General features: G+C 35.6%; 17 protein-coding genes across 34 annotated transcripts; 15 read left to right on the forward strand and 2 right to left on the reverse strand.

Moving 5' to 3' along the window:
- The first annotated feature begins 33,447 nt into the window (after positions 1–33,447).
- LOC124639176 lies at positions 33,448–48,845 on the forward strand. The gene is made up of 4 exons (XM_047176414.1): positions 33,448–33,603; positions 46,770–46,852; positions 47,220–47,337; positions 47,930–48,845. Exons 1-4 carry the CDS (start codon positions 33,543–33,545, stop codon positions 48,157–48,159), a joined length of 492 nt encoding a protein of 163 aa, XP_047032370.1. The 5' UTR covers positions 33,448–33,542; the 3' UTR covers positions 48,160–48,845.
- Positions 48,846–53,407: 4,562 nt separating this feature from the next.
- Positions 53,408–56,906, forward strand: LOC124639117 (proteoglycan 4-like). The gene is made up of 3 exons (XM_047176348.1): positions 53,408–53,462; positions 54,461–56,847; positions 56,901–56,906. Exons 1-3 carry the CDS (start codon positions 53,408–53,410, stop codon positions 56,904–56,906), a joined length of 2,448 nt encoding a protein of 815 aa, XP_047032304.1.
- On the forward strand, positions 56,786–57,782 carry LOC124639172. Its single transcript, XM_047176410.1, has 2 exons — positions 56,786–57,034; positions 57,249–57,782. The coding sequence occupies exons 1-2, from the start codon at positions 56,938–56,940 to the stop codon at positions 57,476–57,478; spliced, it is 327 nt and encodes a 108-aa protein (XP_047032366.1). The 5' UTR covers positions 56,786–56,937; the 3' UTR covers positions 57,479–57,782.
- A 1,194-nt stretch (positions 57,783–58,976) lies between these two features.
- Positions 58,977–60,845, forward strand: LOC124639175. Its single transcript, XM_047176413.1, has 3 exons — positions 58,977–59,052; positions 59,164–59,436; positions 60,421–60,845. Exons 1-3 carry the CDS (start codon positions 58,977–58,979, stop codon positions 60,651–60,653), a joined length of 582 nt encoding a protein of 193 aa, XP_047032369.1. The 3' UTR covers positions 60,654–60,845.
- Positions 60,846–63,291: 2,446 nt separating this feature from the next.
- On the forward strand, positions 63,292–84,505 carry LOC124639178. The gene is made up of 3 exons (XM_047176417.1): positions 63,292–63,452; positions 80,345–80,527; positions 83,476–84,505. Exons 1-3 carry the CDS (start codon positions 63,395–63,397, stop codon positions 83,679–83,681), a joined length of 447 nt encoding a protein of 148 aa, XP_047032373.1. The 5' UTR covers positions 63,292–63,394; the 3' UTR covers positions 83,682–84,505.
- A 3,643-nt stretch (positions 84,506–88,148) lies between these two features.
- Positions 88,149–89,722, reverse strand: LOC124639179. Its single transcript, XM_047176418.1, has 3 exons — positions 89,545–89,722; positions 89,307–89,468; positions 88,149–88,899 (listed from the first exon to the last, which is right to left on the reverse strand). The coding sequence occupies exons 1-3, from the start codon at positions 89,603–89,605 to the stop codon at positions 88,679–88,681; spliced, it is 444 nt and encodes a 147-aa protein (XP_047032374.1). The 5' UTR covers positions 89,606–89,722; the 3' UTR covers positions 88,149–88,678.
- A 361-nt stretch (positions 89,723–90,083) lies between these two features.
- LOC124639177 lies at positions 90,084–92,588 on the forward strand. The gene is made up of 3 exons (XM_047176416.1): positions 90,084–90,253; positions 90,335–90,517; positions 91,473–92,588. Exons 1-3 carry the CDS (start codon positions 90,205–90,207, stop codon positions 91,688–91,690), a joined length of 450 nt encoding a protein of 149 aa, XP_047032372.1. The 5' UTR covers positions 90,084–90,204; the 3' UTR covers positions 91,691–92,588.
- Positions 92,589–92,699: 111 nt separating this feature from the next.
- Positions 92,700–94,907, forward strand: LOC124639174 (3-oxoacyl-[acyl-carrier-protein] reductase FabG-like). Its single transcript, XM_047176412.1, has one exon. The coding sequence runs from the start codon at positions 93,922–93,924 to the stop codon at positions 94,684–94,686; it is 765 nt and encodes a 254-aa protein (XP_047032368.1). The 5' UTR covers positions 92,700–93,921; the 3' UTR covers positions 94,687–94,907.
- A 416-nt stretch (positions 94,908–95,323) lies between these two features.
- LOC124639173 (uncharacterized oxidoreductase TM_0325-like) lies at positions 95,324–96,430 on the forward strand. The gene has a single exon (XM_047176411.1). The coding sequence runs from the start codon at positions 95,396–95,398 to the stop codon at positions 96,164–96,166; it is 771 nt and encodes a 256-aa protein (XP_047032367.1). The 5' UTR covers positions 95,324–95,395; the 3' UTR covers positions 96,167–96,430.
- Positions 96,431–97,420: 990 nt separating this feature from the next.
- Positions 97,421–98,242, forward strand: LOC124638939 (3-oxoacyl-[acyl-carrier-protein] reductase FabG-like). The gene has a single exon (XM_047176106.1). It carries the CDS (start codon positions 97,469–97,471, stop codon positions 98,240–98,242), a length of 774 nt encoding a protein of 257 aa, XP_047032062.1. The 5' UTR covers positions 97,421–97,468.
- Positions 98,243–100,076: 1,834 nt separating this feature from the next.
- On the forward strand, positions 100,077–175,262 carry LOC124638868 (probable G-protein coupled receptor CG31760). 2 transcript variants are annotated; one of them, XR_006985412.1, is made up of 19 exons: positions 100,077–100,431; positions 128,847–128,872; positions 157,847–157,975; positions 164,291–164,474; positions 165,654–165,849; positions 166,121–166,279; positions 166,644–166,782; positions 166,874–167,006; positions 167,779–167,911; positions 168,842–168,995; positions 169,364–169,473; positions 169,839–169,983; positions 170,158–170,227; positions 170,401–170,539; positions 170,889–170,994; positions 171,420–171,563; positions 171,952–172,116; positions 172,561–173,977; positions 174,011–175,262. XR_006985412.1 is itself a non-coding variant. In XM_047175997.1 (18 exons), exons 3-18 carry the CDS (start codon positions 157,880–157,882, stop codon positions 172,588–172,590), a joined length of 2,103 nt encoding a protein of 700 aa, XP_047031953.1. In that variant the 5' UTR covers positions 100,077–100,431; positions 128,847–128,872; positions 157,847–157,879; the 3' UTR covers positions 172,591–175,262. The 2 variants fall into 2 exon arrangements, 1 of the variants encoding a protein (XP_047031953.1); XM_047175997.1 differs by having other exon boundaries at positions 172,561–175,262.
- LOC124638870 (protein MIS12 homolog) lies at positions 175,255–177,575 on the reverse strand. Its single transcript, XM_047175998.1, has 2 exons — positions 176,704–177,575; positions 175,255–175,370 (listed from the first exon to the last, which is right to left on the reverse strand). Exon 1 carries the CDS (start codon positions 177,463–177,465, stop codon positions 176,851–176,853), a length of 615 nt encoding a protein of 204 aa, XP_047031954.1. The 5' UTR covers positions 177,466–177,575; the 3' UTR covers positions 175,255–175,370; positions 176,704–176,850.
- Positions 177,576–178,749: 1,174 nt separating this feature from the next.
- On the forward strand, positions 178,750–380,432 carry LOC124638940 (dual 3',5'-cyclic-AMP and -GMP phosphodiesterase 11). 9 transcript variants are annotated; one of them, XM_047176110.1, is made up of 20 exons: positions 178,750–179,045; positions 216,939–217,019; positions 240,597–240,638; positions 299,593–299,734; positions 309,118–309,234; positions 312,843–313,020; positions 322,149–322,291; positions 335,108–335,258; positions 352,508–352,615; positions 353,375–353,623; positions 367,228–367,386; positions 368,606–368,740; positions 372,530–372,679; positions 373,244–373,294; positions 374,325–374,579; positions 375,578–375,687; positions 376,864–377,052; positions 377,502–377,730; positions 377,964–378,047; positions 378,168–380,432. In XM_047176110.1, the coding sequence occupies exons 2-20, from the start codon at positions 217,004–217,006 to the stop codon at positions 378,501–378,503; spliced, it is 2,844 nt and encodes a 947-aa protein (XP_047032066.1). In that variant the 5' UTR covers positions 178,750–179,045; positions 216,939–217,003; the 3' UTR covers positions 378,504–380,432. The 9 variants fall into 9 exon arrangements, with proteins under 9 accessions (XP_047032066.1, XP_047032069.1, XP_047032071.1 ...); XM_047176115.1 differs by lacking the exon at positions 240,597–240,638 and adding an exon at positions 259,306–259,423 and having other exon boundaries at positions 179,019–179,045; XM_047176113.1 differs by lacking the exon at positions 240,597–240,638 and having other exon boundaries at positions 178,751–179,045.
- LOC124638942 lies at positions 344,769–348,261 on the forward strand. Its single transcript, XM_047176116.1, has 2 exons — positions 344,769–345,735; positions 346,349–348,261. The coding sequence occupies exon 2, from the start codon at positions 346,373–346,375 to the stop codon at positions 347,855–347,857; it is 1,485 nt and encodes a 494-aa protein (XP_047032072.1). The 5' UTR covers positions 344,769–345,735; positions 346,349–346,372; the 3' UTR covers positions 347,858–348,261.
- A 1,800-nt stretch (positions 380,433–382,232) lies between the features above and the next one.
- Positions 382,233–384,064, forward strand: LOC124638900. Its single transcript, XM_047176045.1, has one exon. It carries the CDS (start codon positions 383,201–383,203, stop codon positions 383,882–383,884), a length of 684 nt encoding a protein of 227 aa, XP_047032001.1. The 5' UTR covers positions 382,233–383,200; the 3' UTR covers positions 383,885–384,064.
- Positions 384,065–385,322: 1,258 nt separating this feature from the next.
- Positions 385,323–442,952, forward strand: LOC124638795 (long-chain-fatty-acid--CoA ligase 5). Of its 6 annotated transcripts, none has more exons than XM_047175900.1 (15): positions 385,323–385,529; positions 390,011–390,056; positions 421,437–421,591; positions 429,904–430,027; positions 430,613–430,756; positions 430,830–430,955; positions 431,279–431,478; positions 431,683–431,883; positions 432,095–432,312; positions 432,602–432,752; positions 435,113–435,223; positions 437,779–437,946; positions 438,207–438,350; positions 438,730–438,903; positions 440,074–442,952. In XM_047175900.1, the coding sequence occupies exons 2-15, from the start codon at positions 390,047–390,049 to the stop codon at positions 440,209–440,211; spliced, it is 2,064 nt and encodes a 687-aa protein (XP_047031856.1). In that variant the 5' UTR covers positions 385,323–385,529; positions 390,011–390,046; the 3' UTR covers positions 440,212–442,952. The 6 variants fall into 6 exon arrangements, with proteins under 6 accessions (XP_047031856.1, XP_047031851.1, XP_047031854.1 ...); XM_047175895.1 differs by lacking the exons at positions 385,323–385,529; positions 390,011–390,056 and adding exons at positions 409,716–409,864; positions 418,550–418,827; XM_047175898.1 differs by lacking the exons at positions 385,323–385,529; positions 390,011–390,056 and adding exons at positions 409,726–409,903; positions 418,550–418,827.
- Positions 442,953–447,557: 4,605 nt separating this feature from the next.
- On the forward strand, positions 447,558–571,467 carry LOC124639070 (cGMP-dependent protein kinase, isozyme 2 forms cD4/T1/T3A/T3B). Of its 4 annotated transcripts, none has more exons than XM_047176292.1 (12): positions 447,558–447,954; positions 489,706–490,428; positions 528,229–528,395; positions 548,896–549,115; positions 559,855–559,996; positions 565,280–565,374; positions 565,601–565,747; positions 567,158–567,477; positions 567,961–568,048; positions 568,332–568,516; positions 568,824–569,040; positions 569,390–571,467. In XM_047176292.1, exons 2-12 carry the CDS (start codon positions 489,941–489,943, stop codon positions 569,553–569,555), a joined length of 2,235 nt encoding a protein of 744 aa, XP_047032248.1. In that variant the 5' UTR covers positions 447,558–447,954; positions 489,706–489,940; the 3' UTR covers positions 569,556–571,467. The 4 variants fall into 4 exon arrangements, with proteins under 4 accessions (XP_047032248.1, XP_047032249.1, XP_047032250.1 ...); XM_047176293.1 differs by lacking the exon at positions 447,558–447,954 and adding an exon at positions 474,485–474,883; XM_047176294.1 differs by lacking the exons at positions 447,558–447,954; positions 489,706–490,428 and adding exons at positions 518,660–518,847; positions 524,292–524,867.
- The last annotated feature ends 5,249 nt before the right edge of the window (positions 571,468–576,716 follow it).

Here is a 576,716-nt window from a genome sequence, read left to right on the forward strand (position 1 = left end):
TTTAATAGAAAATTATATACTTAATTCATTGCGTTTAGTAGGTTTATAACAAGGTGTGTGAAAACTTGCCAAGAACCATCATTAAAAAGTAACTATTTTTAACTGAGGTATTTGTATGGAACTTGGTACCTACTTATTCAGATCTCACCTCTTTTATAGGCGAAGCATTCCCATATTATCGAACTTGGCAACCTTTCACATTTTTGTTTTGGGTGGGATTTATTTTATATACAAAGATAATCAAAGTGGGTTTCGCGATATTTTAAAGCAATTCATAAATGCATTATAATATATTTTTTTTATTTCGGTTAGGTACATTGATTTTACCTAACCTATTTACAGTACAATATTCGCATTTAGAATGACTTCAATAATCAGGATTATAAATTAGGTATGGAAATGACGTGAACCTTCTGTTCTTGGCGCTCTATGGTCTCTGGAGAATCGTTTTTGCCAATTATATTTAATTATAATATGTAATGGCAAAATAAAAATAGGAATGTAAAAACTGCTCTCCTTATTTCCAAATACAAATGTATTAATCTTGTGACACTTTTCTTGAAAAATTTCTAAAAAATTCGGTTCTCCTGGCTATGTCAAATAAATGGCTCCGAAACTACTGAAACGATTTGAAAAACTCTTTCACTGTTAACTGTGAAAAGCTACACTCTTCCCGAGTAACATAGGCTATATTTTATCCCGGTACGGGCAGTAGTTCCCACGGGACGCGGTTGAAACCGCGGGAAAACCAAGTAAATAATAATATGTTAAACCCTGGATAACTACCGGAATAAATCGCTTAATTTAACAGATACAAATGTGGAATACACTCAAGTACGTTATTCTTTGAAAGTTTTTTTTTTTTTAATTCCACTTGTAAGTAACGAAATAAGTAGAAAAACGAAGTCCATTAAATGTGTTTGGATACGCCAATTCAAATCCTAAGATACGTTTACGATAGGGTTGTCACAAACAAAAAACACTTCCTCTTTATTATAATTTAGTATAGATGAAAATAAATAAAACAAAACACTACCTATATCTTATTGACAAATAAGTAATGGTGGCCTAGTGGGTAAAGAACCAACCTCTCGAGTATGAGGGTGTGGATTCGATTCCAGGTCAGGCAAGTACCAATGCAACTTTTTCAAGTTTGTATGTACTTTCTAAGTATATCTTAGACAGTAATGGCTGATAAAAAGGCGAAGGAATACATCTTGAGGCAACCTGGACTAAAAAGTCTGAAATCACCAACCCGCATTGAGCAAGCGTGGTGATTAACGCTCAATCCTTCTCCGTATGAGAGGAGGCCTGTACCTAGCAGTGCGACGGTAAAAAGGCTGTAACAAAACAAAACAAAATGTCAGTCACCAAATCAGTTGTTTTAGGATTAATACCAATATTGATTTAATTTATTGAAGCGTTGACTTTAAAGGAATTATTGATCAAATTGGTTTTTATGATAGTCTCAATTGACGTGATTCATCGATCGTAAAAATATTCGCGTCATACGGGATTATGTCAGAGTCTATAAATTTTGTGCTCTTTACACTAATATGATAATAAAATGCCATTAATGTATTGTTTTCCCTTCAATTCTGAGTAAACTCCTAGAATAAACATAACTAGTAACATCAAAGCCTTGTGTTTTTAGGATATCCTTCTAGTAATTATAAATAGTTTTCAGTTTTCGCGGTCAAAATGAAATTGAAAAAAATATATGCCAAATAAAACTAGAAGAACTCATTACTTAAACAAATTAAAGATTTAAAAGCGCCTGATCTTTCAATGGACTGCGTAACAAATTAATTACTGCACATAAAAATTGTGTGACTCATTCAAAATGTCAAAATACTCATCAAAACCGTCTGGAGCTAAACTTAGATAAATATAATAAAATAAACTAGTTTTTTTAGACAACCCTGAGTTCTAGTGGCCAGTTGTTACATCCGTAACTTTGCTCGACTTTGGAAAAACCACATCTAAATAAAAATTCATTGTTTGCTACACATTGTCGCGGACAAGACCCACACAAATAAATTAATCATTCGCTAAATTGCAATCCATTACAATGATCATAGGTTCATTTAATTATAATTATCTAATGTTCATGTAATACGTTTCTTACTAAGTACTTAAACCTCCCCTTAGTTCAAGTATCAATTATTCTATACCTGTCATTAGTGTATTCTAATATTTTAAAAATGAATTTTAAGAAAGGTAATTGCACCATTAATGTAAGTACTCAGGTATGCTTGGTAATTCATGCAACAAAACTCCATACAAAAATATTAATAAGCAGCCGTAATAAGCAGTAGGATTAATAACAATCATGTATTGTCTATGTAGGAAGCCATATACGTGTAAAATCTTGGCACTACGAAAGTGTAGACAAGCGATCTCAAAATGAAAATTATTTTATTTTCTTTGAAAAGCTCATTGTATTGGAATCCTGTCTCGAATTTCAGAGACAACTATCATAACAGCCTATTGTTTCCAAGATAAAATATGTACTTACTTCTAAATCTTAAGACTAGAATGATTGTAAAATGAATTTGAAATCGCAAGACCAAATGATTCATTGATCGACCTTCCGAGTGGCAAGGGAGTTTGAACTTTTCTTTTCAAATGAGTAAGACAGATTGACTCAAGCATAGGTGCACCAAGGTCTGGTCAAAGAATGTCGTAAAATTTTATCTTGTGTTAAGTAGATCTATTAAATCAGTATCGTATACTAAGTATTAATGCAGGCTAAGATTGCTATACTCTTGTCGTAGTTGCTTTGTTGACTTAGATCGAAACTTAAGTTAAAATAATTTGACATCGACCATTATCAATCTGAAAAATCAATGACGCATGGAATAGAGTTGATAGTCGACAGTGAATAAATTAGCGTAAAATATGGGTGGAAAATGCATTCGGAGAACGATATGAATGGAAATTTCGGCTTTTACACGGAGAGATTCAATTTAAGAAACATGTTTTCAAAATAAAAAGTCAGTATTTTCTGGAGTTCGAAAATATATTCTTCCTTAAGTTTCTTTATTGACGTCATTGTATGTGTCATTTGTTCAGATAATCGTTTAGTCCAGTTTTCGTCCGAGGGAACAAAAAACGATTGTGTGTGACTACCGACAATTGCCTTTGACATAGAATCGTAGTTTTTTAGAGCGTTTTCTTTGAAGTTAGTGTGATATTCATTGTTAAGTACAAGTAGTTGGGAATACCTGTCTTACAGTTATGGGGTTTTCTCTTATAATACGTCCGGTTTTGTGACGGACACCGTGCTTTTAAATTGCCGGACACGACTTTTTTTAATGATTCGGTTTTACCGGTCGATTATGGACAAGATGTAAGTTACCTTTTTTAAGTATCTTCCGTATATTCAAAATTAAAATGCAGTTTACCAAAATACAGTCTTCGCGGGGAAAATAGGCAGCAATTGTGGTTGTATTTCCCCAAACGAGCAGTTTTACGAAGTCATTCCTGCGATATTTTGGTAGAGTCGATTCTTCATTGCCTTTTGAAAAAAACACATGATGTTGGTACAATTGAAACATGTCATTGCAATGGGAAAAAACCTGGAAACTTTTTCAAAAATATTCTGTGGTTTAATTATTAAGTGGTTTAATGGCAGGGACTGAATAACCGAAAAAATACTGGTTAAAACGGTAAGCGGTATGACGTCATACCTTTAAATTTCGATACCTTAAAGAAACGGTACCGGTTTATTTTGGTATCGTAATATTGCGGTATCATTATTTTTTTTAGATATTTAAATAATAAAATTGAGGTTTTCTTTGTATCCTGCCGCCCGCGCTCGTTAAGAAATGACGTTGACAGCTCGCTTTCATAGATTTTTTTGGGTACCGAAATAATTTCGGTTAAGGTACTAGTAATGTAAGGGTATATTTTTTATCGGTACCACAACCGTTATTCTCTACCTTTTTGGGTCTACCCCTAAATCAAAACTGTATCGTAATTCTATACCGGTACCATACCCTTATACCTTTACCGTTTTCAGTCCCTGTTTAATGGTACAATTATTGATATATGTATGTACTAAAGAAACAAAACGTACCGTAGCTAGTCAAAGCACGAGGCCTATATCCAATAGATAATTATAATTCACTGACTCGGTTATGTAAATAGATCGCGAAAACCCATATAATTAAGAGGACGAATTGGAATTTTTGGTGCCAAGGATCTCAATTTTTCTCAGTAAATACAAAACGGATCAAAATACAACTTGGTTTCCTGAAAGTTCATGATATAAACCTTATTTTGTTAGACGTAGAAACATGATTAGGTATCTTTTATAACAGAGAAAAATATATCAAACATACCTCTTTTTAAAAAGAGATTCACATATTATGGGCAAACGGGACCGATTTAAGCCTCTTAACTTTTTTAGTAGTTGAGTATATACATACTCTTTAAAATTGTAGAAGGAATTTCTATCAAATTATCATTTCTAAATAATAAAATTACAAAACCATTTTGTCGCTTACGACTTTTAGTTATAAGCTAGCGCGCGTATTGTTATCCTCGCCCCGCTCAGACGCTCCGACCCCTTTTGGCGCCTTAGATGCGCGTACCGGTTATGGAACTATTGTTGACCAATTCGTCGCCTTAATGAAAACAATACATTCCGATGGTGGTATTTCCATACGGAACTAATTTATATATAGGGAAAATAGGAATGAATATAAATAGGTGACAAGACATACATAATTTGACCTATAATAATAATAACCTATAATTATTTGCAGTGTTGTCGATTCTCAAGTATGATTTTATGAAAGTTCACAGGTCAAACGGAAAAGCTTTTGAAAATAAATAAGAACGGAAAATTATAAAAACTATCAGTCAAATTCAGTCTATATTTCACCAGTACCTACCTACTTATTTCACGTAGGTACCGACTTATTTATTTCGAAAAAAATGCACCACTGAAAAAAAAACTAGACAAATGTTAAAATAGTCAGTACCTGCGCGTGCGCTTGTTTAACTAGTGAAGCGAAATAATAACACTTTTTGGTACTTAATGTTCGTATACAATGTGTATCCGGCTGTGATTATGATAATTATTTTATTATTGGTTTATAATAAGAGCTCAATAAAACTTAGTGACGGCAATATGTCACGGTTGTCGCCTGTATTACCGACCAGCCGATGTTAAGGCAACGTGCTATGAAGAAATAAAGTAAGGTTTAAATATTTCTCTTGGTGTCAGGAAAACTTGGGATTTCTGAGAAGAAGCATATATTTTTTTTAGTTTATTTGAGCCCCGAGTCATACCGGATCTAAAATGATTTTCCCCACACTTGATTAAATAATATTGAAATTAAAGAAAAAAACAATAACTAGATTTATACATAATGAATAATGATCGTCAGTTCAGTCGTAAGTTCTAGGCAAAGTTCTAGGTCCTGAAAAGCCTTAGGAAAAAGGAAAACATCGGGCCAAATATGAATTAGTTTTTATTCAATCTGTTTAAAACTTGTCTACAATTTCATCATCATCATCATCCTATCGCAGTCCACTGCTGGACATAGGCCTCTCCAAGTGCACGCCAAGTCTACAATTTATTGTGATTTATTTGCCATTTTTCTTAGTTAATTTCTTTCGATGTTTTTACCTTTGTTAATCATATTATTGGACCAGGATTTGCACAGGAGAGAGCTGGAGGAAACCTTTGCAAAGAGATTGAGAGACATACCTTAGTAAATATAACTGTGAATATGTAATGTCAAAATTGTAACAAATTCTGAATAAAAGAGCTATATTACAATTTATGTTATTTACAAACTAAAACTGAGCCTTAACAGAAGTCGGTAGCTTATTGTGAGGGCGGGGCACGTTCGGCGTACATTCGCCGCCAGTCACACTTGGAATGAACACAACTACCTAAATGTACTACCGGTATAAGTTCTATCTTATTGTAAGCAGTTATTTGTTTAATTAAATAAGGAAAGTTAAGACTTTGGGTCTGAAAGTTGATATCTAGTATACCTGAAAATTATCTGAGAAACATACCTAATATTATCAGCGTTTTATCCTGAAGCCATATGTTCTGCAGATATGCAGTCTTTAGGATATTATGCTCTTTTAGTTTTCCATTAATTTTCACAAAGAAATCCTTTATTTTTCTTATAATTTTAGAGCAAATGTTTAGATTTGAATAAGGCTGGCACACATGTAACTTAAAACAATAGCTATAAAAAATAAATAATAATCGTTAATTAATATTGACTAGCCGAGTTTTGGAGGTAGGATATCGATTAAATATATTCGTCACGATTTTATGATAAACTGTCGGTTAGTTAACATTATAATATCCGTTAACAATACAACTCACTGTGGTATGTCAATATAAATTGTAATTAATTATACGTAAGGGTATTTTCACTGCCGGATTACAGCGTTCATTTGTTTGCAATTATGTTTGATTAAGTGCTCACGCGCACAGACAAACATGGGATTCGTGTAGGATATGAAAATAAGTGATTTTTTGCATACCCCTGCAAAGTTAGAGGAAAGCCTAAAACATCTTTGTCTGTGTGTGTGTGGAACATCCATTCCATCATATTTCTATTTCAGTGGTTATCTGTGGGAGCAACCTTCTGCTTTGAACTAAAACTAAAAAAAAAACTAGAGCACTTAACTTCTCTTAACAAATCTGTTAATTCCTGTAATCAAACAGAAGGGAGGCCAAAAATTAGGCCTAAGAGAGTATCTCGTTAAGCGGCGCCATGGGATATGAGCGCTTATGCCATTAACACGATCTGAGCAAGTGGATCAGTTCGGCAACATCTTGCAAATTGGACAATAGGAAGGATAATATATGACCAGCGTTCTAGTTCAGCATACAAAAGTTATCATTACGTATTTCACAGTCCATTCCACACACAGTGGGGTGTGCATAATTAGTATTAGTCAGTAGTGAATGCAGCGCCTATCTGTCATAATTACCGTCGCCCTAATGTCGTGAGATCATGACTGTTGCCGACCGGGAGGAAGGCAGGGCTGTCTGGTCTGAGGTATTTTCTGGCAACGATAAAATAATGGTTAGGATAGGGGAATCTGAAGTTGTGCAAGCATTAATACGTACATAGATACATAGATATATTTTGCTGGGCACACCAATTTTTATCTATGTTTCACCTAATTAAAGAGGTGATATAATGGGCTGTCTTATCCCTAAGAGCGATCAACTCCAGACAACTTTAGATAGCTTGAGACGAGAAGGTCTAGATATATCTACGATGTGAAGATGCAAGCACGTGATGATTATACTAAATAAGGGCAAAAATAAATAAAAGATAGACAAGTAAAACTATGCATGCAGATTTAAATTCAGTTTAAACGACTGGGAAAATTAAGACTAGTTAGCAATTTTGGCAACCCTATAAGGCACGTGAATTGTAGCAATAAATTACGTTTAGATCAAGATTAAATAACAATTACAAGCCATTTCAGTGCGGTCACCTGCTGGCTGACAACTGATTCGAAAGGTGACACGAACAAAGCGAATTCTGTTGCTTTGCTACCATATTGAGCATTAATCGTATAGATAGTAATTTCTTAAGCCTGTTTTGCTTGGGAACGATTCGTGGGTTAATAAGCGCCATGATTATCGCCTCAAGATTATCCCCGTTTAGACGCGGTACCGACGTATTCAATAAAGTAATTACTTATGTGTACCCAGTGAAATTACAAAGTGTTGATTTGCATTTGTGCCATAGTTCAGGAGGAGGACATAAAATACGTAAATAATCGATTGGAATTACAGTAGACGGGAAACAGCTAATATGCACTGCTTTTTTTGTCATTGTAATGTCGTGGTATTTCAGAAGTAATCCAATTTTATGAACGAAATTTATGCTATGTATGCTTTGTTTGCGTTTGTGTGAGGGCGCAGCACAGTTTTAAGGCCAGTAACATACGCGCCAAGTTTAAATAAGGCTAGATGACATTTACGGAATTCCGAAAAAAAAAAATAAAAAAAAATACGTACCAATTTTTTTGTTGATTTGGACCGAGAATCATTAGCATAATTACCTCCTTGAATATGGCACGGATGCAAATCAACAGCTTGTATATTTTCATGTGCTTTTAGATGAGCTTTTTAAGCTGGTTGAAGCTTTCAGTGGTCCATAAGTTGTCTACCTATAGCTTTGAACAATGGGTAAACATTGTCATACAACGTCGTAATGCTGGTAGTTTCCTGGGCGCGCTCGTAGACGCTCCCTGCTCATTTAGAAATGAAGTCTATGCATAGCTGACACTAAGTCTCCTGTTACCTTTGTAAAATTAGACAGACACATAAACAACAAAATCAAAAATTGCTTCGAATAATTCCTGAACATGTCTGTCCAGCCAGTCTCATCTTGCATAATTAACAGGAGACGTAGGATTAATTAATTAGGCATCATTCTTTAAGATGCAGTTCAGGTCAATAGTTGTCTAGTCTGGTAAATTAACTGGTTCATCTTTTTCCTTCTAAATTGACGTCAATTCGACGTCAATTATTTTTTCTTATAATATGCAGTAGTTTCGAATTTAATAGAATTCGAATCGTTTTAAAAGAACTTAACATTAATTAGTAAAGCAGCTAAGATGGCTGCCTTTATACGGTCCTAAATGTATATGAGACCTGTCTTTATAACACGTCCTAACATTGCTTACAGGTCCAATTAAAAAAAAAATAACGCACAATAGGCCTCAAGCTATTCCGATCAATTCGCTACCGGATCAAAATAGTTTCGTTAGCGTGTTGATATAAATATTAGATTACATCTGTTATTCATAAGTCGAGATCTCGAGACGGAACACTGGGACGGTGGCCCGAGGTTCATTTGTCACTAGAGCGAACCAGATGCATAATTAAATACTCTCGATAAGCTTGTAGAAAACTATACTACGTCACGAATCTTGATTGTGCAGGTTTGTGACGATAAAATCTGATAGTATTCACGAGACTACCTTGTATATGTCGCAGGGATATGATAAAAACGGGGATATGATCAATTCCCTAAGGGATTTGATCAAATCACGGAGGATGTTAAAATAACAACACGATTTTATCTTTTCCCTAAACAAATCTAGTGAATTGAACAAATCACTAGATTGGTTCAGTGAAATGACAAAAATAATTTTGCTTTGATATTTTAAAGGTTTATTTGGTAAGATATACCTACATAATTATGATAATCAGGTGTATGCAATACAAGGAAATATTGATATAAAAAATCACCATTACTCAGAACAATATTTTAATTTTTGAAAGAATCAACAAAAATTTCTTTAAAAAATATTTTAGTTGCGTATGATATGCCTATTTGTAATAATCACTTATTAAAACATGAAGCTGATTTGAGGCATCGTGAATAACATAAAACATTATTTTTCTTACAGGCACATCTATGACACCTACGGCTTGCCTAGTGTTTGCAAGCGCGACCCAAACAAGAACTGAAAATTTTTTTGTCATTTCACTGAACCAATTTAGGGATTTGTTCAATTCACTAGATTTGTTTGGAGAAAAGATAAAATCGTGTTGTTATTTTAACATCCTCCGTGATTTGATCAAATCCCTTAGGGAATTGATCATATCCCCGTTTTTATCATATCCCTGCGACATATATATTTTTTTGTCTACCGAGGCAGCACCTAAGACATCATCGTCAACTGTTTTCAAAACGAGTATAAACATAAATCAAAATTCATGAGGTGCACACCTAAGACTCCTGAGAGAACACAAAAGCTGGTCCTAAGGCTACTTACTACTAGTTATACATAATTATGCTATACATATCACCAAAGAACACTGTTAAACTGTGGTTCTGCGCTTACTTTGCGGGCTTCAAAGATTCTGGCGCCACAAGCATGTCTCATAATTCTTCTGGATCGTTCGAACTATCTAAGTAGAGCAGCGGTTCCCAAATGGGGTTCCGCGGAACCCTGAGGTTCCGTGACAGGCCCTCAGGGGTTCCGTGGAAAATTCAAGATTTCCATATGGTAAATCGTTTCACTTTTGACAATATTAAATTATCATTCAATTAAATTGTTTAAATATTGCATTCCAAAATTCCATTTAGGGTACCACTCGGGAGTGTAAGTTCGCGACAAGTGGCGGGGGAAGGCCACGGCAGCAGATAATTTGATTCAGTTTTTTACAAATTGTAGATTAACTTAATACCTCCAGGTCTTTGGCAATCGGTAAGGTAGGTAGCGAGTCGGCCAAAAATCACCAAATTTTTTTGGGCTTATTTCATCGCCAGGATTATACGTTTTCATACATTTGTTAGGACGTGAAATGACACGGCATACGAGTATTTGCAGTGTCTATTTTTACCATGAATCAAAGTGTGACATTATTTTCAATTTTTGCACCTCCGCGAATCCGAAAATTTCGCGCTCGCTTCGCTCGCGACTCCATGGTACGAGTGATGGTTTTATCTTCGTTTAATTGCTCAGGTATCCAACACCGAAAAAATTTCGCGCTCTTCCGTCGAGGTTTCCTTTGATGTTTATTTTTTATCCCTCTGATTCAAAAAAAGCATAGCGCTTTCTTCGCTAGCTTGCTTCTTATTCATTTGCATTTGCTTTTTTGTGTGGATATTGTACTTTTTGAGACCTTATTAATTTACAGTGTTTATTTTGTGTAGGTAATTAAACTTAAAAAAAAAATTACGATCGCTTCGCTCGCGGTACCGGCTACCACTAAATGTCTTTCAATGCTAGCGGGTGCTTGGAACTTCTTCTTTTACTAAAAAAAAATCGCGCTCGCTCGCCTCGCACCTGTACAAACCCAATCTATTTCTTTTTGCGTTTAGTTTGTCTGTCTTCAAACTGAAAACTATTCACATAATACACAAAGTCAAGGGCGGCTAAATTGTTTTCTGGCCGGTGTGGCAGATAGTCATGCTACGCCTGAGTATACTGAGTATGCCTCTAACCATATAACCATTTAGTGCGCTACCATACGTTACGAGCCGTACCTAAGTGTATTTACGTCTTTAGTTTACTGCTAAGGTTCCGCCGAAAAATGGTGAAACGAAAAGGGTTCCGAAGCCAAAAGAATTCGGGAACCGCTGAAGTAGAGGCTCCCTTACCCATTACTTTTTTTATTATTTCGCAATAAATTCCATGCTAGACCTTCTTTCATTAAGATCCAAACAAATCAACACATGTAAAAAAAACAGCCGTTAAATTAATACGGGACAGTTAAGTGCACGTCACTGAGACGAGTCAATGATATTAATTGCAATTGTTCAGAGGTAATAACTTCCATGAAATAAAGAGTTGTTAGACCGGTCCATCGAGATCCAGTTACTGAGATATATTTACGTAATCCCTATTGTCACATCAAAACGAAGAGGATTCATAGCAGTAACAGGGTTAAAGTATGACTAATGTCATTCGTTACAGGTACTTATAGCAATTTGTCATTAGTTGTATGACACTTCAGATTCTCTGTGAACGTAGTTACTGCTTCTTGGAACATGTAGTGCATAGATAAAGTACGATCAGCAACAACATTTATTCTTTGTGAGTTGCACCATTTAACTATAACGATACCTAAACCGCCGTGGTCAAATCAACGTTTTGACGGCGGGTTTAATGGTGCAACCACAACACCATCAAAATTACAAAATGCATTAACCGTTATATCTCTCGTAAGTAACCGTCACAACTGCAGAAGAAAATAATAAATTGGACCTGTTAAAATAAGTGAAAACCATTTCTTGCATTTTTTGTGTTGTTATCTTGTAATTTTGGTTGTGTTAATGGATTCCTGTTACTGACTGTACAACTTCTTGCGATCAATTCATAGGTTTGGAACGTAGCCAGAAACACGTCACATTGTCATCTGTGTGAGTACGATACACAAAATACCAAGTACAAATTCCATGTACATTTGTACTTTGTACAGACAATGGTTAGACACCGACATTCCGTTGACTGAACCGAATCCTTTCACTCCCTGACATTATAAATTCGGCACTACTTATTCTCAGAATACAGCCTTACAATGGTTGGCAAAAATCTGTTATTTAGTACTCAGGGCCACGCTGGCATACCTAAGAGGCGATGACTGCGCACTTCCTATATTGTTGTAGCCGTCAATACTTTACTACGTTCCCTTAATACAATTTGGGGATTGGAACGTAGACCACGTTTGAAGTGTTACGAGTGCCAGAAGATTTGATGTATTGATTCAATAGGTGTTTCTATTAGTAGGCAGAAGGTGTTGATCCCATAAAAATATTTTAAAGCGAGAAAAAAAAATATACGAAATACCTAGAAACTCCTCAAAAGAGACATTAGTAGCAATATTCCTGAACAGAAGTACCTAGATTTTATGATAGCAATCCGAATGTCTAAAAGGTTTCGGAAGGCGAAGGAATGTCACTGGCGCCAAATTTCCAAAAGGTCACACAGTGGAATGTACAGACGCACTGATGGCACAAACCATGAACTTTCATATTACAAAGACATCCAGAAGTCTTGGTATTTAGTAAATATAACCTATAAGCGGGAAAGAGCCAATTTAATTTGGAGAACCTTCTACATTTTTATGCAGGGTGACAAGTAAAAAGACCGAGGTATCCAACAAGCAGCTTGCATTTTGAAGAAGATTTTCAAGTGACAAGTTTAACAGGCCTATTTATGTCAAAAAATTTAACGACGAAGGTTGTAATGAAAGTTCGACACTTATTTGCACCGTTCCCAGTTCTTATGGTGGCTGCAAAGAAGTCTGCGAATAAGTAGTCACAGTAGCAGACAGTCAGATTACAACACCACGTTTAACCGTATCATCATCTGCCTAGCCTTTTTCCAACTATATTGGGTTCAGCTTCTGAGAACCTGTGTTTTACATGGAGAAACTGCCATCACGTATTACCGTAGTACCATAAAAATCTCATGACAACAACAATAACAATCAAATTTAAATTGTAAATATCGAAAAAACCAATAGCAATGAACTCTTTAGTGTTATTAAGATGGAGACTAATTAGTTTTCGACTTTTCTCGATCAACAATAGTGGATGGCCTCGGGAAACAGGAAGCCAGTGAAATGATCAATCAGACTTGTCCTTCTTAAACTCACTATGCCACTTCCGTGCTGTGTGTTTGGATTGATGAAATGTCATGTGGTGAGTATGGTCACCATGAAATATGTACCTAGTTCAGACAGTCTTCTTTGCATAGCTGTTAGGAAAAGCGTTTATTTAAAATCTTGTGCAGATAATGGTCTTATTTTGAAGCCAACGCTCATCTCGCCGTACAGTAACGTGTTAGAATTAAAAAGTTAACAATTTAACTCTTCTTTGCAGTTGGATAAAATGTAGAAAGCTTTTAATAGTTAACATTTAAGTTAAATTGACAGTATTTAAGTAAATTTTCCCCAAACTGTTTAATTAGATATAGTTAATACCTCAGATCAAAGAAATATGTTAATACTTAAAATATATGCCCATAAAATAAATGCTTTTAATGATTTAAAATCTGTAAAAGCTAAATCATTTCAATTTCAGTATTGTTTTTATAGTTAGTTTGACGACCTCGATGGCGCAATGGTCACCATGCCGGACTGCCGAACCTAAGGTCCCGGGTTCGATTCCCGGCTCGGTCGACATTTGTGATGAGCATGCTTGTTAGCCGTGGTCTGGGTGTTAAAATATGTATTTATAAATATGTATATACGTAGCTATATGTAGTTTATCAGTTGTGCTAGTACCCATAACACAAGTTAATTAATAACTTAGCATGGGGCTAACCGACCGTGTGTGAAAAGGTGTCCCTACATTATTTACTTATTATTTATTTACTTTTACTTATTATTGTATCCAACAGTGGCGGCCCTAGGGGTGTGCGAACTGTGCCATCGCACAGGGCCTCGCGCTTGGGGGGGCCTCGCGCTACAACCCACACTAATATAAAAAAAAAAAATTATTAAAAAATATAAATCTGGTCCAAGAAAAAAAATGTGCATTTTTTCTTTACTTCTAATTCATTCTGCGTTTACTTTTTGAGTCCTCAATTTAACAAAAAGTTGGCACCAAAGTAACAAAAACCACTGGCTCTCGATCCAGTCACGAATTCTTTTTATTTGTGCTTAATTCCGAGTTTAATTTGAGAGTCCTTAAACAAACAATTTAAAAAATTCGCGCTCGCTACGCTCGCGACTGTTCACTTCGCAGTACCTTTCCTTCTAACTTGATTAGAGTAGTTTTATGTCCCAAAACTACGATTTTCGCGCTCGCTACGCTCGCGACTTCACCTTCCACTGTTGTTTCTTATACAAGTTTAGGTGTTTCAGTGACCCAAACCTCAAAATTTTCGCGCTCGCTACGCTCGCGACTTCACCTTCCACTGTTGTTTCTTATACAAGTTTAGGTGTTTCAGTGACCCAAACATCAAAATTTTCGCGCTCGCTACGCTCGCGGCTTCACCTTCCGCTGCTGTTTGTTATACAAGTTTAGGTGTTTCAGTGAACCAAACCTCAAAATTTTCGCGCTCGCTACGCTCGCGACTTCACCTTGCACTGTTGTTTCTTATACAAGTTTAGGTGCTTCAGTGACTCAAACCTCAAAATTTTCGCGCTCGCTACGCTCGCGACTTCACCTTGCACTGTTGTTTCTTATACAAGTTTAGGTGCTTTAGTGACCCAAAGTTCAAAATTTTACTTGATTTATTTTTTCATCGATCCTTTTTTAACTGAACCTAGACGGTAGCGCCGCTTTTAAGTCCTTTTATTAACAAGAAAGCAACTCCTAGTTTCCGTATGAACCTTCTTATTTACGACGTTCGAACTACTCAAGTCACAATCTTTCAATACATAGGGGGCGCTTTTGTCATGATGGCACCCGAACGCTACATGAGCTAGAGACGGCCCTGAATCAGTTATACGAAGAGCTGAATATTATCTCGGTGCTGAAATATATATTAGAAAATAATTTAACTGAAATTTATCCCACTACCGAAATAGTCTTGAGAATTCGAATAATAAAATATTCATGTCGAAAAAGCAGTTTTTCGAGGCTTAAAATTATTAAAACATGTTTAAGGAATTCGATGACACAAGATCGCCTTTCAGCAATTGCTATTCTTTCGATCGAAAATGACGTTGTACATACATTCCATTATTCTGCTTTAATTAAAGATTTTAGTCTTAAGAGAAGTCGCAAGCATCAGATCATTTTAATATTTGTTAATTTTGTGATTCTTTAAATATAAACTGTAGTAAAATTAAATTTTATTAATTTGTTTAACTTGAGCATTTCTCCTCAAACATGACGTTTAGCTAAATCAAAACACCAGCTTACTATCGCAACACATACTTTTCACGTAGGACAAAGGGCCTCGCATAGACCTGCCGCACGTAGCCTCGCAATGGCTAGGGCCGCCGCTGGTATCCAACTATGAGAAGGTTCAGGGAAAATTAATATAATCATTATTCCTCAAAAGAAGAATGTCGATTTGTGGTCACCCTCAATACAAAGGTGACATTTACTTAGACAACACTTTAGCCATTGAAATGCTTGTGAGTAAGACACGTGCTGACATTTTCCGAACACAAACAACAAACAATTTCTGTATTGATCCAGTTACCAATTCAGGTTTAGGTAAGGTTTATCATTTAGAGTAGAGGTTGGGCTAAATCAAAGGTTTAGTAGTAGTAGATATATAATTTTATAAATATTCTGAATAATTAATTTAAAATTATTTTTTGTTCGACTCATTACAAAGTTTTCATATTATTCCAATATGTTTTTGTTTTCTGAATACTAATATAAACCTTTAATTATGATGCAATTTATTTTTGAAACAAGCGCCATCTCTGTTTTGAATATGCATTCTCTAGAGCTACAAACTCTTGTAGCAGCTCGTAGTAGGAACCTACTATTCCCTTTCTGATGGTCGGCATTGTTGGCTATTTACACTAGATGGCGTTACTAGGTAAGCTTTAAGAAAATAGTTTTCAAAATTAACTTTTGCTAAATATTTTCACTATGGAACATACGTACTTATATTCCGAGGTCTTATTATTATACTACTGTTTAATGTACTACTTGACTTTTCTACAATTAAAGGTAATTTTTGTTTATCTATGAGAGTACTACCTAGTTGGTCTTATCAGTTTACTGGGGGGTTCCTTAAGTGATAGTTTTCAAGTGGATCTTATAATGAATACTTACATTTCTACTGGACAATACTTTAGCTGTTGAAACCTCACCATAGCTAATCGTATATAGACTATATACAAATAAATTGTGCAATTCAATACTTTTCATTAGATGATTGCATCCTAGGTAAAGTCGCCAGCAATTAATAGGTACCTAACTGCGACACTTCTAGTGAGGCATAGGATCTGGTTTATTTTTGCAGGTCAAAGGAAAATAAGCACAGCAATGGTCAGATGATTACATCCACCGCTGCATGAGGTACCATTTCCTACCACTTGAGGACAGACGTCGGATTAGCGATGTCAGCTTTTTGATAAATATTGCTAATAGCTCCATCGACTGCCCTGAACTTCTCGCGAAGTTAGAATTAGGTACAAACAAAATTGCTTTTCGACAGCGGCCATTGTTGCACATACCTTTCGCAACAACGAATTACAGATGAAACGCATTTACTCTCAGAAGTGCACTCACTTTTAACCATCTTCCACGGGACCTAAACATTGACCTATTCTGCATCAAGGCGAACACAGTTAGACGGCTTTTAGCTAAATCATTCTTTGACTCTTAATAGCGGCTCTCAAACTTATTATATTAGATTATTGATTTTTCTTTTTTTCTTCTTTATGACTCCTATATGTATATAACAATAGTTAGGCAATCGATAGTTTGTATAATTTATCTGTGAAGGCTTGTAATTAGCAATCTGACTTATGTAGTTTAAGTTAAAATACGATAATGTTATTAGTCTGCAAGCCTTCTCTAAGAACAATAAAAAAAAATAAAAAAAATATATGAGGAAAACCGCTCGATAACCTACTCTACAATCATAACAGCCTGACTGATTGAAGCTATGAAGTTTTTTAGTAGGAACTTTTGCATGAATGTTTGTATATGTAGGTATCAACCTGTGTATGTAGAACAGAGCGGGGTATGTACCTACCTTGTTGGTGCTCCATCCCCGCTAAGGTGGTTAATAAGGCATTAAAGTGAACAATGTTAATGTTAAGTAAGGTGCTTAACATTAAAATTGTTCGAATCTGAAAGGCGAGGATCACGGAGAACAAAATTTTCCGAGTCCTACATATAAGTAAGGCAGTTTTCGATTCCTTTCCATTTACCCAGTTAGAACCAAAGAAATCTGAAGATGACTATACTGAGCTTTGAAGATGACTGTTCCAAGGTACTAGGTATACCCACTTACCAGTGGAAAGTGGCAATGACTAATGTGCTGAACTCGGTCAATCCAATTTAATCCGTATGACATTGTAACACGGTCGAAGATAGCTTGAAAGAGTATTAAACCTTGAATGTTTTTCCCCTGTCCACCTATTTGCCTAGGTTAATTCAAGCGTGATCCTTAATTATGTGTAGTAATAATTTGCGTAATTATTGTGTAATTTATGGTGTAGACAATAGAAAAAATAAGCGTGGTTTAAGGCTTTAAAAGTAAAGACGTCCAAGTAAAAGTAGCTGCCTGAGTAGTTACCTAAGGGGTATCTAAATATCTAACCAATTTGAAAAATATTTTTCTAACAGAAAGCCATGTTATTAATTAGTGGCACAGGTACTAGGTATATTTATTCTGATTAAGAAAGTACCTTAGTAGCTTAAGGAAGCAAGTGCAACTACCCGAAGCATCCGGTAGTAAGAACAGTGAAGATAGCAAAATAATGAACTTATTTAAAGATTAAAAACATGTATACAAACAAACGTACATAGGTCAAGACTAAGTAATTATGATTTACACTAGCATAGATCTCTATCTATTCTTTCATGTTACGACTGCCAAACATGGAAGTTGCCTTCATTATCTACAAGATAATGGTGCTATCAGTATGCTGCGCATGGAGACCAGTGGTGAACGATGACATCATTACCAGCCTTCAAAGCACAGGGAATACCGAAGTCATCTAAGTACCTAGCTTTGTACCTACGTAATGCTTTTATCCTACTCCAATTATAAATTCTAAAAGTGTTACTAGTAGCATCTGTAAGTATTGCCATCTGCTTAGCCCATACTTACATATTACATTAGAAGGAAGACTGCTTTTTTATTTCTATGGCCTGGCCTTTTCCTATCGTCTTATGTTAAGCAGCTATTAGTGTCTTACATGGAGAGACTGCTAATGAGACCTCTCCGTTATCTGCGCAGTGCGATACCCCGGGGTTGTTCGACTTTCTGACTTCTGACTAACGTAAAGACTGCCATAGATGTCCAACTGACAGTCGGGACCCAGCGAGATATGGAGGAGCTCGCCGTGTTAAGACGCTCACCCATCCACGGACCGACAGCGCTAAGCGTTGCTTAACGATGGATCGATTAGAACTGCTTTTTACTGAGCCACGAACTCCTGAAAATATTGGAAAAGTCTCGTTGGATAATAGTGCGTAGGATTTATTAACGAATTATTATAATCAATGCTATTTTATTTGCACCATAAACACATTAATCTGCACAAGTAATGATACGGTAATAATTTTCGTTGAAAAATATCCTGTGACCTACTATGGAATTTATGAAATAGATAACCGAATTTCAACCCCAAACTCAAGGACTTTAGATTGAAATCTGTTCGTGGTGCTGAAGTGACAAGCTATCCCCATCTACCTCTGAGTTTATGGTGTTATTAACAATGTTTTATTGCTGGGCTTACGATTTTGTTTGTATAATTTCCTTTTATAAAGAAAACATGAAGTTTAGCACCAGACCAGCACACTAAATATCTGGTTCAAGCAGACCAAAAGGCAATATTTATTAGCTAATCGATGTGTTATGTCAACATTATGGAAAATGAAAATTGCAGGCGTTACATAATAATTTATTGCTACACTGCGAGAAAAAAGAAAATGCATGCAAAAAAATATTGACCTACGCTACGAACTTTATAAAAAGAGAATTAGATAAATGTTATGGTATCAAAAATGTATTCTTACGTGTCCGTATAAACTACTAAGAAGTATAAAAGTGAATGTTTTCGCGCAGTGTAAGTAAACCAATGGGAATCCTTGTAAAGAATGACAAAAGTTTGACAGTTACGTACTGGGAACGTTACCAGTTGCCACTGCGACCTACATTTTAAGTCATAAAACTACAAAGAAGAAAATTCTTGTTAACAGCTTTTAAATAAACACAGAATATCCTTGTTTGTTCAAAGTTCTGCGGGTAGAGTTGGGGGTTAACTAGGAATATCTACCTAACTAGGTACATACACATACACATCTACACACACACACAAGCTCTTTGGTAAGACTTGTATATCTGCATTAGAGGAAATCTCAGTCCGACAATATGGCACATGATTAAATTCGACAGTTACGATATTAACAATTTGCCGAAATGAATGAGTAAAATATTTAGTTTCTAAAGCATCAGGATCCTTGACTTTTCTTTAAAATTAACGTTATTTCATTTTGACATTATTAGTCAATTATATTTTCGAAAGAAATTTATGGACGACTGTAGTGATAACAACGTCTACCAGCTTAAAAATAGCAATGTGAGCTCTTCAGAAATATTTATTCATGTGACCTTACTTTGTGCAACTATGTAGTATGTAGGATAATCTCGGATACCACTGGCTTGCAGTGGCATAAAGCGGATCGTTTAGATATCTAGAACGAATCCACATTACTTTGTCAGCATTTTTCTGTATCTCAAAAGCAGTCTTGTGAAGGTATATATACAACAGACAAATTGACAAGCACACTGCAGACTAAACAATTGACTCGATGATTGACAAAAAAAATCTTAAAGAAAATCTTGATTCCAATGAAAGACTTCAGTCTGTCTTTTACCATCTAAATACGGAACCATGTGTAATGTGTGTACTACCATTCATCTTCATACTGATTTATGAGCCCAAACAAACTAACGGCCGACTAAAAATTTGTGGTATGAAGAGTCTTATTTATTTTATCGGGGGATTCCACAATTAGTTTCCTTTCTATTTATTCCTATCTCATAGGCTTGTTGGTGCCCATTTCAAAGTAACCTGACATCGTCTGTGCCACTTAACAGTTGTGCCCAAAAGCATTGAATCATATCTTTTACTCCAATCATGAATTACAAGTAGCTTTATAAAAGGGAAACTGGTTTAACGATATTTTTTCCTGTTTGTGAAAATTACATAACATAGTGTTGAGCATGGAAATTTTTGGCAGTCCAGAATTATGCATTCTTTTTTTTATTCTAAAATAGGTAGGTATACGCTCTGTTATTGTAAAACACATTTGTGATCGGGTAACTCCATCGGGAAAGAAGTTCAGTGTACAGTTTAAACCACAAGCATATCAATATCGGTGCGCTGAGAAATTGAAACACTTACAGGAGGTATAGCACCTTTTTAATTAATTCCAATAAACATGTATTTGATATTTTCAAGTACAATATGAAGTCACATTCATAGATTCTATCCAACACAACACCTACAATTCAACATCGTGATACCTACAGCAACCATGTAATTTCGAAGCAGGAAAATTTACATACGAAGTCAGGAAAACCAAAGCAATTGCAGGCGAAATAATGACACATAGGTATATCTTGGAAATCTGACAGCAATGCTACCCTCAGTGTCTGACCTGTCGTGACTTGTTACAAAGAGGGTCAAACAAGGGCGGGATTTAATAAACAAGCAATTGGCCTACTTAGATAGGATCCAAGGCGCCTCCCTTCCTGTTCGTGGAGCTAGGATCACTATCACATAGACGGAAAAATTCGGCGACTGAGGTAGATAGTAGAATTGTTGTCTTATATTATGCCGATTGTGACATTGTCAATTGTTTATAGTAGTTTGTGCGGATAACCAAAGATTGTATTACAGGAAAGTAAACCCAAAGGAATGACAAAGTCACATCGTTGGTTAGTTTGCTTTTTATCAATTAAAGGGAATACCAATTAAAAAGATAATGATGGTTTCTAATGTGGGTTTATAGTGCTACAATTGACTAAGTTTGCCTGTTCTTTGTGGACAAAGGATAAAATGTATAGATGGAAAGAAAGAATGAAAGAAAGAAAAACCATTTATTTTACACACAAATGACGCAGAAAACAAACACACACAAATACAAACAAATAAATCTAGGGACAAAACAAACAGTAGAACAAAAAATAAAAGAACTGCAGCTGCGTCACTTATGCGTGAAAAAGGGGCAGCGCTCAGCATAAATGCTGTGTCACGCACACGCAGGCACGAGACAACAGCGCTGGTTTTCAGCGCTGACCCATGGCTAGTGTAACAATTCCTATTTTACTGTTAACAGAAGTTAAAAACGTTAAACTTTGTTAATGATTGAATATTACCTACAGTACAGTTCCATAATATACCAAGTTATGTAAAAACGCCACAGCCGTTGAATCAAAGTTATGAAATAACGGTATCTATAACAAAATAATTGATATTGGAAAACTTGTAAACACCCATTGTTCAAGTCTTCCGGCTGATTAGTTTTTCCTTGTTCGACTGCATTGGAGTTAACTTTACGTCTCAATACGTTTTTATGGGCTACCAGATGGATTTGATTTCGAATTTCCGAGCGAATACCAACTGGAGAACTTTATTTATTAAAAATCTGGTTGCTTTCCGCATTTTCAATCGTGTTGTAAAGAAAATGTTTTCTCTTCTGTTCTCGCCAAATAACTTTGCACTTTTGAAGACAATACGAGTTCCCCTAGTGCTTACATTAAGACTATTTTGAAGTCATTAGTAAAAAACTTCGGTGTATCTGCCACTACTGTATGTACCTACGCGAACAAAAGTTACCATATCTGCTGTCCCTGGTTCCAATAAATCTTCATGCTAAAATATTTATATCTAAATCGGATCTTCTGTTTACTGGTGCAAATACCTATAACAATCAAACAGAAAAATAAACATGCCCATACATATTGCCCATTTAGGGTCATTCTTTTTTTGGTAATAATGGGCCATAAAGGCGATATTAGAATGCGCAAATATGCAAAACTAAATAGGTACGTACAGCATATGATATTAGCATTGATTCCAACACGCTTATGCAATTATGAACCATAACGGTCTATCAAGATGACCTATAACTTTGCCTTGAAGAAATGGTTCATGATACTTTGCTCTTTTCTTTATTCATACTTCACTCAACGGTACATAGAAGTTAATAACCGTAAAGAAAGGTAACCTTCGATAGGGAAGGGTGTTTGAGGAGGTCAGATAGGCAGTCGCTTCTTGTAAAGCACTGGTACTCAGCTAAATCCAGTTAGACTGGAAGCCCACCCCAAAATGGTTGGGAAAAAGGCTCGGAGGATGCTGATAGGGAAGGGTGTCACCAGATAGGATCACCGCTAAAATATGGGTCTGTATTTCTTACATTTGCTCTTCTTTCTTGTTTGTGTTAATAAATCGTCTAGGAGTTCGTAGAGAAGAGTCTTTCGAAACCTAGAAATTCAGCATGTTCTTCAGCCGTGTTCATATGTATGGTAATTTTGCTAGGGCACTACTTCGCACAAAAATATGAGAATAGTTGATCGATAAAACTTGTCTTCTCTCATTGGCTTAGGCTTTTTCACCAGTGAAACTGGGTTAAGAAATTTGATTTTGTTCTTTTCTCTACTCTACTTACTATCGAAACCTGTTCGTGGGAACATCACTACTTATGTTGATAGTTCAGTTATTTTTCATCAATAACTTCTACATCCATGACGGGAACTGTAGTCACTAATCCACCATTGTCTTAGCTAATGAATGGAGTATTCAATTAGTTTTGATAAGTAAATGACCTGGTTGGAATACTAACAAGGAAACTATTAACAGTTCAGCATAATTTATTCAACATCAATGTTCGCAATGCTATTTAGTTCTGAATAAAATTAATATTTGGCAGGAGGATATCAAATTGGCTTTTCTAATCAAAATTAACCGACCAAGGCATTTAAAAGAATAAATATATGAAAAGTTCTAAATAGGTACGTTACACTATTCACTAAATATGTATGTTTCAAATGTATGATATATTATTTTAAGCATAAACCCGATCGAAGGAAGATAAATAGTTTTTAGTCAGAAGAAGTTTTGTTCTGCAAAAAACAAATAAGTTGGCACTTCTTCCCTCTCTGCCAAGAGAAGTCAAAAAGTTTGATAAAATTAAACTGGATTTGCGTAGATACAATTCTATTCTACATTTTAATTCTGCTACGACAGATTAGAGTTACAAGAAATGTGTTTGATAAGTGCTTGTTTAATGTTTTCGGTTGTTTAAAAACATTTGGTTATTTATTTAAAACTATTGTCATTCTTTGGCTTGGTTTTCTTCCCACACATTGTAATAAGTACCTAATACTGATTTTAAACAGACGAAACATAATTATTGTGTCATGTATGTGTGTATGCTCAATCCTTCTCCATGTGAGAGGAGACCTGTGCCCAGCAGTGGGACAATAAAAGGCTGTAACAGTAACAGTATGTCTGTATCTCTTCTTCAGCGTATTATATTGCAACAAATCGTATTTCATTAAGGTACTAGACGTTTTCCCGTGGTTACACCCGCGTCCCGTGGGAACTACTGCCCGTACCGGGTTAAAATGTAGCCGATATTACTTGGGAAGAGTGTAGCTTTCTAACAGTGAAATAATTTTTCAAATCGGTTTTGTAGTTTTGGAGCCATTATGGTACAAACAAACAAACAAAAAATGTTTTCTCTTTAATTAGCACTCACAGAAAAGTCATTGCTTATCCCAACACGATTTTTAACTGACTTAAAAAATAATACTGACCTTTATAAGATCCCAAATTAATCATTTTGTTAGTTTTATATCTATGAGAGAGTGTTTAGAAAGATTGAAGTTACGCTACAACTGACGTCACGTTGTCTGGGGTCGAATGGAAAAAAACGAATAACAAAACCATAAATAATTCTTGGGTCACATATAAATCTGTGAGTCTTGCTTATAATAAAAGTTTATCTATACCTATCTGTGGACCACGATTGAAAAGGGATAACTACGTACCAATGCAATCAAGTGTTTCATGTAAATACAGTTTATTTTAGAAGTTTTCTATTTAAAATTTCTATTTAAAGGAAATTAAAAATGAAATACATATTTTTAGTCAATCTTGATAGAATAAATAAAGAGTTATTTCAAAAATAAATTTTTAAAACTGCATGACATAAAAATGTATTTTTATCAAAATAACCAGTTTATTGCTAGCATCATCTTTATTTTTAATTTATAATACTTACAAATGATTAATAAAGTCAGTCATCCATCTTTAATTAACAAAGCAGGTCTGTTCCTTCCTACGTAATTTTATTAAAACATTTATACTATTTACTCAGCATAAATATGATTCACTTCCAATTAGTTTTACCGTTCATTAATTTTGCTAAAGGGTTTGTCATTCATTTGTTTCCTTAAAAAACAAATCATTTGCTATGTGGTAAACTGAACATCAATTAGTAATAAATGTGAATTAATTACTAAGAAATACCACAAATCCCGTAAGTGACTCAAAAACGTAACCTGTATCCTATATCCTTGTACTCATTGGTTATATAGTCACCTTTTGATCCTTCCTTGGTATTACATCATCCAATTAATTCATACATTATCGTCATTGTAGTTTTGTCAATAAATTAACCATTAAAATATCTTATGCAAAGTATTTGAGACCTATATTCATAATTCATATTCAATTCTGTAGCGTTTGCTGACCGAGATTTCCTCATATAAACAGATTCTTCTGCTAAATATATGTCTGTATGTAACTTTACCAGCGTCTACCAGCGGTTTCATCAGCATCCCGTGGGAACTTCTTATAGGCTTCCTGGATAAATGGGCTATCTTATACTGAAAATCAGGCCAGTAGTTCCTGAGATTAGCACATTCAAGCAAGCAACCAAACAAAATCTACAACTTTATAATATTAGTAAGTATAGAAACAAGCAAAGGTCGGATGATGTCACCAAAGGCCATAGCTTTCAACTGAATAGTAAGTCCTTCAATGGACTGTCAAATAAGGGAACATGACGACACTTTATGACGTCATAACTAGGTGTGCTGTTTGCCTTTTGTCGCCAAATTAAACAATATACCGATCGTGTCTTGTTTTTTTTTATATCCAGAACTAACTTTGCTTACATAAGCGTTTTCTTTTAAAGGATCTTAGAGTTACAGTTGGTCATTTGGCAACTGGTACATTTATCATTGTCTTTTCGCATTTGAAAAGTCCATTGTGTGTATCTTTGTGAAATGCTAGACTACTTCACAACACTAGAAAACGAAAAATCTCTTGGAAACTTCACACGAAAGGGACATACGTTTTAGTCAGCTTTTGTTAAATGAGGATCTTTAATTAAGCTAACGTCAGTCTTCTTCAATTAATTTATTTCTTATCAACCCTTCGTCGAGTCGTTGTGATGAATAGACACATATTTAAAATTTAAACTGAAAATTCGCGCCACACCTTTGTGATATCATCTATGTATTAGACCAATTCAAGCAAATCGAAATTGCCAAGGTTAGGTAGATTTGTAGTGATATTGACTGAATGGTGTCAATTGTTTTAAGGTGCATATGAGGCACGGAAGGTCTTCAACGTGTTAGCTAGTTTTCAGACTTCGTCGTTTATTTACGGTCTCGACTTCAGACAACCCACATGAGTCGATATACCTACCTGCTTTATAAAAGACTTGTATTATAACATTGAGAGTTTGTATTAATTTATTAACATTTATTAACATAACATTTATTAACATTTGAATTGCAAATCTAGTTTTCAAAACTGCCTTCGGTTACGAAAAATTCGTTTGACAGTCTTAAAATATCCTTTGTATTGGTGGTGGTGAAGGGCGGGCGTTTTGGGGGCTGTCTTTTGTTTTTGACGTTCGAAAAGTGCTGATTTATCAGCCTAATTTGAATAAACGATTTTGAGTTTGAGTTTGAGTTTGAGTTTATTTTGCCGGGAATTAAAAATATATAAAGCCCTCGATTCCATTACCTCAGTTGTTTGTTAAGGAATTTTCCTCGTGTTCCTGCTTCAAACTTGTGTTGGTTACAATCACGCTTTTGTTTTTCCTGTGGTAAAGCCCTTTACTTCAATAAATAATAGGTTAAAACAGCAGGTTTCTACGGTTTTATCTGTTGAAGAAGAAGTTTCTAGCTAAAAAGTTGTGTATTTCCTTCACCAAGAAATCTTCTATAATAAGGTCAAAATCAATCACAAATTCAAATATCAGCTTGAAACTGAAGCAGTGGTTGCTATATGTATAGATGTATGCCGCTTCTTACCGATCCTTTTGGAAAACAATGGTGAAGGCCCATGTTCAGCAGTGGACGTCCTATGATTGAGATGGAGGTAAAACTTCGATAGGTCTGCAAAACCTATAGATAGAAATTCTCACACTGAGACGCATGCTCAGCTCATTTAGAATTACCAAATATAAAATCCCTATACACCGAACAGTCTATCGAATTTAAACAGTACAAATCACGGGTGCATAACGGACTATGTATGTAATTATAAACAACAATAGCTCTATAACATTGGGTACCTACCATCACTGATTACGTTACGCAGTAGATGACACCATAGACTATTGACAGGTCACGTACCATGACGAAAGAATACGTTTGTTGAATTTGTAACAAGGTCACATTGTTCTGAAGACCATAGGAATTGTAGGGACATAAATATGTTGTGAAGGTATGTTGTTCTATGGTGAAGAAAATTATTTTATGGATTTTTTAGGATTGGTAAAATTGCTAGTCAATTTGGATCAAGAAACACTTACAACTTTAGAAGTAAGCAGATTTTAGAACTCTTTCTGGTAATTGGTGCTACGTTGCCATTTTTTCATGGAATATGGTGAACAAAATATTTCGTATGCTGGTATTTCAGATATAAATAAAGTCGCTTGTAGTTGATTTTTAACTAACGTGTAAAAATACAGAACTAGATGTTTACTATACGTAAGTACATCTTTGAACAGCGATCTATGATATACTTATGACTAATATATCTCTCATATAACTCGTGACTAATATTGAACTCGTATATTTATATGATACCTCTATGATGGCGCAGTACGGATGCTGTGTATTTCCACACAAGCATTAATTTAAGTTAAGTAGGTAGGCACTATAATATCATCCTCCGAGCCTTTTTCCCAACTACATATGTCTGCCCTATCTAACCTCCCCAACCCAGTTACCCGGGCAACCCAATACCCCTTGGTTAGACTGGACTGGAGGAAGGTACATAAATATAATATAACTAGCTTCTGCCAGTGGTTTCACCCGCATCCCGTAGGAACTACTTCCCGTACCGGAATAAAAGTAGCCTATAGCCTTCCTCGATAAATGGGCTATCTAACACTGAAAGAAATGTTCAAATCGGATCAGTAGTTCCTGAGATTAGCGCATTCAAACAAACAAACAAACAAACTCTTCAGCTTTATAATATTAGTATAGATGATAAAGGCTGCTGAATAAGAATTTTCCTTCGATCCATTGCGTCTGCAATGTTAACGTTAGGAAGTCTGAAACCACAACATTTAACTGTCACTAATAGTACCAAGCTTTAGTCCCATTACCAGTCATCTAACAGCGATTTTCCGCGGTTTCACTCTCGTCCTGGGCAAACTATTTCCCGCACTCGACTTTTTTATTGTTTTCAGTAAATTTAAAGATACCACCTACTCCTTACCACTTCAAAACGTCTATTAAGTTCAAATAATTTTCCCGAGGTACGTTAGTCAGTTAGTTTAACGCGTAGGTACTAGCCACATACAAAACCGTGTGAAAAGGTACTTATTACATGTCATTGATGAGAAGTATAAACAATATTTTTTTCCTGTTTCACTTGAGTCATTGCAAACAATGGTAAGATGTTCTTATTCATACGAACATAAAAAAAAAATATTATTACACTGTCAACTGTAAAATCACATCATCTTGGAACTTGTCGCTTCCATCTTCAGGAAACTATATATTTCATATATTAACAATAATTTCAACGAAGTTCACGACGTGCCTCCCAGATATGCCAAAAAACGATTGTTCTACGGTTCAACTTTGAATTACGTAGAATATACCTACCTGGATATAGTGTGATGAGTGGCATAAGTAGGTTAAAGATAATTGTGGAAAAGTACTTAATGTAATGTTTAATTCCATGGATTGCCTTCTATACACGAACTCATTATACCTCTTCGTTTTTATGTTGGTGAAGATTTAAGTTTCTAATCTTTCACACTCTAAAAGCCGTTTTAATTTTCAGTAATAAACTGAAGTAAAACATTTTACGAAGAGTGCCAACAGTTAATGCTTCTAGAATGTTCCAACTTTCATAAATTAATGCTTTTTCTGGCTTTGTTTCATATATCTTAAACTACGGTGTATTTTGTTGTTTATTTTTGAGAGTCAAGAACGAACGATATTCTTCAGATAGAATTAAAAAATCCCGTTTTTTGGTGCAGTTGACAATTATGTCAGTCAGTACCAAAAATTCTATATCACATTGAAAAGAACGATGGGCGTTTTGGTACCCTGTCCAACAGTGTTGATTCTAGTACCATTGCGTAGGTCTTGGCAAGCCAAAAAATGTTTACTATGACGACTAGTCCCAATTCCTTGTCCATTTCGCGTGACATCGACTAATAGAATGTATAATGTTCATAAATCATCAACGTAGATGTAGTTCTTAAATCCAACTGTATTGAATAAAAACTGGTAAAGTAACAAAAAAACAAGAATTTGGCCTTCTTACAATGTTTGCCTGCCCACTGCTTTAAAAAAAGTCTGTGTGCAAACCTTTGCAGTTCACGCAGAATATAGCTTATGTATTTGATGAAAGTCTTTCAGTATTTACAATCAATTAATGTTTAATGATTATCGTGTTTTAATAACAGGTTTTTTTTATTTCATATAATGTGTAGGTACATGGAAGCCAGTATGTTTAAAGATAGTATGTAACTAAAATGATTAGTTGTGTTTTCAGAAATGTTTTGAACTTTTGTCAAATCAGATGACGATTATGTTTCCGTAGTATGACTCCATAGACTATTACAACCTTTAGATTATAATAGAGTGTATCTCAAACAATTTAAGATGTCTATTAACTGAGTTTAAAATTATTATACTGACGACATATGCCTCTTAATGAATTTGCATATATGGATGACATACTTGTTCCTATGTCGATTTAATTTTTATCGTTACTCGGATCAGACAGCTAATTGAGGCAAGCCCCATAGTTTTTATTATTGTTCACGTAAATACCTTTCTAATGATATATCATACGTTACTGTTGGAGCGGGTACCAAATCCCATACAAAGTGCCCATTGTCCTTTACAGCCGTCGACTGCACAAAACATTCAGTATGACTCTAAAACGGGTACTATAACAAATATGATATTATAAAATTATGTCAAAAACTTTTATTATGAAAATAATGCTTCACCAAAGCGGTTTTTTTAGTCAGCTGCGTGGGAATAGGATGTCCTGGGCTTCCTAGTGCTAAAACGTGTCATGATAAAACAGTCCAAAAATATAACTGACATTGATAGCATGAAGCTAAGATGTTAAAGTAAATGAATAGTACCTATATAAATTCTGAAAATTGGCATGGTAAAAATAAAATGTAAAATTCCTACTATGATGACGCACTTGAAATCGTCCTTTTCAGATGCCTATCTTCCATTAAGGGGCTGAATGCCGAAATTGGCTTGTCTCAAACAATTTTTTGGCCAAATCTTTACAGTTTTTAACGGCAAAAAAAAGAATCTTGAACATATTTCTGAAAACCCTGTTAATTTCAAAATACGTTTTCGAAAAGTTTTCTCGATACAAAAAATTTTAAACTTACCTCTAAAATGATCTTCCAACAAAAATATCTGTCCTACTTCTTAACGTACATTGATACAATTTTAACATTAACGAGTCCACATGTAAATACAGAACTTGGTTAATTTCTCTCTGGTACGTATTTACGTACCCGAGAGAAAGAGAGTGTTTTGGGTGCATTCAGCCCCTTAAAATATATTCAGACTTTTCTCAAACAGTTTTCCTTAAATAAAACACGACTTTCTTAAGTAAACACACTGATCAAAGCGTATGTACAGCTAGCTATATTTCTATGATTTAAAAAAAAAATAGCTGACATCAAAAACTTTTACTTATTTGGAGTTTCGACCAAGTTGTAAGGATTTTCCTGTGCGGAAACCCATATATGTCGTCTATCGTACCTATAAGTATGCAACATAATGTAAACACAATTACATAGGTATATTGTGTTCCCCATATAAACCATAAAACTTATCGAACATATATGTACCCATACCTAATTACACCTACCTATTACTTATCGGCTCTCGCAAGCATGGAGTGAAATGTACGTAATTTATCTAAAATTAGCAATAGGTTGGCAACAAGTTCTAAATTTAATTATTTACTACGCCTCGTTAAGCCAATAAATTCTCTTGATCGAGAAAGTTTGGAAACTTTTAGTATAAGCATTTTTTTTATTTTTCAGCAAAATTGGTTATTTTTTACGGCTCGTTATAGTTTTAATTCGAAACTTTGCTTTATTTGACAGCACATACATTAACAAATATTTAATATCATTTCAGTAACCTATCCGAAGCCATCTCGTAGAGAATTCTGGAATGGTTAACTAGCACCATAAAACGGTCTATGAAGGAATGAAAAACTGGATCAATTTTGCATGTATGTGGAGTGGTTCCAGCACGTGTTTTGTTTTTGTGCATTACGTCAAGCGGGCGCCCACGATATGTAAAACATACTTTATTAATTATTATTACAAACTGACAAGACAACACAAAATTCACTGCAAGGAAAACTTGTTTATATAATCAGCCATACTCGTTTTTCATATTAAATATTTTCCTTCTATAAGTAGCTGCTTTTTCTAAGACGCGAGAGTGTGACCTTTCGTGTGCAATTTTTCAAATACTTACCTTATTGATTTTTTTTTTTCATATTCTTTGCTCATATTTAAATTTACTCCAGACTTTGTACTCAAATACCACGTGAACAATAGCAATATTCAACCAAGACCTGACGAAATGATTTAAGTATCATGTTTTCCTTGCAAAAAAAATCTAAATGTTGATAATTCATATTTCATGATACATTTGTATGAGCATGCAGAGAGCTAACTCTATTGCATTAGTGCTAATTCATTTTTTATTGGTGATGGTATTACGAAACTGCACCTGCTTTACAGATGCAACTGTGAATCACCATACTGCAGTATATTTTAGTGTACCATTCGATCAATTTGCAATGCAATAACCCTTACTTACTGAACATAGTAGCAATCAATCATTCTGATAAGAGCCGATCTATATTTTGTTTCGACCCCTGCCATCGCACACTTCGTTGAAGAAGAAACTTTTGAGAAAACGCTTTTATTTGGAAGTGATTCTTGTGTCTAAGTAAGAATTGCAGAGGTCGATTGATTATAAAGTTAAGAAACGCTTGGCGCTATCAGCTAGTGGATGGATGACCGTTTAGTCAGAGTGAGTTGCTCCGTGCTTCGGAAGGCACCAAAAATTTGGGTTACCCCGGTGACCCGGCTACCATTTGAACATCTCTGACATAAAGCTTTATGGGTAGTCAAAAGCCAGAAAGTCTGACAACGAGTCATACCTAAAGTTATTGGTTGCCCGGGTAACTGAACTCTGGAGGTAAAATAGGCAATCTCTCTATGTAAAATACTAGAACTCAGCTGCATCCATTTTAACTGAAGCCAACTCAAACATAATTGGGAGAAAAACAGCCAGTTGATCATTTGGAGATTCCGCCCTAAAATACTAAAAGGTAAGTTAGCTGATTTGGTTCTTATCAACCCAATTAGAAGGAATTAGGTTCTCGTCAGTCGAAGCCTGCGTTGAATACGGTCTCACCCGGACCTGTTTTTTTATTATTATCTTAGGCGCAGAACTGCCAACGGTACAATACGAAAGCTATTTGGAAAAACTACACAAAGATGCATCCTTACTTTTGGTATTTATAATATTAATAAGATATTGATATCAGAACACTTTTGCGAATAATTCCTTAAAACTTGAGTAAGTCTCTATAGCCATGCCTATTCATTGTACAAATTAGATACAAAAAACATGGGACAAGGAAAAAAAACAATACCACATAGGTAACCTTGAATATCTTGGTTTGATATCCTGGCCAAAGATTTAGTACGAGTATATTTCTTTAGTTGGACTGTGCGGTGACCACGCGTTTCGGATGTCATCAAGGAAAGTTCTCATTTTTTTTATTCTTCTCAAATCTTTCTTTTACAATCCTTTTTTGTTAAACGTCCAGTTCTAAATAATAAAATATATAAGTACATATTGAAATAAACATCTGGAAAACTTTGAATCATTCGTTTTCCTCTTTTACAGGTTGTGAAAACATGACATTCTAGATTAAGAGTTTCCTTATACCAAGTTCATAATTACTCAGCGCGTGATTTAAAAGGAAATAATATAATGTTATTAACCTTACAGGAACTGCTTTATCAATAATAAATGATTGCATGTATTTTACCCAAGACTTTAAGTACTAAAAAGTGAGTATTAAGATTTCGTCGTTCTATTTATCATTAGATGGATACCAAACCAATTGTTAATGTCTATTGTAATCAATTCTTTTGTATTGTCTATGTAGGCACATACGGCTTTACTCTTTCTAGCAGCCCATAAACAGCTGCAAGTAACGATGGTCAAATGATGACAGTATGCGCTCTGACGTCGTAAAATACTCGTAAATATGCTTCATGGTATTAAGCGAAGTCCTTGCTAGTGGTTAATGTACAGTCATAATCATTAGTCATACAGACATTAAAATAATTGCACCAAGACATTCAGTGCCATTTAAATCTGAATTTTAATCGATCTCAATATCATGATTGCTAATATTTTCTGAAAAATTTCTTCTAAATCAGAAATTTCTTACCAATTATCAAACATACTTACTTCACAAACTGCTTATGTCAATAATCAAGGCTTTATGACTGTAAGTATGTACTTATGTTGCTTTCATTACTTCTCAGGATAACAGTTACCCTCTTTAAACTTGCTAACTCCTGAAGTAGAAATGTTTATCTCCCGATGTAGGTATCTTTATTACTGTACACACCCTACGGCTTGTTTAATTCAGGAACGTTGATGACTAAAAAAACCACGGACTGTCCTCAATAACAAGCGCGAAGGGTTGACCCTACGTTACGTGTAAATGCGTTGGTCGGCGTCATGCTGTCGGGCGGGCGCGCCGCTGAGCGTCTCAGTATCGTTCATCCATAGCTTGAGCTCAGTCGTTTGCCGTGATTCTAACAAACACACAAGAGAAAATGGCCCGATACGGATTCACCGCATTGAACCTCGCCGTCTTATTGGCTTTATTCGAAATTGGTATGTATTTTTTTTAATTCTTAATTTTTTTTACAAAAATGAAAATTTTTAAACACTTTTGTGTGTGACTGTATGTTAACTTCAAGTGTATATTTGAAATGCTTGAAAGCAATTGAGATTATTGTAACGGTTATCTATTATCATCAACGGTTATTTATGCGGTTTATGCCTAAGGTTTTTTAGTTTTATTCCAATTTTATAATGTAAAAAAAAAATATTTGGAAGTATCCGCTACATTCACATAAACACGCAGGAAACACAAAATAACTTGTTTTTAAATTTTGACAGTATTTAAAAACTTTAAGCTCTCGTATTCTCATTTTAATAGCAAACTATAAGTTCCTTAGTTCCTATTTATAAGTACACGAAGGACCGAGAAATTGGGTCAAATGTTTGTTGTGGGCGATAGCACTAATCTTGATTCAGTGGCCTTTTTATTAGTCATAAATTTTATTTTTCAAAATGACTTTTTTATAAAAAAAAATTTATTAAAACTCAATATAATTCTGTTCAACAAAATTAAAAATAAAACATCAGTAAAGACCACCATAGATTATTTGAAGGGCAAAAAAATGGCACACGAATTCACACGATGAACGAAAAAAAAAACAAATGACTGGTTATCAAGCAGCTTTTTTTAGACATTTTATCACGCGCACCGATTAGTTTTTTATTTAAATCTATGATGTCATCGTCGCTTTTTTTATAAAATGAAACATTTATTTTTAATAATATTTTGCTACTTAATGATTTGAACTGTTTTCCGAACTATCTTTAGTTATTATGAGTATGATTATGCACACCGCAAACTTGACATAAACTTAAAAAAAAAACTACGTATAATACATAGGGAAGTTGGAGCTGCATACGTAGTTACTTACAAATGTTTTGTTCAAATAAAAAAACTATGTTTTTTTTCGTGCAAACGCTTATGTTTTGATAAATTAATGTCTCTGTGAGATCAAGGTAAACAACAGTAACTAAGAGTGAACCGATTATGTATTCACAGTTAATAAGGCTAAGGCTAGACACGATGAAACGAGACTAGAATTTACGTTCTTACATTAGCCTGGGCCTTCTGTCTGTCTGACCACAAGGTCTTTGAAAAACTGACCTGTTTTAGGTTCAACAAGGTTAACTACATGCCCTTTTTCAAAAGTTCTAGACTACGTTACAAACCACCATACAGAAAAATAAATAGAAAGGAAAAGACTTGCAAGTCACTACGAAGCTAAATACTTAGATAAGATACCATTATCTAAACTAAACATTTTTGTATGCAATTAGCAAACATCAGTGCAAGTTTAGAAAAAGTTTACTTAAATCGCACAAATATTGCGTTACTTATCTACACGTGCCAAATATGCTTAAAATTCAAGTAAATCACGAAAAAACAAAATACTTATGTTTCCTCATACTTCAGTTTAAGGTTAACAGTCCTACACTCATTATTTTTTTTTAAAGATGAGCTCTCATTTGTTTTAATGGTCAGAAGTCATGTATGTCAACACAAAGCAACAAGACAAGTCAATTGACAAGTCAATTCTACATTGTTGGTTTTATATGGCCAGTACTAAATATTGTCCATATTTGTAAATGCTTAACAGGCAATATAACAAGGTTATATAGCAGTGATATTATAAAGATCTATCTAACAAAAAATGCAAAGAAAACTTGAAGCAATCAAAACAGTATATGGAGCGTGAAAATGAAGTATACTACTGACTGAAATAGTTTAGAACGGAATGATTGAGAACTAACTTCAATGCCATTTCATGACAAATCTGTAAACATACGAACTGATATAAACAGTAGGCAGTGTGATGATCAAGGAAAGGTTACATGCATAGCTGGAATGTTCAAGCCCATATCAAAAAGCAAATATTTCAAAAGAATGGGTCAATCCAAGACATGTCCCACGAATGCTTTTGAGTCATGCATGACCAGCTCCTAAACCTCGCGGGAAGAAAACTTTTCTTTGGTTTTCCTTGAGCAGGAAAATCATCAGATGACCAACTGTGGGTCCATCAGGAAGAGGTGTCAAGACTTTTGCTGCAACTTTGTTTCTTCTGGAGCCCCTTATAAGGGCCACGGTCACTCTTCCCAACAGTCCTAGGAATGCATCAGCTTTTCAAGAAGATGACATTCAAACCACATGTCATTGTAAACCTGTGGATGAGAACAATTCCCGTTGGAACGTTTATTACCTCTTCAATCACGCTTTACCGGCTGAACGGTTTTGAATTTGGCACACACGAACACTATTACAGTAATATTCCAGTAATGGGTTCTCGTAAGGGAATTTCCGATTGCTTTACGGTCAACAACAACACTTGTTTTTATGGTAGTTATTAGCTAAGTTTATAGTACCTATATTTTGAAGTGGAAACCTTTGTTATGAAAAATACCGGTAGCAAGACAGAGTTTAAAGAGGGACCACATTGGAATTCATAATATTCATAAATATTTAAAAAACATTACTTAAAGAAACATGTACTGACATAAACATCCATGGGAAAGAAAGCTCTCAATAAGCAAGCTGAGCAATTTTTGGTCAATACTAACCTCAAACGGCCCTACAATGCCATTGACATAATGTACAATGCCTACAACATAGAACTCAAAGAAAATCAAGGTGCTAAAACAAATGAAGGCTATGTTGTGCAGTTGACGAGTTGCTATGGCGACTCAAACTCCATCAGCTAGCCTAGTCGCGCCAAGTAATTGCATTGTCACTTACATACCTGTATAAGCTCTTGGTTCGGAAAACGGATTGCAAATTAAAAGTCCCCGCATACGGCAGACTAAACTGTCGGCCTATACGTGGGCTGGTAGTTGGCTAACAGTTTGGCTTGTAGATATCGGCCAATTATGAAATTAAATTCGTTCTATACACGTGTTTATAATAAAGATGAACGAAAAATGGTTGGAAGTTTTCCAGATTTTTTACGATTTTGCGCAACATATACACTTGTAAGTAAACTATGTACGTAAAATGTTTTGTAGACATATAATACGCCTGACAACAGAATTTTGTTCCCGTTTTACGACCTGATACTGTCATGGATATAAAATGTCCAAATGGTTGGAATAGTCTTCGAGATTTGTGAGAAGAATTGAATTCGCAGTTTATGTCCTTGTTAAATATTCCACGCTACAAAAAAATAGTGATAAGTAGGTACCTATTTGGTAATAGAGAAATTTGTTATCAAATCAAATCCACGAAACATTACTCCCCCAGGAAAACTCGGAAAAATCCAATAGTAGCTTGTCTCATTACCTTAGTATCAGTTATTTATTTATTTAATCGGGTGTCACTAACACGCCAAAAGCGTCGTTTTTAGGTATTTGCAATATTTGCTAATGTTGTCGATCGTTCCGTTTATAAGTAATGAGAGAATAGTGAACGATTTATAAAAAGTGGCAACAGGGAAATCCGGAAAATAATGTTCTTGTATTCTGCAAAAACAAACTCAGCCTTGTATCTACTAATATTCAACTCCCACAAGTTTTATAAAAGCAAATGTCACACTATTAGAAATTAGTTTTTTGTAACCCAATCACACTCGCGGCGCGTTTGTAACCAATTTGACAGAAATAGGTCGTGTTCCAATTAACGCATGCGAGCCCATTACTTCCGAAAACATGGTGTTACGATGTTAATGAAAATATTACACTAATAGCTGGTCAAGTATTAATTTCGTCATCAGCTTTTTATCGTCCAACTGCTGGGTACAGGTCTCTCACAGAGAAGGATTGAGCGTTACTCACCACGCTTGCTTAATGCGGGTTGTTGATTTCAGACTTTATAGTCCAGGTTTCCTCGAGACGCTTTCCTTCACCTTTAATCAGTCATTGGTGTCCAAGATATACTTAGAAATTGATACAGAGTTAGAAAAGTTGCATTGGTACTTGCCTGTCCTGGAATCTAACCCAAACTCATAGGTACTTAAGAGACCATGACCACTTCATTTATAAACAGTTTTATAGGACCGATCTTCTTTTATTTTTTCTTCATAAAGACACAGTTGCAAGATAGACAGACGTTACAAAGTCTCATAGCACATTGTATGCGTTTACGATTCCAGAGGAGGGCAAAGTCGTTCCATTGTGCGGATCTGAAATAAAAACTTTGACATAAAAGTTAGGATATAGACAAACTATGTAGACCAGTCGGTATGCAAGAAACTTATAAGCATAAAAGAGAATAAGTCGATCATTTAAACATTTTTTGACAAACCAACCTCGAAAGTACAAGTACAATTTCCTTGAATTTCTTTAATGTCTAAGTAGACATGCATATCTTCTAGTTGCACTGACGCAGGTTAAAATCAAGTTTTGTATGCAAGTAAGCAAGTTTAAAACCTTAGTCAGGCAATGTCATACCAGCGTGCAATATTACCTACAAACAGTTAAAGGCCGTAGCACACTATATACGGGCAGAAGGACATAATGATGACACAATAAATCAAGTGTGTCCGGATACGTCCAACCTTTTCAAACAGGCACTTATGTGTAATGAATTTTATAATTTCTATCCGCATTTAGAATTGACAAGACTTTTGTCGGATATGCACATACCTACACGATAGTTGAGCAAAACATGATCAAAACGCTCAGCCACAAGTGAACTAACGAGGCATTTAAAATCAAAATCAAATTGTTTTTATTTCTTTTAAATAAATAAATAGGCCTTTGCAGGCTCTTATGAAACGTCACATTAATTGCACGGTTCCAAAAAGTTGGTCTCATCGAGAAGAGCCGGCAAGAAACTCCATAGACACTTTTTAAAACGAACGTTCGACGCTTACTTGACACATCTGTCTACGATTTTTGGTTTTTAACAAAATGGGCTGATAAACAAAAAAGGCTTATTAGGGCGTCACCTCTGGATTTTGGCGATGGTTTAGGAGTACCTACTCTGTCTCGTCATTTTGTTGTCCATTTAGGTACGTGACCAGTACAAATTAATACTAGGGTTGCTTGTACATATGTTATGGACCATGTGATTAATTCGGGCATTATTTATAATGCCCGAGCATTATGCATAATGTCTAGCTTTATCGGGCCAAGTGATTAATAACTATCTTAACTTCATTATTTATTACATTGCACGGGCATTATTATATTGCTACATGACAGTTGGGCAATTTGATAAAAAAGCTATATTTTACGCGGTGCGAGGGCGGGGAGGGAAGTATGCTTGGCGTGACACGCTTTGACCAATCAGAGACCACCATTCAGCGTTCGGCTCGTGTGGCGAACTGCAAAGATGTTAATTATGCCAAATAATGAGTCTGATTGCTTAAACTTTAGTGTGTTTTATAATAATAAGTCATTTCTATAAAACAAAGATAAGTTGTAATTTTTTTGTTTTAAATTTAATTATATTTGATGTTATATTTTTAAAATGACTTTCTTTAACTTTTAAATGCAAAAACTAGTGGATTTTTAAGGCAGAAGTCCTTCATAATTAATCAAAATCATGAGGCTGATTATTGAAGTTGTTTAATATTTACTTTATTTTATGTTAAATGGCAATAACAATAAAAAAATTGAAATTAATAGCTTTATTTGTTATACAAGAGTGCAAAGTTGCTTTTTAACCGTGGGCTCAATTTTGACGACCGAGCAAGCGAAGGATTCTAGAATTGAAACACGAGCGTAGCGAGTTTCAATAATTAGAATCCTGAGCGATAGCGAGGGAATCAAAAGAGCACAAGGTGACAAATCTTTGCACTCGAGTGCAACACATAACTTTTCACTCATCGAGTTAATTTCTAAACTCAAAAACAGAAAATGGCACTTACGTCATACATGGCAAATTAAAAAGATGTACCTTAATAGGTATAGGTTATAGTTTATTTATTTGAAAACTCAGTTTAAAAATGAAACGAGATTAAAAATCTATTTAAAAACAATAATAAAAATTACTTAATTAATTTAATAATTCTTTTAAGCAGTATTTTATTTGTTTAATATGTATGTGTTTGAAAAGTCTTACAAACATTGTCACAAATGGAGTATTGCACACGATGTTCTAAATTCAAATCACTTTGCCACTCTAGAGGATATAAACGACGAGATGGTGCTATGAAAATATGTTTGTATTACTTTGCCCAAAAGGTCACGGGCAATATGTATAGTGCCCGGTCAATTTGATTATTTGAATATTTTTTATCAAATTGCACTCTTATATTGGGCATTTTTCATAATGACCGGGCATTATGTATACTGCCCAATTTATCACTTGGTCCATAACACATATATCTCGAAGTAAACACATCGATATCGTATTTAGTATCGATGACGACATACCTGCATTAGATCATGGTTATATTTAGTCTAGTTAGTGTCACGTATTCACCGTCTAAGGCGTCGTCCTAATTGGCAGCGATCGCGCGATGGCGCGATGCGTTTTTCATCTAAGACGTCGTCCTAATTGACAGCGATTGTACGATAACACGATGCGTTCTCGTCGTTCGATGAGTTCAAACATACAGATTTCATCAGAGTGTCCTATTTGAACCTCGCAAGTGAGATAGTGAGATCGTGAGATGAAAAACGCATCGCGCCATCGTGCGATCGCTGCCAATTAGGACGACGCCTAAGGGTCCGTTCAGACACGTTGAAACACGTTGTAAATCGAGTACTTAGTATTTGTAGTAAGGTTTATTTTTGTATGTACACTGCTTTTGTCATTACGAATGCTCGAAGGCGCTCGGTGTGAAATAATAAGAGGAGCCGGCTTACCGTACCTTTTCTTGATGTTTGGCTCCGTTTGCATGCTCTTTAATGCTCGCGCAGGCGATCGGCTCCGGTCTGTGTAAAAAGAAAAATGCGCGACGATGCTCTCCGAGCCGGTCTGTTTGAACGGACCCTAAGGCCCGAGTTTAACTGACAAAATGAACGTCCGTTTTTCTCAAAACAACTGTTTAGTATGAAAATTGAACGTGAAAATTCGTAGTAACCTGCTTTTTAAAGAAAACTCGTTTATATTATTGGTGAACTTGGCCCCGAGAGCTTCTTTGGCCCATATTATGGTAAGAGGAACGTGACCGAACACTAAGAAAATTATTAATATTCCCCATAATTCTTTATGGAGCAGGGTTATGGCTCTTTTGGTATATTTTACTGTTATTCTTGGAAAATATTTATTATCTTCTTGCAAATAAATAAAAGTATATATGTTATTGTTTTTATAGTCTTTGACGTTAAGACTACTATAAAATTGAAAGAGCCAAGAATAGTATATATAGTATGTTTTCATGTCACATCTATCACTATATATTTTATGCTTTTGTGTCTACGTCTTCCTAAACTATTAATCCCGTTAAGATGAAACTTTTCCAAACTGTTAAAGGCTACTGACGATGCTATACTTACTGCTCAAAAACGTATTTAGATTGATAAATCACTCTAAACATATAAAACTATATGTTAATAAGACATACATGGGTAGTTAAAGTTTTTTCTTATTTTTCTTACATAAGTACAACACGAATAACCTACGGAGAGGTAAACAACGATAAATCAAAACAAGTTATTGCTTATTTATTAACTAAAGCTAGTAGTTACAAAGATATATAAAAGTTACAAGTATAATTAATCATTTGCAAAGGTGATTCATACAGAAGTTTTTCCGTTACTCGTTCTATTGCTGTTATTTTCATCCATCAACCAATTACGTTGTGCGCAAAGCGATCCCCACTCTTCCGCCGAGAGCTCATTATCCGTGCCGTTAACTATACCAAACATGCTATTTTTCCTTGAAAATTAATATGTAGCTGTCAACTGTACAAACCATTCGGTTCCCCTTTACCATTGTTGGTACTGACTGACGGACTGCACCAAAAACGGCCAGACTTTACTAGGGTAACGCTATACCCCTTAGTCAGATGGGTTGTCAGACTTCCTGGCTTCTGATGTCAAATGACAGCTTGGACTCACAGTATTAAAGGGCAATCCGAAACCATTATGACATATGTATGTAGATGTACCTAGGTGGGTAGGTAGACGTAGATAGGTATCTACGGACTGACTGCATCAATTCCTCCTTCCTTAAGGGAAAGCTTTCAATCGTTTCAGCTTTAGCGTGTAAGCGTAATACTTATTTCTCAACCAATTACCGGCTGATATAATTCTGAATTCAGAAAATAAAACGTTTAGCCAAGTCAGTTAAGAAGTTTTTCCTAGGGCATGTAAGCTCGAATATGGCTTTAAGTCACAGACAATCCATGAAAACGGTTTTACAGAACATATGTATAAACATGTGTGTAATGGCACTTGCTAGTAATAAATAAAGAAAAATAAAAAATAATTTTGTGGCGCTTATAAATCTTACTTCTTACCAGGAATATCAAAATGACTTCACGTTATAGCCCCAGGCGTGACGCAACATTATAGTTGTACTTTTTCTATTGTATGACACCGAATTATTTTGAGTACGAATGGGACAAAAGCAGATGTGTGTCATCCTCGTTCCGCGATTAAACATACTAATTTATTCGCACAAAAATAGTGGACGCAATTCTACATTAGATTCAGAAATTACCTAATTGTTTGACGCCCGTTTTATCATATTTTACCGTGTGTTTTTCACCACTCTTTAAAATGAACTTCAGCTCAAATATGCCAAATCAGAATCACATACATCGTTAACGCAATGAGCGTACCGAATTATTTTTCCAATAAGCGTTCCATTATGATCTAGTTTATGATTCAGAAACTAATAGACCATCTATTATGCTGAAAAGGTTCAGTAATTTACTTTAAATTCTTCTTTGATTAGTCAGAAGACATAAAGAGTAATTATTACCACGGTGCCGAGTGATAAACATAACAAATGCACTTAAAAATTTGGACAGCCTCCAAATGTCGTAAAAATGCGCTACGCAAAACTACTGATTTAAGCTAATTTATGAATAGGTAATGTCACTCCATTTATTTAAACTAGATACTCTTATTTTTTTGTTTATTTTTCATTTGTTTTTACTAACAAAGCTGCTTTGTGACTTTGTTTTGTTATTGTAAAGTCACTTTGACTTTGTAAACAAATGACTTAGTCTATGGTGACCATAATTTTCTTAATAGGCTGGTACATTACAAATATTATTTTTTAATAGAGGGCTTTTAAAACTAAATACTTTATTGTAATGCACCTCTTATTTGTGCATCATAACATGCAGATTGAAAATGCAAATAAAAACCGGCCAAGTGCGAGTCGGACTCGCTCACGAAGGGTTCCGTACCAGAGCAAAAATTAGCAAAAAAAAAAAAAATATTTTATTCTAGTTTTCATTATTTGTTATTATAGCGGCAACAGAATACATCATCTATGAAAAATTTCAGCTCTCTAACTATCACGGTTAATGAGATACAGCCTAGTGACAGACGGACGGACAGAGGAGCGAATACAATAGGGTCCCGTTTTACCCTTTGGGTACGAAACCCTAAAAAGAACCTTTTTTTCATATGACTAAGTCAGATAAAAGGCTGTAAGTACCTAACTTCATGCTCCACTCGAGTAAACATAAAAATATAATTTTGTACAAACAAAAGAATTGTTACCCAAAACGTGTGTCTGATTCTAATCTTATAACATTAGGCTATGGGAATAACAATATTCATCTTAAAATTCCATCTATTTGCGAAACATTATGTCATTGCAAAGTTACGCACTTGTATGGCCTTCACTATACATATGTAGATAATAATAATAAAGTTTTGCTGGATACCAAATGATTTATTTTCCATTCACAAAGATTATTTATAAGGAACTTGTTTAGTACCTACTAGCGTAGTAACAATTTAATAATCTGTGCGTAAAGTGTAAAAGTCTTTAAAAGCTACCTTTTTTCGTCTTTCAATAAAATAAAATAAGGACTAGTTTATCCTAAAGAGCTTTTTACTCATTCATACAGCAGTCTTGTTGATGTTTTTTTTTTAAACTAAAACTGGTATAGGATCTTACGTGGTTCGTCAAATGTTTTACTCGTAGAAATAACGAAGTTATTTACAGCCAAATCGTGATTCTACCAGAATGTTTTATACAGAAACGAAGAACTATAGTTACAGTATGTTTGGTGTAGGTACATGTTATACTAGGTACTCACTTTCCATCAACTAAAACCTATTGTTTGCAAACAAACGTGTAAAAAAAGTATCACTTTGCCTTCGAGAAAAAAAACTCGTTTTCCTCAAGGTGAACCGTGTGTTCATGGCCCTGTTATATAAATGGCGTTGCTTGCATGACATCACCAGTTTGGAAATGTACCTATAGTTCGTACTTGTTACCACATTTTCTAGGCGTACATGGGTAAATATTGTCATAGTCCATTGTAAACATGCCATTATTATGGGCCTTTTATGGCATTATACTCGTAAGTAACGTAGCTTTCGGTTCGTGTAACATTTTTCTAAATCGGTTTAGCAGATCCAACATTAGGTATCCCTCAACAACTTATTACACCAAAACTTATAATAGGTACCTTATAATAAGTAAAATAAACATAATTATAGAAAGTGGAAGTTTGGCTGATTATAAGAACAGAGTAAAACTATTTTTAGATTTATAACTGGTTGAATGATGTATTTTTTAAAGGTTAATGCGACAGCAGTTATCGATTGGCTAAAACCATTTATCTCGGTGATGTTGCGAAAGTTTTTAGTTTACTTACTTATCTTTGACATCATCTACCTATTTAATTAATGAATATTTCTGTTATATGTACGTATATGTATTTGGATAAACTTCTTTTTTCTTCTTTCACCAGTGATAAATCGTATTCACAACTACGAACCCAAAAGTCTTCAAGACTAAATTGAAGGTATAAGTCATTGCACTCCTTAGGTAGGTGTAACCGCACTAACAAAACTAAATTAATCCAATTTACTGTTTAACTAACGTCTTAGACGTGAGTGGTGACTAAAAGACGGCCTTTGACCTGAAATGATCGCGAATATTCTACGTAATGAACTGGGTAGTTTCATGTTGAGGCATAGTGTGGGCAAAGAATACCAAGACATAGGGTCCGGTATTTTTCTAAGTATCTACTCCGTCATATGAGCTTTGCAGTGTCATAAAATGATCGCTACTCCTGTACGTAGTAAAGGGGTGTCAGACTAGTACTGACGAATATTCCACCCGTTTCTTCTGAAGTCTTTTGTTCTCCAGGGCCGCATGAACGTCAGGATCACCGATCCCTCGAAATATTCAAACTCAAACTCAAACTGCAACAAGTTGCTACCTAATTGCTACCTTCCAGCAGTTGATTTTTCATCAATTGTCGAATATTTCCGCAGGCTTTCGAAGCTTAGGCTTACTCAGAAACAGCTACAAGTGCACTAGTAATTCTAATAGTTGTTTACCTAAATACTTGTAAATTACTTCAATAGTATGTAAAAGTGTTTATTCATATTTTTAGTTACATGAGTCATTATCATTGGTGCAAGAAGTATGTTATTTACTTTATTTTTTGTGACAATTTCTTGCACATCGCAACTAGTCCAACAACTCTAAGATCAGATATATTTGTATTATGTCACAAACTGAACTAAAATAACTGTTACGTTTGCGTTGTTAAATAGAACGTCTATTATTAGATACTACGCCCGAATTATCGACGTACTAACCAGAGCAACATACCGAGAAAATTATTTACTATCTGTGAATTTTAATTGGCAAGCATGGAAGTAATTTATTAAAATGCTGATATCGATAACGGAATTGGTCAGAGAACTATGTAGTTCGAAACACATTGTGAATGACAGAGTTAGAACTTAAAAGTCAGTTTTGTGAAATATACTTTTTGTGGCTCACTTGATTTGGTTGAGAGGCTTTTTTTTTAACCTTAATCATTGTCAATCAACCAAAATCTTAATCATGGCACACCTCTATATTATTCATGTTTAAAAAAAGGCTTGGCAAGCAAGTTGATTGGATCGTGAACCAAAAATCAATCAGTTGTAATCATATTTCGAGTACCTTCTTCAGTTTAAAATATTGCTTTTTGCTATTAACCTTTATTTGAAATCCATCGTCTCATGCTTTCAAAGACTAGACAAGGAGCAGACTGGAATCGTACTAGAAATAAGGTTACGACTGAAATGACAGTCGTTTCGCAGAAAATGCTGACATTAAGCCGCAGCTAGTTGTCTAGAAGTCGACCCCAATACTAAAAGAGGACTAGGCTTGAACATAACAAAGTGTCTTAGAATATCTGTTTAGTTATTGATCTGTTTTTCGTCCTCAATAGATAAGTTTTCATATCACGGCAATAAAAAGTTCTCTCCCTTTGTTGTTTTCTGCGACACTAGATCAATTTTATGAGCTTCATATAACCCTGTGGATGTCGAATGTTGTAATTCGAGACTCTATTATTCCAGAACAGTGAGCAGTTCTGAAGAAATCTGTAATCGTGGATAGTTCGGGATAGTTGATCATTTATATTTTTAGTTCGACGTTGATGATATTTTTAGTTTTTTAGTGTATTGGATATTGTCAGTCGGAAAGTTTAATCTGTTTTGTATTTGAACGGTAACGCGATTAGATCATAATTTATAACTTTTGCTGAACTTATACTTCAGCAAGTTTATATCTAAGACTATTTTCGGATACTGGGTTTAATGTAAAATCTCCTACAGTGAGGCAATAATGATCAAGCTTGTTTGAGTTTTTTCTTTCATTATAAATCAACGGTATCCATGTCACATATGCACTAGTTTATACATTGTTCCTTGCTAGGTTTCAAAACCGCACGTTCTTATCGGAGCCACCATGACCCGTTTTCACAAAAACGGTCGCTCGTTTTATTACAAGTAATTTGTACCAAGAAAATCCTTTTTCTTTTATAAGAATTTATTCTACGCATCCTAGATAGAGCTGTTTTAGATAACTATTTTTACTTTTGTTATTCAATCCTTAACCGACACGAGGACGCTGTTCCTTCTATGACGTCATACTTTATGAGGTCACCGTCATTTCGGAACCATGCGTATCTCCATTTATTACGTTACATTGGTAAATTGGCAAAATAATTTGTAGCCCAACATTATTATTTAAATGATTGCCAATCTTCGCAGAATCAGTTTATTATTCAACTAATATCTTTAGTTTTTTTAAGTTTGAAAATACTTTCTTTAAATGACTGTTTCATCTTTTTCAGGATCCTGCCTACATTGTTACCAATGTAATTCCGAAACAGACCCGGCTTGCGGAGACCCCTTCAAAAGCACAAAGCATCAAGTGGTACGTTAAAATACTTATTTAAGAATCTTTCCCAGAGCTACCCAGAACATGGAAGTTGGTGATGATACATCCGCGGATCAAAGAGCATATAAAAGTCGGTCCTGCACCTAACTTCTCTCTCATGCCTGATTGCCTTTCTTTCGGACTATGCGATTGAAGAAAAAGAGCACCCCTGTGTCCTGCAAATTCTTAATCAAGGCATAAGGGCGTACAAATGACATAAAAAAACATGTTAATAATAATCAAATAAGGACACTGCTCTTTTCTCAAAAAAATCTTGTGCAACTTGCAACACGAGATTTTCCATTACAGCCTGTATGTTGAGTACTTACCCTTTTATTAACGGAGGCCATTGTATCCTTTCTAGGACTGCATGACGCAAGACTCAATTAACTACAACACTCTCTACCTACGCTCCGTGCTGCCTGGTGAGGTGTTCGGCAGTGTGGTCGGCGCTCCTAGATACTGCCACAAAATTGTCATGCGTAAGTACTGTTTCTTGTATTATCTGGGATCTAGGATCTACAAGATGAGCTTTAGGCCTCGGCTTCGAATTTTGCGGGCAGCGGGGCGGCAGCGGCGGCGGCGCGGGCGGTCACCGCTTGACTGGAGTGCACCGCTCGTTGCCCGCTCCCGCGCCGCTGTATTCGAGGGCTGGTTCATTTGATTATACGCGTAAGATCCTGCCGCTCTCGCGCCGCCGCCGCTGCCGCCCCGCTGCCCGCAAAATTCGAGGCCAAGGCTTAAGCGTTGCTGAACTTTTCTTGAGGTGATTTGTTGTATTTTTCAACACTCTCAACTTGGGTGTGGATTAATTATCAAATACTTTGTCAATGGTAGATTTATTGAAAACACAAAGTTTGGATCAGATCGAATTACTTGCTAATAGGTTTGACACATATACTCACATCTCGTTTAAGAAACTAGGTACTTGTATAGATAGTAAGTTAGCTATTCACTTCAACAAATTCTCTCATCAACACTTTTTCAGCTTGAGAAGTGCAAGTCAATCTCAATTTCACCACGTATGTTGAGCTATACCTGCGTCTACTAATGTTCATGTATTTGTTCTTACAGAGACTGGTACGGTAGTACGTACCTGCTTGGACGCGAACCCCGCTGACATCAACCACACGTGCCGCTCCCTGGAGAACTCCTCCAAGCTCGCCAACATCGACCCCACCAAGAAGATCAAGCACTGCAGCGTGTGCGACAAGGACAACTGCAACGCCGCCACCTCCCTCTCCTTCTCTCTCCCCCTCGCCACTCTAGCGCTTATCGCTTCCTACTTGTTCTGCAAGCAATAATATCTAAACAACTTCAAAGCAAGTGAACAACTATTGGTATAGCTTAGGCACCTTCAGTGTACCGCTTGCATTTGTTCAAAAAGGTGCCAAAATCACAATTTCTACGTTCACCCCAAAAATAAGCAGTCTGCAACCATTGGTCAAGCCGAAAATGCCTTTTATATGAACATCGGACCGTCCAATCGTCTGTTTATTTGCTTTGTGTGTTTATTTAGTGTTGTATTTAGGATAAGTTATAAAACGTGGCCTAAACACGTTGTGTCTTATAAAAATAACTGACACCGTTATGAGTACCAAAACTATATGTAACCAATATATTGTTAGTGTTGATAGCAATAAAGATAATCTGTACCTGGGAATTGTTAAGTAGTTTAACCAATTTTAAAAGGAAACTTTAAAATAAGACACTTGTTTTTAAATGGTGTTTTTATTTAATGTATTAACCTGTCTATGTATTTAATAGAACAAACACTATTGTGGAAAAATTGAACTGTTTATTGCATGAGGTAAATAGATTAATAGAATCTTACAGCTGTAATGTGTACTACATGTTAAGCTTACAATTTTGTGTGATACACTCAACATTGTTATCGAGACATTAAATAAGAAGCATTTATGTATTTATGTATAGTTAAAGGCCGTCCTTTTAATGTATGTATGTATTTTTAATAAAAATTAAATAAAAACAGCTTTTTTTATTTTTACTAGTGATAGATGTTTGTGGTAGTCAAATTCACCCGTGCAGATATTTTTTAAATACCATAAAAAATCGTCACGAACGCGAATAAACGTTTTTATTTTGATTTTGATTACTTATAACTATTGAATTAAGGTGCATGACAGATAGGTACCACTGATGTGCAGTCTACCGTACAATCAATGCAGAGCTGATTTACTGACATGATTAACTTATTAATTAAGGTTTTTACATTATTCTGGTTCTTCAGGACTTAAAAACTGTTCCTTATCCCTCGATTCTTAAAATATACCATTATCTATTAAGCGGTATTAATAACGATACCTACTCGATGATAAATCATGAAGTGTGCTCTTAAAAGTTAATAATACACGTGGTGTTTAAACTTTGCAAAAAAAAACTTTATATAAGCGACTTTAACAATGTACTTACCTGACACTTTCTTCTTAGTCTGACAAATACTTTGATGGAAACTGTATCAAAATCGGTACAGAAAAACGTGATAAAATAGGGCTCATACACATACAGGTTAAACAGAGAAGCTTTTTTTGAGGTACCTAGGTTAAAAGTACCTATCAACATCAAAACATGACAGTTCTTATTTTGATGACATTCATCTGCTTGCATCATTTATTTATAATATTTTTTTAATTTAAAGGATTTATAAAGTATAGTTAAGTAATTATGTTTTTGGGCATACATAAGTCCAAAAATAACTAGTTAAACTTATTAGTTAAGAGTACATCACCTCATTTAAACAGTGAATCATGTATTTAATAAGAACTTTACTAATAAGTAATTTACTAAACGATATAAGTAATTGATTGCGATTTAATCGATTGCGCCCTAAACATTGTACATGGTGTTTGAAATAAATATATATGGATAAAATTTAATAAATGTCAAAGTTTCTTCTAACTAGAAAGCTAGCTTCCGCCCGCGGTTTCACCTTCATAGATCCTCATATGTCCTTCTCCCGGGCATAAGCTTTCCCCCTTTAATTTTCAGCTTCAAAAATCTATAGATAATGTAGTCATCACAAGCAAGAAGAAAGGAGATGGCTAAGTTTTCAGAAAAAACAGAATCGACAGCAATGAAATATTTGGGTTCATTACGATAGACCTTTGATGGTGCCAAAAAGACCGGCCTGAAATCAATGGGGTACAGAAGCTATAAATATCATAATATTATATTATCACAAAAATAGGTTCTGTTGAATTTATGTTGTTTTTAAAGATTATTTATATCAACGAACATAAAAACTAGGTACACTAATATTATACTAGCCATCTTATATACTCCTTTTATGTACTCTCTTATGTACTCTTCTTATGTACTCTCTTATGTACTCTTCTTAGGTACTCTCTTATGTACTCTCTTATGTACTCTCTTATGTACTTTTCTTGTGTTCTCTCTTATGTACTCTTCTTAGGTACTCTCTTATGTACTCTCTTATGTACTCTTCTTATGTACTCTCTTATGTACTCTTCTTAGGTACTCTCTTATGTACTCTCTTATGTACTCTCTTATGTACTCTTCTTAGGTACTCTCTTATGTTCTCTCTTATGTACTCTTCTTATGTACTTTCTTATGTACTCTTCTTAGGTACTCTCTTATGTACTCTCTTATGTACTTTCTTATGTACTCTCTTATGTACTCTCTTATGTACTTTTCTTATGTTCTCTCCTATGTACTTTTCTTATGTTCTCTCTTATGTACTCTCTTATGTACTCTTCCTATATACTCTCTTATGTACTCTTCTTATGAACTCTATTATGTACTCTCTTCTGTACTCTCATATGTACTCTCTTATGTACTCCCTTATGTACTCTCTTATGAACTTTTCTTATATTCTCTCTTATGTACTCTTCCTATGTACTCTTCTTATGTACTCTCTTATGTACTCTCTTATGTACTCTCTTATGTACTCTTCTTAGGTACTCTCTTATATACTATCTTATGTACTTTTCTTATGTACTCTTCTTATGTACTCTCTTATGTACTCTTCTTAGGTACTCTCTTATGTACTCTTCTTAGGTACTCTCTTATGTACTTTCCTTATGTTCTCTCCTATGTACTCTTCTTATGTACTCTCTTATGTACTCTTCTTAGGTACTCTCTTATGTACTCTCTTATGTACTCTTCTTAGGTACTCTCTTATGTACTCTCTTATGTTCTCTCTTATGTACTCTCTTATGTACTCTTCCTATATACTCTCTTATGTACTCTTCTTATGAACTCTATTATGTACTCTCTTATGTACTCTCTTATGTACTCTTCTTATGTACTCTCTTATGTACTCTTCTTAGGTACTCTCTTATGTACTTTTCTTATGTTCTCTCCTATGTACTCTTCTTATGTACTCTCTTATGTACTCTTCTTAGGTACTCTCTTATGTACTCTCTTATGTACTCTCTTATGTACTCTTCTTAGGTACTCTCTTATGTACTTTCTTATGTACTTTCTTATGTACTATCTTATGTACTCTCTTATGTACTCTCTTATGTACTTTTCTTATGTTCTCTCCTATGTACTTTTCTTATGTTCTCTCTTATGTACTCTCTTATGTACTCTTCCTATATACTCTCTTATGTACTCTTCTTATGAACTCTATTATGTACTCTCTTATGTACTCTCATATGTACTCTCTTATGAACTTTTCTTATATTCTCTCTTATGTTCTTCTTATGTACTCTCTTATGTACTCTCTTATGTATTCTCTTGTGTACTCTTCTTATTTACTCTTCTTATGTACTCTCTTATGTACTCTTCTTAGGTACTCTCTTATGTACTCTCTTATATACTTTCTTATGTACTCTCTTATGTACTCTTCTTATGTACTCTCTTATGTACTCTCTTATGTACTCTTATGTACTCTCTTATGAACTCTATTATGTACTCTCTTGTGTACTCTTCTTATGTACTCTCTTATATACTCCCTTATGTACTCTCTTATGTACTGTCTTATATACTCTCTTATGTACTTTCTTATGTACTCTCTTATGTACTTTCTTATGTACTCTCTTATGTACACTCTTATGTACTTTTCTTATGTTCTCTCTTTTGTACTCTCTTATGTACTCTCTTATCTACTCCCTTATGTACTCTCTTATGTACTCTCTTATGAACTCTATTATGTATTCTCTTGTGTACTCTTCTTATGTACTCTCTTATGTACTCTCTTATGTACTCCCTTATGTACTCTCTTATGAACTTTCTTATATTCTCTCTTATGTACTCTCTTATGTACTCCCTTATGTACTCTCTTATGAACTTTTCTTATATTCTCTCTTATGTACTCTTATGAACTCTATTATGTACTCTCTTGTGTACTCTTCTTATGTACTCTATTCTGTACTCTCTTATGTACTCCCTTATGTACTCTCTTATGAACTTTTCTTATATTCTCTCTTATGTACTCTCTTATGTACTCTTCTTATGTACTCTCTTATGTACTCTTCTTATGTACTCTCTTATGTACTGTCTTATGTACTCTCTTATGTACTCCCTTATGAACTCTTCTTATGTACTCCTTGTATGTTTTTTTGGCCATAATTGCTCTCAATACTAAAATGTATGTTTACATCTTACCCTCTTATGTACTCCCTTATGTACTCTTCTTATGTACTCTCTTATGTACTCTCTTATGTACTCTTCTTATGTACTCTCTTATGTACTGTCTCATGTACTCTTTTCTTATATTCTCTCTTATGTACTGTCTTATGTACTCTCTTATGTACTTTCTTATGTACTCTCTTATGTACTCTCTTATGTACTTTCTTATGTACTCTCTTATGTACTCTCTTATGTACTTTTCTTATGTTCTCTCTTATGTACTCTCTTATGTACTCTCTTATATACTCCCTTATGTACTCTCTTATGTACTGTCTTATGTACTCTCTTATGTACTTTCTTATGTACTCTCTTATGTACTCTCTTATATACTCTCTTATATACTCTTTTTATGAACTCTCTTATGAACTCTATTATGTACTCTCTTGTGTACTCTTCTTATGTACTCTCTTATATACTCCCTTATGTACTCTCTTATGTACTGTCTTATGTACTCTCTTATGTACTTTCTTATGTACTCTCTTATGTACTCTCTTATGTACTTTTCTTATGTTCTCTCTTTTGTACTCTCTTATGTTCTCTCTTATGTACTCTCTTATGTACTCTCTTATATACTCTCTTATGTACTCTTCTTATGTACTCTCTTACGTACTCTTCTTAGGTACTCTCTTATGTACTCTCTCATGTACTCTCTTATGTACTTTTCTTATGTTCTCTCTTAGGTACTCTCTTATGTACTTTTCTTATATTCTCTCTTATGTACTCTCTTATGTACACTTTCAATTTTGTTTTACTGTGTAATAATGGTATGTTTGTACAGTAAATTCAAAGATAGCCCGGGACATCCCCTATGTTTAATCCTCTTCTTTTATAAAACCACCTGTATATGAATTATGACAAGTGTCTCTCACTTGATATAAAAGTGATGATAATACACTGATAGTCCTCAGTGAAATCTACGTAACACAGGATAGAACAATGGCTAAGATATTTCCTATCATCACTTTAGTGATTTTGTGTGCTGTTATTACAGGTATGGTGAATTAATATTTTGTTTACTAATTATAGATCTTCAGTCAAAAGTGTTTTTAATAGCTTAATAATTGGTTACTGGTTTTATAGTAGATACCTAACAGATTACTTCCATTGACGTTTTTCGCGATTTATATTTTTGGTTCATACCTGCCTAGAATATCTAGCCTTTTCCCAACAATATTGGAGTCGGCTTCTGAACTGCATTGTATGCAGCTGAATATAAGTGTTTAAGAGGAGCCACTGCCTATCTGACCTCCTCAACCCAGTTCCCGCAACCCGATACCCCTTGCTATCACTGGTTGTCAAACTTTATGGCTTCTGACTACCCGTAACGACTGCCAAAGATTTTCAAATTATAGCTGGGACCTACAATTTATCGTGCTTTCCGAAACAGGGAACTTCCAATCTCTGAAGTTAACTGAGTACTTCTAAGACTTGCGCACCCAAAGGGTAAAACGGGACCCTATTACTAAGACTTCGCTGTCCGTCTATCACCAGGCTGTATTTAATAAAACATGAAAGCTAGTTGGCTTCAGCCTTTTTTTAATACAAAAGCCTAAAGTATTGTGTCGCCCAGGTACCTGGTTTGAAGACGTCAATAAGCATTTAGGACTAGAGGCCGGCCCTCACATAAATAGTTTGGAAGATTAGTGCATTAGGTGTAACATTTGAAAGTGCATTTTCTGCACGTATTAAGTATATTGGTAGGGTACCTACTCAATAGATAAGGTGCCACGCTTTTCAAGAATTATATCTGTATTATCGCTCACCCCTATTTGTTATCCTCATTGCATTGCATCATGTTTCAACACAATTAATCTTGATGTATGATGTATCTTTGTAACATTTTGTAGGTACTTTTTAAGAACAATTGCAATTTAGTACCTTTTGCCAAATGAGGCGAAAAATTTAAAATGCAAACACAATACTCGAATTCCCGAATAAAGAGATTTATGAGTTTCAACCAGCCGAAATTTTATTATGTTTGATTTTCAGCAAATGCAAGAAAATGTTACGTTTGCCGCGACTGCCAGAAAGTAAATTCAAGTCACGAAAAAATATGTCCAAGCAAAAGACCAACCACTGATGCACCAAGCACTGACAAACCGAGCACTGACAAGCCCAGCACTGATGCACCTAGCACTGACAAGCCCAGCACTGATGCACCTAGCACTGACAAGCCCAGCACTGACAAGCCGAGCACTGATGCACCTAGCACTGACAAGCCCAGCACTGATGCACCTAGCACTGACAAGCCCAGCACTGATGCACCGAACACTGACAAGCCCAGCACTGACAAGCCGAGCACTGATGCACCTAGCACTGACAAGCCCAGCACTGATGCACCTAGCACTGACAAGCCCAGTACTGGTGCACCTAACACTGACAAGCCCAGCACTGATGCACCTAGCACTGACAAGCCCAGCACTGATGCACCTAACACTGACAAGCCCAGCACTGATGCACCTAGCACTGACAAGCCCAGCACTGACAAGCCGAACACTGATGCACCTAGCACTGATGCACCTAGCACTGATAAGCCCAGCACTGACAAGCCGAGCACTGATGCGCCTAGCACTGACAAGCCCAGCACTGATGCACCTAGCACTGACAAGCCCAGCACTGACAAGCCCAGCACTGACAAGCCCAGCACTGACAAGCCGAGCACTGATGCACCTAGCACTGATAAGCCCAGCACTGACAAGCCGAGCACTGATGCACCTAGCACTGACAAGCCCAGCACTGATGCACCTAGCACTGACAAGCCCAGCACTAATGCACCTAGCACTGACAATCCCAGCACTGATGCACCTAGCACTGACAAGCCCAGCACTGATGCACCTAGCACTGATGCACCTAGCACTGATAAGCCCAGCACTGACAAGCCGAGCACTGATGCACCTAGCACTGACAAGCCCAGCACTGATGCACCTAGCACTGACAAGCCCAGCACTGATGCACCTAACACTGACAAGCCCAGCACTGATGCACCTAGCACTAACAAGCCCAGCACTGATGCACCTAGCACTGACAAGCCCAGCACTGATGCACCTAGCACTGACAAGCCCAGCACTGATGCACCTAGCACTGACAAGCCCAGCACTGATGCTCCTAGCACTGACAAGCCCAGCACTGATGCACCTAGCACTGACAAGCCCAGCACTGATGCACCTAGCACTGACAAGCCCAGCACTGACAAGCCGAGCACTGATGCACCTAGCACTGACAAGCCCAGCACTGATGCACCTAGCACTGACAAGCCCAGCACTGATGCACCTAGCAGTGACAATCCCAACACTGATGCACCTAGCACTGATAAACCAAGCACTGATGCACCTAGCACTGACAAGCCCAGCACTGATGCACCTAGCACTGACAAGCCCAGCACTGACAAGCCGAGCACTGATGCACCTAGCACTGATGCACCTAGCACTGATAAGCCCAGCACTGACAAGCCGAGCACTGATGCACCTAGCACTGACAAGCCCAGCACTGATGCACCTAGCACTGACAAGCCCAGCACTGATGCACCTAACACTGACAAGCCCAGCACTGATGCACCTAGCACTAACAAGCCCAGCACTGATGCACCTAGCACTGATAAGCCCAGCACTGATGCACCAAGCACTGATAAACCAAGCACTGATGCACCTAGCACTGACAAGCCCAGCACTGATGCACCTAGCACTGATAAACCAAGCACTGATGCACCTAGCACTGACAAGCCCAGCACTGATGCACCTAGCACTGACAAGCCCAGCACTGATGCACCTAACACTGACAAGCCCAGCACTGATGCACCTAGCACTGATAAGCCGAGCACTGATGCACCTGGTACTGACAAGCCCAGCACTGATGCACCTAGCACTGACAAGCCCAGCACTAATGCACCTAGCACTGACAAGCCCAGCACTGATGCACCTAGCACTGACAAGCCCAGCACTGATGCACCTAGCACTGACAAGCCCAACACTGATGCACCTAGCACTGACAAGCCCAGCACTGATGCACCTAGCACTGACAAGCCCAGCACTGATGCACCTAGCACTGACAAACCCAGCACTGATGCACCTAACACTGACAAGCCCAGCACTGATGCACCTAGCACTGACAAGCCCAGCACTGATGCACCTAGCACTGATGCACCTGGCACTGACAAGCCCAGCACTGATGCACCTGGCACTGACAAGCCCAGCACTGATGCACCTAGCACTGACAAGCCGAGCACTGATGCACCTGGCACTGACAAGCCCAGCACTGATGTACCTAGCACTGACAAGCCGAGCACTGATGCACCTAGCACTGATAAACCAAGCACAGACGCTCCCAGCACTGGCGGGGCAAACACTGATACACCAAGCACCGATGCACAAGGCGCTGACGCACCTAGCACTAATGCTCCAAGCAGTGATTCACCAAACAGTGACGCTCCCAGCACTGATGCAACTATCACTGACGAACCAGGTCAGAAAATGTCGGGTGGAAGACGACGATTACTGTCTGTCATGCAGCCTAGAGAAGATGCAGCATCAGAAGCTGAACCTCAATGTATTCAAGTGTCTTACGAAGGTAATATCGATAACTAGAGTATTTTTACCAATAGAAATATTTTATATTCAATTTGACCCCCCAGACTTTTCAATAATCTTTTCTTTGAAATAGATTCACTATGTCCTTAGCAAAAAGTTAACCATTAACCACCATCATTAAACATATTGTTAGCTCCGAATCACTCTGTGCATTTGTTCGAAAATCGAAGTTAAAAACGTGTTTTTTTTTTCAGAAAATGGTGCGACGAACGTTATTCGAGATTGCTACTATCCACCTGAGGAAGACGATGACTCTGGAAGTTCTAACAATCAGTGTAAGACTTTGGTAGGAAACAATGGCAATGTCACTACCTGTAAAGTCTGCACTGGTGATCTCTGCAACGCATCCGTCAAAACTACTGGGACGATTGGTTTACTCGTGGCCTGCTTGGTATCAACTTTGAACTTCTGCTATAGATTGTAATACGGCTAGATAGAACTGAAGTATGGTGGAAGCTGCTCTAGTCTAGATTGAAGTTCTGAATGAAGTGAAATAATTGCCACTTAGCAATTTTTTAGTCTAGTGTAGTTTTGTAAATTAACGGAGTTCAAAGTTTAATATTGGATACAATTGGATTGGATTATCTAATCTATCTAGGTATCTATCCAGGCTAGTAGCTTAGTTATTTCATAGGTAGTGTTAGGGTTGTTTAAGGCGACGAATTGGTAAACAATAATTCCATAACCGGCACGCGCATCTAGGGCGCCAAGAGGGGACGGAGCGTCTGAGCGGGGCGAGGATTACAATACGCGCGCTAGCTTATAACTAAAACTCGTAAGCGACAAAATGGTTTTGTAATTTTATTATTTAGAAATGATAATTTGATAAAAATTCCTTCCACAATTTTAAAGAGCATGTAGTATATACTCAACTACTAAAAAAGTTAAGAGGCTTAAATCGGTCCCGTTTGCCCATATGTGAATCTCTTTTTAAAAAGAGGTATGTTTGATATATTTTTCTCTGTTATAAAAGTTACCTAATCATGTTTTGAAGTCTAACAAAATAAGGTTTATATTATGAACTTTCAGGTAACCAAGTTGTATTATGATCAGTTTTGTATTTACTGAGAAAAATTGAGATCCTTGGCGCCAAAATTTCCAATTCGTCCTCTTAAGTATTCTGTTGTTATTTTCCCTGTGTACTTGCATTCCTTTAAATTATTGTAATTTTTCATTAAATGTATTCTCCCAAAAACCTTTTAATTACTTCACCTGTAAAGTTACTATGTTTCTTTATTGTTTAAACATTCATTTAGAGTGTAGTACTTATCTATCATATCGCGTGTTCATTACGAAATCTTAAGTGTGTTCTTAGTCATTTGTAACTAATAAAATATGTTATATAAATAGGTAAACATATGTGTAATTTATTAAGTAAATCCTACCACTGAAGTACCCAACGCTTTACCGTAACTGAAGTACTGATATTATTTATTTCCTCAAGCTATTGCCTACTTGCTGATAAAACTTCGACCTTCTGAAAATTTCTGTCTATGTCCATGCCAAATTCCATACAAATAAGTTTACCTATTTAAGCAGCTCGCGTTGAAAGGGACTCCCCTTTATACATTATATTGGGCATCGATAGATAAAAGTTTGGACGCAGAGTTCCATGACCTCAAAATAACCATACAGACCATATAATAACCACTGCCTTTGCCCAGTCGAACCCGTTTGCTTGGAATGCAAGTGAATCCGCATGTGTTTGATGACTGGAACTAATTTCTAAGATATATTGACTATTTTTGTTTTAATTGTTCTTTGATAGAAAAATCATATAGAACAAACGATTCTTCGCTTCAAATATTGCATACCTTCAAGCTCGCTAGAGCATACAAAATCCCGCTATTGTTAAGATAACTTGCTCTATAAAAGGACTCATATATAATACAGCATCTTACTTTATCTTCGAACGTAGGAAAATGTCTAAACTTGCTGTGATTCTGTTTACCGTGGTGATTGCAACAATCGGTGTCAGATGTCAAGCTGAACAATTAGGTAATTAATTTTATATCTATTCAATTCAAGTCTAATCTTTTTTAGCAGTTTCACAAAGATCTCCAAAATGAACTCTAAGTATATTGATAAGATTAAAACTGAATTTTCCAGATGCAGAATCACAGTTAAGCCAAAGAGAAGATTCGGATAATTTAGAAGGAAACGATGACAGTTACCGATCAGCTTCAGCGCAGAATTATGCCCCCATCAATACATATAACTTACCACTGCCAACATACAATCCGGCTAAAATCAAGCTGGTAGAATGTTATACCTGCACAGACTGCCCAAAGGTCCTATCTAACACCACGGCAAGATACTGCCCGTACACCAATGATCATACTAAGCACAACAAATGTGTGGTCTACTCGGAGAAATATCAACGTAAGTATTTTTGCAAACAATTACTTCTCCCGATGTGTTATTAGTGTCATCTTCATTCCATGAGGTCCATCTTCATTCCCCTGCTTCAATTTATAATGTAGGATTTACGCAGCATATATCCTTCTACCTTACCTTCCCAACTAACATCATCTTTCAAATCTTTGCTTTTATAAAATGCCAGGCAAGTCGTGATGGCAAAACCTCATATTGTATGTAACTTTCTATGGTGGAGATTTCGTACATTTCTTGCAAACACTAAAATGCAGACGATAATCAATAATGTGCAATTATTTCCAAAGATACTGTCATTAACCTGAAAATAAAGGAGATTTCATGACTCACATAATATCATCACTAAAGTTAATTCGGATCTAAAATATTCAATTCAAGAGGTTCTTGTCTTGAGACATGTTTTTTTTGAAGAAATATGATTCAACAATGCTACTCACTGCAATAGCCAACCTGTGTAAACATTAATTGTCGTTATCACATATAAGCACTATGAGCCTTTTGAAAGTTATGACTAATCACTTACACTTTTGATTAGGTCGAATTGGGAAAGTCCCATTTTCACTTTTAGTATACAAGTACAATAACTTTATTGTTATCAGATTCTTAACTGATTAAGGTAGGCTTATTTTCCAAGGACATTTCAGGCTCATTTATTATCAAAAGGAAAACTGTATCTTACAATTGATGTTAGAAATACAGACTGCCCAGTCTTTCTGGCCTCCTTCCTTTCATAGAGGCCTCCTTTCATTATTTCCTTAATCCTCGATGGAAGATCATTATTCCAAGGCAATAGAATGATGACAACAAATTACTGATCGTTTCAACGAAAATGATTGTTGTAGCCAAACTTTAGACATCACTAACTTAATTACTTAAAAAAAAATACTTTACAGAACCTACTACGTGGTGCCTTTTCTTCTGTTACATTTTCAAGCCTATTTAATAAAGCGTAATTTTCTCATAATATTTCAGAATTGGATAAGCCATGGATCATCCGCGGCTGTGCATCAGAGCGAGGGTCATGCGCAGATATTACCAAAGCCCACGAAAATGCCAACGCAAAATTAGTCAAACTGCTGTCCTGTTCTGAATGTGACGGTGACAAGTGCAATACGAACGGGGTCTACCGATCATTGCCGACTCTATCAGCGGCCATATTCTTTGTTTTAATGACTCCTTTAATCGGCAAATGTGCTCTCTCATAAATTAACGTTGAAGATGACAGCTTTTATTCCAGACTACAAAAAAGGTGCTTTAGTTATCTGTGCAAGGGAAATATGAATTATAAAAGTACGTCAAATACAAAGTCGATCATTATTTTCTTTGCTAAATTCTGGTCAAATGTCTAGTACAATTACTCTGAAGATATTGTCAATTAAAGCTTTGGTCAGTGCTGATTGTTGCTTGTTTTAATTTCTATGTATTTGATAAAATCCCCATCTTGAATTGGTATAAGTTTGTACAATAAAAGAAAATGTGATAAAAAAAGATAATGTGATTAATAATTATTTCCCGCACCATATATTGTAACAAAATGTTATCAAGAAAATTGACCAGAAAACAATGGTGCTGAATGTGATTTATTTTTTCATTATTTTCTGCAATTAATTGCAAAAATGAAAACTAGCGACATCTATACTTTTGTATTATAACTACAATGAGCGCCGTCTGCATTCGAATAACCCAGAACTCTAAGCGCGCAAGTATACATAGGTGTCGCTACGAGCACTTAGTAATTTTAAAGATTGGAAGTAAAATAATATTTTTCCTGGCTTTTTAATTATTATTTTTTACTGATTCTGTAGATTATATTAAATTCTGTATGTATGGGCATCAAAAACGGTTCGAAATTGTCCCGAACGAAAACTTTGATATGCCACATTTTCTTATCCGGTAATTTAACTAAAGGATGCTAGAGAAAATTATAAAATAAGAAACCATATTCCCATCAAACATGTCTAAGAACAGAAGTAGTGTCACCAGTCAGTGTTTATCATAGACATGTGTTTACAGAAGTAAAACTAAATTGAAATCGCTTCTTCTTTTCGGGAGCCATGATGCCACAACAGACTCACAGACACGCCAAGCTTAGGTATAACATACCCCTTTTTCCGCAGGGTCAGGCTTTAAATTCTTTGTATACCTACAGACCGTAGACCGATCCTAGGGCGAATAATACTTACGAGGCAAAATACTTAACTAATGGGGAAAAATATGAAACTTCAAAGATCAAAACAGCTTGATGTATCAGGGGCCCGATTCTCCTAATTTTACTTAAGCGACATAGCCGACATACGATTCACGTTCGACTCGATTCGACTGAGATCCAATCCCGACTCGATTACGATTGAAACGTATGTGGCATTCCGCTATTTTTTCTTTGAAATAAACGTTTTTATCCTTTTCTAATGAATCATTTTGTCTGCAAATGATTTACGATTGCAAAATGATTGTACAGCAAACTACCGTATAGATATAGACCAAAATCACCAAAATAGCAGACCAATCGCACACCAATCAAATGTCAGTTGAATACGATTGGTCTTTTATTAGTAGCAGAATGCCCGATATGGTTAAAACTGCTATTGCGATTCGATTTCTATTCGATTTTGACATTATTAACTTAGGGGAATCGGGCCCCTGAATGCGGGAATCCTTATGAGTGACAAATATTCTAAATTCCGGTATTAAAATAGATTCAAGATCATGTTTATACTTACGATGCAAACTGGCGAAGATTCATAAAGAAATTGCAAGAAACATGTCAGATACCCCCTAGGGATTCTGTCTAAGGGGTGAACTCCCTTTTCAAACATATTACACACGCTAAAATGAGCTTAAATTACCAAAGGCTACTTACTACACTACAAAAGAGTTCTCTATTTAAAAAAGCATTTGAGATCCCATAAAATAGTTCCGAAAGCTCAAAGATTCATGTTGTAACGTCCGAAGTCATCGCGTAGAAATTAAAAGTTGTTACGAAACGAAAATATCCCATCCAAGTCAGCGATACTGTTTCGCAATACACGTTTGGGACAAACGCACCAAAGACTAGACTAAACAATGTGAAAACAGAGCGGTTAGTCGGTTATATGTAACGATTTAATTATACCTCCTACCTAATGTAAGTTGTACGTGGGTACATGTTTTTCATGCAGATAGGTACATAGAAAAGTGAATTGCGATTTTCTTTTTGAAGACGTCTACCTCTACACTACCATTTTATTCACAAAACCAATTTAAGACCCACGTCAGCAAGTAAGTTAAAGGGACTTGTCGTATGACTAATAGGTGAACTGAATTGTTTTGAACTTAAAATTGAAAACGCGAGTGTAGGTTTAATCGTTATAGATAATCTTTGGAAACGTAGTACGCAGTATACCGTATTCGCGCCAACTACCGCGCCTTTTAAACCGGCTTAAATGTGTTTTACACATGAGCGTCTAAAACGCCGCGTTTTCTAGTGAAGCTAGTCTCTGATGACATATCGCTTTGATTATGTTTTAAATTATTTATTGAGTCTAAAAAGCAGTACCTACATAAATCATTTTGGTAAACATTACGTACCTATTTAAAAAAGTTAAACGTAAGCAAGTAACTACTTAATCAATTTATTCTTAAAAAAATATGAAAAAAGAAATCACTTAGGTACTCAAAATTACCCTAGGAATTAAAGAGCTGTTTATTTTAGAATTAATTAAAACCTTCATTTACATCACGAGATAAAAAAAATACAATCAAGGAGTTTCATGTGTAACGAAACGTCAAAATTACGCATGACATTGAGCGTTTTCCCGCGGATTTGTGCGCCGCGGTGACTCAACTGCAGTTCCATTCTCGTGTTCTCGCGCCATTCGCTTGCCGAAAGAGATTCGAGACGAACGTAGCTGCGTACATTTTGTGTTGTTATTTCGTAAGCAGTGCTTCGTGGCTTTCTTCTATCACAATGGCCAACCTGAGCTTATTTGTGCCCGTTTTGTTACTGGCTTTATTCATCAAAGAAGGTAAGATTATTTTTATTGCAACCTTTTTTATAGTTGTGTTTTAATTAATTTGATTTATCCGATAATCCGTTTAGCGATTGAGTATTTTGAAACATGTTTGTTGGCATTCGTTGCGTTCACGTATCGTAGTATGGAAATTGGTTTATTTAAAAATTTCACTGATAAAATAAATATCTACTTACCTTCAACAACAATAATGAAATTACAATGACGTGCTAAAAAATATTTTATAGATTTCCACATCTAACCTACTTAGGCAAGTGTTGTCAACTCTTAAATTGCATTTATAAATGGACTATTGATACATCGCATTCCTTTTATAATTCTTGCAATCTCAAAATTTAAAAAATGCGTATCTTCGTCACCATTTTAGATATCAGACATTTCCATTTTTTACACACACATCTTCCATTTTTTATAAAATGTAACAAAAATGTCTAAAATCAAAATGGTAGGTACATTGTTAAGAAGTTACCTATAACCATTTACGCTGTCAGGCACTTTTGAAAATGTTGAATTGTTCAGCTACTTTTAAAGCTGACCGTACCTACTTACGAAATGCAACTGATGCATCCAAATTGCACCTATTACAAACTCGATAACATAGCGTGTTCGTTCTCCACAAAAAGTCTATTAAAACATTGCAAAAGGGGACAATTCATTGACACAAGACAAGGGGGACAATTCAGTGAACAATACCAAGCAACTTGGCACTGCATAAAATTGCATCCAAACGGCTGTTTAGTTTTTAATAGGTACCCGATTACATAAATTAATTTATTTTATTTTTGACGATATAATCAAGATTAATTGAGCTTAAGAAATCTAGGCCATGGACTTTGTGACTAATAACAAAAATATTTTTCAAAATCAACAATGGTGTCTCAAAGAATGTCTGATACATTACATCTGTTTACACAGACAGCGTTTTCGTAAAATAATTAACACAGTATTGTACAAATCATAAAATTAATTACTTCTTATGCAGTATTAGTAGGTACCGACATCTTTAGACGTATCTACCGTCGTAGGTACCTTAAATATCGGTACATTATCTCTGATTAAGTAACTATTAAAATATTTACCGTAGATAAAATTTACTAGCGAACCGCGTCACATGTTATTTACCTATAAACACGCAAGCGATGCAATCTGGGCTACCTTGAGTTGCATCTAGTACTATTGAACTTTGCTTTTGTTTTGAGTCAGGTGGGCTGAGAAATTGTTACGTATAAAGTATATCCCTAGGTAAACCTTCAGCTAAATTATCTACAGCTTTATCTATCTTACTGCGACACATCAATGGTGTTCCTATATTTTACACTAGCTTCTGCCAGCGGTTTCACCCGCATCCCGTGGGAACTACTTCCCGTACCGGGATAAAAAATAGCCTATAGCCTTCCTCGATAAATGGGCTATCTAACACTGAAAGACATTTTCAAATCGGACCAGTAGTTCCTGAGATTAGCACGTTCAAACAAACAAACTCTTCAGCTTTATAATATTAGTATAGATTCTGTGACACCAGAGTATTTATCAAATCTTTATTGGGTTTTATTGGAAACCTTTCCCACCATTCGAAATTATTCAGCGGTAAAATCGTGCCAATGATCACGATAGAATTTATTGAACTTTAATTACAATGGTCTTGGATTAAATGCATTTATGAATGAAATACCTGTGATCTAAAAATAACTGTGACAGTAAATTATTGTGGTCAACCAAATCATTTCGCATCGTGCCTATATTTTTTTAATTCGTTAAGTACACTAGCTATATAGCTTTGATACTTCAGTACAATTTATAAGAATACTTTTAAAAAGAAGTATGCCTTTGTTTGAACTATTATACTATGTAAGTGACAGAGGCCCTGCATATTGGGCAATTTTTCTCACGCAATTAGCTCCAAGGCAAGAAGCCGTATGCGTGGGAAGTGCCCGTGTTAGGGACTGAGTGCAAATTAAACCCGATCTCTATCCTTGAGCAATATGTCACATGTATGTGCTTTTTAGACATGCAAGAAATTGCTCAAGGTATAGATCCTTGTAGGGCAAAAGCATCCTCATTTTTGGTAACTATTTCGATGTACTCTGGTCGAAATTAAACTTAGTAGGTATATACAGTGAAAGAAGATTAAATACATCAAAAGTCTTAAGTGCAAACAGAAGTTTATCTTTTTGTTTATCAATATGATAATATTAATACCCAAATTCACACAGCAAAAGAAACAATTAAAATCATTTGCAGGCTCAGATCAGATCTGAGTTTGCAGGTATAAAATTTTTACAAGTTGCATGAACGCTTTGGCAATAAAAACCCAAAACACCCCAAAATGTGCAGATCCACTTTAGGAAGGCTATACGCGTGCTTATTATTACATAAACGACCTGAGTCCATTTACAACCAGTTCTACCAGTACCTATTGGAAACTTTGTTTTTGCACTCTTATGGAAGAAAGCATAGGTATTATTTAATTCTGTTACGTACGTGTGGCTCAAACGGTTAAGGAAGTTACGACATTTTATACAAGACTTGTTTGTGTGAATAAATAAGTAGTTGGGTGACAAACACGATTTTCCCTGATCGAAATTGGCTTTTCCTTTGACCACGTAGGTAAAAATAATCAAAAAACAAAACACTTTTCATTCTTTTGGGACCTATTATTTTGCCATTGGCGCTGCACAGTGAGTGAAGTTGTACCTATTTTCATTTTTATAGCAAAAAGGCAGTAGGTAGACAGAAATTTAATAATCATCTAATGCAGTCCACTCCCACGTTAGATGTAAAGGATCCGACACAAAATGGTAACATGACATCAGAACCTCAATCAAAACATTATCTCATAATATGCTTGAATTTACGTATTGTAGTAGTAACTCTTGTTCCCAAGAGGAAAGACTGTTTACCTGATCTATCCTTATTATATCCTTGTATCCTTATGTTAAAACTGAAGAATTCGTTTGAACGCGCTAATATCAAAATATCTAGTGCTCTGATTTGTAGGTCTATCAGTAGATTGCTATTTATCAAGGATTTTTGTCCGGGTGTAAGAAATCTTCACGGGATGCAATACTTAGCTAGTTACTTATAGGATATTATTGGTTGAACTTTTTGTTTCACTTTCAAAGTTTCAAGCTAGATCTAATCTACTTATATGAACTGCAGTAGAAAACCAGCTACTTCTATGCGAACCATCAACATGCAAGGCGAAAAAAGTAGAAAGACATTCCGTCTTACTCCGCTTATACTTACGTCGTTCATAAATATTTATCAAAGGCCCCAAAGTATGCAACAGTAGTACAAGCAACATGTTGTAAATTAAATAAAATGGTCGTGTTTGTCGCTTTCACTACGGTTATCGCATCGCCATTGGTTTGACACACTTATCCCTACGCCCTACGTGGCCCTACTACGCAGTTGGAAAAATATGCAGTGAAGGGACTTTCTATTTCCATAGCTTTAATGGTGTCATGATTTTTATCGCTGTTTTTTTATTATGGTGAACATAGATATGCACGTTAAAGTTATTCATTGTTAATTAAAATTAATAGTGTTTATTTGTTAGTTCCCGTGTATTTAATCATCGTCTAAAAGGGAATTCGTGACACGGTGTAGTAAAAGTAGCTCCGCACTGCCGAGTTCCAGAGAGTCCGATCTGTATCACGGCTATCTAAATCGGTTTAGCCATTTTATAGTCTATTGCTAATTTCTAGCTGCAAGGACAAATTGCAGAATAATTATAAAATATATAAAATAATTTATAGGTAATTATTTTATAGGTATTAACTACATAACTATCAAACTAACAATCAATTTAAGACTACCTACTTCTTACATCACAAAATCGTATAAAAAGCTAACTAACACTAATGTACCTCTACAAATGATCTATCAATCGCTCATTAAAAAACTATCGTAGGTACTTGGCTATATTTTCACAGTATAGTACTCCTCATTCAATTTAATCATTGGTAGGTACTTAATCATCATATCCGGTACTAAACCGAATTGGTATAATAGGCGTGGCCAGTCGCGTGACTCGGTCGCTAAGTAATTTGTGAATAAGTAGTAAGTATTTAGTGAGTTTTTTTTTTCATATTGAAAAAAAGTATTAAAAAAAAGAGCTGTAATTTATCTAAAATCCAACTTTTTTATGATAGACTTTTTATATAGTATCAAAATTAGTTTGTTTAAAAACGTAATATTGACGAAAAAGGTAGCCAAATGAAACTACTTCTAGATGTCCCAAAGAGTAGGAAGGCAAACAGAACTATGAAGTCTGGTATGAAGTATCATACATACCACAAAAAACTTCGCCATACGTTTCATATTCTAAAGCTATTAGTACCAGCCAGTAATAGCTCATGTCCATAATAATTATCTACTGGTACAAAACAAAAAAAACATCTGTGAAGGAAACTGACATCCTTAACACATTAACTACAAGCGATTCGATACTAAATCATAAACTACTGTAACTCTGGCGAAGTTCCATAAATGAGGTAACTTGTAATAAAGATAATTGACGTCACCTTTCCCTTAGTAATACCAATTCAACTAAAAATAACTCAAAGTCGAAACTAAAAATAACTCAAAGCTAAAAATATGAACGTAATTTTATCTTCCGTTCCTTTGACGACAAAGGGACGAATAGTCTTCCTAAACCTGTCGTAATACGCTGCCGATATTTTTTTTCATATTTATTAATATCAGTGGCAAAAATATTTGGCATGATCTAACCTGCTAACCTACACAATGGTTTTATACGGAAGGGAATAAATACCAAAGCGGTTTATTTAGTAAATACGTACGGCTATAGTGGTAGTCACCACCATAAACAAAATCTTTGTTAATATAATTGATTTTAAATATATCAGTCGATAATCAATTTCAGTACAATCTCACAAACTACAGAAAAAAGCCATAAAATTCACCCAAACTAGGAAACAACAAAACGTAGTAGCTATTTGTAAAATATCCAATTTATATCCGTTAGATTTATGTCAGTGCCCGCATAATTCGGAACGTAATTCAATAAAAAAGCCATGACCTCACCACGAAGCGTGACCAGGACTATTGTCATCACAATGGCGGCAAATCACACCATTGCTTGGAATTAATAGACGCTATTGACAATTAATTTCCTATTGAAGACGTAAGAAATCGTCAATTATTGTGTTTAACTGCAAATTATCCTTTAATTCGTGGTTGAATGGGTAGAAAACTTCGACCTTTTTCTTTATTTTAACCATCTTGCCATAAAATTTTTGGTGAATATCTATACAATGAACAGCTCACAGAGGATTGCAAAATAGATTTTTGTCAGAATTATTTCATCACAGACGGGATTACTGGTTCAAAACAAAATTATCAAAAATACTAGCTTTTATTATCTCCTACATAATTTCCGCCAAAAATGCCTGCAGGACAATGATAAGAATTAATCTGAAAAAATGTTGGTTTAATCGTTTATGAACTTTTAACCTTTAGATATGATACAGGGGTCAATAAAGTCGGGTCATAGATCAGTAGACCTCTTTTGAACGCAGCATAAGTAAGTTGTAATTAGCTTCGTGGGAAGTCTCTGATAAAATGATAGTCACCTTTTTAATAACAATACAAATTGAAAATTACTTGTTATGTTCCTTTTAACAATTGTCACAGAACTAATTTGGTATAAGGAATCCATTATGAAAAATCCTAATTTAATGAGTATTTTTGTCGGGATAACTTAATAAAACCCGAAGAAACAGCCCTTCTTTTTACACGCTTTTTATTAGCTTCACCTGTATGTTTGTAACCGACTTCTTTGGGCGCGATTTTGACCCACTTGAAACGGCCAGATTTCGTTCAAACTTTGTAGATTTATTGAGGACCGATGACAATACAATAATTTGATAAAATAATTCCATTTTTAACCGACTTCCCAAAAAGGAGGAGGTTACACATAAACATCGATTACTCCGAGGTTTATAGACCGATTTACGTGATTCTTTTTTTGTTCGACTCGGAATAGCTGCCAGTTGGTCCCATAGTCATCAGGTCAGGATCTGATGATGGAAACCCTGAGAAATCGAGGGCAACCTTTAAAAGTTGTAGGCATACATAGGGTAAAAACTTGACACTCAGGTGTACGCCTAAAAGCACTATTCAACTGTGAAGATTTGGAGCTGACTTGATGATGGAGACCAGAGAGGGTCGAGGGAATTCGACAACTGAATATGTAAACTACCTCGTGTTTGGGCTTAAATTATTTGTATTGACAAGACCTTTGCAACAGTGAAGGTTTGGAGCTGACCTGATGATGGAGACCAGAGAAAGTCGAGGGAACTCGACAACTGAATATGTAAACTACCTCGTGTTTGGGCTTAAATTATTCGTATTGACAAGACCTATGCAACAGTGAAGGTTTGGAGCTGACCTGATGATGGAGACCAGAGAAAGTCGAGGGAACTCGACAATTGAATATGTAAAATACCTCGTTTGGACTTGTATGGATAGTGACAACTATTCATATCACTGTAAAGCTTTAAGGGATTGTTCACACCAAACGTATTGTCCGCCGCTGACTGTGAGTATACTCACTGTCTGCCCCAGTGTGAACGTCGACTCAATCTGCAGTACCCGTACTCACCAAGCCGACAATAAGCTATAGCGTACGATGCGCTACATGTGTGAACAAAAGAATAGGCTCGTGTAGATTCACACTAGATGCGTACGCTGAGCGGCTGACTATTCTACACATAAAAGAGCTCAGTATTTGAACCCCCCAATCTTCATACATAACAGATGCTATGTCTTCCCAAGCGCATCTCCGTAAGTTTCTATCACTAAATTCTTCTGAATTCGCATTCCAAATACATTCTCTAGAATGTACTTCTGCAATAAACTTTTCGGTGTCGAACATCGCGAGGTGTCACGTGTCACGTCTGTCCTCATTAAAGTTTGTTTCTCGAGTGTATTGCGGCCGAGGCGCGCGGCGGTGCGGGCGCGGCGGAGCGGCGCTATTCGGCAACTGCGTCCGCGTAGCCAATCCGCGTCCGCCGTGCATAGTCGCGTAGTAAAATAATCGGCCACTGAGAGTCAGCGACAACTGACGACGTAATAGCGTATAGTCGGTTCGGTGTGAACGACAATTTCAATATATATGGAAAAGCAATAAACTGCGTAACGCGCGCTCACAGTCAGCGGCCGACAATACGTTTGGTCTGAACGATGCCTAAATAAATAACCTTTTTACAAAAAAATTAAACCGACTTCCCAAAACACTAAAAAGCAAAAAAAAAACTAATTTTAGGTGCATCGGCCTAGAAGTCGGTGGCAAAATTAACTTAGTAACATCCATTAGACACCGACTTCTAGGCTTTTCAATTTGCAAAATATGATGTTTGTTAATTGATATAATTTTCATCTATAGTCGATAAGGTAAGAAAATTAATTAAAATTTTCTAGAATTTTTCTCTACAGTCGATAAGGCTGGACTCGATGTTAATTTTTATTTCCAATAATTATCTTTAGCAGTTTTCTGTAATATTGACAAATTTTTGTATACTAAAGAGAATTTTAATTCTACAAAACAAATAATAGTTTTAAAACAAACTAAAAAGTAGAAAATAAATAATAGTTTTAAAAAAACTAAAAAAACACGCTTTTTATAGAAAAACGAACCAAAAAATAGAAAATAAATTTTAATGAATTTAAATTAAGAAAACAGTGTTCAAAATTTCAATGACTATAAATTAATAATAGTGTGAATACAAAAAAAAATATTTAAAAAAAGCGTGGGGTGCTTTTTAAGATATTATCGAAATGAAAATCACTGTACTCATATCTGTCAATAAAATATTTATAACTATTGACACCATGCACCCCACGCTTTTTTTAAATATTTTTTTTTGTATTCACACTATTATTAATTTATAGTCATTGAAATTTTGAACACTGTTTTCTTAATTTAAATTCATTAAAATTTATTTTCTATTTTTTGGTTCGTTTTTCTATAAAAAGCGTGTTTTTTTAGTTTTTTTAAAACTATTATTTATTTGCAATTGAAATTTATTTTTTCTTTGAAATCTAACAAGATCAGATAAATGACAATTTAATGTTCCCAACTATCCCAAACTGTCCCCATGAATAGCAACTTTATTGAATGTTTTGTTACAACCAGCATTATTAAGTGACGTCATAATAATAGAATTTAAAAGGTAGGGGAGCGGTATTAACAGGGGGCCTATTAACAGTCTCTTGAATATGAATCACGATATAATTGACAGTTAAAAAAACAAGGTGCTGGTTGTTTGTGACACAATTATTTCATCGTCCTTGTTGTGAGCACGTACTTATTTAATGGGGTTTGAAAGACACGTTTTTGCTTACGTTGATAGATCATAAAAGTAATTGTAATTTTCCGGAAGTTTATATAGGAAATATGTTTTCTCTGTTAAGAATTGCTAGGCACAGGCTTAGTCTAAAGATCCATACAACACACGTCTATTATTAAGGTAGTCGTGACATAATTTCTGAATCATAAAACCATAACAACAATGTCATAATGACATAATGAGTAGATTAGTGTCCTCAATATAATACCTACTATAAAATAATCCAAAGTTCATAATACATTTTATGATCATGAACATAATATTACTTAGAATAAATAGTTCACACGTTAACTCTTTAGAACCAAGGACGGCACACCTATGCACATACATTGGTATCCAGGGCACCGGGTCAGGTTTTCAAACTAAACACATGTAAACCAACTATTTAAGGGCCCTCCTAATAGCATTTTGCTTACCCCAAGCAAATATTTTTCGACAGTATACCCGCTTAATGGTTTTAAACGAACGTCATCGAAATTCACATGTTGATTTATTGAGTACGGTTATAAGTGGGACAAATCAATGGTTTTAGTATGATGAGGATTGTACAGCAAACCCATAGTTTCGTAATTTTGGTGGAACAGTTTTAAATATTAGTTCCTTTGTTGTGTATGTATCACCCTCAAGACAACCCCTTTAGCCCTATCTACCTTAGACTTACCTTATTAGAAATCGTGGTCCTTAACAGTAAGATTTTAGGGCCACATTTTATAATAAAGGGTATCGGTTTCAGGAAACATAAGAACGCCTAAATAGGATTGTACTTATGTAAGTTTGTATATCTTAGAGTCGAACAATGGAACTATTAGACGCGCCGTCAAGAATGCGTGGGTTTATTACGATACAAAGGTACCTTTTATTATAAATCATAAACATAACGCAAGTGATGTTATAAATAATCGAGAGTGGCTTACTAACAATAAATCTTAGAAACCACATTCATAACAACTTTTTATTGGGCTCTGACACAGTTTAAATATTATGTATCTTTACCGTGGCTCTGACGTATATTAAGTGCGAACTTATACACTTACGGTACAATACAGTAGGTAAGTTTGTTATTATTATTATATGGTGTATAACAGTCACATAACTTTTACATTTCGACGAGAAGTATTCTTCGAAGAAAAAAGATTGTTCTAACGCTAGACCATAAAATATTGTTTATAAAAAGGGCATTGACGTAATGTGAACGGAAATGTTTCGTATTCCAGAGTTTCCAGATTGCCCATGGCCCATGGGTAATTTATAGGTTAAAAGCAGTAAAATAATTGGGACAAAGCCAACGCTAATACCTCATGACCTCAAAAATATTACATCGTGTATGACACAACATTGATGGCCTTGATCCATTTATGCCCCAATCTTCAGGAAGAAAACGAAAACGGTCATAAAGTAGGTAAGTATACGAAAAATATAGTGGCTGTATCTCCCGTTGATAAATAAAAAAATGAAGTGCATATTTTTCAAATATTTCAAAAATGAACTTTCTTCTTCTTGATAGTCATAATTTTTATCTATACTGTCAGCAAAATTTTACATTTATACCTAGCTGAAATTGCGCAAAGATCGTTTAAATGTTTTTTATAGCTGTAAGTACTGATGACGTACACAGCCTACTTATTAGCAGTGTTAGCAGTTTAGCACCTATCCAACGTTGTACCTTTACTACATAATCGAGTCACGTCTTGAAGAAGTAATTATCAAGGCATGCCCTCGCCTTATTTCTCCCCAAATATTGAAAATGACAGCAGAATGTTTTCAACTCACTAATTACCTACTTGAAATTCTCGTGGCTCAAGTTTCCTCCTACAAAACTTGTTTACTTCATTACCGCGAATATCTGAGGAATATCGCACTGACTATCTGGTTATCTGTTCCACAGTACATCAGGATATTTAATGCTATAAAGGTTCTTAAAGTTGGGCCCATCTCACTCATTTGACCTCTGCAACAATTTACCCTTAGGTGAAACCGGTTGCATTGGTACCTCCAGTTTATACCTGACTTGAATACGAAAGTCCCTATACTTATTTATACCAAAACCTGATACGTGCTATTGCAATTACTTATTAAGTAAAACAGACTAACTTCCTCGACCGTAATACCATTCACTTTTCCAAAGTTCTTAAAACTGAAACCATGATGACTTTTAGAACTTTATGGATAAAAGTGCTTGTCTAATCCTTAAGCGAATAACTTTGTATAATCCATTAAGCCAGAGGATTATAGGTTCAGAATTACCAGTAATTAATAGGGTGATTAATGTGATTATCCTTAATCGGGCCTAAGAGGGAATCAATAGCCTTTAATCAAACGGCTAGGAAGCCCTTTAAGAACTTCATCCTGCTTATTGAGGTTGAATTTCATAAGTCCATGTAATCAATTGTATAGAACCTATAAAAATGACCTATAAGCCATAAAGACGATCAGGGTATTTCTCTACGGCCCGTCGCAAGACTGCCGCCAACGGCGAATTCCCAACCCGCAACCCGTTTTACCGGTCAAAGAGGAGAGACCTCAACAAATTAAATCAGGATTTCTAATCCGAGACATGCAAAATTCAATTACGAGCTTGCAATAGCAAACATTGAAAAAGCACTGGATACTATAAAAGTATAAAAACTCCTTTGAAATGAATAAGATTGTCGCTATGTGAGACGTAGACTCAGTGAGGGCCAATGGCCTAATAGTCAAGAGCCTCGACCTACACCTAAAAAGGTTCTGGTTAGATTGCACCTATATAGGCCTTAATACGGAAAGCGATACGCCTTGACACTGCGAGTATTGTCTGCTATCGTCCTGTTGTATTGTTAGGATATTTCCTTTCACCCTGACCGCTGAGATTGAAACATGCTTGATTTTAGAGCGAATTTGAAAGCCAATTACCACCAGCCAATATTGACCAATTTTATCTCGGTAGGTTTCGTGAATTTTTGGTGGTGGTAGTAGGTACTACCTATTACATTAAAATTCGTGAGCACAATAATTTCTTAAATACTTCTAACAATGGTAGCATAAATCTCATGAGTAGTTCAAGTCGCCCGGAGGCGGAATATACGATACCTGACGTAACGCCATCATTGGACTGCTTTCTATATTACATAATATTAATAGAACGTAGAAAAGGTGAATGGAAGTATGTTATTTTCGTGCTTTGATTATTTAAAATGGAATCGGTCTTATTTTGCCTTTCCCTTGATGGTCTAATCACACTTTGATGAAGCACGGATTGAGAACCGAAATATGGCGGAGTTCGCTGCTCAATAACAGTCACATGGCTGTGGGCTGGGCTCATAATTATGGTCAAACTGCAAAGACTTAGGGTTAGGTAGAAACAATTTTTAGTTTTCCCTCAAGCCCCATTTATAACTTGGTCCAGTTTACATTATAATATAAATACAAGCTAAAATGATATCTACAAGTTTTCGATAATTCTGATGCAAGTTGGGGGCTTGTCGGAACATAATTCCATAACCGCCAAGTGTTCCATTGACCCAAATACCCAGTTCACCGATCCTTATAGAAAAAATATCAATAGTGTTTAAAATATACGGAGTGGTATTGTGTGCAAGTCATTAATAACCCGAACCCAATCTAAATAACAATGGGACAATTGGTACTCGATCACGGTGCCTAAGTTTGACTCAGAAACAGTATTGGGAAACTCTTTTCTAGAATGTTCTATCTAGTCACACCACTTTCATTATGTATACTAGACTTTTTTTGAAGAAGTTAAGAAAACTGTGCTTTTCAATATGAGAGTAGGACTATGCCCAGCGGTAATACCATGAAAAGGCTAATGATGATGATGTAGAAATGACGCAAAGCTTTTTTTTGTTTGTGAGGCTAATCAATAAAAGGTTAAATTAATTTTAAACCAGGTAATTAATTGCCTAATTAAAAAATTCGTAACACGTCAAAAAGCTATTTCCCTATTGATCATTATCCATTTGAAATCAATAAAGAATTTCAGGCTTTTGGTAGTATTTGTAGATATTTTTCAAAGTTTTGCTTCTTCAAAACCTAGTAAGCTCGAATAATATTACCGAAATTATTGTCCAAGTAAACCAATGGATGTATACATATAACGTGTGTGGCAAATTATAATTAAAAACGCGTATTTTTTATCAAAGATCTCATACCCAACCTACAGTCAAATTCAGTCACAAATTTCTGCCAAATTAAGTATCAAAGTATTGTTTCAATTACTTATGTATCCTTTGTAAACCGCTATGTAACAAACAAATAGAATGTTGTTAAAGAAACTTTTCTTTAACAACACACGCACGCGTGCGTTTTTTGCTTCAACGCAACAGCAAACAGGTTTAGGTACCTATTGCGAAACTCTTGTTTATCAATACAATGTTCCATCTCATCTGCCATCGTACAAATGACGAGGACACAGAATCGGAGGCTGTAGTGCGTAGTGTAGGTACGTGCAAAACTATTTGAGTCAAGGGAACTATAGGTACCTTAGATTTAGAGATGGGCAAACTGTACTAATTCGAATTTATTAAGTATGCGATTTAGAAAGTTGGAATAAAATGTAATTTCGGATGGAATTTCTTGCCGGTTTTTCTCCATGACACCCAATCTTTGGAACCGTGCACCTAGCTATTGACGTTACTTTAGCACCTGTAGGTCTTAAGAAAATAAAACCTTTGATGTATCTATTATTGCTTGGGTATTTTGCTTATAAACTCAGCTAATTTAAAAATTACTTCAGTCAGCTCTAAAACTGACACAAGGTCTTTATTTAATACAATGATTGTACTAATAAAAATATCGTGTTTCTTATAACTTAACATATAATATTTTTATTAGTTTTCCTTATCTATTCTTGACCTATTGAAATGGCCTAGAAAAAAACACCGATGTTAGGTGTTTAGGTGTGATAACATAAAATATGACGTAACGGCCCTTTAATTTAGTTCTATAGTTTTAAAAAAAACGACATTATGTAGAGACTTTGCACCCATTTATTCGCATTTATTCGAAGCCCGAAATAGGTTCTTTATGGCCGAATATGATAGCTACCCAGAGTTTAGCACATCACTAGTTAGAAGGGCAAAGTACATACGTTTACTCTTCGCAGTTAAAAACTGGTTGAGGTCTCTTTTTGTTAAAGATGTGAATCAATGAGGCACACAACTGAGGTACTTGTGGCTTCCGAAGGTTGCTCGATAATGAACAATTATTTACTTTTAGGAGATTGGTACCTATATGGTTCACGTCACCGGTAAATAAAGATCAGAGAATAGGTATTTGGTATCTGTATTACGCCGTATATGACAATAATGTTTGAGAAAAAATCTTGTAACAATTTAGATAACGATCATATTTTAAGTATCTTTTTAACAGTTTAAGATCAGAAGCCTGTCTACGACCGTTTGAAATTATGATTCTCATATAGGCATTTCTATAGACAATAATACGTTGAATTTCAGCATGTACTTAAACTATTTCACAATTCTTCAAGTTTATGTAGAAAAGTTAATCACGATTTCATATGTATCTCCTAATATGAGATTAAAATAAAAGGAAGGAAGGCTACGGAGTTGTTACTTGTGTGACGATGATATCATTGCCAATATTTTGAATACAATCCACTTAATAATATTATCATTCAAACTTGTTTCAAAGGACACACCTACGTCAAGCAAGCATAACATATTTTAGTTGTTTTGCTAAAAAATAATAATTTATACATTTTACGCCATTTCAAAATAACAGTTAACAACCATTCTAGACACTGTTCGCTAAAAGTAGGGCTGCCATCTCGAATTTCGCCAAACCCGGACAAACATTAAAAAAACCCGGACATTTGGCGGAAATCGCATTTTTTCCACGAACGAGTACGATTTTTTAAAACAAAATAATACCTAATTTGTAATCCATTTACTATTAACATATACTTAAATTGAATGAGGTGTTTCCTTACATAAAAAGTGTCCGGGTTTTCCCCGGACACTTCTTGAAACCCCGCCCGGACGGCCCCCGGACGGCCTCCAAACGAGGACAAATCCGGGGAAACCCGGACGGATGGCAGCCCTAGCTAAAAGCAAACTTGAAGCTATAACTATTAAAGGAAAATTGCTAGAAAAATCATCTATTGTATTTTATTCAACTACCTACTTATCTGAATAACTTATCGTCATACAACTTATTCAAACGACATTATATTCTAGATTGATCGACAACGCAAGTAATTTTCCTTGTACGCCTTCAAGCTGACAATTGGAAGGGCGTAGGTACTTGTCTATGTCATAATTATTCTATTATACAATGGTATCACATAGGAATATCTATGTACTTAAATGACATGATCTGCATGTATGAGCATTGTTGTTTACTTGATCTAGTTAAGTATGTAGGTACTGAGGTACCTACTTATGTACCTATCTCAGAGAAGCAAATGAATGTCTTATTGTGGATACCTGTGGAAACAAAGACTTGTTGCCTAAGAGAATGGTAAAATGTAGATAGATGTATTCAATAATAATCAAATGGACTTTTGTAGTTATAAAGCTTTTATGCAGATTTACATGGAATCCGTTCACTTTTTCACAAACCAGTTCAATGAATACAGACAGTAGATAATTTTTTTTTATTGTCACCTTGCCCACAGATAAATAAATGTTCAGATGAGTTTGTTTTGTTGAGAACGACGCAAAAAAAGGTTTATAAAGTGACCATATTTTCTTGGTCATGATAGCGTGACATAAGGTAAAATGATAATAATAAACAGTGATTCACAGACCGCGGAAACCTTGAAAGATGGCCATTAAAGTTTTTATTTACAATTTCAACGAAGGTTGACACGTTCCTAGTGCATCAAAAAATACGTTTATAGTATTGCGTTCCGTTAACCGTAACGCTTTTTGTAGACACAGTGAGGAAACGGGTTTAAATCAAGATAAAAAATTAAAGAATTCCTAGGAAGTCTTTGTATGCGTAACTTCAGTTCATCAAGTAAATGAGTTAATTTTAATTTTATAACTTCTATTGTTAATTTTTATGTCGTCTGAATTCTCATTGAAAATTGAAAACTCCTTTCGTTGGATAAGCAGGTAGTTTTCTCTTTTTCACGTCTTTTTTGCCTAAGTCCACTGTCTAGACTTTGGCATATTCAATATCAGTTTGTCTTTAAATCTTAACCAGAGATTAATTCAAGGAACTTGCGTGTATAACCTCCGTAATTTCAATTTAATAAATCTCTTGCACGCAAAGACAATCTTATGTTTATACGTCGTAATATAAACATACTAGCTTTTGCCCGCAACTTCGTTCGCGTGGAATAGTGACTACCAGCAGATTTTTGATTTGACCAATAGATGGCGCTATATGTCCGGAATAATTTTATTTTTATTTTTTTTTTGTAATAAAAACTATCCTATGTCCTTTCTCAAGTTTCAAACTATGTCTGTACCAAATTTCACACAAATCGGTTCAGTAGTTTAGGCGTGAAGAAAAGACAGACAGACAGACAGACAGAGTTACTTTCGCATTTATAATATTAGTTTGGATAACAAGAGTGACGTTGTTTGACATACGTAGGTACTTTAAACTTAGGTACTTAGAAAATCTTGCCCTATTAAAGTAACTTAGTTGGTAGGTTGATGAATAGTGGAATATTTTTTTATAGTTTTTTCATCAATAAGAACGATTAAAAACACTAAATCGTACAATAAACAAGTTTAAGCTTTTTTACTTGGATAAAAAAAAAATATCTTCATGTAGGTACGTTGCAAAATGTAAGTACCTACTTATAATTTGTATGAATACTTCGATATACCTAATTGATGAGTCGATTGTGTAATCGAGCGACCTACATTATGCATCGATAAACATACGACGCGTAAATTTCCTTTATGTAACACATGCTTTTACGATCAATCTGTACGCTTACTTATTGAGCAGAAAATAACGTAACTAATTACCGTTGTTAATGTTAACAATGGAAGAAAATGTATTGAGAATTCATTGATACTGTTTTTGCGGTTGTGGAATGAGCTCATACTGTTTATGAATGACTAAACCCGTTGGTACCAGCACATCGTATTTTACAGTGGTATGCAACATTCGAATATTACCTTGACTTTGTTTTGCCGGCCGTTGATATATTTAATGCGGCTTTGTCTCGTGATTTTGAAAACACGTGCCATTTCTCTAATCAGAGAAATAAGCTCCCATATGTTTATGATTACCTAGGTACCAAATATTTGGATAAAATTAATTACATAATACTTAACTATTCAACTAATTTCAAATACCTACCGATACGTCGACAAATGCCAATAAGATAAATTAAAATGCATAATCTTAATCAATTTTGTATGCAGATTAATCATGAACACAAATTCGATAAATTATTTACATACATATTTACGTTGCAGACATGTGAATGTAAAAACATGATGATCTCAGTATAATTGCGTCCTTGTTTTTAAAAAAAAATCTTCCAAAACAAAACACGATCTCATTCTTCTTTCAAATTCCCGTTTCCAGGTGAACCAGTGCGCTGTTGGACGTGCTCATCGGACCTGAACCCGCTGTGCAACGACCCCTTCCTCGCTGGACGTTCCGACAACTCATACCTCTTCCGATTGGAGAACTGTGACGCGAACACTGGTGCCACATACCCTTACCTGACGTCTTCCAAGTCCGCTTGCAAGAAGCAGAGGAAATACAGTAAGTTCTGGAAATGTTTATGACTACGGATGCAACCTCGTTAAATGACTTCTCATGTAGTTATCGATGAGACTTCTGTGGGTACTTGGTGTGTAGGTACTTGGAAACTATAGCCATTCAACAAGCTAATAATAAAATTGTGTATTTTCACATTTTCATAGTACCTTCTTAGGTACTTCGAAATTGGAATCTGGAGGACGCGGGTTCTCCATGGCTATTAAAACCTCCTTGATCTACTAGATACTGTCATCGACAACTGAATGTACGTACCTAGCTAGTATTTTATTGCACTCTGGCTGCATAGAAAGTTGATCAGGAAATCCTATCTTCGCCGCTTGGTTGACAGGTATTAGCTAGATATAATTTATTTATTCCTTTTAAAGAAAGGAAGTGGTCGGAGACTACAGGATATTAGCGAATCTTTTTGTAACAATATTTGCGAAACCTAATATGTATGCGTAACCGGTTTAAAAAGGTCTGGTCTTGGTTTTAAAGTCAAGGATACAAGAGTAGCAGTTTTATTTTTGTATATCTGGGACAGAAATTAAAAGTATCAGAGACAAGACCTAGACATAGTTTCGAGTAATAAATAGACAATTCGGCAGACATACGAGTCATACTTATTTCTGAAATTACGTAGGTACATTCACACGCCACGCAAATACTACCTAGTAGAAAAAAACTATTTACATAATTACATAAACATGTTATTTTAATATATTCCAAAAAGAAATGGCCAATTTTGTAACAGAATATTTTATTTTATTATGCTGCTCATGCATTCCAGAGACAAACCAATGCGCCATTCTACATTTTTAAATAGAAAAAGCTGGCAACGATACGTTCACAAATAAAGAAAATTGGGACAATCCACAATGCGGAAGATAGTTTTCGAAATTGTGGTAACATTTCTCGAAAGGATTTGTATTGTTGACAAATTAATTAATTCTGTGGTTATTTTCATACACCAATAAGTATTGTGAAAATAACGATATCTATTTGTCTATAAGGCATAATAATCATATAGCTATTAAATACACTAGAGATGTAGGTATTTTTTGAGTTAATAATTTTGATACAAATTTTAATATCGTACTTAATAAATCCCCACACACATTATCTACCTACTGATAAAATGGTTACAGGAAATGTCAATTATAAAAATCATACATTTCAGCACTTTTTCACAATAAATCAAATTTGTACAGAGTCCAGAGTTATACACAGAGTTATACAGTTATTTCAATTTCAAAAATATCTAGTGAGTAGGTACCTACTCACTAGATATTTTTGAAATTGAAATACCCCAGGTGTATGTATTGAGGTACCTATATTGTGCCCTAGAGTACCTACCTACCTATAGGCAGTTTTACGGTTGGTAACTTTTCAAAGCGAGCCCTACTGCGACCAGTTTACATTTGATAACCGTTACTGCCGTTAGGTGACCTCAATACCACCATGGGTAAAACATTGTTCGTATGCAATGAACATGGATTTAGGTACCACACAACATCACGTCTGATTTCCAAATCCCGGATTTAAATTTTTGAGAGTCAACAGATAAACGTCTCCTCATGTTCTAAATTTTTAGTTATATGTAGTATGACACCTAAAAGGTACCTAGGTACCTAACTGCCTACATAATTAACCTGATTGCAATTCGACAAGTTTTGCGCTCGTTAGAATTACGTCAGACTCTTTTGGACGTAAAGCATGTTACTTTGTACCTGTAATTCTAAAAATAATAACTAAACTGACAGTCGCAAAATTACACGTTAAAAAAATAACAAACAAATTGACTCATTAGTCTAAAATATTGTACATTTGTCATACGTGAAGGAAGTTAATTTGTTACATTTTCTCATTTCAATGTCAAGTGCTACCTGCCTACGTAATTATCCTAGCGTGTGAAACATCTAGATACTTCTATTGTCCTTTATAATAGTTGATAATTTCTGTTGTCGTTTGTTCCGGTTATAATTCTCTGCCTTCGGGAAAACTGGGCGTGAACAAGGTCGTATATGAACTATGGTCAGTGAAACACGAATTAAAACCTACCGGTTTAATTAGCTGATTTGTCATGACGGAATAGGGAAAAATATCGGGTCAATAATCCACATAGATAATTAAAATGGAAACTGTACCTACCTAGTGTTCTTTGCGTCCCTACCAACTTTGTCCAGTAGGTAGGTTCCAATTTTGATGGCAACGTTAATTAACTCAGCCTATCGACAAAGCCCAAAAAAAATGGTACCTAAAGGATATCCCTCGCAGTATACCAGATGGTTAAACCAAATAACTGATAGGAATTCCAAACTAAACCCTTATTTACAAACTGAGTAATTGCTCCATAATAACTGAAAAGGCGCTATTATAATCCTTTTATTTTAATTCAACCAGCAATGTTGCCAGACCACTCAAACATAACAACACTAACTAAAAATAAATGGGATTAGCCTCACAGTTCCTAGGCGTCCGTAATTGATAGTTACAGAGGGTAATTATAATTACTCTGGGAAGTAAGACCTCTAAATTAGGTCACGCACGAGAGCAGTTATCCACTTCACAGACGGATCAGTTTGTTCATTACGGCTAATGCGGAGGTTTCAATGGCAAAGGTCACAAGAATATTTAAAGTAGACCTACTTGGTACGAGGTTGTGGATGGCACGAGTACTTTGAGTAGGGTAATGAATGATGAGTTTGACAGATTCTGAAAGATAAATTGTTTATTATTGATTTGGGTTCGATTAATGGGAATCAGTATGTATACTCTCATCATAAGTGGTCGATGAGTAGATGGAGATCTATGTCCTCGAGAATCAAAGTGTGACACTTATTAAGGCGTTGCTTCCCATTCGATAATAAAATATTACCGACAGCTGTCTAAACAGATAGACTTCTGTACCTGGATGTGATTTTAACTTACTTCTAATTTTCTATTTCCAGTCAACGGCCAGATGGTGATTAGCCGCGGATGCACATGGAAGCGTCAAGACGACTACAGTACTACATGCCCAAGCTCCTCAAACGGGCCAAATGAAGTCACCTCCTTCTGTGAAACCTGTGAATACGACGGATGCAACGGAGCAGCCACCATCACCAAAACCATTGCTCTATTAGCTGCACCCTTGACCCTCCTCCTCTTCAAGTAACCAAGTTTAAAAACCACACTAAATATAGTACAAATATAAAATAGATATTTTTATTGTCGACCGTGGGACCATGATGTCAAACCCAAGAGTACCCACCGCAGTTACTGTCTTGTTTTCACATCGAAATGTTGTATAAATTGTGTTTTAATAATATTATTTCCGCAATAATGTGAAATAGCTTTAATGTGACTTAGTATTGATGATAAAGTTTTGATAATTTCTTATTAATAGGTACCTATACCTTATTTTGGTTGTTCCAGCCAGCTTTTTGTGTCTTTACTGTTGAGTAATTTGCATGTACCTGTTATTCTATTCTGTTCTATAATTAACTATAACTCTAATTAGTTTACGAAGGCGGTCTTAATTAATTCGTAGTTTGCTTTACTTTTTCACTTTTCCGGCTCTAAAAACTATGAAAATAGTTCGTCTCGTTTTATCGTCAATGTTTCTCCCTTCGAATTTACCTATTAAGCTGAAACTTATTATGTAAGTTATATTCTATCTCACACACTGATATTAATATATTCTAGATTGTTCTCACTTACTGGTTAAGGAGATATTTTAACTGTAAATATTCTAAATACAATGTCTACATTATTTTAAGTTAATAATAAGTAAAAGCATGTACTAACACAATTTGCTGACTTGTCAAGCAGTTTAATGTTCGCACTTATGCTTAGAAGTGCCTTATTTGTGCAAAATGACATTAAAAAAAGTTATAAGTAAGCATGTAAAATTGACAGCATTGATTCTCAAAAAATATAGAAAACACCGCGTAAATAATTTCTGATGTTGTTTAATTAATAAATTTTATCATAAATATTCATGTTTGTTTGTTTTAATCCCCATATTATGCATTTCCTAAAGGCATTGTATTTTATTTTCTAAAACTTTAACCACTCATAAATGGCTCCGTGCATCTGTGGTGTTGATGATTGATTGCGTATTTACAGTATATACATGGCTAGTACGCAAGCGTGTGAAACTAGTCGCGAATAGATTGGAATTCACTTTTTATACAAAGTCTTCCGATGTATACAGCAGCAGTACGCAAATACTCGCATATATTTTGTAGTGGCCAAAGTATCTTGCTTTGTTCCATAATATACAGTGCTAGTCCGCATGCAAACTAATCGTGCATACACTGGAATAGGCGCGAAAAACTTTACGATTCCAATCTATTCGCGAGCAGTTGCATGCTCGCCATTTTGATTAAAACACGACCTAGCATTTAATGTTAATTTAAATATTAATAATGCTCGTTCAATTAAAAAACATTGTATTAAAAATTGAAGTTATAGTGACGAAAACGAATCGCTGCAAAACCGACTCCACGTAGTCTTGTCTGCCCTACCCTAGAGTGCAATTCAAAACCGCGTAGGCGCGGAGGGGCGAGGCGGCCTGCGAGCTGAAGCGCAGGTAGTTTTAACGCCCGCCGACGCGGCTGAGGCTGCAAGGCTGCAAGGCTGAGCAAGCCGAAGCTGCGGTGGTGAGCGTGAAAACCATCTGCGACGATAAGCTCGCATGGGACCGCCGGAGCCCCGCAGCACCGGAGCCGTGACAGAAGCTATGCTTGCTGCATGTTGCTTGCTTACATTTTAAACGTACTGAGTTAAAAAATTAGAAGCTAATTAAATATATTTTATGATGTCATTTAATAGTATTTTAGAAGTTTACTGTTAGAATGCCTGCTACAAAATATGCTAAAAAATAACCATCATGCTGAGTTTTACTTAGAAGATAACTATAGTGGCTAAGATAGTATTATTTAGATGCTCGTTAATTGTGGCTGACTTAATAATTTAGAAGGCAACATACATTTTTGTTTAATTAGCATTTTTAATAAACAAACTCAGATTCAAAGCCATTTTTATTTAATGCTTTACCTAATTTAAATTTTGTATAGTTAAATTTGACCGTGTATAAATTGGAATGATGCATGTGCACGTCTAAGCTACGAATTATACGCGAGCAGTACGCAAAATTCGTGTATACTTTGAAATCACAAATTAAAAAACAGTATTACAAAATATCAGCGAGCAGTTTCCTATGGATGCGTTTTGGCTATGTACACTCTGTAAATACGCTGCATTTCCTATAGGCATTGTATTTTATTTTCTAAAACTTTAACCACTCATAAATGGCTCCGTGCATCTGTGGTGTTGATGATTGATTACCGACATTTAGTTATATAAAAATGAAACAGCTTATTTTATACGAAAATTGTATATAATTAATGTCAACATTCTAATATTGTTTTATACTATACATGGACGGGATTCAGTCTTTAAATCTAAGTGCAACATACAAAATACAAAAAGCATTTTAGCAATGTATAAGAAAATACCTTCACATTTATACATACATATATATAGCCTTAAGTTTGTAGGTACATGTCTATGGTTATTTTCACTGTTACATAAGGAGGTTTTGTTTATAAACACAACATAGAAACTCACCATGGTGAATTGTGTTGTCATAAAAACTTTCACTAGCCATAATTAACATAATATTATACAAAACGAACTTTCTTTTCGTAAAATCAAAGCACACAATATGGGCGTATGATTGCAAAAGGGCAAATTCCGTTCCTTTGTCTAAGAATAATAAGCTGCTCTTATGGGAAACTATAACTTATTCTCCATAACCTGATATTGCATAAGAAAATTAAGATAATTATGCATTTCTCAATACACACTTTAACTTTTTTACTTTATGTTAAAAGTAGGTCATATTATTAGTAAGAAGAGTACGTTAATAATTTTGTCTTGAACAAAAATATCGAGATTATACCAATCGATAGAGCTAGAATAAATTCTAAGTACAACAATACATTTAACTTTTTATCAACAAAATTTCCCATATGTTCATTTCATATTTTTTCTGGTATACATTTTAGTACACCTCTAGATATGTGATGCCGTTTTCATAAAAAAAAAAATATTGGGGATTTGACATGGTATAGTGCAGCGATTCCCAAATGGGGTTCCGCGGAACCCTGAGGTTCCGTGACAGGCCCTCAGGGGTTCCGTGGAAAATTCAAGATTTCCATATGGTAGGTAAATCGTTTCACTTTTGACAATATTAAATTATTATTCATTTTCAATTAAATTGTTTTAAATATTGCATTCCAAAATTCCAACCATGTAGGTGGGTACCACTCGGGAGTGTAAGTACGAGTTCGCGTCAAGTGGCGGGGGCAGACCACGGTAGCAGAGAATTTAATTCCGTTTTTTACAAATTGTAGATTAACTTAATACCTCCAGGTCTTCGGCAATCGGCAAAAGTAGGTAGCGAGTCGGCAAAAAATCACCGTATTTTTTGGGCTTATTTCATCGCTAGGATTATACGTTTTCATACATTTGACAGGACGTGAAATGACAAGGCATACGAGTATTTCCAGTGGCTATTTTTACCATGAATCAAAGTGTGACATTATTTCCAATTTTTGCACCTCCGCGAATCCAAAAATTTCGCGCTCGCTACTCTCGCGACTCCATGTTACGCGTGGTGCTTTTAAGTTCGTTTAATTGCTCAAATATCCAACACCGAAAAAATTTCGCGCTCTTCCGTCGAGGTTTCCTTTGATATTTATTTTTTATTCCTCTGTTTCAGGAAAAGCAATAGCGCTTTCTTCGCTAGCTGCTTATTCATTTGCATTTGCTTTTTTGTGTGGATATTGTACTTTTTGAGACCTTATTAATTTACAGTGGTTTTGTTTATTTTGTGTAGGTACTTAAAATAAAAAAAAAATTCGCGCTCGCTTCGCTCGCGATACCGGCTAACAACTGAATGTCTTTCAATGCGGATGCTTGGAACTTCTTCTTTTAGTTAAAAACAATCGCGCTCGCTCGCCTCGCACCTGTACAAACCCAATCTATATCTTTTTGCGTTTACTTTGTCAGTCTTCAAACTGAAAACTATTCACATAATACACAAAGTCAAGGGAGGCTAAATTGTTTTCTGGCCCGTGTGGCGGATAGCCATGCTACGCCTGAGTATACTGAGTATGTCTCTAACCATATAACCATTTGGTGCGCTACCACGCACCACGAGCCGTACCTAAGTGTATTTACGTTTTTAGTTTACTTCTTACTTAAGCTAAGGTTCCGCCGAAAAATGGTGTAACGAAAAGGGTTCCGAAGCCAAAAGAATTCGGGAACCGCTGGTATAGTGAATACTTACAAAAATAATTATTACAAAACACTTGGAAAATATTAACTTTGTACACTTACATAGATATAACTATACAGACTAAAAAATACGTTAAGAGATTCAATTAAGATATTCAAGTGTTTCAGTAATAAATGCTGCTGTTGATTGTGATGCACTAAAAATGCATCATTTTATATGCAAAATACAAAATATACCTGATACCTAAGATTGGAAAATATATTTTGTTAATATTTGTTCACTTAAATTCAAACTTTCTAAATTTTTTAAGGCACAAATATAACTGAACAGATATAAGAAGATAAATTTTTAATGTGTAAAATTTTTCAACTATTTAACTCATCAGATGAATAGGCTTTACATAAATTATTGCAGTAAAAACATAAAGGAGAATGGGCAAGTTTCTATGGACCCTTCGCTATCACCGGCCGCAATGATTTTAAAAATCATGAAGCTTGAAGTGCTTTCTGTAACATGGAAATTGCTATTTAACAACAAGCTCCTTTCCATACAAGTACAAAATCCAAAAAGAACTTCTTCAAAAACCTGTATGAGATGATCAGGATTGCTTAGAAATAACAATCCAGTCTCTGAAGAACAGATTAAAAGACTTTGAATATCCCAAACTGTGAATAATTAAATGTCTTAGCTCATACATTTTTGAAAGCAAATCTGTTTTTCCCTAAATGTCCCATGGGTTAATAGTAAAATTTATTGCTAATTACTAGAGCTATCATTTGATACCAATTTCATGGCTGGCCGCCAATAGCCCAGGAACTCCCAATCTCCTTTCAAAATTGATGTTCCATTTTAAAACTTATGAATTAGAATAACCACTTAAGAATAGCAGAGGCAGATAAAACAAAGAATAATGATAACGGGTTCAATGCTGATGATCCGTTGCATCCATCTTTACTGTTACATGTGCAGTATTCAATAAAAATGTTGTAAGTACCAGTCCTCATAAGACAGAATCTCTCATCGCCTTGGATACCAACCTCACCGAGATACGCACAGTCACGGAAGTACCGCCATTCTCCATTTACTGAAAATCAAAAGAGGTAAGGATATATATACACGCCTTGTATTTTATTAATTGTTCACGATTTTAGAAGCGAGTTTTATATCCTTTCAGAAAAATAATTATTTTAAAATAGCTTTGACCTTCACGAAGTCAGGTTCTTTAGTCTTTCTATGCGCTTTTGTTTTTTTCTATTCATACTAGATTTAAAAACTGTACAGAAATAATGTGGCATGGAACATTTTGAACTGATGTGTAAATAACCTACTGTTTAAGTTGCTACTGATAAAAAGCGGTAATGAGTTCGTCAATTTTCTAAATACAACTTTAATGATAACATAAGATAGTGAGAAGACGTCATTGCTCCCGTATTGAATAACGTTTCATTGCGAAAAAAGGTTTTACTTCAGTGAGGAGTAAGAAATACCAACCTTTTTGTCTAATTTTGCGGCACATTGATGGTCTGACTCCCGGTAAATGCGACAATCCTTTTTCTTGTTTACAATCAGTGATCGGCACGGTGCTGTTGTCGAATGGATCGGCGCATTTAGGATCGTTACTTGACCGGCAATTCCAGCATTTTATACTGAAAACTAACATCAACAAATGTTATTTCGGAGCACCTTGGGGCGTGACCAATTTTGTTTATGAATGAAAACCATCACTTACCGTAAGGCACTACGTTCAGGAAGATGCAGGCATATATAAAATATCTTAAACTGGTACACATGTTGATAATGGATAAGTATTGAATTAATTTCTAAGTTTTTACACTGATAAAACTGATCAAAAATCAACAAACTTTCCTGGCGGTTGTTGACGGTTGAGAATGGATGTTACAGATTAAAAAACCGATGTTGTTCGGGTCGTTTGACAGCTAACAATAGAGATAAACCGGACAAACAGAATGTAATTTTTAGTTTACCGGTTTTTTTTTAATATTATTTTAAAATCTGAAATTATGAAATGAGAAAATAGCAATGTCTTCATATATCAGAAAATAAAATCGTATAAATGTCACTCATCGTGAATGTGATTTGAGTACATATATATCGATGTATATCGATGGTGATTTGTAAACATATGTACCTGTGATGTTTCTTCGTTTTCTCGACTACTTTTTATAATTCACATTCGATCGGCAGTAAGTAAATCGTTATCGCGTAATGATTTTATACTGGCTTAACTAGTGAAGGAATTTACCGGTCTTTTACATAACTAGGACCACTCTAATCAAAGTTTGGGTTGGGTGTTTGTAGGGTGTGTGCAGTTCGTTATTTTTGTGATTTTTATTAATTTAATTTCTCTTTTAGACTGAATGAAAACAATATGTTGTTGAAGGCGATTATTATAACGTTTCTGTGCACCTTACCAGCTGGTAAGTGCGGGAATAAATTACTTTTAATATAACTTTTTAAATATTTTTGTGCAATCGTGTTGATTTTCTCTGTTATTTTAGTATTTTGCGTGAGGTGCTACCAATGTGCATCTTCACAAGATAGTAAAGGGGAAGACAACTGTGGGGCTTACAAGAGGTTTGACAAAGAAAGTCATATCGCTGTGGAATGCTTTAGTGATGAATCTCATATGCCTGGCTCTTTCTGCATGAAGTTGACTCAACAAGGGCCTAAAGGATTTATTTGTAAGTAAAACTACTACTACTTTTATACTCTCTCAATTGGTTTATATAAAATAAATAAATATAATGTCGGGACACCTTTTCACACACGGTTGGTTAGCCCCATGGTAAGTTATTAATTAACTTGTGTTATGGGTGCTAACACAACTGATAAACTACATATATACATATTTATAAATACTTATTGTAACACCCAGACCACGGCTAACAAGCATGCTCATCACACAAATGTCGACCGAGCCGGGAATCGAACCCGGGACCTCAGGTTCGGCAGTCCGGCATGATGACCATTGCGCCATCGAGGTCGTCATTATATACACAGACTTAATGATTTACTTAAACAATTTCATACTTATACAAGTAATAAGTCTTGTAACTGTGTAAACAGGAAACATTGTTTGCCAACATGAGAGTACTGTAGTTACATCTCTCCATTTACACATCTAAGTAAAAGAGCTACAGGTATTTTAAGTAGAACCAACAAGCAGGCAGGTACTTTCTGTGAAATTAATATTTCATTTTGAGACAACAAAAAAATCCAATGGCTTTTATAATTGACTCAATTTTCAATATACCTATTGGAATATAACTCTTGTTGAACATAACAAAATGTATAAACAAAACACTGCTGCCCTCGGGTCTTTAAATACAAGATCTGTAGTGTTTTGTTTTTAGATCTATAGCAATACATATAACAAAGGGGAAACATTGTTTTGTTTGTATTTAAAAGCTCGGAAACTACTCAACCAATTTGAAAATTCTTTCACTGTTGGCAAGTTACACGATCCCCTATTAACGTGACATAATTTGTCCCGGTACAGGAAGAAGTTGATCCGAGACTCTGGTGAAACTGCCGGAAACACCTAGAGTTGAAAATTTTGAAGTTACTGTTACCACCTTCAAAATTGTTTAGTAATTTGACAAGAAATGTAACATACAACTTTTCAACACTTTCCAGGGGACGGAAGATGGCGGCAAGTCATACGACGCTGTGCCTCGGTTGCTGAAACCGGTGTCACTGGTGTCTGCAACTGGGGAGTTTACGAGAATGGCGTCTACTGGGAAGAATGCTACTGTTCTTCAGACGAATGTAACGGATCATCATTAGCCCAATCTTCGGTTATGCTACTTTTAAGCACAATAGGAACTGTCCTATTCTTGTACAAACTACTTTAGTATAGCTTTTTATATATCAAATCTTGTGCCTTAAAAATACAAATGTACAGAATCAATTTTACCATACACAAATTTATACTTTTAACAATGGAACTATGCTACATTCCAAACCTTTGCTCTTTTTTTCTATTTACCAATAATTTTCTTATTGGATTTTTTATTGTCTCAGATCTGTCTCTTGATCAAATCATGCCTAATACTTGTAAGGATTTCAAACCCTATAAGGACTCAAAACAGATTTACTTGCTATTAAAACAAGATTATGAATGTCTATAAGATAATGCTAATAGCAGCTATTAATCATTAATTTGTTTATGAATAAGTATGTTTAGTTGATATACCTGCATATTAATTTGTTGATAAAACCATAAAACAACCATTTTTGAATATGAAGGAGTATACAATAATTTACTAGAAAGTCTGGTTCAAGTCTACAATCAGAATCAATCCATATTTTTCATCTATTAATAGTTATTTTTAAATACATAGATTTTTATGATTTTATTTCTAAGTATGTAGTGTGCTTGAAAGCATAATGTAATTTAGGTATATTATTATGAAATAATATCCGTCCATAGTTGATAATTCAACGAAAAAAAACATTAGATATATGTATATTGAATCTCATATTTTGTAGACAAATAAGATAAACATATGAATGTTAATTGAGTCCAATTAGTAAATGTGTTAATGATATACTGTTAAGATACTGATAATTGGACTCAAAACAGTTTTGTATTGTATTTATTACAATACCAAATTGTTTTTTGTTCTACAAAGGAAGTCTTTGTTACCTCGATAACCGTTTAACAAGCTATATCTAAACAGAAACTTGTTATTTGAACATTCAATGGTTTCTTCTATTGACTGACAACAATAAATTGATATTGTTTTTCAATGCTCTTTTAATTCACCATCGAGCACACTGATATGACAAAAATTTAAAAAGTTAGGAAGAAATGCAAGTTTATAATAAATTTAATGTAATTTAAACACTTCTCTATTTGAGTGGGGACTTACCTAAGAGTAAACAATGGTTATATGATTTTTGACACAATTAAGACATGTATTCACTGAGAAACAATTGTTTATAAACACTGTTTCAGAAACAATATCTACGTGTTTCTGAAACAAAATTATTTGTTTCAGAAACATATAATTTTGTTTCTGTGGACGATGTGGACGGCAGAGTTTCCGAAACATTGTTGCTGTAAACATCTACGTGATGTTTCAGAAACTGTGTATCTGAAACATTGTTTCCCAGTGAATACATGGCTTTATGTATTAAAGAAATGAACCACTGTTTAAAATGACGATTCATTAGTTAATACTTATTATGTATTTTATTTACATCAATTTGCCGCATTTAATTTTAGACAGTTTTAAAAAAGTCAATTGTTTATGTTTAGTGAAGTGCCCACTCAATAATATAGCAAACTTATGTTTTTTTTTTTAATTCTAGAGAAGAAAAAAATTCTAAGAAGTAGTGCTTTATCTATCGTATGTCGATAGGTACTCGACATCTTGGCCTTCAACTATCACCAATCAGAAATTACCTACTTATCTAAAAACTAGAGAAGTAAATTGCTGTTCATTAGTGGAAACACCATTTTATGCAAAATCATTTTGACAACTTTCAGCTTGCAAAATTATGCAGCTATGCAAAAATGCTCTTATACAGGATGTACCTAGAAGTAATCAGAGATTTATTTATGTAGGCCTTTAAGTTTAGTTATCGCCCAGTTTTCATACAGCGCCAAAACCGGGGCGGTAGGTGCCACTGTGCCCAGACACAAAATTCAGAATCAAAGGGAGTCGGATCACGACCAAATTTTGTTCATCAACCTACGTGAGTAATACCCTGTCTCAATCACTTTATTTCGCCTACGAGTTCATTTGGTTTGGGCACACTATTCCTGTATTTTTAAGTAGGTACCTAAGCTGATAAAAACGAGTTCTTCATTCGCGCCTTATCACTTTTGCCTTTATTTTCTGTCTGCACTCTGTATAAAGAAAATATTGTCAACGAAGCCACGAAATAAACTGTAAAAAACACAGTTAGGTACCAACTTAGGTAGGTACCTATATCTATATACCTAAGTGCCTAACTACGCCACACGAACGAAACATACTCGCAGACTAACTAAGCACGGAAACTATTAAATAATTGTCCTCACCTCACTGGACTAGTAACATTTTTGTTGAAGTTTTATTAATTCATTTGAGTAATAATGAGTTTCCGCGAGAAGGTTGTTATAGTGACTGGAGCCAGTTCAGGCATCGGTGCTGCTATAGCCGTGAAGTTCGCTGAACAAGGAGCCAGCATCGTACTTACAGCCAGAAATCAGGCCAGGCTAAAGGAAGTCGCAGACAAATGTGGTATCTATGGTGCTAAACATTGTATCATAATTGCTGACCTCACAAAGAAAGATGAAATTGGGAAAATCGTTGCAACCACCGTGGAACGTTTTGGAAAAATCGACGTATTGGTCAACAATGCTGGAATAGCTGGGAGGGCGGCAATCTGGGAAGCGAATGCAATGGAATTATATGACACAATTATGGCAACAAATCTTCACGCCGTGATATACTTAACAAGCCTCGCTGCTCCTCACTTGATTAAAAGTAAAGGTAACATTGTGAACATATCTAGTATTGCCGCGGTTAGCGTCATCAAACCTGAACAATTCGCTTATTGTACTTCGAAGGCTGGATTGGATCATTTCACTAGGTCCGCGGCTCTAGATTTTGCATCCAAGGGTGTGAGGGTGAACTCTATTAACCCTGGGCCAGTAGAAACAAATATTGCACAGTGTTTGGGTGATAGGCAAGGCGAGTTTTGGAATATGATGCAGAAAATGACCGCTCTTGGCAGGCTTTCGGATTCCGAAGAAGTTGCTGACTTGGTGTTGTTTGTAGCTAGTGACAAAGCTAAAGCTATAACGGGATCATCTTACATTACTGATAATGGACTTTTGTTGAAAAGAGGTGCATAAATAGGTACGCCAATTATAGTCTATTAAGAAAAAAGCATATTATAGTACCTACTTGTCGCCATGTCCGTGATTGTTATTTTTATCCCTTATTTTTGTTAAAAATGTCATCTAAGTAGGTACTTATTATTTTACTGTTATGTCTAAGGCTAAGTAGGTACCTACCTACCTTGAATTTTACCGAAATAGATAAGTGGATAAAACGCCATCGATTTTGCACAAAATACAGCTTGTTTTTTCCTTAACAAATATCCTATAATATCTGATGTTTTCTTCGCGGGCTTTTGGAAGGACCCTCAACCGCAAGCGATGTGTAAGCTTAGCTTATATTCATTATGTGCAACGACGCAGGTGCACCAACCGCTCCTATGAAGCGCATCGGATCGTGCTATACCTACTTACTTCAAACCACTCAACCATCACGAACTTGAGGACGATTGTAGATACTTAACCATGACCTTCATAACAAAATAATTATGTTCCGCAATTCAATCAGAAACGAACGAACCATTGAAGTAAATGAGATATAACTAAATTCAAGTGTTTTGATTCGTGTGCCTATCACAGCCTATCAGATAATAGGTATTATGAGAGCTTCCTAAGTGTCCAATTGATCTGTAAATAATAATTGAAGAATATAAACCGCAAATTCACCTATTGTACCGAGTAGTCTTGTAGACTGTTCGGCTATATTAATTAATTGTAAATCAAAATGGTTTTCCGCGATATGGTCGTTATAGTGACTGGAGCCAGTTCGGGCATTGGTGCTGCTATAGCTATCAAATTTGCTGAACAAGGAGCCAACGTTGTTCTTGTCGCTAGAAATCAAGCCAGGCTAAAAGAAGTTGCCGCTAAATGTTGTAGCCATGGTGTCAAATACTGCATTATCATCGCTAACGTCACGAAGAAAGATGACATTAAGAGAATTGTAGCGACTACCGTCGAACGTTTTGGAAAAATCGATGTTTTGGTCAATAGTGCCGGAGTAGGAGGGACGGCGGCTATCTGGGATCCGAATGCAATGGAAGTTTACGACAAAACAATGGCGACTAATCTTCGCTCCGTAGTCTACCTAACCAACCTCGCTGCTCCTCACTTAATCAATACTGAAGGTAACATTGTAAACATATCTAGTGCTTTCGCGGTTGATATCCTTCCTGAACATTTCGCTTACTGTACTTCCAAGGCTGGATTGGATCATTTCACCAGATCCGCAGCTCTAGATTTGGCGCCAAAGGGCGTGAGGGTCAACTCGGTCAACCCTGGACCAGTGAAAACCAATTTTGTTCAAAGTTTGGATAAGAATAAAACCGAGCAACGCGACTTATGGAGTAAGTTAGAGGCAATGACCGCTCTTGGCAGAATTTCGGATCCTGAGGAAATTGCTGACTTGGTATTATTCCTAGCTAGCGATAAAGCTAAGGCTATAACGGGATCATCTTATATTACTGATAATGGGGCATTGTTGAAGAAAGGAACATAAATTCACCAATAACAAGGTTTTAAAAGAAAAAGGCATGAGCTTGTCTGTACCTATATTTGTGTCATATTGTGTTCATAATAAAATTCGTCATGTTTGCTGTTAAGTATGGTTTGTCTCTCCTATTTGTTTTACCCTATTTGTTTTAGCTCATCCCCGATCCACCCGGGCACCCCAACACTCTTTGGCAAAACTGTTTGCCAAACTTCTTTCTAGCCGTAGAGACTGCCAAATAGATTGAAATTGAAATGATAGAGGAACGAAAAGGAAGATGCCCTTGCAGTACGAAATAATGATACTGAAATAAAAATATACTAGTTACACCCACGCAGGGGTGGATCCAGCCCTTTGAATGGGTCTTGGGCACATCTATCCTAAATGGCTGAAAATAAATAAAAACAATTACATATATTCACATTTATTAAATTAAGGTTAGTACCTAGTATAAGGGAGTAAATAAGGTACGTAGGGGTTGTACATAATGGAGTACCTACATAAGAGAAAATATAAGGGGTGTACATAGCAGGAGTATAGGTATGGGGTAATAAAGGAGTACTTAATGATTGTATAAAACTAAGTACGTATGGGAGTAGGTAGGTACATGGGACAGTAACTTAATCGAAGGAATACGTCTGACGTCGCTCGTAAGTAAATAAGGATTGTGTTGTGGGCATGTCAACTAACAGTACCCACTACGGCAGACCCATCTACGCTCCTGACTAAGCCTGTTGAGGCGTTGTAAGTGTAAGCTAACATTCTTAATATGCAATAACGCTTTTGCACCATCGACTCCCATAAAGCACTCCGTATCGTAGGTTTTTCCTTTGAACAACTCACCATCATAATCTTAGGCACGATTGTAGAGCACCACTAGCAGTTTTCTGTCTGTTTCACTTGAGTCCCATAGGAACTGCTGCCCGGATAAAACAGCCCATTTTACTCGGGTATGATGATGTATACCTACCTTAGCTTCCCAACAATGAAAGATTTTTCAATTCGGTTCAGTAGTTTTGGAGCCTTGAGAAACCGATGAAACATTACATTTTATGCACGATCATTTTGATAAAGCAGCGGTGCTCGAAGACCAATAGTGAAGTAACTATTGTAGAATAGGAAGAGTATCGACCAAGGTCTTTCATTTTATATAAAGTGGGCCTGATAAATTTATAAGAGCTGCCTAAGTGCCTAGGTACTTGATCATACTTAAATTGAGGCTTATAAGCCGTAAATTCAGTATCTTTACTTCATTACATCGAGTTCTCTTTTAGACTGTTTGGGTATATTTATTACTTTATCGATATTATAATGAGTTTCCGCAAGAAGGTCGTTATAGTGACGGGAGCCAGTTCAGGCATTGGTGCTGCTACAGCTATTAAATTCGCTGAACAAGGGGCCAACGTTGTACTCGCTGCCAGAAATCAGGCCAAGCTAAAGGAAGTTGCTGACAAATGTGAAGGCTATTGTGGCGCACACTGCATGGTCATTGCGGACGTCACAAAAAATGAAGACATAAAGAAAATTGTAGCAACTACCGTCGAACGGTTTGGAAAAATCGATGTTTTGGTCAATAATGCCGGAGTAGGCGGGGCGGCGGCTATCTGGGATACGAATGCAATGGAAGTGTACGACAAAATTATGGCGACTAATCTTCGCTCCGTGGTCTACTTAACCAACCTCGCTGCTCCTCACTTGATTAAAACTAAAGGTAACATTGTGAACATATCCAGTATTGCCGCGGTTGATGTTATCTTACCAGAACAATTTGCTTACTGTACGTCGAAGGCTGGATTGGATCATTTCACCAGGTCCGTGGCACTCGACTTCGCAGCAAAAGGAGTGAGGGTCAACTCCGTTAACCCTGGTCCAGTGCAAACCAATTTTGTTGATAATATGGGTGTTAATAAAGCTGATGTAGACGACTTATGGAAAAAGTTGGAGTCTAAGACACCCCTTGGCAGAATTTCGGTTCCTGAAGAAATTGCTGACTTGGTATTGTTCTTAGCTAGCGATAAAGCTATGGCTATAACGGGATCGTCGTTCATTACTGATAATGGGATATTGTTGAAGAGAGGTGAATAATGTTAATATGCACCTATTAAATGTACCTATTTTTGCTTGTCATCTATTATGCACCTCTATTTGTTCTCTTTGGTTATCTATTTATTATAAACAGCATTTATGCTTGAGTATTTTAGGTGGTTTCGCCTTTCATTCTTTTTGTTCGTATTATGTTTCTTTTCCTTTGCTGCTATCTTTAATGCGTTTTTTTTTGTGTGAATAAATATATTTTCTTATTTTCTTATTCTTTACTAAATACTTATTTCCAGTGTCTATTTAAGACCCATATCTAGTACAATTGGTATCTATTGGCTGAGCATTTTCAGACTGTAGGTAATGAATGGTTTTATTTTTTCCTCGTGTAGGTACTTAATAGAAAATCTAAAGATTCTCCCTTGCAATAGCGTCCGCCAAAAGCTAACAGTTTATTATAACGATGGTTCACTCTCATACACTTTTACTCCGCTGTTGAACCTCACCTAACTTTTTACAAAAGCAAAATGCTATCAGAAGTACTTACTACATTATTTCTTCTGTTGATAACAAGGGGCTGCTAGTTATAACACTCAAGGTCTATTTTAAAATAAATAATTCGCTTATAATTCTTCATCGAACCAAACCTTCTTCAATTAAAACGATTTTTAATCAATCTGCACTAAAATTCAGCAGTTACGGCACAAAACAAATACCCCTGAATCAGGACGAGGATTGCAGTCTTTGGGGAAAAATAGCCGGTTAAGGGTATCCCCAGGGGTAAATCACAGTTAACACTCCATTACACATTCCGTTTTCACAGGTTTCCGTGGTTACCCGTGGTTTTCAGTTCCGAAAATAATTTCGTAATTACCTATGGGTACAAAATGAACCGAAGTTTAGTTAATCTTAGTTAAGCCTTGGCTATTAAATACAGTAATGAAAGAGCGAGGTAGTAAACAGCACTACCCTAGTTGCTCACCACAATTTTATTATAGTCTGTTGTGCTTTGTTTGTAATACTCGTCTAAAGGATCCATTTTTTTATTTTTATTGCGAAACATTAGATAGTTAACTTTTTGAATCAAACTAACCATTCACACTACCTACGTAGTTTTAATAAATCTGTAACATCTACATTTTTTTTTCAGTGTTTGTACGCTCCCGGTACTATGCTCCATTATTTTAAGTAGGCAGACACTTTACTAAAAGTTAACAATCTTAATAGGACTTTTTATAGGTAGATACAAATACATATTAAATAAAAAAAACTACTGTTTAAAGTAATGTTTGAATTTTAACTTTAAATTTTAGCCGTATTTAATTGGTAGGCTGAGTTTTTTAATGAAAAGTCATTAAGATTGTTTACCTACCTACCTTTAATTAATGATGTAGGTATAAAGGTCCCATTTTCCGAAACCCTTGATATATTGTATTACTTTATACGATAGAAAAATCTTATTAATCCACTGCTGTCTAAAAACGCGACGCACAATACGTAGGTACATAGTTGTTATTTTTTTTCCTTGAAGGCCTCTACTTAGTTAAACAATATATAAGTAATTACTCGGAGTGTAGGTATTTTGATCCTTATTCTTCCAATCCTCACTATCTCAAAAAACATTAACGTTATTTTAAAGCTTTTGTCACGTATTCAAAATTTCAAAGAAACCCTTGGCCCTTACTTCAAACGAATGAGGTAAAGGAAAGTGGAAAATGTCCTTTTCATAATGAATTATGGTTGCTCATTGAGCTTCAGCGGTCCGTCTCTCGTCTGTCCTCGGCGAGCTTCGGGTAACATCGGGCCGACCAACACAGCTTTGAAACGAAACGCAACTCATCCGGCCTGCCTTCTCTGACTCATAGCTGAGTCAACCGTCCGAGTGAGCAAGCAAACGCCCGCCGCCTCTCCCCATCTTGTATATTTTCATTCGAATCCCGGTCGAGGCTTGATATTTTCCCGTAGGCCCGAACCCTCAGTCCTCTGAAAGTCGCGGTGGGAATTCCACATTTCCCTCGAATTTAAAACCGGTGAAACAGTTTCATGTGGAATGATTGAGTAACCATTGCGATGCTTCGTGAAACTGAGTGCTGCTCATGATAAAACGTGAATTATTGTGTTTTATGTGTTGATTTTAATTTATAAAATTGTTCGGGAGCTGTGAGCGGACCATTGCTGGAGGGAGAACAAGGTCGTATTACCGTCCTTGTGAGCGAGCATTAACGAATTTAGGCGCCGTGAGTATAATTTTTATTGTTTTTCTTGTTGCACTTACATTGATCTGCGTTTGATTTGTTTTGACGAAGGACGTAAGCATGCTAAAGGTTACGACCCCTGGACCGTAGGGGCTGGAGGGTGGGAACCTGTGACGTTATCTAACTACCCTTTGGAAAAAATACGGGTTTAACATAATTCTAGTCATATTGAAATGTTCTTGTTTTATTAATATTACATTAAGCTGCTTGGTATTTTTATTTTTTGTAGTAATTTTAGTTACAATAATGTAGGATTGGTCAGGATATTATTACCTAAGGATATCGATAGGGTTACATTAATCGTTAACATTGTGGAACAAAAGAGGGCTAGGCGGGACCTAAGACTCAAAATTACGGAACATTAAATATTTTTTTATCATTTCTACTAACATTTATAAAAATATGTATCTATGTATCTGATTTCTGGAAAGATGAGAAACTTAATTTAATTTTGACCAAGATGGATCAGAATTATTCAAAAATAAGTTATGTAAGTTAAGTAGGTACTACCACAAAATCGTACCTACCTGTTGTACAACAAAAAAATAAACATTGCTTACGTATAGATAGACTATTCGATTCCCGCGGTTTCACCGGTACCGTAAAGGAATTTCTTGTGTCTGTTTAGCAATCGATTCTAGGTTTTTCTCTAATATATAATGAACCTTACGTATATAATTACCTATTTTCAATTTTAATAGAACACATACAGTCCTACTTACATTATAAGTGGCATCTAAGGAGCGTTTTCAGGAGGATTTAAGTATAGGCACTGAAAAGATACAAAACACAAAACAAAAATGGAGATTTCGGAAAGACAGAGCTGTCAACAAAAGATGCTAAATAAATATTGTAAATCATAGACTTTGTTTGTTGGAAGCTCTTATATCAGGAACCAATGGTCCGATACGATTTTTTTTTGTTTTATGTACTTAGTTCATTTAGGTAATTTTTTGAATATTTCATTTGAGTATTGGCTCTTATTCATTAAGACTGAAAACCGCGACTCTACCTTTTTTACTTGGAACTCATTATGTTAATGAAGTTTACTTAGCTACTTTGAAATTTTATATTTATCGCAAAAACTAATTTAGAGGAAGGGCGTGAAATTTAAATAATGACTTGACTTGTACCTACTAAAAGGTAAAGATTTGAAAATCTTACAGTAAGAAGGCCAAGGTTCAGTAAAACGGGAAACAAGTTATAAGAAAACTAGCTACCTTAATTAAGATTATTAAAATGTTAATTTGTTTAGTACCTATCCGTTATTTTAATGTTGGATGGACATCGGGTATAAATACTTAGGTACATAGAAGAAATCCGAAAACGAAATTGTAATTCACTACTAAACATAACATCACTTAATTATTAATTTATACTTACAATAGGTTCAAAATGCAATAAATAATAATTTGTGATGGAAAATGAGAACGAATTAAGTTAAATGACACTCATTTAACTAATTACCTATGTATTGTTTTCTACACATAGGTAGGGTAAAACTTAATTGTCTATTGTTAATTGCAGAACTGTATAAATATAAATACACCTTCGATAAATAAGTGGTCAATCAAAGTCCGTGAGTTACGTAGGACAATTAACGACACCATAACGTCATTTTAATATTAAGCATACACATTTCTATAATCTCTTCTTTTTTTACGATGGTAAAAATCATCAAATGACTCCCGCTGTGGGTTAGCAGCGGTGAGGGAGTGTCAGACTTTTACTGACTAAAAACCCATCGTGTTTCTTCGTAGGCCGTTTATGTACCAGGGCCGCGGTAACTCTTTCGAACAATCCATAATCTCTCAATTGTAAATATCAGTACATACAGAAAATATATTTTAAACATTTAATTATATTAGTCCGTATCTAACCAGTGGACTGATAATGATGAAGATAATACAGGCATTTTGGAGTGACAAGGCAAACTTAATAATCAACCTTTTGGTTGTAAAGTACAGCTTTCCTCATATGTTTTCCTATACACAGAGGATATTAATTTTATAACATGTTTTAAAATGTATCGATGATACCTACTCGTAACAGTGTTTAATAATGATCATTTTATACTGAAGCCACTGAAGCCCTGTTCGAAGTTTCTAAGTTTCACATTGGGTATTGATTTTCAAAGGGCGCAAAAACTTATTCGAACATTTGAATTTCCATAAATATTACTTTCTTCGGAAAACTTCGAGGCACTCGAACGTATGCAATAAGCTATGAGAATTTGAAGTTTGGAGGGGAAAAGTAACGATCCTCAAATAAAAGAAGGAATATATTTCAATCTATTGAAAAATTAATAAAAATTTATTTCGTTGAAAAATTAATTCAATAGAAAAGATTAGACGAAAATCTTCAGGTGTTTTTCAAACAGTGTTAGAAATTCAGATTGCGTGAGTGATGCTTACGGTAGTACCTTTCTACTGTCTGTTTTGTTTTTAAAGTAAAAACCCCCAACTGATTGGCAGTCTTTTTTATTTACATAGGTTAATAGTAACTCATAAACATTAAGGGCGTCAAAGAGTTCTTTCTAATCACTGCCCACTGAAATCGTAGCCATGGCAATGCTTAACTTTTTACTAAAATGAAAAACCAATCTTTTGGTCAGTTGAACGCGTCAATGAGATTAAACCCCTAAAATATTGCATGATCAGTAAAACATGGCCAAATATGCAATATAAAATACATAAAAGTTGATTTATGTATATGCATATATAAATCGGCAAATGCATATAATCCGGTGTCTACTTACTTATGCGGCATTCTGAGTACCAAGCGCACTATACATACATACATTCATACATAACTACATTTTATTGATTGTATAGACTGCATGTCATACAAGTGCATTCCACTTATTGATGCCAATTAATATTACAACTGCCAAGTTCAAATCAATTTGCAAGATTGAATGAATGAATCACTATAGCTCAAGTTAAATTGTGTGTACGCGTGTGCAACTGCTGACTTTATAATGTATGTTCAAGTGCTATATGTGGCTAATATGAGATAATTCATACATTTGTATGCTAGGAAGAGGTAGATTTATTGTTATATAATTTATTTCAGGAATGCTGCTAGATACATATTTATTTATTAGATAGCAACATCCTTGCATAGAATCTGCTGTTCAAAGTCTTGGAGATGGTTTTTACTTGGAGTCAAAGTCGACTGTGAAAGGAGGAGTTCCTTCGAATCCAGGTGTCAATGGGACCACCTCATAAAAATAGATGCATGTTAAAAATGGTTTTTGAAATCCGTCGACCCGTCATTGAGTAGGTATTATTGCTCTTTTATGATCATTTATGTCATGACATCATCAGTATAACCACAACAGGAAATCCCTTAAAATGGTTACCTAACACCTTCAATAAATATATTTATAGTAGCAGGATACATGCGAAACATATTATAGACCATATTTTATCTATAAAAAAAAAAAAAAAATAAAAAAAAAATAATGTCGGGACACCTTTTTCACACACGGTCGGTTAGCCCCATGGTAAGTTATTTATTAACTTGTGTTATGGGTGCTAACACAACTGATAAACTACATGTAGCTACATATATACATATTTATAAATACATATCATAACACCCAGACTACGGCCAACAAGCATGCTCATCGACCGAACCGGGAATCGAACCCGGGACCTCAGGTTTGGCGGTCCGGCATGATGACCATTGCGCCATCGAGGTCGTCAATTATATATTTATATAATTGACGCTCGTCAATTATTGACGACCTCGATCGTCAATTATATATTTATATAATTGACGACCTCGATAATATATTTTATCTATGTGCGGGAATAATTCCTTCGGGACTTATGTACAACCGTGGACAAAAACTAGTAAGTTATATAAGTAACAAGTTTCATCAATATCAAAACATGCAATAGTTTTGGTATGGAAGAGTGACACATACGTACTTCCTTACAATCTTTTACATTTATAGTATTAGCTGTGGTATTAGTAGGACAACAGTCCACAGTATATTTTAATTTCGTGTTTGCTTAGCGAATTTCCCTAAGGAATTACACATATTTACTATGTAGGTACATAAAATATTTGTCTCCGAGAGCATTGCATAGTTACAGAGTGTTATTAAGATCGTATCCCTGGGTATTTTCAGTTGGCGTATTTATTCTGTAACTAGTAAATGTATGTATGTGTGTTACAACTACAAACTCGTTGTTTTATGTAAAACGTGTTTCTATATTTACATGTTGTGATCCCATTTCAACGTGCGACAGTGTTATAAAAACATTGGTTTATAAACTTGACCACAATATGACTAGATGGTTATTTCCCTTAAGATTTTAAAGAAGCGGGATAGCACTCATAATATTAAGTAGGTACAGATACTAAGAAAGTCTTACAATAGGTATTAGCCACTGAAATGATAAGTGGCTACGTATACCAATACGCACATTGTGAAAATATTTATTCTTCCATTAAGCACCTAAACAGTAGATAACTCGTAAAAGATATCCCTTAAAAACCTTTTTGGTCCCTCTACCAAACGTTCTGTCAAAAGAGTACTTAGTTTACATTGCAGAATTCAAAAACGGAATTTCGTTCACAAATTCCGTTTTTGAATGTAATAGCAGCAGTTCCAAAACGTGACTATATAGTCGTTTATCTCCGGAAGTCTGCCGATGAAATCCTTCGCATTGATATTCGTGACAGAATACGAAACAGCGCCAAATATAGCATTAGTATCAGCTGTCATGTCTGTTTCGGTCTTAGCTGAGGATTTAAGGATCTTAAGGCTGATGTACATTTGCATTTACAATGAAAGAGAATACAAATAATAGCTAGAGTTATATATATATAAAACCTTACTCCTACTTTTGCCATTTCTAGAAGAATTTTAGAGGCGTAAGCTTTAACACATTTTGAGATGCAAAACCGATGTCTACACTTCAAGATTTCCCAATGGTTAAAATTACTTTTACACGTGAAAAGTTTATTTCCACATACATTTATTTATTGAACACTGGCCTTTTAGCTGACTATCACTGAGAATATACTATATAATGTTGAAACAATATGAAATACTTTTTTTAATCCAAACAATGTAAAAGATCATGATACTTTGAAAAAATAAACAAACATAGAAGACCCAGACAAGCTTTTCTAACTTGCCACACAATCTATCTAAAGGTCTGACGGATAGTTTGTTCAAACTATAAATTGTAATATTAATACAGGATGTTACTACACTAACTAAAGCTAAAGCACAGTTTTAATACCACTTTGCATAAGTTTCCCTCGGAAAAAGATAAGAAACGAGGTTGTTTGATAGATATTATGTCGTCAGGCAAAGTTAAGTGCTCCGAGATAAGGGGATCATATTTTGTTTAACATTTGTGATGCCTGATAAAGTATGTTCGCACTTAATTTCCAAAACAGAAGCAATCAATTTGATTTTGTAGGATTGACGGAATTTTGACTCACTACAGTTTGACTGAAAGTAGTTACAATAAAGACCAATTGAGACACGATACTTACGGATGCCATTTATTTTTGAGATGGAAAATCGTCAGATGACCTCTCCCGCTGTGGTTGTGGAGGGAGAGACCTGCTTTTGCTCATTAAACCCACCTTTGTTCTTCTGGAACCCTTTGTAACAGGACCTTGGTAACTCTTTCGAACAGTAGCTTTGCATGCAGAGTTTGCAGACCGCTCGTTGAGAAGCATGTGGAACAATAAGCGCCGCCAACACAGGCTTGTCGGTTGTGGACGCCAGACGGGCATACTGCGAGTCGTCCATAACTACCTATAGACCTTTATTTACTTAGAAGAAAGAAATGAAAAAAAATAATGAACCATTTAGAAAAGGTCTACAAACGCTGAAGATTTTGATACATAACCTAGTTCTAAAACCAATCATAATCGAAATTGCGTCCGTGGTCCTAAATCCGTAGAGGGCCAATACATGCTCCCCTGAGCAATGTTTTCTAGTCAGGTAGGAGAGCTAACCGACCTACTAATTAAATAAGGTACGCTCCAACGAACATCTAAGCTTGAACAAAATAAAGCATGAGCAAGTGTTGTGACTAAAACGAGCGAATAACGAGGAAAACCGCAAATAACAACGTTCTTAATTAGTACACATAATATACGCTTTGAAACATAAATCACTAAAGGACAGCAATCGTGATTTTATGCAAAGGCATCTTCATTCCAATTTGTTGTTTTAATATGAATTTCTCGAGTTTTTCAGATTTCCGTAGCTACGGTACGTAATTTATGAGCGTAACATGGCAATGGATAAATGTTTAAGTTGGGAAAATATTTTTTTTTTATCAGTTTTTCCTTTGATACAAATATGATGCCTTTTTTGAGGCAAAGAGCTTTCCTATATAAAATAGTTGTAAATGTAGGTACACAAACACGAATGTTAGGCATACCTTTCTGCAATAATAAATCATCAGTAGTTCCCACCAACGACAATTGTCACAATGTGGGAACCTAATCGGTGATTATGCAGATAATCTACCGTAAATCGCTCACAACAATAGCATAAACTGAGCTTAGTGAATTGATTGCTACCAAATCTCGAATAGTGCCTAATCCTCTTACATTGGATAAATGATCTATTTGTAGTCCACGTCGCTAACTGTGTAGAATAATTTATCAATTTTGATTTATTTGTTTAATATGCCGATGTAACGTCACGTAAATTAGCATACGTATTGTCATTGTCACTCATCATAATTCTGAAATGAGGATATTTGAAGTAATGTTTTGTTTAGTCTTTATTTTATTTATAAGCCAATAACTAGATAGAGCCAGTAAGTCTGACACCAGTCTAACCAAGGGGTATCGGGTTGCCCAGGTAACTAGGTTGAGGAGGTCAGATAGGCAGTCGCTTCTTGTAAAGCACTGGTAGTCAGCTGAATCCGGTTAGACTGGAAGCCGACCCCAACATAGTTGGGAAAAAGGCTCGGAGGATGATGAACTAGACAGAGACCTATTCATATACGAAAAACGTGACCACTGTTAACCACATGTGCTTAAAGCCATCAGACTTTCAAGTTCAGATTGAAAACTAAATCTTTTTGTCGATGGATAAAGAAAAAAGTTCCTACAACTCTGAAAGAGAACAATAATCGTAATAACTTCGTTATAAACATATACCTAAGGATTAATGATTATTATGATTGTTTATGGTGTCTTCTTATATACCAAAACACATGTTGGTAGGTATCTGACATACCTTATAGTAACAGAATATTAAATGTATCAGACCGTAAACGTAGATTGATGCACAGGCTCTAATTGAAACTAATTAATACATAGCCCACACAAACTTAATAGGCATTTATCAGCTATAATTTTTACTGTATCTTTCAAAAGGTTTTTTGTACTCCATGATTAGTTTACAATTTGGATTCTATACTCATTAGATTAGAGCATATTTTTGAATGTACGATTTCGTTAATACTAAAAGTGGAACAATAGCTTTTTAACGATAGCTTTTTGTTATTACGAATCGCTGCATTGAGTCATGTATGTCATATATTATGATGTAATCTTTAACCATCATTTTACTTCTGAGAAGGAAGTACTAACAAATTGATCATACTATAAAAATAAACGCGAATGTTTGTATATCTGTGGATGTTTCTTCCTCTTTTACGGAAAACTACAGAACGATTTTTTATTAAACTTAGCAGTAATATATGTATGTAGTTCACACATCAGAATAAAAGTGATCATCAACTGCATACAATTTCCTCCTCATGTCTAACTTTTCATACCCAGTCTTTGCTGAGCATTATCATTCAGATTTTTGTTTTGGGCAGTTTACAGACCCAAGCAATTTATTTTATTAGCGCCCAAAGTAAGCAAACTGATTAAATTCCCTCCGGCTAATGAAGAAATATTTTTTGTTTTCATAGATCCTACCAACGGTTTTAGTTACTTTAGTTAGTTACTTTTGTAGGTGTGAAAGACCTTCTTAATAAACGATTTCGATCGACGTTTAAAATGCACGTGTATTGATTTGAAGAGCACCAATCTTACAGATAAAGTTATTAATTTCTGAAAATAAATTATATATTTCGTTAATAAATTACCTATTGACTTTAATAATCTCAAACATCTTTAGCAAGTTCAAGAGTTTACATAAATATAATTTTAATAATTTACAAATAACAATATTTACCTTTGAAACTTTGCTGAGATTACGAAGAACCTACGAAGCTAACAGAAAACTGATTCGAGTTCCGATTGGTCCATTTCCAGAGGAGCCCCGGGCTTGCCATAACGAATAAAATTTTCTACAATTTCTCTATAAATTCCACGAAAGAAGAAAGCTGTACCTATATTAAGTTTTCACCTTATTTGCGGGCTGTTTATATTATTATAGCAGGGAACATTTAGGATTATACTGTACTAGCCGTTTTACCCGCGTCCCGTGGGAACTACTGCCCGATAAAATGTTACGCGGGAAGAGTTTAGCTTTCAAATAGTGAAAGAATTAGCAAGCTTACCAATCCAACATTATACTGCTATTAGAATTGAGATAAATATTTCTGTGACGCTTTACGGTATTTTCAAATGAAATTGTGTCCTTCCACTTTTTGGTAGTAAAATTACGTTATTAACAAAATTCTAGACGGCTTGCTAGATTTTATTACATTTTCTTTATACAGCACGGTCATTGAAGACTCGGCAAGTAAGGTTACTGAGCAATTCCAAGCAAAAAGGGTCGGATAAATAAACAGTGAACAAAATGAAACAGTTCGTTGTTTTAATTGTGTAGTTCTGTTGCCGTTTCGTTTTGGGACTCAATATAAACAATTGGACTCGTAGCATAGCTTTGTTTGTATTTACTATTTACCAGTAATCAATATTATGCTGGAGGCTAAGAAAGCAATAGGTTGATAGGAAATTTTCTAACTGTGCTCTGCGACTGAAACAGAACAAGAAATGGGAGACCAAACATTTTTTACGTTTCATATCAAATGCTAGCTTCTGTCGCCGTTTGAACCGCATCCAGAGGAATTCACTTCTCCTTCTAATTAACTTGATATTGGTCGGTAGGATAATGTATAGGATATAAATGGTTAGGTTGTAATAACAATAATTTCATCGGAGATGATTTTATGCGGGCTCATTTTCTTTCCGTAAAAGGATCCAATGACCAACAATGTTTAAACGTAACAAGTACTGCGTTTACGTATTCAACTTTGAACCATATATCTAGCGGATGACGTCTCAATTTGGAACAAAGCTCTTGAACTAAGACAGTCCCTTTTCAGAGCCATAATTTCTAAAGACGACATGTCATTTAAGATGAGGGATGTGTTCGAAAACTTTCACAATGGGTACGTCCACCCAGTCCATTGTCTAAGAAACTTACGCGTTAAAGTTCCAAGATAAACAGTCTTGTTGTCGGTAAAGTGGTATTATGTTAATATGTCATAAACATTGTATGGAAATGCGGAATATTTACTACATAGATATTTGAGGCGTATCCTCTGTATAAAATGGGTTTGTGAAAGAAAACACTTGGAAAGAATTACTAACACTGTGCTATTAAACGTAGTTTTATATCGGTGTTCCATTACACCTTAAATTTTAACCTTAAAAAATAGAAAGAAATCGAAAGAAAGAATAGAAAGAAGTTTTAACAGAATATGAATAAAATAATTTGAGTAAACAAAATAGGTAAAATTAATATCAGTGTTACGCTTAACCAATAAGTGCCAAATGTTCCTTGAATCAGTATCTATAAACTATCGACTCACACTCCCATCTTCCAAAGTTTTCAATAAATTATTCATTAGTACGGAACCCACCTAACGCATAATGATGATATTATACGGTATATCAAAACTACACCGCGTTAAAGGTAACCATTTGATCATTTAACTTGGAGGGTTATTCCACAAGTTTTTGGGCCAAACAAGGCACGAAGACAAGTTACCATTAACATAACAAACTTTAAGACTGCAGAACACATCTCGCTCTATAACAACGCGTTAATTCAATTTGAGAAACTTCAACAAAACACTTGGACTGAGATCAAGAAATTTAAGCTTTGATCAAAGGAGTATTAAACTAACAAGATCTGGTATTCCATGTTTGAATAATCTGCCTGGAATACACATGTGGGTGGTGTGTCTATGACAGTTGCTTGCAAATTAATGCAAAGTTACATGTACAATTCATCACCATCCTCCTGCCCTTACATATGGCAATTTTTGAGGTTAGCGGTACATATCTTTTTCTACCAGTTAACATCATATCATCGTCAAACCAAGTCAACTTGAAACGGCTGTGATAACCCGTACCAGAATGATAGTGAAGTATCCAGGAAGGCTACCGATGTGACCAAAATTGGTGCTGAATAAAATCATTAGTAAAAGTAGTAGGTACCTAAGATTTTGAAGTAATACTGTAAGAAAATGGTAGCAGCTTTTCCTGTCAAATATGTACTTTGCAGGAGCCTCTAACAAAATGATATTCTAATTTTGGCGATCAATGTTAGTAGCGATATCTATTTCACTTTGACCATTATAAACGTAGGTATGCAGCCCGTGCCATCTCGGCCGGAATGTTCCGGAAAATTGTGCTTACTGCACATCAAAGCTCCCTGCGTCGTTTCACAAGATGTGTTGCATTGAAACTTGCAAAAGAAAACGTGGAGAAATTCTCATGGACTGGCCCTAAGTTCAGGAACAGTGGACGCAATTGAACACAACACGCATTTGGTTGACCTGTTTCATATAGAGAGTATTTTTGACAAATATGAAACATGTTGATGATACCTACTGATATTATTGTAATTTTTAGAATACATAACTTTAAGCTGAACTTATTCCTGCCCTAGAAAACTCAGATTTTCAAAATAAGGTTATAATTAGCACCTTTACTGTTCTATATGGCATAAGGAGACCCTGCCGACCCAGCAGCAAAAAAAAAATGGCTACGATTTAAGTTACCTATTAACTTCCCTCTCAATATCGTAAATGCCTTCAGGTGAAACCGTACATCATTTCGATCGTACTTTAATGCCGTAAAAATACTGTTAAAAAACAGTAAAGCGCAACTGGCGACCCGGCCGCGATACATACCGGCTGCTCTATTAACCCAGTTTCGAAGATTCAGTGTTATCTGAAAAGAGGTTTTAATTTTGTTGCTGATCTTCTAACATTGTGTTTGTTAGCTTTCTTAGGATAGATTACATTGTTTGTTGTTGCTGGAACATCATCATCATAATTTTCCCTACTTGCAATGGGCTAGGGATCATAAATATCTTTGGAATCCCCATCGCTAGAGGTGCAGAGTGGTGGTGTGATTTTCATTCCTTACAGTATGTGCTCATATTTCTTTTGGTGCACGAAGTCGCCTTTCTAGTTTTCAATTTAGCGACACCGATACCTAATTTGATTTAATTTGATCTAAATAGATTGGAATTATTACTTTGGTGGTTAGTGGTGGTGGCTGTGGAAAAAATAGTATCATGAGACCTTATTGGTTGATTAATGCTCAATCCTTCTCCGTGTGAGAGGAGGCCTGTGCCCAGCAGTGGGACGATAAAAAGGCTGTAACAGGTAACAGGAGACCTTTTTGGCTCTTGACAAAAACTTAGTACCCATTTTGTTCAAAACCATCAAGTGCTTTTATCTTATCGATCACCATTATTTAGACACAGAAGTAATCAAAACACACGGTTAGTACTACCTACCTCCACTATGTGATCCCCGCCTCAATTCAGGCATGGTATTGAGTCGGACGAAAGTTTTGTCGAACGCGGCAATTTCACGGTTGAACAGCCGTCGGTGCCCCGGGCCGGCTCGGAACGGTTATATGCGATGCATTGGCGTTTACTCCGTACTTTAGTCGTCTTTTCTTTTGCTGTCAGAAATAAAGGAACGCTTCAGAGTATTTCTATATTGGTCTCCGGATTCTAGAGCGGTATTGCGGAGACTAGAACGTTCTGCGCTATGTAATACTGGGATAGTGAAAGACGTTAGGAGATTTTTATAAAGATACTGATTATGTTACTTAGCTTGCCTACCCATATGAAATCACGTTTCATTTATCCAAAAAAATATTTGGTAAGTACAACTGGTTGCATAATAATTTTCTGTAAAAATATTCGCGTACCAGCAAAGTAAGCCTATTCTTCTATGTCATCTCTGCTACGTATTATGAATGACAATGCTTGTGTAACATGACTTGAGATGCAATATGTATACTGAAACCATCTCCATGAAAAACTGTTACCGTTTCCCACTAAAGTCAATATCTATAAGGTACCTCATAAAAATAGATAGATCAAAGATATTTCAAAAAGCATAAAGGTGAACGATAGGCTCATAAATTTTGTCTCAAAAAATGAGAAAAGTCACGCTCCGTTGGTTCGTAGGTACATGTTTAAAGAAACCAGAGGAAAAAGTATTATGAATATCTAGCGAAACAAATGTTCGTGACCACTATCTTGGGAAATTGGCAGGAACATAAACAGTCAGTTTCAAATTAATTTTCTTGATATGTTATGATTATTGTATGTAGTGTACATATTTATATAGTTATAAATACACATATATATTATTATTAACTTATTTGTGTATTTTAATATATGTAGGTTTATGTCTCATACTAGTTTTTCGGTTTTGTTTGCACCTACCAACACTTTCTCTCCGCCACCCAAAGGTAGACTGGTAGAGAACGCCTTAGGCGTTATGTCCGCCATTGTACTATATGTGCTAGAAGTATTAAATAAATAAATAAATAAATGTACAATGAGAATATGATAAGCCGAGGGACTAAAGGAATCAAGCTATTAAAGAGAAATGAACATTATGAGAATGGAAGTAGCAACATATGACAGTAAGATATTAATAACACATCTGGCCTGCGTTTGGCGTTGGGAAGGACTTCGTAAATAATGCCGGATATATGCCAGTTCTGTGGATTAACGTGTTTGTAATCACTAATCATTTGACGATTACAAGCTGTTTGCTAAAACCAGAGTAATGTGAATAACGTCGATTTTGCTTATTAATTAGTAATGGGTGTGTCCGATTTGCAATATGGCGGACGAGTAAGGACGGGCCGGCCATACCAACATGGTTTGGATTTTAACTAAAATAGGATGATGTTATAAATTCTGAAACTGTGAAAATATATATATGTAGTTTGTTAGCTTGGATATGTGAAATATCTCCTTGTGTGTATGTGTAACCAGAGTATGATATAGCATTATATACTAAGCACTTCATTAGGATTAATAAGCCCATACTTATATATCGAAAGAAACGCAAAAGAACTAAAAGGCTAAAAAAATCATGGATGATAAAAAATAATAAAAAATACTCTTTAAAAATCAAATGAATTTAATTCTGAATCCAAATATATTGTAAACACCGTATAATTTTGAATACGGGGAAGGCAGTCAAATAATTTGCACTGTAATATAGATACCGAATACTCCGGGGAGATCCCAAGGGCCACAACAGGCGACAGTTAAGGGCCTTCTCAGGTTTCATCAGAGTAAAGTGACAAGTTACGAGAAAACCGCTAGAGGAATTTTGGTTCAGGCTGTGAAATAGGTGTCAAAGAAAATTATTATACCTACTTAGCGTTTCTTGTAAATGAAATGACGAAAGTTAATATCATCATAGATTTTTCCATAATAGAGTCTTATGGTTTTTAATTTTTTGTGATGGCAGCATTAACGATTATTAAATAAAGCTGTGCGTGCAGATTTTAAGGTAATACGGTTCTTTTGCTACAAATTAAAGCAATCGGTGAATTGCCATAACTGAAAAATATAAATTATTTTACAGTATGTATTTCTTGACATGGTTGTCAAGAAAATTATTCTCAGTTAAATATTTCTTACTACGCGAATCCTACAGTTTACTTTACAAAGTGCACTTCACTTGATGCAATTTTCAAAATGTCTTCCAGTGACGCGGCTTTTCTTTTCCTATCTCGGATCAAGCCATTGTTGAACTTCGTTAAGTTCTATACATCACAAGCAATTACTTTCACTCCATCCTCTTATCTATTGTCACTTAGTTTTATGTAATGCAAAGTTTTTCTACAACATTTTACAACTTTTTATTTGACGTCAGACTTTATAGTCCAGGTTACTTCGAAATGTTTTCACCTTTAAATCAGCCATTGGCATCTTAGATACACTGAGAAGGTACCTACATACATACAAACTTAGAAAATGTTACATTACCAACCCGCATTGAACAAGCGTGGTGATTAACGCTCAATCTTCCAGCTTGGTGATTAACGCTCAATCTTCCTCCGTGTGACAGGAGGCCTGTGCCCAACAGTGGGACAGGTCAGAGTTTCAAAATGTCATGATACATAAAAACAATAAAGACCAGAGTTATTCAAATAATGTTGAATCAACGTTCCATCCATTATAAAAAAGGGAAACGTAAACAAAACACCGCGTATCTCGCTCATTGTCATCCCTTTTAAATTTCACAGAAGCTCTTAAAAGCAGTTGAATTAAATCACATTCGGCTTCCGCTCAAATTATTTATTGTATCCTTTTAAATTCCGCCAATTCCACAAGTTTGACTGTTCCTTTTTTGTGGGGAATTCAATTAAGCGCACTACGTTCTTAGACGAAGACGAAAACTAAATGTGGAAAACAAAATACTTAGCTTTTTATGACTTTAGTTGGATATACTTTCTGCGTCACTGGCACAATTTTTATAATCAAGTAATTTCTCGTTACATTGTTATATACCTACATAGTAAATCAAAATAATTTAACGCCAAATTACATCATTATAATAATAAATTTTAGCTATCGGCATCAGCAGAATCTGTCCAATATCGGGGAAGCGTTTTGATGAAGGCAATTTATATGAGCTGATAATTTATGATATGTGGGGAGAGCGATTCTGATGAACGTCGGGTTGATTTATAAACTTGTAGATGTAATGAACGATCATAGTCAGTTTAGATTATGGACACGAAGGTTTAAACCTTGTTAGAAGCAGTGGCGGATTAAGAGTATCCGAGGCCCTAAGCACAGAGCCTGTGTAGACCCCCTATTACTTAAATGGAAATAGAAGGTTGAAGAAATTGACCGAGCAAAGCGAGAGTGATGCACATGTAGTTTCAAATGCGCGAGCGAAGCGAGCGCGAAATTTTTTTCGGACTCGTACGGAGGTAAAATTTATCCCAAACGTACTTAATTTTTTGTTTGTTAACAAATGCAAAAACGAAGGCACATAGTTTCTGAATACGCGAGCGAAGCGAGCGCGAAATTTTAATTATTTTTATTATAAACTCAGAACCAAAATTACGTACAATGTAGCCCAAACGTACTTAACTTTTAATTTGTTGACAAATGTAAAAACGAGGACATATAGTTTTTGAAAACGCGAGCGAAGCGAGCGGGAAATCTTGATTATGTTTTAAGACTCAGAACTAAAATTTCGTAAAAGGGCTACATTTCAAACCTTCATTTCTTTCTGTTGGACAAGTAAGATGGATAACGTAAGATCGATAACAACGTCCGCGGACTTAACCGGTGGTCCGCGGACCACTTGGAATGCCTCCAGGCACCACCAGCCCACCACCACCAGGACCACTGATCTAAAGCATCCAAAATTTTCGGATATGTTTGTTATATTGCACTCGTAGTTACAGCGTGAGCTTCCCAACGACTGTACGATAGCGACTTCGGAACGCTATCGTTGCCTAATAATTCTTTGCCCAACGATGAGTAGAAGCCGAAAAAAAATTGTATAACAACTGCACAATTGAAAAAAAAAATCACTGCGATCGTACAACAATCTACAGCACTGCGACCAATCAAGTTTAGAGGCGGGGGTGTATGAAGGGTCACTCCCGAACTGCTCGCGCCTTGTGATTTCGGATATATTGTGGATGAATCTCGATAAAATGTAGGTATAAAATGAAACGCCAGCAGAGGATGGAGGCCCCTGGAGAACAGGGGCCCCAAGCACGTGCTTGTTATGCTTATAGGGTTAATCCGCCACTGGTTAGAAGACATGTTCGGAAGCAGTAAGCAATCTCTTATATCATCATATCATATTTAGATTCATATAAAAAGACTACTATAAAAATCATTGTTTTTATCATGATATCGAAAATGAAACAACAAATAATAAATAATAATCAGTTATTCCTCTAAACCATATCACAGCAACCTTGTAAGACAAAAATATTCAGATGTTTCTTCGTACCTACTGAATTTTCATTCAATTTCACCTTAAACGCTGTTCAAGCACTATTACAGAATAAAGTTGAAACGATCTTATAGAATTCCAGCTGAATACAAAACAGAAAAGCGATACAATATAAGCTCGATTTCATACACTCGAGTATTCGTACTGACTCGATACATACGTACAACTGAATCGAATACGAAATCAAATCGGCACGGCGATCCGGTTATCGGAACGTAAAATTGGAAAATGTGATTTCAGTCCATTCCACGATGTTTTTTTTTTGAGCGACTGTAATTATTTACGTTGGCGCTTCGCAGCTCTAAATTGTGATCTGTTTCTATAAAATGGTGGATTTTATTAGGTTCTTGGAAATGGCTACAGCGAACAGTTTTATTGTAATCGACTTTGTCTCCTAGAGATACCTTCTGAGTTCATTCGTGATTAGATATATCTTAGCAAAAGATACTTATCTCATTATTCCTGTTAAAACTGATTAACGTCTTACGTTTATAGTAATTTCAATTTAAAATCACCAAAACCAAGATACCGGCTGAGGTAGAAGCTTTGTTTTTATCCAATATAAATATTTCCATCTCAAACCAATTTTAAAACTTTTGACAAGTCCATCTTTAAGAAGAACCTTTTTACAGCAGAGCCTCCTTGAATGCATAATTCAATGGCCATTATTATGTAAATATTTTCCCTTCCGTATAAGTAAGTAAGCAGAGAAAAGAGGCATTTTATTTACAGAAACTCCTTTGATGTAGCTATGTGCAATTTGCAGTTAGGAGTTGATTAAACTCACACACTTAGAGTACCCCTACACACTTCAAACTTTTAGTCGGCCGTTAGTTCGTTTGGGCTCATTAATCAGTATGAAGGCAAATGGTAGTACGCACATTACAAAGATCAGCTATTTAGACGGTCTCAGAACTTTGATAGGTATCAAGATTTTCTTCAAAGAAAAATTTGCCAATCATTGGGACAACTGTTGAGCCATTGTCGAATCTGCAATGTGCCGGTACTCTTGCCTTAAACATTAGTCCTGTCTTTTAGAACCCTGGACAAAAAGGTAAGAATTGGGAAAACGCTGACTTCGTAGTCCGCATCAAACAGGTAGAAGGCCTATAGTTCGGCCATTCAGAGAATGCGTTCCTGACACGTCGCGATTGAACTGACGACGTAACTTTGCAATGGCGTTGCAGTTACGATAAAAATATTTTTGCTGGTTGTTTACCGTTTTAACAATTGAGGAGCATTAAAACAACATTATTATATCAATAATCAATGAATGTTATAATTTTGTGCCAAACTGAGTGTCAAATAACTTGGTAAACAATATTTTTCTAAATCTATACTGCGCTATTACAAGGTTATGTCAGCGGTTTATATTTTGTAGTGCTGTGCTAAAAATAACAGGCAAGTATCGTAATCTGTTCTTATACAGTTATAATATAAAATAATACGTTTTGATTTTCTTTTTAAGAATTGGAAAATAATGGACTATAAGACTTAATTATAACGTTTATGAAATATAAAAATAAAACTATGACCAAACCGCATTTTTATACTTAGATTAAAAATGGTAACCCCAAATGGCGTTATGGGCCGCCATTTTGTGACGCTAAAACAGTCGTCCGTTGTCGTTTCGTGCGCATAGACCACGTTTTTCAAGTGTTTTCGATCTGTTTTTATTTGATTACCCGGCTTTTGTTAGACCGAGATATCAGGATTGATTCTGTTATTGATAATAATATAATTATACATGTAGGCGAAGATGATGATGAAGACACCACCTCCTCAAGCAAATCGGAGTCTGATTAATATTCTGTTCGCACATTCAATTCAATGTACTTGTAACAAAGAATAAATAAAACAATTTTATTATATGAATATTACCTTTTTTTGGTTTCCACTTAAATAACTAAAATATAAAACAAATGATTCCGCCAATTTAAAACGAAAATAATCTTAAAATAATGCGGCGGTTCATTTTGAAGGAACGGTAACGAACTCAGTGTTATGTTGTGCCCATCACTAGTCGTGACTAACTGATAGGTGTCAGGAACGCATTCTCTGAACGGCCGAAGTATAGTAGCTGATCCAATTTAGATTAGACGCAAACTTAATTCAGACGCTAGAGCAAAGATAATTTTATCTGGATAACTTATCCCACACAATTCATGACCATATTCTTATAAAATGTATTTCGATGAGCTTGGCAGAATTTTGTATAAGTTCTTTTCAGATACATTAGGTCCGCAAATTAAACTACGACTATGCACCGGTCTAATTGGCCATTCAACCATTATACAGCCCGATAAGGTTTAAACTGCTATTGAGATTCGATTGTTATGCAATTAATACATTATTAAATTAGGCGTCTTGACCCCCAAGTAGTACGTACGACAGTTACTGTTGATTGTAGCGTCAATGAAAAAAATATTATACTAGTTTTTGTCCGCGGTTTCACCCGCGTCCCGTAGCCGAATGGTGACAAAAACTATCCTAAAACCCTCTCCCGGGTCTAAGTTACTTCCCCTCTAATTTTCAGCCAAATCGGTCAAGCCATTTTCATGTTATGTCGTAACAACGGAAAGCGGGTTTCATTTTTATATATGTATGTATATCGATTTACAGAGTTTAAAAAGTAAACCTGATTTTGATGATGCCAACAGAAGTCTCCAAGCATCCAATTTACACATGTCGTTTTACAGAAATGTCTTGACACTGACATGTCTTAACGACCGGGACCTTCGATTTAACTTCCAACACCTCACTATCTGGACTTGTTGACAATGTTGACATAAACAGGAAGATCTAGGTCAATGGATGGAAAATTTTCAACTTTCTTTAAGTATACCACAGTCCACAAGTTTGTTTTCAAATCACTGAGCGATCAAGTCGGGATTTTCCACTGGGATTAAGATTAAAGGGCTTTCCTATCACTGAAAAATACCGAGCGTAATACTGTTTATGACGACGAATCTGTGGTTAATTAAATATAATTATATATAAAGTTTAACAAACAGGATTTACGTTTGAAACCGACCACAAAAGTATTTCATTCAGAACTACTTATATACTACCAATTCGTAGAAAATACTCTATAAGGAAATACGGGCCAAAAAACCTTTGTACCGTACTTAATGCAAAGTCCTACAAAAATGTAGGTACGTTAGATAAATCACATTCCAATTGTCTTTTCAAAGAGTTATTATTATGGCCACAAATTAGAATGTACTTCACAGGTAATTTCCAGATCTACTGTACCGATGTTCAAAATTATTTCAATAATAAAAGGGCACATTATTCTATTATTTTATTTCATTATTAATTATTCTGGAACTACATATTATTCGGATACACTGAGAAGTTACCTTCTTAATTCTGTCGGAACACAAGTAAAACCGCGGGAAATAACTAGTATGTTATTGTATCGGTTCAAATGTTTGCCTGATGATGCGTAACGCCAACGTAGAGCCTTTCAATCTATTGTCCACTAAACTATTGTGTTTTTATACTATGTATCGCTGACAAACGCCCAAGTATTTTGGGGTGTACAGTGGTACTCTAAGGTCGCATTGTGTTAAAGGAAACGACTCGCACGTACTCGTAGTTTCGTGGGCGTATTTTAAGCTTTCGAAGGATGCCTTCGAACGGAGTTCCGTCCTGTTAGTTGTGGTAGGATTGCCTTTAGAACCCTTTTTTTGTGAATTCGAAGGCAGGAGATTCTTCACTGGCGAAACTTATTTTTTGCAACTTGGATTTGGAGCAGAAAATTCGCTGTGACGATAATATTGTTGCAAATACAGTCTAGAACCTAAGAAAGGACAAAGACTTTATTTTATCCGAGTTCGGGAAGTAGTTCCCTCATGACTAGGAACAACTAGATATTATATAAACAGTCTATCAAACCAAAACTGTTGAAATACTCAAAACATTTGGTATATGACAGCGAACACAAACAAACTGTCACTAGATGCACCGTTGGATTCCGAACTTCCAAATCTCGCAATTTATTTAAAGACATTATTAAATGCATTTAATGCTTACACAGTTTAGTTTCGCAACGGGTTTAGTACTCTTGAAATAGTTATTTCGATTTCTGGACACCCAGAAATTTAATTCTATTTTATTTAATTCTATTGTGGATTCAATCACTGTGGATTCAATTTTTTTCACGCACACTTAAACGTCTAAAAGATCGACCCACAAATGTATGACCCTAAATATTTTTCGTATACCTAAAAATCACACATTTTTAAACTTATACAGCTTGGGCCAATAACCCTCTCGCTGTCGGCAGACGGCTATGCAGTTTCTCGCTTCGTGTAGTAACGTTATACCAAAGTTAGAAGTAAATAGGTTATTCTATAAATTGAAAATGCTCTTACGCTTCGTCTTGCTATATTGCACGCAAGTCTAAAACTGTCAGAATCAGTTTTAGACTTGCGTGCAATATTTCGGAGCATACATTTTGTAGGTGGTAACATTTTCTCTAGCGGTGTTGGATTTAATGTATTTTTTATGTATTTAAATAAAAATAAAAGTAATAACAAAAAAACCGAATTACAGATATCTTTGTAATCTCTTGAAATACATGACTTAAAAACCCTTTCCACACAATTTTTTACACTCCAACGACATAAATAGCTGCACACAACATTTTCCCATCCTTCTCAGTAGAAAACAAAAGCTCCGTTGGAAAGCCGGAGGTCAACCCTAAAACGTCGACGTTGCGGACAACACCATGGAGAATAAAATGACTAGCGGAGATGTCATAACGCATAATCTCCTAAGAATGTTGCGCGCCAAAATACGTGTGTTCGGGGGACGAGGAACGTTACCTAGCCCGATTGCATGCCCGTCATTAGAACCCGCCCATTATTTTCAAAATAAAATCAACAATCAATCAAGACCGATCTTTTTTAGATTAGTTTTGATTTGATAATTAATTAGAACGCCTCGTTACTTCTAGTAACATTGACCTACAAGAAAGCGCCAGATCTACCTTCCTTGTGGCATCCTCCGCTATATTTCCTTCCTCCGTGGGACGGCTCATAAGAACATTTACATACCACAGTTGTTCTAACTTGGATTACTGTTACTGTCCCAGTTACGTTCCGAGCTTCGCAAACAACACTCTTGCTTTGATAATGCTATCTCTGGAATTGTGGTAGTAAGGACAGGAAGGCTGGCTGGCACGGCAGATTGGCTGATAAGTGTAACGCTATAGGTTAATAATAATTAATCAATTCGTAGAAGATTTGTGGAAGCCAATAATTCACAGACGCGTACACCTATACAGGAATGAGTTTTATTCAGTGCGCAAACTTTGTCAACTTATAGTTAAATAAGTTTTATAGATACGTGTATTTTTATTTTCTTGTGTTTTAATACAAAAAAGAAAGGTTATTGATAGCGAAAGATGTTTATTTTGTAGTCGATTGTACGGTCACAGTCGTCACAGTAGGCACGGCGGCAACGCGAAACCGGTTTACTGATGCGCGCCAAGCGCATAAGAATAGTTAGTATCCATATTTTGCTGATTTTAGAGCGGATAAAAATATGAAAAAAAAAAAATTGACTGATGATGCAGATATGTTCTGTTATTGATTCTGGACCACCAGTATTTTTTTGCGCACTGCTTAAAATTCATTCCTGTATAAGTAGGTAACACAAAAATGTTAAATACTTAAATCTATTATATTATATATATATTTTTTTATTATGTATTGTTAAGTGTGCAATAAAGAATGTTTGTATCTATACATATAATAAATCTGTAAAAAAAACTGTGTCTGTACATTGAATATATTAAAAAAATAATAATTGGATGGGGTTTAGAAACAGTAATGGAGCACAAATCCAAAAAAAAAATTCTGTCTGTTTGTCTGTATGTCTGTATGTCTGTTTGTTTGTACACGCTAATCTTCCGAACTACTGAACGGATTTCAATGATTTTTCTTTGCTGTGTCAGTATTAAGCCTGGTCAACATATAGGCTATAATTTATCTTCGAAACTTGAAGACCTGATGCAGAACTCCAACAGACCAACAAAACTATAAGAGATACAAAAATGGTGCCATGGCAAAAATTGTTTCATGTGATGAGCATTTTCAGCTGATATAATAAATTTGAAGATCTGGAACACCTGATGTGGAACCCCAAGAGCCCAGCTTCTCTGTACCATATACAGATATGCCGTTTTAGCAAAAGTTGTTCAATTTGATAAGCACTTTCTATTGACTTATACAAATTGAAGATCTAAAACACCTGATGTGGAACTCCAGGGGCCCAGCTAGAATATAGCATATAGAGGTATGACGTTTTAGCAAAAGTGGTTCAATCTGATAAGCACTCTCTATTTAGACGTATAAACATCGAAGATCTGGAACACCTGTACTGGGATTCTATAAAACTCGATCAACAACTCGCATTTCACTTCGATTCGTAATGTCATTTCATACTTTAGGGGAGGTAGGGGAGGGATGGGCACTTTTTCACAATTTATTGCATAAAAAATCAGATTTTACAGATCATTATCAACTTTTATTGCCATTTCTTATATTCGGCTAGATATAATGAAAGAGCTTTCCTAAAAATTACAATCAGTTTCAACATTACGAGATATTTAAACGGTTTTATTTAGCTCACCCCGTTTGTTTTATTATTTATTCTTGGATCAAATTTAGTAATTCAAATTTCACCCTCTTCCTGTCAACCGATTGGTCTGAAATTTTGTATACACCTTTAATTAAATCCAATATGGCCACCGGCACAAAATGGCACAGCCCCCTCAATATGGGTATCAAATGAAAGGGCTACACAAGTAGAATACTGTCAGCAACCCCAGCGGGGCGCAACAGGGCCAAGGCCTGCCTGCACGTCGATTCTATAAAATTCGAACAACAACTCGCATTTCACTTTGCTATTCACTCTCACTTCGCATTCGATTCAGAACGACCTTGATTTTGCATTCTGTAAACATCACCTAATCACTTGCGAAGTGAAGTGAGCTCGACATCGACCAATGCTGTGCTAGTGACTTCCCCACTCGACAAAATGTCAACCGAGATTAATCAGTTTTTAATTTTATCAGTTTTGACACAGAATTTTAGCTAAATATGATGTTTTAGTTATAATTTGTTATTGTAAGGAATTTGAGGCAGCTTTTAAGTATAAAATAAACAGAAATCTCTAAATTCGTGCTGTGAATATAATCTATGCTTACCCTACGAAAAAAAAATACTGACAGCGCCAATTTGCCTTTCTTGCTGATTTTGAGGAAACCTTATATATTTTTTTACTACGGCTGGATTGTTCAGAGCTTCCACTACTTCATTTATGCAACGAGATGCAGACGGTTGCGATAAATAAGTTCTGATGCCCTCTTTAATAACCTTCTGGTAACCGCCACTAGCCAAGAATGATAAAGTACATAGTATCTGTGAAACAATAAATCAATAAAAAATGTAATACCTACTTTATCTGGATTTAGTGAAAACAAAATTGAGACCAATTTGGTTATTTTCATGCTTAAGAGAATACCAATATTATAACTGAAGTACAGAGTCTTTTGAAAACATATCAGCTGGCGGGGAAACCACATAAAGGGAATACTCCTTATTAAGAACTAAGTGTTTTTCTTATTATTGTGTGCTTGATTACAATTTTTCAACTATAAACTGTGTCAATACTTACTTTTACACGAGTTGTAAGTCCTTTGCCTCGACGTTTTGTGGGCTTTATCAGGGGCAGTAAATCAGACTCCAGTTGGTCAATTAGCTCCTTTGACAATCTATATATGCTCACATAGTCATCATCGCGAGTTAATAAAGATAAACTGCGAATTCTAGCAGATTGTTGACGCTTTTCTAAATTCTAATAATCATGAGCTTCTTCTAATAAAGATTTAAGCAAAAACATTCTAGCCATCGTTAAAGGTAGGCACTTAATCACTTTAAAACACTTAGAACTTTATTTAAACACTATTTTAAATATAATAGTCTCTAGATCAAGTTGGCAACGGTACCTGAAACAAGATTCTATAAAGGATTTTTCGCGCAGATTTATAACCTCACAAATTTTCATTGACGAAGAAGAGCAAAAATTTACAAATTATACATTACATGGTATGTCCAAGCCTCCCTACCATAGGGAGCATTGGACACTTTTGACTTAGTTTATGAAAAAAAAATCGGTAAAAAAACTTTTAAGTTAAACGGTTTTATCTTATGTGCACTGAAAACTAGAAAATAAAAAATAGTTACTTACCTGTCAACCTACGTAGGTGGTCCCGGTCATATTAGACTAAAATAAAAACGTGGGGCCCATTAACTATTGCTGTAGTACTCTCTTCTAAAGGTATAATAGGTGTGGATTACATCGACTTACTATAATTGTAACTGGAGATTTTGACAATCAATAATTAATAATAGAAAATACACATACCTTTCATTAGTTTTCTCTTTATAACGATCCGAAACCGCAACAAAATATTTAAGTACTTTTACGAGTGTTTGTTCTTGACAACTCACAGAAATGACAGATAGTCTATGGATGAACACCGTTACCAGTCGGTTACGTAAACTACCCAATAAAAAAAAAACAAAACTATGATCAGAAATCAGAATAAAAGGACCCCCCTTTTATTCTGATTTGATCATGTCTCCCAACTGCCCATCTCTCCCCTACCTCCCCTATAGATAGACAGATTTTGACAGATCTGTCAAAATCTCGACTTTGATTTAGTTCAACTTGTCAACACGCTCGATAGTGTAGCGCTAGTGTAGTTTGACAATGTCAATCACGAAACTTTAAGGTAGAATTCCGTGGGTCGCGATTGTCGCAGCCGCGCGCGACAAAAGTCAACCTATGAAAATGTATGGCACCGCTGCCGAGGGCTGCGACAGTCGCGCGCGGACGACGAATTTCGTGAGCCGCTCGCGGCCGTACGCTTCTCAACATGGTCTAGCGCTTAATAACATCTATAGAATTTTAGTAAAACCAGAATTAAATTTTTGACAATGCCGCGAGCAGCTTACGAAATTCGTCGGCCGCGCGCGACTGTCACGGGCCTCGACAACGGTGCCATACATTTTCATAGGTTGACTATTGTCGCGTCCACGGAATTCTACCTTTAGATCGAAGTCGAAGTGAGAGTGATGTCGAAGTGAGTTGTGATATTTTATAGAATCGACATGCTGATGTGGATCTTCAAGAGCACTACATTTGAAATGTATAGAAATGAATGTTATGAAATAGGTATGGTGAATCAAAAAAGTAATTAGTCCGTCTTTTAGATAACCCTAAAATAATGGACACGTATTTTTTCTTTTCTCCTTCTCACAAACAAATAATAACGAAGATATAACACGCTTGAATTTTGTGTTAAGTCACTGCTTAGTACAAATTTTACATACCTAGACGTGGCGTCACGAGCCCCCACTCTCCGAATTTGTTGCGTTATATATATCTCATTATTATTTTGTATGTCTCTTCCAGACCTCGGGACTACAGAGTTCCGAATTTTTGGGAGGCAAACGTGAGGCCGAAGCCAACACGCTGAAGCCCTTTTGAGACAACTTTAATGAAATGGTGATACAAAACCGACAATTATCCCTTTATACACTATAGAAATGAACCCAAGGACAATCCCCGGTGGACGTCGTTAAAAAAAAGACAATCTGTACTATACCATTGCTAACTGTGGATGAATACTACTTGGGCTATTGTGATGGGATGCTAATGGACTAGGAATGGGGAAACTGCCGATGACAATGTATTAGATACATGTAAAAATGGCAGGTGGAGACTCGCCAGCTCACTTACTGGGCCCCCGGGAATCAGTCACTGAATAGCAACAAGAGGGCAACAGGGACATGAGCCACAGATGTCCTGCCGTGCTTATATCTCATTATTATTGTCGTTATTATCTCAAGAGCCTTTGTCCCAATTATGTTAGGATCGACTTCCAGTCACGATGCAACTGAGTACCAGTGTTTTACAAGGAGCGACTGCCTATCTGACCTCCATAACACGGTTACCCGCTCAACCCAACACCCCTTGGTAAGGCTTACTGGCTTCTGACTACCCATAACGACTGCCAAGAATGTTCAATGACAGCCGGAACCTACAGTTTAACATCCCCTCCAAATAACGGTCATTGGTATCCAAAATATACGTAAAAAGTACATACGAACTTAGAAAAGTTGCATTGGCAGGTACTTGCCAGACCTGGAATCAAAGACGCACGCTCATACTTGAGATGTATCAGATTAATGTTTTTTTACGTAATAATACGTGTAATATTTTTGCCACACACAACTTAAATGCGGACTAATTAGAATCACTACTTTTATCCCTATGGTCACGTCTATTGCGGTTCAGTTCTCAGCGTTTTGTTTAGTCTGCTGTGCTTTTGCCGTTAAAGTACAAAAATTAAATATATGAAACATTTCTAATGGCTATGCGTATTCCGTTGTTTTCAAGTCAACGGGCCCTTAAAATTCAATATCAGACGATTTAGATCTTTGATTTTGCTGACCCCGTAGTCGCTGGCATAAGGGACAGGATCCGCGTACGAAGTCGCGGGCAGAAGCTAGTGTTTAAATAAGTTACCTACATAAAAATAAGTATGTGTTCCAATGATATATAACGTACCCACGATATCAAAATTTTTTTGCAAAAATAACACCCACAACGCAATTTGACCACGAACTACTAGGGAAAAATATTCGAAAATAATCTCATCAAAATGTATTTTATTTTTGATAGTTTCCGCTATAGAGGAAGGGCTGAAAAAGCAATTTGTCAATGTGAATAAATGGCTGCAGCAGTATTAAACAGATGTTGCTACGCAGGCTGGACTCGTGATCGCAATTTGTAAGCAGAAATACGCAGTAAATTCACTTTAATGTTATTAAAGTGTGGAAAAAATACTAAAAGGAATATCTTGGTCACTGTTTAAAAATCCTGGAGATATATAAAGATACTTTTAAAAGAGGAACGCATTTTTTTCAGGGAAGTAGCTTGAACGCGTAAGCTAGTACATGCATAAGTGCATATACTTAAAGACTTTCTAAGTTACGAATAAGTGTCACAATCTCCTCAGAAATGCTTGCTTGCACAGCATTCAAACTCAATACAGCAACTGGCAGTTTAGATACATTTATTTCAATTGGACTGCACACACCTAAAAACAAAGTTTGGCACTTTATTATGGCCAGTCTATAGCTTGAACATTTGGGTATTAATTTTCGTCATTCCCTTCTACCTTTCAAGGTTTTGTTTACTGTTACTGTTACAGCCTTTTTATCGTCCCACTGCTGGGCACAGGCCTCTTCTCACACGGAGAAGGTTTTGTTTACATCATCAACAATTCCTTACTATGTTTGTGTAAGTAGGAAACTGCTTTTACAGGTTGAAAAGCAAACCCTGCAAGTTATTTCGTGGAAACTCAATCAAGGTTCTCTATGTCGATAATTTCATGCCAGTGTAGTACACTAGCGAGCTTAATAACTTCACGGAAATCTAATGAAGGAAAGGCATGTTTAGACTTTAAAATAAATACAGATAGGTACTAAGTTCATATTTTGCTATTAATTTTTGAATGTAGCCTATTAAATAAAATTCGATATTTTTTCTTCAGCTTTATAAAACTCTTTATACAAACAAATAAATATCGCGACATATTCGGTTAGCTCCATAGTACTTGTAGGTCAATGTTGCTACTTATTAGCTGGTGTTATGAGTGCTAACAAAACTGATAAACTACATATAAGTACTACATATTACATATTATATGTATATACAACGCTAGAAGGTTACTTACTTCCTTAAAAGAACATTTGAAATCAAAGTAAACACTATACACACTTTAACAGCAAAACGACGAACGAGAGTAAAGGCCGCTGCACACGAATCGTTTTTTAATTAGTTCTCTGAAATAAAACCCGGCGCCGCGTAACTCTGCCACTGTTAATAAAAGACACTATTAATTTTCCATGGCTATGGTCACCATTATGCAAATTGCAATTTGCTAAATTGCTCCATGAATTTATTTCGAGTCTGTAGAAGATTTCTTCCAACGGAAAAAGTCTGCAACAAATCAAAATGACCAATTTCACTAAACTGCTGCATTGCAATGTAAAATACTAATGTAATATTTCTTTTTTTTTTCAGGTTCAGGCATGATTTGAACTATCGAGGTGAGTCAGCGGATTTTACAGTCAGTTAGCTTTGTTTTTTGAAATCCGAATGATTTTTAAACCGAGACTGATAGTGTGGTATTGAAATCGATATTTTTTTGTCGAATCTTCAATTGTTTTAACTACCGATAGGTAATTAGGTACATAGAACTTGATTAGATTCATAGCTTCCAAACTGACGTAATTTGTACTGAAAAGATTGATCAACTTCATGTCATCTTGAAATTGATATCGTAAAAGATGACGTTGTAATATGTGTTCCAATATGAATCAGTAGGTAATTAGAAGCTATAACCAGGCCTATAAGTCAGCCAGTTTCCAGTTCTAAAGACATATGTCAATCTAATCAATTTATATTCTTAAACTGAAATCTAAAAGTACAAAATCACATCAAAGTTATGGCTGTTAACAACACTTTACAAGATAAGTAGCTCTTAAAGTAACTGGCAGCAAGGAGTGATAACGTTTTTGTTTTGTTTTATCCAAAATGAGTTTCTAGAGCTCAGAATAGCCCTAGACGCGAGGGTTAGTAAAACACTTCGAGTTCGCATCCCCTTTGAAAATCGTCTTTTCCCTTGTTTTAGATATTGAGGTTTGAGCCGTTCCTACTTTGTTTCTTGCTAACTAGATTCCTTCTCTTTGTTCAGTACAGACAAATAATTAAGAAAATTTAAATCTGAGTTGAAATTTTGCGTTAATGAGAGATTCTTGTAATGAAATGACGGCTTTAGGTTCTTATTACTACCGGAATTTGTTGTGTATTTAGTAGCGGCACGTTATTTTCTGCGGAGCTATTAAAAAAGGTAATAAAATACGTAATTTATTGTGAAATAATTCATTCAATATTCATTTGTTTTTTTTACTTAAAGCAAAACAATAGAACATCTTAAAGAGTAAAACATAACAAGAACAACGCTTTCCCTTTGTTTATAAATCGTTGGATACCCAAAAAAAGTTGGCTCTTTCTTTGTAGTCCGAAATCTTATTACCTAGCTAGAGGAGCGTTCACAAAATATTCAGGAGACGAATAGATATTCGATACCAGAATAACAAACAATTTTGTATACATTACCCCTACCATGTCTAAGGCAACAGTGTTTATCAATACTCGATTCCGACAAAGTAATTTTTTTGTAAGTAGGTATGGCAAATTTTAATTCCATAAGTGACCGGTAGAGGCGCTGTAAAATTTGCCATGCAAAAAAATACGTAGTCGGTATCGACAAGAGAGAGTATTGACAAATACTTTTACTTGAAACTCATGGTAGAGGTACCTAGTGACAGCGAAAACATCTCGACGAGTGACTACGGGAAATAAGGCTATCTGTCGCTTCAACACTGTTGTACCAAGCAAAAGGCTTACGTTGCAAAATGAGAACAAATGGAATAATTTATTCGCAGTATTTCTTGAGCATTTGAATATTGAAGATGGAAATTTGAAACTGTGAGCTTTAGTAATCCAAGTAATTTTAAACCGTTTATTTGTAGGCTTACATTTACTGTTTATAGAATGCTAATTGCTCCAGCTTACTGAATTATATAGGATTAAATTTCTCTTGAAAATGTTTACGCATATTATAAAAACTGTTGCAACAAAGAAAACTTCGTTAATCATATTAAGAATTCAGAACCAAAAACTTAAAAAATAAATATTAAAATAAATCCACCCCGAAACTGTGTCAATTAATAAGTCGAAAAACTTTGCAGAATACCCGAAAAACTAAAGAAAAACAAGAAAAATTACGAAGCTCATTCTTTTTTAACTTAATTAAAACGGGGCCTCGAAAATGGCTTCCACTTTCGAGTTGCGTAAGTGCCTAGAAAGTAAAATGGCCGAGCGTTTGTGCAAACTTCTATTAAAATGTTTAGATGGGTATGTTACTACTTGGAATTCTATAATAAATGTGTGTGTATGTGGTCTTAATCTTGTAATTAATATGTAGTTATCATAAATGTGAAAATATTCGGTAATGTTATGGTTATGTTCAGCGGGGATCGATTTATTTCCTAAGGACCGACTCTGTTTGTTTGCCATTGTTCGTTCGGAATCAAAATTATATCAGTAAGAACTACACCAAAATATACCTAAGTATGAGAATATCTTGAATGAAGCTTAGCTTAGAATTAACCTACTTAAAGTAGGTATGCTAAAAATCAGCATTTTTGTATGTCAAATTTGATATGACAGCCACCAAAACGAAGCGTAAAAGGCTTTCACCATATATCTGTTACAGCCAAAGTGATTAAATATATATTATACATAATGACTGGTCATTGTATATAATACCCAAATTGACTAGACAGTGTGATAGATTAATCACTTTATCTGGATCTAATTCATAATAGCTGGTCAAAGTTAGCCAAAGTAATAAATATGGTATAATCGTCTGACTACTTAATAATTCTTAGAAACGGCTCAAGTTATTATCGACTCTTTTTATGATAAATCATCAAATGATTCCTCCCACTGCGGGAGAGCAGGGTGAGGGACTCAGAGAGCGTGAGCGTGAGCGTGCAGTGTGAGGTCAGACTGTTAGTGGCTTAAACCCACGCGTTGAACAATGCGCGCCGCCGAGACGGGTCCGTGTCTCCCAGGAGACGGAAGGCCGATAAGGCACTCGAACTCATCGCACAGGCCCACGTCTACGGTGGCTGGGAGTCGTCTCTCGACCACACAGAAGGAGACGATGGCATCCCAGTACCTCTCGCCCCGGACCTTGGCTTGAACCAGGACCAGGCACGAGAGGTCGCCGCTGCCGACTGCCTCGACGGGGACACGGCGGTGCCGGGCAGGGCTCACTCCGGGCCGTCCGTACAGTGGCCCGAGCCACACTTCAAAGAGGGGACTTTTCGCCACTATTATGGGGTGCACTGTGCTAACTAGCCTTTTTCGAATTTTATTAAGGTCAGCTACCAGGCACTTTAGTTAGTTAACATGAAATAATAATATTTACCTACTTGTTTTATTACATTATCTAAGTCTATGGAGATATTATATAAAATTGCTAGTTAATGTGATTAATTCTGTGTCAATTATCACTTTATTCAAATTGAGTAGATATTATAAATAATAGCTAGATAATATGTATAATATGCGGACTTATTACTTTGGCTGTAACATATCCTTTGTTTCTGCTGGAAAGAACAAACGGCGGAAGAAATTCCCCAGCAACAATATAAATGATTTCCCAATATTCTCAGGATGCGCAAAAAACTGAAAGCTAGAACCAGTTCCCAATATTAATACGATGCAAATCACACTACACAAACATTTACGGATATGACATACTTAGAATATAGATTAATGTGTTATATCCGAACCATATTGATATTCATCTTGACTTTGAACAGAGCAATATATTGCTGCAACTACTAGAAGCCCCGGTTTTGTCCGTGAGGAAGGAGCAATAAATAAACTTGCACACATCTTCTTCCTTTTATTTTGCTATTTATATTATTTATTGCTACTCAGTCTTTAACACACTCTTCCTTTACGGTAAATTATATATCAAATGACCCCTCCCGCCTTGGGTGCCGCATAAGGGAGTCTCAGACTCTTACCCATGTACCTTCTGCTGTTCCCTTTATGTAAGAGAGCAGCGGTAACTTACGTATTCGAACAATCCCTACTAATGATATTTTAGTTATGTAATTAGAAACTTCAGATGCGAACTGTACCTCCATCAGGCATTTGCCATATTATTTCCTTAATTTCTTCATAGTTTTCAATAAACATAAAAGTTGACCAGTAGATATTTTTAATTCGCATTTAATACTTATAGACAGACAAACAGACGAAAACCTTACTTAGTGACAGCGTCATTTGCAAACATTATTATTTCATACAACCATTCTAACGCATGCAGCGATGCATATCAATGTGTAATATATTTAGCATTGAACCCTGGCCTTGTAGCCGAAGGTTCAGAACACTATTGTTTTACTATTATTTAACCATATTCATAAGAATTATATAAATTTCTCTGCATTGTAGGAATTTGTTTTGTACGAAATGAGATGCAGGATGTAATGTGAACTAATTTGCGTTTTAATTAGGACTAAAGTAAACTTCAGAACTAACATTTGCACAATTAAATATTGCCGGGGAAATACATACTAATGCTTTAGAAATTGTAATTCAAGAGATTAATAATGGCCAGAGGTTTAATATGATGTTGACCTGAATCACGTAATTCTGGTCTCTCTGTTCGCGCTTCCACGCCAAAGCTGGTCAGCAGATGCACAGATAGCATATAGCCAGCTAAAGGACCAAAACTGTATTAGGGTGCGAACAGTAGTTACCTCGGTAAGCGAGTGAAACCGTGAATGGAAGCTAGACTACAATATTTACTTCTTCAAATTCTTAATCTATTACAATATTTTGAGGAGACAATATTGCCCTCACAAATTGTACTTGGAAAACTTTTTCCATACCATTCCTCTGTTATTTAGTGCACATTCTTTCTATGATAAAAGAAGGTTCGTAATAATCCATATATTTATAACTTTATTGGCAGATACTGAATTTTTGATAAGGTTTTCCTTGGAGCTTCAGAAACAAAAGGAAAATTCTTATAAAATGGGATGATTAGAAATATGAAATTGATTGATATATCGCTTGATTGCATGGACACTGTATCGTTTTTATTACAAGTCCTGATTGGAATAAAAAGGTAGGAATTCTAAGTAGGTAATAAACCACATTTCTGTATCTCAAAATTCATTCGGCCGTGAACACAGTTTCAGGCTTATATAATTTGTATTTTTCGACAAATCTACATCCATAGGTATATTTTCATGTAAACAAAGATATTTGTAGGTCGGCCTTGGTTGATCTGAAATATATATGTTCTGAAGTATATTTTGGGCATCGAAAAGCTAAAACAAAATTTATATAGGTAAGTAGCAGTATCTTTCGAAAACCATCTCCGCCCTTCGGAAAGAACTTGAATTGCAAACTATAAATCTTGAAAGGATCGAAGCAGTCGGGTTCTACATATCTTTTGGAAAGTTTATTTTAAATTAACTATTACATGATATGGATGGCTGGAACGGTATGTTTGGGTCACTCTACATTCATTCAAATTATGTACCTATAGATTCCATTTTATAAACACAAACAATATTTAAGCGATGAATTTATCAATACTAATATCATAAAGCTTTAGAGTTTGTTGGCCTATTTATCGAGGAAGGTTACGGGCTATCTTTTTATCCAGGTGTGTGAAGTGGTTCCTACAATAAGCGGGTGAAACCACTAGCGGAAGCGAGTATAGAAATAAGCGAAGTAATAACAGACAAGCTTCACTGGCTGAATTCTAAAATATGCCAAAGATAGCAAAGATATTGAATATCATGTCGCACTGAGACAACTTAGTCTCGATACCAATATCAGTTTTCCAATATCTATAAAATTGACAGAATAATAACTCGGTGATATCTGACACACCGTTGCTGTTTTGTTTTGAAATAAACGCTTCGTTCGAACAAAAGATAACCTGTTAGGTGGTTCCTCTCGCCCGTTTGCCCAAATAGGCAATCGGCAGAAAAGTGTACCGTCCTGATCGGAAAATTGTACTGTACTACAAGTCTTGGTCTGACAGAACAATTTTCCATCAAGTAGTCAGCACTCGAGATCCATCTTATAGTAAGTAATCAGAATTCTTTAAAAACATCATATACACACTACAGGGCTGAAAAGAAACGGAATAAAACCAAAAACAAGATAGAATAATACCTACTAAAAGCATAAAGGCACTGCCCATAGACTTTCGGAAGTGTCCAATAATATTGTCCTTCATATATTTGATATAATATTAGTTACTACATTTCAAAACCACACTATACGTTTGCCATAAGGCCCTACTAGATCCCGAATCAGTGCAAAAAATTGGTTTATTAAATGCCCTGGTTACGACCCTTACCCAATAGCACTTTGCCCACAAACCCATCGTAAAGTTGTGAGTAAAAGTCGAATTGGGTGCTCTAATAAAACCGTATAACGTGCTAAGGTGTTTGTAAAGTGGTCACGTAACTTTAATGTTGTATACAAAAGTTTAGGGGTAGAGAGTAAAGATTTCAATCAGTTGTTTTCGTTACGTAATTCGGGGTTAAGGTTGCATGGGGAACGACCGGCCTCTTTGTTGGTTTAGTCCTGGTTGGAAACGTTGTTGAAAATGATTTTGAAATTGGAATCCTACAAAACAGTTTGACTATAAATTAACAAAAGATTTCGAAACGACAATGCCTTCATTAATTAGCGGCGGCCTGCAAACTGCAAACAGCTGTCAGTACGGTCCCATAATTAGAATGACAAACAGAAAATAGCGCTGATAGGTACGTGCCCAGATTCCAGCGTGAGAGGCGAACAATTAAACTTGCAGTCTTAAACATAACAATAGTCGAGCGTATATCACTCATCATGTACCTAGCCTTTTTTGCAACTATACCTATGTATTGAGGTCGGGTTCCAGTGTAATCAAATACGGCAGAGCACATTATTTTACATCAAACAACTGCCTATCTGATATCCCCGATCCAGTTAAATTATCAAGCGTAAGTCAGTCTGATTGGTGAACCCATACCTACTCTGCGACCTCTCACTTAACCACCCAAGTCAAACGCGACATCTACCAACTCCTTGTTCCGAAGACTTCGCTAAAAGCGTAAACGTGTCCCCTCTATATTCTATTTATATCTGAGATTCACAAACACCTACGATATAGATCTTTAGTTAGTGAAACTTGTTGAGATAAGTACCTAACTATAGTGACGTAGTGCCGGTAGATCGGGCTCGGTACTTGTATACCGATGTCAAAACTAGTTATCGGATGATTTGTTCCATTCGATGGCAGTTTGTGTTTATCTTCAGCAAATTGACAGGTTTAATTTCAAGTTGAATGGTAATGTTTGTGAGGTAGATGCGAATAGAATTATAGGTGACTATAGTTTCTAAATCGCACTCTACTGAAAGGCATAGACAAATGTTTAAGGATTATTTATTTGTTACAAAATGTTTAAATAATGGAAAAAGATTGCGAAAATAATAAGAAAAATGTAGGTGCTTTGTTCACACCATTTAATTATAGGTATAGTTCGGCCATTCAGAGAATGCGTTCCTGACACGTCGCGATTGAACTGACGACGTAACTTTGCAATGGCGTTGCAGTTACGATAAAAATATTTTTGCTGGTTGTTTACCGTTTTAACAATTGAGGAGCATTAAAACAACATTATTATATCAATAATCAATGAATGTTATAATTTTGTGCCAAACTGAGTGTCAAATAACTTGGTAAACAATATTTTTCTAAATCTATACTGCGCTATTACAAGGTTATGTCAGCGGTTTATATTTTGTAGTGCTGTGCTAAAAATAACAGGCAAGTATCGTAATCTGTTCTTATACAGTTATAATATAAAATAATACGTTTTGATTTTCTTTTTAAGAATTGGAAAATAATGGACTATAAGACTTAATTATAACGTTTATGAAATATAAAAATAAAACTATGACCAAACCGCATTTTTATACTTAGATTAAAAATGGTAACCCCAAATGGCGTTATGGGCCGCCATTTTGTGACGCTAAAACAGTCGTCCGTTGTCGTTTCGTGCGCATAGACCACGTTTTTCAAGTGTTTTCGATCTGTTTTTATTTGATTACCCGGCTTTTGTTAGACCGAGATATCAGGATTGATTCTGTTATTGATAATAATATAATTATACATGTAGGCGAAGATGATGATGAAGACACCACCTCCTCAAGCAAATCGGAGTCTGATTAATATTCTGTTCGCACATTCAATTCAATGTACTTGTAACAAAGAATAAATAAAACAATTTTATTATATGAATATTACCTTTTTTGGTTTCCACTTAAATAACTAAAATATAAAACAAATGATTCCGCCAATTTAAAACGAAAATAATCTTAAAATAATGCGGCGGTTCATTTTGAAGGAACGGTAACGAACTCAGTGTTATGTTGTGCCCATCACTAGTCGTGACTAACTGATAGGTGTCAGGAACGCATTCTCTGAACGGCCGAAGTATAGTTAGTTTCAATAGATTCAAAAGGCATTCATATAGGTACCTAAATAATTTCGTACAAAACAAAAAACATTTTTACATGGAATTTTGTTTATCCATAAAATGGGAATGTGACTAAAGTCGTAAATAATCGGCAAACAGTTTTTGCGTCGTGAAAGTCACAGCAAGACATGTCAACATGGTTGTTAACTAGACATTAACGGTTAGAGCTAGTTTCAGTCTTCACGCATAAATGAAAGGACATTAGGTACATTTAAAATAGTACATGGTTATATTTAGAATAAACAGGAAAGAAAAAACATGCTGCACCGACACCTAATAAAAATTGGGATAAGGGCAGGATCAAGGAGGATGATGAGGAAAGAAAATAAGCTATTATTTTCCAAACACTAAAAGATATTTCGAATTTTTAAATTAAATTACGCCTGCATTAATGAACTTTAAACTCTTTCGAAGAATGAATAATTTAATCATCTTTTCATACCATTCCTTTATATATTTATACAATATCGATTTCTCAGCTTCATTAATTAACTTCCTTTACACTCTATCTCAGAATATCCACTTCTGTTTATATTTTCCATCGCAGATCCAATTAATCTCACCTCGGAGGTCGACCGCAGCGCCCTCTGTTTCCGCTGCGGTCAGCCCGGTCACAAGGCCGTGGAATGCAGCGCCACGCCGCACTGTTCTGCATGTGCGGCTGCTGGCAAGCCGGCCGAACACCGGGCGGGGAGCAAGACCTGTGCCCCACCCGCCAAGCCGAGTAAGGGCAAGGGTCGGCCGTCCGTCGTTGCCACCGCCGCCACCTCCGCAGTGGCCACCACCGCAGCTCCTGCGGCCGCCGCCGCCCCCAACGCTGCCGCCGCTGTCGACGCCGTCGCCACTGCTGCTGCCGCAGCGCCCGCGTCTGAAGAGGAGGAAGACGTGATGGAGTGCTAGCCTGGCTCCACTACGCTTCCTCCAGGCGAACATCAACCACTGCGCCCGTGCCCAGGATCTGTTGCTCCAAAGCATGGCGCAGTGGTCGATCAACATCGCCGTGGTCGCTGAGCCGTACTTTGTCCTTCCCAGGGATGACTGGGTTAAGGACCTTAGCGGCTCAGTGACCATCATATCGTCGGCCGCCGCTGGTACTCCTTCCCTCGAAGCGGTGAAGAGTGGAAGGGGTTGCGTCGCAGCACGGTTCGGGGAGATAGTCGTCGTGGGGGTGTACTTCTCCCCGAGCCGAACTCTCGCCGAGTTCCACAACTCCCTCCTGGAGTTGTCCGTCGTCGTCGGAAGTTATTCCCTCCCCGTGATAGTGTTAGGGGACTTCAACGCCAAGAACTTGGCCTAGGGTTCCTGACGTACAGATGCACGGGGTAGGATGGTGGAGGACTGGGCGCTGGAAGCAGGCCTGGTCGTCCTCAATCGGGGTTCTGTCCCCACGTGTGTACGGATGCGGGGCGAGTCAGTGGTGGACATCTCGTTCGCCAGCCCCGCTCTGCTGCTGCGTGTCTTTGACTGGCGCGTGGAGGAGAGGGTGGAGACCTACTCCGATCACCGGTACATCCGGTTTGACATCTCCGCCCAGAACCCTAGCGCGCCGGTCCTGCAGACCCCGAGTGGTCCACGTTGGGCGCTGAGGCACCTGGACCGGGAGCTTCTCCTGGAAGCCTCAGTCGTGCAGGCCTGGGTGTCATCACCGGACAGGCCCGCTGACATCAACGACGAAGCGGAGTGGTTCCGGGAGACCATGTCCGAGATTTGTGACGTGGCCATGCCCCGAGCCCCGCCAGGACGCGCCCGACGCCAGGTGTACTGGTGGTCTTGCGAGATCGCCGCCCTTCGAGAGGCGTGCGTCGCTGCGAGGCACCTGTACACCAGACACCGCAGGCTGCGCATCCGCCCTCCGGATGCAGATGCCAGGGAAGCAGAGCTGTACGAGGGATACAGAGCTGCGAAGACCGCCCTCCAATTGGCCATCATCCAGGCCAAGGAGGTGGCCAATGCGGAGCTGCTGGGGTCTCTGGACAGGGACCCGTGGGGGCGCCCGTACAAAATGGTGCGGGGCAAGCTCCGCCCATGGGCCCCCCCGCTGACCCAGAGTCTTCGGCCTCAGCTGGTGGAGGAGGTGGTGAGCGCTCTGTTCCCTTCGCGCGGGGAACACTCCCCCGCCCATGTCTCTGCAACCCGCGGTGTCAACGACGGACCACACTTCCGACGACGACGATGTCCCCGAGGTGACTGGGGTGGACCTGAGAGTGGCGGTGGCTAGGCTGAAAGCCAAAAACACCGCCCCAGGGCCTGACGGCCTGCCTGGCAAGGCCTGGGTCCTGGCCCTTGAGGCTCTCGGGCCTCGACTTAGAGGGCTTCTCAGCGCATGCTTGGAGAGGGGCCAGTTCCCACTTCGTTGGAAGACAGGGAAACTGGTCCTCATACGGAAGCCGGGGCGCCCTGCGGACTCTCCGTCCGCATACCGGCCTATCGTGCTGCTCGACGAGGTGGGCAAGCTCTTTGAGCGAGTTGTCGCACACCGCCTCGTCGCGCACCTTGGGGGGATAGGGCCGGATCTTGCGGACCACCAGTTCGGTTTCCGCAAGGGGCGCTCAACGGTGGACGCCATCATGCGCGTGAGAGCTCTCACGACGGGGGATGCTGTGTAACGGGGGGGGGTCGTCTTGGCGGTGTCTCTTGACATCGCCAACGCCTTCAACACCCTTCCCTGGAGTTGCATTAGGGAGGCACTCCGGTATCACCGGGTGCCGACCTACCTTCGTCGCGTGGTCGAGGCCTATCTGTCGGATAGGTCCATCATTTACCCTGGTCACAACGGGGAATGGAACCGGCGAGAAATGTCGTGCGGTGTTCCGCAGGGTTGGTACTGGGGCCGCTCTTGTGGAACATCAGCTACGACTGGGTGCTGCGCGCCGACCTCCCTAGCGGCGTCAGCGTGGTCTGCTACGCTGACGACACGCTGGTTCTGGCACAAGGGAGGTCGCACCAGGAGGCGGCCGACATAATGACGCGCGGGGTTGTGACAGTCATCGAGAGGATCCAGCTGCTGGGCCTGGAGGTGGCCTTGCACAAATCCGAGGCCATGTGCTTTCATGGGCTTCGGAACGCGCCACCTTCAGGCTCCCAGGTCACGGTGGGGGGGGTTACCATCGGCGTCGAGAGGGCGATGAAATACCTGGGACTCGTCCTCGACGGCCGGTGGAACTTCGACGAGCATTTCCGACGTTTGGGCCCCAAACTGGAGAAGGCAGGTGCTGCATTCAAGCGGCTCCTGCCCAACCTGGGCGGCCCAAACGCCCCCTGCCGCAGACTCTACGCGGGGGTCATGTGGTCCATGGCCCTTTACGGGGCCCCGGTATGGGCACGTTCGGTACGGCCGCGGGCTGTACACTACCTGAACGTCCCCCAAAGGGTGATAGCCATTAGGCTAATCCGGGGGTACCGCACGATTTCCCGCGAAGCAGCTGGCCTACTTGCTGGACTGCCACCGTGGGATCTGGAGGCGAGGGTCTTCTTGCGCCTGTACGACTGGCGCGAGGAGGCTCAGCGCCGGGGAGAAACCCCGTTGCCGCGGCAAGTTGTCGCGCAGCGGGCGGAGCTCCGGCGCGATCTCATGGTGGCCTGGAGGGAGCGACTGTCGCAACCCAGTGCAGGGCACGCCACCATCGTGGCGGTAAGTCCCCTCTTTGAGGAGTGGCTCGGGAGGAGTCACGGCGCCCTCACGTACCGCATGACGCAGGTCCTCACCGGACACGGTTGTTTCGGGAGGTACCTGCACCGCATCGGTCGTAAGGAGGCGCCCGGGTGTCACCATTGTGCGGACAGCCCCGAGGACACGGTGGACCACACAGTCCAGGTGTGCCCCGCATGGGAAGGGCACCGCCGGGTCCTCGTCGAGGCTTTGGGCGGCGGCGACCTCTCGCGTCCGGCCCTGGTTCAGGCCATGGTCCGGGGCGAGAGGGAATGGGATGCCGTCGCCTCCTTCTGCGAAGCGGTCATGCTCGCGAAGGAGGAGGCGGAACGCCAGAGAGTTCGCACCTCTCATCCCGGCCGCCGCGCTGGACCAGGTAGACACCATGGGCGCCGGGTGTCGCGAGATGACTCCCGGCCACCGTAGGCGTGGGTCTGTGGGCGGTGAGTTCGGGTGGCTCATCGTCCCTCTGTCTTTCTAGACGACAGACCCGTGTCGACGGCGCGCGTTGTTCCACGCGCTCCTCAAAGAGATGTCAGCAACCCCAGCGGGGCCCAGCAGGGCCAAGGCCTGCCGGGGCTGCGGGTTGTTCGAAAGAGATACCGCGGCCCTGGTACATAAAAGGCCTATGACGGAACACGACGATTTTAGTCAGTAAGAGTCTGACACTCCCTCACCGCTGCTAACCCACAGCGGGAGGGGTCATTTGATGATTTTACGTCGCTAAAAAAAAAAAAAAAAAAGATCCAATTAATCTATTTACTTCGAACCGTCAACAGAACTAGAAAATGAGTAACAAGCTGAAACTAAGAGTATTCGCACACTGCAGAGTTGGGTAAAGGCGGGATAGATGCCCCACTTTTTGAAATTTGCTTATAATTTAATAAATATTGGTTCTACATGAATAACACCTATGAATGTAACTAGTTTAATCCTTTATGTTCATTTGTGATTTGTCTTTTTCGACCTATATACTACACGTTTTGCAGATTTTAGCTTATTGTAGACCTCAATTTTTGATTTTATTTTTGATTTGATTAGATGCCTACCCCTATGGATAGTTGCCCCACCTTGAAAATACTAGCAAAGATAGATGCCTATGGTGCGGGATAGATGCCCTTCGTACTGTTTAAGTTGTTGTTACAGCCTTTTTATCGTCCCACTGCTGGGCACAGGCCTCCTCTCACACGGAGAAGGATTGAGCATTAATCACCACGCTTGCTCAATGCGGGTTGGTGATTTCAGACTATATAGTCCAGGTTTCCTCAAGATGTTTTCCTTCACCTTTTTATCAGCCATTGGTGTCTAAGATATATTTAGAAAGTACATACAAACTTAGAAAAGTTGCATTGGTACTTGCCTGACCTGGAATCGAACCCACACCCTCATACTCGAGAGGCTAGTAGTAGTAGTAGAGGGAAGTATATTATATTAATAATATTTATATACTTTAATTTATTTGAAATGAAAAGTATTTTGCAGTTTTTAAAATCTTTTTATATTAATTATCAGATTATTTAAAATTAACACAATAAAATTCTAAAAGTATTTGTTCAACAAAAATAATGTATTTTATATTTTAAACCCTTATTGACGCATAAGTGACGCAGCTGCAGCGCTTTTCTTTTTTGTTTCACTGTTTGTTTTGTCCATTGTTATATTTGTGTGTGTTTGTTTTCTGCGTCATTTGTGTGTTAAATAAAATGGTTTTTCTTTGTTTCTTTCTTTCTTCTTTCTTATTATAAAATATTAATTATTTAGTTTCAACATGCAAAATCATAAAAATCATTCTTTCCTAAAAACTAAAATAACACAATATACTAAGCATCATAATATTCAACCGGACAGTGCTTTAGTTTTCCACATCTCGAGCAAAAATTTCTGAAAAGTGTACAGGTTTCATGTAACCAGCACTGACACATTACACATTGAATCCAGTCGGATTTAGACTTTGTTTGTTCATAGTTTTCAAAGCATTCTATGCAGTTTTTTTTATTCGTATATTTAGGCTCATCCTGTCCATCTCTTTTAGTCTTCTTCACCGGCAAACCTTTAGTTTTCTTTTCCTTAACTTTGTTCTTAGGTGAATTGTCTTCATCTTCACTGTTTGAACTGTAAATCATTCGTAATCAATAAAAAGTGTAAATACCTATACATAAACACATGAAAAATATATATTCAAAGCACTTCTAATACATTCAGGGTACACGTGGTGTATGGAGGGATAGATGCCCCTAGGGGCAACTATCCTTTTTGACAGGGTTAGATGCCCTAGTATTTTTTTAAATAAATAAATACAATAGAGCAACTATTTACATCAAAATGTATACTTCATGAAACAAAATACATACGCAATAAAAAAATTGATGGAATAATATCTACTGGTAAAGTCAAGTTTTGTAAAGTTATACAACAGCAAATACTCACCTTTAAAAATTTTACGCTCGCTGTACGTTCGCCGCGGAGATGAATTCACACACGAGCGAAACGCGACCTCGCCCCTCGACGGCGCGTGGCTAATTTAGGTGCGGGGTGCTTGTGGCTTCTAGTTAAACGGTTGTTACTTAATCGCGAGCATGGGAAGTTAGGTTTTTAAAAAATGGGGCATCTATCCCACTGCGGCATCTATCCCGCCTGTACCCTACAGTTTTCCCGATGAAATTCCTGATTTTTTGTGTTATGTGCATGCGTACCAGGACAGCATAAAATATACTAACCTCCCTCACTCCTTAGTCATACAAATCCTTCACTAAGGAATGGCTTAAGTAACCATTAAATGCCTCTGAGTGGGGAGGTAAGCTTTGTTTAGTCTGTTCAGTAGATGGTTTATGTGAAGTTTACATACAAACGGTCGAGCGGTTCTTCATTTATCACATTTTTTGTAACAAAATGGTTAAATAGCGAAGCTCGTACTACGGACCGCTAGTTGTTTATATTTTCCATCGCAGATTCAATTAAACCATTTTTTTCGTACCACCAACAGAACTAAAATAAAACAAGCTATATAAAGGTACAAAACTAAAGGAATATTAAAACGAAGGCAGCTTTCAATCAATCCTCTACAGCCTCCAGCTGACGCAAGCAAAACTGTAGATTTCCGCGGAAACTACGATTCAGTTACGTGTAATCGAATGCCTTTTCCCATAGCGGATGCAAGGCAGCTCAAAGGATTTAAATAAATTCAATGAATTTTATGGTATAGTGCTAGAGCGGGATGCTAAAAATAGAACGAGTTTGTTGGACTTTTTTGTGGAAATTGTCGAATTATGGTAGAAATAGACAGACAAACTATACCTACTTAATGTTGTAAGGCTGACTTGAACATTCTACGTATTTACTTACAGGTAAAACTGTCGGTGGAAATACATAGTTTTGGTTACAACTTTATCAATTAATCTAGGTATCTATTTAAACTTCCAGCAATCCAGACAAATTCATCTAACTCTACTCATGCAAATGTCCCATTAAGCCATTAGTAAGTTAGCACGTCACAGTTATACAGTGAGCAGCAAAATGTCATCAAGTCTCTCAAGTACAGCACTCGCAAAACTCAATGGCGGTTTGCAACTAACTTCCGAGCATAAATAAGTACGAGCATGTGGCCTATACTCGTCCCCCATCATTGCAACCCGCTGGTACTTAAAATTGGTTTCTATACTGCAACTCTCGTCATATTCCGTGACGACAAAAAGTTTGGCGAGAACTATAACAATAATGGCTTGAATCTCGCCCGCCAATTGTTGTTCTCAGCAGCAATTTAGACGCCCAAGCCACTGAATAATTACTGCACTTTAACAGCGAACTATAACTTTGTTAACAACGAAACTCTTGATTTAAATGCTCTCAGGCGGCTATGAGAGAAAAGTGAGGCGAAGGAACTTTATATCCCTTTACGTGAGATGTAGTTCAAAGTACTCCCAGTTCGATGTATTAAGCTGTATCTACAATCAACTAGTGTCGTAGCGATAGCGTAGTATATATCGTAGTCTTTCGTAGCCTTTTGTAGCATGGCTACGGAAGGCTCTTTGTGTCTTCTTTGTGAGAAACGTTTTAAAAATTAACAAGGCAGAGAGATATTTTAGATATTAAGTATGTACGGGAATGTCGTTAACTACATATCAATGTCAAATCACATTACAAGTTGAGTGAAGTATCAAATAAACCTATACAAAAATATTATTCTCACAGAAATACGAAAAAAACTCGTCGTTACGGGTAGTCAGAAGCCAGTAAGTCTGACACCAGTCTAACCAAGGGGTATCGGGTTGCCCGGGTAACTGGGTTGAGGAGGTCAGATAGGCAGTCGCTTCTTGTAAAGCACTGGTACTCAGCTGAATCCGGTTAGACTGGAAGCCGACCCCAACATAGTTGGGAAAAGGCTCGGAGGATGATGATGAAATACGAAAAAAAACATGTCAATAAATAATACACATAAAAGAAACTGACGCGGCAACTCGTCTACAATTTTATCGGTAGGCAAGAACCCACTATAAGATATAAGCTTTTCTGACTAAACCCGGCTTGGGCCTCTAGTAAATAAGTAAATAGTTGGAATCGTTCACCGTTTGAAATGAGACTGACGTACGGTGAATTGTTTGATCTCTCCCTTAGGAATAATCATCTTGGCACCTCAGTTATTTGCAATAAACGCCTTGTACTAAAAGCTACGATACAAGACCCGATTGAATAATCGATAATCGGGGCTCATAAACCAAATCGATTACCGGATAATCGCTTCCTATCTAAATGCCACATTCATTATGTTTCGGGCCAACACATCATTTATTTAGATTGAAGGTTGAGATTTATGTTGTGATAAAGAATGTTTGAATTGATTGGTCCTGCGTGTCCTGTTGCTATTGATTTTTCTACTTTGACTAAGTTATTCTTGGGATTGATAAATCAACCCTTTGTTCCATTTCGATTAAATGTTCAAAGAAAGTTAACTTAATTCAAATAACACTACATAGGAATTTTCAGTGAAACTAATACGTATACTATACCGTTGCACCTAATTATGAAATAAGCTGTGTGCCTATGTACTATGTATCTATTTTTTTCTTCTTGTCTGTATTCTGTGTGTGTACATAAACTATTAAATAAATAAATATGACCATCAAGCGACTATCAAACAGAACGAATAAACAAAACGTCAACACTTGAATAACAATGACGTCTCGATATTCAAAATGGCGCTAATCATGAGTGACGTAACACTTGTTTGCAACCTATTCAAACACAACTTCAATTCTAATGTGGATCTTCAACCTAACACATAGATATTGAAGCCCATTGAATTTAAGCTTGAGCTCTGAATGACGTCCATTTTCACTGGAATCCACGAATTCGTGCAAACAGAAAGAGATTTGAATGTTTTATCTCACATGTGACCATAAATAGGTTGATGCGAGGTGACCGCTTTTGTCTATGAATGTTTTGTATTTCGAATAGCGATGCCCCTCGGTGGACATGAAAATCTGTTGTTTGAATTTTAAAATAGGAACACGAATTCAGTTTAGGTTCTAAAGAGGCGAAAGTTTGACTATGTATTTCAGATTAGGTTGGAATCTCTACTATCCTACAAAGAACATATCCTTGACCCAAGCCAGAATCAATTCTGAATTCTGACAGCGTTTAACCAGTATTTTGAGTTATCAAAACCATAATATTTTTCAAAGCTTCAAAAACACAATCGGTCTGATCTCCGATGGTATAAGTATCGCATAATCTGAAGCTTTAATTCCCACTGGATAACAAAAACCATTCCTGCAGTCACTCCCTATAAATTAAACACCCCTTTCGCGAACACTATCGGCGGGGACAGAATCAGAGGACCCATTAATCCCGTACTCACTAAATACAAATCTGATGTAGCTGAGTCCTTAATTAACGAGGTTTCTACCCGATTTGGGCTCTGTGGTAATGAAATTACATTAGTTCGTGATGGGCGAATGTGTGTTTATTGACTTCGTTGTTTGTTTGTGTTACAAAAGAATTGATTTAAGGAAATTGGGCGTATTAAGGAAAAATCGCAATTGGCCTTATATATTGTCCTTTTAAAGGTCGCCGGAAGACGCTGGATGCAGGTCCCTCCAACAGGTATCTATGGAGATCTAAGGGGGAGGCCTATGTTCAGCAGTGGACGTCCTATGGCTGAGATGATGATGATGATGATGATGAGTGTCCTTGTTTGTAGGCTTATATTTTCATAAAATATTTTTTTGAATGAAACATTTATATACTTACAAATAGTTATGTATTTTTAACCAGATTGTGCAGGTTTCCTTTCGGTACATATAAGTAAGCAACTCTATTAAAAGCCCTAACGATGCCGTCTACCGCCCGCTTCAAAGCCACGGACCGATAAACGCTATTCATTGCTAAACTATTGATTCCATTGCACAAATATAAAAATACATTAAACCTCGACTTTGATGGAGCGGTTTGCTTTAAGCACTTACTAAAACTGCAAATATTTAACCACAAAGTAAGACGTGGTGAATCGTCTTTTCGAATATTCTGTGGAATCGCAGACATTTCGGCGCAAGCCTTATTGATCACGAGATAGCGTGTGAAAATAACTTAGCTACCTAAATAAATACGTATACTAGGACGTAGGTATGTTTACGTTACAATAAAGGTAGGTACTGTTATTTAGTCAATTTGGATATAAGTTTATAGACTAGTCTACTAATTCGCTAAAATCCTTGCAAATTTAGTTGCACGCAGATATCAAGAATCACATCTTTATCAATCGCTTGAGCAATTATGATTGTTTACTACTTTGACATTATAGTATGTAAGTAATAACTAAATGAAAATGCAATATGAAAATAGTTCACTGTGCTTCTACTACATTTTAAAAATAAGGACGTTTTTAAGGATAAAAAAATAACAAAGACTCACTGTCCTGCCAACCTGTGATACTCGTTTAATAGCTGACGAAAAATTTACGTATTTTATTTAAAAATTCGTTTCAAAGAATGAATACGTAATGAAGTAGGTCCACCGCGTTTTATATTATTTATTTAATACATTTTTAATAAGGTCGCCATGATATGCTTTACCTACCTTTGATTAAATTTCTCGAAATTCGAGATGTACTTTTTTCTGGAGTTTGTTTTAGGTTAAGTATTTTTGTAAATAATGAATTTACGAATAATTATGACCGTACTCGAAGCAAAGTAGGAGCAAGTAACTTAAATAACATGCCCTTTTCGCTGTTGTTTTTTCACCGTTAATGGAAATATTATCTAATTAGTATCTTGTTCGCCCTAATCAGCCCTTCCTTGTGTAATTAGCACATTTTGCTCCTCTACCTTCATTATACCACAATACTTCAAAATGATTGATTTACCTCGGGGCAAAACCTTTTCCTTCCGAAAAAATATCCACTTACCTGAAAACACTTGCACAGTTTTCTTCAAGGCTCAACAAAGTAAATGATAGAGAAGCATTTTTCTTTACCCATTATTTAACCTTTCTATAAGGAAAGAACATTTTCTTAAAGTTGATTATTCTTTTATATCCCTATTCTCAATATCTAAACCCAAATTATGCATAAGAATAAAAACAAAACATACCTTTTCAGAGTTACAAACAATACCAAATATTGTCTAATCAACCCTACAAAAAAATATGAAATGTTACGCAGAAAATTCCAGAAAAAACACAATCTTCGTAACATTTCACACTTACGGAATCCACTCTTGTCTCACACTCACATCATGGAAATGGAGGCGTCAAAAACGAACGAAACAAAAGGAAATAAGAACACAAATATACGAAATCCTATTATGTATTCCCAAATCTTATTTGTATTAACAAGATTATGTGTTATGGAACTCTGAATGACACTAAATATCTCATCATTTTCGACGCTGCGAACAACGTATTACACGGTACATTAAGATTAGATAAACATTGGATTGGTTCATTCTTTTGGGAATGAAGACTTAGAATCGATTTTTGTTCGGTTTAAGGATTGACTATGACTCTGATAGAGTAGCATCATCTGGTCTGTGTGAAAACCCTGTGAAATAATGGTGGTACCTGTGGAATGCAAAAAACTTGGATTGACTAAAACTGGCCGATGTTGCCCCATATGGAAAACCATCGACCGCATATCAAAAGTCGATACCATTCGATAAACCTCAAAAATCACATTCAATCACCAATTTGTCATGAGTAAATTTCTTAGTTTGTATCAGATTTATCGTCACGTCTGTCAAAAGATTAAGTAATACCTAAACTTCAATTTAGCACCACATTAACAAAACGCCCAGTGAAAAAAAAAACAGTATTTTAACAGATTTTTCAAAAACTAAATCCTATTCTTAAATTCCTCTTAGTCGGTAAAAACGGCTGCTGCAATTTCGTTGCAAGATTTAGTCGTACATAGCAGAAATGGAGTTTAAATGGGACAGATGTGAACCGCTAACCATTTAGATGGTGAGAATGGAATCCCGATTCGTGGGTGGCACGGCAGCGGAAATTAGCGGGTGGTTTGAGGTCAAAGAATATATCTATACAGACAGGCCACGATCAGATGTGTTATGTCAAGTTGACATTAAATATTGACCAGTCTATTTGTGACAACTGTTGCGTTTGTGGTTAGTGGTTAGATATGGGAAAGCAATTATAGGTTAGTGTCAATGTTATCTTAATATAAACTTAAATACAGGCTTCTATTGTATGTGTTATTGGAGATCAAACTAAATCAAATTAATACACAAAAAGCTTTTCACGGGTAACGTAACAGAGAAAAGCAACAATAATAAATAATTTTAAGATTAAAGTTTTCCGACCGCGGCTACACCGCACTCCAAAGATAAAAAAGGCAGAGTGCAAAGTCTCGTACTTTTCCAGAAGGCATTAATTTAATTAAAAGTGCAGTCTCAACTTTGGCCGGCTACGAAAGCGCTAAAGCGCTGCATTTAGTTAGTAGCTGGGCGTCAGATATATCCAACTCTTTGAAGTTGGTTGGAACAGTGCCCGAGGTACAACACCCAAGTTTAGCATTTTATAGCTTGGACACTAAAATTGAGTAATTAGACGGATGATGATAACGTGTAGTTACGGGATTTAACGATTGCTAGTGCACAGCGGAGCTAGTTATTCATGAGCGGTTTGCAATGACATTAAAAGTTTCAGCTCAATCGTTTAGCAGCATGATGAATTTGAATTTCGTCGAGTGTTTTTCAATTTTAAACTTTCTTAGCAATATTTATATAAATATTTAGTACTCATAGCTAACAATTAATCTATTTTAACTTTAGTATATCATTGACAAAGAGATTAACAATTTTTTATTTGTTTGTGAACAGGACCGATTTAAAGACATCTTTCAATGATGGAAGCTACACAATACCCGAGTAACATGTAACATATGATTCGTATTTTATTCGTATAGGCTATATTTTATCCGAGTACGGGAAGAAGTTCTCCCACAAGAAAACAGCTGGTATACATATAACAAAACTACTCATACGTATTATACCTACAGTAACACGCACGACCACTATAGCCAAGTTTCAGGTAATTGGAGACGAGCGTACTACTACGTAATTAACCAGTATCAAATTAAGTCCCCAGGGTGCTACTGTGAACTAGAATCTAATTAAAATCTAATAACACTGTCTGAGCGTATATTCATTGAACACAAAACTTTGTCGGTATTTCGCAATCCTGCAAATCAAAAATTATCACACAAGGTGACTTTGCTTCTTTGTTACGCTCTAACTGTAAATCAGCTGAACATATAAGGACGAAATTTGCTGTGGAGAAAGGACACTTTTTATCCAGGTGCGCAAATTAGTCCTCTTGGGGCACAAGTGAAATCGCGTGAATCAGCTAGTTCGATAACTCTCCTATATTTAGAATTATAAGTAGATACAAATGATTGGATATTGATCTCGCAAGTCGAAAATATGCGTAAAGGTCAAAGATAAAATTGAGGATTCATCCGTTTTGTTCCGAAATATCCATTATACCCAAATTGTTTTACGATATCTCAGCTTGTATTTTATTTACATACTGACATTTGTACGGTAAAAGATCTCGTGTTTCTACACCTAAAATAGTGCTTAAGGAAAAAGAACTTTAACAGTTAGACTCCAGAAAAACTTATTTAATAAAACTACATTATTAAGCTTAAAGGTTTGTTTGTTCGTCAAATTAAGAAGATCTAAACGTCTATTTAACTTTTTTGTTATAACTCTGTAGGTAAGTATACATATTGAGGTTAATATTAGTAATTATTTTTAGTAATATATAGCTTTTTTTTTACATACTTTTTCTGCATCTCTTCTTATTCTAACTCTGCCATAACGGGCCTGCTGGAAGAAATTTCTTTTGAAATAAGCTGTGCCTATGTACTATGTGTTCTATCTTTCTTCTTTTCTGTATTCTGTGTGTGTATCAGTGTACATGAACTATTAAATAAATAAATAAGTGTTCAAAAACACGAACCTAGTTTGGAGCTAACAAAACGCAATTTCGAAATACAGAATTTCGCATATACAACGCACAAACAATAACCAGCCCATGTTTGTTCTACACTCATTACTAGCGATCGATACTTCAGCTAGCTCATTATCCCGCAAAAGGCGAAAATGTACTTGTATATGTATGTCTGCAGTTGGTGAAAATAGAAAACTTTGCAGTCATATAGCTTTTACATCATCATCATCAGCCTTTTTACGGTCCCACTGCTAGGCACAGGCCTCCTCTTATACAGTCTCTGTAGATGTACTAGTGATATACTCCAATCATAAAAATCTTTTGAAACATGCATAAAGTCGTTAAAACCAAGATTTTGCACAGATGCTTGTTTTTTTGCAAAGGTGTGTATGTTATGCTCCTGCTCTCATCACAAATTTATTTATGGTCGGCGCAGCATGTTTTCTTATTCCATACTTTTATGGTTGACGTAAATAGACAATGATAGTTATAAATACACTTGTATAAACCTAGCTTACACATCACAATAACATAATACATATACTTTTTATCCGACTGCGAGAAGTAAATCATCGGGAAACGGGTAAAACCAGTGGAAACTAGTGTTATCTAATGCTTTCCTGTTTTATTTGGTTCGGTCTCACCTCCGTCCATGCGGATTCATTTTTCCTGTATTTTCGCCTTGCTTATAAATAATGGATCATGGCTAATGGTTATATTGATTCATGGACTATGATAATGTATATGTATGTACAGAAGAAAAACGCAAGAAGAAAAATAAGGCGTATTTCTATTTCTGATTATTTTTTTCCCGACTTCCGAGTAAGGTTGTTTTTTGGTGACTGATGGATTTCTATTTTTGTGCCTCTTCCTTACCCTACAGAGATCATGTGGTGTGGCATTCTAGAAATTATCTACTAAGTAAAATTCTATACATCAAACTGAACCTGTTTATCAAATTATCACAGTGAATAAAACCGCTTATCGTTAGCCAGTTGGCTGCATGAACCACCAAAATAAAATTAAATAAATAAACTCATTACCGAGTGGAAATTCCATTACCTTTGTAACGGGGCACATGACGCCTTGTACAAGAGATATTCAATAACATGAAAATGTTGATGAATAATTCATGCTCCTACCTTTCAATGATAATAATAATTCAGAATACATTCAGCGCACTTCCGAAGTTAATGTCGGAATGGAGGCATATTCGGCTTGACACGACTGTCCAAAAAGGGTTATTTTGTTGTGGACCCTCCATTACGTACATAAATAATATCCTATAAGGAAACACTGGATAATACCAGCTTCAAGCCGCGTTTGCTTTTAAATAGAATGTACTCGTTAAATCCTTAGAATTATTCGTATATAAGTTCTTATTAAAAATTAGACTTATTATAAAACTACATAAAAGTAATATCTACATGGGGCTACTGAAGCCAACAACTTCGTATTGTTATACAACCTGTAGGCAATAACAACAAAAAGTAGTACCCTGTAAAATTGAAATAAAAGCCAATTAAAGAAAAACGTAGTCGTAGCAAAACCGTAGCGCGGCGTAGTCGCTACGAAGACTACGCTTTTTTCGAGCAATCGTAGTTTGGTACCACGTTCGGTACATTTTTTAGTGAGGTAATAAAATAATTAGCTTTCAAAATGCATTTCTGAATTGCAAATAGTTCCAATCCAGTAGAGCAATCATTATTTCTGTCGTGTGACTTGGCTGGGTATCAAGAGATTCCGCTTCATACGAGATTCATGTTTTGAATAATGTTACTGCAAATACGGTGCGGTTCGGTTATAATGATATTGCCAGGAAACTGGCAAATAGTGTTGCCAGTTGTAGTTATTTATCTGCGTTTGAAAGCGCACTTTAATTTTGTTTATGGAACGCTAATTGGAGAAATGTATGGAGATATTAAAATGTAAATATGTGTATACTTTCTTTACGCGGAGATAGGAATACATATTCAAAGCGAATACATATTTACAGTGTTGAATTTATTTTATGTATATAAGATAGACCCTAGACCCTAGATAGACCCTCTAAGATGTATCCTAGATCTACCTGAATCACAGAGTCTAATGTTGGCTATATAGTTCTTGGAAACAGAACTTATCAAGTACCTCTTGAGAATATTGTAAAATGGAAACGATTTCGGTAAAGTATTCTACACCTGCATGGTCAGGATGTCTCATTAGGATTACCATATTTAAAACAACCACTGGGCAACAAATCCGAATTTCGGACTGTTATTATGCCGAAATACGGTTGATGGGAAAAGGCTCGCTTACATATTCCTCTGCTTAACCTTTTGGAGAAAATAAGCCTGCTATATCTATCACACATACAATGAGGCCGTGATATCTATTATATGTCTACCTGTCTACAGCAAAAAACTTTAAAGTACTACAAAAACTCAACAGCGCATACCAGGGCGATAGAAATAACGAGGTCTAAGCGGCTCAAAATTGATCCCCTCAGACGGTCGTGAAGTGCCCGGCTTTGCACCGGAGCGCCCGGGGCAGTGGTCGTAACAGCTGACCTGGATACCCAACCACCCGGCTATCACCTGGAGCTATTTCCCCTTTTTAATTTACCACAGCACCTCGTACAATGTTATCTAATAGCTCGTTTTATGGTGCTAGTTGCTGGATGTGATTTTCGCAGCGTTTGGTGTGTGCGATGGTGTGTTGATTGTTTAAGTTATGACTATAATTTGAAGTATGAACAATCGATCTGATACCATATGAATTAAATTTCTTTAAAGGCTCTCAAACAAGTAAACGTGACTGTAAAAGATACAAGTTTTCATCTAAAAATATAGCCACATTTTTTCCGAATTGTCAAGTACCTAACCCAAATATCTGAAAACCAGTACCCAAGAAAATCAATGACATGGTCAACAATTTCTATAATTAACATGTATTCTCCGTGGGCAGTCTGCAAAGCATATTTGACCTATGAAAATAAGTAAAATTCTTTAGAATATAATATGATATTATGATACAAACGGAGCCCTTTATAGCGGGTCGTTGCGCAATATAACCCGATATTTTAGGATAGCGATAAATCCGATCCCATTAAGGATTTTGGCTCAAGATTTGTTGACCCACAATTTCATATACCCCAGCCTAATGACTGAAACTCGAAGTTGGAAAACAAACTTGTATGTGTATGTAACATAATGTTTAAATGCTTTGATCCTAGCGGGATTAATATGAAGGTTATGATAGTGTAAGTGATGTGAGATCAAGTTTTAATTGGTGGTTACAGGACATTGGTTATGGAGCTCGGATTATGTATAAGGTCGTAAAATTTTAATCTGTCAAAGTTTAAAGACCAGGCTATCTCTAAAATTGTGGACAACACTGATCGATTTATTGCTACTATTTAATAGCTATTTGTTTACTTCCGAAACATACCTACAAATCTTTCATCAAAGCATGCTACTATGGTCTGGCCGGCAGACTTTACATATTCTAGTACTTAAGCATTTTAGCAGACACAGGAACACTCTCACTCTTAAAACCCGATGGGACACCGATGACAAGAAAGAGATCAGGCACATATAATGGTCACTTAACCCACCATCCTAATTTAAACACAGAATCATTGACATTGCACCTCCTCACGAAAACCACTATAAACAACATAAGAGGTTACGTAATACTTACGGTACCTACTGTTGTCTAACTCACACTACTGTTTGCTAGTAAACAAGTCCCCCCAATCTTCGGCGCCTGTCACAAAAACCGAAATGGAACTCATAAAACCGGCCAAGTGCGAGTTGGACTCGCATACAGAATACAGAGGGCTCCGTATCACTAACGAGCAAATTGGCGTGTTTTTTTGAGACCCTTTAAATATTTATTTAGTTCAAAGTTTTCAGTATGTTGCTAAGGCGGCAACAATAATACATCATCTGCGAAAATTTCAATGTCCTAACAGTAACGGGTCATGAGATTCAGCCTGTTGACAAATGGACGGACGGACAGCGGAGTGTGAGTAAGTATGGTCCCGTTTTTCTCTCTGAGTGCGGAACCATAAAAACTGAAATGGACCTAATAAAATTGAGTCCTCTTCGGAAAACAACGCCCACATAATATAACTGTTAAAGTAATAAGATATTTACGGGTGATTGACACCTTTTCTTTGAAGAAATAATAACAAAATATTTTATTAGATTATTATTATAATGGAGATTTTGAATATTATTTTGTTATTATTCAGTTGAATTGTCACATAGCAATGTAATCAGATACGACAAATATTAGTGTGGAAGCCTGTTTCATACAGATATATATTATATTCTTATATTTCAAACATAGGCTGACCTCGAAATAGATAAGTAATTCTGTAATGTTTTATAGTAAAGATTATCCCAGATACGGACCAGAAAACTTTAAGGTTTCCATTACATTAGAGTAAATGTAAATCGTGTGTAAATCTTTGATCCCCAAATAGCGTCCCCCTGGACCATCCCTCCAGTAATTGGGAAGGAGTCACTCTTCTGCGATTTTACTGGCATAGATAGAAGAACGATAGTGTTGGTAAACTCGCATAAAAGATATAAACTTCCCAAGCGATCTCCTTACTCAATTTACACATTTCCAAAGAAATGGGACAAGCAACCTTTTTCAAACAAAGACTGAAAAGAGCCGCAGTATATTTTAATCAATTCAAATATTCGTGCCTGTTTCGCTACCTGAATGCGTCCCACACAAGATTTATACAACGACATCAAGCCCAACTGGCGGAGTGATGAATAGACCTTGATGAAATATCTCCCCCTACAACGAAAACTGGTGATAATCGTACCATTATACGGGAAAGCTGAAAAGGGAGGCTATTTATTTGATACGCTTAATATTTGCTCTGCTAAACTAAGTTGATTAGCAAATGTGTACGTAAATTAAATTCTCTTATTTACTTACATGTTAAGGTGCCGTTGAGTGCTAAACGCGACAGTTTATGTTCATACATTTTAACGATCTACAAGCGTTACACAAATTGAATACAGTTTATTGATACAAATTGAAACGATGTTTATAAATGGAACGCTGTTTTATGCGTATCTACGTATTTCTTACTTATTTATTTTTTGCTATATTCTGACCGGCCAGAAACATTGACCAGTCATCCTGTAAAGGGGACAGTTCCCTCGTGCAAAGACAAAATCATGAGAATTCCACAGCATGGTGTGAACCATATAAGTATTATTACAACAATGTACTTTGATCTGCTCTATACTGCCACAGTGTAAATATATTGTGCTAACCAACATACCCACATTTATACATTAGCTTTTGTAGTCAGTCGACATTTACCTAAAAAAGCCTTGCCGTGATGAAAAGTAGGACTGGCTAATAGAATGAATGTTATTAAGAATCAAGCTCCAAGCTACCTCTGAAGTTCTCGTGAATAGCGTCGCAATAAGAAAATTAGGTTTCAGTTTGTAAACAGGTTCTGCAGAAATTAGTTCGCAGAAAATACAAGATTGATTGTAAGCATTGAATCTTATAGAACTTACAATACGCAGTTGTGAATAATCAATAAAGTAATTTCATGAGATAGGTAAGACTTAATTCAAAACTTAGATACAAGTACCTAATTGAAAATAAAATTAAAGTAAAAAACTAGAAAAAAAAAAACTGTTACTTACCTTAAACCTACGTAGGTGGTCCCGGTCATATTAGACTAAAATAAAAACGTGGGGCCTATTACCTAACTATTGCTGTAACACTTTCTTCTAGAGGTATAATAGGTGTGGATTGCATCGACTTACTATAATCGTAACTGGAGATTTTGACAATCAATAATCAGCCGTAGCGGATTCACCAGCGAACGCCGAGCTCACGATCTACCAAAGTATAAAGATATGCTTTCAGGTAGGATTTCAGAGGGCCCCACGTTTTTATTTTAGTCTAATATGACCGGGGCCACTTACGTAGGTTTAAGGTAAGTAACAGTTTTTTTTTTTTTCTAGTTTTCAGTGCACATAAGATAAAACCGTTTAACTTAAAAGTTTTTTTACCGATTTTTTATTTCCTAGTTTTTAGTATTTAATGAAAATACCGAATATTCCTCATTCTATATATGGGTCAGCAAAGGTGAGGGAGTGCCAAACTCTTACTGACTAAAAAACCGTTGTGTTTCGTCGTAGGCCTTTTATATACCAAGACCACGGTAACTCTTTCGAACAATCCCCCAGCCCAGGCAGGCCTTGGCCTTGTTGGGCCCCGCTGGGGTTGCTGACAGTATTCTACTTGACTAGCCCTTTCATTTGATACCCATATTGAGGGGGTTGTGGAAAAAATATGTAATCCGCCATTTTGTACCGGCGGCCATCTTGGATTTACAATGTTATTGATATTACTATATTGTATTGTCATCGGAATTCAAGGTGTGTACCAAATTTCAGATCAATCTGACAACAGGAAGATACTTAAATTTGAATTACTAAATTTGACCCAAGAAAGAATAAAACAAACAGGGTGAGCTAAATAAAACCGTTTAATAATAATAAAAAGACAACTAATAGTCGATATTACACAGAGTTAGCACCAAATAAATACTTAGCACATATGTATGTGATACGTATTCATTTAGTCGTGTTGGGTACCTTAACTTCCAAAACACATGTCATATATCGGTTGCTTATGAAATGTACGTAGGTTCATCAGTAACAGAACACTGACATAATGTTGATGACTTCACTCAACTTATACTTTCTAAGCTTATAATTCTGTATATTTGTTTCTAGGAGTGCGCGTGCGCGCGCGAATGGTGGGCAGTGATGGGGGGGCCGCGGCGCATGTCCAGTGCGCTGCTGCTGCCCTTCGCGCTGCTGTCCCTGCCACCAGCAGAGGCTGCCAATAATACCGGCTACCGGGTATGTGAAAACAGAAAGAAATGATCCATTTACTTACGGATGATAGGTACCTATAATTTTGACATCACTAAGCCCTAAATAAACCTCATGGAATAAACGTGAAAAGTTACCATCCGTAAGAAAAACGAATCGTTTCTTTTTATAAGAACCGGATATTATAGTGGCTTCAGGCTTCAGCTTTAAGTTCAGTCCTAGTGTTCTACACGGAGCGACTGTCCTCCTCACTCAACACAACTGCTCGGGCAACCAGATGCCTCTCAGTTAGACGCTGCTCAGACTTTCTGGTTTCCTTCCAACCAAAGGTGGTTAATGACAACGTCACGCAGCAATTTAAGGTGCTCGTCAAATCAAGAAGCGGCTATGAGTGGACTGACCACGTAAAGCATTGCATACCTAATTAACACGTGCGGCTGTAACTTAGCCGCGGGCTTCTCCACCTATTCATAAGATAAACATCTCATATTATTTAAGGGAACTATATTTTTTGTCACCAAAATTTATATTTGTCATCAAGTTGTATCACCTAATAAATAGATCTATCGCCACGAAATATTTTCGTTCTCAGATAAACAAAGAGTGTTCCCAGGTATGAATTACCAAATTATTGTTAACTAGCTGGTGCCCGCGACTTCGTCTGCGCAGGTTTAGTATTTCGAACAATATGTTTACAAATTGTAGCCTATGTGTTATTCTGATGTATAAGCTATATTATTGTAAAGTTTAATTAAAATCCATTCAGTAGTTTTTGCGTGAAAGAGTAACAAACATCCATACATCCATACATACAAACTTTCGCGTTTATAATATTAGTAGGATATAATGTGTAAAATATAAGATGGATTACCAATAAAATTGTAGTGCATTACATGAATATAAATTTCGTTCTTATAATAATAGTTTTATTACTTAAATAATAGCTTGGTGCTCAAAATGGTAGATCTGTCACCAAATAAATCGATTAATCGATCCCTGACTGCGACTCCTTTTTATATGTTATTTTGTCACCAATATAGTAGTTACATTTTATTTCGTTCAGTTATTAAAATAATGTATTCGTTACCAATTTAATACATCAGTTTAATTTTAATTTACTTATCGGCCAGAAAAGAAAAAGGGGGCGCCCTTCAAAATCCAAACCAGCGCTGATTATTCAGTGATTGTTATTTTCACAATAAATATGGATTATTTTGTCTTTAATTAAGTGTTTTATTTACTATTCAGCTAGAAATTTAATTTAAATATATTTATACTACCTGTGGAAATTAAGACCCTTGGGAGAGGCACATGGCCAGTTAAGTAGTAGACTCTTTTGGTTGAAAGGATGATGACGACCACCCTACATTTTTAGACCTTCATGAAATTTTCTAGTGATATAATATAAATGATTTATTGGTGATCTCTTTAAATTAGTTTGCTTAAATACTATTAGGACAAACCTATTATAATACATACAAAACCATTTATTTGGTACCTGATCCCATATCTCTATGATTTTCGGTAATTTATTGTGGAATTGATTTTATATTGTTTGGTGATACATTTTGGTGACAAATCTACTATTTTGAGCAAACCCTATTATTTAAGAACCACAAAATGAATTAAATTGGTGACAGCTTAAATCATACCCATTATTTAACAACAATATTCCCATAACTTACATAGGCGCAGCAAGTTTCCACAATAACGCTTACACCGTGTTATGTCGGCAACTATTTCAAACGTAAGCCCATATGGTACAGTTGAATACACTGTAACATATGGTCTATAAAGTCGTAACTTACCCGGGCTTAACCAAAACGAGTTTCAGAACTGCATTACGGCTGTGCCCTGTTTATCAAAAGTTTTACATTGTTTTACGAGTGTTTGCCATTTTTATGACAAAAGCAATTTTGTTAGACGGATAAATAGGTACCTACATGTTTATTTAAATAAAGTGGAAGGGAAATGAGGTTTTCTGAAATTCCAGTTTACTACTTGCCTACCCCAGATTTTTTCAACTGTTGAAACATCGTTAGATTTTTGTACTTACCTTTTTTTTAGGCCTTTATAAACGAAAAGTGTTGAATCTGAACTTAATACAATACAGCAGCTTAATAAGCTGCTGTATTGTATTAAGTTCAGATTCTATCTACTCTTCTCCTTACGCTAAAGTCTAAAATTGAAACCACGTCTCTTCAAATCGCTTTATTTACCGACATTCAAGCTAATTCAGTAGCTTAAGGTTAATAAAATAATAGATATCAAATAATGAAAAGGTCAATTTTCACGCGTGTATCGTCTATCTAAGCCGGCGAATGAGCGTCGGAGCTAAAAATTGCGTTACGCCCATACGTGCTTCCCCGGCTGTAGCGAAGCTATCCAGATTTTAATTACAAAGCTATCATATTGACAGAAAGGGTTAGAATATAAGTATATAGAGGAACAGAGATATGTAGCCATTTCTCTATTGCAAATAGACATTGAATTGCTTTGATTAAAATTGCGTTGCGAGGTTTACTTTTTCATTTTTGTGTTGATATTAAAATTGCAGTTTCACGAAGTTTGATGGATTTAATACAACTTTTTATGAAAATGTAAAAAAAAAAACAACTCTCATTCGGGCCAACAAAAAAATGACTGCCATGATAACCCATAAGTACCTACATAAAACTATGCCCCAAATTAATAACAAAAATATCTATTTAATAATCCTACAGATTTACCGACAGCGGCAAAACAGCATTAATGCAATATTCACACAAATGCATTACAGATATTATTTAACATACGAGTAGTGACGCAAATCGTCCTTCCCCCTGATGCGTGTACCTTCAATGGTTCATCGAGTTTACGTCAATAATTATCATGCCTCGAGGATGCGTAGGTCAAAATAGGTATAAAGGGGGTATTTTTATAAACCGCCCTGAAACCTGTACCTAACGCTGGGGTTATTTTTGTGTCAACTTTTTTCTCTTATCGATATTTTGAGGAGTTACAAAAAGTTTTTATGCCTAGATAGTTCTTTCTTATTAGTTTTGCCGAAAAATATTGTCTCTTCTTTTTCTAAGACAGGTCAACGAGGTAAAATAGGCTAAGAATTTCTCGAGTAATTTACAGTTTTTTGGAACAGTCGATAACCTTTTTACCCATTTTTTTCTTACTCAATTCATATACTATATACTTTATGTCAAATGTAGTGAAATATATTCTCACGTACATACAACGACCAGGATCAACGTCCAACTGTATCCAATGAAAACATCTTCAAATACATAACCGCCCACAATTTACGAGCAAACGTCAACACTCGGACAGCTCTCATCTACCAGAGCCCTTTTCCAATACTAGAGGGGAACAGCTGGGTAATTACAATAACTCTCGTTAACGCAGTTCGCCATTCTTGGTCGTCGTTCTATCAGTTCAGTTCAGGAGTGATCCAAACTTACAAACCACAATTAGGTATGTTAGTAGTAAATGTACTGGTAATAAATAAAATTGTTGTTGAACGGCTGTCATTGAACATCTTTGGCAGTCGTTTCGGGTCCTCAGAAACCAGTAAGCCTTACTTAGGGGTACTGGGTTGCCCGGGTAACTGGATTGAGGAGGTCAGACAGGCAGTCGCTCATTGTAAAACACTGGTAGGTATTAAGCTGCACGCTGGACTGGATTTAGACTGGAAGCCGACCCCAACATATTTGGGAGAAAGGCCAGGCAGATGTTGATGGTTTTAGTTGTTGATGTTTAAATGATCTACATAAACATTCACAGTTATTTAACGTGGTCATCTAATTTAAAACAAATTGTGGTATTGTGTATTTAGGCCGCTCTGATTCGTTTACCTCAGTTATTATTTTAACTGTCAATATGATAGCCAAAAATGGTGAACCGCGATAACAACCTCTACAGATAATTAGGTTGGTACCCAGCTGATTCAATGTTGCCATATTATCTTACGGTAGAAATAACATGAATGTATGTTCACGTTTTTATCCAATAACAGCCATTATTCGGCCTGTGGAGTCGATATCGTTATTAGCAGCCAATTAACTTGGTTACCCCGAGGTTTGGGAAACTGATATTAATGGTGTGGGATCTAGTTTTATTTGTAGGTTTGTTCTTGCCGGAACGTACACATGTACCTACCTATTAAGAGTAGGCTGCTTCGTGAGGCACTTCATCCTATGGATCGAATTGAAATTATAGCTCGATATTTTCAAAAAGGAGAGATTTTTTTATAAATCTTACATAACTTTCAAAGAAAATTGAATACTTATGTAGGTATCTTATAATTCTCATTTCGCCGACCATTTATAATTAAAAAATATCAAGCTATACAGTAGCTACGCATTTGAATAAAAATAAAAATCAAGTAGCTAGGTAGGTACCTACTTTTAAACGAAATAAGCAAAAAATATTGTACAATAACAGTTGAACCGCTGCACCGTGCAATCTTTCCATCTACGTAAAGTATACGGCTTCTCAATGCTCTCACGATAGCAATAGTGCAGCTTCTTCGAACTGTATATTAGATTAAGACCCATGACGTCACTTGTAAATTAAACTCCTTTTCATGATTTACTTAGAGCAAACACTTTAAAAAGAAGTTGTGGGAGTGAAACACCTAAAAGAACTTCCATCGTTTCAAGCATCAAGAAAACCTTTGTTTTACCATCCCAAAATAAAACTAGCTGAAACGAACCGAAAACAATGTAAGCCTAAACCTCTCACACGTGGAACAATATTATTGTTTTCATTCCACAAGTACCTTACCTTCTCTCTAAAGGTCTATTCAGAGATGTGCACGTCATTGGAAGCCAAAGGAACGGAAACAGAGCAAATATAGGTACGATGCGACATGATGTTCAAACCCAACTTCAATGTTACTACAATAGATATTCATGTAATTCATTCAAACGAACGTCTATATCAATTCTCACAAGAATATGTCTAACTAAATGCTTCCCGCAGTAGCAAAGAGCTTGCGTACGTTTCTTAATCTAAAGTTCCAAATTCGAAATAATTAAGTAAGCCAAAACTCCTTGCTCGTTCAAAACTCGTTAGAGACAATAAGCCCAATGAAATTGAGCAAACATTTAGCTACTGTCGGGACTAATTAACTAGACATGACACGTGCCATTAATAGAACTGAGTTATGATGTTCCAATTAGAAAGCATTTGCTAACATACCTTCAGGAAATACAATCCGGCAATTTCTTATAATCTATCCATAATGGTGACACGCTCATATATGAAGTGAATAGTAGTATTTTCTATTTGATTGGTACCACTCTATTTAATTGGTTGAAAGCTGTTTGTCTTTAATATTGCCCTAGCATTTTATTTCTTTGAAGAGGCATCTATATATGCACCATCTATATAGACAAGATGGTTTGATCATAAATATGGTGGTTATAGATAGGTATAATTGACGAGGAATGCGGTTGCATCTGCCGGAAGCTGATATGATTCTGGCCACTAAGTGGAAATTTCCCTTACAAAGGCTTTGCGAAAGCCAGTTGAAACAAAAGTTAAGAATGTCCAGTCAGTGCTATAGTTCCCGTTTATAACTTAACTCGGGCCGATTTAATTCGCGTCTTAAGTGTAATAAACTTATTCTCCTTTCAAAGATAATTTATTTTTCATAGCCAGAGTCAATAGATTTAATCCAGAAAATACTTTCTACATATTGAAGTTTTATTCGAACAGACGGTACAAAGACTATCATCTCGGTAATAGAAAAATAATTACATTATTTGTTGCTCCGTACATCCAATCAGGTTAAGGTTGATCCCAAAATGGGATTAACTTCGCCTCAACGTAATCCTGTGTTACGGAAGGCGGAAAATGTCTCATGTGTTATTGTTGAAATTACAAATGTTATAAATTATGTTGGTTTTGTACCCTTAATTAGAAGTCCCGCTGTTCTAATTGTGACCCTTTTTGCTGAAGCGACGGCATTAATACAGCTTCTACTACGTGTTATTAAAACAAACGCTTGCCACGAAAACATTCAACAAGTTGAATTCAATTTTGTAAACGAGTTAGATTCGTCCACATCTCGTAGGATACGTTGAACAAGTTTTAAATGGAATTTGAATAAAAGCTGCATTAGTATTTTAGCTGATGTTCTTTATAGCAGAAAAGAGTTTTAAAAATGCGTCATGAGTTTTACTGCGTTTTCTGCGTTTAAAATGTAAACATTTTAAAATGTTTATAGGCAGGTCGGTGTATAATCGGTTCAGAAGAAGGTAACCGAATAACTTATGGCTATTATTATAGAAAGTATTCTAAACTATAATAATATCACAACAGCTTAAAATTGGCATCCTTTTGCAGGAAGAAGTAGAATCGTCACTTCGTTTAGTGCACGCAGTGGCGACTGGTGCCACTGGGGCGTTATGCGTCACACATCGATATGGGCGACTTCGAGCTCCCTTGCACGCTGCACGGTGGGACACTGCGAGGGCCAGGGCAGACCTGGCCGCGAATCTCCTCCAACAGCTGGGCTTGGAAAACGCAGGTAAGGGAGACGTACTTAAGTTTACTTAGCAGTAAGATCGTCATGTGACTTCTATCTTTAGCAACTCCTCAAGAAGGTGCTGCTGTTCATACGAGTAAGCAAAATCAAAATATCATGGGAACTCTTCAATAAATAAGACCACTAACAAACCAAAAATAAACAAAAAGTTTTGAAGCAAATAGAAATCTTAATGCAGCTTGAATTTCGACTAAACATAGATAATTCCCAAAATAGCAAACCTATCTCATCCTGAATACCAAAATAGCGGAACATGTTTATTATAATATTCTCGGAATAAAATTGCTTTGCAAGGTATTTGCTTTAGTTTGGGATATTTCGGGTCTCCGTGTAACCGCAATATTTCATATTGTAGGAAGATGTACAACTGAAGTGAACTCAAAGTCCGACCTGCCTACAAAGCTTAGAACTTAGTTCACTGCTTTGTAATAAAATATTACAATTTACTGAGGTGCATTCTAAAACAACTGGACAGAAACTAATAAACCTTTATGACCGACCCTTCCTTGTACAAAGGTTTTGCCTGCAAAGCTATGCAAAATCTCTTTCGGTAAGCTCATAACAGCTTACTCTGCGCTCTTCTTAGTTTATTTTCAAAAGTACGGAATGATGCTATTAATATGCAAAGGTTTATTACATAGTTTTTAAAAATTCTTTCTTTAAAGGTTCTTTTTTTCTTTAAAGGTTCTTTTCTGTTTAATTACCGTCTGCAGCGTGGCCCAGTTTGCATTTTCCACAAACAACTTCAGCATTATCTGACTTGCCTTTTTTCAACCATGTTGGGATCAATTTTCACAAGCAACTTAAGACATAAAAATGTATACTACATAATATAACATTGCCCATTTAACTGCCTTTTATGCGATAAACCATATCCCCCACCAACCAATCATAGTTTTTAAAAGAAGTGTTCTGGATTTAAAATGTTGGAATAGACTGTTCTAAGCGGATTGCATCCCGTTTGCGGATATTCTCTGCTCCGCTTCATCAATTTATGCTGACCTGATAATCGTATTCCATGTTCAAATTAAATCACTTTTTTTTTGTTAACACAGGTAAGAAGGGTCTTTTTCTATTAAGTACAGATCGCGATGGATGATCGCCTGGAGACATACCTAAATATATGAACTGATGATAACATGTTATCTTCTATCTCTACAGAAATTCTGATGGCGGTTTCCCAAGGCCTTGTGCTAGGTGCAAGTCCGTCAGAGCGAGCGGTGGGGGCAAGAGCACTCGCCTTGAGGTCAGATGGACTAGTGAACAGCGCCGTGGCCTGGGAGAGATACGGCACCGCAGAACCGGTGGCTGTTGTATCTCCACAGCTTGAGAAACCGCCTGATCCTGAATATCCGTGGTAAGGAAATCGTCAAATGACGAATTCAAATATCGCTTTATACCAATCACATGGGAGAAACTGAAGTGGTGGACAGCAGTGGTGGTCTGAAATTTTAAGCACTGTTTTTGGAATGTTTGGGAATGATGATAATGATAATATAATATAAGAAAGTACAACAGCAAGAACGAATTGTGAAAAATAAAACATCCATTATGAAACTGTAAGCAATGTCTGTGTGAAACTCAAAGTTTTTATGGTGGAACTAGACCGACAACTTTTTCAATTCCAGGTACGTGTCAGCACATGAAAGTGAAACGCTGCGATCTCCAAAGTTCATGCCATCTCCACCCGGCGCGACTATGGAAGGCTGGTGGACCTACCCTTACTACAGTTGTGAAGCGAAACGGTGGCTGTTATCGTATACGGTGCCTGTAGCTACAATTCGTGGGTTAGTACCTATATCTCGTAGTTCTTTTCTGTTTAATTACCGTCTGCAGCGTGGCCCAGTTTGCATTTTCCACAAACAACTTCAGCATTATCTGACTTGCCTTTTTTCAACCATGTTGGGATCAATTTTCACAAGCAACTTAAGACATAAAAATGTATACTACATAATATAACATTGCCCATTTAACTGCCTTTTATGCGATAAACCATAACCCCCACCAACTAGTCTTTTCTTATAGCATTTATTTGACCTAGCTTATTTGGCCCTGTAGGTAATAACATTTCTCTTCCTAAAATCTGACCTCCTCTGCCTGTACTCTGCAGACACAATACCCACATAGCCGTAATACATTTCCTTCTTACAGATTGAAAGGCATCGTCTCGCTTGACATAGACATATCTAGCTTGGAAATAAACCAGTGCGAGGCGGACCCTGAAGATGAAAACGACAACCAAATATATTCCTTTCACGGGACACACAAATGCCCGAACGATACCACTTACGTAAGTAAACTTCGTACTTGAATAGTTTTAAAATAGATCATCTGTCTGAAAGACATCAAAAACTTATCGATTGTGTCTATTCTTTGTGTAGTGTGAATACAGGCCAAACAGAGAAATGAGTATTCGGCACGCTGGTTGGGCGCGTGGGTCATATATTTGCCGATGTCGTCCCGGCTACTATTCGACACATCATCGTGAAGGATATAATGGATCCCTTGTTGAAGGTAATACGATACATAAATCACAGATATCTTTTATAGTACAGTGTGTTAGGTAGTTTGTACTGAATACGCGCTGAGTCTATCTACGTCGCTTTGAAAATGCGATAGACTTGAAAATTATTTCATAAACTTTTTTACGTCCTTAGCAATAAGTTTATTGTTTTCATCTAACTCTTTTTTGAGTTTTCATTAATCTTATGGCTCATTTACATTAGGTCGGTTTGAGGTTGGTCACCGAAGGTGGCGGCCGCATTCGGTTTAACTGAAACGCTTACCTAAGATGAGTTGTTTACATTGGTCGGTTAACCGTATTCGGCGACTTGATTGATATTGAACAGTCAGGCCATTTTATGCACAATCGTGCGCATGCGGCGGCCTGGCTCGCGCTCTTCGAACTGAGCTGCGGGCTGCGGGTGGCGGGCGGGGCACGGCGCACTCGACACCGACAACGGGCTCGACCGAATACGGCCAAACGAATACCTGTTTATATTAGTCGGTGATCGAATACGGCTTGCAGCCGAATACGGTCTAACCGACTTAATGTAAATGCGCCATTAGGTTTATGAAATAGTAACTACAAAATACTAGGCTGCATGATTAAAAGACTTTCCTGTAAACAAATAAAAAAGATATGAAAGGGCATGACAGTGACAGTTTATTTGATTTGAAATTCGAATTTGATTTGACAGTTTTGTTTTGTTTTGATTTTAGTGTGCATTTGTTTTTTATCTAATTTCAATTAATTAACTCGAACTTAATTCTTGTTTTATATTAGTTGCATACCAAGAATACGAAGAAAACGATTTAGAAAACTGGAGCGAGCCATACGAGTGTCTGAAATGTCAGCCAGGCTGCGAAACATGTCGGGGACCGGAACCCTGCCTTGCCACTTACAACTGGCCTTTCCGGTAAGAATCCTACTAATAATATAAATCTTGTTTGTATGGATGTTTGTTCCTCTTTCATGCTGAAACTATTGGATGGATTTTTATCTAACTCTAACATGGCTCATATATCAAAATTACACATATATAGGCTACTTTTCAACCTACCTACTGTAACTAATATAAAATAGTATATATAAATTCCGATATATAATTACTCATAAGCCAGATTCGAACCTGTAGCCTATATTGAAGATGTATGTACAATGTTAGATATGTGGGATATGCCACACATCATCATCCTCCGAGCCTTTTTCCCAATCATGTTGGGGTCGGCTTCCAGTCTAACCGGATTCAGCTGAGTACCAGATATGCCACACAACTTGTCTACAAAATATTTATAGCAATATGATCACTTCGTCAAAGCAGTCGTGGTGGGTAAAGGACCAATCTCTCAAGTATGAGGGTGCGGGTTCGATCCCAGGTCAGGCAAGTACCAATGCAACTTTTCTAAGTCTGTATGTACTTTCTAAGTATATCTTAGACACCATTGGCTGTGTTTCGGATGGCACGTTAAACTGTAGGTCCCGGCTGTCATTGAACATCCTTGGCAGTCGTTATGGGTAGTCAGAAGCCAGTAAGTCTGACACCAGTCTAACCAAGGGGTATCGGGTTGCCCGGGTAACTGGGTTGAGGAGGTCAGATAGGCAGTCGCTTCTTGTAAAGCACTGGTACTCAGCTGAATCCGGTTAGACTGGAAGCCGACCCTAACATGATTGGGAAAAAGGCTTGGAGGATGAAGCAGTGATCACGTAAAAAACACTGGTACTCAGCTGAATCCGGTTAGACTGGAAGCCGACCCCAACATGATTGGGAAAAAGGCTCGGAAGATGATGATCACTTCATTTAATTATTCCCTTACAAAACATAGTACATACTTGTTTATCCTTTCAGGATATCTTTACTGGTGATATCAGTAAGCTGTGCAGTGATGACGGTTTGCCTGACCATTTACACTCGCCACCATCGCAGAGTGAAGGTGTTCCGAGTGGCCAGTCCTGTGTTCCTCTCCATCACTCTTCTTGGATGTGCTATTATGTACATGGAGGTATGTGGTTTGACCTTTGTGGATAAAGAATATTTATAGACAGTCTAAACATATTATAGCTTATATTATAGATTCTCACCGGGTATGCCTTCCTCAGTAATAAAGCTGAAGATATTATTTCTTTGCTAAAATGCACTTATCTCATAAAGAAGTAGACAAATCTTTATAAATCATTCAGTGTTAGAAAGCCTAATTGTTGAGGAAAGCTTTAGGCTTATTTTATCCTACACAACATGGAAGTGAACTTGATGAAGCTAGTATGTTTATAGACCTGCATCTTAAAGTTGTGTAAAAAGAAATCATCAACTTTTGAACACTGAGTAATTCTCACAAAACAATGAGTAATTCTATAAACTTTTTGTTTCTAGATGGCAGCTATCTTCCCGGTGTTGGATAGATATTCATGTATTGCCACAAAATGGACTCGCCACATGGGATTCTGTATCACTTACACAGCACTTCTGATGAAAACATGGCGGTAAGTATCCAGTGTTACACCATAAATCAATATTACTACTAAGGAACAATAAACATGAAATAAAGTTTCACCAGAATATTTGTGAGCCCTTTTATAAATGAGAATAAAATTTAAGGAAATGACAATTTACACTGCATATGTTTCATTTCTATGGTCATCATTAATTATGGCTGATGACCGAGTTCATCAAAGCTTTGATTGTATCCATTCCAATTGGATTCATGTACTTTAATAACAACCCTGTCCCATGATTCATATGTGATATAGTAATAATGTGTGTAGACAGTAAAGTAGTTGAGATTCAAACAAACTCAGTACACAATATGTATTACATAATACTCATGACCTTTGTTTTATCCTTACAGAGTATCACTAACATACCGTGTGAAGTCAGCCCATAAACTGAAGCTGACAGACAAACAGTTGCTGCAGTGGATGGCACCTATACTGCTCATCATGCTGGTCTACCTGGGCACCTGGACACTGTCTGCACCACCGGATGCTGAAGTTGTAAGTTAAAATGTTAAAAAAGCTTAGAGCAGTTATAACTTGCATTAAAGATTCCTTTTAATAGTTGTTTTTTATATGTGAACTAAAACGTTTACATTCAAAAAAATATGTATTAAAATATATATGTGAAGGGTTTTTGACTTTAGACTAATGATATTATTGATTGTTTTACAGATAACTGACAACAAAGGACTGAAATTCAAGCAGTGTACTTACAACTGGTGGGATCACAGTTTAGCTATAGGTAATTAAAATTACTAAGTTACACACAATATTGTTAAAATCTTCTTCCATACCTTCAGTTTTACTTAGTAAGCCTCTAAAACCTAAAAATCTGGGGCTGAACTTGCTGTCCACAGTAGCACTCCACTACAAAATTAAGAGTGCAATTAATTAAACCTCATAATTATGTTTCAGGTGAAATCCTGTTCCTTTTATGGGGCGTCCGAGTATGTTATCGTGTGCGGCACGCAGAGAGCCTGTACAACGAGGCAAGGCTCATCTCCATAGCCATCTACAATATATTCACTGTCAACTCCCTAATGATAGCTTTCCAGTAAGTATTACATGCTATCCATAAAGTAGATTGATAAATTCTTAAACATAAGCCTTTTTGAAAAGTTTGAAATGCGAGACTTGAAGCGTTTTCACACTAGCGGATTTAGTCGCGGCTATAAGTAATCCGCGAGTGTGAAAGCGCTGTGATTCTATTTTTAATTAGAAATTAGAAAATGCTATAAATACTACTTCTCATTAGCTATATATTGTGCAGTTTTGACAATAATATGGCGCAAAAATAAAACGTTTCAGTCTCATCTAACTATCTATCTTATGAATTGTGATATTTTGTGTGATAATTGAGAGTATACAAGTTCATGCATTGATTTCCTGTATTTTCTTTACAGTTTACTAATATTGCCACGGGCTGGGCCGGATATTAAATATCTCCTTGGGTTCATAAGAACTCAGCTATCAACATCAACTACAGTTCTACTGGTGTTTTTACCTAAGGTAAGAAGATAAGAAAGTAGCTTTGTTTGCAATGATCCAAGTGGGTTCCATGGACACTGAGGATCAGGATACACTTGAATATTGAGGATTATTATGTGTATATTTATATGTATGTGAGCGCAATTGCTGTCTCCCAAACAGCAGTGTCAAAATCACTTTCTCTCATACCCACATAAAGACCATCCCCGTGTATCCATGTTTCAATTAAATTAGATCAAAACCGGTGTAAAAAATAACATACTTGATGTAAAAAAATCACACACACACAGAAAGACAGTTTTCGCCAAACGTATTGGTGGTATTGGCGACTCGCAACTAATTTCTGAGGTATGAAACAGGTTCTGCGCAGCGTCTCATGCGATGTCTAAACCGTTAAAAAGTACATACTACTGAAGTACATAAATATTTGTACATATGTTCTCCAGGTATTACGTGTGGTACGCGGCACAGGCGACACGTGGGACAGCCGGGCTCGAGCTCGTGGTGTGCCCGCCTCCTCCTCGCTCAACGGCATCGGCCTCGTGCCCGACGACCCGCCCGACCTCTACCAGGAGAACGAGGAGCTTAAGGTAACCATGCCAAGCATTTTCACTATGTATAAGTCACTTGCACTCTTAACTGGATGTTCTTTACTCGGAGCGACAACCTATCTGATTGAACCCAGTTACTTTTGTAATCTTTTGGTTAGACTGGTTTCTGTCTAGTTATCCATGACCACCTACCAAATATGTTCAAAGCCGGGACTCACTAATTTAACGTGCGTTCCGAAACACGGAGGGACTCTTTGTGACATAGTTGGTCACCCATCTACGGTCCACATAGCTGAGCAGTTGATGGTACAGTAAAACGCACATTGAATTTTGAGTCCAGCTTATACTAGTTAAATTTATACAAAAAAATCTTACATTTAGTACCTATTTACGAGAAACATATTAAAAATGTTTTCAAAAATTACAGGAGGAAGTTCAAAAGCTAGCCGCACAAATAGAATTCATGAAGATAGTGCAAATGGAGATGCACAACCGTCACCTGCGGCCGCGGCCCGGCGGATACTTCACTACGAACGCGAACTCCGCCGCGGCGCAGAGCCCCATACACCCTAAGACTGTTAATATTTCACAGGTAACCCATTATTAAATTGCATTTTAAAATTAAAAATACTTGGACAAACTTGCTGTGCAGTGCTTGTCAGGGCTGTAAAAGGGTTGATTGACTTATTATTGAAGCCCCAGAATGAAAAGGGTGACTGAGCGTGCATAATAATACAATCTATAAAATAAGAGGAAAATTAGGATAGGATGGATGGGATGTGGTTCCGAATGTGATGCATCAGCTGGTGTCTGGTAATGGTTATGAAGTGCATGGGGTTAGAGTTAATCAAATCGATACTTGCAGAATTATTTAAACTCAAGCTACAGCCAGCAAGAACTAATAGAAAGTGTCCGTCCACAGCAAAAAATAAAGATTCACCTATATATTTATTAGCTAAGTTTAACAGTGGTTTTCAGAATATTTGATTTTGATGTTAAGTAATTAACTAGGTACTAATTAGCTACTCACTTCCAGGACAGTACAGAATGGAGCGGCCCAGTGTGACTGGTGGCGCTAAGCGACAGCGGCTGGTCGTGGCCCGGGCCGGCGGGCAAGCGCGTCAGCACCACCGTAGACCTGCGCCCGCCCGCCTACGTGTGACGTCATACAGCCAAGCTTCGTTTTGTTCAGTGACTTTCAGTTGCAATTCAGTGGCTAACAAACTTTATTCATTCATTTAGTGTCTTAATTGCAAAAAAATGAACTTATCAAGTGATAATTTGATCGGGCATCTTAATTTAGTGTTAGTGTTTTTGTAATTGGCATATTCAGAATAAAGCACAGTGTTTGTTGAGTTAGTATTTGCTATGCTTATCTCAATAAATTTCTTTGCATTGTATAAAGATGATCAGTTTATAGTGTAAAAGTGTTTGTATTTCCATGCGATGGTAATCGTTAACTGTTGTTTCTTAGATAGGATACTTCATGAAAAATTCAATAATGAACTAGAAATCCTGCATTCATATTTATTACATTGCTGTAGAAAAGGCTAGTGGTCAACACTGATTAAATACTCATTACTCAGCTCAGGTAGATATACTATTTGTAACTTATACCAAAGAAATATTTGTAATCATTTTAACATCTTTAGTACAAAGTGTGCCACCAAAAGACATAATGTAGTTCATTGACTACTAAAACTGTGTTCTTGTAAGACTTGTTATTATTTATATCGCTTATTCTAGTAATTATCTTCCATGTTGTAATTATTGTGAACATTCCAAATATTAATTTAGAAGATTTATGCTATGAATTAGTTGTATAGTATCTAACTAAAGTGTTATTTTTAAATGTTATTTCTGTGGTGATGTTACCAAATCGATTAAGTCAAGTAAATGTGTGAAAAACATGAATATATATAAAATATAAAATTATTCCTTATTTGTAATATGTATATTTGTAGTTTTACATAAAAAAAATGTTGGGCACTGAGTGTTCATCCTTAGGACAGACAATAAGAAATAAAAGTTTGAAAATTTTATTTAATAAGTCATACGGAATTAAAAAACAGTCTTATTTAATTTAGATTAATGTCTAATTATTAAGTTTGAACTTAAAAGTGTAACAATTGTTATCAATTATGTGTTGTAAACTAGGAACATATGTTGTAATCCATTTGTATAGTTTTAGGCATAAAACAAATTGTAAATATGAGTCAAGATAAAGCATAAATTCTAAAGTGTTGTACATAAACTCATTAGAGATGATTAATTATTGTTTTATTTAATTTACCATCTGTGATAAGCAGTATTAATCAATTATAAATGTTGTGTAATGTTACTTACAGAGGGGTTATGAAAATCTTTGTAACAGGATCAGATCAACTTTGATCTGAGATAACAGGTACCTATTCCAGTTTTAAATTAAAAGTTAAATAGCTATCATTACTATTTTATAATAGTTATGATATACTTCAAAACTTCTATTCAGGTAAGCAAGTAGGTACATGAAAAAGAGTAAACTACTATGCCAGATTAACATCCCCCATGAGATTTGAAACAGTTTTACAAAGATTTTCATAATATCAACTATAATTTTATAGATTTATTGCATGATATAAAAATATAGTATTGTAAACAAAATGTCTACCCAATTTATTTCAAAATCTTGAAGTCTTCACTTTCTAATTAAACTTAGATATTATAGTGTTTATTTTTTTATGCTAGTTGGCTATGCTATTATTGAGTCTAGGTATTAAATGTTACTGTGTTCAATGTTTTCTAAGAGAGCATTCACAAGCAGTTTTGATGCTTATTTCAAGGTAGAAAGTCATATTATTACATGATGAACAATATACCAGAATATTTTTAATTCTACCCAAAATTAAAAGAGAACGGGATTGGAGATGGAAACGGGTTTTGTCTCAGAAATGGTTAGTTTTATATTAAGCTCAAAATGTTTTTGAAAATGTTTAAAAAGATCTGTTTTGTAAAAAATATATTTTACTTCTTCTCTACTAAATATACCTTTACCTTCCTTCTTATTTTTTAATTAAATTTTTATTAAATGCAAGAAATTGTTGTCAAAAAATAAAATAAGGTAAAGTTAAAATATAACATTTAAATGATTGATGTGAGTCACAAAATACTTTTGAAGTATCTGCTGTTTTCATGGCATTTCAATTACTATGTCTGGTTTCCATGGTGTATAATGTAATATATGAACGGATTATCATGTAAATGACACTTGTTGCAATTCAGTGAAATATAAATTGCAACATCTATTTCACTGAACCTAGGTATGATTCTACAACATCAACATTTTAGAGTGTAAAGTTAAATATTATTTAGTCACAAGCTATCCAGCAGAGTGTAACTCATCCATCATTTATAGATGTGCCAGTAGCTTAAGTTATAAATGTGATACAAAATATAACTTAGCAAGTATATCTAATTTTATTTTCTTAAATATAATTTTACTCTTTCAATCTCTTTAGACTATTTCATGTTCTATGTGCCAACTTATAAATTTTTGAGGTGAATATAAAAAAATAATGTATACATTTTGTATATAGTTTTTTTTTTTTTTTTTTATTAAATAAAATACATTGTAATCATGATGTCACATGGATGTTATATTAGAATTGATGTTATAAGTATTATTAATCTATGATACTCGTTTCTAGGTGAATTTTATGTAAGAGGTTCTGTTTTTACATTAAAATAAAAATGACTGTTTGTAATGTTTTATTTATCTACTTAACATTAGCCTTCAACTGAAACTGTAGAGGCTGTGTAAAATAGATTTGAACAAATTAATCTATGAAGTATTTGTCAAAATACTATCACAGTCTAAAAATCATACAGTCGTCCGACGAAGACGTCTAGACAGGGCAATCGTGCGGGGTGTGAGGGGCCAGACGCGGGTAGGCCGCTCCCAAACTACGAACAAAATGATATTAGTAGTTTGGGATCTATCATTCAGGGCTAACGCGTGTTTCTTTTTTATAATAATTTTTTTTGGTAATTTAAAATGGTGAATGCGACGTGTGCTGTGAGTGATTGCAAGTCATGTTAAAAAAATATTTTATATTAGGATATCGCACTGGGCATCTGTTTGGAAATCCTGTAAATATTATAAATGTGAAAGTGTTTGTATGTTTCGTATCTGTGTCAAGATGGTGAACTTTTTATTTTTATTATTTACTAAGGGTGAATTTCGAGATGCTGGACGTAATTTTTATAATAAGAAATGGATGTCAGTTTTGAGTTTAATTGAAGTGCTTGGTACGAAAAAGTCAGCCTTTTTGAAATCCAAGATGGCGGACGTCATTTTCTTACAATTTGATATGGGTGTCAATTTTGAGTTAAATTGGGGTGCTGATTACGAAAAAGCCATCCTTTTTGAAATCCAAGATGGCGGACATCATTTTCTTACAATTTGATATGGGTGTCAATTTTGAGTTAAATTGGGGTGCTGATTACGAAAAAGCCATCCTTTTTGAAATCCAAGATGGCGGACGTCATTTTCTTATAATTTGATATGGATGTCAATTATGTGTCTAGGGATATTACATGTTAGGGGAAATACTGATTATTAATTCCTTTTTTTTGTTATTTTATGACTTTAAATTTCATAATTTAATACATAAAATCCATTATGTACAAAGTAAAAATTACACCCAAAAATAAAATCACAAAAAAAAATAATTAAAATTTTTTGATGCTTCTCTTTTTATGTACCGGTATTGCAAGTATAAACCATAATATAAACTTCCATTTCATATATAATTGTTTTAACAAAATATTTACAGAATTTCATATAATAAGATAAAAATGAAATATCCCTAGGCAATGTTGATTTGTGTTTATTTGAATTGTTCCTTAGCAAGCAGCAAGTTACACCGTCAATAATGATTAAGTTTTGTAACTTGGTAATTTTATCACTTCAAATAAAAATGTAGGGTATAATATACACAGATTAGTGAAAATGACGTCATTTATAATGTATTTATTTATAATACTGCTATCGATGTTAGTCTGCACTAAATAAATAATTTCACAAATATTGTTTACTTGTGACAACCCTGACCTATGCGTTACTGTCTAGACGATGTCGGCATTTTACACAAGATCAAAGGCGTCGTCCTACTGTATGTTCTTTATACTGTGATACTATGGTCCATCGGCAATACAAATCATACATTTTTATAATAAACGGGCACAACATAAACATTAGACTGCATGATAAAAATCCCTTGAGTTTTGATCCATAAATAATCAATTGGAAGATTATTATGCTCAGTTGTAAAATAAACTACACAACTTATTCATCAAACAAATCACTTTGCTTCTTCACAAACGATGCACTCGCACAAAGGAAATCAGTTTCACTCTGCACTGCTTTCAAACATTCACTATTGTCAACACTCTTATAGATCAGATCCATGGTTTCCATGTCCTTCTTTGCTGTTTCACACACTTTATCTAAGGACGCTAATTCTTCTACCTCAGCAGAGAGTAAAGCCTCCATTAAAGCACCTCTTTCTACCCTTTGCCGTAAAGAAGCTACCTCCTCTTTTAACTTCTCATAGTCTGAATCCGATGTTTGTTCAAGCTGCACTTCATCTTCAGGCAACAACACATTCGGAGGGATCTTTAACATGCGTTCAATCTCCTCATCAATAGCTGCGAGAGATGGTCCAGCACGCTCACAGTATAAACGAATTAGCTTATCACATGACCTCGTTAGCGTCGCTTTGTCTGTTTCGTTCAGATCCAAAGATTCTTGCAAATAAGATTCCATGTCTTTCACGCCGTTCGTAATTTTTTGCTCAACCATTTGTCGTACAGCTATTTTGAGGCGTTGTGCACCAAAACCGAAATGCTGTGTTTCATACTCTTCATCTGTACCTCCAGTCCACGGCTTTGTTTTAATCATGTTTGTTGCAGATACTTCTAAAACTGATATAACGAGATTTTATAGATCTTCAAAACGTTACGTACGTTGGGAATAAGTTTTTGGTAAACAATGATTTGAATCTTCAAACGTACAAATTGACGCAGGCTATGCTGTGACGTTGACATTGACAAACGATGACTGACTTATTCCGATTGCCAGACTAAAAAAAATAACCAAACTGTATTATCACATATTTTTGAAGTGCTTCTTTCTTTTGTACAACAACACGCAGTTTAATCTCAAGTATAGTGCCGTAGGGGGGTACTTTTTTAATTAGCTATCAATTCAGTTCATTTAAAAATAAAAGGATGTGGTGTTACTGGTGGTACTGTTACTGTTGCTTTAGTTATACTAGCATAGCTGGTAGATGGCGCTTTCCAATATTTAATTCCAGTTAAAAACTTGTTTCATCTCAAAAGTTAAATTGAGATATTCTTTCATCTGCCGGGGCTGCGGGTTTGTTCGAAAGAGTTACCGCGGCCCTGGTACATAAAAGGCCTACGACGGAACACGACGATTTTTAGTCAGTAAGAATCTGACACTCCCTCATCGCTTCTAACCCACAGCGGGATGGGACATTTGATGATTTTGACGTCATTAAAATAATAAAAAAGATATTCTTTCATCACCATTACCTTTCACCACCACCTCCACCTTCACCTTTCAACTCGATATAAGTTTAGTTTTGTTCAAGATATAAAATGCTGAACCAATTAAAATGTTTCATGTTGAGACTTTTTGCAAAAATAAACTTGATTTTCTTTATTTATTTCTAGATATCTTGAGGAATGATAGGTAGGTACCTAAAGATCTTTTATTTGCCACATTATTGGGCAACAGGGCAACATTGGCATTCACCCAGTACCTACTTGCATTTTTTGCAAACTAATGACATGATTAATGCAACTAAATGAATGCCGATAAATGGACACGTGTGTGTGGTACACACATATTACACAATCCACACACAAGCTCGCATACCTGAAATTTTCTCCGAAATAAAAAGGCCTTTTAATGACTATCTCTACCTATCCCTCGGGACATAAGACGTCTACAAATAGATACCTACTTCTTTATTTCCTACATATTTTCATCTGTATACGTGTTTTACTTATTTCTTATTATAACATAGTTTCAAGCCAAGCGCTGAATTGCTTTACCAAAAATTCGCGCACCGGGAAATGAATAAGCGTCATTCCGTTCTCTCGCCCGCTCCGCTAACCGTTTCGCGGTCCGCAATTTACTTCAGTCCAGTTCGTTCAGTAATAGCGCGGAGTTCGTACTGTGTCGACGCTTCCGTTACATCACAACAATAACATAACCTCTTCGTGGTTATCGCGAAAACTTTCACTCGACAGGTTTTAATTACAGAAGACTACAGTTTTGAATATAGAGTACTGTTACTGGGAGTAAAAAGGAGTTCGAATAAGAACTTTTTATTTATTGTTCGACCGCGTGTGAAGCCAGTGTTTACAAAGTTATCCATTCGTTGGTGTTGTGTTCAGTTTGCAGTTTTTGTGTTTTGGCCGTGAACTTGTTGCTTTGAACCCGTCTTTGTGGTAAGAATCGTAGTGTATACTTATTTTTTGATATTTACTGACGATATGGTGTAAAAAGTTTGCTATTTGTTAGTTTCTATGTAATGTTTACTTTACAATTAAGAAGTGATAACAATATTATTGTCATTTAATGCGTAGTAGGTAAGTAAGAACCAACATTGCGTGTGCTAGGAAATCAAAAAACAACGCATGTTACTAAGGTTTTTTCACACTTTTCATCAATTGGCAATTCTTTAGGTATTTTGTCCATACAATGTCCGTCGGCATATTTTTGCATTAGATTATTGCGTGTGCTTGTTGGAATATTTTAGATGTCATTGTCTCAAATGTAGGCTAATAAGAATTAATCGCGACGAGTAAGAATTTATTCAGGAGTTGGGAATGTTCAAGTATGTATATACCTACCTATGTGTAAGACGGAAGTGTGTATAAGACCTATGTACCTATCTGTAGGTAATAAGTTTGACTTAGATACTCTTAGGCGTCGTCCTAATTGGGAGCGATCGCACGATGGCGCGATGCGTTTTTCATCTCACGATCTCACTATCTCACTTGCGAGGTTCAAATAGGACACTCTGATGAAATCTGTATGTTTGAACTCATCGAACGAAGAGAACGCATCGTGTCATCGTACAATCGCTCCCAATTAGGACGACGACGCCTTAGGCGTCGTCCTAATTGGCAGCGATCGCGCTATGGCGCGATGCGTTTTTCATCTTAAGACGTCGTCCTAATTGACAGCGATTGTACGATGACACGATGCGTTCTCGTCGTTCGATGAGTTCAAACATACAGATTTCATCAGAGTGTCCTATTTGAACCTCGCAAGTGAGATAGTGAGATCGTGAGATGAAAAACGCATCGCGCCATCGTGCGATCGCTGCCAATTAGGACGACGCCTTACTCTCCCTTGAGAAAAGTGAAAGAAATGGAGATTGTAAGCAGGTATTCACTTTTCACCCATGTCCTCCATGTTCTCTCTGCCTCGTTAGTAAAAACATCATCATAATACCTACCTAGGTATATCCTAAACTTTTCAATGTTTGTCAGTCTAAGATCAGGTACCTAGTACATAATAGAGGCCTGTCGTAATACCTACTTAGAATCTCTATCTATTTGATAAATTGCATTTGTTCTGCTACGAATTACCAACGATATGTTCCTATTTCGACAGGCGAAATGTGGCGTAATAAAATACCTAGATATCCTGTTATGTTATCCTCTTATTTACCAGGCATTGTCTGTAAAATGCCCCTCAAAGTAAGTATCAAATCAAATAGAATAGGGGATGAATAGGTACCTATAATGACTTGCGCTTTCAATTCTTTTTGTCTCAAGAAAATCGGTTAATTTTGTCTTGGGTCTTTATGGCTACTATTCAACAGCTACTAACTAATCAACAGCTCCAGATTTCTGTTTTTCTTCGGGACATACCTACAGTAGGTTATCCTATCTTTTGGTAATACTAGGTACTTTTGCGCGAAAGTTGAATGAAAATTATCATTTAGGTACTACAAAAACATAGTTATCAAATCCACCATAATACTGGCATTACGTAATTAAAGGCGGCTACCTAAGTAGGTTCCAGCTTCCCAGATCCGATCCAAATTCAATGGGCGGGTAATGAACTTAAACTTCTGACCTTTCGGACTGTCAACAACGCCCGCCCTTTCGTCTAACACCCCACAATCTATAATACCTATCCTACTAAAAATATTTCTGTGGATTTTTTAAAATATACACGGTCTGCTTCTCCAGGCGAAATTTTACGGGACACGAGTGCTTAGTATAAAAAATATGAGCTTCTATTTTTACTACCACTCGGAATGGAGATGCATTTTCTGACACACTAGACTAACTGACTAATAAACGTGCTAGAAGATGTGTAAAGAAATAGACCTACACCAAGCTTCTATTTTTTCTAGCCAAGCATTAGAATAGGAAAATAATTAAAAAGGGAATTTGTTAACGGCACGGACTAGTAAATCCATACGCGTACGTCCTGCACAGTGATAATGAAAATACGAGATCTCAGTCATAATAATTTGTTTTTATATTGATAAGAAAATAAGCGTGTCGGTTGCTTAACTTGACTGTTGAGTGGAGCATAAGGTCATTGAGTCAATAAAAAATGGGGCCGAAAGAAAATAATTGTACTAAATGGTTTTTACCTGAATTCAATGCGTACAAGTTCTTCTATAAATTATGCAATATGATTTTAGGCAACAAAAACTGATCACGGTCCACAATATGATAGAAAACAAAAAAATAAGTCCCAGTTTTTGCTTCTAATATGATTTTCAATGATTCAAGCGGATAATTAGTTCGGCATATTATAATGATAGACAAAACTAAGCGGTCGGCCTTGAGTTATAAATAATGACGGATAAGAGTATTCAACACAGTAAACACGAAACAATATACATACTCACGGTTCGTTGATTTTCTTTTGAAGAAGTTTAGGAACTAATGTTCTAAACTAAACATTTTATAATTCAAAATATCCCAATATATCCGAAAACATCAATGGTCAATTCAACTCTCTTGTTTTTTGCGTAATCTCAAACATTATGAACATAAAAAAACGACTGAAAAATTAAAAAGGATGTCATTGAGAAATGTATCAGTCAGTTCGTGAACTAATTCACTCGAGATGCAATGTAATACATAGCGTTCTAGGAAAGTTTCCCAAAGGTATGTAAAATGTCAGAAAGTTATTCTCAATTAATTGCCACAAGTACAATTACGGACTTTACACCCCTTATCACTGAGCCCAGTGACGCTACACGTCCTAGGTAAGTAATGATGAATCAAGATTTTTCATACAGAAAGTTCATCGTACTATTCACATAGCAATTATTATCATTGTCTCAATTTAAAAATATTTACTCAGACTATGAATCATGTGAACTATCTCTTTTGATGTTTTCTCCGGTTTGGCAGGCACTAAAAACGACGTCAAAACAACTACGAAGATTTAAACGGAAAACCCCTAATAAGCCAACAGCGGAAAAAATACGCTTTGATTGTTACTGAGGATAACATAAAAGATAAAGGTGGTCATACAGTTGTCTATTAAAATATTATCAAAATACGCCGTAATGTTAGATTTAAATTAAAACTGTTGCACGAATCTGATGGTGAGGCACAATAATTATGCAAATGGTCTTCCCATTTTCGCATTAAAATGGATGGTCGATGTAGGCGATAGCTATGACAAACTTGACACGTGTGACCGTTTGATATTGTGGAAGCTGAATAAACACTCCTTCGGCCTTCGCCCACTCAGCAAAACAGAACAGAGGAAAAGAACATTCCAATTGCAAGATAAATTCCTTTTTTTTTAATCCTGATTATTGACTTCGGAGAATTAGAAGGTTCAGTTCGTAAGGATTAGAAACCCGAAGCCTCATTTAGCCGTACTCGCCCACTTCCTTGATTGCTTTTCGACGCAAGCTGAACAATTTGTTGTAATCCCCGCCACTTACAGTTAGCGTGGGATGTAATTTTCCATTCAATTGAGAAAATTGAACAGAGAAATAGTAAACCTATAAAATTGTTGTTTGCGAACAATTAGGTATTGTTTTTTTGCATTGTAGGTTTTCTAATCAGTAACAGAAAAAAAATGTGTGGCTTTTTGGTTTTACACGGAAAATATAATTTCGCCTGTCAATAATAATCTTCACGAAGACGCAAATGGTGATACTAAAATGGTATAAATTCCTTCACTTCTGATATACATGACTCTTTCCCCACGTAGGACTTGAACAAGCGTAGTTTAAACTTAATTTAGCTTGAGCTATAGTCTAACACAATACAGTTGGCTGTTGGTAATAGTAATGAGATTGTTACGGGCAGCCATACTTAATTTCCCCGCTTGGCATGCGGATCGTATTGTGTATTTTCAGCGTTGAACCAAGTGCATGAACTACTCTCTTGTGTTTTGCTACAGGCGTTTAAATAATTATGAGCTAATGACCGTTCTGGGTTTCCTAAAATAGTCTAGTTGTTTTCCCGTTTGGAATCAGCCTGGCTTAAATCAACCCCTAACTTAGCTATTTAAATTACTATTCTTGCTCAAAGTCTTAGTTGAGATTTTAGTGAAAGTTACAGAAGTATAGTTTGCTAGAATAAAAACTGTTACAATTCTGACGAAGCTTTACTACTGCATTGATTCGCTATTTTTATCGGGATGCAAGTAGTAGTAAGGCAATTACCTACTCGGTACTTACACTTGTAGGTGGGTAACACCTATCAGATTAGAAACATACTGGATCAGACACGATTGAAACTAATATTACCAAAAAGCATTTACAGCAAAACTCAATAGATGATCTCCTATTTGATTTGATTTGGACAGACGAAATCCTGTTAATTGCATCGCAGTACGACCAAAAAGACACTAACTTTAATTCGTACAGAACAGGTTCTTTTTGAACATGATTAATATCAAACTCACCTTGTGCTGTTCCAACGAGTTCACGATCAAGGTCCACTATGTGTGCAACTAGTATTTTTGCATGTTACATTGTAATGTTTAATGCGATTAAGTAATTGTTACACGTGGTGTTCTTCTATCTTAGCAGTCAATTGTTTTTTTATGTAATAAGCACCTCTTTTTTTCCTTACTTACACATATCTAATAACTTGAGGTTAAGCCATGAGGTTTTTGTTTTAGTCTTTTTTTATCGAATTGCATATCACAAGATTATATTTCCACAGTCAAGAAAATTGCCACAGAACAATAAAATAATGCAGTAAGACAACAGTGGTTTGGCTCACATTTTACTTGCCAAATTGGCATTTGTACTGCAAACGAGTACTTGCCTATTTCTGACCGTCTACACGTGTATGTTTAACATATTTTTGGAATACCGTTTGGCGACATAGCACATGTTTATGTTGTTATTTACCGGCTCTGGTTATGGAGCATTTCGGACCAATTTAGACCGCAGTCCTATGACCTAATTGCATTCCTGTCGAAGCTGTCGAAGTAGCTTTCATCTTGAGTTTCACAGTATACGTACAGTGCATAGGCACATAAATTAGGCCAATAAACTGACGAGGAAAACTATAAATTGTATAGAAAATCTACGCCAAAAATGAAAAAGAAAGTAACTGAAACTGCATCTGAATAATTCTCATATCAACTAACCACATTTTATATCGTACAGATAAGTACAAATTCACTGTCATAAATAGATTATGCTATGTTTAATAACCATATTTATGAGTTTATTTCCTTTCAAATAATACTAATATAATTATTTTATTATACAGCATTCGACAGTCATTCAGACATTTAATGTCTGCCTCGAACCATAATGATAACGGTAATTTCTAGATTCAGATATAAATAATTTGCAGCATCATTTTTCGTTCTAGCTTTAGACCGTAATGATAATTATATTCTTTGATAAACTTTTCTAGAATAAAAGAAGACGGGTTTAGGAACTAATGTAGCTGGATTTAATTTTGGTAAGTTTTTATTTTACTGTTCTACAGCTATTAATTAGAATTTAGCTTGAAACTTTAATCTCAGTATTGCGCATGATCACAGTTTGCAGATTTATGGAGTTCGTTGAACCTTGTAATGTATTTTGTTGTAAAACTTATAATACAAGGGAATCCTTACAAATGGTATGCATGAATGTTCTAAAGTTCGGAGTTGGGAGCGAGCCAGAACGAACTTGGTACCTAGACGGTGTTAACGTGGAGTATTGGTGGAAAATAAATACGTAATTTATATGTCCGGAATAAATATGCTTTGGATAATAGGCCTATAATTTCGGTGCACAGGTATTTATATTTGAAATAAATATTATATGACAATATTAAAGCCCGTTAAAGAAATAATTTCTGGAGGAGGAAATCTCTTTGTAGGCTTCGCGCAGGATTCTTATCAGTAATCATTACTGAATAATCGCTAAGAATCCAACTACGCCTTAATTGTAAGAGTAAGATGATCGGGCAATAATTATTAAACACAAAAGCATATCTATCACGTATTGTGCACATCCATACTCAAAAAATAATTTCGACAAGGACACTCACTGACCATAATTCACACTCAAATTGTCGCGTAACAGATTAAACGAAGCAACAACTTTCACGAAACCCGGACATAACCCAACAAACAAGCCTGTTATTTAAGGGCTGTATTGCAGAATTTCATCGATCCCAATGTCAATAACCTTCCACAAATAGTCTATAGCACCCTTAACTAGTTATGGACCTCGTAATGGCTGCCAACGCCTTGCTTAGATAATAAAACGGCTTTTGTTACTTAAGGTACTCACTATGACATCAACAGCACTGGGTTATAGGGTCTTATGTTGGTTAATATCTATCATGTTGTTAAGCTACACTAAATGCTGGATCTTCTGGGACAAGTGTAATTAATATCGTAAGTAGGGTTTTCTGTAGCACACATAACCGTCAGAAAATATAGTAATCTCTTTTTGTTCCTTTCTAATTGATATTTTTCTGTTCTATTCTATTCCTGCACCAGATGAATATATTATGCTATATTACTGCCAAGATTCATCAAAATATATTCAGTAGTTTTTGCGTGAAAGGGCGACAAACATTAAACCTGAATAACTGTTCCACCCATGTAGAGAAGCGTCAACCGTATCGATTTATTGAACAAAAATATCAGTTACTAATTAACGTGTTGCGTTGCAGTCGTGTAATGTTCGGCTTGTATTGGGTTAAATCCGATAACGTTCAACATTTTTTTTTTCATGTTCGCTAAATCAGGCACAGCGGGCGAACGAACGATAACGAATTGAGAACCCGTTTGGTAACCTCTCTGTGGGCAGGGCTTAACGAACTGTTTATTTACGATCAATATGAATATTAATTGTTATGTACACAGTAATAATCTGTATACAATAACATGTTCATTAACGCATAAAGCTTGGGTTTATTGCATTAGGATTATTAAAACATTGTATAGCTCGGGGTATGCAATATTGGTTCTAAGAAAAATGTACGTGTAATTATTATATTGAAAAATATTCTTATATACGTTAGCGAAAAAAACATGTTTTCAACTATAGCACTTTTTCTTAAACATGACACTACATAGTGTACAGTACACAGTTGGGTCAAGTAGGGACGGAAACTGTCCGTCCGTAGTCCGATATCATTCTTATATTAAGGTTTTTCTTTCTGAATCTACATAACTCTTGGGGGTGTGTCTTGAATCATAATCCCGGGTTACATTGTTACCCGGGTTTTGGGTGTCTTGGATATATTTGGTATTCAGTACTTCAATCATTTTATTGGCATGGTTACGTCATAAAACATTTTTGGACGGCTTGTCTCCCAAGATTTCTCGGGTCTGTAAACACCCGATCCAGGTCCAGGACAAGACTAATAGTACATCAGTTGTTCTTGTAACACGAAGCACTCCTTTACCTAAACAGTCTCTATAAAATAATCATCATATCATAATCATTAATTAATACTGTTCCAGTAATCAATGAAACGATGGAATTTTCTATGATGCTGGCTTACATAATGATAAAATGATAAATTACTCATCCATACGTAACTTATCTAATGATGTATAGGTATTTCAACTACCCAGCAAGTCATCAGAGAGATTAAAGACTTTATTTACACATGTGCTGAACATAATCAGCCTTATCTCCTACTGTGAGCCCTATGCTGATAAATGAATAACAACAATCAGTGAAAACCAGCATGATTTACCCATTTATTATGCGAATTTTAATTATTGTCGCTCGTTTCCAATCATACACTTCAGTAAACAAAACGACGCGTGTTTTGATGTTTAACTGGCACGGTATAAAGGTATTGTGATGCAAATACGGTGATTTTCAGTGTTACTGATATTTGGGAGCATTCAACCTTAAACCATAGAAATCTAAAATATCTGTGGTAGGTACAAAAGTTAACATGCATTTTTAGGAGCTTAAATCTCAGAGGAATGAACGGACAAAATGGAATTCTGCTAGGAAGTCGAGACCGTTAGCCTAGAAAAGTACAGTGTAGAACGCCCTGCGGCAAAATGGTTTGAATGGCGAAACTGAGGAACGGGCGTCATGGCAGAAGATTGGTATGTAAGAATAAAAAATCTTAGACTATGTATCGTGGAAGAATACAGTATTATAAAGGCTTGAACATTGTTGAATATTGTTTGCTTGTCTGAGCTTTGAGCTTATCTTAGAAATTACTTACAGGCCCGATTTGAAAAAAATGTTCAATGTTTAGCCCATTTATTGAGGAAGGGTACAGGCTTTTTATCCGAGTGTGTATGTTTGGAGTTGTTCCTTTGGTACGCGGTTGGAAGAGCTATTAACCGTATAAATAAATAAATGTTAAGTAGGTACATACCTTCATCGATTTAAATTCAGAATCAGAAACTTAAACCCACGTTGTGTCATCTATGCAGCAGGTGGTATATTGTTTCTGCTAACGGTGGGTTTATGCTACAATATAACTGGTATCAATAAATAATACATAAATATTTATATTGAATTACGTCATAAAATACGAATTAATATAGCATTGGTTTATCTAGCTAAGCTCGATTTTCCGTATCTAATCTACATAATGTTGTATTCATTTGACGTTAAGGAAAAATGGATTGTTTGCATTCTTGTCAACAATTAACTATAAACTGGTATTATGAAAATTAGCATTAGCTTGAACTGGTGTAACGACCCGAGATAAGAATGAATATGGAGTGGTTCTATTAAGACCCGTGGTACGACTATACTTACAAAGATGGTTTTAGCACGTGCACATAGTGATATGTAATGTTTTCCGGGTTTTGTTATCTTAAACTTTTATCACAACATATTTGCGAATATGTAAATTACCTACAGTATTAATCAGATAAATCATTGATTGAGTGAAGAATTAGTATTATATTTACGGATAACGATAGCAGACCCAACTCTCTTGGTTTCGTCTGATTATTCGGTAGAAGAGATCAATCATGATGATTGGCATTTTATTTAAATGTATTGTTGATAAATTACCAAAGTGAAAACCAAAGGACGAAATCATTTCCTAATTTTACTTGGAATTACTAAGCCCAATTTTCCCCTTTTATACACAACGACACCGATAATCCATTTTCTCAGATATCAGGAAGTTATTGCAGTGCAAGTTTTGCATCCGAAGGACTCCAAGCTTCTACAATGCACATAACGATGGCACTTCAAGAGTTCAAGTGCAATAGAGCCTGGAAGTCCTTGTCTGCACTAACGATGATATTATTGGTCTAGTGTTCTAGAACTTATATTGTTCGTACATTTGTATTTCTCTATTTCGGTATAAACGAAGATCATCCCATTCCTTGTTTGGTTTTCTGTGTTCGACTTTTTGCTATGGCAGATTTGACGAGGCTACGCACATAAGTGTTTAAGGACAATCTGTATAAACACCATATTCTATTGAAAAATAAAGTGCTCTGTTGTATAGCTTTTTTTGTATGCCTTACATTAAGCCCTTGAGTCTGCACATCGGAACATTTTCGTTTTGCCCACAGCCTACTTTCCCAGTAACTGTTAGTAAGTATAAGCATTCCAAAGTAATGGGTAACTTATGTGATCTTATGCCAATTGTTATAACTCCTAAACCTGAAACGTTTCACGGAGTTAATGACAGCTATCAATAAACTGACTGGCAGGCAAGCCTGGCTTTACTTCTAATAATCAACAAACAATCAATTTCCAACGCTGCGGTATTACTTGTTTGTTAGAAACAGATGAAGGATTATTGTTGCTAAATCTAATCGTTTAGTCTACAACGGAGTTAAAGCTATTCGTGAATAAACACAGACTCGGCGCAGTTGTGGGATTCTACTCAGTAGAACACTGTTATGTTTCCAAACGGCAAACATGTGCTTATTATAAACAAACAGAATTTCCTACCGATTACAATACAGCTGTATCGTAATCGAAGCGTTATCTAACAATCGGATCAATGAGATTAAAAATTGTGACAGCCTTGAAGCGTACTGTTTCAGAAGTCATATTGTTTTGTTATTAAAATTTTATTTCTTATCTATCTTCGATTTCAAATTGATAACCGTTTCTTTTCGGTTTGTTATCGATTCAAGAAAGCTTTTCCTTTGAAATCGATATTTTCAAATCCCCCACGCGGTTTTCGTTCACGGCAGATCATGTGAGTTCGATAACAGGAATTAAATGGGTTTGCAGATAAGAGAGCCTTCGCCGAAATAATCAAATCGTTTGTATAGAAATCAATAACAATTAATTTCGAATAATGAAGTCAGTACTTAACTATCATGAATAATTATGTACTTAATAAATATTCTTTACTTTTTATCAATAGGTTCATGAACCGTGAACAATTCATGAATCTTTGTATCACATATGAATTTCGAATAATGTTAAATTGAACTAAAGGCTTATTAATTTAGTTAAAGTAAATCCATTGTTATTAAGATGATTCCTATGACAAATGTTAAATCCTACTTCCTACTTGATAATAACCCGAAAGTTTGCGTGATTATAGAATGTATGTTAAAATTATTTTTAAAGTTAAAAAAAAAACACCGTTAAAATTAGCCTGCCTGTATTTGTATTAGGGAACGATGTTGCTAGAGACAAACTCCTTAAGTTAATATATGTATATACATAGATAGGTGTACGGGTGCAGTGTACTTCAGCAGGAAATTGGATTCTGATGTTTGATCTGAAGAGTTCTTAGTGTTGAAGACTTTATTGCGTTACTTATTTTTACAAAGTCTGTGACGTTAAGATAATCTATAACAGGAATAAAAATAGGCCTTTGAATTGTTTATCTGCTGAAAAAAATAAGAAACTCCTACATATTTTTGAAGTCGATTAAAAAACTTGAATCGAACTTGAATTAGAAATATCAATGTTTAATTTTAGGTTTCTCTTCAATCTAAAACTTCGAAGACAAACATTTTGATTCTGCTTATAAATTCTGTCCTATTTCGTATCAAAACTTTAATTACTTTAGAATGTTTGAAATAATTTAATTGAATTAATCTGTCCAAGAGAAACTCAAAGAATGTTATTGGTTTCGTTTATATTTAAGTTATTTACAAACTGTATCGAAGTTATGGAAGATTTCAGTAACATTTTGAATTAATTTAAGTAATCAATATTAATTGAATTGAGATTAAAAATTCATGTGGGCAGTAAGTATGTCGACGTAACTATAATTGGCTCAATAAAATAAGGATAGTAGCATAATAATTATGATTAATATATTATTATATTGCGGTGCAGTCATTTTCCGTTTTTACTGTTTATAAATATCGATTAGATTACCTTGTATGTTGCCATCTTCTTGTATGATCAAAATTTTTAATAAGGGCGATTTCTAAAGTTATGTTAATTATTATGTAAACATTTGTGACAGTTTTTTGAAAATATGTTTCATAAACACCACAGTTTAGTATTCGCTAATGTAGCTTAATTAAGAACAATCTAACTTTCCAAAATGAATTTCAATTAATATCAGAAGAAAAGGAAAGATTTTGAAACAAAAGCGAAAGTAATACCGCATAAAAATTCTGCGGTTCTGATCGAACCAAATTCAATACATTTTGCAAGTTTATTTATTCTTAAACTCAAAAGGTACGCAACCAGATTTTATGTTTCCAATTTCATTATTTCAGATGTAGAGAAAAATTCTACTAGAAAAGGTTCTCCGGGAATTATGAGTCTAAAATCTTTTGTTTTTCGCCAAAAATACTGGTTCAAGCTGGCTTTCTCCGTTTAGGATTCTCCTATTCCGCTTAGATACTCTATTAACATCTGGTGGGTAACCTTACTTATGAAACTGCTAACTTCATGTAGGATTCGAAATCATAAATCATGAATTCGCACATATTTCTTTCGTAGAAAAGGAATGAAGATATATGTTCACATCTGCGTAGACAAAATAATATGCAGAGTTAGCCGACTTTATTATAAACTGTTTTCAGCGGTTTTACATCACAAATTCGCGTACATTTAAGTTGTAGGTACTTGCTTCATTCGGGATATGATGATCTCCTGATGCGAAAGGATTATGAAATTTACCGTTCAACGTTTGAATAGACCTCAAATCAGACACAATTTAAAAGCAGATCCAAAATAAAAATACGTCATTTAAGAAAATAAATGCTGGGTTTTTTGTTGCTACCGAAGTCTTTTTTTGGTGAATTAGAATAAACTGATACGAATTGCTAATAAACCCTCTCTTGTGTCGCAGAGCAATATGGGGGAAGACGGAGTGATGTTAACCGGCTAGAAGAAATAAAACTCTTTAACATTATTTAAATTCAATGGTATAAATAAATGATTATGAGAACCGCCTGGAAATATGACGAAACCAACCTTGCTATTGAATGTGATATCTTAAACTGAGATCATATAGTTCTTACTTCTATGGTTAAGGTGCATCGTATGGTATATCTAAAAATAGACAATAGATTTCTTATTGAACCATCAAAATGTTTATTCGTAAACAAATAATGCCGCTAAACAAGAAAATAACGTTCCAAACAATGTCTAAGATATTTTGAATAGGTTTTATTCGTTAATTACAATGCAAATTTTATACAAACATGGAAGGCAGCAGCAATGGTAGGCGGCGATATTATGGTAATAAGGCTTGTATGTATTGGACCATTTAGCTACGTGTTTGTATCTAAACTGTTCTTACGACAATATTGCTTTTGACAGGATGCCGACCAACTATGCTTTGCCTAAACGTAGCGGAGGTAGCTTCCACGATACAAATTCTTAATTTTTCCTTAACTTCAATAAGTCCAAAATATTTTCCAATACCATTTATTTGACTTGAAGTGATAATTTCGTGATAATGCTACTAATTTCATATGCCCAACAAAATTAAGACTTGTAGATTTTTTTTCATTACATTAAAGCCTATGAACCTAAGGAAATCTTATATCTACTCCTATGGCACCGATTGCAAAAGGAAACGACCCCTTTTATTGATGTTTGCTGACGTATGAAAACACAGTCCACGTGTAAAGCCAACATTGTGTCGGCGTAAACACAACTCTACTTTGATGTAAGTGACCATGCCTATCACGGTCTCCTTCACAATATTGATGGACTGGTGAAAAACAAAAGCAATCTCAGGCTAAAATATGGTAATTCCACGAAGAAAAATACGCAATCCACGTGTTCGTAGAAGCATAAACATTGTAGTATATTGAGGACGTAGAAGAATTTACTGAAACACGAGGCGTCCATATGCCGATAAGGTTATTGCCAGTCACAAAACACATTCTTTTAGCAAGACCGACAATAATTACTTGCAATAAGGTTTTGTTCGTGAAATAAGATTTTCTTTTGGAACTTATCCATCACGCTTGCCTAGACTAGGGTCTTGTTTCAACAAAATGTTTTATGATAGGTCTGCATACATAATTACAGGATAAACATAATTACAGGATAAACAACTGTATAGAAGCGTCCCCTTCAGTAAAAAAGATACCGTATTCCCTAAGTGAGCACAGAATGGCGTTCTAAACTAATTCTCCTACACTTTGATACTTAGCCAAACGTAACAAGTTTGAGAAGGAAATGTAAATTTTAATGTAATATCCTTAATGTATCGAATCGTCTTCAAATTATTCGTAAAACAAAGTCTATTCACCTTCAAGTTGACAAGCAATATTTTCTAAGAAGGTCAACTGCCTTCGTCCTTCCGTCGGTCCATGACGCCATGTTAGGCATTTGATATTTTATCCACGATTTGTAATGTCATCGATGTAATCATTGTTTGTATCGAGTTTGATACTGATAACTGGTTTTGAGATGGCTTGCCTACGACGGAGGTTGCTCTAAGAAGCAGGTTGATTGACCCAACACGACTCGCTTTATTACGCGATATTAAGTATCGATTCGCAGTTTATGGGATCTCGTAAATATGAAAATATTAAACTTCTTATTTCATACTAATTTCTATAAGAAGTTTGTTGAAAAATCACGTCATAATGCAGACAGGCAGAATTACATCCTTTATAAAATATTGGCAAAATACTGTTCGTACAATACTATTGTTTTGAATGCATTTGCAGTAGATTAGGTAACTGATAAAAATTGGGTCTGCATGTTTCTTTATCGTCTGATATTACAAGAATTTTAATTGAAGGTGAGTAATGAGGTAAAGAATTAATTTAAACCACTAATTGCAGTATTAAAACGTGAGTACATTAAATATTAATTCCAAATTACTCAGTTAAAATGTAAATCAAAAAGATCCGCGTTCTTCTTTTCGAGCCTCAAATTACTGCAAAAAGCCGGTGGTTTGCGCCATATTATGCAACTTTAATTGCGGCAGAATCAGTTTTTGTGCACTATACTATAGTCAAAACTTAAGTAAGTACTAACTTTGTATATAATGGAAACCAAATGTTTGTAGTTATTGACAATCAAGTCTAGCAATTTGTCGTTGGAAATCTGATATGTAATGAAATATTTTACGAGTATGCAAACAATCACGTTCCTCTTCACTAAAATGACTCATTTGCACACATATGTATAGTATACAATACATATGTTATATGTTTAGTAATAAAGCTTCGAAGGTCGGTCGTGTAATCGGGTAATATTCGAGTCACATGGTCTCATCATAATGTTTGGTATTTACCTAACTGAAGATGATCTCATTTAGCCGTTACGTTTAATTTGCTGTGATGGTAAATATTATTTCTCGTATAATGGAAACAATACTGTCTAGCTGGATAGTAATGCGAAAGTAATTAGAGATGGTAGAGCATATAATTTTCGTAAATCTGTTTTGCTTCAAAGACAGACACTTGTTGACAAACCTTGGCGGCTTGCTCAAAAGGCACACGCAGTTTTGTTACAGTCCTTGTCCTCCAAAAAAAATCGTAAAAGAGCCTTTAGTAGCAGGATTCCATTACGGTTTATCCTTTTAACGAGCGTGATAAAAACCTGTATCTGACTTACCCCTTACGATTTTTGCCAGATTTCAACTGATGGTAGGGTCTGCGTAAAGCAAAAGCTAATTTACTTACATTTTCAGTATACTGATACTGAATCCAACTTTTTAATATCAGTGTAGACAACCCGTGAAAAGATTCTAATGTATGCCATGCACTAATACATCCTTCTATCAAAATATTTAATGTGATATGAATGACAGACACAATAGAAGAATACTAAACAGGTGGTGATATCCTTAATGTTCTTGTCTTCAATTAATAGGTTCGATATTCAGTAGACGATAATGTGACTCAACACGTTGAACCTACTTTCATAGTCTGCGATGCTTTCCCTTTTTCTATTGTAATTACGTTTAACAAAGTAGGACAGTTATAGCTCTTTACTTTCTTTATGTCCCATTGAAGCCGTAATAAGTGTCGTCTTTAATTTAACGGGATCTATGTACCCAAATTAGGGAGATGCTATTTATAAGTTTCTTCTGAAGTATTCATGTGATTTGAAATCTTCCCAGAGAGAAGGAATTATCTTTGGGTGCAGATTTTGTGGCAATTAGTCACCTTGCATTACCAGAATCCAACTACTTCGTTTGAGAAGACGCGAGATGTTGATAAACTCTAGCAATATTTGAGATAATGGAAATTGTATCTACACTTATACGGTGTAGACTGATGTTTTGTTTACATCTACCAGACTCCTAAAACAGCCGTCTGCGGTACGACGGTTCTCCATCCGGTGCCGTCTCAATACGTCGAATGTTTAGCATTCGACTAAGGTACTCAGGAAATTCGTCTTGTAATTTTTATTCACCACACCTTATTGATCACTTGATTCCATTCAAAAACTTCATTTGAATTCGGTTCACGGTGTTTTTGTTTCTTTCCGCAACGTGAGTAACATTGTGAACGAGTTTTTTTCTTAGTTGTAGAACTGTATCACTGTTCATTTCATTTCCTTTATTTTTGACATCTTGTTTCGCGGAAAGGAACGTGATTCCATTCACTGCAACTGAGGAGCGAGTCTCTGTAACTTTAATTATGCAAATCAGGATCCATCTCAAGGTTTTGCAACTCAAAAAATAAGCACAACCTGCTTTGTTATTTGTTAAAGACGGACGTGTTAGTAAATAAATGGTACTTAATTTTATTCAGTTATTCAAAAAGTTGATTATCCTTATTTAGTAGGTAATGGCTTATTTAAACCAACCTGTATCTATTCATGCCCTATAATTATGGCAACCGCAAAAAAAAAAACATTATATTCGCCATAAACAACCGGTATTCTGTTGGTAATAAACAAGTGTGGTCTTTCACGGCGCATGGACCCAATGTGGGCGTAAATAGTTTAAGTGATCCCAGGCTTTTTCCTGCAGACATTTGTTTTCATCTAGCCGCCTCTTCGCTTTTTGTTTTGTCGACCTTCTACGGTTAGTTGTTTGCTTACCGACGACTTGTTGCGTGGGATTAACGTGAAAAATACTTTTCATCTATTTCAGGGGATATAGGAATCTATTGGATGTCGCCGGTGACTAATTTCCGGCCACTAACTAACGGAGGTTCGCTGCGGAGGTTCCCAGTGCCGTCTTCCTGTCAATCCGCCTCGATGTTGCTGCAATACGGGCTTACAGTTTCCTATTTTATCAGAGAGCAGACAGCAACGTAGTTTTACAGAAATAATTGTTTGGACAGACTGTTTTGAAATAAGGAGTCGTGAAATACTTAGCACAGCAATATTTAAGTACAATAAGGTCATTAAATCAAATGCGGATTAATATAATCCTCTTTTAGGTTTTGTTTCAGTTCAATTAGCAAAGACTGAATCACTTCGCGTTAAATCGAAACCTTACTAAACACTTGTTGAATTAGCAGGTATTAAATCTTGTCACCTGTGATTAAAACGCTTAGTTAATGGAACTTATGAACGGAAGCTTGTAAAAATGTAAGATATTATTTTTTGTTTCTTTTGTAAGGAATATAGTGTTTCAGACGGACAGTAGACAGCTCACCCCACAGACATCAATCCTCGTCAAAGCCCCGCCTGAGACAAGGGTACTGTTTTATCGCCGCTCGTCCGTACAGGTTCTTATTTCCTTTTGGGTGAAACTGGTTTTGTTAAGTAGTTTGTCCTCCTTTTTTTTGAGGGTACATTCAGAACAAATATATGTCACCGATGTCACCATTTAAGGACTCATCTTCAAGTCGTAAATGTAGTTTTGCGCTGAACGTCGTGGTTCGATTGAAGATAGTTATCGCTCATATTATTAAATTGACGTAAAGTGACGCAATAACTCTTCCAACGTAAGCTGGGCTGTCAAAAATCAATTAGCTCGCTAATGGCTACCGACAGATTAATTAACGTGCCACTTAGTTCATTGTTTGTTCTGTGAATCGGTGGATTACGTCAAATTAGCAAAAAAGGCTTTTTAGATAAAGCCTTTTCGTCAACGTCGTGTCGCACTTTCGGTGAGGCAGTTATCTAAATCGCGATGTCAGATTATCGTACACAGCACTCGTAGTTGTACTCAAATCTTATCAAGGTGTTACTATGATACGTAGGCGTGAGCGATTTGATAACATAATTTATTATTTGATTTTTTTCCGGGTGATAACGCTATGTGCAAATCTCGATTACAAGTTTAATCATTATTTGCTGAATTGTTAACGTGTAGGTATAACACAACTTTGACACAAGATTGTGTTTTGAAAACGAAGAGTTTGTGTGAGCTCAAATATGGCATAGAAAATACAATTTCATTTAGCTAGGAAAAAGTTGCGAATGAAAACACCAACTTTCAAGGGAAAGGCGGAAACTATAATAAAACTGGCAGGCTCGTGGGAATGGAGCAGTCTTGAACATACCTATGTTCACCAGTGCGGTTGTTTCGGCACGTAATAAAGGCCTGATCAACCGCAGACAACACTAGGCATTAATGATTCTAATGTTACTTACCGTAATATGGTTACTCTGGACATTTGCGGTGACGAATTTGTATTCAATTTCTGCGCTCATGTTTCAACATTAGTTAACACAGGAGAAGCAGAAATATATGCAGTTCTAGTTGATCAGACAAAATAAAAATATGCACTGGTTCCATTTTTCCGTCCTCCTCAGTTGGTTTACAATCTCGTTTTGGTTTACAAATTCTTGATAATGACTTATGTTGTTTTAATGTTGTAGGTAAAACATTATGTTGAATGATATAATAAGAGGAAAAGACTGAAATAGGTATCGGATTGAAATACCTTTTTTCTTGTACATAGCATGATACCTGTTTTTGCTTCCAGGCCAGAAATAAAAGTGATGTAACAAGGAATTTACAAGAAATAAGTAAGCCCTAAATAAGGGTATCGATTTTCATTACAGTGTCGCCCTAAATATTTGGGAAGGGTTAGGTATTTCATCCATAAATCAATTTGTTTTACGTGACCTCGGAGACTCGATTTTGTAAAGTGCATTATCGATACCGCCCACGGCCTGTTAGAAGTTTAGGAATTAATCTGTACTGATGTTATTATATATTTTTTTAAAAAGACTCCGAAATAACTAAGTCTACTAAATCGATTTGAAAAATTCCTTCACTGTTGGAAATCTACAATAATCCTTTGTAACATAGACTATATTTTATCCGGGTACAAGAAGAAATTCTCCCGGCACACGGGTGAAACCGCGGGAGAACCACTAGTATTACAAAACTCTTTATGGAAACGGTTGTATATAAGATATCTTTATGTATTTGAAATGTTGTCATCATTGAATAAAAGAACAACAAATCAGTTAATACTTAACAATCATTGAGTAAAAGTAACGAGTACTATATTATGGATAGATTAGACATACACACACACACACACAGATAGAAAGTGTAGGCATTTGTATAATCTTAACAAACAAAGCTTAATGGGCTGTTCTGTTATCTTAACCTCTTAATGAGATCAGCTAAGTCATGATTCAGATAAGTCTTATTTTGTTTCTTCTCGTGGTTAGAAAATTCATGCGTAGATACAAACTGTAACATGAATAAGCAAACTAGGAAGTTTAGAGTATTCTCTACGTTTTCTAATAAACCGCTGTTCCTAGACAAAGACTCATATTTCTCATGGACTGCCACAAGGAACAGTTTTGAGGCCAGTGATGTAATCGACAAGAATAACTAAAGACTGTCCTAACAAATTCACAGCATTTGTTTCACTAAGGTAGGTTGCTTAGGTATCTGGGTGTGTGATGATTTGAAAGTAATTGAGATTGAGTGTTATGACGGACTCTACAAGCTGATGACGACGCTTATGCCTCATATTATCGATCCTATTTATGTAATTCGATACCACAGATACAAAGCGAGATTAAAACATAAATTCACCTTTAAAATGAATTGCATCATTCTATCGCGAGCACTACGATATCGGTAAAATTATCATTTTTCCCTTTCTATTCACACTCTGTCATGCAGCTTTTGCTCTGTCATGCATACAAAATATATCTTTATTGAAACTCCCACGGCTGTTCCTGTTTTATTCAAAAAGCCGATGTTTACATATTGAGAAAATTGGAATACCGGTGTCAAGGGATTTAATGATTGGTCGGGTTGTGAGTTAGAATAGCTTGTTTTATTGCCAGGAACCCGTACAAAATGTCATGAATGTTTTTCAATTAAGGGTAATACTGTACTGCCCACGCACTATGGAATGATTTCCCTTGAGTGGACCCTGTTTCAGTATTGTTACGTTTACTTTAAAGCATTATTGCATAGTGGTAAGCAATTTGGCATTTTTTTATTTCAAAGTACCTTAATTGTCGATAAACGTTTGGGTTTGAAACACCTAAAGTCACGTATTAAAAAATGATGATGCAATGATTAACTCGCATATTATGCTTGATTACGTAATCTTATTAAAACGCAAAGAAACATTAACAAAGGCTGAGGGTTTTTCCTTATAATCCTGACTATAATATTTGTCATCAAAGGCAGCGTTTGGTTCGTTAACGTCCAGTTAGGTCATCTGATGAGATTGTTAGCATTCCAGCTGGAGAGGAATTTTGCATATTGTTTAATTTATATCAGGAAAATTCCGGAAAGATGGAATGACGAACTCCGAGAGGAGTCAGGCAAAGTTGGAAGAGCTACCTAGCTAGCTAACCCGAATAATAACGAGAAAACTTTAAACGAATCTGGTGTGACACTGCAAAAAACCATGATATACAAATATCGAATTACTTTATCGAAGGCTTTGGCGGCATTAGCTCTGAAATTGAATATTTGCACTCACATTAAACCTTATCTTTTTCGTTTGCATATTAGATTAGTACTTCTTGTATAATGATTTCCAGACAAGATTTTGTAATTGGCAAATACACTTTGAAAATCCCGCTTGCTACATTTACCTCTCGTTTCTAGTATCACAATTTAGAGGGTTCGTGGGGACGTTATCCTTTTTGTAAATCCAATAGCTATCGTGTTTTGCATACCATTTTGTTATATCCTCCAGGTAGCTTACTAAATGCCATATTATATGAATTTCAGTCTGGTCTTTACGGAGAGAACGTCTGTCTGGGGAATAGTAATGGATTCTTTTCAAAACACAACGCTTTGTGGTTGAAATTTATTCGGAATCCTACGCTTATTATTTAAATTTGAGTTGCTGTCCGTTTGGTCTTAAGCTGTTTTTCAATGGGCAGACGTATTAAGAAAACTATTGTTTTAGGTATCTAAAGACATTTATGACGTGATTAGTAGAAACGTAATTTGTGCCTCATTTTTAACGAAACGGCGTAGAATCTTGTTGCGCTTAAAGCAAATTTAGAGACGCTAAAGTATACATACTGTTCTCATTTAAAACATGGGACTCATGATGTTGAACAGAGCCACAATGCATGTCAATCTGTAGCCGTAATCAGTAGCGCTGTTTAGTAAACATTATGTACAGAAGTTAATTTTATCACCAGTTTCAAAGGCGAACTAAACACGAAAACGTTTAAAAGGTGATAAACGACATTGTTAGATTACCGTGTCCGTCGCTTCTTCAAACACTATAACATTGGGGAATGGGGTTGGCTTAGAGTCAAACAGGATAAAGCTGAATACTTGTATTTTACATTTAGCTATTGCCAATTTGACCTCCCAAACCTACTTACTTCGCCACACTTTTGGACTTGTCTAACTTTACAATACAGTTGGGTCTAACGGCTTAACGTGCTTGCCGAAGCACGAAGGGGTTTTAGTAGCAAACGAATGGCAACACTTACAATAATGAAATAAAATATTTCAGCGAAATTCAACTATTTTTACAAAAGAAAATGTCACAATGTTTTCACCGAAGGGAGGTAGCCATAAACATCCAGAATCTACCATTTTCCAATTATTTTCAAGTTATACAGTGGAGGCTTAGAGAGAATTGAATTTGTTCATTTGAATAAGGATGAAGGATATTTAATTAAAAATATACTTTAGGTACACAGCAACTATTTTATAGAGAACTAAATCCAGACTGTGTTATATTTTTACATAAATTACAATAGCATTATATTTTCATAAGTCATGTAACCACAAAATACGTAATACTACCACATTATTTTATGACTGTTACACAGTAAAAAACGGTCATAAACTAAAATAGGATCCCATGTAGCCATATTTAGGTTAAAACCACAACACCTGTTACAAACACTTTTGTTGGTGCTTCACATGGGGTGAAATTCAATGCTATTAATAACTATTTCAATTCTGGCTGACAAATGACATCAACAAAACTTATCTGACACTTACTTTCTCATGTGTAGCAGACAGCGAAGACAATATATATATATATATATATATATATATATATATATATATATATATATATATAGCTGGATAGAATTTCTGGAAGAATTAGATATGCTGGATGATCATAATCGGTTATAAATATTGACTTGCATGATCAGACTGGTGGAAACCAGCTACAGAACATATTCAGAAGTGGCTACTTTAGTATCTTTGGCCGCTTTCGGATGCATAAAATCAACGACTATGGTTTACTGCGCTCATTAATCATATCCTGTTCCATATCTATGTGTTGGCACTCATCATAATTCTTGATTTATTTGCTCATTGATTTGTACGAGTTATATGGTTAATTCATTGAATGATTTTAGCGTAAAATCCGTTGAAGGACCATCGGTCCTGGCGGTCATTGGCGGAATCGAGTCCTTGAGTGGTGACGTGCATTGCAAGGAGCGTGGGAGACGAATCGAGGACACTCCTGATAAAGTTAGCTAGAGACGCTGGATGCTGATGTTGTAACTACTAAATTGGAGTCCTCTTTTAATTAATTTTAATTTTCTTTGGTAATGTAAAGCCATGGAATAAATCTGTAGAAGAAAATTCTAATGATCGACCACCCTGTAAATACACTTTTGCTGGCAGTCCATCCAAGTATTTAGAGATAACCTATATCCTTTCTGCATCATGACTGTTCACAACACATTGTATTTTTCCTGTAAACAAAATGCAGTAATCAAGTGTGCATACATAATCCTTCAGTAAACCGTAGATAAATGGGCGTGACTCAAACTGTACTTTAAACTTCACATTATAACTGACTGAATCACGTGAATCCACGCTACGTGCCTACTACTATAATAATAATGACATTTGCAAAACAGTTCGTCATTCATTAGAGCTATCTACATACATTTGTAAATCAATGATAATGCTATTAGAGCATAGTTCTGCCTTTACCGTTGTTTGTTATAGGAAATTCTGAAGAAGACGTATTTTCAATACATGTGAAGTTGTGACGTCAGTGTTGTGTTTTCATGCTTGGCTTCGTATTACAAAATGACAAAAGCAAACGGGGAAATGCGAAGTCTCGAACTTTCTATCTATAGTACAGATGAGTCTATGTCACGGATTTCAAGAAACCTAGATTACGTACATTATTTACTTTGTGATAGGAATAAAAGCAAAAGGCACTTTTGAGAAACTTTTAAGTTAATGAGCCAACAATTGATCGGTGTATGGATCACGGATATAAAGCTGAAAAATATCCTTTTGGGTACCCAATATTTACTAGAGTACATGTAAATGACGTATTATCTTTGTACATATAAACCGTTGCTTGGTATATTTACACAAACTCAATGTTAACAGCTTCGGTCTCCTTCAGGCGTGACGTCGGTACGACAGGATCGCGTTTTAGCGTAATGACCCAAAAAGTAGGAAATTCACCGCTCGATGCTCTCGATAACTAATACTGGCTGTAAATGGTCCCTTTTACAAAACAACACGTAATGAGATTGTTGATAAAGAATTTTAGTTTGTTTAGAGATTGGGAAAATATCAAATGACGGAAAAATATACTTTTGCTGACTATATTCCTTCTAGCAAGCTAAGCAGCAACTCCTTGATAACGTTATGCCTTTATTTGTCATCAATTAGTGTGTAGCACTCGCAGTGCAGGATACGATTTCCGATAATCTACCAGAAGTGCATTGAACATTGGTCTTGATTATTTTTTTAATCTCATCCTAGTCTTGATATAAGTATATTTTTTTTAATCGCATACCTACTAGCCTGTTGATAGCATGCAATCTATTCCAAGAGGAAAGATTCGCCTCAAAAAATAATCATAAATGTTAGTGAATGTCCATCGAAACCATTGGTTTTCCACCAATAATATTCGGTTACCACAATAATGTTGTCTGGTAACTGATTGACGTCATAGAAGGCTTTTTTATTTGTGCTGACATAATTTTGACCTTGGATAAACCATGTCATGGATAGGTAAATAGTAACTTATTAGTTCTTTGTATGAATATACGGATTAAGGAAATATGGCTTGGGTATGGTGGGTTACGGACAAACTCCACTTTTGTAGGAAAGAACACAGGCAGGTATTTTGTATGAGATCTCTATCGCTGCTGTTTACAAAAAGTCTAAAAGTCTCAAAAACTTCAAGAAGTCTCTGAAAACCACCGGTTCATACACGTAACTTTCAAACTTATTACGCCCCTCTTTTTGCGACCGGGTTAAACCAGATACCTTCTGACCTGACAAGGAGCATGAACAAGGGGGTAACCACGGACTAGTTTAGTATCTGTTATATCTTCCTGCATTTAATATGTATGTTGGCCAATATTACCTACTTGCTGTAGATAAAAAATATTGCCTGTACAATGTACTTACTACTTATACCTATTCAACGTTAAACGTGACTTGTAAATTCTGATTATCGTCATTTCGATTCGCTGCCCGACCGGTCGTGCATTGGCGTAGTTTTCTTAATATTTTCATACACGTGTGTTCTTGCTACAAATGTTCTGTTCTGTTCAAACTTTTAAATTGCAAATATAGATAGAGTGCGCTCAACTTGTGGCCTTGCTCTTTTTAACTGACTTCCAGAATAGAAGTTTCTCAGACGCATATAGTTTTTTAACCCAAAATATTGTCTCTAAATTCTTAACATTTTCGTACCTTGTAATATTTATTGTACCTATCACCTGATTGTTTGTATCTCTCAGGAATTACATACATACCTTCATGATAACTGCAATTTTGTATCTAATCATTATTACCGAATACAAAGTAAATCCAATTTGTTTCGCAATCTGTCTTCCTATAATTCCCTGGATGCCTGATTACAACGTCAGCCGCGCTAAGCATAATGATAAATTGGTCATTATGAAGAGAATTTAGAACAATACGTGTTTATATTGCAGTGTAATGTTTATGAGCGAAAAATTTGCATTCGTCTAGTCATCTTTTAAGGTCATGGTCAAATGGTCTCTATGGTCATGTTTCAAGAAACGAAAATGGCAAGATAGATGAAACACACATAAAATATGTACCTAAGTACTTACCTAGAAAGAGAAATTGACAAAAACAAAAATGATTGTTTTCATAATATTTAATTTGAAGATCTTCAAGTGTCTAAAACGTAGTTGCTCTCCTATCCAGACTACCAGATCTCTCTTTGAAATGAAATTAATTTTGAAGACTCGGATTCGTATCTTTAACTCAAGGGAAGGAAAATCATCCGCCCGTCGATTAATAATTAGATATTTTAACGATTCCGTGTTTTGCTAATCCTTCATTTATTGCGTCCCCTTTGTTTCCAAAACCATTTAGGCCTTTCGAATTAATGTCCAAATCTAATCCCATTATCTTGATAAAGTCAAGTAAATTGCTAAGACGAAATCTGCTACTTGAGATGGTATCTGCCATTACTGGTTGAAATTCAAATCTTATCGTCAAATATTGAAGCCAAGATAGATTTGCTGCCAAGACAAAACATAATAATTTTTACGTAGATAAACTTTGTTTCAAATGATTCGGCGTTACTAAAATAACTTTCTTAAGGAACAAATGTTTTATTAACAGTTGAATAAGAATAAGATAAACTAACAAATTCGAGTGTTAAATGCTGTGTAAATTCCTACTCGTGTGTTATTAGTATCGCTATTGTGTTTATGTGAAGAAGTAATTTTTGCACGCGTTTAGGACTCGTGCAAACGACTTGCTGTGGCTTAGTCCCGGACGAATCAAACTGTCCATCACACTAATTTAATAAATTACGAACATCGCAATAAGGCTTACAATATAGGTAATTAAACTGCTTGCAGTGAAAGCAATATAAAAGAATAAAAAACGGTAATCTTAATACCTAAAGTGGATCATAATCCGTTCAGCTTTTATGAACTTGTCAGGTTTCAGTTTTACGCGACATTGCCTAATATTTTACTTAAAATTGCTCTGTCTAGATTTAATTACATTTTATGGAGAAAATAGTATTCCATAATAAATAGCTTCCATTCTCAAAATATTGCGAATTGCGATTTTGAATTTGGTATTTAATCTATATAGTTATAGAATCTAATCACACTGATTTCAGATCATTTCTGCTCGAGTGCCCTTAGTGCTCAATCAACTGCATCAAAGACGACCTCAGCAAGGCTGTAGATTATGCGATTAACATGGCAATCTATGAATCCAATTATGTATAATATTAATTGAGTAATCCGCAATATGATCAGCAAAGCATTTTCGTTTTTTAATTCATTTGATCTTGTGCTTCTTAAAGCTCATTATAGCTCCGTTATCATATGGAACACATAAGAGCTTTCCATATTTGAATTTAAATATTTAAACGGCTATTTGGCGCCAAATGATAATATGCCTGTCACAAAAAAGCATCAGCGTACGCCTGGTAAATGGAGATAAAATGCTTTTCCTTGTTCGTTCTTTCATTATGTAGTAAAACATTATGAGAACAGCGAAAATGTGAAGAGCAAGACTGATGTTTTTACTTGAAAGTATCCTTATTTGCATTCAGCCAGAGACTTGACGACAGCTGAATTCTTAAAGGAATATTGACAAGATGTATTTCTCAAAGTTTGTAGCTGCTTATTTATGTCAAAGCTTCTCATTTCGTTGTGTAGTTCTGTAGAACTTCTGTATCATGCGAAGAACACTACTATTACTTAACCGTGTACCTATTAAATGAATATCATAATGGTATTGTCCATGGCATATTCATTACAATTTTGCAATTACTATGGAAGCATAACAGAGGGATACTACACCTACGGCTTTTACGGCTTTCATTTAGCACCATTTTTTTTTGTGCTATATAATTCAAATTAATCGACAATTGTGCATGATATCCATATTGCACTGAATTCTAGCCCGGAAACGTACCAAGCCACGCTAAACGAATTTGTATAAATAACTATCAGTTAATTAAGAACTGGGTAGAATCGACTGACTTAAGTTGTCACAACGAATTCTTTATTTAGGTCAGAGGAGAATTGTTTCGTCGCTCTAATCTAGGACAAGACATTGTAAACAGTAATGATCAGGTTACACGAGATATACATTTGTATTCTATTTCCTTAAACGAATATAAAAACTAGGGTTCATTGGCTACCCTTTAGAAGGACCGTCATCTGACCTTTGGTAGCCAATTATGGAAGATCTCGATATATATAATGTAAGGAGTGTAATGGCCTTTCATTCTATCTTTGAACCAAATTATCTGGATAAACTTTATCTGCTAAAGGGTATGGGTAGAAAGTACTAGAATCGTTAGTCATTAATATTGGTTTCTATTAGAGAAACAAGAAAGGGACTGGCCGGTATCAATGTTGGCGCTTTATCCAGAACTTACCCTATCTGAAAACTGAGATCCTATACCCCCTAAGCTATTAAAAAGGTTTCTTTAAGCTGAATCGATCCATTATTCTTTTGTGGTAAATGTATAGGTACTTAACTACAGTACTTATTCTTTTTATGAATGTGTAAGAATTGATCTTTTGTTTTGGTTGCTGCCAATTTAAATAGTTTGTTGCCAAATTTTGAGTGAAAAAAATTGTAAGAGTGTTAACAGTCATGGTTCCTTCTCTGTACTTGCAACTGTAAACTAAACCAGATCATCCAATTTTAAAGGTTGCAATAAAAGAAATGTATGACCCGATCGTCAAATTACCTCTTTCTTTGTCTTTAAATGATAACAGTAAAACCATAGGACAAACTTCTAATTAAATCTCATTCAGATTGCGCCTTCAACATTTACAAAGGGGAAAAGAAAATACGGGCCGTTGCCGGTGTAAAAGCGATTTTGTGCAGATGCACAATTTCATTCGGCTGCCCGCGCCGTCGGCAAATTGCCCAGCTGTATCTCACTATCTATTGCTAGGTAATGACCCGATATTCCTCTTCCGTTTTATTGACCGCTATATCACGCCTTTTTATAGTCCAATAGACTTGCTTCTCAAAGAGGTCGTTATGGCTTTCAATTACTGCTGTTTGTTTTTTAATTGGTACGCATAGATTTATGTTTGCAATTGCTTCTAATTAGTGAATCTGCATGAATGGATGGTGTGAATTCGTTTTGGTGTTTGCTGGTGTTGACAAAAGCGTTTACGTATACGGGTAAATATTTGTTCTCAATCAAAATATTGTAGCTGGAAAATGGAGTAATTTTTCAGGTTTGCGCTGCAAATTGCAGGTACCATATCACAGGCATGTTAACTTCAAAAATGAATTCATCAGATGTTAGACCTCACGTTAAAAAGTTTTTGTGCTTATCAAAAGTCAATTAATTGAAACTAGTTGAACTGATTACAGTTTTCAGTATCTGTTTCATTACATTACGTCTGAACTTGTCTGACTTAGCACACAGTTGCTAGTGATAAGTGTTCGGAGAAGTTAGCGCCTGAAACTATTCTTCAGGAACTTACTTAGAATCGCTCTGTTCAGTCTGACCCAATTCCACTAAAAGACTGTAATGGAAAATTATGTTGACATTGACGATAAAAAGATCGGATTTTATTCTTATTTCAGAAAAAACTTAACGGGAATTCCCATCGGTTTACTATATGCCAATTTGTAGAGAAGTTCGCTTACATTCACATCGTTAGGTACCTATATGAATGAAATTAAGAGTATAGATAATTATAATACCACATATAGGCTCACCTTTTTCCAAATCTTCCACGGAGGATTACAGGTGGCTCAGTTTTCTTTTGTGCTTTTTCCTATTCAGTCAAGAAAAAAGCCTCACAAAGTTTTTGGGATCAAAATAATCCCTAAGGCTCAAAGGCAAACATGTTGGGACGCCAACCGTTTTGAGTGGAAAAAACCGACCATTTCTCTTAATTTCTACCTCAACAGTTAAGGCAGACAGATGCTGTTTTGTTCTTCTTTTATTCTAAAAGTAAATAAATGATAATGATGACTTTTAACTTCTCCGGAAGCGTGTAGGAAAAATTATAGCAATCTATAATGAAGATATTTATTGTCCAGTATTTTTCTCCGACATTTCACATATAAACAACTAAAGCATATTTCAAGTTTTTAAGCATATTACCTATAGTTTAAGCAGATATTTTGTAGCTAGCTGGAACTGCGTTGAACCAAAATCTCTGTTTGCTTTAAAAACATTCAAGATTATTTGTTTAAAAACAAAGCCTTTTCAACTGAAATCCTGTTCAATAAAGCAAATTATTACACAAACAATTTTCATTCACGCAATTGCTTCCAAGAACTTTGTTTACATGTTGACTCTCAACAAATAAAAGATTAAACAAACCAATGACGTTTTAAAACCGAGATCTATTTGAATGTGATGTGCGCAACTTCCGAATCATTGTGGCTGGTTATACGTAGGTCTACATTGTGCAGGCTAGCATTATCATCAGGTCACGCCGCGATTTCCATTGAATATTCAACATCTTCCAGTATTGGGAAACAATGAAGACAAAAGATGCCTTCTTTGCTCCAATCAGCGAGTGGCACACATCGATGTAATCAACAGAAAATGAACGTTCATAAAGTACATAGATCATGAGCAATTAATAGTCCGATAAGGCGCTTTCCTCTAATAATAAAACTGTTTTTCAAGAACTCGTGCTGAGTAACTCGTGTAACTTGAAGGATGCGCTGTCTAGTAGAAGGTGTGCCATTTTATCTGCAATTACAATGTTAACTCATGTCTAAAAGCAATAATACGCTATCTTCATAGTTCATATCTTCATGCATATTGCATCCGGTAGTAGATACTGCTATCACTTTTTATGTTTATTTTAGCTGCTCTATGCTAATATTCCGGAGTCCTCCATTATCTGCTAACTGTTTATCGATGTGTCTAGAATAACCATTTGGCTGGAATTGCCTTTGAACAACGTATTTAACCGTATATTTTTATATGCCATCTAATTTATTAAAAGCAAAAATAATAATAAAAAAGCGGTTAGAGTGGTTTTCCTTTGATAAAAAGTAGATTTATTTTTTATTACAGTAGTCCATAATGCATCGTCTATTCTCCATTATTACAATAGCTCATAAAACAGTGAGCCAAGTGGTTCATCTAAAACATCAACTAAGCTATGAAAATAGACTGCATTTTCCATTTGTGTTATTGCTTCAGTTGGTAACTTGTATACGTATTAGACTAGCACGCAGTTATTTCTATTATTCACGTACGCCACGCTTACATTCCCGTCAAAGTACGGTTTAATTAAAACCGTGAAATATGAATTTGAGTGAGGCGGCGAGCCGGGAGGTAGAGTGCGATGCAGCGGTGGAGCTCTCGACATCAAACTTTTTTTGGAACGTCAATTTTTAGTCTGTGACTGTTTAAATTTGAATTTCGTACTCATTTTTGGTCAGCTTTTGGTATCACATTCCTGACAAACGATTTCGCAGTGAAATCCTTCATTGTGATTTGTATCATTTAGGTATCATTATAAATTTAAAAAAACCCCCGACCCAAAAAAAAGCACGCAATTATTATGACAAAAGGTTAAAAACGCTAAACCCTATAAAAAGCAAAAAATAACTTTTATCACTACGTAAGTACCAACTAAAGCATGTCAGACTAAACTAAATTTTGTCGTGTCGGGGGACCGCTCTAATTTATTAGCCTAACGTTAGAAGTAATTATATACTACTACATTACATATACTTCTTATAACCTTTTATACAATTTTGTTTAGATACGTGTTTTTTTTTATACGAATGTTGTAATTAGGTAGGTATCATTTGATTTATGTAAGTATTTTTAAAGGTAAAAAGCGGTCCCCCGACACGTCAAAATTTAGTTTAGTCTGACATGCTTTAGTTGGTACTTACGTAGTGATAAAAGTTATTTTTTGCTTTTTATAGGGTTTAGCGTTTTTAACCTTTTGTCATAATAATTGCGTGCTTTTTTTTGGGTCGGGGGTTTTTTTAAATTTATAATTTAATTTTATTTCATGCTTTTTGAAGGAGCTCCTTAATTTTTCCTTCTTTCATTTAATTTCTTTTATTTTAAGATGGGGTCGCTATATGCGATCTCGGCCAAAAGAAGCTGTTTAACAATCCTCATGACAAACTGGCTCTGGGAGAATTGCACAGATTGAGAAACAACAAAGATTAACCTTTGGTCATTCTAGATTTTCAGCAAAAATATAAATCGGTTTATCCGTTTCATTCCGGCATTCCAGGGTTTCATCCACCACATCCCATTTCCAGCATCAGGTTCTCGTCAATCAGAAACATGAAGAGAACTCGTCAAGACAAATTCAACGAGCCCAAACTCGATGGGTTTACTAAGAGGCAGTTCAGGGTTACGTCTCCTATCTTCGTGTCCTAACAGCAGACCAGCTCAGTGGTTCTAGAAGACATTAGTATTTCAAATTTCAGATCCCACATATGCTTGCAAGGAAACTGAGCGTGTAACATTCCTATCACACCTAACAAACGAGCTGATGACCTTGAAGACCTGAACCGATTTCCACCAAACATAGCTAAGAACACTCCCGAATGACATTCCTTTCAAACAAAAAAAACCGCATTACAATCGGATCACCCGTTTGGGAGCTACGATGCCACATACACACACACACACACACACAGACACGTCAAACTTATAACACCCCGTCGTTTTTGCGTCGGGGGTTAAAAAGTAACTTTTAGAATGTTTTAATTGAACTGTTCCCCACATTGAAATAGGAAATTCTCCTATTTCATTCATCAGTTTTAGAGCTAGTCTAGCGTAGCATTTATTGTTCGTTATATAGTTGGGTTGTTAAAAGTTTTCGCTGCTCATGTTCAATATGACGCTTTTCCAGAACTAAACTGTTTGGTTTCCTAACGAACTGATGAATTTGCGAATTGTTTGCTACATAAATTGGGTAGCACTGCAGCTAAAATATTTTTTGATAAATTCACAAAAAACTGTCCAACATGTTAATTGTTTTTTTCTTTGATTGATATTCAAATGTACATACGTAGGTACAACTAGAAGGTACAGTATTCATATTAGAAAAGAACAAAAAGCGAAACGCAAAGTAACTCAAACCGGGTCCTAAGTTAGTTTTTAGTTGGGAGCCCGGAATTTACCTAACAACATATTCATAGGGTTCTTATGAATAATGCAATACTTGCTATTTCAATTTAGCCGTACATGTCGGAACATTTTATGTTACGGAAGCAAACACATGTTATTTTAAGACAATGTTTTCTCAGAATGTAAGGTTTGTGGGATGATGTTCGGCACACATTTTTCGCCTTTATTTTCTAATATTCTTGGTTCTATATGAGGATCAGGGCGAGATTTTGAGGACAATATACGGAGGGAATATGAAAGCCTGTGGTTTAACCCTGCTTTAATGTGGCAACGAAAGTACGGTTACGTGTAATTATGATTTGTTGTATGGTCACTTTCAAACTTTGAGGTTGAATGGTGTGTTCTGCTTGTGAATAGCCTTTTTAAAATAATCATATGGCTAGCCGTTTCCTAACTAATCTTCCTTTGTAACTAGCTTTTTTAACAAATTATAAAAAAAAATTGTTTCCAAATTCGACACATTTTTTATCCATGCGATTACGCCATTTATTGAATAGTTAAACATATTTTTGTAATTAATTAAGTATATTAAACACAGTAACGTTCAATTGTTAATTACTGTAAGTTTATTCAACTGTTTTGTCGGTTCCAGTAGTGATAATATGGAATATTTGCTTAATTATGACTTAAGACTACATTCATAAGTCTGTAATTCGTTTAAAGATCGCTTCTTTTAGTTAACCCTTTTAACGCCACAAGGCAAACTGCAAAAAATACGTTCTGCATTCTACAGAGTGGACAAACGACCAATCACAAAAAACTAAAACGTCAACTGTCGAGAGCATTCCGATTTCCCAGTCACCCCGAACTGCCCGGGTTGCCAGAGCAAAACAAATATTTTGCCAGTTTCCCGCCAATTCGCTGTGTTCACATTTGCGTCCCGTTTAATTTCCCGTTCGTCGTCTGTCCCGATGTCGGAATTGCTCAAGTATTCGGTAAATAAATGACATTGTCGTAAGTTTACAAGTTGGAGGAAATGTCTGACTTGCGTGGGGTTAGAGATCTTAACCTACCGGAGATGCCTTTGCTGTGCCTTCTCCTTTGCCAAGGGTACGAGAGTCGCTCAGACTCCTTGTTCATGTGTGCGTCAAGTGTATGATTGTGTTTTACAACTTGTAGAGATTTATGCTTCTGACGGCTCCAGTTGGTTGAATGCTCTAAGAGGGCAGGGTAATTCAATCGACTTCAATGAAAAATGGAAACGGGCTAGTAAATTGATTGTTAATGAAAATAAAGACGTTGTATAATTTACAGTTGAGAAGTTTCGCTGAATAATTTTGTTTAGAATTGTCTCTGAAATTCAAGACGACATTTTCTTTGTTATTTCTGTTGATGTTATGTATCTTGTATTTCATTTTCGAAATTATCGGGAGGGAATAAATTGTTACCAAATACCTACTTATTAAAGTTATAACAATAGTGTTGTCTGTACCTACCTACTGCTTATTGTTTGAAATGTCTCTGTCTATCATAAATAATAATATTCAATTCTTGAAAATATATTGAAATAGGTGGTCATTGGTACTATGAAACTGTATACATTATCGTTTAATTGTTTTCCTACTTAGTTACATTTCGGAATATTGCACGCTTGTTATAAAATTTAACTTGTTTCATGTCGTGAACACGCATGGTAAAGCAAGTAAAATTACACCTGCCTGGCACATGGCGCAGAGTCGCCATTTTCATTGTTTTTCGACAAACCTTTTATGGTGAAATCACACCTACCAGAATTGACTATGGCGAAGGAATCGCAAGTGCGCTAGGTTTCATAGGAATTCATAATATAAAGAATCCGAAAATTCGTTTCGCTAGCTGTATTTACTGTCCCTTTCATCTTTACCTTTTTACTATCCGTCATTCTGTCCCCCATCAAACACACATTCAATGGCAGTACTTATCGTTTCTTTCATATTATTCTTTTCTATGTTTTAAACAAAACGGAAACAATGTACATATTTTGAATTCAAATCTCGAGTCCTAAGGGACCTGACTGACTATCGCCACACGCCAGAAAATTCACGCCAGAAGTTAACAAACTCCTTTGTTTGACATTTCACAAATCCGCAATGAAAATTGAAGTTCATTAAAACGCGGCAAAAATAGAAAATAGACGTCGAATTTAATGACCACAAAGAAATAAATTACGAGTTCGTTGATAAAGCAGTTGTTTTAGAATTTAGAATTTCCAGGGTCCAACAGTTTGCTTTGAAACTAACTTCGTAATTAACGGAAGAGTTCAAAAAACAGTTTCGGTGAGTCTAATGAACTTAGTGAAGTTCCGAGTACTTAACCTGATTAGAGTTAGCGTTGATGTTGTTTTACAGATGTTCGGGGCTTCTGGCTTTTGAATGGAAGGCTGTATTCAAGTTTTGTGTAATTTACTGCTCTTGTTATTTAAGAGGAAAAAATATGATATCAATGTTATACAAAAATAAATTACTGTTTTGTACAATAACTATTCGAAAAAAATATGAAAATGGCTTAGTTGCTCTTAAAAGCCTTATTATTAAATTTTCTTTGACTTGCTTCTCGTAACTGGTTGAAATAGAGCCCACAAAGAATATGGATTTTTATTGGTATAACATTTTTGTGATCGATTCCCAAACAACCACACTAACTACCTACATCTGTATATTTACAGTGTAAATTTAAACGTCTCCCCTATGCAATATGCTATTCATTCTATACTCTTCTATCTGCCATCACCTCACTATTTAGATTATTTCTATCCATATCGACTTTTGCATAGGGAACACTAGTTTTACAAAATCTTTTTACTTTAAAAATCAACACCACGTAGGTTTTTTTTATTCAGAATGAGATTACTCATATCATAAGGTCCATTTTTCACTGACAAAATTTTCCGCCTAATGTCCATTCAGCCTCCACTGACATCACCCTTTCGCAGACACGTATCGATTTAATAGTCGGAATCGCATTGATAGGGATTGCAACTGACCCTCCGTCTATGCACTTACAGTTACGTATCAAAATTAACGAGCTTTATCGACCAAATGGTCTCTAGGAGCAGTTTAAAACAGTTTTACTTTAAAGAGAATTTTCTATCACCAGTTTGGCTCCTAGTTTTGGAGTGGACTGACCTCCACTTTCATTGACATATGAACCTAAATCACGAAAAAATAAGCACATAACTAAATAGGATAGATTTGTACTTATGTAAGAATTATATCTATGTATTAAGTCTAGGAGGTACAGTAGTAAATATAATAACTTAGTTTTCTTTTTATTTACTGTTTTAATAAAAAAGTATTCTTATAAAATTAATTTTCCTACAAACAAGCCTAAACTCCATACTGCGCAACTGAAATTAAAATGGACCGAAGTAATTAATATTGTATCTCGTTTGTGTAATTAAAACTGTGTGCCTTTAATTTGTTTGTGTACACTGGTTATTGCATTGCCAAGCTCATATAACCTGTTTTCATTTAACTGCAGTAAAATAAAGGTTATGGTATGCTGCTGACTTTATTCCCTGGCACATCCTGAATAATATAATTACAAATAATTAAGTGAGTTCCGTAGCAAAATCTTGATAAAAATTCTGTTCATGGGCAGTCCATCTTACGATGTGACAGAAAAACTATTTTCGACATCAAGTTTCAATTTTCTTAAGGAGTAGGGAAAAACCAACATTCAATTAAGAACTTAATCAAAAATTTGAGTGCTCTCCGGGTCTTGTTAATAACATTTCACCCGTAATTATTCGCAGTGCCCCAATTAATGGACCCCCGTATCACTCCTCCCACAGACGGATGTCCGACATCACTTATATAATCCGCGTTTAATCTACGGTTAGGCCCTTATTATGCTCGACTTAACGCAATTATCGGGGCCATGCTTTTACGTGGATTACAAAAAAAGTACCGAAATGTGAGGCCAACAGATACTGGCTTGCGATTGGCAAAATTTCCCTTTAATAAGCTTAGAACCTTTCAACATTTATCGCTAAACCCCAGTGGGTGCGAATTTGAGCAAAAATGTGGCGTAACTCTACACCAAAATGAGACATTTTAGGGAATTATCATTGTACGAAATGAATGCCATGTTTTTGTTCGTGTGGAAACTTTTGCAATTTTCAACGCCACATTTCGTGGTAAATTGTTGAATACTTTATGAAACAACGCCAGAACCGTTTATACATATTAAACTTAACAGTTTCGCAAAACTTTATGTAAAGTATAATCTTAATGGGCGCATAATTCTCTGAAATCATTGCCGTTTAAATGCTTAAATAACAATTTATGCTAAAACAAAGATAAGACGAGGCTTTTATTGCAAAAAATATAATGTCCTCTCTCTTTTAAATAACTGGTCGAGCAACAAATGAAGTGTCACAAAATGTAATGCTTCGTGACACTTAATTAAGAACGAAGCAATTTCATCAAAAGCTTGCCATAAATATAAATAGAATACAATATCATCAAAAACGTCTGTCCTCGATTCCATCAGATAACGGTATTAAGACTGAATGGGCCGTAATAACGAGTAACCAGAAGTAACTACATATCCAAAAATGTAACGATAACTATCAGTTAATTGCAGTGGCCATATGAATAGTGTTTGTCAATTCTGATGTCATCAGGCTTTGTAGCAAATTGGTTTTCTATATTCCCGACAAAATGACGTCACATTTCTATTTACTGGTTACACATAAAGTTTTGTTTAGTTAGATCGAGGATTGAAGTCGTGTTAAGTAGACTACATCATACGTTATTGAAATAGTTGTCTCATTTTGAACTATGAAGCTGGTATAAAACCATCTGAATTTGAGAAGTTATTCAGTATGAATATGATACAATATTTTTACAGTTTAAAATACATATTTCATTCTTTTACTCTAACTGGTTTATAAATAGTAGCTGTAAACTAAAGACTTCCTGACAGCAAACAGCATTCCGGTTCTTCCCAGTTCATTCATGAATTTATTGTGATTTTAACTTCGATAGTTTAAAGCCATATGCGATGAGAAAGGTAAAAAGAAATGGATCTAACAGTAAATGCAAGCCCAGTGTTACTTGTTCCAGATAACTCCGTTTCAAAAGGCTCCTGCTAAAAGTGGTCTAAAGCCAGCAAAGCCTATTAGAATTTCAAATTCACCGTATGTTTACAGTCTATCGAGCTATTAAAAGCGTTTCACTGTATCGAATTTATTATAAAGCGGTCTTCCATTTTATGCCTCTAATCATCAAAATGATTGTATACGAATTTTCCGTCGCCATTTTTATGACTTAATGTTTTTCATTTTATGTTCAGCTGTAAGTGATTTTCCCGGTTTTTTATTCAAAACACGTTTTATGTTTAGGTGCGTAAAAGGCTCGTTACAGGTTTTTCGTGTTTACGTCATATCCTCAAGGATACAAACTCAGAATTCAAGACATTAATTTGTGAATGAAAACCAGAAAATCATTGTTTTATCTATAAATACCATTCATTTTATAAATACCTATCTGATGATGTTGTTGGTATTTTCGAAGGGCTAAAAAAGTTTTCTTACACTTCTCCGATAGATACGTCGCACGCCATCTAGCGGGCTCATAGATTACTTCTTGCAAGCGTGGGCAGCCAACCTCGGAACAAATTCAGCTGTTCATCGCCAAATCTGCGTCACTACGACGCTTACTTAGTTTTCCCGGTCGACCATAGATGTCGTTACATGAAAATGTTAGTTAATATTCTACAGCTCTTTCTCCAAGATGATTTATGACTCCTTTGTCTTTTATAGTTCTATTTAGAGAGAGTAATGTATATCTTACCGCTGACATAAATTCTGGTAACATGTTTTAATATTCTGAATAAGCTGTTTCCCTCGGCTTCACACCTCACCTCAAGGAACAATCTATCTAGACTAGACTACATTATGACTTTTACTGGGTTTTCGTGTACATATATACGAATTACATACATTTGTTTTAGGCGTTTATTCATTGAAAATTGTTACCTTTTTTGGACTTATAATATTTGGAAGTTTTTCACAGTTCTTTTCTACTGCACCCTAAAACTTCTTCATGAGTTCAAATGAAAATTGTCGTGTTTCTTTGCAGGTGACGGCTTCAAGCTGGCATCGTCGGGCTCGGGCAGCCCGGCGCCGCCGCCGGTGCAGTGGCGAATGCGGAGAAAGCCAGGTAAAACTATTACTGCTTCACCTTCATAGTAATAGAAATAAAACAATCACTAATTAATACAATTATGCAGAACTAAGAGGCTTATAGGCCTATATGTTCAACAGTGGACATTTTATATTGAGACAGTGATCTACATGCACAATATGAGGCCCTTGACGGACTTCAAGTCAGAAGGCTACAAGGACTAGTGACAAGTCAAAAAAAAAAAAAAACATTATCTTCATCACCATATGTTTTTTCTAACATTTTCCCTACTTGATCATTCCCTTCCATTTGCTTATTATTGCCCCTCGCTCTATCCATCCATCTTTTCTTCGGACCTCCTTACCATCCATCAACATTTATAATCATCACTCTTTTTGTAACACAATTACCGAGCTCCTTTTTACATCATTTTACTAAAAGGAAAGATTTCTTAAAACATGAAGAATTCTTGAAACATGAAGATTTCTTAAAACATGAAGAATTCTTAATAGATTAGTATAAAAACCTACTTTTGAAAAATCTGATAGTTGATTCCTGTAAAATTTAATTCATGAATATTTAATGAAAGGATAAAAACAGAAACAGTAATCTGACTTAAATATTGAAAGCAATAAACACGATTCATTATTTTTTTACTTGATCAATGAACGAAAATTTGTACTTGCGAGAACCATTCATAGCGCACTTAGAATTCAAAGAACCATAAGAAACGCTCTAAATAAGAAGCGATAAATACTTTAAAATGCATTCTTATAAATAACATTCCAAAAGCGATAAAACCTTTACGACTACAATATGAATGTTATGTTAGATTATTACAGTACAATATTTCATGATCGCGTCAATGATAAATCTCTGTTGGCCTATTTCCTTGGCAACATTTACTATATCGATGTATCAAATGAAAGGAACTGGTAAATATTGAAGACCCACTTGTATAAGAATATCAGAGAGCCGAACATGGAGTGAAAATAAACAGTCACAGTTACAAAAATATCAGTCGTTAAAATGTTGTTTATGTTCGTTACTCTGTAGGCCAAACACCTGAACTAATTTAATGAATCTTGGCAGCAAGATGAATCATACGCTGCATAGCTCGGCCTACGTAGCTAATGTGCATGTTGCATATATCCACGTATACGGACGATTTCTCATCTGTTTTCGAATTTAATGAAGATTAATCCCTCGCGTCCTATCATCGCCGTTATTAGTCAGGTTTATGAGAATCTAGTAGCTTCAGTTTGTTAGCCTTTTCAATCATTTGCTTGCATGGAGACCTGGTAGCATTTTGACGTACCATTTTCGCGCACCGGGCCACTCGTCGAAAATCTGAATGTGTTATCTAAACAATGTCACTGACACTTTAGATGCGAACTGAGATAAATGGCATCGTATCCATACGAAACGACGGAAAATTTACAATTTTCTTTTACAACCATTATTTTAACCTTTCCCATGTTGTAAAACTGATTCATTTTACGATTCCTGTGAAACGATGATGTGATAAATATGCCCATAAAACCCACAAACGATTTCCTCGAGAACTGTTTCATGATTCATAAAATCCTTTATTTATCGTAGAGGATTATTATGCGATTTGATGACTGAGAATGCATCTGAGAGATGCTGTAAATATGTTTATTGTGAGACTAGAAAACTTGAGTTATTGCCATAGTTTAATGTGAACTATGTGTGTGGTAACGTCTATCTATTGGAGCGTTAAAGTCTCATATCATTCATAACCCATCGGGTTGTGAATCATTGTAGCATCTTCCACGTGTTGGCGAGATCCGACTTAGTGCTATCATTAGATGTTCATAATTAATTTACTGTAACTGATACACCGTGCTTCCTTCACATTTAATTCGGTTTTCGTCATTGCTCTATTATTTTGGTATACAAATACGCGAATTAGAATAACGTTAGGCATCAAGATTTGACGATGAAAATTAGTGATAATTGGGATTGAATCGCTTATGAACATTTGTAAGTAAAGGTGTAAAATAAATTGTTGACTGAGCCATTTTGTTGAATCATGTGAGTGTATCCAAAACGGTCACATGCGATGTCTCCCTAAACTAAAGATAGCTGCTATTACCCAGCCAATTATTATCACACAAACGTATTTGTTTGTTCATTACGTTTGTATAAGCAACTAGCAATCAACAGGGTAAACTAGTCAAACTGATGGTGTTATTAATTGCCATTCGCCCGACATAAACGTACCCTTTTAATCCCTAATAAATGTAAATGGTCTTCTATCTTGAAGATAACATCTCGTAATTATATTTGAGTGCCGGTGAAGTTTTCCCCGAGGTCATTATGTGGCAATACTAGAAACCATTGCGTGATAGTAATTTTCCTTTTACGTCATCTGGTATGTTTTCGATATTCCTAATTCGTGTAGAGTGACCAGGTATACTAACACTTTTAGTCCAATACGATCTCCAGAATATTACCATAATATATGACACGGTTTGAACGTCCTTCACGAGCAAGACTGACTCTTATTTACTCTTTTATATTATTTATTTTGAAAAATGTCGAGAAAACCTTCGACTGCATTGCAATATAATTACTAGTCGTTCCAACACTTCATATTATAAGTCACTTGAATTATTTGTACAAGCTGAAATTGAAATTCATTTTTAATTCCAACGCTAAAGTTTCCTGTACACTGCGCAGGTTTAATTTTTAAATAGTAGCAAGATTTTTCATAGGGCGAGCGAGTGCCTTATATTTAACGATGCGGAAGATTTGGCCGTGAAAGCGGGACTGAAAAATAAGCTGTAAAAATATTTCATGAAAAAAAAAAAAACAAAAAAGGGTACTGGAACAATTACTATAATTTAATCTTTTCAATTTATAAGGTGAATCAATTTTAATGGGATGTTAGGATAATGCTTGGAAGAGACAGTTTAATAAAAACGGGAACAAATATAATGACCACCATAAAATGCTTTGATACCCTAAGTTTTGCAACCAGAAATATCTACTGAACACCAGAAAAATAAAGTCTAAAAATGTAATAGTACCAGCTATTTTAGTCACGACTTCACTTTAAATTGTATTCGACCACCAAATTTAGTAAATGATCACCAACTCTTGACGACCAAATTAATGTATTATTTTTGCCTAAATAAGTCACTGTGATTGCCATAAAATGTAGGCTTATTACCAAATAAAGTATTATGATGCCATATTAAGTTATGTGTCCGGCTTGCAATGCATGCGTGAGTGTCAGTATGACGAGTGACAGGGGAAAATGGAAGAAAATGACATATTGCGCCGACGCCAAGTAAAATTGGGAACAGGGCAGGAGAAAGAAGAAGAAGAATGTGTTTCTCAATACACTCTTATCGCACTGTTTAGAGGCATGCAATAGACAATTTTCCACGCTAGTGCAGGAAAAGGGTCCCCAAAATGTTATTACATTTATTTTATCAGGCCGAACTTATTTTTTTGGAGTCAGTTTACTTAAACAGGATCGCAAGATGTAAAAACTTTTTTGATGATCATTTACTACTTTTGGTGATCATTTACTACTTTTGGGATAACAATGATTTTTTTGGACTCATTTTGCTTAAATAGGATAGCAGAATTTAAAAACTTTGGTTATAATCTTACTTTAAAATGGTGGTTTAATTTTGGTGATCATTTACTATTTTTGGCTTACACATGATTTATTTTGGAGTAATTTCACTTAAATAGGATAGCAAAGTGTTAAAACTTTGGTGATAGTTTTACATTAAAATGCGAGTTTCATTTTGGTGATCATTTACTATTTTTGTCTGCTGTTTGTTACTATATCTGGTGATCAGTTAAACATAAGCCAATAAAAACTCAGGCAGACGTGATATCCACAATTCTTCGCGGAACACTGTATTTAAGTAAATGAAGCCCTTTCTTCAGATCGTTTGCTTTGAGAATTTAATTTACTGAAGCATTTTCTTTAATTGTTTTGCTGAAAATATATGGGCATTGTAAATTCACTGAAGGACACTCTTTAAACAGTTATTTAGGTTAATTCATTCATTCCACCTGTTCGCAAAACGTTTGGGAGTACGTTTATTACGCGAAGTGGGAATGCTTACGTTTTGTTTTTAGATTGTTACAACCAGGTAATCTTGAAGTCGGGACTAGGTTTCCTCCTTACAGTTAGTAATAAAACGTGTGCCTAAACTAAACACGCGTTGCTCTCAACCCCCTCATTGCACGTAAAGTAGAATATATTCCTGAATAAAAACTCTCCCCACTGAATTCAAATTGTATTCTTATTTTCCTCAAGCAGTTAAAATAAAAATTACTTTTTAGTACTACCGATCCGAACCGGGGTTTTATAAAATAACTATTGCCTTCTTTCTCGAAGCAAGTATTATTAGCTTTACACTGAATCCAATTAATTCTACACTATGTAATGCCCGCGGGGGTTACAAGGTCCCGTCGCCTTCACCCTTACTGCAGGGCAAAGTGGCTTATGATGTGTGAAACCCATTTACTTCGATGTAAGATTTCATACATTATACCTATACGTATCTATGTGCCTTTTCTGTTTTTGTACAGCCATTATAGACTAGCCTTTAGATTTCTATAATGCTTTCAACTATAGACATCTCGATTCATCCACATTTATTTGCGTTCTACATTGATTTGCGTGTATACAATTTAATTTTACACTAGAATATTTACATTACAGCTTTTGTCAGAATAACTAACATTTACGCGTTTTAGGTGTTGACCACATTCATGAATTTCGGCGAAACTCTCTTTCATTTTCACAAATGTAAACCATCAGGCATTTGTTTTTTTGGGAAACGTTTATAATTAATTTTCTTAGGTTGTTATGATTAATCGCTTGCCACAAGATGGGGAGGAAAACTAGCGGGGATAATAAATTATCCATATCGCACGCACAATGGGCCGCGGCGTTTTGTTCCTTACGCGGTGTCCTGCGTGAGCGACGAACGCGACGCGACGCGACGCTGCGAACGCGACGAACGCGATCAACTCAAAGGAATTCCCTACATGCGGCCTATGTGACAGTCTGCGGCGAGACGCGACGTAACGCGTACTTGTTTTGAGGGCGACCAGACGCGACACCGCGAACTATTCAGAAGCGTTGATTGTTGTGGGACAAAAAAAACATAAATATTAAAGAAATCGTTTATTAGTACAAACAAGTTGGAAGATTGTTGCTGTCTGTACTTTAAATATGAACTTTCAAGCAAAATTGTAACACAACTTCTCCATGATTTGAGAAGTAATGACCAAAATCACGTAGGACATCTGTCGCGTATAGCATCGCGTCGCATTACGTCGCGTCGTGTTGCGTCGCGTCGCGTCGCGTTCGTCGCTCACGCAGGACACCGCGTTAGAGAATTGAGTGCGACAGAATTATTATAATCTCGGCCCAATTCATCATTCGCGGACTTCTCCTATTTTCATACGGGTCAAGGTTGACTTAGAGGTCAAGTTCGAAATATCTGGAGGGATGTCAAGTAATGAAAAATGACCTTTTGAGGCGGATGACCTTGCGAGGCATTTTTATGTGAATAATTTGCGTATCAAAGCCGTATTGTGTAACTATCGAATAGAAAAAAATGTGGGACGAAACACAGATGACTATTGTATGTTATTGTAAACGGAAAATGCCTTTCTATATTGACATTTCTTACTTCTATTTCAGAAAATGTCTGCTTTATGCAATCTATTATCATAGTTATGTTAACTGGCAACAGAAATAGATATCAGGCTATTTCCTTCGTTTGATCTAACTTGCTTGAATTGATGATAATATTCGTTTGTTACTATTTAAATAGCTAGCTTAAGATATGACAGCTTCAATAACTAAAAGTCGTTATTTTTCTTTTGTAATAAATTCTATCATCACTACTTTTAAAATAAAACCCTTCTTGAGCTCATATGTAGTAAAACTTTAAACGTAGTAAAACGAGATGTACCCGTAGTATTAAACTGGTTAAGTCCGAGTTGGCTTTATAAGCTGTAGGTTCTGAAATATTCTTTTTCATCTCTCTTTCCATGTTAGCGATAGCTAGAGAACGTATGCATAGAACTTTGGCAGGCAGATTTTGTATTGAATTTATTTGCCAGGCATTTTAAGTATGCAGCTTGATATCTTGCAATAGACTTCAGTGCCGAATATTTTTATTTATGTTTTGATTCCTGAGATTCACATTTTTTTTTATTGTTCATGTATGGAACCCTGAAAAAACATGATCTCCTTTTGTTTTATTTTAAAGGCCTGCGAGAATGAAGCTTTAAACCGTATAGTTAACTTTATGCCAACGTATTTATGAATTTATGAAAATGGTAGCGTAAAAACACGTATGGTCGTTGTTTTGTGGTCAATAAAAGCGAATATTATGTCTACGTTATTATAGTTATCATCTGACAAGGTTATAACATATTTTGAAGTTATGGCAGGCTTTTATTGTGTTTATAACTGATCTGCTCATAGTTAAGTAGCACTTAATGTGATATTGTAATCGTGTTTTATGGATTACTCAACACCATTAGCTAAACCAATATTCAGATAGTGGCTAAATATAGTTTTATGTCAAAGATTATATAATCCTTTAGTTCTGAGTAGTATTACGTCAGTAATATTTTTTTACCACGACTACTTATTACTGTTTAATCGTTACTATTATCTGTATTCTTCTAAGCACAAGATTTATAAATCAGAAGCTGAATTTTATCAATTACTTGTGAAACCTACATACTTATAACTTTTTTTTTTGATTACCCCTCCGCCTGTGGGTTAGCAGCACGAGGGAGTGCCAGACTCTTACTGACTAAAACCAATCCTGTTCCTTCTTAAACCCTCCCTCTAGCTGAGGTTGTACCAAATCCTTTAACAACTTCATAATATCACATCGTTCTTTCTAGGAAGCTAATAAAACTATCCCGTGGACATAGGCACGTACCGTCGGTACTTTTCCTTTAATGTGACAGGCGGTGAGACTGTAGCTGAAGACTACAAAATGTGCCACGAAAATTACACCCGGACTGCATTGAATTTAAAGCTAACGTTCTTCTTAGCTATAGTTGTAATGTAAGTCAATTTTTCACGTTCACAAGTCATGTGAATTTGTAGTTGAAATTCTTGGGAATGGGATTCGATTTTGAGTTCTTATTGGATCACTTTTACTTGATATCAGCCAGTGAGCCGATTACAAATTAATCATCGCAAAACTTTGCAGTTTTAGGCAAGTTGCGGTTAAGTCTTTTATGAAGAAAATTAACATATGTAACCTATTTTTGGCCTATCAATGTGTGTATATTCCTCTTCCTTTTCTTCATTCTGCTCGGTTTTAAATTAGGATAGGATCGGTGCAAAGTTTTTCTCTTCCATTCCTGTGTTTCAATCTTCATGCTCACATTCACTCCTTTCTATTATATTTGTATCATATAATCATGCGTTTTCGAAACTGTGGCAAAACTCTGCTGAAATACAGCAGAATATTCCGAATATGTGCTGCATAGTTTTAATACAATTTCTTCGTCTTATCTGACCACAGCTACGTCATACTAGAGATTCTCGCATTTATGCCGTTTTTACTGGCAACACCCGCCACTGCAGCCAAGGACAATAAATTAATTCACTAAAACCTCCCACTTGCTCAGTGAAAATACTGGCCATTGTTGGCCTGAATTAAACCATAGATTATTATTACTAGCCATATAATGTTGGCTGAAAAATAAAATGGCCGTGTAAATGCGAAGTTTTGTGCAATATCGTATGATCAGAATTTGTTTTTCTATACAATTTAGTGATTTTATATTTTGTCTCAGATAGCTTTAAGTTGTTAGAGTACAACAGACCAGTGACCTTTGTAAAGATTAAGTATTATTTAGAACTAGCTGTTCCCTGCGGTTTCACCTGCGTTGAAAATGAATCCGCACCCGCACCGCAATTAGGTCTTTTGCATAAGCTGTCTGCCAGTGAAAGTCCGTCGGTCCAGTCGTTTTTTTAGAGATTAGCCGTAACAAACAGATCGATATATACTTATTAAAAAGAATTTATTTTTGATTTTTTCCTAAGTAAAATAAAGAAATTAAAATTTGAAAACAAGATAAAATAGATAATCTATTATACAGGTTAGCTTAGTAGTCACGAATATTACTGCTAACATATGTATAAAGCATATTAGTTGCGTCCTTTAATATTTCATATACAAAAAAAAAAACTATCAAAAAGCTAACCCATTAATACCTATCTAAACCAATTTTCACACTTTTGCTCGATGGTTACATACGCATACAAAAACATTAGCTTGAAAATACATGTATATTTTAATCTTTGACCTTTTGATCTAGAATGTAAACGAATTTTTCGTTTTCAATTTTAAAATTCGACATTAAGTTTGATTTATTTATTTCGACTTAAATTGTGGTAATTTACCGACGTGTTGCTAACTTTACTTATTACTTTATCGTTTTTTTAGCTTTTTGGTTTTGAAATGTACATTTACTTTTTACACGATTTTTTCTTGTATCAATTATTGAAAGAACTGATCCAGAAAAAAGTGCGTCTACAAATCCGGTAATTCAAGATTCATAAACTAACTAAAAAAATGTGTAGATTTGGTTTTGTTATGGACGCTTTTCGTGGTTTCTACAAAGTGCTCGTATCGACAAAACTATTTGAATTAGGCAACCCCATGGTCTATAGTTTGTTTCTCTAAATAATGTGAAACGGTCACAAAATCAATTAATTTTGGAAAGTTTCTGAATAGCGGTCTCCGACTAATGTAGAATTTTCAACTTTGGTATTACAGCTATTTGAAACGGAATTACTTTCTCTGCAAAGAATAATGAGGTATCATTTATCTTATGCTAAATAAATATCAGAAATAATAAAGGAATAAACATTTATAATATTATATTAAACAACAGTATCAGTATTTAAAAGATTTTGTATCAGCAATTTTAAAATTTTGTGCGAAATAAATCAAGCGACAATTAAAATGTATTAGTATAACTAAGTTAATACAGTTTGTAAGATAATTAATGGTATACGTTTACGTAAGTTCCGCTACAACAGACAACCAAAAATTAAGCAGAAAAAGTTCTTTATTATCCATGACTAGGTGGGTTTTTGGACTTAAAAGTGATAAATGTAGTCTAAACTAGACTGAATGAATATTGATGAAAAATTATAAAAAAATATCCTTAGCGGCCTAAGTGAATAAATGAATAAATATTTCATCAACAAAAAATATAAAAAAAGAAACCTAAATAGATAAGCAGGTGTTCCAAAGAACAGTTTCCAACTGTCATCTTTCTACTTTTTTCTGTCTTTTTGAGATTTTTAATAGTTTTTAGACAGTTATTTTTATTTTTAGTTTCATTTATTCGTATAACTTTGGGTGGTCAAAAAATATGCAAATGCAATCAATTGATGGCACGCTAATGTTTTCTGATCTCAATATAAGTAAGTAGGTACCTACATAAGTGTAGGTAGGTGCTTGTAAAAGCTGTTATCAGATAAAACCATAAAATGTTATGACAATGCGTATGTTGGCATCAAAGTCGGATGGCTTACGGTATGTTATTGGCGGAAAACCAATTATGCCAAAACAGTTTCTGAAAATTTTAATTCAGTTTATTAAAGCGCGTGCCACACGTGGATGACAACTTTTTCCCGAGACCTTGACCTTCGAGTTTGGAGGGAACTTTGTTTCCATATAAACATTTAGTATCGATATCTATTATTTTAGTGGTAAGCAAGTTCGTCTCTGACGGAATACAAGTTTACATCCGTGTAAAGAGATCAGATCTTTTATGTAAAAAATCAAAACGCTGAAAGAAAACACACGGTTCATCCCCCATAATCCCTATTTATTATGACACTTACTTCCTGTCAAAAATCTGTCACATGGATTCAGATGTCATCGTTTGCACTGGTAGTTGTCACTCGTATATCCGTGACCCCGCTCATATGAACCTAGCGTTGCCGCACGACCAATCCGCAAGTGTAAAAACGCCCTGAAATCTGCGTAGTTTGGAATATGATGTCGTACAACCGTGAACGTCATTTTAAATTCAAAAACAATCAAATCTAGACGGTACAACAAAGCATCTACAAATAAAAACGCGTCTAGACTAAAAACTTTTTCTTTACGAACTAAAAAAATAATAAAAGCATTCCAGAGTTCACATGTCCGTAAGAGAAAACCATAAAAGTGGATAGTTTTATGTTCTTTGTACAATATACAATTATAAGTTTTACTTTATTAAAAAACCGGCCAAGTGCGAGTCGGACTCGTGCACGAAGGGTTCCGTAAATTACAGTTAAATCAACCTATCTCAAAAACTATAAGAGATACTTTGATCAAACCAAAAATCGTTGAAAGAGTTAATTAGCATGCATCACCTCTATTTTTTTTAGAATTTTATACCCCGTAGTTATAAAAATAGAGGGGGGGGGACATACTTTTTACGACTTTGAGAGCTGATATCTCAAAAACCGTTCACTTTAAGAAAAATGTTTTTTAGAAAACTTTATATCATTTTAAAAGACCTTTCCATTGATACCCCACACGGGTATGTACATCGAAAAAAAAAATTTCATCCCTCAGTTACATGTATGGGGGGCCCCACCCCCAATTCTTTTTTTTACTATTTAGTGTCATATTTTTGTAGCGGTTCATACAACACATATTCCCATCAAATTTCATCACTGTAGTACTTATAGTTTCCGAGTAAATCGGCTGTGACAGACGGACAGACGGACAGACGGACAGACGGACATGACGAAACTATAAGGGTTCCGTTTTTGCCATTTTGGCTACGGAACCCTAAAAAAAGATTTATGGTAAACTTTTACGCTATTTTTATGATTAACTTTTATTTAACTTTACAGTCAGTAAGTAAAGTCCGTCACTTTTAATGATTTCTGTGAAAAAGTAGAAATTTTAATGAATTTGTTGCGTTATAACCAGGCCCGCCGTAAGCGGGCGTGCAGCGCGTGCACAGCACGCGGGCGGCACGTCCTAGGGGGCGGCAAATCTAGCGAGTTATCACGTAATATTTAAAAAATACAATATCTTTTTACTAATGATTTAATTTCAATATTTCCGAACACAGCAATAGCGCTAAGAATATTACTTAGGTACACTGCCGGTTTCAGTTAGGTACATCTGTTGAAAGGACATTTTCAAAATAAAAGATTCTTAAAAACGATTTAAGATCGAGTGGCGTAGCTTGGGGCAAATGCTATTAAGGGGCGGCAAAATTAAACCAATAAAATTTCAGAAAAAGCCGCCCTAGCTTTGGTCGTCTCCTATCAATTTTGACTGTTTTATCCTTTGCATCCCCAAAAAAATTCGCGCTCGCTGCGCTCGCGGCCCCATGTCAGATATCGCATTTTATCTTTGTTTAATTGTTGAGGCATTCAATTCCGAAAAAACATTTTTCGCGCACGTCCGTTATGGGCTTTTTATGATAATATGTTTACTTCATGAAAACTCTAAGGAAAAAATCGCGCTCGCTTCGCTCGCGGCTTTTGCACTTCACTTCTGTGCATAGTTAATTTACAGTGGTTTTTATTTGTTTTGTGTCCTTAGACTAAAAAATATTCGCGCTCGCTCCGCTCGCGCTTCCTTACATATGACGTGTGCCTTATAACTTTTCAACGGGAAACCCACCAAATAACATATTTTACTGACTTTAAACATTGTTATAGATATTTAAGTACGTTAGTTTAAGTTAATCACAATCTTTCGATACATAGGGGCCACTTAGGTAATGATTGCACTGCATTGATGCCCAAAGCAATTGCTTAGTTTGCTTATGGGCTAACCCAGGACTGCTTAGGTTACTCTGAACATTTCAAGTAAGTAAATAAAAAGTTATGTGTAATGTATGTTATGTATTGCAATAGTTATTTATCCAAAAGTAGGTGGGTTTTCTGCAATCAGAGCGGTGCATGTACATATTTTTTTCTGTTGGACAAGTAAGATGGATATGAATATGCGGGGGGGGTCCGGACCACCTGGATCCGCCCCCCCCCCTTATATATTTTTTGACAAAACGTATGTAGTCGTAGGGCGGCATAATCAGTTTTGCACGCGGGCGAACAAACAGCTAGCGGCGGGCCTGGTTATAACGTTATTTCAGCTAAATCTTATTGTTATCTTCAATGTCAGTGCCCCTAAAAAAAGTTTTATAATCATTTAATAAATTACACCCAGAGCTACGCATCTTTCAACAAAACTTAGCTAATCACGGCAAATGAGTATAAAAATGTATTATTTGTTAAATTAGTGAGAGAGCAATGAACAATAACGCGCTTGCCATTCTCACTGGAGAAATTCAAATTACTTGCGAAGTTAGAAACTTATTGTTTTGTTGGCACGCTAATCATTCCCGTGGGTTTACACTGAACTAAGGTCTTTGTGCTGTGAAATTATGTTACTTTGGATAAACGTCATAACGTGTGGTCACCTGCTGTGGATGGTTTAAAGGTTCTTGCTTTATAAAGTGTTAATGTGGACTAAAGAGAGTGCAGGCAATTAATTACATTGAGATTTGTTCATCGAGTACATACGTCGAAGAATGTTCTAGATTTGGTTGGAAAGGTAGATAAGTGTGAAAAAAATGACATTATTTCATATAAATAAGACAGAAAACATAATCATTAAAAATTACTATTTCTAAGCAACTTTGCAATGTTAAAAAAATATTCTCACGCAATCTTAAAATCTGTACAATCTAGATAGATAACAAAAGGGTTATCCAAGTGATCGAGTCGAAAAATCACCCAGAATTGACATACGACAATATTCCGTTTGAAATCCCGTCATATCAATATCGATAATAATGAGCAGCATATTTCCATAACGCGTTGACATTTCCATGTCATGTGAAGAATTGACATTGATTTGACGACGGTTAGCCCAGTTCCGATGAGACCTATGTTATTCGATATCGAACGTAAATAGCTGGTTTTTCGCGACCTATATCGATGTGTTTGTTGATTATTTTTTGCTGTGTTTTGGAATTGAAGGCCTGCTATTTATTCTGCTGTTAATAATGGGACAAAATTCAAAAAGAAAAGTTCCTAAACTATACTCAGACTTTTTTGTAGAACGTTTTTTGTAGAAGTGTGTTGTATGCGTGGATTGGAGCCTTAAAGCCAATAATTTCCCTATCAACTTGAAATATTTAATAGACACACAAACCGCAAGGCAAAAGGAATTTGCAAGAAAAGCAATAATTGATCAGTGAGCTGGATGTGTGTCCTTTCTAGTGATACCGATGCATATTTTCCATGCAATTTAAGTGTCGTATAAGAGTGAACTTAGACCGTAGTTGTTATGAAACTATTGAGTAAGAAATTAAGTCGTCTTCAAAGGATTTAAGGATTTGTTTTGTTTTGACAGCTTACTTGTTTGAAGTGGGTTTAATTATTTCAAAAGTTGCTGGTTATATGATTTATTGAAACTCATATTATTTAATTTAATGGTTTGAAAATGGAAAATATCGTATTGCATAATGTTTTACTGTGCATTATGTAAATGCTTACCCATACGGCTGATTGTTCATTTATAAACAGCGATTTATCGGTTTGACGCGTTTACGTTTCCACGTGTAACAGAAGTCTGTGACGAATTTCCTCTATCGATACCTTGCTATAACTTGTTATTGTATTACCTACATTGTTATATTGTACACCGAAATATTTTATGGAATTTTACCGCTTCCCGCTTTGTTTTTGTTTCGCTAAAATGCATGACTTTCCGCGCGGTGCATAAGCAAACAAAGTCTCAACACGAAAGATATTCAGCTGCATCGAAATTCGGTACAATGTTGCTTATCATTTAAAGCAAGGTTGAATGATTTGTACGTTGATCTAGAAATTTAGATATCAAAACAAAAATAGAGCGCAGCGCATATGAAAACCATTTAACCACGTATTATTCCACGTAACGAATAAGATAACAAAGCTTGAAATATGTTTAGACAATGATACATTGGTATGGAAGCTGCATTAGTTTTACCGTGAATCAATGAAAAATCTGCTGAAATAATATTCTATGATTCATAATCTTTTTGTTATGAAATATGAAGATGAGCACGTGCAGACCTCGTGGCTCACAGGAGGGCAATGTTTGTGTTTGTTACGGCTTATTCCAGTGACGTGGTTAAATACCGGCCGGCGACGCATCCAAGCCAAACATACGTTTCTAGACTTTCATATTCGGATATAAATATCGAACGTAAAGGCGTTTCTAAATGGCTGGTGAAATCTAAAGTTCAGGAAAACCGGCCTAATATCAGAAAAGACAATAAATTATGAAAAAGTTTTCCAGGTCGGTTCCGACATTCATGAGGTTAGCGCGATCAAAAAAACAAGACACAAATTAACACTTCAGCTTCATAATAATAGTAGGGATATGGCAGAAATACATCTTGGAGAAAGACCACCAACCAAGCACTGGTAGGCAAATGCGTCTATTTCCGACGAAACATTTAACCCTGCCGCTATCCAAGTGGCAGACAAAGCCATTATTGTAACCCTATCTCACGGATAGTGTATTCTGTTCCCATCCACAACTATGGTGGGTAGAATACAAAGGTACCGCGTGATTAATCTGTTCAGGGGTTAGGCTTACACATTTGGTTTACGTAATTCAAGGCCTTTCTCAAAGATTGTATTAAATTCAGTATTTCTTCAGTTTCTTATTTGAATAGTTGTGATTTTTTCTTGCAAATGTGTTAAATAAAGAGTACATTTTCAATAAAAATAACGACTATACCGGCAGAAGATAAATAGTGAGTTGAGAAAATTCAGTATGGCTGAAAAAGCAATCGCATAGACTAAGAAATGAATTAAAATAAAACAAAAACTGTAATCCTAGTTTAAGCTGGTTCACATCTCAGTATTGAATTCAATCCCTTTAAATGCAAAGTGAAAAAGAGCTTTCTATATCTTAATTATTTTAACTTAGAGAGATAAAGCGTGTTTTATGAAGAACAAAAATGTAGGAGTTTTCAAACGTTATTGTTATTTTCCTAACCAAATTACTAGCCAACGTGCCATGTTAAAATATCGTAGTCACGTCGTGTTTTGTACGTTATGTTATATCTTTCCAATTACCCATTCTTACATTGTTCATTCAAAAAGTAAATCCATTTAAGTCGGTGTATTGTTGCTGTATTCCTTGAATATAAAACACCGGTTGCGTCCCCTTCGTGAACGAAGCTGTTTTGATGTAGAAAATATATAGGTAGAGTTTATACGAATATATTGTGCATGGATTCATGAACAGATGTTCGTGTTTTGTAAGGGTTAGAGGTATAAGGGAACTTTTCATATGATCCACTGTTGTCAGGGGATTGTACATACAACAAACTATGTTGGAAATAGTTCTGCGAGTACGAATATATGAGTGCATCAAACTGTTAGATTGGATCATCACAATATTTACATCGAGTTTTAGTATCAAAACTTTGCTAGCCGATTCGTTGGTATAGGTCGCCTCACGATTTACCTTTAATTACTCTCAACACAAATTGAGCTTTACTAGCTAGAGTTTAGGATACGTTTTCATGTACGCTCTTGGGTTCAGAGGCAACAGTGTTCGCGTATCAGTGTCAACGATCGTGTGACTACTCAGCTTTTACTTGTTGGGACACGATTTCATCGCAGTAGCGATATCGATCAGCTGTTTGTTTGCATTGCTACAGGGGTCGCCAACCCACAATCCCACATGCGTGGCGATGACACCATTCTGTATACGAACGGCAAGCCAAAAATACATTAGTGAATGAACGAATCCCGCCAATTCCGAGCAATCCTGAAGCTGCTGTGGAAAATTTCACATCCGGCGTGCGCCTGGAAACCTTCCGATGATGTTACGCAAAAATGGACTTTGTACGTGTAGATCAAGGGTTTAGATATCGTGGACATAGGTCGGGATAGCTTTTGTTCATATACGTTCATAGTAGCAAAATTGGATAAGCCAGGTTTTATAACAAAAGCGTCATATTCAATATGGAGAAACTAAGTACTGCCCGAAGCTGCAAACTTTTAATTTTTTATAAAGCTTTCTGTTTATTTCATTTCTCTAAATATTGCTTGGTGTGATGTAAAACGTCGGTATATCTGAGTAATTTCAGTGTCGGCAGGACCGCAAATCCGGGTAATTTGCATGGAACCGTTCGCTTGTCATGATAAGGTGCTTAATCTTCAGCTCGGTCCTCGCACGTTTCTCACTACTAAGGGTGTGCATATAACGCGTAATCTCTATCTATTTTTGGAACAATTCACGTAGCTTCAGTGTCAGACCTGACAGAATCACGTGAAATATTCTACAACGTGAAATTCGAGATGTCTGGCGCGCGGAAATTTATTTCGCGTTAATTCACACCCACGGGGTGACGTGTTATCCCTATAGATTGCGCTTTCACAGGAAATAGCTCAGCGAAGCTCGTTGATGTAGGTTAGGTATGAATAAAAACATTTCCATTATCCCTGTGAACTTCTTATTAACGTGCAAACATGCTCGAAATATACTCGAACATTGAAAAGTAAATATTTTGTATTTTTTCAAGGCGCCCTGCAAATTATCATGCAAGAGCCTCTCGTTATGTAGCGATGGCTATCAGAATGTTCCCTTTTTATCAAGTTAGATAAGGAACTCATAACGTTTGTAATGTAATTGTAGCCACAATGATAACGCCATAAAAGCTAGTCCAATTAGCCGAAGAATTTAAAGAGGAAACTTCGTTTGCGAAAGCTGTAATATCCCACTGGCTAATTACAGTCTGTGTAGAAACTTCAGCAGTCAATCAAAACTGTCCCTTACTTTAAATAATGTAACTTGAGAAAATATCGCCGATAATTTATTAAAGTCCCCAAGTAAGACGCATGTCCTAGAACTCGGATAAATGACTCTAATTTATTAAAACGATATTATTTCCAAAGGCGTCTCTTTTCAAGATCCCTTTTGTAAAATGACTAGACTGGATAGTCGTTATTTATTTTGGACCCTTATTAAATGTTTTGTTGGGACTTTATTAAGGAATCTTTTTGAAAAGTGTCAAGTATTTTGGACTAACGAAGGCCTCTGATTTCAGCGGCTGTTCGAAGTCGAATATAACCGGGAACGACTAATTTTATTTCTTAGAAGGCTTTTGTGGCACAGTTTAGTTGTACCTACCTACACCTATATATTTGTGGCGTGCTGTAATTTATTTCAGATAAAAATCAGGAGCATACTTGGCTCTGTTCTGCGGGCGAATGATAAATGACGTAAGCACTGCCAACATCTAAAGAACCTGCGTTTGTTTCGCACTTGGCACAGCCATTGGCACTTCCACTACAATAAAATTTTATGAAAAAAAAGTAAAATTTTACTTATATTTTCTTTGAGCATCGCATTGACCCAAATGTGTAACCCGATAATACTGATTCCGGGACAGTTTCTTGCCAAAAACTGGCTAAACTTAAATATAGTGTTATTTCATTCAGTTTATGCGGTTTCCTGTATTACTGTTATACGATGGGTAAAATTTTCACGTATCCCTTTTGGGAAATCTGCAGATCTTTTTGGAGACATATGATATAGAAACATAATACCAAAAAAATATAGGAGGATATTCATAGATTCATCTCCTTGGATCTAGTGAGCATAAGTCCCGTCTTGATCCCTGATTTGGCCGAAGGGCGAAGGATTTCTCAGAAGCAGCTTCTGTTAGGAGCAATATGCTCACTGTATTGGATCCTAATCCTATTATAGAGGATTAATATTACAAATAGCGACATGTGGGCGGAACATACCTCTGTCTACCTATGTGAAGGGATACAGGCTTGACTTATAGGTTAAAAGTAGTAGTATAGCAGCTGTTGTTTTTACTTTTAAAAGCAACAATCCTCCGCACAGAAAAAACGACACTTCAGATAGAGTTACAAAATGAAAAGGGTCTCGATTGGTTCCATTGTTTTTTTATCTGCAAAAAATAATAATAACAATCGGGACAGCATTGTCTAGTTTTAACCGTTTCTATTCTGCTGAAGAGATTCGTTGTACTGTGAAAACGATACGAAAAAAAATCTTTACAATGGTTTTCATATTCCATTTCTCTGAATCCTTTGTTGGTTGACTGAAGCTTTTGTCTAAATGCACAATCATTTTAAACGCTGAAAAGTATTTAATGTTTGTTAAACGGCCTTTTAACAAAACCTCTCTCTACAAGGTCATTAGAATTCATTGAATGAAGTATAAAATCGTTGGATCTTTTATTCTTCTTTTTTTAGACCGATCTCAATTCTGCCCGCGTTGAGCAAAATTTTTGAAAAGCTAATTTTAAATCAACTCCTCCGGCATTTTAATTCATACAATATTTTACATGCGGAACAATACGGTTTTACAAAGGGTCGCTCCACAACGGATGCCGGAGTTGCTCTACTGAAACATATATTCAGTGCGTGGGAGAAGTCACAGAATGCTATCGGGGTGTTCTGTGATCTTTCCAAGGCGTTCGACTGCGTCCAACATGAAACGCTTACCCAGAAGCTAAAGTACTATGGTATTAGAGACAGCGCACTTAGTGTTATTAGCTCATATTTAAGCGGTAGAATGCAATGTGTTGACGTTAATGGTGTCAAATCTTCCAATCTACCCGTTCGTTTGGGCGTACCGCAAGGGTCGATTTTAGGTCCATTTTTGTTTCTTGTATACATTAATGACTTGCCATATTATTTAAAATCATTGTGTGATGTAGTATTGTTTGCTGATGACACGTCTCTAATTTTTAAAGTTGATAGGAATAGAGTAGATTTTGATGACGTGAATTCTTGTCTTTCACTAGTAACGCAATGGTTTACAGCCAATAATTTAGTTTTGAATACGAAGAAAACAAAATGTATTAAATTTGCTTTGCCCAATGTAAAAAATCTCGGTCCCGGTGTAATTTTGAACAATGAGGAACTTGAAACGGTACATGCTACGACTTTTCTAGGGATAACAGTAGACTCCAAAATTCAATGGGGTGAGCATATAACTGGCATCACGGGTAAATTAAGCTCTGCTGCGTACGCTGTCAGGAAAGTAAGAGCTCTCACCGATGTAGCCACGGCGCGTTTAGTGTACTTTAGCTGTTTTCACTGCATCATGTCCTACGGAATTCTTATGTGGGGCAATGCTGCCGATATCGAGAATGTTTTCGTACTACAGAAGCGCGCTGTCCGTGCTATATACAAACTTGGTGCTAGAGTCTCCCTTAGGGAAAGGTTTAAGGATATTGGTATTCTGACTGTGGCGTCTCAATACATTTATGCCAATATAATATACGTAAGGCAAAACCTAGATTCATATAGTAAAAACAGCGACGTACATCATTTTAATACTAGAAATAAACACAAGTTAACCGCACCTAATTATCGTTTACATAAGGTACACGGTTCATTTGTGGGGCTTTGTGTACGCATTTATAACAGAATTCCGGTTCATCTGTTGGAATTAACGGACAGTTCTTTTAAAAATAAAATTAAAGAAATTCTTGTTAAAAAGGCATATTATAATGTTAATGATTATTTCACAGATAAACGCAGATGGCAGCTCTGAAGTGGAACAAAAGTGCTTTATTTTATTTTGTATTATTCGGTGTTTTAAATTAATAATAAATAAAATTGAATTGTATAACTGTAAAATAAATTAATAATAATTAAATTGTAATAGACAGCTGTGTTGCTGGGAAGTTTGTTCTTCACCGCTTCTTCTTTCCAGCCATAACACTAGGAAGTGGTGAAAGGGGGGCGTTTTGGGGGTGCTGTCATTCTTGTAAAATTTTGACGTTAAAAAGTGCTAATCGTATTAGCCTATTTTAATAAATGATTTTGACTTTGACTTTGACTTTGACTTATTTGTACATAAAACGTCTCGAGACTGCAGGATAGACAGAAAAGTGAAGGATCTCGTCGGTTTATGTTCTTGCATATATTTTCTTTTATTACAAATCGTCTATTCAGTAAGAGAGTAAAGCATAATAGGTACAGAGATAGGCTTACTTATCTATGTAATTCTTATTTAGATATTGAAACACCAAGATTTTAATGGTTTATTTACGATCAAGATTTCATTGTAATTTTAAAACCAAGAGCTTAACATATTTCTCTTAAAACATTTTACAGAAAGAAACAAAGATTTATTTTTAACCGACTGTAATTCAAAAAGTCTTTAATTTGAAAGGCAAGCTTTGATATGTGACGGATTAGCCACAATTTTCACATTGCTAAATCCGAATACAAATAATGTTACACAGAAAATACGGTTAGGAATAATTGTATGAATCACGTGTTTCGGATAAGGGATCAGACCGCTTAAATTCATCACACGGAGATCGAGTGTGTGGGTTGAGGACTGAACGTTTTCCTACATCGTGTATATGTATACCTATTTTATAGTTAGGTTTATCTTTAGTCATATATCTTGTTCCCAACCTTTCTGTTTTCATTTTATCGGATACAGTATCGTTTATAGTTTAAATTTCGTTTATAAAACATGGCATATCTTTATTGTGATTTATATCTGTTTCATGTCTAAAACAATGCGCTTGTTACAAAACTGCAGTATAATTATGTTAGTGACTATTTGTTTCAGGCGAGAAAGTTGCGGTGTCCCAACTTACTTTAGTTGGACACAATTTTATTTGTTTAACCCAAAATAACTTTCAGGACCAACTTTCCTATTAGAGTAACAAATTATTTTCATTGGACATTGATTGTTTTGGAAACCTACGTCTATTTTGGTTCATGACGACATTTATTGGGATTTAAGGACTCTTTCAAATGGGACGTTTTGTAACGGACCGCTGCGATGCCGCTGCGTTGTCGCAACGTTGCTTATGTCGCCCTGCACACAGACGTTCACTTGTTTTTATGCCAAACAAGTGGTGCAGTAAGAAATGTCCAATTTGAAGGACTCTTAATTTGGCCTTTCCACATTATTATCTAATGTAGAAAGTTCTACCATCGTATCAGATTATTTTTATTTTTGAGTATAAAGAGTCAGATTCCGCGAATAATTACGTATTTATAAATAGAAAGAAAGAAAGCCGCCCAAAATTCCCTCGAATTCGTCAGGATCTTAAATTGACATGTTTTATTCAATTTTGAAAATGTAATCCTCTTACCTGTTACGCTGATTTACTCTTGAAATTAATTTCAATATCAAAGAAATGTCTTTCAAGTAACATAATTGATTAACGATGTAACTTTTACAATATTATTACACGAATACCTTTGAGACAGATAATTCTTCATTTTCTAGAATTGAAATATGAGATGTTTTTCTTGTTGTTTGTTCTACTTAGAAAATTATTACACAATTATTTACGGTAAGGATTATTTCTTCTACATCTTAGTACAATGTATAAAGTTAAAAATTGTCTAATTAAAAATATTTGAGAGAGAATTTTTCATTTGTACTCTCTAAATCCGAATAGATGGTAACTACATCATATTTTTACTTCAACTTTCTTCTTATGAAGAAAAACCGACTCCCAAAAACACTGAAAAGCAAAAAAAAACTATTCTTAGGTGCATCGGCCTAGAAGTCGGTGTCTAATGGATGTAAATAAGTTTATAACGCCACCGACTTCTAGGCCGATGCACCTAAGAATAGTTTTTTTTTGCTTTTCAGTGTTTTTGGGAGTCGGTTTTATTTTTTTGTAAAAAGTTTTTTATTTTTAGCTTTTCAGTGACAAGCATAGTTGTCACTATCCGCATGTCATATCCGCAGTGGAAAGTTCTCATCAATACGAACAATATAAGCCCAAGCACGAGGTAGTTTACATATTCAATTGTCGAGTTCCCTCGACCTTCGCTGGTCTCCATCATCAGGTCAGCTTCAAACCTTCACTGTTGCAAAGGTCTCGTCAATACGAACAAAATAAGCCCAAACACGAGGTAGTTTTTTACACATTCATTGTTCAAGTTCCCTCGACCTTCTCTGGTCTTCATCATCAGGTCAGCTCCAAGCCTTCACCATTGCATAGTGTTATCAGACATGCGCCTTAGTGTCAAGTTTTTACCCTACGTATGCCTACGATTTTCGAAAGTTGCCCTCGATTTCTCAGGGTTTCCATCATCAGATCCTGACCTGGTGACTATGGGACCACCTGGGAGGTAGACCCTATCAAACAAAAAAAAAATTTTGCAAATCGGTCGAAGCGTCTCTGAGTAATCGGTGAACATACATAAAAAAAAAAAAAAAAAAAAAAAAAAAAAGATCCCGACGAATTGAGAACCTCCTCCTTTTTGGGAAGTCGGTTAAAAAAGCCAAGAAATTGGCTTTTTCTTACTTACATACTTGTGTTCATTTTTAACGCATCTGTCATCGATGTTCACCTGTCCTCTTATTAGTAGTTGGCAACCTTTAATAAACAAGTTACGAAATTCTGAAGAAATTGGACACACTTATTATTAGGCAGCTTTGTTTATGATATACCTATTTCCCTTTTTCGTCAAGCTGTTTTAAGCTATTCATCATCATTGATGTCAGTATGAGTCATGGGTATCAGTATGAGTGGGTTCATTTTTCATTATTTTATTTCATCAATTTTCTTTAGAATTAATATCGTTTTTTGCTGGAGTTGCAAACTTTTCTTTCGTATAAAGTACAGATACCGGCACGGATATTGGGCTCTCGGCGGAAGAGTGGGGATCGCTTTGCGCACCCGTACGCATAAGGCAATAAGGCAGTAAATCGCTTCTGCGCAGGTGAAGGTCATGGCCCGATATCCGTGCCGATAACTGTACATATAGTACTTTGCAGAAACAGTCAATCTCTTAGGCAACTACAAAATGAAGGTGTCTTAAGAATGCACGTGCTAGTGAGATGAATTCTTAGACGGATAAATCAATTTCCAGCCATTTTTTATCTGTAGCCGTGTCGAAACTGGCCGAAACACAAATAGAATTTCACGAAAGCTAAATTGAATTTCTAAAGGCGACCGTTTCGAGAAAATACCTTTATACTTCGATTGTTTTGCAAGGTATTTTGGAAACAAGGTGACAAAATTGACAGTGACATGACTATCATTTATGAGCAATCATGTTACGAGATATTAAATCAAGCGATCGTGTCAAACCTTTGGAAAAGTACAGCCAAAAGGAGAGAATTACAATTCCCTTTTTGAAATGTAAGTGTTATTTTTATTGTAACAAAGACGAAGAAAATTCCACTGACTATTTTCGCAGGCAGTTTACTGTATATTTTTAATGGGTAAATGTTATCTATAGTCCTGGCGTCTAGCTCAACAGAAATAAAATAAAGATCACAATAGAACCTAAGATTGGCATCACATACGTTGACCCCACTCCCTTTAAGTTCAAGATAGAAGCCATATTTGAAGGCTGTTGTGGAAAAGTTTCACGAATTTAGAAATCACATGTCATGTCACGTCAACGATTATAATACAACTTTGGACTATTGTTCGAACAATTCAAAGTGCACATACAAAGCAACAAAGAGAAAGTTGAAAATAAAGCCTGAATCTGAAAGAAATTTCCCAAAAATTATATTACGATTTTTAAAGAAGTCGTTTCTTTGATTACAGGTAATTTCCGTACATGCGACCAAACCGATGGATTCTATTTTCGTAAGTATTTTTTCTGATTATAAATCTTATTGCATTTTGATCATCATGCAACACATGACTAACAGCAATCATGCGCAGTACATCGTTATTGTTAATGAAAGGTTTGTATTTGTTTACTTTATTGCGTCGGCCCCAGAATGTTTCCTTTCAATGAATGGTCTCATAACAAATAATAAAGTTACACAATACCTTTAAATCGTTATCATGATGTTATCATTCTTATCAGAGTTGTGGTAATTATTACGCAGTTAACCTAGTGTCCGGACAACGTTGAATAAATAATTTGGAAATGTTTGATAGCATTTTGGGTGATGTTTATCTCGTTAAGTATCTAATTGTCACACTGGGATAGTTTAACAGGAGCGTGTTTGTCCGAGTCGTCGCATAGATTAAAGTCTTGCGTATCGTTGTATGCAGCAGCATCTCCGGACTTCATTCATTAGCGGGCGTGCTCGTCTCTATCGCGTCTGCTGCTGATAACTGTCTCTGTACAACACGCAGCTCACGTACCTAGTCATATGTTAAAGAGTAAGTGCGTGGTGCGTCTCGTCAATCGCTATTCGACCTCTCTGTTTATTGTCCGTGTTTTCCTGCTCCGTTTGTGTACAATGTTCCGTTGCGCACGGTGCGATTATATTCAAGTTTTCTGCTAAATGATCGCGATTCAGTCGTCAGTGAAAACCTGTTTTAGCCATTACCTGTCGCTATATCTTTGTGTCAGTCAGATTAGTCACCCGCTAATGACTTTTCCTCGGGTTTGATATTATTATGATTTCTATTCGATATAAGTGGTCCAGTGTCGAACACACAGAAGCAGGAAAACGTGGTATGTTTAAATGTGCAGTTGCAGAGTAATGTTGTGTTTTTATGCTGTTTATCAGTTTTGGATTGAGTGTGTGCGGGCGTGCGAGTAGTGCGACTGTGTTGTGATGCGGCGGCGTGTGTGTGCGGCGCGTCGGTGTGGGTGTTCCTGTGCGGCGCGAGGCGCGGCGGACGGCGGAGCGCGGTCGGTCGGCGGCGCCAGTTCACTTGCGAGCGCCACGGGGCTGCCGCGCTCTCCACGCGTAGAGCCCTAGTTCGCGATCCCAATAACTTTGTGCACTGGAAACTTTTCAAAGCGATTCCGGACGGTTCCGATAGTCCCGGATCACTTTCGTTTCGAATTTCGAGTCGCGTCGTAAAGTAATACGTGCGAGCGATCATTGTTGCGTGTTTATACGAGTTGGTCGGTCTATTTTTGAATATTCTCTAAACGCTTGACGGCGAAGTTTTCGAAACGCAGCCCGCCGGAGCCGGGTTAACGTCCGCTGTGTATGCAGCACGCCTGCATCACGTCTCTTGTGTTTTTATTGATGGATTTTTGTTGTTAACCTCCACAGTTGTATCCGACAAACGTTATCTGTAAGTATGACCCCGGTTGATTTACGATAATAGCTTGGCTGTGTTTTAATTCAAAATTGTACGAATATGTATAAAAAGAGCAAACGTGTTAATTTAATTGTTGGTTTGATATTGAATCGTGGCTGTTAATTACCCAATACCGTGTAAAATTTTGTTTGCAAAAAAAAAACAATCTGCATTCATATCGAGGCGCATACATGTGGTGTGCGAGTAGGCACAAGTATGTGTGCACACAAGCATACACATCAGTCCATAGTGTCGGCGTTCACTACGTGCATTTTAGCACAAACATAATAAAGCATTTATTACGTGAACCTTTATGCATTATTGCATACAGTGCTTGCCTTCTAAGTACTGAGTGAAGGGTTCCTTGAGTTCCTTCCAACTGGACTCGTGTTAAACACTAAGACCGAATGTAACGAGTTTGATTCCACTTCTAGTTCACTCACGCTTCCCCTCTATCACAAATGATACATGATTCATAGTTGTTTGGTCAAGCGAGACTTGACACTGGACGTTTATCTTTTTAACACACTCCTTCGACAGCGTTTTGTTTTTATAGTAAGCAAGAATTCGTGTTGTGTTAACTTAGTTAATCATTTGTCTCGTCGATATTTGAATTAGTAAATAGTAGGTACATATATTATGCTAATGTTTGACTGTATTAATAAACACAATAAGTTACTTTATCAAAACAAAGTGGAAACTTGTCCCTTATGATAAATCTTAAATTGCCAATCAGCATGTTAGTTAGTTAGTTGTGAAGGTTCTAAAATTTACTTATGGTGAGGTCTGGTCCTCTTTAAACAGGACTGACATTTGGTCCATGTGGCGTGGTAGATAGCACACGCAATGACATGAAGTCTGTGGTTTCAAGCAGTTCCTTGAATAGGTACCTACTAAAGGTAAGAAGGTGCCTTAGGAAAGATCCAAACAACATTTTTGTTAGGGCTTAAAGCATTTTGTGTGACAGTTGTAAACCCAATGTTTACGAGCATCAACGGAACCCTTTTCCCTTATTCGAGTTTTACGATTTGCGCACAATGATACGCAATAGATTTTCGTGTTCGGTTCGTGTTACATGACTTTTTTCAATCATTTGATTTAGGACCTACTCCGTGGTTGAAACTCTGTTATGTAAAGTCGTGATTTTTTTATCAAGTTTTTTTTTATTTACAAAATCGAGTAGGTAAGATAGCGTAAAAACCAAAATGTTATTAAATCCTATTTCGTTTTATATTTTGTAGTCGTCCATGAGAGTCTATCGCAAAACTGGTTCCAACGATTTGCACTTTTCGAAAATATTTTTTTTTTTGTAATATTTTATGGCATTCATTAAGTTTGGAAGGTTAATATGTCTTGTTCGGACGTTTTTTATCATTATTGATTATACCCTATTTATAATATGTAAAATAAAAAAATTTCGTCGTTTCAATAAAACTCTCTTGCAAAAATGATTTGGGTAGTTTCGGAAGGAACCGCTGTATTCTTTATTTGGAATATGCAACAAATAAATAAAATACGTAACTAGTTTAAATTAGGCATGCCTCCCTTATTTTAAAACAAAACAAATGTGCTTCATAAACCGCAAAATATATTTCAGTGATCTACACTTAACAATTTTAAACAAAGTGACACATAGGTATTTTTAGTCACGAACTTTTGTTATTTTTATTAACCAATAGGTACTTAAATGATACCTATTCTATTTCCACAATGTTTCTGCCACTTCCTTTATATAAGATTTTTTCTACTTAACTCTTCACAATAAATCTTTGTATGTCTACCGTCTACAAGAAGCTTGTTCTAACCGATATAACACACATTACTCGAGTACATGGTATATTATCGTATAAGCGGGTGACGCTGTTCATTATACTATCTAAATATTATGCTAATATGTAGGTACGTATGTACAAACCCAAACAATTCCATTCTAACACGTAGTGTTTTGCGGTTTATCAATGTACATTACACAACTACACACACACGCACTGCACGCACACAGGCGCACGAGTGTATCGTGTACACACGTCTCTGCTGGACCCTCCCACTCCCACCCTTAGAGGTCAAACGTGTCAAAGATATTGTCTATGCTTCTCAATGAAGTGTATGTAGGTAAATGTAAAGGTGCAGTATTGGGATTGAATACGCACGTATTAATGTAGAGTCAACAAAACAGAGACTTAAATAAATTGCAAACTATTTTTCACGGACCCGAATATTAGTGAATTTGGGTCTGGACATATACACATACATGGCAGTGTTGGTAGTAATTTTGATGTATTCTACACTAGTTTGTTTATATCGGACAAATTCAGTATTCATGAAATTCTATTTAATGCAGCAGTGAAGATTGAGCTAAAAACATAATTCTTCCTGGCAGACGCACATTAGAGCCAAATGCAGATAGCAAAATGGTCATTTCAGATACATGTCTTGTTTAAATGTCTGAAGGCTGATATTTTTATCTGGGTAGGCAATTAAATTCGCGTAAATCAATATTTTCCATTGTTTAATATTGATTAAAAGGCTAATTTTAGAATATCGAGTTAGAGATCATGGTAACGCGTGATAGATAACAATGAAAGACGTCAAGACACTGAAAAACCTACTTCTATTTTGGCTTCATGATAAATGTTAATAAGAAAACTACCTAATACTAGTAATGATGTGGTTCAGTATCAGACATTACCTAAACTAAGCATATGACGAAATCAGTCGCAATTGGATCATAGATTTGTGCAATCTCCGTACCAATTACAGAGTTCAAAAATAACTATACCATCTAGAAATTCCAAGTGTGTATCAAATATTACATTGTCATACAAATCACCAAGTTTCGACTTTACCAAATTCGAAGCGATCGTAATCGAATTCTGTATGGAGAATATATCTAAAGTCACACATTTTGATTCTATCTACAACCCTATTCATGATTATTGAATCAATTTGGTATTCTCAAACAACTTTGAATATTCCAATACATCACGAATCTGTATTTCTTGCTTCGGTTTTGGAATACGTCATTGCTATTGTGTAAACTTTGATTTACGTAATCATTTTTTTGATGACGATTAAAATAACTTTAAACATCACAGTAATCCGCCACAAGAACTTAAGCCAAAAATATATTCTATTGTTATAGAATTCAAATTCTTAAGATCGAAAAGAAGGCCCTTTAAGACCCTTAAACAGCACTGACGAAAATTAGGGTATAAAAATAAGGTCTTTCAATATCCAAGACTGAAATAATGAACTTAAAAGGTGGATCTATCCGAATATTTGAGAATTCAAACATTGCGGTAATAACTCACAATAAATACCTAAGAACCGATCTTACTTTTCCATAATTTGGCATATTAGGGAATTCCAATTCGTCTCTTGATCCATTTTCATATCAATAAGGATTAATCAGAAGTCGGGTTAGGAGATTCGTAATCAGGAACATTGTTCGCGATTCTATTTCAAGACGGTATTGCGAAGAACGAAAACAAATGATCGTATTATTATTATAAGGGAAAAAATATTTGCCTGTAATAGAATGTCCGTCTATGGAATTACCTGTAATGAAGTAGTCTATTTCATTAGGCCTACATTGTTGGTTGTGCCTGATACTGAGTGTTTGGGGACGGCCATTGTGATCTCAAATCGGTTTAGTCCAGCCTGTGTTTACTTCTGTACCGCAGACCAATCAATGGCTATCGATGGAGCCTTACAGTTTACATACGGCAGTAGCATTATGGAAATTGGTGTATCAACTTGGACAGATTTATTTAACAGGAAGGGTTCAGCCAGATTTAGAATTAATTTTGATTCATAAGGTCTTGTGTTTTTATAGATTAGGAAATAAATTTATGTGCTTCGTAGTTATTAATTGTTTTTTCCGCATGATTCAACTTATTAATCGGAATTTAAAACCCAAATAGCATGGTAAAACCGAAAATTGACACTAAAGAAATAATAGAAATACCAGAGCAATCTAATGACTGTCATTACGGAAGCAACAACTAAAATACAAATTAATTCAATGACCAATACAAAGCGCCCATTCAAACCACTATGACACTATATGAACGATCATCGTTGGAACTCAACTAGGAATTTAGTCGACTAGCAATTAAGGACGGATAGGCCCCTCGTGAGTTTCAGAACCATTCAAGACAATGTAACGCAAATGATAATTGACAATTTGGCTCGGACTCCGGTTTAATTGACCGAACGATTAACTTTTATTACAATGAACATCTCGGTAAATATTGATAAAGATATTATTCGCGCGTTTCCAGGCAAATGTTGCCTGATGATCTTTCTATTGGCCTTAAGTGATTTTTGATGGCAGTGTAGCGTTTGAGGGCGTCGATTATTTGTTTAATCGCGTTCCTTAAGAATATTGCTTAGGCTAAACAAATTGATGATGAGAAAATTGCGTTTTATACCTCATTGTGTTTTCTTCCCACTGTTGATCCTTTATGTTTTGTACTGAAGTACCAACAATACAAATGATAGGGCGTAAGAATGACTTGTGTTTTGTTCCACCCATTATCAGTATTTGCTAGTCTGTGATATCATTACGAAACACGTGGGTTGTCGTATTGTTCATCTTGTACTACAGCAAAAGTAGTAGTTCCTGTCTACTGAAGAAAATTATTGTCTACACACGACCTTGTATTTATTTCCTTGCATTAGCACTTAGAAATGTCCATAGTTAATCAAGATGAAAACAAAATTATAATCTTTAAAACTTTCCCTTCGTTAGTGCGAGCATGTGTTGTCAAAGTGTTTTCTATTTAATAATACAGAAAAACGCAAATGATACAGCAACATCGCACATGTAATGTTCTTAGACACGCAATCCCTGTAGCTGTTAACAATACTTCGTAGTAAATTTTCCACAGCGAGAAAATTGTTTACTTATTCGTGAAACAGTAGCCTCACGAGCACTCGGACTAATGAATCTAAAAGAACTGGCAGACGTAAAAAATTTAACGCTCAAACGTTTTTTTACGGAGCCAGCAAATCTTTTACTACTCACTCTTTTGTTGAAACTGATTACGTGGTTTTTACAGTTTTACCATCTTGTATAGTGGGAACATTTTGAAACATACTTGTGTACCTATTTGTTTGATACGGTTGTAAATGTAAATTGCCAAATCCGTGTATTGGTTCTCGTGCTATAAAATATTACATTAGTATGTATGTCAGATTAGTACAATGACATATTGTTACAAGTCTTCTCTCGCTCGTGGCGCCGCAGGCACTCCCAAGTTATCGTTTAACAAGTACTAAGAAACTTCCCGTTATATCCGATCCCTTAAGGATATATTGCAAGCAACTATGAAGTATTATAGAGATCTTAATGCGTTGTATGTGGATGCGTCTATCTATCGAGCTTCGTATCAATTTCTATATATTGCCAAGAGAAAGCCGTAGTTGATAGTTATGAGTTACACAAAATGACGCTACTTAGTGTATAAGGTTTATATGAAATCTGATTGAAATCATGATGTCAAGATGAATCAGGCTGTGTCAATGTGCTGAACAGATATAACAGTGATGAAGGAAAACATAGACATGTTGTAACGTGTATGTATCTCAGTGCCGAATAGCGATTCATTGTCTAATAACAGTATCTTAACCTGTCTGATAAATATAAAGAAACTAATCAGTTTTTTGTGTTCGGAACACCGATCCACTACACAACAATGATGGTTATCATACTGCAAAATGCATTAAATGCAACCTGGAATGTGGGTAAAGTAATCCATGTTTCTCATAAAGCGGATTTCCCTGCAGAAGTGTGTCGAGGTGGGTCTGCCGGCCTCTTCACTCTATAAAGTCTGCCGCTATCTCATCCATGGCATATATCTGGCGCCTCTTAATTGCTTCAGACTAATAATTATTATCAGTTCGCGTGCGGCGCCCCGCCTCCCCGTCCGCTCGACTACTCAGATACGCAATAACTAATGTACATATGTTGCACACACACACACATAAGCCAACGCTAAACACGTGCTGGGTAGCCACGGTTTTGCCACCGCAACGGGAAAATATTACGCGGAGACAGACAATGATAATAAGTTATAAGCCATCTTCGAAGGTAACTGATTCAATGTTAGAACAAGAATCACGGGTATTCGTAATTGTATTAAAATCAGTAGCACTCGTTAATTCATGTGCTTCTTGACACACTTACTTACATATCTACTATCCACTTTTATGATGTAGTGAGTTTGGCTTAGGAAATTGCATTGATGTTGTGCCAAACTTCTCTAGCAGGTACGAACGTATCATCAAGTTATGTGAAAACATGCACAAATGCAGTACTATACTGAGAACAAAATCTTGCAACGTCATTTTCCGCTATGCTGCAAGAATTGTTGCCAATCCCTCTCCGTTTTAAGACGCATTTACAAAACAGCCAGTTTATACCGAAAGTGAATATTTTAATATTGTTTACGCGCCTCCCTTGAGGAAACCAAGATTAAGTACCACTAAGGCATTAGTAAGTCGTGCCATTAATTCTTTAACGGGTGAATAACCTTCGTCGTTCTCGAAGACGTCTCGTCTGGAATAGTAATTATTATTGTTGCTTTGAAAACTACTATGTTACCCCACTTCGAGTCAACGGACAAATAAAATGTTGTAGTCAAGGAAACGTTCTTCAAAGGATGTTTTATTGTTCAATCTTAATATCATCTACATATCGATCATAGGTACATACTTATCAGTTGAGTCAACCAACTCTGTGTTTCCTTAAACCAAATCCAGTTTAACCGGATGAATCAAAATAATAACGTAGAGGGACTGACGGTCTTATCCTCAAGCAGTTCTCCAAGTCGATTGCACATATTGAATTATCATAATAATATCTTCATCCTTATTGGGGTTTTCCAGAAACCAATTCATTAATCAACATTTAGTCTGAAATAATCAAGATCCATCTCAACCAATAAGTCCCTTGGAAGTGGGCTATGCTTGGGATACCACACATACAAAATATTTATTTTATCGATATGAATTTTCCGATACATATTTACAATAAAAATCAAAAACTATCCTAGTAAAACAAACAACTAAAAAGCGTCAAAAAATTCGTCCCCATCGCTGTCAACTGGGAGCGTGCCCAAGAGGCTGGCAGCATTACCTCGTTGGATCGCCATGCTGATTCTTTGTCCGAGGTAATAGCCAGCCTTCTGGTTACGAGAAGCGTCAACCAGCCGCCTAGAGAGATCTTTAGATAGAACTTTAAACGGTTCGAAAATATAGTTTCCGACAAGGCCACTATATTTCCGCCGCTTGAGGTTCTCCGCAGCCGCAGCGGCAGCAGCAGCACAGCACGCAGAACTTGGAAGGTGTGATGGCGCAAGAGTATCGACACAGGTTGCGTCCCATATTAAAGGCCTACCCATCTTCCAAGGGAATAACGACATGCCGTCTGGTCTCTTACCGTCATCGCGTGCCAAGCCGTTTGGTTCTAATACAGCTGGTACCCCGACGGCAACAAGAGCTCGACGTATAATGTCATTGATGTTTGCATATTCCGAGCCTTTTTCCCAAACTATGTTGGGGTCGGCTTCCAATATAATATTATAATGTCATTGATGTTTGCATGCCGCGCAATACGGCCCGCACTACGGCTGCACGACAGGCCGTGGTGTCCGAGGCTGGTGACAGCCTCACCACAGTGGCAGCGATGAGGGGAGCAGCACGGTGCTCCTATACGTAAACAACAAATATTTCTTGTTCTTTCCTTTTTTCACTCCTGAACTGAACTGAATCCTTTCAGCCGTTTTCCATACACATACAGTTTCAGCCCCATTTAATATATGTAAGCATTTGTGAAGTTCCGGCCAATAAGCACCTTGACTGACCTTTTCTAATCTCATGTTTTAGTCAGGATAGTCACGGTCTAGTTCTGTTCCCAATTTCTGCTTCAGCTTTTCCCAAATATCGTAATGGCGAGCCCTCAGTTGGAGCAAAAGGCAACCGCCATAAAGTCTTCCAAGTGATCCGGTTGATATAAAGTTGTCTCGGCCTTTCCGCTATTGAGTTTCTCGAGATCTAAGAAAACACATGTAGTAGACAACATATTTCTAGTAGTTTACAAGTAAGAGGAATTCTTGTGGGTGTTTTTTCAATTTGACCAAGCGTATTGACTTCCTGCCGTTTCTATACACTCTAGACTTGAGATTTTGATAGCTTTTGCAGAAATAAGAGGTTTATTCTTTTACTTATCGCCACATTAATCGAGGTCTTTACATAAGTTTGCGGCGAGTGCCAAAGTTTCTATAATGTTATCCAACTTATTACATCGAATATCTTTCAAAGTCGCAGATTAGGTTTTATTATTTTATCAAGACTGTAAATCATTCTTCAAACTTCCAAGCCTGGCTGATAAATCCTTTTACATTTTTCATTCGAGAACCGACTGTTCCAATTCAAGTGGCAGCGTTCATCATGAGGTGTTCTTATCAGCCATAAATTATGTCACGAGGAAACAAGTATATGTGGAAGAAAGAGGTCGTTTTAAAGTCTGCATCAGTAGGTAAATCATATTGACGAATACAGGCGTCGTTATTGTACAACGAAACGGTTTATTGGCTGCCTGACCTCGTGTTATCGCGACAAGCCTCCGTCATCTTCCAAGTCATCGCTTATCGCTGGCTGTGACGTATCGTTTACTGTTAGCTTCTTGTTGTTATTTGTTATTTCGAAATATTAGGTTGGAAACGAATATATATTTATCGCGGATTTTATTATTTTGTTTCTCTCCAGTAGATACTGCGATTTCTGCGTTTCTACTCAGCCTTCCCTTTTTTTCGAAATTCTAAACTCCTTCTCATATGTAGTTTGAATTTTGCTATAATCCTTAGATGCAGTCCGCTTTCTTATGTTGGGGGTTGATTTTCAATTAATATTTATGAAAGAATATTTACAATGAAGAAATGAGAGGTTGTAGATAAATACTTTCTGGACGTTTAAAACCTTATTTGAGGTTCTGTATGAATTAGCTTTTAAATTTTCAGAAAACATTCTATGTGCCTTCCTAGTCCTCGTGTTAAACTTGTTTTTCTTTAAAACTTGGGTCAACTCGTTCTTTTCATTAGCTACGAAGTAATCTTCAGTTAGAACACTTTTTAAAAACACAGAGTCTAAAAGACCTAACATATTCCCTCGGCTGCATAAATTATGTACTACTTCGTTAACCAAGTTTTTATCACGGCTAACTTAATATTTTTTGTAAAAAAAAAACACAATTTTAAATTTAACTTTCTGAACTCTATCAAAAATGTAGTGTCAATTTTTCTTGTTCTAGTAAAAGAGTGTTAAAGCTGAAATCTGGAACGTAATATAGTTATGTACGAAAATTTAAGCTCCGCTATCCCGAACTGAATTTTTCCCAACTTTGATTACCGCTCGATTAATCTGAAGCCGGTTAAATTGAGTTCTAACCAACTGGTTACAAAAGTTACTTTGTCTTTAATCCGGCAATTTAGGATCCAATTTTTCTGTCAGATCATTTTAGTTCGTTACTTGGGTTCATTTTTATGTTTTAATAAAACTTAAAACTTTTGCGGATCATATTTTAACTTACCCTAGAACACCTTCCAACACCAAAATAACGTGAATCATTTAGGAGTATAGATTCCCCACGCAGGGATTTGTATCCCTGACAGCTCAATTTACCTGCGCCTCTAAATCTCCTAAGGGATCAGTGAGGACAACGGACCTATCAACACTCTGTCGAGATAAACCCTACTCGCCTCTGACCCGTAATCGAGGCCCAATTCTTTTTCCCTGGACACCAATTTTATGAGTCACGTCTCTAAAATTTGACTGTCCAAAACTGCTCAACATGTATAACTATTTTGCCACACAATCAGTAATAGCCTCCATAAAGCGTTACAAAAGATCACTTACTATTGTTCTTAAATCATAAAGGGGCTATAAACCGTCCTTATATCGATAACCCGGCCATTTGCAATCCCATCCACAATTCTACACACGGACCCCACGTGCGCCCACATCTCATTAATGCAATCGATACGCCCTCACTAAAACATTATGTTAGTAACGCTATAGCACTACTTTATTGCCGTGCAAACCGGTTGAGTTCGGACGCTTTATCTCACCGTGGACATCCATACTCAGAACCGGCTTCTCGTATGCGTCGCTTGTTTTATGATTGTCAATAGCGACCGCCGCGCCGCGCCGATACGTTTTATGTTTTTCGTCCACTCTATTGTCTATAAAACGTGCTCGATCGGATTCGTGAGTCCTTTTACATCGGGCTCAGCCGTTTGTTTCAATTTCATTCTGTAATGTATCATGTGTAAATTCTTGGAGTAGCGCAGCTTTGAAGCGTTTGTCTCCACAGACGACAGCTGCATTCAAGGGGCATTATAAATGCATTAGCGTTATAAAATCTTCTAACATGCCTCGGTCCTCGTTCACACAGTCATATACGTTTGAAACTGCTTTTTGAAATTCTACGACAGTATTTTAAGTTCACATTCTAAAGTGAGACTGAGTTCGTGATTCATATTAACAAGAGTAATTGGAGACCTAAAAATTCCTCGCCTTAATAAGAAGAGTGGCCATCTATTAACCAAAGCGAATCTAATCAATCAGTGTCTACGAACTTTAATTAAGGACAAGTGTCGGTTTACACTGGATCGACGGTAATTTGATGATTTTCTGAAATGTTGAAGTGTAGTCGAAAGTCATGTTGATATTCAGTGAGTTTTTTTATCGTTTATTCTGCTGGCGGTGGGCACGCGAGGGCACGACCTCGCGCGTGACGTCAGGCCTCAGATGAATGAACAGCCACCCCAGCCCCCAACCCCCACCACCCGGCGGTCAGCTTGCTAGCGATGAGCACCGTTATTGCAGTCAAAACATCTGTCGTTGAGTCAAAACGACTTTTACGTAGAAAACGTCGACGTTTTCACGTAATACGAAAATTCTGGAAAATAATTAGAGGGAAGGGAATGTTGTGAATGAACGCTCTCGTGATAATCTTAAGGAAAACGAAATCGTCGGCTTCTGGTTTCTTGTGTAAATTGTCACTTGAACAAAATTATTTAGCAGATGGACAGTTCGTAAGTAATTTGCTCCAAGAGAGTCAGAACTAAATTGTTGTTCTAAAGGAGTTTAATCTTAACTCGTGGACGGTATTAGGAGTTCCGTAATTCTATTTTAAATAAATTATAACACCAACTTTTTCGTAATCATTAAAGAGGAAAGTCCTATCTATATATTCAACAACATGTGCACATGATGCAGACATGGATAAAAACGGGTTTAAATGCTGTTATTTTCCTGTTGGAATGTCCAGTAAATATCTAGCTAATCGTTTCTTGCGTAAAAATGAAATATGTAGATCTGTATCAAAACTATTTTAGTAATTTATCGTATCGTTTGTTGTGTAAAAATTAATATACAGATCTGTATCAAAAATATTTTAGTAATCACTGGTAGACATCGTATCGACTATATCATATACTAAATATCGATACTCATACTATACATACCTTGTGCTTTCTTCTCTCATTAACTTAATACTCTGCGAATGCATTTTAGCTAGTAAGGTTGCTTTAGCTATTTTTATTCCAGCACACGTCCTAGAAACAAGAATGCTTGAACAAAGAAATGTTAAACATGTACTTGAATAGAAAATAATAGTAGAAGCGAGTAATATGGAGAATCCGTGTAGATACGTTTCTCTGTGCAACAACGCCCAAGGGTCTTGGTCAAGTTCCATATTTGGCTCACCGTGAGTCATCGGACTATGCACACGGAGTCGGTTTAACTGTAGCCATATCGAGGCCGTTTAAGGAGAATCTAAATCGATAGGAACATCAGAAGAAATGTTGATAGATGACTCTCGGCAACTTCGTATATTATATCCATTTGTCAGATAGATAGATTGCATGTAATTTTTCTTTGAACCTTTAACATTTCTATGGCATTAATAACAGTTTTAGCTCTTAACGTCTTCAGTGGGAATTATTTTTAGTGCTGTCTAGGGATAGATATAACCGTGCAAACAATCTTGTTCTTCTCTTGGTGTTCATGAACTTTTTTATTGTTTCTTATAGCAAGCGTCTGTTTAGTGGAGTAGAATGTTCTTAAATCCGGCTATTCATCTTTCTTTATTACAGGGAGATAAGTTTGTTCATTAAGCTGAAACTTCGTCTTAACTAAGGTTGGAGCAAAAACTGCCCACGCTAGCTGTGGGCATGATGACGTGGAGTCTCCCTAAAATGGAAACGAGTTCTTGGAAGCCATTCCTCGACGGTTCTTTGCTAGTGCATAACATGTAATTCTATGAAATAAACGGACGCTAAACTCTTCGACGCGGAATGGGTGGCAACCGTGTGTAACAAAGAAAATTGATTACAGTCTATCAATACCAAAACTGTTTTGGTATCCTGTAAACAATTCTCAATTTGTCTCGCAGAAATGTAGGGATTATCTTAATTGTTTTGTTGTGACATTCACGTATTTACTGTAGTCGATAAGCTGTTAGGTATTTAACATTTTTACGATGATGAAGACGTTAAGTTAAACGCTGACATAATTGAAGCACAATGCAGACTATTGTACCTTTTCCCGTATTGAGAATATCATCTTCAATACACCCGTTGCTTTTATAAAGTAAACGGAAGAGCGATAAGGTTGTCCTTGTTTAGATACGTGCCCGTGTATGCTTATGCGGATCAATGTGTGTATGTATACGAGCGCGCTTTGACCTTCCGTGGCCGGTGGCCGCACGCTAAACAAGCTCACCGAACCATTTCGTTAACAGCTCTTTAAGTATTATGAGACAGACGAATGATTTCATAGTGCTATAAAAATCCTCTTCTATATTAGGTTGGACAGTACACCGTTGCAAATCATGTAATACTTTATCCATCGCTCTCAAAAACAACCTCTTTGTCGCTAATGTGACAGGCAAGACATTTGCTGTTGGTCTCCGACTATCTATCTTTTGGTCTGTGGTCTTTACAATACTTATATTCATTTTGCCCTAAACTGTTGCTATTTCTACACGCGCTTAGAGTAATTTAGTTACGTTCAAAAACGATAACCTTGACATTATGATAATGTGTCCTGTGTTTTACGCTGTATCGCAATATAACGTCGCTCACAAAAAAATGATAACAGCTAACTGGCATTTTTTTGCAAAAATTCAATTTTTATGTACAATCGTAAATCGTAAATCAGTAAAGTCAAAACAGTTTGCTTATCTAATATTTTGTATGTCTATATTTCATAACCGTGGGTTACCATCAAAAATATTTCAAAAATTAATAATCAAAGCTACATCCACAAAGGTATAGGGAATAAAACAAAGCGTATAAGGTTTTGCGACTATTGTATCCGACATCTGTGACCTGCGTTGGTAAAAAAACGACATATAAAAATTACTGTTTGAAACAGGTTTCTCTGCCATGCCCTCACGACACGAATTCAGAACCTTCAACAGCTGCTCCTTTTAAAACGTGCAAATTATTATTTCTTATTTCACAGTAATGTCGATTGTATATTTTAGACTATTTGAGTCCTCGATTTTGTTCACGAATGGGAAGTTCTAGTCGTAGACGACTTGAGATATCCATCAAACTAGTCACGGCGACGTACGACATAATAATCAAACAACACTGACGCAGATTCCACTTTCATATATAACGGCACAAAAAAACGCTGAGTCGCCACTCAAATGCCTTTTTTGCTCAGCTCTTAGTCACAGCCGAAACAACCGTGCATTACGGACCACTTAGATAGAACTATTCCAAATGTCTCCGTCTCACATCAGAGACAAAAGAACATACAATTCATGTCCCTATTTATTATTTTGTTTTTCTGCCTACGGGAGAGGCTTAAAACTACATTTTTTCTTTTTTTTTCTTTTCAGTTACATTTGTGCGGGGCCTCTCCCATGTAGTCTTTCACTCGGACGGTGATGGCTACGGATGACCTTGATTTAGTGGTTGTTTTTGTGATTGGTGCTAGTGAGTGATTGGCAGCGAGAGTGCTTGTCGGCGGCTAGAGCCAGTGTGGTTAGTGATATTGGTGCCAGTGATGTGACAGTCTATGGAAGCGTCAGGGTTGACTCGGAATGTTCACGAAGCACGGCAAGGCCGCTGAGCGGTGCCACCACCCCCACTCGCATAGGGGCTGTAAGAAGAAAAAACCGGCTCCGCACACGCCCTGGAAGTACTTGATGAATTGCCCACTCGTTAGAAAATGTTTTGGTACAGTATTTATTTTTCATTTTATTTTATTTTCTGATAAACATACATACCTTTGACGCTGGTGTAGGTGAACTAACTCATTTTAATGAGGTCAAGATTGCTATCGATGAATTTTAACTAAACGTAATTGAAATAAGTAAAATTGATACCTATGGCAACAAGGTGTCAAACAAGCTTGAATGCAAATAATAAAACGGTGAACAGGCACTAAACTTGTAATGAACAGTAATAAAGGGATAGATATAAAATGGATCTATAATTATTTGCTATTAAGTGCTGTTTTATCTATGTTTTCGATAAGCGGGAGATAAAATGTTATCAGAAATCGATCACTCGATAGCGCTTGTGGTGTATTTCGACGACAGTTAAACATTGGTAGATAGATAGTAGGTTATAGATGAATAAAATTCTTGTATAATGGTTCTATCAAATATGATCAATGATGAAGGATAAATGTTCAAAGTTGTCGCTAAATTGGTAAAAGTTTGGCTTGAGCTTTTCACGGATGGATTCTGCCATTATGGGTTAGAAAGTTCTATTGATACCGATCTCGTGGATTACAGTTTTCCAAATGTTGAGTGCGAGCGATAATTTCTAAATTACGGATCTAAAGCTTTTTTCCGTTTTTCTTTTGATGATTTTCATCGTGGTATCGTTGTAATGTGAATGATTTTGCAAAAATAATTTACAACTCATGTAGGTAAAGTCTTCTAATCAGGTTTTATGCACTTATATGGACGATTTAATAATACTCGCATAAAATTTTACGAGTTTTCTGCATAATGACTTGCAAAATTTTAAAACTGAGTTCAATTGCGTGAAATCGTGAAACATTTTTCGTTTTACAAAGACTCAATGTACTGGAAATTATAAAATTGCTTGTAAATGTTCTTCATTATCATGAAATTGTCGTTTGAGAGTCAATTGACTATTCGATTTCATTAGGATACGGTAAAACTACTCGATACCTACGGTTGTAGATGCAACATCGTTTAATACAAATACAAACAGTGTTTTATCGAGTGCTACATTAAATATTCGAACAAATAGTTGCATACTGGAATATTCGTTGAAATGCGGTTCATATAATTTTTAATATGGAGCCCGTAGTTGGTGCAAACAACTGTAAAAACAAATAGCATTGTTTCATTGTTTTTAATCATAGTCACAGTTACGTTTTTTACATTTTATCTTTTTTACCGTCTTCACGTGTGGCTAAGCAATTGTTTCTTGTAGATCATGAAAACTATGGATATTAATTATGCATATTAACAAACTTTATTTATTAATAATTATTTTAAGGTCAACGACCTGTTACTTTAATTCAATAATACCTACTATGTTTTTATCATTATTATTTATCATATTTATTGAGTACTTTCCGCATCGTTACACCACGTTACGTATTTTAGTTTCTCCTGTTTTTAATGTCTATTACGCTTACATACATTTCGTCAAGCGAAACGGTAATAAAATACATATTGTTTCTTTGTCTATTGTTTAACTTACTAACGTTAGACACGTTCTTTCATCATTTTGTGTTTGTACACTAGTGATGTGATTTGTAAATTCTGTGACCCAACTTTGGTCCTTCCATCGAAACCAAAAAGAAGGACCACACCCACTAGGATGACAATATGTATTTTTCTAATTATAAATTCAATACTAAATATAGTTATGTGTACACAAAGAGCAATGATGTGTGTAGCGTAAATCTCGGGCGATCTACGGCCGATGTACGAACTCGACCTTGTGGCGGCATTCCGGCTCGTCCCGACTGGCCGACCAGCGAACGTTTAACTTGTCTCAACCACGAGACTGCCATAAGAGGAGCTTGCAGATTTACATTTAATTATTTTTTCACTGTTCCTTCACTACACAGATTGTATCTGCGAATATTTCTGATCTACGCCGCTTCTTCGAATAAATTAATCCTTCTTGTAATTCTTGATTGTAATCACTATTTTCCGATGAGTTTTGAGTAGCAAATTGGCGAACACACACAAGCTCAGTAGTTTCCTTCTTATCAGGATGTTTGGCAATAAGAGTAATCTCTAGCAGTATGGTGTGTTTTTTGTAGAACTCTAGTTTGGAAATAATCATTGACTTCCCTTCGATCCGAAATTTACATTAAAGAGTGGACTTCGATCACTCCAGTATTGTTCCATCTTATTAAAAGGCACGTAGAATTCTATCTGGACCTGCATCGAGGTCGTATAGCTTAGCAGTGTTCAGCATAAAGGTTGCACTGTTGCAAGTGCATAGTTGCCATTTGCTGGGCCATTTGCTTTTCTTACGAGAATTGTGGAATTGACCTTACGTGGTTCTACTATATTTTGTACCAGTGTTTCTCCATCTACTATTTAACGCGTTGACTGGAATAATCCCATTTATAATGTGCAGTAATAATTCTAATATAACATCAAAGTACTGCATTGATTTTATTTAATTTATGTTATAGTTGTCTAAAAGATTTTCTGTTCGGTTCTGCTGGTCATTAATCAGCCATGTAGTCGTAGAATCATACTACATAGTGTAGGTAGCTTGTACGATGACTTTCAAAACAATCTTGTTCCTATTAATCATTGGAGCAAAAAGTTTGACATGTTTTCTCAGTGAAAGCCGGTCTTTGTCATAGTAATATTATTTGACCTTGTTTATTTAGTATAAGTAGATCAATAGTACTAACGTTTACTGTGGGAACATTATAAGACTTTTCAATTCGTGTCTTCTTAATTTTCACGAATGTGCAGAATTTTTGGTGATTTCTAAAATTCCATGTAAAGAAGCCATTGATTCAAAAATACTTGTTACTCATACTCGTACCTTAAGAGACTTAACTAGCAATAATTTTAATGATATGTATTCTACTGCCACTTGAAAAACGATAGCTGAAGACCATTCGAGAACACCCTTCCAATATAAGTACTCTTAATCAGAAACGATAATCATTGCTCATTGTTTCGCAGTAAGACAATGACACTGTCGTTTTATCTCTTCAGGGAAGTTCAGTGCCAAGGAAACATCCTCAAGAATGTAGTGGTATGATGCCGACTTGTCGAGCAACGTATCAACCTTTACGCACAAAACGGCGGGCATCCAAACAAAAACTGGAATTGCGTTCGTAACATGAGTCATTCCAATATAGAGTACTGCATGTGTATAAGAAATCCCATTTACTTTTACCTAATTTGGTGTTAAAATATCGATATGGCATGCAGGTTGAGGGGCCCGCATCTCAAGCAGAATAACGCGGTTTTTGCACTTGGCAAGTAACTGTTTTGGGAGACTATTAATATAAGGGTGATAAGTGAAACAATTTTGCTCAAATGTATGTGGTTGGGGTGTTGCGGTATTATTAATTGAACTTGGTATGTTGTGATGTCACTCATATGCATTCAAACACATTTGTGTATAACTAATTAATTAAAGTTCATTTGGGGTATTGGTTACCACAGAATTCGATATTATTGCGCAGATGTTTTTGTGTCACGTGTTCATAATATTTTTTGTTCCCCAGTCGATAATATTTTTTTAATTTATTTGAGTCACTGGCGACGCATAAGTTCCATTTTGTAATTAACTTTTTTATTACGTCAGTGAGCACTTTAATATCTGATCGGTATCCCTTAGGGATAATTAGAAACAAGCTTTCAAATTTTATTTGACCTTTAACAACATTAAAATTATTTCATTGATCCACTGTCTTTTATTTTCGCCAGTACATTTTCATACTTTGCCTAGAGAAGATGAAGTTGATTAAACAATGTAAGTACAGTCAAAATTTTTTCTTTTTCGTGTTAGTGGTGTGATGAACGTTTCTGGTGTACTTTTTTCTTCTTTCGTTCACTTTAAACGTTGAAAAAAACTTTCGATATATTTGTATGGAACGCGGTGTGATCCCAGTGTTGTTTATTGACTTGTCGCAAGATTAGTCGAGCGGGCACACTTGTTGCTTCTGTAATAACGGCTGACTGCGCCGTGACCAGCTGTATGTTGCTCCTCTCCGCATTACCTCCACCACAGACCTGATGAGCCGAAACCGCAGCCTTAATCAAATCTAATCCCGGATTCACAAAGTCCCAGCTTAAACAAAACCCGGAAACTTCCCCGAACTTTTCGTCCTCTCTAATTCTCAAACACAATTAGACCTACGTGCTTTGACTATTAAAACAGAATTACTTCTTTCCAATTTATATTTCCGGTATTTTCAACTAACTTATATGGCTACTGGCTGTAACTACTTGTGCCTTTGCCAATACTGGAAAGCATTTTAACGAGATTTTAATGTTTTCGCTTGCAAAATTTATTGCCCTCGGCGCCAAGAGTGGTATCTCTAAGGATTTACTAGTGAACGCAATTTGCCGGCACTGTGTATTTCTTTCAAGTAAAATGCAGGAATATCACTATTTCGCAAAACTTTATGCGGTTTGTGGGAATAAAAATTACGGTGGTACTTTTGACAGAAGTTGAAAGTTTGTATGAGAATATGGTTAGTTGGGATGGTTTGGACAGAAAAATTAAAACTGTTTTCTTGAATTTGAATTAGTCTAGAAATACAATGTAAAACTTTTTTTACCTTTCAGCTAAATTGCAATTAAAAACTCCTGAGATTGACTTGTTTTGTAGACTTTAGGAAAACCGCAGTATCAAATAAAAATAATAAAAAAAAAACTTTTTTAAAAGTTCTTCTGAATATACCTGTTTTTAGTAAAGTCACATATTACCTTTTTTTATATTTAATCGAACTGAGTATCTACATAGTTCTCTAGTATGTGTATTGAATAAGCCCAAATCGATTATCAAGCGAAAAATATTACGATCGAGTAGAATTCGATATCAGTTTTGAATTCTTCTTCCATACAGTTGCACACGACTGAATGAGTAAATCGTGCGTTAAACGCGACTTCCTTTTGAGATGCTGGATGTTATACAAGTATGTATACCTACTTGGGTATATCTTATATACGAAATAGAATTTTATCCGTCTTACCACAAAAACTTTTTAACGTCAGTTTAAAACTTGTCTAAAAAAATGTCAAATTATGACATTGACGTATGGTTCATTTTGGAGCCACATTTTTTTTAGACAAGTGTAAAACAGTGGTTAAAGTTTTTGTAGTAAGACCGTATATGTTTAGTCTATGAAAAATTGCCGTGCTCTTCGTAGTCTTTGATGTCATGAGCTATTTGATTAAAACTTATTGTGTTTCAGTAGCTATCTTTTTAACCGGCATCCGAAAAGACATTGCTCTTTGTATATATAGAAAATCATAGCTACCAAAAGCGTGTTTCTTCATTTTCCGTAAATATAAATGTGTAGTTTTTTTTTACAATAAAAAATGAATGTTAGTAATTTATACTAACGTATAAATATGAAATAACTATTTGTTGTTGATATACAGGGTAATTTATGTCACAATTATAGACCCTATCGGGCACAGCATTTAACAATAGCAGGAGATCATATCATATCATCGATAATACATTCAAGCAAGGTTTCGTGTCCGCGATTTTTCCCCAATGAATATATTACTTACTTCATATTCAGAACTGCTCTAAGGTTGTGTTACCTTGTCTCAAAGCGTGATGCAAATTGCACCCGGTGAAATACTGTTGACTTTGAAATATGCGACGGCTTATTAGTGTAGTGTTGCAGATAAGTAATTGTGTTCCGTTGATTATGTTAACTCGTGTAGTTAGATAGTTAACTGGTACAGTTAGTTGTTAGAAGGTTAGTTATTGTGTGTACAAACCATTGTTTGAAACAAACTAAACAATCTAAACTAAGTTCAGTTTTGGTATTTTTTTGAAATAAAAATAGTGCGATAAATGTCAGCGTTCGTATAACTAGTTCGCAGTGCAGGTTTGATTGAAGACCTTTGCTCAATAAATTGAGACCTAATACAATCATAGCATCTATCTATCAAGCAATAAATCAATTCATTCTTCAACATGAGTTAGTATCAATTGACTGCAAATGTTTTAAACAATATGCAATCTTGACAGTTGCAAAAAATACAATGGCGGCAAAAGAATATTGTACCTTAATTAAAATCTATGAACATTTTTTGGCTCTTACATTTACGAGTATTTAGCATAACTTCTAGATCGATCAGTCAAACAAATTATGCATTCGCTTTTTGGCCATCAAAGATCGTTATTTCTCAAAAAAAAAATGACTAGCGTTTCCGTGATAAATAATATTAGTCAAATAAAGTCAACCGTTATTATTTCGAAGACCTCTTTTTGCGAACACTCTGATAGGAGAGTACTTCAGATATTCGCCCTCATTACGCATGAATTCCGTTCATTTTGTTTGAGGAACCTAAAAATTCCGAGATATCTTTAAACGTAAAAGAACGTGTTCGGGGGCGTGCAATCTGTTGAAGCAAAAGAATCTGGGTTTCGAATCCGATTCCTGAATAATGCATGATTTTCATAGAGTAAGTCCGACAGTAAATTCTTGTACGAAAATCTTTTGAATTTTCACACTGATACCTTGTATTTTAGATTGGCCTATATTTGAATGACTACCTATAGATCGAGCCTGGGGGCGGTTTCACCCGTGTCTCAAAGAATCTTCTCCGCGTTGCCAGACTAGGATAAAAAAATTACATTTAACTTCTGCTAAGTTCCATCCTTACTAATTTTCAGTCAAGAGATCTTGAGTTATAGATAAATAGTAACCAACATGAGTTTCTTAAATTTTTTGGAATTAAGATTGCGTAATATAGTCTTTTATTGTGTCAACCAGCAGATCGACCATGAAAAGGGATGCCTTTGTCCAAAACAATATTCAATAGGCCGAAAGTGATTTCTTTAACCTTTTTATAGTACCGTAAAGAGTTATAAAGTAAAATATACTCAGTCACAATGATGAGGAGCACATTACAAAGTGACTTCGGGTCGAACTTTACGGGACCGACCCGTATCGCTTACACCTGACACGATATATAACATAATTAATAGACGCTGCCCTTAGTCACTTTTCATACGTGTTAACACATCAATACGGTTCAAGTTTCTTAACTTTGGGCTTAGAAAAGCTGGGAAAGGACTAAGAATCCTTTATTTGCCATGAAAACTTACATTCTTCTGTGTATACAATGAAAATTAACCTATATTTTAATTGTATTATTGGCGAAACTGACACTTATAGGTACGAGTAACGGCTGTTTATACACAAACAATGACTTCGTATTTTCATTCACTGAAAAATTATGAGAACCTTCAAGTTTTTGGAAAAAATAAGTAATCAAATTATTGAATAGCTTTGGAACGGCCGATTAATTAAAAAAACGTGAAAATATGTGGCTTTATATAATAGTGTAGGACAAAATGGACATTGCTGTACGTAACCCCTGAATAAGTCATTAATTACAATTGTCTTACAGACACAGTAATGGCACTTTAGACCGAAACCCACGCGATTCACTAAACGTGCAGTCTTGAATGTCTTTAGTTAGACAATAATCTTGTTTCTCATTTCTATTCTATTTTCGGTCATTTTATTTATACTCTCGACGATGGGTAAGTTCTGTGATGTAGCATTACGAATATATCTTAATGCCATACTTTTCCCGTTTACCTATACTTATTTGTATAAATAACTTTCCGGAGAGCATCTTCCTTATGTCCATTTCTCAAAAAAAAAAAAAAAAATCCTGTTGTCTTTTTAGCTCCTTAATATTTTTTATTAATATTATTTCGCTTTCAATTACATGAATTATGTGAATTTCAAAAAGGTGAATGACTGAACTTAGTCGCGTAGTTAGAATCTCAACGTAACATAGGTAGTAGTCTTATTCCTCAATTCCTCAGCGCAGTGAGGTAAAGAAATTATGTGGTTACACTGAGTGTACTAATCATTTTTATATAAGGAACTGTGGTTTGCGGTTTTAAAGGAATTTCCTATTTATTGCACGATGAGGTACCTTAGAAAATTATCAAAACAGTTCATAATAATGTTATGTAATGTAACACTCTTTCATGGCATAAGGTTTGCAACTTTTGGCAGTGTGTCAGTCAATCAGGCGTTTTTTATAAATTAGCACATTCATGATAAACTTTATCAGGGCATAATTATGAATTCGTTAATCTTAATAAGGCTTGTGTGAACCTTATCATTGATCTAGATCTAAACTGCAAGCGGGTCTATTACTTTTCGGTCGAATATAATCAATCTTAAACGACTGAGGCGTAACTCTACTAGTTCACCAGTAATTCACAAATCGTAGCAAAAATATAGGTATCAAATCCGGTGAACAGTACGAAGCGTTTTAAAAATATTATAAAGTTATTCCAGGTTTTTTGCAAAGAGCTGACTGTAAGCCGTATTCTGAATACATAATCCCCGACCTGGCGACGTTTATATCGCAGTTTGCAGTGTCCGCCCGGCGCCGCCGATACTTCGGACTCCAGACTAGCTGTTACGGATTACTGGGCTATTCCAACCTCCCCCACTTTGCTACAATCCTGGTATAATTTCACGATGAAATTCCCATTAAATAGCAGCGTTTTACCTGAAATAAAACGCATATTAAATACTTACCTTATTTGAAGCTTACTAGTTTGAGATAGGCACCTACGTGTTTTCCGCTTTTATCTCTGTCCTTTTCTACCCCATATCTTGCATCTCTCTCGCACACCGACCAGTTTCACTACCCACCAGGCAGGAGGCGACGAGTGTTCTCGGCGGCCACAGTTCGTCATTGAGTCGAAAACACCAGGCAGAAATTAAAATGTAAGCTTCAAATAAGGTAAGTATTTAATATGCGTTTTATTTCAGGTAAAACGCTGCTATTAAATTCTTGACCGTTATTTGAAGCTTACTAGTTTGAGACGTGTTTGTTATCGCCTGGTGGAAGTGGACGCCAATGTGAGCAAAAGCACAATGAAATTGTGTATGTAAATAGGTACTTAGGTACACGAGTAATCACATGTAAGTATGTGTATTGCGTCCTGGAATACTAATGTAATCAAAGTTAACTGGTACTGGTACTCAGCTACATCCTGTTAGACTGGAAGCCGACCCCAACATAGTTGGGAAAGGGGCTCGAAGGATGAGTAATAAAAATTAAAAAAGAGATGCAAGAACAAAAGCAAAAATTGATTTCATTTTCTAATAGTAATTAACAAAAACATTGCGATACTTCTTAATAACAATAGTAACAAAAATATAGACATTAATCAGCTGGATTAATTAAATAATCGAGATAACTTGCTACTTCTATTTAGTGGGTATCTTTCCCTTCTGTAAAAATGGGCAAATGTATTGCCTGATCGCCAATTACCCTTTGCTAATATATCGTCCAAAGGTATATTGTCAATACAGATTTTGACGCTACCGCCGAGTGGAAGCTTCCTGGGGTTGTAGTTATTCCTGCCTCTTTTAACAATGTCTTAATCCACCCGCATCATCGTTCGGGTGCCTGCCTTTGGTTGGCCTCTAACGGATATAAATAAATTTAAGGAATTAGCCGATGTCCGTCTATCTTCTAACAAGGCTTTAGTCTTTCTGACCCAATACACTGGACTTAGATTTATATTTTCCTGATTATCCATCAAACAACAACCCGACTGCCTATGACTAGAACTGTCGGTCTTAGAGCCAAAGACTGGCCATAAGATTAAATTATCTTTGTTGTTTTTGAAATGTTCTGGGTCTATTGCAAGCAAGGAAAGATCATGGACTCGCCTTTCCGAAACAAGCTAGCAAAAGAAAGAGCAGCAGTGTGCCTGGAAGTTGCAAATGGATTATTCTCGTCTACGTTTACTGCACTTAAGTAGGTTACCAATTGGTCAATATTCCAGATGGACGGCTTCCCGGGGAACAGGTTTGCTCAGCGCTATTGATTTTAAAATGTGTCCGACTAGAACGTGTGAACCTAGCTCTAGAGTGGTTTCTGCATTGCATAGTGTAGCTATAACTGACTTGTGTAATAAAATAGTATTGTATGCTAGTTTATTTACTATGTGTAAGTCCGCTAAAAATTGGGTAAGTATAGGTCCAAATAGGGATTCAAGGATTCATAGGATCCAATTTCATACTTTTCGCCCCAATTTAACCATCGACTCCAAGCTGATTGATAAGTGTTGCGTGTGGATTGAAGAAGACTTCAGTCGGAGAGACTCATTGTCCCTCCCCCCCCCATTTCCTTGACCTTGGCAGGGGGTATCCCCGTTGCTGTGTCTATCGGTTTCTGCTCGAGGTTCATCAGTGTGTAGGGTACTGCTAATGATCGGGACTTCAAATCTGCTCGCCAAAATACCTGGTGCCACCGAAGGAACTACTATGAGATTAACTCCCGTTCCTGAATTGAGATGACTGAGGACCTACGGTATAAGGTAAGGTGGCGGTAATACCCATGCTAGCGGGTAAGTCAAAACTTGAGAAAAATGCATCGTGGAACCCCGCTTTCGGGTCCTTCAGATCTAGGGGCACGTAGTACACAACTATGTGTCCCTGGGCTCGCTTCGAGGCAAATAGGTCCACTGCTGATACAAGATGCCACTCCGGTGGAGGTTTGTGTCGGGAGAGATGGTCTGCCTGACTGTTGAATAGGGCTGGTATATGATTCACGACGTGATAGATTTGATACAGCTCAAGATAACTGAATACTCTGTACGTCAAGTTCGGTAGGCTCCTTGATCGGGTGCCACCTTGATTTCTTAGATATGACACCACAGTCCCATTTCTGCATTGAAAAATGGCTGTTGATCTCTTTAGCAACTTGCCGTGATTTTCCAGTTAATACTGCAAGCATCTCTTTCAGATCGCAGTGAAAGCCTTTTTCTCTCTCGTTCCATGAACCCATTACGGGAGTTCCGTTCAGTTGTGCCCCCATCCTACATCGGAGGCGTCCGTGGTTATAAGGTGACAGGGAAGTGGCGAATGAATATCCAAGGTTTGGTGGCAGCTGACCAGCCACCACTTTAGATCTGCTAAGGTATCTGCTGGTAGGTTCAACATTGCTATACTCCATTCACCGAGCCGTGAGCCCACAATGTAACCAAAGAATGACACTTTTTCAAAATGGTGGGTATAACCCGACCGATGACAAAAACGTCACATTTTTATGTAAAATGTTCTTAGTATCTGTGGTCTTCAATTAAGTAGGGTTCTATGTATGACAGTCAAGACTTCTATATAGGTTCATTTTAAATGTAAACGATTTACTACATATTTCATTAAAATTAAGAAAATAATTTACGGCATTTATTATACATATTTGATTTCAATTAAGTTTGAAAAGATTGCATAAGTTCCACAGACATCGTTCTAAAATATCATTTCTAATGTTGTCAGTATATTACTTTCGTAGTTATTTTTATAAAATATGATCATTACTTCAATCGTGACTTATAAGAACCCTTTTTATGGTTTGTTCACCGTTTGGCTCACGGTTCCATGAATAGGGTAGGTATAGATTGCTGTTCAACACTGCATTGAGGAAAGTGAGGAGAGCCCGGTAATGCAGTCTGCCGTATGGAACAACGAAAACTTGCGAAGTTTAAAAGTCCTATCAAGCTATGCAGGTCTTCTAAGTTTGTCGTGCTGTTTGTCACGTAGTGCGTTTTGTCATTATCTTGTTGATAATGCTTGCGATTTATTCACTTGCCATCCAAAACATGGTGCAAATGATCCCAAAGTAGGCAAATATATCTTGGTGAGCCACCAGAAAATCGAGATACACAATTATAAGTAACCCTTGAGTTTTCAAAGTTTGAGCCACCCAAATTGGTCACTGTGGCGAAGGTCTTGGGTGCCGTGCTTAAGCCAAATGGTAGGCACGTAATCTGAAGCAGTCTTCTTCTGTATACTAGTCGAAGAACATATCTGTGACCTTCGGCTACCGGAAGGTAGAAGTAAGCCTGGGCGAGATCCACTTGCACAGCCATTCGTCTTTCTGAAGAAACTCTAGCACCCGAAAAACATTTATTAAACTGAAGGGTTCCGTAATTATGAACTTGTTGAGAACCTTGAGATTGAGTATTGGACGGTTCTTTCCGTCGCCTTTTGGGCACAAGAAACATATTGGAAAGAAAGCTGGCAGAATTTGCAGCTATCAATAGAACTTTTTGTTTTATCATTTGGGATATGACGACATCCATCTCTTTGGACTCTCTGGTCAAATCTGGCATTATCTATCAAAGGTGGCTTTTGGCCAATGGTATGCGATACCCAGTTATTATTTTTAACAAGAAAGGCGGAGCTCCCATTTCTTTCCATTGGTCCTGATATAATGTTAGGCAACCCGCCTGGAAAGTCATAACTTACGTGCCTTGTTGGACGCATCAAAGTCCGCCTGCGGTCCTGGACGCTTTCTGTTTCCTCTGTTGGACATGGTTCCTATTGTAATTTACTCGTGATATCCCAAGGGAGCTTTTAGAGTTTTGCGTCACACGCCATTCAGCGTGAGTGTGATTACCATTTCCCTTCGAGGGAAGGTTATAATGGCGACTCTTCGAAAGTCGATCCAAAAAGCCACCCTGCGAGGGTAGATTGCAATGATGGTACGACCCGAAACATGCATGATTGGTACCCTGCGAGGGTCCGTGATAATGAGCCGACCCCTGCGGGGGATGGCTAGTATACTTACTGGTCCCTGCTTTGTAATGATGCTGCTACTCGCAACATGCAAGATTGGTACCCTGCGCGGGTCCGTGATAATGAACCGACCCCTGCGGGGGGTGGCTAGTATACTTACTGGTCCCTGCTTTGTAATGATGCTGCGACTCGCAAAATGCAAGATTGGTACCCTGCGCGGGTCCGTGATAATGAACCGACCCCTGCGGGGGGTGGCTAGTATACTTACTGGCAGTCCTAGGCGGAGCGTACCAAGTCTTTCAAGGCCGAAAACCATCACACGCCGTGATAATGAGCCGACCCCTACGGGGGGTGGCTAACAGACTTACTGGCAGTCCGAGGGGAGCGTACCAAGTCTTTCAAGGCCGAAAACCATCACACGCCGTGATAATGAGCCGACCCCCATGGGGGGTGGCTAACAGACTTACTGGCAGTCCGAGGGGAGCGTACCAAGTCTTTCAAGGCCGAAAAGCTTTCTTGACACCACCAGCCCTCTTCAAGTGCGGTAGTGACCAGTCCGAACTAAGGAGATGCTGGTTGGACCGCACCTCACACCATTCTTTTTTGTCAAAAAGTTGAACGCCTTGCAGGATTGAACTAGGGCCACAGGTGCCTTAGGAACTTCGGGCTTGCTTTCTTTTCCATAGTCACGTGCACGGGCTGTGGTAGCTTTATTATTTACCGCATCCGTATTTGCTTTATAAGTCACTCATTCTGAAAACAAATTACTGAAAAAAAAAAAAAAGTACACGGAAGAAACTCGTGACAAAAAAAGGGGTAGATGTACAAAATATTAACACTTGATTTCGCAAAATCGAATATCGAACGGTAAAACCGTTAACAAATTGTATAAAATATTATAAACTCACCTGTGTTCTGCGAGAGCACTGAGTTTATTTTTCAACGAAATACTACAGCGGTTGGTTAGACCAACCTTCTCGGGCGGAAAACAAGACGCCAATGACGAACTGTGGCCGCCGAGAACACTCGTCGCCTCCTGCCTGGTGGGTAGTGAAACTGGTCGGTGTGCGAGAGAGATGCAAGATATGGGGTAGAAAAGGACAGAGATAAAAGCGGAAAACACGTAGGTGCCTATCTCAAACTAGTAAGCTTCAAATAACGGTCAAGAATTTAATTGCCAGTTTCAGAAGTTGTAGGCGCTAAAGTTAATAGTCACGAACTATTTATCGTTAAACGTAATTTACTAATGTTATAGTGATGTGGGATAGGCAATTTAGAACTTGATTAAAGTTTAAATTGCAGACATCAGCTCCATGGTAATTAATTGAAAAATTCTCCACGAAGACGTACGTTCGTCATTTATTTCGTCAGAAAAATGTTCGTCGTAATGGTGGTTTTGTTAGGGCTTATCTACAGGCTTTTTAAATTAGGTTCGCTGGCGAATAAATGCGTATAAATCAAGACAGATAACAATTTATGTCAAGTCCGAGCAATTAATGTCACGGCATAAATAAATTTTCATAATTAGCCAAGATTTATGGAAGGCTTCTGAGTTCTGACAGATAGCTCTGCGGTTTCCCTAAGGGCAGATTGTTCCAAATGGTATTCCTAATTCCTAAGACGGTCGGAAACGGTGCGACTTTTAATATGCTGAAAATGTTTTAATACCCAAAAATGTGTGAGTTTCTCTTCATTAACAAATGTGGAACAATTTTACATCGTAATCAAGGTTTTGGCAGGATTTATGTGACAGCCTCAAGTCTGAGTAAACGGCAGTGATAATTTAAACTAATTTGAATGCTGCAAAAACTTGTAAGCCGCCAGATTAATTCTTAGGCCGAGAAGAGTGTGGTTAAAACTTTTATCTCGGCCTCCTTTCTCTTTTTCAACATTTTTGTTTAGTCAGACCCAAAATAGGAACCAATTAAAATGGGAAGAATATTTTTTCGGGTAGGTGTGCTGAAAATTTTGGAAACTGGCCAAGGAAATATAAGAAATTTATTTATTATTAAATAAGTGAATCCCTCAAACATTTTGTCCTGTTTATACTTAAACATAATATATTATGTAAACATACTTAGATTCCTAGTTAGTACTTTCGATGCCGATTCTATCGAAGTACATAATTAAGTCACATTATGCATCATTGAACCAGGTTATTGCTCTTTACCAATGTCATAATACATTGTTAGTCACGAAGAATATGACTATTTAAACAAATGCGGTATAAACTAAACATTTCATTACTCATTTTACAAGAAATGTTGTAACTTTACAACCTTATTATGTAAGTATCATTACTACTTTATTCATTTGAAATCATTGTCTTGAAGGGTATTGTGGAAAACCTCAAGTAAAATTGTATTTTAAGACAGCGATCAAAATACCGTTCGTAATTTTATTAACTCTGATTTTTTTAAGAAAAAAAAAAACCTTTACTTTGTATTCACTAAGTTAATAAATCTTCATGACCCGTATTTATGTGTGAAAGATACTTGCATTTGCTATAAGTTTACTATTTCCAAGAATAAATTAATTCCCCTTTGAGTTTAACGTTAGATGTTATTCATTAGGGAGTCGTTGTTTTTATCATAATTATGTAAAGTTTCTGTAAACTTCTGTTTATTAAACTAGAAGGTTCATATTGTTATTTTTTTTAATTATCGCGGAATACGAATAATGGGAATAAACATTCGCTTAAGGAACGTACAATGTATATAATATCTTTGACTGCTGCAATGTACAATGTATATAATATCTTTGACCTAAACCTAATATTTAATTTTGTCCCAAACTGTACGCGCACTCGTACTATATATCAGTCAAAACTTTCTCTTAAAGTTCTATTGTCTTATTGCTTACGACCAGCAAAAGTAAAGTGGGGACAGAATCCATCGACAATGATTTACTATAACAACCTCCATTCATGAATGACATTCCATTTGACTGTTGTACAAACCATTCATCAATGTCAACTGTTGTTCAGTGATGCCATTTGTTTTCCGAACACTCTTTTTCGATGTTATTCAGCCATTTGTAGAAACATTTCACCTTCGCGTTTACTTATGATGTGTATTTTGTCTATGTCACGACCTCGCACCTGTTTTGTGTCGTTGGGTCGGTCTTTTGTTCGTGTAGGCTTGAAGTGGCGTGTACTCAGTCTTCATAGATATTATGTTCCTTTTGTTTGGGGATGAAGTCGGTAGCGTAAAAGATTCGTAAAATATAACATGTATGTAATTCATGTCATTCAGGACATTATAATTGCTCTCCTTAGATAACTTCAGAAGAAGAAAGATTATCAAAAATTGGTATCACTTTGATTCGGATACATTCGGTCTTCAGTCTATTGTTGATTTTAAAAGCCAGTATTTTGTATTCTTCAACAAATAGTTTCATCTTAAAACGTCTGCAACAGAGGTGAATGTCGTGTTAATAGACGTTTAGCTCGGCAGCTAAGTAACATTAAAGTTAAAGACGATACACAACGGCTCGGCTTTTAAGAAGATTAAAATCTGCATAACTGATGTCTTTGTTGCTTCGACGTACATGTAGATATGTAGGCAAACAATCTGCGCTGAATTCTGTTTGGGGTTTCCTGTCTGTTTAAATATCTTCCTTTCATTCAAACATTAAACTACCCACCTTTCACTTAATTGAAGAATTCAGCATGGTTAAACTTTTAGAAGAAACACGGTCTCTTTTGTTCTATCTAGTTCAGTTAAACGTATCCAGGTGAAAAACAAGCCAATGAAGTAATTTTCCTTCGAATAATTAACATATTTTGTAGCGTAGGAGTTTCTTAGTACGTGGGTTTTACAAGTAAGATCGTAAAATTGATTCAGCACGAATTGCATTAATAATATCCCAGATTACGCATGATTACATGTTTTAATGCCCAATGACGTCAAACAATTGTGTCATAAGATTTGAAATGCAGTTTATCTCGATATCTTACATCAAAACCTATTTCCTAAATCGATTCCATTATCATACAAACAAGCTTACGTCGATTTATCCAACCAGTGTTCGAAACTGATTGATTACACAGCAAATTATTATATTATCACGTACAAGAAGGTCATCTGAGATCATTTTGTTAAGGTATACGGGTAATTAACGGTGTTTCCACAGCCTAAAAGAGTTAACAAAAACAGCCCGTATAGTAAATCAACTGGCGTGTTTTAGTGTACAAAAGATGTAAGGTGTGACGAATAGTGTTGTACCAGTGAAGTGCTATGGAGTATCGATAAAGATCGAGATGTAGAGGTTTGGTGATGCGAGTGGTGGGCGCGCGAATGGCGGCTAGAGCGAGGTAGCGCCCGCATGGGGCAAACGGCGAGCATGTGCCGCCTCCACGGATCATGTCTGCACCACAAGAAAAGTACGTATGTAGATAGAGTAGAATGCATTACATACAACACTATGACAAATTGCATGAAACTTTGCTTTTAGAGTCTGAAATGGTCCATATCTATGCAAAGAGTAAGATTGGCGATGAATGCTCAAAGCCTTTGGTTGATAAATCCCAAAGTTCGATGAATTGAATGATTTTGAGATTATCAAGCGACGTTTTCATTTATTGTGATTTTCAATTTAAAACCGTTTTAAAGTCAAGGCAATTGTAATAATGTGAGCCAAGGTAAAGGTTCTTGTAAATCCATCTCACGATTATCAATACTCTCGTGTATACATAATGTGTAGTTTTTTACCAACGTCCCGTGATTTAGTAATGTTGACTGGACACTGGATGTACTGGAAATTAGCTTTAGGTACACCTATAAACCAAAGTTTTCTTTTACTAGATAACTCACGGATTGGACAGATTATTTTTATAAAAGAAATGAAGATTTCTCTTATTGCGGTCTTGAAGATCGATGTAGAAGGTTTAAAACAGTTCTGTAAAAAAAAAAACAAATGAAAAAATGCATAATTACCGTCTACAATCATAACAAACTCTTATCAAACACGAGTGCAATCGTACAACATTACGTAATCGAAGTGAACATGTCTGTCACCGGTAGTGGTCAGGAGCTCTATTAAATAATTTATACTGCAAAGTAATCCGCTGAAAGGAATCTTCCATTCTACGGTCTGAGGCCAAGGCTACATTATTACTCAGCCTTTAACAGCTGTGTAACGACTCTTGTGTACATTTCTGGCCTCTTTTGAAACTTAAACCAAGTAATTTAGTTTTTTACAACGGTAATTTTGTTCTAGTAAATTCTACGGCGCAGATTACGCTACAGTTTTCTATTGTGTTGAGTAAAACTCATTTCATTCACAATATTTTCTGCAGTTCTATTTTTGATCTGTGTGTAACATTATCCCACCCAAAACAAAAATGTGAAAGGCTGCCAAGTTCGATAATATGGGGATGCTTCGCCTATAAAAGAAGTGAGATCTGAATAAGTACCAAGTTCCATAAACATACCTCAGTTAAAAATAGTTACTTTTTAATGATGTTACTTGGCAAGCTTTCACACACCTTATTATAAACCTACTAAACGCAATGAATCAAGTATATCATTTTCTATTAAAACTTGCCAAGTAACATCATTAAAAAGTAATTATTTTTAACTTAGGTATGTGTATGGAACTTGGTACTTATTCAGATCTCACTTCTTTTATAGGCGAAGCATCCCCATATTATCGAACTTGGCAGCCTTTCACATTTTTGTTTTGGGTGGGATTTCATTTATTTTTGTAAGGTTGTTTATTTTAATTTTTTCTTATGATTAAGTTAGTTAAGGAAATGTCTTATTTATACTATCTTTCAGATTTTTGAATATGCACTATGCTTCTTACAAAGAAATGAACTAGATTAACTAAATGGACTAGATTTACCAACTGACTGACATGACATATTATCATATATTATGTTCGTGGATCAAAGTTACACATTCGTTATTTTCGAAAGTGACTCACACTTGGCCGTTTTCAGATTTTTACTTTACTTTGACTAAATACAAACCTTTGTAACGAATTTCAGATCGGTACGACCATTCGAAGATATCCTACTTATATTATAAATGTGAAAGTTTGTGAGAATGTATGGATGTATGTTTGTTATTCAATCATGCAAAAACGGCTGGGCCGATTTGATTGAAATTTGGTATGTAGATAGGTGATACCCTGGATTAACACATAGGTAACTTTTTATCAACACACCACGCGGGCGAAGCCGCTGGCGGAAGCTAGTATTATATAAATATAGATGAATTTAGTTCGTTTTAGTTCCTTAGGGGTATAAAACACCTTCATTATTTTGAAACCGACTCACACTTGGCCATTTTCAGATTTTTCCCTTTACCTTGACATAAAGACCTACCTCCATGCCAAATTTCAAGTCAATACGACTATTGGAAGTGGTCTAGGTTTTTGATGAGTGAGTCAGTCAGTCAGTGAGTGTATAGTAAAAATAGCGATTTTCTGACGTCAATATCTCAAGACCTACTACAGGTATATTAATGAAATTTTTTATTTTAGATAAGTGAGGGGGTCTCAACAGATACTAGAAATTTGATATGCGGAAATAAAATAGATTTTGAGTTATAGGGGGGTCGAATTTGGCCCGAAATGGTTCGTGTAATATAACCCACGGCCGGTGTGTCGCTTTTTTTTGCTCGAACTTGGCGGACACACTGCCGTGTGTCTAGATAAAAACCTTGTGAGCGTATATTGTTGTCATTTGAGCGTAAGGTCAATGACATTGATAAGAGCATCGCTGTAACATTTTATGTATCCTAATGTGAAATGAGTACAATCGTTTGTATATCTTTACCTATATACTTTTATGTATGCTTATATTGAACTAATGATAATAATATTGACGTGAAGTGATAAATGGTTTCGTTTTTTATTAATAAATAAATTGATTCGTGCATATGCTATTAGTGATGTACGGACCATTAATTCACGTCGACCATCAATTACTTTTAAAATTTTAATTAATTAAAAGGTTTTCTTTGAAATGAAAACTGAACCTGGGTGTTTTATTTAATTATTTCATGGAATAGAAACTCAATTAGGAATTATTCCAATCAATATTTTACACAGATACCAGTACTTACTTTCTTTTATTTATTAGTTGAGTTTTTCTTCGAACATTTGCATCAATAAGTTTTATTTTTAATTAAAGTGTACATAGCGCTCAGTTTGTTAATTGCATGTTTATTCATAGTGTAAACACGGCTTTAATTTGAGTCTGCAATCACAACTGTTACCGTTGCATTCGTATGAAATAATTTTAGAACAGTTTTCGAATAATTTCTGCAAATTGCTACGTTTGGCGATTTTTAGTCAGTCATTAGTTTATTAAAATAATTAATAAATTAATATGAATGATCATCTAAACACAAAACAATTACTTTAAATACATATATAATATCAATATAATTAAAATACTCATAAACTTCGGCAAGATTAAGTTAAATCATAGTTTTAAACATAACCCATTATTTTCAGTTTTTTGATCGTAACCGCTTCGCGACGTTTTTTCGGAACAAATCATGTTTTACCATTCGCATGGTAGTGAAAGCCATAAAGTCTATTATTTACTCACTTTTTGTGGTTATGACATCCTTAAAATATTACCTTACATTTATGTCCCCTAATATTATCTTATGTTTATATATAAAAAATAAAGTTTCAATATCCAATAGTAATCGGAAAATATGCCGTGTTATAAGATGCCAATTTTAAAAGATATTCAACTGTAATAGTTTCTGTTTACAACTTAGATCATGCTTGCTTTCCCCCATGCTCAGATGAAAGATCATAAAAGGCTCATTGTATTTTACCACTCAACTGCATAACTGCTAGTGCAATCTTTTGAAGATACCTCCACCATCAAGATTAAAATCCAGTGTTCTGGATAATTTCCAAATAACTTGATATTGATTAATCGTAGAGTGAAAGGGTGCATGTCGATGATATTCGTGTTTGATGTTCTGTAAGGGTGCATCATTAATCAAATTGTGAACTTCAGAAGCGTATGAACTACTTTTCAGGAAATAATGTTACCTTGTGATAATACTAATACTGATAGTAGACCTTGTAATAAGTAGGTGAACGTGTTACAAAGATATAGTAAAAAACAAACCCTTATTTAGAATAAGGTAAATAATTACAAATGTTTTCAATTAACCTTCAATTCGCTAGACTGTCTAAATAATTAGCAAATTACTGATTTTATTTTACCTACTCATCATCCTCCGAGCCTTTTCCCAATCATTTTGGGGTCGGCATCCAGTCTAACCGGATTCAGCTGAGTACCAGTGCTTTACAAGAAGCGACTGCCTATCTGACCTCCTCAACCCAGTTACCCGGGCAACCCGATACCCCTTGGTTAGACTGATGTCAGACTTACTTTACTTGACCTACTAGGCTCTTTAAATCTAGAGTATAATAATTCCTTTACAAGTGCCTTTTACTTTATTAGCTTACAGAATTATATTCTTCAGTAACATGACACAAATGTCCTTGTAATACACAACTTCTATACTACCATATTTTCATTGTTGACAATGTTTGCCCTCTATAAATAAGTAAATCCTAATTTGTGATATCAACAAAGAAAATCTCAGTTAGATTTCCAACCGCAAACCCTGAGATCTTTTATCTAAAGTTGACATCAGAAGACAGATGGTTCCTTGTATTATACTTTCTATTGTTAGCAAATCCTTTTAGGATTCTGCCGAGATGCCTACTAAGATAACAATGGACGTATACAATTTATGATCGGTTCTTACTTTACTGTTCATAAGAACGGCCTCATCTTATTTGCATAAACTACCAACAAGCCTTTGACGATCATATTTGTTTTTACAAACGTTAACACCTACATGCGAATTCGTTGTTTCTATACAGCAATATGACTTTTCAGGTGTTACTTTTAATTCGAACTTTTCAATTCTAGGAAAATAAATTTATTTATATGCCAGCGTTGATTTTTAACGAACTGCAATTCACTTCACTAAAGACACCTACACAACATTAATGAAACTGATATTACGATTGTAAAATATCAGTTGAATACTTTTTTATTACGAGAAAGTTCCCTGCATTTGTTCGGTATTCTTTCAAATAGATTATGTACCTACAGACTCGAAATTTATTATCGAAATATATATAAATTAAGAATACGAAGCAGTGGAGATGCTAATGAGCCGACAGACAGGCCGACCGATGTCGGTAGAAACAAAATAAAAAAATATTTTCTCTGAATAACTCATAGTATCATTGATGTCAATGTCTGTGAATATCAGTAACTAGCCGTTTTCCCGCGGTTTCACCCGCGTCCCGTGGTAACTACTGCCCGTACCGGGATAAAATATAGCCTATGTTACTCGTGGGTAATGTAGCTTTCGAATGGTGAAAGAATTTGTAAAAACGGTCCAGTAGTTTTTGAGCCTATTCATTACAAGCAAACAAGCAAACAAAGTTTTCCTCTTTATAATATTAGTATAGATTAAGTCATGCTTTTGATACATTTTCAGCATAACTTTTGCGATGTAAAGAATTTAAGAATCGAAATGTCTCTAGACTCACTTAAGCTACATAAATATACTCAGCATGCGTGTTTCTTTCTTAACCTAATATATAATTTAATCGAAAAAAAAACAACAGTGAAAATAAACGTTATTCCAGTGAAAATTGTAGATTTTGAAAAAAAAAAAACTAATGCTTGTAGGTCCTCCCAATTTGCCTACGGTTAACAAGCTTTACCAAGCTGCCAAAACCTTATGTTGCCGATTTATGAATACCGGATACACATAAACACAGGCAGCTGCTAAAATACTCGACCAAAATAGTAGTATACAAAACTAATGAACAGTTTATGATAGCAGTTATATAGTAGAGACTGATTTTAAACATTTTTTCAGTATTTGAATTCCCATTTCTCGAGGAAGACTACTTTTCTATTGTGGGTGCGCTAAGTGAGGTGGAGCACCATACGAAATCGCGGGCGGACACACTGGTTCGATATAAGAACATGGATAATATAAATGTTTAATCGGATATTCAGGTGAAGTTATGATATTCAAACAGTATTGATAACAGGAGCGTGGGCCGACAGTTTACTGCGTTGTAAAACTAAATCGATATAATCGGAAAATTATATTGCCTCTTCGAGCAGGCTTCCTGAAACTATTTAGGTACTGCTGCCAGTAAACTGATAGAAATATTGATCTATCGTTGAAATTCAAAGGGCTATTGATAGATTTGATTATGTGGTATCGATTTTTTTGTATTGATTTTGTTGATTCCGGACATGACATCAAAAATAAGGAGTTTACGGTTATCAATTTCGACATTATGTTTTCTCCATCTCAATATTATTTTGGTACTACCAATTGTATATCTATTGAGTAAAATATATTGTGTTTCTCAAAATACGGGGCCAGTTAAGCTTCTTATCCTATATTCTTGTATGTTCATTGTTTGGCTAGTACAATAAATATTGGACCACTATGTATTAAATAATACTTAGAATAGATATCAAGTTTGAGTTTCTTCATGTTATTTTTCTATTTCTTAGATTTTTTGTCCAATATCATCTTTGAACATGTTGTATTGAAAATTATTGAGGTCTCACGCATCGATCGACCCGAATATTTTGTAAACAGTATCTTCAAATGTATTTTCCATCTCACTAGTTTTACATTACTGGTAAAAGAAATATATCACGGCAATATGGCTGCATCAAATGAAATCATAGGTAGAGAAGTTAATGAAACCCTGATGACGGTTTTACTTTTTCTCTGATTGCATGAACAAAAAATCTTCAGGACGTGGTTGAAACCCCAGGAAGTGGATTATTATACTTTCGCCTAATCTTGCAGTCAGACAGCTGCATTAATATACGACTGCCAAAAATAAGGGTACATTTCTCTCCTCTTGGCAACAATTCCGTTATGATAAGATTCATTTTGTAATCGCGATGAAATATGGCCGTCTTAAAGTTCCTGTCAACCCCGCGGTTTATCTTTTTATATGCACGCCGGCACGCCACCCTCTCATTTTTCTTCTTTTAATTTTACTACCATCCTTGTCTAGTTCGTCCTTTTCCAAAAATAGCTTTTCTTTTTGTTCTTTATTTGTATTCAGAACGTTCGCGTTTTCCACTCGAGTGAAACCGAAACTGCCAACTTTTTCTCAGCTCTATTTTGATGTGTTGTTGCTAGGTGGGAGTGTGATATTGGCTTATATAACGGGTGAAAATATTAAGGGAATTTTCCATATGATGTCCACATAACATGAATCACGTCTGCTGGTCTCTTTGTGCTATAAGGAAGGATGTGACGTGGCTGTAAAGAGAATCAACCGACATCCTTATTCAGTTTTCTGAATTCTTACTTTGTCTCATCTCCTTATACATACATGACCATGCCTTTTATTACGTTGCGTTGGCGGGATTTTTACTACAGTTCTTTGTGTAACTTTGTAAACTAATGGTATAACTTCATATTTTAGTACTTACGGATGCAATGATAACTTTAAAAGTTTTGACTTACCAGTACTTTAGCATTTTTTGGAGTATTACGAATCGAGCATTCAACACCAGTGAATAAAATACTTATTTTTTTTAATGCGGCATTTGAGCCGGCTAGCTTTAGTTGTATATTCCATTAATTGACCTCTGCAGTTATTTGACAACCACAAAGTTACCTGATTAACCCCGAGGTGATACAAAGTTATCAAAGCAGTTTTAAGGCCTTACCGACTAGCGAACATCGAAGGCCACAAGCGAACTTTCTAACAAACCTGGAGTCAATTAGAGCAGTTGAGGGTTATTAAAGCTGTGTGATTCATTAGTGGAATTAATGGAAAGCCATAATGGATAGTGAAAAGGGTTACGAGTGACCGTCACCTGGCCTGAGAGGGGTACGTTGCCACAAAGCAATTTAAACTTGAAGAACGATTTGCCCCGTTCACTTCGCCGGCTTCCGACGAAGTCCGGCCGTGATTTGAATTCAAGAAAACATGTGGTGATCTGCATTCTTCCTCCTCACGAGGTCCTCGGTTTAACGTAGGAATTGAATGATATGCTTCAAATATTTTATGGATTTGATTCTACCTCTAACTTCACGATACTATTCGTAGTAATAACGAAGTTGCCTTCCTAATTCCACCCGCCCGCCTTTTGAATGAAGCACTCATTTTATTGGATACCTGGAAACTGATTTCGATAAACGTAAAAGGAAAAAAAGGGTTGATTTTTTAAGTGAGACTATTTTTAGAACAAATTATAGTTCTTCAATTCGTTTCTAAAGTGTAGCTGAGAATTGGATACCTACATTTAATGTCCTAAAATTATTAAAGCTGTTGTGATATTTATGTAGAGTTTTCTCTTAAAGAAAAACGATGGATTAGAAATACGTCCATAAACTGCGATTTTTACAAACAAGGATAGAAACCCAAGCTTACAACGATGTGCGAACATATTGTACATGTATTTACGAAGATGTAGTATGGATCACCAGGGACCACCGCTGTATGCAAACTGCTCAGAACATATTGATGTGGGAATCGGTAGATGACGCCTGTGCTGCGAAGCTGTTACTCGTTTTCATGTAAAATACTGGCTTTTTAGCGCGGCTTTACTTTACCTAGGGAACTTCTTCAAGTAGACATAATTTATAGGCTGTTTCTCGGGAAGAGTGTACCAAAAGTGAAAGATTTTACAGTCGGTTCAGTAATGTCGGAGCGTTTAGGGTATAAAAACAAACAATTGAAAATATGTTTCCTCTTCATTATATTACTGGAATAGACAGGTTTTTGAAAGCGGTCTCAATCGAATTTAGGCGGAACTCCTATTTCCCCAAAAACATTTTGCAGATTTTAATCTATCACCATATTCACTATGCTGTACACATATATACTTCAACTTTGTCGGTTCACTGGTTATGTATGCCATAAGAGCATAGCAGACAGACAGACAGACTTTTGCATTTTATATAGGCAAGGATCTCCCCGACGAAGGTATCGGATTAAATTCGCAAAACTGGCATTTGTTCTCCAACCGGTAGCAAGATAGTCATAATATTATTGTTACATACGACTGATGGTTCCGAGTAACGAGTGCAACTCGATATTCGTTGCTCACTCGATATATGTATAAATCGATTCCTGTGAACACTGCGATTGTAGGTGGTCGAGGTGATGAGCCAACCCGCGTAAAAGCGATAAAAAGGTTGTAAGAGAGGTGATGAGAGAGGCCTTAAAAATTGTGTCCATGATATTTGGACAAGTTTTCTTCTTGGTTTCCTTAATGAATTGTGTATGTAAGAATTTTATATTGAGATGGATTTCGATTGTTATAAATACATCCTCCGAGCCTTTTCCCAATCATGTTGGGGTCGGCTTCCAGTCTTACCGGATTCAGCTGAGTACCAATGCTTTACAAGAAGCGACTGTCTATCTGACCTCCTCAACCTAGTTACCCGGGCAACCCGATACCCCTTGGTTAGACTGGTGTCAGACTTACTGGCTTCTGACTACCCGTAACGACTGCCAAGGATGTTCAGTGACAGCCGGGACCTACAGTTTAACGTGCCATCCGAAACACAGTCAATGGTGTCTAATGTGCTCGCGAATTTAACACATTCTTCTCTAATATTCCAATCAAGACCACTAGCGGCTTAGACTCCTCTGCCACCAACGCCGAAAAACTTTTACGTAGTAGTGTTATTCAATGTGAAGCCACATTTACCTTTAGTTATATTTCACCTTATGACATAGTAAGAACCTTCAAGTCATTAAATTCAAAAAAGACAGGTGATTTATGGGGTATCTCTGTTAAAGTCTTAAACTGTATTATTGACGATATTGCGCCCTATTTAGCTCGTATATTTAATGAGTGCATTGACTCAGGTACCTTTCCTGAACTTATGAAATACAGTAAAGTTATACCTCTCTTTAAATCCGGGAGCAAGAACGATCTAGGTAACTTTAGACCGATCTCAATTCTGCCCGCGTTGAGCAAAATTTTTGAAAAGCTAATTTTAAATCAACTCCTCCGGCATTTTAATTCATACAATATTTTACATGCGGAACAATACGGTTTTACAAAGGGTCGCTCCACAACGGATGCCGGAGTTGCTCTACTGAAACATATATTCAGTGCGTGGGAGAAGTCACAGAATGCTATCGGGGTGTTCTGTGATCTTTCCAAGGCGTTCGACTGCGTCCAACATGAAACGCTTACCCAGAAGCTAAAGTACTATGGTATTAGAGACAGCGCACTTAGTGTTATTAGCTCATATTTAAGCGGTAGAATGCAATGTGTTGACGTTAATGGTGTCAAATCTTCCAATCTACCCGTTCGTTTGGGCGTACCGCAAGGGATTTTAGGTCCATTTTTGTTTCTTGTATACATTAATGACTTGCCATATTATTTAAAATCATTGTGTGATGTAGTATTGTTTGCTGATGACACGTCTCTAATTTTTAAAGTTGATAGGAATAGAGTAGATTTTGATGACGTGAATTCTTGTCTTTCACTAGTAACGCAATGGTTTACAGCCAATAATTTAGTTTTGAATACGAAGAAAACAAAATGTATTAAATTTGCTTTGCCCAATGTAAAAAATCTCGGTCCCGGTGTAATTTTGAACAATGAGGAACTTGAAACGGTACATGCTACGACTTTTCTAGGGATAACAGTAGACTCCAAAATTCAATGGGGTGAGCATATAACTGGCATCACGGGTAAATTAAGCTCTGCTGCGTACGCTGTCAGGAAAGTAAGAGCTCTCACCGATGTAGCCACGGCGCGTTTAGTGTACTTTAGCTATTTTCACTGCATCATGTCCTACGGAATTCTTATGTGGGGCAATGCTGCCGATATCGAGAATGTTTTCGTACTACAGAAGCGCGCTGTCCGTGCTATATACAAACTTGGTGCTAGAGTCTCCCTTAGGGAAAGGTTTAAGGATATTGGTATTCTGACTGTGGCGTCTCAATACATTTATGCCAATATAATATACGTAAGGCAAAACCTAGATTCATATAGTAAAAACAGCGACGTACATCATTTTAATACTAGAAATAAACACAAGTTAACCGCACCTAATTATCGTTTACATAAGGTACACGGTTCATTTGTGGGGCTTTGTGTACGCATTTATAACAGAATTCCGGTTCATCTGTTGGAATTAACGGACAGTTCTTTTAAAAATAAAATTAAAGAAATTCTTGTTAAAAAGGCATATTATAATGTTAATGATTATTTCACAGATAAACGCAGATGGCAGCTCTGAAGTGGAACAAAAGTGCTTTATTTTATTTTGTATTATTCGGTGTTTTAAATTAATAATAAATAAAATTGAATTGTATAACTGTAAAATAAATTAATAATAATTAAATTGTAATAGACAGCTGTGTTGCTGGGAAGTTTGTTCTTCACCGCTTCTTCTTTCCAGCCATAACACTAGGAAGTGGTGAAAGGGGGGCGTTTTGGGGGTGCTGTCATTCTTGTAAAATTTTGACGTTAAAAAGTGCTAATCGTATTAGCCTATTTTAATAAATGATTTTGACTTTGACTTGACTTTGACTTTAAGATATACTTAAAAAATTAAAAAAAACTTAGAAAAGTTGCATTGGTACTTGCCTTGCCTCATACTTGAGAGGTTGGTCCTTTACCCACTAGGCCACCACGACTTTTTTCAAATATAAATATTATTACGATTGTTATAAATAGAAATAGGAAATTCCTTATCTACATAATATTATCTATTATATTATTTATCTATATTAGTGTGAAGATGGGCTATAAAGATATAAATACAATAAAAGACAATTATTTACTTACAAATGTTTAATTATAAAATGTCAATAATAAAAATGAACAATATTTTTAAATACCAATGTATGTATTAATTAAAAATCAATTAAAATTTTAAATAATTTGTCTAATTAATTATAGATATAATTGACCTTAGAATACCATTATACCTAACACTAGAGCTATTGTTTTAAAAATGCAGTTGTCAAGGAAATTCTAGATTCTTTGCTGAATATATAATTTGTATCGTATCCACGTTGTCCGTTATACCAGTTATACATAAGCAGAACTTCTCCATAAATTAATTACTACGAAAAAATGCTTAACAAATCTTATTACTTCCCAATTTACGTAATTCTTATTTAATTGAATTCCTTCAAAACTCAAGCCCACAATATCATATTTGTTAATAAACTTTTATTAAGGAATTTTCCTCCGACGCTTCCAAATGTTATAACAAATTTTATTTGGTCTACACGATCAATGTTTCCTTTGCATTCAAATAAAACAAACTTCATTTCACAGTGCACTCACACAAAATGAAATTACTGCAGCTCCCAACGCCTTTAACTTTGAATTACGACTGCGGTTAAGATTGCAAGGCTCTTGATAACAAAAAACTGGATAGACAGTGTTGAGTGTATAATACTTAAACAATGTAACTTCTAAATTAAATGCTGCTTATCTTTATCTGTGTTGGGAAAGAGAAAAACTTTTGCATGAAAAATAAACACTGAATTTTAAATGTAATGCTTGAAAGGGAATTATAGAAAGTGAAATTGTGGTACTGTGCTACAAACGGTCTAAAACTTCTTCTTCTTCTTAGCGTTTATCCCGTCTTGTGACGGGGTCAAATATTCAATATACAAACACTCTAAAACATTAAATGAAAAGTCTTTTCAGGAGTTCATAATGCATTTGGAAATCCCATATGAGTTTCTCTCATTAGTTCAAAAACACGATATTATTTATATCCTAATATATATTAATATTATATTAAGGATGGAAATGAAGCCCATACTGTGTACGCTTTCAAACAGCAGCAAATATCCACAAATAATGTGATAAACTAAATTCTACCAAAATTAGACGCACTTGAAATTCTAATTCAAAACATTAATTTGATTGTACAAAATCCGGTCAGCATAATCAAAATAACAATGGGGGTATAAACTGATGCCCCACGATATAGCTCACAATGATAGTTATTGTTCGCAGTTATGCAACACATCGGCTACAAACGAAAATGCTGCTCTAACTTAGCTCTAATATGGGCAAAGCGACTAACGCTGCATACAAAGTGGACATTGGCCTTAACACGAACCACATGACACTGTGTTGCACCATTGATTTTAAACAAACATTGCTAACGACCCATTGTCTTACAACCAGGCTCCTATACTTTTACGAGGCAGTTTTTCTTTCTCTTGAGCTTAAGCAGGCTTAAAAATACCCATGTGGGAACTTCTTGTACAACGCTTAAGATACGCGTTTTATGGTCAACTTAATTTCCTCTATTGAAAGCCGTTTTATGATGAATAAAAATAAGCCTCGTTTTATGACGTCATATATTTTGGCACGGGGTTATCAGGACGATATTCCCTCTTTACGAATCGATAAATTTATCAAAGTTTACGGTTTCGTAAGGCAAAATACAAATGCGTTCTACGTTGTCTACTCTGAGGTCGTTCATGCATTAATGTTGGTTGATTCTCGTGGAAATCCGATTATTTATACTTACATAATATTTTAATTCGAAGTCAGAAAAATTCCACTACGACTGAACTGAGGTTTTTTCCGTAATTCTCGGATGCGATGGTGTAATTTGTAAAGAAATAATTGTATTACGAAAAGTTGTATGTTAGTACATTCTTACGCACCACGTTAATGCCTTTGTTCTGCATAAATGTATGTATAAAAAGATCACTGACAATTAATTGGATTGTTCGCATTTAATGGGGTTTTAATTTGTTTTAAAATATAATTCCGCAATTAGCAGAATTTTTTGATACTCGTAATTTTAAGTTGCAGCAAAATCAAAAAGAAATAAAGCATAAAAGTTCAGTCACAAATCAAAGTTCACTTGAAGTCAGAAAGTTTATTCGTTCCACAGCATTTCAATTCACATAATGTTTCACAACTTGGATCAACTTCAGTCTAATTTACTAAAATGTTTCTAACTTTTATCTCATTAGAATTCGTTCGGCTTTATTGAAATTGACAGTAATATATTTGCTATCTTTTGCTATCAAAAACTGTGTTTGTTACTTTTGTAATAATGTGGTTTGAGTTTCAACTTTTTTTGGGTCTTCAAATACAAAAAGCCGCCATATTGGATTCGATGAACTGAATAAGACTTTCAGGTAGATATCATAAAACATTTTTACGCTCAATGATTTATAGCTACCGCAACTTCTTACAACAGTCAGTGTATATTACAGAAAGACAAAGAAAACATCCTACAAAATAAATACAGCATCACATTTTGATCTCCCACACTCATAAAGCGGTCCATTGTCACGAAGACTCATTACTACACTCACACTTTAGATTAAGATCGAGAGACTTAGCTCAATAAGTGGGAGTCTCGCCTCGTCAGTCTCCCAGCGGCCTATTAGTCTAGTCCTCACGATCTGATAAGGGAACTAGATGTAAACTAACACTTCGAGGTTACAGCAGTTTACACGTATCGTTTACATGGCTTTATTGAACGAATTTGTTGAAGAGTAGCCCTTATGATTATAATTAATGACAGTCATATGTTTGTCAATATACTTCATGGCGCTTTTCGCAATATTTTCATTATTTTTTGGGTATATTTCGCGTGATCTATAACTGCGTTTTTAATTTTTACGGAAGAATGCATATTGCAATTGCTTAACATTTTATATAAAGCTAATTGTACTTTTACTAACTTAGTCAAAGAAAAATGTTCTTCTTCTTTCGAGTGATTCACATTCAAAAAAGTTCAACAATGTTACATTTGTAAGTTCGTGTAAGATTACCTTAAAAGTTTTTGATATGTTTAAAAACCTGACAACTTTCTGGTAGTTCTCAAGTTCTTGCGTCAAAGCATCTTGGACTTAAACTGTACCTACAATGTAAATGTTTGACTACAATGTTCAGGTCTCGACAAAGTTGTAACTTAATCTTTGGTAACACAATCATTTACTGCTCAGATTTAATTTATAGCCGATCCTATCTTTTTTTGTTATGACTACATAGCATATCCTTAACTTGACAATACTCCACAGTATCATTCATACAATGCTGAGTGTCATATTGATCATGAATCAAACCAAAGTCCTGTTAAATATGACCCGATTTGCTGAAAGGGTAAAAATAATGCTTCAGAGCAATCCGCTTCAACCCGTTGCGTAACAAAAACAAAGTAAGTTAACAAGCTTAAATATACGTGTGAACATTATCCAATATTGAGAGGCCGTCTTACATATTTAACAAGCCAAACAAGCTTACGACTTGTGTTGAAGTCGGAGTGAGAAGTCGTGTACTGAGTTTTACTTTCAGTTTTAATCATTGACTTACTGTGACGGTGTGCCCGACTTTAAGGTCTAAGAGAAACTATTTATTGTAAATGAAAAATAGATGGGAAGTCTGAATGTCACCCATTAGGTAATTTAAGGTAAAATAGGTGCTTGGAATATTTTGGCAAGTATTTTATAGGGAGTTACAGCACGACTGCTCGTTATGATGTTAGAAAAGGTAATAAGTATAATATTACAATACTCTGAAATATTTCTGAGCTTCCATACCATGACGCAGGTACTTGTTTCGCCAGAAAAGAGTATGAACTGGTAATTTTACCTAGCTTACTCTCACCAAGTTGGAAACTTTTAAGAATTTGAGCAGAGGTTAAAATTCCGTCCCTTGCTTGTTATGTAAATGTTAACAATTGCTCCTCATCTCCAAACATTATGCAAACACCTAGAAACTTCGACCAACAATTTTATGTATGCAAGCAATGCTGTGGAGCTTTTGATCTCGCTTCTCCCTCTAATTTGAAATGATTGCTCGTCATTTGTTTTGCGCATAATGTCGGATGGATCTAGGAAGGTATTCTAAGAATGAAGATTGTCTATGTTGCTGTTATTCCTGTAATCTTTGGTATGCCTTGATTATGTTGGCGCCTTATGGTAAGGTATGTCTTCTTGCACTTTTATGGCGTTCTTTGGAATGTGCTGTCTTTTGCACTAATTCTCTAAATATCTCAGTTAAGTCGTGTTGTGCTTGACAACTCAAGCGCAGATATTGAGAGATGCGATATTCGGTCACCTACCGATGTTCAAGAGTATTCTATTCTAAGTTGCAATAGGACATTGCTCACCATTTTTTCCTATTGATGGAATGTCTATGTGTATTTAGAACACCATTCACTAAAGTTTCCAGGACATATTGTAAGATGGTAGTATTTTAAATATGTGTAGGCAGTGTGAAGTTAGCTATAGTTGTTGTTGATCTTTGCTCTATTGAGCAAACATTATATAAGTGCCTACTATCAACCCCCAATCTTACAGGTGAATACCCTCGGCGAACACGTGTTTCCCACTAACATAAAATTTAAATGTTCTCGCACAATATTGTGGGTATACAATGTTCTGGAATAGCGTCCATTATTTCTACAGGTGGTTCCCAGCTCTTAAACCATGTAGCTACAAGACTTGCTACTCACAGAAGGAACTGGATTATTTCTTGGATTTTATATTTTCTTTACGACCATACTTTGTTATAATATCTTATATTAACAACAGTACTCGGGCTTTTCTATTCGGTCGCGAATATATCACAATACCTCCTTCTACTTATATTCCTTTGTAAAGACAGCCTTGGCTAAAGCTCGGATTAATAATACTGGGAACAAGAATATTGCTTTGTGCGAGTATATTTAATATCTATAATATAATACGCGTTTAAGATATAAGATTCTTAAACAACTAAGGCGATGAAGCAAACAAGATATTAAAATCCTTTTAAAGCGAAATCTGATATTTTCTTTACAAAATCGCAGCAGAGCCATTACCGCAACTTTAGAACTTTTTGGTGAATAATGCGAAAGGTTAAAAAAAAAACTTTGTTACAATGTTGATGGATCAAAGACGAAAAGAGGCTTTCAGCTGTCTAAATAACAGACCAACGGGTAAGGGGTTAGAAGTACTCTATTATGTATAGCTTCTAAGATCGTATTACGGACTTCATAACAAAGATACCACGTAAAGCCGAGAAAGTAATTTATTTTCCATTAATGTATAAAAGAGGAAAAATCTAAATACCTTTAAAATCTTGTTAGGTGTACTGGTGTAACTGTTTGTACTTCAAGAAGATTATGCAGACTTTAGATTTTCTCGGAATTGATCATTAAGTGTGTATACATGTGGGTGTCGAAATGAGATAGTCAGTTTCATACAGAAGATTACGTTAATGTAATTTCTCTGAATTTTCGAATAATTCTGGTAGAGGTACAAAATATCATTTATTTGAGGCAGAAACTGTAGAAAGCTTATTGAACAAACTCATTATCGCTTTCTAAGCTACTAACTTAAATTCGATATTAATTGTGATATTAGCTAGGCATACATTATCCGCTGAAACTTTGCAGTCTTCGAAGAATCCCACCTCATTTTCGTAAATAGGGCCATGGCGAAAGTCAGAATTCCCCTTTTTTATAAAGAACTGTTTGTGACCTGACGGTGGCAATTAGTCTCTTTAGTCACAGTAGCAGATTTCTTGTTAAACGCTGAAGACGTTGGTGTAGAAACTGACTACCGTTTGACTTCCCTAACTCTTTGGGAAACTTGGTCTGCCTACATTTGCATGCAGTAATTACAGTTTCTCATGAATCATATTTAATTCCCGAGCTTAATTGATAACAGCCTTGAGATTCCCAAGATTGCCAAGATAACTGGAATCTCCTAGTAAAACACAAACAGACTTGAGTGGACTGGCTTTTCCTGTGTTTACTTCTTGTAAGGGAAACCCGGCTTGTCGCTTTCTTAGAAGACAAGATCTCGGGCCAAGATGCAGCGATTGTTTTGTTCAGTAGTGTATTGTTACATGATAACACTTTGTTAACGCCTGCAGTATCCTAAGTTTTTCATTACCAAGCTAATGGATATGATGTAAGTTAGGTTGTTACGGGATGCGGGATTACGTCAGCGTGTATGCACTCTAGCGTATCTTGTTTCTACGAAGCATTATTGAAGCACTTTGAAGCGCTGCATCGGCTTTTTGCTTTATCCTCCAACACGTATTATTATTGTTATTTGATATAGTAACTGTTATTAGGAAAGTATGTCTATAACACTGCATACTTAATCGAAATTTCCTGTTCGCGAAATTCACACTCGAGATAAACACATGCCAGCGAAATGGTGAAAGGTTGTTTCCCCCTCACTACCGATTTTATCGATATGTACGAACTAAAAATGGAGCGACAAATCATCGTAAACCTTACATATGACACTGGTACTTGTTACATGATATATGCGATGAGTCATATGTTGAACGTGTTGCTATCCAAGAGTCATTGTAGGCAATATTATTTGCGTATGTATGTGTTCTTGAAACAGGAGTACATAAACGAATAATATTGCAATATGTTTATTATAGTCAGAAAATTGTATGTTGGTGATGCTCCCTACGATTTTAGTAAAACACTAAATTACAATACAACAGCATCTGTTATAATCTAGCCTGAACCCGGTAACATATGGCACCAAACCCAATATGACAACGTACAATTTTTATTTGCATACGATATTATAATAATGAACCACCAGTAATTAATCCAGGATTAATTAAACAAAGCTGTATTTTAAATAAATTCAATAAATATGCAAACAGCAGAGTCGCCGTAAAAGCTTGAAAATAGTTTGGAATATGGAAATTTAATAAATATTTAACGCCGACCTGCGGGATTTGCCAGTAAATTATGTAGGTATAGTGCCTAGATAGTGTTTCGTTGATATATACGTTTGGTAGCTGAAGATGAGTAGATGAATAGATAAGGAATATGAAATGAAATACAGACAAATGTATTCTACATTTTGAGCAAAACATATTTCGCAATATATGTAGTTGTATTTTGTATTGCACACAAGAAATCTCGTAACATGAAATTGCTGCTTATCTCCTATGTTTTGTGTAATATCTTGAACTTTACTTTGCTATATTATGTACCTACTGTCTGTATTATTTTTAGTGTCCGACCGAAACTGGTTTTCCGACCGAAACCGAAACCGAAACCGAATGTTCGGCCGTGGCTTCAGTTTCGGCTGAAACCGAAACCGAAACCGAAACTCACATGGTCAAGTATAAAATTTTTTAAAATACTGAAATTTTGTGTTTTTTACCATTTTTTTGCATTAATTAGGGCATGAAGTGGAAACACAGTATATTAATTCAGTTTGTTGTATTGTAATCATTTATTTAATACAATATTAAAAAATCTTAATAACATTTTTAATACTTTTTCAAAGTAAGTTCTCATAGAATTCTCATAAAATGTTTTTCAGTTGACAAGACAATATAATCAAATAAGTAATTGTTAATCCTTTTTGTAATTTCATGATCATCAGGCCATAGTGCAACTTTAGGTTTAGAAGTCAAACTTAAGATAGTTGTCTGAACAAGAGTTGACTGATCTGCGCTCGATTTTTTCAACGATGCACTCGAGTCTGTTCGCTTCAATTTTGCTTCACTTTTGAAATCATTCAATTCTGAGACACGTTTTTGTACTTGCCTGTATTCTTGGTCATGAAATTTTGATAAATGCAACTTCAGTCCATGTGATGTTTGTTTTTTTGCTTCGTGGCTTCCTAATGAATAGCACTTGTTACATATCTTGCAAACAGCTTTTGATGTATCACTGATACTTTTATCAAAGTACTGCCAAATCGGATTTTTTTCTCGTTGTGACATTTTACTCTGAAACAATTAAAAATAAAACCGTAGCAATAACAATCGGACAATAGGTCATCGGAATGAAAAACAAATCTCGAATAAGATTACTTATAAAACGTAATTTATGAAATTAAACACTTCACATTTTTTATTTACTTACAATTTCTTTTTTACATGTGACTTCATTTGTTTATAACAAGAAAACAGTTATTGACTCAATATTTAATTAACTATATAAATCATTCAAGTACAGAAACAAAACAAAAACTTACATGTTATCAGTTCCATCAAAACATAACTTCCAAATAATGTTTCCGTCGGACGCACACGCACTGACTAAGTTTTATTGCATTACTACGGAGCTATCCGAACGGCACACGATGATTCCCGAACAGAGCCGACGGCGTACGACACAGCTTCGCCGCGGAAAACGAAGTTAGGCGAACGTGCGTGACCTTGCGAGATAAGTTTCGGTTTCGGCAAAAGTTTCGGCCGATTTTGGCCGAAAACGAAACTGCAGCCGAAACTTGATTTTTGGCCGAAACTCGGCCGAAACTGAAACCGAAACCGAAAGTTCGGTCGGACATTAATTATTTTCCTAGTAGTAACTATGTAGTGTATATGGAACTATGTAGATGATTTCATAAGCAGTCAATATAATCTTAGGTAATCGTTTTAAGACTGACGTCTTTATAATTCATTAAATAGTTATTTCGACTAAAAATCTTTTCAATATTATGAAAGAACAAAAGATTAAGAGTCGTGTATTTTCCCTAAATTATTACCTGTAATCGTCGCTTGTAATTCAAGTTTATTGTAAATATACCAAGTATATATGCTTCCGCGCTCAAGGGAGGCTCCTTAGCCACGTGTAAGATACACGTGCTCTGTAGGTACATGCTCTGACAATACAATGATGTATTTCTGTATTTTGATCGTGTGAGGATTTCATTCCAAAATTACCTTTACGAGTTCCTCATAGATTAAATTGCATAAAGGGAATATTACTGTGTATGTGGGAGTAGTAGTCGTGTTATAGATCTAATGTATATTATATTTTTAAATACTTAATTAAAACATTTTTTTACTATTACCCAATTGCCAACAAAATGAAGCCGTCGAATATCTAGATATGTGTATAAATCTGGTTCTCATCCGATGCGAAAAATGACGTCTAACTTTAAGAAGACAATTAGAGGTCACCTATGACTCAGTCCAAAATACAGTTAACTGCACCAGACAGAGATTTTAATAAAAGCCCCTTATTTAACACTTCAGCCTCATTACAATGGATAATCACGTAAAAGCTAATTAGCAAGTAATTTAATTGCCAACACATTTACACCGTAGCTCCGGACTATCGGAATTGCCTATATCTCGCGTAATCTGCATACGTAATTAACGCAGATTATTCATTAATTAATTCTAATGTGCACTATTTTCCCACGCGTTGGAGGGTTAATTCAATTTTGTTGGTTTTACATTATTTTCTGTTGAAATTGAATCTGTAAGTTTATTTTGGGGTAGAAGCTGTATTAAATAAAACAGAGTTTATAAATAAGATAATTATTTGTGGGCATTATTTTACTAACGAATCAATAAATAACTATCGCTATTTGTTGTTCCCTTTTTGGGTTCCGTCCCCAAAGTTTAAAACGGGACCCTATTGTTTTCGCTCCTCTGTCCGTCCGTCACCAGGCTGTATCTCATGAACCGTGATAGTAAGAGAGTTGAAATTTTCACAGATGGTGTATTTCTGTTGCTGCTGTAACAACAAATACTGAAAACTAGAATAGAATAAATATTTCGGAGGGCTCCCATACAACAAACGTGATTTTTTTGCTTATTTTTGCTCGACATCCATAAATATTATATAGAATTTTAGTTTGGATGGTACGGAAACCTACGTGTGCTAGTCCGAATCGCACTTGGCCGGTTTTTCTCTTACATACGTCAATCAACGTAGTAATTCCTTACTATACGTATTTGATCATTTGACAAAATAGATCAGTAACATAATATTTTTCTGAAAACACGTTCGGATTTGTCTATCCCGACACGTGGTACCATCCAAATACATCTGCCATCTTAAATTACAGCGTGAATCAACCATCCTACCTTCTGTCAATTTCAATTAGGCTAGAGCAAATGTTTATCCTCGCTAGCTCTATTAACAGGCTGATGTAATAAATAACTGGAATACGGCATACGTTCTATCTTTTGTAATAACATTGTATTATTTATTTATTAATTATTTATTTACTTATTGGTTTTCCAATAAATAAATAAAATAAATATAAAATAAAGTACAAAACAATGTTTTAGACATATATTAAAAAACAGAAAGCCAATTATACGTTTTCACGGATAGTAATAGGATAACACGCTTATAGCTAGGCAATCAGCTGGTCTATGAGAAATAAAAAAAGTTATTACAAAGTTAAATTTTGAAAAAGTCTTGATTTAGCTGCCTACGATACTACAATATTCTTGGTATTGAATGGGTCAAATGAATGCTCTTTACATAATTCATTAAAATATTTATTTTCTTTATATTTTATATCTCCGGTCGAGGAGCTTATGGCCAAGTGACACCCACACAGATCGATACGTCATAAAGTTAAGCAACGCTTGGAACAATCGATCTGTGAATGGGTGACTGTCTTGAGGAAGTCAAAAAGGCAGTTGTCCCATGTATGCATCCGTCAGGTTAGACTGGAAATCGACCCCAAATTAGGTGACTGTACTTTTTGACTGATCTGATGACTTGATATGTGATTGTTATGAAACCTCCTCTCTGTCTACCATATACAGAGGTGTGTTGTTATGTATTCCTTCCAGCAGCATACGTAGAAATGTTATCTTTATTCTATGATCAATGTTCTTGAGTCTTGAGAATATTACTATTATCGCAGTAGTCAGAATAGACACAACATATCACTTGGCTATGTTCGAGGAATGCTTTGCCCGTACGTATTGGAACAGCATAAATAATATCATTACTAGAAGTAGACTTCAGAATAGTTGAGATTCATAGAAGTGTTGTGCACATAGTTGAAATCTTGTTCAACAGTTCTAGGTACTTTAAAAATGTTAACAATTGTGTTAACTAACACCCAGTTGGTAAAACTGTTACTGTGACAGCGAATTTCTGAGGGCACGGCAGTGCCCCAGCCAAGACTCGAGCAAAGCGGGCACGGCCGTACCATCTTTTCTCGAAGCGTTTCGCGGCTGTTTCAGTCCCCTGTATCTTCCATGTGAACAAAGCTAGGAGTTTAGGTTTTCGATGACCAAGAGTAAGTATTAGAACAAGCTCAGTCTCAAAATTACAAGACATTTGAATAAATAGTTTACCAGTTATGAGCGATCAAAGTTACACCATTTTGTCACTGACTCACTGACCGATCATCAAAAGTCTAAGGTACTTCTAGCAAACTTAGAACCTTCAAATTTGGCACCAAGGTAGGTTATTAGCTACATATAAAGGGAAAATTATAAAAACCTTAAAACTTAATAAAAAAATAGGAAACAAATTTATATTTGCGGTTTTTCAAGAACATTGTGTACGAATTTTGACTGCATTGATAACTTTGTTATTTATTTATGTACAAAATGTTACTATTTGTTTTATTGTTACGTAGAGGTATATTGTTATTATGTATTAAATATACAACATATGAATAAAAAAGCTAGGTTTAAATAAAATGAATAATGATAAAATCTTTCATATTAATGCATTGCGATAAACACTGCATGCTCGCTCGATAGATGGCGTTGTCCTGGTCTAAATCGCGCTATGGTTTCGTTACATAGCTTAGTATAAGTAGTACTTAAAAAAAAAACAAATAATTTCATGTGATAGCGTCATCTACCTCTGAAATAAATCTCTTTTATTCTAAAAGCTATTCGATAAAAAAATTCGACAATTTCGATTTTTTTTAGGTTAAAAAAAATATTGTTTACGTGCTACTTTAGGTGTACATATTTAGTTTGTTATATATTTAGTTAGTTGCATGTAAGTTAATTTAATTTGTTATATACTTAGAGAAGAAAGAGACCTCCAAAAATAAATTAGATCCCACCAAAAACATTAAATGTAAAAAAAGCCAATCCTCTACGCAATTCCTCCACCGTAAAAAGTTTTGAGATCGCATAGAAGCCAAGTCCTGTTCTACTTTATTTGTAATAATAAATCAATATTTTGTGACTATATCAATAGTTTTGTTCACATTACAATAATACTGTCTTGGCCATGAGCACAAGTTAAAAGTCGCTCCTTGTAATAATGTAATAAATACCATTGAATTGATAAATTCTATATGGACATGATTTTACGATTGGACTGATTATGGACTGATTGGAATGTGAGATCACCATGGACTAAACATGCGCCATAGTACATGTGCAGTTCATTGATGTTGGATGAAACTGACTGTCGGTCATTTAGTAACAATTGAATAAACTAAAAGTATTTAATTCTGTGATATTAAACTTTATGTTTGACTTTCACCTCTCCAAGATATGCTGTATTATATTTGCAGTTTATTGTGCTCATGGCCAAGTCAATATTATTGTAAAGTGAACGAAACTATTGATATAGTCACAAAATATTGATTTATTATTACAAATAAAGTAGAACAGGACTTGGCTTCTATGCGATCTCAAAACTTTTTACGGTGGAGGAATTGCGTAGAGGATTGGCTTTTTTTACATTTAATGTTTTTGGTGGGATTACACTTTCTATAGGGTCTTTATTCTGTTATATTTTGTGTAGTATTTTTCTTTATAAAATACTCAACAAGATATAATATCCCGTTAACATTTAGGAAACCTGTTATTTTCAAAATTAATAAGGATGTCACACTTAGTTCTCAATGTCAACAACCGTTATTCGAATTCATAATATCAGGCGCACTCAATAATGTAGTTGAAGGTAACTTCTGCCTTTAATGTAAGCAACAGGTGAACGCCGGAAGGGTCATTCCGAAGCACGTATTACCAACAAAAGTAATGTATGTCACGTTCGATCCCAGAAGGAAAAAGTAAAGGTCACAATATATATAAAATTGGTAACGTTATTACCGTAGAACGAAACGTTAAACTAATTATTGGGATCGTATTGGAGCTTCGGTGAGATGTTTCGCTCTGGAAATTGTGCCACAGTCTTATAAATTACTAGAGAATCCGTGTTTTATGTGTGCTTAGACTTTATTAAATATACTTCTTCTACTTCGAAGCAAGAATACTGTACAATAATCGGATTACGTTTTTTTTTACTGAAGTTTAAATAAAAGCGAGCTACTTAAATAATGGTAGAAAAGAAAATAGTCTATATGCCAATTAATTTCACTCAATACTAAAATAAAGTTAATATCCCGAGAATTAACAATATTTGATCAATTATTACCTTTTTATTTCGAAATACTAACTCATAAAAATATTACTAAGCTCATAACTCAAACCGATTTAAAAATCGATTAAAATTGTATTGGAAAGCAAAACAAAACTAAATGCAATTATTTGGAAAACTAGTTCCACTATTTCTATTTTATGAAGTTATTTTTCAATCCGACATTTTTATATTTCATCAACATTTCTACACGAAATAGGAGCAGCTGTTGATGAAATTGTGTTCTTATGAAATAAAATAAATACCACCAATAATAAAAGTGTGTTTTTCTTAATTCTTAAGAATTTCAGGAAGACATTTTGTTCATGTACAAAGCTCCGAAACTGCAAAACCTTTAATAACCTTTTTAACATTCTTCTCGAGTAACATGTATAATATGCTGTATTTTATCCAGGTACGGGTAGTAGTTTCGAAGTAGGCTGAAAATCAGCACTTTTTGAAGGTCAAATTTACATAAAACAGCCCCCAAAACGCCCGTCCTGCACCACTTCCTATTTGTTTTTCCTGGGAAGAAGTGGTGGAACAAACTCCGCAGCAACACAATTCTGTCTGTATGGTTTTAAGAACCGTATAAACTGGAAAACAGCTAGTATCGAATAAAGTTGTTTTCCAAAAAGTCCCTGTTCTAGAGCCACATTAATACTTTTTTGTGTAATGACATTAAACAGATTCATGACGTAGGTTGTCATATTTCTCAGTGTTTGCTCTCGGTGATCTCGTTTCTATTACATAATAATATTGTCGTTTTTCAGCAATCATTTACAATTGTGATGTATTCTAATTTATTAAAACTCTGAATTCTTTGTGTATTCATTATACTTACATGAACATCTTCTACAATGTCGTCGTTATGTGGAAAATGTTGTAACTTCTTTTGCAATTGGAGATATACCATGCAAGTTCCAGGTACTTCGATATCCACTCGAATTCTTTTAAGGTTGCCAAATTTTGCTAGCATGTCAGCAATTTTTGCTACCATTTCTGCAATGCCATCAATATTTTCTACATCTTCGCCAAGAATTGGTTTTGTAATCAAAATCTTTTTTTCCAATGTTGTATTTTCAGTACGATTCCCGAGGGCTGTTGCCTTGTGTTCATTCGATGCATTCAGTAGGTAACTTCTCGAAGCAGGTTTTATTATAACTCTCAACAGAAGCTCATTATCATCGCTCGTTACTACACGAAACTATTCTCGTTCACGTTAAAGCTTTCAAGTTGTTATTATTATGGTTCAAAGGTTGCAATCTGAAAATAGATTCAGTAATATTGATGTTTGTATTTATATTAATTGCGAAGTGTATTTTCATCCATGCTTGTTTAATACCATTTATTGCATTTGCTTGATACATCTTCAATTTCGTGTAGGCATTAATTAATCCCTTATGAATACTTGCAATCCTAAAAGTACATGTCTATTTATGGCCCTTACTATAAGCCATCGTATTTGCCACCTTCGACTTACGACAGATCTGAAAAAGGGGAATCCAATGAGTTTGGAATCCAATGTCGTAGTTCACTGTAGCAGATTAAAATTTGCAATTTTACAACACAAACCCAAAATATGCTTTATTTTTCAAGCAATAGAGTTGAAAACTGAGTGTCCTTCTGTATTGTCGCAGGCCTACAGTTGCGGAGCATAGAGGAGCCGGCGGGAGGCGCGGGCGGCGGCATGCCCGCGCCTACCTGCTACGATGCTGAATGCGCGCGCACCGAAGCCTGGCTCGACGAGAACCAGGAGTTCGTGCATGACTACTTCTTGAGGTAAATATGGTCTTTCTTTTTGTTGTACACGATTTGCCCCTGGCTGGAGGCCTTATAATTCTAGGCATCCACAGGGAACTTGACCGGTTACCGGTTAGCCACCAGCTTCTTAGGCTGAACTGCAATGCCATTACAAAAAAAAAAAAAAAAACTCTGAGCTGATAAGACAGGAATAGGAACATGTTGGGGTCAAATTAATTTCTGTAAAAAATTGTGTTGTTAATTACTTAGAGAAAGTTTAATAAGATGTCTAAAGGGTATTAAAAGATCGATTCAACAAGATGCATTTGATAATGTCTATATTCCGCTGGTATCTAGATACTAGTCATAACCAGAACTTACATCTTCGTTATGCATCTTTTAGCACCCGTATTTTATATAACTTGCAAGAATTCTACATGACCTTTTCAGAATGCAAAGAAGCAAAGTCTCTGTAAGCCGACTCTTACAACCTACGCGTGCTGTGTATACCATGCGTAAGTTGTAAGTGCCAGCTGAAGGAAACTAATTCATTCATCATGATGGCTTGGAGAAGAATCTTACCCAGAACTAGAGGATATGGCAACGTCTTCAAAAGATGTTCCATACTGCGAAAGAGATCTACCAAGTGTTGGATGGAATATCGGCCTTAATGATAAACATGAAGTGTACCCCCAACATAATAACTACATAGTTGCTATTAGAACCTAAAGTGTACCGCTCAAACTAAGCTTAGCGTTCCCAACGCAATTTGTGGTTGCACTAAAAGCATGGGTTACCTAATAGTTGGTCCTAATCTTGTTCGGTAAAACGAGCGTTTAATGGTGTTACAACGTTGCCAAATACAGGATAACCGTATTGTGTTTCATGCTGACGAAATCCAATGGCTCGCCAAATTCAGTGCGCTTTACATTAATGTGGCCAATACAATGTTCAATACCTGAAATGGATTTCGCGATAGAATTCGAACGCAGTGCAATGCGAAAATCTGTTCATTGATTATAATTTGAAATACAAATTCAATTGGTTTATTTCTGAATGGCATGTGTAATGGCTAATTATACGATCACAGCTCGTCACGGCACGTCGGCTAAAACTGTTTTGAGCACAAGCCTATTGTAAACAGTATTATGACGAAACAATTCACAATAATTTACGCGCTCTCTACATGCGGGGTATTTGTTGAAAACGTTACCCAAATGTGTTTCATTCAGGTCACATGAGCCGAGTACAATGGCTAATTCAAATGGCCCGCTTGCAGGCGAAATGCGAATTACCACTGAAAACTGGCTTTAAGAGATTTACATCGAATAATAACGGCAATGTTTATTCCTGGAGTTTATTATACCTATCTTCAATTATGAATGTCATTACGGTTAATTGGATCTCATATAATCTGACTGGTTCACAAGAAATCGACGTGTTAATCATATAAATTGATCAAGTGACAGTAATATGATAATGATGTACATTTCTTGACACACAATCCTAACATCTTGATGAGATACCTTTTTTATTACGAGAAAGTGTACGACACGAAGCTTTATCTAAAAATGTTCGTACTATGAATACAAATTCTGTCGAGTTTTTTACGAAACTGTCTGTATGATTCATCGCCTAATCCTACGCATCTTGATGTTGTACAATCGATCTATTTTTATTAGTAGGTACAAGTTTTTTGTTGAAACTATTAATTTTGTTGTACAAATAAACCGTCGCTCGGCTCGTATTCATGGGCTTAAACGGTTTTATCTCGTCGTACGTGCGACACAGACATAATTCTGTTTATCATCGAAAGCTTTCAGTTAATCCCGCACCGTATGTCCATTGGTTGTTTGTGGACCAATAACTTGTGTCAATAATGAAATCGGACTAGTTAATTATTCTGGAGAGAATTGCAATTTTATCATCGGGACGTTTCTGCCTACTTTGTTGTAGCCCGATTGTTTTATTGTTGCACTGGGATTTTCATTCCCTCGAATAGTTTTCTTCTTATTTAATTCCGTCTTTGTTACACACTTTAAATTCTAATTAAAAGTCTCGTGGCATTTACCAAAGCAATTTAATTTGCCAATCCCAATTGCAAATTGAAGTTTACTTCACTCGTTTCTGAAAAGCAATTACATATTTTTTCTTCGCACGCTGCTGGCGAAATAACTAGTCTAAAACGTCACTCAGTTACTGGTGAATTGGCAGCTAGCGTCTGAAAAGCGAAGCTAACAAGAAAATATTCAGCAGACAGGACACCCAGTTAGCGGCCATGACAGATGAGTCTAGGCTTGACACGCGAAACACTACATCTGCCAAGTAGGTCGACACCATTCGTTAGAAAACCACGATTGATACGAACATCATTCGCAGAAGCCTACCCTTCTCACTTTTTGTACACCTCTGTAAAAACTTAACCATTTTCGACAAGACACACAATGATCTCACTAAACCCTTTCACAAATTTAATTAATTTGCAAAACTAAACTTGGCAGCGGCTTAATTAACATTGAAAATTTTAACAAAACGCTTTAGAGAAATCAAAAGGGCTTTCAGTGATATTTTAACTTAACATTTTGTGGCTTTCTAATGAAGATTGAAGTTTTTGTCGTGTTGATTGGCTTGAATGAAGTTGTTTAAATGATCTGTTGTTAAGAAAATAATGGAATGATATACAAATGATAGCACATGTTTATATAGGGAAGAATATAAATGCAAATTATCATGATGACAACACATATGGTTTAATTGTGATGTCATAGTTCGCTCACTGGTCGCATTGGAATGCCTTAATCAGTTGATGCATGTACTTTTAGCTAATCAAGAGGTCCAAAGCTAATTGTGTGTGACACATTGGTGCTGCAGGAGGGAAAATATACATAAGTGGGTTTTCCATGCACTAATTATAACAATCGTTTAGTTGATTCCCACATCATTTTATGTAATTATTTTGTTACTAGCTTTTGCTCGCGACTTCGTTCGCATAGAATAGTGACTTCCTGCATATTTTTGGTTTGACCAATAGATGGCGCTATATGTCCGGAATAAATTTTATTTTTTATTTTTATATATATATTTTTTTTAATAAAAACTATCCTATGTCCTTTCTCAAGTTCCAAACTATGTCTGTACCAAATTTCACACAAATCGGTTCAGTAGTTTAGGCGTGAAGAAAAGACAGACAGACAGACAGACAGACAGAGTTACTTTCACATTTATAATATTAGTTAGGATTGTTCCAATCCTGCATGTAATGTTCTATTTGCAATTATATTAATTTCATAATGTTTTGTTCAACCAAGTTTCTTGACCGATAACAATTGGCATTCAATCCCAAGCTTTTGTTATTCGAGGAAAGATTATAGTCTTTGTTAATAATTAAATTTGCTTTCACTTAAAGCGAACCTTTGATTTCTGAATGGAAGGTTTCAGAGAATTTCTGAACCCTTTTGTCATAATTCAATTAATTTCTTGAGGCTTATCTCAATGCAATGCTTATTCAATTGTCTTGTTTGTTTTTTGAACAATCAAATCAAGGTTTTGTTTTGATGTTTTAATTGTTCCATTGTGTCTTAATCATATTCAAGTTGTCACCAAATAATGATAACAATAGAAATAATTTGGTGTTAATGTGTATTAGCTGGCGTTTCCATTTGGCTTCACAAGGCCGATTGGCTTCGTAGCATGATATTTTGATTGGAAGTGTCTATCGTTGATTCTGTGATATTATTGGTTGTCATTGTTACCATGTCTTCTATTTAGGTGTTGCAAGCGATCATTCCTCTATCTGCAATTTCTCAAAATTAAGTGATATCTTCTGCAACGTAATAACATTTAGAATTTTTGAAACTTTTGTGGCATCAAAGATTTTAACACACTTGGACGGAGGTTTATTTTCCTCCCAAAGTACATTTCGTTCTAAAGCTTCTTTTTTTTAATATTTTATTCTAAAGCTTGTGTATTGCCTATAATCTTTCCTTTATCAGTTTAAGAAAACCGTGTTCCTGCCCTATAATTCGTAGCTATTACACAACAACATTTAAGTCTATTGTCTGATTCTGTTATAGTTGGCAACGCTCGTTCATCAAGTTAGCGGCCCACTCGTTAAGCACTAACTTTACCAACTTGATTTGCCAGTTTTGTTCAACGTATTTAATGTCACAGACTCTTTGTAATCTTAGACTTTATTTGTCACATTGTTGCTTTTAACATGAACTGTTCTGAGGTTTGTGGATGCATTTTGGCAATTTTTCAGTTTCAAATTGCATTGCGTAAATGATACACGTGCTGTTCTTGGTCTTAAGTTAGTGTTCTGCAACATTGTAAAGAGTTGTAGGTACTTTTCCTTTAAATACTGTCGTCGTAATATACATTTACATCTTATTCCTCATCAGCGTCTAGCTGTTTCTCAAAATTACTAAAAACTCAAATGTTCAGACTATGTTCATGAAAATATTTATTTCAATGGTTTTTTACATTGCGTCTGTTCCATTACTTAGATAATTACAAGTCAAGCAAACAAAAAAGCACGAAACCGTGAAAAAATAAATTTAATTTAACGTTCTCATGAATAAACAGAGAATTTTGTCTAAACAGTAATAATTCAAGATTACATAGCGTTATATAAATTATAATTTATTAGCAGAAGGCCGCAAGTCTTAATAGTTTTGTTTAGCTCTCTTAATTACTACGTCCCAGTTGCTGGAACTGCCTAGCTTTGACACTTAGCTTTTGGTTTATTCAGGCTGTTAAACAATTTAGACTTTAATTAAAATTAGTGCGCCACTGCTTTAGTTTTGCTCTCGTTCCGAGCGTGGGGGTTCGATATCCGGAGTGGGGAGTTCTAGAGTAGTTCAGTTGAGTTTCTCCATTAGACAATAGTCAGATTTAGAATTTTAAATGATATCATTTCTCTGTCTTGATCAAGGTTTTTTCTTCTTATCGAATGAGCTGCAGGTTTAATCACGTAGGAAACAAGCCCTAGTGTCAGAGTTTTCTCAAGTCGGCCTGTCGGTCTCTGACGTGGAATTGTGACAATGACCGCCACTGCCGGCTTTACGTGATCTCCCAGAAACGGGGGTTGTATCGCCATCTTCCAGACGGTTTCGAAGCTCTAAATCAGTATTGTACGGTCTAGTTCCACTTCTCAATTATCAAACCCTGAATATGAATGTTTCTGAGGAACCACGAATAAGATCATCGTTGTCTTTAGCTGATTAAGTTCAGCAGATAACTTATCTCACTTCTGATATATTACTGGCGCCCCTGACCCGTAGCCACAACAAAGTTTAATTTCCACTAGTATACAAGGTGTTGATTTGCATTTGTGCCATACGTCAGGAGGAGGACATGAAATACGTAAATAATCGATTGTAATTACAGTAGACGGGAAATAGCTAATACGCACGGCTTTTTTTGTCATTGTAATGTCGTAGCATTTCAGAAGTAATCCAATTTTATGAATGAAATTTATGAATGATCGTTACGTATGCTTTCTGTTTGGGTTTGTGTGAGGGCGCAGCACGGTTTTAAGGCCAGTAACACACGCGCCAAGTTTAAATACGGCTAGATAACATTGACGGATTTCCGAAAAAAAATTAAAATCAAAAATTTTCCTGCCGATTTTTTGTTGATTTGGGTTGAGAATCATTAGTATAATTACGTCCTTGACTATGGCACGGATGCAAATCAACAGCTTGTATAATGACGCCATGCGCCAGTATAATCAGTCATAATAAAATCTTAATTCGTATTATCAATAACTTAAAAAAAAGTCCAGATATATTTGATACCGGCAAATGACGTCACGTAAAACATTGTTTATTTAAATCGGCGCCATGTTTTCCAAATTATACATTTTCTCGCTTCAAGGAACCGAGATCGTATATCATCAAAATATTGCTGTATTTTCGGTAATAAATTACTTAATACAGTTTTACGGTTAAAAAAAACTTCCGACAGATAAAACAAATAAACCGACCCGGGCAATAAGGAAACTTGGATATACGGAAGTTGATAGATACTGGTAACTGACCATTCACATAAACTCCAGTTATAAACGTAATAAAAATAATATAAAACCTGTTTTTATCGGATCTTACCGGTTTGTGAGATTTGTGCGAATAGACCACAATTCTAGTGGCAGTGGGTGTAAGGAGCCAATTAATAGATCGTATCAGAGTTGACAGTGACAGTAGCCAGCCTTGCCGCAGTAGCTCCATATTTTGTTTTAGCTTTTGCGTACTCCTTTATTGGCCATAACTTCAGAAACCCTTTGAAAATTTAATTTTTCTAGACCACCATTTTAACATTTACCCAATGTTTTAAGTTCGTTCATATTGAATTTAAAATGAAATATTTCAATTTGATGGTGAGATTTTTATTTCAAGCAATAACCTGAAAGTTAAAGTATGTGTTTCTAAAAGTTTTGACCATGGCAGACGCATGTTGACCATAAAACGTTTACGGTCTTCTCTACAGTGACACCAGTTTTGAACCAGTAAAAGTACTTTGTGCAGTAAAACCTGACATAAACCAACTTATTCTGGAAGTTATTATTTTTATTGAAGTTTATAATGACAATGGCCACGTAGTCCCCTGAATGGGCCATAAAACGTTTAAGTTATAAACACACTGATTAGTTTTATGAATGGATCAATTGGGTTGAATAATTACGATGATGGGTGGTACGCAGTTGTTTCAATAATAATAAGGCACTTAAGCCAAAGCTTGAAGAAAAGAAGAATGATATAATCGATTAAACTTATCGACTTCTCGATGCTGCAATTAGTATCGATTCTTTAAAGCTTTGTAACTGTTTTTAGCACGTGACGTTTATCATCATATCGTTTCAGGTAATTTTCATTAATATTCGCCTTAGGATTCTATAGTTCGGCCATTCAGAGAATGCGTTCCTGACACGTCGCGATTGAACTGACGACGTAACTACATTCATTGATTATTGATATAATAATGTTGTTTTAATGCTCCTCAATTGTTAAAACGGTAAACAACCAGCAAAAATATTTTTATCGTAACTGCAACGCCATTGCAAAGTTACGTCGTCAGTTCAATCGCGACGTGTCAGGAACGCATTCTCTGAATGGCCGAACTATAGTTTTCCATTACTCTCAAATAATTTTGAAGATTACTAAGACGTGTTAGCAATAAAATCGAATATAAATTCTCTAGCACGTAATGTTAATGTCGCGAATACATTAAATTCAGTTCTATCGAATGCATTGACTGTAAAATGCGCTACACTCGATGAAGATTTTAGTGTATGCTTATAAAAATCTGACTATCGATAGCGCTTTTCAAGTTCCTACACTGAAATAAGTTTTGAAAATATCCGGAGCATATGTTATCGTTGTATGTTGGTATACAAATTGTTACATTTGAGAATTTCCATTTGTCCTTTGGTTCGATGCCTGGAAAATGAGAAGGAAGATGTCACCGTCTATTCTACCGTATGAAATGAAGCTGTATATTTATTTGTTTAATATGTCCGTCTTTTTGCTTCTGTATTTTGAATACAATTTCATTTGTTGGTTGTCTTACTTTATCGTCAGTGTTTGTATTGCCACGAGAATAATTTGCTTCCACTATGTTATTCACTCATGTCTTCGTTTTAGTTCAAAGATCCCTTCCTACTGAGATGCCTCTAGCCGCTAGTTTGTAAGTTTTGATATCAACTTTACATCCTGCTTGAGTTTGTAGAACTTCTCGCGGGATTTCATTGCGGTCCCAGTTCGCAGTGCATTGGTATTTAATAATTCAGGTATGCTAAGACCAAAGTCTACTTAGTCTGTTTGTGCAGAACTCAAGTTTACCTCTCCCAAATTGTGCTCCAACTTTTGAGTACCGCATAATAATTTTACCGACTTACCGAATTATGATAAAAGACGACATCAAAAAGGATTTCTTTTATAATAATGCTAATGATTATAATAACATTAATACTTGAAAGGCTGTTGAGACTAATCTTGTTATCCCTGAGTGCTTTTGTCTCTTTTCAAGTTAACTCATTATAATTTGGAAAACAATGGAAACAAGGCAGAGTTTGTAATTTTTATGTAGATCCACTAATTGCGCCCATGCTTGACGTCTGTTTTTGCTTTCAAAAGGGAACGAAATATTAAATCTTTCTTCAATTAATTGCGAAATCATGGCAACTAAATTTAGAATTAAGCTTTGTTTGGTTCTTCTTTATAAATTCGTAATTGTATTTTTATATGTTCTACTTTCTTAATCCCTAACATATTTATTGTTAATAATATTAGCTGTTATTAAGCATTATGAAATGTATGTATGTACCCTATGATATATTGTATTAGTTAGAGTATTAAATGTTGGTAGTCTATTTATTCTTAGTTTGCAGTAAGTAGATGTTCTCGTCCTATTCAAACATTGACAACGATGCTAGTTGGCGTTAACTATGTATGTTATATGTTAAATGAATACTATTGTTATCAAAGTTTCCGTTACAATTATGTTTGTTCTACACGTTTCTTGGATATTTTGTCCTGTTCTAGTGCATGTAGTGTGATAGAGAGGGATTATGTTTAAGATATATAATGGATTGGAATTTTTGAATCATATGTTTTAAGTCTGGAAAGGATTTGTATTGTATATTTTTTCATTATTATTGTACAAATGTGTTGTACTAACATTTCAAATAGCGATCTATGTGTAAAGGTGTGCCCTCACATTTTCGATAAGATTTTTCGCAAACACGTTTATTAATGTTCCCGTACAAATCTCTCGATCATGTGTGGATGCACCTTAAGAATTTGTTATTGATACAATTAGGATTGTTTGTAAATGTATGTATAACTTATTTATCGTCATGGCTGCTATATAAGAAATCGGTAGCTACCTACCTGTCTATTAGAAGTTTCACACAGTATACCGCACTAGTAGATTCTCTAGCGGTAGTCCGCGCGGTCGGACGGAGTTCGTGTGAAAGGTTTGAGCAGATTACGTCGAAGTTAGAATAACACAAGATCGGCTTCACCGCCAACCGTGGCGGAGTTTGGTAGTGTGTTCGAATCCTACATCCGATAATTTTGTTATTAATTTAACTATCATTGTATTTCCTCAAGCAATTGAAGAAGTGGTATTTAATTTTACTTTTATTACCTTTAAGACCATATTTCACCGAGAACATTTTTCAGTTCTTAAAACAGCTATTTTTTATGACTTTTCACGTTCACGGTCCAAAAGTAAACAACTGTTTTGGCCCTAAAACTGTTCTTGCATACAAAGAACGCTCAACTCAAGCGCACTTGATTCGAAGTTTGAATGGCGCGCGGCGCTCAACTCTTGCGCTGTTGATTCGACGTTCAAATCTCATAATGGCGGCAATTCAGCGAATTCCTCGTACGGCTAATAAGGTAAACGGCAATTGTCGACAGGAAGGCGACGCGGCAAGTGGTGGACGCGTGGCTTGTATCGCACGCGACGCCCCCGAGCGCCGAGCTTGCGTCGCCGTCGCGCGCCGGCTCTGGTTCCGGGGCGACCACTCCTGTCAGGTAATAAATATCAGTGTTGTGGACATATTTTAAGAACAATCAACCAATAGGTACTTACTACGTTGTAAATGGCATGGCTTTTTAAGCGATGCCGGAATTGAACATAACCCTCGTACCACAAAAACTTTTAAACTTCTGTTGAACACTTTTCTAAAAATTATTATGACGTTGAAGTAAGGTCCGTTTTGCAGCCAGCTTTTTTAGACAGGTGTTCAACAGCTGTTTAAGTAAGTAAGTCTCGAGTTGCCCTATATTCATCATAAACATCAATTATTTCACGATAGAATTCCTAGCCTTATAAAAAGCTAAGGTCTGTCACCTAATTATCTTTTTTTGCATGGTCAGTAAGAAACATTAGTCTTTCCATCCATTCGTCTATTCAAAGAGTGCATCCCATAGATTTAGTAAAAAAAAAATGTCTTTAAAGATGCAATATCAACATCTAATATGTTGAACGTCCATGTAATTCCGGTAATTGTAAAATAAACAAAATAAATTAAAGCATGCCTTCTATTCTATGCACTTGCAAACTAATTACATTTGATTTTGTGGTATTAAATATCAAATCACATGCTTAATTATACATGTTGTGTAATCATAGTTATTAACCGAATTTCATTTTCAACATAAAAGCAATTTTATCCGTTACCTAGAATCAGGCTTGGTTTCCGAATTGCCAAAAATTACTGGAACATTTTTGATTAATTAGTTGTCCTTTTTAAGCCTGATTTACCTTGGGGCTATTTTATTAAGTTTGTTCTTTTCAATACATTTCGGAGGAATGATTTCGATCAATAGGTAGGTAGAGTAGGTCCTATTAATAGCACAGTTTTTGAATGTTGAATAGGGATCCTTTTTTTGTAAAATTTAAAGTTTGTACAATCTTAAAGTTAATGTTTTTTTTGGTTGATGATTAGAGAAGAGATTAACCTTCTATTTTCCGACAAAAAAAGTCGAGGAATGGTTACACGTGTAGAAATAATTTATTTTAGGCAAGTAAATATTATTCCGATTTTTGTTTATACGAGACAACGCGATACGTGTAGATATTAGAAAAATATTACTGATATGACTGTTATGAAGTAATATTGGAATTCTTAGAACGAATATATACATTTTGTCGTTGCTGTCTTACAAATTAGATATGTGATTAATTAAAAGTTACCTACCTATATGTATTTAATAAACACACGGTTCTTAATTTACATGAAAGGTGTCGTTAAAGTATTCAGTAAAGAAATTCGTCCCATTAAATTAATTAATAGAATGTCTTGTTGATGAATGATTTTTATTAGTTTCTTTAATAGAAACGTTCATGAATTTCACACAATTTGCCCTAATACTTATCATAGGTAAATTTCTTAACTCACATAGAACACATAGAAACTTGCATACAGGAAAAAACTCGTATACCATAACATTAAGCCTACAAGTGCTTATACATAGATACTCCCTACAAAACAATGTTAATGCAATGAGCTGTAATTCTAATTAATGACCGTGTAGGCAGCAACTTAGGATATCCTAAACAAATATACTAAGAGTCCACAGCTGAGAAAAATCCGACCCGTTAGTTTAGGCTCAGCCAACGGGCTTACAATGTCAACAGTCAACGGGTTAAGATAAATAACTTAGTAATGTAAATAAACACGATAAGGAAATCGATACGTGTAAGAGCAATTACAGATATCGCGTGTTGATTATGTTTAATGTGAATGTACCTACTTATTAATAAGTGGGTTTGAGCTAACTCATCATGATGGTCTTGAACATTGTTTTTATGAATTATGAAAACCTGCTTGATTTGAACTGTGTATATTTCAACCTTTATAAAGAGCTTATTATGAGACCCTAGCAACAAGAATTTCGAGCATAGATTTATTAGAGCATAAATGATCAGACACATTTGTATCATACTTAAGGTCGAACGAAACATACATCGAACTGAAATAAATTGCATAATCATAATTATTATCATCAAATGCACACAAAAATAACAACAGCCCGTACGCTCCTAAATGCAGGTTCAACAAGGATCACCTTAGACTTAAGAAAATATAGAACGGCAATAAATTCCCTGCTCCTGTCTTCGAAATCCACGTTGGTAGTCTTCATCAATCTTATGTCATCTTGTCTTTATCTGCCAGTGCTAAACCACCCTCCGAATAGATTAGGAGGACTTTCTTGAACGCTAACCTACATGCATAATGATGAGGCATTTGTAAAGTAAAATTTTCTTGTAAATGGGAATTGACTTGTATTACATGCTTGACAAGGATAAAGGGGCTTGAAAGAAACAACTGAAATAACATTTTCTTATTTATGTTAGACGAAAATAAAGAGAAATAACGTTGAATCTGCGGAAGAAGAAGTGATAAAAACATTCACAATAATGGTGTCTTTGCAGTACATAATTGTAAATAGAGATATTAAGTTTCATGATTAATATGACTAAAAGGGAGTCAATAGTATGATGACGGCTGATGTAGATAGAAAAAAGATGCTCTGACACGTTTTTATTTGAGGCAAGGGCAATAGAATTGCGCCAATTAATAAATCAAAGGAGACTCTTTTGTTCATTACGAAGTCATAATTTTAATAAATTATTATTAAGCTCATCTACGACTGTCTTCAAATAATCTGTCAGACTTAATTTGTCCAGTTGCATGACATATTTACAAAGTCTGTTTGGCGGCAGTCCAGTTCACTAATTGTTGAATAGATCTAGCGCACTCATAGTTTGAGTACTGAAGTCCAAAATAACCTAGCATAATGGGCTATTTTAGATTTGTTAATTGTATAATTTTTTGGAAGACAATATTTTTACTAATATAGGTAGAATTGAACGTCAGTACAATCTTTTTTAAGAGGTGACGTACACTTTTCTTTTTTCCTGCCCTCTTAAGGGCCGTAGGACAAGGTATGTGGCGATTGTTTACTATTGTACCTATCTGTGATGCGGCCAGTGAATTTCGTTAAAACTCGGTCGCTTATCTCCTTGCTGTTACTCCATTGTCGCTTTCTTAAAAATAATGGGTGCTTTGAACAAGCTTTACTGCGCTACATTTGGAAGAACAGTATTTGATGTCCCTTTTAAAATATTTTATTTAACTTCTTGCTAGTTCTATGAAAATTGTCACAGTTTCGGGAACAGCAATTGATTTCATTGAAGGCTTTTTAACCTCGTCCTGTAGATTGTAGAATATGTCCGCCGTAAGTAGGTAACTTGGTTAGTCTTACGTGACAATTACCTTTACTATATTTGTACGTGAATTGACCAAAATGTTCCACATTTTAGTGAACACGAAAAATTACAAGTAGGTATATGTTTTAGCACATCTTACCTAAATCAGGTTTAAGATTGGTTTAACCTGAACTCTGTAGCTATACCCCTTTTTCTTAGGTATACAAAAGTTAAATAAAAGGAATTCTGTCTCTGACATCGTCCTCTACCTCGGATATGGATAGATTTGTAACATCGGATTTGTGATTGCATTTATGATGCTTTTTTATGAAACATATTTTAATATCCTCCTCTATAATATAAATCAATTCGAATTTCTCAACCACCCAATGCCAGCAACTAAAACACACGTATAATTCGACAGGAAGATCTCTGCGCACGAGTTCGAGCGCGGCGGTCTTCTGAAGCCGTTGGTGACGACGGTCGACGGCACTCCTACCTTCCTTGGAGACCAGCCTCCTCATGCCACACCTTCGCGGCCGCAGCGGAGGTCGAGGCATGAACTGCGGCAGCTGGATGAAAAGGAACTTATATTTGAATTAGTGAGTACATTCATTTTGTTTGGTGGAGGGAATTTTATGTAAGAGTTAGGCATCGTTCAGACCAAACGTATTGTCGGCCGCTGACTGTGAGCGCGCGTTACGCAGTTTATTGCTTTTCCATATATATTGAAATTGTCGTTCACACCGAACCGACTATACGCTGTTACGTAGTCTGTTGTAGCTGACTCTCAGTGGCCGATTATTTTACTACGCGACTATGCACGGCGGACGCGGATTGGCTACGCGGACGCAGTTGCCGAATAGCGCCGCTCCGCTGCGTACGCACCGCCGCGCCTCGGTACAGCACGTCGATGATTAGTGTCCCTTTTATATAAACTTAAACGTATTAAAGATAGTAACTCATCGAATGTTTTACTGTCATACGAAAATATTTCTTGAACTTATTTGGATAAAGTCTATACTCGAAATATAAAGTATGAAATTGACCAAGAAAACATTTCTTCAAAAAGGGATGTACCCACAATCTCTTCTTTTTATTATTTTCGTCTTCCTCTAGAGCTTCGCAAATGGCAACTTTCTGAATGCGCATCATTTAATTGAAATATCAGTAAAACGTCTGGTTTGAAAAAAATAAATTACGCTAGTTTTATCTTTTATAAAATACTACGAGCAACTTCAAATACTGAGCCCTTTTATGTGTAGAATAGTCAGCCGCTCAGCGTACGCATCTAGTGTGAACCTACACGAGCCTATTCTTTTGTTCACACATGTAGCGCATCGTACGCTATAGCCTATTGTCGGCTTGGTGAGTACGCGTACTGCAGATTGAGTCGACGTTCACACTGGGGCAGACAGTGAGTATACTCACAGTCAGCGGCGGACAATACGTTTGGTGTGAACAATCCCTTACGGTGGGTTGCACTATTTTACTTTCCAAGGATCTAAAGAACCTCTTTCAGTTGTCAAATCGCCGTTTTGACTTATGGCAAGTATACGGCTGGTTGTCCTTGTAGATAAATGGTGCAACTCACCCTTAGTCACCTGTTAAGTAACCACAGACTAGGTATTATATTTAGATAGCCCCGCATAAAAAGGTCATCAGAGATCATTATCAGTTCAGTAAAGGAAATATGGATTGATGAATGTATTTATTATGTGCCACTGTGTGATATAGGTAGATAGAATTTGCCGTGACCAACCTCATTTTACTTATGTAATTTAAATAGTATTTTAAAATTGGTCATAGCTCAGATTATGCTCAGCCTTCATTTTCGGTTTTACTCTATTATAATTTGATTAATAGTCTCTTCAAATATCTTTATAGTCTAAAGTAATTTCTACAAGTGTCACAGACCTGATGTCATTAGATCTTCAAGCTCTAGCAGTCACAACGGTCGAATTATTTCAGATGCTAAATTATATTACATTTAGAAATTATATTTAGGTTAGGTATTACAGAAATTATGCATAGTACCAAAATTAATTCATTTCTCTCAATATATTTCGTGGTTAAAAAGTTTAAGAACTCTATTATCACTCCACTATCCACTATGGAATCTCTCTATCGCTTTGGCTGTAAGAGAATTCAATTCTGTGTTAAGCTCGCCGTTGTACATAAACTGTCCTTATTCTTTGTATATTTATTGTTAAGTGTGCAATGAAGAATAAAAATAAGAAAATATTAATATACAAAAGATAGATAGTCAGCAAAATCTTCCGCAAAAAAGAGACACTCTTTTTTTGTAAGTAGGTAATCAAATTATTGAACGCGAACTTATATAAAATCCATACAACTATACAACCACGTAGGCCATCCATCACAAAACGTAAACAGAACTAAGTTCAAACACGTGCGGCGTTTAATGAAAAATGCATTTAATTAAAAACTCATTGTCTGCTCGGAGTACTGCTCGTGTATTCAGTTTGTAGACATAGCTTTTGTACCACCACTCGAAATAAATAATGAATTGCCGGTACAACGTGATATGTGCGCATAAACAGACAGTTATTTACCAGCCATGAAAGCATTGTTCTTCAAAATATTAAGGTAGTCACTATATAACAATATAACTGTAGAACGATTGAGAACCTTCTCCTTTTTGGGAAATCGGTCCAATATCATTTAGAGGACCTATTTTCAAGTAATGAAATGACTGCAAACTTTTACAGATTAATATATTGCAGAGTTCATTAAAGACAGCTTTCAATAATTTATCTATCTTAGTAGAGGTAAGAGTTTGGCATTGCTTGTATAGAACTAATTTCAAAATCCAATCGCTAGCAAATAAATCAACAGACAGGTTATTGAAATCTGCAGTAAGAAAAAAGACTCCAAAGCAATTACTCTAGTTGCCGGTAGTACAAGTCAATGCAAGCCTTTCGGATGTCCGGGGCTGCGGGTTGTTCGAAAGAGATACCGCGGCCCTGGTACATAAAAGGCCTATGACGGAACACGACGGTTTTTAGTCAGATACCGTCTTACCACAAAAACTTTTAAACGTCAGTTTATGCCTTGTCTAAAAAAATGTCAAATTATGACGTTGACATACGGTTCATTTTGCAGCCAAAATTTTTTTAGACAAGTGTAAAACAGGGGTTTAAGTTTTTGTAGTAAGGCCATAAGAGTCTGACACTCCCTCACCGCTGCTAACCCACAGCGGGAGGGGTCATTTGATGATTTTTAACGTCGGAAAAAAAAAGCCTTTCGGATGTCGCTGTGTATATTTTTCTCGGAAAATCCGCTAGAACAGATTACTTAATTAGTAAGCTTTCTAATTTATATTCGATGATACTTTTTGTAGACAGAGCTCAAGAGATAAAGTTGATGCCAGTTTCAAAGGATTATACAAACTGATTTATGTCTTTGAGCTAACCTTTTTTCGATTTTCTAATGAATTTTGTTATCTATACTAATATTATAAAGAAGAAAACTTTGTTTGTTTGTTTGGTTGTAATGAATAGGCTCAAAAACTACTGGACCGTTTTTAAAAATTCTTTCACCATTCGAAAGCTACATTATCCACGAGTAACATAGGCTATATTTTATCCCGGTACGGGCAGTAGTTGACGCGGGTGAAACCGCGGGAAAACGGCTAGTTTAGTTTATAAAGTTATATTTGGAAACTGGATTGCTTCTGAAAGGTTTATCTGGATAGACTTATTACATTCGTCCTTTTTCTTGACCTATTCCAAAAACATTTTTTTTTCGGTCTCTGTACTCAGAACTTGTAAGTACTTGATATCAAAGTTCAGTCAGCGGGCATCTAAAGTTACAGGCCCCCAATTAAACAAGTGTGTCGTCAATCAAAAGTTAATTACGAAACAATCGGGCGTTGTTTTACATGTGTACCTAAATTAGGCCTCTGTCAGCTTGTCGATGAGAGCCGCAGAGGTCATATCTGATAAAACAACGGGCTTGAAAATTGCATGTAAACACACCGCTTGACCCGACACCCATAGCTCAATGGAAAGGACAATTTCGGATTCAATTTCGCTGAAGCCATGCTGGTCAAATCAGTAATGTCTGTTCATTTGAGGCTAAATTGCATATAATAATGATTTTCATGGCTATTATGATGTGTGAAATTGAACAAGTGAAATGTTCATAAACCTACGTTCAACAATGAAACAACAATTGACTGTGATTGGACTTGTTATCGCACCCACTCAAGATTACCTGTCCCGCCACGCAGTCTTGTCACCGTCGTTATCGGGGTCTCGTAAATAAAATTATCACGTACCTTTCTTTCGTCAATCAAGTTAACATTATTGCGCGCGTTACGGACACCTGAATTATGCAGACCGCGTCTGGTTTTCGTAAAAGCGGTCGCAGTTCACTTCTAGTTATTTTGTTTCTGCATTCTGGATGGGACGCCGACGGTCCGCCAGCGGTTGATAAACGGGCGCCATACGTCGGTACACGTGTACTTGATGCTTCTTCGACGAGGGGCATTTTAATGAAACTGAATACTGTAATTATACCGTATTCATTAATTATGATTGTTATTTTGGGGAACGTGACATTCTAGATGAATTGATTATGAAATAGACGCTGCTGTTTTGTTTCATTAATGTACATGGTCGTCTTTAATTTAAAAACGGCCTGATTACGATTTTGGATGCTTTAGATTAGCTTAATTGATATATAAATATGATATATCTAAGTTAATACAATTACAATTTTGTCTAGGAACGTTTAATATTCGTCGCCGTAATTTTTCAACAAAAACTCAGTTGTGCATATCTTCCCTGAATTACGTTCTTTTGACGTTCGCTCGTATAAAAGCGGTTGGTTGACTGGTCGGCTAGATAAACACTCGTGCGCGTGTGTGCGTGGGCGACCGTGAATATTCATAGCGCATTCATTGATGATGGCTGACGTCTTAGAAGACGTTTATCTGAGCTATAGATAAGTAGACGCTCGCCTTTCGTCGGATCATCTTCGAGACTTCGACACATTGTTATATCATGACTTTCTTTAAGCAAAGTACATGTTGTATTCTACGGCTTTTTATCGGTAAAGTGGGTGAAGGATTCTAAAGTTAATGTAGTGAGGGAGTTTTAGCTCTTTTGATTATATTTTGCTGTGTTGTTGTCAAAATGTGTATAGTTACCGGCACGAATCTTGAGCTCTGACCTACATCTGCGCAGAAGTGATTTATTAGCAAAGAACCAATCCCGAGTGACGGCTATGACGCGATGCACTGCCGGCTAATCACCGCTTTAGCTCGCCCCCGCGCCTCACTTCATACCACAAAAGGGACCCAATATATTACTTCTGCGCAGGTGAAGGTCAGAGCTCAAGATTCGTGCCGATAACTATAAATAGGTAAATAGATTTAAATTTTAGATGAACTCTAGAATTTCCATATACCACATACGCATACCACAATCACATATCTCTAAAATATATTTTGCAAAAAAAAGAGTCTGCCAACAATGAAAGAATTCCTCTTCTCTAAAGAAAACACCACAAATACCTTAATTCACAACTTATCCTCCTGATTGAGTTATTAAACGAAGTTCCTGTTCAACCTAAATGTTCGGTTCGGGTCTCGAATTACTAGAGCGTCACGTTCGACCCAAATTGACTATAATTAATCATTTCGTGTACCTATTAATTGAGACAGGGACAGATTGACGCTCATTCACCAGACAGGTTAGCATTACTTCGAAAAAACACACATTTCTGATTTAATTGTTGTCTGTACCTATTGTTATGGAGGAAAATTTATGCCGTTTTCTGTGTATCCGATCCATGTCAAGGTCACCATTCCTCTGCATATGGGCGATTCTCTGTAAGCTCGTAATCGGCTGTCCTGACCGATTTTTTCAATAAATAGTTTAATTCTTTAAAAAACATTCACATTTTATGAAACTTTAACCCCGAAACTTCACGGGCCCATTGTTTTTATAACCATAATTATTTTAATTTTTTTTCTAAACGTTATAGAAGCTCTAAAAATACAGTCCCCTGGCTGTCCCTTTCACTGCATTGACACCTAGAAATGCGATTTCCGAAAAAGTTAATGAAACTACATTCACTTGGCAGTTAGTATCACAAACAAAAATAATCAAATTATATTATTTTCCTAAAAGAAGCACTCATTTCAACTTTATTTATTTTAATAAACTCCTGTAAACTTTGTCCTGAGAATTTTAATACAGTCCCCTGCCAAAAATTTAAATCAAAAATTAAGAAAAACTATAATGTTTTATAATCGGTTTATTACTGAAACGAAACGCAATTGTTATGAAGTTAGCAACCTTGTCAAATGCGGTAACGAGAGGCCATTATGTTTAGTGCCAGAGCGTCATTTGTGAGGTGAAGACGCATTTGGGCCGCTACCACACACATTCCTCTGGTAAATCATTCTGTGTAATTTAATTACTTAAATTATCTCTATTTATAGTTAATTGTTACATTATTTATGCCTAAATTGATCGGTAGGTTCTTAAAAAACAATAAGCCGCCGGTTTTATAAATATTGTGAAATCTAACTGAAATACACAGTCCTCTGACAACAGTCCTCAGTCTAAAAACGCAGCAGGGGACTGTTTAACAAAACAGGGGACTGTGTATTTTGCGTATTACTTCAAAAGTTTTCATGAATTGTTTGTGTAAATTGATTCGCTAGTCTCTTTTATAAATTTAAGAATCAAACTATCATTGCTTCGCATTATTTTATTCTTTTATAAACTTGAATTATATTACACAGGCTGATCAAACGCACGTGATATGGCTCTTAAAAAGAAGAAGCTATCCCGACTGGAATTACTACAGAAAAAGAGAGAAACAGAGCGGCAGGAGCGGTTGTCTTATCTGACCTCCTCAACCCAGTTACCCGGGCAACCCAATACCCCTTTTTTAACGACGCTAAAAATGATCAAATGACTTTTTTCCCTTTCCCTTTGGCTGTGTTAACAGCGGTGAGGGAGTGTCTTTTGCTGAGTGAAAATCCGTCGTGTCCCGTCATAAGCCTTGTACCAACTCTTTCGAACAATCCCGCAGCCCAGGCGGGCCTTGGTCTTGCTGGGCCCGGTGGGGTTGCTGACATCTCCTTGAGAAGCGCGTGGAACAACGCACGCCGCCGACACGCCGACGGAGGAACGATATGAGCCACCCGATCTGGACGCCCATAGACCCACGCCTACGGCGGCCAGGATAAGTCTCGCGACACCCGGCGCCCTTGGTGTCTACCTGATCCAGCGCGGCGGCCAGGATGAGCGGTGCGAACTCTCTGTCCGCCGCCTCCTTCTCGAGCAGTCATGCTCGCAGAAGGAGGCGACGGCATCCCATTCCATCCGACCATCGCCGAATGCGAGAGGTCGCCACCGCCTAATGCCTCGATGAGGACCCGGCGCGGCGGTGCCCTTCCCACGCAGGGCACTCCTGGACTGTGTGGTCCGCTGAGTGGTAACATCCGGGCGCCTCCTCACGACCGATTCGATGCAGATACCTCCCGAAACAACCGTGTCCGGTGAGGACCTGCGTCATGCGGTACGTGAGGGCGCCATGACTCCTCCCGAGCCACTCCTCAAAGAGGAGACTTACCGCTACTATGGTGGCGTGCCCTACCTCAAAACCCCCGCTAGACTGGTGTCAGACTTACTGGATTCTGACTACCCGTAACGACTGCCAAGGATGTACAATAACAGCCGAGACCTACAGTTTAACGTGCCATCCGAAACACAGTCACTGGTGTCTGTGATGTTATTAGAAAGTACAAACAAACTTAGAAAATTTGCATTGGTACTTGCCTGGCCTGGAATCGAAGCCGCGCCCTCATACTTGAGAGGTTGCTTCTTTACCCACTAGGCCCACCACGACTTTTTCGCCGGCGACGTCATTAGTAAGCAGTTCAGTAAAGAAATCGAAACGCTCAAAATCGCGATACATATCTTTGTATAGTTCACAGTAACATAAACATGAATGTCAGCGCTCTTCATACTGCTAACATATTAACTTACAACAATTACCAGGAGTTGTTGGAAGACCTATGTTGCGACCGGTATAATGAGGATTGTTTGGCGAGATCGTGCCATGCTTGCGGTAATAAAAACCCGAAATAAATAGCTTTTGATAATAGAAAAGTCATAAAATGTGGGTTTCTGTTCACATTCAAAACAGTCCCCTGATGTTTCAAACAGTCCCCTGTCATGATTTTTTGGAAAATCGCTAATAACTCGGAAAATAGGTACAAATTCAGTGGACCTCCTTGTCTAACTAAATAAATAGTTAATTTTCTTTGGCATAGGACTAGGTTTTTTGCCAAATTTAAAAAAAAATTGCCAGGACAGAATTTGTATGGAGCTGAACGAGCTTACAGAGAATCCCCCATATGTATGATTCAGAAACATTTATATTATTATAAACAATCATTTGTTTAACAATGTGAATCCCATTGATTATTTATGACCTCTAATTCTACCGAGAACATTAATTACGATACAATTTCAAGGTTAACATTAATTGAAATTGTGTCAAATCAACGTGATTTCCCTATAACGCTAATACAGCGAATATTGGATTTCGGCAAAAATGACAGCGCCTATAAATGGAACGTATTTACGAAATGTATTAGTGGAATCGATAAATAGACGAGACGTTGGCGGATATTAGTTCGGAAATCATATGTTCGACATCTAGTTTTAATGTAACCTTCGAGTTGGCGTGTTATGTGAGGGGACAGAGTTTGTTGACATCCATCCATTGCATCTTGACATCGGTCAGACGGTCTCGACAAAACTTTGATCCATTTTATGGCACTCGGCTGCAGGAAAGTTCTGTGACAAAACTTGTTAGTGTTGTTGGTTCTATTGAGGAAGTTGATACTGAAATGTGTTCTGGGGTCGTTATCAGTTTTACGAGTGATTTGTGTAACAGGCAAATCGTCACTCTTATTATTAATGGTTCGTAGCTGTGAGTATTCCGTTTTTGAGAGTTTTATTTGCTTCTTTTTATTTTTATTCTTTCTTATTGTTCTTTCCAGGGAATGCCAAAAAGTTATCCGATACTTTTATTCTCTCGATACTCGTTTGTCTATTGTACTCACTTCCATTCCTACACGGCAAGTCTTGGGAATTCGTTCCGCCTGTTTTGTTAACAACATATTAGGCTTACAGCCAAACTTTAACAGTGATCGGAAACTCAAATAAAGCCTATTAAAGAACAAAGTTTATAGAACTCTTCTACTTTAATGTATTTTACTGGCTCCACAAAAGACTGATCTGTCTCCATTCTAATGTCCCAGATAAAGTTTTCAACTGACTTTTGCAGTAGTTGTATTCCAAAATTGTATGCTCTAAATCCCGGTAGTTCGTGTTGTTTTATTCATTGATATGAAAACTGGGTTTGCACTTTAAACTTGTTTCACTAGTTTTATTTGACTTTTATCCTGGTACGAATCCAAGAGGAAAGTTCACTGTATAAGTTGTTGGTTTATAGAATTAGCTGGGTCTAGTTACTTCTGGCAAAGCATAGTTCCCTATAAACGAACCGAAGTTATATTAAGTTTGAAAGCGACGTAATATAGCATTTTATAAGGATCATCTAAACCTATTCGCACTGTAAATTTTTCCTAAAAACGAATAGAGGATTTTCATCATTGTTACGTATATATTTTTGTATAACTTGTTTTAATCTGTTCCTTTTTCTTTTGTCCTAGGTCAAAGACATATGCAACGAGCTAGAAGTTCGGGTGCTGTGTCATAAGATTCTACAAAATGTATCAATACTGCTGGATGCCGATCGAGGGTCGCTGTTTTTGGTGCAAGGAGAGAGAGCGTCACCCAATCCACAAAATGGCAGGTTAGTACAGAATTCAGTTTTTTTGTAATTGTCGTGATTCTCTTGTGACGAGTAAGTTTAGAGACAAAATAGTTACGAGACAGGTATGATACCCGTATTTTATTTCTTGATCATTTATTTGAAAAGGACTTGACTTGTTAAAAAAACTAGAATAACAGTTATCCTATCAATTGTTAAAAGTTACTCAATCATTTGTAGTCCAAGCTTATAGACTTTACTTATCAAATATTTGACAGTACTTCTAGAAATTTTGTTTACCAATATTAGGTTACGAACAAAAGTCAACTCAGCCATCTTTATTTAAATGTAATTTTCTTTTCTTTTTGTATTTGCTTTTTTTTATATTATATTCTCTCTATCGGCAGGTATTTTTCTTGGAAATAAAAAGCTATGTTATGGAATCCCTTTGGGTTAGAATACTTCCTACATGTACGAGTAGTTTTGGCTAGGTTGACAGTCCCTAGAGACTCTAGAGATGTCGAGTTTTGCTTTCTGATCGCAAAGTGAAGGCCGTCGCCTACCTGGCCATTTAGACAGGAATAGCCAATGGGAACGATGGATTGACGTTTCGAATAAACTGCGCGTCTTTTGGGCTTCAGGAAAGCACTCAAAGTCGAAATGTTAGTAAACAAATTAATTTTGGCAATATTACCCATACACACAGTCCAAATATGTAGTATATGTATGTATATACTACATATACCTCTATATGTGGTTAATACGCTTGTTTAAGAAAAACGCTTGAACTTATTGCATTAACTAGAAAAACAAAGGTTTTACTAATTAGTTCGAACACAATTGATTACAAGGCGTACCACAATGGTCTCAAAAAGACCTCCAATAAGAAGTAGAAAAACAAAATGAGAATTTGCACTTGAATGCAAGTCACCCGTTCGTAATCAGAATTTATAGCTCCAAGAACGAGTTTGTGCTACTGCAGTGTTCAGATGGATGCCAGTGTAATTCTACAGACGTTTCAACTTGATATATCCGTCTCTCTTCTATGTATGAAAAGCGACGTCAACGAAAAAGAAAGAGTAATTTGGCCGCAGTCCCCCGTCATGGACACTTCCATGAATCTAGAAATATACGAGTGTATTTGATCACGGCTTTCTAGACATACAACAGCTGTATTTCCGTCCGTCAGTGCATTTTACTGTCTGTAGACTTTTATGAGCATCGTGATTCATGGCTAATGAAACCCCTTCTAATGAAGAATAGATGGTTATAAAATCTGAAATGGTTTTATTCTTCTTCGAGTAATAAAAACATCACTTGTCTCAAGTCTAGACGTTCATCAAACTTTCCCTGAATGCATTCCCCTTTATAACCACTCTCGAAATTATCATAAGTGTGCACTCGTCATGTATGAATTTGCTCTTTCTTTGCTGCACTCAGACTTTAAACTTTGAAATATTTATCACGTCTCATTTAAATATGTACCTAATTTGCGTTTTCATTCTTCGTTGAACAATTTGTATAAAAGTCTGCATTCTTCGAGACTATTATTCTGCTGCGCCTTGCTCTGATTTCAGTGCCAGGATTACTTGTGCGGTTGTGCCCACACAATTTGAGAATACCATCTTTCAAATCAGTCTTTCTACATTTAGCTCTATTGCGTTCTGTTCATGGACATAAATTAGAAGGTAGAAATGGTAACTCTAATTGCTGTCTTCTCGTGGTTGTAAAAACGAGTTTTTCCAAAGGTAATGAAATTGCAAGGAAACTGTTTAAGAGATAATTACGTCTAGACGTTTAAAGTGAAAATCGCTTCGTCTGAAGGGTCAAATTTAATTACGAAAATTAATAGCACGACGGTATCTCCCGTCAACGACCTTCAGTGATTGAACCTTCGACTGCCGGACTGTCGAGTGCAAAATGCAAGGACCGAAGACTTAATACCGGTTTTTGTATTCCGTAAATTGCGATTATGCTAATGAGAAGTGAGTTTTTGGGCAATTTTGAATTTTGAAAATAAAGTTTCATGCAAGTATTTTAGAAGTTCATAACTTAAGATGATTGCCAGTTTTCAGTATCAAAAACTTGACTCGATGATAAATTAATATATTATTTTTCAATTTAGCAAATTTTCGAACTTTTAATAAAATCATGAAGCTTTGATCTCCGAAGACTAATGCTAAAACTTTCGTAATTTCAAAGTATCTTTTCTTAGCTACCACTTTGGAATAGAATTTTAAAATTGCATGTTCTCACATAGTTTTTGAAACAAAGACTTGGCTAAAAGAATTGCCAGCTGTCTGAAAGTTAAATTAATATCGTGACCGAGCATAGTTGTGTCAAATAGTAACCATTTGCATAAACCATATTGGTCTGGGAGCTAACACAATTTTGTGCTAGTTTGTATTCGACGTGGCTGCAACCAGCGGATGCACTTAACATATTGACAAAGTTCATAACAACGAGAATACAATGCATTATTTATTGGCAATGTGTTCTGTATTGATTATGGAATATCTTGTGTTATTGTTGGAGATGACTGGATCACTTAGACTGGCATTTGTATACATCTTGAGCTTAGATTTTGAGGTATTTGATCGGTTTCATGTAGTTACTTGAGTCCTGGATTTGGTCGTGGTAATGGTAAAGTCTACTTTTCGGATTTACGTCTGTTTTACATTTTGCAATAGTTCATTCCTTGTGCTAGTGTTCGCATTAGACGTTGGTTGGTATAGTAATTTTTTTTTAGGAGTTCATCTACTTTCATTACTAACTTGAACTTTTACATTTATATTCTCATCTAAGTTAGCGCGTGTGGGTTTAAAAAAGTCAAAAAGGCTACATACCCGACGCATGGCATATACATCCCCCCTGCGTATTTATACAAAAGCGTTCATAAAATATTTTCACCGTTTTTCCCCGGTTTGTACATTCGTATAATTTTTTCTCTTGAGTTTCAACGGCTCTAACCCCTTTGAGGTTTCACTAAAATGGAATTTCGCATGGAAATTCATTTGGAAGCTCGCAGCAAAGGTGCCTTGCCATTAGAGACCGCTGTGGTTCCAACAGTTTTTTTCTATTCCTTTTATTTTATTTAAAGTCCGACATTTTATACGTCGCAGAAATTAAAGAGCAGAAAATAATTTGCGTCAAAAAGCCAGTCGTTAACTGTAATTTTTATGTGTGCAGAAAAATTTAATATATTAAAAAAAGAGTCAATAATAGTGAAAGCACATATTGTTAATTCTTGGTATATTCCACAGAGAAATCTGGTTGTAAATGTAGATAAAATATTTGTTCTATACATATAAAAACCGAAATCTTTTCTGTGTAAAATTTCAGTACAGGACTTTTTGAAATAATAAAATCAAAAAATATTAATATTTACAGTTCTAGTTAAGAGAGCAAAAACCTTACATATTTTCAGACCACATATTTCGGGTAAAAAAGAGTTGATCATTTCCAAAGTTGTGTGTTAGTTTTAACTGGATCTCAACTTAGTTGTGTCCCCTGTTATAACTTAGAAATTACGGTTCATAGTTCCGACTGTGTATATCAAAATTTTGTTTATGCGTTGTATTCCTGACGAAAGTTCAAATATTTTAGTGAAATAGTTTATTTGATGATATGACTATTAATTGCGGAATACTGTGGAATATTTCACTAGTTTATTTTCATGAGCACTGATAGTGTAAATGGGTTTGTAAAGTGTATCGTTTTTGCTGAAGTAGGCTTATACTTCCAGCCGAGGCAATCCAGAAAATTATTCTTCACTATATTGTAAATGTCAGTGATATAGGGTTATGTTTCTTGTTGTATGTTGCCCACAAGTTCATAGCCAACTTGCTTCAGTTCCCATACCCATTACCTATTTAGCCGCCGAAAATTAATTCTCAATTATTAGGGACACCTAAAACGTATGTTCTAGAAGACCTACTACACGTATACCTAGCAGTAATTAAAAGCCATATAATTACACTCGAGTGCCTGATACAGGGAACGGCCCACATAGTGGTTATCTACTGGAAAGATATATCATACCCCCGTGGGAGGTTGAGTTAATGTGAATTACCGTTCTCTAGGCGCAATACGTCCTCGATTCCAGAATTAATACTGGCTATAAAAGCCTTGTTTTCTTTGATACGTAATACATAAATAGGACATACCCCTCATTTGGGTTAACATGGTTTCATTTTAGAGCAAAGGGTTTTTACTTAATTGTAAAGAAATAATAATTTTATTACAGTCTATTTTAGTCTATTTTTTGTGTAATGCTTGCTATTTTTTTTACAAAGCAAGGGATATTTTTACAAAGCAAGGCCATAAGTTATTTGTAGCATCTTTTATCTCATTAGTGTCGAGTTCGAGTTCATAGATATACGACTTTTACGCAGTGCACCCAGGCGTATACCTGCAATATGCGAATCGTAACACAAGAGCACTTGAAAGAATGTTTAAATTCTTCATGACATACTTAAAGAAAATATAGACTGCCTATATTCCATTAAAAATGCTGTCTTTCATACTTAAAAATTAACCTGTCATTGTCACCGCTAGGAAATTAAACGTACCTCAGTTTGGCAGGGTTCATGAAAAAGGTGGAAAGATAGCGGAAACGTGTCACAAGCTAATACCTCCCAAAAAGCCCTCTGTGACGTAAAAGGGGCTTTTAAACTTCGCCCCTGTCCGTAAAATATATTTTCACGAGCAACACCGCAACTTCGCTGCTCACCATCCCTACTAATATTATAAATGCCAAAGTAACTCTGTCTGTCTGGCTGTCTTTCTGTCTGATCTCGTGTCTATACCACTGAACTGATTTTAATGAAATATGGTACAGGGATAGAGTTGACCTTGAGAAAGAACATAGGATAGTTTTTATCAACGACTTTTGAAGAGTTCTCTTGGAAACGCGATATAACCGAACATGACGCGGGCGAAGCCGCGTGCGGAAGCTAGATAAAAATAAACTAGCGGGCCTTCTAATTGTAAACGCCGACAAATAAGTAACGTAGAAAGTTTTAATTAAAGATCGTGGTTTTCATTAACATTACAAAGTCGGGAGCGAATTATTTACCATGTTCCACGGAGGAATAATAGTCGCCTCAGGCTCAAATAACATGCGCCTATTAGCATATCAGATGGAAATTTGTCCTTAATGAAAACATAAATATAATTATGTTACTTTTCATTATTATTTTAATCAGGGAAAGAAGCTTTTTGGAATTGTAATTAGTTGGCGAGAAATAACTTTGTTCTTTTTAACTAGTAAATATCCTGCACTGTTAGAAGTTAAAAATAACATTTCTATTTACAGACAGATTTTTTTTAAAACGTTCATACTTCTTTTACGTGGGTATTGTCGTGGGCGTTTTCATGAAATCCTTCTTCCATATTCGTTGAACGCAAAAAGTGGAAACATTCAATGCCACGTCTGAGTGAGTTAAGAATTTTTCACGGAAAGACAAACTATTTCTGGACGCCTACGTGAATGGGTACAAAGAATTGATTAAAGGCTTAAACAACTTAGATTTTTTACTATATTACAACAATTTATGGTTCTTCTTTTTGAATGCTTATTTTGTCACAAAGAGGTAATCTTCATATATAAAACAAAGTCGTGTTAGTTACACATTTTATAACTCAAGAATGGCTGAACCGTTTAAGCTAAAAATTAGAGGGGAGGAAGCTTAGATCCGAGAGAAGGATTTAGGATGGTTTTCTCCACCATCCGGGACGTGGGTGAAGCCGCAGGCAGAAGCTAGTACTCTATAAAAAAACACTTGGTAAAAAAACTTAAAAACTACCCCACAATTTGATTTTACATTAATTAATTTACGAATAAGGCTCCGGTTTGTACACGAGTCACTAGTTTGAACATTACCAACTAAAACATATTTTTGCAATGCAACTACATCTTGGTTACAAACTAATTTTGTTTTACAAGTCCAGCAGAGGCGATCCTTTAATCCACGTGCCATATTACACGTTGTATTTCCACGTACACGAGTTGCACAAATAACTGTTAACTTAAGAGGCTGACAGCACCCAAAACTCTCTTTCTCTCTCTTAGAGAAGCCTGTTGACGCGACGTTCGTAACGTTCGTAACACACATATACATAAATTAATAGCTCTAAAATGAGTTGGGTAGTCAAAAATAAAAATTAACCAAGTTCTGTATTTACATATGGACTCGATAATGTTACAAATTTTATCAATGTAGGTTGATAAGTAATACGGATTTTTTTGTTAGAAGATCATTTTAAGAGTTAAGATTTCAATTTTTTTTTGTGTCGAGAAAACTTTCCGAGAACGTATTTTGAAATTAACAGGGTTCTCAGAAATATGTTCAAGATTAGTCTGTATTTTTTTCGCCTTCAAAAACTGCATAGATTTGGGCAATACTTTTTTTGAGACAAGCCAATTTAGGCATTCAGCGCCTTAAGTGATGACGGAGCCTCGCTTAGGATGCAATTAAGGTTACCCAACTGTTATACGGTCAGACTGACTTCATATTGTCAGGTATTAGTCATTGTATGCCGAACTGTTGTTTGATTTTACCGAAATTTTGTATTGTTAATTAAGGATGTGTAATGGAGGTTTTGCCAGTCTGTGTATTGAGCTAAATCTGCGTAACTGGGTTATTGTTGATGGAACTTTAATGACATCTGGTTATTTATGCCCTAAACAATAACTGTTACCAAAATCCTGGTTCAGGTAAATCACAACAAGACTTCATCAATAAAACCCGTATTATAAACAGCTCGAATCGCCAGCGAATACAAGCAAGCAACACTAAAACTTTCAAAGCCAATGAATACAACATACCACTGCTCTAAGCGCACATTTCCCCAACCGTTTACATCTGCCGTCATATCTCAGTTGCAGTTACAGTCTCGGCGTTACATTTGTTCCTTCTCGGTTCGTGAACAAAGTGGTTGGCCGATTCCCCAGTGAGTTCCCGGAGCGGACAACTCTAACATCCCTGATATAACTGGCTGTCACGCGACAAGCCGCTAGCCTTTGTTTTCATAGACCCTTGGAGAGGCGTCGGCAACTTGGAGCAATTTATTTTGACAGCGGAGATTTAACGTTTCCGATGCTTGACGAAACCCGTTGATTGTTGGTGCTATTTCGAGACCAGCGAAAGGTAATATTTAAACTTAAACTTTAACTTAAACTATATTGTAGAACAGAAAGAAAATATAAGAACAACTAAAAACAAACCAATAACAACGTTACGGGTGGTTAATTCTGAAATGCGAACTGCGTATGACTTTTACATTTTTCTTATGCAGTTAACGTGTTCCTGACCTTTGTCGCTTTATGAAGCGATGCACAAAGGCAGTAAAAGTCGAACAAGATTTTGTAGTTATTCGTATGGCAATTTAGTGGCCATTCAAGCAATATCTGCCAGTGAATATTTAAGATCTTGCGCATAGTCGTTAAATGCGGGGCTTCGGAAGTGGCCGAGCGCTCGGGAATATGTCCGGTCGCTGAGATTCTAGTTTAGTTTTAGATAAAGCGACGTACCAGCCAGCTTTGTCTTAAAAATATTTCTTCTATTAAATATATTTGAAGACTAATTAAATTGTAACATAATAAAGCTCTCCAAATTATACGAAGCCACATAAATCTTAAAGATTGATTACTTTATATTTGCCGGTTGAACGTTTTGGGTGAAATTCTTTGCTGGAAAATTTTGAAACAGGAATATACCCAGCGGTCTTCATTTAAATGAATTATACAGAGTTGTAGTTCAGGGAACTTGTATTAATTTGTGTACGATTTGTTAACAGAAGATTTACAAAGCAAGTCGTAGTAGATGAAAAAAGAACGGTTGGGGAAATAAGTTTGCGAGGTTCAAAGGGATAGAATGGCGGGTATCCGATCCCTCTGAGCTATTACTGTATCTATCCAGTCCTAGACCGTGAACATTACGGATTGTTATTTTCTAGAGGATAAAATGAATGTTGTGGCCTGTAAAATGTGGTCTGGAAAACCTTATTCTCTGTGAAGGATTTGGTAGATTTCAACTTTGAGTAGCATAATAAACAGCTACCTATCTAATATAACTATAAGAAACATAAGTAATATCTAAAATGCTTATAATAATTGTTATTCAATAATCTGTTTCTACAATCAGTCAATAAACAGCTTTTGTGCAATTCTAGTTCGATTTTGTTAGAGAAACTGGTACGTGAGTTTGAAACCATTTTTTCCTAACATGGTAAGTTTTCTCCAGAGTGACTTCAACAAAGTAGCTCATAATTTTTCAGCTCTCAAAAGTTTTTTATTAAAAAGATCAGATGCCTCGTACTCCGTAAAAATGATAACAAACACTGTAGGCATGATACTCGTCGACGAAAATTTTATCTATTATGTATTATGATGTACTGAGCTTGAATTTTAATAAACACGTGGAACAAAACAAACCAAATTCTAATTTACATAAATAAAAAAAATATATGCGTTGATAACTAACTACTCTCAAAGGTCGGTTACAAAACAGAAGGCCACAGGGACTGTCTCAAATGTTTGTTGAGTTCTTCATCTGCCAAACCATTTCCCAACTTATTTGTGGTTGACGGATACTTTTTTGGCTAACGTGATATGGTCGTTTAAGGTGATCTTCACACTGCCCCGCATCACGCTGCATCTTGCGTGTCGACGCACCTACGCGCGTTCCTGCGGGAGTGCAGATCTGCATCATCGTGCGGGTTTTTCACGCACTCACGCGCGTAGGTGCGTTTTGTAAATTCACGCACAGCGAGTTCCATTTTCAAATATACACGTCACGCCCATTCAAAATCACGCGCGGCATTGCGGGATTCAGTGTGCCATACCTTGCGTCTCGCCCCGCACCTACGCGCGGGGTTGCGTGTTTCTCCGCATGTATGTGCGTGATCCGCATGAACGCGCGTGGATGCATTTTCAGTGTGTTGGACTATGCGTGTTTTCCATACAAACGGAGATATTTCCATACAACGGAAAAAAACGCATCCACGCACTACGCTGCATCATGCGGGGCAGTGTGATAATCGCCTAACATAAAAGGTACAATTTGTATCAGAATAAAATAATTGTTTTCTCATTTCCAATCAATGGGTCCTCAATGGAACATGCATGACGCGTCTATATTTTCACAACATGTGTTAATTCCTCTATTCCATAAATTGCCCGGAATGTTTAGAAGAACAAAGCCGGCTGCGGAATTTGACGTCCATGGTTATAGTTTTTGGCTTCAATCCAGTACGCAATACGGTTTTTTCGTATTTATGTTAGAATCAACGTGTTTCGAAGGGCCGAAGTTATTGGACAATAGGTATTCGTGCGATCGTTCTCGCAGATTTGTGGTTTTGGTCAATCGTTTTGCGATTAATTAATTAGCGTTGCACCGAAACGGAGGCACTAATTGTCGTTGAATTATTGGCGTCCGTTCTACGAATGACGGGTTTACTATTTTTATCCCATTCAAATGCAATCGAATAAAGTGGAGAAAAAATCTTTAAGCGCACCGTCGATTTCTCAATCCCACGCTAGCTTCAGGTTATATCGAGGAAAAATATAACTTAATAAAGTCCTTGAAAGATGTAGGTCGATCTATTTTTATTGGGAATTGGTTTGAGCTGAAGTTATGCTCTAAGCTTGTTATGAAATAAAACTTCATAAGGGTTTATTTACGTCTTTGAAGAGTAGTCACAGACAATTCTGAAGACTGGTTCTACAACTCAAAGTCCTTGTAACTATCGTGAAGGGTTGATGTGGAGTCTAAAGATGGAGACATAAGATTATATACCTACTGGGCCGCCGAAATAACTTAAGTGATTAGATGGTACTGATATATAATTTTATATGGCAAATCTAATTAGATTTATTTACAACACAACGCGCACGAAGTCACGAATAATGTCTAGCTGTAGTTTATTACTGCAACTAATCACGTGGAAACTGGAAATCTAAATGACGCAAATCGGAAATGTGAAACAGAAGTCAAACGATACATTATAAGTAGTTATGATATTATCACATAGGTACAAACTTATATGTAATATGACTTCCGTATGTAATTACTTGGATTAAATGTGATGATACTAATTTATTTGATTTAGGCATAATTGTATGTTTTTACACGCTTTTTATTTACTTACCTAAAATTTGTCTACGACACTGAAAGAATCGTTCAAATCTGACCAGTGGTTCCTAAGGTTAGCGCACTCAAGCAAACAAAGTCAGATTAAATTATATTAATATAGATTCATAACCATAAGATAATAAGTATATACAACCACTGAATGGATAAGGATATTTTTTTTTACAATTCGCCATAGAATATCATAAAGTATATGCGATTTGATTTAATGTGATTATGAACGACACACCCGATATAAACATTATACATTACAAGTTCTATTTAGAGGAGCAATATTCTTAAAACGACCATTTTTGTTAACCAAAAGTGACTCTCTTGCACAAAGGTTGCTCAAAGGTGCTGTAACTAGAACAGAATAACGTTATTCTGTGAAACAAAATCTGGGCATTCAAAAACCGTTCTCCAAAATAAACAGTATGTATTTCCAAGCGAAATATGTAGACGATTATCCTTCTTTTGTTATTCATGAATATTATATCTGGTGTACCCAGTTCTATTGCATATTTTGTTTTATTTATGGCAGAACTGACCTTTGGTGAATATGTTAAACGCAGACGCGATACAAATTACATCGGCCACTGTCAAGGTCAAGGGCAATTATGATCGATGTAATCGAGAAACTGTTATAATGCATTTTTACTTATTTTTGATGGGTTATTGCGTTCCGTTACAGTTTTATATAGAAATATAGACTTAAAAAATTCATGAACATTTGTATCTTTGCAACTGTCGCCCTCTCTTCCTTAAAAGGAAAATACTACCCAACATTCTCCTAAAGGTCGCATTTTTTCGTAATTAACATAAACTTGTCGATCCTTTATTACAGTGAGAGTAGTTTTCGTTTTTCTAAGCGCGACAAAAAGAGATAGAAGTATTCGTAATCCCCAGCATCGACACCGACTGAATAATAAATGAAGAGTGACACTTAAACTTCCCTAGAGTCAGGGGTAGGTTGAAACACTCGCGAACCTTCTAAGGTCAAGGTTATTGGGTTGTATGCGGAAATGTACTCGACGAAGTTCGGAGGGTTATATCCTTTCGCATATGTAGTCATATCTGTCATCGTAACAAGGATTTTATTACCCTACTTATGTTATTGCTTCTTTTATTTTATTGTCTTCAGTTGAAGTACATAAATATTACTTTGCATACTATAAATTGGGATACATTATTGAGTGATCATATCTATCTCTTTTTTTCTGTAATTTTCCAGTAGAATTAGTTTTGTTGTTGTACTGTACCCAATATAAGTATTATAATTAATTTCAACTAACTCTTGAACTAAATAAAAAGAGCCATGAGGTGAAACGCATTAATTTTCTACGGCATAACACCAAGTAGTTAATCATAAATAAAATAGCTTTTCAATTATGTTTCTTCGAAGCGCGAAAGGGGTAATGATGGCTAAGAATTGCTCGTGGTAAACAATCTGTGGGAATTGCCTTCGGGGTTAATTAATGGCTTTTGAGAAGCAAGCTTTATAATCATCTAAGCAGGAAAATATCCCACAAAAACAACTAAAAATATTTCAATCTGGGAAAACGATTAAATCAAGACGTTACATACATCTTTCCTATTTTGTACACAACTATAGAATTGTTCACGAAAGCAGTCAATGTGTTTTCTCTTATAAAGCTTATCCAATTATTCAATTTGAGAGGAAAATTAAGTTACGTGTGTAGTCGCCACTTAAGCCTCCCGTCTGACGGTTTTATTGAGTTTGAGTGTGCTCTTAAAGAGGAGGCTTCCTGGAGAGTCCAAGATTCCGCTGACGTAATGTCATTGTGAAATGTACGTGTGTCATATACAGCGTGTATCCGTGTAAGTTTGGCTGTGAAGGTCCCGTTAGGGAAGATAACATCGAATTTGAAAGCAATTTGTGATATTGCGATTGTGTTTGTAAGGTTGTTGCCTAATTTAAGTGAAGAGCACAAAATATATATTTTGGTCTTCAAGTACATTGGTTGTGTAAAAACGATACTTATTAATTACCTCACAAGGGTGCGGTCCTATCGATAAATCAACAACCATAAACTACAAAGTGGATATCATAAAACATGCCAATACAAGACGCGACATCAGCTTATCTCATGCAAATAAATATTCAATTAGAAGTGTGTAATGTAATAGTTTTAAATGTCACGTGTATCGTTGTTTCACTTAGCTATAGGTAGGCGACCACTTGCGCCGACGACACATGGCTCTCGAGGTTTTATTAAACGGATTCTTCTTCCTTTTTTCTTGGAAAATTCCCCGGGAGGGACTGGGAATTCGATTATGCCTGTCGTATGCCTGTCTTGTTTGCTTGTCTACCGTTCATAGTAATGAAATGTAGAGGATCCATTGTTCAAACTATTTTTATTCACATAAATTCTCATCTGACCGTATGCGAATCCGGCTTAACATGCTAATAAATCGTATACGGGTGTCGTTTGACGCGCATTGTTTTAACTCAAACACAAATAGAGGTTAGGTAGCATTTTTCGGAACAAATGGAGCGCAAAAATATTCGCACCTATATAGAATTTGATATTGCGATGTTGAATGCTCGAATTTATTCAATTTCAAAAGTCTGGTGCCGTGCACAGGCAATGTGTGATAAGCTCTTGCATTTTATTTTTCTCTATTCAAAACTACATATTTGCTTTCGAACGTGTTGGTTATTTTGTAGTTTCTGTTTGTTGATTCGAGTGGTTATTTCCAGGTGTTTAGTGTCGAAGTTGTTCGACGTTTGCTCCAAGTCAACGCCGGAGCAGATGGAGCAGCTCGACGAGATCCGGATACCGTGGGGCAGCGGCATCGTCGGCTATGTTGCCGAGAGCGGCGAGCCCGTCAATATACCTGATGCCTATAAGGTATGTCTGATAATTCTATGTATATGCTTTTTCTTTTGATTATTAGAATAGTCTCGGAATGTTTGTTTATACAAAGACAGAAATAAATTTACCATAATATGCCTAATTAATCTTTAGGTACTTACCTCAGATATTTATAAGAATTAGGTTTGATATACGGATTTTGATTCATATAAATTAAGACGATTCTAAAAATTCTCTTTCTTTTTTATGGAAGCTGCTTTATAACACTGAAATGTATTAAAATTAAAACTAATTTTATTCAATGTCACAATTTTTGGTGCCACTTTATTACGGGAAGTCGATGAAATTATTTTGTTTGTCAGAAATAAAATTATTTTCAGTTCTTCTGTTCAACGGAAAGTTTTCTAAGAGACAACCTGAAGTAATAGGAATTGTTTTCTCTTCTTCCATTTGACCCTTACGATGGCCTAAAAACATCGAACTAAAACAATTCTTATCAAAAAGAAAGGTGGGGAAATTGGATTTAAGGAAAACGCAAGGGATTCCTTTATGAAAATCCCCGACTACTTTACCTAACGAACACTTAGATAATTAACGAAAATTTCGTGAAGTAAGGTTTTTTAGTCTATGCTTTAAGTCGTGTAATGAAAAGAGGTAAACACGGGCCGCCTTAAAGCTACCTCATTTAGTGTTCCACTTGATACCAAAAATAACCTCCGTAATGAAAACTCGCATTTTAAGAATGTTTGAGATTCCTCGACGAAAATAGCATTTTCACCTCATAACACATTTGCATTTTTTACTTTATTACGTTCCCGAGTAAGTCGGCCGATGTTATTTTAATTGGATTAAACTTCATCGGAGTAGAAATTTCATGTTTACTTCGCGTCAAGATACTCATTGATTATATAAATGAATGTAGAAAAAGTTCGATGATATTTTAATTACGATATTTTACTAAAAAATATTGAAAAGTAAAGTTTGTTACATAATCCTTTCTTGTCCTTACTAAGGTCAAAGACTGCGTTTTGGGCAATAATCAAATTGTATTAACTTCACGCGTTAAAATTACAAATGACATTATAAAGATTCATATACGTTGGGCTTAAAAAGTTAGCAAGTAAAAAAGCAAGTAAAACCTGCAGAGTTAAATGCAGAACATTTTTTATAATAATGTATTTGTTTGCAATGCGCATTTCTGAGAATTATTGTTTTTCCTCACAAAATACATAGATAAAACTGAAATATTGAACGCTTGTCAATGTTTGAGATTTGATTGAATGTCTCCTTTGATCGAACCGGTGAAGATATCTGTTCTTTTATTGATATCGTTTTACCTTCATTCTTTTTCAAACTTATTTTCCAATAGCTGTCGTCCATTGCCATCAAGAGTATCTTTCCTTCTTCCCTCAACGCTTCATTGTAAAATAGGTTTCAGACTGGATATCAATGGCGTTTATGTTACTTACTTAACAGTTAATACAAATATTTTTGTCCATATTAATGACAAAAAACAAGTCATCTTCCTCAACAATACATAATACATCAAGCCCCCAAAATAAATGAGTGCGTTCAAAACGACATAAGTTAATGAAACAAAATATAATATGTTTTTGTTGCCAGCGAACCCGAGCCCAAGGTCTTATGAAATATATGAAACGCAAAACAAAAAATGTAACTGTAATATCCCTTTACGAGTGGACATTAAACAATGACACTGGCAGGACTTACAATGCTTATTTAGTTGTATATGGTCGTAATAAGCAAAGTGTACGTTCGCGAGTCACTTTCAACCTGACCGGTTTACAACTTTATTAGAAGTCGCATTTTATTTACTCATGCATAGTTGCTTCTATTGAGAAAATACCTTCCAAAAAACTGAGCTTAGTCATAGAGAAATATTTATTGATTCATCCTAGTGCCGTAACACAAAGCTGTCTATTCATAGTATTGGTACAGCTATAACACCACAACAGTTTCCCCGAAGGTTTACAAAAAGGCATACCTAAACTGACACCAGAACAAATATGCCGCTGTTTGTTTCACCAATTGCAGCGGCGAAAATATCCCAAACAACAGCTCGACAGGCGTACGTTTCTCGTAACTTGTCCGTGACATTCGAATATAAACTACAGTCGAACATTTTTCACCGGAACGTCATGTCTCTGCATTTTATCCCCTGAACGTTTGTCTACGCACATTTTTGTATTTCTTGCTCACGGCTGGGGTACGTCAAATGACCGCTCTCAAGTAAATGCGCCATTTTTATCTTGGTTTCTATGTTAACACGACTTTTTATCTTTCGATGCCCCGTTTAGTAAGTTGTAAATAATTTTAGGGTCTGTTTTTTAGAGAGATAGTAATGGAGATGGAGTCGAAGATTTCTTTTTTAAAAATGAACTTCTGATGTCGATATGGATTTGTCTCTATGTTTAAAACTCTCATGTCAAGGAATTTCTGTAAAATTCAACCAAGTACAAAATATCATGTCACATAGCAAGCCCTTTGTAGCACAACTGACTGAACTTTTAGGCTGGCAACACAGTAGATAGCTATAACCTGTCTGCCGATAGATACGACGCCTCTGAAAGTCAAAATGATCCTTAACATCTGTGTAACGCGTGAAGTGAAGCCATTTCGCCCGTCAACCCTGTTATGGATAAAAGGATCTTAGTTTGAACACCCTTCGTCCCGAATTTGTATACAATCCACTTATGCTACTTCTGAGCTTTTAGGTAGCCTCTTATTCGCAAAAGATTTATGTAAGGAAACGTTCAAGGTGAAAGAGAAATGTGTTCTCGACATTAAGATATGGGTACCCATGGAAGTGTAACGTTTGACGCTTGATTACATTTCGGGACGCGAGCTTTGGAGATCCTGAATATATTACATAAAAAATCTCAGGTATATTGAGCTTATTCTTACAAAGACATATTCTCTAAAGGTCTATATTTAGCTCCAGGTCGCTAGGAAAGGTTTTAATGCAATTTCGCTCGATTTACGCCCACAGACGTTGGAGTTGCAAAGTTTCATTATTCAAACTGTGTTGCAATTTTTATACCTGACACATTGTTGGCTTCGTGGCCCATAGTTCCCGTGGTGGAAATGTACTTTATAAATAGACGGGATTGTGAAAAGAGGGGCTGTTTACGATATCTCATTGAATCAAAAAAAAGAAAATCATTTACCTAATGAGCGATCGAGCAAGTGATTAATGAGCTTAGCGCTTGAAGGAGCACATTTAAGTCTAACACAAACTCATTAGCTATTATATTCAATGACATTTTTATTAATACTATCCATCAAGATTTAGACAAGTCCAATTATTTAGTTTGAAAATTTTTAAATAAAAGTACTTACCTAATCAATGCCATTAACTTTTGCGAATAAATAAACTAGAATTTCTTGATAAAATATCTTTTATTTAACGATCATTTTAAAACCATTAAGCACTAATAGGATAAGATCGTGTGGTTCTTGTAAAGTGCGATTAAGAACAGTTTAATATATTTATATCCCGGTAATTGCTAATTGAGGCAAGATATCAGGACAGTTTAATGTCTTGTAGATAATGTAAGTACGTAAGGCTGCCTTTTAAGTTCTGTCGTTTGCTAACTTCGCGCGATTATTAAAAAAAAATATATATGCCACTTTTATCTTCCTGAATTTAGAATTTTAAAACAAAAGAATGTTTTTAAATTGGTCGAATAGTTTTATTGTATCGTCCATTCAAACGTGGCAGGTCGGTTGTAAAAATGGAAATGTCTAAGGAAAATTTGCGTGCGATAATTTTCTAGAATTTTAAAAAGGGGTTGTCGCGACTTTAGTGCTTTGAAGAGATTAGTTCTGTATTTAATAATGTAGCACCATGCCTTAGGACCGTAGAAAGCAAATATTTAGGATTTCAATGTGGCCACTCTAGCCTCAGTGACAAGCCACGTGAAGGTCGCCCAAAAAACGCCATGACAGAAGATAATATCGACGTCGTGCGGCAGCTAATTCTCGCAGACCGATATGTAACATACTGTGAAATAGAGGCATCCATGGGCATTTCAGGGACCACTATCCAAAAAATTCTGCACGAAGAACTTGGCGTAAAAAAGTTGATCTCTCGTTGAATACCCCATTTGCTTAGCGACGACCAACAAACAGCCCGAGTAAGTTGGTGTCGCAAAACTCCGCAGCGATTTAACGGAGGAGAAAGAAAAAAGCATGTCTATGATATAGTCAGGGGTGACGAGTCTTGAATATATGCTTGCGATCCATATTCCAAGCAGCAGTCAACTGTCTGGGTCTTCCAAGACGAGCCAAAACCGACCGGAGTCATTCCTTCAAGAATCACTTTAAAAAAAAATGGTTGCCTCGTTTGTGGCAAAGGGTGGCCACCTCGCCACTTTTGTACTAGAATATTGCAAAACGGTTACCGCTGACTAGTATACCACTATTTGTTGGCCACAAATCATTACCGAATTTAGAAAAAAAAATTCAAGACGTCGAATGATCCTGCACCATGACAGTGTAAGTTCGCACACCGCCCGCCAAACAAATACGTTTTCGAATTCCAAAAATGTTGAAATTTTGGATTATCCACCTGACAGGCCTTACTTAAGCACTAACTATTTTATTACATTCCCCAAAATTAAGCAAATTCTTCGTGGTCTACCTTTCAGCACACCTGAAGAAGCTGTTGACGCTTGCAAATAGGCCGTTTTGACTACCCCTACTTTGGAATGGAATAAATATTTCAAAAACTTGTTTGAACGTATGCAAAAGTACATGAAATATCCCTAAGTATTCTTAAAACAACAATAAACAGTAATAAACTATTGGATTGTCTATAATTATTTCAAACGACACAACTTAAAAGGCAGCCCTCGTATCATTTATCCTGAGTTTTTATGCTGAGTTTTAATTAGTATAAGCCTCCCCCCTTGCCAATAATTAATTCCTTTAGTTAGATTTCCACTTTATCAACAGTTGAACAGCAAATACATAGCCAGAATTTAAAGCTTAAAACGTGGGAATTATAACTATTATTTTACAGCAAATGGAATATCAAAATAGATATTTCAATTTCATTAAAAAAGCTAACTTATTTTATTCCTAAAAAAAAACTTTTTTACAAAAAAAATTAACCGACTTCCCAAAACACTAAAAAGGCAAAAAATAACTAATTTTAGGTGCATCGGCCTAGAAGTCGGTGTCTAATCAAGGATGTGCCTAAAAGTTAATTTTGCCACCGACTGCATGCACCTAAAATTAGTTATTTTTTGCCTTTTTAGTGTTTTGGGAAGTCGGTTAATTTTTTTTGTAAAAAAGTTTTTTATTTACAGCTTTTCAGTGATACAAATAACTGTCACTATCCGTATAAGTAGAAAGTTCTCATCAATACAAATATTTTAAGCCCAAATACGAGGTATTTTACATATTCAGTTGTCGAGTTCCCTCGACCTTCTCTGGTCTTCATCATCAGATCAGCTCCAAACCTTCACTGTTGCAAAGATCTCGTCAATACAAATATTATAAGCCCAAACACGAGGTAGTTTACATATTCAGTTGTCGAGTTCCCTCGACCCTCTCTGGTCTCCATCATCAGGTTAGCTTCAAACCTTCACTGTTGAATAGTGCTTTCAGGCATACATCTGAGTGTCAACTTTTTACCCTATGTTTGCCTACAACTTTGGAAGGTTGCTCTCGATTCCTCAGGGTTTCCATCATCAGATCCTGACCTGATGACTATGGGACCATCTGGCAGCTATTCCGCGTCGAACAAAAATAATCGATGTACATACATAGAAAAAAAAAAAAAAAAAAAACATACCGGCCGAATTGAGAACCTCCTCCTTTTTGGAAGTCGGTTAAATACGAGTATAACAATAGATTCGTTCGCTTGTATTTTTAGCGCGGTATAAATTAAGTGAGCCGTTTTAGTAACTGCTATGGACTCATACATCAATTTCAGTCTCGCACCTGTCAAAACTTTCTCTAACAACTGTAGGTAGGTAATTGTTTGCGGTATTCCTCGACGGATACCCAGAAATTCCCTTCAAACTGTTGGACTCGCAGTTTGTATTTCGAGGAAACACTCGCACCGGAGATAATTACACTTTTTGGTAATCGCTTTATTTGGTTGATTATGGATTTACTTATGTTCTTTATTTCTTCAGGTTTTTTTTTTTTGTAATCAGATTGTTTTACCGTTTATCCAGACATATTTTCGAAAGTCTTGAACTGCTCTTGCTTGCTGTGAACTGTCTTCCAAATTCAGTACGGTATTCTAAAGTGATATTTTTAAACGAAGGCACCAGATTGACCTTAAAAGGTGTCTATTTAATCCTGTACCTGAATAAACTGCGACCGTTAAGTTAGGTATGTGGAATACATATTGTTTCCGTAAAAGTGTGAATAATTTCCGATCTGCCAGCAACATTTATACTTTATTAATACATATATATTTTATGAAGATACTCAGTGGTATACTCGAGGCAATATTATTGTGTGTGCAATATATCACAGTGCGGTACATTTAGCGCTTTAATACAAAATAGAGCAAAAAATATATGGAGATTACAGCTTCCTACTTCCACCGTATCCATGTTTTTTTTTTTTTTGGTTCTGTATAATACATACATTCTTTGATATAAGTACATAAATATCTGCAATTTGGCATTCTGATAGTTGCATTCAATTCATTTTTCATCTTACGCATATCGCTACTGCTTTCACGGAACTAAGATTTTAGTAGCTTATATTTCAAATGGGCCTGTATACTTGAAAATTATTATAAATTATGGGTCAAAATGAATCCACAGTTCAAGATATCGATATAAATGCATCTTTTACTTACTAAGGCTGACAAACTGTCAACCTCTACGCAGGGTCACATTTTAAAGATACATTTTGATAAACGATTTTAAATAAAATATCTCAGAAGAATCCACAGTTGAATAGCATTTGGAATGTAGATATCTTAAATGACATGTTAATAATGTCTATGCATTTGTGCCCAAAATTAATCGTATTGCATTTAATACGATTGTAAAAGAAATAAAATCTAGCGTGATAAATGTCCCCTCGTAACATAAAATATAAGTGTTGTACTATTAATATTCTGTACATAAATCTGTCATCGATTGTATCTTATCTATAGACAATCACTTAATCCAAGAATTGTAATATATCTCCGTTGGACATGGTGCTGATTTATGGTAACAAATGTCCATTGTGAATGTACTTGGACGAAGATGGGGTTCGTCCGTGGAACATTGCTCAACCTTCGAGCGTGAGTTTTATTCATCGATGTCAATTTTTCATTCTGCCCAGCAAAGATCAAGCGTATCTCATTCATCAAGGCTTCGAAGAATCTCCGTGGAGGTGATTTTACTTATGTAAGCGGTTTTTGTTGTTCGTTTTTTCCCGTAGGATTTTATTTGTGAATTCCTGAGTTCGGATCAGACGGTAGCAGTGGCTTTTGTTATTGTGAGGATGTGCGTGAGATCTTGTAAGTTTAGGCAATATCGCAGAATAAATAAACAGACTACGGCACTGGAATCTGAATATTTATTGTATTTGTACGTATTGCTTCAGCCCCCGCAAGCTGAACAAGATATTATTCGTCTGCTGAATACATTCGCGGCACTTCTTGCGTGGGCTGTGCAAAGAAAAATGTGAATACTTTGCATTTATTAACTTTCCGCTTTCTACCGGTATTAAACTGCGCTACGATACAGTCATATTGCAGGAAGAAACCCGTCCACCTATAAACGCTAGAAAATGTGAGCGTCCAGATTTTTATCTCTCCCTGTGAAGAAATTCCACCACTTTGTGTAATCCGTGGAACGGGCACGCTGAGCTGAGATTCGTCAGAACAGTACGAGTGCACATAAATTATTCCCACCGACACGACCCACTGCTGGATAAATTGCGCGCTTAAAAATGCTATCCCTCTTTAGTCACTTCATGAATTCGCTGATGTGGACCCAGCTGGATTTACCAACAGACTCGAATAAACACGCTTCCAGATCTTAGGGTGCGTCCACATCTGGCGAATGCGCCGCGAATGCGCAGCACGCGAGCCGATCGCGAGCTGTCCGCGAGCTGCGCGCGTGCAGTCACTGCAATAGTTCGGTGCGCCTCTTTAGCGCAACTCACGCAAGGCTCGTATAGAGCGCGCGAGCGGCGCGCGATCTGCGCGCAATCAGTTCTCGCCCTTACAGTTCCGTATATTGGCTCAGTACTATCAAAGATGGCAGACGTCGCGCGCCGCCTGCGCGCCGCTCGCGTGCGGCGCTTAGGTCGCGCGCGAGCTGCGCGCGGGCGGCGCAGAAGCGGCGCACGAACAAAAATGCACGCGCGCAGCTCGCGGACAGCTCGCGATCGGCTCGCGTGCTGCGCATTCGCGGCGCATTCGCCAGATGTGGACGCACCCTAAGTTTATTCATCTTAAGATACTGAGGAAAATAAATATCTTTGAGTTTCTAAGTTTTTGTGATTACTCCTTAAGCTTAATAATCCAACACGTTATTATCGACATAGCTAAAGATAGCACAGAAATAGGCAAGAAAAATATTTAGGCTTGATCATCTATAAAAGAACTTAATGTCCCAAGGGATTTATAAAAATTTGATGTGTCTTCTACGAGAGACTTATAAAATGTACATTTAGTATGGTACAATTCGGCGTATTACGAGTACTTTGTATGATACATACGCCTCCGGTCATGAATATTTTAGCAGAATATGTTTTCTTTAGGCTCTGCGCTCGTTTAAATTATGAACGTGATTCATTTATCTTTAGCGTACTGGCATCCACCAAAGAGGAACTTTCTTTTTAGACGCTTTGTATTTTTCTGTTATTCTCATTGAGTTTTCTTACAATGCTTTGTGTTCTTGAAGGCCGATCCTTTTGCAGATTAATACTGTGTCTTAACTAGATGGTATCGTGGAATGACTAAGGCTTCCCATACTGGCCCGCCTCCAAGCCCGTGACCTTGCCAAGATTGGCAGTTCATGCGTGCTCACGTATCCACTGTTTATGAAAACGATTTGCATACAAATGCTTCTGAAAGATCTCGCTAAACAGATTATGCACAATATGAATACACTACTACACAACATTTGTTTTGTTGTACTTCAATTTTCATAGAATACTTATTCGTGTTTAAAGAAGAAAATTTCTCGTGTTATCTGTTGACAAAGTGCGGTCATGTTCGTCAACTTGAGTGGAAAATTGATATTCAGTGTCAACGTTTTCTATTTCATGCTCCATTACGTTGTGTGATTGCTTTATAAAGAGAACCTAATGGTCTATCACTTGTTTCATCGAGTTAGCTATTCTGATTGGCTATAAATTATCGATGACTTATGGCATGTATGACGTACGTGCGTAATGAGCGCCGTCCAATTATCGCTTTAGCCGCTCCATCAGCTGATTAGCAGATTCCCGAAGGTTCGGCATCGATTTCCGTCATTGGGAAATCAGGTTGCATGGTCGATATGCTGTCAAAGAGTTGTCCATCACTAGTGATTCGAATGATGTGCCATCACCAGTGGTCGGAATAGGTAGAGCTATTTGGGGTGAATGACCGCAAACATTGATATTAACATGGACATGCCTCTGAAATCCCGGGATTTTGAAATTGTCGATTGATTTAAGTGAGTTAATATGGGTAAGTGGGCAGTTATGAGCAGGTAGTAGGTGAGCACCCAAACAGTATATACTTACTTATAAACACACACAGGGATCCTGGAACGTTGTTAGAGGTAGCTTCGTGAAATATGAATTAATTAAGTAAAACTGTTAGAAACGATACTAAATATACTTTACTGCACAAGGAAATATTAAATGCCTACACAATACAGAATAGAAAAAGATAATATCGCTGCCACCGGCTGGAGGTACGCGACGGCTGAGGGGGAGCGCGAGGGGAGTGCTAGCGCCGGGTTTACGCGGGCAGCGGGAGGGGCGCGGGATCGGCGGGCACGAGCGCTCGCCTGCGCCGCTGCGAGCGAGACGGCGCTTCTCATTTTACCACGGCGGTGACGCCGCATTTTGTTATTTCGTATTTATTGTAATTAATGTAATACACAATTGTCAAATCAGTCTACGAGTTTTCCTGACCAGCTCCTGCTACACTAAGTTATCGATACATCAAGAACAAACCAATTTATCTCTCTTTTATTATTATATGTTTATGCTCCATGTTGCCAACCCGTCGTAAGCGCTGTTTTCGTCGCTTATTTTTTGTCTCTTTCTATCTTAAAACGTCTAAAGTATTAGCTGTCTCACTTATACAAATACAGGTACAGCGGGCTTCACTCACTCTTTTGTTTCGGCTTGTAGAGTGCGCACGTGTGATTTATTGTGTTCCTTATTTTATTTGACGTTGGCTTGTTAACTGGTTTCTGGAATCTTACTAACACGAATACTTTGGCTTGGATTTACGAATTTTGATTTGTTTTTTGCGGACTGGATACATTTGAAACTGTTTATTTGATTTACCTACCACATTTGGGTAAGTGTTTTTTATTTTTATAATATCTACAAAGGACATTTAGTGAAAAAGTAAAGTAATTGTCCTCTGCTAAATACATATTTTTTCAGGCTTCCGAAGTTCCAAAGGAAGCTTTATAGTTTTGCCTTGTCCGTCTGTTTGTCACAGCCAATTTTGATATACAAAAGTTTGAAGTGGAATTTTTCGTTAGTGACCTGAGTAGCAGGGAACTTGTTTACGTAAATTGTGCTCTTCCGCTACCCTACACCTTGTAGGTGATCCGACACGCACCTGACCGCTTTTTTCTAATATAATCTTGTGTTAAAAGCTAAGTCAATTACAATACAAGGTGGACTAAGTCCTCCCCCTCGCACACCCCTTCAAGTACCGCGTTTTCCCACAATAACCATTTTCATTGGCTATTGACTGCTCTTACCTAAATATTTTCGGACATGAGCTTGACAGTGTTCTATCTGATTGTCTTAATCGGCTAACAAAATGCATTTGAATTATGTATCTCATACTTACTGTGCAATTGTGCAACTGTGTGTGGAACAATTTTTCGTGAATTTTTCACACCGTTTTTATTTCGACTATTTATTGGAAAGATTTTAACTGTTTACTATTGTTTTAGGGCGATAAACAAGAAAAGCCAAAAATGCCAAATATCAAGGAAGAAACAGTACAAAAGTGGATATCCGAATATCCAGAGCTGTTATACGACCACGCTAGTCGTTCAATATATTGCTCGAAGTGCGAGAGCCATATAACGGCGAAAAAATGTAACATCAATAGACATGTCGAAGGAGCCGTGCACAAGGGAACGTTTAAACGGCCTCCGGAGGAATTTTATTCCGACCTGATCAAGTTTCTGGTTCTGTGCAATATTCCCTGGTCGCAGATGAAAAATCCAGCATTCAAGGAGTTTTTTCAGAAATATATCTGTACTGTTTGTTGTTGTACTTGTACTAGTCGTAAAGTACCCGATGAGTCGCTGTTACGAAAAGTATATTTAGATAAAGTTTTTACTAACAAAATCAAAACAATTTATGAAAAAAATCAAACTGAAAAATTGTGGATATCATTAGACGAGACAACAGATTTTTTAGGTAGAAATATTGTACATTTTTTGATAAAACCATTGCATGAGAATATCTCAAATCGGCCATATTTAATTGCCTGCAAGATGTTAGAGGTGGTTAATGGACAAACCATTGCCAACTTTGTAATACAGTGTCTTGAAAATCTATGGCAAAACTCGTTTGAAGAAAAAGTTGATAATATTTTAATACTATGTACTGATAGTGTAGCATATATGATATCTGCAGGGCAAAAATTGAAATGCTATTTACCACAATTAAAACATGTAACATGTTTTGCTCACGCACTTCATCGTGTTTCTGAGCAAATTCGAATGGAATATAATGATGTGGATATTTTGATATCAAATGTAAAAAAAATATTTCTAAAAGCGCCAAGCCGTGTTCGCATTTTTAAAAGAAAATACCCTGACTTACCACTACCTCCACAACCAATTATTACAAGGTGGGGTACTTGGTTGGAGGCAGCATCATACTACGCAAAACATTTTGATGCAATAAAAGATGTTTTGTCTCATTTATGCAGCTCTGATGCAATAGCTATCCGAAACGCGAAAAACATATTACAAAAAGAAAACATACAAAACGAGTTACAATATATAGATGAATATTTTTCAGTTATACCGTTTGCTTTAAAAGAATTACAAAAGCACCACTTGACGCTAAGTGATTCATTTTTAATATTAGATACAGTCAGAACTTGTATAAATGAGTGTGCATCAGAAAATATTAAAAATAAAATTGAAAAAGTTATAGAAAGAAATCCGGATATAGATATATTACGAGAATGGAGTGAAAAAATTGTAAGAAATGAAACAGATGACCAAATTTTATTGAAATGCAAATTTGCTCCAATGACCTCAACAGATGTCGAACGTTCATTTTCCATATATAAATGGATTATGGATGTAAAAAGAAATACATTAAAAATGGATAATATAGAAAAACTGATGGTCATTTATTTCAATTCCGTAGATGGTGATGGGTTTTTCAGCGAAGAATTGGTAGACGATGAAACATCATCGTCTACCGGTTTAGAATAATTTAATAAAAAGATTAAATTAATAAAAAAATAGTTATTTATTTTCATCACGCGCAGTAGCGTGAAGTCTTTCATTTACGAGCATGTCAAGAGCTTCTAGGAATAGAAAGTGTATCGTAAAGTTTTGTTACTAATCGTTAAAGATTAACATAAGGAAACGGCTTCACGTCACTGCGAGTCGTGAAAATACCTACTCTCTATCAATGTTTTCAATACGACGGCGTTATTAATGCTGAAAATGTCATAATTACATTTTTACGAATGATATAGTACAAAGTTCTTTATGCATATTTTTGTAATTTATTTGCTACTTACTACTTTAGTTAAGTATATTTATATATCGTTGTAGACAGACCAACCAGTAATGTCAACTGTTTTGAAAATTAAATAATATATCTAACTCGATCATCGCATTTTATTTATATTCCATGTCTCCTATTTACTATAGTAAACTAATAAAAGTGGATTATCCATTTAAATATAATGTTCTAATTAAGCACTGACAAAAGAAAGTACTTAGTTGTTTTTTTTTTAATTTCGATAATTCCCGGAATTTTTGGAAATATTTGGCATATCTATGTTATGTCCGCATGTAGCAAATAACAAAAATACTTCTACTTATTCCTATAAAAACTACTTGAACAATGTTTTTTTAATTCCAAGAATTCCCGGGATTCCGGGAAATATTTGGCATATCCATGTTATGTCCTCATGTCGCAAGTAGCCAAAATAGCTCTACCTATTCCGACCACTGGCCATCACACAGACTCAACTAGCGAGCCTTCCAATAAACGCATTGTTCGCTGTCATGAAGAGTTTGACTGTCAATTTGTCAAGGTATCTTTCGCATGTCTAGTTATATTTTGTGGTCTACCATGTATTGATTGGCGAATAAGACCCAAAACGTCCTCGAACAAAAAAAAGCCGAATTATTAGATTTCCATTTACCTTTATAAAGGGAATTACTGAGAAGCACCCGTGCGTGTACTACGCCTACCGCATTGTGACCTTGAAGTAAATTAATTTTCGTGATAATTAAACGCCGCCATGGTTTCTTCGTTACTTGACACCCGGTCTCGTTACGTAATTAAACATGCCTTTGCTCTCGGCTTCTCGGCGGAACAATCTTTGAAAATTTTAGGAAGTCTCAAAACCCTTGTCTCCTTTGTAATGCTTTCATTGTTGTACTTCATGTTTATTCTTATAATTGCTTTTACTTACTTGTAGGATTTCTTTATACATACTTCTTCGGAACAAAATCTGTCCTCCCTAATATTATAATAAATGCGAAATTGAGTTTGTTGCGCTTTCATATAAAGTGGTTAAACAGATTGAGATAAATTTGGTCTCTTATTAAGTGGTAACTTGGGAATAGGATATAGGAGTTACTTTTTATCGGGATATGCGGGGCGTAATTTTGGACGCGGGTGAAACCTACTAATTTCATAAACCTGTTGTTGAGTCGGAATATGTCTTCTTTTTAAATTCCGACGAAAATCTGAAATGCTAAATTGTTTATTGAGGTAGGCACAATGGAGAAACATAAAATATTAACATAACAGTATTGAAGCTCGAAGGTTACAGGAAGTTGCCTTTTACGTATGACAGTAATATGTAGTTATTTCCCAACTACATATAATATTCCAAGCGAAATTATACGTTGAAATGTCTACTTTAATGGTGTATAAAAATGAAATATTTATACATTTTAATATACGTAACGTTTAGTGGTAGTTACTATCGTTTCCCCTAGAGGAAATTTAAAAGGGTAGGAATTTATCCCGTGTTCGCATTCAGAACAGGGTCTGACCCCTCTAATCTGACTAGTTTCCAAGTTCTTCGGTTTGTATTTGTGAGTTTTGTCTGTATGTGTATAAACCCTTGGGCGTCAGTAGGGACGTCGCGATTCTATTTCGGGATATCTCGAGGCATTTGCGGTTACAGGTGGATAGAAAGGGCGTCATTGAATTTAGCCCGAGGCCTTTGCCGAATTGCGTATCAATGAAATGTTGTTAGATACGAATCAAAAGATCCATTAGTAATCCAAATCCAAAATACGTCATATTTTTAATCAACTAATTCTTCATTGATTTACGGCTGACCTAAAAATGTTGCTCCTATTATTTGGCGAAGTTGTTCCGAAATACATAGTTTGTAGACAGTAGCGGTACGCATTGTGTAACTTCCAGAGAGGATAATGGATCCTTTGAAAGAAAAGCCTAACATTAGCACTTTTACGCTAGGCCGGCCACCAATCTGTTACACAGAGAAACAAAAAGTTCGTGAGCTTGAAGCGAGTGGAAGAGGAGGTTGATTAGTGGTTCAAGAAATCCCTAAATTAGAGGCTTTAAGGATAGAATATTTAACGTTAGGTACTTAATTTGATGAAGACCACTTTGGTGCTTCTTAAAATAAACTCAGTATTTTATGTAGATGTTTTTCAAGGAACACTCTTTGTGCCATAATATGCTATTTCTGTCTTCTAGTGTGTGACACAAATTAAAGATGAATATTTCATCACGCGTGATTTCCTAGTAAAATCGTATCAAAGAGCTTCCATTTTACTGATGTTCAATATTAACTCCGTCACAGTAAGTTTCTTCGAAGAATTTAGTATTCCTGACCGTCCAATTGGTACCCATTACTTTTACGATCAACCCAAGATCAGAATCGTAAATGAAACATCGAACGCTGACATTTCTGAAAGTTTTGATTTCTCTGTTTTATTTAGACTAAAAACTCTCTAAAATAGCATTCGTACTCAAGGAGTTATAAAAATTCTTTCACAGGAAAGTTGTATCCGAATTGAATTTTGTGCTTTCGATTTAAAGCTATCGAGTTGGCAAGGGTGAAGTTTTTTATTTAAAGTATTCTATAGTCGGTCATGCTGCACTAGGATAGCTTCACTTTAGTGGAGCTGATTATGCGGAAGAATTTTTGATCCCGAGCCAAATATTCCATAAGAATATTAATACTACAGTAACATAATTCAGCTTCTAATTTGACAGAATTTCTAACAGGCTACCTAGAGATAGTATTTCAATGAGTTTAATGACACCGTGACTGTCGAATTTATTAGCGTAATTACGATATGACCCAGAATTAACGATACACGTGAGTAGTTAGGATCGATATTAAATTACCGAATGTCTTGAGCACCAATGGGCTACGGAATTGCTGAAACACGAAAGCCGCAATCTGTCTTAGTCACTGCTTCAGTATTGGTAAACATTACATTCTCATTACGAGCGAATGAAGCAGAATGGCGCGCTATTTTGGCGATGAGATGCTAATTACTCAAGATTTCGAAATAGCTCAAGATGTTATTAGTAAGGATTCAACAAAATAGTTTATACTTCGGATGTCGGCTATAAATAAATTGAATTCCTTCCAAGAAAAGTTTATTGGTTTTAACTGCAGTTTCTCATCCCATCAATTTTTAATGCACTTCAAGAATTAATTCAGCTCGAAGGTTTTCGCTTCAATTTCGGATACCGCTGACAGATTTATGCCGGTCAGACGTTTGACAAACGGCCTTAAACTCCAAAATATTTGCTCGCCTTTACCGAAAGTGTGATATGTTAGCTCAATGGATGGTTTAAGCCCAATCTGGCTGGTTGACAGGCGTTGGTAATAAACGGTTGCTCGGAATATGCCTCCTCTTTTGGCGAGGCTCCATACGGACCGTGCGGTGTCACAAATGTTCATGTTCACACTGCATTGTGCACCACCGGTTCACTGTATCGAGTCATTTGAGCCGTAAATTCGACAATACACCGGATTCCTTAAATCGCATTCTTCACTGTCGACAGACTTACGGTGTTTGCTAAAATAAATTATACGAAACTAATTGCCCGAATCGGTGCACGTGATGGCTTTCGCGTGATTTTACTGATTTATTCTGAGATTTAATTATTGAATGCTTGAGATTCCGGAGGATTATGACTGCGGTGAGCCTACCACAATATTTTTTTAAATGAAAGTATTAAGATATAATACCATACTAAAACATGTTTATTTAAGAGTTGCCAGTAATCAGATCTCAAGTAGACCAGCTAGGTTAAGCCATGAATAAATAAATAAATAATTAATACAAAGTAATTTGTTGAAAATGTATGCTTCATGTATTTACCTGATGAATAAACGATGATAAGCATAAATACATTAATTTACCAGAAAACCGCTATTTATAATAATCATTCACTGAAAAGCTATTTCCAGAAATACTAATGTAGCAATATTTCCGATTATAAATCGCTTTCATTCAAATTCTCAGTAGTGGCATTGAAAATTGTGAAACGAACTTTCTTCTTGTTGACAACATTCTATGTTAGTTATTTCCGTAGTTGTTTGATGAAACTCATACTGTAGTAGAAGCAATACCATTGACAGTATCTGAGTGTTGTGGCGCCTCCAAGCGGTGGACGGCTGTGGTTTGTGGTCACCACCACGGCTCCGATTACTCGGCCCAGTTCCTATTATGTGACTTCATTTAGAAGTCGCCCCATTCAGAGTAATAATAGTTAAGACTTGCTCAATGAACGTTATCATCGTCTCAATGCCATTTCAAATGATCCCCAGATTCTGCGAAAATTAGTAAATTGGTGATATTATGAGATAGAGGTTTAAACGAAGCTTTTATTTGTTGCAGGACGAGAGGTTTAACCACGACATTGACCAACAGACGGGTTATAAAACGAGGTCACTTCTCTGCATGCCCATTAAGGACATTAATGGAGAGGTCATTGGTGTTGCTCAGGTATGTGGCCGGTTTAAATTAAATAAATGCCTTGATAATGTCCCTTTTTAAGTAAAAAGCTTTTAAACAAAGAGAAGGAAACATTTTTTAGGTTATAATCTAAATAAATCCTATTTGTTAAAAGTTTTATACAAATTAAACGGCCTGTTTACATTTGAAATGTTGTTTCAAAAACATCTGGAAACGGCGAAATGAGAGCTCGTCGGAGAAAAAAATGAAATCAAAAAAGTTTCCAACATCCTAAACGTATTAAGTTATGAAGATTTGTAATACTGAAGAGGAATTGAAATTGCTGTCTTGAATGTCTGAAAACTTTGTATTATCCTATGGCATCTGCCTTTTAACATCGTCCCTGGAGTTAAAAGTGAAATGAAATGTTACTTGTGAACAAATATTCAAATACGATTAGCGATATTTTTTTTATCAAACATTTTTGCACATAAATTTCCTTTTGATTAACGAGCGGCAAATACTGGAAGTGTTTTCGTAACGTTTCGCTCTCATATTTGACGAAAGAATTTGTTGATTGTTTTAGGATAAGCTATAAATCTGTCTCAAATTATGATATTAATAAAAGATTGGGATGATTTATTGAGAGTTGTAATAATAATCAACTTTCTCGTTTCTTTTTGATTGCAAAGACCAGCAAGCGTGAATTTTGAATTTGACCCCAAAGGTCTCCAAAAAGTTTTGAGTTTTAGTTTATAGGTTACCCTTAAAATTATGTATATTTTTTTAAATCACAATATCTTCTTCCAGGTTATAAACAAACAGAGCGATGGTCCTTTCACGGCCTACGACGAGAAAGTCTTCGCATCCTACCTACAGTTCTGTGGCATCGGCCTTCGGAACGCACAGCTTTACGAAAGATCCCAGTTAGAAGTTAAACGGAATCAGGTCCTACTAGACCTTGCTAGAATGGTGTTTGAGGAGCAGAGTACTATTGAACACATGGTCTTAAGGATACTTACGCATACGCAGAGCCTCATACGATGTCAACGGGTACAGGTATGTACAATTATTCCAATATTGCTGTTTTATGATATTTGTGTTTACCTGCAGGGTCCAAAACAGAATCGTGTGACGTGAACACAGAGGATTAAAACAATATGAATTGATTAGGTCTTTCAATTACTGAAGGTAAGATATTTTGAAATCATCAAATTACTCTCACAATGAGCTTTGCAAAAGTGGTAATTTTTGGTATGAACACTATTTCCTGGTACTGTGAGCACCATCTTTTTGAACTCGTGCACACACTCTTTTCTAACTTTGTACTGTGTCAAATAAGTCTTACTTAAGTTCACCCGATGCACAGGTAGCGTGCCAGGTAAAAGATGAAACTTCCAAATGCTTGTTTATCTTGTTAGTCCAAATGGAAAAGATATCTCGCAGTCCGAAAAAACTTTCTAATCCATACAAGTTGAAGCCGTGTGCGATACCAGAGTTATAGCGAGTATTTACATGTGTAAGGAAATCTAAATAAAATGTTTTGAAATCCTTCCTTTCACAAGGTACGGTCAGAGCGATTCCATTGAGTATAATTTACCTATGTTTTCCCTTGCCTCAACCTAAGTCTTCAAAGCTACCGTGTCTCTTATTCCAATTATCTCTTTGAAATATGTTGAATTTCATTTTCCCTTTGAAGATAGATTTTCTACCAACTTCTTAGTTCTATTTATTCCTATAGAGCTCCATACTTTATGATCGGAATCGAATTTCAATATCGAAATAAGTTTTGATAAATTGATTCATTCAATCAACGAACAATTTGGGCCGACTCACTTTTAATATCAATTTCCATTTAATTCGAAATGCTTTGAGTCGGGGAAATTAATTTTGCTTGTTTTCCTAATGAAACAAGGCGTTTTGTTTACCATTAGTGTTATAACTACGGATTGTAAATTGCTTACATATTGCATTAGCACTCTATACTTGGGTACTTGGAGTATGTGCTTTAGTTTCAGAATTTCTGACAATTAATTCATCAAACAAAAGCGTGCTAGTTCAACTGTGTTTACTTTAAAAGTATGCCTATATTTATTGGAATTTTGTCCCGAATATCACAATGTATTGTATGAATGGAAATTAATCCTCTTTATGGTCCAATGAATTGAGCAGCTTTGGGAATAAACGACAAAAAGGGGCGAAAGGTGTTAAATTTACATCAGAGTAATTAACATTCAAATCTTTTGTTTATTATTCACCGGTTGGTCGAATATTCGCATTTTGTTTATTAGTTAATGGATTGCGGGTTTCGATATATTGCGTCGGTAAAGGTACAATAAAAAATATTAACTGTATTACGATTATGACAGTTGCTTTGTGTTGGTTGGCAAATTAATATTTATTTTGTTAATTATATGGATTCAAAGTTTCAAAAGGCTCTTCAATAGAAATCAGGCATAGTAGGTAAACATGCTGAAAACAGATATTAATATTCATTGTCTGTTTTAAAAAGTTTAGAAAATTTTGAATTAATGGGGACTGTGATAAAGATAATACAACTGTAAAGTCAGGATCAAACAGCCACTGAAGAAATGTAATTTTTGAACATAATTCCTTTTATTATCCACCTTTCAACAAATAACAGCGTTTAGACAATATCAAGTTGACGATAGTGCCCAACCATTTTCTTATCAAAAAAGTATTGTAGACAAAAGCTAAAATAATATTCTAGTTATTTATAGACTGGCCAGCAATTATTAACGCCTCGTTGTCCGCAGTAATAACAGAGATTCCTCTACGTTCCTGAGCTCAGGAAAAATGTAATTCGAAATTTCTGATGGGAAAATTATTACTGCCCGTTGGATAGACGCTGTGATTGAAGCTAAGGCCAAAATGAGAGTCTTGTCTTAGAGATTACGTACTGGTATCATCGGTAGCAGATTTATCAAGGTCCGAAGTAGCCTGCTTTTAGGTTGATGGAATACAATGATTGGTCCTGGAATTTTCGGCGTCGCTTCTTTGTTTGCCGACTTCTCCGAACTTGCAAAACAAATGACTTCGCCTCCTTTATTAGTAAAGTGGTATATCGTACACTGATAAAGGCCCATCTGTTTCAATACACAATTCAAGGATTAAGGGCAACATAAACACCACCCAATAAGGTACACAAGATATTTGATATCGAACTATGACTAATCAACCTTACGTACTAGGAAACCCAATCATAACTAACTCAATATCAATTGTTCCAAGACTATTGTCTTTGTTTACTAAATCAATTTCTATATCAAAGGAGGCTTTGCTATTGTTATCAAATAGGGAGTAAATAAGTGAACGCGATCGTAATGTTATCAATTTATGATAGAACAATGTGCTGTTATGTTTGTTTATATTGTGACGTTACGTCGGATAAATGTTGTGTGCTCCTGTATTACGTCGCCTTTTCTTCGTGAGAGGTTTCTGATTGTGGCTTAGAATTAGTTAAGGGCGCTCGTTTTGGGTCATTGTATTACGTTAGTTCCGATATTTCTTTTGCCATTTTCTTCTTTTTTTTATTTCTATTGGTCATTCTTACATTCTATTGTTACTAAATGAATGTGGTAGTAAGTTTGTTACCTTATGTACGCTTAAGTTTGTTGGCGATTTCAATATGTAAGGGGTGTTTAGATCCTGGACTTGCGCCAGAGTTTGTGCTGCGGTACTTGACCAATTAAAGCGATTTATTTTTCGTTTAATTTTAAGGTAAGGAAGGAGCTCGATTGTCGCATTTTGTGGAAGTAATTTAACAGTGACATTGCCTGTTTTATTAATTTCCTTATTCGTTTTAATTAAGATCATCCCACATGACATTTTCCTAAAGAACAACAATGTTCAATTTGCAATTTGCAATAGTATCAGTAAGGCATAAGGAAGTTAAAACACAGCCTTGTTATTTCATTTTCACTTTGTTCGATGCGAACATTATTTTATATTATCCACTTTTGTTGTTTTAAGAGTTTTATGGGTGTCCATCAACAAGAACGGTTCACTTCATAATATTGTTTTATATAGTAAAGATGCAAATTGCTACCCTCACAGAAAGTTTAGCGCTTGTATCTCCCAAAAGGGATTGTACTCGTCAAAATGAATAATAAATTTTGCTCAGTTTTCACGGGAGTGGAAATAAAATGTTTTCACACAGCAGTGTTATTCTTGTAGTTCTGACGGGAAGTGGAAAGTTATGTTTCGAATCTAATTTTTTTTTGGTGCATTTATTTATACATTTATACCAACTTATGAATGGGAATGCGAGTTGATTTATTTCCGTTATGGGTCCTCTCTTAAACGGCTAGATTGATTTGGATGGACAAGGAACTGCTAAAAGCAGCACAAACGGCTGTTACTTCTATTTAATTTTCCACATTACTAGATACTCTATACATAGACTTATGCAGGTTGTTATTAAATACTCAGCAAGTCAATCATGTCTGGCCTTTTTGGCGTACAAATTCAAAATTTCACTGAAAATTTTAAAAGCCATTTCTATATTTTTACCGTAATTTAATTATGTCAGTAGGGAAACCGAATACAATGTTTTGATATTTATATGTCTGTTATTCATTGTAGCGTTGACGGGTACCAGTTACAGACCTTGACCAATGTCTGGGCTACGTGCGCCGCTGGGAATAATTAATAAAAAATGCGTTTTTTATTTTTCATTTTATGCTACAGTAGGGTAAATAAGTCGTTTTTTTAAATGTAGAAAAAATCTTGTTGTTTCATTGTTAAGTTGTTTTCTTTGCTGTGATGTGACACAAAGGTAAAGTTTATATTGAGGTGCCAGCAGATATTAACGTTTAAATTTTTTCATAGTAGCTTCTGCCAGCGGTTTCACCTGATTCCCGAAATTAAAACTCCCGGGGTTAATCTATGAAGTATGTGTTTTCTATATTTCTGTCAAGTTTTTACACGACGATTGAGCCGTTTGTGCGTGAAGAGGTAACAACTTACCTAGATACAGACAACCTCACAAACTCTCGCTTTTATAATATTAGTGTGATGTTTTTCTTTTGGAAAAACGACTTTATAAAATTGTTATGGGTACTTATCTATGTAAACTGGAACAGTTTTTATTGACTTAGTACTTTGCAATGGCTGTGACCGTCAATTATTGTTGTTTTATGATCGATATGTAAATGCTTAAGGCCATGTAAGTACTCGCACGATGTCATGGGTATTTGCTATACCTACAAAGTTGCATGTATCAAGGTTTTTTCAATGCACTGCAATAGAAAGATGTCTGATCGACCTGACGTTAGGAGTATTAAAATCTAAAATTATGTTATGGGTATACCTATCCTATAGTTCGGCCATTCAGAGAATGCGTTCCTGACACGTCGCGATTGAACTGACGACGTAACTTTGCAATGGCGTTGCAGTTACGATAAAAATATTTTTGCTGGTTGTTTACCGTTTTAACAATTGAGGAGCATTAAAACAACATTATTATATCAATAATCAATGAATGTTATAATTTTGTGCCAAACTGAATGTCAAATAACTTGGTAAACAATATTTTTCTAAATCTATACTGCGCTATTACAAGGTTATGTCAGCGGTTTATATTTTGTAGTGCTGTGCTAAAAATAACAGGCAAGTATCGTAATCAGTTCTTATACAGTTATAATATAAAATAATACGTTTTGATTTTCTTTTTAAGAATTGGAAAATAATGGACTATAAGACTTAATTATAACTTTTATGAAAAATAAAAATAAAACTATGACCAAACCGCATTTTTATACTTAGATTAAAAATGGTAACCCCAAATGGCGTTATGGGCCGCCATTTTGTGACGCTAAAACAGTCGTCCGTTGTCGTTTCGTGCGCATAGACCACGTTTTTCAAGTGTTTTCGATCTGTTTTTATTTGATTACCCGGCTTTTGTTAGACCGAGATATCAGGATTGATTCTGTTATTGATAATAATATAATTATACATGTAGGCGAAGATGATGATGAAGACACCACCTCCTCAAGCAAATCGGAGTCTGATTAATATTCTGTTCGCACATTCAATTCAATGTACTTGTAACAAAGAATAAATAAAACAATTTTATTATATGAATATTACCTTTTTTTGGTTTCCACTTAAATAACTAAAATATAAAACAAATGATTCCGCCAATTTAAAACGAAAATAATCTTAAAATAATGCGGCGGTTCATTTTGAAGGAACGGTAACGAACTCAGTGTTATGTTGTGCCCATCACTAGTCGTGACTAACTGATAGGTGTCAGGAACGCATTCTCTGAACGGCCGAAGTATAGTAATTTTATTATAATTGCAGTATTTATAATACAATGCATTACATTATTTCGGTAGACAATACAAATGAAACACGTATTAATGAGGATTGATTAATTTGTTGATGAATTTCATGAATGTTCATTCAAATAACTGTTACAATATGAATTTAGGTATTTTTTGCGAATTACTTAACCTCATTAACAGAGCGCAAGATATGAGTAATTACGAAAATAGTACCAGCAAATGATTTAACGTAGGAAACTGTTATGTCAAGTGAGCATGGTAGATTTATGCACAGACACCATAACTCTAGCGCCTATCTGTCGCCACTGAACTTTACACACCTTTTGAGTATGCATATTATATAGAACACCTTGGTAACTTGATTGATGCGTTGCCATACAAAATGTGACAGTCTTATTAGGCTAATCTTTGTGACATGTTGAAAAAAGGACATATTTACAAAATAGTCTAATTTACTAGCCGATACCCGTTGATTTAATTTGTGTCCCGAGAGAACTATTTCCTCAAACCAGATACATTACAGCCTATAAATATGATAACTTGCAAATAATGTAGCCTTCTGATAGTCAAATAAACAGACCTGATGATGCCCTAGAATTAAAATAAAATTATAACATACCTCAAGCAACATACTACTCAAACTACAACCATAATGTATGCCACTTAAAATGTGCTTAGAACATCTCAAGCTGGTCTTATTAATACTCAAAGCGGGAGTTAATCGTACTATCTAATGATGATTGAAACGTCGCCGCTAGGTGGCGCCGCTTGCTATCGCGGTCATCTGCGCAAACGGTAGCATGTTAATAGAGGGTTAGCTTTGATATACATCTTGATGATTAGTCTTTGAGAAAATCGCTGAAAAAAGCAACAGGTCACATGTACACTTATTGCGAAAAGACAAAGAAATTCTTTATGTTTGTACCTACCGATATGTTTATGTTTATACCTTGCGATATGGATTTTAGACCAAAATTTATAAAATGTATTTTTGTTTCATCACAATAAAAAAATACATTTTTTTTTTCAATTGTTTTTCATATTTTTGTACGTGACCGTACATCGTTGAAAACGTTTTTTACGCAGAATGAACTTGATGAAGCACGTATCAACAGTTGTTGTACACAGATTACAATAAAAAACAATTTTCATTTTACGTTTTTATTAAGGCTTAATCTGCGTTTCGCAAAATTAAATAAACTGTCTGTCGAAATCGATTGAACGGATATAAAATGTACATTTTTAAACAAAGGAGCAAAATAGTCGTAGTTATCAAAAGCCTTGCTAACTTTTTTTACGTTTTTTTTTCGAAAGAAAACCTAACACCCGAAGCTATAACAAATTAAACCTCAAGTATTCTTTTTTAAGTTTTTCATTCATTACGGACTAGACTGCTTTAACTGTATAGGTATATAACATAGGTCTTTTCAGTTTTCAGCCAGTCCATTGTTAGCCCAAGTAATTCGCACAAGTCCACTGCAGCTATATATATTCTACAGCGCAGTGTCGCATAGTTGTAACGTCGGTTAATGTTATTAAATTTTGACCTCGTTGCTTCGGACGAGACAAAAACGTTTAATAAATTTTGCATGGTCGACCACGGCCCTGGTACATAGAAGACTCAAGAAGGTACATGGTGGGTTTTAGTCAGTAAGAGTCTGTCACTCCCTCATGCACCCACAGCGGAAGAAGCCATTAAATTCAAGCTCAAACTACGCTGATAAATCACTTTTCGAACGTAAAAACAAAAGACAGCCCCCAAAACGCCCCCCCTTCACCACTTCCTATGTGTTTTTGCTGGGAAGAAGAAGTGGCGCAACAAACTCCCCAGCATGTCTCCCCAGACATGTCTGTCGATTAGGTTTAAAGAACCAGAATTTAAACAGAACAAGTCAACCAAAATAAAAAGCATTTGGTTATCTTACACCAAAATAAGCTAAATTCTACTACTATAACACGTAGTGTCGCATAGTTGTAAAGTCAGTTAATGTTATTTTTGACCGCATTGCCTCGGACGAGACAAAAACATTGAATAACTCTTGCATGATAGTTTCATTATATTAATTTGTTGCCACCGTTGTGTGTGTGGGAGGTATTTCATCGTTTTTGTTGTCTTGTAATTAAATGCTTCTGACGTAGATACTATATGATATATTGTTACTTTTATCTATGAGGCGTATTTTCATTTTAAGATTGTTTGCAGTTTATTTTTAAAGTATGTATTCCGGTGATATTAAATATTCGAACTCTTTATTGTTCGTAAAAAAAAAAGGTGAGAAGGGACAGTTCTTGTCTCCAGTATACGATTACAGGAAAATGATGAAGAAGTTACTTAATTGTTCTCTAGAATAGCTGAAATAGTTGGTATTACAAACACAGGGTCTAATACTATTTTGCGGTTTTACTATGCCCATAACAATAAAGTTAAAAACTAGTTCTGTTACTGTAAAATTTTACATTAAACTTAATTGTGTAGGTATTAAGTACCCAGTGTACCTAGGTTTAACTGCGTATTTACCTAAAATTGGAGCCCTATTTGTAGGCAAGTTAAATGTCATGTAAAAAACAAAAAGTTTAAGTCTTGAAAGTTGAATTAAAGGTGAAGGATTTTATGTTTTTTAATGAAATGGCTTTTCTATAGTACTTGGTACCTGCAGGTAAATGTCAATTCCAATTGCGCAATGGTTGTATTGTTTTTCACACAAAACTACTGTTATTCGAAAACACGATCAATAAGAAATAAAGTAGGCAGTAAATAAGTCTTTGTATGGACAGCCATATCTCGCAATGCAGATTCGATCTAGAAAAGTTATTTACTTAATAAAAGTAAAAATCCCTTAAGTATAAAAGCCAGACTATCACTAACTATCAATCTCTTATTATGATGATTGCGATACGCTTAAGACAGCTGTGCAAAAAGCAGAGAAGTGATCAATGAATGAAAACTGTTAACATGTATATGTTACATATAATAAAACTAAAAACACACATGTGCAGTCAATACGTAAGTAGAGAAGAAAACACTTGTACATAGAATAAGTGTATTCATATCACTCATACAAAACAAAGCACTAATGTTTATAGGTAAACAATTTTGGCAATAATCCCTTAGGGTTTGAACACACTCGATTTTTTATCACTTTAATACTGATTATTTTTAATTTGGTCATCATTTAAATTATGGTGCTCTTTCTTATTAATTCCATAATATTTTATTTGTGCACCCGAGTTTATTATTGCGATGTTAAGCCTGGTTCCCATGGTGCGTGATTCTGCGGATCCTCACGCACCACAGCCGACGCTGACGGACGGCAACGCACACGGACAGGGCTCTTCCAACGGTGCGTGTCGGTCTGTGTCGGTCTGTGCAGATCTTTTGATAACTTAATTTCAAAATGCAAAGTGAAAGAGAACGTGTCGTCGCTGCAGCAGCGGCTGTGATATTAATTAACAATAACCAAATTATGCGATCTACGAGTAGTAAAAGTAAAAAGAAACCACGGCGCTGGTGGATATCAGCATACAACAAAGTCGTTTAACGACTTAATATGACTATATACACTTACATTACCATTTGAATTAGATATATTATATCTAATTTTATTTATTTTGTGTTTTGTCATACATAGCAGTGGGATCACGGTAGAAAATTAACGAATGACATAAAATCCCTGTCCGCACCTTTGAAGTTACCGCCTCGCGACGGATACCGGCGCACCGCTGCAGACGTTGCAGACGACCACGGATGAGGCCATCCCCACGGTGCGTCGTCCGTGCTGGTCGGCGTCCGTCGGCGTGCGTCCGCGATAACACGCACCGTGGGAAGCCGGTGTTTTACATAAGACCGATCGTACGGTCTTAGTAATCAATTATGTGTAACTGTAATTTGATGTCGCTGAAGAATCGGCTGTCGTCGATTGTAAAAGTATAGTGTGCTTTACCCCTTAAGTCTTGGCCGACAATCTGTTTAGGCATACTCTGTGAATTGAACAATGTATCAGTGAATTGGAATAAAGCCAACGTTTCCCAACTTGATGAAACGCAGTACATTGTCGTAAAAATATAGACACAACAGTAAAACTAGATACAATGTTAGTCTTACTTAGGTACAACTAGCTGAGATAGGCAAGTTTACTCCTGGCATGTACAAGGAGAACCTACTTTGTAAGACAAAATAACGATTTTCAAAAGTTTTATTGGGATCAAGTAAAAACACCAACAATATTTTTTTCCGCTCTCGAATCTTAGCTACAATACTTATTTGGAGAACCTAGTCTTTCGTAAAGCAACTGAAGTAGACATACGATATTACATATTTACATAAGATTTTAAATAAATGAGACACATACTTATGTAGGTTCTTTTAACGTAATAATTATCAATACTTCGATTTACGGGACCAATTCAAAATCAGAATAATAAAATAGGACAGTGAAATAGTAAATAGTATAGTGAGTATAGTAAATAGAATAGTAGTGAATAGTATAGTGAAGTGAAACTCGTGAACAACCAAACTCATAATCAGATTTTTGCGTGTATCCTGAATCTGACGCGACAAATAAAACCTCTAATGTAAACGCAGCCTAACTCCCCGCCGGATTATAGAGACGACGTTCGTTTAGAAATTAACTCAGAGTTAGTTCGGACTTGTCAAAGCTTAACTAAACCCTTTAATTTAGCTGGACAGAAGTTTGTTCTACGTTTTCTTTTTCCTTTTGAAAGGATTCAATGTACAGTTAGATTACAGGGTGGGTGAGCATAATGGAATGTCGTTTATCACTCCCACACTCCGTGAATGCTTCTGAACGAATATTTGCTTCTGTATGAGGACATAAATATAAGGTCCGAGTGTTCTTCTCTGCTTTAAAAATAGATTTCTTCTTTGTTAGTACAATGGAATCTACTGTTTCCTATTTGCATTTATAACACAGAAATAAGTAAAAGCACTTTAGAATAATGAGCAAAAGAAGCGTTATTAAAGAAAAAGCTCGACAGTCATTTAGCCCTTATGTTAAATTTCTTTTCCTTCTCGTTGTGAAAGATAAAAATATTTTCTTTCAACTTTTTGCTCTATACAAAGAACATCCCGAAATAATCACGCGTCTTACCCCAAGTGTCTTATAAAAACTGATGGATTGATATCATCACTCAAATAATGAGATAGCCCCGAGTGCCTTGAAATATTAGAAAAAATAAGTCTGCCAACTTTTATTTTTATTGGAAAAGATGACTTTTATTTTTCAATATATGGATGTTAGAACAAAGTTGTACCCACAGGATTTGAAGTGTATTAAAGCCCCGACAGCACGGATGGATTAGCCTTACATATTTGTTAGATAGGTGTATTTTCACAGCGATAAAATTTATTGGCAAAAGCTCTTTAAATTTTTGATATCACCCACCTACTTGCTGGAATAGGATTATTTTAATAAAAACAAAAGTTGCGAATTTGGGCTAAATAACACGAAAACAAAATGTCAAGTGGCGAAAATATTTTTTGTTTATCTAGATTGACTTGGAACAAATACTGACCGGAAAACGATAAGAGAACAAAAATGTTTTCGGACATAAATATTCGCCATTTTGTACGACATAACCTCTAGAATAAATAAAGTTAAAACGGACTCGGGTTCACTGGATCAAGATAAAAGCGTGTCATGAGCCCTAATGAGAATGGAAAGCGATAAGCTAGAGCCAACAAAATCTTCGCTCTAGGGAATACTATGAAAAGGTTTTAGACAAGTACCAAGTTATACGAGGCGTTAACACCACTTAGATTAATGTTTTCGTGGTGACTTTAAATAGTAATTACTTTTGAATTGATTACCTCGTGTTTATAATGGAAAATGTCACTTAGCTAATGTATTTTTAGTGGCTTTTATTTGGCAGGCTGTGTCTTGAGTTAGATGTTTTTACATGATGATATTTAGATTTATCTAGACTGTTTATTAATGACAAAAACGTTGTAACTTAATTTCTTCATAGATTTGACGCGTGTTACAAGAATAACCTATGAGACAACGCTCTGGTCACGCTGAAATTTACTCAGCATCAGGTTATCGCGGATCGACAGGGCCCGATGACGTGCGTCCGATCAAATTGCGCGACAACCCACTGTCCCTCGGGCAAATTCTTTATTGGATCGTTTCCAAGGAAAATTCAATTATGAACGAACAATGTGCAGAAATAACCCGAAGTCCTTTAATGGAAGTTAGGTTTTGTTCTTGCGAAAGTAAAAACCCGAACGTACGAACGTAAGGCGTCGATAGAAATTTCACTTCGATGAAAAATAATACGCTCAGGCGTTTACCGATGGTCTGTTAGGCTTTATTGGTTTTAGTCGGGGATTTTTGAAGCTGAAACGACCGACAATTGGTTTAAAGTAACTTTATAGAACACGCTCTATATGTTTTGTCGTTCAACTTTTGGCTATGTGGATGGTTTGAGTTCCTATGAAAGTAATACAATAGAGTCCTTTATTTTATACGTATCTCTAGTTCGTTTGTTGTATTTCATTAAATCCAGAGCAATATTTGCTGGCATTTTGCCGTCGGTAAGCGTCGGTGTCACACAGAGTTTAACTAAATAAGGAACAACAGAGCGCAATGCAGCTAGCGTCCCCTACTGCATTTTACTCGTATAATTATATTAAAATAGTAATCCAAGTAAATCAAGTAGAAATCTCAGGACTAGAGACACGTACATTAAAGTAATTAGAATGTGCTTTAGTTAGAGCTATTAAGTTCAAGTCTAAACAGTATTTATTAATGGCCAGTTTCTTCATCAAAAGTTAAAGTTAAAGTAATGTCTAAAGTAAAAGTAACGGTCAAATACGTTTTTTCAAGGCTAAAGTGACAGCAAAACTAATAGAAAAATTGAATTTGACCGTTACTTTTACTTTAGACATTACTTTGACTTTTACTTTGGCTTTAACTTTTGATGAAGAAACTGGCTGTTAATAACTTAGTTTGAAAAAACTTCAGCAGAAGGGAATGGTATCAAATCCTCGTAGAAGTAAATCCAATACGTTCCTATACTGAAAACATAGTTAAATGTACATTGAACAAGTGTGCTTTGTTCGACAGAATATTAACATAGTCAATTTCCCACGATATAGGCTATATAATAAAATTAGCATTCAAATCGAGTCCCAAAAATAATTTTAAATCGGTCGCTTTTGCCAGTGTAAACTTGTCCAATACAAATTTTGTTTTTAGCCTCCCAATTACCGCTGTTTGCAAGACAATATTGAAGTTTAATATCGCTTTGGTTACTTTGTGCTTCGCTCGTAGCCAATGCCAATTAAAATATTTGGCTTAACCTCTATGGTAAACAATTTCAATGTGTTTAATCGCTAATCGATTAATATTCTGCCGTGGGCGGGTATCATAAGTTTATGCAGATAGTAATTTGAATTTCGCACTTTGCATCCCGTTTCACGTAAAGAGCACGCATTGAATAGTCATCGTAGTGCTCATAAAAATGTAATGTACCATTAATGGTCAGTTAGAGAAGTAATAACACATAACACGGCCGGTTCTATAGGCTGGGATGGGAACATAGGATCCGTGTTATTATTGCACTTATGTGGCTATTCCCACGCGTCGTGCGTACTGGTTGCCTGGAGCTAGACATCTTTAATGTTTTATTGGTACAATACCCTCGGGACGGGTCCTTATGTCCGCGGCGAATGATGCCGTTGAGGAAGTTCTATCACAGTCAATCTGAAAGGACCATTCTTATCTTCAACCCTTCAAGATGTATTTTGGACAAAGTTTTGTAAAAATCTGATTTGTCATAAAAAAGGATTTTATCTGGTTATATATGAACTTATATTGTAATACTTTGTAAATAAAGACCAAAAATGCAAAGCATAACACGATAATTTGTGGTCTGTTTAAGATTCTTGTGCTGCAGATCATAGTCAAGTTCAAAATTAAGTGAACCTAATTTACATTTAAATAAAGGACACCTTGGGTTTACCTGCAATATTTAATCTGTTTAACACATTAAAATGTACCGCTGCATCTAGGCTACAATTGCCCATACTAAGTTAGTTGAAACACTGCATAAAATTAAACCCCTTTTTGATGACGAGCTTATTTATCCTTTGTTGACCAGCTGAGCGAAAAGTTATTGTGGTGTTGGCGTACTTATTTGATAGGCCTTTCGCATTTTTAACTCGAAGTTATTCAAAGTTTACTTTTACTGACTTTAAAAAGAGGTTCTCAGTTTACCAACGATTTAACGATGCGGTTTTCAGCAAAGCAATCGTCAGGTTTAGGAGGAGGTGTAAGATACCATAGAAGTCGGTTTTATTTTTTTGTACATAAGTTTTTTATTTAATTCCAGGTACTATTAGTCCACGAGGCATCGAAGGGCAGTTTCTCCCGAGTCTTCGACCTGGAAGCTGGTGATGACACCGACTTGAATGCACAAAGGACGTCACCGTATGAAAGTCGGTTTCCTATAAACATTGGCATCACGGGTTACGTCGCTACTACAGGCGAGGTGAGGGTTTTTAACTTCTATTATATCTTCGTTATTAATCTTCATAGATCTCCTCTCTAGTCTACGAGAAAAAGGGCGATATAGAAACAGCTTAGGCGTAAGTGATTGCAAACCGAGAAGGTCTCTTATATTGGGAGTATTAGGTTGACTTACTTATGGTCCCCCAGCTCTCATTGCCTGATCAAAACTATTAATGAATTCATGTTTCTAGCAAATAAAATTTCTTATTTCAAGCTAGAGTATTAATAGAATAACGCCATTTATAATTTAAGCTGTTTCTTTGTTCGTCTCTAAATAGACATATGTAAAAGATAATTTTATCTAGTCCAAGAAAACACCTTTCTATTCAAGTGTAGCGACCCTTTAGTTCCGAGTCTAGTAGTTTGTGCCTAGAGCACTCTGGCTAACGATCTTAGCTAACTTCAGCGTGGCAGCGTTTGTTAGACCACGTAGCCAAGTCATCTTAATAAACTGTGATAAGCATTAAGAGGGAGCTAATTAAGAGCTATGAGAAGACTAAAAAGCATTGCTGTTTTATGTAGAACCTGAGTTCAGAAAACAGTGCCTCTTTAATTTGTCCCTCTATTCAGGCATTTGTGTAATGCCATACCATCGGATTTGCTTGGAGATCTAATCGATATAAGTCTTATGGAACGAAGCGATATACCAACCGCTCCACTACGTAGCCTTAAGCCGAATTGCCGTTCAATCTTCTGAAATTGGTACATGGAGCGTAGTAATCCCGTGACCAATCACAACAATCGAATTTTCACTGCAGAGCATGCAGCTGTAGTCTTGTGGTTTGTGGATTTCCGAATATCTGCTCCCATGATAATTTTCTTCACTGACAGCCAATCTAAGGTCATTCAAATCTTCGAATCGCTCTATTGTACCTCAGGGACACAATTGTAATTCAAATTCCATTACCAAACTTAACTTAAATCCAGAATGAGAGATCATTTTTCTCTACACCTAAAAGTTTCAAAAGGAATTTATTGTCAACGGCTTAAAGATATGCAGCAATTCCAAAGTTTCCCCTAAGTGCTTCTCAACTAATTCACGGTGGTTCATTAAAATTGTCTCGCAGAGGGCTCGGTACATATTCTCGTACATGTCACGAGCGTATTCATTCTCGACAAGGTTAAGTGAGAGCTTGTGGGAAACATTATAGTCTGTTAACATAGCGTTGGCAGAAATAACATTTTGTGTTCATTTTCAGACGGTGAACATCGCGGATGCCTATTTAGATCCCCGTTTTGATCCGTCCGTCGACGAAGGCACCGGATTTAAACACAACACAATACTTTGCATGGCCATTAAGAATTCCGAGGGGAGGATTATCGGAGTCATTCAGGTGAGTTGGAGAATTTTAAAACAACTTTCCTTCCTATAGGTGCTTTTATAACACGTCCAGATTATACCTTGAAAATTACCAATGGAAGCGTTAAAATATTTGCGTAATTATCTGCAAAGTTTGCCAAAAATGTGTGAAAATATGGTAATTGGGTCCATAAAAATAGCCAAAATGTTCCAATAAAGTGACCAGAGTTACGCGGTAGACGTGTCGTCCAAAGTAAGCTTCGTTGAATTAATGCTTTTTTTAGTTAAAATAACAATTGTTATAGAAACAGCGCATTGCGGTTGAATGCGACAATACGAAATTGAATACGTAGATACGTAAATACATATTGGGATGACACCCCAACCGAGAAGTCGTAACGACGTGGATTTTACTAATTAGCTCCGTGTAAATTGAGTAACAGACAGTTCGCTTCGGAAGTTGTATTTTAGATTTACGCGTTTCCCGTTGAATATATTATTATTTCCGAATAAGTTTACACGTCAGGGGGTAAGCAAATTAGTGAGTCTTGTCAACCGTTCAACGGAAATGGCGGAAAATGTATTTTGGATTGAATAATTACACTGGTCAACAGTGGTTTTGGTGCCGAAAAGCTGTATTATTTTTTTAATTTAGGACCCTATAGTAATTACATAAATAGCAAAAATATTGATTTTCTACGTGTAGTTTTCTAGATTTTTTTATTAAACAGAAAAAACCATAATTACACCAAAAACAACATATATTAAATTCTTATGTACACAAAAACTTCTTTTTACGCGATTTTCGTGAATGAGGAGTAGCAGGACAATCACGCTGCATCCCCCAGCAGTAGTCAGCCATCATATGCTGATCCCATCGGCCTTGGTACCTCTCTTCCATAGTTTTTAGGTCCTGATGAAACCGCTCCCCTTGTTCTTCGCTATAGGAACCAAGATTCTCTGGAAACTGGTCAAGGTGACTGTGGAGATAATGCACTTTGATGGACATGTTACATCCTAAGTTTTTGAAATTCTCCAGCATGTTGTTAACAATTTCAGAGTAGTTACTAGACTTGTGATTTCCCAGAAAATTTTTTGTAACTTCAACAAACGAATTCCACGCAAGTAGCTCCAAACTGGTCATTGAACTTGAGAAATTAGTATCATTTATTAATATTCTTATCTGTGGTCCATCAAAAATACCCGCTTTTATCTTTTCTATGCTTAGACTACGAAATTTTCTCGTTATATAAGAAAAACATTGCCCATTTTTATCTAACGCCTTCACAAATTGTTTCATTAGTCCTAGTTTAATGTGCAAGGGGGGCAATATAATTTTATCTCTTGGAACCAAAGATGGGTTTATTACATTCTGCTTTCCCACTTCCAACATCTCACGTACAGGCCAATCTCTATTTCTCCAGTGTTGCTGTTTAGCACGACTATCCCACAGACAATAAAAACATGGGTATTTGGTGTATCCACTTTGCTGTCCTAATAAGAAGTTAACCATTTTTAGATCTACACAAATGCTCCATTTGTGTTCATTATATTTGATTTTTCCTAGAACAAGTGCAATATTTTGATATTCTTCCTTTAATTTGGTTGAATGAGCAATGGGAACTGAACCAAATTGGTTGCCATTGTGTAAAAGAACACACTTAAGGCTTCGTTTAGAACTGTCTATGAAGAGACGCCATTCACTTGGTTGGTATTTTGAAAGACCCATTTTGAGAAGTAGGCCTTGCACATCCGAACAAAAAACAAGATCATTTTCCGAATTAAAAAATGGTAGCAAATCTTGCTCTCTTGTACGATAGAATGTCACTTTCGTACCTGACGCCAACAAGTTTTTTTCTTTTAATCTAGAAGCCAACAACTCTGCAGATTCTTTAGGTAGTTCGAGATCCCTTATTAAATCGTTTAATTCGACTTGGGTAAAAGGTTTTGGCTCTGAAGACGCTGTTTCTTCAATGTCACTATCGCTTGACGCGTTACTATCGGTTTCTTCACATGATGATTCACAGGTAAAACCAAACGTTGGAACAGGTACTTCCTCTGAATGTGGTAAAGGTCTTCTAGCCGATTGTAAGTCTGGATAAATCATTTTTTTAACGTTAACACCATGCAAATTGACACAGCAGAAGTAACAGTCATCGAAGTGATTTTTTGGTTCTCTCCATTGCATAGGCACCCCGAACCTCATACGGCTTCTTTTACCACTGACCCATTGTCTCAAGTGTTCATAGCACATTTTACAAACAATTTGCGGTATCCATGGCTTGTTTTTATCTTCAATTTGCGAGTTAAAGTACGAAAAATAGGCACTTTTTATAAAATCTGTAATAGGTTTCCTAAACTTTTTGACTGTATATTCCCCACAAATGTAACAAAACATATTTGGATCATTGACACAACTTCTACGCGATGAAGACATTGTATCAAAATCGATTTATTTATTGAAAGAGACAAATAAGACTTGAAACCGTGCTCACGAAAGTACTATTTACTGCAAAGTTAAAAAATAGAGGGTAGACAAAAAACTACACGTAGGAAAAAAAAAAAATATATTTTTAGTGTTGTCAATGCATACCTAATACAAAACCGTAAATGAGATCTCGGCACCAAAAATTTTTTTTTCTTTTGTTGACCTGTGTTATTATTTAACTAACTAAAGTAGATGAGTTCAGTCAATATGTACGGTAAAAGCATTCTCTATTATTTAAATTGTGAATCTGTGAAAGCATATTAAAATTCTCCGCAGTGCGAAAATGTTTTTTTTTTATTAAGTTCTCGAATACATCAGTTCTTGTATCTTTGTTTTTGAATATGGACTCATTAGCAAAAATGTTGAGGCTCATTTCTTTTGTCTGTAGTTCCTCTTTGCGGATATACTCTTTGTATGCCTTTGTTGATATTTTTTTATGGAGTTTTAATATGTCTTTTATATTAATAGGTATGTTTGCTTTAACAGCTCTCATTTTAAACATGGAAATGTTCTTTAAACATTAATGGGTAAAAACTCCCTTATGAAATGTTTTGCTAATTTAAGCCAATTTGTCCCTTTTGGGGTTGATAAATGTACTTGATGTTTTTTTACATGATTAAAGCTGTGAAATCACGAAGATGCTTCTTTTGACCTTAAATAATTTTGTAAAATGGACGAATGACCCATATAAAAAGTAATTTTTTAAGTGGAGTTACTTTTTTAAAATTTAATTATTATTCTCCTGTAGCTATGACCGGAATCTCGGGGGTGTCGTGTGCCAACTTAAGAGTTATTTTGTTAAATTGTTAATACTACAGTTCTTCAAGAGTTTCTTTATTCAGTGAAATTATATCAACTTGAAAAATTTCTTCTCTACCTATCTTTTAGGTTTATTGAACTGTAGATTTATTAAGGCAATATTTTCCTTTAGAAAAACTTCGCAAAGCTCAAGTCGAAATAAGTCCAATCGTAGCATTTAATCAATTACTTGATCGCACGTGACAACAGTCTTTGTCCCAATCCAAATTCATTTCGTCTAATCAAAGCAATTGATCGACATTAACAAAAACTCTAGTCTATTAATTTGTTTAATCTGCGTCCATTTCGTCATTCTGGCTTTTATTGTCCCACTACTGGGCACAGGCCTCCTCTCACACGGAGAAGGATTGAGCGTTAATCACCACGCTTGCTCAATGCGGGTTGATGATTTCAGACTTAAAATTAAAATTAAATTATTATTCTTTATTGCACACATAAATACATTTTGAAACACTGAAAACAGAGAGATATATTGTTAATCTTCGTCCATTTAAAATGTTTTATTTTATATTTCAGTTAATCAACAAGTTTGACGAGCTGCTTTTCACGAAGAATGACGAGAACTTTGTGGAGGCTTTCGCGATATTCTGCGGGATGGGCATACACAATACGCATATGTACGAGAAGGCTATCACTGCGATGGCGAAACAGAGTGTTACGTTAGACGTAAGTTGTTATCTATTCATTTTACTTCTTTGTAGATCATTAATTGGTAATGAGACAGCAGGTGTGGTAGTGGAAATTGTCAAAGGCGCCCACGACTTTCTGCATTGATAGATGGGGGTGATTTGTAGCTATAGCTACACCTTTAATTTATTTTTAGTTTTGGTTCACGTTTATTAACAGGAGCGATACGTGTATCATCATTTTTTTAAACGGCCTATCCTTAGTTTTTATCTGCCTAATTTTCAGTTTAACTACGATAGGCATATGAGAATACGGCATGGTGCGCCCCATTTCAGCTGGGTCGTGGCCTTTCATTCCGAGTAGCTTAATAGGATATAAGCCAAAGCGCTGCGAATAGATATAATTGTCCGTTATGCCATAATGAAACGCCTACATGTATTTGGCACTATTCCAAAACCCGACCTCCTCACTTACCGTATTATTATTATACATTCCCTAAATGTTATTGAAGCACCTCGAGTCCTAAATAAAGTGCCAACTTTGTAAATGTTTGTGATTCCACAAGGCTCGTTTAAGCTAAATGTGTTGTTTGTATGATTGCAGGTACTAAGTTACCACGCGTCCGCATCATTAGACGACGCTCAACGGCTACGGGTAAGTTCACAACACAAATGAGTGTGATGCAGTAATCTGTTTTACATATTCATGGAATAATAAACTTTATAGCGTACACATAGAGTTGAGAATAGTTTTTATTGGTTTGATAAAGACTGCAGGAGTGTTCGATGTGTGTGTCGAGTCGTATGTTCTAGCATGTTGTAGTTTAAGTTGGTGGTTCTGAAACGCCCTTAGCTTGTCATATAATAAGCAAACTCTCAAGTGTAATTAGGCGAATATGTTGATGTTAACAGGTTTGTTCACCAACTCGCGGAAAGTTGTTTCGTTGCCCCTAGGCGAGTAGGAAATGAGGATACTTGTAATTTCAACTAAAAATATACAGTAAAATAAAATAATTATCTAATTAAAATGGAGATTAAATTCTCCTTTGGCGATATAAAATTAAATCATAATTACAAGAAAAAGTCTTTATCAAAAAGAATAATTTGGAACACAATGTAATTCTCATTTCGAATTTGAAATCCAGTGAAAGAATTATGTGTTCTTAAAAAGTTTACGACGCTATTCCGTACATTAAACCATAGAGGATGTTTGCATAGCTAGAACCTCGTTATGGAACTCCGTCACATTGTTTTAGCCATTTTAATTCGTACCTGAACACTGAATGCGAGTTATTAAATTCCAAGCGACACGCACGTCGGGTATTTAATATTGCAGTGCAATATGCACGTAATTTACTTAATAAGTATTTATTGCGCGATTAATTTGCTTTATGGCTGAATGTTAATAATGCAGTGTTAATTAAGAAGCGTAGAAATGTTCTTACTCTGATTTTGTAGTTCTTTGATAGTTTAGTTTTCTTTTTGAAATTTTGCATAAATAATTTAGATGTTATAAATGCTGCGGAAAACAATTTTGCGGAAATTAACTGTACCTAATAAGCAGGTTAGGTTAGGACATGCGAATGGTGAAACTCAGTATCTAGTCAATAAAATAAGTCTGTTATCAAGTAAATAGTAAAAAATCTATTTTTATTTAAGTAACATTTGTTCAATTATTTTCGCAGACATTAAGGATACCATCATCAGCCCACTTCAGTCTCCACGAGCTCGCATTCGACGACATAGAAATGACTGACGACGACACGCTCCGGGCTTGTCTCCGCATGTTCTTAGACCTGGATTTTGTGGAGCGCTTCCACATAGACTATAGCGTGCTCTGCCGATGGCTGCTGAGCGTCAAGAAGAATTACCGCAATGTTACGTATCATAATTGGAGGCATGCCTTCAATGTGGCGCAGATGATGTTCGCTATTTTGACGGTGAGTTTTTTTTTTTTATAAGAAACATATACACCACTATTTTTTAATTAGTGCAAATACTTAGGGTCAATCCCCACTGAAAGAGCAGCGGCCGGCAGCGGCCGGCAGCGGCCGTAAATGCAAGTGATTGAGCGGGAGCGCGGCGGGCCGCGCGGCGCCGCGCTGGGCCGCGCCGCGCCGCGCTTTTACATTGTCCGTGCTCTTACGGCCGCTGCCGGTCGCTGCTCTTTCAGTGGGAATTGACCCTTAAAGGGCTTATTTAAACAGTTCTTAATATTATCTATGCAAAGTTTCAAAAACTAATATTCATAATCAGCAAAGTTATTAGCGATAAGTTATATCCAAAAATGTCACTCAATTCGTGGAAACATTGTACAGGTAATTCCAAGTCATTCATAGTAGTATTCATTAATCATATTCTGTCGCTGTCGCATTCGCGTGCTCTCTCTCGAACTTGCCCCCTTGATTCAATTATGAATTTACCAAATAAGACAAATTTTCCTGGACAATTTTGGGATTTCGTTTTTTTAGTTTTGATTACACAAATATGATCAGTAACGGGTACAGATAGAGCCCCATTTTTTTGTGTACTGATTAAAAAATAGTGCTGTATACTTTAGTGGTTAGAAATTTTGTATGTATGGATGAAAAACGAATGTTGATGTTTTGGAATAATAATGACGTATGATATAAACTAATATACCTACATAGGTCTTTAGTTATGTAACATTTATGAATGTACAATATGAATAGTCCTGAGAATGGGTTGGTTGTTGAATTCAATTTCAAGAATTGCTCAACATAATATCGATTTTGGTCTTGCAATAAGGGCTTTATTATGGCCTCTGTAAGTAACATGAAGGTGTTTCTGACCCAAACAGCAATCACTTTAAGCGCCAAAATTTATTTAGTTTCAGCTCTAATCCTCATTTTTATTACCTACGTATAAGAACTAAGCTAGGCTAGTTAATCTTTAGTAATATATGGCCTTGCTTCAGGAGACGCAGTGGTGGAAGATATTTGGCGAACTGGAGTGTCTGGCACTCATCATCGGCTGTCTCTGCCATGACCTTGATCACCGGGGGACCAATAATTCGTTTCAAATCAAGTAAGTTGACTTGAAAGTATGTAAAAGCCAAATGCTTCCATTTCTTTGTGTGTGTTTGTGTGAAAAACACACAAACACACACACACACACACACACACCTACAGCCACATCCATACACACACACATCCACAAACAAAAGAAATAGGTAACTACTGAAACCACACTAATTATGATTGTGCACTAGTAGCAGAACAAGTTGTGGTTTCCTAGTGGGTAAAGGACCAACCTCTCAAGTATGAGGGCGCGGGTTCGATCCCAGGTCGGGCAAGTACCAATGCAACTTTTCTAAGTTTGTATGTACTTTCTAAGTATAACTTATACACCATTGGCTGTGTTTCGGATGGCACGTTAAACTGTAGGTCCCGGCTGTCATTGAACATCCTTGGCAGTCGTTACGGGTAGTCAGAAGCCAGTAAGTCTGACACCAGTCTAACCAAGGGGTATCGGGTTGCCCGGGTAACTGGGTTGAGGAGGTCAGATAGGCAGTCGCTTCTTGTTAAGCACTGGTACTCAGCTGAATCCGGTTAGACTGGAAGCCGACCCCAACATGATTGGGAAAAGGCTCGGAAGAAGAAGACTAGTAGCAGAACACTGACTCCTAGGTCACAGGGTTTCCCTAGTTTGGGAGGCAGGGTTTTTCACTATACTTATGTTACCTTTAAACAACTGTATTGTATTTCCTTGTATACCTATTTCAAATCCTCCTATAGTTAAGATTTTTTATAATATGGCAACAAGATAAAATGTAAGAAAGGTTTTTATGTATCAATAGTTATTTTTTTTTTTTCTTGAAAATTGACTATTCAGCAACTTTACGTTAGTACTCAAAACAGAACACTACTGAGCACGCGCAAGGCGTCATGTGCGTCATGTGCCTAATTTATAAGAGTAGAATAATAAGAAGCACCAAAATTATAAAAATCTGACATAAAAAGTGACTTTCGGTGTCAAAATATTAGTTAGGATTTGAGGTTTTAAATGACTGGCTGGACCGTTCAATTATGGGTGATAGTGTAGTATAAAAATGTGATAGTGTAATCGGCAATTTATTATAATGGCGATGAAGCGCTTTCTTAAAAATTCTAAGTCATATCTTCCTTGAGGGAGATTTGAGATTGTTTGAATATTCAATAATAACAGTCAGAATTCTATTAATCTCATCCCACCTCGTTCCAGGGCATCATCACCACTCGCACAGCTGTACTCCACGTCCACGATGGAACACCACCACTTCGACCAGTGTCTCATGATCCTCAACTCGCCTGGAAACCAGATCCTGCTCAATCTGTCATCAGATGACTACGAGAAGGTCGTCAAAGTGCTCGAAGACGCTATCCTATCCACCGATTTGGCTGTGTATTTCAGGTAACTTTTTCTTGTTATATCTAACAAAAGATTCACCGAATTAAGAAACTCTTCCCTTTTGGGAAGTCGGTAAAAAAAGTTTATTAATTTTGTACCTAAAGGCAATATGTTATTTGTTAATTAATGCTGTTTTTGTATCTACTTACCAGTAACGGCTTTGAACCCGGTTCGATCAATATCTTTCAATCTTTGGATACAAAAGTGGCTTATAATTCAACTCATCATCTTATCAACCGCAGGATGATCATCTGTTTATTTTCAAAAGTACCGAATAGAAGCGGCTTTGTATTACTGTAGTCAAGATTTGGTCCTTCCCGCAAAATTTTTTGAATTTTGGCAATAAGGTCATATTGGGCGTAGAAAATCTTAAGAATTTCAACCTCCATCTGTTGTCAACTAAACTGAAATCTCTATATTTCCTTTATTAACATGCTTCTTTATATTTCCAGCAAACGCAAAGCATTCATCGAGCTCGTAAGCACGGAACGCCAAGTTACCCCCAATTGGGGTGAATGCGAAGACCGGCGCGGTCTTCTCCGAGCCATGCTGATGACCGCGTGTGACCTCGCCGCGATCACCAAGCCGTGGCCGGTGGAGCGAAGGGTGGCGGCTTTGGTAGCTGGTGAATTCTTCAGACAAGGAGACCTGGAGCGGCAGAACTTGAATTTGACACCTATTGTGAGTGTGGTAGAGTTGAAATTGCTGTGGAAGGTTTTGGAATAAGAATAGTTGCATTGTGGATTTATTTGATGTACCTTTAAATAGTGTAGAATATTCTATAAGTCAGAATTTCAAGCCTTTTGTATATCATTTGAATCTATTTTCTATTTACCTACTCCACCATAACAAGACTGCATTTGATATAAGTTTTATTTTTATATGAAATTTATGACTAATGTTGTGTATTCCAGGACATAATGAACCGGGATAAGGAAGATGAGCTCCCTGCGATGCAAGTCAAATTCATTGACACCATATGCCTGCCTATCTATGAGGTAACAAATTGTTTACCAGATCGTTACCATGGCGATCGATAATCTGCTTCTTTTTTATCTTAACCAACCCAATTAACCCTTTCACATGTTACATGCTAATTTATGTTTATCATCTTCCAGGCATTCGCAGTCCTGTCACCGGCATTACAGCCACTGCTGGACAGAGTGAAGAGCAACCGCGGCCACTGGATCGACCTCTCCAACAACGACAGCGGAGAGAAGTTCGACTACGGACTCGACAAGGAACCCGAGAGGAACGACAAGTCCAGCATCAGCTCACAGAACGTCGACGATACAGAGAACACGTACGAAGGAGACAGCAGTGGAGCCGTCAGCCTCTCCTCAGAAACAAACTCCAAATACGAAAACCTTGAAAATCCCGTCGTAGGACTGCTCTGCAATAACGTCCTCACGCTACGAGACCCCAACAAGTTCTGTCAACTCAATGACTATTAACTTATCCCGCTATAGACTATGACAATGTGATAAAGTGAATAAGCGGCTTGTTAGTGCTCCCACGTTTCAAAGGCCAATAGCGAAGCCAAATCGTCCATTTAGGATGTTAGGATTAGAATACTTTAAGTTTCTAAGTATCTAGCACAACTAACAAAAATTCACTAAGTTTTATTAATTGTGATTCGTAAGTTGTATTGCATTTTAGAAAATGAATTTATTTGTCATCGTGTCGTGTGTTCATTTGTTTATATTTCACATCATTATTTTCCTATTGGTCTGCTTGGAATGTCGGACGGTCACGTGAATACATTATAATGCAGTTCGCGCGAGTTTCTACTGACAGCTGTGTGATATTCGTTTAGTAAATAGATGATTTAGTCGAATTTGAAATTTATCTAAACGCATGGCGTAATTATTCGATAAGTTGTCATGACCATCGCCGCACTATTTTTATACACTTCATTATGTAGCTTTACATTTTTAAGTACCTATAAGAGAAAAATTTACAAGTAGGTATGTTATGTTTTTAATTTACCTCATTCGTCTATTCCTACTACGTATTACATGAAGTTGTTTCGTGTGTGTCGATAGTTTTGGTATCATTTAAGATACAGTTTACAGCTAATGAAATATTCAATTTCTCATAGAAACAAAAATATTTCGACCCTTTTTAAATAATCTAATCCCCTCTAACCGCAGTAAGTGTAACAAAACAGGGCCTAACTGTCGTGACGTAGTCGTATGACCAAAATACCAAAAACTTTTATGTAGTTGTTGTACTAAAATCTTATTGTTTTCTGTTATTCGGATTTATCATTAATTCTTTCATAACTGTGTATTTCATTATGGAAAATTTTAAATTATTATAAATTCTATTATTAAAAATGTTTGATTATATGAATTGAGTGTGTGTGTGGAAATATTATGGTATACACTTGCGACATTTCGTGTGTATAAGACGTCAACTAGTTATTTCCAGTCGCACAACGTAATTTTTGTAAATAATTAATCAATGTTATAAATACTGTAATACTAACATGTTGTAATTTTGGTAAGTACTTATTATAAATTCGGGTTTTCTCTAATTATTACTACATGGATAATTTTTGTTCTATATCTGCTTATAGGAACTGTGGCCTCGCATTATTTTTCAAGACAGTTATGGCACCCGCTGATGATCCATTCCAATGTAATTTTCGATTAAAAATAGATTTTTTTCATCAACTTTGTTTGTGTTGTCCGCTAAGTTTTTATAGCGAAAGTGTCAATTATATCTGAAATTAAATTTATCATTCTAAATAACGTGCAAACGTTATTGGAACGATAGTTTAAAATCTGTAAACTTTGTTACACATGTTTTATTAAACTGCAATATTTTGCACTTTTCTTATAAAATGTACATTCGCTAGTAGTTGTTCTTCTAGTATTTTATTCAATTTGACTCTTAACGATCATGTCTTAATTTGAATGCGTTTTTGTACTTTATAAATGTTTTTAAAATATTGCAAATTAATAAATAATAACATTCTAACGTACAAAGTTAAGATTTAAACAACTTTCCCCTCTATGTATGCTTTATATTTGGAAGCAAAACAATTTCGAGTTGTTACTTCACATTTTGGACTTCTTCATACATAATTATGACCAAATCCTCCATAAAGAAAGTTAAAGAAATATATTTTGTAATTGGAATAATTCTCTCTATAAGCATTAGATATTTACATGAAAAAAATCTCAAATTAATTGTGGTAATAAAACTATGTACAACATTAATTTTAAGATTGCTGTAAGTATTATTAGAAAGTAATTAGAAAAATAATAATTGTAATTCACTAAATGACGAGTTGTATGGTGTGTGAATAATTGTGGAGGTTGTTTTGTTCCAAACAAAAATGTTATTTATTTATGATTAAACAAATTTTGAAATAAGTGATGTTTTTAATTTCTAAAAGTTAAGGAAATCGGCACGCAGATGATACATACCCATTCGAGGCGACTGTACAAATGGCCAGAACAGAAAATCATGTTTTGATAGTACACTGGGTAGGTACTTTTTTATACTATACTAAATGTGGGAATACATAGGGCAGTTCATAGAGTGTACATAAGGAAATACATAGGGGAGTTCATAGAGTGTACAGAAAGAAATACATCGGGGAATTCATAGTGTACATAAGGAAATACATAGGGGAGTTCATAGAGTGTACATAAGGAAATACATAGGGAAGTTCATAGAGTGTACATAAGGGAATACATAGGGGAGTTCACAGAGCGTACATAAGGAAATAATAGAGGGAGTACATGGAGTGTACATAAGGAAATACATAGGGGAGTTCATAGAGTGTATATAAGGAAATACATAGGGGAGTACATGGAGTGTACATAGGGAAATACATAGGGGAATACATAGAGTGTACATAAGGAAATACATAGGGGAGTTCATAGAGTGTACATAAGGAAATACATAGGAGAGTTCATAGAGTGTACATAAGGAAATACAAAGGGGAGTTCATAGAGTGTACATAAGGAAATACATAGGGGAGTTCATAGAGTGTATATAAGGAAATACATAGGGGAGTACATGGAGTGTACTTAAGGAAATACATAGGGGAGTTCATAGAGTGCACATAAGGAAATACATAGGGGAGTTCATAGAGTGTACATAAGGAAATACAAAGGGGAGTTCATAGAGTGTACATAAGGAAATACAAAGGGGAGTTCATAGACTGTACTACATAAGGAAATACATAGGCGAGTTCAAAGAGTGAAGATAAGGAAATAATAGCGGGAATACATGAAGTGTACATATATGTATAGCTTATGGCCTTTCTCGATAAATGGGCTATCTAACACTGAAATAATTTTTCACATCGGACCGCGCGAATCTCAGGAACTACTTTCCTGAGATTCGCGCGTTCAAACAAACAAACAATCAAACAAACTTCAGCTTTATAATATTAGTATAGATAAGTACAGAAATGTTTTCTCATAAGTGTAGTTTTTGCTGTGTGAAGACGATGTCTGTCCTTGCCTCGTCTGTTTCGTATTACGGTATCGGACAATTGTGGAAATAGAGCTATCTGTATTTTTTTACGTTAAACATTGCCGAATACTTATGTGTTGAGTGTTATAAATAACTGTGTTATCGTAAATAACTTTAATGTCAGGTGATACTAGGGTTGCCACCTTTTTTTTTGTCAGATAAAGTGCATTGGTAATAATAGCTAAGAAAAAAAAAGTACACAGTATAAAAATAAAGTACAATTTATTTTTATTTATTGTTTTGTTTAAAAACATATTTTTTATTGCTTTTTGGGGTTTTTATCAAATTAGTATCTTTACTGAACAATTGTGACAATGACAATAACACTGACTCAACTCAACTCAAAATCGTTTATTCAAATTAGGCTGATAAATCAGCACTTTTCGAACGTCAAAAACAAAAGACAGCCCCCAAAAACGCCCGCCCTTCACCACTTCCTATGTGTTTTTGCTGGGAAGAAGAAGTGGCGCAACAAACTCCCCAGCAACACATGTCTGTCTGTAAGGTTTGAAGAACCAGAATGTATACAAAACAAGTCAAAAAGTCATAAAAATATCATTATCACATGATAACTATTATATAAAATTAAAAAAAGGAAAAAAAAAAAAAAAACAAACTGAACACAAGTAGGCTAGCACACAGATTTACACCTATAAAGACTAAGTACTCAAGCATTTCTTACTGACATTGTAGACTATTAAAAAAGAGTATTTTCGTGTACTTTATTATTTTCATAAAGTATAAAGTACAAGTACTTGAAATAAAGAAAGAAAGAAAGAAAGAAACATTTATTTATCGGAATATGGGTACAAATCAGTTGTTAGGTGTAGTTATAAGTTCTAACCATACTCTGCCATGATCAGGCGTACAAATTTTTATTGTTAACACAAAGTGTTTAACTTAAATCTACTCTAACAAGGTGCATAACTATACTCGCTGCTTATACAATTATTATATCACAGTTTTGTCGTTTAAATACTCTTTCACACTATAATAACATTTATATAACGTACAATACGTAAAGTACAATACTTTATAATAAAGTACGGATGGCAACCCTAGTTGATACTGTGGTCCTTTGTGGAAAATGTAGGTACAATATTAGTTGTAATTTTATAACTAAAGAACGGTTTCAACTCTCCAAACCGAAAATTTTGGCTTTGTTCGGTCCTGTGCTAGATGACGGTTTATGTGAGGTTTGAACAAAATCGGTCGAGCAGATCTTCATTGTATCAAATTTTTTGAAACAAAATTGTGGACCTAGCTAACATCATCATCACCATCATCAATACCTAGCGAAGCACGTACCGTGGGCCACTAGTTTTCTATATAGAGGCTATCAAAACGTCAAACATATCCATCAGATAGTACCTAATTGCTAAATCGGCCCACTATGTAATAGATCAGTAAATGTACGATTATAAATTATACATATTATTCCGATTCGATACATATTTAATTACTATTCATCTGAAAGGCAGTCCCTAAATTTTGACTCCCGTTTTTCAAAATGTAAACTTTTTGGCAACATCAAACTTTTTCAGCAAAGAAAAAAAGTAAAACAGCTTTGACATTATACTAACAATTTTCGTGAACCACTTACTTCCATTAATCAAAATAAGTTTTTTTAACTACAAACGAAATTGCATTCTAAATGCCTAAAGACTTTTCCAACCCAGCGGTGATAATACTCCTTAAGGAGGCATACGATAGAGAAAAACGGTTGCGCGCAAAATGGATATCCAAAAATCGAGAAAAATTAGAAAAAGCGATCACACTGAACAGAGAGCCAACAAATTACTTCGAGGAAGATGTTGCCAAACAAAATATGATCGGAGTTCTGCCCTCGATCACTCTTGGCCACATAGCTGCAGGTGAAAACCGCAAAAAGACACCACTTCGCGACGCAAGGACAATACCAGCCGCTGAAAGCATACGCCACGAACATTCAATCATCAATATGGGGCTTGGCTCTGCTTCTAAGGATCCTAGACTGGCTCGACCCGACACTGACTTCAAGCTCGACCCTATAATGAGGCCGGTAGATGCTAAGCTGAAGAAACTATTAATGAAACCACGTCCTACGTTTGGGAGGGAAGTTTACTTGAAGGAGCGAACCAAAGAAGGTCCAGGGAACAAGTATTATTTTCCCGAATGTACCAGTTGGGATCACGGGTGGCGTTTAGAAGAAAGTGGTTTACTGGAGAGGGCCACGTATGGAAGAATTTGGCAACTGAATCGATCCCTGCGCAGTCGTGTTGGGCCACAGCCTGACCCAGAGCATTATTATCCACCTTCCGTGCCCTGCTATGCAAAATGCGGATCTAATATATTGTAAATGAATAAAAATCATAATATTTCACAGTAGGTGCTCAGCATGTAGTTATAATGTTTAGTGCGCTTTAGATATTCGCAAGTTTTTACCTTAGTGTTAATTTCTAGGATAATTTTACCTTAATGTTTAGAATTAGTTATTGCATATTATATTTTCTAGGTTTTAGTAAACTGGTACTCAGTAAAAATATAATGTTTCATTAATTGTTAATAAATATTTTTTAATTATGAATGGTATTTTTATTGCCTTACGGCGCTGAGAGGAATACTTTAATTGAATACTCCGCGATATAACATGGATAGTTTCAAAAGAGAAAGAGCTGGTTGCTAAATGGCAGATTTAAAAGAGAGTATATAGCAAGTGTAGGACAGGCACACATTCATCTAATCACTAAGAATAATATATGTTACTTCTGACACGCGAATATTCCTTCTCCAGAAAGTTTATCATTTTTAAGCACTACATCCACGACGGGAGGGGTTTTAACCATTGTTTAAATAAAATAACTTTTACGGATTTTATGGTAGACCTAAGGATATAGTGAACTCATTCTGCGTGAATCGGATGGTCAATAATAATTAACAAAATGTAGTTTAGCTGTTTGTAACTATAATATCAAGACGACCAACACTTTAGTCTGCTCGCGACCATGGATACAGTAAAGGATCCAAAACGTCGTGACTACCTAAATAATATTGATATAATTAACCGCGATAAAATCCGTAAAAGTTTTTTTTTACTTCTGAAGAAGGAGTCTTCAAGTCATGAGTGAAGTCCAGAATTCTTCTAGGCAAGACTGCTCCATCTTCGACCACAACATCGCTCGCTAATCATCAGGTGAGATAGTGGTCAATCTATAGACTTGTGGATAGTTTGGCAATCAAGTGATATAGATGAAATCAAAACATAGAATATAAAACAACCAAACATAGGGTTCTAAAAACACCTCGTACCAGCCTAGTGGCCCTGGAATTACACACTACTTAATAAGAGTAAAGTAGCATTTGCTGCGCATTATCGACCTAAGCCATGGTTTCTGATAGCCATAGAATTTATACACCCGTGCCCTGCATTATACACTGCTTGTTTTTATCCTGCAGTACAAAACACGTTCGCAAAAAGCCAGCTTACTACACGCACGGCATTGCTTACAAACAGTCAACCAATCACGTGCAGCCAAAGGATCACCTGAGATGGCGTGTTTTCCCGCCAAAATTTTCATCAATAACACTGCGCATGTTACTCGAGTGAACCCCCGTCTCTTTCCCGTAGCGAGGCAAGTGAGAGGGAAAGTAGATAACCTATAAGTTTTCACGCATGCGCGGGAAAACGCTTTTAAGGAAAAAAAATGTTAGCTAGACAGCGCGTTTTCGTTTTCCACGACTCACATAAGTGGAAATGCGGTGTGTTAGTGCAGTAAAATAGTACTTTTACTGTAAATTTAACTAGTATGTTGTAAATAAACATTAGTTTACGATTCGTAGTGTACGTAACTAGTCTAAATATACAATTAAGTAGTGAATATATTGATAATTAATTAATATTAGTACTATAATAAATCAATTGTGCTGAAATTGCTTTAAATCTGTATTTTGGAATGGGAGAGTGTGATTGGAAACAAAAGGCTTATTGATTTGCTCCATCGTCGGTAAGTGTTGAGTGTATTGTAGACTTCAATTGTTTTTCTCTAAGACCAGATGGAATAATGTGCCACCTATATAATAATAACCTGTGCTCCCAGTCTATTATAATGTGCGAAGCTGGAATACGTCTGACCTTCTCAGCATTGTTTATAATGAAAACCGTTATTTTTATATAAAACATGTGCCCAATCTCAGTACGTACTCTGCAGGACTAAATAAAATCCGTCGGATCGATACGTAGCGAACGTATCAATGAATTTTCTAAAAGCGAGTGGTACAGAAATAGAACTGTCTACTTATTAATACTTTAGTGTTTTAATCACTCAATTGTTGAATTATTAATCTATTGTGAAAGTAATACCTAATTTATATTAAATTAATTCAAATACATTACAGTCACCATGATCTTTTAGCCATAAAATTAAATACTGAGAATAATAGTGTTCCACAAAAAAGGATTCATGCAGCAGATTAGACCTCTTTTCATTAAAAATTCTATAAAAAAATAATATTGGTTGCATTTGACGTCAAAATTATGAATAAATAAAAATAAATATCTGTGCTCACAATGTTTGAAGATAATTTAATTTGTAAAATATTTGATTCTCCGAATGGATAAATAAATGTCGAAATATTCCATAAGCTTGCTCCGTATTAGAAAAAATAGTAGACTGGATGAATGTGAAATATCGCGGATTTTGCTGTAAATGTAGCTACATCGGTTTCAGTTTCAAGGTAATCTAGTATTATTTTACAATTATTTACTATTTTATTTACATAGTTTACATTCAGCTGCTACTAATTATATCTACCTATAGTTGTCGCCATATTTACTCAATAAAATTGTTGGAATACCAAACAATTTCGTAGAATTTTAGATAAGGTAAAGACATCTTAGGGACCGCAGTCATGATAAGGCCTATAAGATCTAGATTATTTTTGTATTTATTTCGTAGCTTTTCAACTTCGTAATCATCGACCTTTCAGTGCTTTATTGCAATTAATTTCAAAATGTTTCATTTTCATAGGATTCTCTGTTGAGAAAGAGTCGATAGTTAGGTTGTTCAGCATAACCAAAATGATACATCATTATACCTCTATATTACTCAAGTACTTGTGTAACTTCCAGAATGTTCATTTGCAGACTAACTTTGACAAAGGTAGACAGGAATTGTTTCCGAACAGTGAACACTTTGAATAGAAACTTTGTGTTAGAACCATTTGGGCCCGGACAGTACCCGTCTTTAACACGTCTGCCCAATTGTAAAAATATATCTCAGTTGTCTTTCTGTTTGTGCTCAATAAATGTTGTATAGGTATATATCTATCTATCAATTTCACGGAAAACATAAGCGTTTATTAAAACAACTGTACACTATGACTTTTCACGTTCAAATTTTTAATCCTACTTCCTACTAATATTATAATTGTGAACGTTTGTGAGAATGTAAGTATGGATGTATGTTTGTTATTCTTTCACGCAAAAACGGCTGGACCGATTTGGTTTAAATTTGGTATGTAGATAGGTGATACCCTGGATTAACACATAGGCTAAACTTAATGAACACACCTCGCGGGCGAAGTCGTGAGCGGAAGCTAGTAAGACGATAGTTTTAAGGAAGGCAGACGTTTATGTTATATACCAATAGGTATATGTTATAACAACTTGAAGTAATCAAGATATGCTTTGTATGGCACCATTGTTAAACTATGTCTACAGTTCTAAGTTACGGAGAACGTTAAACTGTTTATCCCATTTTCACATGAATAGCTATGATAAGGTCCGGAACTACAGTGAATTAACTTCACACAGAGAACTGGTAAACCCCGGTATTCAGAGAATTTCTTAGCAGGGTTACAGAGGTTAGATAGCAGTCGTTGTTTCTTACCAGTTATTGTTACAAGCATGCCTAGTAAAGATTGTGAGCTTAGGAACTTCACATTCCAGGATCAAGTCTTAAGAGTTACGTTACGGGTTGCCTAGGTATTTAATTAGGTTGAGAAGGTCAGACAGGCAGTCGCTCCATGTAAAACATTGGTGCTCAGCTGCATTCGTTTACTATAGTGGGAGCCGATCGCAACAAACATTTGTAGTTGAGAAAAGGCTAGGCAGATGATTATGATTAGAGAAGTTACGGTTTTCTCTATGCGAGATTTCCACGGAGGAGAAAAGACTAGCGGAGATGCCCTAACGAAAAATCTCCTAACAAAGCAGCGCGCCAAAATTCGGGTGAGCGGGGGACGAGGAACGTTACTGTCTCCACCCGTGCTCCACCCTTATACGCCTTTTATGGGAAGCCACCCATTTTTTGTAAATCCATCTAGCGTGGAATAGGATGATTAAAATCTAACCCTAAACTAACATCGACCACTAGTGACATACTCAAAAGTAAAGTAAATACTCAAAATTAATAATTCTTTTAAAATAGTAATTCAATTAGAAAGTTTAAAGAAGCATTCATTTGAAATGAACGAAGAAAAAGAGAGAGATAAAAAAGTTAGAAAATTAATTGTTATATAAGTATTATTTTGTGCAGATAACTTGCCCCACAACAATTTATTTACTCCTCCAGAAATGAAATAGGTATCTAGGAACCATTAAACGGAGACTCGATGAAAAATCATTTTTATTCACCACGGGTCTAAAATACCCCCATGGTGTAATTTAAGTATCAACTTATGGCATTGTGTTAGTTCGTCTACTAGCCACTATGGCATCACAAGCACGAAAATTCGTTCTATTTGTTCTAGAACATATCTAAAACCGTGCTGCGATGACTGTTGTTATTTTCGATGTTGCCACATTACGAAATTCACCAAGAAAAATGGGAATTAAAATTATAGGGACAGTGTTTATCAAATTAGAGTTTTCACAACTATATCAAAACGGCGCATCCACTAAGTGGCTCACATTATGTGTGTCCGATGTTGCTCTGAGTAAAGGTACATTCAAAAAGTATGTACGGCAAGAGAGATATACCTATGTAAAACATTGCTGATCTATTCTAATATTATAAAGAGGAAAACTTTGTTTGTTTGTTTGGTTGTAATGGATAAACTCAAAAACTACTGGACCGATTTTAAATATTCTTTCACCATTAGAAAGCTATATTATCTGCAAGTAACATAGGCTATATTTTATCCCGGTGCGGGCAGTAGCTCCCACGGTACGCGGGTGAAACCGCGGGAAAACGGCTAGTGATGAATATAAATAAATCTACATAGTTAGAGTTATGATTAATTTTAAGATAATTGCAGCTTTTTTAAATAAGACCTTTTTTAAGAATGGGTGATTGCATTTTCGATGTCTGGTAGCACTTAATTTTGTAACGGGTCTCTCTGTCTTGATGAACACAATTTTACTTCAAATATACGTAAGTCGACTACTTACCGAAAGATGGTGTTTTATAAAATTAAATTTTCATGATAATATATCATATGTTTTGGTTTGTAAATAATCTATAAAAAAACTTGTAGGATGCAAGGAAAAATGAAGCTGCTTTTTAAGGCAAAAATTGGTACCAATAATATACATTGATACAAGATTGATACGAAAATAATAGAAATTCACTTAGAGGTTCTAGAAATGCAGCTATTCGACGACAGATGTCTCTAGCAAAAAATATGTTTTAAAGCTAAAATATTACTTACACGTGAAATGTTATCCTATGGTATGTTTGAGTTTGGATCCTGAGCAATTTCTACAATTAATGATAGCGCATTTCATCGTTTTAATCGAGTAACAAATAAAATCTGTTGAAATTGTGGTAAAAATACAACCATGACAAGATGTCAGTTTGATGTAAAGGACGATATATGGGCGGTGTCCAGCCACGCCTGCCGTGACGTAGTCGTGACGTATTTGACCTACCTGAAGGCGCGTGACCTACCTGCGTTAGGGCATCTCCGCTAGTCTTTTCTCCTTCGTGGAGATTTCAATCATGTACACAATGGGATTGGATTTATGTAACCTCGAAGCGTAATAAATCCATTTTAATATTTTGATTATTTATTTTCTAACAGCCATTACTTAACAAAATATTATTCAAAGGACTTTTCGAATCACAACGTTCTCATTAAACGCCTTATACGCCGCACACAGCATGATAAGGCAAATGATAAGGAAAATGGAACACTTTTCTGTGTCAAAATAATGCATAATATCGTTTAGTTTCGCTGTGATAGTTAAAATTTCGATTGCACACACGAACAAATTTAAAAGTGGCCGAATAATCGTGTATTTTAAAATTATTTTGATTGTTATCGCAAGTGATAGCATCTGTTTACGTAATAGGTGCCCATATTGACTGTATGAAGATACCAGATACAATAATTTTACTGGATGTCATCCAGTGTTCGCTAGTTGAATTATTACCATCATACGCACTAGTTTTGTTTGTTGAAACAGTCGTTTAAATATACGGAAAATATTTGATACATTTTGTGAATATCGGTTTATGTTGTATTTTTTTTTTTTTGATTTAAGGTTCCGAGTTGAAAAAGTTTTATCCAGTCCAGCGAGATGTCGAAACGTGAGTATTTTTTAATTAATAATAAATTAGCCTTCTTAAATAATTTAAAATTATGTTTTTAATATGTCTGTTCTATTATGTCTGACCCAAAACCTTTTATTTATAAACCTGGGGATAACTATCGATGTCCATTGTATTTGTGTTTGAGCTATCCATAGACAAATATGCAACTGGATCAAACATGATAAAATGTTTGTTTCAATTAATTTGAAAGCGTTCTAATTATTTATTTACTTTAATGTTAAAATAAATATTGTAATCTAATCCTAAAATTGGGGCATAAATTTATATTATGATAGCCAGAAGGTGGTGACTTTGCTTACTACATAGAAATGAAATATGATATCTCGTATCAACGAGGTACCTCTCCTGAGTAATAACTCACCTTTCTTTTTACAACAAAGTCAGGTATGGCTCAGATTTATTTGGTTCTAATGAAAAATCCTTTAGGTAAGTACTTATATTTAAGGTGGTATTAGAAAACTCTTAGAGCATTTATATGCTTTACAAACAGTTCACAAATTACACGAAATTATTGGTAATAGACACTGTATTATCAATAAATCTATGCCCTAATGTTGTAGAAGTGACAAACCATTAAATTGAAAGCTAATTAATACACAAATTATTAAGACAATATTCATGTTATCACCAACACAAATATGTACAGATATCTGTTTACATAAAACAATGAATTGCCTTTTAACCAACTTAAAACACTATTAGCATTGACAAAACATGTTTGTTGATAACCTCGGGCGAAAGGTAGGTAGTTAAACACCGACATACTGTGATAGATCGATGATACGTATAAACGAGCCACTGACTCGCGGCGAACGTCGATACACAACGATATCGACAGTAGCCCAACCCTATTATTATAATAATTATTTCACGGTCGGCTATGAACCATGAAATTACAGGAATTGCAAAAATATCACCGCTCGGGCAATTATTTGGTCGTCATTCTTATTGGTTATACAGATTTATTGTTGTTTAAATACAGATTTGTTTTATAATCAGTTATGGTAGTGGTTTCCATTTAAATTTTAAGGAAATTTCTTTATTTTTAACGATCGTAAATGATTTTCCTGGTCCTTTATCAGCTCTTAGAATAATTCAATTTAAAATCTCATCGGCAGTTTAATCGCAGACAGTTACTTTAAATGTTTATTTCAGCATTTAAATAAAGGAATGAAACTGTTATGGCCATCGACGCGGCGTGGAGATGGCAAATTTTGTCGAAACTGTAAACTTTATTTAGATGAATCAGCAAATAACAATCACTTAAAAGATACAACTCTTGCTAAGTTCGAAGAAAATAATATTTACTGGCATAGAGGTATATAGGCATACCTATGGGTCTCAAGTGGCGTGGAAAGTGTACATATTAATAGGAAGACTCGGGCTAATATTTCTTAGGAAAAGCTAATTTGAATATTTTATTGGATTTGAAACTTCAGTTATTAATTAATTGGTCTACATACATAGGCGGCATTGTTTTTTTCAATCTTTAAAGCATTTTTGGCTTAATTAGATTTTGAATACCGTTACCATCGGAATGTTTATTGCCATAAAACAGAAGCTTTGTCTCCTTTTCTGTTTTCCGACAAACATCGGAATAATATTTCCACCTAAATGATAAAATATATCAACATTTATTTACGATCCAGTGGCATCTGTTCTCTAATCTGAAGATTTTGCATAAATTTTAAATAAAATATATTCTAAATAACATAATTAAATAGTAGTTCATTGTCCTACGCAAGTTACGAGAGTCAACTACTAGAAACGGGTTATTATAGCATTCGTAAGCTATAGGTTGCCAACCTCTTGGCTATTTGTGGATTTCAATTCAGATTTCAATCTGCCCATTCATATGGGCTAGAGGTGCAGAGATTGTTTTATTCGCTGACTCTGCAGTATTGTTGTTGCTTAATAACAATAGAGAATAAAACATAGATTAAATTCAAAAGCTGCTAGTCGTAGATTTAAAGTTTTGTACTCTGTGACCAGAACGAATGCTTGAGGTTTTTGACTTCATTGAACTTTCATTAACATTATGTATATGTCGCAGGGATATGATAAAAACGGGGATTTGATCAATTCCCTAAGGGTTTGATCAAATCACGGAGGATGTCAAAATAACAACACGATTTTATCTTTTCCCTAAACAAATCTAGTGAATTGAACAAATCCCTAAACTGGTTCAGTAAAATGACAAAAAACATGTCAGGTTCTTGTTTGGGTCGCGCTTGCAAACACTAGGCAAGCCGTAGGTGTCTGTAACGCACGATGCAAAACGTATAGATGTGCCTGTAAGAAAAATAATGTTTTATCTAATTCACGATGCCACAAATCAGCTACATGTTTTAATAAGTTATTATTACAAATAGGCATATCTTACGCAACTAAAATATTAAAAAAAAATGTTTTGTTCATTCTTTAAAAAAGTTTATTGGTATTAAGATAAGAACTTGATCAAGAGATATTTACAACACAAAAAGAAAACTATCCTAGTAGAACAATAAAAAAACTAAAATATATACACTATATCTAAAAGGCGTCAAAAATTCATCCCCATCGCTGTCAACTGGGAGCGTACCCAAGAGGCTGGCAGCATAAATATTGTTCTGAGTAATGGTGATTTTTATATCAATATTTCCTTGTATTGCACACACCTGATTATCATAATTAAATAGATATATCTTACCAAATAAACCTTCAAAATATCAAAGCAAAATTATTTTTGTCATTTCACTGAACCAATTTAGGGATTTGTTCAATTCACTAGATTTGTTTAGGGAAAAGATAAAATCGTGTTGTTGTTTTAACATCCTCCGTGATTTGATCAAATCCCTTAGGGAATTGATCAAATCCCCGTTTTTATCATATCCCTGCGACATATATACTTACAAATGAAGGACCGCTAGGAGCTGTATGTACATTGAAGAAGAAGAAATACGAACAAATAAGAAAGTTCCAAAAACGATGGATAGATGGATAATGTAACTTGTGAGATAACGGCAGATAGAAGACTCTGGAAGAAGAAAACACGCAGTGTGGACCTCAAACAAAATTGAGACATTGGCAAGAGGCTGGAATATTATGAATTATATTACCAAAAGCCTAGTAAATCAAAAGACTAGACCACTATGATGCTTTGGATTACATGCCACTATAAACTACAAAGTCACCCCTATAACCAAAATACGTGTGCACATAAAAAAATATACGCCAAAAAAACAAAACTTTGTTGAGTCATGGTTTGGCCCGTTCCGTGGAAGTTTATCGCCCTCCCCACTTAGTTACTAAACATTAACTGCGGATAGTGACACACCCCCGGTGGCCAAGGAGAAAGGGGAACCAACCAACTAACCTCCACTTATTATGTCTTTATTATTAGATACGAAGCATTATTATGCCGGTTCCTATGAATAAGAAACAGTTCGGTTTTCTTGCAGATTGTAGCTTTATGACGTTTACTTTCTTCAATGGAACTTAAGATAAAAATATTCCCTCTGTAAGCAAAGGTACCTGACATATAATTATGGAATGCTTTTCAAATATACATACTTCAAAATATTCAGATGGATGTATACCTATCCTATCAAACTTACACTTCAACGCTTTATTGATGGCCATTATGGTTATTCTGGCTTTTGAGAGTTGCAGTGATTGGAAATAGAGTGCCGAGCTCAATGATTTGTTTAGATAGTAGGTAAATGGTATATCGTTTAAGTGTCGTCACTGGTCGTGACTCATGATGTTTATAACGGAGTGATTTGTGAATATTTAACGTTAACATAACCTAAAAGTTCTTAATTTACCAATAGCAAGTTGAAATAATACCAAAAATTTAGATTAATGTATGCTCGGAGGCATTTACCTCTAAACCCATCAATGGGTATAGGATGTTGATAATTTGCCCAGCGTTACGGTATCAAGGTATAGTTCCGTTATTTTGCATTTACTTTCTATACTGGTTACCTGATCTGAGCAATATTAACAGGATAGTTTTTAGATTACCTATAGCTTCCTTGTACCCCATTACAGCCAAATAAAATTAGAGGCACGAAATATGTACTTAAAACTAAGAACCATCACAATTACTAAAAACCGGCTCACAGGTTGACTCGCCAAGGGGAATTAGTCCCCTTCGTAACGAAACGTAACATGCACGAAGTAATTCGGGGATCAATGTTTGTTTTTGAGATCGTGGACGAAGATTGCAGGTCGTTGCACCTGGTCAGGGCCGGATTCGAGGCTGGACAAGGGGAGTTAGGGCTCAGGGCCCCAGGTTCCCTAAATCGGAGAAGAAGACGAATACATATTGATTGTTTTGAATTCTTTTAATGGATTTCGGACCTCTGGAGATTAACCTTTAATGTTTGTTATTTCGTTGTAGGGTTGGATGTCAAGACATTTTCTAAAAACTCGTAAAGATATAATTCCTCTACATTACATTGTAGATTTCTACTGAAATCCTTTGATTTCCGTTGAATAAGAAGCTTTCTCACCAAATAAAAGTATACCTTCCTATAGGGGAAAAAACCATAACTGCAACTGAGCTGTTGCTCAGCAATTAGAGTCAGAGCGTGTTTGACTTCCACTTGAGCAGCTAAACTTCTGGCATCTTGAAAATTGTTTTTAATAATACTAGGGCCCTTCTCTCTTTGTTGTTGCGGGCCTCCATACCACCAAAATCCGGCCCTGCATCCAATGCAATTATAGTGAGAGCGGTAGTCGGACGCCGAGTGGTGCAGGCGTCTGTAGGTTTGTGTGTCAACGCAACCGGACTTGCATTGGCAGCCTCCGACACCTACTGTTAATAGCCTGCTATAAATGTGATAGTGTATAATTACGGTATAGGTTTGGAGGTCAGAGACTTGGCTATTAAAGGGGAAAATGATAGGTTATTTTAGCGCAGTTTTAATGCATTGTTGGACTACTATAAGCTATAGTTCGGCCATTCAGAGAATGCGTTCCTGACACGTCGCGATTGAACTGACGACGTAACTTTGCAATGGCGTTGCAGTTACGATAAAAATATTTTTGCTGGTTGTTTACCGTTTTAACAATTGAGGAGCATTAAAACAACATTATTATATCAATAATCAATGAATGTTATAATTCAGTCAGTTCAATCGCGACGTGTCAGGAACGCATTCTCTGAATGGCCGAACTATAGTAGATACAAAGAATCTTTTTCCTTAAACTAGAGAACAAATCTAGAGGTATATGCACGTGACAAACATATTCTACTATACTGATAGTCAAAACTTTAATAAGAGGCCAACGATTTCGTGAAACTTAGTAAAATTCTCCAAAAATAATCAGCCTATGTATTTTCAAAATATCTGTAGAATGTTCTGAGTGTGATTATTCAAACTCAAATATTTGAAACGGCAAAATACAAGGAAGATCATAATTTGTCTTTCTTTTGTCTCAATTACTCAATATTTATATGTCTAGGTATTATTGGTCCATCTTAATAGGCAGCATTGTTTTCTATGAAAATGGTTTCTCATATCGAACAATGTACAACTTTCCCATCTAATTAATCAAACTGCGATTTGTCAGCGAATGATAAATAATACTTGGGCCACACTGTGAACCTCCGTTTTTTATCTAGCTCATTAATACTGACTACTTTTCTTTGTAATTTTAGCAGTTAACACATCCAATTTGATCTTACAAAACCAGTTTGTCATATCTCATCAAAATGTATTAATTTCTGCCACTTTGAGTTTATCTTATTCCATAAAGCAAAGCGCCAGGCCGAAAACATGAGATGCAGCGGTCATTGACCTCTCACTCCGGTCCTGCCTCACAGATAATATGATTCGATAGATAACTGTCTACAGATTTTTTATTGCTCCCAAATCTAGGTTATGCATTTGATTCGTGATCATTTTTTTTGCCCGCCAAATAGTTTCTTACACTTTGTAACTGTTTTGATATGTGACGTCGGACATTGAAATTTTATTTGATAGTTTTTGTGGTGTAATGCAAAATATACACGTCATCGTACTGAATTAGGTACAAACTACAGGTTGTAGAGGATTTGGACAATTTGGTCTTAAAATAGCTTGTTGGGAAAATTCGCATTTTTATCTCAATTGAGCAGTGTGTGCGTCACTTTACCGCTAATGAAACAAATGGCATCTAACGGATTGGTGCAATTACTTTAATGATCACAACACTAAAATAAAGAAAATGGCATTATTCTCAATAGAAAGTTAAGACCTAAGATTTTCACAATTTGTGAAACTTATACTTAATGGTTACAGGTATCTACTTATTTATCAAATAACTAACTTTACCTTTCACAATATTATTAGGACGGTCATTCACTCCAAATACTGGTTCGTGACGCCATTTAAATAAGAATTAATAGCATATAAGATAAAAGCGAAGTTCATCTACAAAAAAGATTAGCAGACAGTATTTATAAGTGAGTGAGTTGGTACAATGGTACAATCTGACGGTGTGAACAATGGTCAATAAGGTTTTTTTGTCTGTGGTACAATGATGTGGGTCACAGGCATCGCATAACTGCTCATGACACAACACAACCCGCGCAAGTTCAACACTTTGGCATCGGCTGTGTATGAGCACAGATTGTTCTTAACGTACCGCAGATAGGATATTAGGTACAATACTTTATCGGTCTTTAGCATGAACTCCAAAGAGAATTCAAAATAGATTGTGTACTTTCCAAACACATAGCATAAAATTGCGATTCTTTAAGTGCTATTCTTTATAGTGAGTTCTTCTATCTTCTCATAAGAAAATTAACTGACAGAAACTTTCAATCAAACCAAAATCAGAACACAGAAAAAGCGTCATGAAACCCAAAACTTGCTAAAATTGTCTCTCAAACTAATCTCATTCAAAAAATACGAACTGAGTATCATACACGTGTTGCAAGTACATCGCCTCTTCTGAGGCTGATGATCTGTGTTTCGTTGTAGGCGCTGCCTCCATCTGCCGTCGTACCGTTACTCGGCACAGTAACCGCAAACTGGAAGATTAATGTAACCAGTCTGCTCCGGCGCATACAGGGCGGCGAAGGTTCATAGTTCTATGCAGACACGAAATAGGTCGATGTGGGCTCTATGATTATGATCGTCAGCTTTCTTTTGTTTTTCGAACGGGTTTTGAAGGGCCTACGTGACTGGTTGGGTTCTGTCGTGTGTGAATTGGTTTTTAGCATTGATGGGGGGTAATTGTTAACGAATTAAAAATAGTGATTACTTTGTCTTTTTATCAAACTTTCTGAATACCTAATGGTTAATTTTCATAGAAAGAACTTTGTAGTTTATATGACTTTTGCGTTATTTGAAAAAGTATATAATAATGTGGTCAAAATACCTAAAGTAAAGGAAGTACGCAGCAGTTTTTAACTAGAGAGCTTATAATGCTCATCGATTTTTAAGGTTTACAAGAGTTTACTTGAAAACTGTATAACGTTATTGAAAAATGCGTCAACGTGCTCTAATAGTACCTATTGTAAATATGTATAAGTTTCATTAGGTATATATGTATGTATAGGGGTATAAACAAGTAGGTATAGCCTAATGGTTTTACATCCTACCAAGCGAGAAGTGACTTCGTGAGTTTGTAGCACGATCCCTGCCCTTTGCACCATTGGCTTCAGCTTTATTACAATCAAGTTTAGATTGTTTCTTAAGATCTAGTGACCTAACAGCAGTACCAGTATTATGCAACAAATCTAACGTTACTTAAGTATTATCCGAACTTAATCTTTGTGGTCTGCTTTGTCAAAGTTTAACCACTACAACGACGAAGGAGATTTGGAACAAGGCTTAAATATGAACCACAGAGGATTATATCATAGTACTGTCATCTGTATGCCTACTGTAGAAAAATCTGGATGCTTTCAAAATCGTATTAACAAAAACAAAAGGACAATGCCAGGGTGTGGGCTCAAAGTTTGCCCAGCAGTGGGAGTAGTTTCAGCTGGTTCCATAGTGCACTCTGAACACGAAATCCAAATATTTTTGAAATCGGTCCCAGAGGTCCCGAGAAAAACCGGTTCAAATGTTCTCCATAGATAGTCACTTAACAAAGCCTGAGCCATTTGCCCAGTAGTGGGAATGGTTAGAATAGGTTCTTTACTTCACTGTTATCACGAAATCCAAATATTTTGGAAATCGGTCCCAGAAGTCCCGAGAAAAACTGGTTCTAATGTCAAACTTGAACAGTCAATTAATAAAGCCCAAGCCATTTGCCCAGTAGTGGGAATTATTAAAATAGGTTCCATAGTGCACTCTGAACACGAAATCCAAATATTTTTGAAGTCGGTCCCAGAGGTCCCGAGAAAAACCGGTTCAAATGTTCTCCATAGATAGTCACTTAACAAAGCCCAAGCCATTTGCCCAGTAGTGGGAATTATTAAAATAGGTTCCATAGTGCACTCTGAACACGAAATCCAAATATTTTGGAAATCGGTCCCAGAGGTCCCGAGAAAAACCGGTTCAAATGTTAAACTTGAACAGTCACTTTATAAAGCCCAAGCCATTTGCCCAGTAGTGGGAATGGTTAGAATAGGTTCTTTACTTCACTGTTGTCACGAAATCCAAATATTTTGGAAATCGGTCCCAGAGGTCCCGAGAAAAACCGGTTCAAATGTTAAACTTGAACAGTTACTTTATAAAGCCCAAGCCATTTGCCCAGTAGTGGGAATGGTTAGAATAGGTTCTTTACTTCACTCTTAAGACGGAATCCAAATATTTTTGAAATCGGTCCCAGAGGTTCCGAGAAAACCCGGTTCTAATGTCCAACTTGAACAGTCAGTTTATGAAGCCCAAGCCATTTGCCCAGTAGTGGGAATGGTTAGAATAGGTTCTTTACTTCACTCTTAAGACGGAATCCAAATATTTTTGAAATCGGTCCCAGAGGTTCCGAGAAAACCCGGTTCTAATGTCCAACTTGAACAGTCAGTTTATGAAGCCCAAGCCATTTGCCCAGTAGTGGGAATGGTTAAAATAGGTTTTTTACTTCACTCTTAAGACGGAATCCAAATATTTTTGAAATCGGTCCCAGAGGTCCCGAGAAAAACCAGTTCTAATGTTAGCCAGCCATTGTTAGCAAGCCATTTTAAGCAGCCACAAACCTAACAACCTCTTTTCTTGAAATAACATTCAGATAGATAGTGGTTTTACTGTTAACAGGATAAAAAAAAAAACAGAAATAGACGTTTAAAGGTAATTGTTGTTTCTCTTGCTTTTCAGTCTCTATCTACCACAATCAGTCCTAAGTTCGAGTAGCGTCATGCAAATCCTTAATGGCAATGGAAAAATCTTATCAAGACGAATAAAATAAGCTCAAACACGAGGTAGTAAATAGATACCGTTGAGGAGTTCCCTCGTCTCACTGTCGTCTCCATCGTCAGGTCAGGTCTTAACCTCCACAGTTTTGTGGTGTCGGAGACATATACCCGAATGACAAGTTTTTATTCGATATGTGCTTACAATTTCCGAGAGTTCCATAATGTTTTAAGGTTTCTATCACCAGACCCTGGACCCTGGAACTATTTGGAAAGTAAATCCTTTTAAACAATAAAATGATTGTTTAAATCGGTTGGTAAACGACGGAGTTATGCACGTACTTACGTAAAAAGAATACAAACGAACTGAGAAACTCCTCCATTTTTTGAAGTCGGTAAAAAAAAATCTCGTTCAATACCTCGTATTTGTCGATTAATATTATAATGCATTTCAATTAAGGTAATAAAAGTGGAATAGTTAAGAGTTCGTAAGCATATTTTTCGTAGTATTGAATAAGAGTCAAACCAGTTTTTCTCAGCACTCCTGGGATAGATTTCGAAATATTTCGGTCTGGGACCTATTATAAGCCTATGGAACATAATACACTATGCAGTTACTGTGGGCAACTCTTGAGCCCAACTTCCATACAAAGAATAGCATTGTCCTTTACCATGAATTATGAACCTCGTCCTTTTTGGGAAGTCGGTTAAAAAACCCATATAAACTCAGATGCATGTTACTAAAAGCTCATAGGCACTCAATTCTACTTGCAAATGAGAAAATAGTTTTCCATTCTGGCTTCTTAGTACCTGGCTTTCAGGCGAAAGCAATAACAATAAAACGTTTTATGACTTACGTATGGAGTACCTGGAAATCGACACATTATCTGCAGTCCTGTGGGCCAGGGCACGGAGTATCGAACTCTTTAATCCGATAGCAGTTCACGTCAAATAAGTTTGTTGGTCCGAAGTTAGCTGTCAGTGATTTCACGCTAGTCAAAATGTTTGAAAAAAATGCTACTGATGCGTCAAACGACACGACTTCTAAAAAGGAGATTAAGAGAAAGAGATTGCTTGGAGATGAATACCATACTAGACTAATATTGCAAAGACAAGAAACTTGGCAGTGATATAGCAGAATCACATACAGTTCAGCTACTTTTTATCGGGAAGTAGCCTCGGGACGCAAGTGAAACCTTGGTAGGAAGCTAGTGGATCATAACTTTCGAAATATATTTGTATTCATTTATTTTCACGACTGCATAGCACACATTTGGCTGGAGTTTTTATTACTCTATGGTGCCGCATTGCAGAAGAGAAATATTTTTCCTCCTTCCACTTTTGTCTTCTAAATATTGAGATCAGAAATGAGATCAGAAAATTCGGTTGTATGACGTAATGGAACCATAAAATTCAAAGGCATTATATACCCTAGGATTAAAGATATAATTTTTACACTATAACGCGTCATATAAGGCCAAGCAAAGTTGTATGTTGTTTGCCGAGCAGCAAACAAAGATTAAAGAATAATAATATATCTTCGGAATAATTGTGCAGGAAAATTTTATTGTTGTCACTTGATGTAATTAATCGAAATAATATTTAAGTTTCCTTCAACCATATTTTTTGTTAAAAATATAATGTAAATAGAGAATTATGAAAAGCATTGTCGCATAATTTTACAGTTCAAGAGTCCCTAATAATTCATTTAAAATAATATTTTGAGCCATTGAGCAGGTGTCTTTTATGGTTCATAAAATTAATATCAAACGTTTGAATTGCCTAATCTGGGCTTAAATCAAGCTTAATTGCCTATTACATACAGCATTACAAGATAACAAGGCAGTAAAAAAAAACTAGTCAACTACTGTTTTAAAATAAATGATTAGCCAAGTATCCTTTTTTTTGGTCAAAAAGCACTCAAAGAAAGTACTTTGTACTTTATATATTATCATCGCTTTGCAAAGGGAGGGAAAATGATTTAGAGTTTTTGTTTTTATAATTTATTTCTTCTGTATTCCGTACCGCAAAAGCGTTTCCTTGTGTACAGTGGACCAAAAAAGCTTTATTTAATGTAACTTTATGGGAGATTTGTACATAGAAGAATAAAATAGAATGAACTATAAAGATAGATACCGACTGTTTATTACTTTACGACTAGATAATGGGAAAATAAATGTAGGTATAATACATATTGACTTGACGGTGTTATTCAAATGTATGGAACAGGTGCATCAAGATGCATTGGACGCCTGAGGGTGCAATTCAATCAGATGCAACTTGGTGAAGATCTGGACGTGTTTGGAAGGAGGAAAATAATAAATTATAAACGGCTTACAATAAAAACATATTGAAATTAAAAATAAAAGTTTTGAAGCATTGGTGTCGAATAAAAATCATTATGTGTTTATGTTCTATCACCGTTTTAGTTCGGCACTCATTGTTAAATCAAAGTAAATGGTTCAATAGTTTTTCGTGGCTTTTAAGCTCTCTCTGTATCCTTCAAAACCTTTTTTTGGAAGATCTTCAGTCCCTAAAAACAACTCTTTAGCGAGTTTCCATAAGTTCGTAAGGTCTGGAAATGTTCAAATAATTTACCGCGGTTTTGTGGTTAGAAGCCTTTATACTATCGGGAAACAAAACTTATTTCCGAACGAGATACACTTCCTTGCAAGAAAACAGAAACCAATAACTTATATACTGAGAAATAAACTACATCATCATCATCATCCTCCGAGCCTTTTTCCCAAGCATGTTGGGGTCGGCTTCCAGTCTAACCGGATTCAGCTGAGTACCAGTGCTTTACAAGAAGCGACTGCCTATCTGACCTCCTCAACCCAGTTACCCGGGCAACCCGATACCCCTTGGTTAGACTGGTGTCAGACCTACTGGCTTCTGACTACCCGTAACGACTGCCAAGGATGTTCAATGACAGCCGGGACCTACAGTTTAACGTGCCATCCGAAACACAGTCAGTGGTGTCTAAGATATACTTAGAAAGTACATACAAACTTAGAAAAGTTGCATTGGTACTTGTCTGACCTAGGATCGAACCCGCGCCCTCATACTTGAGAGGTTGGTCCTTTACCCACTAGGCCACCACGACTTTTTTTTACTGAGAAATAAACTACGCGATTTATTTTCCTTAACAAAGTTATTAACGAAATTATATATTATATTCTGAAGCATGTGCCTATAAGGTTAAAACTACCATAATCCGTTATGATATCATTAAAATACTTTATGGAGTGGTTGAAACCTTTTCAATGTTGCGAATTAATAAAAGTCGATGACGAGGCGAACAAGGAAATAATGAGAAAAGTGCTGCCTCTATTATTATTATTTATTGCTTCGTCGAGAATAAACGCGTGCCTTGCAATACTATGAGATGTGTCTCGGAAGATTTTATTGTATACTTGTTATTTGTTGCGGTTCTACTTGTGTCTTGGATTTATTTTCTACAAGTGTAAAATACTATAACTTTCAGAGTCCTTCAGTTTAGCTTCTTTAAATAAAAAAACTAAATAAATATTCATGTAATTTTAATTTGTAATATTAATCGGTCTGTTGTGTTCAAGCTAATGCAAAACTTTGATGCTTTAAGTCAGTAAGTTTTGTCCTAGGCTGATTTATACTTAACTCATTTCTACTAAGAAAATAGCTACATTAGACACAGTTGCGGTGTGTTTTAATTCAAAGTCACTTCTGACGTTTAACGAGAAACTGTGAAAATTGCAATATTCGTTTTCGGTTCGTGGCAAGTTATATTTATTGGTTTTTAATTATCATTTATTATGTTGTAGAGAAATAAACTACAAAAATACCAGTGACAGTCCGGAATGCTGTGTGTTGTCGAATTTGCATAATAAATTGTAACAAGAAATTATGCGAAATGGCTTTGGCTACAACGGATTATTATTTATTTGTTGACATATGATATATTTTTAATATATTAAATTAGAATTATAATATGTAATAATATTACTAAGTTGAGATTCTGTTTCTTTTTTGGCAATTGGTTAATTCAATGATGGTTTCAGTTCTAGCATGTTCCAAAAATACAATAGTAATAATTCGGGATCTCTCACGTTGTACACATTTATTACTGGTTGTAATAGCTCTGAAATGTGGGCCAAGTTTGTCTCACTATGTCCGCTCGGCAAAGCTTTAAGCTCGACCGGTTGCCGGGTCGATGACCTCGCAACCTACTGGCTGTTTACCCCGTACAATTCGCAAGATCGCTGGAAAATTACTAAACTATCCTTTACTTAACTCTCGGAACAAGATACCGTATACTTAATAGCTACCGAGTATACGCATTATACTCTTGTAATATTAAACCTATCACTATATAAGTACGCTTATGTTCAAAGCAATATTCCTATTAGTACCTACAAGCAAAAGTTTTGTAAGTACCCAATAAATAAACAGACCATTTTTCTTAGTTAAATCCAGATAGCTTACAGATATAAAAAATGTAAACGCATAAATATAAATCGCAAAATGAAATTTCTAGAAGCACTAGTTAAAATATCTTTGTGCATCGCCTATAACTTACCATGACTTTGACATTTATGTATTTGCTAAGATTAGTATTAAACCACGGGTATTTAGCGTGGAAGTTTTATTATTTACTGACTTTCGATCCTACCATTTGTACTTACGAGGAGTGATCGTTATTTTTGCTTCAAACTGCATAATTTACACTAGTAGTGCCTACTTTATTGATTTAAAAATTTACAACAATTACCTTGTACCAGTGTTTGAAAACATTATGTTGTGCATTTAATATCTAAATAACAACCTGAAATCTTGTTATACATATAATTTAAATCGGATGTGATAATGACCATAAAATGTCAAAATAAATAAGTTTTAGAATTTTATATGCATATTAATGAGATAAGTCTACAGTTATGATCTACCTGTTATTAAAATAGTAGTAGAGGATTATGCATATTTATGTGACGAGTGCACTTAGATACGGCGTCGTCAACGCTTAATTAACATATTTCAGTGTTATCGGCCGGCTTGCACAGTGTTACACAGATGAAAGCGCGCGCTGCATTCGGTCGCGCGCTGCGCAGGCGACGCGCGTAGGTGCGTTCTGTGTCCGGCCAATTGGAAAATGCCGCGTGTCGGCTTTTACGTACGCGTTACATGACGTGCCGACTAGAAATGGCGGCTGCTTTCGCATTCATCGCTTGCATAGAAGTGCATGCACAAGTTCAAGGCTGGTCGAGTCCCGCTTCCCATTGCATGTGCATACGCATTAATTCAGCTCACAAACACGACTACCACCATTGTCTATCACTCGAGAACCGGGGTCGAGGAACCCATAAAGGATTAATGACACTATTGTGGGGAGTTATAATCGTGTCTTTCATTTTTCTGCTGCCACCTGCGGGTGTGCTTATTTCCCAAGCTATGGGTTTATTGCTGAACTGTAATTTCAGTGTAACTAAGTGTGTGGGTAGCCTGCCAATGAAATTCGATTCTATACAATTTAATATTGCCATTTCTTTAAAGTTGGCTGCACACCTTGCGATTTATCCTCGGACGACTAAATTGTGAGATTTGCATAAGGAAAATTGATGTCGATACTGAAATGGACACTTAGTTATTTTTGCTGTGGAATTTAATATGGGAACATTTGCTTTTAAATTGTTCTTGGATAGAGAAAAAATCAACCGCAAAATGGAATACTTATGTAAATATTATTTTTTCCAGCGATAGTGATAGTAGTTACGGACGTGCTCAATTGAGTTTGTATATAAACAGCTCATGTATGTAAAAAATAGATTTAAATGTAATTTTCAAACACTTAAAGGCGTCCCAAAGGCAATATTAAAAATGTCTAGGATAAGGAAATTTTCTAGCTATGAAATGCGGCTACTCTGCTCCAAAAATGTGCCAGTAGCTATGAAGTACGTTCTCGGGCCAGCTACTTTACAAAGGACTGTATCCATTTTACAAATTACTAACATATTGCATTTTCTTTTAATAGATCAAACATATTTTATAAGTTAATATTCATATTAGTTTTAATACAGAACTAATTATCAGTTATTAGTGATATTAAAGAACTGCAGTAAAACGTTTTATTAAAAGGAAGCTCTTATTTTACGAGCAGATATCAATTGATAGAGTTTATTCTTGAGTATGCAAATTATAAGTCGTCATATCAATTAGGTGTTTATATAGACTTCCCGTTTATAATAATGTCCTGCATTATTTTAAGTAGGTAGTTGAGGTAGGTCCGTGTTTACGAACTTGAAAGGAGAATCGTGACTCGAATCTGTATAGGTATCAGTCTGACTAGATTTAAAACTGACATATTCAATTGTCTGTATGTTTTGTTCGTTTATATTCGAGTCCTATTGGGTTTTTGGACAGGAAATTGTATAATATATTTAGCAGTAGTAGATTGTTTGTTGCTTATAAATTGCATAGCTTGCTCCCTATCATTACACGAGACGGAATTATTGTCTTCGCAGAATGCAGAGCCCATTTTCCTTAAGGGATTCATTCTTCGTATCTCGGTATATATTGCTACTTTTCCTCAATATTTATAAGGTCATGTATGCTATGTCTATTATAGTTCGGCCATTCAGAGAATGCGTTCCTGACACGTCGCGATTGAACTGACGACGTAACTTTGCAATGGCGTTGCAGTTACGATAAAAATATTTTTGCTGGTTGTTTACCGTTTTAACAATTGAGGAGCATTAAAACAACATTATTATATCAATAATCAATGAATGTAGTTACGTCGTCAGTTCAATCGCGACGTGTCAGGAACGCATTCTCTGAATGGCCGAACTATAATAGGACTAATATCGTTACTCCAAAATTGGTATCTATGCTAATATTGTAGGTAAAACTGAAGAGTTGGTTTGGCTTATTCGAATGCGCCAATATCGAAGTATTAGGTATTTTTTCCGGGAGTGTAAAGTAATTCCCACAGGACACGGGTACAGCTGCTGGCGGTAGCTAGCAATAACATAAAATAGGGTTCGTGCAGAACCATAAAAACATTAATATGGAGTTTATGTGCGAATTAAATGTAAAACGGTTCTATTTACATATAAAACGTGAGACAACAATTACGTGGAGTCTTTGAGAATCGCCGCTCACCTTGCGATTTAGATAGTCACTGACCAGTCGTTGCGCCAAACTGTTTACACGGTGCACAAGATTTGCAGAATTCACTCTATGTGACCCCGAATAGGGCTGGCTGCTCATTAGACAAAGAACTACGATATTTAGGAAATACTTATCATGTTATATACGTATCACAAGTTTTATTCTGGTGAGAAGACTTAAAAGATCGGGAGGGGTGTAAGTTAATTGGGAGGTCACTGCCCTGCAGTGGGACAGTCTCGATAAAGGGGCTTTTTCGATGTCGTTGAGTCTCTGAGTATGGATAAGTAGTACAAAGAACCTCGAGTGTCATACTTTTGCATAACAACACATAGAGCAGCATTTATATAAAATAAGTTACAACTATTTCTGGTATTCCTAAACTGTCTTTGTGTTTGAAACGCCCTTTCGACAGGCCTGTCGATAAAATTTGATTGATGCCTGTCCCTTTATTTTCGCCATCATTGGCTCTTTGCCTTACATTGTTTGTCTGTAGAGATTGTACAACAAATTGTATCTACAAAGAAGACTGAACGAATCGCAAATTGTACTCCGTCGTGTCACTGAAAAGTTCCGCTATATAACTACAAGACCACCTATTTCTAACTGTGCTTCTATTCTCAATATATCCTTCATATTATAACCCTTTAACTCAAAGCAAATCTAGTTCAACAAAACTACCGAGAATAGGCTTCTGAAATAAAAATTTACGACTCGCACGCCGAGTTAGAAAAGCGGGTCATTGACCTCTGGACCAGTCCTTTTGCGTCGATCATATTAACTGCTCACACATCACGTTTCTATTCAACAACATTTTCATGTATTTCAAATACAAATTAGCACTGAATCTGCCAATATGTTCGGTCTATTTCGACCGCCCTTGCGACCCGTCCGTCTATTTGTTTTACTGCGTTGACACGGTTAATGCCTGTGTCAATGTTTACATTAGGTATTTCGTAAGAGTTGCGTCCATGCTAACGTTTGCAAAGGAAGTATTAGTCAATATCTTCATATCCTTGGGCAAATCGTATCTAGATGTGTGTTGTTATTTTCCGTAATAGACATTATCTGTTGATATCAATTTCAGGATTATCGTTTATTCAACTTTTTGTTATCTTTGAAAAGGAAGCTGACATTCGTACAAGATATATAGAAAAATAAGGAAATAATATAAAATCAGGTGTGGCATATCATTGATTATACCTAATCTCCTAAAGTAGCTAAACCTTGATAGCTCAACCCAAATAAAGCTGATAATTATATCTAACAAGGACATAAAACAGACGATTTCCTTGATGAGAAAAAGTAAGTAGTAGCCGTCGATATTGTCTGATTCAAAAGTAAACATTGTAGAACAAAAGATGGATACAGTACTGGACCCTAACATTGGTTAGTAGATGGGATCCTAAATGACAGAGTAGCGTGGCTAAGCCATCATTTTTAATGTCCTATTGTAGTCTGAGCATTCAGCCACTGAACTATGTGGTTTCAAAGTTTCCTTATACTTTTTGGAGAACTCCGGCTTTGCAGGGAGCAACATTCTTCGAGTTGCGAAATTTTATCTCTTCGGTTGAAGTTCTTTTGTTTGGAAAGATTTATTTAATGAAGTGCTGAATGTATTATGTTCGTATATTACTTGAGAAATATGATGGTAATAAACAACAGTTTGACGTAGTATTAGTAAATTGCTGATGTGGTGATTACGATCGTGTTGCATATTGTTTTGTGTTTGTTTATATTTATAATCGGTGTCGTAATTTATTCTTGCATATTTTGCTCAGTATCCATGTCATCAATAAATGTCAATATTATTGAAATATGATGATTTATTGTAATATAAAACTTGTTTTCTATAAACTGTGTAGGCATTTCTAATGTTGTTCTATTCCCGGTTTTGCCCTAACAAACTGACACCTAGTGTTCAACCCAATAATTATTATTCATCTGATTATCTGCCACAGGAGATTAAGATCCTATTTTGAAAGGATGACCATACTAGCTTGGAATTAATGTTATGACTAGATACAGACCATTTGGTACCACTTGTTTTGTCACATAACATCATTTGTTTCGTTCAGCCTTTTCAATTAGTCTGATTGGCTAAGTTTGATGATCCATTTAAATTGATGCCATAAAGGAACATATGACAGACTTGATATTCACCAGATCGATATAATTACGAGAGCGTTTAACTAATGCATAACATTATCTATTAATATGGTATTTTCCTATCCTACACTTATAGGTGATGATTAAGGGATACAAGTATGTGCATTTTAAGTGTCTGTGATAGAAATTATCTCAAACGATTTAGGCGCTTCGTATACTAAGGTACGTATATGTCCGGTACCCAACAATTTTTATTCCATCGCCGGAATTTTTTTTTTTTTAACGAAGGATTTACACGAAAATTTCGTAATTCACTACTTAGAAGAAGAATGGATACCTAATATTTGTGGTTAACCCAAATTAAACAAAACAAGCGCTTAAATCGTCTACATGATCCAATATTGGTCTTAGGCAAACTAGGATTCTAAGATATCGTAAATGTTTTATAGGTAATCAGGAAACCATTTTGGCATACCATAAAACAGTGTTTACTTACGCTCAGTAGAAGCAATATTTTAGAAAGCTAGATAGGAAATGAGTTATTCTATCAATAGACATTATTGGCTAAGTGAAGTTGTTTATGATCAGGAACTCATCAATTTTGTATTCAAAATGTCAGCTGATTTACCAGCTATAATCGATTAAAACGATTATGCAATGTTTTTGAATGTAATGTTGTTTTAATGTTCATATTTGTCTTGTAACCATGTTTAACATTTTTAATCGATCCATCTCATTGATGTTTTGCATACGGTATCCGCTCTATTTCACCTCTGATTTCACATGGTTCTAAGCACGCGATCAAATGCTAGCCTGAAATATTGCTCAGTATTTTGGTTGACTCATTTCGAAATAGCAGCATAGAGACTTCACAAATCTACGTTCCTTGTTAATGCTTGATGATTAATTTCGGATGCAAAATCAAATCCATTTTCATATTTGTCTGACACCCTCGCACTACATCATTTGGTTTCAACACCAACGAAAGATAGCAAAGTGCGGGCGAGTGCTTACCGTTGGCCCAACCCGTGACAACTCAAAAGAGAGAGGTGGCTAGGCAATTGGTGAGACTGGGGGAGGCGGCTCACGGCAACATGGAAGCGCATTGTCGCAACGGACGGCCGGCGCAACGGCCGCGCGTACAAGCCTGCGCACGCGATCCCGCCTCGAATGGCCCGGTAGCTTTGACGACATATACGATACTAGTGACGATTACCGACCCGCGATAACCGAAACTCTCGTGTGTTTACAAATCTCATAGGTAAAGTGTACGAGTTTGCCGGGACACAAACTGTTGAGTGTATGTTTTCGCCGCTCGAATGTCGCAATGTTTGTTGTCGTGTTTTATGTTTTGTGTTTTTGCATGTTGACTTGATTCTGTCGTTTTTAACTGCAACTATGTCATCATGATTATTAATTTCGGGTTTCTTTAATTTCATTTTATTGTTGCGTTTTGCACGTTTTTCGGAATCCATACAAACATTCTTATCATTTGTTCTAAATGCCAATATCTTCGGAATTAACATTAAGTGATCCAAATAATAATTAGGAACCATCAACTTACTGCATTTTTTTGCAGCTTTTAATTGTTTACTTAATATTATTTACAATTTAATTACAAATTAGTTTAGACATTGTATATAGATAATTCTGAAAATTTAGATTGTATAACACTTTAGACAATGTTTAAAGGCTTTAGCGTTTGATCCTAATACACGAAAAGCGATCTAACGCAGTCGTGCTTGAGGCGATCACGACTGGCTCCAGCTATGGTCGAAATTCGATAGCCATTGTGCGTTTGTGGGTCACCAGAGATCTGAAGAGAATCTTTGTTCCAACCTAGTATCGCCTGTTCCCACAAATGACGTTACTAAGTTACTTGAATTTGTTCGGGAAACTACGTCAGTAGGTAATAGTTGGTTGAAGTGACACCTGAGCTTCAAGCACTTATAATTTGAGTAACATTGTTAAGATAAGTAAATGAATTTTATCACTTGACAATGACACTGAATTGGTTGTGAGTAATTGGTTTTTAATCCATACTAGAAACTTCTATCGTCTACGTCTTTTCGCATTTAATGTGTGCAAGTATGAGAGAGATGGGAAAAGGTCCCCTGATCCTACATATATTAGGATCAACTAATACTGGTCGCTTTGATGAGCACCTGCTTTCTCAAGGAAAAAGACGATTAAAACTTCCTTGTTCTATTTGAGGAAGAGGCAATTAATTATGGATATAATAAAATAATTGACCTGTAGTCCATGTCTATTAGTCTTGTAAGTAATGAGGTCTTGATTGATGTTTTTGCATTAGTCATGCACTGTTGCTTTGAATTATTATAGACATATAGGGCCTTACTACAAAAACTTTAAACCCTGTTTTACACTTGTCTAATAAAATTTTGGCTGCAAAATGAACCATATGTCAACGTCATAATTTGACATTTTTTTAGACAAGGCATAAACTGACGTTTAAAAGTTTTTGTGGTAAGACGGAAGAAGTTTGACCAGATGATATTTTCTATTTGTCATCTGTAGTTTGTTTTTGGATAGTAATTATTTTTGGGTTTCAATGATACCTGGGATTAATTTTCATAGTTTCTACTAAGTCGTAAATGAGTGTCCTCAATTTGGCTGGGCATTTATTTATCTAATTTGCCCTATAATGCCAGAGAATGCCCACACTCCCTTTTATTATTAGTCACAATTCCATCGAACTATCTGCCAATAATAAAATATGCAAGGTGCGATGACTCTGTACGCAACCAAAGCACCGGACTTACACGTTCCCATAAGTAATAATACGGCTTGGCGAGTGCACCGCTCTTATTATTACTAATTATATTCATGTCATAGGCCTTGAGCATTGCCAAAGAAATTGCAACGTATTCAGTCATCACAACGTCTTGCGTCCTGCACAACGAAGATAAATGATCTAAAGTTACCTTGTTGTCGGTACGAGCCGAAGGTTACTTCATACAAATTGAAGGGAACTACTACACGTAGACGCAAAAAGATCAAACCCTTTTCTCGTTTAAGCTCGCCCCTGACAGAAATGTTTGACCTTAAACTTTTAAACGTTGAATTGCGTCGCTTGATGGACCCTTCAAAATATTGCACGTTTTTTATCTGCAGCTGTCTCTATAATTAATTGGCCTTTACGTCTGACAGTATTTTGCACATTATCGTAAACCTTTGTGAAGATGAGTGTGGAGTCGTTATGAAGTAGCCGTGCCATACAAAGTTGGAACAACATATTTAGCCGTGCTAATATTAGCCCTAAACGTTCTAAGAAACAGTAAAGACATCCTGCAGACATTTAATATTGTCATTTGAGCGATGAAGTCTGTACAATAAACAACATTATTGTCTTTGCTTGTACATAATGTATGTACAATAGTAAAGTAGGGCCGGAGGCGCGTGTGGACGTGACTCACTTACCGTGGGTGTCTCATTTCGTATGCGCAGTCGCAACGCCTAGGAAGTGCATTCGTGTACATACATTCGTACTTGCTTGCGTAATGTTGCGCGCGAAATCGTTATAACAATTTATTAATTTCTACTTAAAAATATTAATGGACTGAACACCAGTGTACGCATAACAGAATGACTAAGGATTATTTGAAAACGACGCTCACTCAATGTTTTATTTAGTTTCAATTAAGCTAGAGGTAAATCTGACTAAACAACAATCTTGATTGACAACCATAAAAAATAAATGCAGTCATTGACTCCTCAATGGTTCCGGATTGATAGATATGATCATTCAAAACTGTAATATTTTACTATGAAAAAAAAATCCAATTAATACGACATGAAATTGCTGACTTTTCTATTAACAGTCCTCTTCGGGTTGGTGACCAGTTAATTACATACGTTTTAATTTAAAATAAACATTTTTCGTAAAACCTTTTTCTTATAAAACTTTGTACTCAAGCGTACATTGTCCGCTGCGAATAGAATGGCGATAGTTCGATTTGCATTTAAACAGTGCCGATCGACTCATAAAGTTATACGGATGGCAATAAAAATGTTAATCGGTTTAATTACTAGCCCGGTCAAAATAGACATAAAAGTAGTGGTCAAATAACATAAATTCCCACAGAGCTGATTTTTGATGGAGAGCTAGATTTGATCATTATAAATAAAATACTAAAAGTCCCCATCGATCCCATGTGTGCGTCAAAAGTTATTCGAGGCCAAATGTCAAAATTTTAGGTTTTTTGTTTTTTTTTTCGAAAACGGTAAGTTTTATCAAAAAAAGACATCAGACCAAAGTTGTAGATCTTTAAATTTGCTACAAAAATGGCATTAACAATTCTCTCCTAAATCTCACCATTCCTGAGATATCGCGATTCAAAGAGTCACACTACACATGATATGCATATATAAGCCACGTATATACGACGGCTGCCTTTAAGTTGTGTAGTTTGAAATAAGTATAGACAATCTAATAGGTTAATATCATTTATTGTTTTTCAAAGAATTCTCCGCGATATTTAATGCCCTTTGCATGCATTAAACCCAGTTCTTGAAATATTTATTCCATTCTGAAGTGGGGGTAGTCAAATTGGCCGATTTGTATGAGTCAACAGCTTTTTCAGGTGTGCTGAAACGTTTACCACGAGACTTTACTTAATTTTGGGGAATGTAAAACAATCGTTATGCCCACGGATCCATGTCACGGTATGTTACATGTTGGTCTGCGACAATTAACTGCCGCATAGCCTCCATATTATCTTGGGTCATATCGGGTTTTGAATTACCTTCACGTGGTTTGTCGCTAAGGCTAGATTGCCCACTTTTAAATCCTAAATATCAGCGTACTGCAGTCCTAAGGCATGGTTCTGCATCACTAAACACAGAACAAAAATTTTTAAACCGCTGTATTCGCGACAATCCGCTTTTAAAGTTGTAGAAAATTATCGCACGCTAATTTTCCTTCGACATTTCCATTTTTATCCAGAAGACTGGGGTTGGAAATTGATACATAATATCTGGACCCTATTAAAACTTTACTCCCACCTGCTCCAGAAAAACTCCTGACATAATTTTTTGCAATTGCAAAAATGATTATAGTATCAAATCATCCTCCGAGCCCTTTTCCCAACTATGTTGGGGTCGGCTTCCAGTTTAACCGGATGTAGCTAAGTACCAGTCCTTTACAAGGAGCGACTGCCCTATCTGACCCCCTTAACCCAGTTACCCGGGCAACCCAATACCCCTTGGTTAGACTGGTGTCAGACTTACTGGCTTCTGACTACCCATAATGACTGCCAAGGATGTTCAATGACAGCCTACCTACAGTTTAACGTGCCATCAGAAACACAGTCATTGGTGTCCAAGATATACTTAGAAAGTACATACAAACTTAGAAAAGTTGCATTGTTACTTGTCTGACCTGGAATCGAACCCACTCATACTTGAGAGGTTGGTTCTTTACCCACTAGGCCACCACGAGTTTTTGTATGAATCTGATAAATCTATAACAATCACAATGATAGTTAACCCAATAGTTAATATCAATAATGACATCATATTCGAACTTGACGGCAATTATTCCCTTAAACTATCCTAAAATTGTCATGACAGTTAGTGGAGTAGGCCTACAGGGAAACCACGGTAAAGAAAACGCGCCGAGTACACTACCTCACAGGTGGCGTGGAAATGTGTGCATGTCCTGTATGGAATATACTTTGAAGCGCGATATCTCAGGAATGGTAAGATTTAGGAGAAAACTGTTAATGCCATTTTTGTAGAAAATTTAAAGATCTACAACTTTGGTCTGATGTCTTTTTTTGATAAAACTTACCGTTTTCGAAAAAAAAACAAAATACCTAAAATTTTGACATTTGACCTCGAATAACTTTTGACGCACACATGGGATCGATGGGGACTTTTAGTATTTTATTTATAATGATCAAATCTAGCTCTCCACCAAAAATCAGCTCTGTGGGAATTTTTGTTATTTCAAATGTCTATTTTGACCGGGCTATACGTATTTCACCACGAGGATGTGTTTGTTTTGATTTGGTAAATGCATGGCTAAAATTTAAACTTTTTCAATAAATTATAAAATCTTAAGTTTGTAGCATCTGTACGCGATTATACCAGCAGTTCTCAAAAAATGCGGATCCAATATCGAACAGCGTCCGTCCGGTTTGTCATATCACTTTCCATTAACGGTAAAATTTTACTACAAGTACGTGACTATGAAGTAATTAAAACGGTCCGCGTTTGACCGCTTAGCGCTTTTTTAACTGTTACTGCGGTTCTCTCCGAAAAAATTGGCGGATGGCGAATTGACGACCTTATCAAAACACGCTGCGCTCCGAGGTCGTTGAACCCGCGTTTTGTTATTGCCCGATCTAATACTACAATAGTGCTTGGAATTCCTATCGAAGTATTCGTATTGTGGCCGTTGAATTTACACTGCAATTGTGGACATGACAATGCTTGGCCACATACCGATTATGTTCATTGGTTCACTGCCACTAGTGTGTTTGACACCGATGCAGATTATTAAGCTTGTAAACAAATGAGGGTGATGACACTTGAATAGGCCTACGGTATAACAAGTTTCGATGACAGGCGTATAATTTTATTGTTTCGTGAACCAGATCAAAATGTCAGATTCACCGTTAGGTGTGAATGTGCCGATAGCGGAAATACCTGATAGTTTTGTATGTCCCTTTTGGATCGCTTGATTGTTCTCTGTAATGAGGTTTTATGTTTCTGGCTGACTGAACAAAGAGGCGTCAGGATGAAACAAAAGTATAGACAGAAAGAAAGGCAAAAGTTGCGATAAACGGCCCTTCCTCTATGCCTCTTCCTCTTACCTCTGCCTTTTTATTAACATTTTTTGTTAGATCTAAAAGTAGTGCCTATTAAATATACAGACTCCAATGTCATTATTTATTGCATTATATATATATTATTCATAAAGTTTAATTATGAATATGTCAGCTTTAACATCTGGTGTATATCATTTCAGTTCCAAGAACTATTGGCAAACGTGATGCTCCAGTCACAACAAAGATAGAAGATTCAATTTAATATAACAAATTACACAATAGACTATTATGTGGAGACGCTAGGTTTTATTTATGACTTTTCTCACGGTGTTAAGATTTCTTAACATTGAAGATACTTATTTTAATAAGACAATTTATAAGCTCGTTCTATGGTTTCGTTTCTACAGAGACAAACGGCAACGGGAGAAACTGTTACGTAGGTGACTTTTTATGATTTATATCTGTAATTGTATGAAATCAGAGTAGGCGTGATAGAGGAACATATAAAACAACGACTCAACCCTTTATTATTAATAACTTTGCACAATGCATTAACCCACGCCACATTTTGTTTTTCAATAAAGAAGTCCATTGGGAGATGGAGTGACCGAGTCAATTATTCTTATTAAAAAAAAATATTATCTACTTCCGTTCGGGCTTTAACACCGGAAGTTTCCTTTATTGACCAAAATGTTATAAAAATAATTGGTAATCCAGAATTAACAATAAATAAAAATTCAAAGAACAGACTTAGGACGCTAATTAATATTATGTAAAAGTCCAGGAGTGAAATTTAGGAGATTGGGTATGTTAGCTTTAAGGAAGATACTTAATCCTCTGTATAGGATATGTAATGACGTCAAAGTCCCAGTGTTTCAGTGTTCTTATTTGTAGGTATAATAATTTAGGTATAACACATAATATCCGCAAGGATCAACAAATCACGCTGCATAAACGAAACAAATCACAATAATGAACAATACCGACAAATTGCACTCATAAACCACACGTTCACTATTTCTAGGTTTAGAACGAATAGTTATTGCCAGTTGTTAGATGAAATATCGCTTATAGGCGGACGTAACAACGGACCAATTAATAACTATAATGACTGCTTTGTTCCTGCATTAGTGTTGACTCAACACGTGCCTAAACTCGTGACCGATATGTGGGACTCGGATCGTATGTACAGATTTATGGCCTGTTTCATCACCCCTTCGATAAGTACCAGTTAAACTTAAAGGCCTGATCATTTCATACTAATGGGTGGGTTATGATGTCGGAATAACCCCTTAAACAGTTGGTTGTAGAGCTCCCAAAAGTAGCATTAAATAAACAAAAAGTTAACACTCTCATAGGTACACAAGACAGGTATATAGGTATCAAGAGGTTAATAAATTGTAAGCAGAAAAGGATCATAATGTTGCTTTAACAAAGTTTTTATTATTAATTGAAGAGCTCAAAGGCTTTAATTTTTTTTTTATTTATTTAAAGGAGATAGATATATGTTTATTTTGTCTTATCGAAAAATAACATTAGCCCAAGCACCAGGTAACATTAGTCTACAGCTAAGATATATCTGTATGGGTTGTTATTAGGTCAACGTGCTCCTGGCATCCAATGCATGGATTATAGAAGTTCCGTCCCATGTGAATTGAAGTTTCGTTGAGGATTAGACACGAACTGGTACGAGTAGGTGGAACTGACTCATGCCAATTTCTTGTACGTACAGAATAACTTAACAGTTAACTGAACTACTGAATAATAAAGCATTCTAGCTTTTCAAGGAAATATGACGGCCGTCAATGTGATTAATTTTTTGTTTCAATATAATCCACAGACGCAAAAAGGCAATCTCAAAAAATACGGTTTAAAGTTAAAGTGTCGTTCCACGAGCTTGTAAAATCACGATAAAAATACGCAATTAGGGTTGTCATCATCATAAAATTAAAAAGACGGAATTTAGCTGGCTCCATTTCAATATTAATATACTTTAAACGGTTTTTAAATAAGGGCGGTAAATATTTATTATTCTTAATCACACACCCGTTTTAATATTTTCTACTGAAAAACATTAAAGCGCACACCTTAATGATCCTGTGGATAATCAAAGCAATTATACTATTCCGTAGTAATCGGAGAACTAATTTAAATGATCATAAAGTTTTAAAAGCACTCCGCTTATGTATCCTTGGTCCTCTATGTAATTGAACCGTCAGCCATTAATGTCCATGGGAATATTCATGGTTATACGGAGCGCACTCAAACAGATGACGTTTAATTACGTGAGATGTTCAATTTTTCCGCTTGTAATAACAGCACGGGGACTATAAATGTTATTCCAGAGCGCCTGCGCCGTCATTGTTTTTACTTTTCAATTATTCTGCACGACTGTACTCGATGAATTTATCGTTATTTGTAATAAAGATACAATCTTAGGCTCTTTAGTCGTCCCTTCCGTATTCTGTGTGTCTGCATCACTCGACAATTACTCGTGAATGCAAATAAACATTAATTGTTTATTACCACGCTCTTATTATTCCACTGTTTTAAGCCTACTTTTGTCTTGAGTGCCTGACTGTATGGCGGCTCGATTCTGAGAACATAATGTAACTGCCCAATCACGACCGCAGAGCATTTGGTACCCACAACTAAGTTGCAATCCTAGAATTAAATGGCAAGCTCTAGATTGATATTTGTAACTGGATAAATAATACCTCAGTCGTGCACTGCAAGGGTCGCGCTTCACTGATGTGGAAAATATCGTCAATTTACATTATTGGATACGTGAATGGTTGTTTAATCTCGTCTATATCTAGAAGCATCGATGCGCAAATACTGTGTTAAACGCACCTGATTATCATTCCCAACTAATTTCAATTTCACTGCTAACCAATCGGTTCAGGTGGAGTGACTTAAAGTAGATAAGCAGGAATCAGGTGCTTGATTATATTTCAGTTATCTACTGAATAGTGTAATGAACCTTACAAGGCCAAAGCCTCCTCGAGATAACTCTATAAAACCTTTTAGTTTTATGGATTCCGTTTCATTCCGCAACAAAATAATTCGATATCGAATATCTTTACGACACTCGAGTGGCGAACGAGTACTTATATAGTACGGTCATAATTTTAACATTTTAAACAATTCAGCGGCTGCAGACCATGCCCTAGGCGTGTGGAAGAATAATGCACCAATAGTGCACTCTGTACTCATGTGAATGGAACGCTATGTGCTGAACTGAAAATGGGAAGCGGAAAGTTTGGTTTCCAAGTTAAAAAGGACAAAGTGAACATGGGAGCCCCAAAGACTGAGTGTAGTGTTAAGGAAAAGTGTCAAAAAATACAAAAAAAACTTAAGAAGACTGAAAACAAGAAGACTGAAGCTAATGCACGGGAAAAGACTATCTGGTGGAACCAATGCAACAGTTGTAAGTTAAACTTATGTTTTGATTTTTTTGTGCATAATGTAATGCACTGTAATTATTTAATTTAATTTATTGGCAATTAATTATAAAGACATAATGACAATCGAAACCTTTATACAATTATACATTGTGCAATTATAATTACTTAGCCGTAAACGATTTCCAAGAACAATTTACCATCTGAGCGTGATATTATTGTAAAAAATATAACAAAAGTAAAGCATAATAGAACAATAGAAATCAGAGATTACCGGTTTGCATTAATGGAAGACTAAGGGCCCCTTGAAGGGCCGTCATGCTTGTTACGCCCTTTGAATGTTCAATGAGGGGAAATTAGATCACCAAGGTTCTAACTTTTGAAATCGACGAGTAGGCTTAACTGCACAAACGACAAGGTATCGAGGCCAACAATGTGACCTTAAACGTTGCCTTCAAATAATTTGAGCCCTTCTAATGATTGAAACGGTGATTACGACATTGACTTTTGCGCTTAATGTAACCCTGTCCCTAATTTTGTACTTTTGGATTTGGACTTGCTTTAATTTGGTGATACTATAATTATTTAATTAAGACATAACAAACTTCTGGTAGTTTTCACATTATTAACTGATATACAGTTTCTCCGTCACTTTAATAACGTGAAAAGTCTTGATCACATACATGCACATTTATAGTAATGTCGTAAATATCACCGTAAAAGTATGTCAGTGGAAAGCGCGAGAGAATCCCGAGAAATCTATGCGCTAATGCGCCGTCTGCGCACGCTCCCCAGTTTCCACTTTCTAAACTGGCTAGACTGCGCACGGTTTATAGTTCAGGAACCACTAGTTGCACGGCCGCATGAAAGTTGTTTTATTGACATTTCCTTATGCGGAGGATCATAATGCCCACGCTAAGAAGCCGCTGCACCAATCATCTAAAACATGCAACTATAAATTGTATTTTTTTATTATTTTCCATAATTAAAGCCTGTTCTTCAAGTACTACTTTTTCCGCGTCACGGAGTAGTTTTTCTTAAAGAATTCTTCAATCTTCATTAGCGGTGTCGAGATTGACAAGGAAGGTCGTTCGCAGGCAGGTCATTATCGAAAGTACCAGTTGCTATACGTCTTTTGTTCAGTTTTATTGGCTTGTCATTATCATATCACCTTATTTGGTTTTAACGATTTATTAATCGGTGCCCTGACGGATTGTTTGTTCGTGTATCGGACATCTATAAATTATATTTCTTTTGACTTATCAGCGGGTATCACATGAATATTTATATGATCTCCTAGTGGTAGTTTATTTAGCTCTGTAGTTTATGCACTTTTTTGTGTTTTAACTGTTTCCTCATTAGTTTAATTGTGAGAAATGTTCTTTGATTAACATGCTACTTGTAATATAATCGAATTCTTTTCCGAAATGTGGCTCAAGTCGCAAAAGAATATGAAGTCGTTAACGATGTTTTTTTTTGCAAATGATCCATAAGATATCGTCAATATTTTATTCAAGGATTGTATGATTTGGCGAATGGACTGAATGTTTCCTGATCCCAAAAGTTTTGCTTGGATTCACAATCATAATTTCCTTTTTTTTCTTGCTTACTACTCTACTTATAACAAAAGTAAATACTCTTTCACCCTACACAATTAAAGACTATTCGTCCTGTCAGCTTATTATTTATTTTCATTCGTTATTTTTTACGAGTTTTACGAGTCTTTATGACCCACTTAACATCTTACAATTACTATAAATCAAGATGTGGTAAACATTGATTTGTGGACCAGTCCCTTTTAATGAATTCCTCATAAAGAACTAACTAGATTACATTTTAATTGTACAACAGGGGTTTAAATTAACTCTTTCTATTATTTGTAAAATATGGTCTCACAATAAATTGGAAAATAGGTTCTACCAAAACAACAGAAAAGTTTAAGGCTAACTATCAATTTCTTTCCGAATTAAAATTAGGTACTTAAGTGACTAATTTGTTTTGTAGACTACACCTGCATTCAAATTGATAATCAAATTACTGCCTAATTTTGTTTAGATATGAATAAATCCTAATCTAAGCATAGGTAGGTACTTTTTTGCAAATTCATAATTTTCAGTTAATTGACCGATAAGAGTTTATTTCGCAATATCTGTCTGAGTATTTGCTACCTATCTACTTAACTTTATAATTGATTTGTATGTATGGCGTAATAATCAAATGATAGTTGTACAATATGTTATTGTTACCTTTAGGTATATTTTGATTGTGTTAGCAAATACCTACGTATAACATTTTGGAAAGGCGGGCAGTCATTTGATGATTTTACATCCCCAGCTCCATTACAATAAGCCTGTGTTCTTTTGTATTTGTATTTAAAGTTTTCGTCAAGCAACTTTGATTATTCCGAAGTTGGCTAAGTATTAGAAGCTTCACGACAGTCAAAATGCATGAACCAAATGTGCACAAATGCGCGAAGGGTCCAATGGGTAACTTTGTAAAAGTTGTATGATGGAAACTGTACCTACATATTATTTAATAATATTTTTAACCGATACCCAAAAAGTAGAACTTCTCAATTCGGATGCTTGTATTTTTTTTTTCATTTTATTTATGTTCTATCTCTTCTTTTGCGCAGTGAGCGAGATCGACCAGTACTTATGGATGGTCGGCGGGTCTGCGGGAGCCCTGGCACTGACTGGGGTGGCGGCTGCCTCGGCCTTCTACCTCAGCACGAGGCCGAAGCCCGAGAAGCCTCTCGTCACACTACATGAACAGAGCCTGCTGGAACCAGTAAGTGTTACTTGTATTATAGGTACTTGCTAGCTTTTGCCAGCGGTTTCACATGTGTCCTGAGAGGATCCCGCAAATACCTAGATGAAAGGTAGCCTATATGTTACTCTGACATAGATATAAGCCGTTTACAGTTAAGTTTCATCAAAATCCGGGAGTTTTTGAGAAAGGGGAACAACGCGTTTACGACATAAGTAGGATTAATTTATCGCTGTCTATCGATTGATGATATTACCTTGATGCAACTACCGCACGATTTGATGAAAATTACTTGTTTTATGTATAGGGAGAAAAGAAGGCCAGGTCCGAGGTATATAATATTGTTTCTAAAAAGTAGGATTTATTTTGAAATTGCGCATTAATAAAATCCACTAATCCACAAAAATAGATCAGATTACAAATGTTACAACTCGTATCATTATCAAGGACTTATTTGTTTCAATGGCAAGTATTAGTGAGGTCGATGATCGATAAACAAGGCTTACAAATGTCGGTGATAAAATAAAGCACTATTTGTTGGCGTGAAATATAAAACAAGCTGAAATATATTAATAGATAGCGAATAAATGTCATCACGATAAAAAAACTGAATTCATAAACATCTCTTAATCCGACGAAAAAATACATATGAAATCATGACGAGGGTATCCCTCTTTATTGCGGTATCAAAGTTCGAGTTGTCCTAATACCAACTGCCGACGATCTCGAGTTGGCAGAGCGCATCTTCGAGCGATATTTTTAACTCATTGTACCACGGGCAGCCCAGCCCGCTGCTCTCCTGTCAGTTACCAGAAGTCTAGCGAAAGTGACGAGATACTCGCAAAGTCCACTGTGACTCCGCCAACACGTTCATCAGACCCGTCTAACACAAGGACTTATTGTGAACTCTCAAGTGTAGTGAACCTAAAGTTTCAATGCGAATACTTATTTAATACAGCAATGGTTGCGCAATATAAAACGGTTTAATTCAAAAACTAGCTGTGCATTTTGTTGTGTGATAACATTTAATTGGAATAATGGCGTGCTGTGATTGCTGCATCGGAGTCCCTCCGATCCGACCTCCGATAAGCCTCAGCGAACAATCGGATGCCCTCAGAGTGAGTGATATAAACGTATAAACCTTCGCAGACGCAATAAAAGAAACAACGTTCACAGAACAATTTAAATAACGAGACTTGCAATTAAGGATCGTTAATGAGTACCTACATTATAATGAATAGAGTTGTTACGACATTATCTGCGTTTATATTGTGGAAATAAAATGAAGAAAAACGGTCTCAATGTTAACGGTAATGGTGATTGATAAGTTTGAAGGGAGAACAAAAATTAAAACAAAACGGTTGTTTGTAGTAAATTGTAAGATGTTTCTTGAAATAATGTAATATTTGTTAGGTGTGGGGTAAAATTGATATGTATCGCAGAGGTCGGGACATTGTTAGACGTTGCTCACGCGCCGACAGTTGGCAAAGCTTCGTAGCATTTAGATTCAGATCATTTAAAAGTCCCACCGGCGAAGATACATGGTGTTACAGCATAGAAATAGAAACAACATTTAACTTTAGATTAAATTAATCTAACTAATGCAGGCTTGTGGCACTCAGTGCGAAAACAGGACGCATGCGTGCAAGTAGTTGCTGGATAATATTTCTGAACTTAGGTCCTCTGATTGCCTAGCCTTAAAATAAAGAAAGAAAGAAAGAAGAATATTTCCTGAAAAAAGAAAAAAATGGAACAAAATTAATTTTCGCTTCCGAATAATGCCATAAAGAGTTTAGTTTCCGTTTTTCGAATGATTTCACACGAGTCCCCGTGAACACGTTCCGTGTTCTAAAGAAATATAGGTAGTTTGTTATGACTCAGCTACTTATCGCTGTATTTTAGATATGTGTAAAATAATTTTTAAAATCAGTTTACAGAAGAGCACTCTCCACAAATTCACAAACTTATATTATCAGAAGAACTGGCTTAAAAGTTTTAAAAGCATTGCTTGGGTTCATTAAGCTTCTTCAATGAGTATTATTTCAAAATTACAAATGGTTTAGGCTGTGTCATTCATAGTATTAGATTTTCAATCATTTGGTAAAAATGTTAATGGATTTCTGAAATGTACCTATATCTCAATCAGCTTCACAATGATTCATAACAGGAGCATTTTTGATCTTCCGTTTCTAAATCAGTGATCTATGAAACATGTTAATGTGTCTGTCTATCTTTTCATTCAGAATATAAAACAATTGTTTGTACCTATATGAGGTCACAGATTTCCTGTTGAGTGATTGTTTTAAAATATTGTTTCGATTATGTCATTTCCGTAAGAAAGAACATACCTAGTCAAAGTATTTAAACTTGATGACAGATTAACGAGCAAATCCTATAACATTTAAGTAAATAGCAGATATAAAAACAGAAGACATAAACACAAAAGTAATTCGTAAAGACTTTACATAAAACAGGCGACCTTACGATACAAATAGTTTAACTAATGTTCTAAATAAAATATGTAATAAATATAGAGGAAGCTGCGACTGAATGCTTTGATGTGTGGGTGATTTCCACGCGGTATACGCATTATTATTTGTGTCAAAAACACTTAAGAGGCCTATAAGTATCTGGATACAGGATATCCGCTATTGGATAGGCACTTCACTTCTTATAATAACGGGCAGTCTTTTCAAAAATTCACAGTAAACATCCAGGCTTTTCCTGTTTGAAATCTTTGGAAAGTATACAGAGATTTGAATTCAAAAGTGATGTTAAAGCTTGCTAGTGAATTTACGTAAAGGACACTGGTACTAAGGTATGAACAAAATATTGTTGTTGTGGGTGAGACAGCTGTGCTAGATACAGAATTCCAGAAACATCGGGTTATAGTAGAACGTTATAGAAATGAAGGAGAAAAACGAAACCATTCTTTTCTTTTACATGTAGATGGAACTTTTAGTAGTTCAGGTTTTTCATAATCTGTTAGTTAACAAAGTTTTTTTTTTTAAATGGTTGTACCGATCAAAATGAAATTATTGACAACGATTGGTGGTGCTCCGATGATGGACATAGGCTACTTTTAATAGGTGGAAAGTAATACCCTGGGGAAGCAAGTGAAACCGCAGGAAAAGCTAGTTTGTAAATAAAACCCATTCTTCGAGTTATGTAAACCAAGTAGATACTTCAGTTAATTTATTGTTACGAGCTAGTATTATGAAATAAATAGATCCCCATTTATATATTACTATTGCACAAAGATGCATCGTGCCGGAGACATTACAATAATGGCTTGACGTTTACTACTCACGATATCAATGCATGTTTTGTTCCTATTTCAATGTAGTTACATCACTATCATTTATTCTTAGACTGTTCCTGTATACAAAACTTCTAAAAATAATTCCGAAATATTTTATTTATCTTAAAATCTCTTAAAATATTCGCGCCTAGTGACAAGACATAAATATTTTTAATGAAGGGTCATTTGCTCGCTTGAGTACAATTTTGAACAGCATTTTTGGCAGACAAACCAGACGAGTCACGGGATGTATCGAAAATATTGAGGCGGACTATTGTTCTCACGAAATCGGTCTTGTGAACTGACATAATGACATTGAAAAATTGCTTAAAAACGCGTTTTTTACAGAAAAGTTACTCCCTATGTGAATTTGCACAGAAATGTTTGATAAATGGTATTGTTTCAATGAAAAATGAATTCGAAAATGTAAACACGAACTCGAAAATAAGCGAATTTATTTCAGTTTTTATGCAAGTTTGACCTTCCTTTGGATATCCATCAAATCAACTGACTTTTCCAGAAAATTCAATATCTTTTTCAAAACCTTTCAAAGGTGTTTATCTTGTCATTCAACAATAATAAACGATAAATCAAGCATCTGCCTATTATTATACAATGTTCATAGTCAAGATATGCATGAACGTCATATCACAACGTTCATCTCAACATTCCATTCATGTTTCGTAAATATCAATGGCGATATTATTAACTCCGTTCATTTATCAACTCTAGAAAATTTCAACACTATTTTCAGAGCGTAGGAGTCGAAACCTCTACTATGAATGCACCCCACACATCCTTTAAATAAACTGTAATTTTCGAAACAAATTGTGCTTATTTATTACTCAGAAAATGTCAAATAGGATGAGTATTCAACAAAGAGAATTTGCAAAAAGATACAATATATTTATTTAAAACTGACGCGGTCTACGATATCTGTTTTAATATATTATAATAAAGAGAAAAAGAAACGGCAAATAAAGAACAGAACATTTTAATCTACTTGAAATAATAGGGATAGGTTGTCGGTATCAATTTAGCATACCATTTATTATTCGGATATCTTCAAATGAAATAATAAAACAATGTTCAGGAATTTTGTTTACCAGCAAAGCTCGCTATTAATTTAGCTTGGCTTTGTGAAAATTCTTTTTATAAAACAGAAAACAAACGAAATAATATTGAATGTTGTATTAAACAAAACGATGGTATCAAAGGTTTACCAAAAATCCATTTGTTAGGTCTGATCCTGAGCACTGTGATTGCTTAATGTTTATAAATTACTTTCGGTTTCCTGCGGTTTCATATACGGGTGAACCTTTTTCCGCAACCGGGTTAAAAATAGCCTATACTTATCCTTTCTCAGGCTCTAGACTATTTATGTACCTAAGTACTTACTAAACTTTATTTAAATCGATTCGGTTGTTTTGGAGTGAAGGCCCGACATACGGACATACACAGGAGCTTTTGCATTTATAAGTACCTAAATATGATAGGTATCTATTAAGAAATAAAAAGTAATTGCAATTAATGATCGTTTACCGATTTGCATTGAGCCTCTTTGAAGCTTCGACCACGTCATCGCATTTCACAATACGCTACAATGTTGTATTGTAGTACCTAATATTTATAGTTTATTTATTACATTGTTTACAACGCCGTCAATATTAAATGTAAACAAACTATTCACTGATGCATCACTTATTGATATTGTGTCTGTCGGTTGATCATTATTTACTAATTATACTGTTACTTATAGTACCAAGAAAGGCGTTATCTCGTGACATGTTTGATGGTCTGCCAAATTTTCCTATCGCTCGTAATTGCTACTGAGTGACAATGTCGCTGATTGATCATTATTCTTCAGCTGTTCTTGAAATCTGGGAAACTTAAAATAAAAACCTATAGCCATAGTTACGTAAGTCCGCATGTCCGCATGACTGACAAAGTCTCTCGACCTATTTGGCAATTTTCTTTAGGAATATCCTCCGATCCAAAGCATTAGCGCAAAGCTCAGGTTGGTTTAGCTAGGTATGTTATGTTTTTATATATATTTATATAATAAGTAATGTGGTTAGAAACACAAATGTGCCTACTGTGTAATGTTCGTAAATCACGAATTCCTACTTCAAAATTATGTATCGAATAAAGAATGAAAGCATTAAAATGCCATTGCCTAGGCAAACATGAGGCTGTATGTAATAAAGGCCAAATATGTGCGCTCGATAGAATTGTTTACCTTTGAAAATAAAACGAAAGCATAAAGCAAAACACTGCGGTACTTATGACAGTCAATATATCGATTGTTTGTGAAGCCTCGATTCTTTCCACTGAATTATTAGGTAGGTGAAGTTCTAAGTGCTCATACACACTGAACTGAACATACTGAACTAGAATTTGGATTTGTTACAGTTTTACTTTCGTGAATCTACAAACAATAACATTTAGCACTTACTACTTTACACCAAATGACATACTTTGCTGTGTGAATGTAAATTTGTAGATAAATATAACTGAGTCAAACATGAATAGTTATGCTTTACAATCGTGCCATCGATGTGAAGGTAGAAACGTTTTGAAAGTCAAACTAGACTTTGTACAGACTATCGATATTCAATTTAAAATTATGACTTTTATAGATGCGGTTAATGTAGAAATTATTTATGAAACACTAAATGATTGACTCGGTGAAGCATGACAAAACTGCTATAGTCTGAAATGAGAAATTATGAAACTATACCAATTATGTAGAAAATATTACAATTTATCTCTGAGCTACTTTAAATATTAACAGTGATTTGTAAACTTACTATAACTGATTTCTTGGTTACATCCTTTGATCTGACTATTACTTGACGCCATCTGCCTCAAAGTAAACTTAAATTGAATCTTGTGAATATTCAAAATTATCAGTCAGTATCCACTCCCCTTTATTTACGTCCGGTCCAGTTTAGTGCTCTGTGTTTAGTGTTAATAACTATTTCACTAGAACTAACGATTAACGCGGAAATGAGTGCCAGCTAAACGTGTCGACAATGTCAACTATTTCGGAGACATCATAATTCCATTTGCCAAGAGAACTCGGGTAGTGGCCCGTCACGCCCTCCTCAGGGCTTTCCTATGATATTTATAGAAATTTATTGCGTCACGTATATTTTCACGCCCAAGTCCGACTGTCAATGTCAAGTTGAACCTGTTACGAAGTTAATAGTGTGTCGAAATTAAACGAAAATATGAAGTTACATATAATTTGGTCAATGGAGCGATAAAACAGAACAATTCTTTAAATAAGAGCTTTCAAAATGACGTTTAATAAGACAACGGATCGATAAATGGATTATGTATGCGTTTCCTACTTCAAAGCTCAAAAAAGCGCAAATAATATGTAGTAGTCTTACAATCTTGTAGCACAAATATTTTTTTCGCGTCTTCCAATTGAGTTTTCAACGTAGAATTACGACAACTCTTATATCTAAAATTGTCATCATACGAGACTGAACTGAGAATAGCGTGGACGAGTGTTGTGTGTGTCATGTCTTTTTGTTATAAATAAAGCGTTCACAAAACCACCACATTTTTCAGTTGGCATCGCGTGACCAATTTCCTATTGACCTTGCTATACTAAATTCAAGATCAGGTTTATGCTTGATATTTCACACATTTTGTTTTTCATAATTTTCGTTTAATGGGTTGACAATTTGACATCCGTCTTGGGTTTCTCAGTCTCTTAGAAATCATCTTTTTCTGGAACATTTCCTGTTGTAGATTTATAAACAGATTTCGTTAATCGAGGATTTTCCGCCCGAGGACTTTCTCAACGACTTTGTTTTTGAATAACAGCATTGTTGTGTCTACAACTTATTCCAGTATTAGCAATAGTTTGTCCGCTTTTCGCTTCTCGTAAACAGAGAGTAAACTTTACAATCTTAGAATATATTCATTTAATTTCATTCCGGGATTTGGTTCTGTCTTTTTTTAGAATTATTCTCATCAATTATAAATGATACGAGCTCAAGTCACATAGAAATCCAACGCATCGGAAAAATGTCTTAGTAATTTGATAAAAAGCAAAGCATTCCACTATAACAACCTACCTTTTTAGGCAAAAAGCCTTCAAAAATGTGTACCGTTCATTGCCTTAATGACATAACATTTTATGGTTCGCTGATTCTATCGCCAAATTGTTGTTTTTTTTTCTTCAAGTGTCTTTGACCCGTTCATCGTTCCATTTATCATTGTGCAAACTGTAATAATAATTTACCGTAACGTGTAAGAGTGCTCCACGCTCCGAGTCAAGATTCGGAGTTAGTGGGCCAACTATGTCATTAGGTTAACGGAGAGGCGTTTGCATAGGATTTTAGCTTAACATTCCTAGTTGTTTACTGTGGTTTGGTTACTTAGTGCATCTAAAAGGTGTTTTATGATAGGTAGCACTAGTGTAAATTATGACTAGCTGTTTCACGCGGTTTGATCTTTGTGTAGAGGGAATTATTATTTTGCGCACATATGTAATTTTGGGCCTAATGTCTTTTCAATCAGTTCAGCCATTTCAAAGTAAAAGCGTTACATTCAAACAAACTCACATTTGCCTTTATCAAACGGAGTGAGGATAACAAATTAACGTTTGATTACATTTCGATTCAATTGAGAGTCAAGTTTGTATTGCATTTAAAATTCCTGAACCGTGAAGTCACATATTAAATTGTTGTTTAAAAATGTCTTTCTCATTAGCCATTACTGGGTCGACGTAATAATCCGGTGAGTTCGAGTTTGTTAATAAGATTACAGCTGATTAGTTACCCGTGCGTTGCAAGGATTCAGTGCGATGACACTGGACATGTTCACTCGGTTAATTATGAAATCATCGTATTTGCTCATTGTGTCATTAATTTTAAAACATAATTTTGGAATTAAATTGTCAAGAAACAAACTATAATTTTAAAAACTATCATCTTCTGTAATCTCATTCTTGTCATGATCGTTACTGTAACTAGTCTGCACTTTTACATGTTGCCTTATCCTTTTTTTGCAGGGGCCTGAAATGGTTCGTGTATCAAAGTTCTACAAAGAAGCGAAAAATGGACGATTTCTTCGCTACCTACACGAAGACACACGCACACTTTATGAAACCTTCCGACGGGGCGTCAAAGAATCAAGTAAGTATCGTGTTTCAAGTAATTTCCTTACACTAAAGCTATTCACAGAATTCCTTTCAACGAATCAAGATTCTCGTTCCATTTAGATAGTTGCAACTTGTTTGCGCTATTTCTATATCTACTTATGCACATTTACATTTATCCAATTGCCTGCACTCACAACAGAGTAGTACGCATACAATTGCAGTAGGGAGTGCCTCAAGGCGCCGTTCTAAGACCCACCTCATTTCCCTCCACATTTCCGCTCGTTAACGATAAATGCGATAATACCCCACTATTACAAAATATTGTTAACATCATTCACAAACTGGTTTACAGGATACAGTTAAACGTAATTTGTGCCACTAGAGTAGCCAGGACAGTCAGTTTTTTTTTAGTTTTGTACCACAATACACGGTCCTTTGTACTTATCGGCCCAATAAAAATAAAACATAGGAAAAATGGAGCGGGTTTATATTGTATGGAATATTCCGCCACTTAACTGCTAGCCGAGTTAAGACAGCTTTATGAGATTGAAGACATGATAAATGATGACTATAATAAATACCTACAATGTTAACTGACAATGCGTTAATCTCATTGCAGATAATGGCAACTGCCTCGGTTGGCGCGAGGGACCAAATAAGCCATATGTGTGGCAGACCTACAATGAGACTCTGCTGCGAGCGAAAAACTTCGGCTCGGGTCTTATTTGCCAAGGGCTTGTCCCTGGCCAAAACACATTTGTGGGTAAGTTTCTTAACAACTTCCAAGAATGATGTAATGGATTTTCCTTATATTAAAACATGTTTCGTGTTTCCAGGTATATATTCACAGAACTGCCCTGAATGGGTAATGACAGAACAAGCTGCCTACTGTTATTCAATGGTCATTGTTCCACTGTATGATACTCTCGGAGCGAATGCATGTGCCTTCATTGTAAATCAAAGTATGTATCGGTAGCTTTTGTAAAACCTATAATTACACCTCTTTATCATTTTTCTGTAATTCTGCAGTTTATTTAAGTTATAATTAAACTAAAAACATAATATACACAAATACATACATAATATATTTATAATACATAATATATTTTGTACATACATAAAACTATACCGTCTGCGGAATTTCCTTACATTCCTTTTGCGTCTAGACATTGGAATCGAATTCCTATTCACCCGGTTTCTCAGAAAGCTATTAGAAAAAAAAAACAAACGATTCGAGATAATATGTCCTAGATTGGTATCAAACTATTTCCTTTGTTCCTTCCAGCCGAAATGACTGTAGTTATTTGTGAAGACGACAAAAAAGCCAATTTGCTTCTCGACCAGTCGCCAAGATGTTTAAGGAAACTGATCACCATTAAGGAGGTCTCGCCTTCCACGCATCAAAGAGCGCGAAGCCGAGGTGTTGAAATTCTTAAGTTCAGCGATGTTGAAATTCAAGGGGCCCAAAAGGACCACCCTTGTCTCGTAAGTATTTCATTATTTCGGATTTTGTGAAGGATCCTTCGCACTAATTGCAATGCGAAAGCAGTTTTTTATGACTGGAATCAGAGTTTATTTTTTTATAATACTGGAATATTACGAGCTCTTTAATTATTTATCTAGATAGTTATATCCAAAACAGGAAAACATTCTCCAATTGAACTAAAACTGAGTATATTTTTCTTTCAGCCACCAAAACCAGAAAGTCTATGTACGATCTGCTACACGTCAGGAACCACGGGGATGCCCAAAGGCGTGATGTTGACGCACGAGAACGTAGTCGCGTCCATGTGCAGCGTCATCATGCAGCTCGGCGAGCATCGGCCCATGAAGCATGACGTCATGATCTCCTTCCTACCCCTCGCACATATGCTGGAGCGGTGCTGCGAGGTACGTTCCAACAACCCACAATGAACAAAAGTGAATCCAGATCTATTTCTGTACACACAAATACCGCCCTCTATACTGATCTAATTGTGTAATCATAGATGTTATCATTCTACAATTAAATTATCAGTGAGCTTGCCAAGTACAATGATAATAATCATGTACAGCGCCCTCCATATCACTCACGTCACTCACGCATACTTTGTATTTCCAGAATGCTCTCTATATGGTAGGAGGAGCCGTTGGTTTCTACAGCGGCGACATTCGACGGTTAGGTGATGATTTGACTGCATTGAAACCCACCATGATGCCTGCAGTACCACGACTGCTGAACAGGCTCTATGACAAAGCCCAAAATGAAATTTCCAACTCCAAAATTAAGAAGCTGCTGTTCAATATGGCGTTATCGGCCAAGGAGTCTGAACTGAAGAGGTAATTACACAATTCCTTTAGGGTTGTATAGAAATCATATTTAATCATGCCATGAGATGGATAATCTCTCCTAATTAGTTGTATGTAAAAGAAAAGGAAAAGTCGCCTATTACATTTTACGTAGCAAGTTTACATTTGGGAGTGAATTTTATCGATCAAGCAAGTCAACATTAGCTATAAAATTCAAAATAATGTCTACTATTTCATCCTGTGCTATCCATATCAATCTTCAACAAATTACGTCTCTGCTAAGATTCATTGGTTTAAACTTCCATGTTTGTTATTCCAGGGGTATAGTGCGCAGTGACTCCGTGTGGGACAAGCTGGTGTTCCGCAAGGTGCGCGAGGGCATGGGCGGACGCCTGCGCATCATGGTGGTGGGGTCGGCGCCGCTCGCCGGCAACGTGCTCACCTTCGCACGATGCGCGCTCGGCTGCTTGGTCAGTATTTACTACTGTTTCTAAAGACTATATGTTGTTTTAGATATAGATTTCTAGTTTAAATTTTGGGTAGTCCGGTGAAAAACAGTATAACAATGTCCATCTCTGCCTAACATTTATCAGTAACTGGTTAGCCATTTTTATTTTCTGTGAGAATTTTTTGTCACACAGATGTTTAAGAAGCCCTTTCTTTTCTCAGGTCTTTGTGCTTCGGTTAATTTTATATGTCAAAGTATACTTCGAATAGCTCTACCAAAGACCGATGAACTATGACAAAAATATTTGTAGCTATTTTCACATTTATGAGTCGCTATGTCGTATTAGTAGGGTGTCGCTAACAATTTATAAGTACACTGGAAAGTTACAGTCATATTCTGCATCATTATGACTGCAGTCATGTTCGTTAATATTAGTACCGCGTACCTATGACAGGTTACTAATGAGTGCATTTAAACAGCTTCCATTAAACCTACTACTACTTGGCAATAAGCCGGCACTACGTGGACAAAGAAGGTTCAGGAATGTTCAAAACGCTTTCTCGAATTTGGCTTACATCACCACAGAATACTCTCGATTATGCGTAATAGTTTAAAAGTGCGTTAGCGTTCTAGAGTGAAAATAGTTTGTCACTAAAACAATACTCTTAAATTTAGAGCACTTCATTATCGTCTGAGCGGTTGAGAGACAATTCTAACATAGTAGACATGAATTATATTTTCGTGCATATCTTAAATACTATCCAGCCGTATGGAATACCGCCAACAGTCCTCACAGCTATTTCGAGAGCGGTTTTGCTCTTATTTTATATCATAACATTTTGATAGCCGCAGGGCAAAATAATAATATCAATGTGCTCACAAGTTTGTTATTCAGGCGGTCGTACTATACCGAAGCTGTTTATTTTCTATTCACAAATATTATGTTCACTTCATCAGTTTATATTAATGCTAGTCTCGAAACTGTTCTTGCACTATCTAGCTAGAACATCTGAGTCCTTTTAAAAGTTTCATTGACATCTATTGTTGTTATATGAATCACCATGAGAGGCGTTTCTTGATTTGGTATAATAACTACGCCTACTGCAATGTGAATGACCGTTCAGTTTCAGCATGCTGCAAATCTTTTGTTTCTTTAAATGAAGTAAATTAATTTAAACGGGCTTTGTTACTTTGTAACGGAATGATTTACGTCATAATTTTTATGCTGATCTTGACATTCACAACCTTAATAAAAATGTACATTTGAGTGCTTTTTATTGTTCTAGGAGCTTGTTCTTTTCATTGTAATCGAGATCATAAAACCGTTGCAAGGAAATAATTTATATCAGATTTAGACTGTGATTGCCGCTTTTCATATCTCCAGTGTCTTAAGTACTTAGGGCACGCCACCATAGTGGCGGTAAGTCCCCTCTTTGAGGAGTGGCTCGGGAGGAGTCACGGCGCCCTCACGTACCGCATGACGCAGGTCCTCACCGGACACGGTTGTTTCGGGAGGTATCTGCATCGAATCGGTCGTGAGGAGGCGCCCGGGTGTCACCACTGTGCGGATAGCCCCGAGGACACGGTGTACCACACAGTCCAGGAGTGCCCTGCGTGGGAAGGGCACCGCCGGGTCCTCGTCGAGGCTTTAGGCGGCGGCGACCTCTCGCGTCCGGCCCTGGTTCAAGCCATGGTCCGGGGCGAGAGGGAATGGGATGCCGTCGCCTCCTTCTGCGAAGCAGTCATGCTCGAGAAGGAGGCGGCGGAACGTCAGAGAGTTCGCACCTCTCATCCCGGCCGCCGCGCTGGAGCAGGTAGACACCACGGGCGCCGGGTGTCGCGAGACGACTCCCGGCCACCGTAGGCGTGGGTCTGTGGGCGGTGAGTTCGGGTGGCTCATCGCTCATGTCTGTTTTTAGACAACAGACCCGTGTCGGCGGCGCGCGTTGTTCCACGCGCTCCTCAAAGAGATGTCAGCAACCCCAGCGGGGCCCAGCAGGGCCAAGGCCTGCCGGGGCTGCGGGTTGTTCGAAAGAGGTACCGCGGCCCTAGCACATAAGAAGGCCTACGACGGAACACGACGGCTTTTAGTCAGTAAGAGTCTGACACTCCCTCACCGCTGCTAACCCACAGCGGGAGGGGTCATTTGATGATTTTTTACGTCGTTAAAAAAAAAAAAAAAAAAGTGTCTTAAGTACTTTATCCACTTCGATTTATAGGTACTTAAAGTTGAGTGTTTGTCTTTATTTATAAGAGCACAAATAATTTTATTGATCCTTGTTTGTTTTACGATTAGATGAGTACTTTGTCGTTTGACTCATTAAACACTTCATCATCATTACGTTTCATACAATTTGACAATTCTTTTTGTTTCTTCCTCAGATTGTGGAAGGCTACGGACAGACGGAGTGCACGGCGCCAGTAACCCTCACAGTTCAGGGCGACCACGTGCCTGAACATGTCGGACCTCCCGTCGCTTGTTGCAAAGTGAAGGTAAAAATCATCAGTTATTACATTTCTTATGAGAACAAAGGAAGTATGATTTTAATTTCCAATACTTGAGTAGCTCCTACTGCAGGTGTTAGGAAAATATCGACCGTGTTAAACTCGCAGTCTTACAAAATGTATGATGTTCTGAGAGTCTTAAAAATAGAACTTAGATGCTGCTCGGATAACAATAACCCACTCTAATAGAGTCGAATTTAATATCGAACATTCAACCGATTCACTCGATTCACCAGTCAGATATATTGAACACCTCAGATATCGGTACCTGCCAAAACATATGAGTCAACTTCTTGACAAACAACCATTAAATTCAGGATTCAGTTCAGTAAGGGGCAACGGGAAATTTAGCTGTTTACTCTGAGTATTATTAGTTACGACTTATTTATATGCCTTTGAGCAGTCCAAGGTACTTCTTTAACTCTTCGAATTGAAAATATCTGGAAAGTTACTGCCGCATGTATCGACCTTCGCGTCTTATGATTAATGGGATGACAGCCATATTTATTTCTAGCTTAAATTGTAATCTGTATATCTTCGCGACGAGTTATTACTGCGCTTTAAAAATCATATTTCCTTGGCTGATTTATTGCGCATTAGCTGGTATTAAATCTGTTATTTCATCAAACATCCAATACGATCCATCAAAATTTTATGAGAGATTTAATAGAAAAATAAACTTCGTAAAGTGGGATGGTATTCAATTTCATATTGATGACAGAAGATATAACCAAGGAAGAGTTTATAGTTTTAGCTTGCAATGCTCATAGTCACAACACCTTTATTGGAGCCTTTGTTTAATGTTATAGAGCTATTTAGTTTTATATTGCCTACTATAGTTCGGCCGCTCAGAGAATGCGTTTCTGACACATCGCGATTGAACTGACGACGTAACTTTGTAATGGCGTTGCAGTACGATAAAAATATTTTTGCTGGTTGTTTATCGTTTTAACAATTGTTGAGCATTAAAACAACATTATTATATCAATAATAATCAATGAATGTTGTAATTTTGTGCCAAATTGAGTGTCAAATAACTTGGTAAACAATATTTTTCTAAATCTATACTGCGATATTACAAGGTTATGTCAGCGCTTGATATTTGTAGTGCTGTGCTAAAAATAACAGGCAAGTATCGTAATCTGTTCTGGTTGATGGTTCTTATACAGTTATACTTATAATATAAAATAATACTTTTTGTTTTTCTTTTTAAGAATTTGAAAATAATGGACTATAGGATAACTTTTATGAAATATAAAAATAAAAGTATGATCAAACTGAACGCGCGAAAGAAAGTAGCATTTTTATATTTAGGTTGAAATTGGTAACCCCAAATGGCATCATGGGCCGTCATTTTGTGACGCTAAATAGTCGTTTGTTGTCGTTTCGTGCGCTAAGACTAAGTGCCCTGCCTCATTAGGACGCCAATGACGACGTCGCCGGCTACGTATCCAAGCAGTTAGTATTGAAATGTATGGAACGTCGCAACGTCGCCAAATTGGAGGCGTGGCCACGAGCTACAGTTCCCTATGTGGCTTCTGGCTACCGTGGCAACTTGGCGACGCGACGTGGCCACAGTAGCCACTATAATGTACACGGTAAAGCGCACCTCCCTCACACAGTCGCCAATGTGGTCGCCAATTAGCTTGCAATTTCTTGAGCGACGACGTAAACAATTGACTGTCGAGACGCCATGGCCACTCGACTTGGCGACATTTGGATGCCAGAAGTAGCCAGACCTGTGCCGCTTGCGACGTCGCCATGGCGTCCCAGTGAGGTAGAGCTCTAAAAACCTGATTTTGGAGGGTATTGACCGAGATATCAGGATTGATTCTGTTATTGATAATACCTAATATAATTATACACGTAGGCGAAGATGATGATGAAGACACCACCTCCTCAAGCGAATCGGAGTCTGATTAATATTCTGTACGCACATTCAATTCAATGTACTTACTTTATTGCATAGAAATACAGATTGTAACTTTGTAACAAAGAATAAATAAAACGATTTTATTATATGAATATTACCTTTTTTTGGTTTCCACTTAAATAACTAAAATATAAATTTTAAATGATTCCGCCAATTTAAAACGAAAATAATCTTAAAATAATGCGGCGGTTTATTTTGGGGGAACGGTAACGAACTCAGTGTTATGTTGTGCCCATCACTAGTCCTGACTAACTGATAGGTGTCAGGAACGCATTCTCTGAACGGCCGAACTATAAAGAATCATTATTGGGTACTTATAGTAGTTTAGCTACTTCCAAAGGTGATACACTAATAGTATCATCTCTTTACCATATCTGATTTATCTTTCTTCAATGAGCATCAACACTAGAAATAAATAAAACAACCTCAAAATGTATTGAATGGCAGAGAGTTATGCTATTTCAAAACTATGAACATTTCAATGCCCAAAGTAAATACTATTTTTCGTCGTACTCTCTGACTTTTGGTTCTTCCTTATTTCAAGGGAATTGTCTGTCTTCCATTTCGTTTTACCTTGAACAATTTTAACATTCATGTTCTGTCTTTCCAGTTAGTGGACGTGCCCGAAATGGAGTACTACGCATCTCAAGGTCAAGGCGAGGTGTGTGTACAAGGCGCCAACGTTTTCAAGGGTTACTTCAAGGAGCCTGAGAAGACCAGAGAGGTCATTGACCAAGATGGTTGGCACCATACGGGAGATGTTGGCAAGTGGTTGCCGGTAAGTTCATTTATTTTCTTAAAAATATTATAGATAAATTATAGTAAGGAAAAGGAACATTTTACCGAGATAAGTTATATAGGTAAGTGTTGGTTTGCTTTGAAAGCAGGTGACTGAATTATTTTCATTCACATGATACATAGTTATCATACAATATTCTTCTAACATCATTATTGGAAGATATTTTGTAATATCAGTCTGATTTTCATTTTATTTTGCTTTGACAATGAAACTCAAAATATTTTATTTTCTGTTTTCAGAACGGCACTCTTAAAATCATCGACAGGAGAAAACACATCTTCAAACTGTCACAAGGCGAATACATAGTTCCTGAAAAAATTGAGAACATTTACATTAGAAGTCAGTACGTTGAACAAGTCTTCGTACATGGCGAGTCTCTCAAGGTAAATAAAAGGTTTTTTATTAATTATCTAATTCTTAGATAGGAATTAACTTGAATCACCAGAACAGGAAACTGTCCTGTTTTCCTGTTTTAGATAAAATTCTGGTTGATTGACATATCTACAATCAATCGAAAAATTTTGCACCAGACTTACAAACAGCTACTCATTTTATATATAAAATATACGAGACCAGTATTTTATATGGATCGACTGCCTATCTGACCTCTTCAACCTGGAAAGCCCGAGTTCAAAGACTGGTTGTCAGACTATCTAGTTTCTGAATAACTTCTCAAAGATTAGAACAAAGATTCTATATGATAATTTATTTCTTCTGGTAATGAGAAAGTCGCTTCATTCTGAAAATTTCCTTTCGTTCCAGTCGTGTGTAGTAGCAGTGGTAGTGCCGGACGTGGACGTGGTGAAGTGCTGGGCGCTGGAGAACGGCATCAAGGGAACGTTCAGTGCGCTCTGCGAGGACGCGCGCGTCAAGAAGATCATCCTAGAAGACATGCTGCAGTGGGGACGGAATGCCGGACTTAAGACTTTTGAACAGGTGAGGTTTGAAATTCTGTTTAGAGAGAAGTTTGGTCATTCTAAAAAGGTTGGCTTTTCGTTGACTTTAATGTCTAAGAAAAGGCATTCGAATCTAGGTTCTCCAAAATTTTGCTTAAAACGTTTACCTGCCTCATGGAGAAGGAAGTGTATACTCCAGAAAGTGTACTCAATTGTTTTACCTATTGGAAGACATTTTCCTGCGTGCGTCTAAAAATATATATTTTTATTATCTTGCCGCCATGTATTAGTAAATATGAAGCACAAGTTACCAGGCATTTTTGTCTTGAGAGAAGTCAATATTATGTTGTGGAAGACTGTTTTGGGATTTTAGAATATGTTCAGGATTCATTGAATATTCTAGAATGTTAATTGGTATATATGTATGTAGAACCATCAAAAGCTTGCTGGTCCTAAGCAGCCCATGCTTTATGTTGATAGATATTCATTGAATAAATTATACATTAGGTACTTTATTAATATCATGTGTTAGAGCTTTATCATACTGAAATACGTACGTCATCGGCTGTACGATACTAATCTTGTTTTCAACAGTGCTATCTCAGATTATCTTAACTTTATTTTAGTAACACGATAAGCCACAATCGATGGCTAACATTGTGTAACATTCGTCAAAAAGACATCATGCGACATTGAATTTATTTATAAATCCAGGAAATCTTTTCATTAATAATCCAGTCATTCTTAGTACTTAAATAAATACGATTAAATATCATATCTAAAAATAATCATTATCAGAACTGTCCAAGGATTTTGCAGTGCAAAGGCATTGCACGTGTCCAGATTAGGATGTGGTTCGCCATGCTTTAGATAAACTGACTTTTTACTATGTGGTTATCATGTATAAAATATAATATAAATATTGGTTTGCCTTGAACAGTTTTAGGAATTCAGGTTACCAAATCACCTAACCAAAGCTGTAATTCTGAGAAGTTTAAAACCAAAAATTGAGTCTTCCGTCTTTTGGATGACCGCAGCCTGGTTTAAATTCTTTTGGCATACCTAGATAGTTTATATGTAGAAGCAATGCAAAAAGTTCATTATCTTTGCATCAAAGTTCATAATGAAGACGAAACAATAGTAGACAACATGACAGAAATTCTACTTGTATCAAAAACTTAATTATAACGATTTCTCCTATCTTTCGCAGGTCAAGGACATCTACCTACATCCCGATCCCTTCTCAGTCCAAAACGGCCTCCTGACACCCACCATGAAGGCGAAACGACCAGAAATAAGGAGTTACTTCAAACCGCAGATAGAGGACATGTACAAACAGCTCGAATAACAGCGTCACGCCCTTTGTGTAAGGAACACGTTCAGATGATGAACGAAACCTTTTTGCGTGACTGTACTCTGATGTGACTGAGGATTTGGGACTTCATTGCTTTGATAAGGTTAGGGAATCAGATGCTTTGAACTTAGGTTTCATTATGGATGATAATGTCTTTAGCAACGTCTTGATTTCTATCTCATAAAATTCATACATGATAAAAACAGAATTTAGGTTTATCTGTTGCGATATTGCTAAAACTTAACTTATAAGGTCATCAGTGAGCAACAACGATAATAATAGAAAAGTTATGATTCATTTTTACAAACACAGTTTATTAAACCATCTAACTGCAAAGAATGATAACGCATTTTCTAATGTGCTCGTTTGCTTTTACTTCCACATTGGATTGCGGCCAAGTTCAATAACAAGTAAAAAAACAACAATGAATTATGAGGTGAAGGAAGTTGGTATAGGTCCAAACACAATACATCGGCAGCCGTGCCAATTAGCGCATTCGATGACGCAAATACTTTTCAACTCGATTGTGTGGTGTGACGTGAATCGATTTGAAAACAATCCGAGATTGTAAAATTTTACTACACTTTTGATGTTACATCAATCTTTACTTAAACCATCTTGTCAACAGTTAAAACTTTGTTTGTTTTCTTGGTTCACCCCAAGGTTTAAAACGCACTATTTCATTTTTATCGACTGTAATAACTCAAAGAATTTGTTTCACTACAATCTGTTTAAAATTCCTAACATTGGATCAACCAGTCAAACGTTCAATTTAGATTTTGAACCTTCTTTGTTTTCAATCTCGTTTATAATTTCCAGTACTAGATTGACAAGTGGTAAACCTAGATCCTGAATGACGTCAATGAGAAGCTAATAAAAAATGGTCACACCAAGAAGTTCAGTAGCAATGTTAGTCACACCAGTTCTACCTATTGAAGCAATGAAGTCACAATTATCATGTACAAAGTCACATGGTTTTTATATAGCATCCTATCACAGTACAATGTGTTCGCTATAATTTTAGTCATTTCACTTCGCTAAAGCTAAAATATACACTGTGCTAAATTCAACAATACTGTTTGATTTCACGCGATTTTATAATGAAAGTACTCTTTGGAAATACTTCAAATTATTAACTGTAGAATTGACTTTGTATATAATCAAATTGAATAGTTAGTAGGGAAATGTTTTGAGCTGGTTAAGTGAATAGATGAAAAGCTATGCGGGATTTTGGGTATTTCGAATGACGTTTACGGATTGCATAAAAAAGGAAAAAATTGTTCGTACGTCAGTCCGGATTGCCCCGTCCCGTGAAACGCGCGTTATTGGTATGGCAATAAAATTACTGGGAACTGCAGTTTCCTGAGCAGTCAATTAAGATATTTTCAAGTAACACCTATTGGGGTATCTTGCAGCTTATACTTTCAAGTAACTTGTATATTCTTCATCGTCATCCTCTCGATAAGAGATGTTGCGAGTGAAAGAGCAATTTTTGCGGTATACGATTTTGATAATCAATACCAAAATGCTGACGATTACAATGATGACTTGACTCGATACTTGTAAAAATAAATTTTAATTTATCCAGTATTTTTATTTTCCAAAGTGGACATTAACATCAATGTGAGCCCTTGAATATTACTTATAACGGAATTGCCTGATGCAAACATTTAATGGTAATCACTTCAAGGATATTTCACTTTTATAGGAAATATTGTAAACAATAAATAGAATTAGGTAAAATTGTAAGCAATATGATTTACTTTACAATTGTACTTAGACACGAGACGGTAGGAGTATGAGGCAACGTTAGAAGAAACTGACATGATTAGCATATGAAATAATTGTTGTTTTATATTGCGTGTCTGCTATGAGATTAAAGGCAAATGTTTTAACTTACATATGCCAATAAAACTTATGCCGATATTCGAGGCTAATGAAATTAAAATAAGCCAAGAGATCCAAGAAGCCTTGCAGCAAGATTTGGCTATTCTGAATTTTAAATAGGATATTTGACTGTAGGTATATTTATTTAAAGTCATTGGAATGATAATCGATTATTGTATGCAAGACAATAAAATATTATATTGACTCCTCAGTGTAAAAGCCCCATTAGGAACATTAATGTTATAAGTGTGATGAATATGGACATACGTTTTTACACCAATGAAATTTACTCGTCAAATATCCTATTTAGAAAATTGATCACATCGTGTACTATAGTGAACCCGTATAACTTTCGGTACAATCAGGTAGTATTGTAAGAAAATACACGTACTTTTATACCGTGCCTTCGACCGATGTTTTAATCTTGCGAAATGCTATTTCTGTTACTTGCTAAGTTCTTTTTTTATTATTTTGTCTAACTTTTGTGTGCAGAGTTGCTTTCATGTTGGGGCTACACTGAATCAAAGCAGGCTAAACATGACTTGTGACGTCATCGGTATAAAGTCCACTGTTAGTGTAACTTCAACATCTGAGGGGTGAATCTCCGTTTATGTTGTGAATGATAGTGAGTTTTACACGAAGAATATAGTATAAAAGTAATACTTAATCCTAGGTCAAAGTATCGCACCGCGTAGTGTATAATTTTATAATTCTAGAGCGCAATATTAATAAGTTGATATGCTTTGAGCGAACGTTACGGTTTCATGTTGTTCAAACCAAAATTTTGTTGTTATTGGTGCAAGTTGTACTACGATAATTTATTTTTAAATAAAATTTTCAAAAACTGAGGATCGTTTATTTTTTATTTCTTTTTTCCTTAACTTTGAACTAAAGGTGTAACAGAATATTTCAGGGTACCTATATGATTTTGAATGGCTTGTGTTAGTCATTAACAGCCAGTTTCTTCATCAAAAGTTAATTCCAAAGTAAAAGTCAAAGTAATGACTAAAGTTAAAGTAACGGTTAAATTCAATTTTTCTATGAATTTTGCTGTCACTTCAGCCTTGAAAAAACGAATTTGACCGTTACTTTAACTTTAGACATTACTTTAACTTTCACTTTTGATGAAAAAACTGGTCGTAAGAATAGCAATGGGTTAATAAATATTTATTTCTAACTACAGACAGTCAGAAGGACCAACAGAATTATGAACAGAAATATTAAATGGAATGATATATTTTGCCTATTATTTTGCATAATGCCAGATTTTATCGCAATGGCCAGTCAGCTTGTTTTACTTTCACAGACAAGGCCGACTTGATTTTGTAATCAAAATTCTATCGGATATAATTAATTGTCCATACACTTGATGATAACTTTTCACTATCATAATCATATAAGTGGCAATCGATTTTAATTTTGTGTCATACGATCTTGTGGCTAAGTTACAGCCGCACGGGTTGATCGATCCTAAGTTGCAACGCTTAGCGCGGTTGGCCTAAGGATGGAGGACCATCTATGTCATGACGAGTTCCTCCGTGTTTTGAAAAGCATGCTTAGTTGGGGGTAAACGGTGGGGGCCATTCGTACACTAACCCCACTTCAAAATTATTTTTGAAGTTTGAGAGTTTTATTTTTGAGGTTTGGTTTTTCAGACATTAAGAGTAGTCAGAAGCCAGAAAGACTGTCAATTGGTGCATCTGAACAATCTTCTTTAAAAGTATTATCTGTCTATAAGTGATAATATTATGAGTAGTTTAATTAAGAACCTGATATTTTTAAACCATATCGTACAGTCTAACTACAACGCAATGTGTGCGTGATAAAAATAATGCGTAAGTAACTACTGACTTATCAATGTAAGAATTAAGAAACAGAAATATAAGTTCCAAAAACGATGGCGGCATCGATTTGCAATTACAAAGTAGTATTAAAATGCAATTTACATTATAAATACCCCTATTCCTACCTCGGGCTGAATGCAAATATTCTTCACGTACCAAGAAGCTCCTCCCCTTTCACATGGCAATTTACCAACAGGTTCCAAAGAACAGGATAAACGAGTCTTTTGAGTACCTGCTTTAATGTAAATTTTGAGTTTATCGAAGTATCTGTACTTGCTTACGTCATTGGATAAACTGACACGATTTTGGAGCCACATTATTTTTGTGAATTTTGGACATATTTGTGGCATGTAATTTTACTGTGGTACCCACAAGGCCTCAATTCAAAGTCAAAATGTGAAAGAAGTAAATTCTTGACCATGTTCTCAAAATTGCGGCTCACGAGGGGAGTGCTGCAAAAACTGTCTGAAACTACATTCAGATGTCGTTATAACAGCAAATAAAATTAACAAAAGCATCCTCACGAAAGGTGTTATAAATGAACTGATAGGAGACGCAGCATACTGCATCCTAAGTAATGATTATTATAATGAACGTGCTGTAGAATGCCAATCTCGTGCTTCACGCAATCCATAACGGTTACCATGAACTAAAAATAAGTTGATTATTAAAATTAACACTATAGTACCGAGAAGAGTGCTGTCTATATTTGTATTGTAGTGCTATTTTATAGTTCAGACTAGTATGGGAAACAGTCTTTTGATAATAGTTTGATTATAGGCACTGGAAGACAGACCATGACGTCCACATGACCATCTACTTACGTATGTACTATGTGGCATTAAAGTAAATACATCTTTCATTGTAGTATAAGTTTAGTTTAGAGCCCGGTCTTTCAAGTTATTCTCTGAAAACTTTATCTTATTTGCACCATAAGCTAGATAGCATCTGTTGTCATGAGTTCTTCATCATCATCATCATCATCTCAGCCATAGGACGTCCACTGCTGAACATAGGCCTCCCCCTTTGATCTCCACGTTGCTTTTGCAAAAATACCGCCATGTATCTACTTAAACATTAAAGCTGACATTACAAATTATACGATTACATATGTCCTGTTTTAAAATAACTTAAGGAAGTCATAACACAGGAATTCCACAAGGGTCGGTTCTTGGTTCACCATTTTTTTCAAACTGCTATACTTCTGTTTTCTGCACTGCTTTGTTTTCAATGTCAATTTGCTGACGTGATTAACGGAATCTAAGCTATCGAAATCTGAAAGCAATGTTGTTGTGCTCCGGGTGTTGACAGGTATAGAATCTGCGAGCTAAGAAGAGCATCGAAACTATTAGTATTTATCTAACTAAATACGTCATTAAAATACCACATAATACCAGCTGATTCTAATAATATTCAGCACCTACGTAAACGAACTTGCGTGGGATCTAGCTGTTAAAAGTCAGTGCAGACACGTGTCCGGCAAATTGTTGATCATATCATGTTTAAGAAGTATTCCGTTTGACGTAGGGGCAGATATCTCGCGAGTAGTAAGTAGATAGACTGCATCATTGCATATTTGTAATAGATATGAGTGTGACATGTGGAAAATGTAGATCTATGAACTCACTTAGAAACTTTATAGCTATAAATAATGAAAACTGTTTTAGGCTATTTATGGAGACTTTGAGATATTTTTTTGGAAATCCATGGCAATGTCAGTTCAGCTTATTCGAATAAGTGTGGCAGAGTAGTGGTTAGTTACATTACAGTTCTTGTAATGGTGTATAACTTTAGATACAAATCGATAGCAACAGGACAGCAATTACACACAGCCAGACAGCAATTACGATAAAAAACATTTGACATTTAGATTTTCATCACTCCTATTATCAGTTTTTAATCTAGAATTACTTTCTAGAACCTTGGTGACTGTTTTACTGTCTGAATAAAATATACCTAGTTATTTTACAATAGTTACTTCGACAGAGGCCAGTCTCATCATCATCCTCCTGTCCTCATCCTAATTTTTATTTGCGGTCGACGCAGAATGTTTTCTTCATCCATTTTCTTTTGTCTATCGTCATCTCCAAAGTTTTTTCTAGCCATATCGACTTTCACACAATCCATCCATCGTTTCTTTGGTCGTTCTCTCTTCTACAATATCCATCCACGTCATTAATTTATTTATTTGATCAACAGTGGCCACTCCATCGCCAACTTTCTTTACCGTAGCAAAAACAAAGAAATTACAAAGACTGCCTATAATTCTATGTACTATCGTAGACGAGATAATTGAAAACTTTATTTCTATAAACTAGTTTTGGTCAAGTAGTATACCTCTTGGCTATTATTAGATCATTTCAAACCGCACCTACGCGCGTTTTATCTCCGCCGACGCAAACGACTGTTTCTGATTTTCTTTATTATGGATCGTTTTATGGGTCATTGTAGTTGGTTTATCTATTTTAAGCGTATAAAAATATATTTTTTAAAATAAAACAAGAAAAAAGAAAGTCATCTTGGTAGATATTACTACCGAAGCTGATCGTTCGTACCTGTGCTTAAGTAACTTAAATAAAGGTAACAACTATATATAAAAAAAAAAAAACAAAAACATAAATAGTTAATAGTGGGTAAGTAATAACATGTTGGTTTACCTATGTTACAATATGAAAATGCTAAAAGACAGGAGCTGTAAAACTCCTGCAGAATTTGACATAATATGTTTAAAGCTCGGTTTGCACATTACTGTGTAAATAAACATAAATTTTAGATTAGTTACCCAGTAGCTATTATTGCTTACCTTTTTATTATTTTTACAGCACAAAACAATAATTCAGTAAACTGTCACTGGCGCCATCTAGCGTCTAGTAGCAAGAAAGGTCACGTTTGTTACTTGAGTACATATTCTTATTTCATTGCAATGTAGATATGGAATAATATGACGCAATAAAAAAAATAATTTTGTGAATTATTTCACTTTTCCGTGTAGCAGAAATGATAGCCGTATCCAAATAAAAATTATGATAACACTACTTACCTAGTAGGTAAAACTAAACTATCAAACGATATCAATATTTTTTTAAAAGTTTAAAATAGATGTTGGGATTAAAAGATAAATAATTATCACGTAGGTACCTACTGTCCTAATTTGTTTGCCTAGATGCAGATCAAAATGAAGAATGAGGATAGAAGAATAAAGTGTATATGTACTTTCCTGTTTATTTCTAGTCAGTGCTTACGTACCTATCCACCTAACATCAAAGATTACCCACGCCTGCCAACTTCTTTAATCTCATTTAAACACTTAACACCTTACGACCGTACATTAGCAGTGTCCTCATCAAACATTGCAGTCTATTTTCGTTCTTCTTTTGTTTGAAAACAAATTGTTATTCAACTTGTTCACCCGTCACAGTCTTTGGTCATTGTATGTCGATAGAAAGTACCTACTCAATGTTACACCGAAGTAGGTATTAAAAAGACAATGAATAAAATGACGTAAAGTTGGCTGCACATTCATTCACATTCAGAACGCGTCGCGTTTTTATTTATTCCATAATACCGCTTATCGGCGCATCATGCCGGGCCATACTTACAGTGTTTCTGTTTAGTTGCCATACGGGCAGCACTCAAGCTGCTCGTGTTCGTCGCTCGCGCCGCGTGCCGCCCTCTGCCGGACCTGCGAGCCGCCGGTTTTGCCTCCAGTGACCTTGGCGCACCGGGCCGTGCCGTTCATTGGCCGCGAGAAGCTAAGACGAGTTACGCTCCTCCGACTACTTCACTCCCTAAACTATGTCATTCGACAACAGAATACACCACCGCTCGGGGAACTCTCCCGTGCGTCCCTAGCCGCGCGAGGTGGCGGTCACAGCGCGCGTCACCTGTCAAAATGACGTGACGTTAACAGACAATCGTGTTTATAACCTCACTGTGAATCTTATTCCTTTTTTTATTGCAAATATGAAGGTTGGCAGAATGTCGAAGGTTCTAAGAGACGATATAGGTGAGTTACATTTTGTTGTGTCAGTTTTAGGTTATGTAACGTTTTGTTTTGATCGGCGACGCAAACAGATTCTGAGAGACTTGGAATGGTTGATAGTCATTTACATTACAGCAGACAAAGACGTGATCTCTGTGCGGATTCTAAAAATAGCTCGTACAGTAATGGCGGTTAATCAGCAGTTTACTCTTAGATTCAAACCCTAGTGTTAGGTTGTATTTGGTATAACGTTTCTTGTTTACTGTAGTTTGCTACAACAATCATGCATTAATTCCGTGCTAACTTGGGTAGTTATGTTATCGTAAACAAACGCAAGACGGATAATAACTATGCAAATAAGTTTAATTTTAAAATAAACATCGATAAGTGAGTCAATTGTTAACTAGTAAATTGTTTGTTTTACTGATTGCTCAATTTAGAAACTGTTAAATCAATTTGTAACTTTCTAAAAGTTTTTGCCTTAGTGGCTTGCAGCGTTGACACTGAAGTGTTCGATATAATTGACGTTAACAGAATCGGCCCCTACCTGTATCAACGTGTAACACTTTCATCGCCAAAACAGGTTAATAACAATTTTGGTCTAGCAGAGAGAGAACAGGACACCGTTAGGTACTACAGAGAAAAACATAAGCCTATCTAGAGCTAGATTTAACATCTTCATCATCATCTCAGCCATAGGACGTCCACTGCTGAACATAGGCCTCCCCCTTTGATCTCCACAGATACCTGTTGGAGGCGACCTGCATCCAGCGTCTTCCGGCAACCTTTATAAGGTCGTCTGTCCACCTCGTTGGTGGACGTCCTACGCTGCGCTTGCTAGTCCGTGGTCTCCACTCCAGCACTTTTCGGTCCCATCTGCCATCTGCTCTGCGAGCAATATGGCCTGCCCATTGCCACTTCAACTTGCTAATCCGGTGGGCTATATCGGTGACTTTGGTTCGTCTACGGATCTCCTCACGGATTCGGATCTCGTATGAATTTTTCGTCCAATTTCAAGGACCATGTAATCGTAGATATTCATTAGATAAAAACACACATTCTAGATAATAGCGCGTATCGAAATTAATCAAATATAATGATTTTTATTATTTTTGGCTATCAGCAACGTGTGTTCAATGATATTTCATTCAAAGTCTCAAGTCAGAAATAATACTCCTTGAACCAATCTACTTACATTTTTAACCACGCGATTATACGAAAAAAATACCCTGGAACCCATTGGGTTATGAAGGGGCATTCCGTCAAGTCTGATACACTAAAGTCTCTAAAGTCTGATTTCACCGTCCACCTACAGCCACCACTTAGCGACCCAGTACTGTTAATGGTTGTACCTTCCCAAAAATCCAAAACTGATCTTAACAGTAACGGAATCTTGTCATTGGTCTTTCCCTGCTACTTTTTGGCCATTGTTTGTAGTAAATTGATTCAGCTGAATCCAATATTGATCAAAGTGGGCATTGGGTCTTCATAAAAGAAGCTCATCTGTTAACTATTACTGTAGTAATTTATCACATTCATCTGTCACTAAGACCCAATTCATACAATAAAAAAGTGAAATAAATTCCAGAAAATTACCCAAGACTTGAACTGAACCTTTCGAAATTCTATAGTTCCGATTAATGAACAAGGAATATTTTTAAGAATATCCACAGATGGAACACAAGAAAGGCATATGATTGCCACTTTCTTTACACATCAATTTGGATCATTATTCGTTGAAGTTTCGATACAGTTATTAATGAGTTTGTCCTTAAAACGAAACCATTAATTAATTATTTATTCGTTAAGGAAAATAACATCACGTTCTCGAGTTCTTTGGTAGCAGTTATTTTTTATTGAGTTGGTGATGTTAAATATAAATTAAAAGAAATGGATACCACATAGCTTTTCATTTCAGTAGCATATTACGTGGCGCCTCATTAAAAAAATACTTTTCAGTGGTATTTTAGTGAGTATATAAAAGAACAATTTAGGTATTTGGTTTTCTACTTGTTTAAAAATGCTTTTTATGTCTTTTGTAAATTTTATTATAGAATAGTTGAGTAGTAATTTGTTTTCTATGTCGTACTTCAATATCGATAGTTCAAAACTAGTTACTGATAAAAATACAAAATTCGCCTTTTACAAGTTAAGTAATTAACTATGTTATTTCGAAGTTTCATTTTCACAAGTTAAGTATTATAAACAACTTTGTTATTTCCAAGTCACATTAATTTCATTTTACATACATTTTGCTTTCGATAAAACTGAAAAAAATCCAGCGTAATAGTTTTTTTCTAATTCGTAAAATCACATTTTTATTAAGTTAAACATAAAATAATTTAAATACGTAAGTAAAGACACGATATAAACATAGATAAAAAGCCTTAGACAACGCGTAATTAATCAAATCTAAGATAAAAAAGACCTTCACTTGGAGAGGCCTATGACCAGCAGTGGACTGCGATAGGCTGATGATGATGATGATGATGATGAAGATAAAAAAATTAAAGTAATCAAAATAATTTTGTATACCAAACTATTTTAAACGTGACTATGAATTAGTTTCTGCAGAATAAACAGAGATAACATGAAAGCAAGGCCGGCTGACCACTTGCATTTGTTCATTTTGCAACTGTTTTTAGAAATTCGAATGACTTAAAGGAATTATTCTCTTGTTTTAGTCTGTATTTGGACTGAAAAGTAACATAGAAATCGATTGAAATATATGATAGAAATAAATAGACATCACCCGTCTTACCACAAAAACTTTTAAACGTCAGTTTAAAAAAAATGTCAGATCATGACGTTGAAATAAGGTCCATTTTGCAGCCACAATTTTTTTAGACAAGTGTTAGACACATGTTTAAGTTTTTGTAGTAAGACCACATATTTTTAAGTACTTCGTGACAGAGTACACACAAAAGAAGCAAAAAATTAAGGGAAATAATAAGTGTAGCCACAAAATTATTTATTGGACACATCCTTAAACTTCTAATTTTATAACTAAGCAACGAGGAAATGACATAGCCTCTAATAAACTAATTCGTCTTTTTTACAACGCCATCTACTAGAAAGCTTCAATAAAAGATCATCAATTACACTGGTCAACAAATTAAAATATTTTTTTTTGGTGCAAAGGTGAAATATACAATTTCTTGTAGAATATTTGACACGTAATCGAAGTCCAGAACATAAAGTTGCACTAGCACGTAGGGATTTAGAGATATACCCCTCCTAAAGTACCAAAAACGCGTTTTTTTATGAAATTTGATGTAATTTTTTGGGGACAGAAGAATTATATAGGAATTTCTAACTAAAGCATCATATAGTACTACTTTCCCCGCATTAACCCCATTTTAATTTATATTTTTGCGAGTTTTATTTTCTAATATATACCATTTTATAACTAAAGTGGAGTTTTTTCATACTAACAGGCCAAATAAAATGTAGGGAAGATCGAACTATCGTAGCTGTATACATATTTCATGAAAATTTAAACTCTTAGCGTTCGAAATAAAAATGAATTTCAATCGGGAAGAGTAGTACTATATAATGCTATAGATAGAAACTAAAAAACAATTTTGCTGTCCTTCAAAAAAATCGTCAAATATCGTTAAAAAACGCGTTTTTGGTACTTTAGGAGGGGTATATCTCTAAATCCCTACGTGCTAGTGCAACTTTATGTTCTGGACTTCGATTACGTATCAAATAATCTATAAGAAATAATATATTTCACCTTTGCACCAAAAATGCTGTTGACCAGTGTTATTGTAACTTGTCCTTCTTATTTATACATTGTCATCTAATTTACTAACTCGGCCTCATTTTTCGTTTTTTTTTTGTTTTTTTTTTTTGATGGTAGAATTTAATTTGGATTCATTTTATTTAGCACTAGCTTCTGCCAGCGACTTCGTCCGCGCTAGAGTCGGACTTTGTGCAAAGAGAGGAAGAAATAATAAACACCAGCCCCTCCAATTATCTAAATCTATGCGTACTTACTGCTTCTTTAAGTAATAAAATGTAAACTGTTAATAATTTGTAATTTGAACGAATATTTAAACACAAAAATAAGTAATAGGTACCAACCTATTTTATAAAATAACAACAAAAGAAAGTTAAAAATAAATTATTTAAAACCTAAAAGTCGCGCAATAAGGTTGAACGCTCTGAACGTCTATTCGCATCAATCGCACCAGCAGCCAAATATTGTATGAGCTCGCGCAGCCACCGCGCCGCGAGTCGCGTCGAGCGCGGCGACCGTTGCACAAAAATGATCCTTATAGCGTGCGTGATTCAGTATTCACGCGCGGTGGCTTATTACCGTTTTTCACGTATAACTTTGGTGTTTCTTTACCCATTTAAATCATTTTTTTTAATTAATAGATAATACTGTTAACTATGTTTAATTAGTGTGAGTGAGAGTGTTATAAACGAAATAGTAGACAAATATAATCAGAAAGCTCCGAACTGCTAAGCTACCTAGAGTTTTACGTGTTATTGTGAATCAACCATAAAAGATAGACATATGCTGCCATGGGATATTTTTTACATAATTTTATGAAGAATATTTCCGTCGTACATGGTTTCTGTGTAGATGTAACCATTAAGGCTGCACACGCGACGGAAGCTTAAAAAATGGAGTAACTTCTCCCGTTTTCCCAACATTTACCTTCACTGCTCTGCTCCTATTGATCGTAGCGTGATGGAAAGTATCCTATAACCTGCCCAGGAGTATGAAGAATATTTGTGCCAAGTTTCATTAAAATCCGTCCAGTAGTTTTTGTTTCCATAACGAACATACAGACAGACAGACAGACAGACAGACAGACAAAAATTTTACTGATTGCATTTTTGGCATCAGTATCGATCACTAATCACCCCCTAATAGTTATTTTGGAAATATATTCAATGTACAGAATTGACCTCTCTACAGATTTATTATAAGTATAGATATTGCCATTTATAACCTTCAATTAAAAAACATTGTATTAAAAATTGAAGTTAGTGACGAAAACGAATCGCTGCAAAACCGACTCCACGTAGTCTTGTCTGCCCTACCCCTAGAGTGCAATTCAAAACCGCGTAGGCGCGGAGGGGCGAGGCGGCCTGCGAGCTGAGGCGCAGGTAGTTTCAGCGCTCGCCGCCGCGGCTGAGCGGCAAGCGCGGCAAGCCGAAGCTGCGGTGGTGAGCGTGAAAACCATCTGCGACGATAAGCTCGCATGGGACCGCCGGAGCCCCGCAGCGCCGGAGCCGTGACAGAAGCCATGCTTGCTGCATGTTGCATGCTTACTTCCATGCTGGGTCAATTGATATGGGATGTGTAATATTTCAAACAAAAAACGCAGTAGGTACGAGTTAAAAAATTAGAAGTTAAATAAATATTTTTATGATGTCACTTAATAGTATTTAAGAAGTTTACTGTTAGAATGCATACTACAAATTTAGATGCAAAAAAATAACCATCATGCTGAGTTGTATTTAGAGTGGAAGATAACTCGTGGCTAAGATAGTATTATTTAGATGCTCGACGCTTTATTAATTGTGGCTGACTTAGTAATTTAGAAGGCAACATACATTTTTGGGGGCGAATAATGATATTAAAAAGAAGCCTGTTTAATTAGCACCCAAAAATTAATACCATAAGTTGATTTCTTAGCATAATGCTGTGTAGCTGATCTTCCAATTGAAGCTCATACTCCAAAAGCAGCCAAAATTCTAATCCTTAGCACTTGCAGACAGTTTTTAGTAAAATCGCTGTATTTCTCACTCATTTTTGTGGTATCACAATAAAATAATATCAATTGACAGTAAACACACCGAATTTAGAAATATGCAAGAATCCAAGGATCAAGAATGTTAATCCAATTATACCACGTTAAGTGATACGTAATAAAAATCGAGTAAGTATTTACTCGTATGTACCAGTTAAATGTGTACATATTACATTATATGAACTGTGCTAATTTCTATTTACCTAATAAAACGCGAGTAAGAATTCAATTAGACTTGTTCAGTGATGTATGAACATAAAGTTGCGTATTTTAATGTGAGAATTTGGGTGATTTCGGTAACATAGCAAACTGTGAGAGAATTCTTGAATTTGTTCCACTAATTTATTTAGTTACGTGGGTATGTTTTGAGAATAAATATTGGGATAGTTTTAGTGACCTGATATTTTGAAGACTTAAGTACATAGTTAATTTCCACCGCCGTTTGAAGATTATAGAAATTGCAGATAGCCTTGGGCTCCCTAAAAGTACTTTTCAGCGTGTGCTCCATGAATATCTTCACATGATAAAAGTGAATGTAAGAAGGGTACCGAAACTTCTTTCAGCGATACTGAGACAGGAAACAGGACGGGAAGTTTTTGGATCTTTGTGGAGAAAAATTTAAAGAGTATGATCGAGCGGGTAGTGATTGGTGATGAAACTATGGTCTTGTATTATGATCCAAAAGTAAGCGCAAGTCAATTTAATGGCGTTATAAGGATGAAAAGCCCCCTAGAAACGCAATAGGCGGCCTTTTTGAGGGCAAAAATTGTAATTGTTTTATGAAGGTTAAAATATATTAATTCAAAGATGTCAGAAGTGTGTTAGTATTCATTTTGACTATATCGAAAAATAAAATCGGTTTCGTCTCATTTCCTTCATTAGTTCATATATAGTTAGGCCAATTCATTATGGATTACCCACGTATTTTCGATGCACATTCTGGAGAATCGTAAAATCTGCAAAACTCAATTTATTATTTGTTTGTATAGTTTTATAAATCTTATTATAAAAAAATATTTACGTCATATTTAACTTCATCAAAGCCTTTATATGAATCCAGCTTAGAACAACTTGTATTCTATTAATTAATTTGCAAGATATCAATCTCAGACTGTATTTAATTAATATCAATGATACTCCTATCACTCAGTTCAAGGTTCATTTTATATACGTATTTAAGTTTTATTTTTGGGGTCAATTCTAGTAGCACAAATGTCGTAATATTTTAGGAATTTCGGAAATATGTCCAATATTAACTTGAAAAATATATTTTATGCATTAGCTTATTTCGAGTTAGTAAACACGATTTTTATAATAGACTTGTTACTGTAACAATAATTGCCAAATTCTCTAATAAAATCTTCCTACAAAAACACAATTCTTCAATTCAATATTTTCACAGATTCAAGTAAACTGGAAGGCCAATAACAGTTTATAATAAATGCTTATAAATCTATTTATTGCAAAAGGTCATCTTTGCTGCGTTGACCGCTGATATTGATTATAAAAATAGTTGAGCATATCCAACTCGTTACAAGGTGTTTGGTCGAGTTAGTGATACGTTCAAATTAGATTCAAGCTCAGCTTCTAATATACAGTTTAAATACACCTGCAGTAATCCTGAATTTTAAACGAAATATTCAAAAGCAAATACAGTTCGTATCGCTTTTACACCAAAACGGCTGATCCTGTGTAAGATATAGAAAGAAGGTATAGGTTATCTTAAATTCAGTCACATAACGTAGTTTCTTCAGTAACGAAATAAAACTAATGACAAATTATTTTTTTATTATATATCAATTAATTTTTCCTTTTAACCGCTTATCTTACTCCGTTTTATTGTTTCTATAAATAACCACGCATGTCTGATACAGTATTATCAGTCGATTTAAAATTATACAGGGAAATATCGTGAGGAAATATACAAGTTAACTATAAATAAAATTAAGTGTGAGTATGTATGTATACATATATGTGTAATGGTTTGAGGACACAGTTATCGTCTCTTATTACGGTCGACACAAATAACTTTAACACGTTCAAAACATGAATGATTGAATAACTTACACAGAAATAATTAAAATCGTCAAATATTGATATGATATGAGGAAATTCACTGTATATTTTGTGATTCCTCGATAGGAAGGTTAAAATATTTCAATGATTAACAGTGTCGATTAAACATAATCTCTGACCGATGAAGTTGCAAAGTTATGCACTGATCATCACACTAAAGTAAAAATCCTAAACAAAAGAACATCACTTGAAACGTTAGAATTCTAAGCAAGAACTCCACATAGAGATATGGAGAAAGAAGAAATAATCCAACAAGAATAAAGCAACCATTGATATCTATATAAATAAAAATGAATTGTTGTTCGTTAGTCTGATTAAAACTCGAGAACGGCTGGGCCGATTGAGCTGATTTTGGTTTTAAAATGTTTGTCATAGTCCAGGGTAGGTCTAAACGGTGAGCAAATAAGGAAAAGGCGGTACGAAGTTCGCCGGGTCAGCTAGTATGAAATAAAAACAGTTTACATCAATCTTTTCAATAATTGAAATAGACATGTAGAAACTCAAATTAACTAACACTGAATATTGCTGACACTATTGACAGAGGTCAGTTCACAGTATGACAAGAGTTGATGGACCGATGATATCAATACTCATACATACATATGCTCAATGCTAGAAGCAAACTGGTCTTAGCTTAGGTCTAGCATTGGCACTATAATGAATAAGCACATATGGTAACATATTCAATGAAATCGATATGGTCCAATCAAGATATTCAAGGATAGATTTTGTCTTAAGAATGTTTAGAGTTTACTATATCTAATTTTGAGTACATATCTACTGTTTGTTCTTGATATGTGATGCTAAACTGTCATTAGTCTCCAAGCTACCAAAAAATAGCCTCGAAATCATCAGCAGCTTTATGATTATAGTTCAGCTGCAAGCCAACAAAAACTGGCGTTGCTATTTTGAAATAAACGAACCAGACTGTCTTGAAATGTCGTATCTATGACTAACTAACGAGTTTTACTAGTATGCTAGCCAGTTTTGTGCTTTTTAACACTTTGTAATGCAACTCCATTGATATTGGTCAGTTTAGTTCAATAAACGCGTTATTTTAGATTTTTATTATCTCATTAGGTTAATGTTATTAGCCTAGCGTGTTAGTGCCAGACTATCGGCATTTGTAAAGCGCTCGCTCCGTTCTTTAGAAAAACTTAATTTCACTTTTATCCATATAGGGATAGAACACAAGTTACTGGCTTATCGGCACGACGCAGTTCTCGTTTCGAACCAACGAAGCTAAAAATTCCTTAGAAAATTACAGTAAATGTACACAAGCAATCGGCACCGAGGTATGCATTCGAAGTGTCTAGAATTCAATCTGAACGATAAAAAGAGCGTAATGGACATAGAAACGCTAGAATTCACTTGGTATTCATCAGTGTGAGGCTTTATAGTCTACTAAGCAATAAACCAACCTAATTTTTCTTTCGTGTAGTACCCATAAGTCGTGTTACGGAATGAATAATGCAAGTATGCAAACCATGTAATGTATTACTTCGTCAAAACACGTGACTCGGGTAAATAGCAGCCGTTCGAGGTGTGCCCGTGGATGGCATAGCAAACTATACTGGTAAAATGTTATTGAATGTATTTGGTAACACTTCTGCGGATTTTGTAGCCAAAAGTCCAAACGCAATATTTGCAACTCAAATTCATTTATTCTTAGTCCTCATTGGTTATGTAAACTTAAAATAGACAATCTATAATAATAATACAATTTTAATGATTATATCGTCAGATTTTTTCGACGCAGTAAAATGATTAGACTGAGGCGTAGAATCTCAAACTTCTATTCGTATAATTTAGTATTTATTTGCTGACTTAGATACTGCGTAAAACCATACTACTCGTAGTTTCTTAACCATTTAAAACACTACCTTTATCTTCTTTATACTGCGAATATTTCGCTTTAACAGACTGTTAATTAGATATATTAATATTGCTGGTATTTGCAAATATTTAAAAAATATAGGTACTCCTGCAACAGTTGTTAGTCGTCTCAGCAAATTATTATAATCGAGTGGGGCAAATCGATTATCGTATTCGCAGTTGATAGACTGGTAACAACTTCCTCTGGTTAAAACGTATATTTGAATACCACAAAGGCTTAAAATTCACGTCTTCGAAGAACGGCATTGAAGTTAGTTATTGATAAAAAAATATTGATCTATAGAAATGGTAGAAAAATCGCAAAATAAGATATTGCAGAGTTAATAAATGTAGATTTATAATTATACATAAAACAGATTAAGAAATCAACGAACATTATGCAGCAAGTGCATTTTAATTGTGAAGCGCCTTAATCATCTTTACGCCACAAAAGAGATAAGTAGACTATTTTTAGCCAAGGTTCACACAGATAAACAAAGTTATATCGGTGAATCACTAACTAATCTAATAATAATAAATTATTACCATTATAAATGAATTTAAGGCCATCACGTGTATTGTGTAATTTACAAAAATATTTTCGATAGAACTGAAGAAGACACAAAACTATTTTACAAGACGGGACATTGCAAGAATTGTGTTGAAAAGGTCACAAATGGAATCCAATGTCGTTCAATTTCTGATAACCTATTTGCTTAGGAAGATATCTAGTGTGAAACACTTCACAAATGTGGAGTATTCCCCAGAATAATAACAGTTTCACTTATGCTACTTGTTGACAAACCTTGTAGTCGAACACATACTAAAAAAAGATTTAAAAGATATTCAAGGAAATAATGCAGTGTTTTTGATATCTACGACTGATATTTTATCATGACAGATGAGAGGCTATTTACAGATTTTTCCATCATCAATACATGTTTTCCTATTTTCAATGTCAACGACAAACCGGATTTAACCATTTCAGATTTGTTTAAGATATTTCAGTGGACACATTTACGCATAGCCCTTCCGCGTTCTTGATCTAGCGTTGCGTTCTCCGTCGCTTTGCAAAGTGGCTCATAGCTAAGATAATAAATTGCTAGTTCTATATTAATTTCAAGCTGAGAATGCAATTAACCCATTTAAGATTGCTTTAGAGGTGGAAGGATGTAATTCTCGTTAACATTTTTACCAGTCGACGTAACATTGTGATCCAAAGTTGCCAAAATAGATCTGTGTTCAGTATCAAAAGGCTTTGGCTTGCAACCACCTCACGTATTAAAATGTACCAATCACGAATCAACTGTCTTCACGTACGAATTGATGTGACCTTTTATAGTCCTATTTCGTCTAGCATTACACAACCAAAAAATTTTGTGCACGTCCCTGCCAAATTTTGCATAGCAACTGCTCACTAGTCACGGTCCATTTTAAGAGGGTAAATTAACATTCAATTGCTGAATGCGAAAATATTCATTATGTAACAATTGTTGCTGGAAATTCCTTCACAGTGATAGTTGTTTCACAGAATTGGTTAGTCGTTTTTGGCTTCTTACTACACTTTAAATAGCTAATCTTGTAGATTCTTTAGGTCGGGTGTATAAACCTCTAGGAAATGTTTAATTTCAAGATTTCGATTTTATCGGTATTTTATAAATGAAGGGAACATAAACATGTTGCAGATTATTGCTTGTAGAATTCCATATTAATATTAAAATGTTCAATAGATTTTGCATTTTTACTTCCAAAAAAGCAACTACGGATCGAAGAAAACATCAATTTCAAAAAGAAAATTTAAAACCTATTCAATAACGCGGTCAACCAAACCATTAATTGTTTCATTACCGTGGAACGAAACGCTTTACAAAAAATAAAAGTTGATGACTACCAAACAATTAAATGAATTACGGAAACATTTTATCTTGTGTTTCTCTTGGCTCAAATCCAGCAAAAGTATTAGCTACAAAAAGTATCAATAATGTAAACACAGGAGAATCTATGAACATTCAAGAGTGGAAAGGAATATCTGACGAAAATTCTGTTAATACTAACATCCTGGCATTTGCAATCGTAACTTTATATTACTTCAATTAATTGCTCTTCAAATTTTATGCTCCTGATATTAGGCCTTGAATCTTTTATGATTCGACATAAAACGTGTGAACGTTAAAGCTACCTTACACGCTATCTTTTATAAGAAGAAATTCATCATGAACTGGTTCCTGACTGACCTCAGGAAATTGCTCATCCATGAGTAAGACTCATAAAGCATGTGGATGCAGAAAGCCTGTTGCATGGAATGTGGGTACTTCAGTACGTCTACCATTCCCAATGCTCATAGGAATGCAAAAAGAATTAATTTTTAGATACGCAAATTAAGACTAGTAGGCAAAACCATTCAAGATGATTGATAGAAAATAATTTGAATGGAATTTGAAGTTTTTACTTTAATTCCTGTCCCGTTTTGTAACACAGTTGCATCACTTTTCCATTGTATCATTATAAACAGCCGAGACAAAGACACTATCTATTAATTTCATATTTTATCTTGCAGCTCCATGCCTAAGTACACGTGCATTGGTGGCATATTGCCAATTAACATTTAGTTTATCTACCTGTTACTCTTGGCTGCGTATCAGAAACGTTTCCTATCACCCTATTCATTTCTAAGATTTAACGCCAGCTTAGACTCAAGGACGTTGATTAATATTGACGTTATTTTGTATCGCTGAGCGCTGGTAATCGAAGTGGCATATTTAGCTAAATGCCAATCATGGTCGTTTGTAGGTTTTATATTTATTTGCGTTCTTGCAATTAGTAGTTTTATTTTTAGTAAATTCTTCGTGTAATGTGATGCCTTCCATTATTGTTTTGACTGTGTAAGGTATTTCTTTTTGTGGTTCAACAATGTCGATATTGACTTTTACCAGTATCAAATTGCTTTTGCTTATTTGGTTTGATTCTTTCCCTTTTTGTTAAAAGCACCATCCACTCTGAAATGTTGTAAACATATTTTAATACTGTAATTACAACTTTCACCCAATTCAAAATGAATTTTGAAATGAGCTGTTAAATTCATTTTTATAACAAATGAAATTACGTACGAGTATCTTCATTTATTTTAAGTTTTGAGAGTGGTGCTAAAAGTTTTTACGGTTCATTGCAATAAATGGCGACTGCTTTCGGCGTTTCTTAAAACACTTATAAGTACAATAAAAATCTGAAAAGATTTATTTTCGCAATATAATTTTACTTATCAAAAAAATAATTAAAATCATGAAATAAATTCTCCTTCCAGCGTTATGGCTTGAAAACCGACTGTTCGATGTTATCAGCAACTCAATATTCATTACTGTATGAATTAACTGCTTTTGTAAGCGAGAATAAACTGTACTTGGTCGTTCGTTGATGCCAGAGGTTATTTTTGTAACGCATATTCGTAGTTTTCCATGATTCTACTCGGTGATAAGGGGCGTCACAATATTATCCAGTTCAGTAATAATCTCAAGTCTAGCAATCTTTTTCGTATTGATTTATAGATAGAAAGACATGTGTTGCTGGGGAGTTTGTTTTACCACTTCTTCTTCACAGCAAAACCACATAAGAACGTTTGTTTTTTTTCGTTTTAACTACTTTTTGACGTTCAAAAAATGCTGTTTTGCAGCCAACTATGAATAAATAATTATGAGTTTTTTTTATAAAACCATATTTGGTTTTTGTAATGCACTGCACTGCAGATTATCTGTAGTGCATTTAAAACATCTCACTTTTCCTAACGCATACCTAGTGCTCGTAAAACATCATCATTTCCATTTCAGCTTGATTTACGATGCGTACACATTTCTGTTTTTAAACTTTTAATGAGACTATCATAAAACAGTAGTAAAACTGTTACGTTTACAAGATTTATTCATAATTGAATCTCATTTGTAGGAAAGTACAAGTCAAATAAACAGTTTACTAGCGATAGTTCGTTTACGTTTATAACGCGTGCCACGAAATATAAGGTAGCGATAACTTTATCCGACTTTATCCGTTTCAGTTTTATCTGATATACTCTGTGGAGACAGGCCGGTATTTTTCCTATAATCTCAACTGTCTGATAGATATTTGGGCGTGCCTTTTGAGCGAAGTCAGGTAGCAACGAGAAAGAGAGATGTGTCTGTTATTAAATCATGACATAAAGACTGGATAACTTCTTTCCGAAAGTTAAGGGTTTCGTTTGTTTTCTTTACTTTATAGGACCTGGACCATAAGGTATGTCTACTAGCCACAGTATGTCTTTGATCTGAACTCTGCACATACTTTAATAAATAGAGTCTTAAACTACATAATATTGACAGACCAAGTTAGTATTTTATGCTTATTTTACATTTAAACTGGCTAAATAGTGTTCAACAAAATTCAATTTGCTGTATCATGCTAAAAACTCGGAAGCACCTTTTCCAGACTAACAATCTGCACTAGTTGTAGTATTTACTTCCTAATTTTCATTACATGCAATGTTTTGTTGATGGTATACTATGTCAACAGGAAACCGTTAACTGAAATACAAGATTTACGTGAAATATGAATATTCAATTAAAAAGATATATATTTTAAAATTAAAACATCGAATTCCTCAAAAAAAGTTGAACTACCAATGAAAGACTGTGAATTATTTTATTATAAAGAAAAAGAAGCCTTGTTTATTACTATTAATAAAATGATTCATTAGGTATCATTATAAATAACATTTGAATTTTTCCCCATCGTCTGATGAAACACATGTTTCCGAATTCCCAAATTCCGGTTCATAATATGTCGCTTTAATATAGCAAACTTCGCAACTGACTACTTAACATCAATTAGTCTGCTATTACCCATATAATTACTATCTAATAATAATTTGAAAACTAAGTGAGTTAAGTTCTAATCAAAATTATACAAGAACCAAGCAAAACAATGCAATATAAAAACAGACAACTTCCCTACCTATTTGTGCTGCTATGCTATAAAATATGTTGACATTTAGTACCAGAGCTCAACAGTAAACATGATACTTAGTATAAGCAACAAAGCGAGTTAGTACAATATATTCGTTAGTACAATATGTTAGTATGCATATTCTATTAAACATTTAGTGTTAGCAGAAGTAGCAAGTTCAACAGCGCAGATAACTATTTAAATTTTGTCCTACTTCACGAATCCACACGATAATATTGTTTCATTGTTTGCTGTCACCTTTTTGCTGGTTTTCAAACGTGAGTATCTTTTTATGTTTTTTTTTTTTAAGTGTAAGTTACTATCATTCCCGTCCTTCAGGTTTATAAGGTCCTATCACTGTGACACTCGGTTTTTGATACGACAAGAAATATTGCAGGAAGCACTGATTAAATTCTTTTATTAAGGAAAAAAAAAATATGGTATTCTGTTGAGACTTCGTTTTATTTGACGTCTTTAAACACGAAAGGAAACATTTTGTAAAATGGCTGTAATAACCTATAGGTAATTGCGATTATATCAATTCATTAAAACAAAACTCCGATACTTAAAACTATTTATACATAATGACATAATCAAAATTGTGTAAATAGCTACTGGTCTAGAAATCAAGGAGTGTTAACACTTCAATCTTATAACCGTGTTCATGTATTTAGCAATATAAACCAACATATTATACGCCTATAAAATGGCATTAACCGTTGACTTTATAGATATTGCACTAATCGAATACTAATGCAATAATATGCACAATTTATAACAATATTAAAATGTTAACTTAGTAATAAAACTTTCAGTTGCTGAATCCGCTTTACTTAGCAAGCTGTCAGTGGCAAATCAGACTTTAATGATTTTAATAATAATTAAGTAAAATCATGAAGCGAATTGCGAAACTAAAAGCTTTCTGATATCTCAACGGCCGCTTGAGGCAAATACCCTTTTAATTGAAGCCATCAACTGCAAAGCCATTGCACTATATGACGTAATAAGAACGCCGACTGGGAACCGAAACCCGAAACATGAAATTAAGGCCTTTCAGACGAATGACTCATACGCACTGACTCACGTATAAGAAAATAAAATTTACCACAACAAACCTCAAGTTACTTGCAGTCACATAAACTTTGAACGCTAGAAACTATAAATAATCTCTTCAACGAGTTCGAACATAAAGGCATGTTAAGCGTATTCCGTAACTATTTCCATACCGTGTGAGCTATATTTGGAAGCGACATGGCATAAATATGACCAGTTTGGTCGAGTTAGTCCAGTTATCGCCACACATCCCAGGCGGGGTTCTATTTTTAGATCAGTTTAGTCATGCATGACCATTTACATAGAGACACGGCGATGCGTTGCGATGGTCGTCAGTTAAACTCAAATAAAAGTTGTGCACTTGTGGTACAATGTCACCCCACTTGAACTGATGTCGTGTATCATCTGTTTGAATTCGAGGGTTATCGTAGGCGTAATGAGTTCCGTTGGACCATTTGTCCTAAGAAACAGAACGTATTGCATGTTCACTTGGTCGTATATTATTTTTATCGTATTTTATAACCTCGTCACTTTATTCTTGCTCATTATGCGTTGTGTTGTGCTCCTGTTTGAGTTTACTGCCGAGGTCAGCTTTTAAATGTGTAGTCATAATAATGCACCAGCTGCAGTTGACACGGTAAATGAATCAGGTGCTTTAAATCTTGACTTTAAACTGATTTCACTTGTAGTTGTTTCTAGAAAGTCTTTTAAAAGATTTTGGATATCCAATAATTGAGCGGTCTAAAGTTCTTCCAAGAAAAGCTGAGATGTTAAAAAACGTTCACAGAAGAATTTATCATGATGGCACCTATCTATTCTATTTATTAAATCAGCGTAATAATGTATATTATTTGAGCTACCTTTTCTAAGATACCATGACTAAATACCAGCTGCAATATGTATTGCAATTCACATCCAAATTATCCTTCATTTATATTATGTATGAACAAGGCCATTTGTTTCCTTTATGTGCCTTCTTAAGTCATACTTGTATTTCTAAAGCAGTTACTGCACATCAGCCAAACCTTTTAAAGCATAACTTGGACACGAAATTCTCATTACTTCAACATTACAAAGCAATCCTAAAGCACAGTTGTTCAAGGATCAATTCCAAACTAGAAGTGTGACTGCGTACGCTCGTACAGTCATAATATGGAAACTATCACTTATTCACATTCGCTATAGGTACAAGATGAATTGAAATCATAAGAAAGAATTACCTATTTTTAAAACGTGACCTACCTGACCATTCAGGGCCATAACATCCAGATATTTGACGATAATAACTTGCTATGCATTTCAATTACTATTATTATTCCATCTGTGTACCCTGGATCCTTTCCCTAGGCCAAATTTATTTCCACCGGGTCTGCCTTTTAGTTTTTTACATTTGCCTAACTAATATTGTTAGCTAGACTTTGCTGAACACATTTCAAATGGACCAACTACCAACTTCCATTAGTGCATCTGACTATGCGTATATTTCTCTGAATATCGACGCATCCTTTATTGGACTTTGTTCATTGATGTCAGTACGTAATATCACTAATAACATATTATCGTTAATTGTAGATTTATTTATTGGTTGCCGTTTGCGTTCATTACTTTCCATATCAGTCTGTATGCATGCGTGCATGAGAAATATCGGTGGATGGGTGATGATGATTAATGATGGATTTCAATTCAAACCTGACTATCGGTTAGTTTATTTACCTACTACGTATTTATAGGAATTTCACGAAAGCAATATGAAAAGTTATAAGTATCTCTATTTGGCAATACAACAGATTATTTTCACTATGGACACATTGAAAGACTTTAAGAATAGTGATCTTATTAACGATCTCATTTTTCGTCTGATTGGATTACCTTTTCGTTCTGAAGAAACTGTTATTGCAGTACAGAAAGGCAATATTTTCATATAAAATTTCATTAATATTTTAGCTTAAAAACAATTTTTCTTTATTCTTGTTTACAATCTGTAGATTTATTACTGGAATTTGCCGAATCTTGCTGTTCAACAATGTAAGGAGAAAAACTATCATCAATCAATACTAGAGATTAGAAAAGTAGAAAGGAATGCGTTACAATCTAAGAGCTTATCAATTTCACATAATCTCAGATTGTAATTTATTACCTTTTGGTTTTCGATGTGGTACTAATACCTCATTCATTGTGTATTTTTGTAGCATATTCGAAGTCCACTTAATTTCAGATTGAAAAAGTAAGATTTTTCATCCAGATCTTTCTAAATAATTTTCATCAACATCATCATTGTCCAGTCCTTATACCAATATATTATTTGGGTTCCACACAGCATGTGTCCTTCTTCCAAACCATCTCATCTGACATCATAACTCAAGTACTGCTTTGTAATAAAAATAATGCTACCTATAAATAAATTCATAAAATAATATTTAAGTGCATTTCACTCACAAAACTAGTGTCTATTCCAAATACATTATGCTCATGATCTCCGTGGGTAGAACCATTTACCCACTTATTTTATTTATGGCTCATATATTTACAAAATGACGTGGGCATTAATATTCGCGAAACTGTCCGATTAGACGAACAAACGAACGAACAATTTTCTTTAAAAATATCATTCACGTTTCTATTATTGCATATTTTACCTAACGGATATTTTAGAACACAAGTTTTAAATGCTGACTTTCTAAATGATTAAGGATCTAAGTGTTTTATAGCTGCCTTTGATTTGTGACTTTATTTCCAGACGCGTAGGTTCGCTTTTACAACTGGCATTTTAGATGTCTTTATTACGGGGTTGAAAGGAAAATTTATAGCTGCAATAACGTCAATTCGATAGTCAAAATGTTTTTGCCGTGGAAATAAATTGTTTGGCCTAAATTCTGGAATACCTACGAGATAGACAGTAATAAAGAGACAGGTCGTCGAGTAAAATATCACTGAGAAGTGCGTTAATACTTGGTAGCCAAAGCAACAAATCCCTCGGATACTATCTTAGAATCACACGCGATTACATAAACTCGAAAAGACGTACCGTTTTATCAAACTGATAATAATCAATTCGATAACACATGACGTCTTCGTCTCCACTCTTTTTGATCTAACAACAAATATTTATCTACAGTCTCGTATAAAGCCCTTGGCAATGGGAAAACCGGTTGTACCGTCAAGTTCAAAATACTCACTAAAATTGCGTTGCATGAAAGTCATCTGTCACTAGTGGCTCGTCCATCGACTCTTGTGCATCGCTCGATCTTATGACATACGTGACGAAAAAGGTTATGAATACTTCTTCTTTTTTGAAACTTTATCCTGGGAACACATGTTATTTGGTGTATTTTTGGTATCATTACCATTGGTCTGCCAACTTTTTTGACTCATCAACCCCTTTCATCCAAAATTTTATTTCGAACCGGGATTACGTCTGTCTGAGTCACCTACCCAACGATGTGTGTTTATTTTTCAAAATTTTAATCTTCAATTTTGTTTTGCATGTTTTGTTCAAAAGTAACGGGGTAATATTTTTTTGAAAATATGACTATTTTTCCAAAAAAGGTGGTAATGATTCAATAATAATCTGCCTGAATTATGAAAGTGGTCCAATTTTTACTTAATCGTCTTTTCATGGCTTTATGTGAGGTCTTGTCCATTTTATATTTTTTTCGCTTTTACTTAAGGACCATTTCAAGGCTCTTATTTTTTTATTGTAATGTCAAGAAGGTAGTTGTGTTCAATTCGCTTGCTTTACATTTCATAACACATCTTCACTCAAAAACTTGGGTTACACAGACAACGTACGTAGCAAGATTTTTCTTGGATTCACTAATTAGTTATTTTCATTTTTATATAAAGAATCAAAATTCGAAGTTTATATTATTAGTCAACTAATTCTACCATTCAAAATACCATGCCAACAGAAGTCAATTAATGCTCAGCAGATGGATAATAATTAAAACATCCGTACTAGATGATTTTATAAGGAAGACAGAGATGCATGTCTCTGTTTCTATGTAAAAGAGCCAATTAAAACATTGTGATACTGTTTTTTACTGTAGCTTGTCGGTATATGATTTAGTAGAATTTAAAGATAAATTCGCAAAAAACGGGATTCGCTTAAATTGCAACCAAATTGAAAAATAATTGACTTAGAAAAAGCAAAAACTTTAACGAATTTGATGTCCCAATTACCATTATCTTGCATATATAATCAGATGGTTTATCGTTTATTTATACATTCATTGAACGCACCTAATTATCTATTTATTAGCTTAAGCAAAATGTAATTAACGATGGTTATCTCTGTATGCCTTTAGTTTGTGTTAACCTTAGACAGACTGGAAAATTTTATTTCATTAAGGTCTGCAGATAATAATCTATTATGGTCATGATTTGTTTTAATCAAGTATAAAATTTACTTCTTTTCGTAAATCAATTTCCAAAACAACTCCATCAGAATCCATAGCATTATTCACTTTAGTATTATCTTCGCAAAAACGTAAAAGATCGACATAACATCTATGTGTAACGTCCGGTGCGAAAATTGAACCGATAGCATTCCGCTAATTGTTTGATCCCACAAAAAATCGTGTTAGGCATTTTAGAGTGTCAGATTGTTTAAATTATAAACGCTAACCATATAGCTTCTGCTATTGTCAAAATATTAACGCGAAATCCGGATACAGTATTACTTCCATATTTTCTGAAAGTAAATAGACATGAGGCGTAATTTATTTAGTACCTAGTGAACATGGTCTTACTTCATGATCATTACTTTAAACTTCAATTTATACTTGTGTTTCAATTTAAATTTCGTTTGACCAAAGTTCAAGCATAGTAAAGGCCACATCATTTTGGCAAAACAAAATTTACATTTTTGAAGCCACTCCTTTCACCTTTCATAAATATTTTCTCTTCCCTCAACTCCCATAGTATTATTACCATATCGGTTCCTATCTCCCATATACTTAGCCTATGAGGCTTACCGATGATCCGCGTCGTTATCACGAACAAAGGTTAGTGGTCGACCGGTTTCTGTTGCCGACCTACTCCGCCCAAATGATTAGGTACGATTGCGTTCTCTTCTATGTAGGTGAACGGACTCATGTGTTTGGTTTGTATTTGTATGTTGTGCTATAGAGGCTTGGATTACTCATTAGTTATTTTAAATTGTTTTTTGACCATACCTTTTATTTGAAAGAGTTTTCTTGACCTTAGCTTTTATTCGACTTAGCTACATCTTATACGTTTTTAACAACACGTCATGTGTCACCGAGTTTTTTTACTGACTGACTTATGGACTCGTGGACACCCATGTCAGAAAAAGCAGTGATTTACTTTACCTTTCTTTACAGTAATCCGGAGACTGAGTAGTCAAATTAATACTTATGTAATAACAAATTGCTATAATTCGACTCTTTGGCAAAGAAATGTGTTGTAACAAACTATGAATTTCTTAGCAAACGCAATGCTACAGGAAAATCTGTAAATAACATCCAACCTTGCGGAGCGAATCTTGATTCTGTGGCGGAAAAAGTTTGTTATAATGATTAGGTACAAACTAACGGATAAGCAGTCTTGCGTCTGCTTTAGTACTTGACAGACATTAGCGAAATGTCATGGTCGAATTAGGTAGGTATTTCTTGATTACCTAAGCCAAGGGCTAAGCTTGTAGCAGTAAGCGCATCTGGTGCATTTGAGCTCACAAGTATGGTGTCATTCAATGAATAACCTTCTGTAAATGAATCATAAAGTAACAAAAGACTTCCGAATCTTGTTCGAAATTCATTTTGCGGTTTAGCCAATGAGGCTGTCACTTGTCAGTGGCAGTTTGACATTTTACACTTGAAAGGAGTCAACAGCACGCAAAAAGGTTCCTACAATAAACATGTCGATTCTCCGCAACCTTTTTATCTCTTTTATCATTAACGATGACTTATTTATTGGATTGATAGCTCTAAAGATCACTTGCCGAAAATAGGCCTTTCTTAAGGACTAAATTGCAAATTGTATAGGTATAAGTAATGCAGTGTGCAGGAGTATTGGGATCAGATTTTAATGTCAATGACACATAAACCGCACTGGCGTTCTTCCATTAAAGTTTACACTCTAGACGTGCTTTTGAAAAGTTTTACCCTCATATTCAGGGGAAATCATAATGAACTTTTGCAGAGTGAAATCTAAGGGCGCTCTTTCCACATCCTCTCTCTTTCAACTCTTTCGGACGATTTCACAGACTGGGCAAGAAAGGTCCTTTGAGCAGCAATGCGTTAAGCTGAAGCTTTTTTCCTCTACAAAAATAAAAACATTAACCACTATAGGCATCATTAAATATTAGCCTTTAGTTTTCATTCCTCGATGCTCGCAATAAACCGTCCATGCGTATTGAAAGTGGAATATTCCTCGTAGCAGTAGCGTTGCCGTTATGTTACTCGATCATGAAAAGGGCATTGAGAGGATGATTGGCATTAATTATTTCGTTCCAATGCACCCTCTGCGTAAGTTGGGTTATTAGCAATGGCGTTTTATTACTTTGCTTCGGTCTTAGGTTAACCACACTTACAAATGGTGACTTCATAAAAAACGCATTGCATATTTTTGGGCAGGTTATAGGTACGTCTTCGAATTTACTATGCACGTTTCATAATATACAAAAAGTGTAGTAACGATAAATATAATTTTGTAAAATACATAACAGTAAATTAATTAAACTTACATTTAGATGCAGCCAGCCGTTAAGTTGTGTTTTTCATGCATCTTTGAGTTGAGGGCCCACCTACGAAACTTACTTTTAATTAAGTAAGCATTTTACTCAAAACTTACCATAGTGTGAGCTCCGAGATTTATGGTATAACATTATGTGATATGGAAAGATTGTGCAGTCATAAATTAATTAGGTTACCTAATTCAACGGTCGTAAAAACACCTTAATTAGCTGCGGTGGAATAGCAAAGTGTAAACAAGGAGGGACATTATTGTAGCAACGACTGAGTTAAGACTTTTTCATTTATACTGATGTTTACATTTTTACCCGGTTTCAGAAAAAGCAGGGGGTTTTCGATTCGAATGCTTGTATTTTTTTATTCATTTCATTGTGAAATACATACCCGATAAAACAAACGACAGGTATCGGAAGATTTTTATAATTTCAAGCAGCATTTTTATGTCCAATGGTACCTACTTAGTCCTATGTTATGTTGGTGCTCACTCAAATTACTCCATGAATACATTATGCACCGGATATTTACCCACACAAAACACTGACGGTAAAGCATCACAAATATTTAAAAAGAAATATCATACAAAATATTTGTTTGAGAATTAATTACGAGTGACGTTTCATTTTTATCAATGTCTGATATCAGTTAAATATTTTGTTTAAAAAGTCGCAGCTGACGTAAAGTTACGCGAACGATTAGATTTTCGTTTTCAGTCGATTACAAATCGTAATCATACAAAAATTACTTCCTATGTTCTGATAAGGAACTGTGTTGTATTTTTATTGGCAATGTCGAAGATAGTGTTTATTTCGAAAAAAGATAGATTAAACTTATTGCGTAATGGCATTGTAGATTCTTGTAATGTACTGAAAGTACTAGGGTTACCTTGGTACCTTTGATAAGTCCCTGTTGTAGAATGAATATGTTAAGAATTTTGAATTGTCGCTATCAACCAGTTAAAAATATTAATATCGTAGAATCTAAGGATTTTCCATCACGACATCTATTATCTATTATAAAAAAAATGGACACTGAAAATGGCCATAAAACTGTAACAAGCTAATTAGGTTCATATCATGGTATCAAAGACAACGACGGGTCACGTATTTTGGTATCACTTGATACAGATAAGAATTGAATACTATCATTATCATCATTAATCTTCCTTTTCACTGCAACCTTTTTTAAGATTTAAGTAACCATCGTCATCTTTGCTATAAAAAAAAAATGCAATGTGTCTTGTACACACAGATTGTCTATTCCTATTCTTTTTTTAAAACACAGCTCATAGTAACAGAATAAAAAGTGATACGGAATTTGCTCCGTCATCTATATAGTAAGATAGTATTCTATCTACTACATAAGTACCAGATTGAAAATTAATTAAAACAAAAAACTGGGGCGTGTCTCAGTGAGATCAAACTGGCAATTTTTTTGCTGGTCCTAACAATCTATAACCGGTATTATTTAAAAATAAAATACTTATTTTTGGGTCGATGTTAAAAATACTGTTTTTTTTTTTCTAAAAGTAGATGTCGTGGTAATTATGTATTCTTTTTGGGTTAAAACAGAATCCATTAGCAGCTATCTCGTATCAATAGCCTCGTAAAATAAAATGTTTGAATTTATTTATTTTACGGTGTCATTGAACTGCGAGCAATTTCAGAGGAATAGAATGTGTCTGTCAAAACGGCAAACAATATCATTATATCATTGCGGAATCACGTGAGAAGCAATTTGCAATATTTGCGATGAAATACGGATTGCCTACATCATTAAAATAGATTTCACCATTATAGATAAATATAATAAACAGTCTAGATTAATGTCTGTAGATGAAAAGAAGAAAGATGGTAATCAAAAAATTAATGTTCATTCATCACTGAAAAATACATTATATTGAAAAAAAAAAAATATGAATAATACTATTTATTTAAAATAATAAAATATTTTATGTTAAGCGAAATTTTAAAACAGCGCCATCTAAAATTTAAAATTACAAACGTTTTACGTTAGTTCCGCTACTCGATACGAGATGGCGCTGTAGTCGAATCACGACCAAAATAACATATTATATTAACCATGAATATATACACTTATGAAAATTAGTGCATAATTAAATAAATATATATTTATTGTCAAGAATATAATTACATATACCGACTTGTTACGCTCCTTTGAAAACTTAACTTGGCTTATTATGGTTACTCAGCCGCAGGAACTATCGAGACGCAGACCCCGGAAAAACCGTAACGCTCCAACGGATACTTTGTACGTAGCTTTTTGTGATAAAGTTCTGTTAGCAACATTAAGTTAACTAACGGATATAATTTTCTATTTCATTAGTACAGATTTGTATTTACTGCACAGTCAGATTTTGTCAAACCACATTAGGTAATTTTCTAAACTCTCCCACCAGATGGCGTAAACGCGTCAGCGATTTTCTTACCATAGGTGATCTTCACACTGCCCCGCATCACGCTGCATCTTGCGTGTCGACGCACCTACGCGCGTTCCTGCGGGAGTGCAGATCTGCATCATCGTGCGGGTTTTTCACGCACTCACGCGCGTAGGTGCGTTTTGTAAATTCACGCACAGCGAGTTCCATTTTCAAATATACACGTCACGCCCATTCAAAATCACGCGCGGCATTGCGGGATTCAGTGTGCCATACCTTGCGTCTCGCCCCGCACCTACGCGCGGGGGTGCGTGTTTCTCCGCATGTATGTGCGTGATCCGCATGAACGCGCGTGGATGCATTTTCAGTGTGTTGGACTATGCGTGTTTTCCATACAAACGGAGGTATTTCCATACAACGGAAAAAAACGCATCCACGCACTACGCTGCATCATGCGGGGCAGTGTGATAATCGCCATAGATACATACCTATTAGGTGATCTTCACACTGCCCCGCATCACGCTGCATCTTGCGTGTCGACGCACCTACGCGCGTTCCTGCGGGAGTGCAGATCTGCATCATCGTGCGGGTTTTTCACGCACTCACGCGCGTAGGTGCGTTTTGTAAATTCACGCACAGCGAGTTCCATTTTCAAATATACACGTCACGCCCATTCAAAATCACGCGCGGCATTGCGGGATTCAGTGTGCCATACCTTGCGTCTCGCCCCGCACCTACGCGCGGGGGTGCGTGTTTCTCCGCATGTATGTGCGTGATCCGCATGAACGCGCGTGGATGCATTTTCAGTGTGTTGGACTATGCGTGTTTTCCATACAAACGGAGATATTTCCATACAACGGAAAAAAACGCATCCACGTACTACGCTGCATCATGCGGGGCAGTGTGATAATCGCCTTAAGTTTTGGTAAAATAATTTTATTGTTTATTAATGGACATTATTACTCTCTTTGTTATTGTTTTTATTGATATCATTCTATGTACTAGCTTTATTTTATTTTCTTAGGTACCTACTTAGGTAATTGAGAACAGATTTTAAATTCGAGTTAGATTAGATTTCGGTGATAGGAAATCAAAGCAGTAATGTGTTTTGTGTGTTATTTATATTAATAATCTAAGTGTGTATCTATGCAAGGCAGTGCACGCAATCTGGCATTCCACTCGCGTCAATTGCAAATCATTACATATTGCCGCCATTATACCTAAATACCACTATACCAAGTGGATACAATAAATAACATATCGTGACAAATATAAATATGTAGGACATGTAGGTATAGCTATTATCATTTAATTAAAGACGATTAAAGCTTGCCATTAAACCTGCAAGTTCAATAATTTGCAATTATCTACACTTTTTCGTTTCTTTAAAATAAAAAGTTCTAAGTAAAATTGAAAATTATAAGAACCAATTGAAGAATGTGTCATTTGGTAACAGTCCGAAAAAGTTTCTTTATGGGAGATCGAAGATTGATAACTTAATGAACCTTTAACGTAAACAAGCTATATAAATGCTAAACAACAACAATTCATTTGATTTTATCAAAAAGTCCCTTTTAAAAATACCACATTTATCACACGCAAGTACTACAAATGATATAAGATAACATTATAAACAAATCACTTGAGAAATTAAATTATCACCAGTTACATTCCAATCACAGGCAGTTTGCGTGTGTGCTGCGCTAGGAATTGTGCTGAAGTTGCGCTTGGAGCCTAGGAATAGTGTAGTCAATTGTCGTTTTCGACGTTCGAGTAGGCGTGGTATCCTTTGAGCGCACGACTCCTACATTTGCCCACCATTTGCGCCGCGTCCCGAGTAGTTTGAACCAGTAAACGGAGTGACTGCGCTTGCTTCAATATAAATTTATTATCCTCCGTAGCACAACGCTTGCTTGTGTCTCACGTATCATACAATTTACACAATATCGGTGTCTGTCATTAAAAAGTCTTAAATAAGTGCGATAAGTGCGGCTCGTGGTTCTCATTTCTTGTGGTTCCTGAAAATTATCCGAAAAAGTGCGTGGGATTCAAAGTGGAAAATTTAAATTCTATTTTGGACCGAGTTTATTGTGATTTTATTGGTAAGGTTCTATTACATTTTTTTTGGTTATGAGATGCCTACTTGTTGCTCTCTTAATTTGTAACGAAATAGTCTGTCTAATAGCTTATGGCCCTTATTAGGAAACGCTTAGAAATTATAATTTACAAAAAACAAAATTTAAAAAAAACGTACCTAGGTATTCGTATTTTATATGGATAAGTCTATACGTAGTAATTTTACTATATGTATAATGCGAAAATTACTTCCGAATTGGGCATGAGTCGGTAAATTATCAAAATATTTTTAAGGACAGTTATTTAAAGTTAAATTGTATAAACTATTGTATACAGCTCATAATTAAAATGACAAAAACGTGTACAAATAATGAAGTGATAAATGTCGATTAAGTGTAGTGCTATAATTAGAAATAAAATCACGCGATCACTTACAGAGACAATCGTTTAAATTATTTACATGACGGTGTCGACTTAGTCATTGAATTTATTATTTAATTGAACTAAACGGTTTTATATTGAATTAAAACGAGCTTTCAAATGAGTACTGAGAATTTTGTAAGAGTTGGAAAGCTCAAATTAATTGGTGATAGATAGAAATTTCATGGTGATGACTACATGCTGCGTCGACCCCAAAATAAATTGGAATAATTGCAGGAGGATGATAATAATAATAATGCCGGGACACTTTTTCACACACGGTCGGTTAGCCCCATTTTAAGTTATTAATTAACTTGTGTTATGGGTGCTAACACAACTGATAAACTACATATAGCTACATATATACATATTTTAATACATATGATAACACCCAGACCAACGGCCAACAAGCATGCTCATCACACAAATGTCGACCGAACCGGGAATCGAACCCGGGACCTCGGGTTCGGCAGTCCGGCATGGTGACCATTGCGCCATCGAGGTTGTCATGGTCGTCATGATGATGATGAGTTAGAACGTTCATTTGCTTGAAACATTTTTTTAACTTGGTTTATTTTAGCATGTTATACTTAGCAGGGTAACAATTACGAAATTATAACTCGTAGAGTTAAGTAAAGTAAAAATAACGGTAAGTAGGCATGCATCTACGAGGATCTAATTTCAGTTTCCCTCCAGAACATTATTATTTTGGTATTCCTTTGGAAATTACTCAGGAATCTCAACTCGTGATTCGTGTGTATATGATGTACCTATATATAACTATTTTTTACAAATAAATAAAGAAATCTAGGCCAGAATATATATATGATATAGGTAAATAGCGTTACTACAATCTTATTTCACGTTAATTATCCTTAATAGAATTTATACTCTACACTTTATTGGTGTTTTAACCGCACCTTTCTAGTTCGCTTAGGTGTTGATCATTTTTTTTATTGCGTATTGCCCTTAAATATGTTTTGATAAGATACATTTAATTACAGTTTGATCTCATTGCATTTAATTGTTCTAGAATCTAGTATTGCAGCTGGTATGACAGATAAGTCCATCTAGTTAGTGATAACCAGAGTCCGCTTTGTGATAGTGGTATGGCCGCCAAAATATCGTATGATATATTGGTGGTCTGGTAACATATAGCATTTTGTATATGAGTTAGTTCATTATGATTGGTAATTAATGTTTCGATTTTATTTTGATAATAGGTACAAAACTGTATTTCGAAATTTTCGACGATGCCACCTGCGTCCCTAGGGAACTATGTACATACCAACTTACCGCACATATAAGAAGTAGCTTTGGTGTGAAAGACAGAGTTTAGGGAGAGAATATTTTGAAATATTTAAGAACTTGGCTTTTGTGGTGATTATTCTAACCATTGAAACATTATTCATGGCTATATTAATTCTTATCTATACTAATATTATAAAGAGGAAAACTTTGTTTGTTTGTTTGGTTGTAATGAATAGGCTCAAAAACTACTGGACCGTTTTAAAAAATTCTTTCACCTTTCGAAAGCTACATTATCCACGAGTAACATAGGCTATATTTTATCCCGGTACGGGCAGTAGTTACCACGGGACGCGGGTAAAACCGCGGGAAAACGGCTAGTACTAGATAAAAATAAACTAGCTTATGACGCTACTACTTAAGTAGTGTCACACGCTTTCAAATTTTATCACGGCTAGTTTAAAGTGAAGTGCAATGACCTTTATCGTCTTGATTAGATACCTTAGACACCATGTGTATGTTTCTAGAACAGATAATAGTCATTAATACATACATTTGATAGGTGATTAATAAATCAAAGACAGATTTCAAAAGATAGGTAGGGATGTAACAATAGTTGGTTTTTGAACAGTTTTTAATAATTTTCGGTTTCATTCTATATTAAAGTTAGCTTTATATTGCAGGTTACTTTTGGCCAATGAACATTTGACACATCTTACTCGAAGGTACCGTGATCAAAACCACAAAGTATGACACGATAACATAGGCATTTAAAAGTCAATTCAATTGTCATTTTCCTTAAGTTAAAGATTTAAAAATAGAACAGCCAACCTATGAATAAAATATTAAAATTAAATTATTCTGTTGCCTACAAAGTTTGTAGTCCCGATACACATGATGAATAATAGGTACGTACATAGAATTATGATAATAATATACTATTTTCCATCACAAATTAAAGCATACAGGATGTGTATGTACATTGTTATGTATCAAGTATAGAAGTAATGTATACTTATCACGAGGTTTCAATTACAGCCGACTCGCTAATCGGCGGTCGCCGGCGACATTGCATACGTCATCTCGCTTCTGTAGTAAAACAATTCACGACTGTTGAACTCGATTTTTTTTATCGATATTGCATTGATTCGATTGAGCTTGATACATCGTTGCTACTCCTGATTGACCAAAAAATTGTCTTCAGTGTCATTTGAACATCTTTGGCAGTTGTTATCAGAAAGTCTGACAACCGATCTCACCAATGCGTTATCAGATTGCCGGGGTAACTGGGATAAGGTCAGCTTTTCGCTCCATGTAAAGCACTGGTACTCAGCTGCACCCAGTGAGACTAAAAGCTGACCCTGAAAATAGTTGAGAAAAGACTAGGCAGATGATGAGGTATCAAATTCAAAGTCTGATGTTTAGCTGAATTTGATCTATTTCTTAGTATTGGGAAATCCCTATGCATGATTTTCCTGTCTGTCTTGCTTATCTTGATAACGGAAATCGCAGTAAGCACATTTTTCGGCTTCTTAAAAGATAAAAGTGACAAGCGATTTTCAATCTAGTGATATCGTGTCTCTACCTTACTTAACTTACTGACTTAAAATACTCACAGATTTATTTTACTTTTCGTGGACTTTCAGAAAATGTCAGTCTTGCATTTATAAATACACCAGACGTATTATTGTAAATGCGAATTGTATTTTTTGCTACTTTGTAAATATATTGTAATTTTATTCGTCATATCGGTGTTAATTCTCGATCAATTTGCCTAATTAAATATTTTTACACCCTGTATGGTAGGGACAAGTTATTAAAACCGTGACCACGCCCTTTTGAGCATGACCAGTTGCTGCCGACACCTCGTTGAATGAAACTGTCAATCAAACAACCGACCTTAACATAATAGTATATTAAAAGCTGACAAAAACCAGAACCAAACTTCCAGCTTCGAAGATAAAATGATTCTATAAACAATTTTGATAGTATTCATAAATTAACACCTTTTAATAAAATATTAAATAATATATTTAATGTAACATTACTTGAGATTAAACGTAATAATGAAAGTTACATAAAATAATAAATAATCAGTGAAAGTCGTAAAATGCAGTATTAAATTACTCGTAAATGTCAAAAAACATTATCAGTTTAATAATATGCCGAGGGAATTTATATTTTATGTGCAAACTTACTAATTAAATTGTTAAAATTCTACTCGAAATGTCAGGAAAAGTTCACAATTTCTTATCGATTATGTTAAACAAATATCGCTCGTGGGTACTTACTCGATAAAAAATTTTACAATATTATTCGCTTCATCGTTGGTTCTTATTCTTTGAAGTAATTTAATTGGGGTAAGTATAGTTACAATTACCTACTTACGCCAAACTCAAATTAAACCGAAAAAAAAATTTTTTTTGAACATCATTCTTTTTGGAAACCGATTGTTAAAAAAAACAGACAGAAATAAAAGGTATTTGAGAAAAATCTAGAGGTTAAATTAAAATAAAGCTTTGTCATTCCGCGATATTCAACGATAAGAAAACACGCAACCCTAAAATGATACAGGTAAGTAGCCCAAAATCTTGATACTATGTCAACTGATACAAATCAGACAAATCGCGAAGTACACAGTAACTGTGACAATAATATGGAAATATTCCTACTTTAATCTAAAATTACTTCATTCGTCTTTTGCCACGTGTTTTGTGTCTATTTTTGACAAGTTAAGATTGATCTGTAGTTTGTACGTGGACATATTAGCGTTCAATGCTTTACGCATATCTTATTCAATGTATTGATTTTATCGTAAATCGATTCTGATTTGCGAAAAGATTTTTAGCTGACTCAATGATGAATGGCGTTTATAGAATGATCAGTTATTTTGTCCCATATAATTTACTACGATAGTGGTTTTTTCGAAGCAAATTCGAGGACACTGACAGGGTTAGTAAATGTCACATAATTTAGATCTTTGGGCTCTAGGACATGATGTTTAAGATCATAAATATAATCACAGATGTACTAGAATTTGAAAAACGACATGTAATTTTGACATTCAACTATTAAATATGGCTTTCGGAAGTCCAAACATATCTTGACCGAGTTTTACATGAAACTAATTCAAATTCATATAATAAATGACATTTGAAATGCGTATTATTCTAATAATAGATAGGATATTTTATGAGTAAGTCTACTAATAGGAAAAAAATACGATTTTTGAGAGAATTTTCCAAATCACAGAGGTTCTGCCAAACATGAAGATTTTATTTTAGCAGTCCTTGTTTGTTGGTCTGAGTTTCATGAAAATAATCTAAACTTGGATATATCCGTGTTGGTTATTAAACTTATTAATTTTTACAGTAAATATCGTAAATTATTTACCCGTACCCTTATTTGGTTTAAAATGGAAAGAACATTTTTCACAATAATATCGAGTTGGTTGCTCATCACGTGATGAAAATGTTACAGAAAAACTCTCTATGTACTTGTTTGACATACCACTTCGTTGGTCGCTGTATACTTTAGAGAATCATATATTTTTCTACCTGCTTTCAAACCCTTTTTTATACTTAGCTGTTTTTTAGGGTTCCGTACCTCGAAAGGAAAAAACGGAACCCTTATAGGATCACTTTGTTGTCCGTCTGTCTGTCTGTCTGTCTGTCAAGACCCTTTATCTTAAGAACGCGTGAACGTATCAAGCTGAAATTCACATGAAATACTCGGGTCTATTGTCCCTTTAAGCTGTGAAAATATCAAACTTCTAAGCCAAGCCAATCAAAAGATACAACCGATTATGTCGATATTTTCAACAAATTTTCGACACTCGCAAAGGAATCAAAACCTACAGAGTACTTCCCGTAAACTCAGAATCTTGAAATTTGGCATGAAGCGTTGTCATATAATGCAAATATAGGAAAAATTGCGAAAATCACATTTTTTTTGTTATATAATATAATAAAAATATTTTAATAAAATGAAACTTACTACCTTATTTCTCACGAACGAATAAAGGTACCAAATTGAAATTTATAGCAAATACCTAGGTCTATTGTCCCTTTAAGCAATGAAAAAATCAAACTTCTAAGTTAACGCGATCAAAAGATACAGCAGTTTTACCGACACCTTAGACGAATTTCCGTCACACGCTAGGGAATCAAAACCTACAAGGTACTTCCCGTGAACTCAGAATCTTGAAATTCGGCACCAAGCAACGTTATATAGTACAGATAAAGGAAAAATTACGAAAATGATAAATTTGAAGTTACATAAAATATTAAAATAATATTATTTTTGCTTACATGACATAAAATATTTTTTTAATAATTATAAACTTACTACTTACCCTTTTTCACATGAACGCGTAGAGATATTAAAGTTTTGATAAAAAGTGAAATTCATATCAAACACTTCTTAAATATAATGGCCTCTAAACTGTGAAAAATTTTAAATCATTCAAAGGTCATTGGGCACCTTAGTATGAAAACCATACCCACGGCGGATACGAACGAAATATAGCACAGTATAATGATAAAGGCTCTGATTTACTATGGCATTAGTCGCATCAATGTGAACCATGGGAATCTAGAGAAAATCAGGTGTAAACATCAAATATTTTCCTCATTTCAATGGGGAATTTAAACGACCACGTTTGACGGATTTGAGAAATCATTTCTTTGTAGTGAAAGAGTATACTCGCCGTTTATTTCCATTGTCATCAGGTCAGGATCTGATGATGGAAATCCTGAGAAATCGAGGGCAACTATCAGAAATTGTAGGCATGCATAGATTTAAACTTGATTCTCAGATGTATGTCTGGTGATACTATCAAACAGTGAAGGTTTAGAGCTTACCTGATGATGGAGACGTGAGAAAGTCGAGAGAACTCCTTAACGGTATGTTTTTAGTTACGTCGTGTTTATATTATTCGTATTGACGAGAACTTTTCACAAAAGTTAAAAATAAAAACTTTTTACAAAAAAAAAAACAACTTCTAAAAACAACAAGAAAACTGTTTATATGCATCGGTCTAGATCTCGGTGGTTAAATAAATATATATGCATCCTCTAGACACCGACTTTTAGACCGATGCACCTAACATCTTTTTAATTTATTTCGTGCTCTTGTTTTCTTGTTGCTTTTTTATATGTTTGAAGTTGGATTTGTTTGTAAAATGCTACAAAATAAAGCCGACTTTATAAAACAAAGAAAGGGACAGAATACTTTTGTCAAGGCTCTAGAAACGTAAAGCCAGCAGCCCCGAATCCTACTCTCTAGAGGTCGTTGTTACAATTCGACAGCTACAAGTCGTCAGGTGGTTTCGAAAAAAACCTGAAACTGGGGCTCGTTAGGTGATTAATCCCTCAAAAATAAAAGATCCCATTCCTGCAATGGCTGCTTTAACCCAAGTTAGTAGTGAATTCTCGTCACCTAAAATAAAATAAACTCCAACACAAGGTTACGTTATAAATTGTAAAGGAGTTCCCATAACTATATCTGATCTTTGCTATCGATCCCACAATGGCAGTCAAACCTATCTATGTGGAAAGTCTTCGCCAATACGAATAAAATAAACCCAAACACGTGGTAGTTGCAACATACCGTTCAGGAGTTCCCTCGACTCTCTGTAGTCCCCATAATTAAATCAGCTCCAAACGTTCACTGTTTACCAGTACCCTCAAAAATACACTCACATGTCTGGTTATGACTCGATGCGTGCCTACAATATTCAAGAGTTGCCCTCGATTTCTCAGGGTTTCCAGATCCTCATCAGATCCTGGTCATCCGAATTGGCATCTTCCTTCTTTATGAAAATTCTTTAACAATAAAAACTAGCATTGCAACCTGTACAATCCTCTGAAACTGCTTGTCTTTTATATTTTTCAAACGATCCTGGACATTCGGCTCCATGGAATTTTAATAAAATATTATATTCAAAGAAACGTCATACCATTATCCTCGATTTAAAACTACTTTGATTCATGTCCGCCACTTTTTACAAAGCGGGTCAGATATGCCCAATGACCTTTAAGACATAATTAGTTATTTTCAATCAAATTTCTGAATGATGACTATAAAATGTTGTATATAAATAACTTTTACAAGGTACTGGCCTACTATTTTAGTTATATTATAAAATAAAAAATATTAACTATTTTGACTCTCACGAAATTACCATAACTAAGATTGTTCTAAACTTAACGGTTGGCGCGAAACTCACTTTTTATCTATACAGGATTTGTACGGAACCCTCGCTGCGCGAGTCCGACTCGCACTTGGCCGGTTTTTTTTTTTTATTGAATTCTAAAAAAAACGAACAAATAAATAGCTATATATACTACGTGTTCGCTTACAAATTTTATTATTTCGATTAAAAAAATCCGGAAGCAACAAAGAATATTTCTTCTAAGTGCGCGTGAGTTGATTCCGCGCATGACCTCTTTTTATCCCGACACTTCCGATCGATACGTATCAGAGATCAGTCAAATGTAACGGCCATCAGACTCGACACGAAGCAAGACACCTGACATGGTAAATACGTTTATATATAAAAGTGGATGGTGGTTATGTATGTTTGTAAAATGGAATATAACTTTTTGTTGATTTATAGAGATTTTTTGCCGGATTTGTTCCGCGTTGCACACTTTTCAACCTTTAAGTATGGAAAGTAAAATCTTTCATTGGAGCAATACATAGATGCATCACACATGCTGCATTCATAGTACGTAGTGTACTATACACCTCATCCCGCTGGAACTTTTTATAAGCTTTAAAGTACCTACGTATTGAACGAATACGTTGACAAAGGGAAAATGTTGTAGTCTTGTAAAAGTATAAAATGACACAAAATTGGATTAATTTTATTTATTTATTTATCTTTTCTCTAACTAAATAATTCATTAAAAAATCACAGGCGAGGTCTGTCTAAAAGCTAGTCTCACACAGTTCAATTAAGCGTCGGTCACGCAGGTTCATGCATTTTGCTTTGACAGTCCAGCATTGTAACCATTGTTGCAGTGGACAGCTGCCCTAAATAAAAGTGATAAATGTTTCATTCGCACACGAATGCTTCAGCTTAGATAATATCATATGTGTGAACTTTAGCTCGTATTTAATATTGGAATTGAATATGTTTATAATTTATTTACTTAGTTATAATACAAAATGCCGTATTATTTATGTTGATTAAAGATATCTTGCAATGATTAATTAGGAATCGATTTATAGTTAACTACATCTAGCTTTTACTTTTGAATGCCCTGCAAGAGCCCATGAGGTTTCCATCAGACAGTTGAGGTCCCAAAACAACCCGTAAAACTAAGTGGTGAAATAACACAATGCGAGTTCTAAACTGCTGATGATGGTGTTATGTTAAAGTAAATGATATATTAAGTATTATTATATGTAAAATAACACCATAATGCACATAAAATGCAAACACGCGTGAACAAAATGTTCACGCTAATGCCATCAGCCATTAGAAGTTTCCGTAACGACTTGACTAAGAGCCTCCATTGAAAAACTATAAATATTATTAGTTATTAATAGCCCGTTCTTTGAGCACGTGTTATCAAAACTTCGAGCGTAAATGATTGATGTAATTAATTCGAAAATGTGTTGATAATTTGTCTACATGTGTCGAGACGAGTGATTTAAGATGGATTACTGAACGAACGCCGGATGACGACAAACGATCAACATGCTCGATTTTTGATCGATTCTTATATAAGTTTTATATCGATATTCACGGTTACTTACTGGTTTTTTGGATGGTTATGGTGAAAGAATAGGTTAGTTTTTGCATCATATCTTGCTTCTTTTTATTTGGAAAAGCGAACACTTTTCCATATTAATATAGAATTTCCGAGGAAGCACTTCGTTAATATCGAAATATTAAGACGGACATAGGTCTTTCGAGAGGATGAAAATGATGAAATATCTTTAAAAAACTTAATTTTTTTAACTGGTGGATCTACGTACATGATGAGTTAAGTCCGTACTTACACCACGAGATTGGGAAAACTAAAACGAAATAGGAAAAATAATACAAAAATAGCCTCACACAAAATTCCTGTCCCATCTGACCGCAAAACTACAAAACCAACCTGTACCACTCAATTATTTAATAACGTCAAGGAAGTCCCTTATTCTGACGAATATAATCTAACTGCCGTATTGACACACCAGTCTTGAGACCAAAATGGAAATAGGCCAGCAATGTATCACACAGAATATGTGCTGGATGAAAAATCGTCAAACATTTTTAATTGATTATAATGGGGAATTTAAGAATATTTATAACCGACTCTTTGGCAATGTTTGAGATAGTTAAGAAAAAATATCGAATATTAGCCGCCTTGTAATTTTATTTGAAAATATTTTGGTAGAAGATACTGATGAGTAACTAAATAATGTTGAACATAGCGATAAGAATATTTTTGCTCCTGCTATCAATGCCGCCATTGAAAAACAAGCTCAAAAGCAAAAACAGACTTTGATTAACTCAAAACAAAAACTAAATTGTTATTGAACATTTAGCTTAATAGCCCACCAGACGATCAAGAACAATTATTCTTAATTCCAAATAAGCGCGATTTCACTAAATGCTACGTCACATACGCAGCCGCCTCGTTACTCGTAAATCACATAATTGTGCATGTGACAACCCTCAAGAGGCAGAGAATTGAATTTAATTGACTCTGTTCTAAAAATAGTTCGGGATTGAAGCTAACAGGGCTGTCACGTAGAAGGAACGTGATGGCCCTTACGAGTGCATTGTCTTGAGGATCATTTAATTCCTTTTGTTGGCTTGCTGCTATAGAAAACAGACGTCGTCTCAATAGGACTGGGTACTTTTCTATTGCTCAAGATATTTTGCCAGATCAAACTACATTAATTGGTCGTGAAATATTTTAAAGCGATCAAATGGTTTAGCTTTATCAGTATGCATACGATTATACTAGACATACGGCTGATATGCGGTGTAGAGGGAACTAGTTTAGAGTCTATATCTGAAGCACAGTAAAATACCCAAGCTGCGTTGATATGCAATCGTTGATGCAAATGCTGTAAGTGCATATTAGGTATAACTTTATCATGCAGTATGCAACATGGAGTATATAATCTTGTGGTCGCTGGTTTTAATTAACACGATATTGTAAGTTTGTATCAGTGTTAAGAGTAGAACATGTTTAATTAAAAGTGAAGCGTAGCCGCCTGATTAATCATAACGACTTCATATAAAGCAGTTAAATGTGAACGAAAAATATATTAATGCAATAATCGTATATTATTTTGACAATTTTGACAGTACGGGGCACACATTAAAATAGTTAATAAAGATTTAAATGATAGTCAGGTGAATATATAAAAAAAATATGTTTAGATGAATGCACGGATAAAAAAATACTGTGAGCTTCAAACAAGAAGGCAAAAAGACATGCAATATAACTTAAACATTTGAGACAGATGGAAACTCAATGGTTGGATGAAAAAATAAAAAAAGTGAATCTGCCTACCTCTGACGTGCTATAAAAATGTCTTACGAGTAAACTCACAGTCCGAAGTAAAACGGGTGTTAATAAACGCCCAGTAAAGGCCACTTTCGACTTCTAGCAATGAAATATTACGCAGAAAGCGGTTGCCTACATAATTGTACTTCGTATAAAAGTGATTTATGCTTAGCTTTAAAACTAGCAAAGTAAGAAACAGGTATTTAAAACTAGCTACTTGTAGATCGTAGACAAAATTGAGTTGAACAAATATAGGTTTTTAAGATTATGTTGGCTGAACATTAAGCTGCGCGATTAGTGGAGTACTTTTTGTAGATTCAGTAGTCAGAATACCTATCAGAGTAATTTGTACTAGATTATGATTCAAATAATTCGAGCTCGAAAAGTTCAAACATTGACAGTTGCAACTTCTCGTCTAAAATTGACTTGAGCTCAGTATGATAATTGTGACTGAGAAGTAAGATTCCTAGACTTTGCTGATAATAACGTAGCTAAAAATAATCTATCGCACCACTTCCCAATTCCCTGGGAATGCAATTTAGCCAAAACATGCAGTGAAGTCGTGAATATTTTGGCGAGTATCCCCAAGAATTGGTTGCTAGAGATATAATATTAATATGGTGCTAATATACGGCATTTTTAGACGCAGATAAATTATTTCAGACTTATACAATCTGAATATTACATGATGAATAAAATATGGTGATATGACTGTATTGATTATTTCTTATTTTCCTTAAATCCTTATAGAGAAAATTACACAAATGTACAATTCTACCAATCGCATGTTTATTTCGAAACCCGTTCAATTAACTGTGAAAAAAATAAATAACAATTTAAGTAATACACGCAACATGTATAAGCAATATCTTATGGTGGAACTCGATAAACAATGTTGTGTGTTTACATAAAGCTTGTTAAACAGAATTTAACGAGTAGACGCAAATAAACACTTTATTTGGAACTTGGTAACCAGCCGAAACAGGTTTTCCAGTATCTCGCAAGACGCTATCGAACGGTATGTCAATCTCACAAGATAATCTAGATATCCTTATAGAATTTAAATTGGTGACAATGGCCAAAGCGTAACTTTACCGTCTGCCAGTATTTTTGGTGTCAATCGTTTGTTATAGTCTTTTTAACAGACAAGAATGAAAGATCAAGATAATTTTATTTTCAGTAAGAATTCTGCGAAGTAAACCATCAGGCTTGTCGTAAAAATAGCGTTGTGGTTCCCTTTATTTCAAACTAAAAAGTGCGTGGTGATGTCCCACAATCATCAATAGTATTTGATTCTGGCACTAAGAACAATATACTAAATTGATATACCTAACCCATTTCATTCACCAATAAATTTAAACTTTTACTGTGAAAAAGTTTCAACTTAAAGAGGTAAAGCAACATAAATAAGACAACTAGAGTATTATAATGCATTAGCAAGTAATAAAGATAAACACAAAGCTAGACAATAAAATATTTAGATTACGGTAAGTGAACACCGATGTCACGGCAATACAATACATTTAGTTGGTAAAGGCGTGGCTTTCGAACTATATGCAGAAACATTGCTCGATTGTGTGCATATGAGCCGCCCTTTTGCCTCTGATGATATTTTATGTACACCCACCGGAACTGAACAATTAAATACGGAACAAGAACACCCACTAACTAGACTAGAGTAAGGTTGTTTGTGATTAACATTTCATTATGTCAATGCTTAGTTCGTCCTTAAAGATATTGAACAACTTGCAGCGGAATATTTGCAAACACCTGTAAGTTTTTTGGTCGGTTTCAAATTCGAAAGGAGTATTAAAACATTCTTCCTGAGAAATAAAAATGGCAGAGATGACGTTACAGATGATTTCAAAAATATCTATCCACATACACATAGGTACTTGATTGATAAAGCACGGACCCAAACGATTCAATTTCAGTTTATTGATACTAAGTATAACAGAGGAAGTATGAACAGTGTGTCTACCAGATGTTTTTTTTTCTTTGCGTGGTATGTTGAATCTTTGCTGTCGCCAAGACCATTGTTACGCTTTGTTCTTATTATGTCTGGCGGTTTAATTCTCTGCAAGTATTTAAACAAATGTCACTTGTGCATCAATTAACTGTTGTGACTCATCCATGCGCATAAGTAATTAAAGATTTATTTTTAGAACTAACGGTTTCTGGCATTCAGAATTCATTAAAGGCTCCATTTAAATTAAGAATCAATTTCCCATCTTCGGTTTTATTTTGGTCAAAATACCTTTTTGAATATTTGTGTTTACTTCACTTTGATATGACGAATTCATTAATATTGGCGACTTGCCCCAAGTCTGTCATATCGACCTTATTTTCTTTGCTAACACTATATTGTTTATTCAGTTGAGAGTGTCTGCCTTACTTTTTCATGTCTCGTCTAAATATAACTTCCCATTCTAACAAATAAATATGTATTTTGATTAAACATGGTTTATCTAAACCTTCAAATTAATTTTGCTCATCAATAATTTATCTCTTCTATCCAACTATTTATTATTTATCTTCAATACTTTTAGTTTCGTTTTATTAAATCTCCTATGTGTCATGTGTCGAGCTTGCAACTGATTTCTTAACACAGAAGTCTATAGTCACTGCCTCGCTTACTTATCAAGATTGATACACATGTTTGTTTTTAACTTGTAATTTCAATTAACCGGTTTCTAATCCCCTACGAAATGTTACAGTGTTCGATTTCTGCACTTCAATAATAGCTTGCCATTCGATATTGTACTTCGTCAGACTTTCCATCACGGAAAATTTGTGACTTACCACGTGCTCTTTATCGTGAACATCCATTAGTTTGAGGCCAGCGTTAGTAGGTAGTGTCATTTTCTTGCACATTATCAAAGAGGCAATTAACAAATGTCACTGCAGCTACGTATGTTTCCTATCAAACATCCGTTTAGTGTTTCGTGGTGCGCTAAAATGAACAGTATCATGTAGAATATATCTCATTGTATAAACTATGTTATATAGCATTTTGATTTCTTTAATACCAGTTCAATATCATATCAAAGCCCCGTTTCATCCTCGTGTTGTGTCAAATGACAGATTTACGATTAGATACAAAGTCGTCATGTGGTCGTATTGTTGCGTATGAATCAGGTGATCAGTGATCTCTTCTACCAGATGTAAACAGATACAGTTTATCGCCCCTTAAACAGGTACATTGATAAGCAAGCAATTGTATTGGAAAATCACTTCAGGTACATTGCCTTAAAATATATTTTGATAAACCGTGAGTTTGTATTCTACAAGTGGACAGATTATGCTGAATATTTAAATTCTTGTCAATCTTGCTCTTTGTGTCACAAGAATGGCTTCTGTTTAAATATTTTTTATGTCTAGTTTTTTCGCGATTTCTTTGTTTTTAGGTCGCAAAAATGCATCTTAAGCTTTCACACACAAAATCAATTGCTAAAATATTCGGTAATTGACTTGATTGCTATTTACTACTTAGGACTCAAAGGCCTCTGTATTAAAAAGTCGTTGTAAATTATTTCGATTATTTAACCAATGATTACATAAAAACCTCACAGCACAAATCTAGACGTACCTAAGTAGTTAAGTGACGATTAAATATGACATGTAATGACCGTAGTAAAGCAAGAAAATAATGTTTTCAGGGCGGTGCCGAGGCACGCGGGGCTGACTCCATTGCTGCGGACAGGCGGCGCGCGCGTATCTGCACTACTCCACACGTCCGCGCCCGCGCCGCACGGCTCGCACGCACCCACACATATCCTGCATCTCCCGAACCGTGCACCGAAACCGAACAGTGACAGTGAACATTTACGTACTATAACTTACAAAACAAGTGAAATCCCTAGTGATTCCGTTCAGTGCTCGGTAGCCGAGTGAATGCGCGTGTGTTTCGACAACCTCTGCTTTGGATCGTCACAGCGTACAGCTGCTGACGATGAGCCGAGGGCCCTAGTGAACACAGGTGGAGGAGCGCTTACCGTGGCGCCCACAGTGAACGGCGATAGGCGTGCTTTAAACGAAACGTATAGAGAGATTGAATTAAATGGTATAATGGGGACTCCAAGCGCAATGAACGCGGATTCTGAGAATTGTGTTGCCAATGCAACGATGACGAATGACATGCAGCCTCTAATAGAGAGGATTAGGGAACTGGAGGCGTTGCTAAAGCAACGGGACCAAGAGATGTTGGAACTGCGCTCGCAACTGGACAAGTTGCAGAGCGTGTTCCCGTACCAGCAGTATGCTCGAGGCTCGAGAGGCCCGAGGAAGCAGAGGGCCCAGGGTATCTCTGCTGAGCCACAGACCAGCTCATCCCTGCAGGATTTGACTCACCAGACGTTCCCGACATACGACAAAAGCGAAGCGTAAGTACTCACTATAATGTTATCTATACTCGATAAAACAAACAAGTTCACATTCATGACATATCTGATAATTTAGGTAACGTTTTTGTTAGATGTTTCATAATGTATTCGTAGCAGAAAACTTTAGACAGCTGGTCGTTTGGCAGATTATAGTTCATACCTTTTGTGACGGCTGGGAGTGAACTGAGATATACTGGGTGTTAATTAACTTGCACCTGTTTCGTGCAAGGCAATACTTTAAATAATACCTCACGTAAAGTACAGTCGCGCGTACTCTTGTGACAGTTCACCGGATCTATTTAAGATTGCAGTTACTGAAATCCTTTTAAAAGTATTTTATTGTCAGTGTGTCCCTAATATACCTTAAAAAGATCACAAGACTGTCAAATGCATCTTTCGTGTAGGCCAATGTAAATAAAGGAAATAATTTCGGCAAACACGCTGACGAAGGAAAGCCTTTATAAAATGTTTGTGTTACCTCTCAGGGACGATATAAAAATGCTTTTATAAACATTAATGACGAGGTCAAATTAGCAAGGGCTTAAGATGTCACGTGTGATTTGAGGTCAACAGAATGTAAAATAGGCCAACTAAAAGATTATAATTTTAGGTTAAAACATTAATTCTAAAATCTGCCTTACGCACAAAAACGTGAAGGCAGACAAACAAAATAGTAATATCGAAAATACAATGTCAGATACAAAATGTTTATAAAAATTCCATTCTGTTGATGTTAACGCAATCATATTACATACGTTTGACGTAGATCATCAACAATGATTTCGAAATTAATCACAATGTACAAAATGACAATTGTACACAAATCGAGATAGTTGACAGTCAAGCGTCTCCGACACTTACGTCGATGTTAATTCCCAATTCGTGACACGCCAATACAGGATTGGTACATAGAATTTACACTGAAGTATGATAACCTTTGTTGTAGGTACGTAAATACTTTGACATATTTCTTGAATAAATATTGCCGGGTGGCTAGCGATTTTCTTTGTCAGGGTTTAGAAGATGACCAGGTAATGAAAACGATGATACTAAACTTTAAATATGTAGTTAACTTCAATATACATATATGGGGAATAACCATCATGAAATGTATTCACGGTTGTTAAACTCAATTGAAAGAGTCAAAATAGTAAGGAGACCAACATCACATTAAGGAAAACTTAAAAACCAAAATAGCGATTAAGTAATTGTTGCTTAATGTTTTCATTGCAGATGATATAATTAATGATATCTCGTATTTGTTTAGTGCTTAGTGACGCAAAAATAGAATTATATTAACGCCATATAATACCACTTCCCAACCACACTGTAGCTGAGATGTTGATAACAAAAGAATGTGCAAGGCCTTCAAAGAATTATTCCACATGACGCAAAAAAAAATATTGATGAGGCAAGAAGAATGTGAAAAGTTGATGTCTAATAATGTTATCGACTATGCCAAAACGCTGGCTAGGCATATGCTATTTCGAGAATGCTTAGTTGATTATTATATCTTTACCTAAATACAACACTAGAAAGATGAAATACGTTAACATACTATTATACATAATGGCCAGCTACATATGATTTTAATTCCTTTACTTCACGCCCAATTGAGCTGTCAGCAATATCAGTTTCACTTCAAAATCAGTATTCTTAATCCGACATCGTTTAACTAATGCAACAAAATGGGACGTAATAGTGTGAACGATAGCGTGAATTTTAATATACCCATTAGCATTCGCTCCAACGTCATGTGCAAAGGAATCGATAACGTTTGTCATTTATCCTTCATGTTTACCTTCGTTATTAACTTCTAAGTTGCAAAAACAAACTGCAAATTAAATCGACATTACGCATATTATCGCAGTTTGTTTAATTAATTTGTAAGTTTATGGGCCTCCTGGTCTTAATTTAGTCGTTGTAAATAACTTTATAGTTTTATTTGATTTCAAATGGAAATTTTAATCTTGCTCTATTTTTAGCATATTTTCCGCTATCTAGAACAGGTTTTGTGTCTTTTACAACTTTGTTTGATCTGCGTGTACTTGAAAAGGTACCAGACGATCTAGATAAAATCCTACGGGTTTTGTCATTAGCATTTATTAGCAGTTTAAAAATACTGTCAAAAAGTGGCGGTTCAAGGAGACTAGATAACCTTTATGATTGTCCTTATCATTGTCCCATCGCACTCGTATGCTTCAAACGTTGTCGTTTCACAATGTCGTTATTGAAATTTGTGTGTTTTGACTTCATTCTGTACGCTTTAAAAATCTTCGTTTACCTTAATCTCTTCTTCTAAAACGAATGTAAAAGTCCAACCTTTCAATGTGAGGCGGTCACCATGACGGTTGACATTTACTGAGACAGATTTGTATTAACTACAAGGGCTAACAGAATGTAAATGGACACGCGGTATTCTGAGAACAACTGCGAAGAAATCAAAATAATTACACCTATGTGCTAGTAGGGTTAAAATTAATTTTATATTGCCATGTTATTTCTTGTGACCTATGATAATGGGATACCAAAAAAGAAAAAGCTGTCGATTTTCGACAGATGTTACTTTATAAAGACAGGATTCTTAATGACGACATTGTACTACCTATACTCTTGTTCTAATTTATTAAGATGTCAAGGTTTAAGTCTACCAACCAATTTTGTTTTGTTTGCTTAACTAGATAATTGGTTCTATGGTACTGAAAAGGTTGCGCCGTTCAATCATCAACACCATGTTAGGACTTACTGCAATAATCGTGAACAACAAACTAGCTTTACTAATTAATAATAATTTATTATCACTTAGTTCTATGCTCCCTTTTGATGAAATAAGTGTACGTGCACAAGTTATCTCTCCGTCTGTCTTTTCATTTACATACTTATCGGTTCGCTGGTTACTAAATAATGTTACTGTATCACTTGTCCCAGTCAAGTCTTGTGCGGATTGTTAGAAATTTACGTCAATATTCTGTATGCAGTCAGTCCGTGAATAAATAACAGCGGTCTGACATCCAATGATATGGACATGATAATTTGTAGCTGTTTAAACAGATATAGCTACGTCTGGAATAATGCAAGATTAGATTGATAAGCGATAACAAAAGATAAATTTGGTTTATGGTGAGAATTATAATCCGCTTGACATATGTGTAATTGCGATAAAGAAGGCAATTTCTTTGGTCTCCGAAATGTCAAGGAGGTGAATGGAGACATTGACTTTGTGAAATTAAACTTGAAACTCGATGAATCTTAGCAGGTTTTTTTACATCTATACTAGTGAAAATAAGAATCGCTGCTTCGGTTGAATCAACAGAACTGTGTAAATAATCTCTGCTATCCAATTTTAACATTTTTACGGCATCTAAAGTACCGAGTTTATGTTTGCCTTTGAACTTTATAACTGTACCATGAAAAGCCAGAACAAATAAACTCAACGAGGTGGAAATTTTAAATATGGTCATAATTTTATTGTACCCTGAAATGGAGAGGTGAAAACTTGTTTCCCAGAGCAGTTGTTATTCGTTGCATTAATAAAAAGCAGAATTTGGCGTTTTAATATTTATACTAATTAATGTTGTCGTATTTTATTTTGCTGTTATGTTATCTTCCTATTTACTCAGACAATCAATAAAGATACTATCGTCATTGCTTTCTTATGAATCATCTTCATGTCTATTGAACATACCTACGCATTTTATTAATAGCATGAATAGTGATAAGGGATTCCTCAAAGTCAAAAAGAGCATCGAACTATTTTCAACGACTGTATTATTTAAATACATTTAAAATACTAGGAACTACTGTGTTTTCAACACCTTCTTTGGTTAGACTAGTTTAAATGCAGCTCCTATTTAAGATGCTGAAATACGATGAACCTTCATTTCCACATTTTAACGTTAAATTCTTGCATTCAAATGTTCTGCTCAACTACGTGTTACTAGATTTTTCAACATCAGTTGACCACTTCTAGTTGGAGATCATCAAGAGAATTTATTAGAAATCCCAAATTAATGACAGCCTGTTTTTTCTTTAGACATTATGGGAATAATTGGGTACTTTCCGCTAAAATAATTTGAAGCTCTACGTAGAAATTTCTCTTCTCACAAATGTATGTCAAGTGATTCAACGACTATCTGACTTCGTTTTATTGTTCAAGTACTGCGTCTGAGTGCCGAAGAAGGACATCTTGGCTGTAACTTTTAATGAAATTGTAAGGATATCAACAGCATTACGTGTTTATTGCAGATGTTTTATTATTGCTAATTGTGGCTAAATTAGGTCGGTGATAAATTAATTGACTTTTAAAAGTACGCTAATTAGTCAAAATTCCTCAGTGTGCGCGACGATTAAAATGTTTTATTGGTTTCTTATTATGCGTATTGCCTACTTTGAAATGTTTATTTGGTGATATTTGTTTCATTTGAGAGTAAAACCTTCGCGGTGTCCTCGATCGCATTGTCTAATTTATTCCGAAGTTTTGCAATGTCGTAAAGATCTGTCGTCTGGTTGTCATTGTATACTGTGTAGGTATAAAGTCCAGTCCCTGTATACGGTTGTTGTACGTAACCGCAACTTTACGAGGTTGCGGATGTCTATTAACTGGTGCTTCGAGTTCAGAAGTTCGCCTTCGTTGAAATACAACGTGATTTTTTTTGCAATTTTTTTTTTCACCTTTTTCTGAATTGCTTTCGTTTAAATTGAAACGGCTTTTATGTTGTATGTTGTTAGACTGTTTAATAATATGTTTGACGCATTTCGTTGTGTATCTATCTATGCTATTAATTTTGAATATATGTGTTTATTTGTGGCATCACGTACAGAAGTCAAACATTACTGCTTAACCTGGGTAATAAGCGTTACTGTATTAAGTATAATCGTTTGAGGAAAAAAATCTTGATCTTGAAAGTCATGATTCTCAGAGTTCACACCACAATTACCCTCATGTTTATAAAAAAGACTAGAATTACTAATTCCACTAAAATGTGAAGACTTTGACCTAACCCTTATCTTAGGGTGCGTCTACACGGTGCAAGTAGCTTGCGCATGTTGAGGCACATGCGCAGGTTACATGCATTTTAAATAGGTACGTGCGGGTCCAGCGACTCGCGCATGTACCAAAGCACACACACACCCGAGTGCTCTTATCACTTGTCACTTGCGCATGTTAACTTGCTCCAGCTGCATGCACCGTGTAGACGCACCCTTAGTAACGAATGTAGTGCACGCTATTTATTTAACAACATCGAACTAGTTTTTAATTTCTGTATAGCGGTTGCTACTGGTTGTGGTTTGGTTGTTCTAGCTCACGTGACTACTTCTGTATGAACTATAATAGTAGATAATAGGTTGTCATAAGGTTGACACGATGCAACTCGTTTTATTTTTATCTGTCATTTGTTTTGTTAGACAGTGGCAAGTATTGACTAATGCACTCTTGTTGGTTATTTAAGCTACATTTTAATGTTGAGGGTCGTGGTGGGTAAAAGTCATGGTGGCCTAGTGGGTAAAAAGTCGTGGTGGCCTAGTGGGTAAAGGACCAACCTCAAGTATGAGGGCGCGGGTTCGATCCCAGGTCAGGCAAGTACCGATGCAACTTTTCTAAGTTTTTATGTACCTTCTAATTATTTCTTAGACACCAATGACCGTGTTTCGGATGGCACGTTAAACTGTAGGTCCCGGCTGTCATTGAACATCCTTGGCAGTCGTTACGGGTAGTCAGAAGCCAGTAAGTCTGACACCAGTCTAACCAAGGGGTATCGGGTTGCCCGGGTAACTGGGTTGAGGAGGTCAGATAGGCAGTCGCTTCTTGTAAAGCACTGGTACTCAGCTGAATCCGGTTAGACTGGAAGCCGACCCCAACATGATTGGGAAAAAGGCTCGGAGGATGATGATTTTTATGTTGAGGGTGGAGTGGTTTGTGCAGATTAAGATTTTGGTCTCTTCACAAATTATTGGATTTTTGTGTGAGAGATTTGTGAGTGAATTCTAGTGTAAGATTCCACCGTTGTATAGGTAGCTGTTGCTATAAATACCTGTAGTTCAAACTTATTATTGACCTTGAATGATATAAAACGTATGATTTAATACATAAAGATTTATATAATAGATTACACGCACAATCAGTTTCTGCGTTCATCATAAAGAAACAAGAAGGAATGATCATACAGACCGCCCATTATTTTTAACGACTCGTATCAGAAAAACGTGCATTAAACGCTAAGATTTATCGGCACTAAAGCTCTGGAACACTGAATTAACTTACGACCTGATAAGACAACGATAAGTGTACGTACAATAATCAGTACGCATAAACCTTTGAATTAAAAAATAAATAAAACGAAAGTTGATTTACTTCGGAAACTGTCACTTGTGTTCCAATTTATTTTCAACTGGTTGCAAATGATAACAGAGCATTGCGGTCCTTTTTTAATTGGTCCATCAATTTTCGGCGAGAACTCACAGAGTGTATATTACATACTAAGTGACAGTATACGTCGTTTAAAGTCTTGGTTGTATGCACGTAAATCCGTTTCACATTTCAGTTTTTAATCATAACTCTAGACAGAACTTAATTACGTATAAAAAATAAATGGTATCAGATTTACAAAAAATGTGCGCACGATATGATTTTTTGACAGCTTTTATTTTGCACTTTATTTTATCACCTTTTGCTGTAGCATAAAAAAGTTTTTATTATCTAAGTCATTCAAGAAAATGTTTTATAATAACTTCCCTACACACAACCATTGTTAAACTATTATATCTTCACCACGAACAATGAAGTGGTCAAAACACATAGGTAGGTAGTCGTAGTCAAAACAATACCTATATGAATATAGGAAGCTCTTTCGCCAAGTCAATGTAGACATGACATTTATTATCCACCATTTTTGTTTTAAATCATCGATAGTGTTTTGTTTCTTAGTAACTGTAATTGTGGGTTTCGGGGTTGTTCGAAAGAGTTACCGCAGCCCTGACACATAAAGCGCCTAAGAAGGAACATGATGGGTTTTAGTCAGTAAGAGTCTGACACTCCCTCAGTCCCTCACGCTGCTCCGACAGCGGTTTGAGGTATTAATGATAGATTAGAATAACGCACGCTAGCTGTTGGAACCCCAATTAATTGGCATGTTTCATCAATGCGAAGTATTTTGGCATGGAATGTTATTACTACTTTGATTATGTATCTTGAATATTTTTCAATGTACAGTAAACTTCAGGTCAGTAGTAACAGTTTTATAGGAAAATCGTACTTATTACTATTGAGTTAAGGTGCATGACAGTTACCACTGATGTGCAGTCTACCGTACCAAATTGTTCAAACTATCTTCTTATCAGATGATGGCAATTTTTCAACTTTTAATTTCAATGTAGGTAACTGGCTTTTAATACAAACACTTAGGTCAAACCTTTTATTTCTTTAACACTTTCTTCAAACGTTGGGATTCCAAATAAAGCAAAATGTCAAAGTCGTTTTGTTTAGCAACAGTGAGTTCTCGCGAGTTAGCCGAAGCACGGTGTCAACGTTGTATAAATTTCCCATTTCATACCATTTACGTACATTTTAATTTAACTGCATACGTCAAAGGCTCCAACCAACCTTTATTGGAAAAGAGTTTGACGATAAATTTCAATTATCTTGCTTATTTTTAGTGACAACATTCTTTTAATTCATTCTATGTTATTTAGAGTGGACTCATTTACATACAGGTAGGTACATGTTAATTATATTTCTTCATACATGATATGACTTAAAAACGCACTTACCTACAAGTATTGCTTCTATTACATTGGGTTAGGTCAGTTTGATGTATTTTTTTAGAGATATGCAAATTCCGTGAATTCTAATGCAAAAGAATCAAACTATATTATTCAAAATTATACCCTTGAACTGGTAAAAATTAACTGGCAAAAAGAAATTTTCTCGCCACAAAAAAAGTAGAGAAGTATTCTATCTAGTCATTTCACGGTAAAGAAAAAATACAATAAGGATTATTCTTTAGATAAACTATATGAGCCAATACGGACAAGATCATAGTAAGGAAAGAGGTGAATTACCCCTTAAATGTGGCAATTTCTTTGTCGTAATGATGATAAAGTGATCCACCTGTTGCGAATCTTTTATTTATCACTTCGTATAGTTATTATCTTATGCGTCAGACATAAGAAATCTTGCGTGAGATTTATCCTTATTTAATTATACCCACTGTGTTTTTTGGATAGGTCCTTTCAGTGGGCGAAATTCTCAGATATTGCTGCAATTAAAAAACGTTTTATTTAATACCTAAAACGAGTGTTTTTCAAATAATTACTTGTTTGGAACCTTTCTATACAAGCGTTTGTATACAGGCTATAAAATTTACCGTGGGTGGATAGGGTGGAGATTACTTAAAGTGAAATTAAGGCCATCATCTGATTAGTAAGGTGACATGGTGGCCACCTAAAAAATTCTTCAGCTTAGTTTTTTACAGTACAAAAATATTTAGTTAAAACATTATATTCCCAGAATACTTATCAACAATGGAAAAATGGAACAGAGGACAGTGCTCAATTTTTTTCGCATTAAATTGTATCGTAGTTTTAAGGTTGTCACAATACTGTGTTTGTTATTTTTTTGATAACATATTAACATAAATATTTCGCTATAAAATTATTTATTGTTTAGTATTATTACTTTTTATGTTCGAATAGGTGTATAATTAGTGATCATCATTTACAATATCTCACTTAACTGTCTGACATTGATAGCACTCATGCTGGTATAATTAAGTTACATCATACAGTGTGTTATCAGCTAAACTGTAATAGTTATTAATATTGCCCCTTTTGTTCAGTTAGTTTTTAAAGTCTTCAACCATTTTAAAACAAAATGCTTATTCTTTGAAAATTTCTGATCCTCCTACAAAAGACTCCAAGAAAGGAAAAAAAACTTAGATGAATTTGACACAATCCAAAGAATGATATCAATCGATCCAAATATTTTTCTGTAACCCAAATTACATAAAAATTCATTCAGTAGTTAAAACACAAGAATATTTTATTCTACCCAAAGAAACAATCCCTCTAAAACTATATATAGTCATATCATGTCATATGACATTCGGTCATTACTTCACAGTTGATTTTATTAGTCATCTGTTATCTATGTCTACTCTACAACATACAATACAAAATATTTCAAATCACGTGAGTTCAAAATACATTCTAAATTGCTAATAATTAAGGTTGATAATGGAATGTAAAGAAAAGATTAATGGTATGTTTTGTGAACATGTTTTGTGTGTCTGTGTGTGTGTGAATCGCGCGACAATAAAGCAAGTAATTAAAAATAATTGAGAGCTATTTGGTTTTCTTGTTAAGCGTATACAACTTTTGATTACGTTGTAAAAAACTTCGCAGACATTATTTACTAACTAACTAAAGACGTTTTGGCATAAGTTTATAGTATATTTTGTTGTTGTTTTATTTTGTGTAATTGAACTTTATTACCTTTCAATCGTTAGTTGCTTCCTACAATTGCATAAGCTACACACTACTGGAAAACTTGAAGTCTAAACTATGTCTGTCTTACCACAAAAACTTTTAAACGTCAGTTTATGCCTTGTCTAAAAAAATGTCAAATTATGACGTTGACATATGGTTCATTTTGCAGCCAAAATTTTATTAGACAAGTGTAAAACAGGGTTTAAAGTTTTTGTAGCAAGGCCCTGTATGTCTGTAGGTACTTTGTTTAGTGTGATGATTTTTTACTATGTGCCATTTATAGTTACGACATCCTGAAATTGCCCATTTCATGAAAGGGCTAACCATTTCGACGTTACTTCTTCTCTTAACATGAAACACTTCATACTTCATCATCCTCCGAGCCTTTTCCCAACAATGTTGGGGTCGGCTTCCAGTCTAACCGGAGTCAGCTGAGTACCAGTGCTTTACAAGAAGCGACTGGCTATCTGACTTAAACACTTCATCCTAAACTGAGATTTGAAGTGATCGGATAAACAGATAAATATAGAAATCTGTCCTAAGATACGTCAGTTTAAGTAGATGACGTTATTATACACCATAGTGCAAAGTGAGTGCAACATATAACGTGCGACAAAAGAGTGCCTTTTGTACTTCTTTCCAATGCCTATATCTAAATGGTATTGTAAATACGCGTGAAGTTCTTCGCAAATAAAACAATTAGATACAGATAATATAATTTTCCGTACTTTAGGAATGACTGTTTGTTTATTGAATTTTTATGTTTTTTTTAAAAGACGATGCAAATGTGCATTGAAAGTTTTATGCTAACTGCTTATCCACAAAATCATGAATCAAACAACGTGACAGTAAATTCTTAACATCAACGTATTTTGCATTCATGAAGACACAAATATTTTTCAAAATCAGATTCGCTCTTGAAACCAAACTACTCTTTTATCTAGTATTATTTAATTGTTCCCACTAATCGTCACAGAGGAGGAATGAGCCTGAGAATTGTCTAAGAACTAGGAGTAGAGATTAGAGATCCATTAGCCCAATCAAGCAGAAAAAGAAAAAATACATTCTAAAATCAAACAAAAATAAAAATAATAAAAAATTTCGTCGAAAAATTCAGCCAGCCCTAAGCGTGACGAATGGAACTATAATAAGTGACGGAAGCGCCGTGCTGACGAGAACTGGCTACTTCCGACCGTGGCGGGGACGAAAGCGGCCGTCTTTGCACTGTCGTATTCTCTTACGGGAACTGGGTCCCTTATCGTTTCCTTTCTATCGAATTTGATGGTTTGCACAATTAGTGTGGTTTACACTTCGTCGTGCAAGTGGTTTTGAGTTGTGGTATTTTGCATTTGCACGCTTCTTAAAGGAGCAGAAGGATTAACCTAATGATAGGTCAATCCAACGGAATGACAAGATCCCACCCAAAACAAAAATGTGAAAGACTGCCAAGTTCGATAATATGGGAATGCTTCGCCTATAAAAGAAGTGAGATCTGAATAAGTACCAAGTTCCATACACATACCTCAGTTAAAAATAGTTACTTTTTTAATGATGTTACTTGGCAAGTTTTCATACACCTTGTTATAAACCTACTAAACGCAATGAATCAAGTATTTAATTTTCTATTAAAACTTGCCAAGTAATCATCATTAAAAAGTAACTATTTTTAACTGAGGTATGTGTATGGAACTTGGTACTTATTCAGATCTCACTTCTTTTATAGGCGAAGCATTCCCATATTATCGAACTTGGCAGTCTTTCACATTTTTGTTTTGGGTGGGATTTCATTTATTTTTGTAAGGTTGTTTATTTTATTTTTTTCTTATGATGAAGTTAGTTAAAGAAATGTCTCATTTATACTATTTTTTAGATTTTTTAATATGCACTATGTTTCTTACAAAGAAATGAACTAGATTAACTAAATGGACTAGATTTACCAACTGACTGACATGACATGTTATCATATATTATGTTCGTGGATCAAAGTTACACATTCGTTATTTTCGAAAGTAATTCACACTTGGCCGTTTTCAGATTTTTACTTTACTTTGACTAAATACAAACCTTTGTACCATTCGAAGATATATTATATAAATATAGATAAATTTAGTTCGTTTTAGTTCCTTAGGGGAATAAATTTACACCGGGTATAAAACACCTTCATTATTTTGAAACCGACTCACACTTGGCCATTTTCAGATTTTTCCCTTTAACTTGACATAAAGACCTACCTCCATGCCAAATTTCAAGTCAATACGACCATTGGAAGTGGTCTAGGTTTTTGATGAGTGAGTCAGTGAATAAGTGAATAAGTGTATAGTAAAAATAGCGATTTTCTGACGTCAATATCTCAAGACCTACAATAGGTATATTAATGAAATTTTGTATTTTAGATAAGTGAGGGGGTCTCAACAGATACTAGAAATTTGATATGCGTAAATAAAATAGATTTTGAGTTACAGGGGGGTCGAATTTGGCCCGAAATGGTTCGTGTAATATAACCCACGGCCGGTGTGTCGCTTTTTTGCTCGAACTTGGCGGACACACTGCCGTGTGTCTAGATTACAATTTTTTTCTGGGTTTCCATTAGGTAGCTTAGTTTTCTATTCCAATTTCATCACTGTCATTTTGGTTGTTTTTTCTAAATTTAATGAGGGATAACCGACGAAAAGTTCATATTGTAAGATTAGTATGTATCGTTTGTGGTAATTGAACACGTGTCATATATGATAATGTCATAAATAAAACAGTTTTAGTTTCATACATGACAGTATCTGTTAGTAAATGCAACTGCTTTGTTCGTGCCAATTTCACATCCAGGTGATTAACTGATTAATTGAAGAACAGAGCCAATTTTGTTATGTAATTTCGCATAAAACTATCTCAAAGCTCTCTCTTCATGGTTCCTTTTGTGTTATAAATAGGTACTGCTTACATTAAAAATGCAGTAATTTTCGCCATTTTCAACTATTAACAGCCAAATATCTGTTTGGTCACGTAGCTTTAGTAGTAACTAGCCGTTTTCCAGCGGTTTCACCCGCGTCCCGTGGGAGCTAATGCCCGCACCGGGATAAAATATAGCCTATGTTACTCGCAGATAATATAGCTTTCTAATGGTGAAAGAATATTTAAAAGTAGTTTGTGAGTTTATCCATTACAACCAAACAAACAAACAAACAAAGTTTTCCTCTTTATAACATTAGTATAGATAAATATTTATTAATATATATAAATATTATATTATATATAATATTATATTATATATATATAAATATTTAATGTTATTTAATAGCCCACTTATAGCCATACCACGTATGTGGCCAAATAAATCATGTATTATAAATATTCAGCGATAATTTTGTAACATAACATGACTTCGCACCGGACGGATATTGATATTAATCAACAGAAAAATAAACAAATCTTAGTATAATTTTATCGCTAGATATTCGAATGATGATGTCATATTGCAATTTAAAATTAATAAGGTCAGATGGTTTAAGAGGTTTTCAGATTAATTTTAAAACATAAACACATTAACAGTCGTCATCTAGCCGATATTAATGACCACGTTTTAAAGAAAGTAGAACGGCGAAGGAAAATATAGTGAACTATGACATCAACCAAGCTGAGAAAAGATAGTTATGTTCTACGTGTACATTTGTGATTATCATCATTAGCATTTTATATTTAATTAGGTTTTATTAGGTCTAACTTTACATGATAACTTTGTAATAGAATCAAAGGTAAATTAAACCATCTTCCAAGAATCGTCTTGAAAATTGGTTGCTCTACATATATTTTTCTCGACAATGATATGATATGGTACTATTGAACGGATCTGATTTGGCGGTTGGACAAGTTGTATAGGTGTATTTTATCTGCGTTTATAAAAGCGTGTTTTCTTAATTATTTTGAACTATTACTTTATTACATTGATAGTAGGTATACTGTGAAATGTAGGACTGCTACTAAGTTGTGTGCTACCAGTCTTCATCTTACGCTCCGTCGCACCTACTAAATAATATAATCATTGCACATTCAGATGAACCATAACAATACATATGTTTAATGTATCTTAAGCAGTGATCACGTAATTCATTGCTAATATATAATAACTAGCTTCCGCCCGCGGCTTCGCCCGCATTAAGTTCGTTTATATCGCGTTTCCAAGAGAACTCTTTACAAGTCCGGGATAAAAACTATCCTATATTCTTTCTCAAGGTCAACTCTATCTCTGTACCAAATTTTAATAAAATCAGTTCAGTGGTTTAGACGTGAAAGCGTAACAGACAGACAGATTTACTTTCGCATTTATAATATTAGTAGGGATAATGTAAATTCATCTAATCGATGTTTTAATTAAATACGTGGATTAATTATGTGTCCATGTATTGTGACAACTTGGTTATTTATGACCCATTAACCAAGATCTTGGAGATCTTAACGAAGTATGAGTTATGGGGTAATTACGTCTTAATTGATAAATTATTATAAGGTTATTTTAAATAATAGTTTATTTTTATGTTACTGCAACTTAAAGTCCTATTAAGAGCATTATAAGTGAACAATCACGCTCTGCCCTTTACCTATGTCAGAAATTAAACTGGTAATAAATAATTTTGAAGGAGTTAGAAATACCTATGTATGATTCTTTTTTTGACCTTTTATTTATACTTTTTTTTTATATATAGTATTGTATTTCTTTCTTCTGTTTCAATTCAAGCTACATTCCATCTAAAGTATTAAGCTGGACAATTCCATTTTTATTGAGGAAACTAAGAATACCACATTACAGAATAATCCCTTTGTTTCTTAACAAAAACTGTATAAAACTTATTCACAAAGATTACGCAGAATTCAGACTCATTAAGCACACTTGACATTATTTTCTTTTCACACAAACATTTGCACCTGGTAAATGCTTTCGTCATTTGTCACCGGTCCCATTGTTAGGCAGATCTGAGTCTGTCATTGTGAGCCAATTGGGAACAGGCTCTATTGATCTGGAGCATGTAAATGTAGAGTAGCTAGAACTTTCCTTAGCTGATCTGTGAACGGAAATATGATAGGAATTCGGGTACCTATTTAAAGAAGGATTTTTTTCAAGAACACTTTCTTTGGAAGGATAATTAGGACTCCGAGTTTACTTTAATCAAAAGTTAACCACGGAAAAATTCTTGACATCATATACGCCATATTAAGTCAACTGATAACTATAAATTAAATATATAATAATCTTAAATAACTGAGTTTGCAAGATAAATATAGGTTTAAGAAAAGTATATTTCACACAAGACAACTTTTTATAAGAGTCTTCATAACTTCTTCAAATTAGGAATCAAAACCGCGAAAATCATTCAACAAAGCTTGGTCAAGACCGGGAAAATTTCCCTCATGACCGTTACAGAAAATTGCAAGGAAATTTTTAAAATTATTCAGTGTACCCACAATATGGTATGTTGCGGTCTATATGGATCATAGTACAAGGCTTGCTTTGTGGTCAGCACAGCAATGGAGCAATGGTGGCGAGGGGTCACTGACCTTTGTAATGGATTTCTAATAACTTTCCGACACATAGCTTGCATTTGCAAATGTCACTGACTATGAGATTGCATTGCCTATTTTATGTATGTCGTTGTGAAAATGTTTGCAAATGTACATTTTCCTCTGGAGCTTTCATTACATAGGTAATAAGCTTAAAGAATCTGGTCAAAAATGTTCTACTTCTGATAATATCAAAGTACCAAAATAAATTGGCTTTATTAATAAAAACCACGTAATACGTTTCAGTAAAGTGAACACGATACGTTAAGACAAATTAAAGTTCATTTAAAAGGGGGCGGCATATAGCAGCCGAATAGAATGCAAAGAAAAATGAATCTTGTATAACCAGTTTTTGAGTCCAATTTCTTTTGCAGCTTCATATTTAAAGGCTACATTGACAGATTAACGTGCTCCTTCAATATACAGACCCAAAATAAATCACTATCTGACAAAGCTGTACAACTTTATAAAAGTGATAATATCTACAATCGACAATCTTTTTATGGTTCAACAAAGTTACATGTTATGCAATTCTCGTCTTTATTGCTTAAGAAATAATTGCGCAGTTAAATTATCAAGTTGTCAACCATTCTTTGTTCGTAAAGCGAATAAAAATTTCGGACCACCAAATAAGTGCGCTGTGAGATTACTCTGCAAGCATAAATAAAATTATATGTAATTATCGAAGAAAAATGCCGCGTGAAACCTCGACTGTAGTTGCAAATCTTAAGAGAATATTGAATTCTTTAATTATTGTGATACGCCCGAATCTGGCTCGTTTGTTGGGCTGATATTTTCACAAAAATAATAAGCGCACCTTGGAATTTTAAAAGGTTATTAAAGTGATTACTTGATTGTTTGAAAAATTACACTGTTGCCCAAAAGCGAAACACAAGTAACAATTTCTTTCAGATGTAAAAAAAATACTCTTATTTTTTGCATTAACATTTTTCGCCGGTCACTCCAACTTGAAAGAATAAGTACACTATCATAAGAATCGTACATATTAGCATTGCTATAGGTACATAGTTCATCATCCTCCGAGCCTTTTTCCCAATCATGTTGGGGTCGGCTTCCAGTCTAACCGGATTCAGCTGAGTACCAGTGCTTTACAAGAAGCGACTGCCTATCTGACCTCCTCAACCCAGTTACCCGGGCAACCCGATACCCCTTGGTTAGACTGGTGTCAGACTTACTGGCTTCTGACTACCCGTAACGACTGCCAAGGTTGTTCAATGACAGCCGGGACCTACAGTTTAACGTGCCATCCGAAACACAGTCAGTGGTGTCTAAGATATACTTAGAAAGTACATACAAACTTAGAAAAGTTGCATTGGTACTTGCCTGACCTGGGATCGAACCCGCGCCCTCATACTTGAGAGGTTGGTCCTTTACCCACTAGGCCACCACGACTTCACACATAGTTACTTGCTAAATAGGTACATAGTTACTTGCTAAATAATCTATTGACTAAACAAATACAGATTTAATTTAGAATGCAATTGGCATTACGTAAACTTCAAGTTTGTTGCATATTTTATTCCGCGTTTCATGTAATCGGTAAGCAGAATCGTAATACAAGATTAATTTATGGACATTTGTCAAGTCGCCTGTCGTCATGTCTTGTAGGTATATCTTGGAACTAAGAGTGACACTATACAGTGGTCAGTCGAGCTAAGTAAATACATGTGAAATAATCTATGACCATAATATATCTAGCTAGCTACTGTAAAAGTTTGGAATTGATTGGGGATTGATCCTTAATCGGTTCTGCTTCGTGCAATGTGACTCTTGGTTACTAATATAAATATTATCATCATCTCCCGAGCCTTTTTCCCAATTATGTTGGGGTTGGCGTCCAGTCTAACTGGATGCGGCTGAGTAAGTGTTTCACAAGGAGCGACTGCCTATCTGACCTCCTCAACCCAGATACCCCGGCAACCCAATACAAGGAGAACAGTAGGTTAGATTTAGTTAGACTAATATGAATACTTATCAGTAGCAGGCAATTCAGACGTCAGAATTTTGAGAACTAAGTTCCAAAGGAAAGCAGTCTGTCAGCCTGCCTGGCAGCCATAGATGAAGTAAAATAGAAAACTGGGACCATAATCATTAAAGAGCCTATTGCATCACAAATCTTACCAGTCACATGTTTTCCTCTCTCATATATTCAAGTGATTATATTGCGTCCTTTCAAGGGAGTTAGTGGCAGTTTATTTATTGAGAGGTTCTAGTTTTCATTCAATCAATATCACAAAGTTTATACCTATCATAAAAAACGCTTACTTTGAGAAAAAGTTCATTTAAATATTTGTATAACGCCCACCTATGCTAGGCTTAGACCCACCACGTGGAATCGCTCACCAGCCTATCTTTATTATTTTTGATCGACCGTAATTTTATGTAAAACTAGCTTCCGCCCGCGGCTTCGCCCGCGTAGATTTCGGTTATATCGCGTTTCCAAGAGAATTCTTCAAAAGTCCGGGATTAAAACTATCCTATGTTATTTGTCAAGGTCACTCTATCTCTGTGCCAAATTTCATTAAAATCAGTTCAGTGGTTTAGACGTGAATGCGTAACTGACAGACATACAGACAGAGTTACTTTCGCATTTATAATATTAGAAGGGATTGTACAGTTACCTTCCATTTCAAATGTGGTGTAAAAATAGAAAAGTTTTACCTTTTTGTACTTTATACGCTTTCGAATGCACTTTGCAAGTTATATTCTGCAATATCACCTATGCATCTATACTCAAGTTTGAAATCCAAACGTCCTTATTAACTGACACTTCTAAGTATTGATTTATAATAGAAATCATGACTTATCAATAAGAGTTTATTCATTCCACTCACCGACGTTGAATTAATTCAGTTTTATTTAGATCAAGTCTCAAGATTGATGATCTTGACACTCGTAGAAACTACTTTATACTTCGGCCGTTCAGAGAATGCGTTCCTGACACCTATCAGTTAGTCACGACTAGTGATGGGCACAACATAACACTGAGTTCGTTACCGTTCCTTCAAAATGAACCGCCGCATTATTTTAAGATTATTTTCGTTTTAAATTGGCGGAATCATTTGTTTTATATTTTAGTTATTTAAGTGGAAACCAAAAAAAGGTAATATTCATATAATAAAATTGTTTTATTTATTCTTTGTTACAAGTACATTGAATTGAATGTGCGAACAGAATATTAATCAGACTCCGATTTGCTTGAGGAGGTGGTGTCTTCATCATCATCTTCGCCTACATGTATAATTATATTATTATCAATAACAGAATCAATCCTGATATCTCGGTCTAACAAAAGCCGGGTAATCAAATAAAAAAAGATCGAAAACACTTGAAAAACGTGGTCTATGCGCACGAAACGACAACGGACGACTGTTTTAGCGTCACAAAATGGCGGCCCATAACGCCATTTGGGGTTACCATTTTTAATCTAAGTATAAAAATGCGGTTTGGTCATAGTTTTATTTTTATATTTCATAAACGTTATAATTAAGTCTTATAGTCCATTATTTTCCAATTCTTAAAAAGAAAATCAAAACGTATTATTTTATATTATAACTGTATAAGAACAGATTACGATACTTGCCTGTTATTTTTAGCACAGCACTACAAAATATAAACCGCTGACATAACCTTGTAATAGCGCAGTATAGATTTAGAAAAATATTGTTTACCAAGTTATTTGACACTCAGTTTGGCACAAAATTATAACATTCATTGATTATTGATATAATAATGTTGTTTTAATGCTCCTCAATTGTTAAAACGGTAAACAACCAGCAAAAATATTTTTATCGTAACTGCAACGCCATTGCAAAGTTACGTCGTCAGTTCAATCGCGACGTGTCAGGAACGCATTCTCTGAATGGCCGAACTATAATTTACTTATCAATAAAAATAAATGACAAATCAGACATTCTATATACTTATGTGGGAGGATCACACTAACACTTTTATTTTTATTTTATTATTCGAAGTGACAACTGACTGAATCATTATTTTATTCTACCTCTAAATATTTCGGCCAAGATTTTAATTTACTTTGGAAAGGTACATTTTATGCTTTTACTCGATTTAGTCACTTTTAAAAGCCAACGAAACGCAAAGTTGTAACTTAAAATGTTCAAGCAAAAACAAACTTTCATACAGGAACAAGAATCAATTAGCGCGGAAATCGATACTAACGATGTATCGAAGGCCCACATTACGCATTCGATATACAAACATGTCAGCGAGTGGCGTTATCGATACTTTAATCGGATTAAGTCGCGCCCGAAGTGTCTGGTTGGGCCTGTTTCAAAACGCGGTAGGCATGGGACACATGAAACGGGTTGTACCGTATTCGTACATGGTGGTGGATAAAACGGAATGTGCGGTAGAATATTTGTGTGGCAAAAATTGGCTGCACGATGTCACTTACAAAACAAATAATTATTCATCGAAATCCTATAGAATTTGCGCAAATCTCTTTTTAGAGCTTTTTCTCAGAACCTATCGACATCGCCCGGTTCGTTCTGCAAACAATTGACAGCTACCGAGAGATTTTTGGCGTTCGATCGCGTATATAGTCGGTATTGCCACACGCGGAAATACTGACAGAAAATCCGCCAGTGTGAAAGCCCTGATAAAGAAACATGACAAAACTTAATGCTTTTATCGAAACCTAAACTTTATGTTTGAATTAGCATTGTAGATTATAATTGGATTAATTACACACGTATTTTATTTAAACTTTCCTATTCAGTTATAGACTGAATACTACTAAACTAACTATAGTTCGGCCATTCAGAGAATGCGTTCCTGACACGTCGCGATTGAACTGACGACGTAACTACATTCATTGATTATTGATATAATAATGTTGTTTTAATGCTCCTCAATTGTTAAAACGGTAAACAACCAGCAAAAATATTTTTATCGTAACTGCAACGCCATTGCAAAGTTACGTCGTCAGTTCAATCGCGACGTGTCAGGAACGCATTCTCTGAATGGCCGAACTATAATAACATTACGGAAAAAATTATGATGAGATTTGCGCTCACCCCAAGGCTTAACAGACTTGTTTATAATAAACCCTACATTTTATGATGTTTTTCTAGTAAGAAACGTTGAAGAGTAAATTCTTATTAGTGTGTAAAAATACAGAAACGTTTCATTCGTTCCTGTTTATGTTTGTACCGACGCTAGATGCTACTCGAATCGGTCATTTATTTGTAATGAACATTGAACCGTATGTTTAAGACATAAAGACGAAAATCTATTAAATAAATTTGGCACATTGTAGTAGGTTGATGTGCTGGTGTCTGTAGGTACATTTTCTGATACTTGTGTTATTGTGCCTTTGTGTAAAAGAATCTTATAACTAATTTTGTAGTTATCATTGACTTGGTTACCTTTCTTGTCTACACTTAGCTTAACATACAAACTACCTATGACATCTGGTTTAGCACTTCGTTAGATAAAAATAAAGCTGACAATATATCTTATTCGGCAATCAGACAAGTATTATTTGTTTTAGCTTCAGGGCATATTAGCTCATTAGCTTGGTTTTATTAGATTGCTTCGTTAGTTTAGGGGTCATAAGCAGAACTGTTGAATTGTTTTAGTACCATACATTTGTTTCGAACTTTTGAGGCCAAAGTCTGTCAGGGTTGCGTGCGGGATTACTAGAATTACAGCGGCCGTGGAAAAAAGACGAGAAAAAAATAATTAAAGAGTAGGTATTCAGTTTATGATGTTTCATGCATTCAAAGGAATGATTTCCTCTATAAAGTCTTTATTTAATTTTCCCGTTATTACATACGTTTAGCTTTCAAATGATTTCCCATTTATGACATAAGTACGACTTTCAAGTTTCATCTGCTACATCGTTTAATAAAACAGTCGTTACTGTAATAAAGTCTAGAAGCCTATTCATGATTCTGTACAGTCAGTAAGAGTGCGTGTACACGGTGCATACATGTAGCTGGATCAAGTTAATATGCGCAAAAGACAAGTCGCTAGACCCGCACGTTTTTAAGGGTGCATTTACACGGTGCAAGTAGCTTGCTCATGTTCAAGCACATTCATACGTTACATGCATGTTAAAAACGTGCGGGTCCAGCGACTCGCGCATGTACCAAAGCAAAATACTCACCCGCGTGCTCTTGTCACTTGCGCATGCTAACTTGCTCCAGCTACGTGCACCGTGTAGACTCACCCTAAATGTATGTAACCTGCGCATGTGCCTCAACATGCGCAAGCTACTTGCACCGTGTAGATGCACCCTAAGTTACTGGTGCTACTAGCTTGTGCCATTTTCTCTAAGAATATTTATATCGGCGAGACACCGCAAAGGCGATACCCCACTGTGATCTATCGCTTCTGGCTATGTTAACAAAAAAGTGTAAGGTTCTACAATTGACATCGATTTTTATCGCCGTTGTAACTTACTTGTTAGCCTTTTATCGTAACAATAACGCTTAAGCCTTTTACAGACAAGATTTATTTTAATAAAGATTTTTATGGAAGTCTCTTTTGGGCTTTAAGGATTATAATGTCAAACTGGCCATTGAATATTTTAAATGCTACCTTTATTTATTAATCTGTGATTTGGGTCGATAAATTATTTTATACATGATCTCAACCTGACTGGATAGCTACAGGATTCTTGATCTAATAGAAATAGAGGTTAAGTTTATTTCTGAGTTTGTAAGGAATAATCTTTTGATCCGCTAAGTACTTATACGATTTTGATAATTCTTGTTTTATTTGACGCTGACGGAAACAGCTAGTACCGACCTAGGCCTACAATTTCTTTTTCATTAACTACTCTACTTATGAGGCATTGCCAAAATTGAAGACGAATAAAAATATATATTATATTATTTTAAAAGTCACTATCATAAAATACACTGTATTAATGGTTATAAGTACCTACGTAATGAAACTGAACGGTTCTTTAATATCGCCCAGTGGGTGTGAACTTAATGGAAAACATCTGTAACATTTGCTGCATTTGCCAAACTGACGAGACGTTGACGCGAAACGTTTCAAGCTTGCGTCTGCGCAAATTGAAGCTCAGTTACTGATGTTAAAAGTGTAGCGAATTTAGTTACAGTTCAGTGCTTTTCATGGAAAGGCTACGTTTAATTAATTATTATTTTCATAATATTTGGTACTTAGGACCCGCATCCGACGGAACTACTTCTAGAATCTGGATAAAAAATTGACTTTATTCTTTCTTAGGTCATAGAATATAATGTACATAAATATGTGAACCAAATTTCATTTACATCGGTTCACTAGTTTTCACGTGAAAGCCCGACAGACAAAAGTGTTACTTAGTTTTGGGTATGATTTAAGCTGTCACCAATTTAATTCATTTTGTGTTTCTTAAATAATAGGGTTTGCCCTCAAAATAGTAGATTTGTCACCAAATGTAGTCACCAAACAATATAAAATCATTTCCACAATAAATTACCGAAAATCATGGAGATATGGGGTCAAGTACCAAATAAATGATTTTGTATGTATTATAATAGGTTTGTCCTAATAGTATTTAAGCAAACTAATTTAAAGAGATCACCAATAAATCATATATTATATCACTAGAAAATTTCATGAAGGTCTAAAAATGTAGGGTGGTCGTCATCATCATTTCAACCAAAAGAGTCTACTACTTAACTGGCCATGTGCCTCCCCCCAAGGGCTTTAGTTTCCACAGGTAGTATAAATATATTTAAATTAAATTTCTAGCTGAATAGTAAATAAAACAATTAATCAAAGTCAAAATAATCAATATTTATTGTTAAAAATCTCACTGCCCGCGCCCCGCATCGTATGATCGTACCTACAACCAACCTACAACCCATTCGTTGAGGCCCGAAAGCGCGCCAATTTGTCTCCCTTCCCTTCCTCTTCCCTTTGAACATATTTTTATTAAAATTATAAACTGATGTATTAAATTGGTAACGAATACATTATTTTAATAACTGAACGAAATAAAATGTAACTACTGTATTGGTGACAAAATAACAAATAAAAAGGAGTCGCAGTCAGGGATCGATTAATCGATTTATTTGGTGACAGATCTACCATTTTGAGCACCAAGCTATTATTTAAGTAATAAAACTATTATTATAAGAACAAAGTTTATATTCATGTAATGCACTACAATTTTATTGGTAATCCATCTCATATTTTACACATTATATTAACAATAATTTGCTAATTCATACCTGGGAACACTCTTTGTTTATCTGAGAACGAAAATATTTCGTGGCGATAGATCTATTTATTAGGTGATACAACTTGATGACTGTAGTGTACTGTATTATCACCGATATCTGTCGTCTCGTTGTCGCATAGACGCGGAGAGTGCACACTATACTCTATGGCCAGTTGGCGGGAAACCGGGAGAGTGTGTGGCACGGGAGTAAGACGTTATGTGGGCAAGCGAGCCGATATCCTAATTATCGGATGGTAATTACAGAGACACAGGTAGGGCGAACACTACAATGACAAATATAAATTTTGGTGACAAAAAATATAGTTCCCCTTAGTTTTTATGTTTTGTAAGGATAATATTCATCATCATATGCCTTTCCGGTTTCCCCAACTACGTTCATGTCGGGTTTTAGCTACTGCCTGGCACTAAGAAAAAAAAAGCTTGACTGCCATAACCACAACCATAACATTGACTTCTTTTAAGAAGATAAGGTATTTTAATCTATTTGACAATTCAAACAAAAAATAAAACTCACATCTTCACTAAACGACAGCAATTGAAGCGCATGGCTCTTACAATTGAAATATTCATGAAACTTCTAAAGATGATCAAATGATCAAGCACAATAAGTTGTCATTGAATGGCTGCTCTATTTTTAGACCACACAACAACCCACAAGGCATACCTACTGTGAACTGCTCATCAAGAACTACGCAATCAATTTGACCCGTTCCTCACATTGTTGGTCTATAAATTAAGGATGGCTACTAGTAGAATACTACTTGATATTATTTTTAGATGGTTAAATAAACAAATTGTATTAAATTACTAACTTCTTTCTCATTTTGTATCTCGCTACATTGTTGAGCGCCATCTATATTATCATCGTGATACAGCGCCCTCTGTTGTCGAGTAGCATGCAATATTTTAGTTTACTGTAGTTTAACTAGATGGCGCTGATTTCAAATGTCACTCAATGCGTGTAGATTATGCCGTTTATTTGCAACTAGCTGGTGCCCGCGACTTCGTCTGCGCAGGTTTAGTATTTCGAACAATATGTTTACAAATTGTAGCCTATGTGTTATTCTGATGTATAAGCTATATTATTGTAAAGTTTCATTAAAATCCATTTAGTAGTTTTTGCGTGAAAGAGTAACAAACATCCATACATACAAACTTTCGCGTTTATAATATTAGTAGGATACATATTCATTTTATTTAAAGCATTTTTTTCATTATTTTATAAGTTAGACCATAATAAAGCAATCATGACCATAAGAATATAACTAGTGTACTTAAAACTTGCTGTCGAAATGAAAACTAATTTCGAATAATATAATTATTTTTCTTAACCTAGCCACCGAGATGTTTACAAAAACAGGCCACATAAAATTATGGTGAAATTATGATTATCGCGTTAAACAAACATGAATGAAATCATTTCGCAATGACGACTGAGGTAAACCGCAATGATGCAGATTCACCCCTCTTATCCATTGAACCAGGATTTATTTGTGATAGTTTACCTCATTATATGAAATCATATTGCGTATACATACATATGTTATTGCAAACATGTAGGTAATTCTAGGTATTTATTCGTACCTTCCAATCGTGACTATAACAAACATTTTGGTGAACTTCACTGAAAACGGTCCCTAGACCTAAAGGTAGAATAACATTGTGCAATATTACAATAAAAAAATATTTTGCAATTAAATTAATTTGGATGTTTCAATTAAGTGATTTGAAATGAATTATAACATCGTAAAATATACATAATTATTTTAATTTCTCAAATCACAGAATATTTCCATTTTCTTTAAACATTTTTTTCTTGGCAATCTGTTTTAGTGACATTGAGTATTCGCTGACTCATCCTTTAACGTTGTTACGATTATTTATATCTGATACTCAGATTACCATTTTTCATCCATTAGCTATATAGATAAAATGCTATGATGTTTTTTGACGGTTTTTCTATTTGTAACTAAATATATTTAAACGAGCTTCTGCTATTGGCTTCACGTTCTTACCTGGATAAAAAGACGTCTACACTTAGCCTTCCGCAATAAAAGGACTAAAGTAGGTATCTAATACTGAAATATTTTTTTCAATCGGACAATAGTTCCTGAAATCAGCGCGTTCAATTGAACCAACACACTTTTCAGCTTAATTATTTATTAGTATACTTAGATTCGTCGTAGGTACTATCTGGACAGGCCCATTGATTTTTCAGGTAGGTATAAAAGAATCATAAATTCGGCTTCCTATTGAAAAGTGCATGACGTAATGTTTTTATTGCCGGTAATAAATTGGCGATTATCTTTATGGAAGTGAATTTAATTTCCGTTGCTATATTTGATAACTTTAATATGCTTACATTTATTTTTATTCTGTGCACTCAAATATTTCTCATTGGCCTTTTGGTTACGAGCATGTGTTTAGTATGAGGTCGTTGATTCCATTCCAGAATGGAAACTTTACTTAATTTTTTCGATAAGTACTCCCATAAAAGTAAAGTGCTAATTCAAAGTAACAGGGTAATGTTATTAGACTGAGGGCCGATTTTTAAATCGTCAGCTTACTAGCTAGTATCTCAGAAGTAAATATGGCGTTCCCGCTATTTTTCTATAAGTAAAAAAGTTTTCAAAACGTCAAACAAATTCTTCAGATAAAAGTTTGATTATTGGAAAATCGGCCCTAATTCGTAGATATTAAATTATTTATTTATTTAGGATGAAGAAGTTTATGAACATTTACATACTTAGGTACTCAATACTTTTATTGATTTCCACATGTACCTACTTACCTAAGTATTCACGCATTGCAATGCACCCAGCATTTAAAATGCACGTTTTCAGTTAATCATATTGATTACATTATAACGACCTGATAAATTATCTACGTAAAATACATTAACATAATTAATAACCTCAGTCATATTTAATTATCAATTTCGCATAAAACGTTTTGACCCTATAATTTTATGGCCAAAACGGTTGGCAAGGTCAAATAACAAATTAATAAAAATTGCACGACATTAGTGAATTTAGTACATATTTGCATAATAATTATAGAGTTCATTTATTATGGTATCATAAAAGTTACACATTATACGATGGTCATTTAGTCTTCGTGTTTAGTCAACAGTGGGTCATATTTAATTTTGCAGTGGTCTAGTCACTAGTGGATAATATTAAGTAAATTGAATAGGTAATTTTTAATAAGATAAAAGGCAAGTAAACGTATGACGCCAGCACAACAATCTATGTGTAAAATTTGGTCAATCAACATTGAAAATTACACTTTAGAGATAAAGGTGAAAATCTATTCAGCAAATGTAAAAGTAGCTTGTTGTGTTAAGATAACCAATTTGAGCCCGCTTGTCATTTGTTCGACAATTCCCAGACTTACCAAGTGGTATTGGGGAACAGGCTAGCCAAATGATGATTCATCATAGAAGAAGTAACAACGAACTCCGGAAAAACACCTGGTTTGCCATACGCAGTGGCATTTAAAATTGACCCACGTAGGAGTCTATTCAGGCAAGGACGTTCAGAATATTTGGAGACCACAACTCACGTCATAATGTCATGACTGGAATTTTTGACAACATAGATAATAATCTCCATACGAGTAGATATATCGTATTAGTCACTGGATATATTGGGAATGTCCAAAATAGGAAAGTTATTTATTTAGGCCTAGGTCATGTTTTATTCATGGACCGCCCGCCAGTCTAAAAAGATAGAATGAAGGTAAAGATTGGTGCCAGAAAAATACTACATTCAGACATTGTTATTGTTCGGAAAGAAAGGTAAAGAAAGTTAGGAAGTCTTATTGCGGGAAATAAACTGAAATAGCTAAGATGAGTCTTCAGAATGTGGTAATGGCAAAGGACATTTGTATCACGTTCTAGCCACTTGAATAACATCTAAGGATACGTAGTACTACTGCATAGGTAATCACAATAATTTATCTAAGAGCATCCACTAGATATAGTCTATACTAAAATTATAAAGAGGAAAACTTTGTTTGTTTGTTTGGTTGTAATGAATAGGCTCAAAAACTACCGGACCGTTTTTAAAAATTCTTTCACCATTGGAAAGCTACATTATCCACGAGTAACGTAGGCTATATTTTATCCCGGTACGGGCAGTAGTTACCACGGGACGAGGGGAAAACCGCGGGAAAACGGCTAATACATCTTTGACGCATGGACCTACCTTCCTAGTAAATTAGTTTGTCCTCTGTCTCTTAGATTTCATCGAATAACATACCACGTATTGGCATGTTTGTACCACCCATAATAAATTGACCATGACCATATAGACTTTGTACGCACAGACTAAGAGGATTATTTTTTGCCGTTTCTCCAGTAACATTTATTAGTTCTAAAGCTAGAGCCTATGTTTTGTTAAAGAAGAGAGGAAATAGTCGTAAAATGGGAAAAATAAAAACTAGTCAATCCACGTAAGTAACGATAGCAAACTTTTTTCAGGTCTGAATCTAGAAATATTCGAATCTTTTTGACGCACTGACAAAGTGCAGTAGATGGGACTTACCTACATACACAGGCATAAGTAAAATCACACGGTGTAAAATTCGTGACATTGCTACAAAGTCGTAGGTTGACAAAGTCCTCGAAATAAAATTAATAACGAATATCAAATCAAAAGAGCATTGTAATAATGTAACTCCTTTGCCAAGTAGAGTTGAATAGCCTGCGAACCACATTACGTAACCATCCAGATTAGAACACTTTTTGCTCCAACATACTTGCAACAAAAAACTGCCGGTGAAATAGTTTGAAGTCATCATTCGTTCATTTCTTTTCCTCCTCTCTGTGAGCATATAGAAACCGAATATTTTCGTCCTAAATATATCGAGAACAGAGATCAAAGGTACATAAACAATACAGCTCAATTGTCCGAAACAGCTGGTCAATTTTCATGTCAATGAATTCATCAACGACAATCAAGTTTATAATGATAATGTTGCGAGCGAAGACCGAGTGCAAACGGTTTGCGAAGCTGAAGTGGAATTACGCGGCGGTCTCAACTCTAGTACCCACGCGACGTTCATGCCGGTATAACGTTACCAGCTGTCAGACGCGAGAGTGATTTTTGTATATCGAACGCCGATCGAACGCGCTAAATGTTATTTGAATATTTATTTTGAATTTGGAAATATTAACAGATTTTTTTTCAGTTATCCATTATTGCTAGCCAGTGTCATTCATTTTATTAAAATAGTTATTATGTTAAGCGAAAAGTGTAAACAAAGTTTAGCTTTAGTCTAAAAGTGGATATAAAACACAGAAATAGTCCATGTTTGTTGGAAAAATCCTAGTGACGCCCATCAATAAACTAGTAGCGACTAATAAGGCGCAGGGTATTTATGGTCATATTCTTGATCGTGTACAACAAATATATTGTGCGTGATACGACAAATGAGTGCCTTGTAACGTATATGACTCCAAAACTAAACAACAACATAGAAAAAAAAAATACAATCCTTGTACCATGTAGGGAGGAAAAAAACAAACAATATTTATGCTCACCAATGTCGCTAATACAGTTCCCAGTAATTCTATCGAAGCTAAAATAAACGAGGAGAGAAAAATTCAGCTTGAAATGTTGCTAAAACTATTCGCTCGACGTCAGTCTAAATACTTGTTTGTTATCACGTCGAAGTAAACGCAAATGAGGCTAAACAAGAATATACGTAGGTATATCAAAGCAACACTGTTACATTAACAATTAAGTCATGGTGATTTAACAAAAAAAATTGACTTCCACATATAACTAAGAATCTTGCTTCATCATAAATAATATAATGTATTCTCTATATTGGTAAAAAGTCTTCATCTTAAAAATTACTGATATATAGTGGACCACAAATATTATTTTGTCTGACGTCAAATCAAAGGCTCGTGTACAAGCCCAGTTATATGATCCAGTACAATTGACCAATTATCACCTATTGTTACTAAGATCATTTCTATTTCAGAAGTTGTAATGTTTACTTTATTTAGTTCTCTAGTAAGATATTTATGCATCGTCGATTTACAACGAGACCAACCTTCGTAGACATCTTCCTGTTCACTAGGATTTTCCTCTAAATCTGTCCTTTTGTTCTGTTTTACGACTTCTTGTACTCTATCAGATTTATTAATAAGCCCTGAAGCGCTTTTAACTAGGGCTATTTCAAGATCCTTTAATTGCAATTTCTACATATATTTTATCGCGTTGTAAAGTTTTAGTGGATGCTATTAAAAAGCATTATACGTGTCCATTGAAAGAGCACAGGATAATCACAGAGGTTTCCGGTTGATTTGCATTCAATACTATTGTGATGATTATAATAGTCCCTCAAGTGAAACCGATCTGAGTCTCAACAATGCTAATAATGATTGATACGCTGATATAAATAGACCTATGTACCAATTGAAAACACCAAGACAAAAGAAAGTAAATTCTAAAAACACCTGGAGCGAAACCCTTCCAAATTTTTCATACTCAAAAATCTGAGGCAATTGGCGCCTGCTTAGCATGCGTTCAAGCCAATAGGTAAAACTATAAGTATTTTATACCAAGCAATAAAATAGGTAGTAAATCTAACCCGCGTATCCGCATCCGCCAAACAGAATCATGTGAATATGAGAATGCGATTTTGCAATATTATAATCTCGGACCAAACATATAGTGACGAAGAAAGTTGAACCGCCTGTCACAGCTTATATTTAGCTACCGTGTTCAAAAAATGGACTTCTCCAAACGTCCCTTGACGCTGTCTATCAACATTGAAATCGGTACGTCTGGAAAACGAAAATAACCTGATGTCTTGCCGTCGAGCTATTTTCCAACACCGGTGACATCAACCTGAAACCCGTCAGTAATTTTTAACGATTGGGACAGATGCTAAAGATCTTCAAAATTAAAATGTGTCAAGGACCCGCAAATTCTTGCTTCAATGTCTTTTAATTAGGCACGCTTAATGAGAAGACCCAATACTAAGAGTATTTTAAATTCTGCAACGTTAGATACTAGCGCAGTAGCATGACCTTAGATTATTTCGGATTCAGATCCTCCATCTACTCCATCTAGACCGCTATCGTAAATATTTGTTTAGACTGAACCAAATATAGAAAGCATGAAGATTGGTTCGTGTATTCTTTGGAAATTTAGACGAATTTACGCATGATTGATGATACAAACGAGATCTGTACGTGGAAATATTCTGTTGTCTAATTCAAGATGGTTCTTGACGTGAGTTCATATTTCATTCGCAGATTTTCTTTGGTCAAAGAAACGTGACAGTCCGGGAAAATCATTCATTGTCTGTCTTAATATACAGCTGGCAAATTTCCTCGTCTGCTGTAGACAGATTTACTTCCTAAAAGTTTTTTATCGTTATAAAACATAAATCATATTAACGTAAAAATTTGTTTTGAATTCACTAAAAGATGCTATAGTTAATAATATTGAGAAAAGTTCTTAGCGAAACAAAATCAAAACAGGAAAAATATTTAAGAAAACAGGGGTCTAGTGACATCGGCAGACACCTTTTTCGAGCCTTAGGTCACCTTAAAAATTATGACGTAAAAGTGGCCAACGAGTTTAAAATATTAGACAGGAGTTTTTCAGAGATTATGATAAAATCAACAAAAGAATCGCTCGCCATGTCGCATGATGTTATGCTATAAACATGATGCAATTACGCCATCAGAGCGCGCTTAATCTAATGGTTTCGGTAGTTTCAACTCTGTCGCGATAACGTCAACCGTCGTAAATAGCATTAGCCTGTAGTTTGTCAACTTTACCAGGACATACGTAAAGGTTTTGGCATACAATAGATATTGGTGGACATAAAAACTTGTGTAACAAACGTCTTTCTAAATTTCTTCTAAATAATCCTTTTATCGTAGATGACAAACAGGGTTTTAGATGTACAAATACTAGATCAGACGAAATCCGTCATTTTCCGTCTGAACATAGCCCTAATCGTAATGACGTAAACTCTTCCGTTGAAGATTATCAGTCTATAGATAAATAGCTCTTACCTAATGACGCTCGTTATATAGACTTTTCGTTATATTTATAGTATGTTCATTCACATCAATAACCATAAATTCGTATTTCTGATAACTGAAATCAAGCTTGCATTGAATCTGCTTCTTGTAATAATCTATCTAGACAACTATATCTACTTGGATTCTATCGTTCGTTTTGAAGGTCTAATATTATTTACCTCTCATATTTAGTCTTCTTAATTATCTTTATATAGTGACTTAAATTAAGTGTAATATCAGTATCGCTACACGATGAAGTTAGTGTTATTTTTAGTCCAAGGAAAACGCAAAATCGATGCGCTATATGTTTTGAATTAAATTATGTTTTTCCCGTTTCTAGTTTTATGTGTGGGCAGTGTTTATCATCTGTCAGTCAGAGAACCGAACCATTTGATTTCACATTAAGATATTTAATTTGATTAAGATGTATGAACAGTTTATTCATTACGTTGATGAGAATGTGTATCATGATGTAATTAAATGCGCAGCACACGTTTTGCTAAACGACCTGAAATATTACTTTATTTATCATTCAGTTAAGCTTTTACTAGTGATTGATGTTAAAATTCTTCGCCAAGAATGTTATAGGTAATTTATTTATGCGATGCTTTTGCAGAAAGATGTTCATGTATAAATCTTCGATCCAGGGTTACGTACTGATTTCCATACTGAAGATACTATAGGAATTATGTATCGAGATTCTATCTCGTTCAAAATATTATGCAACTGTGATCCAGAATTAGTGAATCATATTGAGCAGGTATAATAACAATTAATCTTAAAGATTACATTTATTAGCAGGTGTAGGTCTTCGTTCCACTTACGTTTGTGATAAGGGACGATTTAAATAAAGAGTTGTAGCAAAAATATTTATTGATATTAGGCTTAATGTGGCAGAACGCACTGGGCTTTCGTCCAAAATCAAAGAAAACGGGTCTAGGTCAACTTTTGTAGTACACAATTATAAACTGTCGCATGTTTACACAAACTATGCAGATACATACAATTGATGTGGGACAAGCAATGTAATTGATGATGATAGGTGATATCTTATCAAGCAATAAAGATGTTTTAAGTAATAATAGATAAATGACACATTGTTTTTAATGTCCAATTGAGTAAGGAATTTGGATTTCTTATTGATTCAAATTATAGAAATGATTTTGTTTTTGAAGTCGTCTTCTGACTTTGTTGAAGTTACACTTGGCAATAGAATATCAGTTGTTGCCAAGACCAAAAATGTTTCTAAAACATGTCTACCTACGTTCTTTAACCCCTAAATTTTGTCATTACTTCCGAATTCTTTGCTCAATGACGGAAACTTAAAATAGACTCATTCGTTCAATACACTTCAGGCAGTTTGATCGATGAGTTTTGGCAAAAAGTTGGTGCTCTAATAGGAGTATCACGTTAGTTCATATATGTAGCTATAATAATGTCATGGTCCAAATACTTCGTGTCAGCACTACCTGCCGTTGCATTGACCTTATCTGTACTTAGAAAGGCGTGATTATTTGTTCGACCTTTACCTACGAAAATATTCATGATATACCTACGCATAGCAACTGTTGCAACGCGACTTACTAGTACCTACTCATTGTATTGCACAACCATTTGGTCATTCAGGTGGTAATGATTATACAAACACAATGGCTGAGTGAGAAATGTCAGGCATTAGAATTAATAGATGCCCGAACACATGTCTAAACAACTTGTCAATATTTATTATGTGGTCGTGCAATTAGAGTAGATCAGTTATGAATAATAATAATAACTACTACGAGATTGATACTGTACGTAGAACTAATGATTTTTACTCAGAACAGGTATGAGTAGTATTTTGTGAAGTTTAAAGCCGTATAAATGAAATATGTACTTGTTCAGTCAAAACAATGTGCTATAAATTGTAGTGACATATCCATTAATGAAAATTGAATAAGCGTTGTAGCAGCTATCGTGAATACAAATAATACTTTTGTCCGGTATATGAAAATTAGAAACAATTACGCAACAAGGATGATTAAAATTCACGTCCACACCTCCAATTAATCTAAGTTGTTTTTTAAATAAATGTAACACTGAACATTCAAGGAGATAACACATATAATTAACAGAATTTCACTGCCCGCGGTGTCCTCGCCTGAAGCAGTGTTGTGGGTATCAATTTAGTCTTTATTCTTGAACTATGCTTATTAATCTGCACTATTAATCATGTTTAATGAAAACCAATTAAAGCTTAGAACTGGTTGACGGGCAGCGTGCACACTGAAACATATTTCACTATGTGTGGCGCAAGTCATTGAGCAGTTGACTCATCGACAGACTGACACACTTGGGGAACGGACAATCAGTCGTCATTACAATTTATATGGCAACGAGACGTCACTATTTATTGTTCTTGCTATAGTAGATTAATATTTGACACTGGCTAGCTAAAATATTTCCAAATATCGAATCCCTAAGCCGGATAGGCGGATTTACAAGTCGTAGATCAAGTACCTAAATTGTTTTATCTTTCCGATGATATAGGTATTGATAACACGCCAGCAAACGCAGTTAGACGATTCCGTTCTAAGAAACGTGATAGTAAACTTCGGATATTCGATAAAACGATAAAATGCGGAATTTAGTAAAGTAAAACTGTTAATAGTTTAGTGATAAATTGAGAAATAAGTGTTACAAAATGGCTCAAACTCACACGAAGCAATGTCAACTCGATCAAACATACAAACTGGAGAAGAAGTATTTGGAAATGAAACGGATGGTGATGGAAAAGACAGAAGAATTGAAACGAAGAGATAAAATAATAGCCTTGCTGGAACATGAGATCGATGAGAAAGATGGAACTATAAGATATCTCAAAAATGAAATAGACAAGTTCAGGCAAGTCGTGAAGCCTTTGACGAGACAGCTGATAGATAGTCGAAGGAATGGGTTGGAGAATGAGGAAGAATGCTTCGTGATGAAGACACCAGGTATCGAGAATACCAGAGTATACCATGTTGGTGAGCCGAGGCTGAAGAGAACGGCCATATCAGCAGAACCTCTTTCTTCATTAACACAGGGTTATGAAATGAAATTGGTGAAGATACCGAAAATTCAAAAGTGAGTATTAATACCTCGTGCAACGAAGTAATCGTTCTTTGGTGGTTTTCAATAGCAGCTTTTTGAAACGTAGCTTTCTATTGATTTTATTATTAGCCACTATCACTGTGACTAATATTTGCGATATATTTAATTAGTTTCAGATCAAGTAGTAAAAATAAAAATGCGATAATTTTTGCGTGCGTATGCGTTTGGAACATGAGTAGACAAAATACTGGGATAATTACATTTTCGCTGTTCATGATTGTTTGCATTTTCTTACAACTGATAACATGCTCTCAGAAGAACTTTTGTGCGTGTGAGTTACCTGTTGAATAAAAAGGAACAAAGTTCAAATTCCACATTGCCATTCACAAAGTCCATTGGAGATTACGAGTCCATATGGGTTGCAAAAAGTCACTTATTTAAATCTTTATGTAAATTTTTTAAATAGATAATATTAGCAAGTCATATAGGCACGCTGGAGATAGTCCTGTTTCAATATTTTTTGCATAATGCCTGCCGTGGAGGCGCTGTCACTAAGATCGATACAACTGATATAAACATTATTCACAACCTATAAGAAAGCAAAAAACTACTAGAATACGCTTACAGGTCAATCGCACTAACTACAGAATTCATTTACATTCAACTTTGTAAGTCTATGTCTCATGGTTTTATTCAAAACGTTTTAACAATAAGTTTCCTATAACGGCGTACGTTGTTCTTTTGCGGGAAAATTGACGTTTGGAACTAAGCATTAATGACCCTATCTAAGGAAAAATATTGAGCTTGAGTTCATGTATTACTGAATTTTGTGAACTTGGTAATGTTCATTTGGAGCATCGAAAAATACTAGCAGCTACCGAGCATTTCCAAAAAACAAAAAGCCCATAAAAATATCGTGAAAATGATACTTAGTACGTTCTCTTTAGTTATTGATTTTATGAGATCATAAAATGATCATTTTATAAATCGTTGAGAGCCAAATTCGTGATTATTTGGGTTTGCAAGTGTTACAAAAACATCGTTTAGAGACACATCATTATTATTTTTAGGCTTTAAACAATCTAACAATGTTGTCTTTTGAATACTAATCAACTTCATGTTTTCTTTTGCAAATATATTATATTTGCTTTCTTAATTCAAGTCACTTTATTGGTCACGAATAAGTACTTAACGAGTGTGTCTAAACATCAATGTTTCTTCATCTCACCATCCTCTCACGTTTTGTGTCGACAAATCTCATTTGTCTTACTAACAACCGTGACTTTGTGACCCAACCTAGCTTTAGTATTATCTGCATCTACTTCAAACATTTCAGCGTTCTTTTTCTGTCTAGTTCTTAGAAAACCTCCATTGTATCTATAAGTAGGAAGTGCATAAATCCGAAGCTTCGTAAAATTGTTTATTGATTTATGAATACAGAAGCTTTTTCAGTAGAATCCATTGCAAACAGTGCTTCAAACCAATGATGTGCAGGCGATTATTTTGTCGTGCTTATCGATACTTAACGTCATCGATCAATCACTCAAGGCATTGATTGAATTTCTTCTCAGTACAGGCATCGCAAGGCACCGTGGCGAGGTCGCCCTGTGTTAGCTCGAGTGCCTTCGGTGATCCCATTTGGTATAATTACGTTCGAACTTTATGTGACAACTGTCCTCGCCGACGGCTCACTCAATATTAGATCTTTTGAGAGTAATTTACGAGTGCCTGGTTTGCATTTCGGGTATGCAAGTGCTGCTAGCGAGTTGAAATTATGTTCGCGTTTCGCAAACTGATTGTTGATCTAAAGTGGATGGAGGCGTTTCGTCAGAAGTTTCTATACTTAGGTTTCCAGTAAGTCGTAAAGTTGTGCGTGATAAGACTGTTATAACTCTAACTATATTTAAAGTCTTGGTCGTTTCTTGCCTTGTCACACACATGTTCCTTCCCAGATTTTAATCTCAATAATTTTCCATTTTAAATTCAATTTCCATCCCAATCACTTCAGCATACTTTTTCATAGTAGTGCATAAGACAGAGTCAGATTTACATTAATCTTAATACATATTAGAATTAGAATACTATTAGGTATACGGATATCATTGCCTCGGGGAAAGAATAATACTGGTAGTTGATAGTTCTGTCTGGAATAGGTAGTCGTAGATCGGCTGTACGCTAGTTGTCGGTAAGGCACAAGACACAAAGCTTTCCTTAAATGGAGCTTTATGAGCGATTAACCAGTTTATAGACAACCATTACAGCCATTGTTAGAACATTTCTATGGAATAATATAAGTATTGGATTTTTATTAGAATGAATGTGAATTTGTCTGTATTATTGAATATTTTCGGGAGATTCTGTTCTTTGACATAATTATAAATTCGGTAGAAAGATATCTTAATTTTGAAACACCTCTTGCCATCAATACTTATTATATTTTATAACTATGTTTTGAAAGAAATTGCCATTGCGATTTAAGGTCCATAATATTGCATCACTTTTACACTGTAGCACTACATGTAGGTAATTTTATATTTTTGCCGCAGTTGTAGTTCCTACCTATACCTGTAGGTTTTGGTAAATACATATGAAACCATTGGGTAAGTCCCCTAATCCGTTATCCACAAATGAACCTGGGAAATTCGTGCTACTTTCACAGTTGTTTTATCAACAGAATATACTATAATTATCTATTGCATAACGTGTTTGAACCGATTACGATTGTCTGACCAACAACTAGATAAACGTGATGTCTGTACCTACCTTATTGTTGAATCGACATAAGCTTATCCTTTTTACCTAAATATTAAGTAGCTATTATGGAATATGAAATGGACTACACTAGAAACTTATACCTTGTCCATACACATTGGCTATAATCTATCTAGGTGGAAGTATTTACCTCAATATTCGGGTGAGGCCGCGGGATCCAATGAGTCTGATATAAATGTAAAGAGAATATTAAAAGGCAAATTATAATGGAAGTGGCTTTCAGCGTGCCTATTATAAACAATGATAATTTACGTCCTTCCTTCCTAGTGTAGCATTATACTTAGTTTCATGATAGACTAGCCTAGCTATGGTTTATGACACTAATTTTCTATAATAATTTAAAGGTTATTATCATTAAAGTTGATAGGGCACTTATTGAAATCGCCTTGTACAAAGGCACGGGAAGTTGTTTTCTTTTATAAAATGGGTGTAATGTTATATGAAATTGATATAGGTGGAACCTATTGTTTAAGTTGCGTTTGCAGCATTGTTAAATATCCAGTTTTATCTAATTCGCCGATTTTTTTTTAATTACTTTGTTCAATATTCGTCCACAAAAATAATTTAATATTCATTTATTTTGGAATATGTAATCTACAAAGATTTTATTTTTAATTTACAGATCGCGGGAACTGATCAAAGGTGCAATACTGGACAATGACTTCATGAAGAATCTTGAAATGACGCAGATCCGCGAAATCGTGGACTGCATGTACCCCGTCGAATATGCAGCCGGCAGCCTTATCATCAAGGAAGGAGATGTTGGCAGCATCGTATACGTTATGGAAGGTATGTCTATATTTTTATCATTTGCTTAAAACACGAAGAAAACAATGAGCAATAGGCATGATGACAGTAATCAAAAATCATTAAAATAATATATTTATTAAATTAAACTTGAAGCTTGGAATATAAAACGCGCATTGTTTTCTTTATTAATAATGTGATTAATATGTATTTTTATAAAATAAAATTACGAAATAAGGCAATCCGCCATGATATCTTGAACACCAATCAGAGCTCGTGACGTCATTTCTCAAAACAACTCGCGCGAAAGCGCGCGAACGTCACATTTCGTTATTGTGAACTTCCACTGCGATCTTTGTTTTTAATTAATTAATTGTTTATAACACGAGTTATGGAGCCCGGATTTATCAAGGCAAACAGCGCTAATTTGCCTAGAATTGATATCATAATGCTGGGAAAGTTTTTGGCATCAAATCAAGATTTTTGTTCAGCTGAATTTAGAAATGTAAAAACTTCCATGTATACTAGTATACTAGTATACTAGTATACTAGTTTAATTAAAACACAATGAGAGATGAAACCTAACCTCGAAATAGTTATTTACATTATAAACTATGCTAGAATCTAGAGAACTACGTAATAACTTACATCAAAGTGATCTTCACAAAAATAAAGTTGTACCCTGGGCAATATTGCTTTTGAATCTCGCCTTGCAAGTTTAAGCCACTTGTTTCGTATTTTTTTATTGTGAGGAACGTACACAAATAACTTATCAGGAGTTGTTTTGGATGTGTTCTTACTTGGTCCCCCAGTGACCCCACAACACCTATGCACTTTCGAATTCATATTTATATACACAAAAAACTTAATTATTGCACGAGCGTTGTTTACTTGCGTCTTGTAATTTCAGTCGTGACGTCACAAGTGACACCATGACACTGACAAGCGTTTTCGCGCCGGATTCAAAGTGGACAGAGAAAAATGCAATTATTTGATAAAAAATCTTCGCATTTTCTTAAAATTAATAATTTTTCATATAAAATAGACGTATACCTACATCATACAAAGGAATTTAAAAATTTGTCATCATGCCTATTGTAGTACTATCATATTTAAAATACTTGTTACGCCATCTAGTATGCAATAGTAGAAACTAAATGCTTACTACCATCTAGCGATGAATAGCAGAAGCAGTAAAACAACCATGCTTTAGCTAGTTCAGGTGTTAAACCACAGATGGCGCGCTTTGGTTAGTTCTTTACTGTATCGATAGATGGCAGTACGGGTAGGTTAAGGGAGTTTAGTGTTCCTATTCCATAATAGATGGCGTTTCGAAAGGATGTTTGTCGAAAAATAAAATAATCTAATATTTCTTAAAATTGTATTTTTAAGTTTGTATTATCAATATGAATGACTTTTTATTTGGTAGAAATTGAAGCTCTCTTAGTAAAGATTCAAAGTTACTTATTTTTCAAAGCCTTCGCCAGACAAAATAGGTACGTACCTACCTATAGGATGAATACGAACATAAACTTTCCACCGTGAGAAAATAGACAGGCAGGTAGCTTTATAATATACCTGCTTACGAGGTCTGGCAGTCGCTGGCTCTTACTAATTTCCCATATTATTTCATAACCAATATCAATGGTCTTCCATGTTATATCTACTTATTTCTAACATTTTTCTCTCGTCGTCGTCGTACATCAACGAAATCGATTTCCACTGACACACTATTCTACAAGCAGTTTTCCTTTGCATGTGTCTAATTCACTTAAACATCCTTCGTAAACACACATATATCCGGCGAAATCAGCTAACCAGCAGCCTTACCTAGTGTTTAGAAAGAAACGTAGTCATATTCGTCTTGCTATGCTCAGGTGAAGTATACTTTCCCTAAGCGAGAAAGCGGAAAAGCAGCTAGCGTCGCACCTGCCAGTTTTCCTGCCTAATAGCTTACTGCATGCCTACTTCTGTACAACAGGATACAAAAACTAGACATGTTCGTGTTACTATAGTCTCAGGTTTCTCTGTGTTTCTAGACATGACATCATCGGACTTAATTATTTTTCTCTCTAACATATTGGCAGCGTTTTAAATGTCTCGGTGGCAATTTTTTTTGGATGCTAAGGAAAATAGATAAGTCGCAAATCGTGTTGTGAAATGAGGAAACTAATAGTAACCTTGAACTTTTATTAATCCCCCAGAATAGTTTTTCTATCTACCACAATTTTGAGACGTATCTAAGTATATACATTTTAAAGTCAATTTAAGCCAAGGCTTTCGATATTTTAAATATAAACTTTACTCCCTAAAATACTTACTACGGTTCTCAATTCGGACGATTTTATATATTTTAAATGTTTTTTATGTAACACATAATCATTCCGTTAAGTAGATATGGTACTTAAGTTCCTAAGTAATATTATACTTACTTCTATACTATTTCAAGCAAATTTTTACCACTGAATATTTCAGTTACCCAATAAAAACTCATAAGAACCATACAAAATTGCATCGAGCTCAGTTTTTTCGTCACATAAATGGTTTTGCTACGTCATGTCACGCCGTTGGCGGTCAAACGGTTCACTTTATATCTGCGAACAGGATCTTAGAACGGTTCAAACAAAAATATATGTATATCTAAATATAATGTAATTTTAACCTTGCATACCCACTTATATATCTTTAAGTAATTGTATAGCTTAATATTAGCAACCTCGAAATGTTATAATGAAGTTTAAGTATCAAGTATATAACGATCTCACAATTAAATACATAAAGAATTTGTAACATTACATTTTATGTAATCGGTGCGGTATATAAGCATTTTTATTACGGTATTGTTGTCTGAATTTTGTGTTCACTTAGATTCGAAATGGAACCTACCTTGTTTTATGCTCTTAAAAAATGAAAGATAGTTTTAGTTGAAAAGCGGTCAAGCGCCAATTATTTAGTCCTTCCTTTGACACTCCACATTGAGTTACCAGACACAAGTTGTGACTGGTAACCCAATGTGGAGTGATGGAATACTTGTGACCCACAAGTATTTTTTTAGAAAAGACGCAAGTTTGAAACTAGCTGCTATCTATAACTTCACTATGTTAATACCAAGAGCTTGTTTTTCAACAAATCTACGGAAAATTCCGGGGTCACAGACTAGCCGAATTAATATTATGTTGGCAATTACGTTACACACATTAAATACATAATACTCGTATGTACTTTGTGCTCAAAATGTGTAACTGTACTTACGTAATATCACATTTATGATGTAGCAACTGTAATTACATGAGAACATGACTATATTTTCCCGTTGGGCTACGCAGATTGTAACTACTAGGTAATATTTTAAAGCTAAAGAGTTTGTTTGTTCGGTTGAACAAGCTAGTAAAAAACTTCTTTCAGTATTAAACCAGTCATATATCTAGAAAGTCTATAGGATACTTTTCCGAGTGCAGTACTTACTTTTCACGGGACATGGCAAGGCAGACGTAGGCAGAGGCTGTGTCTTCAAGACCTAACATTTATTTTGTCACTGTTGTGAAAAAGCTCAGTAATGTCAACTAGACACACGTTCAGAATTTAAGCTGCTACCGGAAAACTCCTGAAGAAAAATGTGAAATAAATAGTTATGTTTTGGTCGATCGGTATTGAACCACGAGGTTTTGCCTACAATTGCAAGCCCAAATAAAAAAATCATAATACCTTTTACTTATTTATCATAAAACGTGATATAAATAGGCTCACAAAAAACGCTTGAGTAACTCACAATAAAGTTTTTTAACACTCAATTTAAATACTCGCAAAAAATGTTTTGTCCAAATAAATGTGTCTCGTTTCTATGACTCAGTGAAACTTAATAAATAGGACTTTAAAGGTCAAATCAATGAGGGCATGCTGTTCATATAAACAAAGTTTACTATAGTTAGAAATATTGTTAGCCTATTATAGTAAAATCCGGCCAAGTCCGAGTAGGACTTAGGAAGGGTCCGTACACTTATCTATTCTATAAAACTGTAAAAAGCAATGGCCTATTTGGACACAAACATCAACCACTAGAATGCAGACGGACAGCAAAGTCTTAGTATAAGGTCCCGATTTATATTTTGGTCACTGAGCTCTAAAAAATAAAAAAAATCAAGAATGTTTCGGTAGACAAAATAATTTTGATCCCTTAAGGAAAATCGAACATTCGAGTACGCATCAAATAAAGTTACATAAGAACTATACCAACAGGACATCTACTTGCATTATGTATGCAGGCTGCTGATATACGTTCCAAGCAACGCATCGATAAGCACTCACGCAATACAATATCGATTTGACGCAAAAACATAATTATTTGTCTTCTACATCAATACACGAGAAACGATACTGATGAGAATATTGACGTATGTTAAATGAAGACCTAGCTATGCCCCGCAGTTTGGTCCCAAAACAATCCCCTTCTTTTCATGCCTGAATATAAGTGAGCTCTTCAAACTTTTATCTCAATTGGTTGTCTTTTTACTGTTTAAGAATGAAATACAAACATACTCACATACACACTTGAAAGAACCCGCACACTACTGAATAAGCAGTCGGCCGATTCTCGGCCCGGGGTTGGCGATGGTTGGATCTGTTTTTAAAGAAAACCTTGAATCCAATCTAAGTTTTCAGTCGGTCTGATGCCGACTAAATATTTTATTGTTGTAATGTGCATTCTACCATTCATCTTCTTACTGATTTATGAGCCCAAAAAACTATCGGCCGACTAAAAGTTTGCTGTGTGCGGGTCCTCATAAGTAACTTACCTATTTTGCAGTTAGGATAATCTAAATCAAATAGAAAAGCTTTCAAAGATCGTTCAACCGTTTACTGACTGCTGTGAGGTAAACATCTTTCAATAAGTTTAAATCATTTTCTAAATGGTACTTAGACTTTTGCGGTTTTAGGGAAAGTGTGAGTACCTTGGCTCTTTTACCAGCATTTGTAATAGGAGGTGGTATTTGTCAAATTGGCTAAGGCCTTCTTTAAGACTAGCTGCCGCCTGCAGTTTCACCCGTGTCCCAACGGAACTACTTCCCGCATAAGGTTAAAAAGTAGCTTTTATGTTAGTCTTGTGGTTAAGGAATATAAATTCCAAGTTTCGTCAAAATCCATCCAGAAGTTTTAGCGTGAAAGGATGACTAATGCACACACATACATTCATCTTCACAAACTTTCCTATTTACCTCTATAAAAGTAGCATAGTGCCAGAAAACTTAGAGACTCGATATTTGGCCCTACCCTGGAATGAAGTCTATTTCACTTTGGAATGATGCTCTTTCTCATAGTGAAAGGTTTTATGGAATTGGTCCAATCGGACTTTTTCTACTACTTATTAACCGCCAAAACTTTACCCTTTAATCATACAAGTAATTTATTACACTGTGTTAATTTACATTATGATATTACGAAAGAGCAATTTATTTAATAATCTAGTATTAAAATACATTCGAATAACTAAGCGTTTTAAGTTTTTACCTATAATTATGTACATATTTACAAACCCTGACATTATAAATGATTTAGGTACATGACAAAATAAGATTAACACTAATTTTGTAGTCAATTTTATCTAAAATGTTAGTCGTTATTGAATGTCAAAGGAAACAAGGTAAACTTATGAGGATATTTAATATTAATTTATAAATATTCATTCGACTTGAAGTAATGAATGTCATTGACGTAACAATTCTGTAATAATTTAGCAAGTTTTATAATTTTTACTAGGAAGGCTAATATTATAAATATTATTTCTATAAATAACAAACCATAATACCAATGTCCATGTATTAATTAGTATTTTAATGCAGATATATAAGAAGTAAACAAACCGCAAAAAAGGCTTCGGAAAAACCAAACAATTATAAAAATAAACTGCCACCATTCTTGGAAATTGCAACAAAAATAGATTTCGCAGAACGGAAACTAGTTAAAACTGAGCAAAAAAAATCGAACTATTACTAGTGTTGTTACTATTACGAAATGTACAAAAAGTTTCTGACTACATTGTACGGACAATGCGTGATCGGTTCGCGGCCTTGGGAGGCGGAGATCGACATTCGAGACCTTGCGTACTTTTTGTTGGACATAATGGGTGACGTTGAACGGCCCCCGGCTACTAGTCATGTTCTAAGTGAAAGTAAAGATCACCCGTGTGTAATTTGCTGTACGATGTTGATAGACTTCGGTGATCGTGGAATTGTAGGGTGTATTGTAGCCAGTGTAGCGTTAGACAGCACTTCAACTGCAGTTTCATAACGATTTCCAAAGTTGATGATTGGAAACTGCATTTCCAGTACACGTAATAGACTATAATAGCTACAGAAATATGATTTTAAATAAAATTGCTCTTATTGTAAGTACCGCATAGCACACAGATGAATATAATGATAAAGGAACATTAAATAAAGAAAATAATAATACATATGATACGACAAAAGATATGCCAGCCCTGAATTAAAGAGCAAGTAATGTCTATGATTTACCATAATAGCGGTAGCAAGACTAAGCAAGTATTTGTAGACTAGTTCCTGTATCATGTTTAATGAAGTTGTATATTGTAAAGTGTAACAAAAGCTATTGAAAACATTGCTAACAATAACAATCTTGTAGGTGGTAATAAAGAAATTGTTACCACTGATGAAGCTCTATAAACTATCAAGATCATCAATCCAAGTATGAACAGACGCATATCCGATGTTAATAAAAATATTTATAAGAAAATTAAACATCACAGACTATTGTGTTCCGTCGTTGATTGATTTACCGAAGAGAATAATAGACATTGTTAAAAAAATATTTGATTCAGTGAGATTCTTCGAGATCGACATCAGCTATAGCTGGATTGATGACGTTTATAATAATGACAAAATGTGTCATATTTAGAGGTATAATTTATGGAGTCCATATAATTTTCTTCATTGTATGACGGACAAGCTAGAATTTTTTATGTTTCACAAAACTTCAAAAGAGTATCTTGATGTAAATACGCTACGTGCTTACCTAGCATATGCTATAAAGATCAAGCACGTTTGATGTTACACCACCCTTTTTATCCTTGAACAATTGCGTACAAAGGTATGCAGCTGGCCTATTCTTCTTATTTATTTTACTCGTTTTAGTTTGTCTATTATTTACTTACTAGTATTCAGACGTATCACTTGCTTCATGTATTACATGATTATTATTTTTATAAGGACCCTGTTCCAATTCATTGCACCTTTTATCATCTTGATCCAATTATTTTTATATTACTCACGACATGACATTTACAACCTCTGATATTATCATCAACTAATGAGTGTTGTGTAAATACATCTTAAATAATTACGCCACAGTTTTTGGACTGATAACAGACCATCTGACCTGTATTATCTAGTTCATGAATGTTATCAAGCCATTCCGTGTCTTGACTTATCATGTTCTAAAATTATGTTAGCCAAGTGGCCAAGTGTTCAAAGCGACTACAAAATTTAGAGAAAATATGTTAAAAAGTTTAGAGTGCGTAATTGCAGCATTACGAAATTATAATCTTTTACCAACAAATTGCAGTTACGTCTATTAGAAAGGGAGATTAGGAAACGTAAGAATTGAGTATAATTTGTATTCTATGACAAAAATGGACATTAATTTCGAAATGAACGCTGCAGCATTTTTAGATAACAACAGTATTTTTATTAGTATTTTAAAATAAAGACTAATTTATTAACCATTTAAATTATTTAGGTATCTAGTCATCGAAGTCAAGATACATAAGATACAACGCAATAAAATGTCCTCTAACGTCTGGAAATAATATGAATAGGATAATATTTTGGATCATGGCGTTGATCACTATTTAATCTGACCATCTATCTACCACAAATCACTTCTTTGAAATATCATCCTTGTTTCGTCCACTGGCAATCGCAAATGTACTTATATTGAGTGCGTATAAAATTGTACATATTCCGAAATTTTACGACACTAGTCGCATCAAAGTGACGCAACAAGCAATTTTCCTTTAAGTTCCACTCGCTTAGGCCTGGTCGTTGGCCAACCCGACCTTAATGTCTCGAAACATTTGAGAGTATTGTGCGAATTGCCTTAGAATCACGCACGAAGTAATACTAACCCTCCATTACATGTGACAAATTATCTGTTTGATTATTCCGTGAAGCAACGCTTGAAATGCCGAATGTGGGATTTTGCAACACATTTGCAACAACGTTGCATGCGAAAGTCTGGTCTGTTTCAGGATATTTATTACCTTGTGTAATAACAAAGACCCTGACTTCTTCATTCAAGATTAATACAAAAGTTGTCACTACGCAGGTATTTATATTTTTTGATGAAACAGCTTTCTTAAGAAGTATGCGTGCCATGTGGTTTCGATATCATTTTGAGCCTATCAAATCTCGATCAGATTGTTTTAGTTACTCCCCAAAACTTTCAACACAGTATCTGTACGTTAAATGGCTTAAAGAATGTTAATTTTCTTCTTGACTATGGAGATTTTCCCCTTTCTTGTTCCAGCGATAAGATCATCATTTTTCTTTGAGCAAGAAGTGCATGAGGTCTAGTTATTTGTCCAACGCATGCATTCTTCATGGGTGACCATCCGTATCAGACGATTTCTCTTAACGATCTGAATAATTCTCGTTTTAAACATTTTGCTTTGGCTCGTTATTGTGACCTGATTCCTATATTGGCTCCATTAAAACTTGTTACAACTGTCCTTTGTTACTTAACACTTAATTTTCTTGCATAACAAGTTCAATTTGGTAAAGATATGCATTACGATTTGTTTGTGTCCGGTTTGGTTGATTTTGTTCGCATTAATTATTATGTATCTAGGAAGTGCTCCGAATAAAAAGTTTGTAAAGTTTTTTACCATGCTCGCATTTATTTGTTAATGCATAGGAAAGTAAAAAGGAAGCCAAACACTAAATAAATCACAGACCGTGGGATAGCTATTCCACTAAAGGAGATATGCTATTATTGCCATTCCTAGAACATATCTATGTTATTACTGCAGTACAGAATGTCAAACATTACACCGTAAATACTCCATAGATACTCAGAGTAAAAAATGTGAACGTATTCATTGAGTTGTCCATAAGGACGCCCTTTCAAGTAATATACGGGTCGATGACGTCATTCATTGAAAGTACATTATATTTAAACGAGGGGAAAGAACGACTGCATGCCTGTCTTCATTGTTCAATTAGACAAGGCAACAAATGGTGGTATTACTACGAGCTTCTTTCTATTAACTCGTTCCATTTGGACGGTTGTAAATGAACAAGAGAACAACTGTGCCTGCACTGAGCACTGGAATGGAATTTCCTTTGAAATTAACACAGAATTCTGGGAAATGGTAGAGGGATGTTTGTTTAGATAGGAATATGAGACACTAAGTCTGGGGTTTTTGATGAGGATGCGGGAATCCCTGGAGATAAAATTTTCCTCCGAAATAAACTATAGGTAGATAATGGCGCTCTCAGTTGAGAGCAATAAACTATCAGCCGTAGTATTATACCGAAGTATAAGGGTAATAGCAGCAAATAAAAGTGAATCTATAACATTATTCCCAGCCCACAGCCTTGACCGTACAATAATTGCGTCACAAATGAAATCCGACTGAACATCTTCGCGATTAGCATTTCTACTTTTACTTGAACTTTCGATTCGACGATGTCGACCATAATTGCATGGTGTTTTACCATCCATAATAAAATTCTGTAACACATATTAAAATTTTCTTATAAGGAAAGTTAACGATAAATAAACTATAAGGTACAAAACAAACAGAGTAGAGTAGACAAATTATAATCCGAGTCCTAATTTATAACTTCGACACGTCTTGTAGAACGAGTTTTATGATCACGAATTCACATGTATTATACTTTTATGATGATATCTCTGAGATGTCCAACGGAGCGGTTATGTTCTGCACCCATTACTGCACGTTATACCGAGAAAATTTAACTGTAGAATTCATTTCTTTATGAAATATTGTTCTTCTGAAATCTTAGATCATAATAACCGGTTTTAGGACGGGTTACGTGATTTATTTCAAGTGATAACTTTCCTCTTACTGTAATTCTTGTCGGCGAAAATGTTTGAGGAGGTAAGTTCCAAAAATGTCTTAAGTTTCCTTACATTGCAAAATTTTTATGCAGCCTCACGCTTCGTTGGCTGCTATCAATAGCATTAGTAATTGCAAATTTTCCCTGTTTGTTTCACCAATTTATTCCATTAACCGCTTTCTTTTCGATTTTATTTACTTTGCTCTTGATATTGATAATTTTCTTTTTTATTGGACAATTGCTTCGAGGTGATATTGTTTTATAATCGTTTTGCTTTTATTAGTCTCGCTATGAAGGTTATTTCATTTTTACGCTTCGGAAAAGACCACAGCAATATTTCAAATAGGAAAAACTTCAATGATTTTACAGACTTTCAGAGAGTTTTGAAGTACTTGACATTATGTATTTTTTCTTTCATTTAAATCCATCTTTACGAATGCCTTTTCAATATAACTCTGCTCCAAAACGTAATGAATGTTTTGTTATTTTAGACTCCTAAAATAGACTAATGACTTTTTCAAAGTGTCTGAAGGTTGTACCTCTAAAGTGAATAAAATTTGATAGTTATCCGGTCAAGGGTAGTGCCTTGCATACCTATTTACCTTGTTCTTTTCACACATGAATTACATTTACAGTTGATTATAATAAAACTTCAAAATATTATAACGTACATAATATGGTAACTCCTTAGTGAAGCTTGTTCAGTATGATGTAAATCTGTGTCAACATCTGGAATGTCATAAGTCCTTTTATCAGCATTATGATTGCTTACATCAATGATTGTTCTACTGTTTTAACAAGTGGTCGTGGAGTACACAAAACCACGTGTTGTTTTTATTTTAAATTTAAAACGTATGTTCATCATAATGGGGACCTCTTTTTTAGTCGTAGCTTACTGCTCTACAGTATCTCTAGGATCAAAATTAAAAGGTTCACCACCTCGTCCACCTTTTGTGAGCTTGGAGCTTTTATTATTCAGGTAAGTATATGTTTTGTCTCTGTCTGACGTATATCTGTCCCGCCTGCACGCGCCGTCAGCTGGCTGCGTTTGCGCAGGAGTTGATCGGATCGGAGTAGAGCAGTAAGCGGAGCGGCGCTGACGTGATTGGTCGCCGTGTCCCCAATGTCTCGCGTTCCGAATTTAAAATAGTCGCGATCGACTTCACTGTGTGACAAGCGATGTGTTTTGTTTATTAGTTTTTGTTTCTCAATTAAACTGAATTGAAGAGACTATTCCATTAAACTATGGTAAATAGTGTAATGTGCTATTGTGTTTGAATAAAATGTGTTTTCGCGGGACATGCAGCTGCCATTGCATTGGAGAGATTAAGGCGGATAACACAAATCCGTGCACCGAAATGGATTAAAAATTAACATGTTACTCACTTAATGCTGCAGCAAAATGTTTAAATATATTTTAGGGGTATTTCGAAAAAGAAGTTGAAAACGATGAAGTCATTGGATTTTATGAGCTAAAAATTATTTATATGAACACCTTGTCCTTTAGTCCGATTCACGATTTGAAAGTAACATTTCGGAGGCTCTCATGCACTACAAGGTTATTGCAAGCCTCTCGTATTTGCGTGCACTACCCGTGTGGCGTGAAAGTATTTTGGAGCGTTGTCTTCACAGTGAAGATATTTTAGCATATTAATGTCTGAGCCTCGAGCTTTCTATGCCTGTGTTCGGCCAAGCAGTATGACATCATTGCCTTGTTAGACCTCGTCTTGTTTAACGATATCAGCAACATTGAATATTAATTCATTTTGCAGTTGTCCCTGCTGGATACTAAGTATACCTAAATTTTGTGAATCAAATCAATCAAGTACCGGTTTCATAATTAATGAACCTACGTATTGCAAATGTTGCAGTACGAATCAGTTTACGCCTCGTTAATTTATTGAAATCATTGCGCTTGCTAACACACTTTGGAACTAGTATGTCGGGTAATATAATCGATTGGATATGAATGTATGAACCATTGTCACGTTTTTGTATTCAAACAAAGATTAGAAAGTTAAATACATTGATGGTATCATACATACCATACTATATACTACACAGGATTGTCTCCGTTGCGTGTTAACAATACTGCACATACATAATATGATGTTATCATAATAATAACTTTTCCTATTATTAAAATTATCACCAGACCGTAGAAAGCGTTGGTAGCAGTGCAGAAATTTCGAAATAAAACGTCAAGTGATCATCACTACAACACATCAACACAGGGTTATTTTACGACATAATAATAATTGTTTCACTAATAAATTGCAAGGCACGGTTTATGGAATAGACTGTGTTAAAACATGTTCTAGTTTTTGTTATAATCCAGATTATCCTCATGGAACAGTATTCTGTGAATGACAATGAAAATATTGAAGTCACTTCAAAAGGAGAAAGGGCTACCATTGTTTATGATTCGTGTAACTTACCGTTAGTTCTAAATAAATTCAGCGCGTGCTATTTGCGTATCTGACTAATATATTGTAATTCTATCAATGACTTGTACTCCATTGATGAGTCAACGGTTTTTACTACTTTCGATGTACTTATTGCTAGTAGTACAGCAAAATTCATAGCATAACTTAAAAATGATGAGTCATTTGCCTTGTTTTGACTATTATCTATTGTTTTTGTTGTGGTAGATAGTAAGAATTTAATTGCTGAGTATGATAATGGAATTTTCTTTATCTTCATATGAAGATTCTCTATACAGGCCACTTTTACGACTTATGGTCACAGTCAGTTAATGGTGAATAAGAACAATAGTAGAAATACTTCCTCAACGCACGTTCAATTCCTAGGAATGCATTTATTCTAGCTATAATAACATCCATATGATTTTCTACGATAAAATCACCCATATTAAACTTGACACATAAATATCGAAACATAAAAAAACTAAAAATTTTAAAGAAATAACCATTATGAAGGCAATGGCTGTCACATTTACTCTAGTATTTGATCTATTATTGGAAAATTATTTAACCATGCGTTGGCCACAATTTCTCAAGTTCCTGGATATGTTTCTCACGTATCATCGCTGACCAGCCGACTGGATATGTGGACCAATGAACTTGTTTCAACTCGTCTATCGGTTGATGTCTTAGAAATCGTTTCCTACTAACTCGATCAGGCGTTTAATGATTGCTGCTAATTTGTTACTATATTACAAGTAGTGTTTGTTATTGTTTTCTTCGCCTACATTGTTTTTGTTTTCTTTATCTTAATATGATAATTAGTTATTTAGTTCATGGCTGACTTTCAATGCGTTATCTGGATTGACATCTGCTTTAAGTTTGTATTCGTTTCGCAGTGAAAGTGCGACATTATTAAAAACAATAAACGGGCCGTATGTTGCAGTTGTATCGTCAGCTGCTACTCGCACTCGTCAGTCCCCATTATCTAATTATTACGTAATGTGATTCCATTTGCATTCGCCTTATGGGCTCTTGACGCCCAGTTAGCACTTCCTCGTTGTTGATGTATTGGGCTAAACTGCTTCTTGTGAAATGGCCGTGCTTGCCTCCCGTGACGCGTCCGCTGTTGCGAAGTTTACTGTTTGAGGTTTTTTGTCACACTTACGTATTGTTGCAGCGTCTTGAAGGTCACTCAGTATGGACTGTTCACGTAAAATTGTAGATGTACTATAAATTAGTTGAATGAAGTTTAAGTATACGTCGTGGATACAGGTACAGATGCGATGATGATGCAAGTTTCCTTTTATAGTATTAAGCACAGGGAGCATTAACACTTAAAATATTACTGCTTGGTATTACAATTTATGTAGGTTCGAGGTTCTGAAATATTAAAAGAAAAGCAAACTCTATTTTTATACTAGATCACAAAAAGTATTAGACAAAGTTCTTTCTCGTGTTGGGTACTTCGTTAGCAATGCGGTTAACGTGTGCAGCTGTCGAGAAGGTGCACTCGCTTTGTATCTCAAGTAAAAATAATAGAGTTTCTAGACACGGATAAGTATAATAGTGGTTGCAAAATCGCTCCATTGTTATACATTAATCAATCGAATGCGCCATTCTTAACGCAATCATTTAGTAGGTAAATTGAGAAATGTTTGCTCCGCCGATTAATTTTACATGACTAAAATTATACCCAATGATATATTAAAATTTTGCTGCAGCATTAAATATGAACTTCCACAGATTGACTTGAGTAATTGATGTTCCTGATTATTATAAACTAACAAAAACAGCTAGTGCGTTAATCTCCCGTCTAATGACGTCCGACCGTCGTAACCTTTAACAACTGCTCGATAACATACATCCAACGGGAAAATGGAATTAATATTATCAAGTACGACTCCTGACTCACAAATGTTTTGTGTACACAATGATGTAAATAAAGCGATCCTAAGAAATTCGACGACATTATGAAAATCAAGCATTATCCAGGAAAAGCGGTCATGGAGGACCCGTGGCTGTCCATTACGGACAGGACTATGGACCTTGTGTACGCGGCGAACTGGGTCGGTGCAAAGAATCTCAGCTCTTACAATGAAAACGACGACCATTCAAACAGTGTTAAATTCAATTCAATATCGAGAAGCAAATCGTGCAGAGACGTTGGTCGTACTAGCGACAAAGATTACGATAGCAAAACATATTCATTGGAAGATAATGAATATAGTTACTCTAATGATGTTCCTAACGAAAATATATCTCAATTAGCTAAATATCAACAAAACATAGAGGAAAAAGCGAGAGCAAATAATAATCTTCTCGCACAGAATAAATTGAAACATAGTTATAGTTTTAAAGATATGCCAAATGGATATAGACCATCTACATTAAGAAGAGTTAAACGTAGAAATTTTACTGAATGGGATATCGAATCTTTCGGTTCGAATAGCAAACAGCCCCCTGTGCCGCCGCAACGTAAGGATTCGTTAAAGTATGCACACCGGCAAAGAAAAGCTGACTCTAAAAAAAGTTATTATCCGTTACCTGATCCTGGAGCGGTACCACCTGACCCCTCGTCTGAATCATATTATGAGTACTATTCCAGAGTAAGTCAGCAAAATAATGACACAGACAGTGATAAGATAAAACAGATGCAGAAGGACACCAAAAAAGATAAAAATACTCACAGCGAGCCAATAAAACAAAATGGAAATACTATGTATCAGTTAATCAACTCTATGGCCACTTTGGACTTGAGTCCAATAAAGTCCAGGAACGGAAAACAGAACCTCGATTTAGATTGCGAAGCGGAAGATTTGGGTTTGTACATGCAGCCTATTAACCAGTCGCTATCAACATGCGATCAACTTCCTAAGCACATAACGCAACCGGCGAACGAACGAAACGGACGCATTGAAGATAATAAGCCTAGCTTTCGTTCTAAATCTTTGAGAGTAAAAAGCGAAGGAAGAGCGCCCCTCAGAGCTTATCTCGATGCGGTGCAGCCTGACGAGAGTTATAATGGAGTCACTGTCACTCAACCGAAAAGAAATCTGTCACCGAGCGAACAGCTGACGTTAATGCAGTACGAAATGTTCAACGGAAGCCAAAATAAACCCGCCCCGCCGATTACTAATGGGTTACACTCTACTGATCTGAGTAAAGAAAGTGACCATCGGACTATAAACAGTGTTGCAAAACAAATCAAACGTGATAAGTATGGAAAGCTATACAATACAGTGAGAGTGAAAAGTGATGATAGGTATGAAAGGTACAATGACATTATGTCGTTTGGGACACAAAAAGATCGTATTAGTGAAGAACGTGTTCCAAATGTTAATGGTGTGTTTTCTAGAAGTGCAAAAAGCTCATCTAGTGGTTCGGACTCTGATTTCTCGATACCTAGGCCTAAGTTAATAGTGCCTGTGCATACTTACGGCACGAGAAAGAGGAGGACGGGTAATCTCTGCCAGCGTGACAGTACTGCTACTGAATCATCATTGGATGCGGGAATATTGTTGGACGTATCACGATTAGATCCTAACAATAAGTCCGTTGAGAAATACTCCCGAAATGGAGACTCAGGTAAATATTGATTCCCTATTAGAATTAGTACGCTTCTTTGTAGGATAAGGTTTTATGTAACTTTACTATCTGTCTACTATATAAACGGTTATCACAGCTGTTATCAGGAAGTTATTTTGATCTCTACTGATGTTGATCGATGTATGAACGTGTTTGGCGACGGGAAAATTTTGAGGTCTTACGGGTGACATTTCGATGACGTAACATGAACCGAGAAATGCCTACGCACATGACTCAGAGTTTCATCATAAGGATCTGTTACCTCCTTCTTTATATGCGCATTGTTTGGATTATTGGCTGTTACTTGTAAACAATATCTACTTACAACCAAAGAACTACGAACATCAGCACTATCATTTATGCAATTAATCACAACTGATTAAAAGTCATCTTCTCTGAATAGTTTAACAAAAGACGATTTTATAGTATGTTGCACTAATCACTATTAACAACCGGATAACTGGTCAAAGTGCAATGATGTGTAAGTACGTGGATGCTGCCCACTCTCTTGATACAATCTCTTAGTCGAGTCTTACAACACACACGGGAAATGACGGTCTATATTGGTAGCCGGGACAACACGGCAAATTGATTAATACATTTCCTTTACGGCCGCACCTAAGCAGTTTCCCGCTTAATCATAGTTAATTATGAAGACCACATAAAATGTAGCCAAAAACTAAAGAAGGACAGGACATTGCGCCACGCTTACTCCATTTACGATCGAGGTTTTGAGCGCCTTGGCATATGTATACGTAGTTTGCTAAACGCACCGAGACCGGCATATCAATTAAACTACGCTTTGTACTGCCCTACTTCTAGTTTAAGTTAGACACGAATATAAGAATTAACATACTTGTAAATGCAGCAATTTGAATTATTGATTGCAAAGTATTAGAGTTGTTCTACGAAAAAGAATATTAGAAGTAACGTAGGTTGCAGTGTAAAATTCGATTAGTTATGGTAATTTTATTTAATAGTGTGTTCTACTAACTTTTCCTTACTATTGAGTTTTTAAAATATGAAAGAAAATGGTACAGTTCACTTACATTCTTTCATGGAAGCCGTTTATCTTGTCAGATGCAAATATTGTTTTAAGAATTGTTTCTGAGAAAAGCTTTATTTGTTTGGGCGATTTCCATAGAAATTGCTGTTTGTCAGAAACATTACTGACGTGGTGGATATTGCTCACGTATTCAGCTTTAGAGATATTAACTGGTAGTTAAGACAATGGACCACCAACTGCAAGTTACGCTTCAATTGTAATTTCAAAACGACGACCTTGTTGAACGTTTATGGCTAAGAATTTAAGCATATAATGCAGTAATGGAAGTTGAAGGACAATGGGAATAACAGGAACCTAGCAATTACTAGGTTCTCATTAAGACTACCTCGTATGCATAATAGGTAGGAGGAGATTCTTACGTTTCCTTGTGAACCAAGCTCGGCATTGAATGATGTAAATCCAAATATAGCGAATATAGAAACAACTACAACCGAAAAGACACACAGTTGAAATGATGTAGACAAAAACACTGAAACTATTCTTGCGAAAACATGTATAGCCATAAACAATATAACATCTCCTATTCGAAAGCCGGTATCAGTGTTGTAACCCCACTGCACTAAAGTAACATAGTTGGACAATAAAACGGCCATAAGCCTGGACACGTATCCGAACTTCTGACCCCAGTATTATATTCCAAGCTAGTCGCCTTGAAACACTTTCATTCTTTGACTATTTAATTTACGTCACCTAAGACTAGACCAGTTATTGGTATGTCCGTTTTGTGATTTAGCTATTTGAATGATATTTGGGTTGTAAATTAAAAGTCAATTTTGTGTTACTTATTCATAATTGCTGTTATTAGAGTTCTAACTTCTAAATCTGTTTTAGGCATTCTAAAATCTTCTAGACTTAAATGCGCTCTTTGAGGCTTAAGATTATCATATTTGCTAAGGTTTTCAAAACCAAGATTTTAAGAACTGTTAATAAAATTAACACCGTATTCAAGTGTAGGAGTATAATGCGTTTAATCCCACGCTTACTTTGTATCAGACAGTCTTATGTTTGATTAAGTTTTATCCAGATTTCCGTGTTGATTTATACGTGACCTTAATGAGAAAACTACTGTTCTGCTGTCCATAAGTCTTACAATGGGAATTGTATTAAATTAAAGGTAGAAAGTTTATAATATGAATGCAATAAAAAGTTACACTTCCCAATCTATCGCACATTACTTCCGAAGTATTTTACATTGTAATCATTTCACACACGATTTAGAAACTTGTAATTTTTACCACTGAAAGTTGGTGTGTTGTTGCTAAATAAATCATTGTATTGTTAGCACGTGTTCTAGAATTCATTATTTGGTAAAAAAAATTCTTTTCTCATATACTTAAATATCAATCTTAGTGTTTAAAAAACGTTTTTATCTTTATTAGATGCATTCACTTAGAATGCACATTTATTACTTAACATTTTACTGCTTTCAAATGATGTTAGTCTATTAGCTAATTAGCATTCAAATGTTCTGTTACATAAAAGATTTGATCGTTAATGTAATATAAAATTGAGGTTAAACTACTGCGCCCTTGCTTCGTGACTTTGTTGTAGCTTTGCAAATATTAGTCTACGATATGATGTGAGTGGAGTGCGCCACCAATTGTTTGTATATACTTGTACTTAATTACTACCTTATAATAGTATAAGATACGCTTAATATTATAAAATGTTTAGATAAACCTTCCAAGATAATATGTTTAGCTATACTGAAAATCTGACTTATCATTACTGGACAGTATCTTCCAGTGTTCTGATTTTGAATTTTAGTAGTTTCAAAGATCTGAGAATTTAGGGTATATTTTGGGGTATTGACATTTTTCCAAATCTTGACGAAATAAAATATACCTGCGCTGTGATGTGTATTGGTAATATTAATATCCTTTGTATCATATTTAAATAATACGGTGTTATGTATTCAGGAAAAATTAATAGGTCGAACGTGTTAACTACGGACAGAATTGATTTAGTTTGTGGACGATATAACGGGATTGAAGTTTGACCAGACAATAGACTATATTACGCAGAATCGTAGTTTAAACAATACAGTAGTATGCGTGTACGCATCTATGAATCGGTCTATAGGCTTACTGTTAATGTTTTATGCGTAACGTTACAATACAAATAAACAGTTACTATTTGAATTGATCACATTCATTGATTTTTCGACACAATCAATGGACCTAACGTGATAATGGTAACGTTATGTATACAGTTATGAGTGACAAAAGAACCACTGATGTACATTGCCTTATGAAAATAAATACCAGCTATTTAATTAGTACTTTGTGTGCATATTAGTACCATCAATACTTCAAGCTTAAATCTCTATCGCTTTCAAAATACTGCAATCCATCACGAAATATTCAATAGAATGTCAAGCATTAATTGCCTTGCTTTTACTATTTATAGAATTTATTGTTGGTTGAAATTCCCATCCACAATGATTCATAAATTAACAAATATTCCTTTTCATTTGTCTTCGTATCTTGTTAAAATACTTCGAGTACCAAGCACTCACGTTCGTTCATTAAACAAACAAGATTTTCACATGCCTCTCTATTTATTCTCACACTTATCTTCTCATGTTCGATAATAACAGCTGCTTACAATTGTAATCTTTCACACTTAACGATAAGAGTCATAAAACTTGAATGTTCGATTTTGCCAATATAAAAATGTATTTTTGCCATATCGGGTCCGTTCGCAGCCATGACTCACGAATGTCCGCCGACAATTTCAATCTTGGTAACCTTGGCGGTATTTATCGTTTAATATAGAAATTAGCAATTGGTACATGCTGTAGTCCAACAACTTAAAGTAGGCCTCAAACAATGTACTGTTTATTCAAGGTCACTGAGATTTGAAATGGTCAATCCAAATTAACACCATTACTGATATAGAAGCATTGAAGATTAGCTTTCCTCCTCCTGAAAGGAAAATATAGCAAGAGTATTTATTAATTTACCAGTTTCTCCCCTGCTGCGTAAAGCCTTTAGGTCTAAAGCCATTAACCTCAATAACTTGATATCTACCTAACTTTATGATTAAGCAAATACTATAATTGCGTTTATAAATATCTCGACACGAATTTTATATAAATTACGACAATTTCAACTCAATTTTGTTCTTAACCGTATGTGTTTTATATCAATCGTTCCAAAACTAACAAAACAAGAAAATTCAACACATTTCAATTATTACACACATTAGTTGCGACATGTAATTCAACCTATAAACTAACTATCTCGAAGATCGTATTTTTTTCTACAAAAGCCTGGGAAAATAAATACATAACTACATGTACATTATAAGCCGTTTCATCCATATTGTCAAATATTCCTTTATTAACTTAAAAATTTCTCCAACAGAGGGACGCGTGGAAGTATCGCGAGAGAACAAATACCTCAGCACGATGGCTCCAGGCAAAGTCTTCGGCGAGCTGGCCATCCTCTACAACTGCAAACGCACTGCCACCATCAAGGCGGCCACGGACTGTCGACTATGGGCCATCGAGCGCCAGTGCTTCCAGACCATTATGATGCGTACTGGGCTCATACGCCAGGCTGAATACACCGACTTCCTTAAGAGGTAAGGGTCTAACATCATTTTTGTTAACACCATCTCTCAATCTTACATCATCCGATTTTACATCAACATCATTAAATGTCTTTGAAATCCCAACTTCATACAAAACAAAATCCAATCAACCTTTTTTTGGACTCCGTATGTAGGTATCGTCAAGTAGTTATTTACTCATTTACTGGCAATATCGGCTTCTAAGTTTCTGTCTACAAGTTTCTAAATGAACATCGTTTTACAGCGAAATACTTATGTCGCTATATTGCCTTTATCTTGCCTTTAATGCTTTGGCATTAGTAGTAATATTTTGTCAGTATTGATAACATTTATTTACTAAACATACACGGATGATGACACAAACACACGCTTGGTTTATTTATTTATTTATTTATTTATTTATTTAGGCACACCAACAACTTATTTACAAATACTTTCACATATATAAGTTTATAATTGTAATAAGTCCTGCGTAAATATGTTAATTACAGGTGCGCACAACATTCAAATTAAAAATAACTTAAATTAAACTAAACCAAACTATGCATAACAAAAATAATAATAAAAAAAAAGAAGAAGAATCGATAGAGGCAAATGACAAGGTACTATTCAAATTGGTCAATTTTGTGCAAAATTTAATTTATAAGAGGCATTTACATTGCGCTTAAATTTATTATAGGGATCATGGAAAATGTCAAAATTGTCCGAGCTCCCGCACAAAGAGTTATATTCACTGCAAATTCGTGCCATAGGCGAGCGTTTACCAACATTGGTTCTGTAAAATGGAATGTGGAATGGTTTGGTGATTGGGTATCGCGGTATTCTGGTGGGAACAGCAAGTTTAATGTGATGAACTAATTCGCTACAATCTGTCTTTCCATTAATGAGTTTGTGTAAGAATTGAATGTCATGAATTTTGCGACGATTATGGAGAGTATTCATTTTAAAGAAATTTAGTCTTTGATAGTATGGGACCCTATGTGAAATTCCGGACGAGATATACGCCAGATGTCTGGTAAACGCTCGTTGGATACTCTCAATCCTCTGAGATTGCACAGCATATATGGGACTCCACACTTCAGAAGCAAATTCCAGATGACTTTGTACAAGACTATAATATAATATTTTTTTTGTCCGTATAAGACGAAACTCTTTGGTATTTCTTTTTATGAATCCTAACATCCGAGCTCCTTTTTTTGCTGCCGCGTTAATATGTGAGGAAAAGGTTAATTTACTGTCTATAATAACACCCAGATCTCTAATTTCATTGACTTCTTGCAATATTGTTCCGTCAATATTGTAATTCGAGTGTATAGGAGCTCTTCTTTTTGTGTACTTGATGTGGTAACATTTAGATGCGTTGAGAGTCATTGAATTTTTTTGACACCAGTCTCGAATTCGGTCAAGGTCTTTTTGAATAAGATCAACATCGGATGTAGAATTTACTTCTCGATATATCTTTAGATCATCTGCGTATAGGGACAATTTTGAGTGTTTAATTTGATTTGTGATATCATTGATAAAAACAGTGAATAAAGTGGGTCCGAGATGAGAGCCCTGCGGCACGCCAGACCTGGCAAAGTATATTTCTGAGTCATACCCCTTTACTGATACTGTTTGTGGTCTTTGGAATAGGTAGGATTGAAACCAATTTAAAAGACTTCCGTGTATGCCAAGGGATTCAAGTTTGCTCAGCAAAAGGGGATGACTGACTTTGTCAAAAGCACTAGAAAAGTCTGTGTATATAGCATCAATTTGTTTCCCGTTGTCAACAGCCACAGACAGATCCGACACAAAAGACACAAGGTTGGTTTGAACGGAGCGGCCGGTTATAAAGCCATGTTGTGCAGTTGTGATGATACTATTCATGTATTTTGTAATGATAGGACATAGTAGGGACTCACACAATTTTGAAAAACAAGACAGAATGGAAATAGGACGGTAATTCTTTACATTATTCTGATCTCCTTTTTTAAAGACAGGTACGATTCGAGCTTTTTTCCATTCATCCGGAAAGACGCCATCCTCAAAAGAACGATTGAGGATTAGGCAGAGCGGTAAAGCAAGATATTGTCCACAACGTTTGACAAATAAAGGAGGTATCATATCCGGACCCGCGCCCTTCAGAGTATCCAATCTTTTGATTTTATTTAGAACTTCTCTTTCTGTGAATCTAATACGGCCAAAAGAACTACTTGATGATGAATTTATGACACAATGTAATGTTGGATTAGAACAGGAACAGCTGTAAACGGATGAGAAATGACTTGCAAAGAGATTTGCTATACCAAGACCATTATCCTCAGTTAGCTCGTCAGAATGCATAATTCCAGGTAGTGATAGATCTCCCTTGCGCTTACTGTTTACATAATTCCATAAAAGTTTGGGGTTTTTAACAATGTTATCTTCTACTCGGGTGATATACTTATTATAACATGCCTTCAATTGTTTCTGGCAACGGTTTCGCAGAATTTCGTACTCAAGCTTATCACGAGGGTTTTTGTATTTCATGTACTTAAGTCTCTTAGAATTCTTTTCTGAGAGAAGCTTTCTAAGTGCAGTGTCAAACCAGGGTGGAAACTCAGACAACCTTGCCCTTCGTTTAGGTACATACTGTGCAATAATATCTCTTAACAGTTGGTAAAAGGTAGATAGCATATCATTCACAGTTACAGATTCTAAGAACGCAATGTTCCAGTTAATACTTTTTAGTTTTGTTATTATTTTTTTATAGTCGGCTTTAAAAAAGTTAAAGTCGCATCTAGGATTTGATTCCAAGTAACTTTGCGAAACATGTGAAGTGAGATTAAGAAGAAGGGGAGGATGTTTTAGATCCACTTTAGTGACTAGACTAGAAGGCATCACTACAGTACTGTCCGGTATATTTGTCAGAATTATATCTAAAAAATTACCGTCTACATTACTTATGGCATTTACTTGTTTTAAATCGTTTTCTGTGATGAAATCTATAAAAGAATAACCTATTGTAGAATTATAATTTGACGGGATTAGATAATTAAAGGACTCTTTGGTCCACTTGATAAAACTTAAGTTTAAATCGCCCATGATAATTATGTCACTAACATGGTTCATAACATTAGACGTATTATCGAGGAATTTGCTAAGTGATTCCAATCGGACAGGTGGAGGTAAGTAGACGACGCATAAAGCAATTCGTTTGACTAGATTACCACATTTAATTTGTAGTGTGACCCATATGTCTTCACAATCGCTTTCCCAAGATTCGACTCGAGCAGATGGAATATTACGCGATACTGCCACCAACACTCCTCCACCGTCCTTTTTTGATCCCCTCGACAAACAGCGATCCCTTCTATAGACTATGTATCTAGAATCAAAAATTTCTCGATTACATATATTATCGTTTAGCCAAGTTTCGGTAAAGGCAATGATAGGGTAGTTAAACAGAGATATATTGTTGTAAATATCATTAGTCTTAGTCCGAATACCACGGATATTCTGATAGTATATGTCAAGCATTATTAACAGTTGTTATTTCCACCGCACTCATTAATACAATCTTATTTAATTAAACAATTAAATTCAAGCTGTCTGTACTACGAATTAAAATCGCCTGACTTACTTCATCCTTACGTACAAATATTCTACCATTGCGTACCCAGATAAACTTGTAACCTTGTTCTTTGGTTTTTTTACGAGTAGCTGCATGTAACGATTTGTTAGCCGGTGTCAGGTGTTCTGCGACAAAAACTGGGACTTTAGGGCCACCAAGTCCCAAGTGCTGCGAGCTTAGTTTTTCTTTGGCATTTTTCCGGTTAAAGTTGGAGACAGCAGCGAGTAAGACGTCACGCTTTCGGGGACTGCGAAGTTTTACAACAATTGAGCGTGGTTTATCACTCTGCTTGTTTATTTTTGCAACTCTAGTCACATGCAGGACATCTTCGTCGTTAATGGGACTGTCCACGGTTTTGGCTAATTGCACGACTGTATTGATTAAGTTTTCATTTCTGAATTCAGGAACGCCAACAATTTCGACGTTACTTTCACGCATATTTTGTTCTACTGAACACAACCTGTTATTGAGATCCCTCACAAATGACTTCAATTCAGCGTTCTCCTTCTGTAGCTCAACAACAGTGGTTGTTTTTTCTTCTATTTTTGTTTTCAGGTCCTCATATAAATGGTTGAAGAAAGACATTGCCTCCTGGAAGCCCACCATTTGTTCATTGATAGCCCTTAAATGTTCAGACATAACACTTTCCACAGTAGACTTAATGGTCATCGTAATTTCTTGTTTCAAAATATACCGCAGTTTATTTTCAGTAATGTAGTCACCCGCAGTCTCTGCGCTTTCAGGGGTTGTGTAACTTGGTTTCCCGCGGAATGTAACATTGCAATTTTCAGATGAACTGCCTACAGTATTAAGAGTAGGTCGAATTGGTGTATTAGTATTGTTAGTTTTAGGTTGCTTGCAGTGGCATTCAGGACATTTCCAAGTGTTTTTTATGGTCGGGTCCATAAGATTAAACTTTCTAAGTGTTACATTGGCACATTCCAGATCGTATTTTCGGGTACATATACCACATTTCAATAATTCCTTCATCTTGATAGATTTGTTACACCCAGCGCAAGTATTAATTGTAGGTGTCATCTTGAATAGTAGTAATGATATTCAAGTAAATAAGTAGTAGCTTACAAAGCAAAAATTCGATATTTCGCCGTTAAAGCTGTTCAAACTCGAAGCTCAGTCATTGTTTCACTTCGTCGTATATTTCTGTTATCACTTATTGAAAGTATTCACTAACAATGTCACTTCAATAGCTCAGTATTCCCAACAAATTTATCCACAATAATGACGGAAAAATGCTGTAATTATTTAATTTATAGTTTAAAATAACGCTGGATATGTTTACTGACATACGTCATACGTCAACTTTAATAACATAGAAGTAGAAATTATCGTTCTTAATTTTCTTGCTTTCTAGTGCTATTGTTTTTCGTTTAGCTGGAGCCTAGATAGAGATGTTCACTTCCGAGATTGCAATAAAATTGCCATGATCATCGTTTGTCGACATCAGTCTGCAACGGATACAAAGAACTAGAAATCTTTGTGTGAAAGGTCTGCGCTAATTTATAAATTATGATGTGCCCAAAATACATTTCAAAGATCATTCACACTTGGCACAGAACGTAGTCTGGTACAATCATATTCGGTTTTTTTTTTAAGAGTATTGGAGCTTTATTTAGATTAGCTATTTCGACTTATCCTTCCAAAAAAGACGTTGTTTACAATAACGAGGCCAGTAACCCCGTAATGTGGTGTCTTATAAGCAGATTGTTCATGTTTTGTTGTAGAATAACAACTAGGTACTTGTCGTTCTAATTCCCATTTAAATATTGTTGCTTATCAATTTGAATCCATACAATTTCCACTTTGTGAGTATGTAAAAAGGGCACTTTGTCTCGGTAATATTAATTCTAATCTAGATTATGAAATCCTCTTACTTTCATTTTATTCTCTGTTTTATAACCGTAGCGTAAATCTAAATTATGTAAATACATATGACGATGACGATGTATGATGTACTATAAGATATTTACTTGCTACAAAACCTTCATAAGACAGGTAAACAAATGATTTGATATGTTGAGAATAATAAATAAAGAAGACAATGACAAGTGTCGTTGTTCGCTATATGCATGAAATCAACTAACAATGTTCTATTATTCATGTTCTTGGGCCTACTGATGCCATAAAACACGGAACTCCTCATTATAAGCTTCTGAATAGATTTCACATATCTGTATAAGACGAACATAACAATACGAAACTCGCGTCTAAGAGCATTACCGATGACAGAGAAGGATATTGACCTCAGGACACTTATGCAAATGCAATGGGCGTGCAATGGCCCATTCTTCTCCTTTCGACGGGCTCACACTCTTACAATACCGTCTATAGAGCGGGCCTTGACACGAGCGCATGAGAACAGATTGCACGCACGAATGTTAATTTATTAATAACCTGATCGATGTTATTGGAACGATCATCGCGAGACTTGAAAACATCAAAACATTCTCAGTGATTGCTAACCCACATTCGAATGCATAGATCAATGTAGAAAATTTTGTGCTGCTAAAAGTATGTTATGAATTAGAAATGGTAAAAAATGCAAAGATAGAAAACGTCGTAAAATATTTAAGAGCGACGACTCATGCATTGAAATAATAAAAAGAGATTCTGAGTCCTATGGCCACAATAAAATGTTTTATTTGTGTTTGGATGTATGCGTGTGTTCGGTTCAAGTATCATGTAACTTTAGACAGCCCTGCATTTTAGTATCAAGGGTATCGTGTTATAGAATGCTTAGCATCTGTTGCTTTATACCCTACGAAGAACTGGTACTTGCTCTTAGCACGGTGATCCATCTTAGTTGAAGCCATCATCTTCAAGATTAATGTCTCTATCGCGATGGTAATCTATGTTGTTGCTTTATTTTAGAACTTGTCGGTCTGATGTTAAGAACATCAATGATTTCTCTTCGTAATTTAGAAATATGAAATAAACGAGATTATTATTGCCGTCAATTTGGGTTGCATTTGAAACTGGTTTAATATCGTCTAGTTTTATTTTTAGAACAAAGCATTTGGGGTCAAGTTATTTTCGGTGTTCTATTCTGCCTAATTCCGTTTAACGTGGGAAGCTGTGCCAAGTCAGTGCTCAACCAGACTATATAATAGTCTATACTGAACTGGCGAGAGCAACAATCTGCGCTTGGTGTTAACTTGTATCCATCTAAGCTATCAAACCGAACATAAAACAAAGCCATTGTTGGCGTAACCAGTGTCAACGCAGTATTGCAAAAGCACTCGCGCGCAATTTACGAAATACTAACTTACTAGCCGTCACGTTTGCAAGTTGACATTTTGATACTGCAATCCTTTCACTCTACAGACGTAATAATCTATTCTAAGAAAGCAGGACTAGCCGCGGCTCGAGACGTGTATAATTTTTAATCGACGCCACCAAAGTGCATGTAATATTTTAGTCTGAGCTGCTAGACTGATTTATTGACTTTGTTGTACCATGCATCGTCATTGACTGAGTAGGAATGTTGAAAATCTAATATAGCGGATCGGTGCCTCAAAGTTTTCAAATTCATTGTTTATCGTAGAAGTGTTATTTATGCAGGATTGAGACCAGCATTCAATGTATAGGATTACAACACAAAAAGTATTCAATATTATGTTTCGTATTTCGTATCTGCTACACGGATATTTTTAGTTGCCAGCATTATCAAAATCTTCAGAAGCTTCATTAAAACGATTGTTTCCTGTTTATCTTTCCAGACAAATAAATTCGGGCTGTAGGTATGTACTCAGATGTTCTTTGAGAGTGATATCAAATGTAACTATAACGTTTGTCGCCGGTTTGTTATCATTGTTATTTACCAGTCATTTGTAAGTTTTTGTGACGGTTAGCAAACATTGCCGATAGCGACCATTGTGTTTATTTGTTCGTGTTCTAGTCAATAATGTATTGTTATAAATTCGTGTAAATAATTTCTAGCTCACGACTAAGTTATTGTATGATATTTTAATTGTTTTGCTACTTTCACTGCTGTTTACATTAGCGATCATTACGTTCTAATTATGAAGATTGTTTTAGAAACTTGTCTAGGAATGCGATAAAGAAGTGACCGTTTTGATGAAATATTGAATGGTCCGTTAATCTCGTGACGTGAAGATAATCGTTAATGATACTGAGTTTTCCTCTGTCGAAGATACTGATCGTGAAGTAGTGGCTTCTGCCTCGACATACTTTAGTTAATTACTCCGCTGAACATTAGCATCAAGTTACACGATGTTGCAATATAACAACGCAACCAGATATCAATTTACTTCATGTTATTATTGTGCATTGTTTTGGGAACTCTTAACAATTGAGTATTTGAGCCTTAAAGACATCTTTGACGAAGTATTATCACATCATACCTACTAATATTGTAAATGCAAAAGTATGTGTGTGTATGTATTTGCTGAACAGATATTACTGAAACTCGGTAGCAATGCCGGTTTTATATCAGAATAACATAATTATAAACTACTTTTTATCTAGGAGCTGGAAGTAGTTCTCTTAGGTGAAACCGCTGGCGGAAGCCAGTTCCACAAGTTTTTGTTTCTTTCGTCACTTTTTTATAATTTTGTTTGTGTAATTTCTCCTATATAGTGATTCTCACCAAGGTCAAATATAAAGCAATTTGAAACCATAGACTGTAAAATTGCGTTCACCATGAGGGAATTGAAGCGCAACCCAAAGCAATTTTGATTCAATGGATCAATATTGATAAATATTGCATTTATAACTTTCATATTAAGCGTGTTAGTAAAGAAACTTAATAAGGAATAAAACCTAGGTATCATTTTCCATACTTTGTTATTAATACAAGTAATCTGAATAACTTGATAGCCAAATATTGCGGAACCGAGACAGTCAAACACAAGGCCATAGACTGTCAAACCTTGCATTAAGGTCGAAATACTTCCAAGTATGAGAAAAAACTGTATTTCTTGCTATCTTACTTTACTTTACACGTTACGTTTAAAATAAAAAATAATTAATTTAGTGGCTTGACCTGCTACATTTAAGAATTGAGGGCCATTGATAAAAGCGTTTTGATGAAAAGAGTTTTTAATCTAATTTTACCTTGTTTTATCACTATTGTTCTATTTAAGACTTTCCTCTTCGTTTATTGTTAAAAGCATAATTGTACAAGGTCAGGCAAATTGTTTCTCAAGTGTCCCGGACTAAATACTAGAAAAAAAAAATTACAAGCATCCGAATCGAGAACCCCCCCTTTTTAGGAAATCTGTTTAGAAAATAGAGGTCATATCGTTATATCCAAAATTGGTAAAAAATATGGCACCTAGATGGCACCTTATAAATAACAGATTAGCACAAAATAGACACCAAAGCTATAAATAAAGATATTTCTCAAGAATGATATCATTTTCTGCTTCATTTCCAATGTATTTTATTCCAAGACATCAACTTAGCTATGATAAATAATTCTCAATGTTAGAATGTCACTCGAAATTACGCAACAAAAATCTGTAGCAGGCCACATTATGATATTGACATAATACATTTTTGATCTAAATTCGAGAGAGTATTGACCGTGAAAAAATAAAACCAACTTCAGACCAACCTAAAACCTTACTCTGACAAATACTATGCTGAACATTGCATCAAACCCGATTCAGCCACACAAACAAACATACATACATGCAGGTCAAACTGAGAACCTCCCTTTTTTGTAGTCGGTTAAAAATTACATGATGACAACGATTTTTATCCTCACCGACTGTGACGTACAGTTACAAAAACAATTGTAGTTACTGTTCTGCTGACTACCCACTTTTATGTCGCTTTAATTGTCCAATAAGTATTGCATTGCTCAGCTGTATAAAGCCATTAAATTGTATTCAGTAAAATGTGTAAAGATCTGTAACAGTAACGAGTTTATGATGCAATTATGTTAGAACGTTATAAGATAGAAAGATCTACGGTTAGGCAGTCACGCAATAGTTTAGCGTTATCTATTTAAATAAGACTGAGAATCAGCGCTTTTTAAATACGTTATTAAGATTAAAACCATCTTTAATTTCAAAATGCGAGGTATTAAAACGATTTCTAGAAGAAATGTGCAGTAATCTCATGCTAACACTAAAAACGGGACCCGTTTTTATTTTCAAGAACAATTAATACAATATTACTGAGAAAACTTTAAAACACCTGAAATCGACACTTGTTTTAAATCCATCTGTATAGCTATCCTAATTTCTAATATCATATACCTACCTATCTATGATACCTACCTATCTATGATAGGTACAAGTGGTATGAAGGTTTTAGTATTCCAGAAAGTTCCTAGAACAAATTCTTACATCAACAACCTCCGATTTATATATTTATACCTCCAATAAAACGACCTACAATAACAGCTTATATGTATTTTACCTGATCCATAATATTTGACTTATCCTACTTATAGGTTTGCTTAACATGACTCACTCGAGGAAACCTCGCCGACTCGAATAACTACCTTTTGGCGTTCACTTTCAACAGAAGCCCGTTGAATTGATTTAATATGCGTATAACTGGGCACAAGTTAAATTACTACATGATTGCCGAAGTAAAATAAATGTAGCATTTCGTTTTCTTTCGTTGATATGAAAATAATAGATAAGATAGAACATGTTGAAAGAGTCAGAACTTTTTAGCAATATTTACGCACCAGTTGGGACTTGATAGAAGCATTGGCTAAAATACAACCATACTTAATACGTCTTGTTGTATGACCACTTTTTAATGGTCTGCTATAGAAAGCTGGATCAATTAGAATTATCAGTGGACTTTATCACAGTAAAATTGAAAGCTGTCGCAAAATACCTGTAACAGTAGATATGGTCTAACACGAAGGTTCTAAGTCTAAAATCATTACCTTACCTGTATAAACGGCTATCATAAATTTCCATCCTAGTATTACATTACGGAAAGCCAACCAAAGTTTAGTTAGAAACTGTGATAAAACAAGTTTTGCACCGCCATAACATTGAAACTTTACTTGTGTATTTTACACCGTACAAATTCCATAATACGCCATCGGCCAGACACTTTCTATTCGCAAACGTAACACAGTTATGCCTACTTTTTCCGATGACATAATCTGTGGTCCAGTTTTTAACGTGTTGTTCTTTTTTTTCAGCGTTCCGATCTTCAAAGATTTGTCTGAAGACACGCTGATCAAAATCTCCGATGTTTTGGAGGAAACTCATTACCAGAATGGCGATTACATCATCAGGCAGGGTGCCCGTGGTGATACCTTCTTCATCATATCTAAAGGACAGGTAATCTATCATTCTTATATAGCTTTTCTTATTAAAACTGTTGGCACACGTTAGCACGTAGGATTGAGTCACAAAAATTGCCATTCTCAAGGTGTTTAGATGGCACATTAATCAAAGCCTATGGCCGAGGAATTTAAAAGTACTATAGCTCTAAAAAAAATCTTGCAGTATTTTTCTTGTCTTGTGGAATCTAAGTCCTTTATTAATTTCATTCATGCATTCATGCAAATAAATCTGCTTTAAAATATTTTCGCAAATTCATTAAAACTATATTCACGGAACTTCGATTATCCAATTATTGTTTTTATAGAGGAATTAACACGGTATTTTTTTGATTATACGATTGAAACGGACGGTTTAAACAAAGCCATTGCAATAAAGGCACAAGCAATTTCATCACAACAACATAACCCCATCTCGTAATTAAGTAATCGGCCATAAGTAGTGGTATATGAACAAAAACAACTCGAAGAAAACGAGAATAGTCTCGGAAGAATACTGATAGTTATGATAATTGTATCATTAAATAGCAAGAATTATAATTTGAATGCTAATGCGATGACATTTACCCGTTATATTCGCCTATTAATAGAAATACTTAGTCATAGTCACATTTAATCGAATCACAATACTCGATTTTGCAAAACTATCGATATTAATAATCAATGTACCAAAGGCGAAATATTGGGAAACATTATGTTATTACTCAAATATTCTTGTTTAACTACTTACTAACTACTACTAACGACTTTCTAATTCGGTTGTTAAAAATACGTGAGTGATGTTCTTTTATCGTTTTACCACAGTAAAACATTAGTGTTACAATCGCTTTGTCATCTATTAACAGGCGTTCGAATAAGTGGACATTTGTCATCTTGTGGTAATTTATTCCGATGACATACTGTTCTAAAGAAATCTGCTCCATACATCATGTTAAACCTTCAAATTTCACTTTCGTTTGTACACTTTCTTGTAGTGTTCTTCGTTCCGGAACGACGTGACTTTTTACCTCTGACCACGCCTCCATGTTTTGTAAACATATCCGTCTTGGCCAACGTAATTCGATTATCTGTAATCGTCGTTTCGCTTTCAAAATATTATTTCTGATGACATAACACTGGTTTTGTAATAATAATACTGTATTAGTCATACGTGAGATCTGTCTTATATTTTTGTTGTTCTTCTAAACCAAAAACCGGATCTAGAGATTATTTGATTTGCTTTTTATGTCAAAAATCACCTGGACACAGTCAGACTTTGTATTAATTATCAATACTTTTACTCTTGTAGTTACTGACTTTTACAAAACCCTATATTTCATAACATTTTAATGATCATTTAGAAAGATAACTTGTATCTTAGAGACAAAGTTTCGAAAGTCATTGGTAATAATATTTCCTTTATGTTGTCATGGAACTAAATTGTATAAGCTTTGTAAACGCGGAGACTGTGCAAGAAGTTCACCTTGGCATTTAGCATTACGTCTCCGTCTCCGCAAACACTGATTATTATTTTCTGACCGCTGCAAATGCACGAATATTGTGATTTTACACTTCATCTATCCAGACAGACAGTTGAAACTATCGACATTGTTAATATTAAGTCAGTTGAAATAACACCAGATGTTATTTAAGAAGATTATTGTGGAATAAATGACCAACAACAAAATGACGCTCATAAGTTTATATCAACATCATCAGTGTCTAAATTAGATTGTAAACGATGAATGATTGTTTCAATCTCACGGACAATTCACACTAATCATTGTTGATCGCGTTTGTCATTAAACAATCAGTGTGACTCAATTTTTATATAACACGGAGGTGGTAGAGGCCAAAAGCCTGACTATTGTGGCCACAAGGTCAGCGCACTGTGCAGAAGCGAGAGGATCGTATGGTATTTTGAGGCCAGATTTTTGAACGTTTTTGTGGTAAATATTTGGGCCCACCGAATTTATTTTTGTGTATGTTTTTCTTTGTTCTTCATGTTTCCTAGTACATTTATGTACATAATTTATCATATCTGGTCTATATGACTGGCGCGCATGATTTTTGTACTGAATATACCTCTTTAAAAATACACGAATTTATATAATAAAATATTCGTACCGAATGAAGCAATTGAGCACACCTCAATCAACAAATTAGAGATAAATTGTGATTTGAAAACACATTTGATTGCGAAACCACTATTACCAGTTTCAATAACTCGTTTGTAACTTTGTTATCAAGCCTCTGGCGATGAAAATATCTTAAAATTAAAATTGCACTTAAAATTTTAATTTATTAATCATCCATTATACATCATGCTATTATTTATTCAGACAGCAGATAAATAAGAATATTATGCCAAAGACAAAAGTAAGGAAAACAAAAGTGAAATAAAGGATTATTTATCAAACAAAATCATTGTTATCGTTCACCGTTGCAAATCTGCAAGGTTGCCTAAAATTGAGGGCATTGTTCTAAAATCTGTGAAATACCAAAGTAACAAATAAACTTAACAATAAAGTCGTAAGAATGGAGTAATGTACCCATTCTTTTCGAAGTTTGATGATTTCATTATTACGGACAAAATGTAACCAATTTTTGGAGTTTTGTAACCTCTTGAATATTCACAGAGTACTTACCAAAGTAAAACATTGTTGGAAGGAGGTACATTACGTGATCAAGTAGATACGGGTGTACCAATATGCAAATTGAATTATTTAGAACATACATTACGGACCGATGGTTTTTTATGTTACCAAATATACATACTGGTTAGAAGCAACCCAAAACAAAAATGTGAAAGGCTGCCAAGTTCGATAATATGGGAATGCTTCGCCTATAAAAGAAGTGAGATCTGAATAAGTACCAAGTTTCATACACATACCTCAGTTAAAAATAGTTACTTTTTAATGATGTTACTTGGCAAGTTTTAATAGAAAATTATATACTTGATTCATTGCATTTAGTAGGTTTATAACAAGGTGTGTGAAAACTTGCCAAGCAACATTATTAAAAAGTAACTATTTTTAACTGAGGTATGTGTATGAAACTTGGTACTTATTCAGATCTCACTTCTTTTATAGGCGAAGCATTCCCATATTATCGAACTTGGCAGCCTTTCACATTTTTGTTTTGGGTGGGATTTCATTTATTTTTGTAAGGTTGTTTATTTATTTTTTTTTTCTTATGATTAAGTTAGTTAAGGAAATGTCTCATTTATACTATCTTTCAGATTTTTGAATATGCACTATGCTTCTTACAAAGAAATGAACTAGATTAACTAAATGGACTAGATTTACCAACTGACTGACATGACATGTTATCATATATTATGTTCGTGGATCAAAGTTACACATTCGTTATTTTCGAAAGTGACTCACACTTGGCCGTTTTCAGATTTTTACTTTACTTTGACTAAATACAAACCTTTGTAACGAATTTCAGATCGGTACGACCATTCGAAGATATATAATATAAATATAGATAAATTTAGTTCGTTTTAGTTCCTTAGGGGTATAATCTGAATTATTTTGAAACTGACTCACACTTGGCCATTTTCAGATTTTTCCCTTTACCTTGACATAAAGACCTACCTCCATGCCAAATTTCAAGTCAATGCGACCATTGGAAGTGGTCTAGGTTTTTGATGAGTGAGTCAGTCAGTGAGTGTATAGTAAAAATAGCGATTTTCTGACGTCAATATCTCAAGACCTACAATAGGTATCTTAACGAAATTTTGTATTTTAGATAAGTGAAGGGGTCTCAACAGATACTAGAAATTTGATATGCGTAAATAAAATAGATTTTGAGTTATAGGGGGGTCGAATTTGGCCCGAAATGGTTCGTGTAATATAACCCACGGCCGGTGTGTCGCTTTTTTTGCTCGAACTTGGCGGACACACTGCCTTGTGTCTAGATTCGAGCAATCAAACCCAAAACAGATTAAATCAGCTTTAATTATAAGTTGGTTGATGTTAACACTGTTTTCATAGATCAGAAAGAAGAAGCTAAAATCAGACGTCCGTCCAAATTCTACTGAAGATAAATTTGTGCTCTTATTTGATCTGAATCTGGTATTCACTCAAAACTAACCATTTTAGAGGACACCTACGTTCATCTATGGACCTCAAACTGGTTAAACTATTTGGTTCATCAGAAACAAATGAAATTCTTATAACAAGTTTGAAGGAAGTTTGCTTCAATCCGTTAAATGCAACGACCACATTAGGATTCGTTACACCAAATGACTAGCTAGAAGTAACTCTTCTTAGAAATAAACATTTACTAACCGACCACCTTTAAAATCACTGAGCTGTGACAAAAGTTCCCGTTTTTGTTGATCTTGTAAAATTATCCGGATGACTTCATCGTCTTAACTGTCTCTTAGAGTTGCATTATCTATTTCCGTTGTTATCTCATCAATGTTAGTATAACTTTTAGTTTTACCTTCTTTTTCAGATGGTTTTTCTACTTTCTTTGTTAGTATTTAATTTAACTGGGTCGTAAAATCGTTTCCTGTCTGTATTTATGTAGGTTAAAACTATATTTGCTCTTATCCTCTTCAGCATTTATATGGTCGAATACTGTAAATATGAGTGCATCTATTTCCACGAAAGTATAACAAAGGTTAATAACTGTTCCATAAAATGAATGGTCTATGTTTAGATTTTCAATTCTTCGTGAGGTGTGAACGTTTCGGCTTTTATTGTTTTGATGCATCATTGAACATTCATCACGTTAAACTTTATTGTTGAACACGCTTAGTTCCTGTTGTATTTTATGATTTATAGATATATATCATGAGTTCTGTATACGTGATTGAGTTTTATGATAAAGAATGGCTGCATATTTTTTGACCGTTACTTGTTCCAATTTTTATTGACTTAGGTTTCCTGAGAAACGTTAAGAATTTATCGCTTCCCTTATCATTCGCGGAGGCTAATTACTAATTTACATAGCGGAACTAGTAATTACACGCTCGTGACTAAATTGCGGAGCATATTATGATGCTTGCACATGATTACCCGTTAGCCCTCCGTGCCTTACTTCATGTCCATCCGGAGTTTAATGACAACTTTCGATGTTGTCTAAACGTCCGTTTCACGTTTTTATAATAACGGTAATAAGCTCATAGGACCTGTCATTATGTTCAGCATCTGTGTTATTACAGAAACGTCAGACTATAGGACGTACCTAGCTTATTATGCTAATTTGAACAATAGCACGATTAGGTGTATTTAAATGTTTAGTTGTAATAGCTTTGTTGATTATATCATTATTATTTTCTTTTCAGGTGAAAGTGACTCAGAAACCACCAAACAGTAATGATGAGAAATTCATAAGAACTCTCACGAAAGGCGATTTCTTCGGCGAGAAGGCATTGCAAGGGTAAGCATCGGAATGAATAAATTCATTATAATCTATGTCCAATCCTTAACGCTAATAAAAGTATAATTGTTGAAAGAGATGTATTTTGTATTAAAGATAAGACTACGATTTAACGTCGTATCTATTATTTACGACAGCATCATAAAGCGCAGGTCCCTATAAGGCTCAAGATTACATGGAAAAACGTGTTCCTTCATCAATAGTAATTCCATTTTTGACATTTCAGAGACGATCTTCGAACGGCTAACATTATCTGCGACTCGCCAGAGGGCACGACTTGCCTCGTCATCGACAGGGAGACCTTCAACCAACTCATCTCCGCTCTCGACGAGATCCGAACCAAATACAAGGATGAAGGAGACAGCAGGCAGCGGTGAGTAAAATTGTTTAACATTATGATGTTGTTCACCATCTTAGTCTTTTACTTTTATGTCTTTAAACATCCTTTTAAATGATTCATTGTTATAATCTACATGATACGTATCATGTCCTCTTTTATTCTTATTACAAAATTCGTTCTCATGCAAATTACAGTCGGCTTAAGTATCTAATGTTTGAACAATTTGACTATGTTTTGTACAGTTTCTTGATTTCATGGTCTTGTTTTTAAACAAGGAATAATTCATTAAAGACTTTTGGGAACATTTCTATTTAAATTTTCTGGCTTTGTGACTATTTTTGGAACAAAAATTAATAAGACATTGTCAAGTTCACACCAATCTGAAACTAAGTCGCCTGCGATAAAATCAAAAGTGATACCACATGGATGGAATGTATCCCATTGTTTGGCCATGAATCTTTCCACTCTCGAACAATAGCCACTGCAATATGAATTGATAACAATTTTTATCTGATTTCACCGTCTAATAACTTTTATTTCTTGTTTCGATGCAAACAATACGGATTCGAACGTACGGTAAGTTACATAAAATCTTAAAAATAATACAATTTTCAACTTTCTCCTCATCAATGTCGAATTTAATTAAATAGTGGTAGCAAATCGGTTATTAACTTTCCTCTTTGACGTAGAAAATGTGTCTACCACGGCATTGAGCGATAACAATTACGTTTCCCGCGTTTTTGTTGCAAAGATTGTGAAGTGCCAATGAAAACAATAGGTGCACGCTGCATCTGGATGACTTAGTAATAGAACCGCCGCAAAAACAAAAGATATATCAATTAACTTTACAGGAAAGTTATTATTGTGCCGATCAACGGATTTTAAGGCCAACTAGAACATTATGAGATTACACCTTGAAATATGGATTTTCATTCATAACCTTTCCTGTAAATGGCATTTGAGATGGGTAATAAGTATGCTTCACTTTTACCCATAATCTAAAATCACCGTGAAATGTAAGGCTTATAAGGAAGATACATGTTAATGTGGGAAAACCCTGCATTTACCTATGTTATTTTGGTATCCCTATCATTGTCACTCACACAGATATCGGTTTATCACCACGTGTTGATATTGACATTATCGATAGCAATAACGAACCCCAACTCTATACTTACATCACTTTTATTAGTAAATGCTCCGTTTCATTTTGGAACTTTGGAAAAAAAAACTGAGAACAGTCCAGTAACTGTTTTATTAACCGCTGTTTTCTCAAATTCGAACGCGGATTACTTTTGAATGAATGTTGTCGAGTCAAGACCACCTGAGTCTATTCATTAGACTTGTTGCAAGCGGTCATTATTTGGTTCATTCGATTTCGTTCCACTGCCGTTAGAAAATAGACATTAAGGTCAGCCTGTAATAAATCATCTACTTTTCCAGATTAAACGAGGAATTCGCCAACTTACGTCTCTCAGATCTGCGCATCATCGCGACGTTGGGTATTGGTGGCTTCGGTCGAGTGGAACTGGTACAGATCCAGAGCGACTCCAGCAGGTCTTTTGCCTTGAAGCAGATGAAGAAAGCCCAGATCGTTGAAACCAGGCAGCAACAGCACATCATGTCAGAAAAGGAGATAATGTCAGAAATGAACTGCGAGTTCATTGTCAAGTTGTATAAGACGTTCAAGGATCGTAAATACTTGTATATGCTGATGGAAACTTGCCTTGGAGGAGAGTTGTGGACTATTTTAAGAGATAGAGGTATGTATCGTCACAATGTTAATGAACTTTTATATCAGTAATTTTGATGCAACGTTGCTTATTATGTGAAAAAGTCGTGGTGGCCTAGTGGGCAAAGAACCAACCTCTCGAGTATGAGGGCGCGGGTTCGATCCCAGGTCAGGCAAGTACCAATGCAACTTTTCTAAGTTTGTATGTACTTTCTAAGTATATCTTAGACACCAATGACTGTGTTTCGGATGGCACGTTAAACTGTAGGTCCCGGCTGTCATTGAACATCCTTGGCAGTCGTTACGGGTAGTCAGAAGCCAGTAAGTCTGACACCAGTCTAACCAAGGGGTATCGGGTTGCCCGGGTAACTGGGTTGAGGAGGTCAGATAGGCAGTCGCTTCTTGTAAAGCACTGGTACTCAGCTGAATCCGGTTAGACTGGAAGCCGACCCCAACATAGTTTGGGAAAAAGGCTCGGAGGATGTTGCTTATTATGTGTTTGGTTTTATTTCAGGCCAATTTGATGATGCCACTACGAGATTCTACACAGCTTGTGTGGTTGAAGCCTTCCATTACCTCCATTCGCGGAATATTATTTACAGGTAAATAAGCATATTATCTAAAATAGTCATAAACATTGATATATAAATAAATTGTGATGTTGTATACGTTTTCCTCCGAAACGAATCATCATGTACTAATCATTGGTTCCACCATGTTAAATAAAAGAATGAAAGCAATGCAATATAACCACGTTTCAATAGGGTGTGACTGGTTACTTTTAAAACCGATATTGAGTATATTAATGCATCCATTCAAGCAATATCAACAATCATAAATTAATAATCAGACAATAAAATTAAACCTGCTAATTTACCTTTCCAGGGATCTCAAACCAGAGAATTTACTATTAGACTCTAAAGGCTACGTGAAACTAGTTGACTTCGGTTTCTCAAAGAAGCTACAAGCGAGCCGCAAGACTTGGACCTTCTGTGGTACCCCGGAGTACGTAGCTCCTGAAGTTATCATGAACCGAGGTCATGATATCAGTGCCGACTACTGGTCTTTAGGTAAGACGTTAATGATTTTCGTGTTTATGGAGATTAATTTACGGGCATAAAATAGTAATGATCATCCCTGTACAAGCAATGAAATTGCATGCAAAGATTGTATGAGTAATTTCCATGAGGAATTCCTCAACAGTTTCTATCATTAAGATTGCCTGCTATCAAATGACTGCGGTAACAGTTCTTGCCATACCCTCGATAATTCTTCATAAGTCTTGTTTAACTTTGGAATAAAATATTTCGATTCCATTTTGTACTGTAGGCACTGGCATTTAAAACACATTTAGTAATCTTTTTTTTTGTCTTCTAGGTGTCCTCATGTTCGAATTACTAACCGGTTCCCCGCCTTTCACGGGCACCGACCCAATGAAGACCTACAACAAGATCCTCAAGGGTATAGACGCTGTGGAGTTCCCTCGCTGCATCACCAGGAACGCAGCCAACCTCATCAAGAAACTGTGCAGGGACAACCCTGCTGAACGACTTGGGTACCAGAGAGGTGGTATCACGGAGATACAGAAACACAAGTGAGTATAAAAGTATAGATATTAATTAAAGGTTAATAAAAGGCTGTCTTCTCATATTGAGAAAGTTTTTTGACAGATTTCATTTTTTTTAAGTTCTGGCTGCCTTCACAGTTTACCTTCATCACCAGTGTAACAACTGAGATGTATTCAGTGCACAATCAATAATTTAAGATATACACAGTTACCTGTTAACTTGAGAACCAGAACACTCAAATATGAGATGCACGTGAAATAGCCAGTAAACCATCTCAACTTTGGCCTGAATTCCGAAGCCTTACTAAATAATAAAACCACTGTGGTGGACCTTTGTAATTTTAGTTCCTTATTAACCTTCCTTTCTTTTTTCTAGATGGTTCGACGGTTTCAACTGGGAGGGCTTGGCCCAACGTTCACTGGAGCCCCCGATCACCCCAGTGGTCAAATCCCCGGTCGACACACACAACTTCGACCAATACCCGCCCGATGCCGACGAACCGCCACCAGACGACCTCTCCGGATGGGACAGTAACTTCTAAAATATAAGAATAAATTTATAAGAGAAAATGTCTACTATCAATCGTAAATATCAGATTTGTAAAATAATCTGTATGGTTTTTATCACTAATATGTTAATACTGAAACGTCCTAACGCCATTTTTCTTGCTAGCATTGTTACCTAATTATTTTGAAGCAAAATTTTGTATCACAATAATAATGTCGTCTTTTGTTTTTATCGAATTAAACTATGGAAATTAAGGAAGAATTCAAAATTCAGTATCAATGGCGTTTTAGTTTACCATCACATTTAAAAAGTTTATACATTAAACGTCCTAACCTACATACGTTAAATTCATCTAAGAACGTAACCGTAAAATGACTTAATAAAATAATAGAATAGATAGACGATAATATGGCGTACCTAAAGTCAGGTAAAATATTTTCTCAAACCGCAGTTGAAAGTTAAAAATGCCATTAATTAGTTATTAACTCTTGCCGGTTGATTGTCAACTGATAGTGATAACAGAGTTCATTATTATGAAACTTCTAAAACAAGTTTTATAAAAACGCTCTGAATAGCACTATGCATTGTAAATAGAATAAATTATATCTAATCTTTATTAAAGTCTCAACTATTATATGAATAATAATTATTTTCACTTTTTAGTAAATCGTTGCTTAATACTTTCATTTCAATTGTGCAATATCAGTTCGGTTCTGTCACTTTTTTGTACTTATTTTTAACTGTTTGAATGTCGATGAACAAAGAATATTCTGCCTCTTTGGTTAGATATAGAAACTTATTTCTGCCCTCAAGCGTACGTACGTGAAAGGGAAGACAATTGAAAAGAAAAAGAATTTATAAATATTTAATTAAATATTATTAATTCTAATTCATATTGTAACCCTTTGTCAAGGATGAATCAATGTATTGTTGACTACGTAGTGCCAATCTATCATGTATTTGTATTTATGTATTTCTAACAGTTCGCCAAAATATATCTATGTAGATTTCGTAAAGGTGACTGCAATGCCAAAATATTGTGTTACCAGAATTACTCGTAATATCAACGATAATTTGCTGTCTCTTGATCATTTACAAAATATATTTTTCTTATAAAATTAACGGTAGCATAGATATTCTAAATTCTTCCCTATTCGTGATATTTCTCATATACATTTTGTTAATTGGTTAACTTGTATTTGTCTTATAAAATACTTCATACGTCAACTATTTCTTCAAACTTTAGTTGTGATGTTCTGGATAATATCAATAATTATTATATCAACATCTTAAGAATGCTTTATGGGTTTCGGTATTTTTGGTATTGTATTTGAGAATGGAATGTATCGTTAACAATGTAATTTTATGTGAATTTTAGCAAAATGTGTAGAACATTTGAACAATTGAAAACTTACCTATACCTACATAATTTTTTGATTCTCTGAATAGTTACCTAATTAAGTGACATTTATATGTAAACCGAAATATATTATTATGTAAATGTTAATTATGAATTGTATTTATTAAGTGTAATTGTAAAAATAAATGTATTCAACAGTCCACTAATAGTTACTTTACTGTTTAGTTTGTCATGTACTAAACCACGGCTTGTTTGGTAGCTATCTCTAAACATGACATAATTTAAGACTTATCATTAAATTCATTTATAATAGTCAATTTATATTTAAGTTTTCCATATATAGACGAGTAAACGTCACTGTAAATATTCTTGTAGTGAATTTAAACGTAATAATTATTCATCTGTGTAAGAATGAATAACATTTTTGGGTGATGCAATTGAAGCTATGTAATTAAATTTTAAAATATTTTTTTAAAAATTGTTACGATAAGAATGCTTATTTTTGTAATCCATAGGATTTAAACAATTAATTAAATAGATATTTTATTGATTTTTGAAACTGTAAAAATACATTATTTCTACTGAATAACTGTTTTACTAAATATCCTCACCTCACAATGTTACATAAGATACACATTTTAATAGATACTTGCAACTTGAAATACGAAGCTTGAAACACGTATCAAGTGTCAGAAAGATACTAAAATAACTTAATTAAAACAAGAGAACGAGAAAAAAGAGGAAACAATGACTTCGGAGAAAATGAAAATACAAGTACCTACAATTTCATTCTTATGAACAAACAAAATATGTACAGTTAGTACAAAATTTTCATTTCTATTCACATACCCAAATGCTTGTCCTGGCATTTGATATCGGTGAATCTCTGATGAATTGGATCAGATACGAACTGGCCGAATTTTACCTTTAAATTGCAAGAAATAATTTTATACTACAAATAGAATTGGAGGCTGCATTTGGCATTTCCAAGTTGGCTCCTGCATTTCTGTTTGAGTGTGGTGCAAGAAAAATAGTGCCAGCTTGGTTGAAAACCAAAGCGGAGCGGAGAAGTATTAAGAAACCAATAGAATTCCTTCTCTCAGGGATACTATTAACGGGCGAAGAAGAAAATGTTCAAACTGTGAAATCCTATTGGTTATTTAAATTCTTCTCCGATCCACTCGGAGGTTCTTGGTGTTGATGTACATCATAATTGTTTTAAGCTTCGTGAGGTGAATATGGAGCCATCTTCGGTCAAGTACAACTATTCTATTCGTTGTTGTGATTCTGTTTTTAAACAGTGCCACTGTTTCAAGTATACTTGCATTTCTCTCTCGTACTTGAATCAACTTCATATAATATTAATGGTCCAAGGGCCTCGTAGTTAAACATCACTGTACCACATAGGATGTAAACAGAACGTACGGGAAGTGATACAAAACTTTGTGCGAGTGTTTATACCCCATGGTTATAACTACCCTTATAACCAGGGTAAAATGGATTGAGTTATCATCAACAATAGTTTTATTCTGTTACTCAGTAGTAAAATAATGTTTCCACATTTGCAACTAAAGACCAACTCGCGATTTAAGCTACAATTTATGAAATAGAGTCCTAAAGATAATCTAACTGTATCTTGAGTAGTTTTGAACAAAAGAAGAAAGATATGACCGATACAGACCAACCCAGACCCAACCAGATTCTATTTTCAAAAACCTCTCTTCGCCATTAAATTACGGCAAACGCCAATTGCATCCCGATCCGGAATTCCGCAGCGAGGGTCCGCTATCTGTAACTTGTCCTTCGCATCCTGTCCGTAACTGCGGCGCAGTAAAGTTGCGGCCGGCACACTTCTGCGGACATAGGGGCTTCATAAATAGTAGCCATTCCCAACAAATTTAATTAGGATCGAAGAGTTTTGCAGAGGCACTGTGTTACCTGTTACGAGGAGTCCTTTGTGCATTTTGTATTCATGGTTGTCTGATCTTAAGGATACCCACAGACCAATACTTTGACAGTATATGTATTGTTTAAGAGTACCCGCACTCTGCAAACTTTTAGTCAGCCGAGAGTTTGTTTGGGCTCATTCATCAGTATGAAGATGAATGAAAGTACGCACATTGCAAAGATCAGGTATTTAGCCGGTATCAGATTGACTGAAAAAGGTACCTTTAGGAGCCTTTTCCCAAACTATGTTGGGGTCGGCTTCCAGTCTAACCGGATGTACCTGAGTACCAGTGCTTTTCAAGGAGCGACTGCCCCATCTTATTTTTTTTTTAACGACATCAAAAATCATCAAATGACCCCTCCTGCTGTGGGTTAGCAGCGGTGAGGGAGTGTCAGACTCTTACTGACTAAAAGCCGTCGTGTTCCATCGTAGGCCTTTTATGTACCAGGGCCGCGATAACTCTTTCGAACAATCCCGCAGCCCCGGTAGACCTTGGCCCTGTTGGGCCCCGCTGGGGTTGCTGACATCTCTTTGAGCGACTGCCCCATCTGACCCTCTCAACACAGTTACCCGGGCAACCCAATACCCAACCCCTTGGTTAGACTGGTGTCAGACTTACTGGCTTTTGACTACCCGTAACGACTGCCAAGGATGTTCAGTGACAGCCGGGACCTACAGTTTAACGTGCCATCCGAAACAAAGTCCATGGTGTCTAAGATATACTTAGAAAGTACATACAAACTTAGAAAATTTGCATTGGTACTTGCGTGACCTGGGATCGAACCCGCGCACTCATACTTGAGAGGTTGGTTCTTTACCCACTAGGCCACCACGACGCCAGTAGCACCCGTGTGTTACGAATTATTGAAAAGTTAAGGTAAACCTACTATTGGACAAAAATTAATGTTTAAAAACAGCATGTTGCAATGTGATGTCGTGCACAATAGTTGTCTGTTAGCAACCGTGTAGCGAGGAAGTGAGACATTTTCGCGCGTTGATCACTTCATTCCTGCGGTTAATGGGATAATTTGTTTCCGCTATGCAGGGGCCCGACCCCCGGGTATTGGCAATTCAATATTAAACGATTGAATGTATTGAAAAAATGACTGAACAATGTTTTTTTATGTGAATAGAATTATGTAACTCCAATTGATTTATGACCTTCAAAGGGTATGACTGTAAAAATCTATACTAATATTATAAAGCTGAAGTTTGTTTGTTTGTTTGAACGCGCTAATCTCAGGAACTACTGGTCCGATTTGAAAATTTCTTTCAGTGTTAGATAGCCCATTTATCGAGGAAGGCTATAGGCTACTTTTTATCCCGGTACGGAAAATAGTTCCTACGGGATGCGGGTGAAACCGTTGGCAGAAGCTAGTACTTTTAATAAAAATCAATGTACGTTAAATCTAGCTTGGTTGTATTTTATCCAAAATTTAAAAGAACATAATTTTTTTTAATCTAATTTAGTAACAATGGCTTATACTATAATTAATTGTTCAATCTTTTCTCGAAAGACAATGTTATTTAACCGATTACAGCCCAAGGTTGCCATTAAATAAGTTTTAAGCGATATATTTTGGTTCTCAAGTTTTGAAGTAATAAAACTTTTCCTATTACTTAAAGAATTTCTGGAATAAAATTCATACGTGTCCTAGGTCTGAATTATCTTAAGTATAATAATAGTGTAATTTACGTGACGTAATTATTATTAAAGACCTCTGAAAGCCTTTTTTTATGTACGATAATATCAACGTTGTTTTGACCAACTAGGTGACCGATGATTCAAAAGTCAGGACATTGAATCCCTACTAATATTGTAAATGTGAAAGTAACTCTGTCTGTCTGTCTGTTTCGCTTTCACGTCTAAACCACTGAACTAATAGAGTTGACCTTGAGAAAGCACAGGATAGTTTTTATCCCGATTTTTTGAAGAATTGTCTTGGAAACGCGATATACCTAATCGAATTCTACGCGGGTGAAGAGGCGGGCGAAAGCTAGTATTTAATAAGCGATAGCAACGATGCTATGAACTGAACCTTTCTACAATAATGTTAATATTACATTTCCTACACCTACAGATGAATAAATAACATGAAAATACGTCTTGCACAAGATTAGTTCATTACTTAACTGATAATCAAGTAAGGAGCGAATTCATTTAGACCAGTCTTCTATAGACTTTGTTGTTATTTGAGCAAATTAAAACTGCTGAATTATAAAATATACAAGGCTCTTCTTATGGCCTTGGTTCTCTAGAATTCACGATTTGTTTATTCGTAAACAAAGTTTTACTGAATTTCAGCTTTTCATAATTATCTATGAGTCATTTAGCTTTTGCTCCGAAAACTGTTATCATGAAGGACTTTTGCCTTATTATTTTCTAAATGGGCAGAAACAAAGGCAAACATCATTTAATTTCTAACCCAACGTTAAAGTTTTGATCAATTTCCAAAGTTTTCATAATTGTATTCCGAATTTCGGTTTGTTTTTGTACAATCAAGCTTTAAATGTTTGTAGTTATAAAAACAATTTTTGTTTTGATTCTGTATTATTTTTGTGAGCTGTGGATTTTTTTTAAATCGCGGTTTGGTTCCCAGCATTACTTTCCCTAAAAAAGAGAAAGACCGACTATCCAAAGACTTTTTAAAGATTTTTATCATTTAAATTTGCGTGATAGCTTGCCCTGTTAAATTTAAAAGTCTGGCACTTATCATTCAGGAAAAATATCACACTCAATTTTACCTCTATAAATAGGCCTTTGCTATATCCTACAGAGACAGGCATACTTATATCCCAAACTCTTTACTCCTTACTCCTGATAACGTGTCCTTTTGCCTTCACAAACAACGTTAAAATAGCTCGGTCAACTTTTCTGTGGGCAAGTAATTAATCCCGACATTTGTAATTGGGAGAGAACAAGGGTGCTTTGTTTAGGTACACGGAGAAATGGCATACTGTTGTGTTTTTTGTTGATATGAGATACAGGTATGTACTGTAGAGTATCTAGTTAGAAACTTTTTCATTGTAAGGTTGTATTTATTATATTTTGGTGATGGCCGGACAATCACTTTAAATTCGTTCTATGAAAAAGAATAGATTAAGATTTTTATACTGAAGTTGTCACTTCACCTCCCGAGTTCGTACAATAAACGTCATCATCTTGAATCAAGTTTTTCATTTGAGCAAGCGAGTGATTCCCGTTCCTACAGTACCTACATTTACCCGTCGTGTAAGAAACAGAATGTGGTTTATTCTTTTTTTTTTATAAAGTTCCGGAGAGCTGGAATTGGATATCTAGTTCGCGTGATTACTCACTGTAAACAAAAATACCTATGTTTTATAAAGCGAAGATTTAAGGCACCTTACTTATTTTGTTCGTCGGAATTATTCAAAATATTTTGTGTTTTCGGTATAGGCATATATCGCATGTCTTCCATCTGAATCAGATGACTTCCTTAACTAAATCATTAAAGTCACATGTCCGTCAAGAATTTGATTGTTAGAGGTCTAACTAGATTAGCACGCTACGTTGGATTACCCTTGGGCGAATCTTGAGTTCAAGCAAGTATAGTTTCTCTAGGCGCCTGAGACAGTTAGTTTAATTTCAATATGTCACGCACCTATAGCTGTAAAGGTACGAATCCGCATTGCCAATGGTCAGAGATTCCTTATAGCCTGACCATTGGCACTATCTAATGACATAATAACATTACTCTTAGATCTAACAGATATAAAAACTAGCATAACATGTAGAAAACAGGAACTAGAAGTGTAAATAATGACCAATTTACAGCCAACGATAATCGTGCAATTATTTTGTAATCATTGCAATTGCAATTTCTACGAATATGGCGTGGTAAGTTCCACATTTGAACGTTGGTCTG

Source organism: Helicoverpa zea, chromosome 18 (genome assembly GCF_022581195.2).
Source record: "Helicoverpa zea isolate HzStark_Cry1AcR chromosome 18, ilHelZeax1.1, whole genome shotgun sequence".
Lineage (NCBI taxonomy): Eukaryota > Metazoa > Arthropoda > Insecta > Lepidoptera > Noctuidae > Helicoverpa > Helicoverpa zea.

What these genes read in the sequence shown, in the direction of transcription:
- LOC124639178 (XM_047176417.1), top strand. Translation starts at nt 63,395, where the DNA reads ATGGCCAACCTGAGCTTATTTGTGCCCGTTTTGTTACTGGCTTTATTC. An exon ending in GGCTTTATTCATCAAAGAAG is followed by an intron (nt 63,453 to 80,344) that starts GTAAGATTATTT and finishes TCCCGTTTCCAG; the next exon opens with GTGAACCAGTGCGCTGTTGG. An exon ending in CAAGAAGCAGAGGAAATACA is followed by an intron (nt 80,528 to 83,475) that starts GTAAGTTCTGGA and finishes TTCTATTTCCAG; the next exon opens with TCAACGGCCAGATGGTGATT.
- LOC124638939 (XM_047176106.1), top strand. Translation starts at nt 97,469, where the DNA reads ATGAGTTTCCGCAAGAAGGTCGTTATAGTGACGGGAGCCAGTTCAGGC.
- LOC124639179 (XM_047176418.1), bottom strand. Translation starts at nt 89,605, where the DNA reads ATGTGTACCAGTTTAAGATATTTTATATATGCCTGCATCTTCCTGAAC. An exon ending in CCTGAACGTAGTGCCTTACG is followed by an intron (nt 89,469 to 89,544) that starts GTAAGTGATGGT and finishes TGTTGATGTTAG; the next exon opens with TTTTCAGTATAAAATGCTGG. An exon ending in CCGCAAAATTAGACAAAAAG is followed by an intron (nt 88,900 to 89,306) that starts GTTGGTATTTCT and finishes TTTGATTTTCAG; the next exon opens with TAAATGGAGAATGGCGGTAC.
- LOC124639070 (XM_047176291.1), top strand. Translation starts at nt 542,847, where the DNA reads ATGAAAATCAAGCATTATCCAGGAAAAGCGGTCATGGAGGACCCGTGG. An exon ending in GGCGAGAAGGCATTGCAAGG is followed by an intron (nt 565,375 to 565,600) that starts GTAAGCATCGGA and finishes TTGACATTTCAG; the next exon opens with AGACGATCTTCGAACGGCTA. An exon ending in GAAGGAGACAGCAGGCAGCG is followed by an intron (nt 565,748 to 567,157) that starts GTGAGTAAAATT and finishes CTACTTTTCCAG; the next exon opens with ATTAAACGAGGAATTCGCCA.
- LOC124639177 (XM_047176416.1), top strand. Translation starts at nt 90,205, where the DNA reads ATGTTGTTGAAGGCGATTATTATAACGTTTCTGTGCACCTTACCAGCT. An exon ending in TCTGTGCACCTTACCAGCTG is followed by an intron (nt 90,254 to 90,334) that starts GTAAGTGCGGGA and finishes CTGTTATTTTAG; the next exon opens with TATTTTGCGTGAGGTGCTAC. An exon ending in AGGGCCTAAAGGATTTATTT is followed by an intron (nt 90,518 to 91,472) that starts GTAAGTAAAACT and finishes AACACTTTCCAG; the next exon opens with GGGACGGAAGATGGCGGCAA.
- LOC124638940 (XM_047176107.1), top strand. Translation starts at nt 256,168, where the DNA reads ATGTTCACGAAGCACGGCAAGGCCGCTGAGCGGTGCCACCACCCCCAC. An exon ending in AGGAACTTATATTTGAATTA is followed by an intron (nt 313,021 to 322,148) that starts GTGAGTACATTC and finishes CTTTTGTCCTAG; the next exon opens with GTCAAAGACATATGCAACGA. An exon ending in ACGTCGCTACTACAGGCGAG is followed by an intron (nt 367,387 to 368,605) that starts GTGAGGGTTTTT and finishes GTTCATTTTCAG; the next exon opens with ACGGTGAACATCGCGGATGC.
- LOC124638942 (XM_047176116.1), top strand. Translation starts at nt 346,373, where the DNA reads ATGCCAAATATCAAGGAAGAAACAGTACAAAAGTGGATATCCGAATAT.
- LOC124639176 (XM_047176414.1), top strand. Translation starts at nt 33,543, where the DNA reads ATGGCCCGATACGGATTCACCGCATTGAACCTCGCCGTCTTATTGGCT. An exon ending in ATTGGCTTTATTCGAAATTG is followed by an intron (nt 33,604 to 46,769) that starts GTATGTATTTTT and finishes CATCTTTTTCAG; the next exon opens with GATCCTGCCTACATTGTTAC. An exon ending in CTGCCACAAAATTGTCATGC is followed by an intron (nt 47,338 to 47,929) that starts GTAAGTACTGTT and finishes TTGTTCTTACAG; the next exon opens with AGACTGGTACGGTAGTACGT.
- LOC124638900 (XM_047176045.1), top strand. Translation starts at nt 383,201, where the DNA reads ATGCCTAAAGACTTTTCCAACCCAGCGGTGATAATACTCCTTAAGGAG.
- LOC124639117 (XM_047176348.1), top strand. Translation starts at nt 53,408, where the DNA reads ATGGCTAAGATATTTCCTATCATCACTTTAGTGATTTTGTGTGCTGTT. An exon ending in TTTGTGTGCTGTTATTACAG is followed by an intron (nt 53,463 to 54,460) that starts GTATGGTGAATT and finishes TTTGATTTTCAG; the next exon opens with CAAATGCAAGAAAATGTTAC.
- LOC124639172 (XM_047176410.1), top strand. Translation starts at nt 56,938, where the DNA reads ATGTCGGGTGGAAGACGACGATTACTGTCTGTCATGCAGCCTAGAGAA. An exon ending in TATTCAAGTGTCTTACGAAG is followed by an intron (nt 57,035 to 57,248) that starts GTAATATCGATA and finishes TTTTTTTTTCAG; the next exon opens with AAAATGGTGCGACGAACGTT.
- LOC124638870 (XM_047175998.1), bottom strand. Translation starts at nt 177,465, where the DNA reads ATGATTAAAACAAAGCCGTGGACTGGAGGTACAGATGAAGAGTATGAA.
- LOC124638868 (XM_047175997.1), top strand. Translation starts at nt 157,880, where the DNA reads ATGGGGGGGCCGCGGCGCATGTCCAGTGCGCTGCTGCTGCCCTTCGCG. An exon ending in GCTGGGCTTGGAAAACGCAG is followed by an intron (nt 164,475 to 165,653) that starts GTAAGGGAGACG and finishes CTATCTCTACAG; the next exon opens with AAATTCTGATGGCGGTTTCC. An exon ending in AGACTGTTAATATTTCACAG is followed by an intron (nt 172,117 to 172,560) that starts GTAACCCATTAT and finishes ACTCACTTCCAG; the next exon opens with GACAGTACAGAATGGAGCGG.
- LOC124639175 (XM_047176413.1), top strand. Translation starts at nt 58,977, where the DNA reads ATGTCTAAACTTGCTGTGATTCTGTTTACCGTGGTGATTGCAACAATC. An exon ending in ATGTCAAGCTGAACAATTAG is followed by an intron (nt 59,053 to 59,163) that starts GTAATTAATTTT and finishes TGAATTTTCCAG; the next exon opens with ATGCAGAATCACAGTTAAGC. An exon ending in CTACTCGGAGAAATATCAAC is followed by an intron (nt 59,437 to 60,420) that starts GTAAGTATTTTT and finishes ATAATATTTCAG; the next exon opens with AATTGGATAAGCCATGGATC.
- LOC124639174 (XM_047176412.1), top strand. Translation starts at nt 93,922, where the DNA reads ATGAGTTTCCGCGAGAAGGTTGTTATAGTGACTGGAGCCAGTTCAGGC.
- LOC124639173 (XM_047176411.1), top strand. Translation starts at nt 95,396, where the DNA reads ATGGTTTTCCGCGATATGGTCGTTATAGTGACTGGAGCCAGTTCGGGC.
- LOC124638795 (XM_047175895.1), top strand. Translation starts at nt 418,644, where the DNA reads ATGGGAAGCGGAAAGTTTGGTTTCCAAGTTAAAAAGGACAAAGTGAAC. An exon ending in TGGCCAAAACACATTTGTGG is followed by an intron (nt 430,757 to 430,829) that starts GTAAGTTTCTTA and finishes TCGTGTTTCCAG; the next exon opens with GTATATATTCACAGAACTGC. An exon ending in TGCTGGAGCGGTGCTGCGAG is followed by an intron (nt 431,884 to 432,094) that starts GTACGTTCCAAC and finishes TTGTATTTCCAG; the next exon opens with AATGCTCTCTATATGGTAGG.